Raw genomic sequence first — 568,650 nt, forward strand, 5'->3', positions numbered from 1 at the left:
ATCACTATTTATCAAGTGCATGCCCCCTGCCAACCAGGCTTATGGGGGAAAGGGGAGGGGAGAACTACTGTAGGGAAACTGATGGAAACGCAATCAAAAATCTGAGTATGGCAATCTGTCAAATATCCTTGTACTCGAGAGAGGAAGGAGACATCACAAATAGGAGAGGATAGGCTTGAATATGAAAGCATATGAAAGCAACAGTGATATGAATTGACCTACTAAAGAGTGTCGAAGGGATGAATAAATGGAGAGGAGGTTGCAACTGTCTACTACAGTAGGACCCATCAGACTGGAGACTTGCAATTTTTTTCCCCTGCAAAACATTTGTAGCAATGCTAGAATAGCCCATAAGGTATACGTGTTGTGTATGCTCACAGTCATGGGTGCTGGCTTCTAAGGCCACTCACAAAAATTCCTGAACTTTGGACAAGTTCCCGGATTTTCATTTATTTAACTAAATTAATATCCCATGTTCCTATTAAATTAATTTCCAGGGCTACTTGTAAAACAATTTAAAACCATTTTTAGAAAAATGTTTGTGTAACCCAGCCATTTTCAACCACTGTGCCATGGCACACTGGTGTGCTGCGAGTGGTTCACAGGTGTGCCACAGGAATTTGGTCATTTGGTCAAAATAAAGGTCATTTATTAATAGGGTGAATGGGATGATGTGAGCCCCCACTGGCAGCATGGTGTGCCTTGTCAATTGTCAAAAACCTGATGATGTGCCTTGACCGTTTTAGTGCCTTGGCAGTGTGCCGTGAGATGAAAAAGATTGAAAATCACTGGTGTAGCTAGTCAAGGGCAGCCAGCCACTTAGGCCAGTCTACTGTGCAGAGCAGAGTTAAGCTGTTATCACCCAATTGTTCTCCTTTATTAAGTGGATGGCCTTACCACCATCTGTTCCTCTCTTGTGAACATAGGTGGCTCTTTTGTGTGAAGCACAAAAAAGATCTGTAAAGATATAGGGCAAAGGGTGTCTCTAGTACACTGCAAAATTAATATGCAATTGCACCCAATTTCTTTTTATAGGAATCTTAATTAACATGTTTTTCTGTTAAACTGGGGCTTTCCAAAACAATCTCAGGTGTAATTCTAACAGGTAGAGTGACTTGTTTTTGTTCTCAGGGCCAGACTAGATATGACATTAACCCCATCACCGTATTCTGTTTATGGTGTGGCCTGATCTGGATCAAGACTGCAGTGTGGAGAAAAGTCATCCTCTCCCCAAGGTTGCTATTTGTCCAAGAAAGGAGGCTTCCATTATTGCCATGGAAGCTTCCCTTCCAGGGTATAAAGTAACAGGGGCTGGAGTGGGGAACTGCAATTTTGTCAGAACCTTAGTTTGGAGGTTAAAGGTTGACCTCTTTTCTCTCATATCAATCTGGATCACTACCGCTCACAACAGCTTAACAAAAACAACTTGCAAAAACAATAACTTTTCAAATATATAAAGTTTGTGATGTGCTTGATGTCACATCTAGTTTGGTCCTTGGCCTAGTAGCAAGCAAATCCAAAGAAAATTAGAGAGAGCAAGTCAATATGAAGAGAGCCTGCCATTCTTCAACATGTGAAAGAAATTCACCTCTTGGGGAAAAATAGTTGTCCCATTTATAATTCTCTCCTTGCAATCAGTACAAGGACTGTGAGCTTGTCTACGCAACATGCATTGAGCAGAAAAGTTTACGAATGATTTTACTAGGGTGGTTTTTCCCCATTAAGTACACTTTTGTGCAGATACTAACCATATTTTGTTAAAGCATAGTTCCTTCAGAGAACTAGAATTCTCAGGATTCCTTTGTTGATAACACTATAGTTTAAAAAAACAGCCTTGAAACTGGTTGAGATGTTTAGTGAACATAAGCCTTCTGATTCCTGATACACATTTCTGGGAAACAGAGACTGCAATGCTGATGCCCCAGTCTGCCTCCTGATGGCACATTGGGCCCTTTCACAGCCAAAGATTCAGTGGTTGGGCTTGCCAGGTGAGCCTTCTAAAGAGTGTGGTCCTTCGGCCACTACCTGCTCTAGCTGGTCGCTGGCCCCACTGTTAGACTTGAAAGAGGCTTGAGCCTGCTGCTATGGCAATTATCTGTACCCAGCAGCAACTGAGCAACTATCACTACCCAGTAGTAGTGTAGCTGAGGTGGGGTCAAAATGGTAAGTACTGCAACACGCTGTGTAAGCAGCTCCGCCACTTGCTGTAGGAGCCATTCTGGACAGTGATGGCAGTGCACAGGAGATGTTGTTTGGTTCAGCGAGTGCCTACGCATTCCAGAGCCTGAAATGACCCTGACAGCAAGTGGGAGGTCCTGCTTACACAGTGCATTGCAGCACCTGAAGTACTTACTGTTTTGCCCCCCTCTAGCTACACTACTGCCTCCCAGTATTTGAAATCGCTCTACAAAAGAAAGATACTGATTTCTTCACTACACTTTTTAGCAGTGTCTCAGCCAGACAGATTTTTTTCGAAAGAGACTTTATAAGCATTACTCCCATTAGCTTTAATGTATGTGAGTTACCAAAGTAACCTTCTACATATCACTAAGATTATTGATTTCCCTAGCCCTGTTTAAAAACATTGGACTATAAAGCATGATAATCATCATTGTTTTTATACTAGTTCACTAAATTAACTCTAGCAGCTAATTGCTGATTAAAAGGAATGTATATTATTGGTTACATTCATGATCGCAGGGTGCAAAGAGGGCATATGTCTACTTTTTAATTTGATTGGTTTTCATGATGTTAGCTTTCATGGTGGAAGGAAACAAGATTTATTACTTTGGTGGTATTCTGAGTCAAACTTTTGATTCTCTTTCTGGGCATCTAATCACTTATTATATTTGATACATTTTTTCTGACCAGATGTCCTTTATGTGCCTTCAGAGCATTTTTCATGCAGCTGGCTTGAAATTCAAAAATTAGTGTTGATAGCTTTTTAAAAAAAAAAGGTATTTAATTTCTTTCTGAGATTTAGCCCCAAGGGTGGGTAAGAGATCCCCCAAATCAATACTTGTTAATGAGTTGGCAAGGTTTTTGCTTTTCAATTTAAATTGCATTCTGTGCTGATACCAGATTTGCCGTACTGGAATCTAAATATTTCTGTTTGCAAAGTGGTGTTGACCTTTCCTTCCTTCTCCTTTCCTTCACTGTACTATGAATTTGCCTTGAATCTCCCCTAGACTTTTTGACTGAGCAAGTATATTAAAGGAATTCAGGTTTTATACACAGCACACAAAAATCCACACTGCATTCTTGGGGTTTACACTTAGTAGTAGTGTGTCAAGCTGAATCAAACTGCACATTTTATGAACATCTTCAGACATACTCTGCAAAACGTGCTCCTCTTTTTTCTGATTTTTTTTTTCTTTTTTGCATTCCTCTGTAAAACTGTTGGCAAGGAGATAAGTGGCAGGGGAATGTGTCTCTGTTGCTGAGGTAACCCAGTCAACAAACCCTTCCTTAGATGCAGTTGCACATAGTTTGAGTCACATATGGCTAGGGAATTACCTTCAGTTGCACATCCTCATTCCCCATTCCACTTCAACGTCAACCTATAACTACTTGTGTCCAGGTCTAGTTAAGGGGGAAAAAAGCCTTGCCATGCAGTTCTGTCATGCATGAAATTGCCAGTACAGGTCATGCCTCGTTAACCACGGGGGTTCCGTTCTGGAACCCCTAGTGGATAAAAAAGTCAGTGGATACCAAATCAGTGGAAAATATATATTTAAATATATATTTAAATATATTCCTTCCAGATTTCTTGCTCCTCTGTTGTCCCCCAGAATGCATTGGTGTAGACCAGCGATTTTCACCCTTTTTAATCTCACAGCACACTGACAAGGCGCTAAAATTGTCAAGGCACACAATTAGTTTTTTGACAACTGATAAGGCACACGGCACTGCTGGTGGGGGGCTCACATCTCACAATGGCCCTATCAATAAATGACCCTTCCCTAAACTCCCGCGGTACACCTGTGGACCATTCGTGGCACACCAATGTGCCATGGGCACAGTGGTTGAAAATTGCTGGTGTAGACACTATACTGCATTCAACCACTAGATGGGGTGAATAATGGAATCTAATTGCATGAAATTATAATTTGACAGCATGAAGGTAGGAAATAGGATTTTGGTGCTTTTTTTTTTGTTACGAGACATTTAGAGGTGGATCTCGTTATCAGTGGTGAGTCAAATCAGTGGATACCAAATAAGTGGAAACCAAGGTCCCACCTGTACAGCATAGCATGCCAGGGTGTATTGACCTGTTTTCATGGGTAAAAGGATATGTTCCGTTACTGATAGAGAGATTTTTGGCACTTTTACATATTTGAACGTAAATTTTACATGATTTGAAGTAATCATGAAGCGTAAGAGCTATCCATTTGGAATGAACTACTACCTGCACACAAAGAAAAAAAATGAAATAAACTTTGTGACTTTGTTTAAAAAAAAAAATTACTAAAAAAATGTCCTATAAAGCATTACTTTGAACTTTTCCAACGAACTACTTTAAAACATGGACTTTTCCAAATAATTTCTTAATAGACTCTTTTTTTAATGATTACAACTGTGTTTGTATTTTGTTGTGATGTAATGTTCTGCAAAATGTTTTTTACTGTTCCAACATTTTTCACATTTCATATTTCATAATTGTTTATTATGTTGATTTGTATTATGTTTTGCAATGTTGTTGTTTTCTTATTAATGGATGAATGTGTAAAAGTTAAGTTGTATGTGGAATGCCTGAAGTGTAACCAAATTGTTATTGTTTGATTTTAATCAATCAAAAGAGCAATAAGAGGAAAATAAGCTAAGAAGACATAAACATGGTTAACCTATTGCACACCTATTACACCTAGTTAGAAGTAATGAAATCCAAAGACACTGCAAGTGTGAGTAAATGTAAGTAAAAAGGGAAGCTCTTAAGACGTGTTTCCCTATTTCCCAGAGAGAAGTGTTTTGCAGGACATTCCTTATTGGTTAAGTGTGAGTAAAGTAATTAAGGTCTAGCCGTAGTAAGACATAACTAGTATAACCTAAGTTTTAAAAGATTAAGCTATACAAAAGTATGAGTTTCTTTTCATAAAGTCCTATAAGGTTTTTCTAAGGTTAGTAAACACAAAGTATCTCTACATGAGACAGAATTTTCATATAGCTTTAGTTAGGTACACTGTTCACAAATAAAGTGGTCTGTCCTTAGTATTATTAAAGTTAAAAGAATGGATTTGCAAAGTCTGAAGTACTTCTTTTACAGAATATTACTCTTTTAAAAAGTTGTATAGTGTGCATTTGAGCATTGTGTCAGCCATAAAGTGAGCTAGCTTCTAACTAAGGCACTGATCTAAAGACAACTTATGTCTGAAGAGACTTGGGTTGGCTTAGATAACAAGGCCTTTGAAGTATAAGCAGCCATAGATGCACAGCATCAGGTGACATGGATGCTCGTTGCATAAGCAAAATCTGCATAGTGTAACAAATGTAGAAATACTACTAACTCAAATATCAAAATTACATATTGATTCACTAAGGATATTGCACTTTATGCAAGGAAACATGTGTTTAAACATATATCTCAGTTACTGCTATCAGTAGCAGCTTTGCATGTTACAAGAGACTTCTTACAAGTTGCTTTGTATTCCTTAAGCTACACCATTGATATAGCAACTCTTTTCTATAACTCTTTTCTATAACATAACAAAGGCCTAGCAAAGAAGTTCAAACAAACATGTATGTCCCTAAATCAGTAGTATAAGGGTGTGACCAAGATAAACACTGAGATGTTTATTTTGGTCAAGAAAAAAACAAAGGATTGATAGAGATTTTAGGGGTTAACCTAACTTCTCTCAGAGGAGGAACATTAGGAAAAGCATGACTAGTGTTTTTCTGTTAAAAACAAGGTAGAAAATGTCAAGATGACCTGCAGAGAGAGAAAAACGTGTGTCATAGCTTTCCCAAAAGGAACATTCCAGGGTCTTGTGAAATCAAAGTGCAAGCCAGAACTTCTCCATACATGGATAACGGACTTCCCAGTGAGGGCTAGAACCATGCACCAGTATGCCAAATAAGGAGAGGGAAGTGACATGAATATCACATGGGTCACTTGTTTTTCATAGAGTACAAGTACAGGAGTTTTGGGTGTGGTTCGGAGAGGAATCAAAGATCCACCATGGAGTAACTTAGAACCTGTATCCATCCTATTCTATTCTTAATCTGTAAATAGCATGTAAATAAATTTTTCTATATGCTTTTAAAGAAGTCTATGTCTGCTTAGCATTTTGACCCAGAGACCAAGTCCCAAAAATCTCTCTATCATTACCTCACACCAGTTCAGTGGGATGGCAGAGTTTGCCCCAAATGATGTCATTTCATTTCTGTGACATAGAGTACTGCCCCCCTGCTGAGTTTCTCCCCCCAATATTTGGGGGCCTTCTGAGGATTCTGGAAGGCCAAAAATTGCTTCTTCTGGTGGTGCTGCCCCCAGAGGTGTAGCTCCCTGGGGCATTTGCGCATCTAGGAACTCCACTGTGTATGCTGCGTCCTATGGGGATGAGGGCAGGCACAGAGGCATCGTCAGAGTAAGGGAACATTTGTTCTCTTACCTTGGAGCTGCATTGTGGCTGCATTGGTGCTGGATAGATGGATAGGATTGGGTCGTGAAGCAGATTGGGGAAGACAATGGCCATTAATCACTGCAAAAATACAAAGACTGGAGTTTTTTATGAATCCTTTTTTCTTTGACAGTAGCATTTATAGCTGACATGAAACTCTGGAAGCATTTAGCCTGATTCTTATCACTTGGGTTATTCAGTGTCTGATGACTGCAAGTAAATGTGTTAACTAACTTGATGCATAGTTGAGTGATGGACATGCATGCGTCAACCAATCTTAGAAAGTGAAATCAGTGCATCTCATAGAATGATAAAACTAGAGGGGCTCCAGTGGCTTATCTCACCTTACCTTTTGTTCTAGATCAGGGGTGTCAAACTCATTTCATATAGTATACTGAATAGCATTCATCTCTCCTGCTGAGAGCTAGAAGTGATATTAAGCAGGAAGTGATGTCATTAAGCCTTTTCTGCCCAACGTTGCTTATATGCAACAGGGACCAGATATGTACACCTGTGGGCCGGCCAAAAATGGGTTAAATAGATGATGACCAGAAATGAGCACTTTGTTCTCTTTGTTCTTGACCATATTTTCAAGATATGAGAGAGCCCAATTATCATGTTGAAACAGCCCAATTCTCATGTCGGCCAACTTTTCGGCAGCACCATGTCTTCCACAGCATCACTTCACAGCTCAATAGCTGAGGGGTAGTCTGTGAGGTCTGTGAAGTGATGCATTAGCAGAAGCAGTGCTGCTGAAAGGGCGGTCTGTATAATAACTTGGTCTCTCCCAGCACCTTGGCAGCATCTTCCTCTCTCACCTCTCTTGGTCTGTCTCTTCCCCATACCGTTCCTCACCTTCTGAGGCCTCTTTCCATTGCTCCCTCCCAGAGCCTCGGCAGAAGTGGTGCTGCTGAAAGGGTGGCTCTGGGAGAGCCCAGTTATAACTGGGATGGGACAAAGAGCTTCCCGGAGCTGCATCCTGCCCAGGAGCCTTATGTTTGACACTCCTGTTCTAGATGTTATCTTTTAGCTAAGACATCTCTGAAACCTTCACAAAAGGAGACTGTACCAAGTCAGTACATTCAATGCTGAATGGTCCATAAAGTGACCTGGTACCATCTAGTCTTTAAATTTTGAGGGCTAGTAGACTAGATTGTGTAATGCAGACTGTATAATGCACTGTGTTTTATGTTAGCATCGTTGAAAGTAAATTTGGAAAGCACATTTTCTGACCAACTTACAGTCCATCATTTCTGTTCAAAACTTTCATACACATGTTACCAATTCTATGTTTATTTTTATTTGGTGAAATGAGGAGGAGCAGTAGCACACAGCGATATTTGATAATGACTTTGCAGATGCATTTTTACTACCTTGTCTTCTGAATGTTTTCTTAGCTACTGGAATTCCATGACATGCTTTAATACTGTTCTGCCATTTTCTATTACAGCACAGTTGAGGCTTTGATGGATCATGTTTTACAAAATATGTCGCTATTATAACTGGCAGCTAGTGACAGATAACAGTAGCAGATGAATACTGCTATTGAGGGGGCCCCACTTCATCATATAATGTGCTATTCAGAACATCTCAGCAGGTGGGCTGAGGTCAAGTCTCTGTCTCTTTCTATTGATCTTTCTCTTATGTAAGCGAGCACAGCTTAAGTTAAACAAAGATTCAACTGGCTTATATTAGCAAAGTTGCACCATTGGGGTTTTGTTTCCTACAATGAATAACTGTTTAGAAGTTAAGAATATAGGGAACAATCCACATTTCCATGCTGTAGCTTCAGTGCTATTCATTTCAATGGGACTTGTGCTGGAGATGTTCCTAGTTGATTGTAACCCTCTATTCTATGGCCTAATTAGTAGTTCTTGTGAGGCTTTCTAGTGCATGTGTAGGTTATGTATTTATAGCAAGAGGAAAGGTGTTATTAGGGTCTCTATAGTCACGTTTAACAGCATCTATTCATATCAGATAATGAGTTAAATGCTTTGGATCCAGGAGTCGCAAGAAATCATTCTTACGATGAATTTATAATCTCAAAAACTTGCTGTTGGAAATGGGACTATAAACTGCATGCAAAACACTATTTTTAGTTATGTAGTTCATACTCAAACTGGAATCTGTCTGTGCCATCTCTTGGAGTATGTATTCCAGAACTTTCTAAAGTGATATAATGTGCAGTCCATCTCTCATTTTGGAGAATGATTGAAAGTTTTTTGAAGTTTGTGGTTTGTAAAATACAGCTGAAAAAGAGCAGAAGTGGAGATGAACTGGATATTGGATGCAAAGTGTGATAAATATAATGTAAGATTATGCTAGTTCTGAAGCTAACCTATTTAAGAAGCACCCTTCTTCCTAAAAATAGATGACTGAGGGCTGAAGATGAACCATTTTTTATCTTATGATTTCAGTCCTCCTTCACAATCACTGCCTTTCAGAGCTGACAAATCCTTGGTATATCATCATTGTTAAACACTCATCATTGAAGCCATTAGGGTTCCACCTCCTATATACTGTCTTTGAACTGTCTTTGCTAAAATGCAAATGTAGCTTGGATATTTTGAGAACTGAAGACCTGAGGCTACAAAGTGTATAAGGTGGTACTGTGACACAGCAAACTACTTTAGGGGTACCCAAGGGCTTGTGCGCACCTAGTGGGATTTCTGTCTGCTGTTCTTTAAACAGCAGGTGGCCAGATGTCTTCTGCATGCAATATTTCTCACTGCCACCCTTAGTTTTAATAGCAGTTCATAGAATTATCGGGTTGGATGGGGCACTGAAGGCCAGGTAGTTCAAGTACTTGCTCATTGTAGGAAATCCAGAATCACAGTACCTTCAGGAGACTTCTGTCAGACTTTGCTTGAAGACATCCAGTAAGGGAGAGACCTCATCCCTGGTAGTTGATTTCATTATTAAATTGCTTTTACCATTAAGAAGTTTATCATAATGTTCAACCAAATTCACCCTCCTGTAACTTAACCCCATTTGATCTAGTCCTGTCCTTTTGGGCAACAGAGAACAAATGTTCCACTTTGCTGTGCAAGATGTAGGGTGGTGGAACTTGTGTTTGAGCAATAAAAGTCCAGTGCCCCTTGGCAATGGCATGCCTTCTTTCAGTGTGGCATACCCCATTTCAAAAGCACAAATAGCTGATCTCATTGTCATTGCATCTTTTCTAAATATGCTGTTGTACCGCAGATGTTGCACATCCCTGTGGTATTCTTAGAACTCTTTGCAAAATGCATTTGGGGAATAGTTCTTTAAATGGCTTTGCCCATCCTCAAGGAGCAGCATTTTCATTTTGTACATTCAAAAGAGCAAGTTTGACATATTTACTTGTCCATTAGTAAGATTCTTTCCCCAGAAGAGATCTTACTGTCACATTCTCCTTGTGTTAAACTGCAGAATCAGGAGTTTTGCCTTTACTCTGTATAAGTGTAACTCAATGGTATGAATCTATTTGTCACCAGTGTATTGCATGAACTTTCTTAAACTTGGAATGAATCGAATGGGAAATTGATGTCGGAATGCCTGTTCTCCAAAATGTGTGGTGCAAAGCCTGAAGTTACAATAACTAGCAGCCCAATCCTAATGGTCCACTGAGTGGGGAGATGGCAGGGGAAGGGAGGATGGCGGGAGAAGTCTCTGGAGCCCAGGGATATTGGGCTCCCAATGCAGAGCCCAGGTCTACCCAACCCAGTAGATTTGAATTTCCAGTCAACCTGTCCAGGAAATTTCTGGCTTCCCTCCTTTGGTGTCACCCAGTGCAATCTACAACCCCCTAATGACACCACTTTGCTCTGCAATGGGTCTTGTTGGACATGCGCCAGCAATTTTGCTGGTGCAATTCCAAAGAGAAAAGGGACAGGGAGGCTGCAAAAGAGGGGTTAGGATCTGGCGCATGCCATCAATCCAACCTCTCCCACAGCCTCTCTACTCCGCTCTTTATTCCTCCCCCGTCTCTGTCTTGTCCCTGCCACTGCCTTACCTGCTTCAGCAGGTGTAGGCAGCTCCGGTGATGGACCAGGAACATTGCCGCCTCATGCAGCAGCACTCCCAAAATGGCCACCAACAGAGTGCCCCCACAGACTGTCAGCAGCTATTTTGCAGCAGTGAAAGTGCAGAACAGTCTGATCCTGTATAGGCTTGGGTTGTGAGGCTACAGTTTTTACAGGATGAGCAGGAAGTGAAATTGTGTTTATTCCACACATCCCAATCATCCTATCAGACTACCCTTTCAAATTTGAAAGGTTGAAATTCCCTCTCAGAGTATGCTTCATGATGATTGTCAATAAGTCTCAGGGACAATCTTTAAAACAGTCTGACATTGCTGTAAAGTAAGATTGCTTCTCTCTTGGACAGTTTTTTGTAGTGTGTTCAAGGGTTAGTAAACCGATTAGCTTTGTTATTAGCACCAGAGGGTAAAACTGCAAATGAATTAGCACCAGAGGGTAAAACTGCAAACTGCAAGAAGCACTAGCATGTAGCTACACAATTCTTTAAATCTTTGATGTTAGACCATCAACAGCATAGAAGATAATCACCTTTTTAATTCATTTGAAGAATGTGTACTTCAGCTGATTTGTAAATAAAGCAAAGATGTTGCACTGCTATGTCTTGTAGAAGCAGGGAACATGTTTAGCTTACTCCTACTAAGATCTTCTTCTTCTTCTTCTCCTTCTTCTCCTTCTTCTTCTTCAGCGTTTCTCACATGTGGTGGTGGGGTCCGCTTATGCCTACTTTGACCTAATAGGGATTCTACCTGTGTTTCATGCAGTAGCAGATCTCCCAGCCCCGTGCCCCAGGGCAAAGGTCCACTATGGCACCCCCTGTGGGATGCTGTCACCCTCCATGTGCCACCCTCCATGTGCAGAGCCTTGTGCGACTCCAGGACGCGTTGGGGAAACCTCCCGAAGCTTCCCCAACGCTTTAAACTGGAAGCACAGATTCCGACCGCATCGGGAGCCTCAGGGACGGAGGCCTAGAGGCAAATGTCCACACCCTGGACACTTGCCCTATTCATTTAATGGTAGTTCTGCCACTGGTTTCATGATCAGTCAACAGAGGAGGTGGATCAGTCATCACTTGAAAGAAACAGCTTGGAGTAGGGGCTTTAAGACTAACCTTGTGACTTTCACCTTAGTGCCGTAAGAAATCTTTACTTCACTGTGAATGAAATAAATCTGATACAAGTGAGAAAATGGTTCCGTACTTTAAACTTTTATAAACCCAGATTGTTTGGGATTGCAAGTTTAGAGGCGCATTAAAAAATGATACATCATATTTAGCATAGTGAGCTTTATGTTGCTTAATATGAGATGTTAACATTTAAGTATTTTTCTCTTCTTGTAATTAGCAATTAACATAGTAATTAAACTGGTATTAATTTTTTAAGCTGGCTGTAGTGCAAATCATGTAGTTAACTAAAAAAGTAAACTGCCTGTTAGAAGGGGGGGAAAGTGTTTATGGTGCTTTTAGTGAAAGCTAATGGTCTTATTTCATTGACTCTAATGATTGCTTTGTGGCCTTTGGAAAACATTCCATGAGAAATTCCATGCTAAGCGTACATCCAAATACTGTCCAGAATATTATTAGATAGTTCTCAATATGAGCATGAGAGGCTAATGCAGCCTGTACTCGCCCCATTCATCTGTCCTTGGTTATTCGATGGGCCATTTCTTATTTTTGTAACTCTCTGTAGAGGTACAAGTGTTCCAGTGAGTTGTCTGTCATCTAGTATATTACTTGCCAGTCATTTCCCCAACCTTGTTCCTTCATTATTAGAAGTTTTTTTCATCCTGTTTGAAGCAAGTGATTTTGCAAAATTATGCTGGTTCATCATAGATAGATTACTAAGGGTGCAATCCTAACGCCTTATGTCAGTGCTTTCCAGCGCTGACATAAGGGCAATGCAGCTCTGAGGTAAGGGAACAAACATTCCCTTACCTTGAGGAAGACTCCGTGAGTGACACCCAACTGCAGGATGCAGCACATGTCCCATTGGCACTGCTGTGCCAGTGCTGCACAGCCCTGGCTCCTTCACAATACCATCTAGTAACTGCACTTCCAATCACATTTATTTTTTACTCAAATCAGTAGTGTATCAACTGCAGGGCGCAGGGCAGTCCACCCCAGGTGTCAGATCCATCTGGAATATCAAATGCACCACTGAGCAGCTGGTAGACCTGGCCTCCACTGTGGGAATCTCACCGTGGAGGCCAGGTCTTCCCATGGCTTTGAGTAGCATGCTCTGGGTGTCAATATCCTGGGTATGCCACTGACTCAAATTTAGATCTTACTTCCAAGCAATAGTGGTAAGGCAATCATCCCTCTCCAGGAATGAATGGGGCATGGAAATCCAGTACTCTGGGCCTCAGAATCTAGCTCCGTGCCCGGACTCCCTCACATCAGGCAGGAGCATGTCCTGTCCTGCAGGGTCAAACCCACATGCATATGAATCCACCAGACATACATTTGCGTGCGCACACACACAAACGGCAAGTGGCAAGTGGAGAGCAAAGCTGTGCAAATTCAGTGTTCTTTTAGTGGAAAAAAATTCATGTGCAGCACAAAAAGCGCAAACTTGAAATGCATAATTATTGTTTCAAGAAGAAAGGACAAATTGAAATGGCACAAATGCACTGTGAGTGAATTTACAGGCACCCTGTGGATCTGTTTGCATCAGCACTCTTCTCTGCACTCGGTTTCTTGGTGTTCCAGAACAAATCTTTGCACATTTCCTATACATACAAAGAAAAAGCCTCTGGCAATGAAGGAGAAGGGGTGAGATGATGACCAGAAAACCAATGAGTTTGATTCTTAGGTCTTGGTTATCATAGAGTTATTAATGGGATACATTTTGTGTGTGAGAGAGAAAGAAACAGGAATCAGGAATGTGGAATTAGAGTGCCAAAGAAGAACAAAGGATTACAAATCAAGAAATGTTGTGCAGTGTGGACAATCTCCTCCCATGATTCTTTTGTAGTAAATTGTGTAGCAAACTGCTCCTATGGAGACACTTGGAGTGATCATATAGGCACAAGCAAGGATAGAAAGGATTGTGCATATGAGATTATTCTATCAGCATTCTACTCTGCTTCATAATTTGTTTCTTGCCATCAAATGCAAGATCAGAGCAAGAGGCCACCTTAGCTCCTGACATAAACTAACAATAGATGGTGTCTCTGAGTCTCACAAATCAATACACAATGCAGAATGCATTGGGGTGTTTTGTTTTTTTGTTTGAAGGAAAGCCTTGTTTATGCATCAATGAAATCTCTTGGTATCTCATTAGATTTCCCCAGTATAGTTTCTCTCTCATCAATATGGAGTGCATATGAAGTGAATTCTGAAATAAGAACCCATGCTGCACCAGTTTTTGCAATTCAATTTATCAGAGGTTTGTTGCATTACTGTATACATACCCTCAGCATTAGAGACAATCTATGCAAGAGCACTGAGAGAAGGCAACTCTTTCTGTTGTGCTCTGCAAGTATATTTTTCTTTTAAAGTTGTACTGTTGCTGCTTTTTTTAGAGTTGTTGCAAACCCTTTTAAGAATGCTTTCTTGTCCATGCTTGCTGTAATATGGACTTGATCGATGCCAATGTTTCAGAGTGTCTCTACTATGAATGTAATTGAAGGTGAAGAGGGAAGAGTTGTGACAACACAAGAGCACTTTGAAATCCGAAGGGTGGTTTTATTTATGTGTCCACATATATGCTACTTCATAGGTTTTCTAATAGCTGACTCTATGAAAACACTGTGAAGCTGCTGATGGGCACAATGTCAATCCTGCCCTTCACATTAAAAAAAATGGGAAAAGTGCACAGCTTCCAAGCATTGACTCTACAGAGCAGAGAACAATACTTCTTTTAAAAGTAAAGAATAAAGATGTGAGTCCTTTTTCTATGCCCTGGAAGAAAATATCTTTTAGAAAGGTTGATGTTCCCAATGAAAGGTAAGATTAGTACATGTCTTATTACAATTATGAAGTACTAGCCTATGACTTGAGTGGTTTTTGAAATACAGTAGTCGGTTACATACAGTGAAAATTTGCAGTGTTGCCAAACGTTTTGAGGCCTGGGAATTGGGATCTCTGATAAAAGCTGAAGAATGTGACCCATTGACAAATAGAGATTCAGTAGTAGGCTTCTGTCCTTGATGTGAATCTATCAGAATGGAATTAGGAGTAATGAAACATGGAGTTCCTGACTCTATTTTTCCGTTATAGGCAACCAGAAGCCTATAAAACAGTTTTAAGAGGAATTTGGGGGGGGGGGGGAGAATCAGTGGGCATGTTATCTCAGCAGACATGAGGTTGAAAGCATGCATTTTCTGACATAACATGTTGTTGCACCCTGTTCAGATCACTGTTTCCTTGTCTGCAGGCTGGGACCTACTATTAGATTCCTAGAAATTTACTGTTATATTACTGGATTGGCATAGTTGTCCCATCTCAATGTCTTATACAGGGATGTGATACAATGTGTTCTACAATACTGTAGAAGAAGGGGAGGTACGTAGGTAGATCAAATGGTATGCCTTGGTTCCAGCATGAGAATTGGGCCATGAGCATCTCCTGCAGACATTCTGGAAGGCCTCCACAAACTTCCTGTATTGTTCCCATGGCCTCTACCTTTTAAAAATTGAGGGAGGACAAGTGTTGGCTGGCGTCTGTAGCTGGAGTCTGGTGGTGAAAGCCAGAAGCACTGTCAGGTGGACATGAAGGGGCACATGGGGCACCCACCACCAATCTGCCACCAAACTGCCACTGGGCAGCCCAATTCTAAAACCGATGGCTCCACTGGGTTCAGTGGCACCAAAAGGGCTACCACTGCATCCAGTGGCACCACAGAGGCTGCCAGAGATTTCCTCAGGGGAAGCCCCAAGCCCCACAATGGGGCTTCTCAAGACTGCAGCAGCTGTTTTCCTGGTGCAGACATGAGAAACTCTGTGCTGGGCCTTTCAGCCTAACACAGAGTTCAGGATCCGCAGAGCAGAGTTCTGCCAGTCCCACCCCCTCTTGCCCAGATCTCTCCCCTTGCCCTCCTCTGCCCCATTCCACCCACTCCTCGCTTCCTCCTTGCCCCGAAACTACTTATTGCTGGCTGGTGCTACTGGGGCACCATCTGACCCCTCATGTGATGCTGAGGATCACTATCGACTGGCACTGGCCTGGAGACCCCTCCTCCTCAGGTGCTGCAGACATACCTTACAACGCATTTGCACCACCCAGCAGCAGCACTGTGAGTGTTTAGGATTGAGCCCTATGTTAGCTGCTTCATCACAGCTTGTTAGTGGGTGGGTCCTGGAATGGTCCTACTTATGCCAGCACAGTGGTCATAGCCAGTGTGTCTAAAATGGGGGCACAGACGCAAGACACAGCAGAGTATCTTCAACTTTGGCTGAAAACGGCAGAAAAATATTTATATGGTATAGTAAATGAGAATGCATACAATCCTATATTACTGAATGTAGCTTTCTCTGAAGTCCTTGGACCATTTACTTCTATGTAGTCACTGAATAGCGAGAAACTGAATATTTATTTATTTATTTATTTATTTATTTATTTATTTATTAGATTTGTATTCTGCCTTTCTCCCCGAAGGGCACCCAAGGCCAAGGGCACCCAAGGCCAATATACTGCCAAGACAGAATATACTGTAAACCCAGAAGTAAATGGTCTGTGGAATTCAGTTCATGTCTGAAAGTTATAACCAATTATGCAACCTGGCACACTATTGATTTGGTGGGGCAGCTTCATAGCAAGATGGCTGTAAGCTGTGTCTTGCTTAAAGTCAGGAGCAAAATTCCCAGCTGTGGCCAGGATGCTGATTTCATATAGGCAGGATTCATAAACTGAAAACCCTGAGGAAATAAATGCGAAAACCATCATCCTTTAAATATGTGGTCTTTTCAAATCAATACATGAGGAAAGTTTATTCTTTCTCTAAGCTCCAAGGAAAACTTTGGTGAATTTGGAAATAATTCCTTTGGCGTCCTTCAGGGTGGACCTTGTCACTGAGTAAACCAACGTCATGTGGTTAATTGTATCTGCTCTTATGAAGGATTCAGTTGAAGCAGACAAGTTTAAGAAAAAATCTGTTTTCTAATAACAGAAGCTTTAGGCATGCGTTGTTGGAGGTATGATATCAAAGCAAGTTCATATAGGTTTATTTATAGCTGAAAGCACATTTCAATTTATGGAGGATTTTTATGACAATATAAACTTGAGATGAAGGATTTTTTTTTATATTTAAGACCTTCCAGGGACTTATATTTTTGATATTGGTTTAAAATTTAGTTCCAGGTTCTGAAAAAGGAAATTCCATATGACCATGAATGCGATTGTTCCAAGTTCTGAACAATGACAATATTGGGTGATTCCTTATTTCTCCTCACAGAAATAAATGTAGCCAGACAGCTTACAACAATTGTGTCTTAGAAATCATTGTTTTCTATAAAGTCAAATATCATTTAGAAATTAATTTTCCTTAGTCTATGAATTGGAGCATATTATATTAGTAATCTTTGTAATAATTCTGCAGTTTAGGCCAGGTTTATCGGGTAGCTGTTTGCAATCCTTAGTCTGAGCAGGCCACTGCTGAGGGAAGGAAGCTGGGGGTGAGGAGCACACATGCTCATGATAGGGACCATCCACCATTGTCCCACAAGCCCCCCAAATTGTGGCAGCAGAATCTTGGCAGAACAAAGTAGCATGCAGATGCACTGTAGCATCACAATGCCCCAGTCAGAGAGCCCTGACCACTTTCCCCTTAAGAGGCGGGGGTAGGGGAGAGGCAGCGATCCCAGCAGTCCCAGAATCGCATGGCTAAGGGGACTGCAGGGACTGGGATGTACTCACCGGTCCCTGCAGCAGCCTGTTGGGGGTGCAAGTGTCTGTGAGTGACTGCAGAGCTCCCCGCAGCTTAAAAAGTGAAAGCGCAGCGATCGCACTTCACTTCTGGTTTTGCTCCCTGAGAGTTTGCTGCATTAAGCCCTATGGAAAGTGAAACTGAGTTGCACATGTATGTGTACTTGTGAGTTGGCAAACGTTTCCCTGCTTTTATCGAAGTCCAGGCAAAGGGTTACGCAAGGCCACCAGTATAGTCCCAATCTGATGAATATGAATATGAGTGTTATATAACATTTTCTTTTGCATTTGAGAAAGCTGGTCCTCATTATCCACTGGTTTGGGACCCACGATTTGACTTAAAGCAGGTCCTGACCTGCATCTGAAGTGCCTTAATGAACCTCCTGGATGCCACCAAAAGTGTCCTGTGACTGTGTCCAGGAGGTGTTCTGAGGCATGGAGAGGCTGTGTAAGGCCTCCTCGCACCTCAGAAGGCCTTCCAGAGGCTTCTGAGAGGCACTTCTGGTTTGACGAAAAACTGTGTCTCTCAAGAGCCTCTGGGGAGACTTCTGAGGTGCAAGGAGGTCACCTGCTGGCTCCTCATGCCACAGAAGGTCTCCCGGAAGCTCCTGAGATGCTTCTGGTTTGATGTAAAACTGGAGGTGCCTCTCAGAAGCCTCTAGAAGGCCTTCTGAGGCACAAGGGGGTTGCACACAGCCTCCCCATGCCTCAGAAGGCCTCCTGGAGGCTTCTGAGAACCAGTTTTTCATCAGACCTGAAATGCCTCTCAGAAGCCTTAGAACACCTCCCAGATACGACCAGAAGACATTTCTGGTCGCCTCTGGGAGGTTTGATGAGGCTGTCCAGATGTGGGTTGGGACTTGTGTTGATAACGAGGACCAACCCGTATAACCACATCCAGTTATCTGTCTCAGATACAAAAGAAAATGTTATAGCAGAGATCCATTTTGGGCGTGTGAGCAAGCAGCCTTGTGGAGTCTACAAAATAGCCTGGCACAGATTCTGGGTGCATGTGAATGATGCCTGGAAGCTGGATAAATGGCAGATATGCTCTTCCTTGGGGTCTGACTCATGGGTTGGGCACCCTGCAAGCCTTTGAAATGTTTCTTTCTAATATTAAGGATGCAATTCTGTAAAGCACTTGGGTTGACACAAGTCCCTTGCGCCAGCCTGGGAGTGTCACAAAAGTGCCATAAAGCACTTTTGCACCACTCTTCTGGGAGATAGGCCAGCTCACAGACCAGGTGGTGTGTCATTGCTTCACAGCGAATCTTCTTTAGCCCAGCTCCAGTGCAGGTTCTCCAACAGCATTAGCACTGCTCATAGTCCTTGCTTTCAGTAACTGTTATATCAGACTGCTGTATGTCATGCTTTAACTGAACATGCCTTCAGCTAAATCAGGCTTTCATTCTACACAGTAATTGTGCTGAAATCCAGAAATGAACCACAGGAGTAAAGAGCCTCCTTAGAAAACTGTGATGCATGAATTAGGCCTTCATAACTTTGACTGAAAAGAGTTGGATGCAAATAGTAACTCTAGATCTGGTACAAGGACAGATTACTTCGTTGAAATAGGAATTGTAACTGTATTTTAACATTGTGGAAATCCTCGTGCATGGTCTCAGTTCTGTAATTTTATTACAAGAATGTCTTGAATAATGTATGAGTGACTTAAACAGAAATCTCAAACATGACAAATATCTGTTGGAGAACTATAAAGAAGCCCTGTATAATCTCCAATATTTAGAGTCCTAGATTTGAAAATACAAGCAGTCACTGTGTGCGAGCTAAAGATGAGAATGTTGCCAGCTACAATTTTAACTTTTGCCTGAAGAAAGGTTTCTGATAAATGTAAGTCTCAATTTGCTTCATATTAGTTCAAAAGTAATTACAGATGCTGGTCTATAGTGTTTAAGTTCCAATTGTTCTGTGCATTGCAGGAATGCTTGTGGTTTTTCTTGAGCATTTTATACATTTCAAGTTAGCATGCGACTAAAAGTTATTTTTATAGTACTTATATGTTTTGAGTAATATGTCATATCCACCAGTGCAAGCTGTTTCCATTAGGAATGCTATAGATGCTTAAGGATGCTGGGGGAAGTATATCAGCAATGATCACCCTTAAAAAAAAGTTCCGCCCAGTCGAAGATCTTTTAGATAATTAATTACAGCAGTTAGTATTCATGTGTGGAGGATCAGCTGTCCAGCTACAGATTTATACCAGTTCAGCCCTTTAATTTGGAACAAATATGGAACTAGCGATCATTTTACACGAGAGTATAAGGGTGTTATAAAGGAGAACTGTAGTTGAATTTCCCAACTTCTTATTCTTCTACTAAAGGAGTCTTGAGGGGAGCCCAATTTGGATCAAATATAGTGTGAGATGTATTTATGATGCCAGGGATGGGACTAACCCCTCTCCTTTGTGTCAGTTTCCTGGTGCAAATTGCTCCCAGCTCAGAGTGGTATTGTTTCTGTGTATTTCTCCCCTGAAGCTAATAGCAATTCTGGTGGATTTGTGTTGGAAAATTAACACAGTGAAAGGTATAGTTTAGGGCACAATCCTAACCAGGTCTACTCAGAAGTAAGTCCTATTTTGTTCAATGGGGCTTACTCTCAGGAAAGTGTGGTTAGGATTGCAGCCTTAGTTTATTAATTTATACCCCACCTTTGTACACAGAAAGTAAACTCCAAAGAGCTGCATTTGATTGAATGGAAGGAGGTATAAAGAAGCTGAAGGTCACAGCTAGAGGGGGGAACCCAACCAAAGTGTGGATTGTTAGGCAAAGATTGGCCGCTGTGGTAGGTTGACTTGCCCCCCCCCCAGGTTTTGTCCCTGAAGCTCTTTGTATGTGTTCCCATTCATTCGGAGTAAAGCATTCCATCACAGTGGGCTTTCAGTATTCATGGGGAATCTGTTCCATGACCCCCCACAGACACCGATGTTTGCAGAAAACCCTCAAAGAACTTCCCGGATATGACTGGAAGGTCATGTGAGGCCCTCTAGAATGGATTGGCACCCGCACTGAGTCAAATCTGCAGGGGCCAGATAAGGAGGGCCCACTATATGTAGAATGAGGGGAGGTATAAAGAGGCTGTATGGAGTGTCTGAGACCCTTCCTGTAAGCTGGACATGAGTGGCTCTGTTGCAGCCAGGGATCAAGCATGCTGACAACTCTGTGAGCAAGACACAACCAAGTCAAGGAGTCTCCTCTGCAGGGCTAGTGACTGCCTTGTATAGCCCAGATTTGCAACACTTCCAGTGCTCCTCTAAACTTATGCTCCAGTGACAGATACTAAAGTTTGCCTATCCTATGTGTTGGGTTTCTAAGAGTTCTTGAATTTTGTCTCTAATGTGAGATTGCACACTAACAGTGTGAGATGTATTTTCCAATATGTTTTGCAGATTGCAAGTAGTGTGACAAACGCTTATTCTGAATTTATTAATTTAGAATAAAATAATGATTTTGAGAATGTTCTTGCTGAAGGCTCTCTTTAAAAGTCCATACCATGTATGCATTGTAACAGTGAACTTGTGTCTTGTTTGTGCATTTAATTCTCCTTAAAGGTAATGTAGAACAACTGGGATACAAATATTGTTGGGAACATGTGCGTACCTGAAACTGCTTTGACAGTATTTGGATTTCGCAGTGATGGGCCTGTTTTTATGTGTTATTAAAATTTATTCATTTGTTTATGACATTTCTATCCCACCTTCCTTGCCCTGAAGGGAATTTCAACCCTGGGACAGCATTTCCCAAACTGTGGGTTGCGATGCAATGTGCGGTGAGCAGTGCTCACATCTGCCCCTAAAAGCCTTACTTGGAGTCCCCAGAGGCTGCTTCTGGGTCATGGGCCCCGCGACCCATTCCCTTGGCCTCTGCAGGCCTCAGAATTTTTCCCACCTGCAACTGGAAGCTGCTTCTGATTTACTTCCAAGATTTCCTATCACATCCAGGAGGCATTCTGAAGACCACAGAGGCCAAGGGGATGGGTTATAGGCCAGCACAACTCAGAAGCAGCCTCCAGGGATTCCAAGTAAGGGTTTTGGAGGCAGGTTTGAGCATTGCATCATGACCCACCGCAAAACATGAAGGTTTGGGAATCATTGCCCTGCCTAGGAGATTCCAGTTTCACAGACAATTCTCAAAGCACACTCTCCATAAGAACAGCCCCACTGGATCAGGCCATAGGCCTATCTAGTCCAGCTTCCTGTATCTCACAGCGGCCCCAACAAATGCCCCAGGGAGCACACCAGATAACAAGAGACCTGGTGCCCTCCCTTGCATCTGGCATTCTGACATAGCCCATTTCTAAAATCAGGAGGTTGCACATACACATCATGGCTTGTAACCCGTAATGGATTTTTCCTCCAGAAACTTGTCCAATCCCCTTTTAAAGGCATCCAGGTCAGATGCCGTCACCACATCCTGCGGCAAGGAGTTCCACAGACCAACCACACGCTGAGTAAAGAAATATTTTCTTTTGTCTGTCCTAACCCTCCCAACATTCAATTTTAGTGGATATCCCCTGGTTCTGGTGTTATGTGAGAGTGTAAAGAGCATCTCTCTATCCACTTTATCCTTCCCATGCATAATTTTGTATGTCTCAATCATGTCCCCCCCTCAGGTGTCTCCTTTCTAGACTGAAGAGGCCCAAATGCCGTAGCCTCTCCTCATAAGGAAGGTGCCCCAGTCCAGTAATCAGTCACTCTCTTTTGCACCTTTTCCATTTCCACTATGTCCTTTTTGAGATGTGATGACCAGAACTGGACACAATACTCCAGGTGTGGCCTTACCATAGATTTGTACAACAACATTATAATATTAGCTGTTTTGTTCTCAAAACCTTTTCTAATGATCCCAAGCATAGAACTGGCCTTCTTCTCTGCGGCCGTACATTGGGTCGACACTTTCTTCGAGCTGTCCACCACCACCCCAAGATCTCTCTCCTGATCTATCACAGACAGCTCAGAACCCATCAGCCTATATGTGAAGTTTTGATTTTTTGCCCCAATGTGCATGACTTTACACAAATGCTAACACAGTTTAGGTTGTCAGGGCATGTTTTAGGCCTGATTCATACATTGCTATGTGTGATTGCCACCCGACTTGTTTGTGTCAGAGTCTTGCTTCAATCAGAATCTTACTGCAGCAGTATTAGTAGAACGGAAATAGCCATGTTGAAGCTGGGAGGGTTGTTAGTTTGCCAGAAATGACCCTATTTCTCTAGCATTTTTTTCCTTTTCTCAGTCAAATAGACAGTAAAGACTTATTTCAGGCACTACTGGGCTTCTCTTCGTCCCCACTTAGCTCTGCCCAGTCAAAGTTTTCCCACATTTCTCAAGGGCATGCAGTCTTGTGACATCATGAGACCCTGCCTCAGAGGTTTTGGGCCTCTTATCCAGCAACCCTACGTGATAGTATGTTTTTTAAGGGACAATGCTATCACCATGGTAACATACAAATCAGACTTTTTGGACTGCCTGATGCAGATGTCTTATCCTTAAGTGCATAAACAAAAAGGGCAGCTAACACATGCTTAGAAGAAACTATCTCTTTTCTCTGTGGTTGAATGTTTACTTCACATTTCATGATGGCTTTTTACCATGGATTAGATAACTCCACAGGAATGACCTAGAAGCAGGCATTCCCTCAGCAGGCTAAATAATCAGGAAACAGTCTTACTGAAGATGCAGTTTTATCAGTCTCACTGAGGCATAAGATAGTTAATTACAAATATTGGCAGCTTAGAGTAAAAAGGATTTCCAGAAGGATGTCAAAGAAAAGGCACTTGCCTTTTCAGTGAAAACAGGTACTTACTTGAGATGTGTCCTGTGTATTTTCAAGGGCTTCCCCTGCTTTATTATGTATGGCATATGAGAGTAGAAAGTTGAATAGTAGATATACTTTCATATTTAATCACTACAACCAAAAAAATCAAAGTTCAGGTTTTATGTAGCCACGTTTTACAGCAGTGGGCAATCCAATCCTGAGCTGCCTGGTGTGTGGGGCTGCAGTAGCGCTGAAATTGGCTACCGCTGTGTTCAAAACACCCCAGGCAACAGCTGCTGCTTCCTCCTCGAAAGAAGGGGGTCTTTTGTTCCCTTCCCCGGGTAAAGCGAGTAGCCCCACAATGGGGCTACTCGATTCTACAACAACCCAAGGGTCGGTGTAGAATTTAGAGCCTCCATGTTGGGCGGATGGCCCAACACAGAGGCTCAGGATCCAGTGGAGCTTTGCTCCACTGATCCTAACTCCCTCCTGCCCCACTCTCTCTCCCTCGCACACCTCCCCCCCATGCCCCCACCTACCTCCCCACTGCCTGGAGCTCTGTGTGACTGCTGAGCAACTGAGCTCCAGTGCTCCACTGGTGCTAGGGCCCGCAAACGTGCCTTATGCTATGTTTGCAACAGTGTGCTGGTGGTAAGCAGCGCGCACTCGTTAGGAGCGGGCCCTAAGAGCCCAAAGCTGAGCCCTTCAGCACTGGCTGCTGGTTATTGCAAATGTGCCATAAGGCATGCCCATGACACCCTGTGCTGAGCCCAGCACTGGTCTGTTTCCACGAGGAGCTGGGTAAGAGCTCCAGGCAGCAGCGAGGGCCTTGGGGGCAGGGGGGAAGGCGTTCTGGGGATTGAGGAGGATGGGGGAAGAACCGGGGTGAGGGGTGTGTGGGAAGCCTCAACACAGAGTCTCTAAAGTCTGCCGGGAAAGTAGTTGGTGCAGACTTGAGAAGCCCCATTGCAGAGTCCTTTAGAGGTTGCTGTGGGTCCGCAGGATGCAGTGGTCATGCTTTGGTGCTGCTGCACCCAGTGGCAGTGGAACCTTTAGGATTGGGCTGTAACTATCCTGCCCCCCACTATCTTGTATAAGTATGTATTCTCCTTTTATAAAAATTGTATTATCTTTTGTCAATATCAATGTTTCCAGCCATAAGCTATGTTCAAATACTTTAAAAAAAAATCAACTTATGGGGAAGCAGACCTATAGGGATGTAACATTCCATTTGTCATTATTATAGCTTTGATTTTGTTTCCATTAAGAACATTTGGATTTGCACAACAATCTACAGATGAAAAAGTGATCGTAAAGATAAACCAGAGTAATGGTTTACCATGTTTATCCTTTCCACTATTTTGGGTAGTATTTCTAGCCTGTTGCTATCATGTTGTAGGATCTCATGTTCTGAAGTCATGCTATCAACTCACCCTAATGGGCAGGTTGTTTGGCTATTGAATTGAAACAGGAAGCATGTGTAATGCACGCACATGCCCCATTAATTGAATTTCTTTGCTATAAATGGATGACTGTGATTATGAAGGTTTTAAATCTATTAAAGTGGGCTCTGCTGATGTAGGCTTATGGACAAATTAAATTTCACATGGAAACCATGAAGTGGTCACTTAACAATTGGAGCAGGTGTGCTTCTTTGTAGGTTTAAGCCCCCTGAGCAGGTATTGAAAGCAGATTCTACGTTATGCCCACCTCACTTGTAAATTTTCAGTGAGATTTGCACTGCCAATCCAAGTGTTTCATACCTTTTCTGCCTGTTTCTATTATTGAATGGCCCAGAAGACCATTTATTTTTCAGATGCATCAATAATTTTTGAAAGACTTTCCATCTCGCAGACAAATGTTCTCATAGTTCAGTTTATGACAGCAAGGGGGAAACATCAAGATTGTGCTAGTTCAGCTGATTTATGATTAGTTTGTTCAAGCTGAGCACAACCTTAATATTCTTGAATACATTCAACACTTTGATCAAATGATACTACACGTTGGTTGGTTGGCAACCTTCAGTCTCGAAAGACTATGGTATAAGCCAGGGGTGCCCAAACCTTGTCCCACGGGCCACTTGCAGCCCGCTGCGGGTCCCTATCCGGCCCCCAGGGGCCCCCAACCTCCAATGGGCACTCGGCCCTCACCCCACCCCGCGCTGGCCCGCTGCGCGAGCTCCGCACCTTGCTTTCCCTCGCTGCCGCTGAGCTCAGTAGCAGCGAAGCGGAAAGAGAAGCCCAGCGTGTGCGCACAACCTTTTATGGTGGGAAGGTAACGTGAGACTTGCAGGTTTCACGTTACTTCCGACTATAAAAGACCCTGCGCGGTTGCCAGCTGGTTTCTTCCTGCCTTGCCCATGGGCTGCGCTGGGCTGGGCTCCTCTCTGCTGAGCTCGGCTCCCTTCCCGTCCCCTCCTGCAACCTGAGCCAGGGGATTGCAGGAGAGAGAGAGAGAGAGAGAGAGATGGGGGGGAGAGGTCTCTCCCTGCCTTGCCCATGGGCTGGGCAGCACGTCTCCGAGGGAGGGAGTGCTGGCTGGTTGGCTGGCCAGCAGGCCAGAAAGGCAGGCAGGCAGGCAGCAGCAGCAGCACATGCCATCCTAGCTAGCAAAGAAGGGCGGTTAGGTGGACAGGCAGGTAGGCATGCAGCTGGGTGAGCTGGCAGGCAGCCCAAGCAAAGGAGGGAGGATGAGGGGGCAGGTGAGCAGGCGGGTGTATGTGTCTGAAAGTGTGGAAGATTACCCCTTAGGGTGAATGCGATCATCAACTGGCAAGAAGATCCCCCCTTATTAGGGTGAATGGGATCATTAACTGGCATGACGATCCCACCTTATTAGGGTGAATGGAATCATTAACTGGCATGAAGATCCCCCCTTATTAGGGTGAATGGAATCATCAACTGGCATGAAGATCCCCCCTTATTAGGGTGAATGGGATCATTAACTGGCATGAAGATCCCCCCCTTATTAGGGTGAATGGGATCATTAACTGGATTGAATTCATTCATTCATTTTCCATCTCTAATATATTCATTTATGTAAATTTATTCAAATTTGAAATGTAAATTCTTTTTTTTTTCGGCCCCCGACACAGTGTCAGAGAGATGTTGTGGCCGTCCTGCCAAAAACTTTGAGCACCCCTGGTATAAGCCTACAGCACCCGGTATTTCCAGGCAGTCTCCCATCCAAGTACTAACCAGGCCTGACCCTGCTTAGCTTCCGAGATCAGGCATGTGCAGGATAACGGTGTACAACAAAATGCAAGAGATGCAATAGGAACATTTTCATATATTGCCTTTGTCGTCTGTCCATTCATTCATCTAATTTTAGGTTTAGTGTTGCTAACAGCAGCACTCATATTGCTTAGGACAGTGATTTTCAACCTTTTTCATCTCACAGCACACTGACAAGGCACTAAAATTGTCAAGGCACACCACCAGATTTTTGACAATTGACAAGGCACACCATGGTGGCAGTGGGTGCTCACATCTCCCATTGGTCCTATTAACAAATGACCTTCCCCCAAATTCCTGTGGCACATCTGTGGACCACTCATGGCACACCAGTGTGCCAAGGCACAGTGGTTGAAAATGGCTGGCTTAGGAGAACAGCTTACCCACTATATGTAGGAGCATGTTCTACCAGGAAACTAATTTCTTTGGCATCTGTGAATGCCTCAGTGCAACCTCATGTGATCTTTTAAAGAGTGACCATTCCTACTCTTGTAGTCTTAAACATACTGATACACATGGTATATGAAACAGGGAACTGTTCTGCACATTGTTTTCACAATTAGGAAATCTCTACAGAATTCATTATTTGAAGGCCAAACTGCACATTATGTTAAATGTATGTGCTTTCAACTTAAATGGCAGACATGGTAGGGAGGCTCAGAATTTCTGTGATACTATAGTCCTGACCAAAATAATCCTTGCCTGGGTGCTATTGGCTTTGGGAGAGATGTTTCATTTGGTCCTCTGATACCATAGTCCTGATCAAATGACCCCCACCAGACCTGCTATTAGCTTTGGGAGAGATGCTCCATTTGGTGCCAATAGAAATTTCTCTCCTGGGACCAATAATAGTTTCATACAAACTGCATCTGGAAAGAGTTAATTACCTTTGTCCTGCAACTTTGAACCCCACAGTCTGTGGCATGGGGTGGCAATCATGAGGTTTATTGGGCTTCCACGGTGGGGTGGGCAGCACTCACTCCCTGTATGTGGGGAACAAGCACAAGACCTTCAAGTGTTCACACTACAGAAGACAAGTCTTGGACAAAAATGTCTGAATTTCAGAATAGTTCAGATTTCGGATGTCCCAATAAGGGATAATCTACCTGTATAGCATATCTTTCGACCCTAAGTGAAAGATTTAGAAGTGAGGTTATAAACTGATATGGTAGAATTCTGGACTGTTCTACTTCCATCTTCAAGTGTGGGGTCATTATTGCTTTCCCTTGCAAAAAACCTCCAGACATCATTGCCTGTAGTAAATAAGCACATTGGAAGAAAGGTTGAAGGCAAACCTCTCTCTGACTTGTTGCTTTGCTACCCACAGGATGACTTTTTTGCATGGGGAGGATTAAAGAATACAATTCCACAGCTTCAATTTGAAGTGTAACAGTTCAGAATTCTTCTACCTAAGTTCACTGTCCTTCTCTTTTTGCATAATGTGTACATTGGGTCAGGTGGCTGCCTATGGAGGCTGTCTATCTGAAAATCTGATACTAAGCAGCAATGAGCAAATCCAGCATGGCCTGACTTGGTTTGAGTTATGAATCATTGCCCATCGTGACTCGATTTGATAATGAATCCTAACAGGGGGCACTTTCTGAGTCACCTGGAGCATTTTCACGTCTTGAAAAGACTCGAGTCACAAGTCTTTTTGATACATGTGTCAGGCGCAGAAAAAAATGGAGCTACTATCAGGGTGCGTGTGTCCAAGTTCTCTTTAAACAATCCCTTTCTGCCCCATCCCATCTGTAAACAAAGCAGAAGGGGGTGGGACGGACTGAGAGAGAGCGGGGACTGAAGCTGCAAGAGGGAGGAGAGTCACATGCAGCAGTGGGAGGCTTACCAGGCGACCCAGTCCTTTGCAGCTGTATTCAGTAGTCCCATTTGCACTGTTCATTCAGTTGGGCTACCTCCTCCCAAGTAACAATGGAGCTCACAGCAGTCATGTGATTGGAAACATGATCTCTATGAACCTCCTCCCTGCTTCCCCACCTCCCTGGGCTTCTGTAACCAGTCCTAAGGCAAGAACCCCCTTGGGCTTCTCCTCCTTCCCTTCATCATCCAAAGGAAAAAACCAAACCACCCAGCCTTCGTCCAATGACTATCGGTTCCTTTAGAGATGGGCAAGAGAGCCCACTCTTGCCCAATGCAAAAGGACTCACCTGTCTCATATTCCTATCCCTAGTACTAAGCAGAACATCTGTCAATTGGTGAGAAGGGCAAAGGCATTTGCTCAGCCATGCCCTCTATGGCTCTGCCTATTCACCTGGTCAAATGATAACAAAGACCATACGTATATCACTGAAGCCTCATACTGAACAATCTTACTAGTATGCTTAAACCCCATTGAAGAGACTCAGCTCAGAATGAAGATGTTTAGAATTGCACTGAAAAATATTAATTTATATTCCATTTACTGTATGATATAAGAAGCTATTTGTTAGAACACCTTGATTTCATTTGAAGTCCTCAGATTTCTTACTGTATATTTCTTTCTCTTAGATTAATTTAACAGCAACATGTTTCTTCAGACCTTTTCCAGTGTTTCCCAATCAAAAGAACGCTTAAAAAAATAAATGCACATAAATTACATCTCTTTTTTTGTCACTGGCTATCTTTCATAGCAAAAAATGCTCCAGGTAAAAACAGATATTTATATTTAGTCATTTTCTTATTTCAATACGCAACCTATTTAGTGTGCTCTCATTGGAATGATGATTGTTTAATTAACTCTGTGTCATGTGCTCAAAGTTTAATGGTGATCTGGCAGAGAATAAGGAGAATAATGAAACATGGAATTGTGAGACAGCAGACTATAAGACTCTGAAATGTCATTCTGAGTGTGTAGCTGTTCTTGGGCCAAGCAAGTTGTGTTTTACAAACTGCCTCACAATCAGAGGATAGATGACTGCACTTAGTATCATAATGTTTCTTTAGCAGCTCATCTTTGCATTAACTACATTTTGAATGAGTGAAACCCGGACTGCATGTTCCTTCCTTTGATGTATGTCATGTCACAAAATAATATATGAGACTACACCTTCTGTACTGATAATTCTGTGTTGCTTTTTAAAAAAGAAAACTTTTTTTTTTAATTTAACATATGTGATAATTTTGAATTTTGAAAAACATACATTGAAGGAAAAAGAGTAGTTTTTGTCTTTTTTACAAAAAGAAAAAAATTATTTGTTTTTTGAAAACACGTTTAGGCCACTTTTTAGTCTTGTTCAAAGGTCCCAGGAATGGGAATCTCTACAGAATGGAAAGCTGACCAATCAAAAAGAAGGAGACAAGAATAGCAGAATCCTATATGGATAGTGACATAGCTTTGGAAAAAGAACCCAAGGAAATTTGTACCTGAAACAAATTTAGAATAGATCTGGAAGGTCAAAATGAAGGGGAGCTGTCCTAAAACAACTGTGTGATCAGTACACAAGCTGCAACCTATACAATAAAATTTCATTCCAAAATAGATTTGAATATTTTGATTTTACTTACAGATTAATTTATTGTGGGGGTGGCACATATGGACTCATTGAATAACTAGAACTGCTCTATAGTCATCTCTTTCCCCCAGTAATCTCAAAGGATTTCCAGATCAGGGTGCAACCTCATTTTTGTCCTGAGGGATTCCACCTGTAGCTGCTGCTGAATATGCTAGGAAATTGGTAGCCTTAGTCAAAATTCATTGGGGTCCGGGGTGGGGGAGAAAGGCTGGAAAGTGCCATGACTGCGATAGCACCTGTCACATGAGTCTTCTACTATCCCCTTTCCTTCCCCGAAATCTTAGCCAGCAGCAGCACTATCCTCCAGTATGCCCTTGAATGCTACCACCACAACATTCCAGGTAGAGTAACCCTATGTGTCAGTAAGTAAAACTGTGGGGCTGTTGGTGAAGCAAAAATAGGATTGGTATCAATGTGTTCTTTAGATCAGGGTTTCTCAAACTGTGGATTTCTGAACCTCACCAAGTGGGTTGCAACCCAATATCTGTTGGGTCCTGGGTTGGGCACTCCCACCTGCCCTTGCATCTTGCTCCAAATTAGAGGCCACGCCAGGCCTCTGCAGGCCTCCAGAAGCAGAAGGAAAGTCACTTCCGGTTTGCTTACAGGTTTGCGAAAGTGACTTCCAGTTGCTTCTGGAGGCTTGCAGAGACCCGGTGCCAGAGAAGGAGGTGGGTTGCGGTGCCCTCTGCTGCAGAGCAAGTGGGTCACAGTGGGGGGAAGTTTGAGAACCCCTGCTTTCGATAATGCAGCTTTGCTCACAACAACCCTGTGAGGTAGGCAAGAAATAGACTGAAGGTACAAGATGAACTTCATGGCTCTTGGCAGGCTTGAACTTGCCCTAGTAGTCCAATACTCTAACTGCTACACTACACTCTTTGTGTGATGATGGTATTAAGAATGGTATTAAGAAAGGATGAGGGTAATGATTCTATCAATTTGATCAAACATTTGTACCCTTTTCTACAGCCGCCTCCTTCAACCGATGAAAAGGGAAAGCTTTTAATAGCTGATGAAAGATTCAGCAAAAAGTCTCCTCCCCCCTCCCGTGCTTCAGTTTAGCCCAATGAACTACTAATCTCTGCTGAAGGCGGACAAGTTAAAAATAGCATGGTAAAGTACATGCAGCATAGGCTGGTGTATTGATGGCTTTTTTCCTCCCATCACTATTGTTTCCAACTGCCTTCTCTCCCAAGCAGTAATTAATACATGGAATGGCTGATACTTCAATAAGAATGCAGTGTACAGGGAACAATAGATTGAAACACACTTTGAAAAGCAACCAGATAGTGATAAATGATTACAGCCTCTATAATCATAGGTTTTCAGATAAGTAAAGCCTAAATTTATAACTCTTAAAAAACTTCACCGAATCATGTAATAACTTTTAAAATAGTTTTAAATCCCTCAGACGTATGGGAGAATATATGCTTGGACATTTATTCCAATTAGTTTGAATTCATGTGAACAAGGAAAATCTGTTGACTGCAATTAGAGTGACTAATTGCCTTTTGCATTCAGTTATTTAGATTTATTGGGTACTTGCCCTTCTGAACCTTATTGTTTTTTCCTGAAATCTTTTCACTGGCTTCTTTAGGAAACTTATAGAGAAAACTAATATAGTTCATCAGAATAAGAATTATCTAATCTTGCCACTCTCAGCGGGTCCCCTGGGGTGACCTGTCACATTTGAAGGGGGCCACAGACTGAAAATAATAAATAATTTTATTTTTATCAGTTCATGTTGTATCCTTGTTTGACAGGTGGGGTCCTGGGATCTGAGAAGAGCTCCTAAGGGAAGCCAAAAAAAAGGTTGAGAAGAGTTGTGAAAGATTGCAGTCTAAATGTTGATCAGGAGAGGGTGGGTTGGAAGACAAATGATGTGGTATGTGGGGACGACAACAGTATCAAGGGATGGATTAATATGAGGAAGTGCAGTTATGTATATTTAGGCAATTTTTTGTTGGAATTGGGATCAAGAGATTAAACCAAAAGATTCATGGGGAAAATGGAATTTGAGGCTAGGTTTGAATGGAGAAAAAGAGAACTGGCAAAAGATTCCTGCAGACAGGTGACATCAGGTTTAGGCCATCTCAGGCACTGGCCAAAGGTTCACCATGTCCATCAGAGGGACTTACCTGAATGGGATGGGCCAATTCCTGAAACCTCAGAACCAGTAGCAGTGGTAGCACTTATTGTGCTATTGGGAAGCAGACGGGGGCACCAGAGGAGCCCCAACAACCTGGCACCAGCTGTGCATTCAAAGGTAGCATTTAAGGCTTAGGTGGCAGCAAGAGAGAAGGGAACTGAATAGAATTGCTCTGCATTGTCTTTTCTTTCATTAGCTGGTTATCTGCAACCAAACACGCTGCTCATCATTAGTCATTCTTGAGTATTTCTTCAGCATGAACCTATATAATAAAATATAAAGCTCCATTTTATTCAGCTTCACTCTGCATCTCTTACATGGTCTCTGGTCTGACCTTCTTTATGCAGACAGAATTCCAATTTAGCTAAACCTGATTATCTGAATATTTTCAAAGTACAGTAGGCCATTTATAAGGAAAGGTTGAAGCAAAAGATTTTTAGGAAGAATAGTCTCTGTGGTAGATGAAACATGCTGGATGCAGGAATGGAGAATGGATCAGCATTGTGATCTTCAGCTATTTTCAGCGCGGATGTGACTTTAGGGGCATGGCTCTGAACACCTAACATGTTCCATCAATCTTCTCATTTCTGCTCGAAGAAACGTTCAGGAAATGTGTCAAATGCTTGTGTTTTTCTTGGCCGACATAATATGATTTGATTATAGAGCATCTAACTTAAATGTTCAGTGTCTTTTGTTCAATTATAATTTGTGAAAAGCTATTGTTAATCAAATAATGCAAATCAATATGTATTATTTTTTTCAAATAAATCCTCCTAACATGTAATTATGACACAAATATTTCTTAAGATTCTGAAAATAAATTTGCCATTGAATAAGCTTTTGAATATAACAATTAGCATTCATTTCTCAAACCAATTTAAAATGTCTAATCCGTGTTCAAAACTCTGGTTCAGAAGAATCAGTTTGGACTTTGCTGCCCTTCACTGCCCTCTGAAATGCAGCAACTGGGTTCTACATAGTTCCAAATGTCATGCTAAAGTTCAAGTTACAAATTCAGATTTCAGTCTTCAGAATTCAAAATTTAATATCTCTTCCCAGGAATTGCAAGTATAGCACTGAACCATGTATGTATTTACACACACTTTTGTCACAAAAAGATCAAAATTCTTCCTAGCAGCCTTTAGTGTGCCCTTTGCACCAAAGCCAATAATGGAAATCAGTTTCACTGCACAAATAGGTGTCCCTTGACCAGGACAATTCCAAATTTAAAAGAAAATAATGAAAATGTGACTTTTAAATTGGAGTAGGCGGAATCGGATGTTCAGTCACAGCTCTGTTTTGCAGACTACATTAAAAGGCTTCCCTTCTTATTATTTTGGGGTAGGGGCTGAAAGCAAAAGTAAATATTAGCCCATCTTAATAGTGGAGAGTGAGAATGCAGGAGATGGAGATGCAGTGGGGAAGTGTGGGCATAATCTTGACCCTATATGACTTCCAGAAGCATGTAAAAATTTTTTTATAACATTGTCTTTTGGCAGCTAGAATACATACTACCTTAAGCTATTGGGATGGAACGGACTATAGGTTTAATAAAATAATTTTTAAAAGAATTCAGTACAAATGTGAAGGTACTTAGAAATCATGATTTTATCTAGGATTTAAGTGATGGAAAACCTTATCTTTGAGGCATGGAAGTGGCATTTCTGCTTGTAGCAGCTAAGCGTTAATTTTGTGACAAAATTCTATACACATTTACCTGGGCGTAAGGTCCATTGAACTCAGTGAGATTGACTTTGGAGTAGACATCTGGGATTGCACATGGGCAGACCAATCCTATCCTTCCCAGCACCAGGAGGAACAGTGGCGCAAAAATGGTGACTGCTGTATCCCGTGGGTGCGAGGAAGCTGCCGAATGTCTCCTGGGGGGAGAGGACTTTTATCCCATTCCCCTGAGGAAAACCCCAGACCCTGCAATGGGGCTTCTCACGTTTGCACCGACTATTTTGCCAGTGCCGACTTGAGAACCTCTGTAATGGGCTGAAAAGGCCTCTGCTGGTTTCACCCCCCTTCCAGGACAGTTACTCCCCCTCCACCCCTGCCCCAAGAGACCACACTGCTGCCCGGTGCTCTTGCCTTGCTCCATGCGGCTGCATGGTGTCCTCCACCTGGTGCTGGGCCTGGCACTCCTCCATCAGTGCTCTCTATAAGGGTGACATAAATGTGCTTTACACCACTTTTATGACACCCAGCACTGCTGTTGGAGCTCAGCGCCAGCACTAGGGCCCAATAGGACTGGACCCCCAGTCGGCTTAAAATTATTTTGTACTTGGCCCAATTATGAGCCATATTTCATTATTTCAGAGAATTCATCTGAGCCCCTACTGATTTAATTTTTTTATGAACAATTTTTTGGAATATCAGAAGTGGATGGTGCTGCTGTCCTTACATTACATTCATTTTTAAATAAAACTGTAGAGAATACTTCAGTTTTCTAATTTGGTGCACCCTGTCATTCCTGGTTCTGATTCGAAAGTTCTCTTCCTGCATCTCCTATTTTGGTCATGTTGGTGGTAAGGATATCTCTCCTAACTTCCTTATGGAAAGTTATTTTAGTTTTTCTTTTTTTTTGAAAGAGACATTGCAGAGAGAATGCAATGGTTTCATAATCAATGTTTTGTGTCTTTTCTTTCTTACACAGTTATTTTTAAGAGCCAAATTCTGAACCCTCTGGGCCACCCACACCACCAGTACAGGAGGCTTCATGAAGAAGATGGAGTGTTTCTTTTTCTGACTTGGAAAATGTAACGCTCCACCAAAAGCCTCCCATATATATTGGCTGTGTTCATTGTAACTAGGCTGTGGTATTTACTAGCCCTCTCTCTCTCTCTCTCTCTCTCTCTCTCTCTCTCTCATGAAAATTAGGTTTGCCAGATGTTCCTTTTTTCTGTTCTGGAAATGTTCCTTGTTATTTCAGAGCAGAAGAGTTACATAGAACTCCAGAGTCACAGCCCCACACCACAATATACTATCATCTCTCTTTTTGGAAGTCAATCCTAGCTGTTCCATAAGAGATTGTTTTTTATATATATAAATGCTTTATTGACATACCAACTTAGGAACATTTTTTGATTAAAGATTTCATTTTTTTATTAAACATGCTGAGAGCTTCTTTTTTCATACTCTTCGTGGAGCTGATGATGTTATGATACTGTGGATGTGCATGGCAGAAAATTGCAGCTCTGTTCATAACATGAGCTTGACAAGTAGGTATCTTTTATGTAGTAGGAGAAAGCGTAAATGGATGCATGAAACAGAGACTAATTGCGTAACTTGCAATTATAGCTTTGATTAAACATTTTGAAATGCTATGCATTTCTTTTTTCCCAGGCATCCATCTCTGTAACAGAAACAGGAGTGTTTGTTTATTGCTCTTTTATTCTACTCTCCCTTCAAGGGTAGAATTCATGGTTTTATCCCATTATATCTTCCCCATAACTGTATGAAGTAGAGTGAGCTAAGTTATAATGATGAGCCCCAAACCATACTATTGCTGAATTGAGATTTTAATCCAGATCTTCCGGGTTCATATCAGATTCTTCAGCTTATGTGGAATTTACCTGTAGCTGGGTGATTTGCTGTGGTATCCATATGAACTGGTCCACAGTCTGCTGTCTGAAACAGCCTGCTTAAGGCCCAAATTCTAACCCACTTTCCAGCATTGGCATAGCTGTGCCAATGTGATGTTTGCTGCATCCTGCAGTTGGGGGGCACACACACGGAGGCTTCCTCAAAAGTAAGGGAATGTTTGTTTCCTTACCTAGGAGCTGCAGTTTGAGAAAACATAGTATCCACCTTTGAAAATTAAATCTGAGTTAAGTGTTACGGTCTGATTAATGATAGAGAGGAGTGATTTTGTCAGTGGAGTGTAGGTAAGAGTTGTGTGAGTTTTGGAGTTACCTTAAGCCCTGTCCCCAGCAAGTCCAAACCCTGGTGGCCAAGTGATGGGATTTTGAACAGAGTCTCCTTGATAGTACTATAGCATCCTCTTCTTACAGCAAATAAAGCCAGCCTTTTTGAGATTTCAGATATTGGTTTAGCAGGATATTGTTCCATACTTGCCAGCAGCTGAATGTGAAGGTTAGCGTACTTTTGCAGTGGGGCTTATGTAAACAAGATACCAGACTAGCAGCCAAAACCACCAGAGCTGTCAAAGGCTAAATTCTCTCTCTGTCGTTTTACACTGTGCAGCCGGCACTGATGTGAATTGTGAAGACAGGTGTCACGTCACATTAATTACAGATCAACTGGGCTGGCTTCTAAAAATACTGCTGCAAATCGGAATATGTTTGTAGCACATTGGGGACAATTGTAACTGAGATGAATAAGATTTGGGATCAGTAGCAAGTTACCGTGGCAAGGATGCATGCAACCTTTCTCAACTCAAATGGTTCCATTCAGGCTTTAGAGAACTGACTCTGCTTTTACTCAGAGCCTTGTATAAAGTGGCGTGTCATGTTTCAGGTTATTGCTCCTTGGCTTTCAGCCCAATAGTTAAGGGAGTGATTGTGTCTTTCCCATGTTCTGTACAGCACCAAACGCACTGCTGGCACTAATAGGTAGTCGTAGCAGCAGCAGCAATAGGAAGTATATATAAGTGGTGGCTCTTGTTGATTCATGCCATGCACCTTGAGGAAAACATAACTGAGGAGTTGAACTGAACCTTTATCTTAGCTAGTAATGGGCTTACCCCTCGCTGTGCCAGGGGCAAAGGTCCATGATGCATGCAATGCCCTCCCCTGCAATTCTGCCCCCCATACTTATCCAGCACATGGAGCCTCACGTGACTTCAGGACTGACTGGGGAAGAGTTCTGAATCTTTCCTGCTGTCTTAAACAGTACTTCTGGAAAACCAAAAGTAATGTTTTCAATTGCATCAGGAGCTTCAGAAGGCTTCCCTTGCAGTCCTGGAGTCGCGCGGGCTCAATGCCCAGGGCGTTTGCCCAGCCCTAGGTCCACCGCTGATCTTACCCGGTAACACTTCAGCTTGGCTTTTGGGTATAAATTTGCCCTTTAAAGACCAGCATGCAGACTGTTTTCTGTGGCTTATAGCTATTTTGAAAAAGTAAATGCTTTACTATCCCCCCCCCCCACCTTTTATTAAAAAAATACCCTGACTTTTCTGTGATAATTCTCTTCAGCAGCATTAAGGCTGCTTTCATAGTCCCTGGATAAGTGTTCTCTCACCAAGTAGAGTGAACATCAGTTTTCTACTCTGACTTCCTGATTCAAACCAGACATACTGTGAATTGTGTGGTTGCTTCCCTGTCTCATTCCTTCTTGTTTGTTTATTTTTGTTTGTTTGTTTTTAGTCCCACAAACCCTTCTTTTGTTTCAGTCACACTGAATTTAGTATCAGATTCCTGCCTATCTTCCCTGTCATTCGTGGGTTATCAGCTATCCAATATATTAGCATTTAAACACAGAGGCTACTGCAAAGCTTATAGGGATGCAGTGATCTTGATGGAAGAAAAGCAGTGAACTCGTGATTGTTCAGCCATTGATAGGACGCATGGAAAGCAACAGGTCACGCATGGGAGTACAGAAAAGTAGAGGGCCACCTAACAAGAGAACCAGAAGGTTATTCCCTCAAGTGGGATCTGAAGAAGCAATTCATGTCATGTCAAAGGAATAAAAATTAGACAAAGAACAGGCGTTGAATTCTTTATTTCCATTTATTATATAAGACTTTTTCTGATACTGCTCAATGGTCGAATGTAGATTATCATTTGCACATTGGGAACTCCCATCATGGGCCTACAACCACATAGGAAGCCAGCGATCTGTGACGTTATGTGAGAGACAGTGGGTGCAATCCTCCCACTTTCCAGTACCAACATAAGGGCAATACAACTCTGAGATAAGGGAACAAACATTTCCTTACCTCGAGGATTCCTCCGTGTGTGCTCCACAACTGCAGGATGCAGCACATGCTCCATTGGCACAGCTATGTCAGTGCTGGAAAGTTGGTTAGGATTGCGTTCAGTGTGTTGTAGCGGTTACGGTGTTGGACTTGGGCGAGAAAGACCTAGGTTTATATTCCCACCCAGCCATAAAGTCTACTGGGTGACCTTTGGACCAGTCAGGACTGTTATGAGGATAAATGAAGGAAGAGGAGCCAAGTACACTGTCCTGATACCTTAGAGAAAGTGGTTTGAAAAAATGAAGTAAATAAATGTGGTGAGGAGACTGCACCTCATCAGAAAGATAGAAATGGTAACAATTTCCTCATCACATGGGAAAATGTTCTGATCTAGACAGAAGGGTCACCAGGTTATAAATTCACCAAGGTAAGTTAATGCTTGGCAGTTGACCCCTGAGGCATGGTGTGAAGGCATATAATGTAAAAAAGACTGCTGAAGCTAAGCAAACTTGCCTCAGGTAAATGCCAGGATGGACGACCACCTAGAAACCCTGTGCCTGCTGCACAGCGTTCCACTGTGCAAGAGTTAAAGGTTACATAATTTGTCCTACATAAAGGGTAGAATACAACCTTGGCCAATTGTTCTGTGAAATCTATGTGACAAAGGGTTTGGGTTGTCCTTTATTGAAGTAGACCATTGATGACACCTCCTCAGCCTACGTGACAGTCATTTTGCAAATGCATCTTTTATGAATGCCATCTAGTCACATCACAGGATGTGGAGGTCTTGTGTACAGGGGAAACGTTCATGTAAGGCAGCAGAGCAAAACTTTATTTAAACTGACATGGTATCTTCAAGGATGCCACATGGAATTTTAGGAGGGAACACTGCACTTCCTCAGAGGCTTGTAATAGTGATTTGGCAAGGAGGGAGATACCTCTACTGTGGAGCAGAAACAGATTGCTTCAAATCAAAGCAGAGAGAAATTGATGAATATTCCAGCCTCCCAAAAGGTATACCTTACAGGCTCTTTTCTATTTGTGTGCCATCTGTTAGGCTCATTGATGTTTGATATGAACTACGCTTTCCCTCTGTGTTGTGGTGGTTCAAAGTATATACCTCCTTGTCAATATGCATCTTGTATAGGCCTTCAGAGACAGATATTGGATTTATTTGCTTTAAGGGTTTGAAACTGAAAAGCAGGCAAATATTATGAATAAAAATAAATAAATGCACAGCTCTTTGAGTGAGTGTGTAGTGGGCTAGAGCTATCCAGCATACAAATCAAATGTATTTTAATTTACCCAAGTTCAAAGATTTTATACCAAGATGCTTGTTTAAATGCACAGACAAATGTATATTTAAGACCTATATTAATTCTGAATGAAATATTCAGTTGTAAACTTGTTGAGACCTGGTTTTAGTAATGATATGCCCGAATCAATTCATAGATATGAGGTTTGTGTTTGAGTGTGTGTCAACACCTCCTTTTCCTCCTCCTCCTCTTCCTCCTTCTCTCTCTCTCTCTCTCTCTCTCTCTCTCACACACACACACACACACACACACACACACACCCCTCTGTAGATGCTCTTATATACTTACTTTTTAATGAATGAATTTATGAACATAGTAGTTCCCACCTTTCAATCATAGCTTTGAAGGCAGCTTGTAACAATAATAAAATTCATTCAAAAATAGAATAACAGCCACAAAAGCCCCAGCAAGAAATTAATAGTCAGAACACATTGATGCTGCCATCCTCTGCTTATATACTCAGAAGGAGGCCCAAATTGTATTCAGGGAAGCTTTCTCTAAGTCAGCCATTTTCAACCACTGTGCCGCGGCACACTGGTGTGCCACAGGAATTTGGGGGAAGGTCATTTATTAATAGGGCCAATGGGAGATGTGAGCCCCCACTGCCAGCATGGTGTGCCTTGTCAATTCTCAAAAACCTGGTGGTGTGCCTTGACCATTTTAGTGCCTTGTCAGTGTGCCATGAGATGAAAAAGGTTGAAAATCACTGCTCTAAGTAAATGTATATGGCCCAATCCTATAGGGTCGGTTGCGACATTGTAACGCTAGTTGCGACATTATAACACTGGTTACAACATTACGAAGGCCCTACAGTGTTGCTTCCCCCGGGGTCTGGGGATAGGAACAGGCCCTCAGTTTGGCTGCACTTGTCATAAGAGGCGACTAAACAGCCACCGGGTAGATGGGACTCGTTAGCCTGGGAAGGCAGCTCATCTGAGAGAAAGAAAACTCTGATCCCAAACCTCCACTGCCTTGTGGCTACATCCAGTTATGGAAAAGGCTTCAGGAGTCAACGTCGAGGCAAAATCCAGAGCCGGAGTCCCTGAGGCAGTTCATGGCTGAACACAGTCATGTTCTGGCAACTCCTGTGACGCCGCTGGAACCAACTGTATTGGCCTCTGGCTTTCCATTGGACCATTTCAGAGATGTGGAGAGGGGGATTTGCTGCATGGGTAACAGCAGCTGTCCTCCATACCTACTTTACCCAGGCTTCGCACACTGGAGAGGACACTCTGTTCCAGAATCACCATTCGGAGCACGATACCATAGTTTTCCAAGATGGAAGGATGCCAACAACAGCAGTGTTGCAAAGAGCAGGCTGCCAGCAGCCATTTCAGATGCGCCATCTGAAATGGTGGTGGTGGCGGCTTGCCCCTGGCCCTGTAAGCTGGCAGTGTGGGCAGAATGGCACAGAGGGGTGGGCAGAAAGAGGCATGCAGTAGGGGCAGTGTCCTGGCATGTGCAACCTGCACCATCCCCTTCCTTGCCTCCTGACATGCCCCCTTTCTCTCCTCAGACTTGCTCCAGCCAAAGGGCTGGCACAGGTCTGAGGAGACCCACTGGTGATTGGGAGGCTTATGGGAAGATAAGGGAATATAGTTTCCCTTACCTCTCCCAAGCCTCCCAATCTCTTCCCCCACCATAGCAGTCAGTGCAGCCCATTTTGGTGCAACTGCATGCTGTGGCCAGGAAATGGATAGGATTGGGCTGTAAATTACATATGGAGCAAGTAACAGTCTTAAAATTTATTAAAAGCCCGCATAAATAATAATGAAGTTTTTAACAGGTGACTAAATGCTACCAAGAAGAATGTTAATCCCATGAAGAGGGGAAGGGCACCACAGCTGAAAAGGCTGTCTTTCAGAGCTACCTGTATCAAGTTCTAAGCAGTGCCTCTAAGGCTACATCCTGGTGATCAGATAGGTGGGAGTCCTTCTAGTCCTTAACCACCTAGCAGTTTGTAGTTCAAAACCAGCACCTTGCAATATGCCCAGGAACAAACTGGACCTCTTGAGTTCTGCAAGTTGTGTTTCCTATTAACATACCACAATCATATACAAACAGCATTCATATATTGACAATTTATAGTGACCATTTTCTTACCAACTGAATTGCAGGAATTGTTAGGCAGACCAAGTGGGGTGATTATGGCACCCAGCAGTCAGTGATATCCCAGGTGCTATTAATTAGGTGCTCATGTGACCCATACAGTCAAAATTTGGATAGCGCTCTCAAGCATAGCTGTGTTGGTAGGGAAAAGATCAGTTTTCCCCCAACAACAATGCACTGTTGTTGAATGCTAGAAAAATGCAGCAGCCTGGACACTTTGAAAACTAGAATGGCTTGAAAAGTGTCCAGAACAAAATATACTAGGAAGTCATTGAAAGCATCCTCTCTAGGTTATCGCTAGCATATGCATCACGCCAAAGAACAGACTAAGCATTCAGCCTCAGCAAGAGCAGGGGTCTGTTGCTGCCCACTTCTCTTGGCTCATTGTCAATGATGGCTGTAAGACAGTTTCACTGGTCCAAGGAATGCATAAAATGACTTGGAAAGCTGCCAGTACTATATCTCTCTCCTCCCCACCTCCCCCCCTTCTGAGCATGACATTCAAAATTGCAAGTTTTGCTCTCTCTTTCTTAGCCCTGAAAAGAAAGGCCTTCTTGCCAAGGTCTTGCTTCTCACATTGTGTTCCCCTGTTAATGGTGATTTTATTAGCCCGTCTTCTTTCTGTCTCTGGCAGTGCAGAAAATGACCGCATCTAGGGCACCTTTCCAGGCTGTGAAGTTTTACAAGCAATACACAGTGGAAACACTTACAAATCTTTTCCAAGGCACATATTTGTGGGGGGGGGGGGGCACTCAATTGTTGAATTCTGAGTTTTACGTTTGTTTAAGTTCTTAGGTGCAGAACAAAGACTTTCTGTCTTTAGGTTCTTTGGGAAATGGAAGCCACCAATTCTCAAATCCCAGGGGCCTTTTTGTACTGCAGATTGCTTTGTGTTAGCAAGTTAGAATGTTCAGTGTGATCTGGTTCCTTCTGTTGTTGACTTGTCCTTCTTTGTTGACTAAACCATTAAAGTGATTGGCTCCTTCAGGTTTATGATGCGGACTGGGCAACCAGCCTGCTTAATCTCTTAATAAGATTGTTTCCTGTTTCATTGGTAAATCCCAACTTTGTGGGGGAAATGAGACTCTTCAGATTCTCAGGGTTGCTGAATTATTAGTACTGCCTGCAGATTTTTTTTTTTAAAGAAAAGAAACTGGAAGTTTTGTGCCAGCTTAGGGTGTGGGTGAAATTCCTGTAAACAAAGTATCACTCTTTGCTCATCTTGAAGGACAAATCATTCTTTTTCTATTTATTGTATGATTAAGGTTTATTAATAAAAAAAATAGTTTTATGACTTGTTTCAAGTAGATTTTTTGAAAAACCACCATTAAACTATAGCCCTGAATGAATCTGGGTGTTTTTGTAACAGTTTAGTGGCTGCATCTATTTTACAATACATTGTGTGATTTCTTACAGGCTTGCAAGAATTTTTTTATTTTTTATTTTTTACACAAAAGACTCCATATGGGAAATCCAAAATTTGACCGAGTTCACTTGAGGATTTGAATCTGAAATTTACAGATTTTTTTTATTTTTCTTTGTTGAGTTCTGAAGTTAAAGGTGCTGAAGTTAAAGGTTTGTATCTAGAAATGGTTAGTTTTGGGACTGTAAGATTCCAAAGGTTGGCTCCATTTCATATATTGATTAGTTAGTTGCTATGTACAGAAACCATTCTGTACAGGAATATCCTTTAAAAGGTTTTCTATTTTCAACCCCTATTTTAGTACTAGTGTGTCATTTTTATTCTGAGGACTGTAAATAGAAACTGTTGAGGATCTCATTAATCCAATGGCAATGCATACGAAAGTCCCCAAATCAGCATTTTCTCTTTACCTACATGTGCCCCTGAGCTAATTTGTAACCAAGATAAATTCAATTTATAATACAGCAGAATGTTAAAATCCGCATTCTTGTTGGAATGCAGAAACTCAGATCAGTTTAGTGTTTGGCAGTTGGTCAGTCCCTGATGCTTTGTCACAAAATCTGAATTTTAAGTTGTCAGTTTCTGAGACTTCATAAAACAGAGCGTAGTATTTGAAATGTGTGGTGTGTATACCAATAATAATATAATGCCATTAATGAAAAAAGTGCGTGAGGCAAAAGATCCACAGGGGTTCCATTCCAGGATCCCCTGCTGATAAGGAAACCTGCGGATAATTAAATATGGGGGTTTCAGGGCCCTGTAGTCCTCTGGAGGGAGGACGTGGTCCCGTCATCTCTGGAGGATGTTCTGAGGGTGGCCTCCCTGGCCCTAACACCTTTTAAGGGCTCTGGAAAGCCTTAGAACAGTGATTCTCACACATTTAACTCTGGGACCCACTTTTTAGAATGAGAATCTGTCAGGACCTCTGAAGGAGCAGGTCCGCAGCTTGGGGGTCCACCTGGACTCGCAGCTGCTCCTGGATTCCCAGGTGGCGGCTGTGGCTAGGGGGGCCTTTGCTCAGCTTCGGCTGGTGCGCCAGCTGCGTCCGTACTTGGCTTGTGCAGACCTGGCCACGGTGATCCATGCTACGGTGACATCGAGGTTAGATTATTGTAACGCGCTTTATGTGGGGCTGCCCCTGAAGACGGTTCAGAAACTGCAATTAGTGCAGAATGCGGCGGCCCGTGTGGTCACTGGAGCTAGGCGGTTTGACTCTGTCAGCCCGCTTCTCCGGGGGCTACATTGGCTGCCCATTCGTTTCCGGGCCCAATTCAAGGTGCTGGTTTTGACCTTTAAAGCCCTATACTGCTCTGGGCCAGGTTATCTTAGAGATCGCCTACTCCCGTACAATCCGGCTCGTCCTCTCAGGTCATCAGAGAAGGCCTTTTTACAAGTGCCGCCGCCTAAGGAGGTATGTGGGGCGGCGGCAAGAAATAGGGCCTTCTCAGTAGTGGCACCAACGTTGTGGAACTCCCTTCCCCTTGACTTGAGAATGGCTCCCTCTCTTGAGTCCTTTCGGCGAGGCCTGAAGACCTTGTTGTTTAACCAAGCCTTCTGACGTTCTGGCCTTTTTAACATCTTTTATATATCTTTTAGTTGCTTTTTTACAGGCCCGATTCCTCTAAGAACTGCTATTTTATGCTCTTTTATTCTGACTTTTATCTGACTACTGTTTTTATGGGTTCTGCTAATGTGTTTTTTAATATGTTTTTATCTGTGAAATTATGTTTTAATTTGTTTTATATGTTGTTAGCCGCCCTGGGTCCCTTTTTGGGAGAAGGGCGGGATAAAAATAAAGTTTTTTTATTATTATTATTATTATCATTATTATTATTATTATTATTAGGACCAACCAGAAGTGATGCCATGACTGGAAGTGAAATCATCAAACAGGAACATTTTTAACAATCAGGCTGCAATCCTACCCACACTTACCCAGGACTAAGTCCCATTGACTATCATTGTCAAAAGAATACGTATACAAAGTAGCTTGTCAAAAGTGCAGATCGGTAACATTTTTCCAAATGCAGTCACATACCATGGTATCATCAAGTCTTATATTAAAAATAAAATATTGAAATGAATGGAGACCAACCTGAAATGGGCTCGCAACCCACCTTGTGGGTCCCAACCAACAGTTTGAGAAACACTGCCTTAGAAGGTCACTTCTGGTTTTTGATAAAAACCAGAAGTGACGTTTTAAGTTCTTCAAAGGCCTTAAGAGGGCTGGGGAGGCTCCCTCCTTCCATCACCTCTGGAGGGTCCAGGTGGGTCCAACTGGTGGGTTTGGGGACCTGTAGATACTGGAATCTATGGGTCCCAAATCCACAGATAATGCGGTCCTACCTGTATTGCTTATTGGTTTGCATAAGCGTTCCTTGTGCATGTGGAAGATAGTTTTGTTTTTTTTTAAAAAAGCACTCAACTGGATGAACAGAAACAAAATAATTTTAAAAGTCCCCTGGTTTCCACTGCTTTTTTGTAGTCCCTACATTTTGCAGTTTGTCCAAGTGGCATTCACCAAGAAAGTTAATTACCCAACTTGGCACCAATCCGTACAATTCAACCTGCAGCAAAATGGCTCGAAATGCCAAATATGTAGACTGAAAGAAAAATAAAGCCTGTTCAATTAAAACTGCTATTGTATTTTGTATTCTCTGTTGTGCCTACATTTTGGAACACGCCCTTCAGTACAGTTGCCCAAAAGACAGAATCCCATATGTGCTGAAAGACTTTTAATTAGATGGAGTATTTCAATATGCAACAGTGTTGCAAAATGTTTCTCATTTCTGCTACATCCATCTGCAAACAAGTGCCACGCTAATAAACATCTCTTTGTCTCTGTCTAGCTTGGATCGAAGGGATGGCAGTACATCCATTTTCCTTTGTAATAAGTGCACATACTAATTTACAAGGAAACAGCAGAAAGATGAGAAAATAATTGAAACGGATACTGTTACACAGGAAATATTCTACAAATATCTTATTAAAGCAGGGGAAGGGGGGTTGTGGCTCTAATTTCCAAATTCCACGGGCAAAACACTGGGCCACATTTCAAAGAGAACGAAAGATGCCCCAAGTTAGTCATGCATTATCCATGGTTGTATCACCTTTTCTTCTCTAAGAGGAGTGTGAAGTTTTATCCCATTTTATTCTCACAGCAACCCTGTGATGAACCCCACAATCATGATAGGCTGAAGGCCTTAGCTTCATAGTTGAGCAGGGATTGGAACTCCAGTCTTCTTGGTCACCATCCATACTTCGTCCATGAGACTACAATGAATCCCTGATCAGTTGGAATCAGTAGACCACGTTCCACTGTTACAAAGTTCCACTAACAGCGTTAGCCCCTCTCTTCTCAGTGTACACTTTGAGCAGCAAGCTGTTTATTACTCCAAATTATTTAACAGATAGTAATGCTGCTGATTGTTTTATTGCTCTGGGTCTTATTATTTTTTCTGCTTCTACTCTTGCTTTATGTAGATTTTATTATTTATAGGTTGTAAAGTTATTTTTTGTTTTAACATTATTATAAGCCATCACGTACATTTTTAATTGAAAGGCAGGCTTACATTTTTAAATATATAAATATAGTGCCTACCATGTAGACTAGCAAAAGCAAGAAAAACCCTCGAGGTGCCTAAAAGGCAATCCTAACTTGTGCTGGAACAGGGAGACTAAAGGGTGGCGCAGATCGGAGCAGAACCAAGCAACCTGGAGCTGCTCTGTGCTGCCCAGGAACGGAGTCAGGATCCAGCATTACTGCTAGGTCCTGGCCTGCTTCCTGTCCATCTGCCCACCTGCCCACAGGCCTAACCACCACCTGTCCTCCCCTTGCCCCAAACGCCTCCTCCCTGCTGCCTCCCCTCTCCCCTGCCCCCCAGATCCCCGCGCCGGCTAAGCTAGGCCAGCACGAACTTACCTTCTGTAGGCATGGTGGAGGCTGGATGTAGCCTCTGCAGGTTGGCACACCTCCCAGCTGACTCCCAAGGAGGCGTAAACATGCTTTACGGCATATTTGTGACCCTCCCAGGCTGGTGCAAGTCCTTAAGAGCACAATCGTAACTGTTCATTAGGCCGGTGCAGGCCGGTTACAACTGTCATGAATGTGCCGTAAAGCACATTTGCGACTACTTATGAGTCGGCTAAGCCAGCACAAGGAATGTACTATATAAATTTTTAATTTATGTCATGACAGAGTAAATGAGGAAGAATATGTTTTTATTTTAGTTATGTGCATTTTGACTTAGTTATAGTAGGGCAATAGAATTAGCAAGTAGTGTCAAAGCCTTCACTGAAAAGCTGAGTTTCAAGGAGGAAATTTGAGGAGGAATAACTTGGGTTAAACTGCCAGAACTTTTGGTGTTAGAATCCAGTACCATCACTGTTCTGTTGCACAATACAATAACAATAGCAGAAGACATTCAGAATTGCAATCCTACACACACTGACCCTTAAATAAATCCCACTGAACTCAAGAGGATTTGCTTCTGGGTAGACATGCATAATGTTGCACTATTGGTCTTTTCAACTAATCTGTACAATGGACCTGCTGTATTTGTGGATTCAGGACCTATGGGTTTTGGGACCTGTGGTCGAATCCACATGGACTGTCCAGAGGCAAGGGGTGCTGTGTTTTCCTCGGGACCCGCAGATTCTGAATGGACCCTCCAGAGACAAGGGGGGCTGTTCTCCCTCCACCTCCCGAGGATGTTTGCACCATGGAGGATGTTCCGCATGCAGGCCCCCCCCCCACCCTCAGAATGTCTTCTAAGATCTCTGGGAGGCCTTAGAAGATTTTCTGGTTTTATGGAAAGACTGGAAGTGGCGTTTTAAGGTCTTTCTTTAATCCTTCCCTAGCCCTTCGAAGGCCTTTTAAGTCCTAAAAACAGCATGTTTTTCTGACATTCTCTCATTCTAAGAGGCCTTAGAAGGCATTTTGAGGGCTAGGGAGGCTGCATGCGACCTCCCTCTCCCTCAGAAATTCAACTCCCCTTGCCTCTGGGGGATTACAGAGACCCCAGTCTCATGGATTTCATTATCCACAGATTTCCTCATCCATGGGGGTTTCTGTTACAGAAACCTCGTGGATATTGTGGGAGACCCTGTAATGTTAATGGACTTTTAAAATGTACTTTTCAGTGAAACTATGGCATACTATGGAGTAAGTTTTGTTTTCCTGATTTTTATCCTGGACCATAATATATAGAAACTTAGGGCGCAATCCTAACCCCTTATGTCAGTGCTTTCAAGGACTGGCATAGCGGTGCCAATGGGACACGTGCTGCATCCTGCATTTGGGTGTCACTCATGGAGACCTCCTCAAAGTCAGGGAATGTTTTTTCCCTTACCTCAGAGCTGCATTGCCCTTATGTCAGTGCTGGAAAGCACTGACATAAGGGGTTAGGATTGCGTACTTAAGAAATTAAGATGTATTGCTCAAAATTCTAATCTTTCCTGACCATTGCTTACCCAGTTAATTTGTCATTTTCTTTCACGTTAAAGAGATTTCTTTAACATGAAACTGCAATGTAGGATGGCAGGATTTTGGTGAGGGTTTTTGGGGTCAGGAGGCAGCTCAACAGTCCCAATGAGGCCAAAGCGTCCAGTTTAGCATCTTGCATACTAACATGAAGCACAGTCTAAAGTCTAAACTGTATTCTTGTTGCTGAGGTGACTGGTGACCTGAATTGATTCTGGGGTCTAATTGTCTGGGTTGATGGATAATGCTTTTCAAGGCAGAGAAAGTAGGTCAACCAGTGTTCTGAATTTAGGATTTGGGTAATTCAAGTATTGCAGAGACTTTCTAACATTATGCTGCCAAAAGCTTTTGTTGTTCTTCAGGCTGTAGAGCAAAAACTAGCTTAGTTTTCAGATCAGCATGGAAAATTTTTCACAAGCTTGTGAATCTGATGAAGATACATAATCACTCTGAAAAAAGCCAGCAAAAAAATTATTTAAAACTGGTGATAGTGGTTGTGCAATAGCCATACACTTGCATGGAACATCACTGATAAAAGTCTATTCACTTAAAAGCAAGGGAAATAGTACCCTAAGGATCTTAATAAATCTTTGACTGCCAACATGACAAATGTACAGAGTTTCCTTAATGACTAATAGGGTGAAAACCCTGCATCAATGCACACCTTTCAAGGTGCACCAAATGAAGCCTCAAGTTCACATTCATTGTTTCCTTTTTAAAGTGTGTGATGAATTCAGTAGGCTGGAGTATGTCAGAAATATGTCAAAAATAGAACTGCCTTTCTGGATCAGACCAAAGCGCCTTCTAATCCAAGATTCTGTTGAAAAGCAGCACACAAATATTTTCAGTTGTCTCTGTTATGTCAATATGCATAAGACCATCAGGGCTGGTGTCTGTGGTCTCGTTCCTTGTACAGTGCCATATAGATGGATAGTGCTAGATATATTACAGCAATATTATTATTAACATCACCACCACTGCTATGCTGTGGTGGACCTCTGGGCCACTGCCCACAATGTCAAGCAGTGGAAAATAAAGGAGCCTTTAAATACAGACATCAAAGCAGTGATTTTCAACCAGTGTGCCCGGGGCACATTGGTATGCTAAGAAAGGTCCTCAGGTGTGCCACAGGAGTTTGGAGGAGGGTCATTGGGCATGTGAGCCCCCCACCAACAGTATGGTGTGTCTTGTCAGTTGTCCAAAAACCGATGGTGTGCCTTGACAATTTTAGTACTTGTCAGTGTGTCATGAGATGAAAAGGGTTGAAAATAGCTGTTTCATAGTATTATTAAGGAGAAGTGTCATTTGCAGTTTGAGTTCTATTTGCATGTGAGATGTACATACAAGACTGCCATTGCAATCTAACACATTTACCAGGGATTATCAAGCTCAATGGGATTATTTCGCATATCTAAGAAGAACCATGAGGTTGTAAGCAGGCTGCTGAGCACCTACTAGGGAAAGGAAGGGTATACATTTCTTAAAACCCACTTCTTCCCAGCCCACAGATGAACACATTTGATCCCTGTTGCATATATGCAACATTGGGGAAAAATGGCTTAAGTAAATAAATAAGACAGAGACAAAACTACCCTTTATATTGTCCTGAACTTAAAATAAGCATAGTTTAGGCCATTGTAAGCTTTGAGGAGAAATGCAGGGAACAACGACAGCCACTCTTTATAGCCTTCATAGATCTCACAAAGGCTTTCGACCTGGTCAGCAGAGACGGCCTCTTCAAGATTCTCCCCAAGATTGGATGTCCACCCAGGCTCCTCAGCATCATCAGATCTTTCCACAAGGACATGAAGGGCACTGTTGTCTTCGATGGCTCCACATCAGACCCTTTTGACATCCGAAGCGGAGTGAAGCAGGGCTGTGTTCTTGCACCAACCTTGTTTGGGATTTTCTTCGCTGTCCTGCTGAAGCAGGCCTTTGGAACTGCAACAGAAGGCATCTATCTCCGGACCAGATCAGACGGAAAGCTCTTCAACCTCTCCAGACTGAGAGCAAAATCCAAAGTCCAGCTGAAATGTCTGCGTGACTTCCTCTTTGCTGACGATGCAGCTGTCACTACCCACTCTGCCAAAGATCTCCAGCAGCTCATGGATCGTTTTAGCAAGGTCTGCCAAGATTTTGGACTGACAATCAGCCTGAAGAAAACACAGGTCATGGTTCAGGATGTGGACTCACCTCCCTGCATTACAATCTCTGCACATGAACTGGAGGTTGTCCATGACTTTGTGTACCTTGGCTCAACGATCTCCGACACTCTTTCTCTCGATACCGAGCTAAACAAGCGCATCGGTAAAGCAGCTACCACGTTTTCCAGACTCACAAAGAGAGTCTGGTCCAACAAGAAGCTGACGGAACATACCAAGATCCAGGTCTACAGAGCTTGCGTCCTGAGTACACTTCTGTACTGCAGCGAGTCATGGACTCTTCGCTCACAACAGGAGAGGAAACTGAGCGCTTTCCACATGCGCTGCCTCCGACGCATCCTCGGCATCACCTGGCAGGACAAAGTTCCAAACAACACAGTCCTGGAACGTGCTGGAATCCCTAGCATGTATTCACTGCTGAAACAGAGACGCCTGCGTTGGCTTGGTCATGTCGTGAGAATGGATGATGGCCGGATCCCAAAGGATCTCCTCTATGGAGAACTCATGCAAGGAAAGCGCCCTACAGGTAGACCACAGCTGCGATACAAGGACATCTGCAAGAGGGATCTGAAGGCCTTAGGGATGGACCTCAACAAGTGGGAAACCCTGGCCTCTGAGCGGCCCGCTTGGAGGCAGGCTGTGCAGCATGGCCTTTCCCAGTTTGAAGAGACACTTTGCCAACAGTCTGAGGCTAAGAGGCAAAGAAGGAAGGCCCATAGCCAGGGAGACAGACCAGGGACAGACTGCACTTGCTCCCGGTGTGGAAGGGATTGTCACTCCCGGATTGGCCTTTTCAGCCACACTAGACGCTGTGCCAGAACCACCTTTCAGAGCGCGATACCATAGTCTTTCGAGACTGAAGGTTGCCAATACAATACAATAAGCTTTGAGACCTAGGCTTTACTCCTGTGCAGGCTTTCCTGGGAGTAAGCCTCATTCAACTCACTTTACTTCCTGGTAAACATGCATAGGGTTGAACTGCTGGAGTCTGGTTCACACAAAGAAGCACTTGCTTAATTCTGTGCAAGTACAGAGGACTGTATGGGGAAACTTTTGTACGACCATCCCATGTACATGGGAACAATTCTAACCAAATGGCTTGGAAGGTTGTGCAGGCAGGTCACAGTTGTATACTTTGTTATGTACAAGATAGCGCAGAGAAAATGTCACTTAGTTGTGTGAATCAGATATATCATTCATTTAGAAAAGCAAAGTCTTTCTTAATGGTGTCTTAATGTCTTGCATTATGTGCTCAAGTGTTGTGGAAAGAACTCAGACCCTTTTTCTTTTTCTTTTAGGCCTTTTCAGAGGGTTTTCAAAAAACACCAACAATTTTTCCTACTTTGTACTCTACTAGCATATCTTATCATCATGTAATATGGGAGTGGGGAGGAAGGAACAGTCTTATATTCCTGCTTGTCCTTTCCCAAATATTTGCTGCATCACTGGAGAGAGAAAGTGCACAGCAAAATGTAAAACACACACCCACAAACCTGAAAAGCAAAAGGCCTACAAAATGGCAGGGCAGGCATCTTCATCCATCTTATGTTTTATAGAGCTACACAAGTGCACCTGCACTTTAGCAGTGTAGTGTGAAAGTGGTTAACCTCTGAAGACTTGTTGAAATGACTAGCATGAATAAAATAACCCTTACTGAGAGAGTATCAAAACTGTAGGAGCCTGCAGGTGTGGAGGTAAAGTACTCTTGGGCAAGCCTGTGTCCACACATCTCTGGACACGGTAGTGGAGGGACTATCTGTGGGGAGGAAAGAGTCTAGCAACAGTATACTATGGTCTGAGTGCTGTGCATTACCCATGCAACAGAGAGCACTACCTTGAGGAAAGCTGTCTAGACAGACTCTCCCATAACAGATGAGCACAAACTGCATATGTATTGTGTAATGAACTGATCATCTGGGAAAGGCTCTGGCTGTGAGTACGGAGTAAAGCTTCTTTTACTTTATTTTCTTTCGGCTAGACCGGCAATTTGTTCACCTCACTATAGGGCTTTCACATTGCATCATTATATGTGGAAGAGATTTACGGACTGAAGTGGGCAATGGGAATACATTAAGTATATCCAGCCTAGCTCTTTTTGGCTGGCAGAAATATCTATGCTTCTTTAGCTGCACAGAACCACTGTTATTCCTATAGGTTTATTCTCAATTTTACAGGGCTTGTTCAGGGGCTGTACATTTTCCTGCAGCCTTAAGAAGTGGATTTAGGGACTTTTTGCATAGTTCTTTTTGAGCTGTGATTTGCAACCAGGTCTTCAACAAAAGGTAAAAAGTACAACTTAGATTTTCCTGTGATTTGCTTAGTTGTAATATGACAATTTAGCAAATCAATTCTAATGTTTTGAGCATGTCAACAGAATCAAACCGAGCTGTACTAATCCAGAAATGATACAACTTTAAAAAACCTCCATTGTCCTAAAGGCTCATTTATCCTTAAAAACCAACAGGACACTGTCATCTTGCCAAAAACTTGCTTGAAGCTAAGTGCCCACCATCCTGAAAGTATATATGCAGAAGACCTTCCAGCCATATGGGCAGCTTTAAGAAGTACTGTCAGAACTTACCCAGAACCTGGCATTACCCTCTGCAAGATTGATGCACAGGAAATGATTTTTGGAGTTTTCTGTAGGATTGGGCAAATGGTTCTTTGAGAGAGGGGATATCTTCCTTTGGGAAAACAACATGGGAAAGCAGTGTCAAGAATTCCTCAACCTATGACATGATGCAGATCTGGATTGCCCCTGCTATTTTTAAAGTATATATAAGGTCCATAGGCTGTATGTGGCCCATGGAAGCTCTTTATCCAGGCCACGTGATAATTGGACTCTCCCAGCACTGCCCTTTAAGCATTGCCTTCTGTCAAGGCTCTGGGAGGGAGAGACAGAAGACGACCTTAGAAATCAAAGAACGCTATAGGGGAAGGGGCAGACAAAGAGGGGTGAGGGAAGAAGATGTCCCCAAAGTGCTGGGAGAGCACAATTATCATGTGGGCTGCCCTTTCAGCAGCAGTGCTTCTGTCAAGGCGTCACTTTGCAGAGCACCTCTCAGCTACTGCGTAGCAAAGTTATGTCTCAGCAGCACTGCTACGGGGTGGCCCAAATGTTAATTGGGCTCCCCCATAACTTGAAAACATGATCAAAATTTGCAGATTGTCTCTTTGTCATTTGCAATTAATGAGTTCCTACTTGAGAACAAAATACTTATTTCTGGCCATCTTCCTCTTTATGTTGTCATTTCCTGTGCAATGGCGCCATGGATGCTATTCGTCCCACTGTAGGAAATGAGTTTGACAGCCCTGTTTTAAAGCAAGACAGAAATACAAGTACATATTTAACTGCATGTGCAGCTTGATTCTCATAAGTGGAGGCATCTGTTGTGGCTTCAGTAACAGCAAACAGGCAGTTGAGCCCCTTTGAAGAGCAGGGAAGGGGGTGTGGTCACCTCCCATCCTGGCTCCTGGATCTGTGACTGGCCCAGAATCTGAGTAGCCAAGAATAGCTGCCTGCCTGTGTCTTAACTGAGCACAGCTGGGCCAGCAAGGATTTCCTCCCTAAGTGTCTGTCAAATTTAACAGGCCTAAACTCATAGAACCAAATCCTGCTGGGATTGCAGGCGGGGGTGGGGGAGCTTGCTAAAATGACTGTGTAATTGGAATAAAATGCCTTTCTGGATCTTCCCACGTTTTGACCTGTATCAACAAAGGTTATATAATGTAGGCAATCATCCTTTTTGTTTTCATATGCAACGAACGGTTGCCAGTTTTTTGCTCCGTAGGAACAGCTATCTGGACTGTAGGGGATGGCTTAAGTATCCTTGAAAAAGAGCCATGAGTAAATTTATATTTTGTTAGGATAAAGGGATAAAATGGGACATCAAAACAAACTTCCAAAAGTCATCAGTCACAACTTTACTTGTGTGATTAGGAAGGCCATTTTTAAATTTTAGTACTGTTGCCCAAGACAATATTCTTTGTTTAAATACCTCGCTTCCACCCACTCACACTGTGTGACTCTGTAATGAGCAAGATTAGTACGCAAGAGCAGAGTATATGGACCTCTTGGGAACATTTTTTTGCTAAATATTTTTTTAAGTTGAAAGAACGCTATCTATAAGCAACATACAGCCACAAAGCGTCTTCAAGTATGCAGTGAGGTGAAGGAGACTGGTGGCTAATCCACCACACAGCTTTAGCATAACAAATCGTTGTGTTTTGCTGACAATGCATTGACCAAAGAGGCTACAGCCTGGTGAACTCCTGCATCTTGGTCTAACTCAACATAAACATCCCATACACCAGAGTCAACTGGAACTACAAAGAAACACTAGATATAGAATTACTATACTTTCAGTAGCAGGACTGGAAATAGGGGAAATCTTCATTTAAAATATCTGGTTTTGCTGAAGTGGAGTGCGATTGCTCCACTTTAACTTTCTGCAGGCTGGGGAGCCCTGCAGACGCTCGCGTAGGGCTCCCCACATCCCAGGACAGCTGCTGCAGGAACTGGTGAGTATACCCCAGTCCCTGCAGCCCTGTTAGCGACGTGATCCTGGGATTGCACCCCTGCCTCCCCCCGCCCCCACAAGGACTTACAGTGGTGTGAACTCTCCATAATAGTTTTAAAACTGCTGCTCTAGAGCAGGGGTACCCAAACCCCGGCCATGGGGCCACTTACGGCCCTCGAGGACTCCCAATGTGGCCCTCAGGGAGCCCCCAGTCTCCAATGAGCCTCTGGCCCTCTGGAGACTTGCTGGAGCCCGCACTGGCCAGATGCAACTGCTCTCAGTGTGAGGGCGACTGTTTGACCTCTTGCGTGAGCTGTGGGATGAGGTCTTCCCCTACTGCTTGCTGTTTCACATCTGTGATGCAGTAGCGGCGGCAAAGAAAAGGCCAGCCTTGCTTTGTGCAAGGCCTTTTATAGGCCTTGAGCTATTGCAACACCTTCATTCATTCATATAAGTTCATCTTTAATATATTCATTTATGTAAACTTATGCAAATTTATTCTAATTTTAAATGTGAATTAATTCTTTTTTTCCCTGGCCCCCAACACAGTGTCAGTGAGATGATGTGGCCCTCCTGCCAAAAACTTTGGACACCCCTGCTCTAGAGTAAAAGCTTGCACTTGGACCTCTCATGGGACTTCTCTCCCTGCCTGCCCCTGATGTGCTGCTCTCAGCTGCTATCTTCCCAGAGACCTAGCTCCTGCAGTCTATTCACACCTTCTCTGGTAGTGTTTGCAAAAGCCCTTAATAATTGGGAACTGTTGATAAGAGGTGCATTCAAAGCACCTGTCATCAATCTGGATACTCTTAGTAAAAACTCAATATTATTTGCTTTTGTGAGACCACATGTGATGAAACCTACCGTTTTTGAAATACGTTTATACGCAAATGATGAAATTTGAATTGCCATCATTCCTTCTGCGAGATCTGTGCTGTCATTTGGTTCCTACAGTGTCAACAGCATGACTGTACAAACAAGCAATGCGAGAAGACCTCATGGGAAGCTCTGTGCACACACTAGAAAACGCAGGTCTGCTGTGATTATGGTTATCAATAAGAAGGGGACAAAACCTGAAGTGAAGGAGTCTATACAACTTTGTATACCCACATCTATTAGAGGTGTTATGAAGTGTAGTTATCTTATTTTTAAAAAATGCAGATTCTGACCTGTAGAATCTAAGCTATCATCTCAAGGCTATTCATGCCTTGCAATGAAAATGATAATGTTCAGATTGCAACACTCAACAAAATATAGCACCTTATCTCAGGTGCTTTAGAGGGTGCTCACCCTTGAAAGATCTCTTTTCCACTACTACACTCACCACCAATATAGAATGCAAGGAAATATGTGTGCATTTGTACGCACAAGCACAGAGAATTGCGGAGGGGAAGGAATGGGGGAGTTTTGGGGTGGGGAAAGGAGTTGGGAGGGGGGCTGAATGGGGGAGGCAGAGGTGGAAACTGCAGCAGTCAAGTGCCATATCCTATTCGTCTTGTTCCACTGGCCTTACACTCCTTGTTTTGAGTTCCCTTGCCTTGTGGAGTCCCCTGAGACTCCTCCCCCCCATAGGATACAACATGCACTACCTTGGTGTGCGTGATTTGATGGGTGGGGGAGGTTAGTTAGAATTGGGACCTGAATGTTTGATGACTCCATGATGAGTTTCCTCTGCATTCAAAGTTAACATGTATTCTAGATGGCCTAGAATTGTTTACTTGTGTGCTCATTGTGTTTGTGAAGTGAGGGTTTATTGTTTCATTAATGAGTGGATACACATACTCACATACTCCTCCACTTGCTTTCTAAGCAGTCCGACAATGGAGAGATTTTATAGGGGTATTGATTGTGTACACTGTCTCCAAGAATTCTTCTGTGTCATGATTCAGGTGTAAGGTAATTGACCACCTCTTTGGTAGCTATGAGATCTTCCTGGACATCTTACAGTATCTGGTTTGATTCAGGAAGCTCTCCCTCTAAATACTGCAGATGTGGTTGGTTCTCTAATTATGTCTTGAGCTGGCATCATCTGCTCTGGATGATTCACTGCTATGAATCCAACAGAGGCAGAGTGGAAGGCGAACCCTGAACCGCTCTGGTGAAGAGGGACAGATATGGATCCATCTATGCAGAACAGCAGCATCAAACTTGCAGACAAGGAATCAGAATCACCCCAGCAATTGCCTATCTGTCTCCTCTCCCTGTTTGGGAAGGCAGAGGGCATAATTTGAAGCTATGCATTGGTTTCTTGCGCATTGCTCTAAGCCAGTTTCATCCCTGTGAATGCCACAGTTCCATCCCTCTCTGTTAGGAGAGTTGGAGTTCCACTAGCCATCAGGCTGTGCTTGGAGACAGGAAAACTCACTCATTCTCTGGAGTTCCCTAGGTCCTGCTGTACCTGGATCTATTTGGCTTCTCATCAACAGCACTGTTTTAAATCTTCTCCTTCCTTTGCCGCAGTATTCTGGCTTAAGCCCTCTGCCCCAGACCTTATCCATTTCAGTACAGTACTTCACTTTCTCAGCCTGACTGAAACAGAAATTATAAGTCAGTGCAGTATATTTTGTGTTCAACATATGGAACAGATACATATTTTTTTTGGAAGCTATTTCCTTTTGTCTGAAATAGTCTTTGTAAGCGACATTAGCTGCCCAATCCTCTCCATGGATTTATGGCAGCAGGACGCTGTCCCACTGTTGCAAATTGGTTGCTGATGATGTGCAGAGCGTGCTGCTGGTGGTCATTTTTGAGCTGATTCCACAAAGCAGCAGTAGCAAAGGGGGCCTGCTGCTGCAACTGGCAACCTGCTTCAGTGCAGATAAGCCAGTGTAGGGGGTAGGCAGTGGATGGACAGGCAGTGGGGTCTAATGGGGCAGGGCAGAGGAGAAATGGAGCAGGGATTGAGGCCACCAAGAGGTGCGGTTGGGTGGGCAGGGATGTCGCCGATATCCTGTGTCTCCTCCTATGCCCAGCCTTGCCTTGCCTCCATGGGTCCACTCGGACGTGCAGCAGCCAAAGAGATGATTCAGGTCTGAGTAGACCCGTAGGACAATATGGGGCTTACCCTGAGTAGACCTCCTGCTTGGCCCCCTGTAATGTCCATGGCAGGAGGAGGCCCCTGCCCTGGGGTCTGTTCCAAGCACGAGGGGCTTACCCGGTCTAGGCACGGTGGTCAGCGGTGAAGTAATGCACGGGACACAGGTAGGGCAGCTTTACACAGATGGTTTAATTTAGTTAATCTCTTTACATTCATGGGGCTTGTTGTTTCACGGCCCCCTTCAGTCTACGCTGACTGATGCCAGCATCGGCAGAGCAGTTCTGGCCCCGTTCCTTCGGGTTCCTGGGAGTTGGGAGTCCAGGCTTCCTGGCCCGGGTCCCTCTGCCCTGTGCCTGGGTTCTGGAGGCCTCTACCCCGGCCGGCAGGGATCCAGCTGGCTGGCCCTGGGATGGCCCCCTGCCCCTTGGTGTTGGCTCCCTTCTCCATTCATACTCCGGGTTTGTAGTTGGTGTTAAGTGCCCCTCTCGACCACCACGGCTCTCCAGGGTATGCCGCTTGAGACTGGGCAGGTCCTGGAGGTTCTGGCCCCAACCTCCTGTCTCTGTAGCTGACCATAGTCCCTACAGAGGCCTCTCTCCTTTCCCCTTGGCCGGGGTCACCCTTTCCCTCAGGCTTCCTCCTGGCCTTCCACCCCTCTGGTGAGGAGTGACCTCCCTCTTCCCTCTCCAGCTCCCTTATGAGGCTTACCTCCGGCCGGCCTGACCCCACCCTTCCTTCCCACGTGTCTTCCTGCTCCCAGCTGTTCCTTGTCCCTACTCCCCTGTAAGTGTCCTGCCCGGGCCTCCAGTCCTGCTGACACTTGGGGCTGCCTCCTGAGTAGACCTTGTCTCCCGAAGAGACCCTTGTGTCTATGGAACTCCAGGCCACCTGAGCCGGGCCCAGGTGACACCCCCCCATCATAGGATGCAGTGCACACCTCCAGTGCATGGCTGCATTGGTGTTGGGACTGTGGAATAGGATTGGTGCCTATAACACATTGTGTATTTGTGTAAACCTCTTGCTCTTTCCTTTTTGACTAAGGCTAACAGTCAGTGCCACCAGGAGAACATTTTAATAAAAATGCGTCTGTTGTGGTGCATGTAGCAAAAAAATCAAACTATACAGTAACTGCATTTAATTGCTTAGTGAACTATCTCCATTGTGATGTAATTTCACGGGATGTTGTGTTCAGGGGTGTTTATAGTTGACTTCGCACAGATCAGTGCAATGAACCATTTAGTGTTTGAACGATTGGAATCAACAAAGTTTTTATAACATAGCAAAAGGATCTTAAGCTTTTTATCCTGGAAATCATTCCTTTTAAAAGAATTTATTAACTGTTCTCTACTGCAAAATGTCCCAAGTAAAATCTTTTAAATGTACGGGAATGACTGTTGTATTCGGATGGATGTTCATGATGAAGAATTGTTTTTAAAAGTACTCTAAAAATAGAACAATCCTTTTACAATATATGATGTGTAAATGTATCGGCTTCTGTTTTCTAGAATAGTCTGAAGCAATTTGTCAAGTTCAGTCCTAACTGTAGGATGCTGTTGTTTGTCCAATGCACCCAGTTATCCATTGGGTACACCCAATGGACCATTAGAAAATAGGCTGATCCCTCATAGTTTCTCACAGAAGCTACTATAATGACATTAGATAGGACTGTCACCAAATTAATCCTTGGTTTGAGAATAAATCTGAGATAAATTTGGAGATGGTTCTGCTTGGCTTCAAATTCAAGTTATAACTTTTTTAGTAAGACTATGAAAAATTACCAAGATTTCTTTTTTCTATCACATCATCTTCTAGATTGCTGCTGACCCAGACCACATTAATAGTTAGCACAGTCAGGGAAAGATCCAGAGAGCCACAGGCTGACCAAGGGGAGTAGTGCCTAGTGGTTAATGCTCATCCACCCCTTCCTGCTCTTCACTTCCCAGGTTTATTGGAACAGCAGCTGAATAGAGGAAACAGGTAGATTTATCTTCTGCTACCATCCCAAACTAGCAGCCCAATTCTATTTCTTCTCTCTACTGCTGATGCAGCTGCACCAGTGAAGCGCATGCTGCATCCTGTGGGGGAAACACTCCTGGAGGTATTCTCCAGCTAAGGGAATATTTATTCCTTTGTTGGGAGATAAGCTTCTGGTGCTGGAACAGGTTTACTCAGAGCTCCAGCAGCAATTTAGCTGGTAAAAGTCTGAGTGGACCTAGTAAGGCAGGTTGAGGCCTAGAAGGGGAGGAGGATATTGGCAGCACTGCCTGTGCTTTTCCCCTGCCATCGGGAACAGGCACAGACTTTCAACACTTGGGTACAGTTCATGCGCAATGATAAACCTTCCATGGATAAACTTCTCTGAGTGCCTCCCTATGCAGAGCTTGTGAGTGCCTTTGGGCTGTGGTTGCACTCTGATTGTGGAACCTGAAGGAGATTTTAATAAACCCTGTTTATTCAAGAATTGGTGGGTAAATTGATTTGCTGGAATTTAGTGGTGTAGGGGGGTGAGGTGACATGTGGCTGTTGACAACCAAGCTCTTTTATTATTATTTACATGTAAAAACATGCTGTTCTGTTTTACACTTTTACTATGCTGATGCTTCTACAAAATTTATGTTAAGCCACCTTAAATGCCAATGATGGCATTCATTGGCCCTGTTGTTGCATGCAACTCACGTTTTGTGGGTCTAGTTAGCAGAGTGTGCCTGTTCCAACTATCTATATCTCTAATAATGACAAACATCAGTCTGGGGTACTTTTTGTAATCTTTGGGTAAATCCCAATGCTCTGCTCAAAGTACCTGATGCCCTAGAATGCAAATGCAAAAGTGAAACATCTGGTTACATTAAACAGATGAGGAATTCTTCCAAGCTTTGACCCAGCAGGTTTTCCACTGTCATGAAAATTGCCCTCATTTTACATAATTTTGTTCTGGCCCTTTATATATTATAACAAAAAGTACTTGTAGTAATTGTACATAAATAATTACATTTTTAAAAATGAGGCTGCGTTCCTAGACCAATTTAATTACTATTTTTGAATAGCATTCAATAGAAATGAAAAGCTCCAGTCATAATCCCCATTCCAAGGAATTTAGATTTTGATGCATAAATTATTATTCACATATTGCAAACTGTTCAAGTGAACAAAAGGATTTTAGAGAAGCACACGGCTGCAATCTATGTTCCATTTGAGAAGGCAGAAGATCAATTATGAAAGACTTTTTTTTTCCATTTTGGCAATGCTGTGAAGTACAGAAAAGGCTAAAGATGGTAGGACACCCACACAAGAGAACCAGCATCAGAACAAAATAATAGCCAATCGTTCCAAACAACACTGCATTCATTTCTGCTCTCTTCGCTACATATTATGAAGCTAACCACAGGCAGCTCCTGAACCTTCTGGATGAAATGATTATTTACTTTGCAGTCTGACTTCAGATCTCAACTTGGAACAGGAACTGCATTGGCCATCCCCATGGATTACTGCACCAAGAGATAGAGAAGGAGAGTGTGTCACTCTTGATGCTCCCAGGAGCTTTTGATGCCAACAATCATGTTATCCTTCTGTGTTGTCAGGCCATGTTGGAAGTTGGAGGAAAATTTTTTGAAAGGATCTGCGTTTAGGCAAAAATAATAATAATAATAATAATAAAACTTTATTTTTATCCCGCCCTTCTCCCTAACGGGACCCAGGGCGGCTAACAACATATTAAAAAACAATAGAATTTAAAAAACATTAATACAAACAGATAAAAACATTTAAAAACACACTACAGGGCCATAAAAACAGTAGTCAGATTAAAAGAGTAAAAGAGCAGATCACCGAGGAATCAAGCCTGTAAAACTAAAAGATGTATAAAAAGTTAAGAAGGCCAGAAATCAGAAGGCTTGTTTAAACAACAGTGTTTTCAGGCCTCGCCGAAAGCTCTCAAGAGAGGGAGCCATTCTCAAATCAAGGGGAAGGGAGTTCCATAATGTTGGTGCCACTACCGAGAAGGCCCTATTTCTTGCAGCCACCCCCCGGACCTCCTTGGGTGGCGGCACTTGCAAAAAGGCCTTCTCTGATGACCTGAGATGGCGAGCCGGATTGTACGGGAGTAGGTGGTCTCTAAGATATCCTGGCCCAGAGCAGTATAGGGCTTTAAAGGTCAAAACCAGCACCTTGAATTGGGCCCGGAAACGAATGGGCAGCCAATGCAGCCCCCGGAGAAGCGGGCTGACAGAGTCAAACCGCCTGGCTCCGGTGACCACACGGGCCGCCGCATTCTGTACTAATTGTAGTTTCCGAACCGTCTTCAGGGGCAGCCCCACATAGAGTGCGTTACAGTAATCTAACCTCGATGTCACCGTGGCATGGATCACCGTGGCCAGGTCTGCACGATCCAAGTACGGTCGCAGCTGGCGCACCAGCCGAAGCTGAGCAAAGGCCACCCTAGCCACAGCCGCCACCTGGGAATCCAGGAGCAGCTGCGAATCCAGGAGGACCCCCAAGCTGCGAACCTGCTCCTTCAGAGGGAGTGCAACCCCATTCAGAGCAAGTCGATAATCCAGCACCTGCATCGAGGATTTCCGAACCAGGAGAGCCTCTGTCTTATCCGGATTTAATTTCAGCTTGTTAGCCCCCATCCAGATCCTCACTGCTTCCAGACAGCGCTCCAGGCCCTCAACCGCCACCTTGGAGTCTGGAGGAAAGGAGAGATAGAGCTGGGTGTCATCAGCATATTGATGACACCTCACTCCAAACCCCCGGATGACCTCTCCCAGCGGTTTCATGTAGATATTAAATAGCATGGGGGACAGAATTGAACCCTGCGGCACCCCGCACCTCAAGGGCCAGGGTGTCGAACAGGCATCCCCCAGCACCACCATCTGGGACCGACCCTCCAAGTAGGAGCGGAACCACCGCAAAACAGTGCCTCCAACTCCCAACTCGGCCAATCGGCCCAGAAGGATACCATGGTCAATGGTATCGAAAGCCGCCGAGAGGTCCAGCAGGACCAACAGGGACGCACTCCCCCTGTCCAGTCCCCGGCGTAGGTCATCCACCAAGGCGACCAAGGCAGTTTCCGTCCCAAAGCCCGGTCTGAAACCAGATTGAAAAGGATCCAGATAATCCGCTTCATCCAAGACCCTCTGGAGTTGGGCCGCCACTACCCGCTCAATTACCTTGCCCAGAAACGGGATATTGGAGACTGGCCGATAGTTATTCAACACAGTGGAATCCAGGGAGGGCTTCTTCAGGAGGGGGCGAACCACTGCCTGCTTCAAGGCGAGCGGCAATGTCCCCTCCATCAAAGAAGAGTTGACCACCCTCCCCGTCCACTCAGCCAGTCCCCCCCGGGCCGCTCTAATCAGCCAAGCTGGGCAAGGGTCAAGCAGGCAGGCAGACGGCCTCACACTCCAAAGGAGTCTGTCCACATCCTCAGGCTGCACAAGCTGAAAAGAATCCCACAATACTGGACAAGCAGTTGCCAAGGGGACATCAACAGACATTGTCAATGTGGCATCCAAGTCGCGACGAATACGATCGATTTTATCTGCAAAGTGTTGGGCAAGCACGTCACAGCGGCTGACCGTGTATTCCTCCTGGTCCACTGGCGGGGCCTGATGGAGGAGGCCCCGCACCACACGGAACAGCTCTGCCGGACGGCTATCAGCAGACGCAATGGTAGCAGAGAAGAACGATCTCTTCGCTGCTACCACCGCCACGGAGTAGGCTCTATAATGAGCTCTACTCCGTGTCCGATCGGATTCATCATGAGTTTTCTGCCACCGTCGCTCTAGACGCCTGCCCTGCCGCTTCATCGTTCGCAGCTCCTCAGTAAACCAAGGAGCCGCTCCGAGTCTGCGGCGTGGCAGAGGTCGCTCCGGAGCAATCTCATCCACAGCCCTGGACATTTCCCCATTCCAGAGGTCGACCAGGGACACAGATGAGGCGCCAGTCTTGGCAGTGGGAAAATCCCCCAGGGCCCTCAGGAAGCCTTCAGGATCCATTAGCCTCCGGGGGCGGACCATAGAAAACGGTCCCCCGCCTCTGTGGAGGTAGGAAGTCGCAACAAGCCTAAACCCTACCAGGAAATGATCTGTCCATGACAACGGAGTGATGTTGATCTCCTCTACCTCCAGATCATTGCCCCCATGCCCAGCTGTAAACACCAGGTCCAACACGTGTCCTGCTGTATGTGTCGGGGCCCAGATCTTCTGGGACAGGCCCATGGTTGTAATAACCAAAGATATAATATAACAAAATATATATTTTTGATATTATATAACAAAAATAACCAAAGATGCAGGTGTAGAATGGGAGATACCTGACTTGGCAACACATGTGAGAAGGATCTTGGAGTTGCAGTGGATCGCAACATGAATATAAGTCATCAGTGTGATGCAACTGCAACAAAGACGAACACAGTATTAACCTGCACTAGTAGAACCGTAGCTTCCAAATTGCGAGAAGTAGTGGTTCCGCTTTACTCTGCTTTGGTCAGCCCTCACCTGGAGTACTGTGTCCAATTCTGGGTGCCAAATTGGAGCAGGTTCAGAGAAGAGGGACGAAGATGATCAGCGGGTTGGAGAACAAACCCCACATGGAAAGGTTGATGGAACTTGTTATGTTCAGCCTGGAGAGCAGATGGCTGAGAGGGGATATGATAGTGCTCTTTGAATACTGGAAGGGCTGTCATACAGAAGGAGGATCAAATTTATTCTTAACTGCCTCTGAGAGTGGAACTAGTGGGAATCCAAGGTTGCTTAAGGCCTTGGTTCTCAAATTTCTCAGGAGTTTGAGAACCGAGGTAGGTGTGTGCAGGAGAGGGGCTAAGGCAGTGACACAATACCCAGGATTATGCTGCTATTGGAGATGGGAGGGTTTTTTTTTTCCTTATCTATAGCCAGTGTTGGAGTCCTTAGAGGTTCTGGGGAGCCCTCTGCAGGGTTCCCCAGAACCTCCAAGCATCTAAAAATAACAAAAAATGGGCACTTCCTGTTTTCACCATGAAACCAGAAGTACCTTTTTTGTTATTTTTAGATGTTTTGGGGGTGCAGGAAGCCCAATGGAGGGCTCCCGAGAACCTCCCAGGACTCCAGCACTGGTTGCAGGTAAGTAAAAATAAACCTCTCCCATTCCGAGCAGCAGCGCGATCCTGAGGATCGTATAGCTTTCCCCCTTCCCCCCACCCCTTAAGGGACCAGAGGCAGAGCTTCTCAGACTGGGGTGTTGTGATGCCCATTTTGAGAACCTCTGGCTTAAGGAATTATTATTTTTCTCTAACCAGCCTCCCTATACATTGAGATTTTCAAGGTAGTTTTGCTCTGAAACCATCCTTGTCTGACATTTGATTGGAAAACACAAAAAGTGCAGTGGAGAAAGCAGCCCCAGTATCTGCTTTCTGGAACTAAGATGTTCCCACAGAAGTTCCTCAACCCCAAAAATAGTCAAGGAGCTCATATTATATGAGACGGTTAGAGGAGGTGGTTCTTGTTTGAATCTGTCTTTTGCTGTCTGTGTGTTCTCTTGGTCCTGTGTGGTGTTTTGGAGCTTAACAGAGACATTATTAATATACAGTAGCTAATTTGTTGTTGAAGGTATGACTTCATTAGTTGTTTGGAAGGCCTTTTTGGGAACATTTGTGTTCAAACATATTGGAATAAGGGAATTTATTATACAGAGGAAGGGTGGCAAACTTCTATGTCTTCTCTTTAAGGTCTGTGGGTAAGTACTCCATAGGGTAAGTTTGGTTAAGTGAGGGTAAGCTTGTACAGCAATACCTTGACTCTTACCCGCTTTCATTGATTTGCTCTTTCAGCTGTCTTCAGTTATAACCGTATTTCAGATTTCACCCGTATGCTATCCTCTTTCATCCAATTTCACCCAGCCATCCACAATGTTCACCAAAGTTCTTATTCTTTTATTTCTGTTTATTTAGGTTTTGTGTACATTTGCATGTGTTATACAGTTAGCTATTTATGTTTTTGGCCAGCCAAAATAAATTTGCAAGCTAAATAAGGCTATGCTTTTGACATTCATCAATCTTTTACTTTCAACCATGTTCTGGTCTCTAACTAGACAGAAGTGCAAGGTATGGCTGGTATAGCAAAAGAACACTGGCAGCTTGGCAATTAAGATCCACCATGAACTCTAGAAGGTTATAAGCAAGCCACCACCTTTCACATTCATTCCCAGCTCCCATATGGCAATGAACATAATACAGACACATCTTCCAGTACTCTTGTAAGCATTATTGACATGATGTGCATGAGCATCTAACAGCGTGGCCTGGGGTCAAATTGCTACACATTTAATTCCTCATACCCAAAAAGATTTGGACATTTCTTGAACAACAAACACACATGCACACAAACAAACTGTGACAAATGCCATTCGCAATGGACAGTCTGCTGTTTAAAGTAAGAAAGTTAAAAGGAAAAAAAGGCAGGAAAGTTCTGTTGGGCTCAAACAAACTATTGGATGTAACCAAGGTTGTTCTTTGGATCCTGCCCTATATACATGTTAAATGATATTATGTCTTGAAAACAAAGAGCAGTGAAACACAGCTGTAGATCCGAAGGCTTGATTCCTCATCAGTGCGAAGTTGTGCACTGCAGGAGCACCAGCAGAGAGGCTGGAGGGGCCCCTTGTGCAGAGGCAGATTGTCATGAGCCTGCCAACAAAGGTAGGTGGCGAGGAAGGTAGGGCAGGGGATGGCAGAACTGGGCAACAACAGGGTGGGGAAAAGGTGGATCAGTTCTGGGAAGGTGGCAGGGTAGGTGGTAGTAGTGGCCGCCAAATCCTCGCCTCCTTCCCAGATCAGATTCTGTGGCACGGATCCCCTGTGGCACAGAATCCACTGGAATCCACTGAATCCACTGTGGCACAGAATCCACTGGATTTGCACCAGTGATTTCTCTAGTGCAGATTCAAGTGAACCCTTATGCACCATGGAAGCTTACCTCTGGAGACTCAGGAATGGATGTTTACTTACCCAGAGAATACCTCTGCAACTGCTCCTCCATCCCATGTTTTGGTAGCCAATTTGGCATTGCTTTTCAGTGAGAGGGAAAAGTCGAAGATCAGACTGTTAAACAAAAAAGTGCCATGCAGTGGAAAATTCATACAAGAAAACCTACACTGCAAATAGAAGCAAAATACAAGAAAGGAAACATCCTTTAAAATTAGCATTCAGGATTTTTTTATTCTCTTCAACTGCACAGGATGAACTGAATCCAAACGTATGCCAACAGCATGTTTGAATTTCACAAACAATGTACAGGTTTAGGTAATCACTGCTCTACATAGTGCTTTTAACAGTTGTTTTTTTTAAAGGAATGTCTCCATAGAATATATGTCTCCACATAGAACACATGTCATTTTATTATTGAGAAGTGGGAGCTGCTATGTGTTTATAGACTGAGTATTTTTGTGGGTCTTGTGCAGCACAATCCAGACTGCACATTGGGCCAGCACAAGTCTCTTGTGCTGGCCTAGGAGGGTCACAAATGTGCCATAAGGTGTGCCAGCCTATGGAGACTGGCATAAGCCTCCGCGCCAACGGAAGCGCCGAGTATTGGTCGACGCAAAACTCTAGGGTGGGTGGGGAGGAGGCAGGAGGGAGGCATTCTGGGGTGGGGTGGGGGGAGGGCGGGCAGGTGGGGAGTGGGAGGTGGGGCTGGGATCTAGCACTTATACTGGATTCCAACCCTCATTCCTGGGGAGACTTGAAGCCGCTCCGCTCTCCTCAGACTTCCGCTGACTCCTCCGCTCTCCTCACCTCTCCTGAGGTGGCGCAAGTTCAAGGAGACCCATAGGGGCCAAGGTACCTTACCCAGAGTTAAGGGGAAAAGTTTCCCCTTACCTCTGGCTGAGCCACTTTGGGCCCCTGTCCTGCACTGGATATGGTGCAAGCCTCTTGGCTTGCCTGTTCCAGCTCAGGATAGCATTGCACCCTGAGTGTTCTGAGTTGCCAATGTTTTCTCATCCTGGAGGAGGCTGCTGAGCTAGCATGCGTCATGGAGACCTCGCTGGATAAGGCAGGAGGGGTTAGCGTTAGCCTCTTCCAGCTTTATCTGCTGGATTTTCTGGTGCAGCAGCAACCACGGTGATGGGTCAGGAGGCAAAGTTGTATGAGTCTATTGCATGGTGGTCCAAAGCCCTTTTTGTCACCCCCCCCCGAAAGTCTGACCACAGGCCCCCCCCGCTTCCTCCCACTTCAAAAGCTTTTCTGTGTCCCTGCCATGCCATTCCAGTTTTTCCTTTGGACAAGAAGCTTGAAAGGTGAAGCAGGGAAATTTGAAAAGACCTGCTGCACCCACCTTCATACCACCAAATGACTTCGGCAGGCTCTCAACACAGAAGTAATTGGCAGTGATGTTATCACACCACTGCCAATTACTTTCAGGTTGGTACAGTCAGGGGTCACTCAAGGGTCATGTGCCCCCCCCCAGACGCCAGAAGGTGGACTGTCCTGGTCTATTGTGATGGCATTCCTTTAACCCAGGGGTCGGCAACCTTAAACACTCAAAGAGCCATTTGGACCTGTTTTCCGGAGGAAATAAAACCTCAGGAGCCACAAAACCCTTTTGACATCTAAAATGAAGATAACACTGCATATATAGTTGTTGTTTTTTTTTACCTTTATGCTCTTATAGGTCCCATTTTTATAATGTAGCCCCCTCTTGTAGCTTTTAGTTAGTTTTGTCATACATTCTTGTCCTGTATTTTCAGACGCCTGGTCCTCTATGGTGTTTTGCCTGATTCCAAGGCCATTCTCTGCCTGGAGAATTATGCCCACTTTAAGCAAATTAGCTCCCCTTCTTTCCCCCAACAAATGACCCTGGTACTGCCCTGCAGTCCTGCTGGACCCCACCTCCAGGGTAGCTCGCCTGTTCAACCTGCAGAGGTCCTCTCTCCTGCCAGCAGCCTCCCACCACTACAGCAGACCCTGGGTCCTCAGCAGGTCTTGGGCACAGCAGCCACACACCAAACTCCAGTGTCTCCAGCAGTCCCTTAGTCACAAAGTCAGTCAGAGTATCCAGGGCAGAGTCCAAAGTCAATAAGCCAAGTCACAGTCCAAGGTCAGGTTCCAAAGACAGTCAGTCAAATCAGCCAGAGTATCCAAGTCAAAGTCAATAACCCAAGTCAGTCTCTTCTACAACCCACACCCCCTTCCTCAGGTGCCAGTTATATCCCTGAGGGCCCTGTTGCCTTCAAGTGGCTGCAGCTGTGCAGCACACTCTGCTGGATGCCCAGGCCTTACCCTTAAAGGGGCCACTGCTGACACCACATCTACCTCCTCACCAGATCTTCCAGGATTCCAATACATATGGTGGTTATGACATCTGCTTATCTTACATGGAAACTAAAGAACTCCCTCCACCTTCCAGAGGCACCCTGCTGGAAGGAAAAAAGGACACAGACTCCAGTGGTGGGGAAGAGAAGAAGCCAGAGCTGGGGGGGAAGGGGGGGCAGCCACAGGCCAGCTTCTGCCCTGCCTGCCTGCCTGCCTGCCTGCCCTCCCTCACTCAGGCTGCAACCCTCTCCACACTAACCTGGGAGTAAGCCCCATTGACTACAATGGGACTTCTGAGCAGACAAGTTGGTTGGAGCTCTCAGGTTGCAGTCCTCTCCACACTTTCCTGGGAGGAAGCCTCACTGACTACTTGTGAGTAGACCTGCATAGGAGGGGGCTGAGGCTGCAGCCCTACACACCTTCCTGGGAGGAAGCCCCACTGACTACAGTGGGGCTTACTTGTGAGTAGACCTGCACAGGAGGAGGCTGAGGCTACAGCCCTCCACACCTTCCTGGGAGTAACCCAGGGACTACATCGGGGCTTGCTCTCGAATAGACCTGCGCAGGTCCCACTCACCCATCCTTGCGCTTGGCCTTGAGCAGGCTCCAAGGCTGTCATCCCAGGCATCCTTTCCTGGGAGTAAGCTTCATCTGCTGTAATGGGGCTTACTACTGAGTAGACACACCGGATGTCTCCTCTGCTGTGGAGGAAAAGCCTCTCCTTGCACTGAGTGGGGACCTGCAAGGGCTCGCAATGGCTGAGGAGGAGGGCGTCCTGCTGGAGAGTTGGGGAAGGGAAAAACAGGGAGCTGAAGCTTGCAGAGCGGGCAAAATTGAAAAGGGAAACCAATGTGGGGCAGGTGGGGGTGAAGGGAGAGGAGGGCAGTGAGCTCAGGGAGTGGAGGGAAGCAGCCTGCCCTCCCAACACAGGTGCCTCCTGTTACCCTCCTTTGCCACTTTTACTGGGAGGAGCCGCAGCAGACAGCTGAAAGAGCCGCAGGTTGCCGATCCCTGCTTTAACCAGATACTCTGTTCAGCTGTTTACTGGGTTTGGGTGCCTTTGTGTCATTCTGGGTGATCAAGACAGGATAGGGATTCTGTGGGTGTACTGACTACCTTGCTGCCCTACACTCTCCCTGACTGAGCTTACTGGGATGATCTCAGCTGTGGCCTTGGAGTGCCTCTGAGTGTTGGGGGACTTCAGTGTCCTCCCTGGGGCCTCTGGGAGTGGATTAAGTTCAGTTTTTCCTGCCTGCTATGGCAACCATTGGCTTGTCTCAGTTGATTTCGGTCCAAATACATGTGGCAGGGCACGTATTAGACTTATTTTTACTACTGTACAAGTGGATGACTATCTGGATGTGAGTGATTGTATGCAAGTGACCTTTGTCACTTCCCGGTAGGGTTAACTCTTTTCATGGTTCCTTACCTCTGCAAGGGTAAAAGACCAAATTTTATGGTCCAGCCCCAGAAACTGATGAATTTGGATGGATTCCTGTAGGGTTTGGTTGATTTTCCTGCTACCGGGATTGGCAATTCATCCAAAGCCCCAGTTGGCCTCTGGAATGAGAAACTGGCTAGGGTTGTACATCTGATTGCCTCTGAGCAGCCTTGGCCTTGTCATAGAGCTAAGTTGGGTTCTTCTTTTCCTGAGGAGCTTCAGGTTACGAATTGAATTGGCAAATGCCTGGAGTGACAGCAGAGGAAAACTCATGATGAATCTGACTAAACATGGGTTAGAACTCAAAGCCTACTCCATTAGCAGTGAAGAAAGTTTTGTTTTTTCCATGTTTACTGATGCCATGTTCTTTCTCTGTTTTTATATTTATATATGGTTTTAAAATTGCCTGCTTCTCCTTGATTGGTTGTTTTATGAATAGTTTTATTATGTTTCATTGTTCTATTATACTATCTCATGATAGCCTCCGTCAGTGCCCTCATCAGTGGAGGAAAGGCAGGGTAAAAATATTAAAAATAAATCAAATAAATGAACCAATCTGCAGCCTAAGCAGAAGAAAATACAAGGCAAGAAACACTATACCCTTAGTAAACTTGAAATTTTGACTGAAACATGCACCGTTTATGTTCTAATTCTCAGTTGCTTGGTCCACAGAAGCCCCATGCCTAGTGCAAACCTCACTTACATCAAATGAGGTGTGACCCCTAGGGAGCAGTTTCAGGGATCACAGCTTAAGGCTATGGCAACAACCTTCTTTCTTTGTGATTTCTGCCAAGGGTACTGCAGCAGTGCTTCTTATATGATCCTTTAAACATCATAACTTGCTTAGCTACACACTTCATAGCTTTGATGTTAGTATTGCCAGTACCCACCCAGAGGTATAGCATTTTTATTGCTTTTTTGACTTGAAGTGTACAGCTTGAATATAATTTTGATTTTGATTGTGAAGCCTTGACATCTGCAGCACACAGAATATCTTTGGGATGTGGAAAGTAGTCTCTCTCTCTCTCTCTCTCTCTCTCTTTTTTTGGTAAAGGAAATTATTCATAAATCTTCTACTAGGAAGGTGCATATATGGCTGCACCTTTAGACTTTAGAGTGGTAGGTGATACCATAAAAGATGGATATGGTGCAAGCTTCTCACTGTCCCTGAATGTTGTTCTTGTTCTGTTGTGATCTTTCGCACAGTAAGTAAGCAGCCGTCACCACAGCGTCCGCGGTCCAAGGCCAGGCAGCGTACTCCCGGGAAATAAAGAGACACACGGCAGTTCTCCACCACCAGATGTTCCTTTACTAGATATGTACAAGATATTTACAGTTCCAAGGCAGACTTGCAAGCAATCAGTTCAGATAGCACTCCTTTCCAACACACAGATCACGATCCTCACCGACATAGCTTCCCGCACACAATCCACTTCTCATCTCCCACACAGCAGCTTGCACAGGCTGCAGTATATACTGGCGCTAGCCAATCAGAGGCGAGCTACTGTCTGGTGATTCTATGACTCACCATCTGGTGACATATCTGGTGACACATCAGGTGACTGGGTATTGCATCAGTCTCTCCCATGATGCTACACTGTGTGTCAGGCCAAGACATCAGGGCCTTGCTCTATCCAGCCTGTAAATTCCCTGCAGGCCTGGGGCTGATACCATAACATGTTCAGAGTTGCATCTTTGATTCTACTGTTGCCTGCTTCATGATGGAAAAGTTTGATCATGAAGAGTTGAAGGGTTGCTTCTTCTGATGTCAAAATCATGGCAATTGGGTAACACATTAACTGGACCTGAACATTCACCAAACTAAATACATTGACAGTCCAATCCTATGCATGCCTACTTAGAAGTAAGCTTCTCTGAGTTCAGTGGGATTTACTCCCAGGTAAGTTTGCATAGGATTGCAGCTTAAATATTTTTCCTTTTAAAAAATCTGCTTGGCACATTCACTTATAGGTAGAGATAGAATAGAGTTTGCATAAGATGAATGGAAAGCATGCACATGGGACAAATCTATGGAAGATAATTCTTTTTAGCTTGATAGGTCATCTTGTAAAATTTAATAATTGAAATAACTACCAAGACTGGCTGTTGATCCATCATTTGGCCAACGCAATTGCTGATTTTATTATTTGGGTATTAATTTAAGAATCAATAGAAATAGAAGTACTAAAGGGGCTTTCTCCCTAGTAACTTTGTTCTGCATTTCAAGGGAATTGGGAAACACCTGAGAAGGTGCAGGGGTGGGGCGAAGGCAGCAACAGGGTCCCAGGGATCACACCGCTACTGGGAACAGAAGGGGGGTTTCCTTACCTTTTACAAGCAGTGTTGGCATCGGGGGGGGGATGCAGGGAGCCCCACGGACACTTCCGCAGAACTCTCCAAGGCTCAGTAACTGAAAAATAGGCAATCAGAACCCACTTCCAAGTTCCAAAAACTTCCAGTTTTTGATCATGGACCCAGAAGTGGGTTCTGATAGCTTTAAAAAAAAAAATTTCTAAGGTTTGTGGAGCCCTGTGGAGGTGTTTGCAGATCTCTCCATACCCCCCAAATGCTGGCGCTGTTTGTACAAAGTAAGGAAATGCTTACCTTACCTTACCTTTACAATTCTGTTCCCAGCAGTGATCAGCAGCAGTAATCCTAGGGATATGTCACCGCTTTGCCCCCTCCTTTCCTCTTATAGGAGCATGGACCACTGCTTCCCAGGCTGGTGAGTTGCGACCCACCAGTTTGGGAACCACTGCTGTATATTAACCAGTAAAACTTATTTTAGCACATTGCCCTCATTTTCTAAGCCACTAATCTGACCTTTTCAAAGAATAATAAGTAGAGCCATGGTGATGGGCATAGGAGTTCAGTCTGCAGCTTCAGTGGTGAAAAAAAAGAAGCTTTATGTTAGGCTGGCAAGCAAACACAGACATTCAACAAGATGTTGTAATTATGCAGACTTTTATATTATGATGATGGTAAGTACCATAGAAAATGAATCCAGCCTGGTAAAGCCTAAATTGATCTGCAGCACTAAGGGTCATTTGCCTCCTGCTACACTGGAGAATAAAATGCATCGTACCAGCTGGAATAGGAAATAAAGGGGTAGAAAGTACTATTAATCATTTCCTAGCACTTTGGCAGCACAGCCCTTTCCCAGCTGCACTGTTGAGGCACATGCAAAAGCTTGTGCTACAACAAAGCCTTGTGCAAGCTTGCTGCCGAACAGAAGGGAGACATCCTGTCCGAATCGCACTAATACAAATATGGCTGCTGCAAAGTTAGGGGACTCTGAACTGCACTGGTGAGCCTTGGTTGGAGGGAGAGGGAGGGGACACAGTGTTACTGTAGGTAAGAGGCTAAACTGAGAGCCAAGATGCCTTTGGTTCAAATTTCACTTCAGGCATGAACTCAGAAGATGCCCTCTCAACTATCACCACTCCACTGCATTGTTGATATAATACTGGCATACCTTACCAGAGCACCCTATATTTAGAGCACCCTAGGTTGTTTAAGAAGGACCCAGGTACTTCAAAGACTTTTTGGGCTTTGTGCGCAGAGGGCCAGTCAGAGGGTAACAAGAAGACCATTTGGCTGGACCTCAAGCTCCAAAGGGGCCTCAAATTTAGGCTGCAATTCTATCTACACTTTCCTGAGAGGAGCAGCCTGATCCTCCACTGGGCAGCGCTGCTCCTACGCATGCTGCCCAAGCAATGTGCCTTAATGGTAAAGCACATTGCAGCAGCTGAGAGGAGGAAGGCGCTGGTGGAGAGGACAGTGCCAGTCGCCACTGGGGCTCCACACCTTCAGGAGAAGCAGGAGGAGCACTCCCTGGTAAGGCACCCACCAAGCAATAGGTGGGGTTTCGGGATGGGTAGGGCAGGGGAAAGTGGCAAGGCGGTTTTCTAGATGGGGAGGGCAGCCTGCGGCATGGTTCAGGCCCAGAAGAGGGTGGGGCTAGCTGGATCCTTTACCCCTCCCATGCCTAAAAGCACGACATGGGTTGCTCCAATTTCTCTGGTGCAGATCTGAGTAGACCCACAGACTGTGGGAGCGCTACAAGGGGGAAGGGAGCTAATGTTATCTTACTCCCACGAGAACTCCAAGTGCTGCTCTGGATATGGCAGCAGCTGTTTCAGCACCACTGTACTGCGTAGTATCAGGGCAGCGTAGGATTGAGCCCTAAGCCCCATTGAAAACAAGGAGACTTGCTTCTGAGTGCATGGAATTGCATGCATAGGATTGCACTGCAACAGCAAATCCTATGCCTGTCTGCTCAGAAGTAAGCCTTATTGTGTTTAATTGGGCTTACTTCCAGGAAAGTGTGTACAGGTTGAGCCTCATTATTCGCATGGGTTCAGGTCCAAGCGCTCACGTGGATGGCAAAAAACGCACTGTAGCAAATCTATTTAAAAAACTAAGTTTCTTCGATCTGGTGTTTTAAAACAGCCTTGTTGACCTTTGTGATGTAAGATAAGAGTCATTAAGAAGACAATCCACCAATCACTTGTCCTCCAAGTGCTTACAAAGGCACCTCACTCAGCCCCTCCCTTCACCAATGCAAAGTGATCACCTTTCTTTCACGTGCTCAGGGGGAAGGGAGGGGTCGCCTGGAGAGAGAAGGATTGATGGATTGTCAGCCAGCTGCCGCCCCCTCATTAAGGACGCTATTGTTAAAGGACTGTTCAGTTTTTTAAACTGATTTTAAAGGGGTGCATTTTTCCCCTTCTCCAGGAATCAGCACATTCCTTCTCATTTGCAGGAGCCATTCGTGTTGAGTGTATAAAAAATCCGTGTATAAATAGGCTGGACCTGTATAAAATTGCAGCCTTGGACACATCAATTTGTTGGCAAATCACTCAAAAGAATAAGTAGATTTTCACAGAAATGGCTAGAAATGCACGCTAAATTTAAAAAAATCAACTTATGTTTTATACTCTTTTTTGTGCCTGATTATTTTTTAACTTTTATGGCTAAGGATCTCTGAAGTTGACTTTAGCCCAGGTCTCCCTGAATCTCTGAAAGGGTCTCTTCTCAATAGGCACTGCTTTTGGTGTCTCTGCGGACTAAGATACAGTGGGTATCTTCGAAGAGCTGTGCCTTTTCAGGTCTGGCACAAACCTTATGGAATATGGAGGGAGGTCTGCCAGAACTCTATTTATTTTTACTTTCATTTGTTAAAAATAACTGGCTTTTCCTAGATGTTCTATACTTTTGCTCATAGCTGAACTGGTAAGATTATACCAGGTGCCTGTTGCCTTAGGAGCAGTGATGTAGCTTCGGGGAAGGGGGGTTATGTGATAAGTAGTGCATGTGTCGCAACGCGCCAATAAGTGGCCCCTCCCACTCACTGATGGACCCATTCCAGGTATTCTTTGGCAGCAGTAGCTGTAGCAGGCAAAGAGTCTTACTCTCTTCTCCCTTCCCTGATGCCTGCAATATTATTATTTATTTCATTAATGAATTTATACCCCATGTTTGCTGACTGGTGTTACCCCAGGGCAGCTTACAAACTATTCTTTAAAAATAATACAAATTTATAAACAAAATCATTCAAAATGCACTGAAATCACTTAAACCAAAGATGAAAGCCAGTAATAAATTGCCTGATAAAACATACATTGTCCATTGACAAATGGGACAATAAAAATGATATGCCACGTTACAGACCTCAGGGAGAGGGTGGCCAGAAAAGTAAAAGCTTTCTTGTGTGCCTCTGCCAGGGGCAGATGAAGACATAGGGAGAGAACTGAGAATGATGGGGAGGGGGAGAAAAAGAATTATTATGATTAGAGGATTGGGGGTGGGTGGGTGGACTTGCCTCTTCCCCCTCCCCTCAAAAAAGCAGTTGATGCTTCAGTGCAAGACCAGCTTTCATCACTAGATCCTGCCCAGGGCATAGGATCAGACTCAGTATGCAAGTCGATTCACAGTTCTTATCTCTTTTATTCTCACAGCAAGCCTGTGGGGCCAAGCCCTACATGTTTCCAATTCTGTGGAGGGGCACCTGAGCTTTAGAGCTGGTTACTTATCCAAGGCCATACAAGTAGTCCTTGGCTGAGCTGGAATTAAACTACAGTCTGCATCGAATGCTCTGCCCTCTGGACTGCACTGGCTCATTGATTTTATTATCGTCTCTTATGTCAGCCATGCAGATTTATACTGCGTCACTCTCCCAAAGAATTTTTTTAAAAATTGTATGGGCTTCATTGTGAATGTTGATTAAGATACTACAGGATAAAAATGGGTCACTGTAAACTCTGCTTTGTGGACCAAAGTTAAGAATGTTAATGTGCAGAGTAAGATGGTTTTCTTCGAGAGAAGATGAGCTTTCTATCACACAGTTTAAAAATATTACTGGGTGTATACTTTAATAGCTTCTTGCTAGTATCCATGTTAAGTGATATTCTCAGCCCACTTTATCCATCAAAAATAGGATAGAGGGAAGGGAAATAAATGAGAGGAGGATGGAATTTCAGCAAGTTGAAAGCCATTAAATGGAATATGGTCAGTAATAGCAACCAACAGTAAATAACAGAAAGTTGTTTTAACATGTGACAATCTCCATAGCAACATAGCAAAAGGAACCTATTTTGGTCCTATACATCTATAAGAAAAAACTGACCAAGAAGCAGACAACAGGTATATTTGGATGCATTTATATTAACAGTTACATCCTGTGAATTCACCTTTAGGGGGTCCTAAATTACAGAGTGTTATGCCATTTGTTAATAGCCACATGTGGAAATAAATCACTTTTGTTCCCTCTGTGTGGGATAATTATTAATTATCACTTGGTTACTCCTCAGTTTTGTTGAGGAGGCTGCGTTTGATGAAGCGAAGGTTTCTGCCTCCCGCCTCCGTCTGCTGTTGAAGGGTACAGAAAACGCAACTTGTCTCCTAGCAGCAGGATTTATGTCACTGCCGTCTCTGCGGGGTTGCTTATTCAAAGAGCCATTATAAATTCTCAAATTAAACCGCTCAGCTGTTTGTAAGTTCCTTGTGCCTGAATGTGACTTGGAGTCGCACCAAGGGAAGAAACGGCTGCACAACCCTCTTTCCTTGGTCTTCACATTGTGACTTTGGTGAACACCTGCCAACCTCACCTCACCGCTGTGCTTTATTGACACAGCCACCTGAGTTCATTCCCCTCATTTCATCAAAAGAGAGGGCACTCCAGCTCTCCTTAGGAAGCTTCACATGGTACCATTGTGTTCTGTACCCATGGAGGGAAAGGCAAGGGCCCTGTTCCCAGTGTATCACATTCTTAAGAACTTGTGTAGCACAATGGGTAAGAACCCAGTCCTATTCTCCACCACCCCACGCTGATGCAGTGGTGCCAAAATCACTACTGCTGCATCATGGGAGGGGGGGGAGTTGCAGAGGTCTCCTCTGGGTAAAGGAACAATTGTTCCCTTACCCAGGGGTAAGACATACAGTACAGGGGTAAGACATACAGTGCAGGGAGGGGGGTCTACTAGAACCTGTGCCAGCAAAATTGCTGGCGCTGGTCTGGGTGGACCTGTGCTGTGGGATCGGGTCTGGAAAAGGGGTTAGATTCAGCAGCTACCGCTGCTACCAAACCTGCCTCCTTCCCAGACTCATCTGTCCACCCCTGTCCCCATCTCCCCCCAACCTTCACCCACCCTCAACCTCCCCTGTCACCTTACCTCTGTTAGCGGCTTCTTCCAGATGCTTCAGAGCATGTAAGAAACTGCCACCTGGTCCAAGTAGGATTGGTCAATAAGAACTAGAGCCACAAGTTTGGTTGCCTGAAGCTTATTTATTTATTTAAAAGATTTCTGTCCTGATTTTCCTAAAAAGTAGTTTACAGTATTAAAATACATACTATATAAAAACTTACATTAAACATATTAAAATATATAAAAACAAGCACAATAAATTGGTAGTTAAATAAATAACATAACTAGCAGATAGAATCAAAACAAACAATAATCATAGAGCATACTACTGTTTTAAAAAACCCAGCAGAGTACAGAGAAGTTAGACAGCAGTCTCTCAAACAATGTAACCCAGCCTAACCACCTGGATCTTCTCCAAGAACCTTATACAATAAAAAATGTCTCATTGGAAGACCCCTCTAGAGATGGCATAGCTTTTAGTGGAAAAGGGAGGGAATTCCATGTTAGAGGCATCACCACAGAAAAGGCCCTGGCTCTAGCTGCACCCCTCCCAATTCTCTCTTACAGGATGGTTTCAAATGTATGGTCGTAGAATGTCCCTAAGGTATCTCGTTCCAAGGCTATTAAGGGCTTTAAAGGACCAGCACCTTGAATTGGGTTCAGCACCATTGAATTGAATGACCAGCCAATGAAGACATCGGAGCACCAGCCTGACAGGGTCAAAACACTAAGCTCCAGAGACCACAAGCACTGCTGCATTTTGCACTATTGCAACTTCTGAACCATTTTCAAAGGCAGCCCATGCAGAGTGTGTTACAGTAGTCCAATCGTTCTGTCACCAAGGTCTGAACCATTGAGACCCAATCCAACTGACTCAGGTGTGGCCTCAGCTGGCACATCTACCTAAAGCTAGGCAAAAGCTCACCTGACCACAGCCATCACCTGATCATCCAGGACTAGCTGTGGCTCCAAGAGGAAAATGGTGCCTTTCAGTCAATCACATGGAGCTCTTTGGTCACTGGAAAGTGCTATACAGATGTTCAGCATTGTTACAATTTTGGGCTGTCTGAGTGGACCACAGGTTTTCCAGTTTGCAGGAAGGCCAAGTAAAAATTTCTGAGAGTCAGAAATCATCACTTCATCCAGTGTAGCCCTCTCCACGGGATTGAGTGATAATGAATAATTATCCCACCCAGAGGTAACAAAAGTGATTTATTTTCACATGCTGCTATTAGCAAATGAGTCAACAGTACACTAGTTTGTCCATGGTGTCTTTAGCAGATCTCGGGGGTATAGCTGGCAAGACTGTGACTGGCACTGCAACAAACAACACTGAGCAGACCTTGAAGCAAAGGAGAGCACTGTTCCGGAGGAGAGTGAGTAGCCCTGTAGTTACATTTCTTCTTAGCGAGTAATATCAAATCGGAAGGCTCATACGGCTGAGAACAGGAGGAGTCTGACTGACTGTCAGCTTTAGTTGATCATATATAGGATATTTCTATACGCGTGTAGTAAAGATCACAGCATCTGGGACCCAGGGGCCTTATTTTAAATCAGCCTGGGTATTCATGACAGTCTGGGGAGGAAACAAAGACTGTGCCATTTGCGGGAAGGCTCTTTCTCCTTCTACAATGTAGGTTGATGCCAGTCAATGAAATGAAGGAACCGCTAAAGTGTGGCCTAACACACTATCAGTAAGAGACCAAAGAGCTAAGCAAACATTGTAACATATATTAAAGTGGAGTTGGTTGCCTTTGTTTTGCTTCTTGGGTATTTTCATTAGTAACATTTTTATCTAAAAAGCAAAAGGCTTGCTTGCACTTTGTACTTCAGGGACGATGGGGAAAAATAACATAACCTGAATCCTTTGCAGCTAATGCTTCATCTATCTCTTTCAGAAATACACTTTACTCTTTAATACCTGAAATGGTTTTGGAACAATTGCTGCTTTCTTGTATAGGACCTTGTGGTGTTACTCTCTTATTTATAAGGAGAGGCTCTTGCTCAATGATAAGTGCCTAATAATAATAATAATAATAATTTTATTTTTACTCCGCCTTTCTCCCCGAAGGGACTCAAGGCGACTTACAACAGGTTAAAACAGATTAAAAACATAATTTAAAAACAGATAAAAGCATATTAGCACATATCATAAAAACAGTAGTCAGGTAAAAAGTAGTAAAAAGGTAAAAAGAGCATAGAGCAGCAAGTCATAAAAGAATCAGGCCTGTAAAAAATTAAAAGATGTTGAAAAGAAGTTAAAAAGGCCGAGAACTCAGAAGGCTTGTTTAAACAGAAGGGTCTTCAGGCCTCGCCAAAAAGTCTCAAGAGAGGGAGCCATTCTTAAGTGAAGGGGAAGGGAATTCCATAGTGTTGGTGCCACTACTGAGAAGGTCCTATTTCTAGCCGCCGCCCCACGTAGCTCCCTAGGCGGCGGCACTTGCAAAAAGGCCTTCTCTGATGACCTGAGAGGACGAGCTGGATTGTACGGAAGTAGGCGATAATAGTAGGTGGAGTAGGAAGTAAATGCCTACTATTGCTGGTAAAGATTAGTGGGCTCCTGTTTTCTTTCCCACATCTCAAGAGTCGGTACTGTGATTGTCTGGGATTCCTGTACACCTCTCAAGTAAAATAGTCTGAAGATAGTTCAATTTTGGGCTCCTGTGACAATTTGAAGAATTCATTTTATCATCCAAGCTTTTTCTTAGTGCTAAAGTCATACAAAAACTTTATTGATAAATGTGATAGAGATCAAATATATCATCCTATGGACAAGAGTTTTAACACATTTCACAGTGGCTTTTAAGGCCCAATCCTATGCTTCCCCACTGCCCCATGGTACAGCAGCACTGATATGGCTGCCACAGTATCCTTTGGGGCCAGGGAAGCTGTTGGAGGTCTTCTCGAGGCAAGGAAATATAGATTCCTTTTCCCCATATAGAGCCCTGGTGGCCTCGATGGGTCTACTCAGTTTTGTGCACACTCTGCAGTGTGCCACTGGTGCAGAACTGAGGAGAACCATGTCAGGCTCCATGACTAGGGAAGGGGAATAGGATTTGACGGCAGTTTCTGCCACCGTCCTGCCGCCTCTTGGGCCCAATCTGCTCTCAGGCCCTCCCTTCCTCTGCCCAGTTCTGCTCTCTTCCTGCCTTCCCCCCTCCCCCTGCTCCTAGAAGCCTCCCTTCCAAGTGGCAGGAATACCACCAGGCGCTCTTCTTTCATGTCCTGCTGGTATGCAGGCCCAGTGCCAACCGATGCTGGTCTAGTGCTGGGCATTCCCTGCCGACTGCGAAATGCCACATGGCGCTTTTGTGACAGCCATTGCTGGAGCAGTGTGCAGGGCACTGGCACTGTCCCAGCATAGGATTGGGCTGCCCGATGATACCCAAATATTCATTTGTTAAGGAAGGAAATAAGTGATGTAGTACAATAAAATAGGAAATTGTATATTTCAGGTATTTCTAATGGCAATCAGTGAAAATATTTCAATAAATTAATCAAATAAGTCTTTGTTTCTTGTTCCCCTGACACTTTAATTATAACCTACTTGATTATTTGACGCTATTAAGTTCTTACTTGTACTTAAAAAGTATCCGTGACTTACAGCCCAATCCTGTGCATGTCTACTCAGAAGTAAGTCCCATTAGAGTCAAAGGGGCTTACTCCCAGGAAAGTGTGGATAGGATTGGGCTGTTAGCATACAATGTAGAATTTATTTCAGATAACAGACTCACTCATCAATCCGAATGGGTTTTTTGGAAAGGAAAGATTATCACTTTCCCTTATTTATTTATACAGGTGTTTATATACTGCCTTTCTTTGGTCGTCAGATTTCTCCTCAGACTTTAAACCAAGGCGGTTAACATAGGCAGGCTGTTCTAAACCCCCGTAGGGATTTTTACAATTGACTAGTTCTAGTCTTTCATAGAACTCCTCGTTTCAGCTGGATTTCTTCCCAGTCTGGCCTCTCTCTGGCCCTTCGCCTCCCACACGCCACTTGACGGCAACTCCTCTCTGCTACCGAGGGTCAGCTCATCAGTATATCAGTGTGTTGTCCGTTCTCGGGTATTTCTGGTTGTTTCGAACTGGCAGCTTCAGATCTTCAGGCATACAAGGCGGCAGCTCTACCAACTGAGCCAGACCTCCTGCCTTATGAACTAGATGTTTTCATGCTCTTCAGTCTTCACATTCTGAAATACAGTTCAGACTTTTGACCATAACTGTCAAGAGAGGCAGATGATGTGTGGGCCAATTGACTATAATATCCTTGAAAACAGCCCTGAAGACTGACCTCTGGTAATATGAGGTGTGTTACCATATCTCTGGGTCTATTAAAACAAACAAACAAAAACACGAAACCCACCGCAGGTATCATGCTCCTGGTTTCCTAACCATGGTTAAAAAATTGGGAACATCCCACACCTATCCTTACAAATACAGGTTGGACCATCTTGTCCATGGATTTTTCATCTGTGGTTCCAACTCAGGACAGGTCTCTGACCTATGCTGAGGTCTGACCTTTAAGGGAAAAACCAGAAGTGAAATTCTAAAACCTTCCAGGGTCCTTCAGACACCCTCCGGATATGACTGGAGAACAACACCAGTTGCGTTCAGAGGTCTGGTGTGCCCTGACTTGTGAATTTGTTTATCCATTGGTTTTGGCATCTGCAGGGGGGTCTGGGAACGGAACCCCTGCAGATGCCAAGGCACGGCGGAATACAAAGCTATTTTTCAAGCTCAGTTTTACTTACAATTGTTCCTTAATCTTATGGAGGAAACTCCATTTTGTAATCACATTCTACTAGTGCTCAATGAATCATTATGCAAAGTACATTGCAGAACAAACTTCTGCCAAAATGTTGTTCTGCAGCAATGTAATTACCTGAGCACCTCTGTGTACAGTGGAGTAGTTCGGTTATCTGTGCCAGCAACACTGGCGGGCAAGCAACTTAATCCACAGTCTTACTTTTCCATGCCTTCTCAACGTATACTTTCACTACATATCCAAGAGGCAATGAATTATTTATAATATTCTTCAGATATTAGTTTTACTTGCCTCACACAGCCCCGATCCTGATTTGCAGAGGTAGCCATTCTGAACAAAGTGGGGATTTGACAATCACTGGGTAGGATATGGAAAAGTTAAATAAAATGTCGCTCCATCAAAAACTAACACCAGTATTGAGCATAAAGTCAAAAATGAAGTGCTGTGTTGCTCCAACTCCCCTTTTCAGATAGAATGCAAGTTTAGAAAGTGACAGAAAGGCTTAAGCTCTTCCAAATGTTTGCTGATTGCACAGCGAATGGGTTTTGCTTATTTTTCCAGTGATACTGCATTATCCTGGTTACTAAGAGTCTATCCCCTGCTGTGTGCTGACAATAGGAGCTTTGCCCGCAACACACATGATGTGCCAGTAATTTTCTTAATGACAGTAGTGAAGGAAATGTTCTCAAAATAACGAGCAAAGCAAGAATGTAGAATGGAGTAGTTATCTATGAATACGTTTCAGAGTTCATATAGTTTAAGAAGGATTGAAGTTAACTTCCACATCTCTCAAACTGAGGAATCAGTATTTATTTTGCACATTTTAATACTGCCCTTCCTCCAAGGAGATATACATGGTTCCTTCTTTCCTGTTGTCCTCACATCTAATTACTTTTGTGAACTAATTGTGAACTTTAGTTGAAAAGCGGTATATAAATACTGTTAATAATAATGTTAATAATAATTATATTCAGTATATATTTGTATGTATGAATAAGATGTGAAATGAAAAAAGTTTTTAAGTAGATCTTCCTAAGGCTAAAGAGGAATGTATCCCATACCACAAGGCTAGTTTCACTGCATCTCCATGAACCACAAGTGAATGAATGAATGGCAGGCCACTTTGAGTTGGTTTGTCTAGTGCTGGGATCGGCAACCTATGTTTTTAGAGCTGCATGCGGCTCTTTCAGCCATCTGCTCTGGCTCCTGCAGGCTGGGATTTAAAGGGGCAGGACGGGCAGCTGCTGCTCTGGCTCCTGCAGGCTGGAATTTAAAGGGGCAGGACGGGCAGCTGCTGCTCTGGCTCCTGCAGGCTGGGATTTAAAGGGGCAGGATGGGCGGCTGCTGCTCTGGCTCCTGCAGGCTGGGATTTAAAGGGGCAGGACGGGCTGCTGCTGCTTTCCCCTTGGGTGGAGGGGGAGATTGTTTTGTGCAGGACAGGCTGCTGCTGCTTTCCCCTTGGGGGGAGCAGGAGATTTTTTGTGCTGCGGGGGAGGGAAAGGGGGGCTTGGCCGCTCCTGCCTGGGAAGATGGTGTGCTGGGGCTTCGCCTGCTCCCGTAATGCGCTGTGCGCCCTCTACGTCGTGTATATGGTGAGTGTGGCTGACAGCAGCCAGGCTCCCCTCCTGGCTTCCTGCCACTCTGAGTGTGGCTGGCAAGGGGTGGGGGCGCCAGGCAGGTGGGCTTCCAGTGGGGGGGTCGGTGGGGGGCGCAGAGGCAGGAGGGGGAGCCCAGGCAGGGCTGCCTGGGTGGGGGGAGGCAGGGGCAGCTCCCAGGAGAGGGCAGAAGGCGCCTGCAGTCCCCTTGTGGGCATCTCCTGTGCACACAGCTGTGGGGTGGGGCTTGGCACAGTGAGGCAATGGGGATGACCTCACTTTTGTCTTGTAGGGCAATAGGTGAGGCAGAGCAGTGGGAGGGGGGGAGTGTTGACTTTGCAAGGGTGGGTGGGGAAGAGGGAGGTTGTGGAAGGGCTACCTGTGTAACTCCATCTTTACCTTGCTTTTCTGGGGTGCCATGGGGAGCAGGAGGGCAGAGGTGGGGCTGTGGGAGCCTTAGAAAGGGGTGCTCTTTCAGGTGCAAGAAAGATGGGGGTTGACCTGGGGAAAAAGAAGAGTGCTAAATTCAAGGGTGGCGTCTTAGCATGCACCGTCCCAGTGTGTGCCCAGGGTGACCAGAGGTCCTCTTTTTCCAGGACATGTCCTATTTTTTTAACCCCGTGTCCTGGAAAAGAACTTAAATGTCCTGCTTTTCCCTGTGAGCAGGCAACGCATCCCCTCTTGTAATTAATAAATTATATGTAATACAGTTTTAAATTCAATAATAAGTAATTTTAAATTAGGCACATGAGATCAATAATACAATATATAATAAATATATAATCTATATATTGATCAATATATAATCAATATAGATGAGTGTTTTTAGCCTTTATTTTGTGGTCCTACATTTTTCTTCAATATCCTACATTTTGGGGTGACTTGTCCTCTTTTATTGTCATGACATCTGGTCACCCTGTGTGTGCCTCAGAGTGCTGTCTCAGGGCCCAATCCTATCCAGTTTTCCAGTGTCGGTGCAGCCATTCTAATGGGGCATATGCTGCATCTTGTAGTGGGGAGTCAGTCACAGAGGCCTCCTCAAGGTATGGGAACATTTGTTTCCTTACGTCTGGGCTGCATCAGTGCTGGAAAGTTAGATAGGATTGGGCCCTCAGTCAAGATATATCTATCTTGACAATAAGTATATTGTCTGGTTAGCACAGGAAGGGAAGCTTGCAGCAGATCATAAAGGGAAAAAAAAACTATATATGCAGTGTTATCTTCATTTTAGATGTCAAAAGGGTTTTGTGGCTCCCGAGGTTTTCTTTTCTCCGGAAAACGGGTCCAAATGGCTCTTTGAATGTTTAAGGTTGCCGACCCCTGGTCTAGTGAGATTAGGAGCAGCCAACATGTTACAAACACTGTACTGAAGCAGGCTGACATAGTTTCCAGGTGGCCGCATCTCCGTATTGTACTTCTGCACTTAGTTTCCAGTCACCACTGATATTGTATCCTAACTGAGAGATCAGGAACAGAACAGAGGACCACATGACCCTTTTCTTCTACCACCTCACATCTAGTTTGCACCCTCCTCACCTTTTGGAGCTGTCCATGGTAGTGATACTTGCAAATCCACTTCTCTAGTTTAACACTAACTGCAGTTACATTTGTGATCTGCAAACTCCTCCTTGTTCAAATTGTGTTTGAGCCAATAATGTTGAACTTCCCCTTGTGAGTGATTGGAAAAAAAAATATTGCTTTCTTTAAAAAGTCTTCTAAATGTCTTCTAATACTATGATGCTTGTGTGTGTCTGCACTGCCTCTTGGGAACTGTACTTCAGGGTCAGCCAGCAGTGGTGAATTGCCTAAGCAGCTGCAAGCTGCATGTGTCACAAGTCCTAATAACCTGGACCGTGATTGACTGCTGGACTGGGATGTTGGTGGACAAAGAGGAGGAATAAGAAGATTAGGAAGCTCCTGCAGCAGCAGCAGGGGCAGTCTGCTCACAAGATGGCACATTTTTGCTGTACATTTTGCTGTACATTTTTGCTGGAGCACCACACCCTCCCTCAAAATTCCTTTCCCATGTGGAATGGGGCCTGATAATAGTAAGAAATAGCATGGATTCCTGATAGATGGACAAAGTAGGCAACACCCCACCAGATAACTACCTCAGTTGGCCTCATGACTGGGCTGGCCCTGCAGACTTAAGCTGGTAATGGCTACACTCACAAGTATGGGAAAGGATATAAACAAATTACCCTTAGCTTTCCTTTGTCCTGCTGGTCAGGAAAACCTCAGCTAGATCACAGGTGTAACTCATTTCTTGTGGCTCTCTGGTTAAAGCAAACTGGCATACCAAACTTGAGATGTTGGTCTGGTGTTCCCCCCCCCCTTCTCCTTTTTTAAAAGATTTCCTTTCATAGAGCTTGCTTTCAGTTATTTTCTCCCTTTTCCCTTAATGTGTAATCCTAGATCTAAGAATGCTCTCAACCTGTTCTGATTATGTGTTCTGCTTGAATGTGTGTGTGGGCTTCAGGATAGCCTCTGATCCCTACCTGTTGTTTAAGTGTCCCAGGATACCTCAGCCAAACATGACAGATGATCATTATTTCAAGCCAGCGGGCTATTTCCATACAGCTCCCCTCCTTTATAAAACATGAAGTGTGTCACTCTTGAACTGAGCTGAGAAGGATTTCCAGGGAATAGCTCAGTACACACACCACAGTGTAACAGGTTTACAGGAGAAATGTGCCAATGAATGCACTGAATGGAAGTTTTTCCATTTTTAATAGCCCAAGTTCTCGTTCTGCCTGCAGCCATAACAAGGGTCTTTGTTCTTGTCAGATCTTGCAAGCAGAACAGGATCAAGATTGCTTATTGTGTGAACTGGAAATCTCAGAGAAACATTCAGGCTGCCGAATAAAGGGCCTCCATCATTCAGTAGGTGCCACTCTTTCCTTTTCAATTCAACCAGTGCCGCTGTACCTGCTTCAGTCAAGAGTCTTATTCTTAAAGCTGCTGTCACAAAAAATTAAACAAAACAGGTTTTCAGTGATTTACTAAGATTTAGAATCCTTCAAGGAAACAGTGCAGGGGTAGGAAGAACAGAACTACAAATGACATGTCGCTGCTCATGACAGAGCCCTGACTGCACTTCACAAGCAGCTTCAGAAGGGGTAGTTTGGGATGTCTGGGTGTGGTAGTGCTTAACTTGCTTTTCCACTATAACACCCCCCCCCAGCTGCCTTCTCCCCATCAGGGTTCCAAACACATTGTAAGGATAAAATGTGCATCTTGAACTTCACAGCAGAGGGAACCACATGGCAGAAATTTCGGGGGGGAGGGGGTACAGCAAGCAGACAAAGGGTTAAAACATCCCAACCCCGCCACTTCTCCTAAATTGCCCACTCCCACAGCTGCTTTTTCCTACAGAAAGCACATATTTGGGTTTGTGGCACCTATTCAGATGTAGCATACAGTTGAGCCCCAAGGAGATCCAGGCTGCCTCTCAACTGAGATAGTTTTCATGTGATATATTTTGCTGAACATCACAATAAAGAAAATGCTGTTTTCACTTTTCTTCACCCTTCCTCTGGCTTTGAACAGCTACTAACTGATGTTAAGAAACATTCATTAAGCCCATCACTTATTAGAATACCTGTAGTCTGCTTTACTGTCCAAATATTTACCTCTCAGTGAATTCTGTAGAATATCAGAAATATAGGATAGAAAAAACCGAGATGTTGTGCATGTAGTTTAGAACTAGTATTTTAAACAAATGGAACCAAATGGAAATTTCTGGGCTACGTGTGGGTACAATGAATTCCACAACTAATTCCATGTGCTCAAGGTGGGCATGAGCTTTAGTTTCTTAGTTTTCTCTCTCCCACGATGCTTGGAAAACTGCTGTTGAAATTGAAGCTTGCTTTGAAAGCCGTTCGTGATGGATGTTGTCAAAGGTTGCATCTGGGTGGCCCATGTGTATTAGAGGACTCAGTATCACTACCATATTTACAGGGGGTGGGGTTGCACAGTAAATTTGGCAGACACAGCAATGCACAATGTAAGCAGCCCCTCCCACTTGCAATGGAGTCATTCTGGGCAGTGCTCACTGGGTCTTCAGAACAGAGTGGGTGGGACAAACCTAGGAGCAGAAGAAGCAACCTTGGAGGTCCATGCCTAGGCATGATCCCCTACTACCATTACATAAGTTTGTTTCTACATCTCCTCAAATGTAGACACCATCTGATTTCTGTTGATCATCTGCTCAGAACAAAAGATGGAAATGAGTAAGGTACTCAGGTTTAATTAACCCTGCCACCCAAAAGACAGCTGGAGCTTAAAGCTAGCCAGAAACCATATTCTGGTACCCTCCTAAGCCCCACAATGTTTGGAAGTTGGCTGTACTTCCATACATTCAGGTATAGTTAGAAGGGTTTTGCAATCAGAATGTTGTGTGTTCCAGTGTTGAGAAAACAAATTCTGAGGCTCAACTCAGATTAAACTATTTTTGCCCAATGATGCATATACACAACAGGGATAAAATGTGCACACCTGTGGGCCAGGCAAAAAAGTGTTAAACTCATGTGTCACTGAAAATGAGTAATTACTACTTTTAGATGTTTTGAAGCACACCCCAAAATGATAATCTATGTAGTAACAGAAGAAAAGCCCTGCTGGATTGGATCAATGGTCAAATCTAGTTCAGCTCCCACCTTCCCATTGTAACCAACCAGCTGCTTCTCAGAGCACACAAGCAGGACATGAAGCCTGTCAATCTCCTCCACTGTTGCCCCCCATGGATATTCAGAGATATACTTCCTCTGATTCTGGAGTTTCTATTTGTTCAACTATGTTGTTGTAATAGCCGTTGATAATGGCGTCATTTGTCTAGCTCCATCATTGAACCCGGTGGTTATCATCATATGCATATCATATCATCATATGGCATATGGCATGCCTTAAATTAAGTCATTTCTACTCAGCGTTGCATATATGCAATGTTGTGTACATATGGGATCAAATGTGTACACCTGTGGGCTGGGCACCAATGGGTTAATAAAAATATTTCAATAGGAGGGAATTGGGAGTTCACTAAGGCTGCAGTCCTAACCACACTTTCCTGAGAGTAAGCCCCATTGAACAAAATAGGACTTACTTCTGAGTAGACCTGGTTAGGATTGTGCCCAAAGTCAGCTAATTTTTCTAGTATTTCCAAACAAAGCCATCCTTGAAGTGAATTTATAAGAAGTGCCCAGAAAGATTAATGTTCCCTTTATCATATTCCTCCACCTAGCCACACATTTCAGTGCTATCTTTGCAACAGTTTTTCCCCCCTGAAGAGGTGTCTATTAAGATGATGAAAAAGGAATCAATATTCTTCCCCAAGCTACAGACCAGGGCAGTGGTGAATGTGAATGGGCTGACTTGACGAGTGCGTCGATTGGGCAAGGGTCTTGCTGTGTCTTCACCCATAACCCAAGGGGACAGACAGTATGGGTTTGTAGGCCTCCTTCAGCTCCAAGACAGATGTCTCACTTGTCTATCAAGCAGATTTTGCTGAAAATGTGAATTAAGACAGGCTGTTATTAGGATACAGGTCAGTAATTTTCAGTACTCAGCTCAGTGCAGTAGACAGTGCAGTAGACAACAGAGGCATGGCAGGAAAGGAGGACTGTCAAATGCATTTTGGTTAGTTTGCAGTTTATTTGTTCCAAAGCAGAAGAGAGATTAGGTCATGTGCCCTGAACCTTTGCTTTCCTTTATTTACAGCTTTCAGCAAATACAATACAAAACGCACAAGAATAAAACAGCAGAAATAAACACAATACAGGGGAAATCTTGCACCATATGCTCAGAAGGTGTGTGTGTCCTTTATAAAGACAGTCTGAAGTTAACAAAATCAATGCAGGATCAAGGGACTAATTCATCATTTAATAGTTGGGAATGGAGAATATACTGGAACCCTAGAGTCCAGATTCCTGGAATCTGTGTGAGCCATGGGATATGACCCATTGGGCTTGAATGAATGCATTAAAAAAGATTCACAAGCAATTGGACTGGGAAAGACCTCCGGGAATCATTCTGGGGACCTGCTGACAGAATAGATGATACCAGACTACAAGGATCAATGGTCTGACTCAGTCCAAGGCAGTTTTATACATTGATGTGGAGCTCCCAGTTCCAGACTGAGTTCAGGATGATAGAGTTTGTACTCCATGCAAAAATCAGGAACCAAGTTATCAGCATTTCAAATTTGCTCTGTGCAAGATGAACATCCTACGACTGCAGGTTTGGTAACATGGTCTTAATCCGTCCTGACCACAGATATCTAGTCACTGTGTTTCGGCAGGAAGCACTGACATAAGAAATATGCTAGTTCAAACTGTTTAAGGGCACAATCCTAACCAACTTCCAGCACTGACATAGCTGTGCCAATGTGGTGTGCATTGCATCCTGCAGTGGGGAGGCTGTCATGGGGGCCTCCTCGAGGTAAGGACATGCTTGTTACCTTACCTTGGGGGCTGCATTGCAGCTACGTTAGTGCTGGAAAGTTGGCTAGGATTGTGCCCTAAGTGCCTAAAGTGATTTTTTAAAACTCCAGCTGAAGACATTCTGCCACTTTTGGGGGCACTTGTGAGAAAATGCAGAATTTCTCCAAGTTGCATTTACTGTGCAGCTCGGATTGCACAACTGTTGTAATATGGCAAAGGTGGCCAAACTTGCTTAGCATAAGAAGCACATACAATAAACTTCAGATGCTTGAGAGCCACAAGAGAAATGTTTGAGAGCAGCAATATTTAAGAGGTATTTTAATTCTGAAATATATTTAGGATTAAATCCTATCCAACCTTTCTGCAGTAATGGAGTGCAGGGAGGTGTGCTGCATTATACATTGGGGGGAAAGTCACAGAGACCAACTCAAGGTAAGGGCACAGTTGTTCCCTTACTTTGGAACTGCATTGAGGCTGCACAAATGCTGGAAAGTTGGATAGGATTGGGCCCTTACTAACATTGAACATTAAATTTGTGTTTTAATCCATTGGACTCCCAGTTTATACCCGTTAAATAATTCTAAAGCTTTAAAATTCTTAGGGCACATTCCTAAAGGCAACTTAGGCCGTAAAGCACGTTTGTGCCTCTGTAGGTGGGAGCCGCGTCGGCGCATTTAGATGCACCAATGAACGAAGGCAGGCAGAAGCCTCCATGGCAGTTCCCGCGCTGCCACTTGTGTCGGCGCACTCACACCGACACAAGCGGCAAAGGTAGGCGTGAGGGGCGGGGAGGGGGCGTTTCTGGATAGGGGGAGGGTGGGCAATAGTTGTCCCTGGGGGCAGGCGTGCAGGGAACCGGGGTCGGGGCTGGGACCCGGCGATTATGCCAGATCTCAACCCCTGTCACCGGGGTGAACGAAGCGGCTTCAAGCCGCTCCGCTCTCCTCTCCTCGGACTTGCGCCACCTCCAGAGGTGGCACATGTCCAAAGAGACCCATAGGGGTGAGCAGCCCTTACCCAGGGGTAAGGGGAAGAGCTTCCCCTTGCTTCTGGCTGAGCCGCTGCACCCAACGAACCTGTGTTGGATGCAGCGCAAGCCTCCTGGCTTGCCTGCTCCAGCGCAGGTTTGGACTGCGCCCTTATTTACTTTTTATGTTAATTGTGATGCAAACAGGAGTTCAGCCAACATACCAAAGAGCTGCATGTTGCTCATGAGCTGTTGTTTGGCCACCCTCTGTGTCTAAGTGGTGAGACACAAACCAGCCATTCAGTTGTGTCAAACCTATGCAGGTTCCTTGTAGTTTTTTGTGAAAATTCTTTGCTTCCATAATGCTAGTGTGAGGATGGAAAACAGGTGTCCTGTGGGCTGAATGCAGTTCCCAAAGGCATGTTATCTGGCTCCTGGTGGCCATTCCAAAATTTAATTGAGGTGCAGAAAAATGTTTGCCTGCATTTTCAATTGAAAGGAAAAGGTCATTGTTAATATTCACATGCCTGAAGATGTGAACTCTAGTCCTTGGAAGCTTGAGCTGAAATAAATTTAGTAGTGCTGTGAGACTCTTTGCTGTTTTTGCTGCAGCAGACTCACACAACTGCCCCTCTGGAACTTTTGTGAATATGATGTTTCCCTTTCAGATTTTGTATGTAATGCCCAACCTGCCCCTGAAGGTGAGTGCAGCTTTCTTCTGAAGCCCTTACTGCTGAGTGATGCCATTTTTATTAGGGAGTGAGACCACTTGTGAAGGAGTTGATTGTGTATCCACTTTGCCTGTAAAAACAGCCAGGTTCAAGTAACCACTGTCATTTGTAAAGGTTCAGCCTCCTGGATGCCAGTCTTCCCAGGTCCTGTCTTGCCTCTGCCATCATCTCCCCAGGTAGCCTTGGGCAAGTCACTATCTCTCAGCACCACCTGCAACAGGAGAATAAATCTTAAATAGTAGGACTGTGGTACAAGAGGAGAACCTCTTCCACTACAGGGCCTGCATAATAATACTGATCTAGCTCAGAGGCTCTTGTAAGGATTAGCAAGATAATGTATGCAAAATACACTCTAAAGTGTGATGTGCACAATTCATCTTCTGTTATGATTATAATTATCTCCCTCAAAAACCAAGCCATTGTATCTGAAGTGCTCAGCTCCATATTAAACATGTACTCTATCCCAGAGGCATTAGGAGAGTCTGTAGCTTAGGTGTAAAACACTTTCTCCCCCACAAATAATATTTTTTCACATTTGTACAGCATTTTCTAAATGTGCAAAGCGCCACTTCATGTGTATTATCTTGATGTAGCCCTTACAACCACCTCGTGAGGTAACTTGTTATTATCAGTCAACAGTCAACAAAACCTTTATTAGGCATAAAAGTTGTTATTATCTCCACATTTCAGCTGGGGCTGAGAAGGAGTGACTTGTCTAAGGCCACCTTGGGAGGATTCATGGGCAGTGGTCACATTTGAACTGGAAGGCCTATTCTGCTCTCAGTCTCTTAGACTGCAAGCCTAAACATACTTTCCTGAGCATAAGTCCTGCTGAACTCAGTGGGACTTATTTCTGAGTAAGCATGCATGGGTTTACACTGTTACACGGACTCTCTCTGTTTGAGTTATTAATGGTTTACGTGAGCTAGCTCGACTGAACTGCTGCCTGGTTCAATATGAGGTGCGTCCCAGATTCTGCTTGAAAGAGCTAGTTATTCCGTCCCCCACAGGTCTCTTGTTGATATTGTGTGCATCCATTTTGAGAAAAGATGGTAAATTGAAATGCTTTTGTACCCTGTTGTGTCAGCTTTTTTTAGGAATCAGCTTTGAATTGTTCTTCATTTATCTATAGATCTGTTAGTGTTCATATCCAACATACAAAAGGCTGAGAGCCCAATCCTATCCAATTTTCCAGTGCCATTACAGCCATGCCAATGGGGTGTGGACTGCATCCTGTGGTGGAGAGGCAGTCTCAGAGGCCTTTTCAACGTATGGGAACATTTGTTCCCTTACCTCAGGCCAGTATTGTGTCTGCACCAGTGCTGGAAAGTTGGATAGGATTGGGCCCTGAGTTGGAGCATCAGTGTTTTGCGATAGTAGACACTGCTGCTTTCCTTTGCCTTTCAAATGGGAACTGTTCAGAAGGAGAACTTGTCCTCTCTACTTGACATGATTAATCATGAAAACTTGTATCTCATTACATTGATTTCCAGTATGGCTGCTAGCTGCTGACAGTGCTGTGTCACCACCGTGTGCTAAATCACTGTCCAGACTAGCTCTCAGACCAGCTTTCAGCTCAAGAGAATTAAAACATCTCACTTTAATAAGGGAGTTTAATGCTAGAGAAGTTCACAGGCCTAGAATAATGATGCACAAGTAATAGCTGGGCATGGTCCAATTGTTCTCACATCAAGTGACAGAAGTCCATTTTAGCTATTTCTGGATCCATTTATTAGCTGAGTCATGCTTGCCTATCCAACTGTATAATTTATAGCAACGCAGTCTGGAGAAGATGGTTGGGCTTATAAAACAGTGTAGTCGACCTCTGTATTGGACAGCAGTAGCTGATACTGAACTCTTTATTCTGCATAGTCTCTACATCTGAGTTTGATGTATAAGAAGTCTACCTATCAGCAAGGACCAAACCTTTGTTCAGTTTGCCTTGAGAGCAATTTTACTATCTAAGAAACACTCATATAATCATGGCTGATTATAACCTGTGTGCTCATCTGCAGTTAGTGCAGGGATGACTTAGGCCTTGTTTGGTCATGATTTGGTCATTTAGGGCGAAATCCTAACCCCTTATGTCAGTGCTTTCCAGCACTGACATAAGGGCAGTGCAGCTCTGAGGTAAGGGAACAAACATTCCCTTACTTTGAGGAGGCCTCCGTGAGTGACACCCAGCTGCAGGATGCAGCACATGGCACCGCTATGCCAGTGCTGGAAAGTACAGACATAAGGGGTTAGGATTGCACCCTTATTCTTTTAGTCCACTTCTCTGATTGATTCGTCTTGTTCTTGCATTCTATCCTTCACTTGCTTTCTGTTCCCATCTTCTTGTTTCAGGTTTGCACTCACTAACCACTCCAGCATTAATTCTTCCCTTACATCTTCAACTCTCCTGTGCCTAGCTATGCTGTGTTGCAATTTGTGCTGATTCTATGCCACAGACTCCTACCATTCTGGCCCTTTGGGTCAGAATCACTCCATGATGACTTATCCTTAAACTGGGCTTAACATTCTTATTTCCTGTTCTGTACAGTGACTGAATTACTATGAACTTGTGTTCTTATTGCTTCCTGCGCGCTTGTCAGAACTACTGTATTTATTGCCCCAATCTAGAAAATATTGTCCCCAGTCTGGTTCTATATTCAGTTAAGAATGCAGAGATGCATTTTTCAATGGTGGGACATGTTTTCTAGGTGTCTTCAATCCCTGTTGTTTCCAGGTAAAGGGTCTGAGATAGGATGGCTGGAAAAGACCCCATCCTGAGAACCTGGACCGCTAATAGGCTCAAGGTCCTGCTTCATATGGCCACTGTAGCTTCAGCTGTATGTTGACAAAAATGTATCAGGCTGCAGATGATAAATATCATGAAGTGGGAGCTCCATGACAATTTCTGCCCTGTAAATCCTTGCATTTAATTCATCTCCACCTTGAAATGTTGGCATCTCTTGTCATCTCACCCAAAGAGAAACTCAGTGGTATGAGGAAGTGGCCAGATAGGCATCGGTCATGGTGACTGCCTGGGGAACGTACAGTTGTACAGTAAAAATAAGTTAGAGCCTAGTGGAAGGCAGGAAAATGATGAGGTACTTAGTGAAGCAGAGCCTTTCCAGAACCACCATTGCCTAACCTTGTATACCCTGTCTGCTTCCAGTTAATCCTTCCTCACCTTATGTTCTCCATGTTTTCTTCCTCTGACATGGGTTTTGAATTCTCTCAGCATAACCCAAGCCACTTCAGCATATCATAGAGAGTAAAACAGCTCACATTCGAGCCTGCGTTAATGATCTATAGCAGCAGCCATAGTAAAAGTGGGAGATCCTTGTAGAACATAGGTACTACACAGGGAACATTTGGTCTCTTACCCAGAGGAGACCTTGGGGACTGGCCCTCCCAGATGCTGGGTGGGAAAGCATAGGATTGGACTGCTACTTAATAAAAAAATTAATATTCCTCTTTCCTTAAAAAAAAATTTGAGGCAGTTACAATAGCTAAATAAAAATGTAAGATAAATAAAAGCGATGCAGCAATTAACCACAGCACATGCTAACATGTCCAGAAAAAGAAACTAATTAAAAAACCTACTAAACATGGGAGAGAGCACTCACCGTAGGCCAGCAAAGGTCTGCTGAAGCAAAAAAAAGTCTTGAAGTAGAGCTGAAAGATTGACAATGAGGGTACCAGCCTCCCCTTGCAGGGTGCGGAGTTCAACAGAGTGGGGGCTGCCACTGAGAGCCAATTCACAGGTCACCGTCAAACAGACCCTGACCACGACAGAACCAACAAAAGGGCTTCTCTAAAAAAATATTTTTAACAGTGCAGATTTGTGTGGAAGAAAGCCGCTCAGCTCACGGCCAAATCCCATCCAGTTTTCCAGTGCTGGTGCAGCCATTGGAGGTGACTAAACAGCCACCGGGTAGATGGGACTCGTTAGCCTGGGAAGGCAGCTCATCTGAGAGAAGGAAAACTCTGATCCCAAACCTCCACTGCCTTGTGGCTACATCCAGTTATGGAAAGGGCTTCAGGAGTCAACCTCGAGGCAAAATCCAGAGCCGGAGTCCCTGAGGCAGTTCATGGCTGAACACAGTCATGTTCTGGCAACTCCTGCGACGTCGTTGGAACCAACCGTATTGGCTTCTGCCTTTCCATTGGACCATTTCAGCGACGTGGATTGGGGGGATTTGCTGCATGGGAAACAGTCTGTCCTCCATATCTACTTTACCCAGGCTTCGCACACTGGAGAGGACGCTCTGTTCCAGAACCACCATTCAGAGCGCGATACCATAGTCTTCCGAGACTGAAGGATGCCAACAACAAGGTGCAGGCATGCCAACAGGGTGTGCACTGTATCCTGTGATGGTGGGGACAGTCACAGGGGCCTCCTCCAGGTAAGGGAATGTTCCCGTTCTTCAGAGTTGCATTGACATTGGAAAGTTGGATAGGCTTGGCCCCTCAGTTACTTTAGCCTAAAGCCACTGTGGGTTTTAAAGTACCTGGAAATGTATAGGCAAACAATTGAAAGTGTTTTCGTTATAAACAATATACATTAAAATCTGTGATTGATCTCTGGCAGGTCTGAAAGTACCATTTAATGCCAATAAAGGTTATGGAATGGAATGGAAAGAAGTACCAGGCATGATGTTTCAGTGCTTGCAATTTCTCATTGATCTACCATGCACACATTTCACCCTCAAAGGATGCTGACTGTATTTAGAAATTTGAGGCTGCAATCCTAAACACACTTACTAGTAAGTAAGCCCCATGGAACACAATGGGACTTGCTTCCAAGTAGACATGCTTTGTGTCATTCAGCCCCCCCCCAAGATGGGACCCATGTCCCATCCAAAAAATGTTACATCTCCCAATGCCCACTTTTTTGGATAATTAACACATCTCTAGAAACAACAGCTGTGGTGTACAAGGGAATGAACACAGAACTCCTTATCTATAGCAATTAACCAACTTTACTGCTACAGACACTTATTCCCTGCAAGTCCTCTTGTCCAGAGGCTTTCCCTCCCCAAAACTCCACTTAACTTAGTGGGTAAAGGTCCAAAGCCTCCAGTCCAAGTCCACAGTCTAATCTCCAATGCACAGTCCAGTCTTCCGCAGCAGAGTCCCTCCTCTGTGTCCCCTTCTCCCATACGTCTAGGGTCCTGTACATCAGGGTCCCTCTTGTCTCCTTTTGAAGCTGCCTTTTATCCTGCAGCTCCTTGTTAATTCCAAAATAGGGCGCCTCAGGTGAGCCATCCCTTCAATCCATGTCCATTCAAAGTCCCATCAAGGTAAAATGAAACTCAGGTGTCCAACCAGGTCTCCATTGGCCTTGATTGATTATGGCTGTAGAGCCAGCCCTGGCCTTCCCAGAGCTGTCAAACAGCTGTCAAAATATGGAATTGCTGTCAACACCACATCAGCCACCTGATGATCTTCTGATCTTCCATTACACCCCACAGTGAAGATGTGGATCATTTGGATGGGGAGCAGTGATCATTCAAGAAGTCCAAATGTAAGCCATCTGGGTTTGTTAAGTGTATTTTGCATCAAGGTCACTTCACATACTATGTGGGACAAACCCAGGTTCGCCACCAAGTATGCACTTGACAGGGATCTGCAACTAATTTTGGCTCCCTCCAGTAGTTGTATGGTAGTTGCGTTTAGGAAATATGATTGTTGTATTCACGCTTTACATTTTTTGTTTCTTTCTTTGCTCTTCAGCAACTTACAGTACAATATTGTGCACGTAAGCCTTGTCACATTCAATGAAGCCTTACTCCCAGGTAATTGTGCATAGAATTGCCACGTTAGAAATGTATCTGAGTAGACCCCTACCTGTAGAGAAAGACATCTGAATATGCCATAAAGTCCCAGTCAGAACATATATCCCCCTTCCATGTATCAGTGGAATCAAACTTAAAGTCGGATCCTGTGGTCTGTGCTGTGCCTCCGTGGCGCAGACCACAGTCGCAAACATGCCATAAGGCACTTTTACGGGGCTTACCGCCGGAGCTAGCCCAGCTCCGGCCGGTGCTGAGCCAGCACGCGGTGGGCACCCAGGTTCCGCAGCTCGGCGGTCTCCATGACCGCTGGGCTGCGGAACAGGAGTTGGGGGCGTGGGGGAGGTGTTCCAGGGAGGGGGAGGCATTGCCAGGGACGTGGGGGATGCATGTCGGGGGCGGGGAAGAGGCAGATCTGCGGAGCTGAGCTCCTCAGGATCCAAGGCACTCGGGCAGGGCTGCTCACCCTACATGAACGCCTTTACTTTAGTGGCCACCAAACAGTTGCCACTAAAGTGAGTAGCCCCATTGTGGAGCTGCTTCCCTTGCTCGGGGGAAGGGGATGAATGTCCCCTTCTCCCAAGGAGCCTCCTGCGGTAGCATGGGAGGCACTGGATCTGGCGGGAGCCCTCCGTGGAGCTGCCAGGTGCCACAGCTCCGGGCAGTTTAGGATTGGGCTGTTAGTTCCTTGGAGGAGTGAAACCATCACTTCTATAATTATTCAGTTTCCCAGAATGGGAAGGGTTCTCATTAGCTCAGAGTTGGGGCGATCCCAAAACTATCCTTCAAGTGTTACTCAGTGATTACTCACATCAACCTTAATCCCTTTGAACATCAAACATCAGATTATTTTCCCTAATGCTGCATTATTGTATTTTTTGCACTTTATACAGATAAAATTAAATAATTCTTTGCCCAGCAGTGCCGTGACTCATCGGAGGAGTCAGAGGATTTACAGTCTTAACTGACTAACATTGTGCCTGTTTTCTCATATGTTTCTCTCACACTTTAGCCTAAGCAACCTTCCAGGATAATTTTTTTTTTAATTTAAATTATATAAATGTCAGAAATATGTTTTAGCCTCCAAAATGTAATTGAGGGTGTAAGAATCATTGGGCACCAACCAACCATGTGCAATATGATGACACTTTTTCATACTTATTCCTTCCATGTTATTTATGACTGTGGCTTATTATGATTTAATATGAGGTTCAGTGCTTCAGAGAGTTGCTGAGCTCAACAGTTCTGAATCCTGAAATAGGTGTGTGCAGGTGTATGCAATCCTGAAATCTGTGTATATGCATGTACATCGGTGTCAGGGTGGAACTATATGTTACAAGGTAAGCATGGAGTTTCCAAACCTATGATTGCCACACAATGCTAATTTGGTGCTAGGGAACATTTGCAGAGGAAAATTAGGCATGAGAGATGTTTAATGATTCCCTCCACACATTGATTCTCCTCAACACTCTGTACATGGTGGTCTCCTCCCTCCCCCACCACTCAATTAGGTGAAAAGGCCTGGGAAGATAATTGGCATTTAGGAAAGAGTGCAGGACCTCCCCTACCATCTGAAAACTCTCCCTGCCAAAGGAATAGCTTAGGAAATGCATGTTGGTAATGTTTGGTTATGCCCTGATTGTCTGTCAATGTGTCAGTAGTCTTTGTGGTCTTTAATCTTTTGAAACGGGAACCTTTACATGGGATATATTTCAGTTTATCAGGCCACCACAATGTTTACAGCACAATCCTATCCATATCTACTTAGACGTAAGCCCCACTGAGTTTAATAGGACTTATATCCAGGAAATTGTGTATAGCCTTGTAGCCTTACAGCCCAATTCTACCTAAATCCTCGCACTGTGATGCGGTGGTGCTGGTCTGGAGCTGCTTCTGCTGCATCCCTTGGGGGATTTTCAGCTGATGGAGGTCTTTTTGGGGTAAAGAGACGTTTGTTCCCTTGCCCCAGCAGCCGCGGTGGGTCAGGCCTCCCCGCTGCACTAGTCGCTACAGCAGTGATTTTTAACCTTTTTTGTGTCACGGAACACTGACAAAGTACTCAAATGGTCAAGGCACACCATCAGTTTTTTGACAATTGACCAGGCACACCATGCTGTTGGTGCAGGGCTCATGTCCCCCAATGGCCCTGCTAATAAATGGGCCTCCAAACTCCTATGGCACACCTGCAGACCATTCGCAGCACACCAGTGTGCCATGGAATAGTGGCTGAAAATGATTGCACTAGAGGTTGATAGCCATAAAGCAGCCTCTGCCAGTTCGATACTGCTTACACTGGAGGGGGAGGGGATTAGGATTGGAGCATTAATCTTTCAATTCTTTAAAATATTTATGTTGGTGGAATAGTTGCCAATACTGGAGACATCACTTTTAAACAAAAGCATTACTCACTTTCTCATCATATGGTGCATTCAGAACAATGATAAGCTTTACTGTTTGTGTGCTGTGATCACCCTCTGCATTCTGCCTTGCTTCCTCGGTTATCCAAGTGAGTTCAATGACTGAATGTGCAACTGCAGCCTAATAGCTTCTAGTTCCTGCCTTCATCCTCCTTGCCTGAACAACCTTTCTGACTGATCTTACCTTTCTAGTTGACACACTGGAAACCCAGTCCTATCCAACTTTCCAGCACTGATGCAGCTGTGCCAACGGGTTCCATACTGCATTATGTGGTGGTGATGGGGTTAGTCACGGTGGCATGCTGTGGTTGAGGGTAGTTTATATGGAGGGGAAATATCTGCAAGCACATGGCTTGGCATTCAATAAGTATTGTTCTTAAGTTCTAGGTATTGCATAAAACTTTGATCCTGTTAGATTTCTATGGCACGGAAAAGTATTAGTCTAAAGAGTTATTTGACATTTGTTTAACAATTCAGACTGGAATTTCGTTGTTCATTGAATCTAGGTTAATAACATTTGCCGAGCTGCCAGTTAAAGATAATACTTGCTGTTATATCACCTATCAGTAGAGGTGACCTAAAGTGGTTGGTGTGAAAATGTAAATTTACAGAGTTAGCACAAGCTTTTCTCATTGGATCAGTGGCATCACTAGGATTTGCGTCACCTGGTGCGGGAGGCCTGTGCGTCAGCCCATGCAGTGGGTGGGGCAACGTTCCGGATGGTGGGCGTGATTATGTACCATCGCCCCAACCCACTGGTTTTTTAGCTGTACCTTTTGTTAGAACACAGATATTTCAATGTGGTTTGTTTCATTGCATTCTGCATGAAATTACGCATTGATTGATATATAACATGATGGTATTATTCCTTAAATTCTGATTTTAGTGATTTTGAAAACTTGTTGAGTCACACACACACACCCGTGTCAACTTACTAACGCCTTATTGCAGCAGTTCTCGAACTTTTAGCACTGGGACTCACTTTTTAGAATGACTATCTGTCCCGGATCCATTAGAAGTGATGTCATGGCCTGAAGTGACATCATCAAGCAAATTAAAATAAATAATTATAAATAATTAAATTAAAAGAAATAGTTAAATAAGGGGGAGCCAGTCCTGTTCCAAAAAGTGAATCTACTCTGAAGTAAGTCCCATAGTGGTCAATGGGGCTTACTCTCAGGAAAGTGTGGGTAGGATTGCAGCCTGTGAGCCCAATCCTATGCATGTCTACTCTGAAGTAAGTCCCATAGTGGTCAATGGGGCTTACTCTCAGGAAAGTGTGGGTAGGATTGTAGCCTGTGAGCCCAAGCCTATGCATGTCTACTCTGAAGTAAGTCCCATAGTGGTCAATGGAGCTTACTCTGTAGTCTGCCTTCAAAAACAACCCCCCAAAAAAGAATCAGTGAGATTTGCAGCCCTCCCCAGTGCCCAGCTTAAAGTTCTTCTATTTCAGGCATATCAAGATAAAGACCCACCTGGCTTTGCAAGTGCAAAATAGAAAACTTCCCCTTACCAATTGAAGCCTCTTTTTGGTCCTTTTTAGTGGGGGGGGGGGGGCTGCCTTCTGGCACATTTGTTGCACTCCAGCTCCATTGGATCAGGACCATTCTGGTGTCCTCACATTCCCCTTTGCCTGGCCTGACCACTAGCCAAGGCTCGTCTGCCTACTCACAAGTAAACACAGCTGTGAGGCTGCTTTGCTTTCCATAGGGCTCAATAGGATGGCTGGGAGGCAGGAACCTCCTTCTCGGGTGTTTTTGGGGGCTGCATTCATTGGATCAGGACCATTCTGACATTGCTGGAGTCCTCTCAGCCTGCCCTTTCCAACGGACTATGGCAAGCACTCCTACTCATGAGTAAAGGCGCGATATGGCTCACTTTCACTTTCCATAGGGCTCCATGCCTTTTTTCGTTCTGGTTTTTCGGCCATAACTTTTGAATGAAAGGAGCTATTTCAATTCTGTTTTTTGCATTGCACTCCGCTGGACATTCCACATCCAATGGAGTATGGCATGATGGGGTAGCCCCTAATGCCACGATGTTAGTGCATCACCCCCCAGGGCGGGTCACCCGGTGCGGCCCGCACCCCCCTAGTGACGACACTGCATTGGATCAAAGATTATGCCGTTTCTTCTATCCTCTGTAGATTTGTTTGTACTGAGTAGTACTTCCTCAACTTTTCTAATGATCTGACTGAAAGTCTAAGAACATATTATCCAAGTTCAAATTATGGTCTTAAGAACTTAAGAACTTGGCTGGATCAGGCCAAGGGCCCATCTAGTCCAACTTCTTGTATCTCAGTCTGGTGCACCATATGCCTCTGTGAGTACAGACAACAAGATGGCTGCATTCTATGCTTCTCCCTCTTCTTGCTGTGGGTATTTCTGGCCAGTCATGCAAAAGGTGACTGCATTTCTATTTAGAGCATGGCCCTTGGCTGAACTTGAACCTGTTTCACTTTGCTTCTTACTTGCATCTTTGTGCAATGACCTACCAGGACCCTACTATGCCTACATGCTGTTGAGGCTCCCATTCTTTTTACCTGGCCAAAAGTTAATTCCAGGTGTTAAATGCCCCCACAGGAACTTGAACTCTCACCACCAAGAGACATGTGTGACTGTTGCACATGGCTGCCCCCTTCTGAGGGAGCTGTCTTTCTGCCCCTCTTCTGCTGTGGTCAAATAGTTATTCCTTTGATGTGTGCATTTCAGTGGGTGGGATAAAGGGACTTGAACCCTGTATGCAGGGGTTCCTAGCAGGTTTTTGCTTTTGCTCCTTCTTTGCTGATGCTACTGTGGCTCTAGTTGGAGATGAGGTGATATGGCATCCTTGTGATATGGGTGTGTGTGGTGTCCTTGGGGCATCTCTCCATGGTTAGTGCAGGTGTCTGTTGTTGTGCTGCTCATTCTCAGTGGCTGGGTGGAGAGATCTCTCCGTTGTTGACTGCTCATTGGCCTCGCACCTGCTCCTGCCTCCTGATGCATTCACCATGGTGGCACATCTCTTGCCACCAGGTTTGGGAGTTCGGTGGATGCAACAATTAGCTCCTTGGAAATCACATCAGTGATGGACTGATGCCAGTGATGGACTGATGGACTGTTCTGTGAGTGACAGGTTGTGTTGGGTTTTCTTTGGACGTTGTCGGCATTACTGAGAAGGGTTGTGCCAGCGTTACTGGGAGGGCTGCCCTGGTGTGGCACGGCCTAGATGGATTTAAGATATGATGGAACGTTGCCAGCATCTGGGCAGTGTCAGCACAACGTCATTAACTGGTTTATAGAAAAGGGTCTTGTTCAGAGTTTCATGACTATTTCTTCTGAATGTAATGTACAAGAATAAAATGGCAGTCTACGTTCTGAAATATTTTGCCTACAGCTTTTGAGGCCTTAGGACACACTACAGTTATCCCTGAACTGTCAGTTATGTATGCAATATGTTAGCAATGGTGCTCAGTTGATAAGTGGGGTGGGATTTCATGGGATTTTTTTTTTCCAAAGAATTTACAGCTGGACTGGCTGCTGTGTGCACTGCAGAGCATCGAAGTTGTGTTTAAGGCTAAGGCTGTATGGGAGCCATTTGTGGATAAAATATGTAGGCATCTGCAACTGAAATGTAAATATTTTTGCAGTCTGTCAGAATGTGATAGTATGAAACAATTGTATAGTAAGTGTAGATTCTTTGCTGTTGACTCAAAATTAGCTGCTTTAGGGCCCAGTCCTGTCCAACTTTTCAACACCGGTGCAACCACATTGCAGCCCCCAGTTAAGGGAACAAATGTTCCCATGCCTTGAGGAGGCCTCTCTGACTGCCCCGTCACCACAGAATGCAGCACACAGCCCGCTGGCATAGCTGCACCGCCACCGAAAAATTGGATAGGATTGGACCCTTAATTCCCTGAGACTGCCTGCCTGTTGCTCAGCCGCAATGCAATAGTAAGAAAAGTGATTTAGAAGAACACTTTGGGGGGAGGATTTCACTATCCACAGAACCTCCTGTGAACAGAATCTCCTGTGGATGCCAAAAACCTACCTGTATTCCCTTTGAATTGACTGAAGATTCTGGCATAACTGACAGAAATTCTGTTCAGGGAAAGGAAGGGAAAAGGAACCTCTTCAGAGAGAAGAGAATTGAAATCTCAATAATCATTCTGTGTGGTTGTAGTTATTGTACTGCTCGCCATAAACCTCACATCCTTCTTTCTTTTGCTGGCATTGTACAAAATCTCTATTCTTAGAAGCATGGTACAAATATTGTCTCCATGGTAATATTGTTAATCACGTTTATACACTGTCCTTCCTCCAACGAGCTCAAACTAAGCATACATGAGTTTATTCCATTTGTCTTCTTAACATAACCCAGGGAGTTCCCAGGGATTCCTTTTGATCTTCTGCTACCCCTTTACCGGTACCTTTTTGATGATTAAGAAGATTCACCTACAAAGCTTAAGTCAGATGGAATGATTTGAGCAAAATTCAGCTTTAGATTTGAGGCTCTTTCTCTCCTGAAATAAAAAAGCAAGTGCAAAAGGCTTGAAGCAAAAGAATTAAAAATCCTTTCTTTAGGATCTGTGCTAAAGGACGTTTTCAGATACACTTTTATGCTACACAAAATGACCTTATCATAATTCATAGTCCTTGGTACATTGCAAATTCAGCATCAACAAGCTGTGAGGAGCAGGCACCATTTTGCAGAAAGATTAATATGTGTGGTGTAACTGATGCATTTTCCATAGATTCTACCCTGTTTGCATATATGTATAATCTGAGCAGATCAGTACGTAAGATGTTTTGAAAATCACTTTGAAAAAACTAAAGGACTGTGACAGAATGCTTGAATTATGCGCTCTCTGTGTAGAGATTCTTTGTTGCTTGCAAAGAGCCACAACATTCCTTTTCAATACTTGACAGAGGAAAAGAGACACTTAATCTTTTGTTAAGTGAAGGTGTGCTTTAGCAAATGAAGAGGCTGCTTTCTGTAGGTCTGATGGCAAGAGTCATACATGTGTGCCTTTTGAATAGTAATATGTACTTGGAATTCCAAGTGCTAAAATATATAGAATAGAGAGAGAGAGAGAGAGAGAGAGAGAATATATAGAACCAAAAACTGATGCATGACGAAAATTGTGAGTTCTAATGAAGTATAAAGGTTTCATCATGACTGCCAAACAGAAGATGCCTGGTAACATTCAGTACAGTTACACATCTGGTACTCAGCCACAAGCTGCTTACTTCATTAGAAAATGAATACTTTTGAAGGTAGAGGGTCCGTTTGTATGTTATCTGTGTACTGTGGTGTTTCTTCTGTGTTCTTGCATTCTACCCTGTTGGGTTGTGAAGTCCATCCCCGGGGCAAGGCCTGGGGCGGAGCCTCTGAGGTAGTGGAACCGGAGATGCAAGCCCGAAGGGGGCAGCAAGGAAGACGAGCAGTTGCGAAAAGTGGCCTGCATGCCCGGTTTAATCTGGTCAACGTCTTAACATTCATTTGGATCTGTTACAGCGCAGCATCCCACTTGTACATGTTTATAATAAAGTCTTTCCCAGAACCCCGAGCAGAGTCCTTGTTTCCTTCACAAGTCTCTTTGGGGAATTAGCATGAACTGTGCCGGTGGTGTAGGGATCTGGTCCTTACCACACTGAGGTTGAGGGTACTCTGCTGTTGGTCCTGTGTAGACAGTCTGCTGTTCCCTTGGGTATCTCTTGGCACTGAGGGAGTCCGGGCCCCGATCCCTATGTCTCTGGTAGGGTTGTTTGACCCCTTGTTGTGCCACTCCCTCAAGGGGGTCAGTTGGGGGTCTTGGTGACCCAGGTGGCTGGGAAGGGATAGGCTGTCCTGCCTGTCCCTCTGCTCTCACTCTGTCCAGGGAGGGTGGGAGCCCGCTTCTCCCAAGCCTCCTGCGCTGGCTGGTTGTCCTGGAATGCTCCTGGCCAGATAGCCCTTTCTGCAGACTGCCGGGGGCGGGCGTCAGTGGCTGCTCTTTCCACTTGCCCCCTCCCTTGCCCCAGAGGCTCAGGAGGAGCCACCTCCCACTTCAGTGGTTGGGCTCCTTATGAACCCTGCCACGGTCCCACCCAGCTCCTCCCCTTCCAGGATTCGGCCAGGCCCAAGAATTGGGCCATCTGGCTCTCCAGCTGCCTGCGCCTGCCGCATTGTGTAGGAGCGGCGCTGCCGGGCGGCTGCCTCCGTGGCCGGCTCCCCGTCCTTTGGGTGGCCACGCCACCTCTGCCTGCTGCTCGGGGGCCAGCTGGGCTTACGGGCTTCTGCTCCCCCGCCCCACGGGTCGCCCCACTGGTCACCCCACGCCTCCTTCTGCCCAGGGCTGCAGGGCCTCATGGCTGCCTGCCGAATCCTCCCAGGTCCTTCCTGCCACGGGGTAACTCTCCAGGCGACATGGGTATACTGTCCAAAATGTGGAGACCACATGGGCGGGACTTATGACATAGTTACTTTCCTTACTATCACCATCAACACTCAGGATGGGTAGCACTAGTGTGGAGAGAAGCTATGTCAGGGCCAAATCCTATCCAAATTTTCTGCCCTGGTGTGGCTGTGCCAATGGGGTGTGTACCTACCTGTGGTGGGAGGGTAATTATGGAGGCCTTCACAAGGCTGCATTGCAGCTGCATTGGCGCTGGAAAGTTGGATAGAAAGTTGGCCCCTTACTTGCTTCTCCTATTGTCACATTTCAGGCAGTACTCTAGTGGCGTGGCACACAACCATGCAAGAGAATCGCAACCATACTTAGGTAACTAAGAATTAGTTCTGGTAGAACTTATTAGGAATGTTGGTGAAAGAAGTGGAACTATAAGACCTGGAGCCAAGCTACAGTTTATGTGTAAATATATTAAATAGTACTTCAATGCCCCCACTTTATAACAGGAAAAGTAGCTTTAGGAGTGGGGACGATTGGGATGGAGAAGTGGCAGGGGTGCTTCACCCTGAATCATCCACCTGTGAGGGAACATTTCGTGTTATTTGCTTGTTTTAAGGCTTTGGGTATATAGTGAAATGTGTTTGCATATAATGGCCCTGATGTGTGTGGAGCTCATGAATTGTAAGAATAAGCTGAAGGAGGGAGAAATGGAGCAACTTTATGGCGGGGGAGCTGTGCACTGTGTTACAGAGTATAAGAAGAAACTCTGGTGAGGTGTGAGATGCAGTTCTTCAGAAAGAGGGGTGGTGAATGCTCTGTGGCAGAGGGACTGTTGGGAGGAAAGACTTGGCCTTCTGTTGCCCAAGATTTTTATTTACATAAGCACATACACACACACACACTCACGCAGAGTGTTTCAACAATGCACACAAATTTTAATGAGCTCTAATTCATACATACTTCATTGTGGAAAACCTGCTAGGCTCAAACATCTAAGGGAAGCAATTCAAGAGACGTGTGGAACTATCCGAACCACACAGGGGTGGATGTCTGCAGATCCCTTAGGGTCTAATCCTGTTTAACTTTCCAGTGCCGATACAGCCAAGCTAGTGGGGCATGCACCACACTCGTGGTGGGAATGCAATCATGGAGGCCTCTTTAAAGAAAGGGAATATTTGTTCCCTTGTCTAAGGTCTGCATTGATGCTGGAAAGTTGGTTAGGATTGAGCCCTTAGCAATGTTGTACAGATGCCAATGGGGAACATTTCGAGCACTTGGTCTAATCAATCAATCAATCAATCAATCAATCAATCAATCAATCAATCAATCAATTAACTGGGTCATGCAACAACCTCTGTGTATACCATATACCAGTGTTTCCCAACCTGTGGGTCACAACCTGATGTGCAGTGGGTTGCAGCCGATGTGCAGTGGGTTGAAGCCAGATGCTCATTGTTGCACCACAAAGCATTTCTGAGTGTTGGCCTCCATGGACCTAGAGTGCCTCACAGAAGCGATCAGAAGTGACTTCCGGTTTGCTTCTGCAACTTCTGGTCACTTCCCTGAGGCATTCTGAGGTCCTCAGAGGCCAATAGGGGCCCAGTGCAACTTAGAAACAGCCTCTGTGGGCTCCATGAATGCTTTCCAATGCAAACATTGAGATTCAGGTTGTGACCCACTTCAGATGATAAAGTGGGTTGCGGTTGTTAAAAGAGTGGGAACCATTGTCATATGCTTTTCACTCAGAGTGTTAGCTACACTTATTTTCTTTCATTTATTTGAGCCAAGTTTAAGTATGGGCACAATAATTATCTTCTCTTTCCCATGATCTTTGATTACATAAAAGAACAGAAATTGGTGGTCGCTTAAGATATCATAGAAAATGTAAAATACATTTTACTGTATTTCAACAAATGACTACACTACAGTATTATGTATCTGATTTTAGGCTTCAAGCCTAAGCAGGCTATCTAGGAAGTAAGTCTCATAAAACTGAGTTGAATTTATGAGTAAAACGTGTGTTGTACTGGGCCATGGATCTCCACTATGTTTAAAGAAGAGGCAAAATTTCTTTCTAAACTAAATTTAGCCATCAGTTCAGTCATGTGCGTGCAAACAAGAATCACTATGGTTAAAGCCGTGGTTAATCCTATTTATACTACTAGATATCACTAGTATCCTTGTAATTATCCCTTTTCTTCTCCATATTCTTTGCCATTCAAACTTACAATTTCTTGTTGGGGATAGGAATTTGGTGTAAGATACTGATGATATTTCTAGGGGTTAGACTACCCAGACTTAACAAATTGTGTTTGTGTGTTTAATTTCCATGGCTGTGATCGCATGCTTTGCTGTGGCTACTAATTCGAATTTATCCATTCCCAAATCCTTGTGATCCCCTTTAAGATACTTATAAACACAAGAAGATCTCCCCTGTAGCCTTTTCATCTTCATACTGTATAGCCGTAAGATCATTATTGTAGCTCCTACCAGTGTAGCAAAGACCTTCTGTACTGTGGTCGACTCTTGTAATTCTTCCGATTTCCTCTTCTTAAGCATGTTCTATGAAGTTAAGATTATCAAAGTAGACACAAAGAATGCCAGCTAAGTCCTTAAACTGGGCTTTGTACCATGACATAATAATTCCTTCCATCTTGTTCTTAAAAATTAAACTTTGGCTGCACTGCTGGAAGCCAATCAGTTTCCCTTAGTGTGGCAGTCAAGTACTATGAACCCTTACCTTTGGCAAGAATTATGGGAATAAATGCTATCTGCATTGTGGCCAGTTTGTGGGACTCTGAGACCTGTAAAAAAGAGATTTTTACACTTGCAATATAAACCAGTAGCAGTAATTAGAATAAGTCAGTAAGAGGACTGCTTGGACTCAAAATGTATGATTTTGATTGATTGATTTAAAATATGCTAATAAAACTTCAATGAAAACTGAATTTCCACTGTAAATATTCCTTAGAACATTTTGATGTCATGCCCGTGATCTCATGGCTCTGAAGTACATGCCAAGCCATGTACTTGCAGATATCCCCCTTGTTTACTTTTAGAGGAAAATGCTTGACATGGATAAGAAAAATGCTTTTGTGTGCAGAAATTCTGAGAAAAAGTTACATTTGTGGGGCTTTGCCAGTGTGGCTAATTGCTTTTGAATGTAACCAGGGAGTAAAATACTGTAACTCACAATCCTAAACTGCCTGATGCGCAGGGCTGCCTCGGCGCTGAAATGACTGCTGCAGAATCCTAAGCGCTAATCAGGCAGCACCGGCAGCTCTTTGGGGAATGGAATTTTTGTCCCCTTGCTCCGGGTAAGGCAAGTAGTCCCACAATGGGGCTACTCAATTCTATGGCAACCCTTGGGTCGTGGTAGAATCAAGAGCCTCCATGTTGGGCCAGCGGAGCTCCCTCCAGGTTGCTGAGAAGTCTGGGGTAAAACTTTCACTAGGACCTATGGTACCCCCACCTGTACCAATAGGGCTGAAGCAGACAGACCCTCAGCTAGTGCTAACCTAGCCAATTCCTAACATCACCCATGCCTGAAAATGAGCCTTCTATGAGACGGTATTTATTTTTTATCATGATTTTCACATGCAGACACTTCCAGAGAAAGGACTTCCTTTGTGATAAAGTTGGTTAGCAGTTCCTGAACTGTGGGTCTGTGGCACATCAGTAGGTCACAACCCAATTCTTGATGGGTCACAGAACTGACAAGGCAGATTAGGCTATGTGCATCAAGAGTTAAACAACCAGCTTCTTTGGGGGAAGCACTGTTGCCCAATCACCATTATAGCCACAGAGTCTTGAGCAGCTGGTAAAGTGAAATATTTTTTTAGGTTGGTTCTGATACTAAAAAGTTTGGGAACCACTGATGCAGGCAGTATCACTCTGCTGCTGTTTTTGTCTTTTCTACATTGACATATATTGAATAGTGTCTACAATCTGTACTTGCAGCTCAGTTCTAACTAAAACTAAACATCTGAAAATACAGTCATGCCAGTGGAGCACATGCTGCATCTGGGGTGGGGGGCAGTTAGGGAACATTTGCTGCTGTAAGGGAACAAGCCTCTGCTGTCCTGGTGAGTCTTCTTGAATCTGCACCAGTTCCCATCTTTTCAGCTTTGTGAGTTAGTCAGCTGTCCTTATGACCTGCCTCAGAGCTAGAGTCATTCCTCAATTTAGAAGCATAGATTGCACAAGTGCACGTTTCTTCACGTCCATTCCCTGCAATTAGAATAATGTTTGAACAGCAGTGAGAGTCATGAATGCCAGGTGACCTCCTTTGGAATACAGGAGTCCCATTTCAAATGTTACTATAATTTGGGGAAAATTACAAGCATTCATTCTTCTGGAAACTCTAAAAAGGAATTAATGTATGATCCAGCTACATGTAATCTGACCATAAAAGTTCATGTTGACCACTGATGGAGATTATAATCTTGCCAATGTTTGTGGTTTCAGATGTTACCTTGTTGCACAGGAACAGTGTGGTAAAAATCCCTGATTTCCTCCTATTTTTTCATCTTTGGACCTTCCTAGCACCTCCAAGGCTCCTGTGATGCCTCAGTATCCTGAAGAGGTCGATGAGTTACTCAGATGCAGTCCCCATGTGGCCCTGTTGTTTTTATTTTTTGCCCTTCTTATTCTCCAACTGAGGAGTAAATGAAGAACTTGCTCTGAGCCAGCTCGTTGAAGCCCACTTGATTTCCAAAAGTGGGAAAGAGCTCAGGTGATCCATCCCTATATCCAATCCTGTACATAAAACCTGATTAATGCCACCAGTTTATAAAAAGCAGAATTCTGTGCTCCCCCTCAGCTCTTACCCAGCATGTTGGATGCATTGACAGAGGAGTCACCTGCCTGCCTGGCTTACAAGGGCTAAGATCCTGGACTAGGGTAAATACTTCGAGTAGGCAAAGTGCCCAATTACTGTAGTCATGTTAGTGGCTTGTTTTATTTTCAGCTTGCCTTTTAATCTTTATATGAATCCCTCGTCCTACCCATCCACTTAAATTTTCCTTTGCCTTCCCATGATTATTCAAATTAATTATTTTTGTCAGATTACTTTAAGTGCTTTTGTTTTGCTATTTTTATTCTTTTAATAAATTCTTTTCTCATTATCCTTTCATTTGCTTGGTCTCAGTACACTTGGGAGGGATTCTTTGTGGAAGAGGTGGCCCGTTGGGAGTGAGCTGATTCTCCCTTCTCAAATTGCCAGGCTTTGCAACTTTTTTTTTGTGATGGAAGGTTCCTCTGGAAAGAAGGTGTTTTTTTTTCCCCAAAGCATCCTCTTCAGGCTGGAAATGGTGCTGTGCCCTACGTCCATCTATCTACAACCACAAACAGGATCAGGGAAGGCGGAATCAATGACACTGCCTAATGCAGTGAGCCTGATGTCACCCCTGCAAAGCCCCAAAGGGTCACCTCTGCCACTGGGGTATCCAGGAACCATAAAGAATCCAGGAGACATCCAAATTACAAACCAGCTCCTTGAAATGTTGCTGCATAGTAGTCTCCAAGCACCACCTTCTGTAATCAGTCCTTTGGCTAGAACCAGAACCATTTAAAAATAGTGCTCCCAATCTCAACTTGGATTATCTGTCTAGATTGATACCATCATCAATTAAATCAAAGACCACTGAGAAATCCAGGAGAAAACTGCAGGGTTGTACTTCCCCTGTCCTTCTCCCAATACAGTTAAGGGTGGCCAAGGGTAACCAAGGCAAGGGAACCAAAGCAGTTACAAGCTCAGACTGTGTCTTATACCAAATATGACCAAGAGGCAGCCAAATCCATTCAGTGCCCAAAATGGCACCAAATTCTACCACCCACCTACCCCTCTGAGTTCATGTGACAGCACTACCATCCCTGCATTCCAGTACCCTGCATCAGCATGCACTATATCATCCTTCTCCTCTTCTTCCATTATTTTCTCCTTCACTGTCACCACTTTTCCTAAACAGCAAGGTGAGGAGGCTCTTGAGAGCAGGAAGTCTCTGCTGCGAGCATCTTCCCCACTCAATCACTGTATGGGGTAGGAAAAGCCACAGAGAAAGAGGTGCTCTCATTGGGGAGACTCTCATTTGCCATAGTTCTAGCCTTTCCTTGAGCTGCAGCAGTGAGAGCGCAGCCTCTTCTGTGATCGCGCACCCCCTTAGAAAGTGGGTGGAGCACATATGCGATCTGAGGGGAAGCTGAGAGTGTTTTCCTTGTATGACAGGTCAGGCTCTGCCTGAACATCTCTGGTCCCTACACTTTTTGCATTCTCTCTCCAAGGTGAGCACACAAGAAAAGGATGAGGCAGCAGCTGGTTGGAACCGCCAAGTCATCACTGGTTCAGGGAGGTGGTGAGCAGGTGGGCATGGGGTTCTTCACGGCGGGGCTGCCTCAGTCAGACCATTGATTCATCTAGACTAGTATTACCTACTCTGATTGCTAGCCACTGTCCAAGGCCTCAGGCAGAGCCTTTCTCATCCCTTTGCACTATAGAAAGAAATAACAATTATGAAATACGGAAGCAGGTGGGATCGCTTGGACTCAAACTAGTGCTGCTCACCAAGAATGTTAAAGAGAGAGTGGTAGCAGTAAATTATGGGCCAGTGTCCAGGCGATGCATGGTGTGACCCCACCTCTAATACTGAGCTTGTGATGCACAACTGATAAAACATACAAATCCTTTGAACTTTTCTCCCTCATCCTTGTAAAACCCTGGCTGTGTTTAATACAGTGATGAGAGCTTGGGGTATTTTTTATTAAGTTTTGAAGATCTAGAGAATCATACATTAAATGTATATATAAAATTATATACAGTACAGCCAATATTATGATAAAATTCTTTCTCTCCCCCCTCCCCCCAAATCCTGGCTGTTCCCCGACTGAAGTGTAATAGCAGTGATTAGGAATCGGCTGTTTCAGAGAGCCTTTGAATTTCTCTAATTTATGGCACTTACAGCTGATGAGGCTGCCCCATGCCTTGCTCTCAGCTGTTCCTAGAAACTTATAGATATTATTCTTTCATTTGTACAGTTGTTGCAGTGCCTGATTTCTGGACTGAGATGTAAGTGGCTAATTGAAGCTCAGTTTTTTGAAGCCCCTGCTGTCACAGGTCAGTTGGAGCTATAGTTCTATAATTACACATGAGCCTCCTTTGCTTTGTACGCTGCCTGGCTTCCCTTTTCCTAAGCCTTGCTTTTCTGCCGTTGTCAGACTGTGGAATAAATTCTTAATACAAGTCCTTTTGTGTATGTTGGAGTTTGGTTGCACTGATCTGATGCAGCTGCATGATAAGAAGCTTGTCGAGTACTTCTGGTCAGATCAGACGTAATTTGGTCAAAGTCGTTTGCCCCAGTCTAGGGTGCAGTGCATACTCAGGCCCCAGGCCAAACGTGCAGTCCAGTGGTGGCATAACCTAGAATGCTGCCTGATCCCACCTTGGGTTCACCTCCTCTGTACAAGTGGGGAAAAAGAAGCAGCCACTTACTCTGCAGTTTGTTCAATTGTAGAAGTGCAGGACTTCCTCATTTGGTTTAAAGCAGTGATTCCCAACCTGTGGTTCATGGACCACAAGTGGTCCATAAGACCCTGAGAAGTGGTCCACGAGTTGTCAGAAAAAAGGGATGGTTGCCTTCTATTGCTTCCAGCACCTCACTGAGCAAGTGCTCCCCCACTGACCACCGAAATGACGGCTGTGGTTGTGGGCAGTCCATTCTCCACCCTCTCTTGTGGTCTGTGGAGAAGTGGAGAAGTATGTGGACAAGTGCTGGTATGGCAAGACACTTCCCTATGGACCACCAGAGGCAGAGAACGGACTGTCCACAGCCACAGCCAGCACTTCCAGTGTCTCACCAAGCACTCTCCCATTGACTACCAAATTTAATTGTATTTTTGTGCAAGCAGGGGGTGGGGTGGGGATTGCATATGGTCCATGACAATTCCACGTTTTGCCTCAGTGGTCCACAGGCTCCTGAAGGTTGGGAACCACTGGTTTAAAGGAACTGTGGGAATAAAGGAGCTTTTTTGTTCATGTGGTCCCTATAAAATGTAAATCAAACTGAAAGTCCTGGCACTTTCTGGGTTTGTAAAAAACAAAACAAAAACAAAAGAAAACTGTGCCAGAAGCAAGGTAAGGAAGCAGGTGATGCACTTCCTGCTCACTTTTAGCAAGAGAAAAGTGGATGACTGTGGTTTGTGTCCAAAGCAGCCTGGAAGAAGGCAATGATGGCAATGGCAGGATGAAGGGCACCCCACATCCACCGCCTTCTTGCCTCATTGAGGTCAGGAAGGGTGGTTGGATTCAGTGGACACCGCTGCCAGCAAACCCACTCCTTCCCTGGCCCAAACTGCCTGCCTTTCCACCCCCATCACCACCACCGAAATGTGGTGGTATTGAATCTGATATTGAAATCTGATATTGAAAAATATCAGATATAAAATATTGAAATGTTCACATATATCAAAATCAAATGTCAGATACTGATATAAAACTGCTTATGAACTACAAATAGAAAATAGTGAACATTTGACATCAACATTCATGGAGGAGAATTTTTGATAGCACATTTGTTTCTGCTTAGCCAGACCTGGCCAGCCTCTGCTTCTCATGTGCTTTCTGAATGCATCTATGGCACAACCAGTTCTGGCCTGGTCCCACTTTGGGCCAACCACATTTTGATAGTGCTTTAGGAAAGCTGTGACCTTTTAAGCAATTGCTGAGTCCTGTCATTGCTGTGCCAGCGTTTCAGTAAACGATCCTGTGGTTTTCTGAACTTTTATAATCACTTAATGTTCTGAAAGCTCTTCTTAGATCCTGTGAAGAAAGATGAAATGTGAGTACAAAGTATTATTGCTGCAGTGATTGTATTCAGTGCTGACTCTGAACGCTTGGTGCACATTTTATCTGCTCCTCTATTGACAAGGGAAGCTGACTATTGTCCTAATAATTGCCTCTAATCTTATTTTTTGTGTATTTATAGTATGCAACACTTGCTCTCAAGTGGTCCCTCTTGCTAGTCTCTGGCCGTGGTGGAAGGACCGTTGCACCTTATGAAGGCAAGGCTCTTATCGCACTTGGTACAGGAGGTGTTGCTGCCCCCAACCCCAGTTCCTGTTAAGTTACTCATCAAGTTGGGCCTCAGAGCTCTTTTGATTACATGTTCATGAAACACTTTGGAGCTTTGTTCGGGCCTTTGTGAACGTAAAGCCTCATGAACTCTACATAATGGAAAGTCTCTCTGGGTGGGATAGCTTACGACCGTGTCTTAATAGAGGGCTTCATGCTCCCAGATCTCCCCTGCATGCTTTGCTCTGTGACTTGGTTTGTGCTAGCATGAAATATAGCTTTAATGCCTTGTCTCTGTGAGGGCCGATTTGCACTTATCAGCTAACGTCCCTGGCTGCTGCATTTGACTTCTACTTCATTATAACCCCAGATTTAATTTTCCTTGTCTGCCCTTATCTTTCCCTACCACAGCTCTGTGACACTTGCAGCTGTAGACATAATTTCAAATGGCTGTCTTCCGTTTGAGTGATACCTGTTGGGTGTTTAAAGAACGAGAGAAAGCAAAGAGGCGTATCTATTATTAAGCCTGTGTTGTGGAGCAGGCAACTGGGTTGATGGTCTGATGACATTTCAAACTTGACCTTTTCTTACTACCCTGTTGTTGGGGCAGGGACTGAAAATACAGGAGGGTAAAAGGAAAAACAAATAGCTATTTCCATTTGTTTTGCATGGACAGTCCGGACTCCTTTGATGACTGTTCCCTCATTTTCATGTTGTTTGTCTGTGACTCAAATCCCCTTTCAACATTAAGCATCCCATCAAGGCAGTTTTCCACATGAAAAGAGGCAGCTGTTAAAGCTGTTTTATATAGCTTTTTATACATTTGTTTTTACTCTTTACTGGCTGTAGCACCCTCCCAGAAGCTGGGCCATATTTTTCCTCCCTAATGAGTTCGGTCTCTTTCCATTTGGCAAGCTTTAATTCTCCACCCCCTTTTTTCCCTGCTGTGTTTTTGTGTAGATCAGATATTAACAGGGTTGTTTGTTTTAACTGCCACCACATCATTTTGCATGGATCCCTTTGGGAATAGCCAGTCACCTTTGTTTATACACCAGTTCTGAGGATTTATATCAGGAGCAAAACATACGCCTCTACTGATATCCAGGTTTCTGTATATAGTATACAAGTACTAGTTGGATGGTGCCAACATTATTTTTACCACTGTGAGTTTAATGCTTGCAAGTGAGATTATGCAGTTGATCTATGTTTCAAGCTGACTCTTTGATTCTGTGCATTGAATGATCATTACTGTGAATCTGGGATTTGCCTGCATGGGTTCCAGAGGACAAATATCCACAATTAGGCCTTGAGTGCCAACTATGTTTATGTAAGTTTGTGTCTGTTGTGGATCTATTACATGCCTATTAGATTGTTCTTTTCATGTGAGAATACCAAAGCTAGGACTCCAACCTATCCAACATTCCAGCACTGATTCAGCTGTGCCAATGGGGCATGCTCTGCATCCTGCAGTGTGGGGGGCAGTGTTCCTATCAAGTGACAAAGACCCAGATCTGCTAGTTACTGTTTAAAACCAGGCTTTGAATTGTGCTCTGAGGTCTTGGGTCCATGTGTGGCAGCCTTGGATCTGACTTACTTATGGGGGAAAGTACAAATTTTGTGGGAAAGCGTTGACGTAAACTTTTGTTTTGCTTGGTCAATTTTTCTGCAGCCAGGAGGGTTTGCATTTTATTGTAGCAGTGACAGGGTGAGAAGTCTATATGCAGGCCCCCTTCATCCGCCGCTGATGGGCCTTTCGTTTCTAAAATGTTAGGCCTGTTATAATGTTCTAGTCTGGTGATTAAAGTGAAATTCAGGTCAAATCTGGAAAATGCAAAAGAAGACTTTTGCTTTGGAGAAACTCGCATAATGAATTTTTAAAACACCACCATTCCTTAAACCACACTGGAGCTATTTTTAGGCAGACATACTGGGGATTAGCCAGAGAGCTCTTGAAATGATTTGAGCGACTTTTTGGTATCGTCTTTAGCTCATGGAGATGAAAATTACTGCACAGGGCATGACCGGAGAAGTGTGACATCTCTATGACCCTTTCTCCCCTGCCAGACATTCTTAAGTAAGGGGATTCCCTCTTTACTGGCTATGCAGGTCAGCATGGTATGGGAGGATTAATGTCAGCTTGGAGAAAATGAGCTCAAGCCTTTAACTGTGTTGATATTTGTCCCTTTTAAAAGAAGCTGTCAGTGATCTGGTATTACATTCCAGGACCTTGATTTGACAGCTGCTCAAAAAAAGGGCTTATTGTTGTTGCTTTGATAAAATGCTTTGCCAGATGCAGCCTTTAAACCTGAAATTTTATTGTGAATGTAGGTGCAGTGCAGGGAGAGGGTGAACCAGAGAAACAGGTTTTGCAGGAAAAATCTCTGGTCAATGCAAACACACAATGAAACCTTAGGATAAAGTTTCTGATATTTTGCCTTTATTTTGCCTAATAACAAACGCTGTCCCCATGAAATGTTTATAGACTTTGTTGTGTGTATGAGTTCACACCCACACATTTAGTTTTAAGTGTCTTCATGCTGCTGTTCCCCCAAAGCTGTTACAGCAAATATTCCAGTTCTCCTTCAAAAATAAAAATCTGAGCACATAAATAAAAACTTGAACACATACACTGAAACTGCCATACATTTTTTTTAAATTTCATAGCAGAAACAAATCAACTGAGCTAGTAATAGCTACCTTGGAAGTTGTTATAAAGATGAAATCTAAATATTTTCAGTACATAAAATTAATAATGTACAGGGGCTCCCACCACTGGTGTTCTTGGAGGGGGGAAACCACTAAATGTTGCAGCCTCCTGAACACTGATGTAAAGTGGCCCCTTCCCCTCACAGATGGAGCCTGTCCTGGCTGCAAAAGTAAAAGCTTTAGCAGCCCTGACTGACTCTGTAGGCAAGGGGGAAGGGCCTTTTTACACTAGAGTTTGGGAGGCTGCAACCCTTAGCATTTTGCACCCCCCCCCCCCAAGAACACCAGTGGCTCCCACAGAGGGTAGCAAAATAATGTAATAGATTAAGGTGGGGAAACTGTTCACTGTTTGTGCTGATGTGTGCATTTTTAATGCTGCTCATAAAGAGGGAATTAGGCCACACAGTTGAGTGAGCCATGGATGTAACAGAGTTATACCCATCACTACACAGGATTTAATTTGCTTGGGCTCAGCTCCTCACCTCCACCAAGTAATGGGACTTACTCACAGGAAAGTGGGTGTAGGATTGCAACCTAGTAACTGGAGGTGTTTGTTTCTGGTGAGTAAGATAGGATTGCAGGCCAAGTCTGAACAAATGGGCTTACTTCTGAGTAAAATAAATAGCACCATTTTCAAACACCTCTATGAATAACCCAATCCTATTTGAATGCCATGCTCACAGTGCACTGATGCCGGCGTAGCATCCATCATATCCTAAGCCTGTCCGCACTGATGGCATACTGATGCTACTGCAACAAGGGCCAAATGCCAAGCATGTCTTGGCACAGCAACGCTGGTGCAGGCTTTCCCAGTAACACCACTAATGGTTCAGTCTTGACAGACTATAGTATAAGCCTACAGCACCCGGTATTCCCAGGTGGTCTCCCATCCAAGTAGTAACCAGGTCTGACCCTGCTTAGCTTCCGAGATCCATGGAAACACCGACACAGTCTATTTATCCATGGAGCAGCATCCTGACAGCAGCACATCCTTGCTGTGACATTGGTATCACCGTGACATCAGTGCATCATCCACGTCTCATCACTGTGGCCTCGGCACACCACATCCAATCAGCCCCAAGACTGGCAGCCAGAAAAGCACCACCAAACCACGCAGAGAGCAGGAGTTACAGTGGCATCAGCAACAAAGGGGAGAAAGCAATGAACCACTAGGAATGCATGCACCCAGGGTTCAAGCCTTCACCCCACAAAAAACACACATCCAAAGAGTACATTTCTGAGCAGTTCAGAGCAGAGCAAGGGTAGAAAGACAGAAGAGGACAGCCATGTGAAACAAATGAAGATGCCTCTCCCTGGCAAGTGGCTCATTGGTTTTGGGAGTTTTCATCTGATGCTGAATAGTTGAGGAAGGATTGGGATTCTGTTGGTGGCCCTGCTGCCCAGCACTCTCCTTGCCAGAGCTGGCCAGGGCAATCTCAGAGGTAGAGAGGCCCTGGTTTTCTGAGGATCCTTGTTTTCTGGGGAGGTGTGTGCAATGAAATGGCTTGACAGATGCCTTGAGCAACAGTGGCAGAAGACTCACGAGGAGCCTGACCAAACAGGCCTTCTCTCCAGGGCTGAGGCAAGCAAAGCTCCCCTTGAAGCCTCTGTTGGCTGAATAAGGCCAGGGTGGCTACCCCCTCTGGCCTCCTCTGCAATCCCCCTCCCGACTGGAGAGGAATGACCTCTCCCTAGGCTGTCCAGACTCCTTATGAGGCTAGCCTTGTTCTGGTCCAGCCCACCCCTTCTGCCCACGTGGCTGCTGACTGCTCCCAGGAGGCACTAGGGCCTACTCCCAGGGAAGTGACTTGCCTGGGATCCCAGTCCTGATAGTGCTCAGGTTCTACTCCCGAGGAGGCCCTTACCCCTGAGGAGACCCCTGCTCCAGGTTGATTCCTGGCCTCCTGGGATGGGCCTAGGTGACAGGGCCACATCAAATATCTGGTGTGGTGTGGAGGGATGGGAAAAAAATTTTTAAAAATAAAATTTAAATAAATAAATTAGAGATGGAACTTAGATGAGTGAATAAATGAATGAATGGGCTCATTCATTTAACCTCTCTGGCCCTCAGAACACCTTCCAGACACAATCAGAGCACAGTTCTGATCATGTTCAGCTGAGTGGGCCAGAGGCTTTCAGAGGATAAGAGGTTAGCCATGGACCGTAAAGAGGCTTGCTGCAGGCCACATCTGGCCCCCGGACCAGGGTTTGGAGACCCCTGCTCTAATACATGTCTTATGCTTATATGGGATTTTTTAAAATCACTGCTAAGTTTGTTAAAAATTTGTTTTCTATTACTGCAATCCACTTCATGAGTGGATTCATTTAAAGATGCAGAAATAAGTGGCAACAGAAGAGATCCCTCTAATAAAGAAAGTTAAAGTTAATTTTTTGTTGCATAGTCCTGGTAGGTGTGGCATTTGGGGTGTGACAGGCAGGCAACCTGATCCAAAGCCAGGGGAAGCGCTGGCAGCCTGTGTGCTGCCCTGGCAATGGTTGTTGCAAAAGTGCTGTAAGACACTTTGCCACTGGCAGACATTGAGCAGCACCAGTGGAGAGGCCAGTACCAGTACACACTGGGCATCCACAGTGAGGGGACGCCAAAGAGGAGCACGCGGCAGTGTCTCCACCACTTGGCAGGGAGGCGTTTCAGAGCGGGGAAAGCAGGGAAGGGACAAATGCGGGTGGGGAGAGCAGATGGACAATGGTTCAGGCCTGGGAGGGATGTGGATGGTGAAAGAGGCCACCATCGAGTCCTAATCCCCCTCCTGAGCCTTGGAGCCTGATACAGGTCTCTTTGGTTCTGCAGCAGCTAAGTAGCTGGTGCAGATCCAAGTAGTCCCATTGGGGCCACTGGAGTTCTGCACGGGGTAAAGAGAACCAAAGTTTCCTTATCCTGAGGATATACATCTGGTTGCTGCTCTGGTCCTGCAGAAATGGTGGCCTTTTGGGGGCCGCTATACTGCAGGGTGCTGGGCAAGCATAGGATTGGGCTTTAAAGGGTGTGACAATGAGCTCCTGCATTTCACAATATACCACTACATCCGTGGTTCCCAAACTGAGCCATGGCTGGTTGTAGAGGCCTGTTTTCTTACTGATCTTGCTTTCCACATGCGCTGCTTCCGATGCATCCTCGGTATCACCTGGCAGGACAAAGTTCCACAGTCCTGGAATGAGCTGGAATCCCTAGCATGTATGCACTGCTGAAACAGAGGCGCCTGCGTTGGCTCGGTCATGTCTTGAGAATGGATGATGGCTGGATCCCAAAGGATCTCCTCTATGGAGAACTCGTGCAAGGAAAGCGCCCTACAGGTAGACCACAGCTGCGATACAAGGATATCTGCAAGAGGAATCTGAAGGCCTTAGGAATGAACCTCAACAGATGGGAAACCCTGGCCTCTGAGCGGCCCGCTTGGAGGCAGTCTGTGCAGCATGGCCTCTCCCAGTTTGAAGTGGCACTTGCCCAACAGTCTGAGGCAAAGAGGCAAAGAAGGAAGGCCCATAGCCAGGGAGACAGACTACATTTGCTCCCAGTGTGGAAGAGATTGTCACTCCCGGATTGGCCTTTTCAGCCACACTAGACGCTGTTCCAGAACCACCATTCAGAGCACGATACCATAGTCTCCCGAGACTGAAGGATGCCTCTGAATTTGCTAATGCACAGTTGAAGCTGTGGTATTTGCCTGCAATCCAGTTTTTGTACAGAATATTAATTACTGTTTTGATTTGAAAATTCTTGTTCAGCACAGTGAGAGAGAAAGCTGAAATGATACTGTGATGCTGTGCTCTTGTGAATTGCCTCCAGCCTTTTCCTCTTCATGCAGAAATGATGTTTTGGTTTTCTTAGGCATAACTGTTCATCAGTCACATTTTTATCCTTTTTAAAATAAACATATAACTCTCCTTTCAGCATTTTGTTTTCACCGTATAAAACCATGAATAACAAAAAAACCCTGTTTTTTTATTATATGTGTCACTTGGAAACATTTTTATCATTCTCTTCTGACAAAGAACTCCACAGTGGAACGTAGAAGGAGATTCAGATGAGCCATTTAAGTGGTGACAAGTTTGTAAAGAATTAACGCATTTTGGAAACTTTAAATGATGTGGTCATCATGAGATAATTGATTGAGTATAAAAAGGAATGTGTTGTGTAATCCATTCTTACATGGATTGATACAAGCCAAGACTACCTCAGTCACTTTGACAAGTGCTTTCTGTGCAGAGTTCTTATTTTAGGGTATCTTTTACATAGGAAGCTGCCTTATGCCTAGTCAAACTATGGCTTATCTAGTACAATCAATATTGTCCATACTCACTGCCAGCAGCTCGTCAGGGTTTTAAACTGGGGCAGGGGTTCCCGAAGGTGAGTCATGATGCCATAGGCATCATGGTGCACTTACAGGGGCACCATAGGATGACCCCCGTGGCCCCTTCTACCTGTTCTCCCAAGTGTTACCATCTTGAATCATGCAAAATCTCGTGAGATTTGGGCGCCACTATCTTGAATCTTGCAAGATCTCATAAGAGTGGGCACTGCCATTTTGGACCTCATGAGATTTTGCAAGATCCAAGATAGTGGCATTCGACTGAGTTGGGAAAAAGAGACTACACTGTGACCACAGTAAGTTTGAGAACCACTGGACTGGGATGCTCCCCAGCCCTACCTGGGTATGTTGGGTTTTGAACCTGGGACCTTTGACATGCAAAGCAGATCCTCTACCATGGTGCAGAGGGCTGGTTTTACATGCTTGGTTATTCTAGTGATGGAAGTGCATTATATATTGCTGAAACTATCATAATGTTATATCTGATTCCTAAGCTCAAAGACAAAATATAGATCAAATTATTACTGTTACTACATATCTTTCTATTCTTGCCCATTTTTGCCACCGGGGATAACACTCCCTGAATCCACTTCATTGCACATCCAAGTCATATCTGAACATATATTTACTGCAAAGCTGGTAGCCTAATGGTTGCCATTAGTGTGGCTGAGTTGTGAATGTTTCATGCGATGAAGCAATCAGAGCAACATTTCACCTCATGCCAAATTCTTCCCAGAGCTGTTCATCCCACATTCTTAACATCCCATTTTGGTAATTGTGTTGGCCCTGACTGTGAATGCAGATGAGGGAGAAACAGTCAGAGTCCAGTATGCTAAGTTCAATCACATCCAATAAAAGCTTGTTAAATTCTGAATCTCATCTAGCTGCCTGCCTCATTGCAGCCCATCAGCGGTCCTGTGGAACTGGAAGCTGCTGTTGGTCAGAGTACTTGTTTTGACATCAGTAGTGTCTGACCTCACTAGCCTTCTGACGCTTCTCATCTTCCAGCAGGACATTGATGCTTCTGGTTGCATGGACATATTCCTTCTCTTCAATGTGACCTGCTTCAATGTGACTTCTTCCTATGCGACTCCAATTAACATGTAAATGAAGAAACCACATGGTGAATTATATGGGTTTTTTTCCCCCCTGAAGGCCAGGTGATACTTATGGAGGAAGACACCACCACATCATATGCCACATCCATATGGTGACCCATCCATGCTTGAGCAGAGCACCTGAAGTGAGGGAAAGTGGCTTCTCATGGGAAAGTAGCTTCCATTCTGCCGCTGTGACAAGAACCAGTGCTTAGAATGCATTGCTGTCCTTTCACCATGTTTTCCATTCACCACAGGATTATACAGTTGTTGCATTGGCCATTACATTGGGTCCTTGCACATGATTGTGTTCTTCCTGTGCGTGCATGTTACAGGTAGTTCAGCTGGTAACACTTGATCCTGAGGGTTCTCAGTGTTTGGCTCATTATTATAGTCTCCTTCGCTTTCTGGTGTTTTCTAAATGTTTTTCATAGTTTTTCCAAAAATAAAAGGCAAGTCAAACACTACATAAAATATAAACCAAATCTTACAGGCATGAAGGCTGTGAAAAGCATAGTGCATAACATAGGTCAGTGTTTCTCAGATTGTGGGTTGGAACCCACTAGGTGAGTCTCGAGCCAATTTCAGGTGCATTGTGTAGTGCCGAGCTCAACCACCACTGAAAATAAAGAGATGAAAATAAAGGGTACGGAGCTGTTGGGCAGGGCAGGGAGAGAGGCATGGTGCTTTTCCCTAAATAGGTGGGAAGATGGCATGCTGGGAAAGGGGGGGAGGGAGGAGGATTCAAGTCTGTGTTCTGCTTTGACTTGCAAGCTGGAATGCTTGAATTCCAAGCTGATCAAAATAACAGCACGAGCATGCTGTGTAATGGGACCTTTAGCTGACTGTGGCTTAGGGTTGAAGCCTAAATTGAAGATGTCACTTCTGACCATGACATCACTTGCATGTTAATGACATCACTTCTGGTGGGCCCTGGCAGAGTGTCATTCTAAAAAGTGGGTTCCAGTACTAAAAGGTTATGATAATAACTGAACCTGTTTTTCCATTAGAAGCGAGTGCTTGCTTTTGTTTAAAAAATAGAAAGATGGTGAATCTAGAGGGTGCTGCTGCCTGGCTTTACAGTATAAACAATGGTCTGTACAGTATAGTAGTTTCAGATTTTCTCTTAACAAAGGCAAATACGCAATGCATTTGAGGGGCTAGTAGTTTCAATATAGCCTCCTCCAGCATAGCTGACAATGAATTACCAACTGTCAGTGTTCCTAATTACTTTTTCCATCTCAGGGACTGAGCACAAGACAAGAGGGCAGAGGCTATATGCCAAGCTATTTTCTTCTGCTTTATATTTGGAGTATCATTTCTATTTTTTTTTTCATCCAAAAAATTTGACTTTCAAGTGCCCCTCATACTTTGGCAAAGTTTTGTCTACTGCAAAGCGGTTGAATGATTCATACATTGGTCAAAATCAAGATCTCCTCCAGGGCTGGTGCCGGGCTATTTTGTGCCCTAGGAAAGGCTAATTACTTGCAAACCACCCTCCCTCTTTTCATTACACTTCATAACAAATTATATTCCATTGTACTGTTATAGTGTGTGTGTACGTACATACATACATACATACATACATACATACATACATACATACATACATATCTGAGGTCTGCACCCTAGGTGGCTGCCTAGTTGGCCTAATGACAGCACTGACCCTGCTCCTACACATTTGTAGGATGCACAGAACAAAATGTACACAATGTAGGATGTGTACAAATGTAGGATGTACACAACATCTGGATGTTGAACAAAAACAATGGAGGAAGGTCAGAAAGGTAGCATAGGTGACAGTAGGCTGGTTCAGCTGTACAGAACAAGACTTCAAAGAGCTTCAGGCTTGAGAAGAAGGTGCAGCATGGAAGCCTGAAGGCTGATTAGTTTGACCATCACAACCAGTATCACTGGTATCATTTCAACAGTGGCAAAGAAGAGCAAGAGTAGGGAGGTTTAATTATGAACTCTTTTTACCCATTTCTGCTTGAGGAAACTTCCAGAAATTTCCAGAAAATTTCCAGAAAAAAAAGTTGGTATAAAACAGGATTAGACGGATGTGATGGCAAGGATTAGATCAGGGGTGTCAAACATAAAGCCCAGGGGCCGAATGCAGCCCGCGGAAGCATTTTATTCAGTCCTCAGGCTCTCAGCTGTTGAACAGTGCTGAGGTGTTACTACTGAAAGGACAGCCCACATGAAAATTGGGCTCTCCCATATCTTGAAATACGATCAAGATTTGTGTATTTTCTCTTCTGTCATTTGCAGCTAATGAGTTCCTAAGTGAGAAAAAGTGCTTGTTTTTGATGATGATCTGTTTAATTACATCAATTCCTGCCTCATGACATCACTTCTGGCCCTCAGCAGGTATCATGAATGCTGTTCAGCCCTAGGTATGAAACGGGTTTCACACCCCTGGATTGTATGGCAATCCTGTATTTACCATGATGGTAAATCATGGGTATAGAGGCAGATTTGGGAGTCGTCATCATAAAAGTGGTAGCAGAAGCAGCAAGATTAAATAAGCCAAGCAAAGAATGAGTGCTACAGAAGAAATCAGACCTCTAAGGCTGAGTGCTGCAGAATAGGGAATAGAAGCGATAAGGAAGGCATACCAAAAGAAATGGGAAAATGCAGGTCATGCCTCATTATTCATGGGGGTTCCATTCCGGAAACCCGAGTGGATAAAAAAAAAATCAGTGGATACCAAATCGGTGGAAAAATAACTTTAAAGACCCACTTCCAGGTTTCTTGCTCCTCCATTATTGCCCCAGAATGCTTCAGTATAGGCACTATACAGCATTCCAGCCACAAGACGGGGTGAATAATGGAATCTAATGGAATGAGATTATAATTATTTAACAGTGCAAAGGTAGGAAATTGGATTTTGATGCTTTTTTCCCTTGTTACAAGGCATATAAAGGGGGACCTCAGTATCAGTGGTGAGTCAAATCAGTGGACACCAAATTAGTAGATACTGAGGTCCCACCTGTAATGGTTGGGAAAAGTGGAGAAGAACCAAGAGAGGGCAATGGTGATGGACTTCATTTTACAGGGCATGTTAGATCTAAGTCACATTTATAGCAGTTGAATGGAAATCTCACAGTGCAATCCTATGCAGATCTACTTAGAAGTAATTCCTACTGAGTTCAGTGGGACTTTGTCCCCTGTAAACATGTACAGAATTGCAGTCTCAGCTGAGCACCTTGCACTGGAGTGACAAAGAGATCTGGTAAATAGAGGACTGATTTTGGATGGGAGACCTGCTGTTCAAATAAGAACATTACCTAGGTGTTTCTGAATGACATTAGCTTCAGGCTACCAGCTGCCAAAAAAGAGGAGTAATTCTGAAATATCTCTCATAGGGAGTGTCACTGGAGCCCAGCCCCTATGGTCAGGAGTTCCTCAGGAGCAGGGGTCTCCTCAGGGGTAGGGGCCTCCTTGGGGGGGGGCTAAGGCCTGAGTACTACCAGGGCTGGAGTCCCAGGCAGGACACCTACCTGGGAGTAGGGCCTAGTGCCAGCTGGGAGCAGCAAGCAGCCACGTGGCCAGAAGGGGTGGAGCTGGCCAAACCCAAGGCTGACTTCATAAGGAGCCTGGGAAGCATAGAGAGAGGTCACTCCTCTCCAGGTGGGAGTAGGGTTGAGGGGAAGGCCAGAGGGGTTAAAAACCCCTGGCCTTATTCAGACAAGCCAGGCCCAGAAGGGAACTTTGCTTGCCTCAGCCCTGGAGAGAGGGGCTGGGAGCTCCCTGATCCTAGACTTGCCTAGGCCCCAGGTGTGACATCAGGAGAAGTGAAGGTATGGACCCGAGGACTTGGAGCCAACTACCTCCACTGGAGGTTGGCTGATGGGGGGGGGCAAGCCTGGCAGTACCTGGGGTCCTCCTGAGGACAACTAAGCTGACCCCGGACAACAGCACGGCGGCCATCGGGAACCCATATCCCTGGCCAACAGGCACCAGCCGGAGAGCCCTGCCTGAATCCTCAAGGGGTCAAGCAGGAACGGGGAATGAGCATATTGTGTGCCAACGGCACGAGTCTATGTAAGGCAAAGGGGCCTGTGCCGTAACACACCCCATGAATGTCAAGAGGTTGACGCAAGTAAACCGTCTGTGCAAAACAGCTGCCTCGGCCTCCCATCCTTTTTTCCGCTGACGACCAGCTCTTGTCGACAGGGTAAGCCCCCCACACTCAGTCCCACACCAAGGGGTGGGGTCTCCGCCTGCCATGGACATTACAGGGAGCTATGTGAATGAGTAAGTCAAACAGTATTGCCACACAAATCCTTGTGTTCCCTTGGCACCTTTTGCAGCATGATTACAAAGCCCTTAATGAGTGAAGAATGAGTGAAATCTTGCAAACTGTTTACTAGATTACTTCATTTACACATTTGGAGACTGAGGTACTAGTTCAGGGCCTGGAGATCTGTCAGATTCTGGACAAGTGCAGATGAGAACCTCTCCCAGGCCAGCTGGCACTGGAATTCTCTTAAGAGGCTGAGGGAATGGATCTATTCCAGATGCATCAGAGTGTAGGCAAAAGGTCAATCAGCCCTTAACTGTAAAATAAAAAAACACCAGATACGAAAAAATGCACTCACAAGTCTCTGTACATTGTGTGCTTTTTATTAGCCAGGCTTTGATTGTTTTCCCTTCCTTGTGTTTTGAATGAAACTGAAATCAACACAGCTGTTTCTGTTTAATAACTTCCTATTAAAGAGCATATTACCCCTAAAACAAGCTGTCACCAGCCTCACTGATTGCTCTCCACATGGTTCTGGGAAGGACTCTTCTCAGATAGCCAGAGCTGCACAGACAGGAGAGGTATCATAAATAGCCTTGTTACAGTTACCGGTAATGTGCTGGGTCCATTGAGAGGGGAAAGGAAAAAAAATGGTACAGTTTGACCTTATCTGACTTGGCTTTTGCAAATCCCAGAGACCTGACTATTAGTGGCATATGGAATTGTTTCAGGTGCCTTCCCTTGGGTGCTTGCAACAGATGGATGGCAAGTTGGTTCCTCTGCTACAGAGCACTTAACACACACAAACCACAGACGGCTTTTGCCATTCTCTGTGCTGATTGCTCTGATGGCAGACTGTTGGCTCTCAGGGCCAGTGCAGGTGATATTTGTGGCATTAAACCCCCTACATGAGTTGGCAGCTTTGTGGTCCTTTCTCTCCCTCCAGATTAGCACAAAACAAACCTGCGGGGGTGGGGGGGGCAGGAGGAGGCTGGCATATGTTTGTAAAATGTGTGTTCCTGTGAAAATGTGGGCCTGATGCGGCTGCCTCTGCCTTTGAAAAGTCTTGTTGTCAGAGCACTGATAGTTATGACTATGAATCAGAATGAGGGGCAAAGTAAATGAGGATCCAGCCAAACTCAGGGTCATCCAATGACATAGATTAACTGCAGATTCAGAACTGTCCAGATAAAGTCTTTCTTCATGCAGCAATAATAAATGTGTGGGTTTTGATGTCTCAGGATTTGGTGATGGCTAACAGTTTAGATTCAATTCAAAGGGAATCATTCCTGGAAGATAAGACTATCGGTGACAATTATTTATTGTGCCATTCATGTTCAAAGGCAAAATGCCACTGAATGAGTCACTGAGAAGTAATGGCAGGAGAAGGCTATTGTAGTCTTTTCCAGCTGGTTGGGCATTGTAGGAGGAAGGATGCTGGACTAGATGAACTTTAAGGGTGAACCAGAATGAGCCAAGATAAACCAAAATCCTTAGTGAGTTGGGCCACTCCCCTGAAGAGGAAAGGCTACAACATTTGGGGCTGTTGAATCTAGCAAGAAGGTGCATTTGGAGGATCATGGTTGAGATATATACAATTATGCGTGGGATGGATAAAGTGGATACAGGGATGTTCTTTTCCCTCTCGCAAAACACCAAAACCAGGTATTGTGCAAGAGACAGTTCAGGTCAATCCACTCAAATTGACTGGCAAGGGAATCAGTATAGACTTAATTTACACAGCACATAATTAATCTGTGGAACTCATTGCCACAGGATGTTGTGATGGCACAGGGACTAGTTGCCTTTAAGAGTGGATTGGACAGATTTATGGAAGAAAAACCCATCACAGGTTAAAAGTCATGATGACTGTATGCAGTCTCTGGGTTTTAGAGGTAGCTTGTCTCTGATTGCCTGATGCAGGGGAGAGGCAACAGGATACAGGTATCTTGTTGCCTTGTGTGCTCCCAGACGTATCTGGTGGGCCACTGTGAGATACAGGAATCTGAACTGCAGGAGGGAGGGTGGCCTGTGGGTGGACCGGACAGGAGAATGGGGTGGGACCAGGATCTAGCACTTACACCAAATCCAAACCCCTGTCCCCGGCCTGGTTGGCCCTCCCCAGGCCACTTGGATTTGTGCCAGCGATTTTGCTGGTGCAAATTGGACTATCGCTATTGGCCTGTGACACAAGGTGAGGGGAATTAATTCCCCTTACTTTGGCTTGTGCCGCAGCCAGCTGCAACCCCACAGTGGATGCAGCACAGGTCAGCTGACCTGCCTATTTTAGCACAGGATTAGGCAGGTCAGGATTGGGCAGTTAACCTACCAAGGCAGGGGTGCTCAAACTTTCAACTTTAGGATGCTGGACCTTTAACAAGTGTATAGAAGAGAGAATTTCAGCAGGTGCAACTTGTCATCCCACAGATGACAAGCTGCACCTGCTGAAATTATCTCTCCTACACAATTTTAAAGGTCCAGGATCCCTAAAGTTGAAAGTTTGAGCACCCCTGTACTAAGGTATGCCTTATCAGCATACCTTGATCTTGAATCTACGCTGTTGCTGGTTTGGACCAAGATTCACCTAGTCCAAACTAGTTCTTTACAAGAATCTGAACTGAGAGTAGGCACTAGGTGGTCACCAGATACTGGCTACCAGTAGACCAGAATGGACCTTCTGCCCAACCTAAAGCACCGTATCCATGTTAAGTGTTATGATTGTTATCTGAATATCTGTGAATGTTCTCAGGAGATTGCACTGCAAAAACCTAGGCCAGAGTAGTTTTCCTGCCATTAGTGCTTGCTTTCCTCTTCTGATCCAGCCACTTCCTCCATGAAAGTGCCAGTTGTCTAAACACTGTCGTATGTGCTGCTTAATTCCATTTACATAACGTTGGGATTTGACACGGGAAACATTGTGTATTTGAAGCAGCAAAAAATTGCTGAAACAGTGGGAGCAAACTGTGTTGAATATTGATGGCTATTCAGGAAAAACAGAACCTTGAAATTAACCAAAATGCAGAGAGCAACTTTGCCATTGTATTATTATTTATTAATTAACAGTATTTATATACTGCTTTTCAACTAAAAGTTCACAAAGTGGTTTACAGAGAAAAATCAAATAACTAAATGGCTCCCTGTCCTAAAAGGGCTCACAATCTAACAACAATTGTAGATCCTTTCTCCTTAGTAAACAGGAGCAGTAAGCAACTGTGGTAATAAAATAAAGTAAGCAAAACCACTTAACTTGAAATAGTTATGTACCACATCTGCTGCAAGAGGTGAAGCTAATTATTAAAGCTTAAACTACCAGCGAAATGCTGTGCTGGATCCTTTTAAAAGGAATTTAATCTTCTCTCATCCTGTAAAAAGGAAACACTTGGAGAGGCAAGAAGGGCATGCAGACTACAAGTGTCTGGTGGAACTAATTCCCTTTGGAAAGTCTGGGATGCAGAGGCACTTGACCATGTTCTCTTTGCAAAGAGAAAAGCAGAAAGGCAAGGGAGATACTTAAGAGTAAATGGAGGTTTTCTTTAGCAACCCAGTGGTCAGCAGGAATCGTGATCTATGTTGGTTGCCAATAGTTACACTTTGGTCTTCAAGGCACAGTTTGTCTCTTGTTAAGATCAGAACTATACCACATGTTAATGGTCAGGTGCTGCATCTGGTTGGAAGGCAATGTGGGCCATCTCTGTTCTATTTCCTCACTCCCATCTCCTCCCAACCCACCCCAGAGCCTTGTGTTGGCCCAGCTGGGCCAACGCAAGGCTCGCCAAGGAAACCGGCGCAGAGGCTTGTGTTGGCATCTACAGTGCGCCAGCCTGGCTTACTTCCAAGAAGGTGCAAAAGTGCTTTCCGGCACGTTTGTGGCCCTCCTGAGCTGGCACAAGGAACTCCCGCTTGCCCGAGCGAAGGGCAGGATTGCACCCTTAGTCATTTCTTTGGAGGATAAAAATCTGGAGCTTGGAGGACAAACTGTGAGCCCAATCTTTAGGGCCTACGAGAGGAATTTTATCTGGGGTTACAAAGTTTCTTTTGGGACCCTTTTCCATTAGGTCATAATTTCATAGAATCATTGGGTCATAATTTCTACAAATTACGATATATAAAACTAAGTAGGTTTGCCCAAAATGTGAATGCTAGTCTTCTTATAATATATGCAAACATGTTCTGAGATTCCAGGAAATTTCTTGCTCCCCTCTTTTGGCTGTCAGGCCCCCTTTTTGACTCCAGGCCCAGGTACAGTTTACTTCCTGCACTGCCCTCTCAGGGACCCTGCCAGTCCTACTCTCACTCCCGCCTAGGCATTTGTGCCAAAAACGAGTGCACTGTATCCATTGAGGGAGTTGAGTCAGGAGGCTTCAGAGGCGAAAGGGGCATTATTTTCCATTACCCCTCTGTAAGCCTCCTGCTTCTGCTCCATAAGCTTCCTGCTCTGTAGCCGGTGCACATGTGAGAAAAGAAATGGGCAGGGAGGCTGCTAAAAGAGAGGATAGGATCCATCCTACACCATCACTGCTGGATCCAGTAGCCTCCTTGCCTGCGTTCCTCACCCTCCCCATCCAGTTTCCCCCCCTCTTTATCTACCTTTCTGCCAACGCTGCCTTAGCTGATCCAGTGGGCACGCTGGGAAGTGGCAACAGATGGGGAGCGCTGCTGCATCTTGCGGCAGCACACCCAAAATGGCTGCCGACAGAGTGCTGTGTGTTTCATTGGCAACCATTTTATGACCGAAGAAGCCAACCTAGTCCTGGATAGAATTGGGCTGTGATTTCATTAGGACTTCATATTCAGTCATTGGCTGTGTGTATGTGGGCCAGAGTGATACTGTTGATTTTTGCTGCCCTGTACTTGAGACGACCAGGCTCAAGGAGCTTACAGAGATGCAAATCTGGGTTTGCCACAAAATCTCCACTCAACAGGGAACTGCAGTTCATCACATCTCCCTGAGGAGGTTACCTATGTGATGCACATGTTTGTAAACCTATGTTTGACACATCTCACTTTAAGAGTACACTGAAACATCTAAAATGTAAAGTGTGAGGGCCAAATTCTTGCCTCCAATAGGTTTTTTTTTTCTTTTCATAACTGAAACCCAGTCTCAGAGACTGCTATCAAGAGCAACGGTGGTGGTGGGGGGCTGCTTAGTGCTTTTCCTGCCATTTGTCCATTGCCTCCTAGTCTAGTTTCTATGTGCTGCTCTGCAGAGGTAGCCCACGAGGACGTTTTTCAGTAGCAGAACGAACACAGAATGACAGAAACATGCAGTGCATGTAATGTGTACTTTCATCCCAATAATGGTAAGGAAGGCCAAAATATTTTCAAAAGGCAACACATTTCCACAATTTGTATTCATTTGGGACAAGGAAGATGCTAATAAACCTGGCGACTGCTATTTTCCAGTTTCATGGCATCCTGCCTGGATCAACCTGTGTTTTGTGTTCATGATTTAATTGCAGGTCTTCAGCTGTGAAGGAGAAAAAAAGCAGTCACCCAGATTCTCATATCCAGGGCTGGCCTTAGGAGCTGTGTGGCCCAATGCAACAGTTTGTTGTGGGGGTAGGGGCGACTTACCAGACCAAGCGACAGGCGCACCCAGGGCTAGTGGTGTCTGCTGCAAAACACATAACCTGGAAGTAGGTGGCAGTGATGTGACGACATCACCACCACCTTCTTCTGGGGGGGAAGGCGTTTGGGAGGGGAGGCAACAATCGCAGGGGCTTGTAAGCATGGCTGGCCAGCAGCAATGCTCTGCTCGCTGTGCTGGCTTCATGAGTGTCAGCTGACAAGCAAGGTGCTGGCTGTGGCAGCAGACCATTCGCTCACAGCCCTAGCATGGGGCCCTATCATGCATGGGGCCCAATTGGGCAAAATCAGTGAAATTGCTGTAGGGCTGGCCCTGCTCACATCATTCACAAGATTTTCACAATTAAGCTGATTTTCTCAGAAACGTTGTAATGGCTAACATATTGTCAGTGTGTCCTTTAATGTTTAGCTTCCATTATTGGCAACAGCCTATCATGTAGTCTCACGTTGGAATTAGCACAAACGTCACCAGGTACATATTACCTCAGTTGTCACATCCATTCAACTGCTGCAAAGATACATAAAGAGGGTGTCAGTAAATGAACAGCCTTGCCTTGCATTGGAAAAGTGAACCCTGGATTTCAACAGTTCAAAATCCATGCTTTCCAAACAAATGGGTGTAGTGCAGTTATGCTTAACATATGTCTTCGTTTACACCACTGCTTCTCTTTTCATCTGGCAAAATCTGACACTGGCTTGTCAGGTTTATTAAGGCTTTGAAATCTTTCTTCACAATAATTTTTCAGCTCAAAGCTGCACTTCGTGCTGTGGCAGGAGGGAACACATTGGACGGTCTATCTCAATGAGATGGAATCGGCAAGATGAGCACTTTGTAATCTGAGATTAGTGGATAAAGGAGACTGGAGGAAAAACATATTTCCTGTTTCAAAAAAAATTACCCACTTAGAGGTAATGCAAGGCAACCCACTGAGCTTGCATGGATTAGAAACCGAGGCGCACAAAATGAATAGAAAATGTGTGTGCAGACTCACAACAGGTGATTCATTGAGCCTCTGGGGATGGTCGATAGAAGTAAGCAAGATAGGGGCATTGTTGCTCTTTGTGTGCCCACATTTGTTCTGTCCCATTGTCATCTCTACGAATCCTGAGAAGTGATGCTTCTATAATATCACCTTTGGTTCTGTGGGGAAAAGAAAACTGTCTTGGGTTGCCAGCACACACAGTAGACAGGAGCGGGATGTGCTTCAAAAAGAGTCACCAAGCGATGCATTTGCCTATTAATGCCATCAAATACGGTGTGTGTGTGTAAAGGAAACCTGTTAAGCAGCTCAATAAAAAAAATTACTGTTTTCAGAGAGAATACCACCTAAGAACATAAGAACAGCCCCACTGGATCAGGCCATAGGCCCATCTAGTCCAGCTTCCTGTATCTCACAGCGGCCCACCAAATGCCCCAGGGAGCACACCAGATAACAAGAGACCTCGTCCTGGTGCTCTCCCCTACATCTGGCATTCTGACTTAACCCATTCCTAAAATCAGGAGGTTGCGCATACACATCATGGCTTGTACCCCATAATGGATTTTTCCTCCAGAAACTCGTCCAATCCCCTTTTAAAGGCGTCTAGGCTAGACGCCAGCACCACATCCTGTGGCAAGGAGTTCCACAGACTGACCACGCGCTGAGTAAAGAAATATTTTCTTTTGTCTGTCCTAACCCGCCCAACACTCAATTTTAGTGGATGTCCCCTGGTTCTGGTATTATGTGAGAGTGTAAAGAGCATCTCCCTATCCACTCTGTCCATCCCCTGCACCTGTTGAGGGACAGGCTAGAAGGCCTTTGTGAATCCAGGTCTCACCATCTTCTATAGTCCTGGTGCAAATTTGTAAAATGGGGAAAATGTGTGCTGTGTTCACAGTTACTAGGTCACAATGGAGAGATTATTTCAGTCTCATTAACATCTCCACATGAGTGAAATTCAAAGCAGCCTCTCTTGGCTCTTTCTCTCCGTGTGTGAGCTGTAGGGTGCAACTTGGTAACTCTAATGGGATTGTCCCCAGGGATGGTACCAGAGATCTGTCAAGTCAGACACTGACTGACCATACATCATCAGAGGGTTCACCTGGCCAGGCCAACCTCTGCGGTGGGAGCACAAAATGCACCCTCTGGAGGTGGAGGCGGCGGCATAGGGAGCCCAGTGCAGGACTTTACCTCATGGCCCCACCTATTTGGTTCCAGCTCAGATTGCCCTTTCTGTAGGTCTGATTATTTGGGCACATCCAGGTATTTCTATTATTCCCTTTCCCCTCTCATCTTGGAAACGCCTGGGTCCTGTTTTCATGGTCATCTGGAAAAGTGTGCTCAATTCCATGGAGACATATGCCAAACAAATGTATTAGTCATTATTGGGCTATAGCAGTGTTTCTCAAACTGTGGGTCAGGATCCACTAGGTAGGTTGCAAGCCAATTTCAGGTGGGTCCCCATTCATTTCAATATTTTATTCTTAATATATTAGACTTGATGCTACCATGGTATGTGACTGCATTTGGGGAAATGTTATAATCCTGTACTGTTAAAAAGCTACTATGTATAGAGCCAGGGTGGTGTAGTGGTTTGGGCGGTGAACTTAGACCTGGAAGATCCAGGTTTGAATCCCCCCTCAGCTATGAAGCTTCCTGGGTGACCTTGGGCCAGTCACTTTCTCTCAGCCTAACCTATCTCACAGGGTTGTTGTGAGGACAAAAGGAGGGGAGCAGCTATGTACACCGCCCTAAGCTCTTTGGAGGAAGGGCGGTAAAAAATGTGAAAATAAATATTCTTTTAACAATGATAGGTAAGTGTGAGTAGGATTGTGGCCAAGGATTGTTGAAAATTTTCCTGCTTGATGATGTCACTTCCAGTCATGACCTCACATGACCACACACAGATTCTCATTTTAAAAAGTGGGTGCTAAATGTGTGAGAACTATGGGCTACAGAGCCTTTGCCATTTTTACTGCAGCAGACTGACACCTAGCAACTCATTGAGAGCACATTCACACAACCAGTTATTCTGGGGTTCCAAGAGCCAAACTTCAGACTGTGAGAATGGAGTGATGGAGGGAGGGTTACATATATAGGGTGTACTGTATATGCAATTGTTTTGGTCACATATATATACTTAAACTTACTCATAGCAAATGGGGAGACTAAGGTGCAGTGTTAATTTGAACATATGGCTTGCTGTGCTGGTTCAAAGTGAAGTCCTTCTACACCAACATTTCCTCTTCAATAGCAATTAGTTCTCAAGGAGTTAATGGCCATCTCCTCTCCATTTTCCCCAGTACCTAGTATACCAGCTCTAATACTGAGGTCCTATTCAGCTAACATAGCAGTTGTGTGCTATACTATAGCTATATACTATATAGTTGTATCACTAAGTGCGTGTGTGTACATCTGTGATTATAATGGTGACCTGCTCTGCCTCCCTAACCCATATAACTATAGAAAATGTGCATATGGCAAGTGACCTGATTGCACCTAATTACAGAAGGCCGTGCAACATTTTAAATGTGGATATAAAAAGAAAAAGTATGAAGCAACCTTTTGCTTCCTAAGAATACTGAATTCCCCAGGAAGAAAAAGAGAAAAAGGAAGAGAGGGGTTTGGAGAGTCCATAACCCCTTGTGCAAAACTCCTGCAGCGTCTCCAGTGTGACCAGATTGGGTGAAATTGTTCAGCCCTGATTCATGCACACTTTGGCTGGCATTTTCAGCTGGAGGTTTCCTGTATGAGTACTGAGTAAAAGCGGAATAGTGATTCACTCTCATGTGTTTTGATTTGAAAGTGCCTTCCATTAAAAAAACAATAACACATAGATGGTTAGGAATTTCCCCTTCTTCCCTCCCCCACGCCCACCCACTCCCTATTACTCCATGTACCCTCTCGTGCATCCTTTACAGTAAGCAGCCGGAGACTCATCATGTGTTGCTGCAGAGCCACTACAGATTGTGCTTTGTGCTGGAGCAGAGGCAAAAGAGTTTTCTGCCAGTCACTGGAGTTGAAGCCACTCCTCTTTTGCAGAGATATTTTGTTTCTGATTTAAGTGGGGAGGACCAATCAGGAGGCTTGGACTGGGCTTTTTTTTTTTTTTTTTTTACTGTACTGTCAGACTGCAACCTTCTTCCACTCCTGCTAATCTGTGCAGCCTTCTTTGGTCCACAGCAGGCTGCCTACACACACACACACACACACACACACACACACACACACTTCTTCGTACACAGGCACACACTGTTAGCCATTCAGCACTGAAACCTGTTTCACTGCTGATATTTAAAATGAGGTGGAAGCTGTTTTTCCTCCGGCTTTGACAGCTACATTCTCGGTCTAGGCTCCATGAACAACAGCAGCAGCAGCAGCAGCGCTGGGAAATCTCTGCCACCAGCAGTCTTCAAATTTAAATGTCATCAATGGACATTTCACCCCCTTCTCCAGCATCGTGGTCCTATTCACAGATATTGAGATTAAGGAGCTTGGATTCTCTCAGGCTTGCATCCAAGGGCATCGGCTGTTAGCATACTGAGCTACATCTGCTTCTTGGCTAAGACTGGAGAAAGACATCTTAAGCCTGGAAATCCTGCCCGTGCTTGCTTTTGAGCACGCTGACATACACTCACATACAGGAGCAGCGCAAGGAGCATATGCTGTTGCAGCAGGTTCTTTCTCTAATTCCAAGAAGCCACTTCACTTTCCCAGTTCTAGTGGCAAGATAATGAAGTAAGAGTTTCTCATTGCCAAGGAAGAAAAATTACAGGAATCAGCTACTGGGAGAAAAAAGGAGCAAGTTAAAAGAGCAGCAGAAGAGGAGGAAGGACACAGGTGGAGAATCAAGAAGAGCAAAAATCAAAGGAAACAGGTGGACAGCTGTGACACGCTTGCAGAGCCAGTCCAGGCTTTAGAGTGGGGGGGGGGTTGTGCTCTCCCCTTCTGGTTTTCTCCAACAGGTTTTTTTTTTCCCAATAATTCAGCAATCTTCCTTTGCAAAGCCTGCCTGTCTAAGCTCATTTTCTGGCTGCTTGCTGCTTGCACTGTTGCTGCTGCTGCTGAAGGAAGGTGTTAACAAAGCCGAAAGAGGGGAAAAATGCCAGCCATCCTGGTAGCTTCTAAAATGAAGTCTGGACTACCTAAACCTGTCCACAGTGCTACCCCCATCGTTCACGTTCCGGCCGCAAGAACCATCCCCCAGCCCTGTTACCTGAAGTTTGGGACCAAGGTGGAGGTGAACAAGCCATCCTATTCCAGCCAGATCCCCCTCAAGTCATCCAGTGGCCCTGAGAATGCCGGGGATGAGTTCCCTCCAAAGAAGAGCAGCTCTGTAGAAAATGGCTTTGACACCCAGGTCAGCAAAATGCTCACAGCATGACCACAGTGTGGGTGGGTGGGGGTTGGGTTTTCTGGGATTCCTTGAAGCATGTGTATGCTGCTGTCGAGGGTTCTGTTGGGATTGCAATGTGTGTTCTGTGATATGCTGTGGAGGGAATGGGTTTTTTGGCAGGTGTACCCTAGCAGTAAAGGGAATAGCTTGCTCCTAAACGTGCTCCTGATTTTTCTCAGTTGCAGTGGGTGTGTTCTTGACTTGTCGTGAATATATCTTCAGCTTGGCAGGGCTGTCGGTAGTGGGCTGTGTGCTTTTGTTTGTGATGGTAATAGGTGTGTCTGGTCAGTTGCCTTGCTTTTTGGAAAGCGTGTGTCTGTGTGTATATGGAGGGATGTTGGGATTCATACTGACATATGGGTCTGAGAATAAGAATAAGATTGCTGTGAGTTTGTTGTGATACTAGTTGCAGTGGGTGTGTTTCTGCGTGCTACTGAAAGCACAAGAGGAGCTGCTTGTGGAAGGTGCATGCTGTGATTGCATTGCTGTGTGTGCCTGAGCATTCTCTCTCTCTCTCTGCCACACACACACACACACACACACACACAATCATGTGTGAAGTGGTGGTGAAACGTTCTGTATTGTGCTCTAACAAGATATATAGTGATGGTAAGGCATATTATGCATTTAGTTACAATGCAGAAGCAATATAGTGACATTGGCCATACTCCAGATGCCTGGGAGGGAAAATAGGCTAATTGGAATTTCCTTTCCACTATATATTCATGTCATTCTGGATATAGCAACTTATTTTTAATATGCAGAGCTCAGATTTTGCTGGAATCTTTATTTGGATGCTTGTTTAAGTGACGCCGCTTTATATGGCCAGAGACTGTGTGTGTGCTGACTTGTTTTATTTTTGCAAGTGAATTAGTATTTTGAGCATGGGTTCAGATTGCTTCTGTGTTGCCATTGCCTTCATGTCCTCAACAGCAGTGTTAAGCTGATAGTAAACGCTCACATACTACTGGGTGAGCAAAGCAGATGGTCGGCTGCCGCACACGGGACTAATTAACATTAGCTCGAGGTTGCGGTGTGGCCAGATCATGCATTCTGCAAACAGCTTTGCATCCTGTGAGCCTCTCTGCTGCAGCTGCTTGAACCTGGTAGCAAGTGCTGCAGCCATGTTGAGGGTGGGAAGTTATTATATGCTTCAAGAAGGATTCTATTGGTTTATCTCCCCACCGCTGGGGAATACTGGGTCATTCCTGCAAATCTAGGTTTTGCAGTCTGTGCCCTGGTAACCTATTCTCTGAAGGAACAGCACAGCTGCTGGTGGAGTGTCTCTGGCCTCCTGCCCTGCATTTTAGGGGATGCTGCACTTTCCACCCTATCAGACAGAGTGGCGCGCCAGGCCCGGCTCGTGCAGCTGTACCAGTTCCTGAGGGCTTGGGAACCAGGAGAGAGGCATGATAGTGCTGGTATCAGAGCAGTGGCAGCAGACAGGCTGACCTTTGCATCACATCACACTCCAGAGGGAATCACAAATCCTCTTTCGATTTTCTATATTTCATTTTGAAATGCCAGCAACTTTCACAAAAAAGGACCTCGAGTTTAAAACAGCAGGGTGCAAATGATGTGATGTGCACATGGGTGACAGGGGCAGGGAAGATGTGACTGTGGAACTCCTATACAGAATTTACTGTTCTGCTATCTGTCTGTGGCATGTTAAATGCTCAGTACTGAATTGTTGGGTGGCATGAATTTTAGTAGCTCAAAATTGAATCAATTAGTACTAATTGGGTTGTTCATGGAGGGATGAGGGAGGTAGGATAACCCACATGCCTGGTCTATAGCTGAAAGCCTGAGGAAGTGTTTCACATTTGGAAATCTCAATACTTGTAATAGGACAGAGCTCAGTGGTAGTTCACCATGTCTCTGGAGCTGTCCCTGTTTCTTCTTACTGTTGAATTTATCTCCCTGCCCTTGTGTTGCTTGGTACCTGGCCTTTCTGAGATCCTGCCACTTCTTCCAGAGATCCTTCTCTAGGCTGCCATGGCCTCACCTGTGCTGTTTCCAATTCATCCCCCCTTATGCTCTCCTTCATGAAATATTTGCTTCTCCTTTGTCTGTGTTAAATCGATTGCAAGGCTGTTGAGCAGACCGCATAACCTAGGCGTTCCGTTGGCACTAAATAAATGCTCGATAGTTCCAGTGTTGTGCTGTGTCTGGTAATATTCAGGGGAATTCTGAGAAAACAGTCACATTGTGAATGTAATTGTGGTTATCCAGCCAGTTATGCAATGTACTCCTCATTCCACACACCGTCCGCAGTGAGTGAAATCCTGCTAGATCCCCAAACCCCTGCCAATAATCACAGCCCCTGGCATGAAAATCAGCACAAACACCAAACCATACAGGCTTCTTAGACTCTAATGTCTGGCAAATCCACTTGTGGCATCAACCAGCATAAGGTCAGTGAAGTGCATCCTCCTTCCTTCTCTTGTCCGCTAAAGTGTATATTTCAGAACAGGGATTCCTGTTTGACAGGGCAAGGGAAAGCAGCACCATGGAACACAGGAAGGATGCTGTCATGAGCCTGCTTGGTGTTACCAGGGCCAACCCATTCATGAGGTCAACTGAAGTGGTTGATAGGGGGTACCCACATATGGCCACTCACACAGCTCCTCCTCTTTCTATTCCTTGGACTGGAAAAGGAAGAGGGGGCAGAGCAAAAGAGGAAGTGTGGCTGAGAGGAGAGTGGTGGGCTCTAGCCTGCTAGTAACCATTCGTACCCATATCTGGGTACACATAGTAGGTCTGCTAGTAACCATTCGTACCCATATCTGTACTTTCACAGCTCTTTTGAGGCAGGGAGGGAATTGTTAGCACAGGATATGTGAAAGAAGCACATGGAGCATATAAAGAGTCACACAGGCTGCACCTGTTATTCATGTTTAAAGTGACTATTTCCCTTGTTACTTACCACTGCACTAACCCAATACAGAAGTCAGGATCAAAATTGTGTGTATTGAACCATCTGTGCTTCTTGTTCAAGGCAGTGTTTCATTGGTCCAGGTCACTAAGCTTCCTTTCATGTGCAGGAGCACTAAATTATGAATATCTAAGATGGTGTTGGTCTTAGATTTTTTTGAAGCAATTGTGTTCCTTACTAGTCTTTTCCCTGTGCTAGGGCACCCACATATGGGCTAGAAAGCATGCTAGACAAGTATCAAACAGAGGGTGGAAGGAATTCACAATAGTTAGCTGAAAGATGGTGCCAATCTCTCTCCCCCTCCCCAGCAGTCGCTCTAATAGGGCTTATTTTCAGTCTCAGGATTCAAGAGGAGAGCAGCCAGAAGGAAGTGTGGAGGCTTGTAGATAGAAGCACAGGCAGGGTTGGGGTCTAGCACCTCTGTCCCTTTATCCCCCTACTCCACATGAAACTGTCTCCCACATTTGCTTTATATCTGTTCAGTCGAGACCTGCATTCTAAAACAAGAGTTTGCCATTTTTGTGTTATCTAGTTAGGCCCTTCCATTGTTGACCAGTGCTAGCAGTCACAGCCCAATCCTATGCATGTCTACTCAGAAGTAAATCCCATTACAGTCAATAGGGCTTACTCCTAAGTTTGGATAGGATTCGGCTGTTATTCTTGTTGTCTGTTTGGTCATGTGTGTTTTCTATCCCACACACCAGTTCTGGATTTCATGAATGGCTCATAATAACTTCATAGTTGTAAACAATTTTTTCATATTTAAATTTTCAGTTCTGCAAACAGGCAGAAATAAATTGTGCTGCTATTTGGAGGGAATTGTTTTGGAAATATTTAACTTGTTTCCACAGAGACTTCCATTCAGCAGATAGCAAGATAGGTATCTGAATACATATTTTCATCATATTTCTGTGCACTTCTGTGAACCGCTATCAACTCTGTGCTTGTGTTTCAAGCTCTAAGAGAAAAGGTGTCCCAGAAGCTTGGTATTTGAAGTTGGTAAAATCCCACTGGGAACTGATAAAACCCCAAGTCTACAATCTTTTGCAATTTGTGCTGCTGTGTTATGTTCTGAACTCTCTATATGGCAAGTGATACATTTCCATGTTGCTTCCTCCATATTGGAGGGTCCATATTGCTTCCACTGAAACTTAAAGCCATAAGAGTGTCAATTGCCAACTCTTCAAAGACAAAAGCCTTGTACCTGGTTGGGGTTGAACTGTGGAACCTGGCAGTGTCCCAATACACATCACCTGTTGTGCGTGGGCCTACTTTGCCCAGCCTTCTTCATCTGAGAGACCTGAGCCAGTTTTCTAGGCAACTGATTGCATATGCCACAGTGACAGCATATGCATAAAAGTCCCCTGGTGCTGATTATATGTGAGGGATAGCCAACACAGATCAACCGAACACAATTTACAGCCCAGTCCTAACAGGGCTTCCTGTTCCATGGTACAGTGATGCTGAAATGGCTGCCACTGTATGCCGCAGGGGGAGAGAGGCAACCAAAGGTCTCCTTGAGGTAAGGGAACATTAGTTCCCTTACCTTGTGTTGAGCCCCAGCCTGCCCAATGGGGCTATTCGGATCTGGACCAGCTCAAATGGTGCAGAAATGAGTAGCCCACTGTAGGACTTTCAGGCTCAGGATGGAGGTTAGGATCCTATAGCACCCTCTTCCTGCCCAGTTTCACCTACTTTCTGCCTTCCCCTGCCTTCTCTCTGCCCTATAACGCCTCCCTCTGCTCAGCAGGGAACTTACTAGTGACAGCTTCTGGGGCTCCTCTGAGTGGCACAGAAGCCCTGTGCCCACCCATACTAGTCTCCCCACCAGCATTTCACTCCTGGCTGCTGCCACGTGCCTCACAGCATGTTTGCAACAGCCACCAACCTTGCGGTGCAAGGGAGACTGGCACTGGCCTGGGATATTATTGAACTGTAAAGAGTTGACTGTAGGAAGTACATATATGAAGAAAGAAAGAAATGTGTATAATAGAAGCAGGTGAGCCGAGGCACCTGGCAGTTGATGAATCCCTGACTGATAACTGAGAACTTTGTAGAGCAGAACTCGAGAAATTGAGAGGTGCATTGGCAAAAGTGCTGCTGCTGAAAGAGCAGTCATGTGATAACTGGACTCTTCCAATGCCAGCAGAGAGCTTTCAGCAGTACCACTTCTGCTGATGCATCACTTTGCAGTTCAGTAGCTGAGAGCAGCTGATGGTGGTGCTGGGAAAGCCCAATTATCATATGGGCAAGATAAAGAGCATCCATAGGCAGTATCCGACCTGTGTGTTTGATACCCCTGCTCTAGAGAGCTAATGCTCATTTGAATGGACTGGCACATTGTATCCTAATTGCTTGTTTAGATTTGATTCACAGTGGCCGTAGACTGCTTGGAGCTGTGCTCCATAATGACCAAAACAATGAAAAAATATTTTAAAAGTGATGATATGCTAGAACTGAGTATGTCAGAACTCATGTCAGTCCCTTCATTTTTCAGATGACTAGAAATTTATCTAATCTCATTTTAATTTTTGGTGACTTTAATAGCATTTATTATTGTACTCTCTTCCCCATTTTGGAAAGAGCTTTGAAATGCTTTGAAGCTGGGCAGTGGTACCTGGCTCAGTTGTCAGGCAGTTAAAAAAAGTTTGATATTTACTTGTGATTTTGTTTGATATGTACCTTGGGAATAATAGTAGGGTTACCAGATACAAAGAGGGACAGAGTGCCTCTACCTTTAACCATTGTGTAGAAGAGGGAATTTTGGCAGGTGCATCCTTTTAAACTCTTTCATGTTGATGCACCTGCCAAAATTCCTTCCTTACATTGGTTAAAGATAGAGGTACTCTGTCCCCCTTTGCATCTAGTAAGCCTAACTAATAGTGTTCTTCATACTCTAGTACTGTACACTTGGAAGAATTTTTCATCTCTTCTTTTTTTGTCTATTGCATATGACCACAATTAGTCAATAGTTGTAAGGTTTCTTTGCAGAAGAAGGAAATCTTAGGATTGAACTCACTATCTTCTGTTCATATCTGTTTCAATGAATGACTCAAATTAATAAATCAGTTTCCAAAATCATGTGATTTTGCAATTATCTCTGCAGTTCTTTGTTGTACTTATAGGATTAGGATCTTCCCAGAGATAATACAGGCTAGTAGCTTAGATCTCCATTTGGAAACTCCATGTCAGACATCACTCTCTATGCCAGCCATTTTCAACCACTGTGCTGTGGCACACTGGTGTGCCACAAATGGTCCCCAGGTGTGCCACAGGAATTTGAGAGGGTCGTTTATCATTAGGAGCACTGGGGATGTGAGCCCCCGTTGACTTGTCAATTGTCAAAGAGCTAATGGTGTTCCTTGACTATTTTAGTGCCTTGCCAGTGTGCCACAAGATGAAAAAGGTTGAAAATCACTGCTCTATGCTGCTACGCTAGTCACATTCTGTTTTGCCAAATTTCCTTTCCAAACTTGGTCTTCAGAACTTATGCCCACTTTAAGTTAATTCATTCCCCTCTTCACTCAAAATAGCCCTAATCCTGCAGAAAGCACCGCTGGCCCACTACTAGGGTAGCTCACCTGTTAAACCTGCAGTGTTCCTCCTTCCTCCACTCTCTTGCAAGCAGCTTCTCCAGCCGCCGCAGCACCACCATGGTTCCCAGCAGCTCCTGGGCATGGCAACCACCCATAATTCATTCCAGCAGTCCCATTCATTTAGTCCATCATCTTTCCTCCACCTTCCTACCTTCCTTCTGCTCTCTCAGTCCCTCCAACTTCCTTCTAGTCCAGGGGTCGGCAACCTTAAACACTCAAAGAGCCATTTGGACCCATTTTCCAGAGGGAAAAAAACCTCAGGAGCCACAAAACCCTTTTGACATCTAAAATGAAGATAATACTGCATACATTGTTTTTTTTTACCTTTATGCTCTTATAGGTCCCATTTTTATAATGTAGCCCCCTCTTGTAGCTTTTAGTTATTTTTGTCATACATTCTTGTCCTGTATTTTCAGGCGCCTGGTCCTCTATGGTGTTTTGCCTGATTCCAAGGCCATTCTCTGCCTGGAGAATTATGCCCACTTTAAGCAAATTAGCTCCCCTTCTTTCCCCCAACAAATGACCCTGGTTCTGCCCTGTAGTCCTGCTGGACCCCACCTCCAGGGTAGCTCGCCTGTTCAACCTGCAGAGGTCCTCTATCCTGCCAGCAGCCTCCCACCACTACAGCAGCCCCTTGGTCCTCAGCAGGTCTTGGGCACAGCAGCCACACTTCAAACTTCAGTGTCTCCAGCAGTCCCTTAGTCACAAAGTCAGTCAGAGTATCTGGGCAGAGTCCAAAGTCAATAAGCCAAGTCACAGTCCAAGATCAGATTCCAAAGACAGTCAGTCAAATCAGCCAGAGTATCCAAGTCAAAGTCAATAAGCCCAGTCAGTCTCCTCTCCTACCTCCAACCTGCACTCCTTCTATAACCCACACCCCCTTCCTCAGGTGCTCCTTATATCCCTGAGGGCCCTATTGCCTTCAAGTGGCTGCAGCTGTGCAGCACACTCTGCTGGATGCCCAGGCCTTACCCTTAAAGGGGTCACTGCTGACACCACATCTACTTCCTCACCAGATCTTCCAGGATTCCAATACATATGGTGGTTATGACATCTGCTTATCTTACATGGATACTAAAGAACTCCCCCCCCCCACCTTCCAGAGGCACCCTGCTGGAAGGAAAAAAGGACACAGACTCCAGTGGTGGGGAAGAGAAGAAGCGAGGGGGGGGGCAGCCACAGGCCAGCTTCTGCCCTGCCTGCCTGCCTGTCCTCCCTTACTCAGGCTGCAACCCTCTCCACACTATCCTGGAAGTAAGCCCCATTGGCTTCAATGGGACTTCTGAGCAGACAAGTTGGTTGGAGCTCTCAGGTTGCAGTCCTTTCCACACTTTCCTGGGAGGAAGCCTCACTGACTAGACCTGCACAGGAGGAGGCTGAGGCTACAGCCCTCCACACCTTCCTGGGAGTAGCCCAGGGTCTACATCAGGGCTTGCTCTCAAACAGACCTTCGCAGGCTCCCACTCACCCATCTTTGCACTTGGCCTTGAGCAGGCTCCAAGGCTGCAATCCCAGGCACCCTTTCCTGGGAGTAAGCTTCATCCGCTGTAATGGGGCTTACTACTGAGTAGACACACAGGAGGTCTCCTCTGCTGTGGAGGAAAAGCCTCTCCTTGCACTGAGTGGGGACCTGCTCATGGAAAGGCGGGCTGCAAGGGCTTGCAATGGCTGAGGAGGAGGGCAGCTCAGGATTGGCTGGTGGTCAGCCAGTGAAGGGCCCTGAGCCATTCCAACAGAAAAATCCAGGAGCCTGCTGGAGAGTTGGGGAAGGGAAAAACAGGGAGCTTAAGCCTGCAGAGCGGGCAAAATTGAAAAGGGAAACCAATGCGGGGCAGGTGGGGGTGAAGGGAGAGGAGGGCAGTGAGCTCAGGGGGCAGAGGGAAGCAGCCTGCCCTCCCAACACAGGTGCCTCCTGTTAACCCTTTTGCCACTTTCACCTGGAGGAGCCGCAGGTTGCCAACCCCTGTTCTAGTCTCTCCAACCTCCTTTCTCCAGGTGCTGCTCTTATCCCTGTGGGCCTTTTTGCCTCCAAGTGGCTGCAGCTGTGCAGCACACCACTGCAATCTAAGACCCTGGTGTTAACCCCATGCTTGTCTGCCAGAGCAAGGAGCTACTGTTGACACCACACCCTATCTCCTTGAGGGATCTTGCGCATTTTTCTGCTGGGAGAGGTTCTTGAATATCACACTATTGTAATTCTTCATGTCCTTAATTCAATGGCACACTGAAGGCACAATGAATTTAGGATCTAATTCAGTGGCACACCACTGGCACAATGAATTTAGGATCTCAAGGCTGCAAGCCTACTCACACTTTCTTGGGAGTAACAGTCCTCACTGAACTAAAAAAACAGTCTTCATTGAACTCAGTGGGACTTACTTCTGAATAGACATGCCTAAGATTGTGCTCTCAGTCTTGTATATATAAGGCAGTAAGGAAGGCAGGCAGGGAAACAAATGATTGCTTGCAATTTGCCAGGCTCAAGGTTGCAGATTGTAGGACATCTTTTAAAATGATGAGTCTCTTGACAGGTGTTGCTGGCATGATTTCTATTTCTATTTCTGCTAGCTGAGTGTTAGAAGCTAAATTCTGCTTTGTGACCTTTCACAACCCTGACCAGATTCTGAGTAATTCCAGTAATGTGAATTTCCCCAGGAAGTGACACTAATTCAATTCACTAAGAGACTTGGATGGGAGTTACTGTCACCACTGGATTGTAAGCAGTTAAGCATGTAGGAGCTGGAATGTATTTCTTTATTATTTTATTTTTCCAGGAAATTCAAAATACTGTACAACTAATCAAACTTTTTTTAAAAAAGCCAGCTAGTTATAAACAATACTACAGTAAATAAGAACAGGCACTGAAAAGGCGATAATAGAGTAGATGATAGAAATTAGACTCCAAATGCCTGTTTAAATAACAATGTCATAACAGTAATAAATGTTGTAAGGGAAGGGGCTTGCTGAATCTCACCATGAAGGGGCCACCACTTAGAAGGTCCTGTACCTGCAAATTGTATGCCCAACAGCGACAGGTGTGAGAGCAGTTCCTCCAAAACCATTTGAAGATCTCAGACGGGATCTTCAGGGAAAAGATCTTTTAGGATATCTTTTCCCAAACTTTCTAGATCCAGAGCTTTAAGTTGGGTTTGGGAATGAACAGGCAACCAGCAGAGCGAGCACAAAGTTGTTATACTGTAAACTGTAAAGTGTTCTGATCAGGCAATGGCCAACATTTTGGCAGTCACATTTTGTACCAGTTGTGGAATGTCTTTGAGAATAGTACAGTCTGCACTGTTGCAGAAGTGACATGCAAGTAACTAGGGACCTGATGTAATTAAGGCCATGTTTGCGTTGATTTGCATTTTTAGCCTCTGATGTTGCTCAATATCCAGGGAGAATGCTAGCTTACAAGGTGTACACTTGTTCCTTGGGGAGAATGCAGTTCTGTCAAGGACTAGTTGTATACAACTATCCAGAGTCCAAGAAGCCCAGCCAACAGCACTTCCATCTTATCTGGATTAAATCTCAATTTGCTGTCTCTCATCCATGCCAAACTTATCTCCAAACACTGATTCAGGGTATCGGTTACCTCCCTAGAATTGGAGCATGGAAATGTGAGGGGAAACTGCATGTCATCAGTATATTTTGAGACATCTTATTTCAGACTCTGGGAAGGCTTCTTCCAAAAGTTTCATGTGGATGTTAAAATGTTCTACCTGCAAAACATGGTGGGACTTTATGGCAACCCTCAACCCAAAGGACACAAGACAGAATGGCAATCTCCTTGCTGGTCCTGATGGCATTACGACCAGAGAAAGATCCACAGAAAGGTCAGTCTGCACTTGTGTTTTATCCTCTCCCCTTCAGACTGAAGTCAGTCTTGATGAAAGTTATAGATAGGAAGCAGCCAAAAGGCCAGAGGGGAAGATGAGTAACCAGGAAGCCATATGTGAAGCAAGGTTAAGGAACCACACAGACAGTGCCAAACCCTGGCTCTTGCCCTGGCAGAATTAGGCCTGACTTAGAAGCCCTCAGGGCCTATGATCAGAAGGGAAAAATAAGGTGGAAGGAAAGTTTATGCAGGTATCACATGATATAATACTGTCCCCCCTTTCTCTACTTGGTAGCCTGCCTAACAAGAAGCACCAGAGCACCAGCTAAGAGATTTTCCAGTTACCGGTAAGTCCCATTTGACCCTAGACCAGCCATTTTCAACCACTGTACCGTGGCAACTGGTGTACCACAAATGGTCCCCAGGTGTGCTGCAGGAATCTGGGGGAGGGTCATTTATCAATAGGACCATTGTGGGATGTGAGCCCCCTTTGACAGCACAGTGTGCCTTGTCAATTGTCAAAAAGCTGATGGTGTGCCCTGACCATCTTAGTGCCTTGCCAGTGTGCCGCGAGATGAAAAAGGTTGAAAATCACTGCCCTAGTCGTTCACCTGGGTTTGCACTTGGTTACCTGGTGCCAAACTTGGCTCTTTGAGTGCCTTCCCTTGGGCTGGACTCAAAAAGAAGCCAGTCTAACTCAGAGATTTATGTAGCTAAAAATACACTGGCCTAACATTATATTTAGAAAGATGTATATATCAAGCATACAAATGGCCAGTGTCGATGTGTATTATTAGGCACAGACTGTTGGTACATTTTGTAACAGGAAGCTGCTGGTTTTCCATTCACCAAGGACTGGAATGTAGTCAAACACTTGTCGCTTAACTGGCAAGTCTCTCATTTTTTTTTCTGGGAATTTGTTCCTTCAGAATTAGTTTCTGCAGTGCCAGTAGTATAATGCTGAATCCAGGCTGGTTTTTTTTTCTATTGTTAAGTCCAGTTCCAGTGGCAAAAGTTTTGTATTTATTAAGATGTTTTTAAAATGTAGTTAATGTTAGGTGTAGTTGTTCACTTGCATTGCTTCATTTTATCCTTGTGATTACAGTAACAGTTGTTTTTTTCTTTTTTTGCAATAAGTTCTCAGGCTTTTCCACACCTTGCATTTTGTCAAAATCCTTTTCCAGAGTGATTCTTGTGAATTGTCTGTCACTCTCATTCCCGGTCATGAGATCCTTATCTGTACTGTGGTTCCATTAGTAAGGATAAAACAAGATTTTAACCTTTTCAAAATGTAAATCCTTTTGCTTATTTCTGCAGGCATGATTATATCACATGCTTTATCTTTGAATTATTTCGATCAGACTATCCTGCAAACAGCACTATCTGCTGCAGGAAACATATGGGGTCTAGATAGGCAGAAAGTTGGGCAATTGACAGTCCTGTGTTTCCATGATGCCTGAATCCCTCCAATGTAACCAACTCTGCTCTTGCCTGCATGTGCACCCCTGAGGATGAGAGGGGAGGGGAGGAAGCAACCAGGTGGTGGAGCCAGTGAATGCCCATGGATAGGGAGGGAAGGCACCCCCACTCCATTTACCTTTACTTAAAACAGCACTGTTTGCAGCCTTGCTTCCTCCTCCTCCAGAATTTCTCTTTGAAATGGAGCAGTGTGTACTGAGAAGCACGTGTTCCCTCTTCATTTCAAACAGAAGTGGCACAGAGGAGAGAGGCTATGTACACTCTGCTTCAGTAAGTAAAGAGAAGGACTGGGGTGGGCTCCAGATTGCTTCTCCTATATTCATTAGTGTCGGCAGGGTAGGGAGAAGGGATTTAGAGCCATAGGAAGCTTTTTCTTTTCCTTGCCCTTCCAGCAGTGCAGGGACACTGCTTCATTCGTCCAGTAGGGAGAATGGGGGCTGCTGCTATAGCGATCCTCTTCCCACTTGCTCTCACCAAGTTGGAAGAGGATCAGAGGGTGGAGGGGTTGTGCACAGTTGGAAAGGGTGGTGCACAGATGGCCTGGGGTCTTGTCCACTCCTCCCCCCCCCCCAGCTGCTTTTCCGTGTGGCTGTTTCAGGTCGCTTAATGGCAAGGCCAGCCCTGAGTTAAAAACAGGTAGACTTATTTCTGTGGGGCTTAAGTGTTCACATAACTGAGTAGGGTACCAGACTGTACCCTGGATTAGCAATTTGAGATTGTTAATGCTGACTTGGTAAGAACAATTTCATTAAATTCTATAACGATCATCCTGCAGGCTGTTGTTGTCCCAAAGATCAAGGGAGTAGTTCTCTCAGAACCTCTGCCTTTCATCAATATAAATTAGTAGTTACTCTTACATGTTTTATTGCTTCTACTAATTTCAATTAATCATTATAATGTATGCAGTTAAGACAGTGTTGATTAAGTGTGGGTATGCAATGTGCTGTCCAAACTCCACTTCTAAACCAATTTTCTTTCAACTGTATATATCCTAGAAGCCAGAGACATTTGGAAACTATTCACCTTTTTGGTACTTGGGTAGGCTTCGCATGTGCATTTTAGATAGCAAGCATAGGCCAATTAGCATTAAACATTAAAAAGGCCTACCCATATGATATGTTCCCTTTCCTTTCCCATGTCTGCCTGCATGAACAGAAATCTGTTGGCAGTGAGAAAGTCATTTTCAATCTGACTCGATCTGAACAAGAGCCAGGTCAGAAAAGTCACAAGCATTCCCAAATCACATCTGTCAGAACTACAGATTCCTGCAACGGGGTTAAAATTGTAAAAGTTTTATTTCCTACAGAAGTGTCATTACATGTGCAGATTTAAGGGAGTTCATCCAATGTTAAGAAGGCCTGGACAGACTTATGGGATTTATTTGTAAATTCAAATGAGTCCTCAGTGAATGAAATCTGATGATACTATAAAGTTCTTACTGATAAGCTCCACATAAACTTCCAGTTCCATCGTAAAGCTGTTTTTAAAACAACCCTTTCCTGTTGTCTGATCAGATAGGCATGAATCTGAAGAAAACAACATAGACAAGTATCAGGGAAAAAAATTATTTTTGTTTTTCTTTCATATTGAGCAAGCATCTTCCTTTTAGTCTGGATTTCAGGTTTTCGGTTTCGGCTAGCATATATTTGGCATGATTTGAAAAAAATGAATGTTTGACATGCTTTGCCTCAGTTAGTCCACCATTCCTTGGTTTCTGAAATTAAAATTAAAAACCTTCAGGCACTACTACACGTAGCAGCCTCTCTTAATTGATACACAGCCCAATCCTATTGAAAAGCAATGCCTGTTGAATGCATTGTTGGCATTGTGTGACAGTGCAAGGCCCAGGCGAACCTGCTGGAAGGCCAGAGCCGTTTTGCTGGTGCCCATGGCCATCAAGACACTCGCCAGAGCAGGTAAGTCCAGCACAGGAGTGGAAGGATGGAGGGCAGGGAATGGGCGAATCAGGCCTAGGAAAGGGCGGGATCGATGGCACCAGCGCATGCCATATCCAAACCCCCTTCCTGGGCCTGATCTGCCTTCATGGATCAGTGTGAACTTGCACCACTTATTCAGCTGGTGCAGGTCCAACTTGACCAATAGTGGCTGCTGGGGCTTGCCCTGGGGGAAGGGGACAGATGTCCCCACTGGCTGCCAAAAATCTCCCATGGGATACAGTGGTAGCCACATTGCCATGGCTGCATTGCCACACAGGGATTCAGATAGGATTGGGCTGACACTTCATGATTTCTGTACATTACTGTTAACTGCCTTGAGAAGTTTGTTGGAAAGAACATTGGAAAATAAAATACAGACCACCGAGACACACCGAGAGACACAGCTGTAGACAAAACCTACACTGTCATACACTTCTACTTACAGCATCCAGAACAGGCTGCTATCTTAAATAAGATGCTGGATTGTTAATGGTATGACTGTGTGCAGTTGTTTTTACTAGTAATGAGCAAGCCAAGAATATTTTTTCCGTGGACTCTACTAAGTAGAGAGCTGGTTGGATGAAAGAATTTCATGCTAGTTCCAGTTGTTGGCAACCTTCAGTCTCGAAAGACTATGGTATCGCGCTCTGAAAGGTGGTTCTGGAACAGCGTCTAGTGTGGCTGAAAAGGCCAATTCGGGAGTGACAATCCCTTCTACCCTGGGAGCAAGTGCAGTCTGTTCCTGGTCTGTCTCCCTGGCTAGTTCTGTCTCCCTGGTAGTTCCAGTAGTGTTGTGCATTCTGGAAATCTCAGAAGCAAAAATTCCAACTTATGGTCTGGAGACAATTCTACTCCCACCCACTAACCACAGAGCATTCAGAATACTTCACTGATGGAAAACCATGGAGCACCTAAAGGATGTTGGAAATTTAGGGCAATCGGATGCAAAGGAGAATAGGGCACTCTCTGTGTCCCTCTCTTTGCATGTTGTTGATGGCCATGTTATAAAAAAGTTCCCGTTGAACAACATAGTGGCAGCTTTGATTATATTAAGCCATCCCACGCGAGATTGACAGAGTCATATGGCAGTTGGTAAACCATATTTGCATATTTCAAGTTCTCTAGGATGGTATTAAGCTGTCTTTTCTTTGGTCTTCCTCTTGGTCTTTTTCCAGTACTTTTGGCATGATATGTTTGCTTGACAAGACGAGAGTTGTTCGTGTGCAGTATATGGCCAAAGCAGCACAACCTAGATTTTAAAACCAGCATTGAAGGTGGCTTTTTACCTGCTTGGATCCATATATCTTTGTCCCTTCATCGTTGCCACCACCTAACTTTCGATATTATACGTAGAGACTGAGTGGCAAAACTCTATTTTCTGTAGGGCTCCTGTACCTTTAATAACAGTTGTGCAGGCAGGCACATCTTGTCATAGAAAGTTAAGAGCTGTGCCAGCTGAGGTTCACTTTTATACAACTACTAAAGGCAGAAAAACAGTGTCGTCCTTTCACACCCCATCTAGAATGTCGTATTTTTTGGTTCACAGGAAACAGATCTGTTCCTGTGGACAGATCAAGGCACATCGTTCAGATTTTGCCTTTTATAGCATGATGTGCTTCCTATCAGCAGGCCCTGGATGTAGCTCAGACTAGCTTGCCAAAGATTAGTGCTGCTGCAGCACCTTTGATTCTGGCCCACGATCAGAGGTTGGTAAGCAGTGATGTGCTGAATCATTTCAAGGGGACCAGAGTAGGTTAGGGTTTGCTGTTCGTTTACTTATCAGTTCCCTCTGCTGGTTTGTGCATGTGTCTGCAATACTGCAGTTACAAATCCCTTTCTTCGTGAGCAGGCAGGTGGAAGGAGACACACAAGGGGAGACTTGAAGGAGAAGCCAAGGTAGAGCTGTCATGCCAGGGGGCCAGGAGCTGGAACGGGGAACCACCCCTTAAGGAAGATTTGGCATGAGACAAGTAAGGGATAGGTAGGAAAGGACTGATATCAGACGAACCAGGAGAATGGGGCATAAATAGAAGAGGGTGCTATTCTAGCCCCAACTCTTGGGGGCAGAAGAGGCAGAGGCTGGGGCAAAAGAAAAATAAAGAGAGGAGGAGGAAGAGGCCCCTCTAACCAGGGCCAGGTCAAGTATCAGAACTGTAATGTCCAAGGAAGGTGAACCAGTATATCCTGATGGGCCCCTTTCTCTTGTAAACCCAGATACAAAAATGAACCACCTCTTAAGCAGATGGGAGATGTTCTCTGGGGCTTACTTTCCCAGCCTCATTCCCCAAATATCTTTCTGCCATGCCTATGAAGTGGACCTTCCCCCATGAGAAGTGGTGGAGGGTGGCAGTGTACCCACGTAGGGACAGGAAGAAGCTCGTCACAATGATACCACAACTTTTGGTAAGTCAGCCAACATGCTACAAGGAAAAGGGAAGAACTTGTCACAGGGAGACCACTGTCGGTGATAGGCTAAGTCCATCCTTAAAATGTCATTTAAGCTTAACAGTGTGCTGCTGATGTGTCATCAAGCATTCCAGACCTCTTTTAAGTATGAAGTGATGGTCTTTACTTTTTGCCATACTTTATCATACTGAACATTTATGCTATTCTACAAAAACCTCAATCCAACTGAATGAACCTGCCAAATAATGTGCAATTCTGATTGGATTTTCTTTTCCTAACTCACATTAAAAAGGGAATGATCAAACTAATGTTTACAGAACAATATAGCCTCTATATCTATGACATGCATTTTAAAGGTAATGTTGAATAATGCTATCATCATGAATTCCAAGGCTACTGGCATCTCCATATTGAAACTTTGAGAAAATGAGGAGCTGACAGATCAAAGAATTTGCTTTCTGCCTTCGATAGCCCAGACTCATCACTGACAGGATGGTGCATGTATAATCTTTTAATACCTATTATCTTAGAAATTCTCCATGTTACAGGAAGACAGTGAGTCTTGAGGAGAAAACTGACCAATGTGTTAGATGGCAAACTCTGCAGGATGTAAGGTTGTGTAGGTGTCTAGTTACTAACCACGCAATTCTGCCCAGGGCCTGTGGCAGCAGATCTCATGACCCACTGCTGTAAGTCTCCGTCTGGCACCACAAAAGCTGCACTGCTGTCATGTGCTTCAGTGCCACTGGTACAAATGGCTGGAGGCCCCACATATATGCCACCAGCTCACCCAGCCTGCTCCAGAGCAGGTAAGGTAGTGGTGGGGATGGTTTGGGGGAAAATTGGGGCAGGGAGCAGGCTGAACTGGGGCTGGTTCTGAGGTGGGAAGGATCTTGGTGGCAGTGGTGCAACACTGCCACCAAGATCTTATCCCCCTGTTCCCAGCCGCTGTGAGATTCTTCAGATGTATGTCAGCTAATAGCACTAAAATAGATGGTTCTAGGCCGGGTGGCTAATTGGGAGAAGTAAAAGTGATTTTTACTTACCTCTCCCAGGCCATCTGGTCATTCCCCCCCACCACAGCATGCAATGTGCACACTGGCAGTGTGTCATAGGCTGATGGGGGATAGGATTGGGCTGTTTGACTACCATTTTTAAGACAGGATTTTTTCCTCATGATATCTTTCACTAATTTGCCCTATAAATGAAAAGACATTAACATCCAACCAGGAAAGCTCTATAAACAATTTTTAGAATCCAGCCATCTATCCCACCTTTTCCCTCCTTTCAGGGGTTGCAGAAGGTCAGCCTGGTGAGACACCACTGTAGGGCCTCCACCCATCAGATACTCACCCAACTTGGTCAAGCTCTTGAATCCTCCAGTAGTGACCTGGCACCACCATCTACAAATTGAAATTGTGTTGTCGCCGCTGCCACCTGGTGCCATTGGTAAGATAGGTCGGGCCAGGGCATCACTTCTACCCAAGACTTCCAGCAATCTGGTGCTGGTGCCACCTCTTACCTATTGCCCATGACACACCAGAAACCTACCATGTTCTGTTCAGTCACCTCTCTCTTTCTCTCTTCCACCCAAAAACATACTCCTACCTTAATGCTATCCATCGACCTATCTGTTTCCTGCCATGGCAACAGTGTTCACCTGGGAAAGGGCTACAGTGACGCTCTTTCCAGACCTAGGAACAGAAACCATAGAGAAGAAATAGATGAAGCTGATATTTGCCAGCTCACCCAGAAGCAACCACTACTTGTCTCTGTTGAACAGGCCCACCACAGGATTTACGGTGCTGCTATTTTGACCTGTTTTCTTGTCCTTCTGTCAGTGATCTGTTCAAACAATGATTGAGTCTAATTTCCATAGTGTGTGTTCACTATTTGAAAACTGCTATCATGTTTGCATTCTATTTGAAATCTTCCTATCCAGAGGCTGGCAATTGTGTGTTCATCCCACGAATGAAACTTCTGAAGAGATTATTGTAAAAAAAAAAAAAAAATCCCTCATGAGTGGCACTAAGATAAATTGCCCTTCATGGAGGAGACAGGCTGTCATTTAAACCTTACCTTTCATGTGCATGAATAAATTACCTTATGAGGTTATTAGTGCTCCTACGCATTGCAGAGCTGCATTTGATGAAATTAATGTCTATTGCCCAATGATTGAATTATTTAGAATTACAGGAAAACCAGGTGCAAAATAACTCAATTAAAGGCATAGAGATTTCCTGAGTCGGATTGTATGATTTCTTATTTGCATTATTCCCCCAGCAGAGTGCTATCTCACACTTTTTAGAGCTGAGATCCTTGTTAGTTGTGTGGATGATACCTTTATCCTTGAGGCTGCTTTGCTTAGCTGGGGTTGCCTCACCTTCTAAGGAGGGGGTGAGGAAGGAGAAGCTTTACATTACAATCCCATTGAATAGTTAATGTCCCATGAGTATTAGCTGTGTTACAAATACCTGTTTATGTTAAATTGAAAGAAAAAGTGGGGTTTTTTTAACCACCTTTACTGCGGTAATTTATGGAATTTAATCACCCGCCCCAGGGCTACTCCAAATCACATCTCTGCTGAAGGTAAAGATGTTCATACATGATTAAACTGAATATATTTTGTTATTATTTGGATCCCTCTTGTAGGAAAAAAAAAAACCAATATTGCATCGATCCTCTAATTTTAAAAATAATATAAGGACAAGATAAGGATCAAAATGGTCCATGCACAGAATTTGAAACAGTAATGAGGAGTTTGTGGGCTGTGGGTTACCATCTGTGCTCTACTTTGATGCCATCTGCCCACAAGCTGAATATCACCGTAGGGGAAAATAGCAGGATGTCCTGCAATTATCAAGCCACATAACCACCGGTTACACATGAGGACTTTCTGGGATTTGTAATGAAATCTGAACCTTTGATACCATCGCTTTGCAAAAAAAAAAAAAGACAGAGAGAGAGGGAGGTGGGAAGTGGTGGTGCTGGGGGATCTGAAATTATTTTGCAGTGGATGAGGGTTAGATTCCAAAAGCTGCCACATAAATTCCTCGGTTGGCCACATTAAGGGAAAGAGAGCAAATGCCGGCTATTAATTTATACCATATAGTGCTGTAAACTGAAAACTGTTAGCGAAGGCTGAAATTATGTTAATTTTATGCAGTTCCCACTGCTGCAAGAGTGGAAATAGAAATAGCTTCCTACTTCTAGCAAGCCAATAGTGCTACCCCACATATCTGTACCCTGCAGGTTGACTTTATGTGTGCAGCTTTTTGCACAGGCAAACTGATTGGGCACCAAATGGACCCCTCAATTATGTGAGCCTTTTGAACGCAGGACCGACCAAGTAGCACTGAACATATGATTTTCACTCAAGAAGTTGAAAGGAATACATTTGTCTGGCAGTTGGGAAAAGAATACAGGCATATTAGTGACTGCTGTGACTAGCCTTACAGTACTGTTATTTCAGATGGATCCACTGGCTATGTTGAGAGAGGGAGAGTGATAGGGTGTGTGTGTGTGTTTCTAGGTCAGGTTTTAGTTTTGTACTAGTTGATATGCATCAATCAGATCTACTTGTGCTGCCTTTAAGGGATATTTGACATGACATTTCTGTTCTGCTGTACTGCACAATAATTTCTTGCAACCATGGAGGATGGAAGTAGATTGAAGGAAAAGAAATACATAATGATCATTGCTGTGTCCCAAATAAATTTTACGACCCAATCCTAAACTAATGGGTTGCCTCCAAAACTAGCGTTCCAACTCCAGAACATGCTTTATAGCTGTTGCAAATGGCGTACAGGCAGCACATGGAACTGTGCGCTACTGGCCCACAGACAGCAAGACTGAAGCGGTCCCCTCATATAGGTCCCCTCTCTGCAATAGCAGAGAACAGAGCTCCTGCCGAACCCAGTACGTCACTGGGAAGGTCAAACAGGGTGGGGGAGGGCAGGAGGCATATTGAGGTTGGGAGGGGATGGCACCTGGCTGGGGTGACACACTGGATACTACTTTCTCCAACAGCAGCCAGCACAGCCCTTTCTATACTCAAACTTGTGGTTCGAGGAGACTTCACTGGTAGTTGAGGGGCTTATGGAGAGGTAAAGGAGAGTATTTTCCTTTACCTCTCCCAAGAGTCCCAATCTGCCTCCCCTACAGGATGCAGCGCAAGCCTTTTTGGAACAGCTACATCAGTGGGGTAAGAAAATAGGACTGGGCTCTTAGTATATTTGCTGTGTAGGAAACAAATTGTGTTTGTAATCTGAGTTTGATTATAGCAGCCATTTTCTACCACTGTGCCATGGCACACTGGTGTGCCACGAATGGTCTGCAGGTATGCTGCAGGAGTTTGAGAGAGGGTCATTTATTAGTAGGGCCATTGGGGGATGTGAGCCCCCCCACCAACAGCATCATATGCCTTGCCAGTTGTAAAAAAACTGATGGTGTGTCTTGACAATTTTAGTACCGTGTCAGTGTGCCATGAAATGAAAAAGATTGAAAATCACTGGATTATAGTATAAATCTGAATTTATTTGGTCTACAACTGATTCAGAATGTTGCAACCAGATTACTGATTGAAGCCATGCAAGGGAAGCCTATCCTGCAGCAACTATGCTAGCTTTCCATCTATTTCTGGATGCAGTTCAGGGAGAAATCCTAACTAGCTTCTGGCTGAGCTTCTGGCCCCAATCTTGTGCCAGATACAGCACAGGCCTCCCAGCCTGCCTGTTTCTAGTGCAAGTTAGGATTGTGCTGCACAAGTCCTGATTGTTACCTTTTAGTCATTGGGTCCTTGATACCCTAAGAACCACTTTCTGCTACGCTAATGAACCCATCCTTGAATGGCTCTGCTTTGTGTGACATCATGGGCAGGTGGGCAGGAGGTCTGGGGGCAGGAGGTCTGGTCTAGAGGGTAGAGCCTCCATTTGCCTGAAGATTAACATCCACAAGGTCGCCAGTTCGAGGCCACCGGCACCGTGCGACCTTGAAGCAGCCGGCAAAAGCTGCAGCTGAGCTGTTCCATCTGCTCGGAGCGTGGGAGGATGGAGGCCAGAATGTTAAAACCAGATCGGAGTGTAACATCTTGAATGTGGTGGTTCTTGAAAGAGAGAACCTTCTTTCAATTTGTAAAACATTGAGGCTTGATTTGCATGAACATAGGACAGAGCTTAAGAACATAAGAACAGCCCCGCTGGATCAGGCCATAGCCCCATCTAGTCCAGCTTCCTGTATTTCGCAGTGGCCCACCAAATGCCCCAGGGAGCACACCAGATAACAAGAGACCTCATCCTGGTGCCCTCCCTTGCATCTGACATAGCCCATTTCTAAAATCAGGAGGTTGCACATACACATCATGGTTTGTAACCCGTGATGGACTTTTCCTCCAGAAATTTGTCCAATCCCCTTTTAAAGGCATCTAGGCCAGATACCATCACCACATCCTTTGGCAATGAGTTCCACAGACTAACGACACACTGGGTAAAGAAATATTTTCTTTTGTCTGTCCTAACTCTCCCAACAATTTTATTTGGATGTCTCAATTTTAGTGGATATCCCCTGGTTCTGGTGTTATGTGAGAGGGAAAAGAGCATTTCTCTATCCACTCTATCCTTCCCATGCATAAATTTGTATGTCTCAATCATGTCCCCCCTCAGGCGTCTCCTTTCTAGACTGAAGAGGCCCAAACGCCGTAGCCTTTACTCATAAGGAAGGTGCCCCAGCCCAGTAATCATCTTAGTCACTCTCTTTTGCACCTTTTCCATTTCTACTATGTCCTTTTTGAGATGTGGCAACCAAACTAGATGCAATACTCCAGGTGTGACCTTACCATCCATTTGTTCAACGGTGTTATAATATTCGCTGTTTTGTTCTCAATACCTTTCCTAACGATCCCAAGCATAGAATTGTCCTTCTTCACTGCCGCCGCACACTGGGTCGACACTTTCATCGAGCTGTCCACCACCACCCTAGGATCCCTCTTCTGCTCCCTTTCAGACAGCTCAGAACCCATTAGCCTATGTGTGAAGTTTTGATTTTTTGCCCCAATGTGCATGACTTTACACTTACTTACATTGAAAGTTTGTTCTGTGATCACTTCCCTCATGTGGAATTCCTTTCCTCGGGGAATTCAGGAGGCTTCCTTTTTTTTGCTTTTAAAATGGACATTTGAGATGTACATTTTCCACCATGCTTTTGAGAAGCTGCACCTGACAAGCTCAGGTTTTCCTGGGTCTACTGCTGGTATATTTTGGTCAGTTTTTGGTTGCATTCTAAACTGTTGAATTTGTTTTAATTTTAAATTGTTTTATGCTCTTAAATTCTTGTCAGCTGTCTTGGGCCTATCCAGTGAATGGTAGGATAGAAATGAACAAATAAACAAATGAAATCTGAATAAAGTCCACCTCATTGAGAAGAAGGAAATCCATAAATAGAGTATTTGATCAATATTCATATCTTTTTGATCTGAAAAGTATTTGATATGTATTTGATATGAAATCTATGTATTTGATATGAAAGTGTTTGATATGAAAAGTATTTAATTAAATTCATATCTTTCAATATTTAGTAGAGGAAGCTAGGTATATGCATTTTATATTCAGGCAACAAAGAATTTATAGAATGGAAGTAAGCTCAATGAGTAAACTCTATCAGTGGCATATTTTGTATCAACACACGCATGCATGTATCCTTGCGCTACTAGCTAAAAATAAAAAATACATGTTGCACATATAGTACTTTTATATTTTATGGCATAACATTATGGGCTGCATAAGCACAGATACTAGATTAGGTACAAGTGCATAAACACCCTGATTCACCATGGTTGTTGGCATCCTTCAGTCTTGAAAGACTATGGAATTGCGCTCTGAATGGTGGTTCTGGAACAGAGTGTCCTCTCCAGTGCGTGAAGCCTGGGTAAAGTAGATATGGAGGATAGACTGTTACCCATGCAGCAAATCCCCCCTCTCCATGTCGCTGGAATGGTCCAATGGAAAGGCAGAAGCTAATACGGTTGGTTCCAGCGGCATCGCAGGAGTTGCCAGAATGTGGCTGTGTTCAGCCATGAACTGCCTCAGGGACTCCGGCTCCGGATTTTGCCTCGAAGTTGACTCCTGAGGTCTTTTCCATAACTGGATGTAGCTAAAAGGCAGTGGAGGTTTGGGATCAGAGTTTTCCTTCTCTCAGATGAGCTGCCTTCCCAAGCTAACGAGTCCCATCTACCCGGTGGTAGATTCACCATATAGAGGCAGATTTCCATATGTGAACATCAGTCATGCAGATCTGTGAATCAGGCCATAATATAGAAACAGTACCAGACATATGGGAGAGGTGCAATTGGACATTTTATCAAAACCAAATGGCACATTGATGTGAGTGAAGCACAATTAGTGCTGGGCCAAACTAGGACTGGGAGAGACATGTTTTGCAAAACATGTTTATCATTTGTTGAAAAAAAAGGGCTTTAAACTTACCAGATAGACACACATTCAGACTCATATCCCATTGAAAGTAGAATAGAGTGACAAGAGGATGGCAACGGATAGTTTGAAAACATGATTTTATTTATTCAGTATTGTAATGAGCTGAGCCAGCTAGTCCATGCAGCTGCCAGAAGGGGGCAGCTGATTCAGGGTACCTTTCACCCAAGTCTGCCTCCACCGTGTCTCTCCAACGATCCAAGAATGATCTGCTTCGCACCGATAATTCCTCTACTTACTGCAATCCTTGCTCACTGCCTTGAAACCTGGAAATGCAGGACTTTGGGTTTCACCATAGAAGTCCTGCACTCTGGGGTTTCAAGGCAGTGCATGAGGAGAGCAGTATATACTGTGGTTCAGCACCTGGCAGCCTTCCAGGTTGCACCACCCCGGGAATGAGAAACATAATGACAACATTCAAGTCATTTCTTTAATTTTCTTTGATGTAAATTGCTTTCCTTGTACTGTTGTGTTTGAAATTTATTGCAATATAAAAGAAAGAAAAAGAAAAGAAAGTAACATAGTGCAGATGGGCAGCATATGAATTTGGATATATGTATATCCTGCATACCTAAATGCAGATGTTATCCATTCACACTGTTTTACCTTCAAAGGGACGACCATGCAAATGTACATCCCTATCCCCATTTTGACGCAATTAGTCATGTATAACGAAGGCCCAAATCCTCACCAACATTCCAGCTCTGGCGTAGCTGTGCCAATGGAGCATGTGCTGCGTCTTGCAGTTGGAGGGCAGTCACAGAGTCCTCCTCAAGCTAAGATAATATTTGCTCCCTTACCTTGGAGCTGCATTGCGCTTACCTGGGGGTTGGAAAATTTATTAGGATTGCACCCTAAGTTGAATCAGGATGTGAGACTTGCCATCCAGCACATGTACAAGGTGATAAGTCAGGAAATTTGGCTTGGTTACCTGGGCAAGGGGAAAGTTTTCCCCCTCCCATCACATGAGCAGCAGTAGATTGGGGAGCAACAGCTATGAATAGGTGTAGAAAGTGTGCAGAAGAAGATACAAGATTTTCATGAGTGTTTTTTGCACAACATGCTGCCCCCCCCAGCTTCCCATAACAACTTTCACAGTAAAAACTGAACCTCTTGAAAACTCAACCCAGCAGTAAACACACTGCACTTATCCACATGCTCTTCTTTAAAAGGATCATGGCACCTGAGGAATCAAGTGAAACAACCCTGTGAGTGGTCAATTTCATTAACAGTCTGCTCCAATCCTGTCTCAGTGCCAGCTGCAGCCCCAGCACTGGTGCTGAGTATTGCAAACGTGCCATAAGGCACATTTGCGCCACCCAGGAGTAAGTGGAGCCAGTAGGGAGGTTTGTGCTGCCCTGCTGAAGTTGCAGTGGGAGTCTAGCTGCCAGCGGAAAGCAGGTAAGCGCCAAGTGGTGCAGGGGTGTGGGGAAGATGGCAGGAGGGCGTGGGGGAGGCGATCCTGAGCAGACGAAGGGAGATAGAGAGTGGAATGGGGGAGGCCCGGGAGAGGGTGGGACCAGCTGAGGCCTCCTCCGGGAATCCTGTCCCGTGTTGGGCTTGGAATCCCGACACGGGGCTTCTCAAGTCTCTGCCAGTGAAATACCTGGCTCGGACTCGAGAGGCGCCATTGAGCAGGCTAGGGGGTTAAGGAGACGAATCAATAAAAAGCTATAATTCGTCCAAATATGTTGCAGCTGAATATGTTCAGTTGGGATTCTTTACCTCCCAAACAATGAAATAAATAAAGTCAAAATATGGTACGCCTTACCTAATGGACCTTTGTTTACTCAAGCCTTATCTGGCAGCTATCAGGCTTTGAATATGGCAGTGGTTCTCAAACTGGTGGGTCGCGACGCACGAGTTCGTGTAACGCTTTCCCCGTCCCTTTAAGGGAAGGAGGCAGCGACACGATCTCCAGGATTGCATTGCTAAGGGGGGCAAAGGGGTTGCTTTGCACTTACTTCAAGAAGGCAGGGCTGCAGCAGGCTGCAGGAGGTGCGGGAAGCCCTGCGCAGCCCTGTACAGCGCTCCCTGAGGCTTGGAACGTTTGCTAAAAGCGGGTGCAAAGCACTTCCGTTTTGCAGGAGGTGCTTTGCACCCGCGTTTAGTGAATGTCCCAAGCCTCACGGAGCATTGTGCAGGGCTGCGCAGGGCTCCCCTCACCTCCTACAGCCTGCTGCAGCCCTGCCTACATAACATGAGTGCAAAGCACCCCCCCTCGCCCCCCTTAGCGACGCGATCCTGGGGATCACATCACTGCCCTAACCCCTCGCTCGCAAGAACTTACTGAGGGAGTAATGCTCTCTCAAAGTTTGAGAACCTCTGAAATATGGTGTATAAGGTTGGGGTATGTTCAATACAATGCCATTAGTGTAATCAAAGTTACATATGCAATTATTGGCTAGCATGCTAATTATATTTTGCATACTTTTATTAATGTGGCATTTCATTAAATTTGTCAGCTGCTCACAAATTATGTTCCTGCTTAATCTATTTTTTCAGCGAGAGAGAGAGAGAGAGAGAGAGAGAGAGAGAGAGAGAGAGAGACTAGAAAAGAGCCATCTACTGGCAGCACTGTCTTCATTAGGTTCAGTATTATGTGTTTGCTGCAAAACTCCTAAATTGTATTACTGCGAAATTCGGTGGTTTTCTTGCAAACCCTGCGATATTCAAATAATATAATCTTTTTTTATGTTGGGTCTAGCTGTGAAAATATTAGATTTTTGAGAAGCAGCATCCAGAGTTGTTTCTGGTTTCTCCTTTTTGTTAGCAAATATGGTACTGTGATATATCTGAAATGTTCACACATGAAAGCTGTGTGTGTGTGTGTGTGTGTGTGGTTTAAAAGGTAGAGTTTTGTTTTAGAGATCTCATGCTTTCTGCAACTTGTGTTAGTCATTTTACTGTAATTGTATTAGTCATTAGTCATCCCAATTTCTGGGATACAAAAAGAGTCACCTGTAACATGACCATTTTTGCATCCCAGAAATTGGCAGCACTGCAGTTTGGCTGTATTGGGTGCCCCAGAGTATTGGAGCCAAAATGGCATATGAGAGAACACGTAAATCTCTACATCAGGAAACAGCCAATGTCACTGCCTTTTTTTCATAGCGAAACCCAAGGTACCCAAGTGGTGTTCTGGTTCTGGATACAGTCCAAGGTATATTATTTGCCCAACTGGGCACTGTATTTCAAAGATAATTGCCATTCAGGGAGGATGTATTCTCTGTTATCCAGCCTCACTGAAATCCCGAGTGCAGAGAAAACAGCCATATGGTTTCCTTTTTTACACATGATTAGGCTGACAGGGAGTTTAACTGCTAGAAAATTAAACGGAGTCTTATCCTGTGTATTTAGGAAAATACAGGATAAGGTCACAAGTCTCTGGGTTAGCTTGGTTGCTAATGCCACCTGGTGGGTTTAGGAAAAAATGCACAGAAACCATTCTGGGAGGTTTCTTTTTCTATTCATGCTGATGTGACATGAATTGCAAAGATTGTAGGTGAATGTTTGGTGCTTAATATTATATTCTAAAGGAAAATGAATTTGGAACATTTTTGAGGCTCGTAGCCCAGTCCTATTGGGGCCGGCTGGCCAGCATCAAGACACACATTCTACTGCTGAAAAATCACCATAAAGCGCTTTCTGGCAGTGCGTAGTGTGTAGTGCTACAAGTTCCCTTGGAAGTTGGTCTGGCATGGCACTGGGTAAAAACTGCTTTATTATTAAAAAACTTTAATTTCTCTCATAGAAAGCCCTGGATTTTCCATAGAGCTGTTCTTAGGAACATAGGCTACGGAACCCTAACCCTCCCACTGTTCTGCTAGCTTCTTTCCCTTTAAAAACAAACAAAAACCCTCCTGATGATGGAGACAATAGCCCAGAATCACGCGCTGAGTGGCTGTGAGTTGCAGCCACTCCAGACACGATTCCATGCTGCTCTGGGCCGCGTCTTTCGTCTCCTTGGAAGAGTGGGAAGACCTGCCCCAGAGCGGCGTCATGCCGGGAGTTCCAGTCACTACCAGTGTGATTCTGCACTGCTCTGGGCTGTATCTTTCCTCTCCATGGAGGATAGGAAGACAGGCGGCTCACATCAGTGTGGAATTGCACCGGGAAAGACTTCAACTCCTGGCGCAGTTCCAGAAGTGATTGGGGTGATGTGATGGGACAGGGAGCAGGGGGGTGGCAAAGTGAGAGATGGCCCCAGGCAGAAAAAGCCCAAAGCCACTTCTGGCTTCTGTTTCCCCTTCCCAGAGATCCTTCAATCAACAGGCCCTTTTCCTCCTGTATTGTTCATAAATACAAGAATATGCAGCACAATCCTATCTTGCGCTAGAACAGGGAGGCCAGGAGGCCCGTGCTGTATCCAGCACAAGATAGAGGCCCAAAGTGGCTCAGCCAGAAGTAAGGGAAAACTCTTCTGGGTAAGCCACTGCAGCCCCAATGAATCTCCTTGGACTTGCACCACCTTCAGAGGTGGCATAAGTGTGAGGAGAGCGGAGCGGCTTGCAGGTGCTCTGTGCAGCTCAGGAATGGGGGCTAGGATCCAGCATATCTTCCAGGTCCGAGACCCACATCCCGCTCACTGCCCAACAGCCCCTGGGACCACCCTCTGCCTGCCTTCCCCCAACCCCAGAATGCCTTCCTCCTGCCTCCTCCTCGCCTCCTCCCCACCCACCCCAGAGCCTTGCATCGGCCGAGCTTGGCCAACCCAAGGCTCCCTGTCAGAGTTGGTGCAGAGGCTGAATTCAGCCTCCACGGACCAGCGCGCGTCCTGGTGCTGGCCCTGCCGACTCTCAAGGCAGCGCAAATGTGCTTTATGGCATGTTTGCGACCCTCCTGGGCCGGTTCAAGGGACTTGCTCCCGCCCAAGGGCGACCTAGGATTGTGCCCTTCATTGGTTTGTGTAAACAGTATTTGCATATTGCTTTTAACAGTTCTGAATTATGCACAGTTTATTTTGTGCATACTTTGGGCATATTATTTAGTGTTGATGGGATGGAGCAGCGCAGTGAGAAACCAGGAGTGTGTCCCTAGAAAAAAGCCATATGGAGTGAGAACACCCCATGATTCATTGGAACACTATATCCCTCATATTGAGCTTTTAGCAGAAACTTCCTGCATGTGTCAACTTTTTTAAATCAACCATCAAAGATATAAGCTTTTTTCTTTGAAGTAAAAAAAAACCCTTAAAAGTGCATTTCTCAAAATTCCTAGAAAACTTTTGAATCCTGTATTACCAACCACCTACATTTAAAGTCTCTCTTGTGTATATTTAGCACTAACACCTGTGGTTTGGTAACCACTGCCTTAGAGAATTTTAAAATCAGAGCAAAAGCATTTGGTTGGAAAATACTGAAAAGTATGAAAGTTGATTTCCATGAGTGTTAAAATAAAACCAGTTATTTCAGCAATTTAACTCGAGAAAAATAAAACTGGCCTGGACTAGAAAGATCTGTCCTTTACACCTACATGAACTTGATTTGGCCTCTATTAAGAGCCAGTATAATGTAATGCTGTAGATCAGAGGGGGAACCCCGACCTGGGGGCCATTTGCGGCCCTCAGGGTCCTCCAGTCTGGCCTGCAGGGAGCCCCCAGTCTCCAATGAGCCTCTGGCCCACTGGAGACTGTTGGAACCTGTGCTGGCCCATAACTGCCCGTCGCAACACCCAGACACAAGTGGCAGGCCGATTTAGAACAAGGCCTTTTATAGTCTCCATGTGTTTTCTGCTTTTCCCTGAACATTATTTTAATCCCCCGCTTCCATTGCCTCTGAACAACTTATGTCTCCATGTGTGTCTGGCTTGATCTGTATGTGTTCATTGTGCAAGAAGGTGCGTAGCAAACAGTTCATAGTTCTCATGTGGTTCTACATGACTATATTATATTTCTCATGTGTATTATAAATAAGCTCAGTAAAATTCATTCATTCGTTCATGTAAGTTTGTCTATAATACATTCATTTATGTAAATTTATGTAAATTTATTCAAATTCAAATGTAACTTGATTCTTTTTTTCCCAGCCAGTCAGAGAGATGATGTGGTCCTCCTGCCAAAATGTATGCCGACCCCTGATGTAGATTGTGGAGTGTTAGACTTGAAATTAGAAAACCTGAGCAATGGAGCTCTTGCTTGCTCTGAAACTGTCTTAGTTTCAGCTGCCCAGTTCCTACACCATGGCTTCCTCCTAAGGAAGCTACTTGAACCATTCACTAACAAGGTGATGCTATATCTCTGAAACTAGATGTGATAGGTCAAATTTGATGCCATTTTTGGAATCAGCACTCCAAATTCATATAAAACCACCATAAATTTTGAAGAAAAAAAAAGTTTTTCTGACCTTCAGTTTCACAGGCCTGTATATTCAGCTTGAAACTTGCCTTCTGATCATTGCCTAGAGTATATATTTTTCTAAGTTGAGGCTAATTGGATCAGAAAAGAGACTCACTCCTCAACATTTGCTCCTTGTGGGTACTGATAGTTTATCCATGTGGGGAGAGGGTGGGCCTGTAGATGTGCCCCAGCAGGAAAGAGAGCAGTCAGGTGTGTACATGTGCCACTTGAATTAGTAATATATCCTGAAATGAGACCCAGCATTATTTTCTCGTTGCTGACTTTCCTTCCTTCCAGCTTTGGTTTGTTTGTTCTCTGCAGCACTTGAAAATTAATGGAATACTGATGCCATAAGCCACGCTATTCAAGCAGATCCATAACAGAACAGTGTACAATTCAGAATGAACCAAAGCAAACACATTGAGCTCAGTACACATTTATCTGGGCAGAAGCCGTGGCTTACGATGAATGTTCTCTGCTCTTTTATGGGGTACAGAAAGTTCAGGCAACAAGGCGAGTTGGCAGAGATGCTGAAGGAGCTGCGAAAGGTTATATTTCTCCGAGACTAATTCTGTGTACCAATTGAATAAACTTGCCGCCATCAGTACAAACTCTTCTTAGGGACAAATGGTTACTGTCATGATCAAAGCCTTCCTATGTGCGTGAATGTTGACTGGGTAGCAGCTGAAGATGTGAAATGTTGTCCCAGTAACAATTGCTCTTCTTAAATCCAGGAACCCCAAGGAATGGCCTCATTTAACCGTAAGCTTGCCGACACACAATAAGAGCTCTCTCATTCAGCCCACTTGGTCCCTCTACTCTCAGGATATAAGAGTCAAAAGGTGGGTCTGTAGATGTGCCAGGACCAGGATGTAATTCCCAGTGGGTGAGGAAGCTGGACTGGGTGCCAACTGGCAAGGAGTGGAGTTGGGAACACAAACGGTACAAAGTGAGAACTGTATAGATGATATTCTATTCATCATGAATGTTGAAAGCTTGGGATGAAGGATGTGACTATGCTGTCTGCCTGTCACAGGTATGAGAATGCTGGGCTCAACAGAACATATTTTCTATTGTACTTGCTCCTTGGATTTCAAGCTGCCTGATGTAATCGTCTTAAGAGAACAATATCTGACCTAAATGTTTCAAGTGTAGACTGCGGTTAGCATGATGGCAAGCTTTGATCCCCGGCTCCCACAGCTTTTCGTGCACATTCCAAAACTTTTAACCAAAGGGAGTTCTAGCTTTTTATCACAACTGTAAAGGAAGCACGGCATTTCAATGATTACCAATACTGCTAAAAGTAGTGCATTTTAAAATCATGTTTGGTTTCCAGTATTCAGCTTTTCTAAATTACAGAACAAAACAACGGGTTGCCAAAAATCTTTCATGTGTTGTGGTGCTGTTTGAAGGAATGCTTTCTACATAACTGTGGCTTTGAGGGAATCATGTTATATCCTGTCGGAAGAGTTCTCTGTGAATTGGCAAAGCAAGAATAAGCCAGCAGAAATCTCTTTTTCAAGGACCAGGCATCCTTAGGAGAAATGAAGTTGTACTTGTCAAATACTGTTGCCATGGCCTTGTGTTCCCATACAATATTAGCAGCGTACTGGATTGCCATTACAGTGATTATTCTGGGTTCTCCATGTGTGCCTGGCCCCATTTGCATTTTCTAGTGACTAACAGAAGCTGAATTATGCAAATATGTGAATATTAATTTTATTACGTATTTTTAAAAATATTTATACTGTCTCCTTAGTTTTTACAAACATGTACATATTTCATAATTTCTTGGTATACTGCTTGGCTTATGTTTGTGCAGAGGTTTGATTTATTTTATGATTTTAGCTCAGGCTATACGTAACCTTCTTTATTATATAAGCATATCGCAAGATGGTGACTGGGTGTCTAGTGGAGGGCACAGTTAATTGTATGCAAATCTGGAGTTAACTTTACCACATGCCTACCACTAGTAAACATGTCCTGTGGTGTTTTTATTACATGCACATGATGTTCCAGCTCCTTGCAAGAATCGATTTTGATTCCATTTAATTGGGCATGTTTACCATACAAATTCAAAAACAAACTTTTCAACCCTGAGTAGTTGTCATGGCTCAAGAAACCCTGGGAATTCTAGGTCTCTGAAAACCTGGGGAGATTCTAAACAAGCATCCTTAGTGCTCTTAAACTATTCCCAAAATCCTTTGAGAGAAACTCTGTCTGTCAATCAGGATTAAATCTGATTTAAATTTGAAGTAAGAAAGTTGGGAGAACACTTGATAAAAAACAAAATTAGGTGATTTTGAAGATGCCCAGTGAAGCAAGGATGACCCAATGCAGTTCAGTTCTGTTGAGTACGTAGAGTACAGGCCCCCCCCATCCACAGATCCCGTATCTGCAGATTCACTTATTGGTGGATCTGGTCCGTGAGAGCCCTCCACATGTGCCCCCTGTGGAGGTGAGGGAGCTCTGCTCATTCTTCCAGAGGGTCCTCTGAGCCCAGCAAAGGCCACACATGTCCATCCGTGGCCTCTGCCGGGCTCAGACTGAGCATTAGAATGAAAAAAGTCACTTCTGGTTTTTTTGTAAAACCGGAAGTGATGTTTTAAATGCCTTTGTCGGGCCCTGGGGTGGCTGGGGTCCAATGAGTCTACGGGAACTAGTGGTGGGACTCCATGGGGTTTGGCCCCGACATAGCTGACCGAGCCCAAAGGCATCAGTACGGATATGGAGGAAGGAAGTTATTTCACATGGGTCCTTCTTCCCTACGGATGCAAGGAGTCCCTGTCCTTTGCAGTTCCTGGCTCACGAGCTAGCCGGCTTCCACTCTAGTCAGCAGCCTAGCCAGTACCGCCCGCCATCCCTGGCTGGACTGGGTTTTATGTGGGAGACAAGCCCCCTCAGGCCCCGACTCTTCCTCCTCAGAATGGTCATAAAGCTGGCCCCTGAAGCTCACTCCCCTCATGCTTATCCTTGCCCAGCACAGGCCCAGCCCCTCGGCCTGCAGCCCCTACTGCTGATGTCATGACCCAGGTTGTCAACCTTGGAAGGGGCAGGGCCTGTGGTAGGCACTGCCCTGGCAGGCCCGTCACTCAGGCTGCGACTGTAAAGTTGGAGCTTCTAGGTTGGCCGCTGGAGGACCTCCCAGCCAGCACATCCCCTTCCCAGCTCTCCCCAACTTGGTCTTCCTGCCCACAGTTGGGTTAACTGGGGACTTGTGTCTGGGGACCCCCAACTCTCAGGGCGGCTGCCAGGGCAAGGACACTGAGTTGCGGGCCACCGCCACAGCCACCATCAGCAGCCCAGGCGAACGCATCCTCTGCCCTACCCCCTCCAACATCAGAGGAGCTGCGGCCTGCACTCGGCCAGGGATTCCCATTGCCAGCCACACATCGCTTGTCCAGGGACTCCTGTTGATAGGCTACGTGTGGCTCAGCCATGGTCTGAACCAGTCATGGGCCTGCAGTGGTTTGCCTGGCGGGCTTGGGTGTCTACTCACAGCAGCTCTGTGAACCTGCCGCCAGGGCTGGTCATGGGAACAGCGGCCTGCTCTGCCCCACCCTGTTGCTGTCGCCACTGCCGCCCAACCTGAGGATCTCCTCCAGCCTGCCCCCCATGGGGCCAGGTAAGCCAGGGGATCCTGGACAGCCTTATAATGCATTAGGAGACCTTGGTAAGCTCCTGAGGGAAGCCCCTTATAAGGCATTAAAAATATCACTTCTGGTTTTATGAAAAAACCAAAAGTGACCTTTTTCATTCTCAGGCTCATTCTGGGCCTGGCAGAGACCACAAATGGATGTGCGCAGCTCCAAGGATCCTCTGGATCTTCCATTGAGGTATCTACCTTTTGTTCCCTTGAATTTTGGTTCAGGTACTTATATTGACTCTAAATTTGCTGGTATATGTCTGTGCTCTCCATCTCTTTGGTTTGATCTTATGTATCATGATCTTGTGAGGGAATAGGTTTCCATTTTATGAGGAGTAAAATTTAAACAAAAATGTTGGACTACTATAGCAGTTTAAATTCTCATGGCTTTGGGTTTATATTTAATCTGAATCTTTGATATGGGCTTTTCAGCATGATTGAATTCAGTCTATGTAAACAGGGAATGTAAGATGTTGCCCAAGTTATAGGCATTGGTTAGTCATTATTTCAGTTCTAGGATTAAAGCAGGAGTGTTCAAACTTTCAACTTTAGGGATCCTGGATCTTTAACAATTGTGTAGGAGAGAGAATTTCAGCAGATGCAACTTGTCATCTGTGAGGTGACAAGCTGTACCTGCTGAAATTCCCTCTTCTGTACAATTGTTAAAGATCCAGGATCCCTAAAGTTGAAAATTTGCCTAGCCTTGAATTAAAGCTTAATATATGTTGATATGTACATGTGAATAGGGGAAGCCCTGAACTGCAGTCCTGTACACAGTGAGGTTGCTTAAATGCTACTGAAGTAATAGGAAATTAACAGCACAATCCAATAGATGTTTCCTCAGGACGAAATCTCATTGTGTTCAATGGGATTTACTCCCAGGAAAGTGTGTATAGGATTGCAGCCTAAGCAGCTTACCTATGCACTGGATTGCAGCCTTGGTCCTTTTGAAGAAATAAGCATTCGGGTAATTAAAGCACATCTCCTGGTCTTTCTCCACCTCCATTTGCAATAGACCACCCATGGTACACTGCAATTAAGCACATCTCCAAATAAGGCACTTTTGCGCACAAAAGCATAATTAATTCTGCTGTATAACTTGAATCAGCAGGACTCTTGCCACTGGCCCTGTTTTAGAACCTTTTGTCTGCAGTGGAAGCAAGTAGTTAAAAACAGGGAAATACCAGCAGAACCTGCAAAATTGAATAGGCACTGCCTGAAAATTGAATAGACACAATTATTTCCCCTTGACCTCTTCTCATTGGACCATGCTGATGCCTCGTAAATCCTTCTCTTTGCCCAGTAGAAATGTATCTTTATTAACAGATCTTCCTCACATCTTAGCACAACTATTGTCAACTTGGAGGTTTACCACTATGTGTTGAGTTATGAAACCGTTTTTGGGGACATGGTGATTTCCTCTTAAACCTCAACCTTTTTGTAATGAAGTAGTTATGCTTCTAACACAAAGGATAACCTTCTGCATGCAAATAACCATGAGAATAGTATTTTATCACTACATTGCAAAATAGAATGAATGCTTCAAGATATTTTCCAGTAGTCGGTGATGGTGAGGATTCAATGTTGAAATTAAGCAGAAGGCTCCAAGCAGGGAAGGAAGTTGAAAGAAGCAAGTGAGTGTTGTTCCGTTGTGTGTGTTTGGTATTAATTGACTAATTGATTACCTGATTAGAAGGAGAAGGAGGGGCAGGCTTTCCTCCTCCTGGGAGAAGAGGAAGGAGGGGGAGGCTTTCTCTGCTTATTTGTTTGTTGATGTGAGAAGAAGCTTTGGAGGAGATCTGCCAAGCTTGTTATGGAAATATGAGTGCATAACTAACTTTATAAATTTAAAATTTGTTGGATTACAAATTAACCATCTTGGAATACCATTATTGTTGTGGAGTGTTCAGTTTCGTTTTCCTGTGGAGAGCTTGTGGAGTTTCTGTGGAGAGCGGCTGGAGACCTGCATTTTTTTTGTTTTGCAAAAGTGGTTGATTGCTTACATTCCTTTGATTATCGCTTGGAAAAGAATGCAGTTGACATAGAAACAAATATAAATAACAGAAATAAGATATAAACAGAAATAAGAACATCAGGGACATCTAGTGGACTAAAAAAGATACTACAAAGACAAGAACAGGACTTGACAAGTGAAGTAAGAAGAAAGGAGATAAAAGAAGGAAGAAAAAGGATGACAGGAAAAGGAGAGAAAGGAGCTCTTCTGCCTCGGAGTCCAGCTTGGGAAAACTAACACAAGAGGAACCGAAAGAATGGAAGCAGATAATACAAGACAATATAGAGAAATTAGTGGCGATGGGACAGCTTAGTGTGCAACTTAAAGATGCTATATCCGAATCACATAAGAAAAACAAAGGATTATGGAGAAAGTACTGGAAATGGGAAAGCAACAAGCAAATCGATATTTAAAAATCCAAATTAGCCTGGAAATCTTAATTCAACAGACAAATGAGTCTAATACGCAACATACAGGAGAGGATCAACAAAAGAGCAAAGATATGGAAGATGATTCCAAAACACTGGACATGGGACAAAACAAACAATTGGAAGGGACAATGTTAATGGGGATGGCTTGGAAGATAAAGACTCAAAAGTCACCAGACCAGAAAGGAGAAGAAATACTTTGACTAATTGATGCATATTGGATTGATCAAGTGAAGGAAGAAGAAATACTTCAACCAACTGACATAGATTGGAATGATCAAGTGAAGGAAATGACTCATCAAGATGTTGATTTAGCAAGAAGAGCGAGTACATCAAACCTTGATCTGTTAAGAGGAACTCGTGAAATTTATTAGAAAAAAAAGATGGAATGTTAAAGTCTAGAGGAGAGATTTGGCAGACCTGTGGATGTTTAGGTTGGAGACAAGGGAATAGATAAAAAGAAAGACAGTAATGTGTTAATTTTGTATGTTAGAAATTAAAGCTTATTAGATGTCAATGAGAATTTATATAAGCTGGGAATTGCAGAGGGACAGCAGGGTTGAGGCAAACGGAGGATAAGCTTTATAGGTGATTTGTATAAAAATTTTAGTTGAATATTAATCAATGTTTTAGAATTCTAATGAATCCTCTAATGAATTTTAGAGGATAATTTTAATGAATTAGAATTAATTTTAGGTTTGGATGTGTACGTATATATGTATTTAGTCATGAGGATATATTAATTTTGGATGTTATAGAGAAATGATATATGTAATTATATAGAGAATTTAGTATATTGGACTTGATATTAATTTTTGTGAGGATTTTATATGCTAGATATTGGAAAGACATGAAGATCCCAATGAAAGATGAATTAATAGAGAAAATAATGAATGTGGTGGAAATGGATAGATTTTTAGAGAGCTTGGATCAACAGTGAAACTGATATAGATTGAGTAATGAAAATTTTATGTTTGGTTGAAGATAAAGTTGTAGAAGTATAAGATAGGGCATTTAGATGAATGTATTATATATATGATATGATATGACAGATAAATGATAATTGATATTAAGAGGCTAACGTAGAAGAGGAACTGGATTAGGAAATATGTAATGATTTATTAGTTATAGTGATGTATGATATCTTGCACCCTCTAATATTGTGTTTATGTCTTGTATGTATTGTATTATGTGTTGTGTGTGTTATTTTGTTTTTGGAAAAATAAAAATTAATAAAAAAAATAAAAAAAGATATTTTCCAGTTAAAGTCTTACATGGGAACCTTGTTTGATGGCATTTTCAAATATGAATGGATAGAATGCAAAATATGAGTTTTCCCAGTGCACAGAAGGAACATGAACTGAAAAGGAAAAGAAGTAAAGATATTTTTAGTTTAGGTATGTAAGGAAAGGGAACCAGTCACTAATTGCAGTCAATCAACTAATTTAAGTGTGGTATGACATCCTTTTTGCAAATTCTTTCTGTTCAGCCTTTTTGTTCAGCCTGGGGAAGAGAAGGTTGAGAGGGGATATGATAGCTCTCTTCAAATACTTAAAGGGTGTCATATGGAAGAAGTGAATAATTTGTTCTCAGCAGTCTCTGAAAGCAGAACTAGAACCAACTAGAACAAACTGCAATAGAGGAGATTTCGACTGGACATCAGGAAAAAATTCCTGATGGTCAGGGCGGTTCGGCAGTGGAACAGATTGCTGAGATTGGTGGTGGACTCTCCCTTACTGGAGATATTCAAGCAGAGGCTCAACAAGCACCTGTTGGAGATGCTCTAGGAGGATTTCCTGCCTAAGGCAGGGGGTTCAATTGAGGACCTATTAGGTCCCTTCCAACTCTATGATTCTATGATTGACAATAAAACAGCAACAAAAGTGAACAGACAGTAAGAACAGTAATAAGTCCACAATAAAACAATAGTAAAGGTTGCAATGCAATTCACCCAATTCTGGGCTTTTCTCAATTACATATTGAAGTTGCTTTGATACAAAATACAGCAGGCCTGCTGTATCCGTGGATTCAGGACCTACAGATATCATTTCCAGTTTTACCAGAAGTTGTTTAAAAAAGAAAAAAAAACAATGCTCCAGGTGCCATTCTGAGCCTCAGAGAGGACAGCCAGCTCAGGTCACATTTGGAACAAAGGTGGGCTCTGAAAACTGCACATTTTGTTATCCAGGAATGGGAACCCCCATTCCTGGTCTGAGAATAGAACCCCCACAGATAAAGAAGCTCCACCTGCATAGGTTCTGTGGTGCAGAGAACTGCTAGGGATATCAGTACATAGGGTTCAAGGTACCCTATGCCTCTCATGCAAACACATATGCCCAAGAAATACCTTTTTGACCACAGCAGAGCAGAGGATGGAAAGTGTTGTTGGAAAAAGGCAGTCCTCAGACACACAAGTCCATCCATGGTGAAGGTTTGAGTCCCTGTGGGAACTTTCACCAGCTGGCCATTGAGGAAGGGGCAAGTTGCAAGATGAGCTTCAACAGCACTCCTGTGTTGGTAGCTCACTGGCAGTTCACTGCACAAAGACATAGGCTGGAAACTGTGCTGGATGGGCTTGAGCCCAGTCAAAGGGCTTGCTCTAACCAGCAAAATACTCACCTTTTCATGACTGATCAGAAAAAAACCTGTGACAGGGACAAAAGATGTAGGGGAGGCCGATCTAGAACCTATACCCATCAGTCCTCAAGCTACTCTCTAACTCCTCAAGCACAGCAGGCAAGAAGGCAAGCTCATCAGATATCACATTTAACACTTTGCATAATCACAAACAGACCCACCTGACTGGGAGGCTGTGGCATAGGGGCCTATCAGAGAGATCACTGCATGGGCCAATAATTGAACTGGTGTGTGACACAGGGCACCTACTACAGCAGCCTGCTCAATTGGCCACATCCATACACACCTCATGCCCTTAGCATCATCCCTGGCGCTTGCCAGCATGGGTATCAGTATGCTGCCCCCTTGTCCCCCTGCAACTATCAGGGTGAGGAACAAGGGCAAATAGGATCATCACCCTTACTGTCACCATACAGATAATCAGTGTTCTTGAAGTTGACAACATTTTGCCCAATCCATTGACATATACTTGTGCACACAGCCCCAGTGGCTGGATATGGGGATCGAGCATAAAATTATTCTAGGGCACAGACTCTGTTATTAGGCTGTATATTCATCCCACTAATGTAAGATAAATCAGAGACATGTAAAGTCAACAAAGGACCCAATCCTATCCAACTTTCCAGCACAGATGCAGCTGCAATGCAGCCTTACCTTGAGGAGGCCTCTGTGAATGAACCCCCACTGCAGTGCCCAGCCCATTAGCATGGCTGCATTGCCACTGGAAAGTTGAATAAAGTTAGGCCCAAAGTTTTCCTTATTTCAGTGTTTTGAAGGTGTAATAATTGGATCAAGTATCTCTACTTATGTGATACGTGATTTCCAGGTTTTTTTTAAGCAAAAATATAATGTGAACAAACACTTCAAATTATTCTTGATCAGAACAAAATCTGAGCCTGAGTTGTAGGGATCTCATAATCCAAGTTACTTGTGAATTTAGAAGAAGAAACATAATGGGAACTAATTATCAAATACTTTCATATTAGAAACATTTTCATCTTCACAGGTGTATTCTTGCTCCTGAAAGTTCTAGGAAAAATGAAATAATTGCTATTAGTCATCTTTGCTCAGGCAAAAAGATTTTAAAGGTAGATCTATTTTCCTCCTCGTGCAGCTTCATGTGAATTTAAAATCCTGGCTCTGAGATGTTTGTGTGGAATTCTACAAAAGTAATTTAATTTAATTGATTTGTATTCTGCCAGATTTATTTATCTCACAGATAGACAATTTCATCATATACATTCAAGATTAGCAGGCTGTGGAGACTTAGCTTTTTCCTCATTGCAATTTAAATTAGAAGTTTATGCATGCTTTGTAATGGAAAGAAGTCTCTGATAATAGAGCAAATTAATCCTTTCCAGCTGGAAAGCTTTGGAGAGAAATAAAACAGTGTCTCAACACTTCAGTCAGATATAACTTTGTTTGTTAATCAAGGCACTAACCTTCTTAGGTTTGTTTCAGCAGTTCAAAATTACTAGGACCTCTGACTTTTGTCAGTTTGACAAACTGTTCAATGATCAATCAGTGAGCCAGTTCTGAAACATCAGGTTTTTTTCTGTGTAAACTCTTACAGGCATGACTTTTCCACTGTTCAGGGCTATAACATAATGATTCTGGGAGTTTTATTGGTAGTTTTAAAATTTTTATTAGCATAAATGCAAATCTTTCCAAAACTCAGAAGATAAAATCTGTACCTTTAAATCCCATTGCAATCATATTTGTTCTAAGTCATTTAAATTTTATTAAACTTGATGTGACTTAAGCACAACTTTTTTTCTGGATCAGGGCACAAGGATAAAGACAAGCCTTATGTGTTTTGTGCATCTGTTTTTTTGTTTGTTTGTTTGTTTGTTTTTAAATGCCCTATTCCTATACATGGTAGGTGAATTAACAGTGACTATCTCCAGTTCTGGTCAAATTTTCTTTGCCCATTATGAGGAAACAGAATGGTTGCATTCTGTGTGCCTGATCTTCAGGGGCTTGGGACCCAGTCCTAACTCAAGGTTGCCTGCAGGGTACAGTGGTGGCAGCACATATATCTTCAACTTACCTTATTCTATTTCTGAATAGACCCCTATGAGTCTACTCAAACCCTCACCTGCTCTTTAGCTGGCACGTCTGAGTAGAGGCAAGGGGGTGTGTTGGAACCAAAATTGAGCAGAGGGTATGAGTGGAGCCATTGCTGCCAATGCCAGACAAAATATATTGTCAGTGTTGGTTGTTTGTTACAGCCTGAACACTGGAAAAATTATTTCCCTATAAATGAAATTATTAAATAACTTTTCATCACACCTTGGTTAAAATTGGGAAGGCAACTAGTCACGTCAAACTCTGGGTCTGACCCACTTGCATCAGTTAACCATCACTGCTTTATGCCACGGCTGATTCTAAATTTTAAGATTAGTAGGACTGAATTAGTGTGTCTGACTCTGTGTTCTGTACCAGACAGAGGGCTCAGTCCTATCCAGTGGTCCAGTGCTGATGCAGCCTGAGGATAGGGAACAAACTTTCCTGTACTTTGAGGAGGCATCCAGTTCAGGATATGTCAGCATTACCCATTTATCTGGCACTCTTCTCTAAGCCATGTTTCTAATCATAAGCTCTCTTCAACTAATAAGACAAGATTTTGGAGCCTTCTGTTTTACTCATATGTGAATGGATTAAATCTTCCCAAACAGGAGCTCCTTGTTTGCCTGACCTTTGCTGCTGAAGTCTCAAAAGTGTAGTTCGGTTTATGATTGGGGAGGGGAAAGATGTATCTCAGTGAAAATCTACTCCAAACTATAGAGGGTGAGAAAACTGGGTGACTACATTGTGGGTCATCAGCAGCCCTGAGTAATCTCTTTGAGCAAGGGAGGAGGTGGAAAGAGGAGCAGAAGAAAACTTTGAAGTGAGTGGAACTGTCCAGCTTGGGGGATGCTGATGTCATCCTTGGGATTGTTGTATGATAAGGGCAAGTAAATCTGATGAGTCACTGCTGCATGAATAGCAGGGCAAGGGGACACAGAGCACTTTCAAAGATAATGCCCTAATAAAGATCCCAAAATGAATGGATAGGCCTATAAATGTGTCAAGGCAGCACAAGCTGATGTAGTCATGACAAAATGAAAGGAAAAAAAAGTGGGATCCTCTTGAGTTATACAGAAGTGGCTTTAGTTTTCAAGCACTGGCGTAACAGCCACAGCAATTCTGTCAATAAACAAAGGCATCCATTTCCCCAGCTGATTTGCTGTCATTTTAAACAGTGCTAAATGCACCACACAGCAGTCACAATCAAAATTCCAAATAAGGTCTGACTAATGCAGACCTCATATCTTGTTTCTGAACATGTGATAGATGTGACAGATAGATTTGAGGTCTATGCAAAATGAATGTACCTTTGTTTGATATTATATATTGTATGTACTATCTGCATTTGTTTTCTCTCATCGCTTGAAAATATGGGGAACTTGTTCCCATATTTCCAACTAGTAATAGGAAACTAGTTCCTAGTTTTGAAAATTTGAAATTTTGGGAAGCAAATTTCTCAAGATGCTTGTTTGTTCTGTAAAACAGAATACTTTGATAAAAGGATGTTTGCATAGTTTTAGAGCGTATGAGATATAGAAAACCATATTCTGAGTAGGGGTACCTAAAAAGCCAGGTTGCAAGATGCTTTATATCTTTGCTCTGCAAAAACATTCAGTATGTTCACGGATATCCACCACTATTAATCCAAGAGAAACTAACAATGAGAAGGCCAGAGATGTAACAATTTCCTGTAAAGAAATATAGAGTTATAAGAGCCCAATCCTGTGGGCTTGAGGTCTGGCAGTACAAGCGTACTGCTGTCATGCGTTGCAAACATGACATAAAGCACATTTGCAACACCCGAAAAGGAGGGGGTACTGCTGCTGGCCCTGTGCCAGCCTGGGCCTCAGTGCCATAAAGTTGCCATACAGGAGCTGCAGATAGGAAGTAGCACAGCCGGGTTGTGCTGTAACTTTTCAGGACAGGGTAGGCATTCCGGGTTGGGGGAAGGGCAGAACAGGGGAGGGACCAACCCAGCCTGGGAGAAGGATGAGACCAGCGGAGGCCTCCTCTGCTGGATCCTATGACCTGTGTTGTGCTGCAAAGCCAACACGACACGCTGCTTCTCATGCCTGCCCTGGCAAAATAGCTGGCACAGACTCGACTATCAATGCCCCCGTTACAGGGGCTTTACTTGGGGTATGGGGATGAAAGTCCCCTTCCCCCGTGGAGACCTCTCTTGTGCTCCCTGGTCCTACTGGATACAGTGGTAGCCATTTTGGCATCCGCTGTCCTGGCACTGCTGGAGAGGATAGGATTGGCGCTGCTGTACCTGGTACTGCTGGAGAGGAGGCAGTGGTTCCCAACCTTTTTTGCACCGGTAGGAAAGCTAAACCTTGGAAGTGACCCCCAGAAGTGATGTTATTAAGCAAGAAACAGGAAGTGATGTTATTGTGTGACAGGGTCGGAAGTGGCATTAAGCAGGAAGTGAAGTAATTGTTTTTAATAAATCACACTTTTTGAATAAATCACATTTTCAAAATTGTATTGTTAAATACCCCCGCTCTGCAAACTGCCCCATTTGCAGAAAGCACTGCCTTTCAGAGCTCTGCTGAGCTCTCCACAACCCTCTGAAAATCAGCTCATGACCCCCAGGTTGGGAACCAGTGGTATAAGACATGCTGTTAGTTAACATATTTCCTTATAAGATTCTGTTTGACAGAGAGAAAATCTTTTCTCTCTGTCAAACAGAATCTTATAAGGAAATATGTTGCAGTGTTATGTATTCAGTTCAACAAATAGCTACACTTCTGGGTAAGACAACACATTTTTCAAAAGAGTTTTTGCATGTGGTTTAGAAGTAAGGAAAATTCCACTCGCTGACATTCAAGATCTCTAGCATGCAAATATTAGGTTCTCTAGTGCCAACCAGAAAGTAAAGAGATGAGAGAGGAGGCTGAATCATGACCCTCTTAATTTTTTCCACGCTATCCTCTTATGGTAGAAAGTAGTATATATACCAATTTATAGGTATAGACATAGGCCCAAAATCTTACCCACTTTCCAGCACTGGCATAGCTGTGCCAATGGAATGTACGCTGCATGCTGCAGTTGGGTGGCACTCACGGAGGCCTCTTCAAAGTAAGGGAATGTTTGTTCCCTTACCTCGGAGCTGCATTGCCCTTATGTCGGTGCTGGAAAGTGGGTTAGGTTTGCGCCCATAGACATAGATATCCACCCTACTTCAAGGGCTCATGGTTAAGTTTCAGGAATTGTTCACAAAAAAGACAGAAGAGAGTGCCCTGGAAGATAAGGCATATATGTAGGGTATTTTAATCTTCATATTCTAGCAAGTATGCTCCTTTATACAGTAAACACCCCACTCTCACCAAAACTGTCTCAATTTTTCTTAAAAGACCTGCAACTGTCTAGCATTGCCACTCATGTAAATTTACTCATGTAAATCATCATCTGTTCACTTCTGGTCTGCTCATAGCTCAAGCCAGAATAAGCACTACTCCCCTCTGTGCTACACATCAGTTTTTCTCCAGACACAGTTGATAATTCTGCAAATTTGAACACTGAAGTAACTAGTAGAACAAAAAAAGAGTGACTGTGACAGAGCTGAGAATAAGAGTCCTGAGTTGGAAAGCCAAATACTCTAATTACTGAAAACTATCCTTTCCAATTTGCATCGGTTAAGCAATAGCAGTTTTGGAATATTGCTTGTAAAATATTTCTTTCAATGCCTTTTGATTATAATTTATTGCTTCATTATTAGAGTACAAACTATTACGTTTTATGGATTGCACCAAGCATATTCTGAGTCTTAGGAGAATCCAAATTGTGGTGCGGAGCTGTTTTTGGCAAATCATGATGTAAAATTGACTCGTGAGCAATATTCTAAGAAACATAATCTCTCTTGAAACTGTAAATGGCTTTGGCAGTTCATTTAAATTGGGCACACTGGCTTAATATGCCTGCAGAGCAACAAAATGCATATATTAATGTCTGAGGAAAGCACATCGACTTTAATATTCTCAAAGTTAAGCACAGGAAAAGTTGAATCACACTGACTGGTATCTTAGCTCTCTAAGGGTGTGCTCTAATTTCAACTGGGGTTATTTACATTTCCCATATATAATTCCACAGATAAACGGGGCTTACATTTCTAAGAAAAAAATTGTGATGGGAGCATTCTTGTTTTGAAGGGATTATTTCTACTTTAGAACGTCTCCTATGCCTAAATAAATTAATGGAGATCAATCCAATATGATGGAGCAATGGAAAGGGAAAGAGCCACCAGTTGTCATGCACATTTTTTTGGCCACACAATGGATTATTCATTAGTGGATTTTCCTGGGTTTTCCTTGGAGCAACTGATGTATTGACAGGGTTTGTCTTCTCTGAATTCATTCATAATTCTCCCAACATCTGTTTCCTCCTTTTCTCCCAACAGTATTGCTTGAGTCTTGGGAGCCAGAATTATATTCATTAGGGAGCTGGAATGCAGGAGTTGTACCTGTTTTCTGTGTCATTGGAGACCCATCAATGAATAACAAAAGCATTATTTTGCACATTAATTGGGATGTTAAGTGCCCATTAACATCCCATTAGGGCTGTTCAGCTTTTTTGTCTTGACATGCATTTCATGTAGTGGCAAAATGCACCCAGCAGCAGCAACAGCAGCTCCATCTTTCTTTGCTAAGTTCAGTGGTTTGTAAGAAAGCATTTGTGAAATCATGTGATGTGTTATTTTTAAAGGACTTGTATGACTGTGACTGCCTTTCCCATTCTTCCTTTCATATGAAGAGCTGAATGTGAACAATATAACTCTGTGCATAGCATTTAAGGGAGAGCCATCCAAAGGTTGTGTGTGGGGGTGGCCAAAGGTCAAAGCAACGATTTTGCCAACTTCACTTCCAATCTTATCTCTTCCAGTTTGTTCAAGGAGCTCCTTAATAGGGAAGTTCTGCAAGGGGATAAAAGGCATTCCCAGGCCTTACTGTTTCTTTTCTCATCTAGAGAAACAAGTGTCAATTACACCTGGCAACACTATCAGGATTCCTAGGATAAGACCTTCTAGAGACAAAAACACATTTGAGTTCAAAACACTCCATTTAATGAATGTGTTCTAAAGCTGAGTGCATTTTCCTGTGGGCTACATTAGTTTGTTGTCTCTAGAACATGATGTGAACAAAATAGGATTTATGGTTTAATCTTTCCTGGCATCTAAATACATTTTGAAGCTGATGAAAGGGCCTGGGGTTCTCTTAGGAGATTGTAGTTGGTTTTGCATAGTATTCATTCATACACGGAACAGTAAAACTGCACAGTAATACTGTACAGCAACAGCCTTAGAGTATCCAATGTGGGGAAGTTCATCCTTATGTGTACATTACTTGGCAGACTGGGGGCGCAATCCTAACCCCTTATGTCAGTGCTTTCCAGCACTGACATAAGGGCAATGCAGCTCTGAGATAAGGGAACAAACATTCCCTTACTTTGAGGAGGCCTCCGTGAGTGACACCCAACTGCAGGATGCAGCACGTGTCTCACTGGCTGGAAAGTACTGACATAAGGGGTTAGGATTGTGCCCTTGGAAGTACAACATATGATAGTACAACATATGATAGCTTACACATGAATGTGTCAACTAGCTCTCTGAAAATTCATTGCACAACATTCTGTCTGTGGTGACACTGAATGTGGAGGTGGTAACTCAGCTTTTCCTTTTCCTGAGCACCTTACCACAAGTCCAAATACCCAGTTTGGCACTGAACTTCCAAAAGGTTTGAGTTGACCTGACAAACAAAATCATCACATATATTAAATGTTCCCAAAGTTAATGACAAAGGGCAGGTTTGCAGTTTTGAACCACCTTACTGAAGCATCTTTCAGTTGCTTTATGAAGCAGCAATTAGCCTATGTTGGCTCACCATGTAGTTCAGGCATTTCCCCCCCTCCCCATATTATTACAAACCTGTCTCACTTAATGTTTGTGGAGGCAAGGAGGACATTGCCTGATCCACACAGCAGCTGCACACAAAGAGTTCACTACATACCCACAGTTGTTATATGTATATCAGCTGGAGACACCCATAACCAGCTCATCATGTGGGGTTAGCCACTGTAAAGCAAGATTTAAAGCAGCCTCCGTGTAGCAGCTGTAACTTGCAAATGGGCCCTTGTTTGAAGAAAAGGAAGAGCTCTTGTTTCATCATCACATGTTGACTGTAGCCTGAAGTGATTTATGTGCATGTGTGATTGAGCCATTTCAGCATACGCTTCACCTGCCAACGATCTCAGGTTCAGTCCTGGCCTCTCCAGGTAGGACCCTGTCTGTAACCCCAGGGAGCTGTTACCAGTCATTGTAGACAACATCAAGATAAATTATCGATGTTCAACTTAGGGCGCAATCCTATCTTGCGCTGGAACAGGCAAACCAAGAGGCTTGCGCTGTATCCAGCTCAAGATAGGGGCCCAAAGCAGCTCAGCCAGAGGTAAGGGGAAACTTTTCCCCATACCTCCGGGTAAGCCACCCTTGCACCTATGGGTCTCTTTGGACTTGTGCCACCTCAGGAGGTGGCACAAGTCTAAGGAGAGCACAGAGGCTTGAAGCCACTCTGAACTCCCTGGGAATGGGGGTTGGGATCCAGCATTACTGCTGGGTCCCAGCCCTGTGTCCAGCTTCCCACCCACCCACCCTTCCCCTTCCCTGGAAGGCCTCCCTCCCTCTGTCCCTGTCCCTGCCCCTCCCCACCCACCCCAGAGTCAGGATTGCACTGTTAGTGTGATGTAGCTTCCTATTTGTCACCGATGGGGTCTGTGGCTACTTTAGGCATGATAATGTTCCATGAAAACATTTCACACAGTTGTCTGAACATTGTCAAGTGATGAAGGATGTAATGACATGCTTGTATATGTGAACAAGTCCTTGGAAGCAAGTCAAGATGAACAGTGATACAACTGGAATACACAGTAGAGAATTTGACTGAAACATGGAAGGGACAAATTAAATCTAGCAAACTACCCCCCCCCCCCAAAAAAAACCCCAGTTCTCTGAGCATGTGCATACTGGGACTATCCCATTCATTTTGAGGCCCTGTAGTAAAGACTTGAGGAAACCCCTGCTCTGCATATGCAGAGGTGGTCTAGACAGGTCATGGTGCTCTGCATACTCTCTCCCTTCCCCATCATGTTAAGACAGGCAGAGGCGGCACCAGGTTGGCTCAGAGCCTGATCCCAGCTCAATCATTGCAAAAGAAAGAGGGACAAGGGTCATGGAGGAGGGAGGCTGGGGCTGGAGAGGGGAGCCAGGGGTCAGTGCAGAGTTTGGAAGGGAGAAAGAATGTGAAAGCAAGGTCTGGTAGTGTTGGATGTGGAAGCAAGGAAGGTGAAATGAGGGAGAACGTAAATAAGGAGTTGTGTTGGTGAAACGAGAGAAAAATGCTACACAGAGTATTAAAAGAGTAGAGGAGAAAGAAGCTACTTATTGTTAAGATATTTTTTCACTTTTAATATCTGAATGTCAATGCCGGGAGGGGGCATCAATCATTAATCAGCTTCTGTCTAGCAGACAACTCTCACCTTTCTCTCGGAAGTCCCTGTAAAGCAGAGAAATCCTGGCGACCATCTTTTGAGGCTTTGCTTAAAACCACAGAGAAGCATTAAAGATAGAGAGATGCCTCAGGCCCTCTTCCACATCCTTCCCTGAGCTTCGCTTTCTGGCCCACACCTCCTCCAGGCACAACTGGGTTGCTCCGGCTCAGTATGGAGGAAAGTGACAGCATCCTAACTGGCAGGCTGTGTCAGCAGCACTGGCTCAGCAGCAGCACGGAAGGGACAAATTAAATTCAGTTAAAGGAAAGCTCTGAATGCCCTGGCAGTTTGCGTGAGCGCTGGTTGAGAAGACTTACATAATTCCTTGAAAAATCCCTTTGGCCTCACATCCCAGCTTCTCCCCCGTGCCCCTGTTCATTCATCTGTTCATTTGTCATTGGGTTTTTGGAGATGCCTTTGACCCTCCTGAAAAACATGCATCTAATTTCTGAGCCTGCCAACAGACTGCGACCCTTTCCCTCCAATCCTGTACATCCCAGGACTGACCTTTCCAGTGAGGAACTCACATAGCAAACTAGCTGGGAAAGAGCTGCAGTGTGAATGCTTTTGCTGCCACAAAAGCAAAGGAACCAGAGTTACTCATTTATGCTTGAGAAAGCATTATAAGGTTTATGCAGGTATTTACCATTATCATTGTAAAATGCTTAATGCAGGAAATACCTTCTGTCATACCTTTTGCGAGAGGTTTTGCCTGCAAAATTTATCAGCAAGTCCTTGGAGAATAAAATACTGAACTGGAGAGTGTTTCATTTTCCTGCTTCTAGATCAGTGCTCAACCATAGCACAGGGATCTGCTATCCAGACACGCCTTTCTTTTCAAAGACCACTGGTTTGATCCCTAGGGTGGTGAGCTTTCAACATGCACCACCCACACCTGTAGCAGCTCCAGGTATCTTAGCTGAACCTTTATTAAATGTTGTGCCACCCCAACTGAGCCTTAGGCTGCATTCTTATACACACTTACTGCAGGAGTAAGTCCACTGAACGGAATGGGACTTGCTTCTGAGTTGACATGGCTAGGGTTAGGCTGTTTTGTGCAACATCTGCTGGCCTTGTATGAGAGGTCCATCCCAAAATGTGCATCCAGGTGATCGAGTGGTGCCTGGATGAGCATTGCATTGAGGGTGTACAGATATGCATCTGCAGTGACTGTGTATATGCAGAAATTACTCACATACCTCACCTGCTATGCAAAGGGGTGCTGGAAATTGGCCAAGGATCCACCTCCATCAGAAGGTCCACCCAGCCAAGCCAAGCCAACCCTGAACTCTCAGTACTGGTGCTCAATGTCCTGTCGGGGCAGATGAGTTTTCTTCAAGGCCCCCCAGCATCAGGGTGCTGACATTTCAAGTGGTTATAAAGAATAATCATTTCTGTCCTGCATAGAAGCAGTTGGCTAGAACATCAAATATAGCCACTTAGCATAGCAAGGTAGAGCAACAACTTTGATGACATTTTTGAAAAGCAGGATGTACATCCAAAAAAATAAGTAAGTGTAAGATATGTGGAAGCATGGATTTCTCCTATCAGTTGCTGCGGATGCAGATCAAAGTTCTCTGGGACTGCTTGTCACAATATCAGGCAAGATGAATTCCATCTGAAGCAGCCTCATGTTCTTATGCATATTAGAACATGCATTTTATGTACTACTAATACTTTTGTGGAAGAGGGAATTTCAGCAGGTGCAGCTTTTCTCCTCCCAAATCCCAGCATGACAGCTTGCACCTGCTCAAATTCCCCTTGCCTCCTCTGGGCACCCTCCAGAACTTGTCACCTTTCTTAATGGCTTGCAACATCCTCTTTGTATTTCGTGCTTTAATCAAATGCATCTCCTCTGCCTATCCTGAGGGTGGTGAAAAGCAGTAGTTCAGTTTGGAAATCACCTGCAGAGAAGAAGAAATGTTCCAGCATATAATGTCTTAACATCACCTGCCATCGCTTCCTTTCAAATAGCCAGGTCTTTTTGTGTGTGTGTTCCTCTCAGTTCAGAGATCAAAACTCTAAGGGGTTAAACATGATTCTCTTTTGAAAGGATGAACGGCCCATTGAATCAGGAATGCCCAATCTGTGAAGTGCTTGTGGTTGCAGGGGGGAGGGGAGACTTCCTTGTCCTGCTTTCACTCCTGCCGCCCCAGCTGCCTCCTCAGAGCTCATTTCAGGAGTTGTTTGATTTGGCTTGAGGAGGAGAGAGAAAGAGAAAAGAGGAGTTTCTGTATCGTGTGCCTGGCTCTGCGCTGCGGACGTGGAATCTGGAGTTTCCAGCACACCTTCAACATGAGAGAGACTGGCCTTAGCCACGCAGGGAGGGATGCTCTCTGCAGCCACTGGATTATAAGGGACTGGGAACATGCGTGAGGTGGACTTGTAGCCTGGCCGGGTCTGGGCTCCTCTTGGCAGGTGCTTGACTGGTGCACTGGCTGCAGAAAATGAGTGTGATGCTGTGGCGCTGGGAACAGAATAACACGACCATGAAGTTGGTAAGGGGCTCTGGGGGTGCGCTGATGATGACAGGCAATGAAGTCTGCTTTGGGTCCTGTCATGGTGCACCTCTGTCACTCCATGTGGACTGCGTTTTGTATCCTGTCTCCAGCAGGAGTTGAGGTTCTTAATAAAGTTGTGAAGCACAGCTGAGTGTAGAAGCAGAGCCTTAGTTTCCCAGCGGATCATCCTGTTTATGTTGCCGCTGCTGCTGGTGGTTTGATCTTTAAGCTTATTTCAAAGCAAAAATAGAAATAGGTTTTTGCTTACTTTGTTCTTCATCTCTCTTTTTCTTTTTCCCTCTTTTCCTGGATTGTCTCCATCCTCTTTCAGCCTTGCTGTAATAATAATTCCTTAGGCGCAAGCATTTGGGTGCTGGATTTGCTGATCTGTTTCCCTTTTAGCCTCCTAGTAAATTTCCCCTGGAGAATTAAAAAGGAATTGCACCTCCTTGTTTATAAAGATAAAGTGTGTGGCTTTCCTATTTCTCCCCCCCCCCCCCCAGTGCAAATCAGATCAGGAAACTCACACATCTGCCTGTCTTTTCAAATTACTATCCATGCCAAGATTGAAACTGCAGGTTAAAAATGGAGGGAGCCTGCACATTAGCGGCTTTTGGAAATGACTTCAAAACCTGAGCCAGCAACTGTTCTTTTTAAAGAGTGTTATTTTTTATCCATCTATTGGATTATTTTAAACAATTGAAATTGCACTCCTGTGCACATTTCACTTGCAATGTGTTTTCGATGAAGTTTAGAATTCAATACCCAGGGTCTGTTCCAAATGTCAGGGGGCCCTAAACTGGTATTCTTGGAAAATCAGTATGGGAAGTGAAGAGTGCTCAGCACCTTAGGAGCAGCAGTACTTGCAGAGGATTAATTGAAACATGTGACACTTGGGCTGTCACTCAAACCTGCCCTCCTGTAAAATGTTTCTTCCTGAAGGACTGTTTGGAGAGTCTTAATCAGTTTATGGATGAAACTGCTAGATACAAAAGCTGTTCTTTATCTGGAGATGAGGATGGTTTCTGATTTGGCATGCATGAGTGCCTCTTAGAAAATTGAATTTTTGCGTTGGCAGGAAAGGGCACCTTTTAAGCACAGGGATTGCCCAAGCATGGTCTGAGCTGCTGCCAGGCACATGGAGATGAGAAGTGAGTGCATTTCAGCAGTCTGCCAGTTTTATGCTCCAGAGATCAGGAAGCAGGAGAAATGGGCCATGCAGGTGTACAAGCGGCCCCTTTTGACAAATGTAAACATCTGAACCACTTTTGAATGGGCCTCCCAAACAAAGATGAATTTTCATCTAGTGCATGGGGGGGACGGGACTGAGCCAGTTCAAATAAGTAAAGGAAAAAACAAGATTCCGAGCTGTAGGGTAAAAAATATCAGTAATCATTACACATGTTTTCTTGCTGAATAACTGGTACACTTGGTTCTACAAGTAAATATCACCTCTCATGGGGGTCAAGGAGGCACTGCTGGGTAACAAAATGTAGAATTCTACTCTTTCATATATTTGGATTTATGATACTAAGGTTGTTCCAGAATTATGGAAAAAAGAAACATTTGTGTGTTTCCATCACAAATTCCAGACAGGTATATATAATAGGTGTTATTTATTTTATTCAGAAGTCAGCCCATTGTGTTTAGTAAGGGGCTGTAAACCCATTTTACTCACCAGAAACAAACACCTCTAGTAATAGCTCAGGTAACAGGCTGACATCTTATAAACACTTTCCTGGAAGTAAGCCCCATTAAATTACTTCTGAACAATTAGGATTGTGTTGTGAGTAACTTCCCTTCCCATTTTGTCTGATTTTTTTAAAAAGCGTGCCAGAAGTGTGTTAAAAACCATAGTGTACATATTCCCCATGAATGCCAAGGACATCTAGGAAGCACTGGTTCTCCCTTTTTGTGGGCTCTTGGGAATCCTAAAAATGCAATAGACTGATCTCTGGGCCTTAATGATAAACCAATATTCTAGTCCTGTTTAATGTGTATTGAGCTCAACATTGTATTATGCTCTGGCAGTGATCCTTGATAACCCCACCTTATACTTGTAGCCTAAGGGGAAAGAAGGGGAAGTGAGATCTGGGCTCAGCCAGGGTCCATCTCACCTTGCTAGCCTCCTTCAGAGGTCAAGACCCCTGTGCCTCTCAAAGGTCAGACCTGCCTCTTACAGAGAAAGGTATGGAAGGCTGCCCTTCCCTTCTACTATGCTGATATAACTCTCATTTCCAATGAACTGAGCCTGCCTGGATTGTCATCTTTCTTGCCACAGGGGACTTGCTGTTTGCTTTGCAATAGTCATCTCCTTTCCTTGCTTCCTGTTGGAACAGTTTCTGTTCCTGCAGGTATGCAGATTATGAGACAATTTCTGTAGCCCTTTGCAGATGTTGTTCTTCTGTGTACAAGGAATGCCTGGTGAGAACTCTGAGGACATGCTGGCAAGCCCTACCACCATACAGACTCAAGTATGATGGATATAGGTACATATCCTCTGTAGATTTTACATTCCATGTACAGGGAATGCATGGTGGGTTCTGCACATTTTGTGGGTGGCTGCAATATTCTGCAGTGACAAATGCTGTACCTGAGAAATGACTCTCCTGTGATCTGGAATTCTGGATTCCCAGTATTTTACATCACAGAAAGAATCTCCCTCTGGACACAGCATTTGTCACTGTAGATATACACTGTATATGTAGGGATGGGGCTTCAGGAGCATGACATCAGGAACCTGTCAGTGTGGAGGTGGGACTTTCTGGTGCACTGTCAGAGTCCCCACCATGTGCTCCTTGTCTGCAGATAGCTTCTGTCTGTAATAACTGGAGAACTTCACCAGGTGATGCTTTATCCATTATAGTGCTGCAGTGAGAGGCTGCATCTGTGGAATTTTCCCTCTTATGCTTCTCTTAAAAATACTAGAGCCCTCTCATGGGGTGGATCTAGTGGCCTTCCTTCCCTCCCCCACCCCATGGGCCTTCTGTGGTCTTCTGGCTTTTAAATTTTCGCTGCATATCTGCTCCCTACCCACTCACAGCCCCTTTTCTAATTTTCCAGTCTTCTAAGATGTTTGACTCATACATCCTGTCTCAAGAACCAGTGTGAGGTTTTGACTTAGCCAAGCAGACCTTTCACTACCCGCAAATAAAACTGTCTAGTAATATTCCATGTCTCCTGTTGAAGAGCAAACTAGACAATACCAGACAAGTTGCATGAAACTTCTTTCTGATGTTTTTTAAATGAAAACCATCCTTTAAAAAACAGTGAATTTGTTCAGTAAATTACTAGTGCATAATCATTTTCCCTTGGATTAATTTCCTAATCAAAATTGACTGATTGAAAATTACTCCTTTCCATGGAGGGAAAAAGAGTCAAGTGGCCTTCTCCCCACCCACTATTGCTTTGTCTCAGTGGCAACATCCTGAGGTTGTGTTTCATTTTTTTTTTAACTGTGAGAAAGTTACACACATTTATGTGCAACATTGACTTTGGCACTCATTCTCCCTGAATTAGACTGTTTGTGGACATTGTCAACGTCACATCAGCCCAACCAAATTATCCAAAGCAAGCCAACCCTCCGCTTCTTCTTTTTTAATTAGTTCTGGTTCATGGATCAAATGGTGCTCAGAAAGGTCTCCCTTTTGAGTGGCTTTACAACTGCTTGTACCTTGTGTGATGCACATTCCAAACTCCTGTTTGTCATAGTTTTATTGGCCTTCACAAGAATGCATGACCTTCCTCCCTCATCTTTCATGTTGGCCACGCTTGGTCTGCTGTAAACACCTTTCTCTCACTTTATTAGATATAGCACAGAAGCTTGAAGTGCTTTTTATAATTTTTGCACCTGGTGTGCATGTCATGAGCTTCCTATTGGATGATTTACTACATGCTAAGTGTTTTAGTGGTTGTCCTTGGTCAAAGTCCTCAGGGGTTTCCCTCTGTATCCATTTTTTTGTTGTCTTATTGGCTAGTGAAATTATCCTGTTGTGGTTGTGAAAAAAAGTTCTTTCCGTCCCCCGTCCCCCCAGTAATGAATGTCCTGCCTGCCTTATTTAAAACAGAGGGGGATGGAATTGTATAGTAAGCCAAGGTCACAATTCATTTTCTAAATTAATGGAATCCTCTATCTAAAGTGGTTATTATTTATTTATTCACACTGGTACTGATTTTTGCAATATGTGAACAGTAATAAACCCCTTTTCATCTATTTCTCCCCCCATCTACAAACTTCAAGAACTGGAAACAGAGGCTCTGGAAGAGAGGGAGGGAAGCAGAGTGGGGTGAAAGTATACGTGATTGTTGTTTTGCGTGTAGGACCAGAAAGATTGACTTGAATCATAGAATGTTAAGAGTTGGAAGGGATTTTGGAGGTCATTCTGGCCCAACCCGCTGCTCAGTGCAGGTAGACTATATCTACACATCAGTCTTTTTTGGACTCTGATAATTCAAGTATTTTTTCACTGACAGTTCAGATATTTTTTCCTAGACATTCTCGTTTATGTATTTCTCATTAACTGAAGTAATTACCATCATTGTTGCCTGTTACTTCTTGCTCATCTGAAGTCTCATATGTTTCTTGCTTCGAAAAATGCAGTGTTGGGCTTGATTTTCTTTCAGTTACAGTTTACTTGGTTCATGCAGCATGAATTAAGTCCCCACCTGGAGAAAAGTGAAGATGGCAGTTTATGCTGGCCCAGTTCAAATGACACATTCCTAGTCCAACAAGCTGTTGTTTGCTACATTGGGAACAAGCTGAGTGTGTGTTTCCTCCTCTGCTTCTTCCTCATGTAAACTTTGTACAAGATTTCTCGGTTTATTAAACCAAAGTTTTCCATGACCTCTGCAAAACTGTGGTTTGAGTGTTCATAGCTGCACCTCATTCGCAGTACAACAAACCCCAACTGGATATGTTATGGATTCAGATTGTGGCATCTGAACTGGGCTACTGTGTTTAATTTATTATTATTATTATTATTATTATTATTAAAGGTATTTATACACCGCTTTTCAACAAAAAAAGTTCACAAAGCAGTTTACAGAGAAAAATCAAACAACTAATGGCTCCCTGTCCCAAAAGGACTCACAATCTAAAAAGATGCAAATGAACACCAGCAGACAGCCACTAGAAAAGACACTGCTGTGGTGAGGCGGGCCAGTTACTTTCCTCCTGCTGAAAAGAGAAGCACCCATTTGAAAAAGTGCCTCTTACTCAGTTAGCAGGGGTTAAGTAATTTAGGGCACAATCCAAAACCACGCTGGAGCAGGCAAGCCAGGAGGCTTGCGCTGCATCCAGCGCGGGTTTCTGGCCAGCAGCGGCTGAGCTAGAGGTAAGGGAAAGCTCTTCCCCTTACCCCTGGGTAAGGACTGCTGGCCCCAATGGGTCTCCTCAGACCTGTGCCACCTCTGGAGGTAGCGCATGTCCGGGGACAGTGGAGCAGCTTGAAGCTGCTGCATTCTCCGCAGGGTCGGGGGTTGGGATTCAGCATAACTGCTGGGTCCCAGCCTCGCCCTGGCTTCCTGCCACCTGCCCCTGGGGCCACCCATCACCTGCCCTCCCCCTGCCCAGAAACAACCCCTCCTGCCTCCTCCCCACCCTCCCACGCTTACTTTTGCTGCTTGTGTCGACAGAGGCGCGCCAACACAAGCAGCGGCGAGCAAGCTACCGCAGAGGCTTCTGCCAGCCCCCGCGCATCAACGTATCTATATACGCCGACATGGCTTCCTCCCACGGAGGCGCAAACGTGCTTTACGGCACGGTTGCGGTCCTCCTATGCTGGTCCAAGGGACTTGGGCCGGCATAAGGCGTGTTTAGGATTGCGCCCTTACTTAATTTGATTTTATTTTGTTATATGAAGGGTGTTAAAAATTTTCCTACTTGATGATGTTGCTTCCGGCCATGACATCACTTCCAGGTTAATGACATTATTTCTGGTGAGTTCCAACAGATTGTCATTCTTAAAGGTGGATTGCGTTGTTAAAAAGTTTGAGAACCACTCTAAATACTTCTGTGTGGGCTGCAAGTGCTTAGAAGCTCCCAGTCATCATGAAGCTGCCTTGAGTTAGACCACAGGTCCATCTAGCTCAGCTTTGTCTGTGTTGACTGGCACCAGTTTCAGAGAATGGTCTTTCCTATCTGGACAGACCAAAAATTGACCCTGGGATGCTTTTCAGGCATGTCATGTGCTTTACTGGCATGTAGCTCATACCAGTGAGCTACAATGTGTACCTTTCTTCTGTAAAATTGCTTTTCCTCCATATTACGGTTCCATTTATTAAGCACATATGCTTGTAATTTCTCCCTTTTCATTCTCAAGTTATTATGGATCATGCGTTTTTGTTATGTCGGTGGCTGGCATATGAAGATTAGCTGTTTGCTAGTGCCCTAGAGACACTATTATCAGTTATATCCCTGCAGTATCTTGTTACCTATATTGTGATATATTGTATTACTGTTGTAATTCTGTCTTTTAATATGTGCATTTGAAGCAAATACTGACAATTAAATGCAGCAATGATTAATTTGGTTCTTGTGTGGAAGAGCCATGCTTCCTTTGAAACATGATCAAGGTTTATATTATCACCTGCTATCATTTCCCATGTAGGAAGATAAGCCTTTCATGAAAAGAAAAAAAATGTTTTGGTGAAATTCTAGACAAAGCAAACATAATGATCTTTTTATGCCTACAAATGCCATTAAAAGGGAACCTGACCTTTAATCATACTGATAACCTGCTATTTTCTGAGACAGGGCTGCATTTATGTTTTCCTCTGAAATGCAATTACTGCTTGGATTTGGTTCCCAAATGCTAATAGCGCCACATGTTCCAAAGGGAATGATGGGAATATGTGCAAACTGTTCCACTATTTTGCCATTGAAACCTCACTCTGGGGAAGATCAAGGCACCGGCCCTTTCAGTTTGTTCCCAAGACTCTCAGATAGCTGTGAGTTGGGGGGAAAAGCCCACTCTTGGCATATTGTCATGCAAATGAGCACTGCAAGCTTCCCTCTTCATGTCTAGAATCTCCTTATCCAGCCATGGCACAAACCCTACAGTATTTGATAGTGTCGCTGTAGGGAATTGGGAGGCAGGCCCCACAGAACTGGACAGGTGGCTTCCCTCTGAGCTGCATCTGTTGTAGAAGTAGCAGTACAGTGCTAAGTTTTTCCTGTCTGCAAAGCCACCCACCCACATTGGCTCTCTCTCTCATTGGTTGGAATCCTGGTGTCAAAAGACTGTTTTGCTGTATGCCTCATTGCCACCCCCCTCCCCACAGTGGTGGAGTCTGTTGTCACCCACAAAAACTTTTTTTTTTGGACTCACCATGGTTTAGCAAAGGTCCATTATGCTTCCCTTTTCTAAGGATGATTAATGACTGCTATATCACTGAGTGCTGCAATTTTGAATGAAGTGATAAGTGACAGGTGATAATGCTGTAATAAAAATAGCCTGGCATAGCTAACTACACACACAGTTTTAGGTTGTTCCATAGAAGTAGTAGAAGGAGCATATTCCCCCATGGCAGTGGTTCTCAAGCTCTGAGGGAGTTTTACTCCCTTGGTAAGTCTTTGTGTGGGGGAGGGAATTAGGGTAGTGACGCGATCCCCAGGATTGTGTCCGTATTGGGGGGCGCTTTTCACTTACGTTATGAAGGTAGGGCTGCAGGAGGTGTGGGGAGCCCTGCACAGCCCTCCACATCGCTCCCCAAGGCTTGGAATGTTCAGTAATAGCAGGCGCAAAGTACCTCCTGCAAAATGGAAGTGCTTTGCGCCTGCTTTTTCTGAAGGTTCCAAGCCTCGGGGAACACTGCACAGGGCTCCCTGCACTTCCTGCAGCCTGCTACAGCCCTGCCTTCATAATGTAAGCGAAAAGCACCCCCCTCCCCCATACGGACACGATCCTGGGGATCGCTTCCCTGTCTCTCCCCTTCCCCCACCCCTTAACTTTACACGAACTGGTGGGTCACAGTCCACCATTTTGAGAACCACTGCCCCATGGATTTCAGTGGGCTTTTGATAAATGTTTTTCTGTTAACTTGTGAGAAGAAGAAAGCAAAAACTAAATGGCAGACCAAAAAACAGTACAGGTTGGGCATCCTTTGTCCACAGTGCTTGGTACCAGAAGTGTCCTAGATTTTTGATTTTTCAGTATTTTGGAATACTTGCATATACTGTGCATTGAGATTTTGGGGATGGGGCCAGTTGTGTCACTTGGGGAGTGTGGGTCACACCAGGTGGTGCACACTGGAGGGTGACACCACTACTAGCCAAAATTTTTAAAATCTTGGTATTTTTGAATAATACCATCACGTTATATATCATTAAATGTGTAATTTCATGTGGAATGCAATGAAACAAACCGTGTTGAAATATATTGATTCCATCAGTAGTTATAGTCCGAAAATCAGTGGGTATGGGCGATGGTTCATCACCACACCCACTGCCTGGGCGCTGCCCCACCCACTGCATGGGAGGAGGTCCATCATGGGGTTGCACACTGACCTGTACTGGGTGACACAAACCCTTGTGACACCACTGGGTGGAGCTCAAGTCTCCACACAAAATTCATTTGTGTCACATATCCCTTATACCAGTGGTTCTCACACATTTAGCAACCGGACCCACTTTTTAGAATGAGAATCTGTCAGGACCCACCAGAAGTGATGTCATGACCGGAAGTGACATAATCAAGCAGGAAAATTGTTAACAATCCTAGGCTGCAATGCTTCCCATACTTACCCAGGAGTAAGTCTCATTGACTATCAGTGTTAGAAGAATATACATAGTAGCTGATTAAAAGTACAGGTCTGTAACATTTCCCCAAATGCAGTCACATACCATGGTATCATCAAGCCTAATATATTAAAAATAAAATACTGAAACGAATGGGGACCCACCTGAAATTGGCTCACGACGCACCTAGTGGGTCCCAACCCACAGTTTGAGAAACACTGCCTTATACACATAGCCTGAAGGTAATTTTATGCAACATTTTTAATAATTTTGTGCATGAAAAACAGTTTTTGATTGTATTTCTTTAGGCCAAAAAGTTAGAGTTCATTTTGGTGTTCAAAAAAGTTTCGTATTTAGGAATATTCCTTCTTTCAGAATTCCGGATAAGGGGTTCTCAGACAACCAAGTTTTCTTTTTTGGGTTGCTTATTTTATAAAAGTCACTGTTATAAAGTAGAATTAACGGTGAAACCTCTTCCACTTGGCAATCTCAACATTCGACCCATTTCAACACATGACCAACAAGGCTCTGAGTTATGGATGACACGGATCTCAGAGTTCTGAGCCAATGTATGATCAGCAGCAAAAAGTTTCTATTTAAGATCGGACATTAGAAGATTCAGTGAGATTTGCAGGCAGAAACAGGCAGGTGTTCCCATACCAGAACAACTGAACAGCTGTCAGGAAAAAAATATGGTCAAATTCAGACTTGAAAACATGTAGGGATCAATGGCCAAGGATCTGTATAGCAGACAGACTACTGAATGTTCAGAAAGAATAACTAGACAAGAAGTGGAACATGGTGCATCTGCTGTCAGCTAAGAGAATTCACACTGTCAAATGATTAGCATCTGTCACCAGGGTGTCTCTCCATAGTCACTAGTCACTGCTTATCATTTCCTGCTTAACTTCCATTTTCATGCTTTTTAACCTTTGGACTGAAGCCTCTCTTTAACAGATAATTGTAAAGTGTTATAGTTTAACACTTAGTAGCTCTCATTCTTACCTTGTTATGTTTTGGTGATTCAAGCTGATGCTACTTCTAAGACTCAAACGAGTAGACCTTGAGTATACTTGGGTATACTGATACAGGTGTGCCAAGGTATCAGCAGGTGTTCCATTCCAGAAACCCCTTAGGTTAAGTGAAACTGCAGATACCAGAGAAGGGCCTTCCCTCGCACTGGAGGCGAGGGGAGCGATTTTTTGGAAAATCGAAAGTCACTTTTTTTGCTGTAAGACTCGGGGCACAATCCTAACCAGGTCTACTCAGAAGTCCTATTTTGTTCAATGAGGCTTACTCTCAGGAAAGTGTGGTTAGGATTACAGCCCGAGTCTGAGCCTGGCAGAGGCCGTGGGTGGATGTGTGTGGCTGAAGCTCCTCCAGAGGTGAGGTGAGCGGAGCTCCCCTTGCCTCTGAAGAGGGTGTGTGCGGGGCACACACAGGAGGGCCCATGGACCTGATCCATGGATACATGAAACCACAGATAAAGGATCCATGGATACAGGGCCTCCCTGTATTTGTATGTGTACAAAATGCACACCCACCTTCTCAAGATTGAAGATATGTCTTCTAATTCTTTCTAAAGTATGTGCACATATAATATAACATATATAATTTGGTGCATATCCCCTTCAAATAGTCAGAAACAGGAGTCCTGTCCTTCCTCCTCTAAATATTGGATGCCTGCTTTGACTGTCCTTTCCCATCCTTTTCAAACTTTAGGGCAGTGCTATTCAAACTGGGGCGTCGTGATGTCCCAGCCTGAGGGCCCTGGTCTCTGCCCCCTTAAGGGGTGGGGGCAGCCTAGAGGTGGGGGGAAGGCAGCGGCACGATCCCCGGGATTGCACCGCTCAGGGAGCTGCAGGGGCTTGGGTGCACTTACCCAAGCCTCCTGCAGCCTCCCCAGGGTGCGGGGAGCCCGGCACAACTTCTGGCAGGGCTCCCCACAGCAGAGAAAGTGGATGCAGAGCGATCCACTCTCCCAGAGAGTTTGAGAACCACTGCTTTAGGGGAACTGTGTGTATTTTGTATTTAGGCATGGAATTATAAAGTAGGAATTGGCCTTGATTCCTGGTTTGTCTTAGATTACATTGGCAACCCAATCCTAACCACTGCTGGTTCACTGGGGCCACTTGGTCCACAATGTATCCAACCCTGGAATTGAGCAGGGAACATTTGTTCCCTTACACCATGTAGAGACCCAGCCTGCTCAATGGGGCTACTTGTGTAGGGCTTAAAGGCCCAGGAAGAGGGTTAGGATATAGTAGAGGCTTTGGGGTATGATTTGTCCCTCACTTGTTCTGCCTGTCCCTGAACTGGTCAGTGCTGTATTTACCTGAGCCAGTAGCCATGAGTCTGGATGCAAGGACGGCATCTGCATGCCTTACTCTAAAGTTGTCACAAATTTGCTTTCCAGCAAGCTTGCAACAGCTAGCACTGGTGCAGTGGTTGCTGCACCAGCGCTAGCCCCAAATAGGATTGTGCTGTGCTTTAGCCAAGGGAGAAGAAATTATAGGAGGTCAGGTGAGTCCCCAAGCATGGGAGAGAGATTGCTGGTATTATCCTAACAAACAATTTTGTTAGGAGCTAGCACTTGCTTTTCTGGTTGATGTCAGGAGCTTACTTTCTTTCTTTCTTTTTTAATTCCCTGAAAGTAATGCTTCTTTTCCATACAAAAGCAAACTGGTTTGAAAGTTTCAGGGCAAGGTGGAGAAAACTCATTCATGGAATTCTGTGATTTAAGCATGGTATGGTTTGTATGTGTTGCTTCTGTGACGATATAAACCAAGATAAATGAAAACATCTCTGCTATCCATTTGTTACTGTGATAATCCAAGCCACAAAGTGAAACAATAAAGACAAATGGTAAATTTATGATATTAACATCTATCAGAATAAGTGGAAAAGAGACCTGTTTTAAAAAAATCATTCTGAAGCACAGTATACCACATTCTTCATACAGTGCTTTGAGTATTAAGAGTGTCTTAAGTGATTACTCCCCATCTTTTCCAGCTAGGAGAAGAATGAGGAAGGGCAGGACTAATTCAGAATGTATGCCTGACCTCTTAGGGGGCCCTGGACGCTCTCTTCATAGGGAAAAAATGTTGGAGAGCGAAGAAGGAAGCTGGTTTGAATACTTCTGGACCAACTTGTTTTGCTAAAGAGAGGCACATTTAGTAATTTGAAACAACTTCATAAGCAATATTGTGGTATAAATTATCATGGGGTGGGGAGGAAATCTGTGTAGATTTGAATTAGAAAGTAATTTATTTAAATGGTATCTAAACATGTTGTGGTGTGATTTATGCAAATATTCAGCTTCTGTTTGAGTTCTGGGGAAGTTTGCGATTTTGGTGAACGCATTTTCTAAAATATTTCCCATGAGTAGCAGCTGCTGTTTTACGTTCTGTCTGCAAACTAGCCAGAGCTCTGAAGATGAGCAAAGTGGGCACTTCTGCTTATGGCAGAACACGAGCTGCAAGGCATCAATCATAGATTTGATAACTTAGGGCCAAATTCTATCCAACTTTGCAGCATGGGTGCAGTCGGCAGAATGGGGCATGTGCTGCTTCCTGTGGTGGTAGGGCAATCGCAGATGCCTCCTCCAGGTAAGGGAATGTTTGTTCCCTTTCCTCCAGACTGCATTTGCTGCAGCACTGGCACTAGAAAGTTGGATAGAATTGGGCCCTTGATCGCTTCATTAACAGGCTTTTAGGCAGCTTTGTAGCCGAATTCCTAACACAGACCTGCAGCAGAGTTCTTCCTAAGCAAAGGGAACTTACAGCACACTTACTTTGGGGTAAATTCCACTGCACTCAGTGGGACTTTCATGCATAAAAAATAGCTTTCAGCATTTTAGCTATAGCAATGCTTTTGTATAGTTTTGATGCAGTATCCTTTGTGGCACTGGCCCAGGGCAGGGGGCAGGATGGAAATTCATTAAATAATGATTACATACATTTAGAAGTGGTCTACTCAAACTGCATTGAACCAAGTACCAAGGTTGTTGCACAGTTGCCATGCTTGGTGGGCTGCAATGCTTTTAGGTGCCATTTTTGGTTGGCTCTACTTGCCACAATATTGGTTATTTCTTGCTTATTGAACCAGCATAGGGCTGATCTTGTCATATGTACACTCGACACAATGCTGTTTCACAATGAATTTGCATAACAGATTTCAGTAAGAAATAAACTGTTTCTAGAGTAATGCTAATCAAGAATTGTATTCTCATATTCCCATCTCTCTTATAATGGCCTGTTGATGCAGCTGTCAGAAGATGGATCTGACAGTAGCAGAATTGCTGAGAAGCTGTCTTAGTACATTCACCTCTCATTTTACGTAGGAATTGTGTTTCTGAAAAACACCTCAAATGCATAAATTAAAAATATTTTTACCATAACCATGTACTTAAATGGTACATCACAAAATAAATAGTACATACCTGACTGCCATTATTCATTTTACTCATTAGTAAAGAAAAATTAACAGTAAGGACACCTTAAACAAGCATCATTTATTTTAAAAATCTTTTTGAACTTATGTGCTAACACTTATGTTGATGACTGGCAATTTCTGGTTGACCAAGATGGTGTTGGTGGAGAGTTGAGGATGGAGGCTACTGGGAATGCTTGAAATAAGGGACTGAAAAGGAACACACAAAGCAAACATGAAAGCAAAGATCCCATGTAAGGAAACTGAGGAAGCGGTAAGCAGAAACTCTGTGAACACAATTACTGTTGTTCTGCACAGTATTGCATGTGACTACATTGCTGGCTAAACATGTAGGAGCACATGGGAATTCTGACCATGTTATTCCAAAAAATTTGTGAGCGTAAATTAAGTTTTGTTATTAAACAAACATGTTCTTCCAGAAACATCTAAATCAAACTTGTAAAAAGAGAGGTGGGTGTACCACAGTGGAAACTCCCCAACATTTTTAAGGCTGCTGAAAGTAATCCCGACAATATGTTTTTTGAAAACATAAAATCTGTTCTTTTCTTTTTTTTTAATGAGGAAGGCTACGTATCTCTTAGCAACACCTGTTCTTAACATAGCCACCATAAAGCTCATACAACCTCTTCAGTACTGCCTGCTTTGTATATTTGCAAGGAATTATGTGGTGTTAAAGAGTGTATGTGTGCACGGATGCTGAACCTTAAATATTGCTATAAATAACCTGCGATCTTTTCTCTTGATACAAGGGTGAGCCTTCATTGTGGCCAGCCTTGTATGTGTATGAAATCTGAGACTCATCCTGCTCCTTTTCAGATTAACCTTTGCCATTACATCAGAAAAGAGTGATGACTCATGTAACTGGATATAAAAGGCGTCAGATAACCCTTCCTGTTTTGTTTTTCTAACCTGTTTGAGTCTGCAAGGAGAAGAGTGAATTGTAGAAACTAGGAACATTTCAACAAGTAAGCAGCCAAATTCTAAACACAGGTACAGAGTAGAAAGCTTGCACAATCAATTGAACTTGGGTACCCTTTCTAAGGTTCAAGAGTGGTGTAAGAGCTACTTTTCTATGGGCTCATTCCCAGATGGTGCTGTAATACCTATCCATTTCTTTCCTCTGGGAAGACCGGGTAAAGAGAAACTATAAAGGTTAGGATCTTGCTGGTGTGCTTTTGCATCAGTCATCTAATATTTATTTATCTTATTTATTTAAGAGATTTATACCCCACCTTTCCATCCCACTTAAGGGCCCTCAAGGCAGCTTACAACAGTATTTCAATATGATAAAAACAGTGTTAAAAACATTAAAACAATTAAAACCACAAAAACAATAAAACACAACTGGATCACAGATTAAAAGATGTTTCATAAAAAAGTGCTAGGCCCCCCCCCCAATGTCAGCATTAAAAAGTTTTCCTAAATAAAAAGGTCTTGAGACCCCACTGAAAGAACTCCAAGAAAGAGCTCAATTCCAGAGGGAGGGAATTCCACAGGCGGGATGCCACCACCAAGAAGACCCTATTTCTAGGTGTCATTCCCTTCATCTCCACTGGTGGCAGCACAGTTAGAAAGGCCCCCTCTGGTGACCTGAGAGGATGGGTAGGATTAAATGGAAGGAGGATATGGAATATCTGCACTATGAAGGGGGGGGGGGTTGGCAGGTAGATGAGGGATTGTTGGATGTGTTTGCCAGTAGGGTAGAACATAAGAACAGCCCCACTGGATCAGGCCATAGGCCCATCTAGTCCAGCTTCCTGTATCTTACAGCGTCCCACCAAATGCCCCAGGGAGCACACCAGATAACAAGAGACCTCATCCTAGTGCCCTCCCTTGCATCTGGCATTCTGACATAGCCCATTTCTAAAATCAGGAGGTTGCGCATACACATCATGGCTTGTACCCCATAATGGATTTTTCCTCCAGAAACTTGTCCAATCCCCTTTTAAAGGCGTCCAGGCTAGACGCCAGCACCACATCCTGTGGCAAGGAGTTCCACAGACCGACCACACGCTGAGTAAAGAAATATTTTCTTTTGTCTGTTCTAACTCTCCCAACACTCAATTTTAGTGGATGTCCCCTGGTTCTGGTGTTATGTGAGAGTGTAAAAAGCATCTCTCTATCCACTCTGTCCATCCCCTGCATAATTTTGTATGTCTCAATCATGTCCCCCCTCAGGCATCTCTTTTCTAGGCTGAAGAGGCCCAAACGCCATAGCCTTTCCTCATAAGGAAGGTGCCCCAGCCCCGTAATCATCTTAGTCGCTCTCTTTTGCACCTTTTCCATTTCTGCATGTAGAGTACATGCAGAAAGTCCCCAATCCAATCCCTGGTATCCTCAGTGTAAAAGGTCAGGTAGCAGGTAATGGAAAGGACCTCTGCCTGAGAGTTTGGAAAGTGGTTGCCAATCTGGACGAGATGGACTATGGTCTGATTTGGTGTAAAGCAGCTTCATATGTCCAGCAACACACCTTAGAAGAGGTGAATTGGACTTCTGCCACCCACTGCATTTAAGATGGTCCACTAGTAAAAATAGGTATGGACCTGGGCTCTGGGTATTAGAAAACAGAAATAGCACACCTGATGTTGATCTTGATTCTTTTCAAGGAGAAGTTGAAACTTGTTTAGATGTGAGCTTTAATGACAGCAAAGTTGGGATTTTATTGTTGCTGCAAAGATGTCACTGTAGACATGGGCATATTTTTGTGAACTGCTGCCAAATGAAAACATTCATACCCTTGTTTTCCTTTATGGGTTTTGTTTGCTTAAGGCTACATGAGCACTTGCTCACTTCTTCTGCTCTGTACAAACAGAGTCTGTGAGGCTCATGACTCAGAGACAGAAAGATTACAGGTGGAGGATTTAGCAGTGTTTGGTGCTTATTCTTTGAACTGCTGTCTATAACTGCATGGATTATTTTTGGGCATTGATGGTTACAGCAGTGTGGCATTACTCCTAGTCTGTTCCAGGACTGATTACATACCTTAACAGAGTAGATTACTAGGGACTAGATAGGCCACCACAGAGTGGTGAAAGAAGTTGGATTTTTGTGGCTTAATTACCAGTTGAACCCATTTTACAAGAAAAAGTATGCTTGAATACAGACATAGATCTATCTCACCTGCTAAGTGGGGCTGTAGATCTGGTGCACTGGACAGCAGGCTTATAGTGATATCAGGTCACATGACCTCAGCAATTCTGCACTTCTAGGAACCCAGAGTGCTGATGTCATCAGGTGGAGTTGTGCACACACTGATTGCACAGTGTATTGCACAGTGTATTGCACAGCGGTTGACCAAGGGGAGCGACCAGGAGAGAGACAATGGCAGGCAATAGGAGAGAGGCTCCAATTTAAAAAAAACAACATGCAGTGGTATCAAATGGGGGCCATTTACTGATGGACAGCCCAATCCTATCCACACTTTCCTGGGAGTAAGCCCCATCAACTCAAATGGGACTGACTTCTGAGTAGATATGCGTAGGACTGGGCTGTGAGCTCTTCAGAAGCAGGAAGCTCGCACTAGTGGCATCGCTAGGGCAATACAAGGGGCATGAGCCGCACTGGATGAAGCGCACAGGGGGGTGACATCACTACTGACCAAAACTTTTAAAATCCTGGTTTTTTCAAATATCATTCTATATCAGGGGTCGGCAACCCGTGGCTCTGGAGTCGCATGCGGCTCTTTCAGCTCTCCCCTGCAGCTCCAGAGTCCTAGTGGAAGTGGTTGCACTTGCTGTTCCGGAGCGTGGCCATTTTGTGGAGGCAAAGAGCCTGGAAGAGGCGAGGCTGGTCTGAGAAGCGCGGGAAAGGGCACCTTGTTAGAGCCGCCCTGAATCCCCTTTCCACAAGCAGCCCTGACCCCCAAGCAGCCCTGAGCCCCCTTCCCACAAGCAGCCCTGAGCCCCAAGCAGCCCTGAGCCCCCTTCCCACAAGCAGCCCTGACCCCCCAAGCAGCCCTGACCCCACAAGCAGCCCTGAGCCCCCTTCCCACAAGCAGCCCTGAGCCCCCTTCCCACAAGCAGCCCTGAGCCCCAAGCAGCCCTGAGCCCCCTTCCCACAAACAGCCCTGACCCCCCAAGCAGCCCTGACCCCCTTCCCACAAGCAGCCCTGAGCCCCCTTCCCACAAGCAGCCCTGACCCCCCAAGCAGCCCTGACCCCCCTTCCCACAAGCAGCCCTGACCCCCAAGCAGCCCTGAGCCCCCTTCCCACAAGCAGCCCTGAGCCCCAAGCAGCCCTGAGCCCCCTTCCCACAAACAGCCCTGACCCCCCAAGCAGCCCTGACCCCACAAGCAGCCCTGAGCCCCCTTCCCACAAGCAGCCCTGAGCCCCCTTCCCACAAGCAGCCCTGAGCCCCAAGCAGCCCTGAGCCCCCTTCCCACAAACAGCCCTGACCCCCCAAGCAGCCCTGACCCCCTTCCCACAAGCAGCCCTGAGCCCCCTTCCCACAAGCAGCCCTGAGCCCCCTTCCCACAAGCAGCCCTGACCCCCCAAGCAGCCCTGACCCCCCTTCCCACAAGCAGCCCTGACCCCCAAGCAGCCCTGAGCCCCCTTCCCACAAGCAGCCCTGACCCCCAAGCAGCCCTGACCCCCTTCCCACAAGCAGCCCTGACCCACAAGCAGCCCTGACCCCCTTCCCACAAGCAGCCCTGACCCACAAGCAGCCCTGACCCCCTTCCCACAAGCAGCCCTGACCCCCAAGCAGCCCTGAGCCCCCTTCCCACAAGCAGCCCTGAACCACAAGCAGCCCTGACCCCCTTCCCACAAGCAGCCCTGACCCCCTTCCCACAAGCAGCCCTGACCCCCTTCCCACAAGCAGCCCTGACCCCCAAGCAGCCCTGACCCCCTTCCCACAAGCAGCCCTGACCCCCAAGCAGCCCTGAGCCCCCTTCCCACAAGCAGCCCTGATCCCCCTTCCCATAAGCAGCCCTGACCCCCAAGCAACCCTGACCCCCTTCCCACAAGCAGCCCTGACCCACTTCCCATATGCAGCCCTGACCCCCAAGCAGCCCTGGTCCCCCTTCCCACAAGCAGCCCTGACCCCCAAGCAGCCCTGAGCCCCCTTCCCACAAGCAGCCCTGAACCCCAAGCAGCCCTGAGCCCCCTTCCCACAAGCAGCCCTGAGCCCCCTTCCCACAAGCAGCCCTGAGCCCCAAGCAGCCCTGGCCCCCTTCCCACAAGCAGCCCTGACCCCCTCCCCTAAGCAGCCCTGACCCAAGCAGCCCTGATCCCATCCCATGTGCACCCATGGGTGTCTGGATAATTGATGGGAATACTGGGGGGAGGGGCTACTGGACATGCAAGTGCAAGTGAGGACGCCAATCAAACAGCAATATGGAAATATCTTCAATAACAGTTTGTCAGGTATTTAATATTTTTTCATTAATATTTTAAAACTCTTAAAAAGTTTTTTTATACATAGCATAAAGGTAAAAAAAACCCTATATATGCAGTGTTATCTTCATTTTAGATGTCAAAAGGGTTTTGTGGCTCCCGAGGTTTTCTTTTCTCCTGAAAACAGGTCCAAATGGCTCTTTGAGTGTTTAAGGTTGCCAACCCCTGTTATATATCAATCAGTGTGTAATTTCATGCCACATACAATGAAACAGACTGTGCTGAAATATCTTTATCATAAGTTATAGCCAAAAAACAGCTGGGGCAGGGCAATGGCGCATCACCATAGCCACTGCCTGCAGCATTTCCTGCCCACTGCATGGAAGGAGGTCCATCATAGGGATGATGTACTGGCCTCCCACACCACGTGACGCAAGCCACTGGCTCTCACCACTCCAACTTCTGGAGATTTTAGAAAGGGCTGATTTTAGAAAGGAATAAAACTTTTAAATGAAGTGGGGAGGGGGACAGTAAGTGAGTGTGTGTCAGGAGGGGAGAGGAGACAAGTGAGCAAGAGTGATGCTTGGGGTTGGAAAAGAGTAAGGGCAGGCTGGAGAGATGAAAGTGGGCCTCTCCTCCTGGATTTTACTGCTGTGATGCCTGCCAGTACTTTGGAACATTGCACATGAATGCACTGTCTTTTCACACCATTGAGACTGCGCAGGATGCACACATGATCCACCAGGATAAAAACAGATATGACCGCTTTGAAAATATTACTTGGGTTCTTGGCTATTGGGTGTGTGCGACTTGGTCATGAGGGTTATGGTTATGAGGGATATGGTTATAGAGTCATTGTGCAGAGCTCTGGAATTTCAGACTTTACCACTACACCCCGGTAGGCAGAGCTTTGGTACTGAGCCTTGAAAAATTGAACTGAAACCCTTTTCAGTCACTGGATAGTTATATTGGGCAACAGGGATCATCAGCCTCCTTTTCCTACCTGCAGACTGAATCATAACCTTCCTTATACAAGTTTCCTACGAGGAATACTGAGAGAGCTCATTGTAAAATAGTTATATTAACTGTTGGCGCCCAAAATTAATAACATTAGTTGGGATTTGGCCCCTGCTCATATGTAACTTAAAGTAGGGACATGTGGTGTGGGGGTGACAGGTAAGGTTGAACTGCCCCATTGTAGTCCGTGGAGAAGCAGCTACCCTACCAACTTACACTTGAGAAGGCTCTTTTTACATCCAAGAAAGCAGGTGTAAGGAGAGCCTTCTTGGGATTAAGGAGAGACTCCTTGAGAGTAAGCAGGCAGGGCAACTGTGATGTTTTTCCATGGATTACAACAGGGTAGTTCTGCCTCACCTGCCGCCCCCACATCACTCATCCCTGTTTTAAAGAGGCATGCTCTAGATCGGGGGTCTCCAAACCCCAGCCCGGGGGCCAGATGCGGCCCACAGTAAGCCTCTTTCTGGCCTGTGGCCAACCTCTTGTCCCCTGAAAGCCTCTGGCCCACTCAACTGAACATGACCAGAAATGTGCTCTGATTCTGTCTGGAGGGTGTTCTGAGGGCCAGAGAGGTTAAATGAATGAGTCCATTCATTCATTTATTCGCTCATCTAAGTTCCATCTCTAATTTATTTATTTAAATTTTATATTTAAATTTTTTTTCTGACCCTCCACACCACGGCAGATATTGGATGCGGCCCTCTGGCCAAAAAGTTTGGAGACCACTGCTCTAGATTGAAATATATGTGTGCAGAATTTAAATTGAAGCCACATGTCTCATGTTTGTAATTGGGAACCTGACCTGTCCAAAAAGAGGGCACCCCCAAGCTCATAATGCAATCTCTGTGTTGAAAATGCAATGTAAAAGCTGTGCTTTTAGGTATTCCAAAAAGTTCATGTTCATGTAAATTTTGAACTAGTTTGGAATGCTCCCTGTGGCAAGTGCAAGAAGGTTTTATCACTGCAGCGAGGATATCTGTTATACATAGCTTCACTTTCTGCTCAACATACGTCTTTAATGCCTTTATCTCTCTGTGCCTTCTGGGTTAATGTGGAGAATTTGCTGAGGAAGGAATGCTTATTTAGAGATAGTAATTATGTTAGGAAGCGGTCTTGCATGCCAAAGTTTAAAACTGCAAGAGAGGAATTGATTGAAAAGGATAAGAGATTATAGAGTTTGGAGAATTAGAATTTGATGAACCAATTTTTTTTTCTCCTAGCAAACTCTTTAGACCTATAAGCTAAGAAGTAGGCTATTTTGACAAGTGTTTGATTTAATTAATGAGCACATGTTCAGAACTGCAACTGTACTTCAAGGAAGGCCTTATTTAAAATTTCCAAAGCTTTTCCCTGCAGTGTGCAGGGCAACTATTTATCTGATTTGTCTCTGGGTATTATTACTGAGTTTTATTGCAGTTACTGCTTAGAGGGCCTTTTAATTCTGAATATGAACCAATAGTCCTATTGAGATAACTATCAATGACCCTGCTTGGTATCTCCTCATTTGAGAGGTGGAGACTTTACATCAAGCAGCAGGGCGTTTTTGGTGATGGTCCCACAATTGTGGAATGACTTACTTAAGGGTCATTAAATAACCTTTTCCCACAAAGACCCAGTGATAAACTTTGCTTGAATTATTGCCAGAAGTAGAAAGACATCAGGCTTGTGATACCTACTTTTTATTTACTAGAATTCTAAAGTCCATACATAGTGGTAGAGTGCAGGCTTTGCGCAGAGGAGGTCTCAGTTTAATCCCTGGCATCTCTAGGTAGGGCTGGACTCCTGTCTGAATGAAGCTGTGGAGAGCCACTGTCAGTCGGTTTAGATGAGGGCTGCTCAAACCCCAGCCCAGAGAGCGGACCTTACCATTCTGCTCAGGTACTGTGCAAAGTTCTCCACATTTAGGGGACAGGGACGCTCTGGGCAGTGACATCTGCCCAGACATCCTGTGGTGTGGCCTTCTGGGACACTGGACAGCAGGTGCAACTGCCCAAAGTGTCTCTGTCCCCTGAATGAGGAGGACTTCGTGTGGTGCCCAAGTGGATGCGTAAGATGTGGACTGAAGAGGGACTGTACTTTTGTAATGCAGCAGTTGTAAGTTTGAGTGCCACTGGTGTAGATAATAGTGAGCTAGATAAGCTAGCTGGTCTTCTTTGGAAGGAGGTAGCTTCCAATATCCACCAGCCAGGTGACTGGAGATGAAACCAGTTGCAAAACGGGGGATTGTAGGATGAGCCATCTTTCAGCCATCTGGGGAGTTTGCATCCCATGAACCGTACACTGGGATAATTTGCATATACAAGTAAAAACTAATATGTGAGTGACTGCAGACCGGGCATTCTACAGTAAATCAAATCTCTAACTGGCAGGAGAGTTTCATCAGGACCTTGTCAAATGCAGCTGATCAATACTTAAACTTTACAGGTGAGGAACAATGACATTGAGAGACAAGTGCTTAGCACAGGGCCAGTCATAGCACTACATAAGAACAGCCCCACTGGATCAGGCCATAGGCCCATCTAGTCCAGCTTCCTGTATCTCACAGCAACCCACCAAATGCCCCAGGGAAGACATCAGATAACAAGAGACCTCATTTTGGTGCCCTCCCTTGCATCTGGCATTCTGACATAGCCCATTTCTAAAATCAGGAGGTTGTACATGCACATCATGGCTTGTAACCCGTAATGGATTTTTCCTCCAGAAACTTGTCCAATCCCCTTTTAAAGGTGTCCAGGCCAGACGCCATCACCACATCCTGTGGCAAGGAGTTCCACAGACCAACCACACACTGAGTAAAGAAATATTTTCTTTTGTCTGTCCTAACCCTCCCAGCACTCAATTTTAGCGGATGCCCCTGGTTCTGGTGTTATGTGAGAGTGTAAAGAGCATCTCTCTATCCACTCTGTCCATCCCCTGCATAATTTTGTATGTCTCAATCATGTCCCCCCTCAGGCGCCTCTTTTCTAGGCTGAAGAGGCCCAAACGCCGTAGCCTTTCCTCATAAGGAAGGTGCCCCAGCCCAGTAATCATCTTAGTCACTCTCTTTTGCACCTTTTCCATTTCCACTATATCCTTTTTGAGATGCAGCGACCAGAACTGAACACAATACTCCAGGTGTGGCCTTTCCATCGATTTGTACAATGGTATTATAATATTAGCCGTTTTGTTCTCAATACCTTTTTCTAATGATCCCAAGCATAGAATTGGCCTTCTTTACTGCCGCCGCACATTGGGTCGACACTTTCATCGACCTGTCCACCACCACCCCAAGATCTCTCTCCTGATCTGTCACAGACAGCTCAGAACCCATCAGCCTATATGTGAAGTTTTGAGTTTTTGCCCCAATGTGCATGACTTTACACTTACTGACATTGAAACGCATCTGCCATTTTGCTGCCCATTCTGCCAGTCTGGAGAGATCCTTCTGGAGCTCCTCACAATCACTTCTGGTCTTCACCACTCAGAAAAGTTTGGTGTCGTCTGCAAACTTGGCCACCTCACTGCTCAACCCTGTCTCCAGGTCATTTATGAAGAGGTTGAAAAGCACCGGTCCCAGGACTGATCCTTGGGGCACACCGCTTTTTACTTCTCTCCATTGTGAAAATTGCCCATTGACACCCACTCACTGTTTACTTGTCTTCAACCAGTTCTCAATCCATGAGAGGACCTGTCCTCTAATTTCCTGACTGTGGAGTTTTTTCAGTAGCCTTTGGTGAGGGACCGTGTCGATTCTCCCTCAGCAAGGCCTGTTCGTCTATGTGTTTTGAGATCCTATCTTTGATGAGTCATTCCACCATCTTACCCTGGTACAGATGTTAGGCTGACCGGCCTATAGTTTCCCAGGTCCCCCCTCTTTCCCTTTTTAAAATTAGGCGTGACATTTGCTATCCTCCAATCTTCTGGCACGATGGTCATTTTGCATATCTTAGTCAAGAGATCAGCAACTTCATTCTTCAATTCCTTAATAACTCTTGGGTGGATGCCATCAGGGCCCGGTGACTTATTTATCTTTAATTTATCAATGAGGTCTGAAACATCTTCTCTTTTAACCTCTATCTGACTTAATTCCTCGGTCAGGAGGGGCCGTTCGGGCAGCGGTATCTGCACGAGGTCTTCTGCCGTGAAGACAGATGCAAAGAACTCATTTAATTTCTCTGCCATCTCTAAGTCTCCTTTTATCTCCCCCTTCCCTCCCTCACCATCCAGAGGGCCAACCACTTCTCTGGCAGGTTTCCTGCTTCTAACATATTTGAAGAAGCTTTTATGATTCCCCTTAATGTTGCTGGCCATGTGTTCCTCATAGTCTCGCTTGGCCTCCCGTTACATTTCTTTTGCCACAGTTTATGTTCCTTTTTATTCTCCTCATTAGGGCGAGACTTCCATTTACCGAAGGAAGCTTCCTTGCCCTTCACAGCCTCTCTAACTTGGCTGGTTAGCCATGCGGGCACTCTCCTGGATTTAGTGGAACCCTTCTTTCTTTGCGGTATACACCTCTGCTGGGCCTCTATTACTGTTGTTTTAAGCAGCCTCCACGTACTCTGGAGAGATTGGATTCTTTTTACCTTCCCTTTCAACCTCCTTCAACTACCTTTATTCTTATTGTTGTTGCATTGTCAAGAGTTAAACTTTCAGCTCTATTTCAGATCATACGGCCAACTACAAGTAGATTCTAATTTTTGGTTTGGCTTGAGAGTCAAGGGGTGGGTGTAGTTGGAAGTGGATTTTGCTATTCCCATTGACATTTTTTTGGAAAAGCAGGAATTCTTAAAAAAATCTAAATAATAACTAGTGTTTTCTCCTAATGGGCTGTGCCATTGATATAGTTTCTGGAACACTTTTCCTGAGAGTACATTGTTCATGTCAAACATTTTCCTTAGAAGATTCATAATCAGGTTTATTTTCGGTAATAATGTTTTGCCTTGCTTGTCTGTCATACTTTATGCTCTTACAGTAATCTGCTCTTGTTTTATGCCAAACTACTATTGGCCTGAATCATGAGACGATAATTTGCTCTATTCATTTCTGTGCAAATCTAATGTTACTGCCAAAGGTAATAACTATAATCACCTTTTTAAAATAGCTATTTTGAATGATTACTTCACAACACAAAGAAAATGGAGCTGATGTTTATGAGGAGTTGCTTGTTACTCTCAATACTCTTCTATTGTCTGTGCTACATTTCTATGTGTCCTTGAAATCAACTGTGGGTGGATAGCATTGGAGGTGAGGCCAATTCAAACCATTTCCAAATACTGTGTGTCCTGTCACTTTTCAGCATGTAACTGTTAATTGTTCAAGACCAAACTGTATGTGATCTGCAAATGTGTATTTCAAGTAGCAATAGAATGGCAGTGCTTAACTATCACTGCAAGTTCCACCATCATTTTCCCACCATAGAGTTCCAGATCTGTTTGAAAGAGTCAGGGCTGGCTCCAGGGTTTAGGGGACTTCCTAGCCTCCTGTGAGACCTTGCCCCTAGAATTACAAGACAGTTGCAACATCATCTCCACATGCAGGCTATGGGTACAGACATGGTTTTGAAGATCAGCAGGGGCCCTTCAGTTGCACAAGAATATCCACTCCTGATGCCAGCCCAAGGGAAGGTAAATATGTGATTTGGACTTCAGTTCTTTTCAGAATGATCTGAGTCTAGAAAACCAACTATGAATATGACTTCTGTTGAACACATAAACTGCGCATCTGCAGTTTATCCTATTCTGTCTTACTTGAATGCAGTCTTGTCTTGGGGAACAACAGCAAAACCACTTCAAGTGTCATATCTAAATCAAAGCAAAATTTGAAAAGCTGTGGTGTTCCATTTTTTTAGCCTGGTGAAGCAAGAAGTGAGGCAATGTATCTGTCCCTGTTCCAATTTCCCCATACCAAATCCACCCTCTGTCCTAAAATAACCTCCAAAAATATATCTGCTTAATATCTCTGCCACTGAAGTGCTTATAGTCAGACAGAGATCAGTATTCTGTGATAAATGAACTCATGTATTTGGTTTTTTAAGGATATTTTTAAAAAATCCCAGTACAACTTTCAACATAGTGAATGATTGGCAACTGGAAACCTTTAGGCCAGTGCTTCTCAAACTCCTACAAGGGAGTACTGAAAGTATGTGTGAGAGAGGGGGGAAGGTAGAACATGATATCCAGAATCATGCTGCTGCTGGGAATGGGAGGGTTTTTTTTCACTTAACTGCAGCCAGCGCTGCAATCTTGGGGGGGGGGTCTTGGGAGCCCTCCACAGGGCTTGCCTTGCCTGTAAAAGTCTTTAAAAAAAATGGGCACTTCATGTTTTGTTGCGAAAACTGGAAGTGCCCTTTTTTTTAGACATTTGCAGCCAAGGGGAACCCTGCAGAAGGCTCCCCAAATCTCCTGGACCTCCCAGAACTGCAGCTCTGGCTGTAGATAAGTAAGTCCAGGAGATTTGGGGAGCCCTCTGCAGGGTTCCCCTTGGCTGCAAGTGTCTAAAAAAAGGGCACTTCCAGTTTTCGCAACGAAAAAAACCCTCCCATCCCCAGCAGCAGCGCAATTCTGGGGATCATGTTGCTGCCTCTCCCCCTCCCCACCCCTTAAAGGAGCAGGGAGCGGTGGTCATCAGTGACCAGTTTGGGAACCACTACTTTAAGCCAAATTTGGCTACTGCTTATCACTCAGTGTACTAATACTAACCCAAAACAAAAGAATGGAATGTAGGAAAGGACTTGCTGGTTAAGGCATTTGGTTGGGAGAGAAAAGGTTAAGGACCTTTGCCTACTAGTCCTTACTCCCCCTATCAAAATGGTCTCACAAGAAAACTAGTGCTTATTTATAATCTATACCAATGGAAAAGGATGGAATATCTTTCCTTGCTGTCAGTTCAGATTCTTACGTGAGAACTAATCTCTATTATCTTTGCAATTGTGAACCAGTTAGTCTAAAGTGATGAATATCAAGAGGAATTGCTGGACATTTTACAGTCTGGTGCCACTGCCATGACTTAGTTTCTCTCTTTCTGAAGGCACAGTCTCTATCGCATTACACTGTTTTTAATGTATTCATATATAATATTTGTATTAATTCAGTAGATAGTCTGCTGGTATTAATAGCCCTTTAATTCCATATGACTGAAAACACAGCCTTTGTGGCTTTAGCCCTTATAAATAGTTCTAAATACTGGGCTGACTTTCACTTCTTGAGGATAATCTTTTGATATCCTTAACATTGAATGGTGGCAGCAGATATTGCCAGTAAGCCCTTTAAAAACCTAAATTGGGGTCACTTTGAAGGGGGGTGATTGTGGGGGCTTGACTCCTTCCTTTAACAGCCATGCGAATGAAGCCATGGGTGGGCCTCCATTTGACATCTGCTGTCTACCTTGATCTTAAATTGGTTACTTTTAATGTTCACTGCACATCATTGCAAAAACCTCTCCCATTGCTGGTGATCTCAGGCAGCCTGTGCGTGGTTGGTAAGAAAATAAGCATCTCTTGAGATCAGTGCCAAACAACTAAAATTTTGCTCACTAAGTGCTGGGAAAAAGGAAGCTGGGCCATTTGCCACTGTGAAATTGGTGGTTGTCAGACAGCTGTCTTCCCTGTTTAGAAACAACTAATGCTAATTATGCATAATCCTCTTGTAAGAAATCTGTTGGCCCAATGGCCAATAAGCACTGTTTATGAGGTCTGTCTGTCTTAGTTGGATGCACAGCAGTAACAATTTAAACTCATCTGACCCTTTCTTTGTTCTCCTGAGACTGCAAAAAGCAAAGTGAAAATTGGATTCTTTCCGAATTCCATAACAGAAATGTTCAAACAATAACATAGAAAGAAATGTTTGTCCTGATTGTTCAGTTTCAAAATTCAGTAGATTTTGACTAGTGCAAATAACTGTATCAAAACAGCTGTGTAGTCTGGTTCTATACATGTTCACTCAAATTTAGGCACATTGAGGACCATGCTAGATAGGACTTTAATCATGCAACTGACCTTGGTATACTTGTGTGAGTGAGTTACAGTGCAATCCTATCTTGCGCTGGAACAGGCAAGCCAGAAGGCTCTCGCTGTATCCAGCACAAGATAGGGCTGCAAACAGGTTCAGCCAAAGGTAAGGGGAAACTCTTCCCCTTACCCCGGGTAAATCACTGAAGCCCCTATGGGCCTAGCTGACTCTCAAGAAGACGCAAATGTGCCTTATAGCACAAGGGCGCGTTAGGATTGTACCCTGAGCGAGAGGGGGAGAGAGAGAGAGAGAGACCGACCATGGTGGAGGATGGAGTAAGGCTTTAACTATACCCCCCTCTAAAAGCCTGATCTGGATCAACCCCATAACCCAGTTGGTTCCCAAACTACTTGACCTACTGGGCCATTGGCCATGGCTCTCCATTAGGGCTACAATCCTATACAATATGTTTTTATCTTGTTTGTTCTTAATCGTGTTTTAAACCATTGTTGTAAGCAACCTTGGGTCCCTGCGGGGAGAAAGGTGGGATATAAATAAAGTTAATAATAATAATACATTGCATAGGGTGGCTGGTTTTTCACAAGTATTCAGTGACTCCCTTGCTGGTTTCCATGGCTTTCTGGGGAGCCACAGCTCAGGAACCCCTGCCCAGTGTGCTATATGTGTGCTATCTGCCCTGCAAGCAAACAAAAACGTTCAACTGGGATCTAAAGATTTATTTCCCCAAGCAAAATAGTACGTAGATGTGGATCTAGACCGGGTTTACAGTGGGGACAAAGTTTTTTTCATTGTTCAGAGAGGAGAGGGATTAGCTTCACCTATGTCCACCTCCTCTCTGGCAACTGTCTTCCCTGGGCCTCCTTCAAGAGGTTCTCCAGAGCTTCTGCCCCTCATCCCAGGTCTTTAAAGGGCTTTTAAATTTGTTCCTGGCTCCCACACAGGCTCACTTCCTTTTCCCATCTCTAGGGGGCTGAATTAGGCATCCTCATTGATGAGGCAATGGGGTCACTGGTGCATGTTTTTGCATGGCCAGGGCCAACTCTGGTGGCTCCTGTCTCTGGCTGCTATCCAGCCAGAAAGCAGGCAACTCCGCACATCTAGTTTATCCCTGAGTTCATTGGTGCCTATTCCCAAGCAAGGGTGAATTGAAATGTGTCTTTAATTTAGGCCATGTTTTAAAAGGAACCGCACTGCTACAGTTCTATATGAAAGACATTTCTTTTGGGAAGAAGGTGTTGCTTCTGATTATGTTGTTTCTTAAAAGAGAAGATTTTTAAAAAGTTTGTTATTGATCTACTTGCACTCAGTAGAAAAGTGGCTAGAAAATAGCCAGTGACATATTTCTAGGACCGATATTTTAGAAAGGAATGGGAGAGAGAGTAACTCAGAGACAGAGCACATGTGTTGCATGCAGGAAATCTCAAGTTTGGTTTTTGGCACCACCAGTTAAGAGTTGTTGGGAGCAGAGCTGGAAGAAAAGTAGGCAAGTAAGAGTGCTGGGCCAGATGGACCAGTGGCATAAAGTAGCTTCATATCCTCTTGCTCTTTTTTATGGTTGAGTTAGGGCAGCAGTTTCAAACATACTGGGGTCACGTCAGGGGCGGATTCAATGTTTGTGTTGGGGGCATGAACACTACCTTAACTGAAATGACTTGTAACTAAAACAAGAAAAAATATTAATCGTGAGTTAAACTAAATTTGGAATTGGAACTTACATAAAACAATATAAATAAATATAATCCGAAACAATAATATTAAACCATATAATCCTTATGAGCATAGCCCCTTCTAGCCACATGGCTTGATCTGTGTGAGTGGGGAAGGACTCCAGGGCTGAGGTCAACCAGGCAGGTAGACTTGGGGTCCAGGTGGAAGTTGTATTTTGCACGCTGGGACTCTGGAGCCCAGATCTACCTGATGGGTAGATCTGGGCTCCCATCCGGACTTACAGCATTGACCAGGCACAATCTCGCCACTTATGCCCCGCCCAGTGGGCATTCCCTGACACGCAACATTCCCTGAAGGGTGCTTCCCATCCCGGTGAGCGTACTTCCCTGCTGGAGTGACAGGGCCCCCCACTGAATTCACCCCTGGGTCATGGTGGTGTTCTTTTGTGGCAGCCTCTTCCCAGCAATCCTGGGCATCACCATCTTGGATCATGCCCAGGAAAGCCAGAAGAAGAGGCCACCAATGATATCCCATAGTGCCTTTATGCGTTTGCCTTGGTGCCCTCAGGCGCTGTGGTACACAGTTTGGGAACCAGTAGAAGAAGGAAATTAGACACTGACTTTTTTACCAATCCAGTTTTTGGTAAACAATCCAGTTTTGCTATGGATTGAATAAAGCTGAAAATGGGAATAAGATAAAGCCACTTGTTTGATGGAATACCCAACCAGTAGGGAGGGGTTGGTCCATTTGGAGGATAATATTTATTGATTTACAGTGGTACCTCGCATAACGAATGCCCCGCGCAGCAAAAAACTCGCAGAACGAAAGCATTTTGCGAAGTTTGGTAACTCGAATTTTTATGACCCGTGCTTCGCAAGACAAATTTTGTTTTGTTTTGTTTTGACTTAAGGGGCGGATCTTCATGTCAGTTTATGATCCCTTTCACCCTAGTAAGGGGCAGATCTTCATTTCAGTTTATGATCCCGTACACCCTAGTAAGGGGCGGATCTTCATGTAAGTAAGTCCCATTGGGCTTGCTCCCAGGAAAGTTTGCACAGGATTACAGCCTTCAAACTCCCCACTCAGCATCCCCCCCATCTCTCATTCACCCTCTCACTGCCCCATTTCCTTCATGTTCCCCCCATGATCACGGCAAAAGCAAGCAATTGAGTGCAGCTGCTCTGTCCTCCCCAGCTTAGAGCACAATCCTGTGCATGTCTCCTCAGAAGTAAAGTCCCATTGTGCTTACTCCCAGGAAAGTGTGCACAGGATTACAGCCTTCAAGCTCCCCACTCAGCATCCCCGTTTTTGAAATCCTCTGTACAGTATGTATGCCTTTAAAGAGCACTTAATAAACACTTTGTAAACCAAATTTGACTTTGTTCTGACTTTTCTTGCCCATAGGAATGCATTAATTAAATTTCAATGCATTCCTATGGGAAAACGGGCTTCGCAAAATGAAAAACTCGCATAACGAAAGGACTCGCGGAACGGATTAATTTTGTTATGCAAGGCACCACTGTATTTTGTTTTGTAAACTGCTTTGTAAATTCTTTGTTGAAAAGTGGTATATAAATATTCTGAATAATAAACTTCAAATAATAATAGAAAGAGCTTTGCACTGCAACTGTTAAATGGTCTTATCATTTGTATGCCACTCCAGTTGAATCTTTTCTTATCTCTAAATATTTTTCAGATACCTTCTGTTTCAGATAAATTATTCAGTCAACTCCTTGGAGGCAGACATGAATCTATTTGTGTTCTTCCTGTATGTAATATAAGATGCTCTGTATAAACAGTCCCACTTTCTGGCTGTAGGGTGGGCCCACATCAGTAAAAGCATCCAACATAGAATGTTTAGCAGAAAGATGTTTCAAGCATCCAAAACATGGCTAAACATACTGCTATCCATTTGTACTGCAACAGCTTTATCAAATATGAGTTTCTGTTTCACAGAAGTTAACAACATTGTTCTTCTTTGTGGCTAAAGTTAACATATTTAACTGAAACTGATTTTAAAGGTCAATTTTATGTGAAACTCAATCATTTAATGATCTAAGAAACTTAGGGCTGGGATATCTGTGGCTTAGCCTTTTCTTCCTGCCAAGTTTTATCCATGAAGATACCCCCTTATTTTTATTCATCTGATATCCATCTAAAACCTGAAATGTGAAATGGTTCAAAAGATTTCCAACTTTGATCACTGATGTGTGCACTACCCAAGAACAACTTATCTTTACTCTCTGTACAACCACAGACAACCAAAAGCACTATTCCTCCTAAGTTAAATATTTGACCGCTCGAGCCTTGACTGAAATTGAGATGAGTCAGTCTGGTTCAAGAAGAATGAAATTTTACATTCTAATGTTGCTGTAGCTGTTCTCAGCTTAAGTTTCTACAAATCAAGGATATGTTCTTTGCAAAGTGTACAGTGGCTATGTAGATTTTTCTTGATGTCCCTGCCTTCTCGGAATATATTTAGCCTACAGAGGATTCTAGCAGACCCACAGTCTCCTATTAAAACTGCAACACAATATGAAATTTTGAAGTTGAACAGACAAACAATTCTCTGCACAAACAATCTGTACAAATAATCATCCTAAAAATCACCCTAAAAATCATCCAGCTACTTTTGTTGAGTATGCCAATCTGGTGTGGCACAACTGAAATTATTATAAACTGTCTACCAGTTCTTTTTCTACCAATTCTGAAATTAGCATACTGTCTATCAAACTGTGCATCAATTCCATTAAGAGAATCCTCAGATATCATACATGACCCAATTATGTATTACTGCTTAATCACACCCAGGTTTCCAAATACCTCTTTCATCTAGGATAAATTATAGATTGTAGTAATCTAGACCTCAGAAAAACAAATGACTTCCCTTTATTTCTTTCTCATCACTGCTTCTTCATGATCCTAATCAATTCACTGAATTTTTTTATTTTGTTGCCTGCTGATAAAGTCTATTTGATTGATCCTTTTTAAAAAATATGAAAATTATGCTGATGAAACTCTCGATCAAAGGAAAATTTTTCACTAATGCTACAGGGAATGACCCTGAATTTATTGTCTTAAAAATTGTGAATTGTTTTGAAGCAAGATAAAAGCAAATGAATTTTGATTAAAATGTAAAGCCCTTTTAACTGAACTGTAGCAGAGCATAGTAGCTGGAACTTGTGGAAAAATCAGCTGAACTTTTCAGATAAATGTTCCCAACTTTTAAAATGTTTAAGGGCACAGTCCTAAGCAGGTCTACTCAGAAGTAAGTCCTTTTGTGTTCAATGGGACTTAGTCCCAGGAAAGTGAAGTTAGGATTGCAGTCTAAATGACAGATGTGTACCCCTTTGTTAAAAATAAGGATTTTGATATTGTCCTCTCTCTCCCCCTTTTCTCTGGCCTATTCACATACAAACAATAGTTGCTAGCTCTTGAGTGATTACCAGTCTGGTTCGTCTTGCAAATGAGACAGTGTTCCCATACCGTTTTTCTCCAGGCATGCCTGGATTGTATGCACCATGTACATATTGAACCACATGTCAGGACAAGAGACCTGCATCCTGGTGCCCTTTCTTGCATCTGGCATTCTGACATAACCCATTTCTAAAAATGACATTTCTAAAATGTCATTAATCTGGAAGTGATGTCATTATCCTGGAAGTGATGTCATGGTTAGAAGTAACATCATTAGGCAGGAAAAATTTTATCCCCATATGACAAAATCAAATCAAATCAAATAAGTAAATTAAAAAGTTTACAATAAATACAAGTTAAGAAAATTATTTAGAATAAGGAATTGTCCCAAGCAGTTGTTGATTCCCCAGACATCCCAAAGGCTGCAATCCTGTCCACCATTGACTGTCACTGTTAAAAGCATATGCATAGTAGCCTGTTAAAAGTAGAGATCTGTAACATTTTCCCAAATGCAGTCACATATCATGGTAGCATCAAGTCTAATATATTAAAATAAAATACACATGGAAATGAATGGGGACTTACCTGAAATTGGCTCACAACCTACCTAGTGGGTCCTGACCCACAGTTTGAGAAACACTGGCTTTCTGTGTTGAGCCTGACAGAGGGCACTGCCTGGATCCTCTTGAGTGCCGAAGCCCCACTGGTTAAAAAAAAGACCTGTAAGAGATGGAAACAATGCAAAATTGTAGAAATACCTTTCCTTCCTCCTCTGTGCAATTCCTCAGACTCTTATCATGACTTTGAATGGGCACACAATACCTCTGTGTTTACACCCTTCCTCCTTGTGTAGCACTGCAACAGTACTTTGCGTCTCTTCTTCCAGGATTCTTCTTTCTTCCGAACAATAGATATAACTGTGGGTTTAACCATGGTTCAAGCCACTCAAAATGTGTCCATTCAGTATGCCTGTGTGAGGGGCCAAGTGATCTGTTGAATTGTTTTTGCAACAGCTGTGCAGAGATCACCAGATATCACTGTGTGAGATTGAACAAAATGTGAGGCTTGCTCCTACTGTATCTCTTAAACTCCAAGCCTTGAAACTGAATGTTAGGAACCAGTGTCAGGTATCCCTTATTTTAGAGCAAATTAACCAACACTTGTGTGTGATTCGTTTTTCCTGAAATGTATGGAAGGCTTAATTTGAGCCCAGGCACCTGTCATCTTATAAATTAAGCGATGGAGACATGCCATACAAATAATGGAATAGCATGGGTTTTTTTATGCTAATGTCACTGTAGTCCTCCATGTCTCATTCCAAGCCATTTGTTATACATGCAGTTCACCTAAAACCATGTCAACTGCAAGCACCATTTAATGCACAAAGAGACCTGCTCATTCAAAGTGAATTACACCCCAATGCAAGTACCAGCAAAAAGCCCTTAAGTGTTGTCATCAATGTAGACTCTTAAATGCAGACTCACAGGGAGTTTGAATACCGCAGTAAGTCTTTGGGGGGGCGGGGGCAGCAGCGGCGTGATCCCCAGGATTGTGCCGCTTGGGGGGGCTGCAGGGGCTCCCCCGTGTGCAGGGAGCCCTGCGTGACCTTTGGCGGGGTCACGATCGCGCCGCTGCCTCCTCCCTGCCTCCTGGCTGCCCCTGCCCCTTAAGGGGAAAGGGACCAGGACCCTCAGGCTGGGGTGTCGCGATGCCCCAGTTTGAATACTACTGCTGCAGAGAATTTTGAGTGGATTTTAATTCTTAGTTAGATTTCTTGCTATACTTCTGACCAGATATCCAATAGCAACATCAGTTTTAATTGCTGCAGTTTTAATTGCTACATATTTAATTGCTAAATGCACTCTGGGTTAAGAGCATTACTGACTATTTACCTCCAGCAATAAAAGGGCAGAATCTATACTAATTTATTTTTGTATGCCTTCTTAACTCTAGAGACTTAGGACGCAATCCTAACCCCTTATGTCAGTGCTTTCCAGCACTGGCATAGCGGGACATGTGCTGCATCCTGCAGTTGGGTGGCACTCACGGAAGCCTCCTCAAACTAAGGGAATGTTTGTTTCTTTACCCCAGAGCTTCATTGCCCAGTGCTGGAATGCACTGACATAAGGGGTTAGGATTGCACCCTTAAGTTGACACAGTGAATTATTAATTGATGTAATGTATATTCTCATGTATAAGTTGAGAATTAAAAGTTATCCTGAAAACCTGGGTCAAATTATCCACAGGACAATGGATAAGTCAACTCAGGTTTTCAGGATAAATTTCAAGACTAAAATTTAGTGTTAAAAATAAGGCTAAGATGTCTGGAGTTGGCCAGACTTAACTGGGGCAGGTGGCGTGGCAGATCTCCCCATTGGCTACCATGCACCGCACTCTTTCCCTCTCCTGTTTCTTCCACGCTGTGCTACTGGATTTCTGACTTGCTCACTAAGCCGCACACACATGCACAAGCCATTACACCTGCACCCGCCTGCAGGCACCCACTTAGCACTTAGCTAAGTTCGTACCATCTCTGGGCAGCAGAGATGCATTGAAGCCCTTTCTCCCTTGGGCTGGTGACTGGTGCTGAAATTGATACAAGTAAAGGCGGAGATTTTACATTCTTTCTTGCCTTTCAACTTGCGTTATTTAACAGTAATGGGCTTGTAGGGACCTTCCCCTGGAGGGGCCTGGAACAGGCTTGTTCCTCCCCAGGGAGGCCTCAGATTGGCTGGAGGGAGAAGGGGTTCCAGCACCCTTGTCCTCCTCCCTAGCAGAGCTGCCAAACCTGGCCTAGGAGCAGGAACTGTTGACCTCACAGGTCCCTGCTTCACACTGACTGCCTCTCATCCCTGGCCTCCCTGTTTTATGGAGCAAGCCCACCCCTTTAGCCCCTCCCCTTCCTCCAGGTGGGGCAGAAAAGGCCTTTCCTGTTCCTGGCTTGTTTCCTTCTGTGTTCCTTGTTTGCCCTGCCAGCCCCCTCTGGCTGGTTGAGGTGAGCCAACCCGCTTTGACCCCTTTGGGGGCAGTGAAGCCTCCCCACCCTGGGCAGCGGGTGCCTGCTCCCAGGTAAGTCGGGGGTCAGGGCATCTGGGATGAGCCCCAATAGGGATGTTTAGGCTGTTGTTTTTTTTTACACATCGTTCATTGTTGTTTGAACCAATTTTACCAAATTGCACACACTATCAGCTAGCACTGTGAGACTCAGACAGCAATAACTTTCTCCTAATTGTGGAAGGTTTGTGACGTATCATGGCTGAAAGTGTGAGGTGTAAGTTCTCAGAATAACTGAAATGTCAAATCTTGTCTCAGCCATGATCTCATTAGTTTATTGTAGTCAAGCCACAATTTCTTAGCTCCTTCCACTTCAAAAAATCTGCAAACTCAAGAACAATAACATTACAGTATTTATGGGATCATTCTAAGAATAATTGAGAAAGCATATACCAAGTGTTCTGCATGCCAAAGCACTGTAAAAAAGTTAGTATTCATCCATCCATTTTCATATTCTCTGCTTTCTCAGTATTCGTCTCAATTGTGTCTTCCCTTCATTCTTAACCTATTGTTGCCAGTAAGGGTTGAGCTTTCAAAGGGAATTAATAAATAAAATGAGTGAAATAAGTAAATGAAATCCCAAACTCTCTTCCCATCCTGAGCTTACAGTATGGTTTTCGGCCGAGTTCTTGGTGAGCCCATAACCTTCTTTTTTGTTTTTTCTAGCAATGGGCTACACAGTTGAAACACTGTCCATTTGTACTGTAACAGCCAAACGTACTTGACACTTCTACTAATGCATGTCCCAGAAATTTCTAAATAGAAGCTAGGGCAACTAATCTGACAGCGGGTTTACAATAGACAATTAATTTACAAAGTTATCAGTCAGTAGAAAATTTGCTGTGGTTTACATCTGTGAGACAGATGGCCAAACACCAGATTATTTGATTAGGCCTGTTATGCGCCTGGAAATTAATTCAGCACTTTATTATTCTAAAACCTGTGTGATGTGCTTAACACAATCTAACCAAGAAGATTTATGGCAACAGCATTATTCTTTGATGTAAAATTAGGAAACGCTCAGAACAGATCATATTGTGCATCTGGTGGACTGCAAAGTGCATGTGACATGACAATACACCGATATAAATGCTGCCGCCTATTTATGTATGTATGATGGCTAATTTTTTTTCCAACCATTAGATTTTGTTAATCTCAGCTGCCATTATGAAGCTGCCATTCCACTTTCTTCTAATGGAAAGCCTCTCAATCAGAATTGCCAGTATAACCAACGCTAACCACTGTGTGTATGTGTGTGCACATGGCACATGTTATGCTTGTAAACATGTGAATTTTCAAGTGTTTTCACTCATATTGTGCCAAAATCTACTGAATACTGTATTCATCTATTCATGCGTTTACCTAATAGCAAATCTGGCTCATTCCAAGAGTGTCATACCGATTTGAAAGTTGTTGGCATATTGCATTTCTTGAAATGGGATGTAGACTGCGTCAGTGTAATTTCAAGATGTGTTTTCTTTCTAAAATGGTGTTTAACAGTAGCCATTTATTTAAATTGTAGCATCCCTGAATACTGCATGCTAAGGAGGTATACATGATGGTTTGAAAACCTGACTGATGCACAACTGAACAATTGAGATCATCTCTGAAATCTTCACCAGTTCTTATTTTCTTCTAGAATTATTTTTATGAACTATTATTATGAACTAATCAGAAAAGTCCTAACCAGCTTTGACCCAGAATACCTGAGAAATGACTTTGAGGACCCAATCCTATCTAACTTCCAGCACTGATGCAGCCACAGTGCAGCCCCCCAATGAAAGAAAATGTTTCCTTATCTTGAGGAGGCCTCTGTGACTGCCCCCCCCCCCACCAGAGGATGCAGCAATTGCCTCGTTGGCATGGCTGCATCAGCACTGGAAATTTGGATATGATTGGGCCCTAACACCTGTATCCCATCAAGATCAGCTGAGAGAGCACTTTTATTGTTATCACCCATGTATTATATAAGAATTGCCAGGGCATGTACTGAGATGTTCTCAATGAGTAAATGTCAAACGTTACATTAAGTACACACTTAGTGCTGGAATGCGTCTGTTAAATTTTCTAAATAGGAGCCATGGAGGGCAATCCAGATGAGAACTAGTGGTGGAAAGAGGGAACTTTAACAATTTTTGTGGCACACTCCTAATCCAGATTACACTCTCTACAGCTGTCCTTTCCCACCAGTAAAAAGCAACCATTGACATCAGTGGTACATTCCTTCAAGAGAAATAGCAACTGTGGAGGGGCCCAGCCTGGATCAGGGCCACAGCAGGTAAAGAGAATAAGATCCTTCACCCCGTTCCAGGATTCTGATATGGGTTAGGCACTTACATGGTTCAGGCATTTGTGATTGAGCCCATGTGTCTAGCCTTTAATTAGTACACAGATGGACTTTCTGTCCTGCACTCTCTCATTCCTGGACAGTGTTCTCATTCTTGCTGTGGTGGTAAACCTTCATCTGGGCTATACCACTGCAGGTGGTGGCTAACATGAAAGAATGATCTCCCACAAAACAAAAGCAAGCAAACAAAAACCCTACACACTGACATATTATCTGGCCTACAACCCTTCAGGGAGCAATCCTAACCCAATTTCCAGCACCAACATAAGGACAATGCAGCTCCAAGGTAAGGGAACAAACTCCATGACTGCCACCAAACTACAGGAGGCAGCACACATCCCATTGGCACAGCTTTGCCACTGCTGGAAAGTTGGTTAGGATTTGGGCTTCAGTCTGACATCTAGCTTTCTTTGTGCATAGCATGCTTTTGCATGTGGGAGGGATCAATTATATGAGTATTTTCCAGCCAAAGTTTAGTGAAACTACACAACAGTCTGGGACAGTACAATGATGAGTTTGTTCATGGAAGAAGGTTTACTACAAACCACAGATAGGAGTGAAATCAATAATTACTCCTTTTAATAACCACTTGTTTTTGGACTTACCTATGGATGCAACATCTACAACTGCTCCTGTGCAAGTCCATTGGAGCACACTGAACTTGCTTAGGTAGGATTCTTTAATTGTGCTTTAGCATTTGAAATGTGATGAGACTCTGTCTTCTTATCACCCAAGTTTCATATTTAAATGACATGAGAATAGCAGTAGTGTCTCCTCTGTGCTTGTCAAACTTAAGGTGCAGGATCCTAAGAGTTAGACTTGTTTATTTTTCAAAAAAGTTACTTTTGTCAAAGTAATATTTTACAACTCTTTTAAAATGCACCATGACAAGCAAATAACTTGAACTGCCATGTGGGTTTGAATTAATGACTAGAAGGAGGATGTTACAAAAATGTTGTGCATTTTGTTGAGAACACCATGTACTCTGGCTATCTGCAACTGAAGTGGCTACTTTACTTTTACTTAGTGCTAAGTACCATCACTCCCCTGTCTCCAAGAAGTATTTCATTCTAAGCAACAGTGTTCCGGTATTCAACTGATAGTTTCAAGGATGTGGGAGGGTAAGAGAGAGCAAAATAGGGTGACATGGATTTTGGAAGTGAGGACAAAACAGATCTAATTATAGATAGAAAGTATATAAATCACAGAGACAGAAAGTCCAGTGTGCTGGGCTGAAGCAAAGTGAATTTATAGTTACACATGTCCCTACTCTTACCTTACAGTTAGACCATCTCAATTTTAATAGCTTTGCTAGGCCTTGAATTGGCAAGCCATAATGCAACTGGCCCGGGATCCACAAAAGGAAATCGAGTTGAATTCAGTCTTTATCAAGTCTCACTGTTAGCTGGCAGACTTTTGCTTTAGAGACAGAAAGTTGAATTGGGGTGGTGGGGGAGACTTCTTTGTTCCTACTTCTTTGAAGTTCACCCTATGACCTAAATAGCTAGAGATAGACATCTAGAAATGTGATGGTCAATTTCTTGAGACTGTCTTGAAGTCCCACCAAGGACTGGGAAGGAGATAGTATTGTAGTTTGATTGTGTACCAGGTTGTGAATGCTGAGGGGAAAGTGAAATGGAATTGCCTGTCTCATCAAGGCCAACTATAAAGCATTTTCCTGTTTCTCACTAAGAAAGGGAATGAGAATTGGAGAAGACAAATTGAGGATGGGGGAAAGCAGGTGGAACCCGTAGAGATCTTAACTGCTGGCATGTTGTAGTATCAAATCCCTCTTGTAGCAGCAGGCGTCAGTTAGAAATCCTTGACCAGAGTATGAGCCAGGAATATCTGGTGCTTCAGATGTAAAACCGAGAAATTCCTGCCCTTGCTACATCGGTGAGAAGTAGGGAAAAGAATAGATACTTGCGCAGAATGGAGGTACCTGCCTATAAGCTACAGGGAAGAACAATGTGAAAACAAGACTGTGTATAGTATTATTAAACTGGGTTTGAAGCCATACAGTCAGTATTTACGGGGGGGGGGGGGGCAGGTACAAAATCTGTGCTTGCTTTTGAACCTTGATTATTTTAGCATTGTGAAGTTTAATTGTTTTGTCCAGTTAATTGTTTTGTTGGTGGCTTCAGGGACTTTTCTTTTGCTACCTTCAGTTACCTCCCAGAGCAGAGTTCAAGATGATATGCAGGTTGTTGAGGGTGGGAATTCCTTGGTTTTGCATTTTCTTATACAGTGGTGCCTCGCATAACGAAATTAATTCATTCCGCGAGTCCTTTCGTTATGCGAATTTTTTGTTTTGCGAATCGCGTTTTCCCATAGGAATGCATTGAAATTTAATTAATGCGTTCCTATGGGCAAGAAAAGTAAGAACAAAGTCAAATTTGGTTTACAAAGTGTTTATTAAGTGCTCTTTAAAGGCGTACATACTGTACAGAGGATTTCAAAAATTTCAAGCACAAAACTTCAACTTTTTAAACATGACAGAAAAACATTTAAAAATCAGCAAACATGAGGCAGGACCATCTGACTTGAGGCTCAACACTGAAACTGAACAGAAACAGTCACAAACAGTCCTTGGACTGTGCAAAACTCTTCAGAAAGTACATTTTTAAGGCATGTAAACAGGGACATCATACAGAAACCAATACAGAAACTTTTTAAAATCACCAAAGGACTCTCTAAGGCTCTAGGGGACACTTGTACACAAACATTTTAAGGTGACCAAGTCAGGCTGAAGTGTCTCAACCTACAGGACCAGTCTTTTAAGTTAGGAAACTGGAGGGAGACAGAACTGTCTCCACATCACAGCAGCAGTCTTTTACGTTCCCAGAGCTGCGGAGGGTCTCTCTGGGGATGGCACGAACACTGGTCAACTGTAGAGTAGGCAGGGACACTGGCAAACGTGGAGAAGGCGCATGCAGGAACGGTCTCAGGCTGTCTAGCTAGGACAGAAGCAGTTTGCAGTTAGCCAAAGACAACCTGGAGACAGACCCCTCTGTCCCTCAAGTCTCAGCATCACTGCTCTAACTTACCTTAACTTAACAACTTGGACAACTGGGAGAAGGCTTCAAGGCTTGACTTCAAGGCTTCTAGGAGGACGAGGAAGAGGAGGAAGAAGGCAACTGGGCACCACTGGTAGAAGCAGCAGGTTCCTCTTCCACTCTTTGCTTCTTCATGAAGAACCTCTCCATGGTCTGCTGCTTCAGCCGCCTTTTCACCACCCCTCTGAAAGAGGACATGATCCTTCTATCAAACATGTTCGCAAGATCATGTGCCAGAGCCTTGTCTGGGTGGTGCCGCTGTGCATAAGTCTGCACGTTTTGCCACTGTTGGCAGATGTCCTTCAGTTCCGTGGAGGACAGCTGTTCCTCACTTGTCGCTTTTTCCTCTTCCAAAGAGGCCTGCTCCTGCGTAGCCTCTGCCTGCAGTTCGACCAGCTCCTGGGTGAACAGCTCCCGGTCGTGGTCCTCCACCAGCTCGCAGATGTCCTCCTCTGTGACCTCGAGGCCCATGGTCCTCCCCAAGGAAACAATGTCCTCCAGCACTGTTGACTCTGGTGCAGGTGCAGAAGCATCAGTGTCACTTGTTGCCACACACTCTGGCCACAGGTTGCGCCAAGCGGAATTCAGATTTCTCTGGCTGATCCTGTCCCAGGCCTTGGTGATCATCTTCACGCAGCTGACGATGTCGAAGTGGTCTCTCCAGAATTCACGCAGGGTGAGGTTGGTGCAATCGGTCACCTCGAAGCAGTGCCTGAAAAGCTCCTTGGTGTAGAGTTTTTTGAAATTGGCGATGACCTGCTGATCCATTGGCTGGAGTAGTGGGGTGGTGTTAGGCGGCAGGAACATGATGTTTATGAAGCAGAAGTCCTCTAACAAGTCTTCCTCAAGGCCTGGAGGATGAGCAGGAGCAATGTCCATCAGAAGCACGGCCTTCAGCAGCAGGTCGTTGTCCAGCAGGTACTGCTTGACAGCAGGGCCAAAAGCCAGATTGACCCTGTCCACAAACAGGACGCGTGTGACCCAAGCCTTAGCTTTGGATCGCCACAACACGCTCAGCCGGTCTTTGTTGACCTTGTGCTTCCTGAAGGCCCGTGGGTTCTCGGAGTGGTACACCAGCAGGGGCTTTATCTTCAGGTCCCCGCTGGCATTAGCACAGAAGAGGAGGGTCAGACGGTCTTTCATGGGCTTGTGGCCAGGCAGCTTGGTCTCCTCTTGAGTGAGGAAGGTCCTTTTGGGCATCCTCTTCCAAAACAGCCCGGTCTCATCGCAGTTGAAGACCTGCTGTGGAAGGTAGCCCTGTGTAGTCACGACCTCCAGGAACTCCGAGGCAAAGTCCTCAGCCGCAGGAACATCGGAACTGGCAGCCTCTCCATGCCTGACCACGTTGTGGATTCCAGATCTGGTTTTCAATCTTTCAAACCAGCCTCTGCTTGCCTTGAAGACTTCTGGCTCGGCTGAGGTTCCTGGCTCTTGCTGTACGAGGTCTGCGTGCAAGGCCTTGGCCTTCTCACAAATGACAGCCTCAGTCACTGTGTCCTCTGCACATTGCTTCTCTTCCATCCAGATGAGCAGCAACTTCTCCACCTCCTCCAGAACAGCTGGCCGGTTCCTCACGATCCTGGTGACTCCCTTGGCTGCATCTGTCACAAGGATCTTCTCCCTCATCTTCAGGATGGTCCTGATGGTGGATGGATTCCTCCCGTACTCCCTGGCGAGGTCTGTCACTCGCATGCCTCCGTCGTGCTTCTGGATGATCTCCTTCTTCATTTCTAGCGTCATCTTTGTCCTCTTCCCGGCCTCTGCAGGAGCAGCCTTCTTGGGACCCATGTCAGCAGTTGCTACGTTCGCAAAAACAAAAGGCAGTGCTTCACATCCGCTTCACGCACACCTTCCCACCCCTGGCCAAACCTGCCTGGGACCAAAAAGTGGCATAACACCCACCCCCACCCCCCAACACAGGAGAACAAATGCACATGGTGAAACTACGCTCCCTACCTTTCCACTGCTTGAGATGTCCCTGTGAAGAAGCTCCTTAAATCCTGGTCTGGAAAAACGGTTGCAAATGAGTTCCACAGATTCCCCAAACTGCTGGAAAAACTCCCCTAACCTCCCCAAAACAGCAGGCCAAAACTGGCCAGCTGGCCCCCCAAAACGTACCTCAAATGCTGGCCACCACTTCCCAAAAGTTATGAAAAGTTCAAAGAAACTTACCTTAACTGCTGGTAGTAGGTTCCCCAAGGAGTTGGTGAACTGCTCAGAACTGCTCAGAACAGTTGACCAAAGATAGGGTTCGCCCACAGCACAGGCTCCTGGAAGTCAACCCTGGAACTGCATTTGGAGAAGTGAGCCCAGGCTGCATTGGGGAGGCTTTTTAAACCTCCAGGCACAATGCATCCTGGGTATTAACGGTTGTGCGATTTAAAACAAACCAGGACAATAAAAAAAAATTCATTATGCGAAGCATAAATCACAAAAATTCTTTATGCGAGTTACCAAACTTCGTGAACCGCTTTCATTATGCAGGTTTTTCGGTGCGTGGGGCATTTGTTATGCGAGGCACCACTGTACTTCGGTTCTGCATCAGTGCTGTTCTTTGCCATTGAAGCAAGGTTGGAACCTTATTCTTTTCAGTTCAGTAAAACGAGTTTGTCGTGCACCGTGCTACAGAGCAATGCCTGCTGTGCAGGTATGAATTGACACATCTTGATGGGTACTGTAGTAACCAAGGGCACAATTCAGCTCAACTAAAATCAATGCAAGTTTTATTACTGCTTTCAGGGGAGGTGAATTCTGTGTCTTCTGTAATTGTGTATAGTGGTAAAGTGGTCAAGGACAGAACATGTTAAAGGACAAATTTTTGCCTCTGTATTGTAGGTGGTTCGTACAGCAATCTCATCCCTGAGATTAGTGCTCTTTATATTTCCCAGCGGTCACTTTGGTTGACAGTAAAAAAAGCATGTCAGAAAGAAGGGGTACCGCAAGCTTTGAATGTTTTGTTATACTGGATTGTCACAGTCTGAAAAATGGGCCAACTTTGTGAAATGTAACAAAATTAACAGTATGTGCTCTTTGGAGAAGCTGCAGAGAAGGGACCTTGGTCAATCTGCAAGAAAGCCAAATTATTGTCTGTTAATACACAAATTGTTCAGGCATTGATTTGAGCTTCCAGGTTCATTGCAGACTGAAAGGTCTTGTCTCTGGTTTCTGCATGACCCATTAATTTAAAAAATGGGAAGTTAAAAGAAATTATATATGGAAATGATAATGAAATGTTAGCTTTTCTTTTGTTGAAAAGTTGTATATAAATATGTGCATTCATAATAACCTGTAGGTTTTCATAGAAAGTCCCTCAAAGATGAAATTTTATTTAGATATAAAGCATTAATTTGGAACAGTTAGGGGGTGTATTCACACATGCATGCACACATGTGACAAGTATGGGTGTATTTCACACCATGTTGAAGTTGGGAGCAAAATGTTAGTAACTAAAGTTTGTTTCCAAATAAATTCAGTCATAACTAAACACCAATGAGAGAAATTAATTGCAACTAATGGGCAGCCCAATCCAAACCTGACTTTGCGCCAGGGCAGCCAGCTCCCAAGTGTCACAAACTTGCCGTTAAAGCACGTCTGTGGCAACTCAGAAGCTGGCCGCACCAGCGCAGCGACTTGCATTGGCCTGCCCCTGCCATAAATTGTCCCTGCGCCAGCCAAGTAGGTTTCTGCTGGGTGGTGCAGGGGGTAGGAAAAGATGATGGGAGGGAGTTTTGGAGGCAGGGAGGGGACATTTTTGGACGGGTGTGGAACAGGAGGCAGACTGGGCCTGGGTGAGGGTGGTGTTGGTGGCAGTGCACGTCGCATCCTAATCCTTGGCCCCAACCTGGTCAGCCTTTTACAGGCTGCTCAGATTTGTGCCAGCAAAATAGCTGGCGCAGATCTGAGTAGCCCCATAGGGCAGGCCAGGGCTCAACATGGGATAAAGGGAAAAATATTCCTTTACCCTGAGGTGATTTCCAGCCTGTACCTAATTTACACTGGATGTGTAAATCCAGCCTGTACACTAATTTACACAGATTAGGATTGTGCCCTTAACTGTGCAATTCTAAGCATAACCACTCAAGAGTATCCCCTGCTGAGTTTATTTCTGCCCAATGCTGCATATACGCAACAGGGATAAAATGCGTACATCTGTGGGTTGGGCAGAAATGGATTAATGGAACTTACTTCCAAGAGAGCATGTATAGGATTCTATCTGAAGTCTGATTAATTTCCATAGGCCTGACTCCAGCTCTGTGCATTTAGCATGCACTTTTTATGGTAATATCTTAGGACCCAATCCCATCCAACTTTCCAGTACAGGAGCAGCTGCAATGCAGCCCCTAAGTAAGGGAACAAATGTTCCCATACCTTGAGGATGCCTCTGAGACTGCCTCCCCAACACAGGAAGCAGTGCATATCCTATTGGCACAGCAGTCTATTGGCACTGGAAAATTGGATAGGATTGGACCCTTAGTACTTGTATGGTTTTTTTTTTATTTTTTGAAGGAATGAGGCTATACTGGCTTAGAAATATTCTTCTCTAAACACTGAATGTGTAAATTTTAAATGTTGCTTGCAGGTTTATATAGAGACAGAAACTGGGAAAGAGAGGAGGAGGTGACAAAGTTATGTGGGCTGAGAAACATGCATCAGCTGTACCAGAATGCCTGACCAGGGTGCATGAATGACTCTCCACTAAATTTAACTGCAAAGGCTTTACTTGCCAGCATATATTCCAGCCTCCGCTGTACATCCCCTGTCAAAGAAGAGCAGGCTTCATTGTAAAAGGCTTTCCTACCTTCTTTTAAATATTATGCCAATAAGCATGAATTTTCGGGTCCAAGCGTGTCAGCGAAGCACCTTATCCTGTGACCACTATAAAACAGTAAGCAGATTGTGATTTCTTGTTGGTACCTCTGTTGCTACAGTGAAGTGACTGATCTTGGGTTTTGGAAATCAGGTTCCATTTTGTGTGTGTGACTAAACTGCAGCATAGTTCTTGCGTATGACCTTTTCAGATGTCATTTATTCCTTAGCTGAAAGAACAACAGCTCTGGACTAAAGGTATATGTAAAGCATGTGAACTGCAGTGTAAAGAACTGTTTGTGAGCCAGGATAGTTAGGGAAGGCAGAAACTGGCCTCCACTTAGATGCAATGATGCAAAAACATATACTGCTATTCTCCCTGAATAGACCATTTTCTGGTACCTGTCCCTTGTAAACCACTGTTCCTATTTTGCTTTTTTGCAAAATGCCTTCAAGGTCTGTGTCTTTGTTCTGCACACTAGAGTGCACTGGTTTCTCTTCCTCACACACTCTCATGATATTTATTCAGGTAGTGAATGTTGCAGAATTATAGTTTGAATTATAGTTATTGTGTATTTTGAGCTGAAATATCGTTTAAAACTTTTTAAACTTAATACAGAACCGATCTCCTGAAGGGCAGCAAAAGGAGAATGCACATGAAAATGAATATGATAAGAATAAGCAAGAAGGAAATGGTTATGGTTGGTATATTAGGGATGTATAGTGTTTGAAAACCCTGTGCAGAGCTGGCTATTTCATAGTAAATGGAACAAATGCAGTATAGAGCAGTATATTCAGCAGTGTTCATGTGTATGCATACGTGCATGCGCAGAGTATTCAAGCAATGGTCTCTGGTATGGGAACTGGGTTTTATACTTATTCATATTACAAGATAAGTTAAAATTTTCTTCTAATGCAAGGTCAGAAATGCATTGTGGCAAAATAGTTTGTATTAAAACATACTCCTTCATAGTAACGTCACCTAAAATGTGTGAAAGCAGTGGGATATTGGTTCCATAAGGACATGTTGGCATGGAGTTTTGAAATGAGTTCTGAAGTTTATCATGAGTTTCCAGGGTTCATCATGCTTTTCTAGATCATTTATGCAGGTGTGCCCCTGTATCTGCGGGGGTTCCATTCCGGAACCCCCAACTTTGAAGTGAAACTGTGGCTTTGGGCCCCTCACCTCCAGAGGGTCATCTGAACCCAGCAAAGGCTGTGCACATCTGTCCGTGGCCTCTGCCGGGCTCACACTGAGTCTTTGAGTGAAAAATGCATGGCTTCCAGTTTTTCCAGAAAACCAGAAGTGATGTTTTTAATGTCTCATAAGGTATTGGGAGGTTCAGGGAAGCCCTGAGAGCTTCTCTGGGCTTCCTAATGCCTTATAAGGCATCAAAAACTCCACTTCCTGCTTCAGGGAGAAACCGGAAGTCATGTGTTTTTAACATTAAGGCTCAGTCTGAGTCCAGCAGAGGCCATGGATGAATGTGTGTGGCCTCTGCTAGGCTCGGACAACCCTCCGGAGGCAAGGGGAGCAGAGCAACTCTGGAGGGGGTGCGTGGGGGGACTGTGGACCCAATCCATGGATAAGTGAATTCACAGATACAGGATATGCAGATACCCCCCCCCCCATACTGGGATCTTTGTGAATAACAAGTAAACAGTTGATCTGGGCTTTGGTATCTGGAATTATTCTTGCACCCCTGGCCAACCTTAACCAATGAGATTTTATGGTGATTTTTTGCTGTTGACACTAACTCTGTAAGACTGACAGCAATTCTAGTTCATATCTTTAAAACAAAGCAATACTTCGATGATGGTTTTTTTTTAAATTCCTGTTTAAACGGTTAAACCCCCCCCCCCCCAAAAAAAAACTAAGAAATGCCTCCAGTGGCGCTGGAATACATTCCTTTAAAGTCCATTGCTGCTTGAAACAGTGCTATGGAAGACAGTAATCTAGTACAGTGGTTCCCAGACTTTTTGACTGGCGGCTCCCTTGACCTACTGGGCCATTGACTACAGCTCCCCATTAGGGCCACAGTCCTATACATTGTATAGGGCAGATGGTTTTTTGTGAGGATTCCGCAGGTCCCCTGACTGGTTTCCACAGCTCCCTGGGGAGCCACACCTCACAGTTTGGGAACCACTGGACTAATACGTTGGGAGTTGTTTAGCCCAGAATGTACTGCTTGCATTGGGTAGAATGACTGTCAAAAATGCTGGAATAAAAAGCACTGTAAAGAAGTAGTGCTAACAGAAGCAGCATTGTCAGAAGTATTACTATATTGCATAGCGGGTTCCTGATACATCGCTTAATTACTGCTGTTGAAATGTAGTTCAATAACAGGATATTTACAAGTACAGAAAAAATTGCACCACTGCAAATACTGAGTCAGTAGATAAAGGATCTGGGGCCCTGTGAGTGTTTCTACTTGGGGTCCTGTTACCAGTGTAGAGGCAAAGAAGATGTGGTGAAAGTGGCATTGTGGCAGCAGAACTTGCTGGCAAGCTATTGTAAGTGATTGGAGCTGAGATGCTGGCCCATCTCTTCTCGCCCCCTTTTTTAAAGTGATCCCTAGGGAAACTTATTTTTGACTTAAGACTCTGTTTCCCACTTGCACCTTTTTATTGCATTGCGTAGGATTGTGTATTACTCATGACAAGCAGTAAATGTGAATGTTCCTGTGAGGATCACCTCTGTGTGCTGATTCTAATTTTAAGTCTAGCGTGAATCTCAGCAGTCCCTTGTGGTTTTAGATAGTGCTGGGAGAGACAGGGCACTTTAATGCATGCTTCCTTTGTGGTGCTTTTTGCTCTGACTAACAAGAACACTTTCTCTCTGGCCAGTTCTAATTATGGTCCTTGCTGTCAAAAGTGTAGAGTTCAGCTGTTACTGTGGTGTCTACTTGAGTCATGCTCATGAGAGACTGATTCATGCACCTCTTCAAAAAGAAAATGCTCAGAGAGGCAGCAGCAAATGTCTGCTTTGTTCGGAATGGGCAAGAAGAGAAATTGGACATTTTATGCTAGGTTGTAGTCTGTGAAAATGAATATTATCTAGAAGAGTTTTTAAGGCACTCTTGCACAGCAGTTATATAGAACTTTATCATCTGCATCTTTGCTCCTCTGTCTTGCTAATTTGGCATGAGAAGTGGCGCCGATTCATTCTCCCAGCACACCCACCTCGCTACATGCTACTGCATGGAGAACTTTATCAGGTGACTCAGGAAGGTTGCCGGAGTCTGGTATGTCCAAGGCCAGACTGTGTGTGGTGTGAGTAACGTAAAGTACAATGCAAGCCTATGTATGTGTACTCAAAAGTAAAGTCTATTGAGTTCAGTGGGCCTTACTCCCAAGTAAGCATACATTTGGTAAAATTTTGCAGCCATATTCTATTTGAATGGAACTTGCATTGACTTATTACTTTCCCAGTTTGGCATTACCATGTTACTAGGAAAAGCATAGAGTGAACAAAACATAACCAAAGGTGAATATCTTTAAGCTAGTTCAGTGAGGGAACTAAACACCTGCTTAACTCTGCCATTGTATCAATAAAATCTGGTTGGATCATGGCCAGTCATTTACTGTATTATGCTTAATCTGAAAAAGGACATAAAATATGTTCATTTCATACATCATCTTGATGTACCCTAGAAGATTTTTTTCACCTTCTTATCCTTCTTCTGTTGTTTTTTTAGATTGTTAGAAAGATACCAGGACAGCCTGATCAGATCTGCTACTGCTGCCCAAAAGGAAACAAAACAGCAGTCACTTACCTTGTTGCTTCCTGCACAATCCTTTTAGAACTCCCAGTGTGCATCACAGTTTCTGTCCCCTTTAGAGGGACTGCAAGGGAGGATTCTGGTAAATGGCTTCTTCCCCATGCCTTTACATTCCTCATTTAAAGGACTGCATTAGAACTGAAGTGAGTTAGGTGACTTGCATGGACCAGTCATGAGAGGATAGCAGTCAGGGCCAGCCGTAGGAGCTGTGGGGCCCAACACAAAACCTTTTTTCATGGGTCCCCACTCACACAGCCCTCACTATTTACCAGGATGAGCAGCAGCAGCAGGTCCAGGGCCAATGGCACCTCCTGCAAACTGTGGCACCTGGAAGTAGTTGGCAGTGACATGATGACATCACCACTAACTGCTTGGGGGGGGGTGATTTCAGGCCAATTGGATACAGGGACAGACAGGAGGATCCACCAGCAGAGATCCTCAACTTGCTATAACAACTTCACGAGCTTCAGCTGCAGAGCGAGGTGTCCACTGCGGCAGCAAGTGGTCCATTCCCCATCCTGGTGTGGCGCCCCCTTCGGCATGAGGCCTGATTGGGCCGAATCGCCCTAAAACTGGCCCTGATAGCAGTGTTGACTCTTGATAATTAATCAAAAACTTAGCACTGGTAACCCATATCTGGTAGATTCCAAATTCCTGTCAGCAAGTAAGACATGTTTCCTGAAGCTTTGTCTTGCATTTATCAAATCACTCTCTGAGACTCTTAGCAAATTGAAGCGTGGCTTAGTTTTTTGATTAATGGGTTTGTCAGATTGATAAAACCTAGGTAAATAAATGTGCCAAGATTTTTTCCCTCCCAAAAAGCAAAACAAACCTTCCATGGGAACTTTTGTACACATGACAGAAGATGCCTTTGCCTCCTGGATAAATCCAGTTCACCTGTCATGACCACTCCTCTCTTGTTGGGTGTGGGTGACAGTTCAAACTTTTGACAAGACTCCCCTTTTGACAGCTACACTTGCATATTTCCCCACAACTTGTGTTTTTAAGCTTCCAGAGTTCAGAATGTAGTTGTTTCTTCAGGTCCTGCTCTTGTTTTCCTACAGGCAGTGTCCTCTCTGTATTGACTTATGAGGTTATCTGTCAAAACCGTGATGGTTCCATGTTTAGCATTTCAGCGGTGAACTGACTAATTGTTCGATTTGCAAAAATAGTATTGACCTGTCACACCCCTAATTCAGATTTAGAGTACAGAAAGGAGTGTGCGTGTGTGGAAGTGTGTTTTTTTTTTCTCTCCATAGAGAGTTCCTATTTGAGATAGCTGATGTGACTTAAGAGCAGTTCTTCAATACAGTGCAATGATTTCACACACTTTAAAAAACCCTTTTAACAAGAAAGAAAAGGCGAATCCACAGGCCAGGGTCCAGCTAGAGATTATGCCAGCAATTCTGTAGCAAGCAGGAATAAAGGTCAAATTTTTAACAGCAAAAAGGAGTGTATGAGTGAGGGGCACTGAAACCCCCAGCCCAACTCACAGGTTTGAACTCCTCTCCCAAGTGCTCTTCACCTAACCAAGGGATATATACCAACATTTGAAGCTATCTCAGAGTGAGTCAGGCCATTCCTCTAGAACAGGGGTGCCCAAACCCCGGGCTGGGGGCTACTTGCAGCCCTTGGGGGTTCTCAATCAGGCCCCCTGGGAGCCCCCGTCTCCAATGAGACTCTGGCCCTCCACAGACTTGTTGGCGCCCATGCTGGCCCGACGCAACTGCTGTCAGCAAGTGAACGACTGTTCGACTTCTCAACTGAGCTGTGGGGTGAGGGCTCCCTCCACTACTTGCTGTTTCACGTCTGTGATACAGCAGTAGCAGCGAAGGAAAGGCTGGCCTTGCTTTGTGCAAGACCTTTTATAGGCCTTGAGCTACTGCAAGACCTTCATTCATTCATGTAAGTTCCATCTCTAATATAGTCATTTATGTAAATTTATTCAAATTTTAAATTTTAAATTAATTTTTTTCCCCAGCCCCCGCCACAGTATCAGAGAGATGATGTGGCCCTCCTGCCAAAATATTTGGACACCCCTGCTCTAGAATTATCTTCTTTGAACAGCAGCATCTCTCCAGGGTCATACTCAGAGGTTCTTCTTCACTGTTGTTTGTGATCTTTTAAACTAGGTATGCCAGGGATATAAATTCTAGAATTGGAACTTGATTTGAGTGGACCAGCAGAGGGAAAAGAAACTCTGGGGGACAAGTCATTGGGTTCTTAACTTATCCATGTGCCCCTTTTATTGTTTAAGTTCAAACCCTTCCATTATATCAGTGTTTCTCAGACTGTGGGTCGGGAACCACTTGGTGGGTCACAAGCCAATTCCAGGTGGGTCCCCATTCATTTCAATATTTTATTTTTAATATATTAGATTTGATGCTACCATGGCATGTGACTGCATTTGAGGAAATGTTACAGCTCTGTACTTTTAACAGGCTAACATGTATATGCTTTTAACAATGATAGTGAATGGGACTTACTTCCGGGTAAGTGTGGGTAAGATTGCAGCCTAGGATTTTTAAAAATATTCCTGCTTGATGATGTCACTTCCAGTCATGACATCACTTCTGGTGGGTCCTGACAGATTCTCATTCTAAAAAGTGGGTCCCAGTGCTAAATGTGTAAGAACCACTGTTCTATATGATTGGGGCAATTATGTGTTTATACAGGACATAATGAAATGGCAACTGCCACATCTACTTTGGACCTCATTAGTAGAACACGTGCCATTCATGCAAAAATTTCTGACATCTCCAGAAGAATCTTTTGTAATAGCAGCTGGGTAAGGCCTCTGTCTGAGACCTTGGAAAAGCACTGACTGCCAAGAATAGACAGTTCTGTTCTAGATGGACCAATGGTTTATTTGTCATGGTTGCTTCATCTGTTCAAAAGCTGTACAAAACTTGAAAGTTTTTGTTTAGAGAGACTGAGTTAATAAAAGGTGTACACAGTAGTGATGTTTGGTGAAATCCAGTGCTGGGGAGACACTCTGCACAGAGCTTGGTGGCTTGGAAGAATGACACCGCTGCCCAATGACCAGGTCATCAAGCTTCTGCATGCGCAATCGCTGGGAAGGCTGAGTTTTTGCTGCCTCTGTGAAGTTATACAGAGAGACTCTATACAGTCTCTATACAGGAAGAGATTAGCTGAGGCAGATGAGAACTCAGCCTCTCCAGCTCTTGCACAACCACTCTGAAACTGGGTGGAGTGTGTGTGCAATCACAAGGAATCATTATGCGTGTGCTCCACCCAGTTTCAGAGTGGTTGTGTGATCACTGGAGAGGCTTGGCTCTCATTTGCTTCAGTGCTAGTCTAGCAGCAGCTTAGTCTCCCCTGTGATCATGCAACCACTCAAAAGATGGGTGGAGCATGCACAGTCACAGGGGAGGGCTGAGAGTTAGAGCAGGATAGTTGGAGCTCTGCCTCCCCTGACTGCATGTCCCTGATACGCAGATGTGTTTGAAAGATGAGTTCCCCCTTTTTTTTGGGGGGGGGGGATGAAATGCATTTGTCTGCATCTGATAAACAATAGTTTCTGGGACAATGTTTTCCTGTGAATTTGCTAATGTTATTTTAAATGTTCCAGTGACTGTTCTTTCATCACTTCCTTTGTAATATTATAGTTGATGCACACAACATTCACACGTTGAACGCAATGGTTTTTCTAGTCTTAACAGTTAAAAATGATCCCTCTACTTTATCAGCGTCATTAAAGAATCTTCTGTTCTGACATTCAGCTGGACGTGTATTGACATTCTAAAGCAATTTTAGACATGAGTTTTATTTCATTTGTGCTTATTTTAGTCCAAAACATTTCTAACCCACCCAGGTACATTTTTAAAATATGAATATTTTCATATTTTATGTTTTTTGTTTGCAAAAATGTGATGTGATGTTTGCAGATGATTTGACTGATGTGAATAGATACTGCAGGGATTACATAATTTAATCTTTATTGTCTCCTGTGCTTCCACACAATTAAGTGTTCTCATCATAGATGAAGCAGCAATGAATGCAAAATACTGCCGGCTCATTTACTGAGAAAATGAGCATAGGTTTATGCATTTCATATTACAGTTGAAATGTTGTGAAGGCTCGTAGCTGAATGTTAGTAAGATCTATGTAATGGCCTGCTACTAAAATAAGTGAATTCAGAATGGCATCTGAGGTGACTGGAGATTATAGGACAGTTCCCAAAATATTTTAACTGGGTGAAGTCCAGCTAAATAAATGAAGTTGAGGGAAAACTTTATTCATCCAAGCATAAGGCACTTGTACCAGTCCTATAGTGGTTTATCTGGAAGAACGTCCCATTGGTTTCAACAGAACTTACTTCTAAATTAGTATATGCAGGAGTGAGCTTTGAACTCACTTCTGAATTATTAGATTAATAGTTTCTGGATACATGCACACAAACAGTGCTCCCTAAAGTTATTTTTGGTGGCATTAGGAAGATAGTATGTTGTCATACTGTGCCTTTTTGTGGTCTGAATAGGTTTGTGGTGTTGCAGCTGGTAATAGGATCAGGTACTGAGATGTAGAAAGTTGCAGGTTTCTGCACTCAGTTCAAACAAATACAGTGAACTTTCTTAGTTTTCTTTGAAAAGAAGGTTAAGTCAAATAAGAGTCTAGCAAATTCCTTGCTTCATTAAGATTTAGCAACAAACCATGATTTGTTATGAAAATGATTGGGACAAGCCTTGGGCTCATACATTTACTTCTTCCCTCTCTTTTGTTAACAAGAAGAGCAGGTAAGAAGAGTCCAATTCTGGTTTGCAACAAACTGTAAAAAATTGTTGTTTCATCCAAGTAAAGTCAACTATGGTCAGTGCAAACCATTGCTGTTAGCAGCACACAATCCTTTGATATCCTGATTAAGGAACAATCTATGGTTTGCACAAACCACAATTTGTTAAAGTCGGATGAAATGGCAATCCATGGTTTATTGCAAACCACAACTGAATGTTCCCATCCCTTCCTCTTGGAAGGAAAATGAGGGAGCACAAACCTGGCAGTTGTGCCTGTTGGTGGTTACGTCTGAATCAAACAACTCTCATTAGTGTCTGGAGTTTAATCCTGTCAATTTTTGTTGCTACTGTATTATGCTAATTTTTTTCAATTGATCCGTTCTGACTTCGCTCAATACTATAGTATAAACACTGATTTTTGCTACACTTTATAGTATTCAATTCTCATACAGAAACTTAATTTTCAAAATCACTTTCAGAATTTGTGTTTATTTTGTTAAGGAAAAAGTGGGTTCCATTACAATATTTATTTAGCAGTTAATATAACTCTGGAAAGATCCATTACCTTCTTTTCAAAACACCCACGTTCACTCTTGAAATGACTCTTTAAAAGGAACCAGGAGATGGGCGTATGTTTGGCTTATGATGGATTAAATTATTTTACTGAAAATATTCAGGCAGTACTTATGATTTATAGTCTCAGCAACATTGAACAAAGCATTTATATCTTTAATACCCTGACAGTCCAATCCAGCCAGTCCATCTTTACTTGAATGCAAGAGGCTTTTAATTCAGTCATGCTTCCTTACAAGTTAGCATGTAGGGATTGCAGTCTGCACATCTTAAAAACAGAGCATTACAGAAAGTGGAATTCAACTTTGATAGCGGTATTATGGGATGGACTTCAATGATAAGTACCTTTCCATTTGGTGTGTGAAGTTGTTACTTAGAGAGATTCTGCAATGTGTTCTTGCCTTAGATATAGATATCTCTATCAATTTGTCAAAAAAAACAAATCCAAGTAACAATATTGAACTCCCTGGTGGAGAAATCTTCTGTAGGCATTTGTGTGTGTTTATATTTTGAGATGGAAAGGATATACAGTATATTTCACCAACCTAATTTTTAATACCAATTTTAGAGCTGACTGTGTGTGGTAAAGAGAACGGGACACGCACAATGTGAATGAGAATATAAATTTCTGACTTGCTTCTAAAGGAATGTATCAGTTTAAATAAAACTAGCTGATATCACATGGTAGCAATGATTAACATGCACAAAGAATTTGTTATGCAAAAACTGTTTATAATTTTTTAAAATATTCGCTCGAATTGAAAAAAAGATGTCTTTCAGGGGTCTTCAGTACTGTGATTCAGGCGAAACATTGAATTCTTTAGTGTAAATAGAGAAATTCAGTCCAGTGTCTGCTACAGACTGTTTAGTTCCATGTCTGATAACCCATTCAGGCTGTAGCATGTTTAGAAGCCTTCTTTAGTTTCCTTCAGTTCTGATGTCAAAATTCTCTATACAAGAAAGCCCTGCTATAATAAGCTGAATACTTGATCAGCACAATGCCTTGAATTTTAATGTTGCTAACTTTGTTTCAAGCAGCTCTGGAAAGAGGAGTGCTCTGTTCCAGGGAGTGCGAACCTCAGTGGTTCCTTTAAGTAGTTTAAAGTGAGAAAATTATTATTTAAAAGGCAAATTGAATCTGTTGCCTAATATGCAGCCTTTATCCTATATCTTTTTTTTCTAGATTTACACAGATTGGGCCAATCACTACCTAGCAAAATCCGGCCACAAACGCTTGATAAAGGACCTGCAGCAAGATGTAACTGATGGAGTTTTACTGGCTGAAATCATCCAGGTTGTAGGTGAGTACGTTTTGCCTTTTGCTGTTTCACAGCTACAACAGCTCAGTCAGGATCACATCCTCTTTAGAAAAACTAAAATAGCAAACATGTGTGGTACTACAGTAATTTGGATCCACCAGTTGTAATAGTTGATAAAACCTCACAACAAGATTGCAGGGAAAGTATTTGTCCTTGCTAAGAGCTCTCAATGCAGCGGTATCATGTAGAACAACAAGAGGCAGAAGAAGCTAGTAACAAGGTTTGTTTTAATGATTTTCCCATGGCTGTTGTTGTATGTTCCCTTTTTTCTTTTTTCTCTTTGACTGGTATTGGAATAATTCATGAGCTAGCTACGTAAATTCTGCTTTCGTATTAGCTTGAGAAACTTCTGCAGGAAGATATAAGATGGTGGGTAAATTTCCTTTAAGAAAAAAATTGTTTTTAAATAAGATATAAGATGGTGGGTAAATTTCCTTTAAGAAAAAAATTGTTTTTAATGAGCTATTGATTTTTAAAATGTATGTATTTATCAGCTTTCTAAAACAAATCAACTGAAGGTATATCATTAGAACAGCCTTAAAGCAGGGAGGTGTTAGCAGTTGCGGTACAGGTCCCAACATAGCTTTGGCCTATCACATAACTTCAGAAATATCACAGTCCCTAAGAGCTGGTTTACAACTGCATGTTCATCAGTTATTTGAATGTGTGAATGCTTCATCATCACAGAGCTAACTCTACAGTCCAAACATTAATATTACCTCTATCATCTCAAACAATGCATTTCAATAGCAAGGGTATAAATTTGACTGCCAGTCTGCTTGTATCAAATGTGCAATAATCAGGTATCAAGAAATCAAGTGATGTACTTGCAAGTATGAGCCAGCCCTCAGCCATAGCTGACTGTAAATAGAGACTTATGATAGCTAAACTTCAAGATTACTGTATCAAAATACTCAGGGTATGATTTATCTCATTTGTAGTGACAAAAGGTCCAGTTCCAAATAGGAGAGCCAGGATGGTGTAGTTGTTAGACCTGGAAGATCCAGGTTCAAATCCCTGCACAGCCGTGGAGCTTCTTGGGTGATCTTGGGCCAGTCACTATCTCTCAGCTTCACCTACCTTGCAAGGTTGTTGTGAGGGCAAAAGGAGGGGAGCCAGTAACAGGCCTGCACCTTGTCATGCCCTGGGACAAATGTCTGCGATGCCACCCCACACCCATACCACACCACCCCCTATACTTACCCAGGTTAGTGGAGCCTCATGCGATGTTAGGGACAACTCAGAAAGCCTTCTGAGGCTTCTCACACAGTTTTAAACAGTACTTCTGGGAAACGGGAAGTACTGTTTAAGACTGTGTTGGAAACTCACAAGACTCTCCGAGCAATCTGCAACACTGTGGGTGTGGCACTCGGGGCATTTGCCCCCTGCTCCCCCCCTCCAGGCCCACCACTGAGGAGAGCAACTGTGTTCACCAACCTGAGCTCCTTGGAAGAAGGGCAGTATAAAACTGTGAAAAATGTAAATACAGTCATGCGTTGCTTAACGACAGGGATAGAGACTGGCCCCCCCATCACCAAGCGTGGCTTGATGCAATGCAAAGCCTCTGCAGGCAAGGGGATGCTCCACTCCCCTCACCTCTGGAGGCCAGTTCGAACTTCCCAGAAGCAGCACGCATCCACCCGCTGTATGGGAAGCTCAGACTTCCAGAATCGTGGAAAAGACATGACTTCCGGTTTCACGGAGGAATCTGGAAAATCATGTCTCTCGTGTGCTTGGGGCAGTCTGAGCCTCGCAGAGACAGCAAGCAGATGTGCGCTGCCTCTGGGAAGTTGGAACTGGCCTCCGGAGGCGAGGGGAGCAGAGTTCCCCTTGTCTTCGGAGACTTGAAATATGCACCCCGTGAAGACCACATGACCAGCGGTGGTCGCAATCTGGTGTTGGCCGGAATGTCACTAAGGGGCACACGCCTGTATGCTGTTGGCATCCTCAGTTCATACTAATGTGTAGAAATGAGGGGTGCTCTGCAGCTTACTGAAGTGGACAGTGTGTCACTTGCGCCTGCTGCGTTTGTTGCATTGATTATTGAAAGGTATATTGTCTACAGAGTTTTCTATAAATTTCTACAGAAAATTTAGATTCTCACCCATAGAATGGACGGGTGGAAAATCAGAGGACTGAAAGTTCAAAAAGTCTATTAGTACAAATTAGAATGAACAGAGAGATGATGTTGACACTGGGTATTTTGACACTTTGTGCCCAAAGTACTAGATAGACATACTGGTTCCTCACTAGCTTCAGGGGTGGTCGCTCTTGTCCTCATTATCTTTGTTTGCATTACCTTAAGCTGATCCTAATACTCTTGATTGGCTAGAACAGCTATGTCTACCAGTTTCATAAAGAGATGTTTATACAGGTGTGACCGGAATTCACAGGGGTTCTGTTCCGGACAACCCCCCCCCCCACACACACACACAGATACCAGGGGCACCCTTTAAAAAGGTAGGGAAAGTAAAGAAAAATGTATCCTCTTCTGCGAATTATCCTCTGCAAATAATTGAAACTGTGGGTACTGGATCTGCAGGTACTGGGTGCACCTGTATTTTATTTGCCATCTGCTTCACCTAGATTAGGGCAAGGCAAACCCTGGCCCAAGGGCCAGATCTGGCATTCGGCCGAATCTGTCCCTCCTGTGACCAGTGCTCTTTGTTCTGGAGTGCCGCGTCTCTTCAAGTCCTCCGATCAGGATGACCCGACGCTCTGGCCAATCGCATCTATGGAACAGGGCCCAAACGGGCATTGTACCTGGATTTCTGGGCAGACATGATTGCCCTGATCAGGGGACTGCCCTGATTGGCGGACAGGATCACATCATCCTGATTGGGGGACATGAAGAGACATGGCACTCTGGAACTCAAAGCGTTGACCAGGCCCGCGAATGCATTCCCAGTGTACAGCAGTTGGCACTTTGAGCACCACTGACCTAGATGATGGCTGCAACTGGAGAAGCATCTCCAAAAACTATCTTAGTGCACGGGCAAGTTGATTCAGGAACAACCTCCTGCACATTTTCCTCTGAGTCAAGTTGGAGTAGGCCCCTCACCACCCAGACAAGCTCAGCCAGATGACAACCTGAAGACAGGATTTCTTGGCTGCCATCATTGCCACAGAGTAGGCACCATAAAGTGCTCTACTTGCATTCAATTGTGATTGCTCTAAGTTTTGCATCACTTGTGTCCTAACCATTCCCCAGACTCTTTGCTGACCCCAGTTCCCTGGTAATCCAAAGTGATGAATGGACCCTTATGGAAGTGATGTCACAAAAAGCAAACAAGCACAGAAGGCATTTTTTCCAATCTGAAACTGCATTGGGAAATGACTGGGGGCTAGAAACTTGACAGTGAAGGCTTAGAAATAGGGACTAAAACCTATGGAACACATAGAATTGTTCAAAGTGACACCATTCTGTCCCAAACTGATAGATCATCCTTTGATTATGCACATGGAACCCATTGTCTCTGGGTCTTGAAGAGCTGGATTTTGGTCTGATTTGAAAGAAGGCATTTAAGCATATAATTTTATCACTCCATTGCTTGTATGGGGTAGTGTCAATTGCCCAGGGGCATGGATCTGAATGGCAAACTGTGCACAGAGTCCAGTCAACTCTAATTTTTAAAGACACACCCATATACAAACTCTCAAAACGAGTATAGTACAAAAAAAAATCATTAAAAAGATATGTACGGGGGGGCGTATCCGCAGATCCTGTATCCATGGTTTCACTTGACCACAGTTGTGGGGAGCACCCCTACATTCCCCATACCCTCTAGAGGCACGGTTTTTATAAAACCAGAAGTGACTTTTTTTTTTTGCCTAAATGGCCATTCAGAGTCCCATGGAGGCCACGGATGGATGCACATGGCCTCTGCAGGGCTCAGAAGGGCTCACCTCCAGAGGGCAGGTGGAATCCCTGGTATCCACGGATACTGGAGCACACCTGTATTCTTCATATAATAACGTCAGTTTATAATTTACTATTTCTGCATTTTCAGTAAATACAATAAAGGGGGGCAACTAACATAGTGTATTTTCAAGGGCTGGAAGGGACACTTGGTTTAATTATCCTCTGCCGATTCCATCTGCTGTGTTAGTGCTTGAAACCAGTTGTTTTTAGAGCACTTTGAAAGGTTAATGCACGAGATAAAATATTTTCTTTTTTTTCAAAGACCTCTTCTGCTTCGCAGAAAAACCCATGTTTAAACACACCTGTTCCTATTTTAATCTTCCAAATTGCCACTGAAAGAATTATAGTCATTTGCATCCCATATGTACTAGCTTCAGGCAAAGTGAATCTCATTGCCACATCTGAAGTGATAATATGCACCCAGGGTGGTAACAACAGCAGCTTTAGAATACTGATGAAACGGAAGCTACAGCATCACAACTTGTCCAGATAGATAAAAAACATTTTGTGGGAAGCTCCAGAGGGGCATCGTATGTTTTCCTTCTTTTTGGTTACGGAAGTCCAGTCTGTTCTAAAAGTATTATTACAGTGTAGTTCTATGTGTGTCCACTTGGAAGTACCCCTTAAATTCAGTTACTCCAGAGGAGTGTGAACAGGTTTCCAGCCATAGTGCAAAAGTGGCTATGGATTATGTTCTATATCCTGTGAATGGAAACTTCTGTTGGGGGGGGCAAGGGGGGTGTTTGCACGGATCCTCCTTCCCTCTGCATCCCCCCATCCTATTTGGGAGGGTGAAGGGAAGGTGAAGGGAACGGTGAAAAAAGTGCAAGGACTAAAGAGCATTAAGGACCTTGAAGTATTTTTTTTAACTGCAGTACAATGGGCCCTCGTTATATACAGGGGTTCCGTTCCCAGAACCCCTGCAGATACCGACTTCCATGGATGATCAAATCAGCGGATTAGGGCACCAAAAACTCTTTGAATGCGACTGGAGCTGTGCTCTGTTCACATCCGGAGAGTGTTCTGAGGAGGCTGTATGTGGCTTCCCAGAATGCCTTTTTTCAGGCAAGAAAAAGAAATTCCAGTTTCGGAGGGATGGACGGACCAAAAGTGATGTTTTTATGCCCTTATAAGGCATTCTGAGCCTGGGGAAGCTGCATAGCTCCCATTTGGAGGGTCCAGGTTGGGCCACCAAATGTGTTTGGAGGTGATCAAATCTGTGGGTACCAAACCCACAGATTAAAAGGGCCAACCTGTATTTTTTCATAGGCAGACGGCCTCAGTGCCACAGCTTCTCTTTCCTTTCTTCTTGTCAACCCTGGCTCTTCTGGAGTTTATTCAGATTATGTTGTACAGTTAATGCAGTTAGACAAGAAATGTTTGTGCCCTGCATAGGAGTAACTGTGAAGACTTTTTGTTGCATGGACTTGGACGTTTGAAAGCAATCTGAAAAGCTTATTTGTTTGGCATCACTTTTATGATGAATGAAAAAGAGGTTACAGTTTTCTTCTTGTTCTAGATTTTTTCTCCTGTCTTTTAATTTTTGTTAAATAAGTCTGTTTTGTTTTTCTTGGAAAATTCTTTAGATGACTAGAGACATGCAAGGATTATTCTGGCAGGGGAGCATGCAAATACAATTTTGGTATGTCTTTAGATGTTTTCTAGGGTTCCCAGAGCACTGCTAAGGAATCGTAGTTCAATATAATAATCTCCATGTTTACCAACATGCTTACAGCCATCACAACCCCCATTACTGTTTATACTATACCTATGGTAGAAATCCCTGATTTCCCCCAATTTTTACACCCATTTTGGTCATTTGGATCCCCTCAGAGACTTCTGTGATGCCAAGCATTCTGAAGGGGCTGTTGAGTTATTTGGATGCAGTACTCTTGTTTGCTGTATACAGTGTAGTTGTTGTTTGTGCATCCAAAGGAGAAACCAGAATGGTGAGGCAGGGAGATTGAAAAGCCTCCTGAAGCAGGAAGAGGGTGTGGGTGCAACAAGGTTCTTGAGGGCCACGATAGGATTCTTGAGGGCTGTGTGATGTAGGTGCTGCAGTCAAAGTCCAGGATAGTCCTCTATCCAGGAAATGGATAGAGTGGATAGAGAGGCACTCTTTTCCCTCTTACATAACACTGGAACCAGGAGACAGCCACTAAAATTGAGTGTTGGGAGAGTTAGGATAGATAAAAGAAAATTACATGCTGGGTAGTCTGTGGAACTCCTTGTCACAGGAAGTACTGATGGCGTCTCTTCTAGATGCATTTAAGACGGCATTGGATAAATTTCGGGAGGAAAAGTTCATCACAGGTTACAAGTTACTATAGGTATGTGCCAGCTCCTGATTCTAGAAGTAGGCCAGATGCAGGGGAGGGCACCAGGACTCAGGTTGCGTCTTGTTGTCTTGTGTGCCTGTTGTCTGAAGCATTTGGTGGGCCACTGTGAAATACAGGAAGCTGATCTAGATAGGCCTTTGGCCTGATCCAATGGGGCTCTTCTTATCTTCTTAAAGTTCCTATTGCATATCCGCAGCTATAACCTTTGAGAGGGCGGGGGGAGGGGTGTTTTCAGGGCCAATATGTAAAAAAAGGAAGGTGCATTTTTTACATGCTTATTAGAAATGATTTTAGTAAGAAGAAACCCCTAAGGATGGTAGCATAAATAGTTAGTGTGCTTATCATCCATGACTTAAACAAGATGTGTAAGCACCTCATGTGTTCACAACAGCAGAAGTATACTACGTACTTTAAGAAGCAAAATGGCCTGCGGAAGAACATGAGAATTGCTCAGCTGCACCAGACTAGCGTGACGAATCTTTTGCCTGGGTTGGAAAGAGCCAGTTTATTTAGGTGTTTATGTATTTTCTAGATACTTTGCGACCTTGCTACAGCATTCATAATGTCAAAAAAATGTCATTGGGGTGAATGTAAGAAAGGCCTTAAAACACCCTATTAGTGTGATTATCTTTTTTCAATTGTGAACACCCAGAAGACAGTATTCAGCTGCCACCACATCTCAGAGCCATCAGCATGCATTATTGTCAAGCTTTGCCAAGACCAGCAGGGTGGCATTAATAATGGTATAGAGGCAGCACTCACTCCTGTGTGAGTTTGCAGCTACCATGTTGCAGGATTCACATATGCTTTCTTTTCAGCCACAGTCTTGCCATATTGTCAGAACCGACTCTCACTGCAATTAGTCTTTTTCCACCTTGTGCTCTGGTCTCTCATTTCCTTCCCATCTTGCTTTGTCTTCCTTTTCTTGCATTGGGAAAGAAAGAGCTTTACAATAGATTTGAGCCTTTGTTTTAATGTTTCCCGGTTCAACTTTGGAGGGAAAAGGAGGACACGGATAAAACCATTTGCTGACTACAAATAAACATCTTCCTGAATTAACCTAGTACAGTGGTTCTCAAACGTTTTAGCATCAGGGTCCACTTTTTAGAATGACTGTCCGTTAGTTCCACCAGAAGTGATGTTGTTAACATGGAAGTGATGTCATGGCTGGCAGTGATATCATCTATTTAGGGCGCAATCCTAACCCAATTTCCAGCACCAACATAAGGGCAATGCAGCATCTAGGTAAGGAAATAAACATTCCCTTACTTTGAAGAGGCCTCCATGAGTGCCCCCCAACTGCAGGATGCAGCACACGTCCCATTGGCACAGCTATGCCAGTGCTGGAAAGTGGGTGAGGATTTGGGCCTTAGGCTTCAATTGATCAGCCAAAGGTCCCATTACACAGCGTGCTCATGCTATTATTTTGCATAGCTCAGAACTCAAACATTCCAGCTCAGACTTGGATCTTTCTCCAATCACACTGCCCTCCCCCCTTTCCAATGTTCCATCTTTCCACTTGTTCAGAGCAAAGCACCATGGCACTCTCTCCCACTGGACCCCACCTTGCCCAGCAGCTCTGTATTTTCAGTAGCAACTGAGCTAGATGCTATGCAACCCTCCTGAAACTGGCTCATAATCCATCTAGTGAGTTCCGACCCACAGTTTGAGAAACGCTGACCTAGTGAATCCAAATGACTGACACAATATGCAAAGAGGTGGGCCAAGTGAACTTCATAAGATGAGCAGAGAAGACAGCTAGTAAAATACACTCAGAGCTTTCAATTTGCTGAAAAGAGCTTTGATTTGTAGAATGTATGTATGTAGGTTTGGGAGACTGAGCAGCTGCCCAGTGCAGCTATTTTAGGAATACACTCCGTTGTACTGGGGAGAATGTACTATTTACATCTACGTTTGACTCGAGCACTCCTTGTCTCTATGTACTAATAATCTAGGAAAATGTCACTGAAAAACTGAAGACATTTAGGCAATTTTTTAATTTGGAAATTGTCCCTTACAAAATCAGAAAATGTTTGGCAAGTGTGCACATTGCTTCAACATGGAACGAAACCACTTTTATGTGTTCTTTGGACATGGTGAAAGAGGAAGTCATAGATCATCTTCTGGGAATGTTTGGAATGACTATTTAAAATTCCCTTATTTTGGTCAATGCATGTTTTCACCTGCTCCTCTGTTGGTTTGTGTGCGTTACTCAGTGTAGTGGGAGAAGATGGAAATATTGTTTGAGAATTTAGGAATTGCCCCTATGGAATATTTTCTTGTTATGCTATACATCTGGTGCATGGAGATCTGCTTGGTATTATTTGGACCATATACTGTATTATGTAACATAATCTGATTCCTTTCTTCAACAACAGAGTTGTTCTAACAGTAGTGAGTTTGTTCCTAACAAAAGGGTAAACTCCACTGGAGGAAAAGTTGCATATGTGCATGGAGGCATTTGTGCATTGAGATCAAATGCAAATACAATGGTAGTTTATCTAGAAGGCTTTTGGCAAGATAAGGAACCAAATCCATCAAACATTCCAGCACTAGTGCTACTGCAATACATAGATAAGGGAACAAATGTCCCCATACCTTGAGGAGCTTCTGTGACTGCCTCCCCACCACAGGATGCAGAGCATGCCCCATTGGCACAGCTGGCACAACTGGCACAGCTGCACCGGCACTGGAAAATTGGCTAGGATTGGGCCCTCAATCTCTCAACTTTGGTTCCCCATCCAGCAAGGAAATATTAATAATTACCACTCCTGTGCCCTGTTAATTCTCATGCCCCACCTCTTTCATTCCTTTGTCTGACCTACTTTAAAACATAAGAACAGCCCCACTGGATCAGGCCATAGGCCCATCTAGTCCAGCTTTATGTACCTCACAGCGGCCCACCAAATGCTTCAGGGAGCACACCTGATAACAAGAGATCTGCATCCTGGTGCCCTCCCTTGCATCTGGCATTCTGACATAGCCCATTTCTAAAATCAGGAGCTTGCACATACACATCATGGCTTGTAACCCGTAATGGATTTTTCCTCCAGAAATTGTCCAATCTGCTTTTAAAGGCGTCCAGGCCAGATGCCGTCATCACATCCTGTGGCAAGGAGTTCCACAGACCAACCACATGCTAAGTAAAGAAATATTTTCTTTTGTCTGTCCTAACTCTCCCAACACTCAATTTTAGTGGATGTCCCCTGGTTCTGGTGTTATGTGAGAGTGTAAAGAGCATTTCTCTATCTACTTTATCCTTCCCATGCATAATTTTGTATGTCTCAATCATGTCCCCCCTGAGGCGCCTCTTTTCTAGGCTGAAGAGGCCCAAAAGTCATAGCCTTTCCTCATAAGGAAGGTGCCCCAGCCCCGTAATCATCTTAGTCGCTCTCTTTTGCACCTTTTCCATTTCCACTATGTCTTTTTTGAGATGCGTCGACCAGAACTGGACACAATACTCCAGGTGTGGCCTTACCATCGATTTGTACAACGGCATTATAATACTAGCTGTTTTGTCCTCAATACCTTTTTCTAATGATCCCAAGCATAGAATTGGCCTTCTTCACTGCCGCCGCACATTGGGTCGACACTTTCATCGACCTGTCCACTACCACCCCAAGATTTCTCTCCTGATCTGTCACAGACAGCTCAGAACCCATCAGCCTATATGTGGTTTTGATTTTTTTGCCCCAATGTGCATGACTTTGTACTTACTTACCTTGAAGCGCATCTGCCATTTTGCTGCCCATTCTGCCAGTCTGGAGAGATCCTTCTGGAGCTCCTCACAATCACTTCTGGTCTTCACCACTCGGAAAGGTTTGGTGTTGTCTGCAAACTTAGCCACCTAACTGCTCAACCCTGTCTCCAGGTCATTTATGAAGAGGTTGTAAAGCATTGGTCCCAGGACAGATCTTTGAGGCACACCGCTTTTCACCTCTCTCCATTGTGAAAATTGCCCATTGACACCCACTCTCTGTTTCCTGGCTTCCAACCAGTTCTCAATCCATGAGAGGACCTGTCCTCTAATTCCCTGACTGTGGAGTTTTTTTCAGTAGCCTTTGGTGAGGGACCGTGTCAAATGCCTTCTGAAAGTCCGCATATATAATGTCCACAGGTTCTCCTGCATCCACATACCTGTTGACCTTTTCAAAGAATTCTAAAAGGTTTGTGAGGCAAGACTTACCCTTACAGAAGCCATGCTGATTCTGCCTCAGCAAGGCCTGTTCGCCTGTGTGTTTTGAGAATCTATCTTTGATGAGGCATTCCACCATCCTACGTGGTATAGATGTTAGGCTGACCAGCCTATAGTTTCCCGGGTCCCCCCTCTTTCCCTTTTTAAAGATTGGTGTGACATTTGCTATTCTCCAATCCTCTGGCACCGTGGCCGTTTTGAGGGACAAGTTGCATACCTTAGTCAAGAGATCAGCAACTTCATTCTTCAATTCCTTAATAACTCTTGGGTGGATGCCATCAGGGCCCAGTGACTTATTGATCTTTAATTTATCAATGAGGTCTGAAACATCTTCTCTTTTAACCTCTATCTGACTTAATTCCTCGGTCAGGAGGGGCCGTTCGGGCAGCGGTATCTGCCCGAGGTCTTCTGCCGTGAAGACAGATGCAAAGAACTCATTTAATTTCTCTGCCATCTCTAAGTCTCCTTTTATCTCCCCTTTCCCTCCCTCACCATCCAGAGGGCCAACCGCTTTTCTGGCGGGTTTCCTGGTTCTAACATATTTGAAGAAGCTTTTATAATTCCCCATAATGTTGCTGGCCATAGTCAGCGTTGCTCATAGTCAGCGTTGCTCATAGTCTCTCTTGGTCTCCCGTATCACCTTCTTACATTTCTTTTGGCACTGTTTATGTTCCTTTTTATTTTCTTCATTAGGGCAAGACTTCCATTTACGGAAGGAAGCTTCCTTGCCCTTTACGGGCTCTCTAACTTGGCACCCTCCTGGAGCCCTTCTTTCTTTGCAGTATACACTTCCTCTGGGCCTCCATTACTGTTGTTTTAAGCAGCCTCCATGCACTCTGGAGAGATTGGACTCTTTTTACCTTCCCTTTCAACCTCCTTCTAACCAGCCTCCTCATTTGAGGGAAGTCCGCTTGTCGGAAGTCAAGGGTTTTTGTGAGAGATTTGCCCGGTATTCTTCCCCCGACGTGCATGTCGAAATGGATCGCAGCATGATCACTGTTCCCCAATGGCTCAGTAACATTTACATCTCTAACCAGGTCCTGAGTACCGCACAATATTAAATCCAGAGTCACGTGTCCTCTGGTGGGCTCCATGACTAGCTGCTCTAAGGCACAGTCATTTAACAAGAAATCCGGTCTCCTTTTCGTGACAGAACACAATTGACCCAGTCTATATGAGGATAATTGAAGTCCCCCATGATTACAACCCTGTCCCTCCTTGTCACCTCCCTGATCTGTTTCCTCATTTCAAGGTCCCTTTCCGATTTCTGGTCTGGAGGACGATAGTACGCCCACTCAGATTACATCGCTCCTCAGGCCTGGTAATTTAACCCACAGAGATTCAATGGTGGAGTCTGAATCGCCTTCAATCTCTACTTTGCAGGATTCTATCCCTTCTTTAATGTAAATGGCCACCCCACCTCCAACACGTCCCTCCCTGTCCCTCCTGTAGAGTTTAAAGCCTGGGATTGCGGTATCCCACTGATTCTCTGAATTTCACTAAGTTTCCATTATGCCCACTAGGTCAATGTTTTCCCTAGTCACCAAACATTCCAGTTCTCCCATCTTTGCTCGGAGACTTCAGGCATTTGCATAAAAGCATTTGTACACGGAATGCTTATTAGCTCCTTTGTCTCCGCATCCTCTCATTATGCCAAACCATCTATCACATCCCATCATGCTACCATTCCCAGTTTCTTCTCCTACTCTGCTTTTACCTTGTTGTTGTCTAACCTCCACATCCTTGTCCCATAGGGATGAGGAGTCTCCAACCAGATGCCCCTTATCTCCTGTCGGCTTTCCCCCAGGGATCGGTTTAAAAGCTGCCCTGCCGTCTTTTTAATGTTATGCGTCAGCAGTCTGGTTCCATTCTGGTTAAGTGAAGCCCATCCCTCTTGTACAGGCCCCGCTTGTCCCAAAACGTTCCCCAGTGCCTAACGAATCTAAAACCCTCCTCCCTACACCACTGTCTCATCCACGCATTGAGATCCCTGATCTCCGCCTGCCTAGCTGGCCCTGCGAGTGGAACAGGTAGCACTTCAGAGAACGCTACCTTTGAGGTCCTGGCTTTCAGCTTCCTACCTAATAGCCTAAATTTGGCCTCCAGGACCTCCCAGCTACACTTGCCCACGTCATTGGTGCCGACATGCACCACAACCGCTACCTCCTCCCCAGCACAGTCTACCAGCCTGTCTAGACGAGAAGTGATGTCCGCAACCTTCGCACCAGGCAGGCAAGTCACCATGAGGTCCTCGCATCCATCGCAAACTCCCCTCTATGTTTCTAATAATCGAATCCCCCACTACAAGAAGCCCCTGACCCCCCCTCCCGCCGAGTATCCTGAGTGCGTTCAGATATGGACCCGTCCCCTGGAGAAGGGGTCCCCCCTAGGGGATTGTTTCCTTCCTCTCCAGGATGATGTCCTCCAGCCCCGAGACTTCCCACCAGGGCAGCTGAGGAGCTGCACGCCTGAGGTTGGGATGAAGCCTGATCATCCCCGGAAGTCTCCCCACGGTCCTTCTCTGCCTGCCTCTGCTTCTCCAGGTCGGCCACCAAGGCTTCAGGGAGCAGACACGTTCCCTGAGTCCCTGGAGCTCCTTGCATTAAGGGCACACCAATGACTTATGCCCCAGAGGCATATAGTCATACATGTGGCACTCGATGCATAACACTGGATAGCCCCCACCCTGCTGCTGGCTGTCTGACTTTTTTGTTTGTTTGTGTTTGTTTGTTTGTTTTGGGGTACTTAAAAACCCTTCACTGGTTTGCTGCCCTCTTCTCAAGGGAAGCGAAGGGTAGTGTCTGGGGCCCTGGCTTCCTCGCCCTGCTGCTGAACTTGCACAGAGGCTAAACTCACAGTGCCTTACCTAGAACTTTGTTCCAAGGCACTGGGTTCCCAGAGGCCATGCGCGCTTCTGCCTGAGAAGCCTACTTTGCTTCTGCCTACTTTGTTTTCACAATCAGCTATGTGTCTCTTGCAAGTGATTTGGTCACTAGGTTTGCAAGACCCTCTATGATTTCAGAGGACCTAAAGCAGTGATTTTCAACCTTTTTTGTCTCTCGGCACACTGACAAGGGACTAAAATTGTCAAGGCACATCATCAGTTTTTTGACAATGGACAAGACACACTATGCTGTTGGTCGGGGGCTCACATCCCCCAATGGTCCTATTAATAAATGACCCTACCCCAAACTCCCGTGGCACACCTGCAGACCATTCACTTCACACCAGTGTGCCACGGCATAGTGGTTGAAAATGGCTGACCTAAGGAGTGGGTCCCAGGTGTCACTACCCCTCTGGCTATCGCATGTTCTGATGTTAGTCTCAACTGAAGTGGTGTCACAGATTGTTTTGAAAACTGAATACTTGGCGAGTCCTTTCAAATCTGATTTCTAGGCACAATCAGCTACTTTGGGCAAAATTAAGCACTGTGCACAATTTGTTTGCACTATAGCTTTTCATGCATTGTGGGTGTATGTTGGTTAAAGTTCTTGGAGTGTTTCATCAGAAACATACGTTGCCTGCTACTTGTAAAGTAAATGAGCATTTAAAAATATTTTTTTTATTTTACATCAAACTTGTATACGTGTATGGTGTATTAAGCAGACCAATCATGCACTCGTGCATAAAAAGTAATGTGACTTCCAGATTCGAAATCATTAGTCTGGTAAAGATTACTCATCACTTAAGAGATGCTGTCAGCCCAGTTGTCTCCTTTTGAAATTGTGGTGACCTTCTCCAGCTGTCTCTGGAGGAATGGCTCAGCAGAAGAATTCAGCCTGGCGGCTCTGGGGGTTTCACACACATGCTTTGATTGGGCAACCACAGCTTCAGGCTGTTTGATTTAGCTGCAACAAGTGCTCTGGGAATAACTGCACCAGGTGTCTTTACAAAAAGTTTTGGGTGTGTGTGCATGTTTATCTTCAATAACTTTTTCTGCTCACTTTTAGCAAATGAAAAGATTGAAGACATCAATGGCTGTCCAAAGAATAGATCTCAAATGGTAAGTGAAAAATTAAGCATCTTCCATTAAGCACTTTTCAAATTAAGGTGTGCAGTCCTTATCTCGAAATAGGGGTTCTTTGAATTCAGTAGGACTTGCATCTAAGCAAACCCCTTTGAGATTTAACTTCAAACATGATGACTAATTTAACGGACACATTCAGAATAGTAATGCAAGTGGAATTTTTAATTCATTTAGTGAAATATTGAAAATAAAGGAGGAAAGGTATACGCTATTGGTACATATGCACATTATGCTGTCTTTTACATTGATATTCAATAGGCTTGATTTTAACTGCATTAAAAACTATATACCTTTAATGTCTCATATGCTTGTCATCTTAAAGCAAGCAAACGCCCTTGCTAAACTTCTTGTCATATAATATGAAGCAGTAGAGCAGCGAAGGATATTGGAAGACAATCAAAAATAAGCACACGTCTTTAAAATTCTGTTTGAAAAAGTGGGGCGTTCTCTCTGTTTGAAATGATTACCTTTATTTTTAGCATATGGCATTAATAATTTAAAAAATCACACGTGTTGCAAATACTGAACAGGGACTTTAGCAGTCATAGGGTAGCATCCTGATGAGTGCTCCTGCTATCAGGAGATCCTCTGGGAATGGAAGCTCCCTTCTAGAATGAAAAGACTGTTCCACTTGTGCAAGAATTTGGATGAAGGATTTTGGAATGGGAGAGCACCCAGTGATTTGGGCATAACGAGGTCAATCTGCGGCATAATTAGATTCTGAATAAGCCAAGATAGGTCCCAACATTTTTGGCTTGTAGGGAGGAAGCAGGCTGATATTCTGAGCCCAGTTATAAATTGAGTGAGGCTGCCATGGTGGTGGCGTTAGGTGCAACATCTGTTCTATATGTGTTTCAATATAACACACATGGGTTGGAATCTAAAAAGCACTAGATACCAACTGTTAACGTTTATATGTGCAGCTCAACAGTGCTGAAGCATATGTGGAATATAGTTCTGAAGAATCTGACATTGAGGAAAATACTGCCAATGGAGGAATAAGGGAGGAAAATATGGTCACAGAGATAGATAGTGGAATAAATATTATGGATGCCGAGTCTCTTAAATATGATCCCTATTAAATTGTGAATGTTCTTTTTTTTAAAAGTATCTTGAGGCTCAAGATGTCCATTAATCAAGCTACTAAGAGCCCAATCCTGAGTTCCTGGAGTGCGCGGCTGCGGCAGCACCAAAAACAGCTGCCACCGCATCCTGTGCACCAAAGGCAGTCGTGGCCGGCACCTTGGGAGAAGGGGACTTTTGTCCCCTTTCCCCAGGTAAAGGGATTAGCGCCCCAATGGGGCTAAGAAGTTAAGAGCGTTTGTGTTAGGCGCTGAGCCTGACGCGGAGGCTCAGGATCCAGTGGAGTGTTGCTCAACCGGTCCCACCTCCCTTCCTCTCTGCTCCCTCCACCTGGCACACCTCCCCCTACCCTCAGCCTGCCTTCCCCCTCCCCGGAACTCCTCCTTTCCACCTCCCCCATGCCCCGCTTTCCTCTCCACTGCTTGGTGATACATGCGACCGCCGAGCAACAGACGCTGGGTGCCCACCTGACACTAGCCCAGTGCTGGGCTAGCACGGGTGCTCGCCCAGCGTTAGGGCTTGCAAACGTGCCTTATGGTACATTTACAACAGTGCACATTGGCAATAAGCCGACGTGCAGAGCTCAGGATTGGGGTCTAAATTTTATAATGAAACTTCTCACTTACTGGATCACATCCAGCATAATGCTTCCACGAACAGAAACACATTCTATGGACAGACACTTCCTCTGAGAATGAAAGGCGTATTCTACTTGCACAGAGGGCTCTCGCACAAGCAGAAGGAGGCCTGCATCAGAGCAGAATGTTCCCTCCATTCTTGGAGAGAGTTTGCACTTATGGAAGTGACCCATTATTTGCAAGCAATATTAGGACTTCTGCTTATGTTGCAAACTAATTACATGAAAGTGCCTCTCCAGAAAGCACTTCTGTATTTTTAGAAGTAATGTGGAAGTATTGATTATTGCATGCAACCATTTTCAGGAGCAGATGCAGGTACCAGTGCTTGGAAGGCTGCCAGAGTCTTGGAGCATCTGGTGTAATTTGTAAATGTGTGTCAATGACATGTTGACAGCACGTCTGTGTTCATAACATTGGAAGAAATCCTTCCACAGACAATATGTAAGGATTCTTCTGGTAAAGGTCTGTTTCCCACAGTGGCATGGCAATCATTTCCCCCACAGAACAGAAGGGACAAATGCAGCTTTGCTGCTTAGGAAAAGTCTTGCTGCACAATCTTGCTTAAGATAGTTATTTTAAAATGTGGCAGGAGGCGTCCTCTAAACAGAATGAACACACAGTCCCCAAGCCTCTGGAAATCAAATTTGTAAGGCATGCAAAACAGCATGAGCAAGCAAGCACTAGACTTGCTTTATAACTATCAGTGAGGACATGAGCAGCCCATGTCTAACAGTTGTGTACAACACCATCTCAAGGTGCATGACATCATCCCCAGAGAAAACCATCCATAACGATGTTTGCTTATGAAAATGTCGCTCTCTTGCCACTCCAGTAGTGGATAGAGTGTGGGTAAGCATCCTTTTCCTTCTTCATGTGTGGGATGGAGAAGCAGCACCATCTGGGTGATTGATAGATGGTTGTCCTATCCTGATGGAGAAATCTATGATGGAGTGTCTGGAAAAACCCACAGATGTATAATGGGACAAAAAGTGTCAAGCTTTGACAATAGCATGGGAAAAGCTGAGAAGTCAGCAAAATCCAGTTACTAGCAGAGGGTGGAAGATGAGGAAATGAAGAATGAGTGAACCAAAGGCTAGGAGAGCAGGATTTAGCCACATGAAACTGGAGGGAGCAGTGGAGCAGCAGAGCAGCAATATTGGACAGACAGGAAGAGCCTTGACAAAGAGACCACAAATTGATCTTATAATTAGAACAGGAAATAACTGTGGTGGCTGTATGGTGCTTGTGGGAAAGTGGCAAATCTGAAGCACACAGAGCAAAGCTTAGAAGGTCTCAGGGAAGTTGCCTTTGGTTTCACTATGGCTCTGTGTTCTTGCCTAGATTTGTTTTCTTTAATCTTGTCCTGGATCATGTATTGAAATATCACACCTTAATGTGTTCAAGAGCCATGAATGCATGCAGCCAGCTGTACTAACCTTTATAGTATACCCTCTCAGGAGAATTTCAGGTTGGAGGATGAAATCCATCTCCTTAAGCCAAAGGCCTTTGAAGCCTGTTGTGGCAATCAGGAAAGCTATGAAAAGATTGGAAAACATCTGAACCAAGTTCTCCTCTGTGAATTTCAGACAGACATGTGTTTGGAAACGTATGGTGGTTTAATACAGCTGTTGAATACCGTAAAAAGAATCTTTCCTCTAACACTGTCATGATATCCCTTGTGGGCCATTGTCCTGGACAATGTATTTAAAATTGAGTTTGGATTGGTACAGTCAATACGATCTGAACCAGCCCCCTTACCATTAGGGACCAAGCGTATCCTCTTGCCATGAGCTTCCTGGTTTTCTAATTGCATGGGTGGGGGTTTATTCAAACATCCTCCTTTCCAAACTTTGTCCTCTCAAAATACTGCTAGTATTTAGATCACATGTGAGCGCGAGGTTCAGATTCCTCTTTCCCCATGAATTAGGAGAATTGGAAAAATGTGCTGAGAAGAGGAGCAGGACATGCTCTTGCGTATCCTTAATCATTAATGGGGGTAAGAATCTGGGAATGGGGTGGAACTGAGGCAGCCCCCAAATGGCCTAAGATTAACCTCTGCCACCCATCTACATAAGAAAAAGAAATAGGCAGGAGAAACAGATTCAATTCTGGCACAGTGGCAACCCTAGTGCCCCGTTATGTAATATGTGACTTGGAGGCTGTACTTTGCATGTGCTCTGCAGTAAATACCAAGTGTTCACTGTCTACCATCTAATTTTAATTCAGAGCCCTCAGACGCATCCATTCTTGGCTTTTATAGCACACTTGCATGTCGTCTTATATGGAGGTTGGCAAATGCAGTCCTCATCCAGTGGCATAAGTAGGGTTCATGTCACCCAGTGCGGGATGCCAGCGTGTCACCCCCCATGCAGTGGGCGGGGCAATACCCCAGGTGGTGGGCATGGTGATGTACCATCGCTCCGCCCCCACTGGTTTTTTGGCTGTACCTTTTGATAGAACAAAGAACACATTCTGCATGAAATTATGCATTGACTGATATATAACATGATGGTATTATTCTTCCAAATTATGATTTTACAAATTCTGGTCACTAGTGGTGTCACCCCCCCCCAAGGGTGTCAACTTACTAAGACCTTTTTGCAGCAGTTCTCAAACTTTTAGCACTGCGACCCACTTTTTAGCATGACAATCTGTCTAAGACCCACCAGAAGTGATGTCATGGTGGAAGTGACATCATCAGGCAAATTAAAATAAATCAGTATAAATAATGAAAGGAAAACAAATAATTAAATAAGCAGAAGCCAGCCCTGTTCCACCAAGTGAATTTCCTCTGTAGCCTGCCTGCAATAGCACCCCACCTCCAAAACCAGTAAGGTTTTTAGCCCTACCCAGTGCCCAGTTCAATTTAAGAACTTCTGTTTAAACCAGATCAGTGTCAGGATCCACCTTGCTTTGCAAGTCTCAAAAATGTTCATAAGAGCATAAGAACATAAGAACAGCCCCACTGGATCAGGCCATAGGCCCATCTAGTCCAGCTTCCTGTATCTCACAGCGGCCCACCAAATGCCCCAGGGAGCACACCAGATAACAAGAGACCTCATCCTGGTGCCCTCCCCTACATCTGGCATTCTGACTTAACCCATTCCTAAAATCAGGAGGTTGCGCATACACATCATGGCTTGTACCCCATAATGGATTTTTCCTCCAGAAACTCATCCAATCCCCTTTTAAAGGCGTCTAGGCTAGACGCCAGCACCATATCCTGTGGCAAGGAGTTCCACAGACCGACCACGCGCTGAGTAAAGAAATATTTTCTTTTGTCTGTCCTAACCCGCCCAACACTCAATTTTAGTGGATGTCCCCTGGTTCTGGTATTATGTGAGAGTGTAAAGAGCATCTCCCTATCCACTCTGTCCATCCCCTGCATAATTTTGTATGTCTCAATCATGTCCCCCCTCAAGCGTCTCTTTTCTAGGCTGAAGAGGCCCAAACGCCGTAGCCTTTCCTCATAAGGAAGGTGCCCCAGCCCCGTAATCATCTTAGTCGCTCTCTTTTGCACCTTATCAGCTGCAGCCTCTGTTTTTATCCTTTTTAGTGTGGGGGGGGGAGAGGCTGCCTTCTGGAGCACTTGTTTAGCTCCAGGTGCATAGGATCAGGACCATTCTGGTAGCCTTCACCTTCACCTGATCTTCCACTTCTGCCAAGACACGTTTCCTTACTCGTGGGTAAACTCGACCATGAGGCTTACTTTCACTTTCCATAGGGCTCAAAACATTCATCTGCTTGGAGGGAGGGACTTCCTTCTCAGGCGTTTTTGGGGGCTGCATTCTTTGGATCAGGACTATTCTGGTGTTGTTGGATTCCTCTCAGCCTGCCCTTTCCAACGGTCTAAGGCACGTTTGCCTACTTGTGAGTAAATGCGCGATATGACTCACTTTCCATAGGGATCCATGCATTTTTTGTCCTCCAGTTATTTGCTCATAACTTTTGTTAGAAAGGAGATATTTCACTCTGGGTTTATGCATTGCATTCCGCTGGAAATTCTGCATCCAACGGTATATAACATGATGGTATTATTCCTAACCACCGTGATTTTAGCGTTTCACCCCCCCAGTGCGCGTCACCCCCCAGTGTGTGTCACCCGGTGTGGCCCACACCCCCTGCACCCCCTTAGCGATGCCACTGTCCTCATCCACAGCATTGCCCCAAGCAAATAATAATAAATAATAATAATAACAGGTATTTATATACCGCCTTTCTTGGTCTTTGTTCAAGACTTTATTCAAGGCGGTTTACATAGGCAGGCTTGTTTAAATCCCTTATTAAATAGGGATTTTTACAATTGAAAGAAGGTTCTTTCTTTCAAGAACCAATACATTCAGGTGTTTCATTCCGATCTGGCTTTACATTCTGGCCTCCATCCTCCCACGCTCAGAGCAGATGGAATAGCTCGGCTTCAGCTTGTCAGCTGCTTCAAGGTCGCACGGTGCCGGTGGTCTCGAACTGGCGACCTTGTGGATATTATCTTCAGGCAGACGGAGGCTCTACCCTCTAGACCAGGGGTGCCCAAACCCCGGCCCTGGGGCCACTTGCGGCCCTCGCGGTCTCTCAGTGTGGCCCTCAGGGAGCTCCCAGTCTCCAATGAGCCTCTGGCCCTCCGCTGATTTGTTGGAGCCCACACTGGCCTGATGCAACTGCTCTCAGTGTGAGGGCAACTGTTTGACCTCTCGGTGAGCCTGTGGGATGAGGGCACCCTCCACTGCTTGCTGTTTCACATCTGTGATGCAGTAGTGGCAGCAAAGGAAAGGCCAGCCTTGCTTTGTGCAAGGCCTTTTATAGGCCTTGAGCTATTGCAAGACCCTCATTCATTCATACAAGTTCATCTTTAATATATTCATTTATGTAAACTTATGTAAACTTATTCAAATTTTAAATGTAAATTAATTCTTTCCCCCCCCCCGGCCCCCAACACAGTGTCAGAGAGACAATGTGGCCCTCCTGCCAAAAACTTTGGACACCCCTGCTCTAGATCAGACCTCCTGCCCCATGTTGGGGGTTGCAGCTCTGTGTAAACGTATACAATAGTTATGTGCTCATGTTTGAATAGTTCTGATTGTCTTTCACCCCCCCCCCCCAATTCTTGGTCCTTTACTTTATGTTTTCTTGTTACAGTCCATTAAACAATGTACAGTATGACAGCAGATCATTCTTCATGCCAGTCAGCAGGTGACACATTTTTCTTGTCAGAGTTTTGATTTACAAGTCAAAAGTGTTTATGCATCTGTTGGTGTTTGGCACCTAGGCTTCTCTGTTCACTTAAGTATACCTCTATTTATAGAATACCTAGCACAATACTGATGTATTTCTCACACTTGCCTATTCAAAGCTAGTCACACTTGACTAAAGGATTCTGATGAAGGCAGAAATAAATAATAATAATAATAATAATAATAATAATAATAATAATAATAACAGTATTTATATACCGCTTTTCAACAAAGTTCCCAAAACGGTTTACCAAAAAAAAAAATCAAATAACTAATGACTCCCTGTCCCAAAAGGGCTCACAATCTAAAAATATGAAAAAGAACACCAGCAGGCAGCCACTAGAAAAGACACTGCTGGGGGGAGGTGGGCCAGTTACTCTCCCCCTGCTGAATAAAAGAGGAGCACCCACTTGAAAAAGTGCCTCTTACCAGTTAGCAGGGGTAAATGTTTGGTTTCTCCAGATTTCAGAAAGTTCTAACATGGGGATGTAAAGCTATCTAGGAATTTTGTTTTTGTCTCTTTATAATTGCAGCAACTGTGGATCGGCTCCTAGCATATGAGACGTGACAGTAGCATTGTCCATTCCTATTGTTGCGTTGTAGATGAATGAAAGTGAGGCCTTTTCTGTCCTGATTATTTTAGAGAAACTATTCCAGAATTGTATTCGCTTCTAAGATTGCACTCCTGTGTGTGCATTTTCTTGGGAGTAAGCTCCATTGAAAATAGTGGAACTTCTGAGTAATGATTTATGCATAGGATTGCTCTGTGTAAATGAGAAATCTTTAGAGTTCCAACCTAAATTTTTATCTATTTCACATTTTACATGACAGTCCTTGTACAATGTGTGGTACTAGAATTTGCTGCTGTTTCAGCTGGAGCTGTGTTTCCATACACTTAAGAGATGCACTGAAGAACTACCATTGACGGTAGTTCTCTGGTACATGTACTGTGCATGTTTGGGATGTGCATTTGGGCATTGCACTTCAAGCTTACCTTTCAGCTCTACACTTACACAGCAAAGCATATAAAAAGCCTCAAACCCACAATTCCATTCTGTCCTGGAATGTGTGTTTATGTTATTTCTAACACAGATAAGAACAGAGAATGAGTTTGTCAGTTCATTAGCTAGCAAAATCCTGTGTGGCTGGACTGCGGGGGAGGGGGGTGAATTGAAATCTTAGCAGAAATCCATAGCTTGGGAGTACTAGAATAAAAACTGAGCCATCCCACCTCTTCCAAGTTGTAGTGGAATGAACACAAATGGGAATCGGAAGAAAAGTGCATATGGAATTCTTGTATCCTGCTGAAAGATCTGGGCCCAGAGCTTCCAGCGTGTTCTGCCAGTCTTTTCCAAACAGCTTTGCCAGGTTTTCCCAAACCCTATTGTGCATTTTTCTTATTTTTTTTCCCATTGACAATATAACACTATTACATATATGTTTAACTGCATTTTTAATCAGATACTGATTCTTCAGTTTGAATGGACCCAATGCATTCAATTTAAATGTCCTTTTAAATTGTTTCCCCACTTTAAACAGAAGGGGGGGGGGAGAGAAATTCTGACAACAGACAGTGGTTGTTAAAAGAGAGTGAAGCAGGATTATATATCCTCTGGGAAAAAATGTAAATCCAAAATAAGCTGAAATAAATCTGGCAGGGATAAATAAAATTGTTTCTCAATAGCTGATCTACATTTATGGGCTTATTTCCCTTAGAAGTTCAATTAATTATAACAATAATTTTTGGACACAGGGAAAGAACCTGTTCACGCACTCTGTACAGCAGGGGTCGGAAACCTACAGCCTGAATGCCAGATCTGACCCTTGCGCTGGGCTAGCTCGTGCTGGGCTAGCTCCAGCACTGGGCCCACAGTAATGGTCGCAGATGCGCCTTACGGCACACAGAATAAGTATGGCATCTGTGAAAGGGGGCGTTGTTTTTGTGTAGTGCCTGTTCATTTCAGTGATGATTGTTGATATTATAGTTTCCTGGTGTGATGACGGTATGAGCTTAAGCAAACAAACTACTATTGCCACAGGTATGACAAATATTGCAAAGATTATTTTTAAAAAGGAAAAACTCTCCCTGTTTTGTTGAAACTATATTGAGAAATATAATAGCAAATGCATGCAAGATGTTGCTGTGTTTGACTGTTACCTGGAGGTGATTTATTCTGTGACTAGGTGTGCACTCTCTAATTATGATCATTAATATTTACTTTTCACATTTTCGCACCGCCCTTCCTCCAAGGAGCTCAAGGTGGTGTGCATAGTTCCTTCCCCTCTCTTGTCCTCACAACAACCCTGTGAGGTAGGTGAGGCTAGGAGACAGTGACTGACCCAAAGTCACTCAGGAAGCTTCATGACTGAGCGGGGATTTGAACCTCCAGTTCCAGAACCACTGCACCACTCTGGCTGATCACTGACATTGCCAGTTTTCAGTTCTCCCTTCCATATTCTCCAGGGAATATATGCGAAGAAAATATGTGCTTCATTTCAACACTCATCTCTCCCTTTTTTATTTTTTCCTGTGTTGGACTATGAAGCTGCTTGCAGCGGGAGGACGAGCAGGGCTGTTGAAAAATCCAAACTGGCTGCCAGACCCTTTCAAAGACAAAAAGAAAACACAGAGTCTCCTTTTGGCAAATCAACAACTTCTCCTGTGTGTGTGTTTTGGATCATATGCCTGCTTTGCCTGGATGGAAAGCTAGAGCTGTAAACAGTGAAATGTTTAAGTACACATTTCCCTAACAGGGGTCAGTTTGCGTACTACAGTGTTTGATAGGTGTGTAGCTACAAAGTGATTCTCGCATATGCTTCCCTACAAGAGTGATGAAACCTGTGAAGCCAAAGGCATGAATCTCACCTTCGGTGAAGTCAGGAGCTGGTTTAGAGCATCAGCTTAAACCTGGGTGAGATGTACAGGTGGGACCTTGCTAACTGCGGGAGTTCCTTTCCTGGACACGTCCCCTGCGGATACCAAAAACCACGGATAATGAAATCCATGGTTTTCTGATCCACTAGATCTCTGAACGTGACTGGAGGCTTTTTCACATCCAAAAACCAGAAGTCACTGGAAAAAGGCTCTGGGCGACATTCTGAACCTCAGAGAGGCCGCATGCAGTGATATATGGCCTCTCCAAGGCTCAGAAAATAAGAACATAAGAACAGCCCCATTGGATCAGGCCATAGGCCCTGTTGCAATGACATGTTATTATGATACAGCATGGAACCAATAACGTGTTAATATGAGTCAGCTCTAATTTCCATGTATCATAGTACAGTTACCCCTACTAATTGCCATGTGGGGCGGCGGCAAGAAATAGGGCCTATTTCAGTAGTGGCACCAACATTATGGAATTCCCTTCCCTTTGACTTGAGAATGGCTCCCTCTCTTGAGACTTTTCGGCGAGGCCTGAAGACATTTTTGTTTAAAGAAGCCTTCTGAGTGCATGGCCTTTTTAAACATCTTTTCTGTATCTTTTTAGTATTTTTACAGGCCTGATTCCTCTGATTTGCTACGTTTTGCTCTTTTTATCTGACTTTTTATCTGACTATGGTTTTTATGGGTATATGTTAATGTGTTTTAATATGTTTTTATTTGTGGTTAAATTATGTTTTTAATCTGTTTTTTATAGGTTGTGAGCCGCCCTGGGTCCCTTTGGGGAGAAGGGCGGCATATAAATAAAGTTTAATAATAATAATAATAATAATAATAATAAAAAAGAGGCACTTCTTCAAGTGGTTCTCCTTTTATATTTATCATTGGGAGAATAACCATCCCTCTTCACCCCAGCACAGCACAGGAGGAGGTGGGTTTCCCTTGATTTTCACTTTTTAAAAAGCCTGGGTGTGACATCACTTCTGGTTGTGACGTCACTTCCGGGCCATCATTTTGAGCTTAGCACCGGGCTACACGATCATTAGCTACACTACTGCAGTGGTCCGCCAAATGCCTCAGGGCGTACACAAGACAACAAGAGACCTGTATCCTGGTACCCTGCCTTGCATCTGGCATTCTGACATAGCCCATTTATAAGAACATGGCCCATTTATTATTTATAATAACCCATTGTCATGACATGCCCTGCGACCGGGGAGGCACGCCCACAGGGACCCAGCCCGCCACGAGGGGACCACCCGCAGGAGGGGAGGAGGCAGCCTACCTGGGGAGAAGCAGCTAGGGCAGATGCAAACACCCCGCGGCCCAGTGGGCGGCAGCGCCAGGTGAGACGCTCGCTTTCCCTGCAGCCCGTCCTCACCCAGGGACGCCGACAACGACTGAGGCAGAGGACCAGCCTCTTGGCCCCGGCAGCACCAGCAGCCGGAGGGAGGGCATGCGGGACGGGCCTTTGCCCGGCCGCGGCAGCGGCAGAGGGCTGGACGGCGGGAGGTGGGGATTCCCCCCCACAGCCCCACCTGACCCAGAAGGGGCCAGGCACAGAGACCTGAGGCAAAGCCTCATAAGGAGCAGGGAGGGTGAGGAAGGAGGAGGCAGGACAAGGACAGGGAGGACAGCTCGTGAAGGGAACGAGGCCGCCTCCTGCTGCCCCCAGGAGAGCGAGGTGGGAGCTCAGAGAGGAGGACAAACGGGCTGGGCTAGCCATGGAGGAGGCCCCCACACCTGGCACCCCAGGGCAAGTGAAAAGGGGAGGAACCCAACCGCCTTCCCCAGCGCTTACCCGGGCTTGCTTCTGGAGGCTCCTGACGCTGAGCGCCGGACCAGGGATGTTCCTGGACTTATTCGGCCAGTAAGACAACTCGGCTGGGCGCCTGTGATGGAGAAGGGGTGGAAGGAAAGAAGGAACTCTTGTTAAGAGAAGGGTGTTGTAGTAAATCTAATGAATGTAAAGATACTCACCCTATTAAACCGTGTAAAAAGGACCTGGACTGCGGCCTCTGTTTCGGCTCAGACGGCGGATAAACGATGGGGAACCCCAGGTGGGGAGGCGGCCCCCAGAATGGACATTACGCCCATTTATAAGAAAATGTCCCGGGCACATTCTGAACAAGGTTCCAGTCGTATCTGGGAGGGCTTCAGTGGAACAATCTGCAGGCTTGGAACCTGCAAAGAATCAAATCTGCTGATGTCAAATCCGCGGATAAAGAGCCCCTGCCTGTAATGATTTTGGACTGGGAACAAGACTTGTATCTGTATGCCCTTTACTTCCCCCACACATATAAGAACCACACATAAGGCTGTAAGAACCACCTCTCCGAAACAGTGCCACCTTTTTCAATTTCCTGGGTGGAGGAGGCTCCATTGCCCTGGGTAAAAACTTTTTTAAAAATGTATGCAAGCATATGGCATGGATTCATATCTATTTAGGTGTGTCTTAAGCAGCAATTCTACATAGACTTTCCAGGGAGTAAGCGCCCTTGACCACAGTGTCACTTACTGCTGAGTAGAAATGCATAGGATTGCACTGTCAGTTGATTTCGTGGCTATGAACGGCCCCTGATGTGACATGCAAGTTAACATACATGAACTAGTTTTTGGCAAGCAACCTATTGCTCAGCACGGATATTGTGTTTGGCATTTGTGGGCTCTGTAGAGGACCTCTTTATAGGTTAGAAAGCAGGATATACAGTTTAGAATAAATAAACTAAATAAATACTTTGGCCTCCACAACTTAGCGCTACTGTTATGATAATCTTATCTTAAATATTTTTCTCTTCTAAGTCTTGTACAGGAAACGCTGTGTTTCTGCTTGAGGCAGCCGTTGGGTTCCCCCCTAACCCCCTCTTGCATGAATAATTTACATGAAGTTGTCATGTTAGGTATTCCTAGGAAAATGATACCATGACAACTGCCACAACAGATGGTATTTTTCCTGTCTCTAAGATACAGAGCAAACATTCACTGATGCCCTGGCCTTTTGTGATTTGTAAAATATTTGGGGGCTTTTCTCAAATGTTATGAACTAAAACAGATTTCCTGGAAGCAATGTGATGGTTGACAGTCAATAACCAGGTTGTGTTACAGAGGTACAAAAATAGAATTACATAGGACTATGGTTCTCGTGGACTGTATTCAAGGACTACTACAATGAATGAAGAAAACCTCCCATTTAATATCATTGCTCTTTGAGTCCTCCCAGCATTTAGCTCAAGCAGGGTCTGCTTGAAGTTTAGGAAATATTTATAGTGTTAGAGGTCTGCCCTAGTAAATAACCAGCAGGATTTTTGCTATAAGTGTGCTTCGTTTGCTTTTACAGTCAGTTCAAACTGCATTATTTATTACAAGAAAAATGTGGGAAATATCAGTATCTTTCTGTCTCACATACACCCGGTTGCATTCTCTTGCACTCACATCTTAACAACCTAATCTCTTCAGTTCAGCAAGTACATTCCATGCTAAGAAGCAGCCTTTCTCATGTGGATCACATTCTTTTCTGGATCAAGTTTCCTGCATGCAGTTAAGTCTATGTTTGGGATGCCTTTCCTGGATCCTTTATCCAATACCTGGACCTGCATGCCTAGATCCTCTTGCTGGACTGCAGGCACACCCACAGTGCTGTGCACATTGCCACCTGCTCCAAAAGGACAGGATTGAAAGGGATGAAAATGCTGAATGCAGGCTCCTTTCCACCTTGTTTGTTTTCTGTCTAGTCTGACATTTTTAAATAACTGCCCAATTCTATCAGCGTCTTTCAGTAGTGGATCTGCCACAATAGGTCCTAGAACGACAGTGTGAAAGTCACTCTGTCATTCTGCAGGACGGACAAGCCAACGCAAATGACTGGAGGTCACATGAGGGTGCCACTGGGCCACAGAACCTGCCCCATTTTCCACTGGAGCAACTGGGTCAGTGGCAGGGGCAGTCTGTAGGAGGATTGGGGTAGAATGGGAGCAGCCCAGGTTGGGAACAGGATATCTCCGCAACAGCCTTGCATGCTGAGATTGTTTCCTCCCTTCCCCATCTGGACCTGCCCTTGAGTCTCCTCAGACTTACACCAACTGACAGCGCAATCCTATCTTGCCCTGGAACAGGCAGGCCAAGAGGCTTGTGCTGTATCCAGCACGAGATAGGGCTCCAAAGTGGCTCAGCCGGAGACAAGGGGAAACTCTTCCCCTTACCCCAGGTAAGCCACTGCAGCCCCTATGGTTCTCCTCAGACTCCTCAGGAGGTGGCACAAGTCTGAGGAGAGCAGAGTTGCTCTGCATTGCTTGGAACAAGGGTTGGGATCCGGCATAAGAGCCGGGTCCCAGTCCCACCACCCACTCCCCGTTTGCCTGCCCCCAGGACCACCCTCCGCCTGCCCTTCCCCCACCCTGGAATGCCTCCCTCCTGCCTCCTCTCTGCTCCCACCCCACGGTAGAGTTGGCTCTATAGTAGAGTTGGCGTGGAGGCTGGATGCAGCCTCCGCAGGCTGGAACGTGCCCTTGCACCAGCCCAGCTGACTCACGAGGAGGTGCAAACGTGCTTTATGGCACATTTGCAACCCTCCTGGGCCGATGCAAAGGCTGACTCAGGATTGCACCCTGAATAACTTACCTTGAGGAGGCCTCTGGACTGCCCCTCCCATAGGATACAGCACATGCTCATTTGGCCTCGCTGGGGGATTCAGTCAAGATTGGGCTGTCAGCTTCCTACATGTGTTGAGATGTTTTTAGTGTGAGAGAGCATTAAAAAAAGCACCCCCACCCACCCACCCACCTCTACCCATGCAACCCTAAATGGTACAATTCAGAATTTACCTCGTTCATAGTATATGAATTGGCTATGGGGCAAACCCAGAGCTTGGGGGGGGGGCAGTGTCTGTCTTTTCTTTTAAGGAATCAAAAAACAACATTCCAAAAACAATTTAGAAATTCCGGAAACATATTTTGTAAGCCACCTTGAGAAATGTGTTGAAAGGTGGTTGATAAATACCCAAAATAAATAAATGCTGTAAATCAGTGAAATTGTGCCAATACTTGGTTGTAATTTGAACTGGGAGCTAGTCTGCCTTTCCATTGGGGAAGGGGGAAAGAAACCTTTTGTATCAGGATTACTGGAGAAAAAGTTATGTTAAAATGACTTTATCAGCCAGGTTAACAAACTTTGGCACTCCAAATGCTTCACTATGGGCGAAAGGATAGAGATAATTCTCCCCTTCTCTAGTAATCATCATGAAGAAACCCCACACAGACACATGTGTTCAGCTTGTGTGATCAGCTGAAATCCTTTGTGCCTCACTTCATAAGTGTTCCAAGCCTTAGTTGTAGAGAAGGCCCAATGTGAGACGCAGCAGTCATCTTCAGTAATCAGCTGCTATTCATAACATCTAGAGAATTCTATGAGTGAACATGCTCTGGATTCCAGCTGAGGTTTCTAGTTTCTTTTCTTGAAGTCTATGGCTTCCATGGCTGGAAATTTCTGCCAGCTGTCCCACTTAGGAGTAAATGGGAAACTTTCCTCACATCAAACAAATATGGTGCCCCATGTTTATTTTCAGCGGATAGCAACAAGAAACATTGGAAGGCTATTCTTGGGACCATTTTTGCAATATACTTGTGTGTGGTACAGCTGGGAGGACAAGTAGGCTCTAGTTGCATAAGAAATGAGGCTGAAAGGTTCCCTGTGTGATTCATGCCATCCTAAGTGTGCTAGCAAAACCACGCCACGTGAACCATATAGGGAGGACATTCATACATACAGTTTCTCATGTGGTTTATGCTTTCAGCAACAACCCCGAGATGTCATGTTGTTCTGGTATTATGCATACCTGGCCTATGTAATGAATCTTTTGCATGAAGTCAAAGGAAGTTCTACAGAATGGAGTGATTTTGCGTGCACAATAAAATTAACTCTGATTTACTAAGATGCATTTTCTTTCATGTTCCATTCTCTTTTCTTTCATAGATTGAAAACATAGATGCGTGCCTAAGTTTTTTGGCTGCCAAAGGAATAAACATACAGGGACTGTCAGCAGAAGGTGAGTCCACTTTCATAGCAAGTTTTACTTTGCAATGGGAGAACTTTGCATTTGCAACATTTTTGTTTGGGACTAAAAACAGGTAGTGAAAATGTCAATAGCAATTAAGTGAATGGAGAAAGAAGATGGTCCAATAGATTATTATTATTATTATTAAGACATTACTGGGTAGTTTACAATCTAAAATTCATGACAAGGAGGGGAGGGAAATGAAGGCAGGAGTACTAGGGAATTTTTTCACTTTTACATGTACTTAAGCTTTGTGACAGAAAGGAACAATAGAGTCAAAGGTACAACTGAAGCTTAATCCAGTGGACACAAAAAGAATGTATGAAGAGAGAAGGGTTTGGAAGGATGCCTGATAAGTTTGGTCTTGGACAAATTGAGTACAAGATGGCAATGAAAATGAGGGCGTGGATTTCTCCCCTTTAACCTCAAGAATCAGTTGAACCTTGTGGACCTCATTCCAAGAAGTGTCTAGAAACCATTGGGAATACTTGTTCTAGGAGTACAAAATTATTAAAGCACCTCTAATATTTCACGCTTTCGAGGAATTGTTAAGGTCTTCAGAAGATATCAGTGATCATTGGCATATTATGGATGCTTCCCAATTTCCCTTCTGCTCTTAACAAAACTGAGCATTTCACTTTTGCCTCACCTGGTTCTTTCTTTCCCCTGTATTCAAAATCCTGGGCCTCTAATTGGGAATGTTCCAGCAAATAGTTGCTGCCTTCATATTCACTCCCTTCTTATAGTTATTCTGAGAAACATTCTGCCCTTCCAGGCCTATAGGAATTGACCATAGCCCTGTGCCTGCCTTATTGAATAAAGCTGCAGTCCTAAGCACACTTACCTATAGGCAAGTCCTATTAGGGTATAATGGAGGTTACCTTCAAGTAGACATAGACAGGATTTCCCTGAAAGAAGCTTGAATGTGCTTTAGCTTGGTCCTTGCAAGGACTACAGCCCAATTTTCATTGTTACAGAATCAGTTAGTATTTGCAGAACTTCAGCATAACTGAATCTAGGAAGATTTCATTCAAAGGGACTGTTTCCCCAAAGCCTCTCTATTAAAATAACCCACTCTTTAAACACATATGTAAGCTCCATTAGATAATGGATTTTGAGAGTTCTTTGCCCACTTAAAAATGAGGTATAAAATTCTCTGACTCTTAATCAGGCTCTATGACACTTGCAATGCACAGTTTGAATGGACAGACCTGTCCCTGATGCTGTGAAGTCAGTAAGGAGACTCTGACCCTGAAAAGCATTTGTGTGCCGGTCTCAGTTCCGAGTTCACCTTTTACTTTCACTTGCCTGTTTGCAAGAGGAAGCGGGGACACGCCTCCTCAATAAATGGCAACTAAAACTACTACTGAATTTCAACCTTATACCTTCATTGCCATTCTCAGAGCAAGTTCTTGGATTTGCAAGTACAGGTGAGATTGTTTTCTTGGCCTCGTCATTTGTCTGTAAGGCAGGTTGGGAGCTTAGTTATTGCACAAACTGTACAGTTTTACTTGCAGATAAGGTAGCTTTGTTACCTTGACAGCAAAAGCTGCAGCGCTTTCCAGGAGTTCACATTACTACTTGGATATCCTAGGAAACTGAGAGCATGTTTGATTATGTCAGCTGCCGGAATGGTTAAATGAAAGATCAACAAATCAGCAAATCTCCTTCAGCTGACATGGGAAGGATTTTCTTTTTGAGTTGTAGAATCCTTGTTGCCAACAAACGGAATCCCTGACTTCTAAGCTTTTAATGCAGAGAGCTGGGGGAATCCCAGCTTCCTATGCCAATGGGATAATTATACTGTACTATGTATCTAGCAGTCTACTACTCTCAGGCTGATTGTATTTATGCCTGAAGTAAGAGCACTCAGTGAGAGACAAGTACATGTGGGCACGTACAGAACATGATTTGAGAATCAAAACAAGGAAACTAGGAACACAATGCGTTTGTTTTTCTTTAAACAGGGCATGAGGAGTCACTCTTTATAAGATGAAAGAATGCTGCCAGTAAAAAAACTGGTTCTCGGATGCCCATTTATTTTTGATTTCTCATCACTTCATTAGTTAAAACATGATGATTCACAGCTGACAATGTGAGCCATACTGCAAAGCATCACACTGGGGTTAGTGTGAAATGATATAAAAGTCCTGTTTTGGGATTTTGGATATGTTACACTTCTTTGACACATGCAAGCCATCATTTTAATTGGTCCATGGTTCTTTCTCTCTTATTCTATTTAGCTTAATATTGAGATTCTTGGCTGTTTTTCTGTGCAGCTTCCTTTGCTCCCAATTGAATTTTGAATGGATTGTGTGTCAAAAAGAAGGGGAAAAAAAGATAAATTAAAAAAATGAGAGTAAAGGAAGTCAAGCAACCAAGACAGCAGAAACTTCATAACACAGAAGCTTCTAAACACCAGACTGAAAAAGGAAATCTTCCCTGCCCTAAAAACCAGAACATCTGGCACTATTTGTTTTCAACTTTGCAAAAAAGAAATTACTCTTTTTGTGGCCAAAATGGAAATGACTGGGTTATACACTCACACGATTGAAACTTGATGTGTATATACTTAAACAGACACACAAGACAGAAGGGAGCAGTAACAGGAAGTAATTCAGACTATACTAGTTGGCAAAACACAGAAAGGTTGATGTGCCCTCCATGTGCAAAGTCCAGTGGCCAGGTGCCAAGTGAATTACCTCAGGCCTTCTCCTGAGATAAGAGAACAAGAAAGAGAAATGCAATTGAAGGGCTTATTTAAAACTGACTTTATGGCTTGCTTTTAGAAGGCTGTAATAAGCACTCAAAACAGGTTTGCCGTGTCTTTCATTGATACTGGACTTATTTTTAGGGTTTAGGTTTTACTTGTATCCTTCATTTGAAGAGTCATAGTGCTAGGAAGCCTATAGGTAGAATCTTATAATGAAACTCAACTGGCACTTATAGCCAGTACAAAGGAAGTTGAATCCTAGATGCCCTTTGTGAACGGAAGAAGCGTTGTTTAATAAAAGGTATGGGGCAATTTTCAGCAATCTTTCACCTGTTACCCCCTGTGCATCATCGAATCTGCTCTTTAAGGTTGGAGGACCCCTAGGAGTAGATTTGCAGGAAGAAAGAAGATTGACGAAAATCATGCCTCCCTTGTTCCTCAAACAGAACTAAGGCAGGATAATCTCATAGGGCAAACAAATGGCATGGCCAAAACTAAAAAATGGAACATAACAAACCAGCTTTCTGTCAAACACAGGATGTTGCCTGCTTTCCCAGGATATTCTTTCACTATTCTTATACATTTTCTTTAATCCTCCTGTAACTGAACATCAAAATATGTTCCCTGGTTTCCCAGAAGTACTGCTTAAGAGTACTCCGGGATCCTCAGAAGGCTTTCGGAGCAGTCCTGAATACTGTGCAGGGCTTTGCCTGCTCGCAGAACAGCTCTGGAGGGCAGGTGGAGGTGATGCAGTGGGCAGGGGCAGGAGTGGTGGACGCAGTGATGCTGCCCACACAAGGTCAACAGGTGCAGTACCTGGGGCTTTTGCCCCCTGCCACTACTGCCTGGACTATCGCCATCATTTGTCTACAGAGCATCAGTACTAGCCTGCCAGTATGTCTTTCCTTCCCATAGGGGAGAAATGTCTAATTTCCTTAGTGGCTGCTGTCCAGCTTTAATCAACTGTAATAGCAATTAGGTTTTCTAACAGGGATTCTGTGATATCCTAAAGGAACATAAAGATTCTGATGCAATTAGGAACAGTGCTGGGGCTTAAGCAAGCATGTTTATTGAAAGGATAAAGTGCGTTGGTTGCAGATATAAATGACTTTTAAAAATTGCCTTGCAGAAATCAGGAATGGGAATTTGAAGGCCATCTTAGGCCTTTTCTTCAGTCTGTCCCGATACAAGCAGCAGCAGCAGCAGCAGTCTCCCAAACAGCATTCACAGCACCCTCCACCCCAACAACCTCTCACATCACCCCAACAAGCAGGGCCTCCCTCCCAATGCCAGGTGGGGCTGCAGGATCAGCAAGAGCAGCAGCTGCAGGTGCCGGGTTCACCCCAGACACAGTGCCAACAACCTCAGCAAGCTCCACAACTTCAGTTGAAAGCACAACCAGAAATGCAGTCCAGGTGGGTTATCTTGTCCAGTTTTTTTTATTGTATGGATTTTTATTTTTTTAATGACAAAACAACATATGGGAGATCTTTCAGTCTAGAAATATAGGCATCTGTCTAAGAAGAGACCATCTGTTTCTGAACGAGTGCATCAGTATGGAAGTCACCTTGATTCTTAAAAGGCCACCTGTGTTAGAGAAAGTGTTTTAGGCAGCCTGTATTGCCTAAAAGCAGTCATTTGTCAGGCAGCTGATCATCTTGATTGGCTTTTCAAACTACTATTTCTAGGCACTGGGGGGGGGGTGTTAATCTTAACCCCTCCACTTCGGCTCCTGAATAGCTGATCACACTGTCACCTGCGCAGTCACTATTTTACTAACTGTTTTCCAGATGTGCAACCTTGACGTCTGGATTGCAGGTGGATCAACTGTGTGTGTAGCAATTGTTCGTGTGCTGGATTCCTCATCCAGCAAGGGATATGGGTGCAGAAACCTGCTTCCATATGTTTATGAACCACAACTAGTTTGAAGTGGCTGTATGCAAGTTCCAGAGTAATTACAGCTGTTGGTTGAAGAGTTCATATTATGACCCTTTACCAGTTTGTCTGTTTCATGCTTCAATTATGCGTGTTAATTGTGTCCAATGCGCAAAGCTGTTTTACAGACCTTCTTATGTACCGGTTTATTTGCAGAGTCAGACTGCATGTGATGTGGGGGATCTGTGTCCCTGCGTCTTTTTTTAATTTTAAAAGCAGAGGACTCTGAATTGGCACAAGGTCTTGTTTCTGCTGATTTTATTCCCCAGATGGCTGGTTGGCAAAGGTTAACCTCAGTTCATTTTGCAGCCACCACTGAGCCTTGCCCCTTCATTGTTGACAGTTTCCTCCACCCCTTGTACCAGGGCCTGGCAGTCCTGGTGTTTAACTCTTTCCCATGTACTGGTTTCCCAACTGAAATATCTCTCTGTCTCAATCTGTTTCTCTCACACACGATCAGGCACCTGTCTTTTGTCCCATCAGGGATAATAATAGCAGCTTCGGGGTGTGTGAATGTGTGTGTATGTGGTGATTCAGTTGGACAAACAGTTCAAGGGAGGGGTTAAACAGCTTTCCCCACTATCACTGCCTGAAGCCATTTTAAAGTTCCCTGCAGTTGTTTAAACAAAACACAAACAAAAACATTGGGAGATGTTATCAAGGACAGCCGGTGTCACATGTAGTTTGTCCCCCATTTAATAACTATTTCTTGAATTTTGTTTCATATGTTTTGTTCCATGTACTGGACTCACTCAGCAAGGAAACTCCCCTTCTTGTTGTCTGTTTCCTTCTCTGCCAGTACAGGAATTATAGTTAAATCAGACCCACACCTTTTGGTTGACTCAGGTTGCAATGCTAACCACACTTTCTTGAGAGTAAGCCCCACTGAACAAAATAGGACTTACTTCTGAGTAGACCTGGTTACGATTGTGCCCTAAGCTGAATTGGATGGCATACAGTTTTAGAACGTGTGATATGGTGATTTGAACAAATGCAAAGTAGGGAGCCCCCCCAAAAAATAAAAAAATAAAAAATCTGCAATACATTCAGTGGGTATATTTTTTTTCACTTAGTTTCCATAACAGTTTGCATAACTTTTGGCATAGCAGTATATGTGTTTGCTATCAAATACGAAATTTCCATTTTTTTAGCTAAGCACTAGTAAAATTCTTTTGTGACCTTACAAATTATTCACAGGTTTTATTTCATAAATTAAATTCAAAATGTAACTGAACAAAGAATCAGTTACATCAGTAACTTTTTCCTGCGATCTCTTCTAAAAAATACACACTTTTTGGAATAGGTAAACTCTAGATTTGTATCAGATTTGCACACTGACCAGTGGCGTCACTAGGGGAGAGCAAGGGGTACGAGCTGCACGAGGTGACACGCACAGGGGGTGACATGCTAAAATCGCGGTGGTTAGGAGTAATGTTATATACTGTTGGATGCGGAAGTTTGAACAGAATACAATGCAAAAAACCAGAGTGAAATATCTCCTTTCTTTCAAAAGTTATGGCCAAAAACCTGGAGAACAAAAAATGCATGGATTCCTATGGAAAGTGAAAGTGAACTGTGTTGTGCATTTACTCATGAGTAGGTGAACCTGCCCTAGTCCGTTGGAAAGGGCAGGCTGAGAGGAATCCAACAACACCAGAATGGTCCTGAACCAATGAATGCAGCTCCCAAAAACACCTGAGAAGGAAGTCCCTCCCTCCAAGCAGATGAATGTTTTGAGCCCTATGGAAAGCGAAACTAAGCCTCACATCGTGTTTACTCACGAGTAAGCAAACAGCCTTGGCTGGTGGTCAGGCCAGGCAAAGGGGAATGTGAAGCCACCAGAATGGTCCTGATCTGATGGAACTAGAGCTCAACAAGTGCTCCAGAAGGCAGCCTCCCCCACACTAAAAAGGATCAAAACAGAGGCTTCAGCTGATAAGGTGAACTTTTTTGAGACTTGCAAGGCCAGGTGGATCCTGACAGTGATCTGGTTTAAACAGGAGTTCTTAAATTGAACTGGGTACTGGGTAGTGCAGAAACCTTACTGATTTGAGGGGGGGGGGTGAGTGTTATTGCAGGCAGGCCACAGAGGAAATTAACTTGGTGGAACAGGGCTGGCTTCTGCTTATTTAATTATTTGTTTTCCTTTCATTATTTATACTGATTTATTTTAGTTTGCCTGATGATGTCACTTCCACCATGACATCACTTCTGGTGGGTCTTGGACAGACTGTCATTCTAAAAAGTGGGTCCCAGTGCTAAACGTTTGAGAACTGCTGCAATAAGGTGTTAGTAAGTTGGCACCCGGGGGGGGGATTACACCGCTAAATGACCAAAATCACTAAAATCATAATTTGAAAGAATAATACCATCATGTTATATCAATCAATGTGTAATTTCATGCAGAATGTGTTCTGTCTTTGTTCTATCAAAAGGTACAGCCAAAAAACCAGTGGGGGTGGAGTCCATGCCCACCAACTGGGGTATTGTCTCATCCACTGCATGGGGGTGTCGCGCTAGCATCCTGCACCGGGTGATGCAAACCCTAGTGACGCCACTGACACTAACTACTTTTGGCCCAACGTTTTCAGTTTCAACTAAGGGCCCAATCCTATCCAACTTTACAGCACTGATGCAGCTGCAATGCAACCCCAAGGTAAGAGAACAAATGTTCCCTTACCTTGAGGATGCCTCTGTAACTGTGCCCCCACTGCAAGATGCACACACTGTTTGCACTGCTGAAACAGTTCTGGAGAGTTGGTTAGCATTGGGTCCTTAAACTGAAATGGAGAGACAATCATGAATCTTTTCAATGTTTAAAATGTGGGGATCATAAATATTAAGCCATAAATCTGCCTTTTAAAGCCTGACTTATTTGTGTGTGTGTGTGTGTGTGTGTTTTAATGGACAAGTCCTACAAGGGAACAATTCCATCACTTTTGCATGGTGAAACTGTCATTGGAATGCACACTGTAATGATGTGATCTGCTATTTACCACAGGAAGAAGAATTTAACATGGAGTCTGCCTGAATTTTTGTGTTAGGGGAAACACTGAATACTAAAGTGACTCTTGAGGTGGTGAATATCTGATCATACCATCCAGGAGAAATGTTGACACTGCAGAAATTTAGAAGACAATCATGCCCAGAATGTGCATATTGTCAATGTATTTTTGGGTATTGGACATGCCAGTAAAAAGAAATTACAAATTCTTTTTCTTAAAAGCTTGAAATAAATTTGCTTGTGTGCTGTTCCTCTGTTATTATCATGGCTGCTATGAACACAAATTATTAAAAACATGTTTATTGGGGCAAAGGAGGGTTCTTTTCTTTTTCTGTTCTGAAACATCTGGATGAATCTCTTTTTTTCAAAAACCTTTCTCAGCTTGGTGAGTTCATGTGTGACTGTTTCTTCTCTACTTGCTCATATCTTCCACTTTTTTCTTTTGTTTTTTCACCCAGGGACTCATCTCAAAGCAAAATCATCCGGTTCACTCTCGGTCAGAAAAAGACTTCTAGGTTTGCACTTGTTCCTTTCTAATGCAAAGCATGGATAACCTCCTTGCAAGACCAGTGCCTCCTCCTCCTTGGTTTGCATGTCTTAGGGCTCAGCTTACCAATTTGTACCTATTGGTTTCAAACCAAACATTTGCAAGTAAATGTCGCAGAGCGAACAATTTCATTTATCACCATCCTTTTCATATTTACACTCTGCCCAATCCCATGGGCTCAAAGCTACTTATGGTAATTTAGTCAATATCGCAAGTGGATCACATTATAATTAATATCACTAATTTGGTGGTAAGTTAGAGATGGGTAGAGATAAGCTTGGAATCATTCATAATAATAATGCAATATGACATGGCATTGTTCTCCATTGGAAAAGGAGAGCAGTAGTGTTTGTGAAATCTCCCCTTCCACCTTCAAATTTCTTCCTGATTTGGTCTTTATCACAAACTCATTACCTCAAGTATAATACATCCATCGTGTCGGATGATAGAACACAGCAGCACAGATATATACATATCATCTCTATCCTGAATTCCTTGCTGTCCTGTAATGGGAAACATCTAATCTCCCTGGAAATGAAAAATAGGTGTTTCAGTCCATTCATTCTCATCCAACTCCTACAAGCACCTCACTGCAGTACTCCATAATGCTGTTCTGATCTTTTTTTAATACCTGTGGTATTATTCATCAGTGATGAATGTTTTGCTTACTGTGCTGTCATGTGCACTTCATTAGGTATCCCCTCAAGGCTCTGCATTGCACGAAGCACCCCTGTTTCCCCAGTTTTGTGCACAAAACTCTTTACTTTGGATTCTTTCCTGCCAACATTCTATTCTCGCTTTGATTCCAGGAGCGATAGGTTGTTAGAAATAAGAGCTTCTGTGTCACTTTTTCAATCTTGCTCCCTCTCACCATCTCAGTCCTTTACATATTTATGTTCTCTTGCCTATCCCTGCCTTATCTCTGTAAATCAACAAGTTTATACTCAGCTTTAGAGCTAGACTGGACAAGACACATGAATGGTCTCCTAATGCATTTATTTTTTTTTAATGAAATTCAGCCATGCAAGGTGAGCTGTCATTGGAGTACCAGTTAGCAGTACTATATATGCTGAAACTTTTTTCCATTAGGTATTTTTGATTCAAAATTGCCTTTTTTCAAATAGTTTTTCTCCGAACAAAGGAGAAGGTACAGGGCAATAGTAAACTGAGGCCAGTGGGTGGGTCCATTGCCTACCCCATGGCGGAGCAGTGGCTTTCTGCTGTCTCCACTGGGAGGCGATAGTGCTTACAGTGGTAGCACTGCAAATGCTACAAATTCACTCTTGTCCTGCCCACCCTTGACCTTGTCCAGCTCAAAATGGAGCTGTTTCTGGGGCCAGGGGAGTGCATCCATGGAGGAAGGGGATGACTGCACTGGTGCGGGGGTGACACGATGATGAGAAGGTGTCATTGTGTCACCCAGCCCCAGGTATCTGCCTCTCCCCCCAGCTACACTACTGGTATGGGAGATTTTTTTTTGAAAATTTTCAAGACCAACAAACTACCGACCAGGTTAGGCACAGTCCACTAATAAGAATTATTGGGGGGGGGGGGAACTAACTTAAATGAATGATTGCTCTTGCATAGCCTTCATTTATTTGAATATGGTTTTCATGGGGTGTCTTCTGGCATTAGTTTTTCCTTTTGAAGCTTTCTCTCCCATACCCTCAGAGTGCCCTCAATTCATGAGGTTGCCCTCCTGCCCATGACCTCTGCTCCTGAATTTGAAAATGAAGTGGGGAACAGAGCAGTGGAGAAGAGGATAGTTGTGGAAATGAATAGTGGAGGTGGCAGCTGCTGGATAAGGGGAATGATGGTGGCATTTGGCATGTTGCTGTAGGCGCCAGGACCTCTTTGGGCCAGCCTTGCTGTCAAATGCTGCTCACAACTTGAGAACTTACTTGCACTTTGTTTCCCCTTAAGTGGTCACTTGAGCCATCATCATTCTGTCAAAAAGCACCTAGTAGATACGCTGAAGGTGGTAGCGTTAGGTGTGTTTTCACTGATGTTTCAGTTCTTCTGTGTTGCCGTATTCTTTGTATTCATGTAGTCTTTTTCCCCTTTTTTGTGAAATAAAATGCCTGAATTCCAAAGCATATTGTCACACATTAATGTATTTATTTTTCTGCAGTCAGTTGGTCAGCCAGCTCTCTGAGAATGTCTGGATTCTCTTAATAGAAGAGCATTTTATAGAACCCCCTTTCATTCTTCCTGGCCAGAAATAGAAGTTATTCCCAAGAAGCTAGAAGAAATATATTCTGCTTCACCCTGTACACTCCTTAGCTGTTAGGAATTGTTTCTTTTTATTTTTCAACCAGCATGAGTTGTGCATGGAGGTTCTTGTGTGTCCAATTCCAAATCTGCCATCAAAGCATGAAATCCTCATTTTATTTCCCTGTCCTCCTAGAACTCTTCCTCTCTTGTCTTTTTCCAGGCTCTGTGTGTGTGTGTGTGTGTGTGTGTGTGTGTGTGTGTGTGTGTGTGTGTGTGTATGTGTGTGTGATTGCCATGTGCAATTTTCTAGAGTGGCATCATTTTGATTACTTAGATCTCTTCATAAACCTTTGAGAATCAAAGGTTCTGTCTTTGGGAAAGCAAGCCTCATTTAACTGATGTTTTAGTGGTCAGTGGTAATGGGGAGGTCAATACAATTTGTTGAATTGTGCTTGTTGGATATTTTGGCCACTTCTGAGCTTTGACAGCATGTGCATGCTTTTCCTCTTCTTCCCATCTCCCCTCCTTCCCTTGGTTAACCTCTGAGTTTGTTGGAAAGAAGGCCTTGCTAACTCTTTTATTCCCAGCTATAAAGGTGCCCTTGGTGTCGCAAGGGTTTGTAACTATGCTAATTGGTTGAGAAGTCTGCCTGCAGGACATGGGACATCATAAATATTGCTGTTGTTTGTTTATTGGCTCTACAGTTTATGACAAGCACTTTGACTTCTGTGTTGAACAACTAAAAAAAAAGGATATATTCTTTAAACACAAAGTAGATGAAAGCAGTTCATCAATGTTGTTACTTTTACTTTAATGGTATTCGTTCCTGGAAACTTCTGCACAAGCCACTGTGAGATTGGAGGAGTTTTAGGAAAGGCATTTGGTAGGTTGGTGCAGGATGAATTCTAGGTTGACTGTGTCCAAGATGAACTACTTTGATTTTTAAACTTTATAATGAATAATGCTACACTGCACTGGTCTGTGAGTCCGGTAACATTCTGTCTTGAACTAGAAATATTAAGGCTGCAATCCTAAGTATGCTTACCAGGGAGCACATTCCACAGGCTCAGAATTGTGTTGTCTCGCTATAGTCTGGACACCTGCAGCTCCACACTCTCAGGGTGACCAGATGCCCTCTTTTTCCAGGACATGCCCCCTTTTTTAGCCTCGTGTCCTGGAAAAGAACTTAAATGTTCTCCTTTTCCATTTGAGCAGGTCCCTGCAGGCAGTGCATAGCCTTCTTGTAATTAATGTTATATGTAATAAATTATATGTAATATAGTTTTAAAATGTAATAATAAGTAATATAGTGTTTAAATTAACAACACAAAATCAATATATGAGTGTTTTTAGCTTTTATTTTGTCATGTCTTCCATTTTTTCCTGGATGACCTACATTTTGGGATGCCTGGTCCTGTTTTGTAGTTATGACATCTGGCCATCCTGCACACTCTGGGCTTTTGGAATGGAATAACAATACAGTTCCATGAGTACAGATAAAATGGATGCAGTTAAAGATTGTATAGGATGCTGCCTCTGCTCCTAAAACCTTGCAGGATTGGGACCACATGAATGCATTTCGTGTGCATGAATGTCAGTGGACTTGTGAGAAAATGGATAGGCTAGGGGTGTAATCTAGCACGTAGTTATGTATAGCTGAGCCTGGATGAAATCAATAGGCCTTGTCCAAGCAACTGCATGCTGTGTTGCAGCCTTGGCTTTCGGACCCAGATGATGTACCTGTTTCTTTTAATTGCTCTGAGGCAGTGGGAATCTTTTCAGAAATGGCATTTCCCACTTACTAAAGCTAGCAAAAATGCTAAAGCCAGCATTTTTCACAACCAATTGGAATACTCAGCAACTCTCAGTTTGGAGATACTATTTCTGGTTAGTGTCTGGCCAGGCCAGAATGTTAAAGAAATAGGCACACCATCATCCAGACCCAGATCTGATAACATCAAGTTATCATAACTTTCATAGGAGACGTAAATCAGCTAGGCACTGACTGGTATTGGACTTGGACTTTTGAATCCATTGGGTTTCCTTGGATAGAAAAGTCTTTTTTCCCCCCAAGTTCTATGAGTCAAGTGCCTGGCTTGAAACGTTTTTATGTCAATTCATTCCATTTTAGTAGTTTGTTGATACATGCCCTGATTAAGCCATTTTTCATAGATGTGTGGACACTCCAGTGTACAAAAGACTCAAAGAGCCCAATCTTATACTTACCATTGTGATCTGCACATTCTCAGTTCCTCTCTTGTGAAGGCACTGACTGCTGTAAAGCAGTCGGCACCTGTCGCAAAAGACACTCCGAAAGCACACAGCTTGGCACCCTGCAGGCAGTGTCAGCAAAAAGCCCTGTGTGTCTTCCTGCCCTCATTGTCATCTGTTCTCCCCCACACTGGAGGAGGTAAGATGATGGAGGAGACGGGAGGGGGAGGGCAGAATGGGGGCGAAGGGGGGCAAAATGGGGCAGAGAGGAAGCAGCATGACAGATCAGGTCCCAAGAGGGAGGTGGGATGCTAATTCCCTTCATGGGCCGAATCCTCCAGTAGGTGTCAATGCGGACTTGCAACAGCAAAATAGCTGTTGTGGGTTTGAGTAGATCCATTGGTACTACAGGATATTTGCACCATTTTGGTGTGGGTGCATCACTGGGGGGGGGGGTGGCAGAAAGTATAAGATTGGGCTGAAAAAGACTTACTAGTTCACCTCAGTGAAGTGATAGCTCCATGCTTATATCCTTGGCATGGGTGATGCCGCTCTTCCTATTGTAGTGATTGGGAATGGGCTTGCACTGGAGCGCCAGTGTGATCATCGAATCACACATGGAAACCTAGCCTGGGCATATGGTCCTTTTAGGAAACTTGTGCATTGGCTTACCCATTTTCTTAACGTTAAAGCTTTGCAGGTCTCTCCTCCCTCCATTTGTGAGGAACCGAATTCTGTTCTGCTCATCTAGATGTGCTTTATGTAGCAACTTGCTTACTTGATTGTTATTGCTTTGAAAACAGACTTCCAGGTCCAACCACGAGGGTTTCAGCTGCAGGCAGCGAGGCAAAAACTCGTGGTTCCGTTAGTGCCAACAACCGGCGCAGCCAGAGCTTTAACAACTATGACAAATCCAAACCCACAAGTCCACCATCCCTTCTATCAAATAGCAATGAGAAAGGTAAGTGGATTGAACCCTATCTTATTCTGATCCATACACAAGAAGCTCAATTTCTGGAAATGTTTTGTTAAATGTGGCAAATAGAGGGCCTGACCATGCCCCAGTTACAGCTCAATCCTAACCGCACGCTTGCAATTTTAACAATACGTAAAGCGTGTTTGCGCCTCCTCACGAGCAAGCTGCACCAGTGCATGCACGTGCGCTGGCACACGGAGACTGAATCCAGCCTCCGTGGTGGCTTGTGGGGCAAGCGTTGCGTTGGTCCAGCTGGAGATGGGCGTTCCGGGGCAGGGCGAGGACAGGCACTGGGCGGCCCTGGAAGTGGGCAGGAGGCGGGGCTGGGACCCGGCAGTTATGCTGGATCCCAACCTCCATTCCCATTGAGTTCGGAGCAGCTTCAGGGCCCAATCCTATTCAATTTTCTTGTTTCGGTGCTGCTGTGCCAATGGGTGATGCACTGATTCCTCTGTTGGAGAGGCAGTTACAAAGGTCTCCTCAAGGTATGGGAACAGCACCTCAGGAGGTGGCGCAAGTCCAAGGAGACCCATAGGGGCCAGGGTGGCTTACCCAGTGATAAGGGGAAACTGAGCCACTTTGGGAACCTATCCTGCGCTGGATACAGCGCAGTCCTCTTGGCTTGCCTGTTCCAGTGCAAGATAGGATTTAGCCCTTAGTTGTTTAAAACTTATGGTTATGTCTCCCATTGAAATTAATGCAGTTTGCATATGCTTAACTTTGACTGGATCATTGCATACGCCCTTCCTTAAAGCAGTTCTTACTTTAGTGAATCTCCAAGGAAATCACAGGGAGTTTATTTTATTGTACGTGTCAACGTTTGCAAGTGTTCCTGTATCCTGCAGAGTTCAGATGGTTCTCTGGTCTCCATTTTTCTTTCTGCTTAGAAAGCTTTCATAGATTTTCATAAGCATGGAAATGACACAAAATATGCTGCACATAAAATATTGATGTGAAGTTGGACCAAACACATACACGTCTTTGACATGGATGTTTTTATATTTTTTGCATGTGGTGCAAGAGAGCAGCTGGGGCTCCACAAATACTTAGAGGTCAGGAAAGGAGTGCCTTGAATAAACAGGAAATTGTACCCCCCCCCATAAATCTCCTTTGAAGGAAGCCAATGGATGGATTTGGCTGCATGCTCACAGTCTGATCGTTGTGTCATAGATTGTCAAGGAATCCTCCCCCCCCCCATCAGACTAGCTCATGATTTCAGTCATCCTCACTCCCTCACCCTTAGCATGTAATTTGCATTGCAGGCACTTTGGAGCAGTGCACTGTGTTTGCCTCTGCTTTCTGCTAGTGCCACAGTAAGTTCGGGATTATGTGGGATCGTTAGTAAGGGTGTATGTCCAGGATTGTGGTTGGGCAAGCAACAAAACTGGTGCTGGTATCTTAAGTTAGGGTCTGGCAACTCAGCCATCATTGAACATGCAGCAAAGTTCTGATATTTTTATGGAGCAGCTTGCATCTTATGGGGATAGAAGCTCTGCTGGCTCTGTTACCAGCGATGGCGATGCTAGAACTGGGTTTCTAATGGGCAGAAGCCTCACAAAAGGAAGGGACCAACGGGGATATGTGTGGCTTGCCATGATGGAGGGAATGCATTGATGAGAAGGTTGCCAGCAGCATGTCTGAAGTTGTCACTCCCTGAGAAGAAGGAAGAATTCTGTGAAACGCCCAGTGAGGGAGGAAGAGGACCTGGGTGGACAGCAAACCTTGTTTCGCAGCTAAATATATGTCCTCTGGAAATGAATAAACTGGCAGTGATTCCAGATTTTCCTGTTTGGATTTCACCAGCAATGCTAGTCTTGGATCCAGTATGCAGCTGTGCTCCCAAATCCTTGGGGTGATATCAACTTAAGCTGATCTGTCTAAACTGGGCAAGGTTCTGCCTCCCCTATTTTGATAGTGGGAACTAAGCATACATACAATGCATGTCACACCAATGGCTTTTATTTTCCTCCCAAAAAATGCTTGGGAGGCTGAGTATATTCTTAATACTTTCCTTGCATGGAGCTACTTCACTCCAAATCACAGTACCAAGAACATGTCTCATCTGTGGTGGTTCAAGAAAAAAACATGCATTTGGAGCTTCCTGAGAAAAAGCAGCTTTGGGGATGATTGGCAGTAGAAACGTGACAGGTGGGGAGTGGATTAAGCAAACCCTCCCTTACTTTCCCGAGTTGTGAGGCATCTTCTGGATAGATGACATTCAATAGGTTGCAAAGGAATTCTCTTTACTTTTAGCTGTTCTGACTCTCTGCACTCTGTTTTGTACCATCTATCTACTTTGTTCTTATAGGAAAAGATATATGAAGGCCCTTTGAATTTTGAGTGTAGCATTTAGTGGTGGAAAACAGCTGGCTGCAGTCATGAAGCAAACACCCCTTGTTCAGCATAATAGAGCCAGATCCTCTTGTTGTTCTGTAACCTATCTCATCATCAGCATATACATGCACACAAATAATTTATGTGAATTCAGTTGCCCCAGTCTCCATCTAATTCTGCTTTGTTGTTTAGAAGACAACATCAGTTTCAGGCAAGGGGGAGCTGCAAATAAATCAGTAACCAGGAACATCTTTTTGATTAAGAAGAACAGAAAAATAACCAACACAGGCACCCTCCATGTTTTCATATGATAAATAAGCCTGTTGCCTCCCACCTTCTCCTCTCCACCACCTTCTGTAGCAAGGGTGAAGGGCACCAAATGTACATGATTTAAATTTAATTTCAAGGATCATTGGATAGAGGCTTGATGGTTGGAAATATGCTGTAGCTTTATGAATGTCACAGAGAAATGAGGTATCTCATCATGAATGCCAAGTGCAGACTGTTTTCCTAAGAGATGCTCTGCGGAATTATATTTACCGAAAATGGGACTTGTCACCTAAGTTAATAACTTGATAGGCTTCTCAAAACGGAAGTCTTGGAACCTGTGATGTAATTGTGTTTTAGAAATGCACAAAGAAACGGATACAGGGCAGCCTGTTTGTTCTACACAAAACTGGACAGTTGATATTCATGAGATTCATTCTGCTTGAATGATGTTGGGTCCAGATTTCTCTTCCCATTTAACAATTACAATCCTGTAACTTTTTTGCTCTTCACACTTGCAGTTGCAATCTTTGGAGGTGGTTTATATAATTAATACTTGTGTGGTGTAATGGACAGATTTAGACTTGGAAACATTTTGGCTGATCCATAAGAACATAAGAAGAGCCTTGATGGAATAGGCCAGGGGCCCATCTAGTCCAACTTTCTATATCTGACAATGGCAACCAGATGCATCTGGAAGCACTCAAGACAACAAGATACCTGTTGTATCTTGCACCTGGCATTCAAAAAAAATTCAAAAATCACTCCCTTGCACCTGGCATTCAAAAATAGGCTCCGTGCAGGGCTTCTCCAGGTCTCAGAATGCCTTAAATGCCTCAAAATGGCATAAAAACATCACTTACGGTTTCCCCTGATAAAACAGAAGTTGCTGTTTTTCACATGAATTAGGCATTCTGAAGGTTGGGGAGGCTATGAGCAGCCTCCCTGGCCCTCAGAACACCCTCCAGACATGACTGGAACACAGCTGTGATTGCGTTCGAAGGGTTTGGGGGGCACTAGTCCACAGATTTAAGCCATTTCTGCCAAATGCTGCATATATGCAACAGGGGAATAAAAGGAAAAGAGAAGGAAAGAAAAAGAAAATATTTCTTTACTAAGCATAAAATTTTAGTCTGTGGAACTCCTTGCCACAGGATGTGGTGATGGCATCTGGCCTGGTTGCCTTTAAAAGGGGACTGGACAGATTTCTGGAGGAAAAGTCCATCACAGGTTATAAGCTGTGATGGGTATGTGCTAAAATCAGGGTCCATGGAGGTTCCAGGGTCAGAACCCCTTCAGATAACGAGGGCTACCAGTACATTGTGCGCAAAAAATTCCAGGTACAATCCTTGGGAAAGACCCCATCTGAAACTCTGGAGAGTCATTGCTGGTCGGTAGGTAATGCTGATCTGGACAGACCAATGGTATAACTCAGTATAAGGCAGCTTCTTATGCTCCCGTGACCTTCTTTGCTCCCTTGACCAGATGAGTGCATATAGGTTTGCAGCAATAGTCTAATCTGTGCTCAGCCATGAAACCCACTGGGTGAGTTTGGACCTGTCAAACTATCTCCAAGCTTAACCTACTTACAGGGTGGTTCTGAGAGTAAAAATCTACATGTAGTAGATTTCTTGAGCTCCTCAGAAGGAAGGACAAGATACTAATATGACAATAAGAGACAGAAATACAGATATCAAAGCTTTTTGTGAACTTTAAAAGAAGGGACTAGATGAAGATCGTTCTGTGAGGCACATAGCAGCAATTATGACAAGAAAGTATTGATCGCTGAATCTTTGGGTAAAGTCGCTAAAGGACCAAATGTAGAAAGATAAACCTTTATGAACTAAGCAGTCAAGTGCAGCTGAAAGTGAGAAGCATAATCCTACTGTCCCCTAGTGGTAGACATTGTATTTACAGTTGAGTTTTACAAAAGCATTCCCCTGTTTGCATTCTGTTTTTTTCTGTGAAATGTGATTTCGCTGCCATGCTTAAATAATTACATTTTCCACATTTACATCAGAAGTGTTAAATAAGATTGTCTATTCATACAGGGTCAGTGGAAGCATTAGCCATTGTACTTATGGTAGGGTGCTGGTGATGAGGTCTTAGTGTTTTCTACTCCTGCTTCTTTGCATTAATGAACACTTAGAAGTATGTGAATACAAAAGTGTCTAGTTCAGTTTGTCATTTATTTCAAGGATTTGTAACCCGATAAAAAAGCAACTACGAATAAAAACAAAGACATTTTAAAACATTGCCATCAACAAGTGACCAAAACTATAAGAACAGAGCAAGGTATCCTTCAAAATAACCAGATCAGATCAGATTATGCCTCTCTGATAAGTGAAAATATGGGGGCAAATAATGTGTAAGCCAGTGATTTTCAGCCTTTTTTATCTCATGGCACACTGACAAGGTACTAAAATTGTCAAGGCACACCATCTGTTTTTTGACAATTGGCAAGGCATGCCGGGCTGTTGGTAGGGGCTCACATCCCCTAGTTGCCCTACTAATATATGACCCTCCTCCCAAACAACCGCGGCACACCTGCATACCATTCACGCGGCACTATTGTGCCATGGCACAATGGTTGAAAATGGCTGGTGTAAACCTATGCTTGCCTATTCAGATATAATCCCATTGAGATTGGTAGAACTGAAAGCCCATTCCTGAACTTGCATTGCCGGCGCTCCACTGGCGGTGAGTGTCACAAATGTGCCATAAAGCACATTTGCGGTCCTTAGCGCCAGTCAAGCAATGGTCCTCAGTATTGGCCAGCGCTGGGCTAGTGCCAATGGATCACTGGTGCTCCACGGCTTGGCAGTCACAGGGACTGCTGGGCAGTGGAGAGGTAGATGGGGTCATGGGAGAAGGCGGGGGAGGGAGGACAGGGAAAAGGCATGTCGGGGAGGGAGCAGAGCATGAAGGAGACAGGACTGGAGGAGCTCTGCTGGCCCGACACAGAGGCTCTTGTGTCTGTGGCAGCCCAAGGTCTGCCTCAGAATCAAGTAGCCCCATTGTGGGGCTGCTTGTCTTACCTGGGGGAAGGGGACAAAGTTACCTACCCCTGAGGAACTTCTGGCAGCTACCCTGTTGCGTGCAGGGTGCCCCAGCAGCCCCGGCACAAGGGGCACCTCAGGATTGGGCTGCCCATCCCATGTAAGTGTGTGTAGCATTGCAGCCTTAACCTACTGCCTAAATTGAAGAAGGCACCAGGCAACCCTGAGAACAGAGTGCAACCACTAAAAATGCTGTCTCTGCATTGGCCACTCTCTGAAGGCAGAAATATTCAGAAAAGAGATTTAGGCTGCAATCCTAAGCACACTTTCCTGAGGGTAAGCCCCATTGAATAAAATAGGACTTACTTCTGAGTAGACCTGGTTAGGATTGTGCCCTTCGTTTGCTAAAAAATCTTAATTCTCGAGCACCATCTTACTTTAGAAGGCAGCTGATATTCCAGATTACAGGAGGGCCCCATATCCGTGGATCCTGTATCTGCTGTTTCAGATCTGTGGTTCAGGTCTGTGGGTCCCTCATGTGCATGATCCCCATGTGCCACTTTGAGAGCTAGAAGTCCATCCATGGCCTCTGCCAGGCTCAGACTGAGCTCAGCAGTCAAAACACATGACTTCTGGTTTCACGGAATGCCTTTAATGTCTTTTAAGGCATTGGGAGGGTCCAGATAGTGTGGATGGGCGTTGGCCCATATCCATAGTTTCAGCTATCAATGAGGAGGTGGGTTCCAGAATGGCACCAGGATAAGGGGGCACACCTGTATTCCAATTTATTTAAAGGTTTTCTTTATAACTGTAATGGAAATAAATGTAAACCACATTTTTATCCAGTTGCGAGTGTATCCCTATAATATATTTTTAATATAAAAATGCACAACTCATCTCAGTTTCCAAGGCCATCAATCTATAATTTTAATATTAATTAAAGCTAGAGGGAGAATAAATAACTGGAGGAAGAACTGTTTATAATGTGAAACATTCCACAAATGGAGACTAAATTGTATCATTAAATGTCTATTTTGCCACATTCATCCAATAAAATTATCTTGTGTGCATACAACTGATGCACACAACTGATGCTTTGGGCCATACAACTGATGTGACCTAATCCTGTACTTCAGGAGAATGCTTCAGTTTCCAAAGGGGTTCCATGGACCCCCAGAAGAAAGCTCCCACAGAGCCAGCATTAATAGGTTCAGGCAACCCCAAGTAGATGGGAAATACCCTAAATTGCAATTTCCAAAAGTAGCTTTTGGCAGTTAGTTACTATGCCAAGATACTATGCTAAGGCCACAATCCTAACCAATTTTCCAGCTCTGACATAAGGGTAATGCAACTCTGAGGTAAGGGAACCTGAAGGAGGCCTCCATGACTGTCCCCCCCAACTGCAGGATGCAGCACTTGCCCCACTGGCACAGCTGTGCCAGTGCTGGGAAGTTGGTTAGGATTGCACCCTAAGTTAGATACATGAAAGATAGAGGCCCCACACTGTGTCCTCTACCTTCTCCTGTCAGTGCACTGGGCACTGCCACTGATACTGAGTGGTTAAGGGGGTCATTCTAGCCTGATGGACCTCTGATGGGCTTGGAAACTGTGGATTAGTGTCCAACATGACCCCTGGTTTAGGATATTTATTTATTTTTCACATTTTTATACCACCCTTCCTCCAATGAGCTCAAGGTGTTTTATGTGATTCCTCACAACAGCCTTGTGAGGTAGGCAAGACTGAGAGATAGTGACTAGCCCAAGGTCACCCATAGATGGTAAAAACAACCACATAATAACAAAGTCAACTATTTTTAAATGAAATAGTTCATACTATAGCCCAAATCATATTGGGGCCCAATCCTATGCTTCACCGCCACCCTGTGGTATAGCAGTGCTGAAATCGATGCCATTTTATCTTGGGGCACCAGGGAAGCTGGTGGAGGTCTCCTTAAGTTAAGGGAACATTGGTTTCCTTACCCTGTGTAGAGTCCTGGCAGTCTCATTAATGAGTCCAACTCATTAACCTGTGTGGGTCTCCTTGGCTTGGGAGGGGGTATAGGATTCGGTGGCAGCTTCTGCCCTTCCCAGTCTACCCTCCAGTCCTCCCTCCAGTCCTCCCTCCCTCCACCCAGTTCCACCCCTCCCCGCCCTCCCCCACCCAAGAAACCTTCCTGTCGAGTGGCAGGAATATTCACCACTGGGTGCTCGTTGTCTGTGTTCTGCCGGCATGGAGGCCCAGCACTGACGGGCATGGCACCATGTGCTCCCTGTCAGCAGTGACGTGCCTTACAACACTTTTTGCGACAGTCGTTGGTGGGACAGTGCGTGGGCTGCCAGTGTTGTAGGATCGGGCTGTTAGTATAATTAAAAATAGCTTTTTGAAAAAGTACAACCAGTAGACAATCCCTTAGCATTAGGATCAAGAGTTGCTTTCATAAATGCCATATATCCAACATTTCTCAGAAACCAAAATCCCTCCTGGGATGGGGTGGCATGGAGTGAATTCAGCAGTGCCCCACATGCACTATCTATGCAGAAGCATTTTCCCCATGTGCATTATTTATCTGCACTTCTTATAAAGGTTAATGCACAGACCTCTACACAACTAAATAGAAATCCAGTGCATATGTTACTTCAACAGCAATATTTTGACACAGCCCTTTGTTTAGAATGTTTTATTCATTTTTGGGGTTCTCAATAATGACTTCATTATAGTAATCAGCAGCCCAGGCATTGCGTTTGATGTGAATTGCTGCACTTCTTGCACTGTCAAAGAGGGTTTTTTTAAAAATGGTTAAGCAACGGAACATAGCAATAATTACATCTTAGGGTTACAAAGAAAATGATGAAGTATTCATGCTTGTGATTTCTGATGTCACCCCTTCGCCTCTATGTAATTAAAACCTTGTAGCTCACATCTGAATTGTCACTGTCACTTAGCCATTGCTGATATAAATGTACCCCCCGCCTGGTTTACTTTTATTTTTTCTTTACAAGACAGCTTTTGAATAAACTGCAGAATGAGAAACATCTGCCTTCTGGATAAGGTCATTGTCGAACCCTTCCTAATTACTCTAGACATTTCCCTGCGATCTAAATAAACATGCAGAAGCCTTACATTCATTGTTCTGTGCATTGTCCCTTTGGGTATATGTATCTCCAAGTCTCCTCCGGTTTCATATCCCTAGGGATGTTTCTCAGGAGATATTGTCATTTCAGTAAAGAGGCAGTTGTCCTCATCCAAGTTCAGCAGTTAGGGGTTCATTACTGTGAACATTTAACATTTCCTCCACAATCTAAATTATAGTTACACTCTGGGTTGCAGAATCAAGATTAAAACTTAACAAAGGCTCACAAGGTACTTCATCAGTGTACCATCTATATGCCTAGCAGACTTTCAGTGCAATCCTATGCACGTGTATTCCAAAGCAAGTTCTATTAAGTTCAATGAGATATACTCCCAGATATGTCTGTATAGGATTACAGCTTTTAACATTGCATTATAGGATGGTTCTTGCTGATTGGTGCATAGCATTTTAAAGTTTGCTGTGTCCTTATTTTCTCATTGACTTCAGAGCCTTAACCTTGCTTAACTGCACTGTTTGGTTTTCTTGGGTCATGCCCCAATCCTTAAATTGACTTGACCGTAAAACTATGTGGTAAAGCTGTCTTAACAAGCCTGTGTAATGCCATACAACAAAGGAATGTTATTTTTTTTTTTAAATTCTTGTCTTCAACCCAAAATATTGACTTGGAAAATTATCCTGCAGATGGCAGTAGACATTTGGAAGAAAACAAAAAGAGGTCATTTTTGTTTCATACAGTTAAAATGCTGTGTGTGAGAGGTGTATTTTAATGAAAATGAAGATACCCCCTACTTTGTTGTACACCAAAGGAGAAGAAGGTGAAGGCCTATTTTTTTTCCGAATCTGGGCAATATTTCTTAGGTGTCCATGTGTTAAGAATTAACAATGAAGTTTAGTTGACTTGGTTTTTGTCTGTGAAATAGTACATCTATGGGATAGTACATCTAATTCATGTGTTCTAGAAGTATTCATGCTACACTGACCAGTACATTTAGTTAAGAAATTAAGGACAACTCGATACGAGTCACAGAAAATCAAAATGTATCATATTAACCTATACACCTTGTCTTTGACATGTTTAAATAGTTTGGGCCCCAAAACCAAAGTTGTAGTCTAGACAGATTCTTCAAGAAATGTACAATACTGGGCGTCCCCTGTATCTGAGGATCCCGTATCCATGGATTTACTTATCCATGGATCAGGTCAGTGGGGCCCTCCCGTGCACATCTCTGTTGCACACCCCCGTTGGAAGCAAAGGGAGCTCTGCTCTCTTTGTCTCGAGAGGGTCCTCTGAGCCCAGCAGAAGCTACGGACGTCCATCCATGTCCTCTGCCGAGCTCAGACTGAGCCCTAGAATGAAAAAAGTCATATCCAATATTTTCGTAAAACCAAAGTGATGTTTTTAATGCCTTATAAGGCATTAGGTGACCTGAGGAAGCCCCCAAGGGTTTACGAAAACACAAAACCATATGTGACTTTTTCATTGTAGCACTCAGTCTGCACCCGGCAAAGGTCATGGACAGAAGTCCGTGGCCTCTGCAGGGTTTAGAGGAACCTCCAGAAGCAAAAGGAAGAAAGCTGCCCTCACCTCCAATGGGTGGGGGGCGTCCATGGTTGGGATATCCAGCTATTTTGGACTAGGGATTTTGGTGTATCTGAACCCTGGGGGGTATCGGCAGTTTCAGTTAACCGCAGGAGGTTCTGGAACGAAACACCCACGGATACTGGAGCATGCTTGTATATGGACATATCACGTATGTTAACCCATGTAGGTTAGATTGGTGCATCTTGCCCATTAGTGCTATCTAACTGATAGCAGATTCCTAAGGTAAACCGGTGATGCTACCTGTGCCAGATACAACAGTTTTCAGTGAAACTGAAAACCTTTGTTTTAGGGTTGTTGGGTCCATGTTGAAGACTGTCTAAGACCTCCAGAGTATCGGAATGGGATGCACCAGTGCTGCTTTGTACTCTGGTGTTTGAATAGTCCAGTTATCCTTCTCTCTAAGAACATAAGAACAGCCCCACTGGTTCAGGCCATAGGCCCATTTAGTCCAGCTTCCTGTATCTCACAGCGGCCCACCAAATCCTTCAGGGATCACACCAGATAATAAGAGACCTCATCCTGGTGCCCTCCCTTGCATCTGGCATTCTGACATAACCCATTTCTAAAATCAAGAGGTTGCGCATACACATCATGGCTTGTACCCCGTAATGGATTTTTCCTCCAGAAACTTGTCCAATCCCCTTTTAAAGGCGTCCAGGCCAGTCGCCATCACCACATCCTGTGGCAAAGAGTTCCACAGACCAACCACACGCTGAGTAAAGAAATATTTTCTTTTGTCTGTTCTCCCAACACTCAATTTTAGTGGATGTCCCCTGGTTCTGGTGTTATGTGAGACTGTAAAGAGCATTTCCCTATCCACTCTGTCCATCCCCTGCATAATTTTGTATATCTCAATCATATCCCCCCTCAGGCGTCTCTTTTTTAGGCTGAAGAGGCCCAAACGCTGTAGCCTTTCCTCATAAGGAAGGTGCCCCAGCCCCGTAATCATCTTAGTCGCTCTCTTTTGCACCTTTTCCATTTCCACTATGTCTTTTTTGAGATGCGGCGACCAGAATTGGACACAATACTCCAGGTGTGCCCTTACCATTGATTTGTACAATGGCATTATATTCGCCGTTTTGTTCTCAATACCTTTCCTAATGATCCCAAGCATAGAATTGGTCTTCTTCACTGCCGCCGCACATTGGGTCGACACTTTCATCGACCTGTCCACCACCACCCCAAGATCTCTCTCCTGATCTGTCACAGACAGCTCAGAACCCATCAGCCTATATGTGAAGTTTTGATTTTTTTGCCCCAATGTGCATGACTTTATACTTACTGATATTGAAGTGCATCTGCCATTTTGTTGCCCATTCTGCCAGTCTGGAGAGATCCTTCTGGAGCTCCTCTCACCCGCTACAGTAAGTACGGTCCATTCTGTGACACACACACCCCCCCCCCAATACGGGTCTCTAGGCCAGAAATAATATCTCAGTAGGATCTTTGCTTAGATCAATTGTTTTTCTAACATACTCTGGGAGCTGTTCAAGTGCCGTGATTAACAGCCCAATCCTATTCAGTGCTGGGCCCATTGGGGCTGCCCAGCACATGCAGTATCCAGAGCTGAAATTAAACAGACTGGATGTCTTCTTGGGGCAAGGAATTATTTGTTCCCTTATCCCGAGTCCTAGCCTGCCCAAAGGGGATCTGTGCCAGCAAAATCGCTGGTGAAAGTTCAAGAATCCCATGTAGGGCTTTCAGACTCTGAAAGGGGTTTAGGATATGGCGGGGAGTCTTCCTCAGCTGATCTCACCCCACTCCTGGCCTGATCCACCTCATTCCACCTTCCACTGCCCAGATACACCCTCTGTTCTGCTCTGCCCCCACCCCTGCACCGTCCCGGTACAGAACCTTCCCTTGTGGCCACAGGTCTGAATCCGGCTCCAGTGGGACAATGCAGGCCTTCCCACTGGTGCTTTTTACTCTAAAGTAGTAAAAAAGAGCTTTATGACACTTTTATGATGGATAGTGGCCACTGCACTGGCACTAGCAAGCCATAGGATTGAGCCGTAAGAGACTGAACTGCGAGTCAGGACTTCTGTAGTTCAAATCTCACCTCTGCCATGAATTCACGAATACTACAATCCTATATACTAGTGCTTCCCAAACTTTTTAGCACCAAGATCCACTTTTAAAAATGACAATCTATCACGACCCACTAGCAAAAATGATAGCTAGAAAGAATATTTTATTTATTCATAACAATAATTAATAATAATTTGGGTCCTGTGTTTCCAAGCCTGCTGGAGACCTTAAATCTAGTGGATGTATAAATATTTACTAGACTCTCCCTCAAAATGGAGTTCAAGGACTGTTCTCCCAAACTTTTGCAGTCACTCTAGAGTACCCAGAAGTCTGAACTGGAGACCAAGATATGCAATTAGGGAATTCCAGGCCAGACAAAAGGCTTAAACTGAGTTTACAAGTGATCTACATGGCATACCAATTACTAGAAAAAAAGAGGAAAATTTGACACTTTAATTCCTCCTGCAAACCAAGCAGGGGGTCCTTGCAAAGTTTTTTTTTTTTTTTAATGTTTCAAAATCTTTTCATGACCCACCAAAAATCCACTTGAGACCCACAGTTTGGGAAACATTGCTATACACACTTACCTGGGAGAATGTCTCATTGAACTTATTGAACTACATCTGAGTAGACTTAAAATTGTGCAGTTTGTTGGCCAAGCTACTCCCTCTCAGCTTTGGTTGCAATATGGGGAATAATAACTACTTCCTTTTAGGTTAGCAATAAGAATTGTGTCAAACTGGATGTGAAGTGTTTTGCATGATCAAAAAGTGCTATACAGATGCTAAGTATTATATTATTCTGTGACAGTCAGTATGAGAAGGATAAATTCTTACATAACTTTGTTTCCAGCATCTTACCTTTTTTTTTAATCCTAGAGTTCTTTAAAGAGAAACTTAAATATTTCATATTGCATAAAGTGATAGAAAGACTTCCATTGCATTCTGCTTTGCTCCAGAAAATGATCACCTCTATTGGTTGCATTCATTTAAAAATATATTTCCTGATTCTTTTTGTGTTTTTTGAAGAACTTGCTTTTTAGCAAGTTCTCTTATAGACACTGCAGTTTATTTCTCCCAGTAAGGCATCTGGCAGCCTCTTAAGCATAAATAAATTCATTGCTTCCAATATGTATGAGAGCAAAATGTGTATTTGTGAAGACAGATATCTCTGCACCAACCTCTCTTGTGTGTGCAGTACACATTAATGTGATTTCCAAATGAGAACTTGGATATACTTTAATTGATCTTGAAAAACCAGTGACCCTTTCTGCACAAACTGCCAAATCATCAGGAAAATTGATTTTTGACTGTGCCAAATCCAGTAGCACTGAATCCAAATGTGTTAGCTGGACAAGGGAGGAGGGCTGGGTTGCAGAAAGGCTGGGAAAGTCTCTGCCACTGAAAGGGATTAACAACAGTTTGCCCAACTGTCAAAACTAAATGACGCTTTTGAGGCAGAGATCGTCTTCTTTGTCACTAAAGCTCCTCGGGGCTGTGTAGAAGAAAGCCAGTGAGCGAGCAATTAGAGAAAGGAATATTTTGGCTCGCACGGCTCAGAGCTGCATGTTGCATATCTTTTTTCCTTCCTTTATGATAAAGAATGAAAGCATTGCTATTTCATGCACTGAGAAAATTGTGGACACTGTACTTTGATATTTCTGGACGCTTACTACTTAATGTGCTATGGTGAGTTCATCCTTCAGTGCTCCTCACGCTTCCTGATTTTAATGGGATTTTGCTGGTTATATTCTTGCTTTCCTTGTCTTGTTTTGCTATTAATTTTCATGCGTTTAATTTTTAAAGTATTGCAACCCTGAGAACAATCTTGAAATACTGTAAACCAGTAAAAACTCAAGCTGCCTGCTCAACTGAAAACTTTTTCAGTGCTTTCATTCCCGAATGTAGAGTTGGTATAGAGTTACATTTGTATGGTACAATGTTGAGTCTGCTCCCATGTATTTTTCCTAGTAAAAGTATTTGTGCTACAGCAGCAATGAACAGACTGGTGCTGTAGGTCATGTTTGTAGCTATTTCTCTGCCAAAAAAACTGCCTGAAGTGTTACATCCCAGCTGGACTGTGAGTCTTACATTATCATTGTCAAAAGCTGTTATCAGTGCAGCCCCGAACTTCCCTCTGTAACCTGCTAGTCTACTAAAGTGTCCCGTTTCTAAACACAGTATAGATAACAGCATCATTAAAAAATATGTACATGAAATTGAATCAAATGAAATTGTGGATGTTAATTTTTAGGAAAAATTCATGAAGGGCTATGTTAGAATAATCTTTGTAGAACACATTTATAGAGTGTAGGAAATTATACTTTATAAATGTAAAGCAATGGTTGAAGGGGCTTTAAGTGGTTTTTAAAAATGCCCTTCTATAGAAATGCACAGAAATTGTTTGTCCATAAATCAGACTGCTGATGAAGCAGTTTAAGACCGACTGGCTTGGAAGTTCACAACTTCCAAGCCAGTTGTACTGTTATACTGTTTGAGTTGTACTGTTACATTCATACAGATCATTTTTCATGGAATAAATATTTTTTATAGAATGAACTTTTGATGAAAGCTCTTCATGTTTTCAACACAACATCTTTATGTTTCGATGTTATGTTTCATATTGGATATGGAAAAGAATACTGAAGATAACTTGTTATGCCTATAAATTATCCCATAGCATCCTTTGATTGCCCTAATGTGAGTGTAAATCTGTGTTAGTGGTACTGATGTGTCCCTATTTCTGGATGAGTGTACGTGCTCTGCATATCCAGAAGTTGAGCAGACGGGGACAAAGTAGATTGTATTGTCATTGCCTCCCTGGCACTCCTACAGTTCAAAAGATCTATCTTGATTAGATGAGCAGTGATAAAATGTAATTGGGAGGGAAGCTGAGCAGAGAGCACTTCAGGACATCATGGAATTCAGAAGAGTGCATATATTTGTTAGTGATTGCAGGATTTCAAACACGATACCTGATAATAATTAGTTTACGAGCCTCCGCTATAGAATCTGAGCGACCTCATAGAGTAGCTAATATTGGCACATCATTGGTTGAATCCTGCAATCTTTGCTTCCAGCAGTACACACTGATGGAGCTTGGAATATTTTGAGTGGAAAAACTCACCAGTGAGAAACCCCAGAGAGCAGCTGGAGTTCTGACATTAGTCTCTGATCAGCTGATCCTTTGGAATCACCTTTTCCCCTTAAGGGTGTGATAAGAATGATATCAGAAACATTATTCACCACCAGTTTCTCTCACCATCAAGGTGACATGGTTGTTAAAACAGTGAAAGCCTGATGAAAATTATGAACCTCATGGCTTTTCAAGAGATTGGAAAGGAGAGTTTGCATTAATACTACCAGTTCTCAACTTTCTCTCCACCATTATACCTTTATTATTTAATATAACTTATTAACCATGCCTTAAGAGCATAATTGGCCTGCCTGAGTTAGTCTTGATGGCTTGTTTATCTTGGGGATGTGCCACAGGGCACAGTAAATCCGCAAACCCACTACAGTTAAGCGACAAGATACAAGTATGCAGTAACTCATGTTGCTGTTTAATCTTGTGTCCTTTTAGTAAGCTAAATTTGGCACTTCTTTTGGTATTTTGAAACATGCCCAGATCTCTTAAACATAGAGAGGCTAAAGTTTCAATAGCAATTGAAAGAGTGGGAACCTTTGCCATACATGGTATAAACTTTTAGGTGTATTAGAGTAAAACAGAACTGTATTTCCATAAGGATATTCAACAAACTGTCAATAGCCAAGAAACGTAGCTGGTGTCATTTTCTTAACTCCTAATATTAAAAAAAAACAGGAAACAGAGCAGTGTTTCCTATAAGGTTCACACTGGTGTGTGAACCCCTTTCATGACTGTGTTGCGATGCTGCCTTGGGATGTCCAGCAATGACAGCATCACATCATTGCTGAACTTCTGCACTGTTGATTTCTATGCTGTATGGAGCTTGGCTTTGAGGTGCTCAGCCACTTGGCTGCACACCTCAAAGGGAACAGTGCTGGAGAGGCCAAGATGACCTCCCCATGTATCTTCACCCCGGCCTCACAGCCTCTTCTCCCACCACAAGGTTGGGGCCAGTTGAGAAGGTGCTCACATAAATTATGTAAAAGAAGTATATTTTATTATTCCAAGTACAGCACTGAGGCCCCACCTTCTATCCACAGGAAGTCTTCACTCAGAACCACACACACACATGGTGAGTTCATACGTATCACGACACCCTTGCCTATACTCATTGCTTAAATTCTTTTAGTGCAATATAGACACAGTCCTTGTTTACCACTTGCTGTTGTGGGTACCAGATGCAAGGATATTTTCTTTTGTACAGTTCTTTATTCCCAGACAGCTGTGCCTGACAAAAAACTATGGAAGGAAACAGATAGTCGAATCCTATGACTGTCTGGTCAGGGGTTCAGTGGGATCTACTACCAGGGAAGCATCTGGCTGCAATCTTATACATGCTTTTGGGGGAGTAAGGTCCTTTGAAACAGGGGGGCTTAATTCTGAGTAGTCATGCATAGGCTTGTTGCATAGGCTTGAGTCCTTAAAACTTGGCCAGCTAAAAGAATACACAATAATAGCAGATTATTACACTATCCAGCAAGTGCATTTCTGTTTCAGTTCTTGCCTGGAGGGTAGAAGGTAACTAGATATCCATGAACCAATAAATGTTTGTCTTTGAGATATTGCAGGCATATTCCTCTGGTGCTGAACTCATCTAAGGAATGAACATATACTGGATAGATAGCACTGATTGATGTTACAGACTTTCCCAAAGAGAAGGGATGAAAAAGCTTCTAAAGTTTCCACACTAGATGTGAGCAGGTCATACTTGGGCTGAAATAAGTGTGGGGCACATGGCAGATGTGGGGAAGTATACATACGTATATATGTATGCAGATAAAAGATGTATATGTGAAATAAGCGTGGGGCACATGGTGGACTCCCCTCAGATGAGGAGGCTGGTTAGAAGGAGGTTGAAAGGGAAGGTAAAAAGAGTCCAGTCTCTCCAGAGTGCATGGAGGCTGCTTAAAACAACAGTTATAGAGGTCCCGTGGAAATGTATACCGCAAAGGAAGAAGGGCTCCACTAAGTCCAGGAGGGTGCCCGCATGGCTAACCAGCCAAGTTAGAGAGGCTGTAAAGGGCAAGGAAGCTTCCTTCCGTAAATGGAAGTCTTGCCCTAATGAGGAGAATAAAAAGAAACAAACTGTGGCAAAAGAAATGTAAGAAGGTAATACGGGAGGCCAAGCGAGACTATGAGGAACGCATGGCCAGCAACATTAAGGGGAATCATAAAAGCTTCTTCAAATATGTTAGAACCAGGAAACCCGCCAGAGAAGTGGTTGGCCCTCTGGATGGTAAGGGGGAGAAAGGGGAAATAAAAGGAGACTTAGAGATGGCAGAGAAATTAAATGAGTTCTTTGCATCTGTCTTCATGGCAGAAGAACTCGGGCAAATACCGCTGCCCAAACGGCCCCTCCTGACCAAGGAATTAAGTCAGATAGAGGTTGAAAGAGAAGATGTTTCAGATCTCATTGATAAATTAAAGATCTATAAGTCGCCGGGCCCTGATGGCATCCACCCAAGAGTTATTAAGGAATTGAAGAATGAAGTTTCTGATCTCTTGACTAAGATATGCAACTTGTCCCTCAAAACGGCCACGGTGCCAGAAGATTGGAGAATAGCAAATATAACACCAATCTTTAAAAAGGGAAAGAGGGGGGACCCGGGAAACTATAGGCCACTCAGCCTAACATTTATACCGGGTGAGATGGTGGAATGCCTCATCAAAGATAGAATCTCAAAACATATAGACGAACAGGCCTTGCTGAGGGAGAATCAGCATGGCTTCTGTAAGAGTAAGTCTTGCCTCACAAACTTTTTAGAATTCTTTGAAAAGGTCAACAGGCATGTGGATGTGGGAGAACCTGTGGACATTATATATGCGGACTTTCAGAAGGCGTTTGACATGGTCCCTCACCAATGGGTACTGAAAAAACTCCACAGTCAGGGAATTAGAGGACAGGTCCTCTCCTGGATTGAGACCTGGTTGAAGACCAGGAAACAGGGAGTGGGTGTCAATGGGCAATTTTCACAATGGAGAGAGGTGGAAAGCAGTGTGGCCCAAAGATCTGTCCTGGGACCGGTGCTTTTCAACCTCTTCATAAATGACCTGGAGACAGGGTTGAGCAGTGAGGCGGCTAAGTTTGCAGATGACACCAAACTTTTCCAAGTGGTGAAGACGAGAAGCGATTGTGAAGAGCTCCAGAAGAATCTCTCCAGACTGGCAGAATGGGCAGCAAAATGGCAGATGTGTTTCAGTGTCAGTAAGTGTAAAGTCATGCACATTGGGGCAAAAAATCAAACACATATAGGCTGATGGGTTCTGAGCTGTCTGACAGATCAGGAGAGAGATCTTGGGGTGGTGGTGGACAGCTTGATGAAAGTGTCAACCCAATGTGCTGCGGCAGTAAATAAGGCCAATTCTATGCTTGGGATAATTAGAAAAGGTATTGAGAACAAAACAGCTATTATAATGGCGTTATACAAATCGATGGTAAGGCCACACCTGGACGATTGTGTCCAGTTCTGGTCGCCGCATCTCAAAAAAGACATAGTGGAAATGGAAAAGGTGCAAAAGAGAGCGACTAAGATGATTTCTGGGCTGGGGCACCTTCCTTATGAGGAAAGGCTACGGCGTTTGGGCCTCTGCAGCCTAGAAAAGAGACCCCTGAGGGGGGACATGATTGAGACATACAAAATTATGCAGGGGATGGACAGAGTGGATAGAGAGATGCTTTTTACACTCTCACATAACACCAAAACCAGGGGACATCCACTAAAATTGAGTGTTGGGCGGGTTAGGATAGACAAAAGAAAATATTTCTTTACTCAGCAGATTTCTTGTTATCTGGTGTGCTCCCTGGGGCATTTGGTGGGCCGCTGTGAGATACAGGAAGCTGGACTAGATGAGCCTATGGCCTGATCCAGTGGGGCTGTTCTTATGCCTCTTTCATGCCATGCTGTTTTCCCAGAACCTGCTTTCCTCCAAAATAATTTTGGAGAAGCATCTTTACAGATTCACAAATTTGCAGATGTTGATAGTTTCTGGTTGCAATTAAGGACCAGCCACGCCATGTCATTGTGACCCCTGATGCAGGGTGGTGAAAGAGGTGATGCCCATTGCCCTGGCTCTGTGGTGCAGAGCTGGGTGGAGGATCCCACCACAAGGGACCTGTGCACCCTGCAGATTGTGGGCAGGGCTGGGGCAGATAAGTGGGTGAGCAGGGAAAGGAAAGAAGCAGCAGTAAAGCTCCATTTAGAATTGGACTTTGAAATATTTTGATAAAACATCCACATTATACATCACTTGAAGTTTTATTTTAAATGAAGACTAAAATTAATGACGTTATTGAATGAAAATGAACCTCAGGATTTCGTTCTGGAACCCTTAGTGGATACCAAAATCAGTATCCTGATCAATATCTGCTGGTACAGAAATCAGTAGATACCGGAGTCCACCTTTTAAATGCCTTGTAACAAGGTATTGATGCTATACTTTCAACCACTAGAAGCTTGGGGGAGGCAGCTTGGATGACTGCTGTCCCGTCCCCCCCACACACACAAGTAGGGAGATAAGTGGTGGGAGCGAAGGGAGTATCCAGGACATGCACACACATCAGTTAACAAATGGGGCCAATTTGGGGTTAGAGTTATCATTTAGACCAGGGGTGTCCAAACATTTTGGCAGGAGGGCCACATCATCTCCCTGACACAGTGCCAGGGGCCAGGGAAAAAAAAAGAATTAATTTACATTTAAAATTTGAATAAATTTACATAAATGAATGTATTAGAGACGGAACTTATACAAATGAATGAAGGCCTAGCACAAAGCAAGGCCAGCCTTTCCTTAGCTGCCACTGCTGTGTCACAGACGTGAAACAGCAAGTAGTGAAGGGAGCCCTCGTCCTGCAGCTCATGCAAGAGGTCGAACAGTCGCCCTCACACTGACAGCAGTTGCATCGGGCCAGCATGGGCTCCAGCAAGTCTCCGGAGCGCCAGAGGCTCATTGGAGACTGGGGGCTCCTTGCGGGCCAGATTAAAAGTCCCCGAGGACCACAAGTGGCCACTGGGCTGGGGTTTGGGCACACCTGATTTAGACCATTAATTCAAGCATTGGTCAAATACCAATTGCAATATTTCAGTGCCAAGTTAAGGTTCCTGAAAACATTTCAGTAACTCTGTTCTCTTTTTTCCAACCGGGTGATCATAGTTACGTCTTTGCTGCTTGGTTATTGCTCAGCAACCAAACTTGTCTAGCTTCATGTTAGTGACTGACAGGTTCATATGATCCTTTCTTGTTTTTCTGGTGTCTTTAGTTTGTATGCTAGATCTTGAGCTGTGCATTTTCATCAGGACCTAAGGAGAAGGCCTATCTGCTGCTATGCATGTGCTATACATGCATAGTATAGAATAGGGGCCCAGATGTTGCAGGCTTCCAAGCAACTTTGAGGGCCCTGTCACCTCAAACCTGTCACAGTGTTTGTTATTACAAATGAGAGATTATTCAAGGAAAATAAACAGGAGTAAGAATTGTTTGGTTTCAAAAAGCAGCTCACATCTGCCTTGTTCACAAGAGGTGAATTGAAGATCCTTGTGGGTTTTTATACAGTATCTAAACAGAGACAGCGAGGAGTTCAAGTGCTTTGTCGCTTATGTCAAGTCAATGAGAGAAAAATGTTTGTGCTTCAGTCTTGGCTTCTTTCCTTAGGTTTGGTTCACGCAGTCAAGGATTGGCTTCTCTAAGGATGCCCATATTGTTATAGTTATTTCCCCCCTTCCTCCAAGAAGTATACATGGTGTTTTCCCTCTTTTTATCATGAAATAATAATAAGTTAGTATAATAATAATAATAATAAGTTAGTGCATTACCTCTTTAGTGTAACCTAAGAGCTCAAGCTTCCAGACTAAGGTCTCCAGGTCTAAGACCAGCATCTAATACAAAACTCTGGCCTTTAGGGCCAAATATATTACAGCGAGACTAGAAACTCTGCTTACTAGGCAGTGCCTTAAGCAAGTCACATTCAGGTCATGTTGTGTCCTGTTGTCTAAGCAAGAGCCCACAATGTGTGACAGGCAATGTGGTCCAGGGTTCTCCTCTGGAGAACTCTGAGGGACCAACTTGCTCCAATAAGGATCAGAGGAGTTCTTAAATGCCTTCAAGCTCAGAACCCTTCTAGGTTTCACCTCCTTGCTTGGAGATCAGTGAGATTTAAAAGGAAAGCTCTCTTGAGCTTTGTAGTCTTGTCCGTCCGCGCCCCTCCCCCCCGTCATCCTTCACTCCTATTCACAGAATTGTTGTGCAGGCTTGGGGAGGGGACGCAAGATTCTTTGCATAGGTGAGACTGCCATGGAAAGGGTTTATGCTTCACTCAGTGTTGATGCTGGTTCTGGGTCACAGTTCTGGAGTGCATGCCTCTGGGCTCTCCAAAGGAACATAAGAAGAGCCCCGCTGTATCAGTTCAACGGCCCATCTAGTCCTTTGTATGCAGAGATACAGCTTCCTGTATCTCATAGTTGCCCACCAGATGCCTCAGAGAGCACGCAAGACAACAAGAGACTTGCATCCTGGTGCCTGCATGCACCTGGCATCCTGAGGTAGCCTACTTCTAAAATCAGGAGGTTGCACATACCCATTATGGCTTGTAACCCGTGGTGGACCTTTCCTCCAGAAATGTGTCCAATCCCCTTTTAGTTCCATCACCATACCCGGTGGCAAGGAGTTCTACAGAGCATGAGCCACTCTTTTTTGCTGCTTCCCCTTCTGCCTTCTGGTAAACCCAAATTTCCACTGAAACATATGAAATTCTTCCCTGTGTTAATGAAATGACTGCAGCATATATTTCTGATCATTTTCATCTCTGGATATATTTGCTTTTGTAGACTGAAATGTAAATCCATGGCCTATACAGAGTTTAACTAAAATCTGGTCTGGACCATAGGACTTAGCCGGTGGTGTTTGGCTGCGCACAACCTGCTCATCACAGAGTGGAACTGGCACAGGTTGACTTGGAGAACAGATCTATCAATGGCTCCTTGTCATGATGGCTGTGCACTACCTTCCAGATTCAGCAGCAATATGCTACTGAATACCAGTTCCAGGTATTGGGAGAAAGGTGAACCATTCTGTCTTGCACATGGGCTTCCCAGAGGCATCTACTGGCTCACTATGGAAAACAGAATGCCGGAGAAGATGGAGTTGGCCTGATCCAGCAGGGTGTTCTTATGTATGTATATTTATTTAAAAGATTTATATGCCACCTTTCCTCTTAGAAGCAAAGACTTCTTATGACCTAAGTTCTAACCTCCTGTCAGCTATTAGTGGACCTTTCCAGCCCTGTGCCCCGGGGCAAAGATTCACGATGGTGCCCCTCTGTAGAATGCCAAACCCCCCCCCACTTACCTGGCGCACATGGAGCCTCACGTGACTCCAGGACTCATCAGGGAATTCTCCTGAAGGTTCTCCAATGCTTTAAACTGTGCTTCCAGCAAACCAGAAGCACAGTTTCTGACCATGTCAGGAGCCTCAGTGAGGCTTCTGTGGAGTCCTAAAGGTGCGCAAGGCTCTACGCCCGGAGCATTTGCCCCATCAAGTGAATGACAGGTCCGCCATTGCTCTCAGCATGTACTGACTGGTCATGTCAGAAAAAAACCAGGATGTAAAATCTGTTAAGGAGTTGTTGAACTGACCTGATTTTTCCTGTAATAACAATCTAAAATACAGGCCTGCTACCTAATAGCCAAGTGAAAAATTTTAAGGGACTTTTTTTTTTCATTTAACCACCAGTGCAACATTTTCCAGTGTATTTTTCCATTTTTCCCAATATCTAAGAATGTAAGATGCTGTTTACCTATATTTACATTACGAAAATAATGTCATGTTTATTTGCTTTTTGTCTATTCACAGTGACTACGCCTAGAACTATGTTCAGTTATATTTAGAGCTATTTTTGGATACTTCTAGCAGAGCTATACAGATAGCAGTAACTGTAGGAGAGCAGCTTGTGTTTAGACTTAACTTGACAAATGATGGGAAATTGCATATATTTTCTCCAGCACTACTTATATTGCAAACTTTCAAACATTTCACTGAACAATTTTAAACTATCAGCCTCTTCTCACTACAAGCAGTTAAGCTAGATTTTGAAGTCAAGACATTACAGGAGTGGATGAAATCCAACCTGTGGCTGTATTGGCATTCGAACAGGACCACCAACATCTTTGTAACCGAAACATAGGGAATAAAATAAACTCCAGGCCCAACACTATGCTTTGAAAGAGCAAAGAGAGCAGTTCCTTAGCCTGACAGTATTTTGAATTTGAACACGTTTCATTTGTTGTCAGTTAAAATCAATGCAGGTTCTTTCGGAAAGAAAACTGCCTCAGGGAAGGAGACAAATGGGAATTAACTCATTACAAAATGAGTTGAATATGTATATTGGGGAAAGCCTGTGCTGTTTCAAATGAAACTTCATTCAAAAATGAAATATTTCAAAGTAGGGGAAGATCAAAATAGTTTTCCAGCACAAGCAGCACATTTTAATAGAATTAATTTTGGTAAGTAAGAACTAATTCAATCATGCAGGCAGTCATATGGTACAGTCCTTACACAACTGCACCTTCTTCCAGCAACTTCAGGTAAGAAACTGAGGATAAGTAAGAAAGAGAAGAACTGTACATTTATCATGAAGTTTTGAAGTTTTCACATGATTTTTCTGGCAGTTCTACGCAATTTTTACGGCAGTTCCACACAAATACCTTCCCCCAAAATAAGTTTTCCATGCAATTGATAGAATTTCTTCCCTCTTCCCCACAGGTACACAGTCATTCAGTTGTTTTCCACTTGACTCAATTAATGTTTGATAGGAAATCCATGTGATCACGTGTTATGCACCTGTGTTCTGAAGTCAACTTGAATATCTGCACAACATGATTGATACAGACACAGGGGTTGTGAGTTTAACCCTTGCCGCTTTCTAAATCTCTCACCCCAAATATTTGTTTGCTTGCATTTGAAACTCCAAGGGAAGAAAATCTAGTAAGGAAACAGGTTGGAACAGGGAAATGGAGGAAAGGATTTAGCACCCTCTGTGCTGCTTCTCATCAGCCTCTCTGAAAGCAGCTTTGTCTACTTTAAAAAGGGCCATTGAGGTTATATGCACATAAGGTTTGGTTTGACTATAAGTAATAGGGTCTTCAAGTGTAAATTTGTACACAGTTGGAGGACTGAACTGGGGATACATGTATCTGAGAAGGCAAAGAGTTTGTATAAAAGCACTCTTTTGCAAGATTTCTTACTTTTCAAACCTTTGATTAATATAAAAATTACTCATGTAAATTTAATTGCAATTTGTAAAGTTAAAACAGAACTGTCCTGCCTCTGTTACTGAAACCAAGATCAGAGCCAACTTTTACACATCACCTAGTAAGGGAATGGCCAGAAGGTATCAGGCTGCCCTGATCAAAAACATCCAATGTACTGCAGCTGCTATCCAGCACATACCTTTTTCATCAAGGATGTTGATCCCTTTTACCTCTTCTTAGAAAGTCAACTGTTAGTGCATGCCTGGTGTTTTTTTTTTTTTTTTTGCTCTATCTCTACCTCTGCTGCTATTTGACATCTATGTGGTACCAAAAATCAGGGATGGGAACTCGAGTCAGTGACTCGAACTCAAGTCGCAAAAATGTGTGTGTTTTTGGTGACTTGTTGACCCCCTGATTCGGCAACATCCCCACGCATGCTGACTCAAGTCTGCCTATGTCTGGGTGTGCTTACTTACTAGTTTTGTGGTTTGAAAAACCAGCATACCAACCGGGCAAGCAGCAGGGAAGTTCGAGCCTGGAGGCAGGGAAGGATTAATGTTTGCTTTTGCAGAGCACAGGAGGGGGGAGGCAGGAATGGGTCTCCAATAGGAAGGAAGGAACCAATGATCATTGGCTGAGGGAGGGCAGGAGGAGGAGCCCAAGGGGGTTCTTGCCTTACGATTGGCTGCAGAATCCCAGGGAGGGAGGTTTTTTCCCTAGACCAGTGGTTCCCAACTTGGGGTACGTGTAGCCCCAGGGGTAGTTGCCAGGATCTGTAGGGATACTTGAAAAAGAATTGAATAATAGCAGAAAAAGGCAGGTCTATATTAGATTGCCTTGGGGGCTAATATGAGGGGTATAATTTATGGAAATAGGCTGCCAAGGGATACACAGGTAAAAAAACGCTGGGGAACAATGCCCAAGACAAATGAAGGGAGAAGGTGGGGGGTGAGAAGGTCCCTAACCATCTCAGAGAAACTCATGGTATGTCTCTAGCAAGCTCACTGAATGATCTGCTGCAGTGGGACTAATTCTGAGTCGAGCTGCAAATTATCAGGTTGTCCTGGTAAGCCTCACAGCTGCTGCGCATGACCATCCTCCCTCTTGCTGCTTCTGTCCCCCTGTCTTGCAGTCCCTCCCACCCCCTCCCACCCTCTTTACAGATGAGATGGGACAGCAGGGGAGCCTTTAAAGTGAACTCTCTCTCTCACTCACTCACACACACACACACACTCTCACAAAACCTGGCAGCAGCCTCTTTTTTCCACAGTGGGCTTTTTAAAGGGGTGAGATTCGACTTGAGTCCTTTGGAGTCACTAAAGAGTGACTCAGAGACTTGGAAAGTGCCCCCATTTTGACTCTTTATCAAGTTGTCATGGGAGGGTGGTGAGTTGGTGACTTGACTTGAGTCAAGCCCTGCTGGATTTTGCCATCCCTGCCAAAAATATGCTGGGCTCATTTCAGAATATTGATGTCTCTGGACAGATAGTTTGCAATCTGTGTTATTAGTAATAGCAACCACACAATCCTATGCAAGCTTACTCAAAAGTAAGTCAGTATTCAGTGGGGTTACTTTCAGGTAAATGTGTATAGGATTGTAGTGCGAGTGCCAGTGTCTTCTGAGTAGAAACACACAGGATTGCTCTGCAAAGCATGTTAAGAATTATACACTGTAAAATGAGAGAATTTTTAAAAAGAAAAGAATAAATCCTGAACATAGGCTTACAATTTAAGAAGGTGAGACTGTAAGGAAAGAGAAAGTTGAACGCAAATGGAAGAGGAAGGGATAAGTAAATGCGTAATTAGAGGCCAAGGAGATCTGTTTTCAAACACTGTTTAAACCAGAAGGTGGCCAAATTGCAGCTCTTTGACATATGACGTGCTGCTCCTGGAAATATGTTGACTGATCTCCTTTTCACATCACAATTAATGTAAAGGTAAATAAAAATTTGCAAGTTTTATAATTTTTTACCAGGTATAAACTGAGAGTCCACTGTGTTAAAATGTACGTTAATATTCATGGGGAGTAAATATATTAAAGAATTAGATTTTTAGAATTACTATATTATGCTACCTGGCTTCCCTGGCCTTCAGAAGGTCCTCTAGACACGATCAGAGCACAGCTTACAGGGTGCCTGACCCACGGATTGCAGGGTGCCTGACCCGCGAATTTCATTATTTATTTGTTTTGGCATCCGTGGGGGTTCTGAGAACTGAACCCCCACAGATGGTGAAGTCTGACTGTATTGTATTTTATGTATTAAGTTTTGTAAGCTGCCTTGAGTTTTTGAAAAGGCAGGGTATGTATGTATATAATCTCTTTCCTCCACATGCATCTAACACAACTTTTGAAAGAGTTGTATGTGTGCCAGCTGTCGACCAGTTAGATGAACGCATGCAGGGTACAGCATTTAGCAACTAGAACCCACCCCTAGCTCATGGCCACTGAAAATGAAGAAAGGTACTAATGTGGCTTATTGGTAGGTTTGCAACCCTACTTTCACTGCCCATGCTGGTCCAGGATTTTGGTCCTTTCACTTACATCTAGCTGGCGGGCAGCAGGGCAACCGCCCTTGAAGCACCAGATGGTTCTGATAATGGACCGGAGTAAATACACAAAGAGAGACTTGATCAAGTCTAATATATTAAAAATATTATTGAAATGAATAGGGACCCACCTGAAATTGTCTCGCAATCCACCTGGTGGGTCCCAACCCACAGTTTGAGAAACACTTTTCTACTTCTTCCTCGCCTAATATATTTTTAATATATCTGACTACAAAATAGCTCAATGGACTGTGAAGTTCACCTGATTCCCAACAGCTGGAAAATCAACTGGCTCAGCTGACCCCTAGTATCCAGTCCTGCAGATAAAACCTGGTTAACTTCCACTGTTTGTGAGAAAGATTCAAAATAGTAAAACATCGAGAATTTTCACCATAGACTGTGTAACATGTGCACAGTTCCCTGGTGATTCCTTGCAAAGTCAAAGAAATTTCTTGTACCAACTGGTAAAGGAGGAAAAGAGTTTCCTGAATGTCACTTTAATGCTAGTGAAATGAAGAATTACAGGTAGTCAACAACTGTTAGGGTGTTTAAAAAGGTGGATTAAAAACATAGAGAATTCAGACTCAGGTCCATGCCTCTAACTCTTGGCATAATGCTTCCCAGACAAGGGAGAAGCTGCTACAGAAAGCATCCAGCTTAATGGTTTGTGGTTAATAATAATCTAGCCGTTTGGAAATCTTCCCATCCTAGGAATGTCTCCTTCCTATAAAACGACCATGCGCATCTGCTATTCCAGTTAGGACATAACGCTGTGAAATGACCATAGGCTTATTGCAAGGAGAGACTCTTCGAAACCTAAATCTCTGCTAAGTAAGGAAGATGGGCATCCTTGGAAAAGTGAGGTGGTCTGGGATGGATCACACGAGTGAGGTTAACAGACCCGTATCATCAGTGGCCAGCCAAAAGTGAAGCAAAACAGCCTCTGTGTGGCTGCAGCAGCTTGTGACTCACAGACAGAATTGCCTTCACAGTTCTGTTTCAAACTGCTGCTAGCATTTGCTCAGACGCTGTTTATTTTTGAGTTTGAAAAAAAAACCCTCAAGGAGCTCGATATGCCGTTTATTGCTAGAGGATGCAGGACTTCAGGTAAAAGCCGTTAATCCCCAGCAAGCTGCTGGGCAGGCTAACAGTCAGAGATGACAAAAGTTAATTGGAAACATGAGCAGTGTAACAAAAAACATGTTTGCAGTAATTGGGCTGTAACATCTCCAGAAGAGAAAGTTTGGAAGGAGTAACTTTAGAAAAGAAGGGGCTCTGAGTAGGTGAGTAAGCCAGTGTGATTCTTGAATTCTCTCTTTAGAAAATTAAAAGAAATGTCTTTCAACGAATGAAAGAAATAAAAGATTTGGACTTGCCCAGGAAGCATTTTCTGTTAGCTCTTCTTAGTGCAGATGGTTTCAATTATGAGATAAAGAAGTATTGTTCACAATTGCTGCCTGAATAAGGATTTGATGCGTTTTAATGTTGTGGGTTGAGATTGATTCAGTTTTTCACTGGAATCAGGATTGAGAGTACTCTGTTATCTGACAGATCTTCTGTTTTATATTGCCTTTCCCCCCTTTTGCTCCATGTTATATTTGGGGTTTCTACAAGAAGCCAGCTTCAGCAGATTTAATTTTGCGAAGTATAAAAAGACAGCTTTGGTTGTGAAGGTATTATTTAAACAACAACAACAAAATTTTAGGTAACATTTCCTCATAGCTGATTGAGAAAAGCTGATTTTTTTACACTCATTGAGCTTGTGCATTTACTCAAATAGGGTTGCAGTAAGGTCCTAAAATACATTTGTATTATTTGGTAAGCAACTAAAAGTGGACGAGGGAATTTATAGCACTAAGAGACAGACAGTCCCAGCTGCAGACTTGAAATTAAAGAAATCCTGAACATTAAAAAAAAAAAATTATTAGTGATTTGATCAAGTTACTGCTTTCTCTTATCTGGTTTTAAGTACTACGGACAAGCAAAAGATTAAATATGTATTTGATACTGTGAAACACCTGATGTTTTACTGTGAAAGTTGTGTTTATCTGAAGGTTTTTGAAAGACAAAAACCAATCATCAAATTCTCTTATCTCTTTGCAGAGCCAGCAGACAATTTAACCCCCCAGTCCACAGGAATGAATGAAAATGCACTCTCTCCAGTTCAAAGCAGCAGTGGCAACAATGCTGCCAGTTGCAATAATTCCTCAGCCATCCCCCAACCCAGCTCTGCTGTTAAGCCCTGGCGCAGCAAATCCCTTAGTGCGAAGCACACAGCCACGTCTTCCATATTAACAGTAAAGCAGCAGGTTCAAGAGTCTCCCAAACTCCCTCCAGAGATGGTCAAAACAACTCCCAATGGCCAGAAATCCATGCTAGAGAAGCTGAAACTCTTCAACACAAAAGGTGGTTCCAAAGCAGGAGGATCATCCCTTGAATGTCCAGGGTCTCGGGACCCTAGTTGCGAAAGACTTGAGGCCCTTCCTAGCTTTGAGGAAAGTGAAGAGATGGATGCTGCCAATCGCATTGTGAACAACCCAGGACCGACATCCAATAGTCCCAAAATTGCACTCAAGGGAATTGCACAAAGAACATTTAGTCGAGCGCTGACCAATAAGAAGAGCTCCCCAAAAGGCAGCGAGAAAGAAAAGGAAAAGCAGAAAGATAAAGAAAAGGAAAAAAACAAAGACCTCACAAAAAGAATATCCATCACAGAGAAAGCAGAGGTAAAAGAGGAGCCTAAAGAAGAACAGACCCCACCAGCCACTACAGAGATGCCAAAAAAGTCCTCCAAGATTGCAAGCTTTATCCCAAAAGGAGGGAAGCTGAACAGTGCCAAGAAGGAGGTCTCTGCCCCTTCACACAGTGGAATACCAAAACCAGGGATGAAAAACACCACAGGGAAATCCTCAAGTGCCCCGAGTTCTGCAAAAGAAGGTGAACGAAGCCGTAGTGGGAAGCCTGCTTCCAGCCTCTCTCAGCAGAAGCCTCAGCTAGACAGCAGGAATTCCAGTTCAACGTCGAGCCTGGCCTCCTCTGAAGGGAGAGGGGTAGGAGGGGGGCCTGTTCTGAGTACCAGCAGCAGCACCCAGGCTGTCAATGGCCCAACAAGTAGTACCACACAGACAACAGGAAGTAATACTGTGAGCGTTCAGCTACCTCATCCTCAACAGCAATACAGCCACCCGAACACTGCCACAGTCGCACCATTCATGTACAGGTAGGACTGACTTGAAGCAGGGTGTGTCAAGTCTTGATTCCTTTGACAAACCAGTAGTCAGGTTCTTTTGTGATGTGCTTATTCTAGGAGTATTGGGCGGGAATTGTTCTGTGTTGTTTGTTTAAAAGTAACAGAGGTTCTGATAAGCAATAATTTAGTTGCTTTTTTCCCCTCAAATTAGTTATAAAGGTAAAGAAAGGTATGGCCTTGTTATCTTCCAAGAACCACTGTGACATTCAGCTACATATTTGTGGAGTATAAATAATAATTTAATGCTAAGCATGCACTACTCACATGTCAACTATAAGTGGAGCTGGTTGTTGCGGTAAGCCTGTGGTGTAGCTATCTTCATGCCAAAATTTAATAACATAGCAGAGTTCTGGATTCTGAGTGAAAAATTGCTCTCCATAACTACTTAAGGTTATCTAGATACTGCCAGAAATTTTTTAAAGTAGATTCTAGCTGCTCTAAGTTCAAATGGTTTTTAAAAAATTATATACATAGTCCAGGAGTAGCAGACCAATTGCATTAGTGACTAACTGCTGGCTTTAAAAAAAAATAAAACTCAGTATAGCTGATGGATGTATTTTGGATTTCCCCTGCAAAACCTGCATGCTTAAAGAATCGTGAATGTCACAATAGCAAAGCATGGTATTTCTAATTGCCTTTCTTTAAGAGCATTTTTTGGTTCCCCACAAAACACGTATCAAATCCCTCTAAAAATAAGAATAAATAGAAATTCTAGTACTGGTAATTGGTATACTCAGCACAGGTAACTATTTAATGAATTGGTATACTCAGCACAGGTAACTATTTAATGAATGAATATGTGAAAATGAATTATATATCTAATTAATTTTGCATTGAGAGGCCCTAGCTGTTTCATATTCAGCCCCAGCATCGATCACTTGATATAGAAGGGACCTTCATTGTGGCTGCTGAGTGGCAGCCAGTTTAAATTGCTCCATACTTACCACTACATAGTAGTAAGCCATTTTCATGCTCACTTCCCAACTGGGGAATTTTTTTTTTCTGTCTATGCAAACCTTTGTTTTCAGGAGTTTGCATAGTGCTGGAAAAAATCAACCCAAAAACATGGCAAGCTTACTGTATGCAAATAACTCATCACATTTTAGCAGGCAGTTTATACATGGTTGCCAACTTGTACCAAAGCCGAAGCCATAGAGAGGATAAAGCAGCCCTCTAGTTGACCTCAGTGGCTCCAGAAGCCAGTTGGCATTTGAGGGAGTTGGCAGAACATGACTCAGCTAATTTCACCTCCCTTCCTTTTCCCCTACTGTTTACACAGCAGAAGCACTTTGTCTGCCAAAGCAGTGCCCCTTCATTTGCTGCCATCCTGTATAAACTTCTGCCACCACTTCCTGCTCCAATCTGCCACCCCTGCTCCTGCCATTTGAAAAGAGCAGGTGAGGTGAGGGGAGGTGGAGAAAGGAATGGAATGGTGATAACTAGAGCAGCCACCACGGCAGCAGCAGATGAAGCATTGCCACAAAGATTGTAGGGAATGGGGGCAAGCAAATGGGACAAGTATTGCACTCCAGAAAATATCTAGGATGACAGCCTCAGACCTGGTTGATCCCAGTAACAGAGAGGATTGGACTGAGACTGGGTTAAAGGGAAAAACCAGTGAAATGTTGCTTTTTCATAGTAGATGTAGTTCCTTGTCACTGAGACTGGTTTCTGGACCTTGACACCCGGAATGCTGTTTGCAGAGAAGAGCTGATTCCAGTTGAAGTAGCTCAGCCTCTTGTGTTGAGTATAGCATTACTGGTTGCTGTCAGTACCTGTTCTGTTATACAAATGTTTTTTTTTCTGAATTCAGTAATCTTGATGGTCATAGTGGTGGCCAGGGTTAGGCGAGTCCAGCGTAGCTTGACTCGTGAGTCTCTGACCCCCACGACGCGACTCAGAAACAAGTCCTAACAGGTGGACTTTCTGAATTGCCCGGAGCAGTTTTGCAACTCAAAGAACTCGAGTCTTGAGCCTTTCCTCTTTAAAAAGCCAGCAGCGGCTCCGCAGAAAAAAATGGGGCTGGGCTGTGTGTGTGTTTTGGAGTTATCTTTAAACACTCCCCTGCTGCAGTGGCGTAGCTAGCGAGGGGTTGGGGTTGGTCCCCCCAGGTACCACCCTTGGGGGGGTGACACACCGCAAATGCCCCAACATCACTAACATCATGAAGGTTAGAAGCAACCCCATCATGCCATATGCTGTTGGATGCAGAATTTTCAACAGAATGCAATGCAAAAAACCACATTGGAATATCTCCTTTCCATCATAACATATGGCCAAAAAACCGGAAATTAAAAAATGCATGGAATCCTATAGAAAATGAAACCGAGCCATATCACGTTTACTCGTGAGTAGGTGAACATGCCATAGTTCATTGGAAAGGGCAGGCTGAGAGGAATCCAATGACACCAGAATGGTTCCTATTCAATGAAAGCAGCCCCCAAAAAACATCCAAAAAGGAAGTCCCTCCCTCCAAGCAGACGAATGTAAGCCACACGGTTGTGTTTACTTGCGAGTAAGCAAACGTGCCTTGGCTCCTGATCAAGTCAGGCAAAGGGGAATGCAAGGCTGGCTGCATGGTCCCAATCAGAGGAAAGTGGAGCTCAACAAATGCTCCAGAAGGCAGAACCCCCCAAAGAATAAAACAGAGGCTTCAGCTGGTAAGGTCAATTTTATTTATTTTTAGACTTGTAAAGCCAGGTGGGTCCTGATAGTGCTATGCTTGAAACATAAGAATTTATACTGAACTGGGCACTGGGAAGGGCTGAAAATCTCACTGATATTTTTGTGGGTGGGGGTGTTCTTGCAGGGAGGCCACAGAAAATTCACTTGGTGGAACAGGGGTGGCTTCCCCTTATTTAATAATCTGTTTTTCTTTAATTATTTATAATTATTTTATTTTGCTTGATGATGTCACTTCCAGCCATGACATCACTTCCGGTGGGTCCTGGACAGATTGTCATTCTAAAAAGTGGGTCCCAGTGTTAAAAGTTTGAGAACCACTACCTTAACTCAAAACAGGCCAATGACACATCCTGGGGAGGGGTGACACCCTAGTGACCAAAATTCTGGAAATCGTGACTTTTAGGAGTAATACCATCATGTTATCTACCGTTTGCTGAAGAATTTCATCCACTGCATTTGTTTTCTGGCCATGATTATTATTAATTTCATGTCATGACTATTACTGTCTCTCAGTCTCACGTACCTCACAGGATTGTTGTGAGGACAAAATAAGGGGAGGAACCATGTACACCATCCTGAGTTGCTTAGAGGAAGGGTAGTATAAAAATGTGAATTAATTAATAGATAAGTAATTAATTAATAATATAATTAATAATTATGTCGTATGGGGTGACAAAAATTATGGGCCCTGGGTGTCAAATGACCTAGCTACGCCTCTGCCCTGCTGTCCCTGCCCATCCCATCTGTAAGACAATAGTGTAGAATACGAGGATCGGTTCCTTCCCTATGATCCCACCCCAGCTGTGACAAAACCCCCCCTTGACATCACAGGCACAGGTGGACCTACAGGGAGGGGCAAGGGAGGACACATCCCAGTTGGCAAGGCAGAAAGGGGGAGCACATGCGATCGAGCGAAGGACAGAAGCAGCTGCAGGTGGGTGGGTATCACTCATCTGCTGCAGCTGGGAGGTTAACCTACAACCCACCCATTCCTCCTTCGCAGCTCTACTCGGAACTCCCTCCAGACTCTCATTGCACCATTCAAAGACAGGGGCTTCCTCCTCCTCCCAGGTGACTGTAGAGGAGGAGACTAGTGAGTGTAGTGGACATTCATTCATCTGTTGATTGCAACCTAGCTTACAGCACACAGTCTGAATCGGGCACAGGACGGAGGCACGCACACACAGAGGCAGGCAGGTGAACTGACTGAACCGCCTCCTCTTGGCTTCCCCCCACTTCCTCTCACCCCTCCTGCTTGCAAAATCCACTTGTCCCTATGTCGAAAAACAGCTCCTCCTCTCCCCCTCCCTCTCCCGGAGACACATCCTCTCTCCAATGCATGGTGTGGGGGACAAGAAGTGCCTCATTCCCCCTGTTCTGTACATGTGCAGGACTCTCATGTAGAGTACCCAGCCAGCTAAAATTGATACTTTTGCAAAATTTGTTACAAGTTCTGCAACAGGAGACCCTGCAAGTTTTAAGCCTAAGCAAAAAAATGTTAACCATTTCGTTCCACACACACCCCCAGCCACTGTCTCTGAACAAAACGTACCCTCCTGATGCTGATGCTGCTCATGTGCACAAAGCCCGGCTTCCGAATCAACGCAAGAGGTTTTTCGAGCAAGATAGGCTTTTCGGCGCAACCCCTAGCAATTTGTGGGCGATTCGAGTCACCCAATCCCATAGTGACTCCTAAGTCAGGAGCCCCAGACGTGAGTGTTTCCCTGAGGGTGCCGTCCTAACCCCTTATGTCAGTGCTTTCCAGCACTGACAGAAGGGCAATGCAGCTCTGAGGTAAGGGAACAATCATTCCCTTACTTTGAGGAGGCCTCCGTGAGTGACACCCAAATGCAGGATGCAGCACACGCCCCATTGGCACTGCTGTGCTAGTTCTGGAAAGCACTGACATAAGGGGTTAGGATTGCGCCTTCAGTCTTTGACACACGTGACTCGAGTCTGCACAACTCAGTGAAAAATGTGCATTTTCAGAACTCAGACTCGAGTCACTTGACTCAAGTTCTCATCTCTGCTGGTTGCACAGCAGTCTCTGTCCTCCCCCATACCCTTGAAGACTGAGCATATGTGAACATTTGTATCTGCCACGAAATGAGCATGGAGGATCTATATTAGGGGGATCATTAGGGCTGGTTCACAATGTGTACTTCACAGGGCTTCGGTTAAGCCTTGGTCTCATGTGCTTTCATTTGCTGTTGAAGCGTTAACACATACCAGAGTTTATAGATGTACCTTTGTACACAAGGATTGCCCCACTCATGCAATCTGTCTACCACAAAAAGGCATGGCTTTATCACATGAATGGAACCTAAGTGTGTAGGCATTGATGCTCCTACCCAATCTCATACTAAACGGTTCTGCATGCAACAAGGTGAAGTGTATGAGCTTGGAGCTTGCTCCCAACACCATAGCTGTATGTGATCAGTGACATAATGTGTGAGTCAGCCGTAGTGCCATCTGCAAGAATAAAATGTGGAAGCTTAAGCCATTTCTGCCCAACACTGCATATATGTATATGCAGCAGGGATCAAATATGCACACCTGTGGGCTGGGCAGAAATGAGTTAATCAAAGCTTAATTTGAGCAGGGACTCATCAACAACCAACACTGAAAGGTTAGTTCTTAATTAAATAAATGTAGAATAGCTAATACATATGCATTTCATCCCAAACTCTGGTTGCAATAGTTTATACCAAATATATAAAAATTGAATTTAAAAAATTCTCAGATAAATATAAAAGGTATATTAGAGTACTAGCCTCTGCATGTTTATTCTTGTGAAGGGCAGGCCATGAGTGGTGTTGGAATGTGGGCCTCTCTGTGCCACATTGTCATCCATATACCAACTCCACTGATTTGGGTTTTCAGCGCTGCCTCTAGCCTTGCTCACAAAAGGCGTCAGAGCATCTACAGGGAGAGAGAGAGTTCTCATCCATCTCTTCCGTTTTATTGGGTGGCTGAGCCTCCATGGAGAGGCTGGCTGCTTTTGCCGGAGCAGCATGGTCAGACTCTGCTCTTAACCTTGCCCCATCTATCCCTCATCCTTGGCTGGGGGGATTTTATAGGTGATAGCATGCCAAGCCTGCATCCTGCCCTGTCTAGCCCCTTTGGATTGTGGCATGTCTGCTGCCTGGGGCTTCCTGGCCGCTGCAATTCTTCTGGTGGCAGATCTGCCCACCACACCCCTGGCAGGTCACACCAGGCGCTGGAGATATGGCAGTTGCCAGTCCTGGTCAGAAACACTGACCCACACTACACTGCACCACTATCAGCCAGTCCAAGGGGGAGCCCCCTGGAAAAGTAAGTCCCATTGTGTTCAGAAAGATTTACTCCCAAGTAAATGATTTCATATGATTGTAGCATGAATGTAACATGAACTATAGTCTCTCTCTCTCTCTCTCTCTCTCTCTCAAATAGACTTTGGAAAAGACAGTGGTTTACACATGAACATAGGCATTTAGGACCAAATCCTATCCTTTTCCTGCACAGAAGCAGGCGCGGTGCAACCCTGAGATAAAGGAACAAATGTTCCCTTCCCTTGAGGAGGCCTCCATGGCTATCCTCCTACAGCAGGATGCAGAGCACGGCTGCATCAGCACTGAAGAGTTGGATAGGATTGGGCCCTTAGGCACATTAATCACTTTGCTATGTTCTAAGCCCAATGCTGCTTTTCAGTTAAGGTCCTTTGGAAAAAGTTTCAAAGGCATCCCGAGTTCTTTTGATGATGTCACTCTCCTGCTGTAGAAGAAGTCCCAGAACTCTGCTTCTCCTGATTACATCCCTTTTGACCAGACCCAGGACTTAACATAACACTGAAGATATTCAAGAGGTGTGTCTGAGGGCCTGCAAAGGCTTTATTTGACTGTGAACATTTCATATTTCTTACACTTCATTGCTTGTTTCCATTTCTAGGACATAGCTCAACATGGGACTAATGAATTATGTAAAGTCAGTCTGGTGGTATATTCTGGGGAGAGGACACAGTGCTAGATGGCATGTGCTGTTGTATTGGTGCTGGAATTCCTTGTGGTGTAGTGAATACCTGCATCTTCCCCCCCCCCCTTTTCTGTTTTGCCCTTAAGATCACAGACAGACAATGAAGGGAATGTAACGGCTGAGCCCAGCACTGGAGGGGTGAGCACGGGCATGGATTCTGCTCCTTACACTAAAACTGGACAGCCTGTTCTTGAAGATCTTTCTGGTAAGACATGGGGTGCATTGTTAACTCTGTTATTACTGTACAAAGGAATAAGGGATGGAGCCAAGTAAGACTCGGCAGCTGTCACTCTGGTGGAAAGATTAGAGCATATGTTTGTTGCTGGTGCTTCATTTTCATGACTCGAAGCAGCCCAGTTGTCTAGCACCTTCACGTCTGGTGCAGGAGATACCCAGACTCTTATGAGGTCTGATTTAGCAATTTGGTTGCTGTTCATTTGAGGACTTTTCAGTCCTTTGCTTTTCAGTCCTACTCCAGCAAAGATTTTGCTTTATGTGTAGCACTGAGGAAATGCCAACATGCACTCTCCTTGAATCTCACTTTCATTTTGGGTAAGTTGTAAGCACTTGATTTTAAAATATTTAGATTTCTGAGTTTTAGCCTCCCTAAATTTAGGAGTTCTTAAAAAAAAACAAAAACCCCTTTGAACCTGACACATCGATTTAAACATTGGACGGAATCTATTTACAAATGGAATATTTCTTACATGTAAGGTTAGAATGTGAAACATTTTTATTTCTCTGCATTCATCTGTTTAATTCAAAGGTCTGGTGCCTTGAAGGAGACTAAAAATGAATATATACATTTGGAATGTACAAACTTTGAAACTAGTTAATCATGTACTATAACAGAGGTACTGTGTGCTAATGCGTGAAATCCGTAAGGTTAGTTACTGCCTATGTATACTGAGGTGTGATGGAAAAAAATCAATGGCTTCTTACAATTAATTCTTACAGTTATAATTAAAGTCTTATAATTAAAGTCTTACAATTAATATATGGGCAGCCCAATTTTATATATGTGCATCTTTCTAGAAACTTTCCTATCTGATGTGGCTTTTAGGGCCTTGAAGACTGTGAAAGAAGTCTTAAGTTTTTAGAATTGGTCATTTTGTTTGATATGAAATTCATTCTCCTATACATTTATAAAAAACAGTTACTTGCTGCGTACCTTTGGATGTTGTGTTCTGTTTATCAGCCCTGTCCTATCCTCAGCCAGCCTGCAGGGTGCAAGGCTACGGATGCAGTCTCTGCTGTATTCTGCAAGCCAGTTGGGGACCAGGCTGGCCAGGAAAAGTAACAGTGCACTTACCTCTCCAGTTGCAACATGCCCTTTGGGCATATTCAGATCTAGGCCAGCTCTTTTGTTGGCATGGATCTGTTAGGGAGAAAGGAGCATGTCAGGCCCAGGATAGGGTTTCTAGATTCTGTGGATGCTGCTGGCACTAAGATCTGCCACCCCACCCCTAAACTGTTCCTGGCCTGCATCCATCCCCACCCCATTCAATCCCCATGTCACCAGGACAGAGCTGATGGTTGGACTACATGGCACCACTGCTCCTGGTGTCTGCTTAGGCAGCCGTGCTCTTCAGAACTTTGGAGATATGGTCACAATAGCAGACTTTGTGGTACACTGATGGACTTTGGGATCTGCCAGTGTACCACATGGATAGGATTGGAGACACACAGCCCAATCCTATGCATGTCTACTCAGAAGTAAGTCCTATTAGAGCCAATGGGGCTTACTCCCAGGAAAGTGTGGATAGGATTGGGCTGTGATTTTCTAATTAAATATATTGCTTTTGGAATTATTCCTATCTTTTTACAAGCAAGTATTCAACTACTCTTTTAGAAATACATATCTCTTAGTAAGGAAAAGCATACTTTCCTTTGCCCTACAGTAGTTTAACAGGCAGGTCTCCAGACCATTGGATGTCCTAAACTTGCACATGTACAAAAGGCAAATAATAGCTAATTCCTACTGGTCTTTGATCTTTATGGAAAGTACTGTGTAAATCAAAAGTGAAAATGCTTATCTTTAACGTACTGCAATTCAGCAACATGTGAAATTGGAACAACTGAAATAACTGCACAAAAACAGATGGTGTGTGCTATTCAGTAGACAATTTTCTGAACAGTAAAGCATTAACAGAACATTTGTGGGGGTGGGGAAAGAGCAGTAAAAGAGAATGAATAAGACTCTGAGCAGAGATACAGATGACCTGAGGGGCAAGCTCTCTCATTTCATCCTGGTGGTTCTTCCTGAAACAGAATGAAGTTACATATTAATAATGCAGGCTCTTCCCAGGTTAATAAACACATGGAACGATTTTCCCCTTTTAATCTGTGATTTAGACCATGACTTGAGACAATTCTGTCCTTCTAAGTCATTCATATATTTTTATTATTTATAATATTTGTTATTGTTAATATTACAAATGTTATACAGTGTGGTTTCACAAAGAAGTCCCATAACTTCTCAAAGACTAGTTTTTTCAATGGCATGACTGTTCAAAGGCCAGTGTGAAGTCTTTCTATATCAGATGTAGTTTTTCAGCTACCTATGAAGTTCCCAGTCTGTTGATTTTGGAAAAGCTACTCTGAGGTCTTGTTGTTGTTTTAATTAAAGTTGATGATGATTACATGTTTTTGGCTTGTTAGGATCCTTAAGTTAAATGATGAGCATCGGTTTTATTTCCTCTTCCAACAGACTGCATGACAATTTGCATTATTATAAGTGATGCCAAAGGATGCAGATACCATTTGTTTTAATGTTGAGTGCGAAAAACCCTAATTTTTGACAAGACGCCGAACTAACGTATTCTGTATGAAAAAGATCAGTCCCTGTCCTTTCACCTGCATAGTGGCCACCAGAGCAGCTTATAACATATTAAAACAGACCATAATTTTTTTTAAAAAATATTAAACAATACTTTAGTTCAAACAACCAAAGTAGCAGTCGAGACAAGACATAATTAACTGAAAGTCAATTGGAAGAGGTGAGTTTTAATTGGGTGCTTAAAAACATCCAGAGACAGGACCATCCAGGTCTCTCATCAACTGTACTTCATCAGGCAGCAGAACCCACAGCAGGGCTTCTGCTGAAAGATGATGTGCAAGGATGATGATGTGCTTCTGCTGAGAGGTGATTCAGATTCTTGTGGGAAAAGGCTGTCCTCGGTGTCGAGACTGCAAGTCATATAACAGATTCCTGACTATAGCCAGCACCTGGTTCTCCAGGGTCAAAGCTGGGTCCAGGAGCACCTGGTCTTTCAAGGGAAGTGCAAGGGACTGTAACCTAATTTTCTTAACAACCAGATCACCTCTGCCTTACCTAGATTACATTTTAGTCTACTCACCCCCATCCAGTCCTTCACTACAGCCAGGTGCTGCTTCAGAACATTGTCAGTCCCTAGTACCAGATACATAGAGCTAGGTGTTGCCTGCATACCGATGGCATTAAACCGATGGCAGATCCCCAGACACTTTTACTCCGAAGCTTTATGCAGATGTTAAGCACCATGGAGGGCAAGATGGAACCTTGCAGGATTCCATAGGCCAAAGGGCCCAGCAACTGTTTTACATTTTAACCTTCTGTAATCTATCTGAGAAGAGCAGACACATGTAAATCATACCTCCTGTGCCCATCCCCACCAAGCAACCCAGAAGAATATCATTGTCAATGGTTTCAAAAACCATGGAGAGATCCATCAGAACCAACAGAGATGCAGTCTCCATTTCCCAGCAAAGATCATCAACCAAGGGCAACCAAGGCCATTTCAGTCCCAAATCCAAATGGAAAAGAATCAAGATAATGTATCATCCAGAGAATCCTGGAACCAAGACACTGCCACTCGGTCGATCACCTTGTTCAAGGATGGCAAATTCATGGATTGTCAACTAAGGGCACAATCCTATCCTGCACTGGAACAGACAAGCTAAGAGGCTTGTGCAGTATCCAGAGCAGGACAGGGGCCCAAAGTGGCTCAGCCAGAGGTAAGGGGAATCTTTCCCCCTTACCTCTGGGTATGGCACCCTGGCCCCAATGAGTCTCCTCGGACTTGCACCACCTTCTGAGGCTTGAAGCTTGCTCCAAACTCTCCGGGAACAGGGTTAGGATCCAGCATAACTGCCAAATCCCAGCCCTGCCTCCCGCTGGAAAACAAAAATTATGTCATTAACGGCACAATCCTATGTGTATCTACTCCATTATATTCAATGGGTCTTACTTCCAGGGAGGTGTGTTTAGAATTGTATCCTAAGAAAAGTAATCATTTATAACTTAAATGCATATATTACCCAAGGAACATCCATGGCAATGAAATTGATAATGTCCTATCACTCTAGCCAAGGCAACAGTAGACACTCTGTAGTAAAAAAATTGATGTGAATTTGGTTTATGTTTATGAAAAAATGTAGAAGAAATTGTATTGACCAAGAGCTATAAAGAGATCTCTTTCTGATGATATCAAAATTCTAGTTGCTTTTTGTCTAAAATTGCTGTTCTTTCATAGGGGAAGATCCAGAGACCCGCCGACTAAGAACTGTCAAGAATATAGCAGATCTTCGACAAAACTTAGAGGAGACTATGTCTAGCTTACGAGGAACCCAGGTCTCCCACAGGTAGCGACATGAATTGCTTTTTTATTTGAGTAGGAAAACTATGTGTTTCTGTCTTGCCTGTCCTTTACTCTGGCTTGTTTTGCCCCCAAGAAATGATTAAGTGTAGTAATGGCAGACATTAAACCTAAGCAGTGACTGTACTCTATTCTCAGATTCTGAACCCAGTTAAGGTATTAGTGAGATTGATGACGAGTAAGTTTTGGTTGTAAAGGGAATGAGACAGAGGGCTGTATTTAGAAGCCAAGCTTCGGAAAAATGCTTGTTAAATGGCTTAGGTAATGTTTGAATAGAAATATTCAGAGGCTACTATTTAAAATGTTTCTTTCATTTACTCCTTATAGTTTAATGCATTTCAACCAGATCTCTAATATTGTGTTTAAACAAGCAACTGAACTTTGTTTGACCCTTTTGATAAGGCACATAACTTGAATTCCTACCTGGTCTTTGGACAAACAAAAGCTTTATCATTTTATTAGTGATATATGCAGGTATAATTTTTGAAAGCAAAGCAACATTTAAGACTGTCTAGCAACAGTTCAGAGCTACCAACAAAAACATCAGTTGTTAACATTTTAGCACACAATGAAATTGCTGTTTTAAGTGTTTGGCAAAAGGCTGCAACGGAATATGACTTGCAACCACATTAAAGAAGTAATTTGCCTTAACTGTCAAACAGTTGGAAACCTCTCAGGATGAGACCTCAAATGAATTAACCACTTGAAATTCTTCCAGGCAAATTCAACTAATCCAGCTCTTATATTTTCACAGCCAGCACATCAGTTTTTCTTTTCAAGTTTTAATTAATGTAATGGCTCATTGTCATTTAATGATGGCTACCATAGAGTCATTAGACCTGCTCAGAGTTTTGAAGAAGGTTTTTTGTGATAGATCATCTATGTATTGTGTTCTGGCCAGCTTGTATGGGACATTTTGCAATGAGGAAGCACATTTTGCCCCAAAAGAAATCATGAAGATTATTTTCTAGAGATAGCTAGAGATGTAGCCCCAAATGCTCTTTGTCAGTCAACAGAGTCCTTCACAAACAATCACATACAGTTCAATTATACATGGATTTCACTGTTGGAAACGTTAACACAGTGTATCTAGTTAATCCAAGTGCCTGATGATCAAATTAACATTTGAGATTTGTGGCTGTTAAATCAACTGGCATACAGAACTACAACAAGAATAGAGACTCCCTTTTCAACCTACTAAGAAGAAAATGCAATAGTGAAAGCCTAAACTATCTTGAAAAGGAATTTTTGACACACTTTCTGGAAGTTACAATGAATGAATGGGAAAGAATGGGATGGCGTTTGCTGTCCCTGTTCTCAGCCTCCACATATTCAGCTTAACGAGTATGTAGATCATATGTCTAATGCCAATAAAGGTTTATGAAATGAATGATCATATGCATGCATAACAATATGTGTTTAGGGTTCTTTTCACACAATTGGCAACCCTGCTCTTTCCAGGGTTTCCTGTCATGTGGAAAAGCTGTACACACTTAGGATCTACACACACACCAAGTTGAAATCTGGAAATTGCGAGCAGAGAATGATGTCCATGACCTTGCTTCTCCCCTCCACATGTTCAGTGTAACATATGAAGAGCAATATTCTCTTTAGAAGGGTTTGTGCTTAGTGTGCAGACCCCTTCGGTTGCTGCTCAGCAGCATTTCCGAACTCACAGTGATATCACATGTCCTTGGTGGACCTCCAGAAACACCAAGCTCTGAGTTGCACAGAGCTTAGTTTCCCAGGGCTTCGAGTTTGTGGCTGTGCAGCTTAAAGGGAACAGTGCTGAAGGCTGCTCATGTCTTGAAAGTTGCACATTTTCAACTTTGCAGCATCATAAGCTCACTGAAAGCATAAAGTACTTTAGATGGTTTTTTCAACTTATGTCTGAAATATTATTAAATTCACTCTTTTATTCTTTCAAGCACATTGGAGACCACCTTTGATACCAATGTCACCACTGAAATAAGTGGCCGCAGTATTCTCAGCTTGACGGGGAGACCAACACCCTTATCTTGGAGACTCGGGCAGTCTAGTCCCCGTCTTCAAGCAGGTGATGCTCCATCAGTGGGTAATGGATATCCTCCAAGAGCCAATGCCAGCCGCTTCATCAATTCAGAATCAGGGCGTTACATGTACCCTGCTCCTTTGAGAAGACAGCTAGCATCTCGGGGCAGTAACGTTTGTCATGTGGACATCTCAGACAAAGGAGGCGATGAAATAGATCTTGAAGGCATCAGTATGGATGCAACAGGCTATATGAGTGATGGAGATGTTCTGAGCAAGAATATAAGGACTGATGACATCACAAGTGGGTGAGTACATTCAAGACTCCTTTTATTATATGTATATTTTGCTGTTTAGCCAAGATTGGATCCCAGATCAGCTCACAATAATAATCACTACAAAGATATCGTCTGTTTAGGATACATGAGTTTGTATGACAGTTTCTTCTCCAGGTTCTAGGTTCTTCCTACAGAATGGGGTGCAAATGGTCATGAAGACCATATAGCAGAGCTAATACATTTCCATATTGTCATATATTTCAAGTGAGCTGTGTTTGTTCAGCACAACTTGCATGTCTGCCTCTAATCTTCATACTCCTCATTTGCTAGTCCATATGATAATTCCATCATATGCATTTTCAGTCTATGCAGTGAGGACTACATGGACTAAAATATGTCCAGTTAGAGGTTATTTGTTGGACAGACTCAAAGACTGAATGAGCATGTGGTGGCTGAGTTTCTTCACCATTCCCTGTGTCCACAAGGGGGTGTATATTTCAACTTTTGAGGCAAAAAGAGCTGAATCAGAGCCCGATCCTGTGATCCACGCCGTGCCTCTGCGGCGTGGACCACAGTCGCAAATGTGCCATAAGGCACATTTGCCGGGCTTACCGCTGGGCTTCTGCCAGAGCTAGCTCAGCTCCAGCTGGCGCTGAGCCAGTGCACGGTGGGCGCCCGGGTTCTGCAGCTCAGTGGTCTCTGTGACCGCCAGGCTGCGGAATGGGAGATGGGGCGTGTCTGGGGGCATGGGGGGAGGCGTTCCGGGGAGGGGGAGCCATGGCCAGGGGCATGGGGGAGGCGTGTCGGGGACGGGGGAGAGGCAGATCCGCGCAGCCGAGCTCCGCAGGATCCAGGGTGCTCGGGCAGGGCTGCTCGCCCTACACGAGCGCCTTCACTTTAGCGGCGACCAAACAGTCGTTGCTAAAGTAAGTAGCCCCATTGTGGGGCTGCTTCCCTAACTTGGGGGAAGGGGGCAAACGTCCCCTTCTCCTGAGGAGCCTCCTGCGGTAGCGCGGGAGGTGCTGGATCCTGCAGGAGCCCTCCATGGAGCCGCCGGGTCCCGCAGCTCCAGGCAGCTCAGGATTGGGCTGCCCATTGTTTTTTTTTTTCACTAGACATTTTCAGTTTAATATAAGAAATTATACTTTTATGGGACTATCGTTCATACATGAGCTATAGTTTATTTAAGAAAGTAAAGATTCTGAGTATGGTTTGATCAGCTCTCAGTGAAGTATTCCGTCAAAGCATACTTTGCAAAGGTGACATGCTTAATTTATTTTTGAAAAGCAACATGACTACTGATCAGAAAATGACAGTTTTCTGAATGGTATATAATCTAGCCTGTAATTTTCTGAATGCCACACTAGAAATTGAACCAGTGGTTCAGACTTAAAATAAAATACAACTATTTTTTTGCTGTACCTTTAGGGGAAGAAATTAACTTGACAGCAGTTTAAAAAAATCCACTGACTTTGTAAAAACCTGAAAACCTAGAAATTTGTAGGTACAAGACGGACCTTGAAGATCTTTAAATCCAAAACCCTGTTCTCAGACTGAACTCTCCATGCACTGAACAGCATCCACATCACCTTTATCTGTCTCCCTCCCTTCCATCACAAATACAGATGATTCCATTCATACATCTCAATATAACTGTCACAAGAAAGCAGGTGCAAATAAACTATCTCAAGTCAGAAGTGTATGTTTTATTCAAGAAATAGTATAATAATGATTACTTGAGTGAGTGAGGCAAGTTATATAGAAAGGGAGAAATTCTTCAGGATCACTAACCAATATCATTTTAGGTAAAACTAATTCTTGGTAGCACATATATGACAATCAGCTAGCCCCAAAATATGTGGCAACCTAATACATAGCTGTTGCCAGATTCCTACATAGAAGTGACTTCAGATTCCTTCTGAGCTGAAATCAACATATTATCCTAGGTTGTAATATCTGCCAATCTTGAATACATATATATTCTTGCATATACACCAGGGTAAAAAAAGTGGTAAACACCCCTCCCCAGTTCCCTTGCCCTGATACAATACACACACATACACACACACAGCTATTTTGATCTTGAATCAACCTGTGTGTGACATCCAATGGTTGATCTCATGGCACCTTGTCTACATTGACTCTTCAAAAATGTTTGGGACTAAGAATTTGAGAAGATTTCTTTTAACTTATTCAATATCAAGTAGAAAGCTATTCTGGGAAGATTTAGGAAATGATTACTAAAAGACCCCTTTATAACTGCCATAATTCTAGCAAACATATTACTAGCCTTCCCCATGTTCCCACAAACACAGCAGTGTGAGGCTTTGTTATGCAATGTTTCCTGTGCTAATATTTACAAAGAACATGACCTTCAGTCAAAACTGCATTTGGAACATTTTTTTCCCCCAAAACGAAAAAGTTTGAAATCTTTTGATCAAAGGAATGGTTTCAGTCAAGAAAATATATACATGTGCACGTTTCTTTTCATTACATAGGAAATGTGTGAATAGGCATGGGAGGTCGTGGAATCACAGTTGTGACTTCAGAAATGCTCCAGTACTTCAAAAGTTGAAGTATATTTTAGCTGCGAAATAAAGTTATTCACACACAAAATGTGGGATTTGACAAAAAACTGAGCATCATCTTTTTTTGTTTAAGCTGCACATAGTCTTGTGCTGACCTTCTGAATATATATGACAGATTTTCCACTTCCTTGTTAAGGGATCACTCCTACATGCAACTCCTATATCTGGAGAATATGAAAGTGCCATGAGCATGTATTTTTGTTCCCTATAAACTGGATACTCTGGAGTTAAGATTTTTGTTTGGGTGCGTTACCTATTTTAGTTTCTTTTTGGGCTGTCAGACCCAAATATGATAATGAGACCTTGGAATATCTGAGGAAGACCCTCAGGTCCCAGGGTGTGTTTTGGCAATTATCAGTGGTAGTAAAGACGGAAGGTTTGCATTTTGAATATTGAAGAATATTGCCAAGAATATTGCCAAGTATATTGCGCCTTTTGTACATAAGTGCTACTCACATCCAACGTGGCCCTTTCTCTCTTTTTGTTATGCCAGAAATATAAACACTTCCAGCTTGTCATTTTGCATGTTACAGCAGTGTAATAGTTGCTAGTGATGATCTACATGCACACTCACTTTTGGCATGATGGCCCAGTGAAGTGGGGGAACTCGAGATGAACTGAAGAGATACCCAGGCTGATCATCTATCATTTTATTTTTTCTGGCTTCAGCACTCTGTCTGTTTAGTAATGAATGACTTAGGGAAGAGTGGAACCTTTGTATACATGGTCATCTTTCTACATGTCAGGATGGGTTTGCACACAAGCCTCCTAGTTGTTGCCTCTGAGGCTTTACTTTTGTTTGTTTCGTAGTGCCATCTAGTGGGAGAGACTTCACTTAAACAATTATATTTCAGTGTGGGATTCACTTTTCCCTCAATAAAATAATTATCACCAGGTAACATACAGTTCCATGTTCTTGGACTTCACTTGAAAGACTTGGCATATTCAGGAGAAGGAGCAGATGAAGTTATACCATCAGTGTTTCCACTGCATACCTGCTTGAAAAGTATAATTGTGAATCTTAAGCACAGCATGTAACACTTGTTTTAATTTGATTATTCTACTACTAATTAACATGTTTTTTTAGCATAAACTATGTCTGGCAGTGCACTGAATATAAATAGAATTGTCATTTATGAATGGATGGAAGTGCAGTAGATTTTAGATTTATCAAGTATTTTTTCCAAATGTGATTTTCCAAGAGTGCCTATTTGGTAAGTATCCATTAGATACTAAATAGCTAACCAAACAGCTCTGGTTACCAGGCACTACTGAAGTGAGAGAAATAGTAAACATTACTTCACTGCTCAAGTTATCTTACAATTACTACAAAATGTTTGATAGAAAACGAACCTTTCGGCTCTGCCGTCATCCTGTGCATTTGTGAAGAGGTTTGGGAGTTAACAGGCACAAATAACTATACCCAGCATTTGGAATGACATGCTGGATCAGACCAAATGTCCACCTAGTCTAGCTCTCACAGCCCGCCAAGCTGGTCTCTTTCTTTCTTTGGCTAATATTCTCATAAAATCACAGATTACGCACATTCATTGGCAAATTTCTGTGACTGTCAGATTAATATTAAATATGAAGTTGTTGCTGTTCAGGGAGTAAAGAAAATGCCAGACTTGCTTAGAATCAGTTGAATTGGTTTATTGTAGCAGAACAGGAAAAATAAATCCATGCAATGTTGGTCTTGGACTTTATAATCTGAATTTAAGTTCGTTTTAATATTTGCCCCAAAGGAAGTCAGGCTTCCAGTACTTCCTTGCAATGACAGTGTTGAATCAACTCCTCAACAGTGTTGTGGGACATAAACTCTTCTGCCTCTGGGGTAAGGATGTTACCATATTGAATAATAGAAGCACCTAATAAGGCTGGATCAGTTACAGGGTAAACAGATGTTTGTGCAACATCATGAATTGTGCCTTTCAGATGTCCATAATTCACAACAAAATAAAATTGGAAAGTCTTGTTTTTCATTGGGACAATACAGGCTGCAGTTGTCCATATGATCAAATGTATTCCAAGAAACAATCCTAATGCTCAGAGCTGTTTTGCATTTTATGCATCATATACATTTGCAGTGTGCCATCATATGTCATGCCTAAAGAGAAGAGCCATGTCAGTAAATCCTGCCCGTGCTCTTAGATCATCTTGGGGGGGGGCCCTTTTGACTGTGCCACCGCTAAGAGATGTGAGAGGGGCGGCGGCCAGGAAGAGGGCTTTCTCGGTGGTGGCCCCCGAACTGTGGATTACCCTCCCCTTAGAATTGAGAACTGCTCCCTCGTTGCTAACATTTCGGCGTGGACTGAAGACCTTTTTATTTCAAAAAGCTTTTAATTGTTGACAGGCTGGCTAGCGTTCTTGCTTTTTTATATGAGAATCCACAGGGTTTGTTTGTTTTTTAGATTTTTAATTATTGTAAATTGTTTTAATGATTGTTTTTAATGTTGTATTTTAAATTGTTTGTAAGCCGCACTGTGTGCCCTTTGGGCAAAAAGGCGGGCTATAAATTAATAAAATAATAATAATAATAAATACATACACCTGGCGTAAAGCCAGGACTAAATCCTGGGTTCCTGTGACAAAGCATGAAAGAATTCTTCCAATTCGGATTTGTAACAAACCAGAATCAGCTGTGATATCTGAACCTGGGAATTCTGGCTTACTCTTGCCAAGTTTCCAAATAAACCAGAATCTGAAACTGTATTCGTATCCAAACATTTCATATATAATCAGTCAAATTTGGCCAAATGTCACCGCTGATTTTGACTTGTTTTTGTGCCAAATAATGTGGAGAGGGGAGTTTATGTGCCTGGGGCTGGGGATGTTGCACAATGCCAAGATGGCTTCATGTTATATCTGCACTGGGTGGACAGACAGTGAGCTGTAGCCAATAGTGAACTTCACTGGTAAGAGACCGCATACTTCTGAGCAGTGTTAACCTGTAAGCTGTGTGGCTGTGCAGCTTGAAACCAAGCTCTGTGCAGCTTGGAGCTTGGCAACCAGGAAGTCAGTGTTGACGTATGACATCATTGATGAATATCCAGAGACACTGCAGCTCCATCTCCCCCCTCCCCCATCTATGGAAAGGCTCCACAAAGCAGGGCGAAATGGAAGGGGCGACACTGCTTCTGAGTACCAAATGCAGGCAACAAGCAACACCCCCCCCCCCAAGACATTACCTTTATAACCCCTTGTGACTGCCTAGAAGAATTCTGTTGGAAACAGACTGATGGATTTGATCAACCTTTGTTTGGATCCAGATGTCCAGGCCTTATGTTCTCAGTAGTGGTTTGCTATTCATGTCAGCCACATGTTCCTTTTGTCTGCAGGTGTACATCTCCCTTGTGAGCATGACACATGGTAGAGATGCTGAAAATACATCTGCTGCATATAATGTGGAGCTGCAGTTACTGGGAAAAGAACTGATGAGATATAGCATTGAACAACACAGTGGCATCTCACTGTTTTTAAATAAATGTTATATTCTCGGTATACTTATGTGACTACTATACCAGTCTTTTCCTTGCATGACCCCAGTGTGCTCTCTAAACTGGGAAAATACGATCCTTTGCAAGAAATCTCAGGAGAGGAGAGGAGGATCAACAGCCATAGATAGATCTGGCAGACAGTGTAGTTACACCCTTGCCTAAGAGAGTTTGCAGAGGCATTTTGCAAGGATTTATACCAAGAAGCCAAAAACTGCCTGAGTTCCTTCCAGCATTAGTTAAATACGTTTTGAATGTGGTTTTCACCACAGTGGCGAGGGTACTTCTAAATGGAGACCTGCTAGCATGCAAACAGTTTGAGATAAGCGGGCAGACAAATATGCACAAATTCTTTGCCGTGTCTTGGTGTGCAGGGAATTAAAAAGAGGTTTGGAAAGATGTTTACAGTACGAATGCCCTTTTGTTAGCTGGCATGTGTTCCACTGTCATTTTCATAATGGCAAATATCTGTGTTTTTACTGGCAAATAGATCACAAAGGGAGCCAAAGTATTTGTTATAGCCAAAACAAATCCAGTGGCCAAGATAAACCACTGCAGAGCAGTGTTCTCGGATCCTTCCCCAATGTGTGTTGGGTCATGAGAAGTTTTCTGAGGCCTGACTTCCAGGTCTGTCCAAGCAATGTTCTGGCAGGCAGCAATTATGATTTTCTTGAGGTCAGAAGGAATTGAATTCATCTTGGCTTGTAAAAATCTCAAACTATATTGGATCTTGTATGTCTCTCCCAACTTTAGGCAGCTGCAGGTTCAAGTTCTGAAGCTGACCCACCCACCCAGGAGAGTTGTCCTGTTGCGGATATCAGAAATCAATACAGCCAAGCCCCCTAGAGCAGCCATTTTCAACCTTTTTCAGCTCACAGCACACCGACAAGGCACTAAAGTTGTCAAGGCACACTACTAGTTTTTAATTACATTATTATGTTACAATTAATATAATTAATATTTAAATTATTAAATATTAAATTAAATTAAATTAATTAAATTAATAATATAACTACTACATTGAGGGCACAAACCTAACCAGGTCTGCTCAGAAGTCCTATTTTGTTCAATGGGGCTTACTCTCAGGAAAGTGTGGTTAGGACTGCAGCCTTCGAACATTACATGAAAATTAAAGAAATTCCCAAGAAGCTTGGAGAGGGAGGTATATGTGGTTTCTGGAAAGGTTTTGAAGTAGGTCTGTTCAAACTGTTATCAGTTGATATGCTCTGATATCCCAGGAGGTGCTGGCAAAGAGGGATGAGACTGAGCATACTGGAGAAATGGAGGATGAGGGGCAGTGAGGATATGTGGCTAAAACAAGTGCAACAAGTGTGTCTTGTCCATGTTATTCATGGTGCCTCTAATGATGGATGCTGTCTCATTATTCATGTAAATATTGTCTGGAAAGCATGAGTTGCACATTTCCTACATGTCACTTTAGAATGAGGATTCATTTAATCTTTAGTGGGGGAGTGGGGGCTTTGTATTCATTTACACCTTGCCTCATTATGCCATCAGTGTTGGTAACTGTGATTTTGGGAGTGTTAAAGGGGCAGTGATATTAGTCAAGGTTATCATCATCATGCTATCAGTGGCTGGCTGTGGCATTTTATAATTCCATAAGCCAAAAAAAGTCAAGCGTCTGCTCCAGACAGCCTGGTCACAAATCCAGGTGCTTTTCAAGGTCTCAAAGCCTTTGGCCTAAATCGTTAAGCTAACAAATCACATTTGGTGATGACTGAACTGCACTGCAATCCAATTCAAGTGCAATTTGAACTTCATAACCTTTCCAGCATTCATACTGGGGGCCTTCTGCAGTGTTAAAAATAAATTAATGCTGCTTGGTCAGTTCAAAAAGATGTAGTAAGATTAAGCAGCTTGGCTTGAAGCTACAGGGCTTGATCTCTCTATGAATAATGAAGAGAGCTGAAGACTATAGTGTTATACCATATATGGCTGTATTATTTCAACATGAGTAATAATAATTAAATTGCCATCAATTTTATCTTCTCTAAATGTTCTGTTTGTTTGACCTGCTTTCTGTTATGTTGGCGCAGCATAATTTTGTCAAAATTATTTTGTTAAAATGCTTTGAATATTGTAGCATTGCAAAGGACATGCGCAGCCCAATCCTAGGCTGCCCTTACCAGCATTCTGGTGGCATAAGGTGCTTTATGGCAATCACGAGAGCAGCCCACCATTGGGGGCAGCCAGGCTGCCACCGCAAAAGGCAAGCAATGACAGTGGCCTGCCAGCAGATCCGTCATGCCTCCTTGCCACCAGTAAGTCAGTGCAGAAGGTGGACAGAATGGGGAGGAGAGGGAGCATAATGGGGGTGGAATGAGGGCTGGAAGGGGGCAGTATCAGCAGCAGCTTTGCCACTGGTATCCTGTTCCCCTTCCAGGTCTCCATCCACCTTTCTGGGTCCACATGGACTTGCACGTGAAATTGCTGGCACAGGTCCGATTAGATCTATTTCAGCACCAGAGGCTTACCTCCAGGTAAGGGAACAAATGTTCCTTTTCCTAGAAGAGACATCCAGTGCTACCCAGTGTGCATTCTTGCAGCATCATTACATCAGCACGAGGGGGAAAAGGATAGCACTGGGGTCACAGAAACGCAGCTTCGTTTGGATACTGCTCATTCGTCACCAAAATGATATCCAGTATCTATGATATCTCTGTAAACTGCTTTGTGAACTTTTGTTGAAAAGCAGTATATAAATGTTGTTGTTGTTGTTGTTGATGATGATGATATTGGTGCTAGGTCGTTAGGAACTCCGGGGAAAACTACGGTACTGGCTCTCCCTCACCCTGCACTCACTGGCTGTTCCCTGAAAGGTGCATTGGGCTCTACCTCTGCCATCAGTACTCGGGGCTCAGGGATTGGCTAAGCCAGATGGACCTTTGGCCAATGCCCAACCTGGTCAAACCCTGTTGCCACCTGATGACATGTGAGCAGACTACCACTCCCTTTCCCCACTCTTAACTTTGTGTGGTTCTAAAGGTATTGGTGCTGTTGCTGGATTATGGTTCATGCCACCTTTGTAGCAAGTGGATGATCTCATCCATTGCTCCATAAAAATACTTGTCTGTACACTGCTTTCATTAATATACAAAAAAGGGAAGGCTCTTTATGTACTTAAAAGTGAGCTACAAATGTAGAAAATAAATAAATTAAAACTGAGTTTAGCGGTAAGAAACAGTACAAATACTTCTGTCCATTAACACAACAAATCTGTCCACTAGGGGGAAACATGATCACAAACACTAATCCAGTGGAATTTAGCAGAATGCACATTTCCTTGGCGTTTGAGCTTTTCGTATTGTGCTTTCAGTAATTCTTTTCCTGCTATGTATAAACAAGATAACAATGAAAGAGGCCTTTTTTCATTTTTAGCATACCTGAAGTCCCAATTGTAGTTCAGACCTGAACTCTATATTTTTCCCCCACTGCTGAGGTCACTGCAAGTTTATTTGCCCCTGGTCATATAGAGAGACGGCTGGATGGAGTTTCTGCTTCTTCATTTCACATTTCAAACACTCTGAGTAAGGAAACGTAGAATGACTCTGGACAAATGCCCATTTATTTCTGATCTTCCCATCTCCATTTTTTTAATACATTCTAAGGTCGTCATTATAAATAATCTAAGATATGTCCAAATCTAAGATATGTCATATGCTGTTCTAACTGGTATCTACCACTCTGCAGTTTAGGGCACATTGAAGCCACAAGCACTAAATTCTTAAGGTTTGTTATGTTTTCATATCCTTTTTTTGAAATTCTTAGCTGGAAAACACCAGCCAATGCTGCATACTTGTAGATAATACTTACCATCTGGATGTGGGACACTGAGAAAGGGTATACCTCCGTTCCACACATAAGCTTTTTTACCTGCCTAGATGTGGATCAATATGCACTTGTACATTGGTGGAAATCCATACCCCTGTCTCTGTCTCCCTTGTGTCATTTTCTTGATTGTAAATCTCTTAGGGTAAAGACCTGTCTTTTTATCCTGTGTGAAGCACCATGTACAAATGTCACAGCATTTCGCAGGTGTAACAGTAAGTGCACCTCTTTTACTGGAAGTGTATTGCATATATATAGTTCAACTCAAGATAGCAGGCAAATGGCATAGCACGATGGAATTCTAAATAGTTGATAAAGATTTGTGGAAGTCTTTGCTTAGGAGAATATGCTTCTTGATTACTTACCTTGCATGATTGTTTACATTTAAACTACCTACCTCTATATTTTTGTATATACTGTAGTTTTAATATGTTGTGGAAAAATAGCTTCCAAGTGCTGAAGTTTTCCAAATTCAGTATATACCAGAATGGTTAGACCAGGGGTGTCAATCATAAGTCATAAGCATGCTCTTTATCCAGCTCCTGTTATAAACAAGCTCTCCCAGAGCTTCTGCCAAGGCATTACTTCACAAAGCACTGGTGAGTTGTGTAGTGACACCTCAGCAGGAGCAGCACTGCTGAAAATGTGGCCACGCGCTCCCATATCTTCAAAAAATGATCAAGATTTGCATATTTTCTCTTCTGTTATTTGTAGCTGATGAGTTTCTACTTGAGAACAATGTCATTATTTGCGGCTATTATCTGCTTAATGATGTCACTTCCTGCTTAATGATATCCCTTCTGACACTCAGTAGGCACCACAAATGCTATTTGGTCCACTATATGAAACAGGCTTGACACCGCTGGATTAAACCAAGTCCCAATGCAAGAAACTGGCATTTTACCAGAGAAACAGACATGGACAGACACAGAAACTGAATGAGTGTGTGTAAGAGAGAGAATGTGTGTGTGTGACAGAGAGAGAGAGAAAGAGTGAGAGAGAGAGAAAAAGAGAGAGAGAGAGTGTGTGTGTATGTGTGTGTTCTGGGAGGCACTGTTGCAGGCATTTGAAATAAATGTTAATGGATAACAGGTACCATCCCTCCTCACAATTTTTAAACAAAACAACCCATTGTATAGACTAGCCATTTTCAACCACTGTGCCATGGCACACTGGTGTGCCGTGAATGGTCTGCAGGTGTGCCGCGAGAGTTTGGGGAAGGGTCATTTGTTAATAGGGGCAAAGGGGATTTGAGTTCCCCACCAACAGCACAGTGTGCCTTGTCAATTGTCAAAAAACTGATGGTGTGCCTTGACAATTTTAGTACCTTGTCAGTGTGCCTTGAGACCAAAAAAGGTTGAAAATCACTGGTGTAGACACAAGTTCCCCCCACACACAGCGGAGCTAGTTATGCTTCTTCACAGTAAAACCCCACGATACTGAAGAGTATGTGTGATTATTCCATCCATATGTGCAAACCAGTCATGTGGGTTCTTCTAACTAAAGTGGCATCCTCTCTCCCGCAGGATGCCAGTTGACTACACTGGCCCAATCCACATACTTGTGAATGTTCACACTTCCCACTTTTGCACCATGAGGAAAGAAGGTCCCATTCAGCTGACCTTTCCTGTGGAGCAGAGGTGTCCAAACTTTTTGGCAGGAGGGCCACATCATCTCTCTGACACGGTGTCAGGGGCCAGGAAAAAAGGAATTAATTTACATTTCAAATTTGAATAAATTTACATAAATGAATTTATTAGAGATTGAACTTGTATGAATGAATGAAGGTCTTGCAATAACTCAAGGCCTATAAAAGGCTTTGCACAAAGCAAGGCCAGCCTTTCCTTTGCTGCTGCTGCTGCATAACAGACGTGAAACAGCAAGCAGTGGAGGGAGCCCTTGTCCCTCAGCTCCTGCAAAAGGTCGAACAGTTGGCTGCCACACTAAGAGCAGTTGCGTCGGGCCAGTGTGGGCTCCAGCAAGTCTCTGGAGGGCCAGAGGCTCATTGGAGACTGGGGTTTCCCTGCGGGCCAGATTGGGAGTCTTCTAGGGCCCCGTACTCAGCCCCAGGGTTTGGGCACCTCTGCTGTAGAGGATGTCTCAGAAAGTGAGCGAGATAACAGTCAGTCAAGAGTAAGCCTGTAAGTCACTTTCCAGGTATGTGGTGATATGCTCTGCAGAATCCTTCCCAAGGGTTCTATGTGCACTGTAATATTCATCACACCAGGAAACTTTCAGAACTCAAAGCGATGAAATTTGACTTCTTTTACATATCCATGTCATATAATATTAACTGAAATGCAATGATCCATATTTATCTCAGTTACTTTTCTCACAGGCTCTTCCCTTCTCCCATACAGAGACTATTTTTGACAACATATGCAAGCTACAATATTATTTTGTAACATAGGGGAGCATGTTTATATAAGAAGCTGGACAGTTATTTCAAGACTTGGCCACGTTTAAGCTTCTAATTAGATCAAATGTGAAAGTGTAGAGTATGTTGAGTTGATGTGAACCCTAAATAACATCTTTGGGTTGATTGAACACTATGGGCTCATGATACCAAAACTCTGTGGAAAGTCTCAGGACTGAGCTGCTCTCTTGCCTTCATCATCTATTCAACTTTGGCTAGGCTGAAACTTGAAATGACCCTAGAGAGTTGATTATTTTGTTGTTTTTTTCACTTGAAGGCAGAGCTTGTGGGCAGACTTCACATTCTACCCTTTGACCAGAAAGAGCTAGTTGACAGGAGATGGTGGTCAGTTAAAACTGATGGGTTGGCAGAATGTGGGGATAAATATATGGCTTGGTACAGGAGCCTAGCCAGGGGAAAAAATACCAAAACAAAACTAGAGTAAGCTGAGCCTTCCGGTAGCTGTACAGGGAAGTTGGAACTTTATTCTCTCTCATTTCTTGAGTCTTGTAACCCACATTTTAACATAGCTGTTCTTATTATATCTTGAAGGCAGTGGTTCTCAAACTCTCTGGGAGAGTTTGAGAGCCAATAAGTACTTGCATGGGTTGGGGGGGAGGCAGCAGGGGCAGGGGGGAGGCAGCGGCATGATCCCCATGATCGCGCGGCCCAGGGGGGCTGCAGGGGCTTGGGTGCACTTACCCAAGCCTCCTGCAGTCTCCCCAGGCTGCGGGGAGCCCAGCGCGACCTGCAGCAAAGCTCCCCGCAGCAGTGAAAGTAAATGTGGAGTGATTGCGCCCCACTTCCGCTAAAGCTTTAGTAAGTGCACCCAAGCCCCTGCAGTGCCCCGGGTGGCGCGATCCTCCCTGCCTCCAGGCTGCCCCCCCCTTAAGGGGGCAGAGGCCAGGGCTCACAGTTTGAAAAGCCCTACCTTGAAGGCCTTGAGGGCCAGGGCATTTTTTCTAAGGCCATCATATGAGCTTGCAGTTAAAATCCAAGGCCTTTCTGTACTACCGTTGAAAAATCAAGAGATGGCACACCAAATTGGATCTCATGAATAAGTAATAAAAACTCGGTTTATTCAACAGCTGAAACAAAGGCTTGTTGTTAAAACTGTATATTAGATCAACAGTTCACTTAAACCTTGCATTAAACCTTGCATCAACCTTGCACACTGCTAAGTTGACCATGGCTAAGCCTTTGCAGCCTTTTTGCAAGCGAGCTTGAATATTAAATCACAATGGACATGTATAAAGATCCCCTTGTGTGTGGTTCATACAGGTATGGTTCCGACAAATGGCACCTCGGTGCAAGTGCTTGCTATCTGCAAGCAAGGGAATACTTCACACACTCCTGAAATGTCACCTGGCGCTTAGATAAGCAGGATTCATGACAAAGTCTGTGACTTATCTGGAAAAATCAGTTGTGGGCCAAATGGTGGTTATGGTTACTTTGAAAAAGCTAGCACAAGGGTAGAAACTGTATGGAAGGCCATAATGTATATTTATTGTTATAATTACCATTATAATTTTGTTCCCAGCTCTTAAAACAAAACAAAAATTTTGCATTCCATTTTTAAGCACCTGACATTTACTGCCCCCCAGCACTCATTTTTGAATCAAAAGTTATCTCTAGAGAAAACAAAATATTTCTGTATTGCTCTGTCTCGCTTATGATTAGTTTTTTTCAGACTTGCACTGCTCCCTAACAGGCCACGCAGTCTCATACTCCATTCAGCATAGTTGATTGGTATGCACCTGTACACTTATTCGGTGCACACACACACACATTGATGAAATGCCTAGGAGTGAGGCTGCTGCATTTAAGTGGGCAGAACCAGCATGCACAGGAGAAGAGTCTGAGGGTTGGATTGTTAGGCCCAAATCCTAACCAACTTTCCAGCACTTGCATAGCGGTGCCAATGGGGCATGTGCTGCTTCCTGCAGTTGGGTGTCACTCACGGAAGCCTCCTCAAAGTAAGGAAATGTTTGTTCTCTTACCTCGGAGCTGCACTGCCCTTTTGTCGGTGCAGGAAAGTGGTGCCCTTAGCTATGAACAATTGGAGCACCGGATTGGAAGTTCTCATGGGCCAAATCTGACCCTTGGATCTTACTTTGCCCATCTCTTGGTATAGCATCACAGGGTACTAACTCCACATTTTCAAACTCCTGCTAGACCAGGGGTCTCCAAACTCTGGCCCGGGGGCCAGATGCGGCCTGCAGCAAGCCTCTTTCTGGCCTGCAACCAACCTCTTATCCCCTGAAAGCCTCTGGCCCACTCAACTGAACATGACCAGAACTGTGCTCTGATTGTGTCTGGAGGTTGTTCTAAGGGCCAGAGAGGTTGAATGAATGAGCCTGATATGTGCAGAACTTGGGCTCTGTTGACTGGTGTAAGTTGGCCTGAGAGGATCGTAGCCTGTGCCTTTCATGAGCCAGTAGACTATTAGCCTGAGTTTGTCTAAGCCAGGCATGCTCAAGACGTTGATCGCGATCGACCGGTCGATCGCCAAGCAAAATCCAGTCAATCGCACGCCGAGCCTCCCGTCCGCCATGTTGAAAGGGGCGGGAAAGAGCCCCGGAGCTTCCCGATTGGCCCGGCGGCGCTGAGTGTCCCGGATGCGATGGCGGGCCAATCGGGAAGCTCCGGGGCTCTTTCCCGCCCCTTTCAACATGGCGGGCCAATCGGGAAGCTCCAGGGCTCTTTCCCGCCCCATTCATTGATTTCAATCAATGATAGGGGCAGGAAAGAGCCCCTTCGGGAAGCTCCAGGGCTCTTTCCCACCCCATTCATTGATTTCAATCAATGAAGGGGTGGGAAAGAGCCCCTCCGGGAGCAGGAGGCTGCCAGGGGAGGCGACCCCTGGAAAGAGTGCGTGGAGGTGGCGGTGCAGCTGGGGCGGCGCGGCCGGGGGCGGCGGCGCGGGAGCCCGTGGCCGGCGGGGACGCTCTGGTTGCTGCTGCTGCCCCGCAAGGGCGCCGCCGTCCCCGCCTCGGGAGCTGGGTGCTGCGAGGTTGCGGCCGGCGGGAGGGCGAGCGCCGCCGGAGGTGCCGCCGAGACCCCCTCCCTGGGGACAAGTAAGGGGAGCCCGGGAGGAAGCGCGGCGCGGCTGGTCTGTGCTGCCTCGCGTCGCCGCCTTCCTCCTGAGGCTGGGATCAGCCCTGCGGCGTCCTCGGATAACTTTTCCTGCTTCCCAGAAGGCGAGCTGAGCAGGCGCCTCGGGGCGGAGGGAGGGTGGGCGGGCGGAGAAGAGGGTATGGGGCTGCCCCCAAGTTGCCCCCTGGAGGGCTCCCCAGCCGCTCCCCAGGCCCCACACCTGGTGTCCCCCCACTTCCCATCACTCCCCCAAGTTGCTCTCCTGGAGGGCTCCCCAACCCCTCCCCCTGGCCCCACACCTGGTGTCCCCCCACTTCCCATCACCCCTCCAAGAAGCCCCCCTGGAGGGCTCCCCAACCCCTCCCCGTGGCCCCACACATGGAGTCACCCCACTTCTCATCACCCCCCAAGTTGCCCCCCGGAGGGTAGATCTCTGGGCCTTGCTGGGTTTCAAAGTAGCTCTCCAACCAAAAAAGCGTGAGCACCCCTGGTCTAAGCCAATAGTTATGAAATTTTGTCTGAGCCAGTAGGCTCACTTGCTGAGTACCTTGTAGCAAGCCCTTGAGGGAAGACCAAATGGAAAACTGCTCCAGGAGAGAAGGCTGCATTACCACTGGAGGAAAGGTAGAGGCTGCTGTGTGCAGAGCCACTGAGGCTATAAAAGGGGCTGCACCCACACAGAGCTCAGGGACCACACCACACCAGATATTTGATGCGGCCCTCTGGCCAAAAAGGTTGGAGACCCCTGTGCTAGACTATCAGTTTGCCAGTGATACCATATTACTTAGCTTGAACATATCTAAAGGAGAAAAGAAATAAAGGGAAATTTCCTATTAGGTAAGCATTGAATTATTATTGCCATATTTAGCTCTTGAGATTAAGGCTGCAATCCTGTATAAACTTTCCTGAAAGCAAATCTCTACTTTGTTAAGGAATGGAGAGAGGGACCTTGGATGTGTCCCAGTGTAGAGCAGGGTGCACAAAAAGGCAAACACAGAAGAGTCTTTAGCTTTAGCTGCAGTATATTAAAGCAAGGAGTTTCACAGGCAGAGTAGTCAAAACAGTCCAGGTCATACACGTAGAGTAAAGCAGTCCAGCAATAACTTATCCAAATCAGTTTCCACAAAACACAGTCAGTCAGTCAGTCAAGTCAGTCAGTCCAAGGTCAGTAACAACATATACATACACAGGTCTCCAGCAGCAGTATCACAGTTTTCGCCTACTGCACTTGTGGAGCTGAAGACTGCGGGCTAAGTACTCTGAGCACCCAATCAGAGTCTGCTCGGTTACCTAGGGTGTGGCAGGCACAGGTGCAGTGACAAAAACTGCTGACTCAGAGTGACTCAGCTGCCAGCAACTTTCCATGAACCAAACTTGTTAGCTTTGCCTCTGGCTTTGAAAGAACAGAGAGCTAACATACTTGAACAAAGTAGAGCTCACTTTTGAGTAAACCTGCATGGGATTTCATTGTGAAAGATGTCAACTAGGTAAATTAATATTTTCAATGAATTAACCTCTGTCGTTCAGTATTGTTGCATTCCATTTAAGTTATTCTGTGCCTCAGTTTCTGTTGGTAAGAACTAACAAGTGTCTGAGCTATATACAACACTGTTTTTTTAAAGAGAAAAAAACGTGTTTTGTATATTATCCATAAAGCATCTGTTGAAAGTTGTCAAACATTCAGTGCATGAATGGCAAATGGAAGGCAAGTATAAAATATCAGTGGTTGCAAACATTCAACTGTCATTGGCAGTCCAATGGAGACATTTTTATCCCCATGTCCTCATAATTGCAATATAAGATAGTTAAAGCATCAAACATCATCATGTAAAAACAAAAACAAATTAACAGCCCAATCCTATCCAGGCTGCCCGTGCCATGGTACAGTGGCTGTAGCTGAATCCTGTGGGGTCAAGGAGGTAGCCAGAGATCATCTTGAGGTAAGGGAACCGCGGTTCACATCGAGCCCCAGCAACCTCAGTAGGTCTACTTGGAACTGGACCAGCTCAATGGCTGGCACAGAACCGAGCAGACCTGTGTAGGGCAATAGCCGCCATCCATGCTCCTTCCTGTGCCTGAGCCGTCCTCCTCCCCACCCTCTCCCACCCAGTTTCTCTCCCACACCACCTTTCCTTCGCCCTGCCTCGGAATGCCTCCTTGCTACTCAGCTGGGAACTTACTGCAGATTGCTTCTGGCAGGCCTCCAACCGGCATGAAGGTGCAGCGCCCACCCGTGCTGTCCTTCCTGCCAGCACCTCTCTGCTGGTGCCTCTGTCCTTCTGGCTGCCACAACAAGCCTTGCAGCATGTTTGTGACTGCCATCTACGGAGCAGTGCAAGAGGGACTGGTGCTAGCCTGGGAAAGGTTTAGGCCATCCGAGATAATAGATTAAACTGCAGAATCAAACCCAGCAACCAACTCAAAAATGCTAAAATCTATCTAAAAATGCAAGCCTTATTTTTTTCCTGAAGGAAACAAGAAAGGTGCATTTAAATACTTTCACAAGAAGCATATGCCAACATTCTAAGGCTACAACAGGGAAGATCCGACTCATTCCCACAGCGGTTCTGGGTTTTTCTTCATTGGGTCTTAAAAAGTGGCAAAACCAGCACCTTGCACAGTTCCTGGAACCTTACAGGAGAATAGCAGCCAAAGTCTGGACTGCTAAAGGGAGACTTGCAGTACCCGATAATGTTCAGTGAATGCATTTAGAGTGAAAAGCGCTATTCAACCTACATAAATGGAACTTGGAAGGATTCTGCTGTACGGTACAAAATGTTTGAGGCACTAGCAGCTGGCAAAATGAGAGAGAAGTTCAAAAGTTTAAGTTGCCAAGGGAACTCAGAAGCAGTTGGTTTGTGCCAGTAAATTGGGAACTATTGGGGCCAGAGGAGGCATTTTACTTTTTGTCTAGGAAAGCACACAAGGTTGAATTTCCATTTGTGGTAAGCTCTTTTAATGCGCTATTAATAACAGTTGTGTAAACAAAGCTTGTACACTGGAAGTGAGTGGAGAAAATTTTATGATCCTTTTCTTGTCATAGAATAGCACAACCATTGAGTTAAATCCTGAGAGAAAACCTAAGAGAAAGAGAACCAGAGTTTTATTTTCATTGATGGTTCATGACTAACTTGTTAATTAATTAGATGTCTTCTGTTCGGGTCTGGAAATGCTTGTCCTTTCCATCTGATGTTCTTAGTTCAGCCATTAAATTGTTTTGAGGATGTGCAAGTCACAGAATTTTATAGACATTGCACTATCTTTTAAAAATAGTTTTTCACAAAATATGCAAATATAAATATTTGCAATCCAAAGGAATTTTCATTTCATACAATACAATCATAGTACCCTGATGATGTCATTTAGACTTTCTACTCCTTTTCAAGGATTATTTATAACATGTATTTTGTGGTTAGCCCATGACATTTTCACAACAGCTCTGTGAAGTACATTTGGCTGTAAGAAAGTCGGACAGGGGCTACTTAGTGGACTTCATGACTGAATTCAGGTCATGCCAGTCCAAGTCCCACTAGGATTGCCAATTTTAAATCAGCCTCTGTAACTGTGCTTTAACAGCACCTTCCTCTGCACTAATTAACTGAATTATTTAGATTTATTTGCATGCATTGATAAACCTCACCTGTTATTTCTACATTTTGAACTGCTATTATCCTGGGGGCTTATGGTCCTTGAAAAGATTGGAAAAGAAAGAAAAGAGGTTAGATATCTGACATACTAAATGAGGGGTGTCAAACCCATTTGATACAGTGGGCGAAATAGCATTCATGGCACATGCTGAGAGCTAGAAGTGATGTAATTAAGCAGGTGATGATGAGAAATAAGCATGTTTTTTTCACTTAGTAACTCATTAGCTGCAAATGACAGAAAATATATGAATCTTGGTTATATTTTCCAGATATGGGACAGCCCAATTATCACACAGACTGCCCTTTCAGCATCACTGCCGCCACCAAGACATCACTTCGCAGCTGAGCAGCTGGAAGATGCAAAGTGACACCTTTGAAAGAGCAGCCTGCTGATAATTGGCCTCTGACAGTACCACCATCAGCTGCTGAGCTGTGAAGTGATGCATTGGCAGAAGCAGCGCTGCTGAAAGGGCTGCTCTGGGATAGCCCAATTATCACCTGGGCTACCCTTTGATCAGTGATACCTCTGCAGAAGCAGCACTGCTGAAAGGGTGACCCACATGATAATTGGTCTCTCCCAGCACTGCCCTTTCAGCAGTGCTGCTTCTGCCAATACATCAGTTCACAGCTCAGTAACTGAGAACAGGTGATAGAGGTGCTAGGAGAGACCAGTTATTATGGGAGCCAGATAAAGAGAACACTATACTTAGAGCTGAAAGACTAATGCCACAGGGCACGAGTGAAATAACAGAAAATGGAGTCCAGCATTCTCTATCTGCTGTCCACTTCCTCTTAGTGTTCTCTCTGTAGCTTCCTATAGTGTTCGTCTAGTACAGTAATTTCCAGCCTTTTCCATCTCACGGCACACTGACAAGTCACTAAAATGGTCACAGTCAGGGAATTAGAGGACAGGTCCTCTCGTGGATTGAGAACTGGTTGGAGGCCAGGAAGCAGAGAGTGGGTGTCAATGGGCAATTTTCACAATGGAGAGAGGTGAAAAGCGGTGTGCCCCAAGGATCTGTCCTGGGACCAGTGCTTTTCAACCTCTTCATAAATGACCTGGAGACAGGGTTGAGCAGTGAAGTGGCTAAGTTTGCAGACGACACCAAACTTTTCCGAGTGGTAAAGACCAGAAGTGATTGTGAGGAGCTCCAGAAGGATCTCTCCAGACTGGCAGAATGGGCAGCAAAATGGCAGATGCGCTTCAATGTCAGTAAGTGTAAAGTCATGCACATTGGGGCAAAAAATCAAAACTTTAGATATAGGCTGATGGTTTCTGAGCTGTCTGTGACAGATCAGGAGAGAGATCTTGGGGTGGTGGTGGACAGGTCGATGAAAGTGTCGACCCAATGTGCGGCGGCAGTGAAGAAGGCCAATTCTATGCTTGGGATCATTAGGAAGGGTATTGAGAACAAAACGGTTAGTATTATAATGCCGTTGTACAAATCGATGGTAAGGCCACACCTGGAGTATTGTGTCCAGTTCTGGTCGCCGCATCTCAAAAAAGACATAGTGGAAATGGAAAAGGTGCAAAAGAGAGCGACTAAGATGATTACGGGGCTGGGGCACCTTCCTTATGAGGAAAGGCTACGGCGTTTGGGCCTCTTCAGCCTAGAGAAGAGACGCTTGAGGGGGGACATGATTGAGACATACAAAATTATGCAGGGGATGGACAGAGTGGATAGGGAGATGCTCTTTACACTCTCACATAATACCAGAACCAGGGGACATCCACTAAAATTGAGTGTTGGGCGGGTTAGGACAGACAAAAGAAAATATTTCTTTACTCAGCGCGTGGTCGGTCTGTGGAACTCCTTGCCACAGGATGTGGTGCTGGCGTCTAGCCTAGACACCTTTAAAAGGGGATTGGACGAGTTTCTGGAGGAAAAATCCATTATGGGGTACAAGCCATGATGTGTATGCGCAACCTCCTGATTTTAGGAATGGGTTAAGTCAGAATGCCAGATGTAGGGGAGAGCACCAGGATGAGGTCTCTTGTTATCTGGTGTGCTCCCTGGGGCATTTGGTGGGCCGCTGTGAGATACAGGAAGCTGGACTAGATGGGCCTATGGCCTGATCCAGTGGGGCTGTTCTTATGTTCTTATGTTCTTATGTCAAGGCATATCATCACTTTTTTTATTATTGACAAGGCACACTGTGATGCCAGTGGGGGGCTCATATCCCCCATTGGCCCTACTGATAAATGACCTTACCCCAAATTCCTGTGGCACACCTGTGGACCATTCATGGCACACCAATGTGCCACTGCCCAGTGGTTGAAAATGGCTGGCCTAGCAGCTGTGAGTCTAGTGATCTCACTGTTTCCTGTTCCTTAGCGTTCCGTAGCAAAGCAAGAAAACTTCCTTTTGCAAAACCTTTGCAAAGGGAGATGATCCATGAGTGCAGCAGGGGGGATTTGAGTAGGGTTCGCTGCTATCTGCGGTTTCCAGTATTCCCGGAAGCTGTAGAAACTTATCGCCTAGGTGACACCAATAATTTCTTAAAACAAAACTGTTTCATTGGCGTTAGCTGACAACAGTAAACTGCCAATGGAATCAAATCTCAGCAAATATAGTAATGTCTGAAAATGAGATGAAGGGGCACAACACTTTCTCTGTTAATAAGGGGAGTGCATATGCAGCCATTGTGACATGTGGGAGGATCAAAATCCATTTCTAACTTAATTTTTTTTCAAAGCTAAGGTATAAACAGGAAAAGTTGTCACATAAAAGGGTGTCTGTCCTTTAGGCATGGGCAACCAGCTCAGAAAAAAAGAAGAAGAAGCAGAAGCTTGAAAAGCAGTAATGCACTTCACTCGTTCTTGGTTCCTGGTTCACTGTAATGTATACACTGGTTCTGGCTAGGAAAAGTCCATTGCACCTCCTACTTTACAGGAATGATCCATCCACAGTCTCATAGACTGAAATGGAAAAATTTAGGCATGCACTTTGCTGATTGAAGTTTGTGCTGAACTTTGGTTGGATTGGGTTCCATATGTTTTAGGTGCAGATGTAGGATTTTGTAATTGCACACCTAAAATGTGTGAATGCAACAGGCAGGTGTTAAAAACATGTGTTTCACAACGGTCTGGTTGCCAGTCTTTGGGGTTCTCTGTGAAAGTTAACTCCTCGCAAACAAATGTGACAATGAATGCTTGAATCAGGCTTGCTTCGCACACTGCCATTGAAACTAGACTCCTTGTTTATGCAGTTGAGAGAAAAGTATTGTGTCTTTTCCCCACAGACAAAGCAGAGCTGAGAATAGCCCTGTCCCTAGTTTTAACTAGCTTAGCAACCTCTTTGTGAAACCTCCAAGGGGCAATTGACTATTGTCCTTGATCTCAGTAGAGACTTACAAAGCTAACTTACATTCATTGCACTTTTTTCTTCCCTTCCTCTTGCATGTGAAGTTTAATAATTGAGTTGGGTTCACCAGTCAGGTTTTATCCCTGTTATAGCTGGTATTGTAACAAAAGCAATTCAAAGAGACAGAAACAAGGTTAGTACTTTTCTGGGCTTGGAGTTGTTTTCCCTTGGTCACTGCAAGATTATCGATTTAGGAGTTACCACATTTAGAACGCCTAACTGTTGGGAAGGCTTTTAAAAAAAATCCTCCTCTTACTGGCAAAGTTGAGCCTCTGGAAGAAAAGTCAGTGAATGGCAATGAACTTTGCAAAATCTGTCCTTCAATTGTTGTCACTGTTTCCGAACTGCAACGAAAGGATGGAAAGGAAATAGCTCTTACATACTCAGCTAAGTAAAGTATGTCATTTTATTGAAATTTTACTAAAAGCTCTCAGCTTGTTTGTTTTATTTTTATATAATTGTTGCATATTTAGACCGAATTGTTATGCAGAAACTAGGAGATAGTGGGAAAACCTGCAAATTTTTGAGGTAATGTGTGATATTCTCACCATTTTTCTTTACATGTTAGTGCATTTATTCATTTAGACTGTAATTAAATAAAAGAACGAAATATACATACATATACACCTATTTTATTTTTTGTGTATATATTGTGGACTTTGCCTCTTGTTTTTACTTGTTTTTTTAGAAGCCTTCAATTAAAAGGAAATATTTTCATTGCTGTCGGCCAAACCGGTTCAGTATGATGTCTTTACTTCAGTAAGGTTGTCATTAGTACTTAATTTACAATCTTAGAACAAAAATGTATTAAGTGTGTTCAGCTGTATATATTACATTGCCTATGTGGGTTTTCTTCACAGATACTCTACATTCAGGTAGCAGTTCTATAGTATGACAGATTTAGTTGGTTAGTCCATGCACTGAATTTATTGATCTTAAACCTGCTCCAAACCCAATTTTAGTTGCATACACTCTTCAATATACACCCACACACAAATTTATTGCCCAGTATAATAAGTCAATTCCCATTTTTCATAAGACTTTACAAAGTCGTATCCGTTCCCATGGATAAGATTTGATTATCCGCAGGAACAAAAGTGTAACTTTATGTCACACCATTCATTGTCTGTTTTTGGCTGTTGGTGACCATTCTGAAGTCTCTGCTATCCACGGGCACTCTGAAGTCCTGTTCTCATAGGTCCATGTTGTTCTTGTGGGTTCTCACTGTGTCCTTGTCGGTCATCATTTTCGCAGGTCTTGCAACATTCTGGCTCAAGCATTCCTCCCAGTTCTAGTTCAATCTTTTTGGCTCAAGCATTCCTCATGGTGCAGCATTCCTGACTCTTCTGAAGCTTGGGCTGCTGGCATTCCTGACCACATTAGCTATCCCTCCCCCTGTACACCATCAGAGTCATGACCATTTCCTGAGGTTGCGTTGCATGTGGACGTTGTTGATCTTCTTCCTAGATCCACTTCTGTGATTTTGCATTATTAAGGCAGAGGCAAAGCTATGTTCAATTTTCTTTAGCCATAATAAAACCATGTCATATAACTGTAAAGTGAAAACGGTCCGTGGGGAACCTAACCCCATTTTTGCCATAGGATCAATGATTTGGTGTCTGCTGATCCGGTGTTTGGGAGGTATTCTAGGAACCTAATGCTACAGATAACGAGAATAGACTGTATGCCAACAGGAAAAAGACATTTCTGCCCAACGTTACATATATGCAACAGGGACCAAATGTGTACATCTGTGGGCTGGGCAAAAAAGGTTTAAACTGTGACTGTTTGAAGAATGTTTCTGAGAACAATTTACTTACTGAATGTTATAACTAAGCACCAATTCTGACATGACTGAGCAATTTACTGTTCTGTGGCCTTCTGGGAAGTGTGCCTCTTCTAGATCAGAAATGTCCTACTTCTGTATTGTTAGAAGCTACTTTGTGTGCCAGACAGTAGTCTGGGGGTAAAAGGAAATTTTGCTGTACAACCCCAAACTCCTCGTGGCGGATGAGACTGAAAAAAAAAAATCAGTGCAGACAGCTGCATGGGTTTCATAGCTATGGAAATCATGCCTTCAAGCAACATGAGATTTATTTTTTTCAATTATTTTCCAAAATAAAAACAAACAACAAATATAAACAAGCACATAACAAATACAAACTCAATACACAACACAAAAACACACCGTTGGAGGGTGCAGGTAATAATATATCAATATATCTAATCCATCAATACATATCTTCTAATCTTGTTCCTCTTCTAGTTTAGCCTCTTAATATCATTTATCTATCATATCCTATATATCAAGTATACAATATATTCATCTAAATGCCCTATCTTATACATCTACAACTTCATTTTCAACCAAGCATAGAATGGTCCCCATTGCTCTATCTGTGTCGGTTTGCGCTGTTGATCCAAAATCTCTGTAAGTCTATCCATCTCTGCCACATTCATTATTTTCTCTATTCAAGTTTTGTTGGAATTTTAATATCTTTCCAGTATCTAGCATATAAAATCCTTGCAGCAGTTAATATCATAACTAAATACATATCATTTTCTTTATCTATAATGTCTAAGGTAATATTAAGCAAAAATAACTCTGGTTTCAGCGGTATTGTAAATCCAACAATATCTTGTATTAGATTCCTTACCATTTTCCAATATACTTGCATTTTTTTTACATGTCCACTACATATGATAAAACGTCCCTTCTTCACATTTACACTTCCAACAGTTTTTTGATATGCTCTGATTCATTTTTACTAGTTTTACTGGTGTCATGTACCATCTATAAAACATTTTATATACATTTTCTTTAAAATTTGTTGCTCTACTAGATTTTATATTACATTTCCAAATCTGTTCCCATTGTTCTAATGCAGGGGTCTCCAAACTTTTTGGCCAGAGGGCCACATCAAATATCTGGCGTGGTGTTGAGGGCCAGAAAAAAATTTAAATATAAAATTTAAATAAATTAATTAAATATGGAACTTAGATGAGTGAATAAATAAATGAATGGGCTCATTCATTCAACCTCTCTCGCCCTCAGAAACCCTCTAGACACAATCAGAGCATAGTTCTGATCATGTTCAGTTGAGTGGGCCAGGGGCTTTCAGGGGACAAGAGGTTGGCCGTGGGCTGGATAGAGGCTTGTCGCGGGCCGCATCTGGCCCCCGGGCCTGCGTTAGGAAACCCCTGTTCTAATGTAATGTTATGGCCTATATTTTGCGCCCATTTTATCATACATTCTTTTATTGTTTCTTCATGCATCTCAAAATTCAATAGGAACATATACATTCTTTTGATATATTTTTCTTTTGTTTCTAAGAATATTCTATCAAATGGTGTCTGTGCTGAATAGAATCCTTCTTGTTTATCTTTCCCAAATTTTGAATCAAGTTGCAAGCGAGTCCACCAATCCATCTCCACGCCCTGTCTTAACAGTTTTTTTGTCTTTAATTGCCCATCTTTCTTCAATAAATTTTTGTATCTAAGCATTTTTGTTGTCTCTAATAAATTTGGCTGGGTACATGCTTCTAGCTGCGCCACCCATTGGGGGATTTTGGTATACATCTCTCTTTGTATTTTAGCCCAGATCCATAATAAAGATTTCCTTAATATATGATTATTGAATCGCTTATATTTGTTTGCTTTTCCATACCAAACAAATGCATGCCATCCCCATTCAAGATCATGTCCCTCCAGTTTAAGTATTCTTAGATCTTCTAATATAATCCGCTCCTTAATCCAGTGGCTTTCAAGCTTTTTCGTTTCATGGCACACCAGCAAGGTACTAAAATAGGCAGGCTCCACCCAGTCCATGTGACCACTATGCAGTCCATGTGACCACTGTATATAATATATGTGACCACTATGCGGTGGAGCTCAGGCACCTGCCCAGTGCTAGCCCAGCACCAGGAGGTGCTGGGCTACCACTGGTGCTTGCCTGATGGTAAGCCTTGCAAACATGCCTTATGGCACATTTGCGACAGTGCGTACCGGTGGTGAGCTGGTGTGCTGAGCCCAGGATTGGGCTCTCAATCACCTGACTCGTAAGATAGTGCCATCAAATTATTTTAAGAGTTTAGTTACTGATGTTGATTTGGAAATGACTGTTTACTAGTTGCTGCTGAAGTATGCAGTACAACTCATTAGAAAAAAGCCACCGCTCCATCCATTTAGTAATGATGTACAAAGATGAGGGATATTACTATTGCATTACTACTAAGAAAGAATGTGTGATAGCAAGCAAACAAATTTGTAGAGAAATTAACTTTGTTTGGTGTGTCCTGGAATGATACATTTCATGACACTATTCAGCCATATGTATTATTTTCTCCAAGGTAATTATTTCAAAAATATTCTTTGATTCTTATATGGTTATATTTGGGGGGGGGGGGCGGTTGGACTGAGTTATCCTTTTGTTTACATAAAGGGGCTTGTGAATGTGAAAGAGAGAGCTTGAAATTCTTGCACACAGAAATTCAATTGCAATCCTGACCTGGCTTTACACTTTCATAACCTGTAGCACAAGATGTCACACGTAAAATTGTCAGTACTTCATTTTTGTGCAATTTCTTCTGCATGTGGTTGTGTAACTGCATGTGAAAAAGCACAAAAAGTCATGTTATTTCCATGAGTGCGTCTTAGGGCACAGTCCAGTGTATTTATTCCTCTTGTTATTTTCTGTCATTAAAAAAAAATTAATAGACTAGATTCCAAGTACATTGCTTTACAGGCCAAGTTTGACCCACAGACTTCTAGTTTGGTTATGCCTGTTCTCAGTGTTACTCCTAAAATCGTTTTTAAGTTGTTCCACATATACAAAAAGATAGGATTTAACTACAAGGCCTATCTGTGAAGATCTGCTGTAAACAAGAAGAGCACAAGGTGACACTCAGTGGAAGTAGCTTTTCAACAGATATCCAATCCTTGCTATATAAACATTGCCATACTGGAGGGATAATCCTACCTAAAAGCGCATTTTCTAACCTTTTCGGATGGTTGTAAAGATAATGTAGTAATCCAGGCAGGAATCAAAATAGCAACAGGCTATAATGGTTGCAAGGTTCTTGTCATGCTTCCAACATCCCAATTTTTTTGTTAACTCACTTTGGACTGAAATACATAGTAAATGCTATGGAGTAAAGTGTAAAATGTTGTTTGACTTCAATGAGTTTTAAACTGGTGTTTTAATTCATACCAAAAGGTGCATAACATTATAGGCTGTATTTCTGCTTCCGTGTATTGTTGGGGTAGGCTTGCATTACTTATCATTTTTCTTTTTTTTGTTTTAAAGGTACATGACTGATGGTGGGTTAGGCCTTTACACTCGACGTTTGAATAGACTGCCTGATGGGATGGCTGCTGTACGGGAAACTCTGCAACGCAACACCTCACTGGGCCTGGGGGATGCTGACAGGTAGGCCAGCATCTGCCATTTTTTTTTCATTTTATAGTTTTGTGAATTGCGTTCCACTGCAGGCATGGTGCAACATGGAGCTCCATCACACCTCTGTGAATTTTACAGGTCTTGAAAATTCCATGAAGGATTGGTGGTTGTGATTTTGGCTGGGATCTTTTTGTTGGTGTGAATCAAATTATACTATTTCAGTTGAATGGAACTGAAGCATACTTTATATGGCAGCACAACTGAACATTTATTTTGGTAGTTTACTGATATCCGAAAAAAATGATTACCGTATTTTTTGCTCCATAAGACGCACCTGACCATAAGACGCACCTCCTTTTTAGAGGAGGAAAACAAGGAAAAAAATATTCTGAACCAAATAGTGTAATAAAATATTTAATAAACTATAACAGAATAACATTTGAACCATGTAAAGTGAACAGCAGTCAACAGTGGCATTAAGAACCATTATCACTGTCATTAACAAATGGAGAGACTTAAAGGTTAGAGTACTCTAGTTTTCTGGAAACCCCAAGAACTCATCATCGCTAGAGTCAGAATTTATGAAGCTCACAAAAGCAGGTGCACACAAATAGGGGATCACATTATCTTTCTGCTACAATAATGTTCTGCTAAATTCCAATCCACTGGGCCTCGTGCCCGCTTAAGGTTGATCAGTCCCCCTTGTGCAGCTCACCAGTGCAGCAAGCAAAAGTGAGTCCAGTTCCAGTCCACAGATGCCAAGTAAATCAGTCCCATCAATCAAAGTTACCAAATCAGAGTCCAGAACCAATAAGCCAAATTACAGTCCAAGGTCAGGTTCCAGGTAGGTCAGTCAAATCCATCAGGGTATCCAAGTCCAGTCACAATCCACAGTCAGATTCCAAATTCAATAAACCCAGTCAGTCTCCTCTCCTACCTCCAACCTGCACTCCTTCAAAACCCACAAACCCTTTCTGCCTCTGGTACTCCTTATATCCCTGAGGGCCCTATTGCCTTCCAGTGGCTGCAGCTGTGCAGAACACTCTACTGGATGCCCAGGCCTTACCCTTAAAGGGGCCACTGCTCACATCTACCTCCTCGCCAGTTCTTCCGTGATTCCAATACAAATGAACAAGTGGAAAGTCCAACCACAACTTGAATTCTCAAGACACAACAAACCTCTGGATTTATGGTGAGAACTGAGCCTTACCTGGGGCTTGTGAAATAAGCAAACACTGGCATTCTGACCAAGGAGACAGTTTTTTCTTTGTGATGGGGGGGGGGCTTACATTCAGATGCTGGATGAGGTGAGTGAAAGTGCCCCTCCCCTGCTGTGTGAGTGGGGGGGGGCAGAGCATCTGTGTGTGTAAGAGAAGGGGGCAGCCTGTGTGTGTGAGAGAGGGGGAAAGCGTTTGTGTTGCAGAGAAGTTGTGATGCTCCAGGCTTGGGGAGGGAGAGGATGTGATGCTCCAGGCTTGGGGGGGGCAGAGAGAGGCTTTCCTGGGAGTAAGCCCCCCTGACGCTAATGGGACTTACTTCAGAGTAGGCATGCACAGGATTGGGCAGCGAGACTGCCACCCCACCCAGGCTTTCCTGGGAGTGAGCCCCAGTGACGCTGAGACTTACTTCTGAGTAGACACGCGGGCTTGCTCAGCAAGACTGCCACCCCACCCAGACTTTCCTGGGAGTGAGCCCCAGTGACGCTGAGACTTACTTCTGAGTAGACACGCGGGCTTGCTCAGCAAGACTGCCACCCCAGCCAGGCTTTCCTGGGAGTGAGCCCCAGTGATGCTGAGACTTACTTCTGAGTAGACACGCGGGCTTGCTCAGCAAGACTGCCACCCCAACCCAGGCTTTCCTGGGAAGCGGAGCCGAGCAGAGCGGGCAGGGGGCGGGGCCAGGGGCGGATTTTTTTTTTTTGCAGTATTCGCTCCATAAGACGCATGCACTTCCCCCCCACTTTTTGGGGGGGGAAAAGTGCGTCTTATGGAGCGAAAAATACGGTACATTTTGAATCTAATTACATTGTTTTTTTTGGCTACTACATTTTATTTCAACGTTAAGGTCACAATACTTCGTTTCTTTTAATCAGAATAAAGGGGTGTGTCACTTAACAACAGGGATACGCTCTCTGATCCCTGTTGTTATGCAGTTAGGTTGTTAAGTGAACATTCAGCCCAATCTAGTGCCTTTGTTGTGTAAACAGACAACCCCTGCCAGACACTCATTGGCTGCACAGGCTACTGGAGACCAATTGCCTCAGAATGGGACTCAGAAATAATGAGAAAGAAATTAGATTGAAATGCACTGAAGAATGACTAGGCAGTACCACAGTAGGAATTTTCTAATTTTATAGGCTCCAGCAAGCATTTGAGTTTAACATCAAATTTCTGTTAATGGGTAACAAATGCCCCATGTAAAGGAACACTTACAGGACTATATGAAGGCTGTTGGGATCCCATGTCAGCAATAACTTGGGTCTTATGCAAGGTGACCTTCCCAACCTTCAAGGTAATACAGACAAGCCACAGAGCAACCCTCTCTTTGGTTAAAAGAAATCTTATTTTGTTACTCATCTGTTGTATGGGGATAGACATGTGCCGCTTAATGGTCGCCCACTTAATGACGAACTGCATATATGACTGTGATGAAATCACAACAAAGATGTTCTTAATGAGGCAATCAGGTCTCCCATAGCCTGCAACAGAGTGTCTGTATACACAGCAAAGAGGCTCTTAATGCAAAGAAAAGGCAATTGGTCTCCAGTAGCCTTTGCAGCCAGTGAGTGTCTGGCAGGGGGTGTCTGTTTACACAACAAAGACACTAGATTGGGCTGAATGTTCACTTAACAACCTAACTGCATAACAAGAGGGATCAGAGAGCGTATCCCTGTTGTTAAGTGATGCACCCCTTTATTCTGATTAAAAGAAACGAAGTATTGTGACCTTAACATTGAAATAAAATGTAGTAGCCTTTCTATACAACATGCCAGAGCCACCCAAAGGAGAGGGCAACTGAGGCAATTTGCCCCAGAAGCCCCCCCCCCCACACACACAAAACAAGGGGACCTGGTCTCAGTTGGCCCCTGCCCTAGCCCTGCTGCATTGCATACCAGAATTCTTGTTGTTTTGTGTAATGGTTTCATACAAAAGAGGAAGTGACATATCAGCAATGAATATTGTGGTGATTCTCAGCATGTAATTGTAGCATAATGGGACCCATCCCCAAACATGATGTGTGTGAGTCAGCATAGAAGCTAATTTGTGGCAGAATTGTTTAAGGCAGGGGTCTCTAAACTTTTTGGGTGAAGGGCCACATCAGATATCTGGCAATGTTGAGGGCCAGAAAAAAATATTAAATACATACGTTAGAGATAGAACTTAGATGAATGAATGGGCTCAAGTGTCCAGGATTTCTCAAGCACCAACAGAGCCCAAGAAATAAAGCACACTTAAATGGACCCCCATTTCCCCCACAAGCACAACTGGGCCAGAGGCTCTCAGGGGATCAGAGGCTGGCCCCGGGCCAGATAGAGGCTTGCTGCAGGCCGCATCTGGCCCCCGGGCTGGGGTTTGGAGACCCCTGGTTTAAGGCAGTGATTTTCAACCAGTGTGCTGTGGCACACTGGTGTGTCATGACTGGTCTGCATGTGTGCCGGAAGAGTTGGCGGGAGGGACATTTATTAATAGAGCCATTGTGGAATGCCAGCCCCCACCGGCAGTGAAGTGTTCCTTCTCAGTTGTCAAAACACTGATGTCAAACGGGCTGACCTTGACAATTTCAGTGCCTTCTTGGTGTGATGAAAAAGGTTGAAAATCACTGGTTTAAGGTACTGATGTGCATAGTCTGAAAAAGAATAGGTTAAATGAATTATTTTTGCTGCTTTGGGCAAAGTTAAGCTGGCTGTAAAATGTATCCTTGGGAGACTGGGTGGAGCCTGCCTATTTGCTAGATCTCCACCCCAGCTGTAAAGGAGTCTAAACCAATAGTCTTTAATTACGTTTGGGCAGCAAAAAGAGATGAGAATGGTGAGGTAGGCATATGACGGTTGGCGCAATACGAGCAGCCCTTAGTTGAAGAGGATGCAGAGTTTGTAGTTAGAAGAACTGGGAATGCTTTAATGAAAGATTGTGTGGCAGACTCTTATTACAGCAGGAGCTTCAGGCCTGCATAAAGAGTTCAATCATGGAAGTGAACATCAAGTAAGATTTCATTATTTGCTGGGATGAGATCTTGCAAATGCTCTTGGTAGAAAATGAGCCATTGATACTGCTCTTGAAAACACTATGAATTCCGAGAAGGAAAAATGGTGTAATGTGTTGAGAGGTCTGGTTGATGGTTTTTTTCTGACAGAGTAAATTCAATGTTGGTTTCACAACCATGGACATCTGCTCTTTTCGGCTCTCCAAACTAGCCCAGACTATGGGGGAATTTGCAAACGATTTTTCATGCATCCTTGATGCAACTGCTGGTGCAGAGAATGAAAGAATTGCAAAGTTTGTGGAACCTCTATGAGTTGTGAACAAATACAAGTTGCAAGATGTACTTGGTGGCCATCTTATGCACACTTTCGTCCTGGGAGTAAGCGCCATTGAACACAACAGAATTGACTTCTGAGTAGATATGTGTAGGAATGCACTGTTTGCCTGTTTTTACAAGTCATGAGTTCTTGTAGGGTTCCCTCCCAAAATCACACTCACCCCAAATCCCAAAAATTTGCCAGGTGGGCCTGCACTTATATCCACATCTGGTTTTTATAATTACATAGGGCCCAATCCTATCCAACTTCCCAGCACCTGCGCAGCCGCAATGCAGCTCCAAGGTAAGGGAACAAATGTTTCCATACCATGAGGAGGCCTCTGACTGCCCCACCACCACAGGATGCGGTGCACGCCCCATTGGCATGGCTGCACCGGTACTGGAAAATTGGATAGGATTGAGCCCATAGACAGTTACTTCAGGTCCAAAGCCTCTGCCTCTCTCTTGCTCTGAGCAAGCTGCTGAACCAGCTACAGTGGACCTTCACTTAGCAATAGTAATCTTTTCCAGAGTCACAACTGTATTGTTAATACAGTGTAATGTAAACCCAGTAAAATACTTTTTTTTTTTTTTTGGTAGTTCATTCTAAGACCTTGGAAGCTGAAGTCACTGTCACAGAATTAAGCTATTTCCCTCTCTAAAAGGTGCCTACTCCGCTCTTGGGCATTGGTTAATGCTGTAATTATAAAACACAAATTACAAGGCTGTATCCTTACCTCTATACACACAGCCACAATGTTAAAAACACTGCTTTTGGCTAGGATGCCACCAAACACTTGCAGTAGCATTGCTGGTTGGCTTATCTATCACCCATGAGGTCCTTTTGATGATAATTCTGAACCCACTGTAAAGTGAATAACATTGTACAGTGGACCTTGTTTTACTACGAAGAGTCCGTTGTAAAGTTATTTAATCGTAAGTAAACCCATTGTAAAGTGAGTATGGATGTCAGAACCACTGTATGTCTGAACTAGCACTTTTCGCATATGGTGTGGGAGGCACGCACCCCTTTTCATCTTGCAGCACAGTGTTCCACTTTTCAAAGACAGTTCCAAAACTTCAGTTAATACAAAATGTGATGGTCCTTTAATTTCAAGAACAAACCAAAGGGGGACATGTGACACTAATGCTTTAAGAAGTACATTAGTTTTCAATTATTTTCTGAACCATTCTAATTCTATTTTCTGGTTTTGACCTCTAAAATTCTGAGTGGTTTGCACCCAGTTATTGGAGGGAAAATTTTCTCTTTTACCAACCTCTTTTTTTAAACTTTAAGGCTCAGTCTGAGCCTGGCAGAGGCTGCGGACAGACATGCGTCCACACAGCTCCCCTTGCCTCCAGAAGGTGGAGGGGTGTTCCCTGGTATCCACAGTTTCAGTTAACTATGGGGTACCAGGGCACACCTGTAGTTGCCAAGTCAGAAGGAAGCCAAACCAAAACATGTGGGTCCTAGGATTGCTCGTAGCAAGTCAGAACCTGCATTATTTCCTCTGACTGATGGCAGCACTCCAGAGTCTGCCAAAAACCTCAGTTTGCTGCAAAATACTTTTTAACTGGTCTTTCTAAGGATAGAACCCTGGACGTTCTGTTTGCAAAGCATTTGCTTTATTGAACTGGCCTCTCCCATGATTGAAAGCTGTGTGTAATACAGCTTGTTAGCATGTAGTTTTTGTCACATCCCACAAAAGGATATTTACTTCACCTATAACACTATTCTAGTTTGATAGGAGTTGTGTTCTCCTACCAAGGACAGGGAGTGAGGGTTTATGCAAGCATTAGCTGTTGGGAAAAGTGCTTGTTTAGATAGCAAGATACAGTTGGCGAAAGATTTTTGTGTCGTTCTTGCACCTGGAATGTAAGCAGACAAAGGGGAGTGTTATTATCTACTTGTTATTATCTACTTGTAGCTCAAATAAGCATGGAGGGGGAAAAGACAATACAAACCTTGAAGTCTAGATCTGTGGTGTTGATTCAGCATAATGGAGTGCACATAGTCCTAGATAAGAAGCTTTATTGTAATTGTGACTGAAATTGTTGGGAAAGCAAAAAAACAAAAACAAAACCTGTTGCCATTATTTTGTTTTAATTCAGTGAAACAAGAGCAGTTTAAAACTAAATTTTGAAACCCTGGCTTTCATTTATGTATTTTAATTTCATTTTTTTATTTATTACATTTATATCCTGCTGTTCACCACAACTCAGGGTGGTGTGTTCCCGTACCCATATATAGAACCCTGAGTTTTGTGAGGAGCAGCAGGGAAGAGCCAACCTAGAGTGTCTAAAATGGACTGTAAAGCATGTTTGTGGCACCCTGCATCAGTGGGAAGGCCTGAACTGCCCTGCTGGTGCCAGATCTGGAGCAACACCAGACAGAGCAGATAGGAGTTGCTCTGAGTGGTGCAGGGTGGAGGGAGGGTGGAGTGGGGGTGGGGAGGGGTGTCATGTGGCAGGGCGAGGTGCGAGAGTGGCACAGGGGTAGAATGGGGGTGGGGAGGGGTGTACTGTGGTAGGGGAAGGTCAGGGGGGCAGATCATTCCTGGCAGAAAGTAAGGATCAGTGGCACTGGTTTATGCTGCGTTCTGTTCCTCCTCTCAGGTCTTTCCCTCCCTGACACGGGTGTTCTTATGTTCTTATGATTGCTAAATCCCTGGTGCTTTTGTGTTGCATTTGCAATAAAAGCATGTATGACAGTGTTTCTCAACAAGTGGTACAGGTACCACCGGTGGTACTTGAGGTGGTGTCTGGTGGTACTCACGGGACCCCTGAACACCTGCTTTCTGGCAGCAAGATGTGGAACATGACACAACAAACAGCAGTAGGAGGCTCATCTCACTGAACAGCTCTCCAAAGCATGCTTTTCTGACCTCAAAGTCCTCTCATCCACCCTGAGCCTCTTACTGGTGTTTGTCATGTTGCATCTGGCCTCCCAACCCAGATGTAACTGGCAATGATGTAATCACCAGTTACTTCTGGTGGTACTTCCAATGTCCAATGAAGTGGTACAAACATTGAGAAACACTGGTGTATGATCAAGTGAGTTGTCCAGTTTGTGTAGGAACTTCCCATATCACCAGCAGCAACCACCCTGATGGAAGTAAGATGCTGGCATAGGCACTTCCCATGAGTAAGGAACAAGCTGATTGACAACAAATTGAAATAGCTAAGGAAGTCAGCCAAAGTTTATGCATTTATATACACGCACTCTTAGGGAGCAATCCTAACCAACTTTCGAGCACAGACTTAGCTGCAATGCAGCCCCAAGGTAAGATAACAAACATGCCCTTACCTTGAAGAGGCCTCCTTGACTGCCTTCCCACTGCAGAATGCAGTACATGCCACATTGGCACAGCTATGTCAGTGCTAGAAAGTTGGTTAGGATTGTGTCCCTTAGAGCCCTGTCCTATGTGTGTCTACTCAGAAGTAAACCCTATTACTTTACTCCCTATTACCTTACCATACTCCCAGGTAAGTGTGGATAGGATTGTAGCCATCACCCTGTGTCTACTCTTGGAGCAGCATACTTTTTTCATTCTGTGGCAGTCTGTGACCTTGATCCTGAAAGCAAACCTCCTCCCGTACCAAGAGGTAATTTTAACACAGGTCTCCCCTGCCCAACTCAGGGTCCAATCCTATCCAATTTTCCAGTGTTGGTGCAGTTGTGCCAGTGGGGTGTGTGCTGCATCCTGTGGTGGAGGGACAGTCACTGCAGCCTTCTTAAGGTATGGGAACATGCGGCTGGGGCTGCATTGTGGCTATATCGGAGCTGGAAAGTTGGATAGGATTGGGCCCTCAGTCATAAATCTTCTTTACTTTGTGAAGAGCAATGCAAAAAGATATAAAATGTATTAATAATAGAAAATTTTACTTTACATTTCTTAAAAGAAATGTCATAGGCACTGAATTTTTGGACCTTTTAAACGGCAAATCTGAATGCCACAAGACAGAAGGAACCCAAGATTGAACTCTGCAAGTGGCAGTAAAAATGCTTATTGCTAAGATATCCCCGGTGGAGTTTCTGCTGTGTTTCCAGCTGCTGGGCTTACTTGTGCTACCTCATTAGCTGTAGATAACATGAAAATTTCTCCATATTAACTATATTAGCATCAGACATGAACCTTACAAGATATATTTTCCCCCTGCAGCAAAATAGCAGATCTGAATGAGGAAAATTAATTTAATGCCTATTTGCTAGGTTAATGGGGATCATCATAGAAGCAGCTGAGCCTACCAGTTCTTTTCTGTTTCCATGTACATAGGCACGAACACCATTCACAGTAGATGGCTTCTGAACTACCTTTTAATTTAGCCTTGTTGTCTTTATTTTAAAAGTACTCCCAAAGTAGCCAAAAATAGTTGAAACTCTTCTTTATTGCTGTGTTGGATATACCCACCTGACTGTGAAAGTTCTTTGTATTTTATAGCTTTCAACATCTGGCTAACAGTACACCTTTTTTGTTCCAGGATGGCAAAGGAAGGAAGGTGAAACTATATTTGAATAGTTGATTTTCCAAAGTCTGGAGGCCTGTTCACATTGTCCTAACAGGGAAGGTGCTGTGTAATGTCTAAGAGACTGAGCAACAAGTTGAGATTCTCCTGGCTCAAACCTTGCCTCTTTTCTGAACTCACCCAGCACTTTAAAGTTGAGCACTTTTACTGAGGCATAAATAATAATACATTTTGTTTTGTTTTTTTTAAAAAAAAAAAGCTCAAAGGGCTTGATTATTTGCAGTAAACCTGAGACTCTTTCTGACTGAAGCCAGCTGAGACAACTTTTCCCATACCACAGATAGCAAAAGAAGTCTTGTGGAACCTTAGAGATTAACATGAATATGGAATCAGAGCTGGGGTGGGGAGAGGGGAGTAGCTTGTTATGATGAGAAAACGGGCAAGATAGGAAAGGGTTAAATGCTATCCTCCTGCTCATAGTTTGTCAAATGCAAATCACATACTCTAGACCTCCCATGCTCAGGAGACTCATAGGTTGGGCAATGCAAGGTCAGTGCAGAACGTTTCACCATGCAGGCAGAGAAGCTTTTGTACCTTCAAAAACAATGAGATGTACACACTTAAAGATGTGCTTGTCCATTGAATTAAACAAGGTGGAAATGTGTATTTAATGTTGTTAGGATTATGCACATGAGCTAAACAAGCCAGATAAATATCATTACATGTATTCTATCATAGCAACGCCACCTCTTTTAGCAGCTGCATTACTCTGCAATAAGTTAGTTCGGCCCTAAAGTGCCAGAGCACTCATTGCCTTTTTGATGCTACACACTAACACGGCTAGTCTTCTGGCATTTGTCTCCAAGTATTTGCTGACACCTTGGCCCTTGGAACAGATCACGTATCCAAAATTAGCCATCTAAACTGTACGATACGAATATTTATAGTTACAGTAATAGAAAAATCAAAGGACCACTTAAATGTTCAACCCAGTAAATCCCACTCCTCAGCTATGCTGTCTGATTCCGTTTTTATCAGTAAGCTCAAAGAGAAACTCTGCTCCAATGAAATAGGTTAGACTCCTGTGCTTGCAGATAATTCCCAACAGTCTTTGGAAGATAAGATTTATCTTGACAATCAGATGCCAGAAGCATAACAGAGGAAATTCCCATCAGAGTTCATTAAAACATTTGGCTTCTTGTATCCCTGAAAAATGATAATTGAATTACAATCACTAGGAACAACAACAACAACAACAACAACTTTATTTTTCCCCCGCCTTTTTCCCCCCGAAGGGACTCAAGACAGGGCTTACAACAGGTTAAATCAGATGAAAAACATAATTTAAACACAGATAAAAGCATATTAACACATCATAAAAACAGTAGTCAGATAAAAAGTAGTCAGGTAAAAAGAGCATAGAGCAGCAAATCATAAAAGAATCAGGCCTGTAACCAAGTATTTAAAAAATATTAAAAGATGTTGAAGAGATGTTAAAAAGGCTGAGAACTCAGAAGGCTTGTCTAAACAGAAGGGTCTTCATAACTTCAAAAGGGTCTTCAAAATAACTTTTTTTAAATAGCAAGAACAACAGAGAGTCTTATGTCATATTAAAGACTCAGGGTGCAATCCAAACAACCGGTTGGATTGTTGCAAGTCCCTGTGGCACTTTTGCACCACCGTGGTTGGAGGCAGGCTGGTGCATGGATGTGCATCAGCCTTTGGAGTGCCAGCGCTCCATAAGTTTGTGCCAGCCGGCTTCAGCTGATGCGGGGGTCTGGAGAAGGCGGTCTGGGGCAGGGAGAGGGCAGGTGGGTTCATGGGCGGACTGGGCCTGGGAGGAGGTGGAGCCAGGATTTGGCACTTAGGCTGGATTCTAACCCCCTCCCAGACGACCCAGCCTAGGACTGGACTGCTTGGATCTGTGCCACCTTTTAAGGTGGCACTGATCCGAGTAGCCCCATTTGGGCCACTATGGCATTACCTGGGGTCAGGGGAATCAATTCCCCTTGCCCTGGATTGTGCCACAACCATCCCCAACCCTGGGAGAGGGCAAAACGGAGCTGCACTGCAGTGGGATGGGGAGATCGGGTCTGGGATTGGGATGGGTTTAACAGCAGGGATGGCCACCAAATCCTTTTCCTGGGTCCAATCCTGTGGGCACTGTTTGCACTGCCTGTTAACATCTGAAAGCAGAGCAGTGTGTATCCCCCAGGTGCATTCAAGCTGACCCAGATGCATTCAGTCACAGTTATTATTCACAGTTGAAATAATGCTGTTATCTTTCTTTGCCAACAGTAATCATTTCAATGTCGCTGTGGTCTACATGCCTTGTGGTATGAGACTGACAGTAACTAAGACTTGCTTGCTCCATTCATTCATTCATTCATTCATTCATTCATTCTGAGTGCCTTTCAAAGTTGCAGAGCAACTGGGAAGTAGGTTCACCTTCCACCAATAAGCAATGTTGTTGGGCCCTTTATGCAACAAACTGGAGCAGTGGTTTTCAACCGCTGTGCCGCGGCACACTAGTGTGCTGCAGGGCAGCCTCAGGTGTGCCACGGGGCCAGAGGATGTAGGCAGCAGGAAGCAGCTGTGGGCAGGAGAAGCGGCTCCTTTGACCCACATGCGGAAGCGGAGGAATAGGAGCAGCCGCGGCTGCTTTGCATCGCCTGCTGCTGATTAAGAGGAAGGCTGCAACCCGATCCTCATTTACCTGGAAGTAAGCCCCATTGACTATTATGGGGCTTACTTCTGAGTAGACACGCCTAGGATTGGGTATTAAGTCCCTTGTCTGCCCTGCATGCTGATTGGAGCCTGGAGGAGGTCTGAGTGGGGTGAGTGAGAAGGAGGGAGCTGGGGCAGGCAAGCAGGTAGGAAGCTCCCAAGTCTGCTGAGGCCACCAGCTGAAGAATGGGCTAGCTGAGGGTACACGAAAGTCCCTTCTCCTTGTCACAGTTGCCTGCAGCTCCCCAAAGCGACCCTCCCTGCCTGCCTTGCCGAGGAGGGCTGTGGACCACAATCCTCTGCACTCTTTCCGGTAAGTAAGCCCCATTGACTATAATGGGACTTACTTCTGAGTAGACAGGGCTGTGCTGTGCTGGGCTGGGCTCTCAGATTCCTCTCCTAGCCCCACTTTCCTGGGAGTAAGCCCCATTGACTAGAATGAGGCTTACTTCTGAGTAGACATGCCTGGGATTGGGCTTTTGGTTATACTCTTTTTTTCTGAAATACAGGAGCAGGCAGTTGGCAGTGGCGGGGACACAATGTGAGGCAAGTGATTCTGGACCTTTGGAAGGTGGGGACAAGTGAGAAGAAGGACAGTAAGAGAGGTGCTAATTGCAGTTATGAGATGGGGGAATGTGCCTGTGGGAGGGGGTGGGGTGAGGAGAAGTGCCAATTGCCTGCTCCTGTATTTGAGAAAAGAGTGCAACCAGAAGCTCAATCCTAGGAATGTCTACTCAGAAGTAAATCCCACAGGCACATTCCTCCACAGTCTTTGGCTGCAATCCTAACCACACTTTCCTGAGAGTAAGCCCCATTGACCAAAATAGGACTTACTTCTGAGTAGACCTGGTTAGGATTGTGCCCTTTGTCTTGTAATGATTTAATTGTATTAATTATATTAATTAAAAATTAATTGTAATGTAGTAATTTAATGTAAGTAAAAAACTGGGAGTGTGCCTTGATAATTTTAGTGCCTTGTCAGTGTGCCATGAACGAAAAAAGGTTTAAAATGGTTGAACTGGAGAATATAAAACTGCTCTCTGACACGGAGCATGCCCTCTTATTTGGTTTTTCACATCAAATAGCAACAATGTCAACAAAAGTCTCAAGTCTGGTCTGCTCCTGTGCTTGGAATTTAATCTTTGCAGCTTGCAAAGTACAAAAAGCTTTCATATGTTTGGACTGTTTATCCAGTTTTGATATTGGGTGGCTCTAAGGTCAACTATAAAGGCATTTTAAAACAACAGCAACAACCTAGTGCACTTTTAAGCATTGCAGCACATGTAAGCTTTTCATGTAGAAAGGGTATGCCAGATTCACAATGCATATGAACTCGGCTTCTTTGCATAGTATTCAGTACATATGATAACTGCTGAATCTTGTTCTCAAAGGTGACAGTAAGAAACCAAGGGTGCGGTCCTGCATATATTTGTCTGGAAATGTCATTAAACAGTAAACCAGTAAAACCTATTAAATATTGTCAAACGTGCTATGTGATATCAGTGAGATTTCTGAGAAACATACATATGATGTTGCTGTACATCCTATTCAACCTCTGCCTAAGTATAGCATCTATGTTAGAGGTTTTCACCAGGGCTGGGAACTCGAGACGTGAAAATACGTGATTTTTAGTGACTCAGCAACTCATGAGTCAAGCACGAGGAAGATTCTGAAAAGACTCGAGTCAGGACCCCCCTCATTCAAGTCTTCCTGTGTTTGGGGGACTTGCTTACTATTTTCACCGTGTGAAAAATCTCATGGGGCCAGCATTCCGAAGGGTAAGCAGCAGGGAGGTTCCAACCAGGAGGCAGGGTTAATGTGAGCAGGAGGGGTGATGTGGGACTGGGCTCTCTCTTCCCGTCTCTGATAGGAAGGAAGGAATGGATGATCATTGGACAAAGGATGGGCATTCTCATATTTTTTGTGGCAGTCCCGTTTTTTCCATGGCAGGCTTTTTAAAGGGGGGGGGGGAGAGACTCGACTCTAGTCCATTACAGTCACTAAAGGGTTACTTGGAGACTCGGAAAGTGTCCCCTTTATGACTTTTTCTAGTCCAGTCGCTGTGGGTGGTGACTTGGCGACTCTACTCAAGCCACGCTGGGTTTTTCCTTCCCTTTTTTTCACGTTGCCTGTCTCATTGGGAGCAGGGGACATGGTTGGCTTATTGAATCCTAGGCTTCCATGGTAGAAATGCCAGTAAAGTAATTGTGGTGATACTTTTGAAAGGGATATCATTTCCCATGTGACTGATGTACGTGTATGTGACTGAGTACCAAGGCCTACTGACCTTCTGGAAATTATCATACTGCTGAAGGCTACACTGATGTGTATCAGGATGTGACTAGTCAATAAATAGCTTGAAAGGTTGCAAATTAGCAGGTTTGGGAACTGTCTGAGTAAAAGTGTAAGTTTAAAATGATTTTGCTCAACCCTTTAAACATCTACGGTTGGATTGAATGGGGCATTCGGTGCATTGTTGCCTTACACTATTATTTGCTTTGAGTAATCTTATTATTCCTTTATTTCGTCTTTCTTAATGATACCACATTCTGAATTATTTTTCACTTGATCAGCCGATTGAGGTAGTTTGGATGTAGAGAATGCAAGGAATGAACTGATTCTGTTTTCATAACATGTATCTCTTTATTCTTGGTCACTTTTGTGTGTTTGACTGATTTATTCTTCTGTTAAATAACAATGTTCACAGCATAATTCTTATTATAATCAGCTGTAATGGCAAATGATGATATGATTTGCATATGTAATATATTCTGCTGCAACTTGTGCTGCGTTGTCCACAAAACTTATTTTTCAAGTTTTTTTAATTTATTTTTTCCTCAAAAAGGTTTTATTTGGTTTTTAAACATACTGATTTAGAACTATCAAAGCATTTGTAAGCTCATGGTTTAAAACATGAATCTTTTTTTAATGTGAAGGCACAAAAGGGGTTCATATAATCCTTAGGCAAAAAGAAAGAAATATGGGCAGAAAGAATTCTGTAAATTAAGACTGAAGTTTTAAATCTATTGAAATTAAAGGATAAACTTCCATTGACTATAATAAGGCATGATTGCACCGCAGTCCAATAAGCTTAAAAAAAAATTAGTAGGTATCCTATTTCTAGCATAACGCAGCAGCTGAGATTCATCCAGGAATGGTAAGGAAGTAGTAGAAACTAGCCACATTTTCCCTAAAGCCTCCTCCTCATCATAATGAAGAATATTTATATATAGCTTTTCAACAAAGTGTAGTTCACAAAGTGGTTTACATAGCAAAATAAATGGTTCTGTGTGTCCCCAAATGGTCTCGCAGTCTAGAAAGAGATGCAGAAGAGACACTAGCAACAGCCGCTAGAAAAGATGAGGAGGGTGAAGAGGGACATTTGCTCTCCCCCTACTAAGTATCCAAGGACTCCACTTTAAAAGCTGCCACTTAGCAGGAACTTAAGTAAGTTAGGCACACTCCTAACCAACTTTCCAGCACTAAGTTAAGGGCAATGCAGCTCTGAGGTAAGCAAACAATCAGTCCCTTCCCTTGAGGAGGCCTCGGTGACTGCCACCCAACTGCAGGACGCAGCACATGCTACAACTGAGAAGGGGAATTAATGGTAAGTATTAATCTCCCTGTTTTATTGTCACAAGGTATGCCCTTTCTGCAAGTAGATTCAAATGGCCAGAAACTATCTAGTACTTGCTTAAATCTTACCAGGAATTTTAATGATTATTCTGAAACCTAAAATTTACTTTATGTCCTTATCTAATGGTTTCCATTATCTCTTATATTTGTAAATAAAATAAATAAGCATCAATACAAGAAAGCTGTTCTATACAACTTTTTCAAGTTATTTAAAACATAAGAACAGCCCCACTGGATCAGGCCATAGGCCCATCTAGTCCAGCTTCCTGTATCTCACAGCGGCCCACCAAATGCCCCAGGGAGCACACCAGATAACAAGAGACCTCATCCTGGTGCCTTTCTTGCATCTGGCATTCTGACATAGCCCATTTCTAAAATCAGGAGGTTGCGCATACACATCATGGCTTGTACCCCATAATGGATTTTTCCTCCAGAAACTTGCCCAATCCCCTTTTAAAGGCATCTAAGCTAGACGCCAGCACCACATCCTGTGGCAAGGAGTTCCAAAGACCGACCACATGCTGAGTAAAGAAATATTTTCTTTTGTCTGTCCTAACCCGCCCAACACTCAATTTTAGTGGATGTCCCCTGGTTCTGGTATTATGTGAGAGTGTAAAGAGCATCTCCCTATCCACTCTGTCTATCCCCTGCATAATTTTGTACGTCTCAATCATGTCCCCCCTCAGGCATCTCTTTTCTAGGCTGAAGAGGCCCAAACGTCGTAGCCTTTCCTCATAAGGAAGGTGCCCCAGCCCCGTAATCATCTTAGTCGCTCTCTTTTTGTTGGTTTACAGGCCGCCCAATCCTATTCAGCGCTGGAACAGCGGGCTGCACAGCCTTGGCTGTATCCAGTTCTGACATTTGTTCCCTTACCCAAGCCAAGCCCCAGTCTGCCCAATGGGAGTACTCGGATTGCCTTAGCAAAACAGCTGGTGCAAGTCTGAGAGAAGCCTTGTGCAGGACTTTTGGGATGGGTTAGGATATGGTGGAGGCCTCCTCCTCCAACCATGCCATTCCTGGAACTTGAACTACCCTTTGCTCAGCCCTCCCCCACCCAGGAACACCCTCTTTCTGCCTCCATTCTGCCCTCCTCTCCTGCCCCTGTGGTGACTGATGCAGAACATCTGCCCTGGTAGCCGCAAATCTAGATCCAGGGTAGGCGCAGGCCTTCCCGCTGGCGGTACTTTAAAGTTGTCGGAAAGCCCTTTATGGAACTTTTATGATGGCTAGCACCATCACAGCAGCTTCTGCACCGGCACTACCAACCCTTAGAACTGAGCCATTGAAGACCCTGCGTTTGGAAATAGTGCAGGAGAGATTTGTATTTGTTGCAATGCAAACTACTACAGCATGCAGAGAAATACCTTTTGCTGGAAGACACTATGTATGTGCATGCTCGCTCCGGCTGTCATCATGAATGCCAGAGAATAGGCATGTTACAAGTATACAAGTATACAAGTGCTGTTTTAATTTGTGAAATGTTGTGATAATCAAACTTGTCATGCATTTACATCAAGTTTGCAAATTCATTTTGTAGAAGCGATGGATAGAGCTTACTATGCCCTATGCATAGGATTACGGTTCAGAATCTTGGCAGCTAAACACAAGGGGGGAAATCCCGAACAACTTATCTTGATTCCCTGTTGCAGAGGCTCTGTCACAAAGAATTTCCTTTCTGAGCAAAGCAAAATCCTTCCTATCCAGCATGTTATTAACAAGACAACCAGATGCCTGCAGGCACTTCTAAGCAAAGTGATGGCATTCCCCATCTCCACCATCCAGTATTCAGAAGTCAGGAGTTTCTGGTGCTAATACATGGTGGTGTTTAGATGTACAAATGCTTCTAGTTACTAGATGGGGGTAAAACAAAACATTGAAGTTTTTACCTACAACACAGCTGCACTTGTAGGTTTTGTAACTATGGAGTTCCTGTATCTAATATCCTGTGTTTTGCAACCCAGAAAATTTAGTAGTATTTGCCCAACCTTTCATTACATATTGAGCCTGAACAGAAAGTGATTCATATCTTTCATCTTAGTGCCAAGGAGCACTAATATGAAAGAAGCCCTTGCGTTCTTATTCAATACTTTGTCTTCTATTGCCACTTTAAATTCCAGCTACAACAGCTGCTGAGTGAACCACAACTAAATTGTTTTATGCTACCCGTATTATCTTTCTGTTAGTGTGCAAAAAATGTGTTTGTGACATTTTTTAACACAGATGGTGTATTATATTGATACTCATGCATACATGCATTGTATTGTATTATATTAGGGAAGGGCTGTAGCTCAGAGGTATAGCGCATGTTTTGCACCCCACGTTTAATCCCTGGCACCACCAGGTAAGACTAGGAAAATCTCTGGAGAGTCTGCTGTCACTCTGTACTGTAAACAGTGCTTAACTTGGTAGGCTTAATGGTCTGACTCCTAAGGCTATTTTCTATGTACATGTAGTAGTACATTCTCTTTCAATCTACCCAATTACCGAATCCATTTGTATACATTTTCTATCACTGAATTCTCTAACCTCAGTGCATACTCCAAATCTTGCATTGGTTTACAGAATTTTAGATTCTTTCTACATATGGCTCCGAAAGGACCTATACAGAGGTTTAAAAGAGAGTTTAGTTGTTGGTATTATTCTGTTATAAATGCAGGATTTACTGAACATGAAGTGAAAATCTGAGCCATTTGATCCTAATATGTCTGCAGGCGGTAGTTTCTTGGCAATAAAACTCCTTGAAGTTGATATGCTGAGTCATACTTTGCCTTGTAATACTGTTAATATTCTCAAATAACATAAAAGCCTTGACTGGGATCTTGATTACACAATAGTTCTCTGTAACAGGAGTTCATGAATGTGTAAGTGGCTGTGATACTGTAAGAGCTAATAGGTTTCATTTGTAAGGCATATTTTCAATCAGCAAATGTTAAATTCTTGTGTCACTTATAAAGCTGTACTTGCTTTGCAGAGTTTAAGAATCTCTTAGTGCTTCCTTAAGAATTTGTGTTGCCTGTAGTAAGAGGACAGATACTCAATTGTTATTAGTTGCTAAAGCTGTAGCAATAACACCCCAACAAACTGAAAGGGGCTTTTGTTTGAAATGTGTTCGCTTGTGAGAGAACCAGTGTCAGAGAACATAATGCCTGTCAGATTTGTGATAAGTTATCCTTTTATTGAGAGAGATTATACAGTGAGAAGAAATATATAAAGCTCTTGCACAGGCATGATAGAATTTTGCAAGCAAGAGGGTGGAAGGAGGAAATGGTGTTATCTGAAATCTTAAGTAATGTATTTTTGCATTCCAGGGGAAATTGAAGGCTAGCAAGTATGATAGCTAGCTCATGAAAGGACTGACAGCTTACAAGGGTGAAAATTTGCAAAACTCTGGTTGCTTGAGAAATTTTTCTTCAGATACAAAAAAAATCCTACTTGGGCTTCAGATGCTTTTTCATTGTTATAAAGTGGTGCTTTTTTGTTTTTGTTTTATATATTAGACCAGGTGTTCTCAAAAGTCGTCATCGTCCCCTGTCCCGTCCCCCCCGTCCCCCCCACTGCAACTCGGCTGTACTGCTACAGCAGGCACTGAAACCCATCTCCTTCTCCTATGTTGAAGGACACAATTGAAGGCTACATTAGGCCTCCAAAGACCTCAGAAGTCTTCCGCAGGTCTCTGGAAGCACTTTCACAAATGTAAACTGGAAGTGAGTTTCTGTCTTCTTCTGGAAGCCTGCGGAGGCCCAGTACAGTCTCCAGTTGCATTCGGAGGACTCCAGTTTTGAGCCGACTGGAGACAAGGGTAGGTGGGAGAGCCCAGCCCAGGACCCATTAGGCATTTGGTCATGACCCACAATTTGAGAAACCTTGTACTAGACAGAAAAGAGATTTGAAATCTCAGGGCCCAATCCTATCCAACTTAACTTTAGATTACTTTTCTGGATCAGAAATCATGCTGTGGCTGCATCTGCTGACTCTGTATCACCTATATCACCTACCTAGTATGCTGTTTGAAGTGTTTAAAATTAATAAAAATGAGAACTTGGAATAAAAACACATAACACCACTTTCTGCTTTTCAAATCACGAAATCTGCAAAAATAAAACCATTTTCAAACATCCCTACTAATCAGTGGTTCTGGGCGCTGCTGTTGTTGTCCCATTCTCCCCCCCCCCCCCGTGAACGTGGACAAGGAAACAGAGTAGACACAGATCATGCCTGGGTTGTTGGAACTGGATGCACTGAAATGTGTCTTGGCCTGAAAGAAAACACTGTGAAGGCAACTCTGCTGAATTTTCATTAGCCCCGCTATCCTTCTTAATGAAATACTAAACTTGTGGGTACTTTAGATCCACCGTAGGCCTGATTTTTACTGAAATGTAGAGCTTTTGTTAGCCAGACTAAATCACAATCACAACTAAAATGCCATTATATTTAAACTACTTGTCAGTTACAACTAGTTGTCAGTTACAACCCCTCCAACTTTCCTACTGATGGGGGAGGGAATTCAGCTGTTTTGATAACCTTCTTGTAGTCCAAGCACCCTAGTGGAATATTAACAGCTGCAGAAGACAAGGGAGAATTGTAGTATACAAAAATAAAGAAATAATCTGAGCTGCTGAAGAACAGAATTTTCCTCCTTAATCAAGGAAATTAATCTGGAAAACTATCATTACACTGTGCATTATGGATACTATTAAGATTGTTTTTAAACAACTCACCTTTTAGGCAGAAATATAACAGTAAGCAATTGATTTGGAATGAGGCAGTAACAAAACTTTATAGAACAATATGCTTAAAAAATTCTCCGATGTCTATTCTTATTCTCCTTTATTGAATCAGTGTGGTTTGCCTCTTGAAACTGGATTATTTACTAAGAAACATATTAAAAACCAAGAAGAATATCAGAAATATAAGATAAATTTATGAAGAAGTGTTTTCAAAACCCAGGTTTTGTTCCCCATTTGCACTGTGCGATTGTCCAGTTCAGAGATTATCCAACAAGTTCTGGCAGGAAGGACACATAACAGGTTTAAAACATCTCGTTTTTTACTCCCTGAGGAGTGATTGTCATCCTCACGCAGCTACAATTTGGCCATCATACTGAACTTGAAACATTTCACTTTATGAAGAGAAATAAAACTATTAAGTTAATTTTGTCACACTAATGTGCATTATATGCAGCTATCTCCTTTCAGCAGAGGTGGATCTATGTCCCATTAATGTTTAAAGGAATTGCACACATGCCTGAACCGGAGACTTATGCCCCTAAACCAGTGATTCTTTGGCTTATTTGACCATGATTTCATTACACTGGATATGTATGACACAATGCCGTGTGTTTTCAAACAGCTGCTCTTTAAGTAAATTAATACCTGGGGCCTCTTTACTTCTAACCACAGTTTTAACTACTGGAACAGACCTTAATTTAAAGCTGCTTAACTTATCTCACCAGATTGCTATTTGAAAATTCTAATAAAAGAAAAATGCCCTTTATAAACTGAATTTTTAACACACAAATCTCATATAGCTCTAGATCTTAAAGCTGCAATCCTAAGCATACTTGCTTGAACTGAACAAGTCTTATTTCTGAGTAGACATGCATAGGCTTGCACTGATAAAGAGTGATGGCTATTCAGGGAAAACTTCAATGCAGCCTGAGTTCATTTTCCATACTCTGAATAAATTAGTTTGATTTCAAATAAATGTGAGAAAACTAAACTTGTTCAAGTTCGCATAAGATTGTTCTAGGTTGTGATTCTGTTTGGGGGTTTCAGAGATGGATTATGCAAGGCAATTATTTTTATTCAGTAAGATACTGCCTTCTGGTTTGCCTTGTCATCAAAAGGAACTGAGTTGTTTGCATGAGCAAAGACTGTGTTCTACGTATTATAGAGCCAGAGGGTCAGGATCCACTAGGTGAGTTGCGAGCCAATTTCAGGTGGATCCCCATTCATTTCAATATTTTATTTTTAATAATATATATGGTATGCAACTGCATTTGAGGAAATGTTATAGACCTGTACTTTTAACAAGCTACTATGTATATTTTAACAATGATAGTAAATGGGACTTACTCCTGCGTAGGTGTGGGTTGGACTGCAGCCTAGGATTGTTAAAAATGTTCCTGCTTGATGATATCACTTCCGGTCATGACATCACTTCTGGTGGGTCCTGACAGATTCTCTTTCTAAAAAGTGTGTCCTGGTGCTAAATGTGAGAACCAATGTTATAGAAGATACCACTGAAATTAGTATTGGGGGAGGGGAGGCCCTGAAAAGTTTTAGGCTGAAACTGTTGTGCATTCTGGGGGTTGAAAGTGTGCTTAGGGCTAAGTACAAACTGTACTTAGGGCTGATTCATGCTTTGGGATTTTGTGTACAAAGTTCAGTTTCTGGGAAGGAAAAAAAAACATGTTGTAACCATTTGCAGCATGTTTTATGGACTGGTCTTTTGGAAAAAAGGGATGAAGGACAGTGAACCATCTTCCAAAGTGCACAACCAGTCACTTCCAGTACTCCTTATGAACACCTCTCTCACCTCAGGGCTGGCAACTGGTGGTGGAAGGAATCTAACAAGTGGTATTTCTCAGCTCAGTAATAGCCCTGGAACTTTCAGGTAGTATAGTAATTCCTAAGTTCCGAGTTATGACATACCAACCTTTGTTTTTTGCCTTGGTCATAGATGCACTGATCAGGTAGCCAACATCCACAGTAGCTGCTCAGCCTGTGTAGTCTGGGCAAAAAAACCCAGTCCCCACACTTCAAAGATTACATGTTTTTTCCTGCACGGAGATTGATCCCCACTGGAGAAACTAAAGTGTGTGAAATGGTTTTACTTTGTTCAAAACAATTCAAAGACTGTCTTTGATATCTATCCCATCTCACACCCACCAGTCTAACATGGTCTCTAGCTCTGTTATTATACAAATATGTGATGAGAGAGAGGCTGACTCCTGTCTCTTTATATTCATTGCTAATCTACTTTAACTCAGATAATGGTCCAGCTGCAGGAAGGAATTTCATTAACACTCTTTCCTTTCTTCTTGAAAACAGAATCCTCTGTTTTAAATGAGGCCTTTTTGAAGGGCTGTGATTTTTATTTACTTATTCAAAAATAGAAAATTGTGGCATCCGCCATCCTCTAAATAAGCAGGCTTTCGTGTTGCTATAGTGACTACTAGCCATGAAAACAGAGACTGCCAAAAAGTGAGCACTTGTGCAGACTGACTGTCTTGCATGTTCGTTTTGGAGCATTGTGGTCCCCAGTCTCTCTTTTTATAGCCCTCTGGAGAGCTTGCATTTTTAAGCTGTTCAATTAAAGAAAACTTCTGTGTTGTTTAATAATGTTTGTTCTTTGTGGTTTGAAGCCAGTTAGTTTTCTGTATGATGCAGAGCTATCTCACACATTATGCAGATTAGAATCTGACTTTGAGAGTAATTTACACCTATCCTGTCTTCCTCCTGCCCATCCTCTAAGCCACTCCCTCCATTCTGCCTCACCCCACACCTTGCTGCAACACAGTGCAGCACCACCCTTGCCCTCCGGTGCTTGTCATTGTGGTAACTCTTGGCAAAACTGTTTCCCAGGATTGCTTCGCACTTGGCATTGGGGGAGGGGGGGAGATAGAGAGTCTTCCTTCCTTCCATCCATCCATCCACTTTCAGCCTCTTTTCACGATTCCTTCTGCTTTCTGCTTCTTTTCACCACAGTGTTAGAGGGATGGGGAAAAGATGTTTGGTGTATGAAAGGTGTTTGAATTGTGTGAAACAGGGTGCTAGTGGGTTGTATGGGTGCCATCTCCATGCTCACCAGTTGTTACTTAAAACATCTTAAGGATACACCTAAAAATGTATTTATGAAATGCCTCAAATGTCTTTGTATTCCCCACTCCTTGTTTTCTGAAATATGCATGTTTTATTTTTTTCACTTCCATATTTGGAAATCCAATGTTATGACACACTGACACATAGAGAGGCCAGTGGGTGGAAAGCATTCCTGTTTTGATGAATATTTATTTATTTATATTTTATACAGGTATTTATATACTGCTTTTCTGTGGTCGTCAGATTTTTCCTCAGACTTTAATCCAAGGCGGTTTACACAGGCAGGCTGTTCTGAACCCCCGTAGGGATTTTTACAATTGAATAGTTCTAGTCTTTCATAGAACTCCTACTTCCAGCTGGATTCCTTCCGGGTCTGGCCTCTCTCTGGCCCTTCGCCTCCCATGCTACACTTCACGGCAACTCCTCTCTGCCATCTAAGGTCAGCTCATCAGTATATCAGCGTGTCCTCAGTTCTCGGGTACTTCCGGTTGTTTCAAACTGGCAGCCTCAGATCTTCAGGCATACAAGGCGGCAGCTCTACCAACTGAGCCAGGCTGATCTTATATTGAGTCTGAATTTTGGTTTGTCTAGGTCAGTTTTGCTTACAGAAGGCAGGTTGAAGGGCTGAAAAGAACACAACACTTATCATAGAGTTCGTAGGGTATTCGTAGGGTAGCATATTTTCAGCCCTCCAACCTATTTATTATAGCTCTTCCAGTTTCCTGTTAGTGTTTGTAGAGAACACAGACACCACAGAGACACAGGCGGCAACAAGGAGATTGCTGCAATCAGCGGCTGATAAGTCATTTGCGCCATGGGTAGATTTGTGAACGGCTTTTTATAGGGTTCACTTTTATTCATAGTTTCTGGTTTCGGCGGAGGCAGCAGGACCATATCCCCGAAGATATTGGGGGATGTCTGTATTTTCTGAGTGTCCAAAGCCAACTTTACAGTAACCATATAATGTATGTAAATATTTTTATCTCCACATTGCACCTGAGGCTGCAAGGAAGTAGTTTGCTTAAGACCACTTAATGGGTTCATGGGAGAGACAGGTTTGGGACCAGGGAAATCATGATTTGGTGCTCTGTCTTTTAGTCTCGATGCTGCTCCAGTACTATACTGAAACACTTTTGTACTGAAATCCAAGCTACACTAGCACTTCTGGATTCAGCCGTTATCAACCTTTATAATGTACGTACTTTTCAATTAGACTTGCACAATTTGGGATATGATAATTCAAACACAGACTATCAAATTAAATGGACAGAGTGCTCCACACCAGTCATTGTGCTAGTGCAGCCCCCTGTGCTGGCCCAGAGGTGTTGCAAATGTGCCATAAAGTACATTTGCAGCTGTTGGACAGCCAGGCACGCTGGCACAACTGCACACACAGGCCTCCTGGCGTCATGGAGGCTGGCGCAGGTAAATGCAGAGCCAGGTGATGCCGGGTTTAGGAGAAGGTGGCGGGAAGGCAGAACAGAGGTGGGGATGGGGGTTTTTTGACAAGGGGAGGGTAGGTCAGGCGTGGGAGGGGGGTGGAATCGACCGCGGCAGCATAGGCCGTATCCTAACTTCCATCGGATTTGCACCAGTGCGTTTGCTGGCGCAGATCTGAGTCCTCATAGGGATGGAAAATATCCCCTTACATTGAGGTGACCTCTTTCCTGCACTTCTGTCCTGCCACTCTTCCTGGCTGTTCCAGCGCAAGTTAGGATTGCACTCTAAAGGCCTCACTTTGCTCAGGCAGTATTTATACATGACATGGTTTGGGTCAAGTCAATACTTTGGCCCTATGCTATATCTCTTTTATGGTTCTTCTGTAGCGTACATATTCAAATAATAGCTGTCAAGTCTTTGTTCAGTATGCACTCTGTCTGCAGAAGATCAGATGTGTGTGGTAGGATATGCAGCAGTTTTCAAGATATTAGTTTTAACAAATGAACATATTAAATATTACGTTTTATATTGTATTTATTAATAATATGTAGTGCAGTTAGATGGAAGCATTTGTTTGAAGATTTCTTGTGGTGTAAGGAATTCAGAGGTACCCTTTCTCCTTCACAAATGAACACCCTTATAGGTTTTATAAGAAAGATCAGGGTGGGGAGCAGAGGGAGAGAGGACATGAATCTGGTCTCTTGTTTTGACTCTACTTCTTTGAAATCCACTGCAATTTTTTTCATAGTTATTTGTTGAAAAAAGAGAAATGTTACAGTACGAATCAGACTGATAAAGTTAATTGGGAAGTATAGAAAACACATCAAACTTTTTTCAGCCAAAGTCAATTGGGATTGGATGTGTATTTCTAACTGGCTGAGAAATGCTTGCTGTGATCAAACTGTGCGGTGTTGAGCATTTAATACTCCATACTATACCTAGTATATTATATACTCTGCATTATTTGGTCTGAAGGTTTTTGCACTTGTCTGCCTGCTTTACAGCCAACTAAGTCCAAAGAATGGACTTGATGGAAGGTATAAGACTGAGCACTATTGGCTCAGGCTGGCAGAATGGCTTGATCTCATCCTCTGTGGCACTTCAGAGGTTAATTTCATGGAGAGATCAGATTACTTTCTTGGACCTATAGTATTCACCTCCTAGCTTGCTTGGTCTTGCCTTCTTTTTCCCCAGCCTCTTCCAGAGAACCACTGAGTGAGCTTTTGAGAGAGAGCCAGCCTTGTTCAGCAGTTTCTCTCTTGTCACTGTGCTAAGATTAGAAGCTCCTTTTTTCCCCCCAGTTCCTAGTGGAGTGTTTTGATGGCAGCCAGATGAAGGTGTCAACCTATAAAATCAATCTGGCCCCTTTCTCTAGGGTGCTTCATGGGCAGCAAAGTGGAGAAATGCTGTGGCCCAGGGATCTGACAAGGTAGGACATGTAGCGTCTGTTTGCATGTTGAGGAAGCATGGTTTCCGTGCAGGATGAGAGCCTGAGTGTTGGTGATTGAAATCTGAGCAATACAATACTGAAATATGAATGTCTTACTGGCATGTCATAAATATTTGCACTGACTTGCAAAAGGCAGAGTCAAATCAGGGTTTTATTATGTTGCTTTTCAGTGTAAAAAGCAAATTTTAGGAGATTGATATGTGCACTTGACAGATGGTAGCTGCAGTTCTTTACAATGTACCTCATTCCAAGTTTTCAGTTTACTGAGTATTCAGACTCCTTGTCTTGTTTCCTTAATTCACTAATGCACCTTTCATCCTTTTAAAAAAGTTCTGCAGTGTTTAGTCAATGTCACATATTTTCTGTGTCTGTAAGAACTCTCCTTTGTGTGAAAGAACTCATTACCCTACACAATGATTATTGTGGTTTACTCTGCTGTGACAATTCAGATGCTTAGAAAGTGTGTGTATAATGTTGGTTTCTTCAAATGGATAACACTACAACTCATTTCTGAATATATTTTGGTTCGTGTGCCCCCTATTAATCAACTTCTTACAAAAAGGTTTTTTTTTACAACGGACATAGCAAGCAGTTGTTCATGTATATCTTCAGACTTTATGGATCTATAGCATTAGCAGAGAATTATTATTCAGTAGCTAAAGAGTTTAACCGTGACCATGAAGTCTTTGATTGAAGCCCCTTTGTTATTGTATAATCTTGAGCAAACATTGTAAGGACTTGGCAATTTAATCATGATAAATGGAAGTACAGGGAGTTGCAAACTTGCTTTTTGCTTTGATTTTGAAAGGGCTGTCCCTGCCCTATCCTGCAGGTGGAGACTTTCTGTGAAGTCACAGCACCCGTTATGCTCCTGCTTTCTTAGGATGAAGAGCTACTATCCTCAGCCCCAGAACACATCTGCCTGACTGGAATCTACTCGGTTCTCCTACTTTCCATTGCACAGATGAGCACTGTGTGTCCCAGCTCAGGTGCTTGAACATAGATATCTTGTGATCATGCAGGCATAGCCATGCCACTATAAAAGATGCCTTCAACCACCTGGAGGCATATATTTTGTGACTGGGTTTGTAGAAGAGCAAGTAAATGTATTGTGGGAGACTCAAAGATTTTGTCTGTGCCTGGGTTTGTTTCCAATCAACAATTAAAGCTTATTTGTCCCTTGTTAAGCTCGTTATGAGTTATGCAAAAACATTTCAGTGAGGACAGCTCTTGTAAATGTGATGCAAGGAAGGCGCCATCCTAGCACAGGCTAAACCAGTTAAACTGCATTGGTTCATTCATGTTAAAAAATTTGACTCTGTAAGAAACCTTGCTAATCCAGTTTTAGGTTAAAGATAAACCAGTAGAATTGAACTTTCATATGGTCAGCATCTGCCCTGAGTTCTCATTGGCCCACCCTTACAGCCCAATCCTTTAGTTACCGGCCGTCATCATCACGTCTCTTCCGCTTTAGCTAACTGCCATAAAGCAGTTGTAAAAGGCACTCTGAGAGTGCGCTGTTCAGCATGCTGCAGGGATGCTGGTTGGAAGGCCACAGTCTTCCTGCTGAAGCCACCCACTGATCCTGGTAAGATGTTGGGGGAGGTATGAAGGGGGGGTGCGAGGGAGGAACGGGGTGGAGGTGGGAGATTGGGTTCAGGAAGAGGGTGGGTTTGGTGGCTATTTAGCTAGTGCAGGTCCAAGTAGACGCCCCTGCATTCTGAGGCTTACTCCCAGGTAAGGGAATGATTGTTCCCTTACCCAGAGAAGACCTCTTAGACTTATCTCTGCACTGCAGGATGTAACAGTAGTCATTTTGGTATTGCTGCTTTGGCAAAGTGGGAAAAAACATTAAGATTGGGCTCTTAATCACAGATATTGTGATGGACCTATCATGGTACCTATAATTAAAGGTGGGCTGATGTGAGTAATCATCTAGAGCAGTCTGCCCACACCTGTTCTGTTCTCTGCAGCATCCCACATCAGTAGCATTTTTGCTTTGTTTGATGGACAGCCACTGAATTTGTGGACATTGCTTCAGGAAATGTTCATAATAGATAATCTGTCACAAGCTAATTTGAGTATTGCTCTGAATTCCAGAAACTGTGTACAAATATGTCTGGATTTGAACCCCAGCTGTTGCCCGCTAGCAGTCCCACAATGACCCTTGGCTCACTTGGTGACACAGCTGCAACACTTCCATCAACCATATAAATTGTAATTTCATGTATTTATTTAAGAAGATTAAAACTGGTGGCTAAGCAACTGAGTTGCCAAACAGAACTTCTCAGGTTCAAATCTTTCCATTCCCATTAATTCATTTGTTCTTAGAAAAACCCTCCCATTCAGGCCTTGGCTTTCCAGCTGCAATCTGGGGAATACTACTGCTCACCTTACAGTGTTGTAAGGATAACATTAAGAGAATAGAGGGAAGGTGCTTTACATGGTTGGGAAGTGCTATATAAATGCAACACGCCATATATAATCCACTTTCCCAATAACAGAAAATGTCAAAGTGGCTTACAACCAGAATTAAAAAGAAGTGACATTTATTTCCTTTTAAAAAATGATATGTTTTTATGAGAGGTATATTAAATGGATTCTAGAATGCAGTTGACAGTTAAAATAATACCAAAAGCAATGCATTAGGATAGTATTTCTCAACATTTATCCCCTGCCGTACCACTTCTATTGATCCTCCTATTGGAAGTAGCACTAGAAGTAATTGATTATGACATCATCACTAGTTACTTCTGGGTTGAGAGGCTAGATGCAACATGACAAACACCAGTAAGAGGCTCAGGGTGGACAGGAGGGCTTTTTAGAGCATGCTTTGGAGCTCTGCCTACTGAACCAGGTCTTCTATCAATGTATGTTGCATTGCGTCGCTGTTCTTGCTGCTGGGTGGCAGATGTCCGCGAGTCCCACCAGTACCACCAGAAACCACCTGAAGTACCCTGGTGGTACCTGTACCACTGGTTGAGAAACACTGCATTAGGAGAAGGTCAGTGGAGAGGTATTAGGGAGGTTCAGGTTGCCGAATAGGGAACAGCTGGGAAAGAAATAGTAAAACAATCACTTTTCCAGTGCCTCCAAGCTGTGTGTATGTGCCCCTGTGGGTGTGCCTCTGATTGTAGACGGAAATGTGTAACCCAGTCAGCACATGGATTTAGCTGAGAGAAACCTCTGTAATTGTACAGCAGCACTTTTCCAGCTATTTTGATCACTGAACTGGCAGCAATCCAACCTTGCAAACTTCTTGGCAGGGCCATTATAATCGAAAGGCAGAAGCAGGAATTCCCAGGCACGCTGGCATTTCTTTGCCTATTGTACTCTGACAAAGTACTGCAGAGATTCACATCTATTGGATGTACTGCCCTGTGATACTGCTTAGCCTCATATGGGCAAGCTTATGGGCTACTCCCTGGCCCCCATCTTGTTGTTGTGAAGTAACTGAGATCTGAGCCCAGAATTCCAAATGTTGCCTTAGGGCAACTCCTGTACCCTTTCCAGGTGTGCATGGAATGACTTGAACAAGGAAATGAGATGTTTAAATCTCTACTGTGAAGAGGAAGTTGCTAAGGACAATTGATGTAATAGAAAGAGGTGTGCCAGCTGTAAGGCTACTGTAGCCTGGGGGGAAAATCCCTATTTTACCTTAATGGACTTCTTCAGTGCACTGCTGATTTTGACCAGGCAGTTAAAGATGTTAACCTTTGGTTTTTTGGGAAGCCAGGACAGTGTATACAGTTTATGGGCCTCTTCAATTATTTACTTTAGGCTGTAAACCTATGCACAGTTACTTGGGAGTAAGCCCCAGTAAACTCAGGAGAATTTATATAAGAGCAAATAAGCTTCAAATTATGCTGCTAATGATTTATATTGTGGTTGGTAACTTATGAATCACGGATAGACTCATTAGAAACATGCAATGTAAAAGAGATGGGAACAGGTAACATTTATTTATTTAAAATATTTGTGTTCCATGTTTTCTTTCCTGCAAAGGGGATACTGAAGGCAGCCAATAACTCATTAAAATAACATCATAAAATCACAAAATAGCAAAAAGGCAACATTAAACATTACACAGCACCATGAAACCTGATGTTTTCGTAAACAAGATGGATACAAACCATTGATGTTGATTGTGCTGCACTTACTCTGTGCTATATGCTTAAAATACTTACTAGAATATTACTGGAAGTAATAATCACTAATGATAAATTTTGAATCTGAAAAAGCTTTAATTTAAATCTGGGAGATTGAGAAGTTAGTCGGTTTAGTCTTGGCTGTTCTAATACAACATTAAGATAATCCCTGTGAAGTTCCTTCGGGTTTTAACAAGAATTGACAGTCACCTGTTGTAGTTAGTGTGAAATGAGAAAATTCTAGTCTCTAAAGAAAATCCTACTTCCTGTAGGGTTGGACGTTGATTCAACAGAGCTTTAAAATTTCAGCTTGTCGCTGGCATTTGAAGTGACAAGAACTGTGATTTGCTATAATTGGCCATACTGTTCAGCAATATCCAGCTTAAGATTTAGGACCAGACCCAGCTAGAATGGTGGTACAGCACGAGGCCCACAGGCTGCATGTGTCCCATGAGCCCTAGAAAAGTCCCACTGCACCTACTGCCTCTTCCTGCTTCAGTGGCTTTTTGATCTCCCTGCTGTGCCATTCCAGCTATTCCCTTGGAGAAGGAGAAACGGAAATGACACAGAAGGGAAATGAAAAAGTCCTGTTGCACCCACTGCTGCCTCCTCTTCCTCAGCCTGCTTCAGAGCCACAGAATGTGGAAGTAATTGGTGATGATGTCATCACGTCACCGTCAGTTACTTCCATGTCCGCGCACACTGGGGGTGATGCCAGGGTTTTGCGCCACCCCCATTATTAAAAGTTGGACCGCCCTGAGCTAAACAGTAAGCGCTTTTAAATCCCACACGTTTCAGTAGGGTTCTGTCATTGAAATCAGTGGTATGTCAATTGTCATGCATCATTTCCTCCTGTACATTCAGCCGGTGGTGGGCCTGGAGGGGAAGGGGGGCCAAAAGCCCTGTGCACCACATCTCCGGGCTTTTTGGGGGCAGCATGACCGCTACCACTTCCACCCGCTGTGCCACCACCGCCTGCTCTCCAGAGCTGTTCCGTGGCCAGGCAAAGCTCCACACAGCATTCCTAACTGCTTTCCGGTTTTCATCAGTACTGTTTAAGAGCACTCCTGAAGCCTCAGAAGGCTTCTGAGCAGTTAGGAACGCCACGTGAGTTTCTGTGAGGCTAGGTAAGTATCACGGGGAGGGGAGGCATGATGTGGGGGAGTGGCGGCATGTTGCAGTCTTGGTCCTGGGATGACACAGGGGCCAGATCCGTAATTGCTTACAGCAACTGCGTGCTTGAGTCTTCTGTTGATCTTCTTTCCCCTCCTGCATTGGCAGCCCTCCTGCACATGTGACATGTGTCTAAAGATGGGAGGAACCGAATCAAGCCCCCAAATTAACAAAATGAAAAATAAGGGTAATACCATGTATCCTGGGTCCTGGAGCACTAAATTGCACCCACAGTATATAGCCAACAGGGAGGCAATTTCCATTTTGTACTGGAACCAAGAACCCTGATTTTAAATGCTGACAAATGTTCTCACTTTATAGTCAAGTCATGGTGCTTTCCACGCCAGTTGACTTTTATGAAATAAGTCATGTTACCTGAGTATAAATTGAATCTCAATTTAAAATAAAACATGAATGCTTTAGCAAAATAGCAGAAAGCAGACTTCTGGAACAAAAATATCTTTAAAAAAAAGATTTTCTGTTTCCATTCAGTTTCTAAAGGATGAAATCATCCCGACCCTAAATTTTATTTTCATCATGCAGTAACATGCCCTCATTTATTCTGCGGACTGATGATACAAAGTTTTGATACAAATCCCATGCATTCATTGTATATCGTTCCTGGAATTCCTTATGCCGTTATGTCAGTATCCGGTGGAGTCCCAGATGAAAACAATGGATACAGCTATTCTCTCTTCTTTTATAGTTCAGTTAAATGGGCTTTGTGGCTTTTCTCTTCTTGGAAGAGTTTAAGCATTCTCTTTTATGCTGTGCAGTTATGCATTTACCATTCAACCCATAACTAGTTAATGTTTTAGGAAGAAAAGGGTAAGCACCTAGTCTGTAGCTGAAATGCCACATATGGCTCAGGGTACTACTTTTTTTTCTCTTTCCATCACTCTTATTTTCTTGCATTACCTACTGACATAGCCTCTGAACTTCATACTGGGCTATTTTTAGGGTCTGACCTGCTTGGAATGAGAAGTTAATATCTTGCATCCATTTCCAGATCTGTAGACCTCCTAAAAACATCTGCATTATCACTCTTGCTTGGGACATAATTTTATTAATTTCTTTGTTTTTCTTAAACATGGAGGATTTCTGTGTGGAAAAATCATAAGCGTAGTTGCACACTTGCTGATTCTTAAGCATCAAATGCAGAGAAATTATCAGCAGTAATTAACACTTGTTTGGAAAGTGTTCTGTGCAATACTGAACTTCCTTTTGCCAGGGGGTCTCATGTCTGTGTGTGTGTGTGTGACTGAATGTTTGTACACACATGGTTTTGATGTTTGCAATGCTTTCAGTAGTTGGGTGATACTAAGTTCTGTCATGATAACACTCGTCTATTTGAGAATGTAGAATTTGTATATTCCACGCACTGTTCTTACAAGTTGTCATATTGCTTTTTGAAGATACTGCATTCCTGTGGTTCGCTGCAATGAGCATGCAGAATTTAGCAACATTCATAAACAGCAGCTTTGGCATGGTAGGAATGTGATATTCTGAGTGGAAAACAATACCCTTTTGAGCAGTTGCCAGCTCAAGAACTCTTAAGTGAGGCCAGCTTTTCATTGGTATGCGACTTCTAAGCCTGTTACCGGAAATTTGCACTTGGCACATGGTTCTAACAGTTTATTCTTACCAACTTCATGGACTATTGGCATTGCTAGTGCAATGCAAAGTTGCCCTGACTGTAATTTGCTATGATCTTTGTTACAGAATTCACATGTAGGAAAATCAAAATACTCAAAGTTTGGGTGAAGCCATCATATGTACCAGTTTAGGTTTCCTGAAGACTGCCAGTGTGAGAGCAGCAGTTCCAAAACTTACCATGTTCACAGCACCCTTCTTTTGTTCAGCCTCTTATCGCAAATGTTACTATATTAACCAGCATACAGGCAATGTTCTTTTGCATTTGTTTATTAATCACTTTTTAATTCCAAACTTCTTTCAAGAGGCTCTGGGCAGCCTATCGTAAGTGATCTGCCTTGTGAAACAGATGAAAGATTATCCAAACGAGTGAGATTTTTAAGCTTCCCATGGCCCAGCTCAACTCTGTGCGTCATGGCACTTAAGGCCTCTAGGGTGCTGCAGGATGTCCGCAATTAACCTTTTCTTCCTGTGTGTGCACGCGCACACGTGTATGTGTATTTGTAAGATAGATAAACAGTTTAAATGTATTTGCCCCAGTTATTAATAGTAATCAATATTAATCAATAATATTAATATCAATCAATTGCTCAATCAATATCATCAATATATCTAAAATGCTCTTCATAATATATTGGCAAGAAGCCATTTTAATTCTGTACTGGTTAATGCCAATATTCTTTTTTTCTTTTCTTGAGACCTGCCATCATTGTGAACATATGTTTTGAAAGAGCTCTGGGTTGGGTTCCAGACCCCATTCAAAATGATGGTTTTGGAATACTTGACATAGGATGCTTCAAGTACTTAGGGTCCCAGCAACAGTTGAAATATGGATTACATGTCTCTGTGGTGCCATTCTGCCTTTTTAAAGGCTGTGTTGTTTCAGGAGACATTGGTGGCCCTTGCGAATTTGAAGGGATTTTTTCTTTTGTTGCTTGAATACATTATTTTTGGTACTGGTTTTTTTAATTCATCCTGCTGGATAAATGATTGGGGGGGTGGGTGTTGGATGGAGGGTGTTATGTTTCTTGTTTTATTATGTATTTGGTTTTAACATGGTTAGCCATCTCACTGAGCCTTTGGATCAAAAGGTGAGATATAAAACTGAAATGCATAAAGAAATTTTGTTGTGTATCTATAAATGAACTTTTTAGTGCACTGTAGGGCAAGTGGGAGAGTACAGTGATGATGTCACCTCATAGGAGGAACATGATGGAACATGATTTAGAAATTAGGAACAGTGCACATGAACTAGACTTTAAGTGCCATTAAAACTGGCAAAAATTCCTTGAAGGATGTTATGTTTTGGGCATGTCTGTTCCTGCTGTTCATTATATATTGTGCCCCAAATATATTGTTGATGTCTGGACCGGTCCCTAATACATGTGCAGTAATTTTTTAATTCTCTGAAGACATTAAAAATATTAAATTCTTGTTTGCGCATCTCTCTTTAACATTTGAGTGTCAGCTTTATCAATTGCAGCTTTAACATCACACACATTATATACCGTAGTTGTTTTCTGTGTTTGACTTGTATCTTTACGGTTAGAGGGCAAACAATTGAGTTTCTTGCTTGGAGACACAAGTCTTGGAATAGTAACTCCTTTTTTTATTGCTTCGTAGGGCCATGTGTAACAGTTGGCAAGATTATTTTCTAGTTGAAGGATATAATCACTCATTGGTTGAAACTTTGAAAACTGAAGCCAGCTGGCAGCTTGTGAATGAATTTCTGCTTCCCCAGTCCCCACCCCGGACTGGAACCGATACAGCATATCTCAGTACTGAGAGGTTGATGAAAGGACACATCAACCTGTCAGGTACACTTAAGACGAGCTCCCAGTAGTTTGCACAGAAATACATTTTTGGGGGTTTGGTATATGAGATCATTTTCCTCTTTAAGTCCGCGAAGATTTGCTTCATCTGTAATCTGCCTTTTTCTGAACCATGCCTCTTTGCTTCTCAAGAAGCACTTCGTGCATTATGTGTTTTCTTACACAGAAGTGCTTTCTATGTGCAAAAATCTTAAACTGTCATGTAGATAATTGCACGGATCAGTGTTCTGTTGCATGTATGCACAGCAAATGCACACATGGTATGCAAGTTGCACAGCATAGTTGATACGTGGGTTTCGTGCCTTTCCTTAAGAGTACCTCGTGTTGTGAAATTTTCCTGAACTACTTCTTAAGTATCAAACTAATGGACACTATAATATCACAGGTACTGTAACTGCAAATTAATTTTCAAAATAATTTTCTAATTTCAAATTAGCCTAATAAAGGGAACTGGCAGAACTCACTGTACCAGAGCCAGTTTTGATCAACACTGTTGGACATGGATTAGGAAATTAAGGGCCCAATCCCATCCAATTTTCCAGTGCCAGTGCAGCTGTATCCATTGGGCATGTACTGCATTCTGTGGTGGAGAGGTAGTTACAGAGGCCTCCTCAAGGTATGGGAAAAGTTGTTCCCTTACCTCAGGGCTGCATTGCAGCTGCACTGGTGCTGGAAAGTTGGATAGGATTGGGCCCGAAGGGAGCAATCCTAACCAACTTTCCAGCACTGACCTAGCTACAATGCAACCTCAGGTTAAGGTAACAAACATGCCCTTACCTTGAGGAGGCCCCCTTGACTGCCTCACCACAGCAGGATGCAGTGCACACTACATTGACACAGCTATGTCAGTGCTAGAAAGTTGGTTAGGATTGCGCCCTAAGACGGACAAAGTAGGCCTATCTAACTTTCCAGGGCCGATGTCGCTATGCCAGTGGGGTGCACACTGCACCAATGGGGCACCCACTGCATTCTTCGGTTTGGGTTGCAGTCATGGATGCCTCCTCAAGGTAAGGAGAACAAGGTAAGGCTGGCCCTGGGATTCTGGTTTCAGGTTTCCAGACTTTCACTGTTGCCTCAGATCCATGGTGTGGCTAGGGGAAGGTCTTTCCTTTCCCCTTCTCTAAAATGAGAATAATAATCACCTGTCTCAAAGAACTGAAGTATTGGCAGATGCAGTAAGCCACCATAAAATACTTTAGGATATGTCAGAATACTATAGGAACATTCTGAGATTTGAGCAGTTTGTTTCATAATAATAATTATGTAGGAATTATCTAAAGTCAAGTCACTTGGGAATGTTCTCTGGTCTCTCAGAGGGAGGTGCAAGACATCTCTCAAACATGTTTGAACATGTTAATAATGGTTTAAAATGAATATTTGCTTGGCAATTCTAAGAGTTTCTTTAAATCCCTTTTGTCTCCTTTGCTCCTTTGTGTCTGTGGCGATCATTAATCAAGTTATGAATTTTTTATGCTTTTTCGTTTCGTTTTGTTTCTTCAGCTGGGATGATAGCAGTTCAGTCAGCAGTGGAATCAGCGACACCATTGATAATCTCAGCACTGATGACATAAACACCAGCTCCTCCATCAGCTCCTATGCCAACACACCTGCATCTTCTCGAAAGAACTTAGATTCTCAGGTGAGCTTCCTTTTCAGTTTCAGACACATGAAAATCATTAGTTTCTCTAATCACCAAGATGGTCTGCCTCAAAAGTCCATGAGCATGCCATTTTGTTGCTTGTACCGAAAGAGAATTAAATACTTGCAGGACTTTAAAGCAAGTATGCTGTATATTTGCTGACTTCAGTGGGCTGCAGATGTACGTATGGCCAGGGCTTCAACAAGAAATTGTTGATGCCAGGCTTGTTGGGTTAATCCTAGGTGGTTTACAGAAAAAGTATGTACAAAATCCCCTCCTCTGTGTACATGTTCTTAAACATTTGTTTTATTTTGAACCCAAGATTTGTGTTACATTTTATCCCCAAGAAAAAGTTTTGTAGAGAGATGCAAAAAACTGAACAGTTTTCCGTCTGTGTAAGAGTGACTGGAAATGATGAAGAAGAAGTGGCATGTAGTCATATAGAACACAGAAGCTGTGCTCCAGAAATACTGACCTGAGTTGTACAGGCAGCGTGAGCATTTCTGAAAGCTAGCAACTGTTTTTGTTTTCTTCATTAATAAAAGTTGCAGTCCTCGGGATTCCAGAGCAGTGGCCTGGTTTGGCTCCAGGTACTAATTTCTGCATGAGATTCTGCAGCAGACTGACAGTTCTGCCAGTGGGTTGTATTTGTTTGGCTTCCAAACTGCTAGTCACGTGTCTGCAGGACTGAATTAGTTCATGAGTTTTGTCAGACTCAGGGGCCCAAACCTGTCTAACTTTCCAGTGCTGTTGCGGCTGTGCCAATGGGGCATGCACTGCATCCTGCGGTGGGGGAGGGCAGTTATAGAGACCTCTTCAAGATAAGGGACGATTTGTTGGACACCGGGGTGGAATGCAGGCCTGCAATGTAAAGAGTAGGTATTGTTATGCTTGAGGCAGGCCTGTGAGTAAGAGTGCCCTGGAGGCTCCACCAGTGCTGGTTGAGCTCTGCTCCAATGAGGGCTGTCTTCTTCCCATTGGTTTCATTGGCATCAAAGCACTTCAGTGTTGTTCTCTCTTTGTTAGGCTGCTTCATACAATAAGCTGAGAAAGCATATTTTTTTCCCCTGGGAGTGCATGTCAGGTCAGCTGTGGCCTGTTGGAAATAGTGTGAGCTTCACTGGGTGTCTGGCTAGAGTGGAATGCATTTAATAAAGAAATAAAATTGAAATTAAACCTGCCTTGCACATGGTTTGAAACTAACATTTTTAGTATCTGCAGCACTGTACGCTCTTAACAGAACATGGAATAGCTGATCGTCACCTCAAATCTGTTTTGGTAAATTATTTTCCCAGATATTTGGTAAATAGATTGGGCCCAAGTAGAGACACTTAGAACCCAATCCTGTGGTCCACGGCACGGCTCCGTAAGGCACGTTTGCGGGGCTCACCACTGGGCTCCCGCTGTTGCTAGCCCAGTGTCGGCCGGTGTCCCAGGTTCCGTGGCTAGGCAGTCTCCTGGACTGCCAGGCTGCGGAACGGGAGGTGGGGGCGTGGGGGAGGCGTTCCAGGGAGGGGGAGGCCAGTGTGGGCGGGCGGGAGGCATGTCGGAGGAAGGGAGAGAGGCGGATCCGCAGAGCTGTGAAGTGCAGGATCCGGGGCGCTTGTGCAGGGCTGCGTGCCCTACACGAGCACCTTTACTTTAGCGCTGACCTAAAGAGAGTAGCCCCATTACTACTAGCGCTAAAGAGAGTAGCCCCATTGCAGGGCTGCTTCCCTTACTTGGGGGAAGGGGACGAAAGTCCCCTTCTCCCGAGGAGCCTCCCGCAGTAGTGCAGGAGGTTCAGGATTCAGTGGCAGCCCTCCGCAGAGCCTGGGCGCTGCGGGCAGCTCAGGATTAGGCTGTTAGTTGGCAGTGACTGCAAACCAGAACCTGAACATTCAGTATCATTTCATTTCAGATCAGATATGGGTTCCTGCAGTCTCAGATCTAGTCTAAATTGGATTTGAGGATCTGGACGAGACAGACCCGTGTTAAAAATATAGCATACTGGCCATCACCTCTATATTTCTCTCTGTTGGTGATTTGCAGTTTCTTGGTTTAACGTGGCACGGCAACTGTTAGGTGCTGAGTTTTAAAAGGGGGAAAAAAAACCCCATGTATATTTGACTTTAATAACTAACAGATGTTCTTTTTCATTTGACACTGGAAACGTATAATATACTATTCATTAAGGAACAGAATTTTAATTAAGTTCACATAAAAGCTGAAAGATTATTACACTTTCAGCGGAAATGTAAACGTGTGCTGCTTAACGAGACGTATGATAATTTTTCAAGATTGCATGTAGTGACAAGTTGTCTATTTTTTGGCAAGCATCTTACAAGAAGAGTGTATTTAATGTCTGTAGGTGGCATTCAAGGAGCTTTCAGTTTTTTTGACCAAGAGATCCAAACCCAATAGAGAAGTTTAATCAGCATACAATTGGGGAAGTTTTCAGTAATTTTCTGAGCTGTGTTGTGGAATCTCTTTTCTTGTTGCTTTCACTCTTCTTTTTGTTCTGCAGCTGACATATTCTGTAAAGTGGATCAAATTTTTAAAAACCTCTCCTTAAAGATTATGTTGTGGAAGGCAGTGTGCCCATTCTTTCTAACAGATTCTCGTTGGTCAATATTTCTATGTAGTTATTACTTCCCAAAAAATGGAACCTGAAACTATTTTAATAGCAGGTTTAATATAACAGTAGATTTGCCATGAAGTGTTACATCGCCTTGAGTACTCTGATGCAAGCCTGTTATTACTCTTTGTTCTTCTGCCATAAAGTATATAGTTGTGTCTGCATTAAAAAGTTTTGCCTCTGGTTCTATATCAGACTTTTCATGTGTGTTTGAAATCGCTAGAGCCAAGCTCTGCTCTGAACTTGATGACGTGTGCTGAGGTTTTGAAGCACTCTTTATAGTGAAAGATATAAAAAGCGATGTGTGCAGCTCCTGTTTTCCCCCACACAAACCTCTTGTTTGAGAGGCTGAAAATAAAATTGGGGTGACTTTCCGTGAAGATACAGTGCTGTTGAGAGAGGCATGAGCTCCTTCCTGATCACTAGCCTCAGTCTAGATATCAGTGGTGGACCTAGAGCAGGGGCAGGGGGAACAAAAGCCCTGAGTGTCACACTTACCTTTACTGCTAGATATTGCTAAACAGGTTTCCCCTTGTATCTGCAGGTTCCATATCCACAGTTCACCTCTCTTTATTTACAATGCTTTGCAAAAGGCAGCTTCTTTCCCCTTTTGCTCTGGAACGCTTTGGAACAAACAAGCGAGAATCTACACTCATATCTACTAGGAACACTAGAGGAAGCCACAGTGAGAATGCTAACAGGTGTGTGTAGCGTTCTCACTGTGCCTGCTTCCTCTGCTGTCTACTTCCTTTTAGTGTTCTCATGCTTGCCTCCCCTAGCAGTGACGGACCTCCCCAGCCCCACGCCCCAGGGCAAAGGTCTGTGATGGTGCCCCCTGTAGGACGTCACTGCCCCCCGCATGCAAATCCACCTCACCCCCCACTTACCTGGAGCTCACGGAGCCTCACGCGACTCCAGGCACGTTGGGGAAATTTCTCTGAGGTTCCTTGATGCTTTAAACTGTGCTTTCAAAAAACCAGAAGCACAGTTTCCGACCCCATCAGGAGCCTCAGAGAGGCTTCCATGGGGCCCAAAAGGAGCATGAGGCTTTGCGCCCGGGGCATTTGCCCCATAGAATGAGTGGGAAGTTTGCCACTGTCCCCTAGTGTTTAGCAGCAAGGAGTCTAGTTTTTTGCTGTTTGCTTCCTTTTCCAAAGCAAAAGGAAGAAAAAGCTTCCATTTGCAAAGCATTTGGAACTATGAGATATTTGCAACTGTGAGATACAGGAAGCTGAACTAGATGGGCCTTTGGCCTGATCCAGCGGGGCTCTTCTTATGTTCTTATTTGCAAATGAAGAGAGGTGAGTCCTGAGCAGGTCTGGGAGTGGGAAATTTGAATAAGCCTTGCTACTATCTGTTATTTTGGGTATCCGAAGGAGCAGCATGAAAGTATACCCTGTGGATACTGGGAGGGATGAACAACTGTATTTAATCTGGATCAGGCAATATGTTAAAAATTCCATTTGTTATAACAGGAGGAGTCTATGTTCTTTCTCATTTGTGTTAATTCATACTTGTTGGTTAGTGGAGTGAACATACTATTTATTTACTTATATATAATGCCTATCAATGTATGACAGTGTTCTTAGTGTGAAAAAATAGGTCTCTGCCCTGAGGGGCTTACAGTCTGGGTATTGAAGTAACAGAGGATAGGAAGGGGGTTTGGAAGCAAGGGTATAAAGGGAAAGGATATGCAGTTATTTCCATTACAAGTACTTAAGCTTACTTATAGAAGGGAATTACCAGCCCATTGATATTTATCTTGTATTAAGTGAATTTACATATTCATTAGCCATAGGAGCTCTCTCCAAGAAATAAATGTAATTCTTTTGTGGTTGCTTATTTTTAAAACTGCAGCTCTGTTAGGTGGGCCAGGAAACCTCAAATTTTATTCTTTTGAAAAATCAAGCAAAATCCATGCTTTTAGTTCTTTTATGCATTTGGAAGTAGAAGATACATGGACTTCTCACTTTGTAGTGAGATTTCAATTGCTGCACAGGTTAAAACTATACTTCTCTTGAAAATTCTCTGGGGGAAATTTCTGCAAATCTCCTGGATCACATTAACATCACATTATACTAATAAATGATGTAAGAAACGTGTTAGCTCTAAAAAACTGTAAATTTGCAAGTTCGCAATTGATTTCAACCTCCATTAAGTTGTAAGCAATATTGAAAGATTAGTCTGTCAGTAAGTCCTCCTGTGGTTTCCATTATTATTATTATTATTATTATTATTATTATTATTATTATACACCAACTTTGACATACTCAATTGAAGAGTGAACTTTCCCCTGTAACTCATAAAAGTTTTAAGTGCATGCTTACAAGGTTAAAAAGCTAACCAAAGACTGTTTGATGAATCAAAGCACGTCACAGTTTATTTATGTGAGGGTTCAGTGTTTATTTATTTTTAATGTTTAATTTGTTTATATAAACATAACCCACCACTGAGTGTAGAAAACAAGGCAGGAAACAAATAGTGTACAAAGCTAGGGATTCCCCCCTCCTGCTGCTTGCCTGAGATTTTAGGTTCCCATCTGTGTAGCAGGTTCACAGTTTTTTCAGCTATTTTTGGCATTTGTAGCTGTCAGTCTCTCTGTGTGGGATTTGAATTACAAATTGTTTCAGATGAATAATGAAGCCAATGGAAGTGAAACAAAAGAATTCAGATAAGGAATACAGCCTGGCCAAGGGCCCCTCCCCACAGCCACCATGGGTCAGAAAAATTAGCATTGTACTTGACTAATCCAAACCACTGACATAAGTATGAAGAAAAGACAGGGAAATTTAATTATGATTAAATAAATACAAAGTTTTAAAAGTGGTTCTGGGTAATCACAAATTTAAATTTAGTCAGCAGGAGTTGCAAAGTGTTGCCAGTTCTGAAAAATCTCACCTCGAACTGATGATAAACTTAGTGTGAGGCTGAAAACAAAAAAAAAAACACACTCCATTATCTCTCCCAGTCTTGCAAAAAGCTGCCTCTTCATGCTCCACAGATCAAATGTGGAGCAAAGCCATAGGAAGGCAGAGAGAACAAAGGAAAAGCTCAGAACACACATTTGAAGTGAGTTTATGCCTTGCCGTGAAAGGTATTCTGTAGAACTCAGGGAAGCTTTCAAGATGAGTTATTTTATTTCTAGTCTTCATGGATCCTGTTTTATGTTTTTGCATATTTAGTGTCTTTGTCTTTAAATTATTAGAAATTAAGTAGAGGTGATATGATTCAGCTTGATCATTTGGGGATTTTATGACGTCTAGAAATTTGCAAGACAGCATAGGAGAAATCTAAGTTTTGGGTCCTGACAGAAGAAAGAAAGTTCACTGTAGAAGTTGATGATTTTCTGTTTCTCTTCAGACTGATGCTGAAAAGCATTCCCAGGTAGAGAGGAATTCCTTGTGGTCTGGTGATGAAATTAAGAAATCTGATGGAGGCTCAGACAGTGGTGTAAAGATGGAGCCTGGATCTAAATGGAGGCGAAATCCTTCTGATGTGTCTGATGAATCTGATAAAAGCACTTCTGGGAGGAAGAACACAGTCATTTCGCAAACAGGTTCCTGGAGACGGGGCATGTCTGCTCAGGTTGGCATTACCACACCGAGGACTAAAACGTCAGCCACCTCAGGAACTTTGAAGACACCTGGAACAGGTGAGGAATGCACAGCCAAGAGGCGAGCAATGCAGGCCAAGAGTTGATGCTGCATGGAGAAAAATTTCCCCTGAACTATCAGGATTTCAGCTGCATTTTGTTCTGCACTTGTCTTTGATGGCAGACACAGCAATAAATCTCTCCCTGTACTCAGTTAGGAAGAATTTGCCGGTACTGATGTAGACTTAATATTCCCTACATGTTTGGGCTATTATATGCGTCTTGAACAAGTGTTGACTAAGCGACTTGTATTTCTTGAAAGCATATAAAAATCTGAAGGAGCATTTAGCTGAAGCTAGCAGAATTCTTTTAAAAAAGAGTAAAGCAATCTATGTCTCTTTTTAATTAAAAAAAAAAGCATACCGTGCACCAGATCCTCCCTGCTGTGATAACAAATTTGTTCCAGGAAATCTCTTAACACTATATCCTGTTGCAATCTAATTACAATAAGAGAAGATGCAGTGCACAGTAACTTTAGCACAGTGCAAAATAATTGACAGCCCGATCCTAATCTGTGCTGGAATGGGGAGCCTGGCTGTCCTGCCCCATACCCATCGTGGGGTTGGGGCTAGTTGCGGCTTAGCCAGGAGAAAGGGAAATTCATTCCCCTTACACTGGGTAATGCTGCAGCTGCCCCAATGGGGCTACTGGAATCTACACCACCTAAAAAGGTGATGCAGATCCGAACAGCCTGGAGCTGCTCCGGCCCCAACCCCTCAATCAACCATGGCCCACCCACAGGCCTATCTTTCTCCCCCCGACCTCGAACATCTCCTTCCTGCCTTCCTCTTGCATCCCCCAGACCCCAGTCCTAGTCTAACTCAGCCAGTGCAGGCTTACCTTTTGCACCGGCCCCATGGGGCTTGGACCAGCCTCCCTCCTCACTCGGTGGCATGTTTGCGACACCTTTAGGCTGGCGCAAGGGACTTGCGCTGTCCCATCTCCATTTGTGGTTTGCACCCTGAATGTATGAAGTCGTAGTCCATTTTAGCTCACTGTTGTCTATACTCAGCCCTACAGTGACCTTCTGCAGCAAAAGCATGTTTTCTATTGTCCCTTTTCAGTTCTTTAGTTCATTGCCTTAGCAAGAAAAAATGAACCTTTTTCTCATCCCACTTGGCAGGATAGTGGCAAATCTTAACCAAGGATTACAGACTCAGCAAACTAATGGAGAATAGCTCTTCTTCTGTTCCACTTAGGAATGGGAGAGAGCTATCCACTCCCTGCCTCTGTCCTGTCTTATCTACATTAAGACAGGATCCCAGTGGGTGGTTGTGGAAGTAGAGGATTTCTGGAGCAACTTTTTTTTTTTTTAACTTTTGGGAAAGGTGAATCTATTTTCAACAGAACAGAAGAGGCTGCCACTAGGAAAGTGGTCTTTCCTCCTCCCCCGGCTTACTGTGTTCCCCTAAAAACCGTCTCCTTGCAGCATCTCCAGTCACTAATGAATAGGATCAAATTGAGTCTTTTCCCCCAATGATTAGTGATGCAGCTGTCTGGATCTCTGTTATAGGCTCTGGGGAGAGGAGGGCTTTGCCATACCACTTCACTACTAGGTTACATAACTAGAACATCCATAGGTCACCGAGAACTTGCAGTGGATAACACACATATCCCTTCTACAAGTTATTTACTGCACAATTTTTTGCACTATAGATCCATGGAGGCTCCTCAGATCACTTTTAATTTTTTTTAATCTTGATATATGTTTAATGCAAACCAAGCATGTGAAACCTTCTGCAGATGCATTATGTTTTCAAACATATTTATCCCTCTTTTGCACTCTTGCTTAGCAATTTGAAAACCTACTTAGAAGCCATGAACTTTAGTAGTCAAGATGCTTTCTTTTTTGATTCTCTATATTATTATTTAAAAGTCTGTGAAAGTGATCGATTAAAAATATATTTATCCCTCATCACTTGTTGCATACCAATCTACCCACACGTTTTAAAACAGGAACCGGATCTGGGATTTGGGCAAAGTCCTCCATTCTGTGAGTGGAGCTTACTGTTCCATCTCCACACTGCGTGTATTCTCAGTAGATCTGATCATCGGGATGCTCTGGACAGTCGCATCTGCCCGGATGTCCTGTTGCACAGCCTTCTGGGATGCCAGGCAACAGACCCAACTGTCAAGTGTCCCAGTGCCCAGATTTACTGATAATACATACGGTGTGGCGGTGGAATGATAAGCTCCGGTCCAAATAGGAACCGCTTTTTGATGGACAGTGATCATGGGTTTGGCGATTACTGCTCTAAAACATAGTAGATATTGTCTTCTGACACACCTTTTGTATACTACTCTTGATTGTGTAACTTTTTTAAGATAAGCATGATCAAAATACACTCTTGTGCCTTATGCAACACTCTGGTGAGCACTTTTGCCTTGTGCAACTCTCTTTTGTTTATTCTCTTTCTGACTTCTTTGCACTTTCTTCGTATAATGTTTGAAGAAGTGATGTGTTGGAACTTGTTCTCCTGTTTTTGTAGGGAAAACCGATGATGCCAAGGTGTCAGAAAAGGGTAGAATTTCTCCAAAATCTGGACACATTAAACGTTCCCCATCAGATGCAGGACGTAGCAGTGGTGATGAATCCAAAAAACCTCTTGCAAATAACTCTAGACCTGCCACTACTAATACAAATACATTTGGATTTAAAAAACAGAGTGGGTCAACTGTAGGCATGACCATGATAACAGCCAGTGGTGCAACTATTACCAGCAGATCAGCTACTCTGGGCAAAATCCCCAAGTCGTCCGGACTTATGGGTAGGTCCACTGGTCGGAAGACCAGTGTTGATGGCTCACAAAATCAAGATGATGGCTACTTAGCCATTAGTACCCGAACCAATCTTCAGTACCGGAGTTTACCCAGGCCCAGCAAATCTAGCAGCAGAAGTGGAGCTGGCAACAGATCTAGCACCAGCAGCATAGACTCCAACATAAGCAGCAAGTCCGCAGGCTTGCCTGTCCCTAAAATGAGAGAGCCAACCAAAGTTGCCCTCGGAAGCTCTCTGCCGGGTTTAATCAACCAGACAGATAAGGAGAAAGGGATCTCATCAGACAATGAAAGTGTGGTTTCGTGTAATTCCGTAAAAGTGAACCCTGCGTGTCAGACGGCTTCCAGTCCATCCCAAAGTGCCCACCAGCAAGGAGTCAAGTACCCAGATGTGGCCTCACCCACTTTGCGCAGGTATGTAATATGCCTCTTTGTGACAGTGCTTTAACTAGAGTTGAAAAACTGGGGTGAATGTTTATGTAGATCAGGGGTGTCAAATTCGTTTCGCGCAGTGGGCCAGATAGCATTTATGACACCTGCAAAGAGCTGGAAGTGATATAATTAGGCAGGAAGTGTTAAACAAGTCATAACTAGAAATAAGCACTTTTTTCTTACTTAGGAACACATTAGCTGCAAATGACAGAAGAGAAAATACTCAAAATCTTGATCATATTTTGTGCCTGTACTGTAGGTGTACTTGCTGTCAACAGCCCCCCCCCCCCCGCCTTGTTATAGAGCAGGGGTGTCCAAACATTTTGGTAGGAGGGCTACATCACCTCTCTGACACTCTGTTGGGGGCTGGGGGAAAAAAGAATTAATTTACATTAAAATTTAAATAAATTTATATAAATGAATATATTAGAGATGGAACTTATATGAATGAAGGAAGGTCTTGCAATAGCTTAAGGCCTATAAAAGGCTTTGCATAGAGCAAGTCTATTCTTTCCTTCACTGGCGCTGCTGCATCATAGACATGAAACAGAAAGCAGTGGAGGGAGCCCTCGTCCCACAGCTCATGCAAGAGGTCAAACAGTCACTCTCACACTAAGAGCAGTTGCATCGGGCCAGCACAGGCTCCAACAAGTCTCTGGAGGGCCACAGGCTCATTGGGTACTGGGGGCTCCCTATGGGCCAGATTGGGAGTCCCCGAGGACCGCAGGTGGCCCCCGGACTGGACTTTGGGCACCCCTGTTATAGAGCATTGTTGGCTCGCCCCAGCATGATTGTAGGAAGAAGTGCATGGTACTTCTCATGTGAAAAACTTGCAGGTGAGATATGAATGTGTATGTATATATTTTCACAACTGGAAAATAAAAAAGCAGGTTCAAAGAATTCTGGGGAGACTTTTGGGGGCCCGATCTTATCAACTTCCCAGCACTGGTGCAGCCACAATGCAGCCCCAAGGTAAGGGAACAAATGTTCCCATGCCTTTAAGAGGCCTCTACGACTGCCTCCCCACCACAGGATGCAGGGCACACCCCATTGGCACAGCTGCACTGGGACTAGAAAATTGGATAGGATTGGGCCCTCGATTATCTGTTTAAGGTGACAAATAGAGCTAAATTGGACAAATAAACAGGAAAAAGGGAAACACGCCATGCTTAATTTAGATACAGATTCACATATTACATCTCAGCACAGCGATACACATTTTTTCAGCTCATGACAGCAGACTGTAATGGATTGCTGGGTGTTTTTAGTGTGGGTCAGAGCAATATAATCTCTAATGTGTCTTGACTAAACCAGAGAACATCCTCTTTTAGATGGCAGACCTTTTTACATAACCAGATGAAATGTTATAGAACTCAAGTATCATCTATTCAATTTCATGATTTTCAGTACATTTTCTGATTTTCTCTTTTCCTCCCTCCACCTCTAGACTTTTTGGTGGAAAGCCAAGTAAGCAAGCTCCCATCACGACAGCAGAAAGCATGAAAAATTCAGTGGTCATCTCCAACCCACACGCAACCATGAACCAACAAGGGAACCTGGATTCTCCTTCTGGAAGTGGCATATTGAGCAGTGGTGGTAGTAGTCCCCTTTACAGTAAAAACACAGACATGAACCAGTCTCCATTGGCATCTAGTCCCAGTTCAGCTCATTCAGCTCCTTCTAACAGCTTAACCTGGGGTACTAATGCCAGTAGTTCTTCAGCCATTAGTAAGGACGGCATTGCGTACCAGTCTGTCAGCAGCCTGCACACCAGTTGTGAATCCATTGATATCTCTCTCAGCAGTGGAGGTGGGCTGAGTCATAACTCTTCAAGTGGCCTGATTGCAGCTTCCAAAGATGACTCCTTGACGCCCTTTGTTAGAACCAACAGTGTTAAGACAACATTGTCAGAAAGGTGAGAGAAATTTTTCAGAAAATGTGTATTTATTTATTTATTTATTTATTTGATTTACTCTGGGATTTGGTTTGTGATTTGTATAACCAATAACCCAGTCCTAAACATGTTTATCTGGTAATAAGTCCCATTGAAATGTAAGTGATATTCAAGATTACAGTCTGATATAATTATTACCGTTCAAAGTGACATTCCTTTGAAGTAAATGGGGTCTGACAGAGAAATATTCTTGCTTTGGGGTAAGCACTGACTAATTTAAAATTTTTTTATGATGGGTAGCCACCATCATAGCACGTACCCTTTTAATAATGAACATCTGATGACTGCAGGATCTTAAACATTTGACATGGCGGGAAAATTGCATTTTCCTTTTCCGCAACTTCTGAAGTTGTTTTGGGAAGCATCTCATTAACCCCAACCCGTTGTCAAACTCACATTTCTTGGCTAGCATCCCTACACTTCACATTAGACCGAAACCCGGAGTATTTCCAGGCCGCTAGACTTTCATGATGAAGGAAAACATGAATAAGCCAGGCTAAAACAAAGTCTGCCACATGCAAGTGAGAACTGCAGCACAGAAGAGGTTTCCTCATAGCCACGGAATGTGGGAACTATGAGCAACATTTGTTATTCCCTGTTGAGCTACACTGAAGACTGTCAACCATACCAGACATCCCATTCTGCTACTTCTAGTTCCCAGGCAGTATTACAACAGCATGTAACCATTTTCCAATACTTGCCTAAAGGAGACAGCAGAGTCTGCAATTAGGTAGAGGTTAAGACTCGAGAACTGGTCTAGTGTCTGCGAAATGTGGTGAGAATGCTGTGAGTTGAGAAGGCTGCAGTTCAGATCTTACCTCAGCCATAAACTGAGTGGGGGATGTTAGGCATCACTTCCTTTCAAACCTAGCCCTCCATTTTCAACATTAAGACAGTAATACTGGCCTATTGTTATAGAGCTCATTGATGCAATGTATGAGAAATACAATACTGTTACCTGTTTTTCCCCATTGGACCCAGATAAACTCTTTGGCACATTCTAAGCAAGCAGGTATAACTTTATCTAACGTCATTCATTTCTGTGTGGTGCTTTTGTTAGCAAAAGTGATTTGTATTTTACTTACAATACAAGTGAGTTGATGTTACTTCCTATCATTGTGAACTGGTGGGTGGCTGGGTTCTAATTAAAAGGTGTGGGTTATCAGATGCTAAGCAAGGACAAAATTACTAAGAAACACTGATACAAAATGCATTTATTCTTCTGTTTAATATTTTTCTTGAAAGTGAAGTATTATTGGCAGTATTATGGGCAGGAGGTCTGGTGTAGAGGATCTAGGGTAGAGCCTCCGTCTGCCTGAAGATAACATCCACAAGGTCGCCAGTTTGAGGCCACCGGCACCGTGCGACCTTGAAGCAGCTGACAAGCTGAAGCCGAGCCATTCCATCTGCTCTGAGCGTGGGAGGATGGAGGCCAGAATGTGAAGCCAGATCGGAACGAAACACCTTGAGTGTAGTGGTTCTTGAAAGAAAGAACCTTCTTTCAAATTGTAAAAATCCCTATTTAATAAGGGATTTAAATAAAAAGCCTGCCTATGTAAACCGCCTTGAATAAAGACCAAGAAAGGCGGTATATAAATACCTGTTGTTGTTGTTGTTCTTGTTATTATTGATTATAATATAAGCATTTTGTTTCAGTGCTACTGCAGCTGTGGACTGCTATGTTGCTGTATTTATCTTTTTGAGCACTAACCATGTGGAATGGTATGACCCATGGCCACATTGAGCCCATGGCAATTGGGCTGGTGTACTGACCTTCTGAAGAGCATTTTCACCATAATGCTCTCAATGGTGGTCCTTGTCCTTTATATCCTCCCCAGAAATAGATCCAAACACTTTGCCAGGGTGATGCTTTACTGATAAACCAAAGGATGGGTCCTGGTCTGTACATGTAATGTGATTGTTTTGACTTTGGAATGTCACTCACATGCTTGGTTCCAGGAGGGTAATACCTGGAGATGTGAGATGGGCCAACTTTGTTCTCTGGTTAAGGATCTGCATTGCAAGCTCTGTTTGTTAAGTTTTTTAGAATCTGTAACACTATGTACATTCCCATGGAAAGTGGTACCATTCCAAACAGACATTTTCCATGTGGATATGAAATGGCAACGAAGAAAATTATGCTGGAGCTCATTTTAAATGCCTCTTCAGAGTAAACCACAGGAGCGTAATCCATTTTGAAGCTTCTCTGATCCTGGTGTATAACTTACTCCACTATTGGAACCTTCTAATTTGTTGTGGCTTCATAACATAAAACAGCTGTTGAAAGCTCTTGATGGTTCTTATATATTTAATTGGTTTTTCCCCCCTTTCTTTCTTTGTGCTAATATTCCTCTCTTTTTTTGTTGTTGTTTCTGTCTTGTTGGACTTTATTCTTCTAGCCCTCTCTCTTCCCCTGCTGCTAGTCCCAAATTCTGCAGAAATACTTTGCCCAGGAGGCAGGACAGGTAATGCTGTCTCAAAGCAATAGAGGCCAGGAGAGCTCATTGCCAACACTTAAGGAGCCAAAGTGTATTGTGCAAGACCGTGCTCTGTGAAGAGTGTGTTTCACTCAAGTGTCAACTGTTCACTTAAAGACATGCCAGTGAGAGTACGCTTATTGACGCTGTGTCCCAGTTGACCCTGGGAAATGGCATGTGGAAGAGCTGATGAATGCAGTGCTTTTCAACACACACACGCATGCAGACAAATTGATGGCCATTTTCAAGTTCTGCAAATTTTATCTGTTTTAAACTCTCACTAGCATTTCAGCATTCTGGTCGCATGCTGCTTTTTCTCCCACTGTTTCAGGCCTTCTCACCTTTTGTCTTGATTCTCCCGCCCCCACCCTCCCAGTGTGGCTGGCCTATATTCCCTATAACAAGTCGCTCACTTCTGTTTGGCTCAGAAGTCTTATAGGGTTTTTGTTTTGTTTGTTTGTTTTTTATGTATGTGTATGTTCACGCGTGTGTGTTTGTTCTTGTAATAATTAATACAAGATGTTGGTAAGAAGCAAACATATAGCCAAATGCATCAGAAGGCTGTTGCTGTCATTTGTGATATTTTCCTCTGAGACCTCATAACCAATAGTTGTAGAAGAGGCAATAAATATGTAATACTCTGCCTTTTTTTGCAGAAGCACGATTTCCGGGGAGGGGGGCGAGACAGGAAACAAAACTGATGGGAGGTCGTGATACATGCTGATGTTATCCATACACATCAGTCACTCCTATTTTTCAGCACTGCCTTTCTCAGGCACATGTAGTACACAACTATCTGCCCACTCTTATCCATGTGATATGCTGGTGGATCTTATGAACCACTATAGCTGCAGCCACTCCAGTGGCAGGCAACTCACTGCCAACAGCACAGCAGCTGGTAAGCTCTGTACTGGCAGCGATCGGCAGCAGACCATTTAAACAATAGTCACTCTCTGTGTAGAATCAGTGAGATAGTCAGAAAAATTCAGGTGCTTCTTGGGAATGAGAACATAAGGCAAGCCTAGCTGAATTAGGCCAAAGGGCTATTTAGTTCAGCATCCTTTTTTCCACAGTGGCACAACCAGATGCCTCTAAGAAGCTCACAAGCTAGAGATGAAAGCAATAGCTCCTTCCCCACCATTGTTCCACTGCAGCTGGTATTCAGAGGTATATTTAAATATGGAGATAGCATAGAGTTATTGAGGCTAGTAGCCATAAATAATCATATGCTGTGAACCATGACCTCCCTAAAGGTCTTTCCTAGAAATGAAAAAGAGTTTTTGTAAATAGGACTCCTAGTGTCTGTTCAGTCCCATGTAACCCAGTGTTTAATTATCTTTCTAAATGCTTGCCAATTGATTTTACAAACAGTGCCTTTTTGAAAATGGAAGATCTCCAAGTGTTTATGTTGGAAACTAAGGGGTGGAAGCTGTAACAAATGAAATATTTTTTGAAGCATCTTATTGTCATTGGAGTCATTGCCAAAGATAAGTGGCTACACTCTTGTTTTGTATATCTGTGTTCTAAAGCCACTCATTTGAAGCATGTGTATCCACTTCATTTACAAGAATCGATGTTAGTCACTTTTGTGAGAGAGAAATAGCAAGATGCCTTTTTGATCCTAACCTTCGAATTGGTGCCAGAATTGACAATTCTGGCACCAAACTCCATATAAATGAACGTTGCTTACAACTTGCGGAGTTGTCTGAGAGCCTAGGGAGCAGGTTGGCTTCATTTAGCATGGAACCTTGTGCATGTTCTTTTTTAACGCAATCTACACACAGTTAGAAGTCTTTTGCATGTTGGCTTGCCAGGGGCCCTGTCTTTTCCATGCCATGACACAGCTGTTTAATAGTGAACTCTTCTCTCTTTCAAGCTGATCTTTTAATCCTCCCCTTTTGTTCTTTGCTGAAGTTCTTTTCTTTTAACTTTTCTACAGTGACCCACATCTTGATAGGAACACTTTGCCTAAGAAAGGACTCAGGTATTGGTGTTTCTGCATAGCTTAAGCAGTTTTCCATGTGGTTTTTGGAGCTTTGCTTTTGTGTGTCTTTTGTGGCCGTGAGTGGTGGTGATAGTGGTCTCTACTTTTGCAGTGAGTGGCAGCAATCTCTTCCTCCCTTTCCTCCCTCCCCCAGCCACTTTGAAGCAGATCATTACCTCCCACCCCACCCAACATGCTTCTCTTCATCTGATAGCTTCTCAGCTTCAGCAGGGACTGTGGCTGTTGCTGGCTGACTCTTTGAAAATCATCTCATGAACCATTGCTGGGTTTGATTTGCAACAATAATTTGCAGCTTTACAAATGAAGTAGTAAATGGCTGACGATATTCTCACAGTGTTTAACTTTTGAAATACATGATCAGGGAGAATTTAGAAGTCACTAAACGTGGAGATTTTTCTGTAGAAGAGCTGGAACTGAAATTAGGCTTTTAACAGTCAGACCAATCAGGCTCCCAGTCAATGCCTTTGTAATGTAGGGGATTTGACATCAAGATAAATTACACCAAGAAGAGTGTGTTTCCTTCTTCCGATAAACAGATACTGTTTTGCTAGATTTATTAACCTGAATGCTACACATCAAAGTGCTTGGGAAGCATCTGGCTAACTTAAAAAAAAAAATTCACTTCAGACCAGATTATGCTGCTTTTTAGAATAACCAAACTGTTGGCTTTAAATTATGGCTGCAATTTATTCCGTGCTGTAAACACATTGTACTTTGCAGCAGCTTTGATTGTCTCACTGAGCTGGATGCTGAAAGTGTTTTGCAAATGGTGGGGAGGGAATTGGGGCAGGTTGGTTGGCTGAATTGTTTTCTGGCTAAATAATAAATGAATCATTTGAATGTCAAAAAGGTAGGTATTTGCTTTTTTTGGCATATTGTGCTAAAATTTGTGTGTGGGCTCTAAGATTAGGGCTCTTAAGCCCTGAAAAGATCTATACACATGGACGACTTTCACTTCAAAGACTAACCCAGTAAATTCAGGATTGCTGGCAAGATGAAGAAGGTAGAGTTTCCAAAGTAGACTAGACAACTTTGTATCATACGAACATAAGAAAAGTTCTGCTGGATCAGGCCAAAAGCCCATCTAGTCCAGCATTCTGTTTCCCAGAGTAGCAAATCAGATGTTTCCAGCAAGCCCACAAGCAGGAGATGAAGACAGTTGCCCCCTTGTGCTGTTGTTCCTTTGCAGTGACATGTTGCTTGTGGTGCTGGAAGTGTATAACCACCATGACTAGTAAGCCATTGACACACCATGAGCGCCATTTAATTACTCTAGAACAAAGGATGACAATGATGATCACCATGATCCTGAACTCAGTTATGTACATGGTTTCATTGTACTTTGTAATTTATTTTTTGCACATACAATTTAATTCAGACTTGCAAATAGGCCCATAAAAATAACTAACCAAATAAGGGTGCAAGCTGAACCCTTATGTCAGTGCTTTCCAGCACTGGCCTAGCTGTGCCAATGGGACACGTGCTGCATCCTGCAGCTGGGTGTCACTCACAGAGGCGTCCTCAAAATAAGGGAATGTTTGTTCCCTTACCTCAGAGCTGTGTAGCCCTTATGTCTGGAAAGCACAGACATAAGGGGTTAGGATTGCGCCCTAATATACATAACATTTATTATCCAGTCTGCCTGCAAACTACAATGTAAAAATAACTTGAAAGGACAAAAAAAAAATGATCCCGAACTCCCTTGCCTGGAGGCAATTCTTACTTGCCGCAGCAAGTACATGAGTGGTTTTGTACAAGCCTATGTTGGAATGTTGGAATATGGCTGTTGGAAAACTCTGATCTATATCCACTGTGTTCTTCCTTGAGTAGTATTACATAAACTGCATTTTGCTTTGCTGTGACTGGTTTCCCTCATTCTATCTACCTTTAGCAGCAGAGTTTGACATATGTGAGACTGGAGCACACCAAAAAACAATGCTGTGAGATTGCATTTCATAAGAGACTAGGTCAGCCTTAATGTAATCATGTGATGAAAGGGACCAGCAAAGACCTTATCCTGAGTGTGAACTTTGGAACACTCCTACTGATAAAGTTTACTTATGTATGTAAAATCAGGTCCCCAGGGCTTCCCTCATTAACTTCCTTCTGTTGGCACAATCCATAGTAAACAGATTCAGAAGACTCATTTGTTCTGTCCATGTGCTTTGGATTTGGGCCCAGCAAAATTTGTCTTGCACAAAGACTAAGCCTAGCTATGTTTATGCAGGTATACTCCATCTTCACAACTTCGCAGTCAAGAAGAGGCAAAAGAATGGCTGCGTTCACACTCGGCTGGAGGCCTTCAGGATACAGTTGTCAGTTCTCCGTTTTCATCTGGTTCTAGCATAACGTCACCTTCTGGAACTAGATTTAACTTCTCCCAACTTGGTGAGTAATCTCTTCATGATTAGCATGCCTACCTTTAAAAGCTGAGTATAGCACAGTATCTTGTTGTCACAAATAAATGGACCACCTTGGCTTCTTTGTCTGACTGTCTTCTGGTAACCTACTGAACCAAAGCTCCCGTTTTCCAAAATAAATGCAGTCAAATTCAATGTAGTGTCCGTGTGGTGCTTTAGATATAACATTTTCATTGCTCAGAAAGAGATGTTCAGCAGATTCTTAGGCCTTTCAGAAAAATGAGATGGCTGAAAATGAGACAGGCTACAGATGGGCTTGCCATAGTCAAAACAAAGTAAAACAAAGGAGGATGCACTGTGATAGGGAGGGGAGAAACAAGCAGCAGGGATTTAATTATCCAAGTACAGTAGTAGTAGGTTAAGTAACTAGATGGCAGATCAAAGAGATGGGAGCTAGTTGACCTAGCAGTCTGGTAGAGGTGTGGCAGGAAGGAATAAATTGACTTTCAGTTTTGTCAGATAAATTGGCTTTCAGGTGGTTAAGGGTTTGACAGAGTGTACTTTGGTTAGGTTTGTAGCAGGACCTATCCTGAAGCCAGATCTAATTCAGTGTACCCATTCCCTAGAAGCCACATTGCATCTATTTACTATGTGAGCCAATCCCTTACCTTCTGTACTAGGGAAATGAGAACTCACTGGTTGGACAGAGGTGATACTGGACAAGAAGAGTAGCAGCAACTGAATATCTTCCCTTCCCGTTTCATCTCTGCCCTTGCACACTCACACACATCTTGCCAAAATTGTAATCTGCTGACCATCCATGGGGGGAGTTTTCCACAAGCAAGATACCACCATTAAGGTGCTGCTCTGTCACCAGTCACAACCCATTACAGTTTGGCTGCTGATTTTACTAAGAGCAGGGCCCTAGATATTAAGGATAGATATGTTTGTATCGTCCATCAAATAACTTCTTAAGGCAATAGAATATAAAATGTCTTGTGGTAGTTGCATGTACATTGATTCCTGTCTTTTCTGTGTCTTGCTTTGTAGCAAGCCCCACTACAGCAGCTCAGATGAGCTTGTCAAATCCAACCATGCTACGAACTCACAGTCTGTCTAACGCGGATGGCCCGTATGATCCTTACAGTGAAACCCGGTTCCGGAACAGCTCAATGTCACTGGATGAAAAGAGCAGGACAATGAGCCGTTCTGGGTCATTTCGGGATGGCTTTGAAGAGGGTAAGTTAACTGAAGATCTTTTTCCAAAGGTTTATTAAAGTTGCCAACTTAGGGACCAATCCTATCCAATTTTTCAGTGCTGGTGCAGCTGTGCCAGTGGGGTATGCGCTGCATCCTGTGGTGGAGGGGCAGTCACAGCAAGATATTGGAACATGTATTCCCTTAGCTCAGGGCCCCATTGCAGCTGCACCAGTGCTGGAAAGTTGGATAGGATTGGGGCGTTAATCAACAGAGGAAGAAAACTGTACCAAATGGAATCTAAAAAATTACTCAAATGTCAGAACATTTAGTGTCAATTAATATTAGTTTTGTTAAACAAAGAGTGAAAAATAAAAAAGAAAATAAATTTAGCTGATTAGCTAACTTAGACTTTGAATGGCATCCTCACTAGTGGTTTCATCCACAAAAGTAAGCTCTGAGCATCAGTGCTAACTTGGAATGCAAGCAAAGTTTTATAAAGAAAAGGAGGAAATCAGTGTCAGGATTCTGTTTAAACCTAAATATGATGCATAGCAGCCTAGGGACAATCTAGATGTGACCTTAAACATGTCATCTGTTCCTACAAGTTTGTTTGTTTTGTAAATAGCAACCACAGCCAGGGCCAGATCAGGGCTGAAATTGGGGGCAAAAGGTGAACGCTTCCTCTTCCTTTGCAGCCTGATTGGGTCTGCCCAAGGCTTCACTCATAAATTTAGTAATTCACATTTTGCAGGTATAAGCATGGTGAAATGCCCTTTTAAAGTGTGCCGTCTCCACTAAAAAACTCCCTTGCTTCTGATTGCAACAATGCACAGTCTCCCTTTTTCAATATGTAATGATGTGTTCAGTCTATGCCCTTGTATCTTTCTTGTATATTCAATTGTTTACTCATTCCTGTTCTAATCCTACTGCTTTACCTAATGCCGTTGCTCCAATAACCAGTTCCGTAGATGGCCTATCTATGAGGCCAACTGATACGTTCATCCAGGAGACTGGCAGGGGGCACCAATTTTTGCCCAGCCACACTTCTCCATCGCTCCTCCTCTTGCTCCCTGAATTGGAAAGGAAGAGGGGGACAAAGCGAAAGAGGAATTGTGGAGAAGAGGAGAATGTTGGGCTAGAATTTCTCCAGGGAGTACAAGGAGCAGAGACTGGTGCATCAGTGCATCCTTATCCTTCTGATAAGGAAGGGACAGTATTTGGCACAATCCATCAGGCACCAGGTGGTCTTGTGCCAGCTCTACCCTGTTCCATTAAAGTAGAAGTCAGCAACCTATGGTCCGCGGGCTGAATCGGCATACCAATCAAAGTTATCCACCACTTGTTCCCGAGGCCTTCACCAACTGTGTTTGATAGTGCTCTTACCCAGAAGGCAGCAGCACCAGGATTTCTGGAGGTGGGACTCTGGTTTGTAGATGACTCCACGGCTCCAGCTCCATGGTGTACAGCAAATTGGGTGGGAGGCTTAATCTCCAAAGCCAAGCTCTGTACAGTGTGGAGTACAGCTCTGTAGAGCTTGGCATCTTGGAAGTTCAATGATGACATCATCACCAAATGTCTGGCTGCTAAGCCTGCAAAGGTTACCCCTGCATTAAAGCATTTATAGTGTCTTGTATTTGCTTACCTTATACATTTCAAATTCCTAATTGTTTTAGGCAATGCAGATCTTTCTCTTGCAGAATTCATGCTTCTTTGTCTGAAATACCCTCAACTGAATGTGTTTTTGTGGTAATCTGTGGCTATAGACAGTTAGAGCACAATCCTAACCCCTTATGCCAGTGCTTTCCAGCACTGGCATAGTGGTGCCAATGGGACGTGTGCTCAATCCTACAGTTGGGTGTCACTCATGGAGGCCTCCTCAAAGTAAGGGAATGTTTGTTCCCTTACCTCAGAGCTGCATTGCCCTTATGACAGTGCTGGAAAGCACTGACGTGTAAGGGGTTAGGATTGCACCCTTACTGAATTTGGAATCACTTACTTCGATATTTGTCAAAACATGTTTTTAGGATTTTTCTTTCAAACAACAAAGATACCTAGAAACTAGTGATATTTTGTAGAATTGAATTAGTGTCTTGTTTAGATATAGAAGTGCAGCACAATCCTAACCCCTAGGTTAGGCCGGCACAAGTCACTTGTGCCGACCCAGGGGTATTGCAAACATGCCTTACGGAATTTGGAGTTGTGCTGGGCTCCCCACACTGGATCCAAGCCAAGTGGGGTATGTTTGCGTCCACTGAATTTGGCTGACACAGGGATGAGGAGGGTGGGGAGGGGCGTTTCGGAGCAGGGGGAAGGCAGGTGGCAGGTGTTCTTGGGGTGGGACCAGGATCCATCAGTTATGCCAGATCCTGACCTCATTCCTGGGTGGTGTGGAACAACCTCTGACTGATCCTTCTTCTCAGATTTGCACCATCCCCAGAGGTGGTGCAGATCTGAATAGACCCATTGGGGCCAGTGCAGCACAACCCAGGGTAAGGGGACAGTTTTCCTCTTGCCTTGGGTTGCACCACTTCTGGCCCAAAAATGTGCTCTGGATGCAGCGCAGGCCTGCTGGCCTTCCTGCTTCAGCGCAAGTTAGAATTGTGCCCTTAATGTCTTTTCAACTAAACTATGTGCCTAGCCCTGAAGTATTCAATCTGTGCATCCCGCCTCCCTAGTGAGGCATGGCTAGCCTCCAGGGGCGTCGCCAGGCATCTCAGGGAGAGAGGTGGCCGCAGCTGCTCTGCTGCTGAGCTCTGCTAAGCTCCGCTGCAGCCTCCTGACTTGCTGCTTTTCCGAGGCTGAGAACAAGATGAGTGGGGCAGCGTGAGGTGAGGTAGGTGGGGCAGTGTGAAACATGGTGGGGGGAGTTGGGAGAGAAGGCTGACTGGGCAGGCAGAGGTGCCGCATCTTATCATGGAGCTCTCTCCATGTGCAACCTTGCCCCATGGACTACATTTCCCAGTGTGCCCCTCGTCCTGGGCATCCTGGGATTGGTCAAGGCTGGAGGAGAGAAGAGTGTGGGGGTACTGCATCTAATCAGCACAGGGCGTGCTTCTGGGAGGCAAGAGTAAGTACAGGCAGTGCAGCGCTTTCCTCTGCTTGGGAAGGAAGGAGCTCTGCTCAGATGCACATGCTGCCTCCTGACTTGCTGCTTTTCCAAGGTTGAGAACGGGGTGGGTTGGGGAGGGCGTGGGAAACATGGTGGGGAAAGGTTGGCTGGGCAACGGAGGAGGTGCTGCATCTCATCAGCACAGGGCCCGCTCCTGGCAGGCTTCAAACTGGGAGGCAAGTCTGACCTAGAGAGAGCAGCAAAGCTCTTTCCTCCGCTTGGGAAGGAGGTAGCCCAGCATGCTCTTGGGGGGGGGGGTGTCCAAATGCCCCAGCCTGCATCCCTCCATCTTGCCTGGGGAAATAGGGGTGGCACCTGCATGTTGGGGTGTATGTGTGTGAGCATGTATTTCGGGGATGAGTTGTAATCTTGCTGTGTGTGGCTGCAATCCTAGTTGCACTTTCCTGGGAGTAAGCTCCATTGACTCAAATGGGACTTACTTTTGAGTAGACCTACATAGGCTTGGAGTCTGTCAGGTTAACCAAGGATCCTCGCCTTTCTCTTTTTTCTCCCCCTTCAAAAAAGAAAAAAGCCACTCTTGATGGCTTTGTCTCCAAAAATGGATTAAAAAATAAAAACACCATTCCTTTTCAGCCACCCCTCCTTTTCCTCCTGCCTCCTTTTTAGGGGGGGTTACTTCCCATGTTAGCTGCTATTATAAGACAAAAGGCACAATCCTAGCTAGGTCTACTCACTTCTGAGTCCTACTGTGTTCAGTGGGACTTACTCCCAGGAAAGTGAGGTTAGGATTGCAGCCACAATCTCTGGGTCTCAGTTTGCATCAGTTTGCAATTAGCAGATGCACACAAAACAAAGTCTTCCCCTCCCCCAGCAAATTCATCACTTCCCCCCTCCCTTTCCAAACTCCTCCAGGTGTGCTGCTAACAAACTCAGGGCACAATCCTAACCAGGTCTAATCAGAAGTAAGTCCTATTTTGTTCAATCGGGCTTACTCTCAGGTAAGTGTGGTTAGGATTGCAGCCTCAGAGTGCTGGCAGCTGTTTTTTGTTTCTAGTGTTTAATTATAACACATTTGTCCCCATTTTGGGGGTAACTGAGGTGAGGTGATGTAATGGGGAGCCATGGCCAATGGCTACAAGGATCAGGGGAGCCGCAGACTGGAAAAGTTTGAGAACCACTGGCCTAGCCTAACAGGGTGATCAGATCAGATAATATAGTATGTTGTGTCCATACTATATTATATATAATACTGCAATGAAGGCTGTTGAGGAAAGCAAAGTAATTAGAGATTTTAATGGCATGTTAAAACTAAGTTTTTGCTTAGACTAGTTCATCCATTTCATGGTTAACTATGAAATTGTTAATTTAAATATGATTTTCTTTTTCACCCTTTCCTAGAAATCATAGTGACAATGGATTTGTGTTTATGGTTTCATTTTTATTTGCATTTTAGACTACATTAATTCCTTTGGGAACAGCAAACAAGGAGAATTATAATTTTCTCTAATAGAAGGGAATAAAATTGAGAGCACTTAGAATGAAATATGTGAAATATTTTCTATGCCAAGATTAATATTGGAACCAAAGTGGTGTAACTTAATATAAACTTTTCAAGTGAGATCAACATCACAATTGATATTCAGATTTTCTAAAACATAAGCCCTTTCGTCTACCAACAAATTACCTAAATATCTTGGTATTGTATGACTATAAAGAGAAAAGTTGCTTATAATGGGAGCATTTCACTACTTTAGGGTGGCATAGTTTTTGCTTTCTGGTAAAAGTCACTTCTCAATTAGTTGGAAATGTCTTACAGTGCAATCCTATCTTGCGCTGGAACAGGCAAACCAGGAGACTTGCACTGTATCCAGCATGAGATAGGGCACCAAAGTAAGGGGGTAAGAGGCGCCAAAGTAAGGGCCCCTCAGCCAGAGGTAAGGGGAAACTCTTCCCCTTACCCAGGTAAGCCACTGAAGCCCCTTTGGGTCTCCTCAGACTTGTGCTACCTACTGAGGCAGCATAAGTCTGAGAAGACCAGAGCGGGTTGAAACCGCTCTGCGCTGCTCGGGAATGGAGTTGGGATCCGGCATAAGAGCCGGGTACCAGCACCACCTCCCACTCCTCACCCTGGGACCACCATCTCCTTGTCTTCCCTTCGCCCCAGAACGCCTCCCTCCTGCCTCTTTCCCACCCACCCCAGAGCCTTGTGTCTGCTGAGCTCAGTTAGGATTGCGTCCTTAGTCAAATTAATTTCAAAAGTATTTGTAGAGAAGCAGATATCAGAATAGAGTTGCTGCTAGAAAAGTGAACTTGGTGACACTATTTTATTGAGCACATGAAATGTAGTATTGCAAGCATGGCTGTAATCCAGTGACCCTGTGTGTGTGAGTAGCCTGCATGAGAAAGGCTAGATTGTTGGAGCGTTGAAGAACAGAGGGTCTTGACGCCATCAGAGGCCGTCACTGAATAGCAAGCAGGAAGAATAAGACAGGGAGAAAGAGAAAAATTACGTTCTCCATTACCTTTGATCCTGAAAGTATGCTTGTCAAAAATTCCTTTTCCATGCTCTTTCTCCACCGTGTGTAGGGTGTATACACTTTGCCCTTTGTGCAAGGAAAGTCTGGATCATGAAGCATTCAGTTATTTTTGGCATCAGATGTGAAAAGAGTCTTAACATGCTTTTCAGTAGAAATATTAACTACAGAGAAGTCAGAAACAGACTGTGAAGCAATAACTTCCATCGTGCTGTGTCCTTTAGCACTCATTTATTGTAGTGCTCTGTGTTGCAGCATGATTGACAACTATTCTAGCCAATAGGAGGAGTACATTCTGGGAAGTATGGGGCCAGTCAGCACCAGTGTCCTGCCTCACAGACATGGTTAAGCTTCTATAAGTGTTGTTTTGCACAGTGCTTGACTTTCCAAAACACATTCCCTGCAGTATGAGATGTATTGCTGTATGTATGCAGGCTTCTTTACACCGCTGTGAGAACACAATGCAGTTTCAGGTCCTCTTCCCTGTTCTTTTCCATCTGTCCTGTGATGGAGATCTGCTTGGCCTATGTGGTAGCTTGTCTCTTCAGAGAATGGGATGCATGCTTGCTTGCAGTTTTAGTGCCCCATCCTATCCAACTTTGCAGCGTCAATGCAGCCATGCCAATGGGGCATGCACTGCATCCTGCAGTGCAGGGGCAGTCATAGAGACCTCCTCAAAGAAAAGGAATGTTTGTTCTCTAACCTGGGAGCTGCATTGTGGCTGCATCACTGCTGGGACATTGGATAGGAGTGGGCTCTGAGTTCGGCTTCTTGACATCCTTCATTGGTTTAAATACCGATTTGCCAATTTGATTTGATGTATGCAGCTTCGTTGAGTTAGATGTCAATCCCTCTGGGTCTAACTGCACGTTATGGTAGATGAGTGGTTGAAGACTAGCTGGTAACATCTAGTAAAAAATCTGATGTGTCAACTCATTCTGTGTTCTCACATCTCCAGCCCACCTAAGTTCATCAGCTTCTGCTTGCAGGAGGTGGAAAAAACACAACATGCCATGCTGCCAGTTCTTTTAGTGAACATTACCAGAGGCAAACAGGTCTCTAGCAGCTGTTACCCATTGTATATAGTTAAGCCCTTGGCTATTAGGAGTGAAATGTAGATGTGAATGACTTTTTTTTCCAGAGCACTCTTTGAATGCAAAATTCCCTTAACAAGTGCAAATCACACATTGAAAATTTTCTTTAAACAACATGTATTTGTATTTCATCTTTCTTGCCCAACATGACCCAAGATAGCTTTACAAACTAAAAAGGAACAAGAAAACACAATCACAAAAATTCAGTAAAACAAAATCAACCCCAAAATACAAAAGTACTGGCAAACCTAAAAAGTACTGTATATACAGTATAAACCCATCAAATCAAGGTCTGTCTTGTTGCAGTCTTGTGACTGAATTCGGAATGTCTTAATAAAAATGTTTATGCTTTAATCAAATATCCAAGTGAGCAGCTGTGTTTAACTACTGGTCTTTCTTGAAACGAATGGTACATTAATCAGTGGCCTTTCCCTACTTTTACAGTTTAAAAAGTGCTGATTTGTTGTTGCTCCCAGACAGTAAATGTGTCCCCCCACAGCAACTTCCACCTTTGGGCTGATCATTTCAGTAGGATTGAAAGGAGAAAAAAGAATGAACCCAAGCTCTCTTGCCTAGCTTAGAGGAAAGAGTGAAAAAAAAAAATCCTCACAAAATAACCTCCCAGCTGTCCCAATCTGGAGCGCCTCCTTTTCAACAGGTGTTGTTTAAAAAAAAAAAAAAATAGAGAGATGGGGAAGTGTATTTAAAGTCACATCTATTTTGGTTTTAGTCTTAGATGAGAATGTTTCTTTTTTTAAAGCAAAATGTATGTACAAAACTACAATTTTTTCCCTTTTTTGGTCTAGCAGAGTTGTCAAAATATATATTTTTTTTCTCTTGGATTACATACCTTTAAAATGAAATGAGTCGTTATGTGTATTATTTATGCCAAAATATTTCTATTCAAACTCTTTTTTTGGTAAAATCTTTTAATTCCCTTTTGCTGTTTATGCTTCAGGCCAACCGTATGGTGAAACTGGACTGGTCAGTTGAACCTTTACATTGTCTGCTTCTCGTCATCTTCAGTTTCATTTTTCATGCACTGTCATAACTTTGTTTGAGATGCAACAAGCAGGCAAACGTTTACATGCAAACAATGATTTTTTAAAAGCTTTGTTTGAGACCATTTGAGGGAACGTTCTGTATAATGGCTCCATTTATTTCAGCTTCCTTCTTGATACCTCTGCAAAGATTGTTTTGAGCAAACACGTTTATGACTAGTGATGCAATTTTTTAATAGGCTGCTGATGAAATGTTAAACCCGCTAGCAGCATCTGCTGTGAATAATCTGCTATCATTACTGTATTATATACACAAGCGATCAGATGAGCAATGTGTTTATTTTCTGTTTTCTTTAGTGCACGGGTCCTCTCTCTCTTTGGTTTCCAGCACATCATCTATTTATTCAACGGTGAGTGTCACAAAATAGAAATGTCTATCTTCAAGCTCAAAATTGGGTACAATCCAGAAGATTCACCATGGGTTGAATCCGAACTGTTCACACATAGGCACTTCATGATTGCAAGCCCCATCCACTCTCATAGGCACTCTTTCTGTTCAGAAAAGGACCTCTTGCTTGAGTGAAATTATCCATCCATTCAGGTAAGAACACTGTGGCCACAGAACATTTACATGGCAACTGTTAAGTTACAACTGGATCCTTATTTCCCGTTGATTTCTGTGAATCTTAAGCATGCTTATTTCAGTTCTCCCATTTGTTCTGAATTTAGCTCTTTAAATTTTGTCAAAGAAAAAGTGGGTATGTTTAGTGGGTGTGTGATACAAATTGGGCAGCATAGGATATGTCTTGAAGAAGAAGAATGGGGATAGAAAGTTCTGGTGGATAAAGACTGGATATCAGAAAAACTTCCTAATGGTAGCTCCTCCGTATGGAGTTCTTTTCTCTATATCTGTTGCACTCATTAACCTCAGGATGTAGCATATTGAGAGAATAATGACATGACAGGACCAACTAGTCATGAAACAGGATCCCCATGATTGGATCTCTGAGTATCTTTTTCTTGGATTAAAAGCAGCCCCAGGGAGGGGCAAGTTGGATAAGGGCTGTAGTGCTGTGGGAGCAGAGGTTTTAGCCCTCTAACCCTGGGTCATTTTCCTGTTTTCACCCCATATATGCTGTTAGTTGCAGAAAAGGGAAAAAAAGACTCATAAAGTTTTGCAGTAATGTTGATTTTAATTTTGATTTTAATATACTCTTCATACATAAGAACTCTTAAAATTCTTCTTTTCCAGCCTGAAGAAAAGTGCCAGTCAGAGGTAAGGAGAAATTTATTTTCTTTAATGCTAGCTAACATATTTCCTATCTTCAGCGACTGGGACTTTCTTAGTATGTGGTGTTTCTAAGGTAGGCATTTCTACTCTCAGCTTTTGTAAAATTAAAGGCTCCAGTCCAGTTCTCCAAAGAATCCTCTCTACTTGCACGTGTGGAATACCCACCCACCTCCTACCCACCCATGAACCTTTCTGCCTTACATAGAGAACTGTGAATGTGCAAGGACTGCATGTGCCCAATAGATCAAATAGACTGAATGAATTGGGTCCCAGATGTGTGTATGTATTCCTACTGCTCCTGCCGCATTCCCTTATATCACTAACTTTGGGCCCAATTCTTCCCTCGCTGCTCAATGGTGGCAAGCCTCTTGCGACAGCATGGACTGCTGTAAAGCAGTCAGCATCTGTTGCAAAAGGCTCTAAGACATCATGTGAGTTATTGCGCTGCCAGCAGTGCTGGTGGGAAGTTGCTAATATACTAGCACCCTTCCCCAGACCAATCCTGCAGACTTACAACAGCAATTTAGCTGTTCCAGCTGTCCCACCTGCGCCACGGAGGCTTACCTTCAGGTAAGGGATCAGTTATTCCTTTACCTAGAGGAGACCTCCTGGACTACTCCCATCACCATAGGATAAAGCAGTTGCCATTTTGGTGCCTCTGCATCAACGGACGGCAGGTGGGATTGAATTGATCTGTTCTTATATTAAGTTTCCAGACTTAGAAAAAATTTGTTGCATGTATTGACTCCTGATCATAGCTTTTCCCAATTAGAGATTTTATTTACTAGCCTTGTTTCCTACTTTTTGTTGGTGGTGGTTGTTGTCTTTGGGTTGTTGGAATTAAAGACAATTTGCAGGCTGACCAGCTTATCAGAATAGCAACCCAGTTTGTCACCCCAACACAGAGATGTTATTTAGTGATTTTACTGCCATCTTCAAGTCCATTCTGACGGTACAATGGCAAGACCTGGGAGGAGACAGGAACAAAAATAAAGTTTTACATTCAAAGCCACATACAACTTTAACGGACAAGCCCTTAATTTTACCTTGGAACACAACTAGAAGCTAATAGACTTCTTGCAGAATTAATATAGTGTGTCCCCTGTGAGCAGTCCTAGTTAAGAATCAAGTCACCACCTTCTGGACCTGCTGAAGTTTCTAAACTGCTTTCAAGGATAGCCCTATGTAGAGCATTAAAGCAGTCATCATGGAGTTGCCAGTACATGTATTGTGAAAAGATGCCTGTCATTCAAAAAGAGGCTCAGTTGCCAAACCAACAGGCAGCACAATCCTAACTTGTGCTGAAGCAGGCAGGCCGGTAGACCTGCGCTGTATCCAGGGCAAGGTTGGGGCTGGTTGAGGCTCGGTCCGAGGCAAGGGGAAACATTTCTTCTTACCCCAGGAAGAGCCCCAAAGGCTCCAATGGGTCTAGTCGGATCTGGGCCATCCTAAAAAGGTGTCACAGATCCAAGCAGAACGGAGCAGCCTGAAGCTCCTCCACGCCACCCAGGAATGGGGCTAGAATCCAGCATAACTAGCGGGTCCTGGCCCTGCCTCCTGCTTGCCGCCTGCCTGCCCACAGGCCTGCCTGCCACTTGCCCTCCTCCTGCCGCGAAACACCTGCCTACCCCTCCCTGCCCTTCCTACACACACACCCCAACCTCTAACATAAGAACAGCCCCACTGGATCAGGCCATAGGCCCATCTAGTCCAGCTTCCTGTATCTCACAGCAGCCCACCAAATGCCTCAGGGAGCACACCAGATAACAAGAGTCCTGCATCCTGGTGCCCTCCCTTGCATCTGGCATTCTGACATAACCCATTTCTAAAATCAGGAGGTTGCACATACACATCATGGCTTGTAACCCATAATGGATTTTTCCCCCAGAAACTTGTCCAATCCCCTTTTAAAGGCATCCAGGCCAGATGCCGTCACCACATCCTTCGGCAAGGAGTTCCACAGACCAACCACACGCTGAGTAAAGAAATATTTTCTCTTGTCTGTCCTGACCCTCCCAACACTCAATTTTAGTGGATGTCCCCTGGTTCTGGTGTTATGTGAGAGTGTAAAGAGCATCTCTCTATCCACTTGTTGGCCTGCACGAACTCACCTGCTGCCACCTCCACAGAGCCTGGATCTGGCCTCCATGGAGGGCTTGGAGGGAGGTGCAAACATGCTTTACAGCACGTTTGCTACCCTCCTGGGCCAGGGTGCACTTAGGTTTGTGCCCTGAAGTTGGTATAAAGTCCTGGCCATAGCTGCCACCTGGGAATCTAGGATCAAAGTTGGATCAAAGAGAATTCCCAAGCTTTTCACTGGTGCCTACTGTTAGCAGCCATCTGATTAAATAATCACTACCTGTATTAAAAGCATAGTTGTGCCATTCTTTTAATACAGCTATTTCAATCTTTTTCATCTCAAGGCACACTGACAGTGTGCTAAAATTATGAAGGCACACCATCAGTTTTTTGACAATTGATAAGGCACAACACACTGCCAGTAGGGGCTCATGTTCCTCAGTGTCCTACTAATAAATGACCCTCTCCCAAACCCCTGCAACACACCTGCAGAGAGTGGCACAGTGTCTGAAAATTACTGTTCTAACATCTAGTTTGTCCAGAAGAGTGTTAGGCTTTAGAGATATCATTTGTTTCTTCTCTTAAGCAGTCATTTGTTTTCTCATTTTTACTTCTGTGTCAGTATCTTGTGAAGGTTGTATTTTAAAAACAAAATAATATTTTGAAATGTAATATTTAGATTCGCAAGTTAAGAAGGGAGTTGGATGCATCCCAGGAGAAGGTCTCGGCTCTCACGACCCAGCTGACTGCCAATGTGAGTATAATGCAGAAAGGCAGAAACTGATATTTGGCAAGCTAGATAATTTTAGAAATAATTTCAATATAATATTGTAACCTGAATGAATAGAAATGCTTTAATTGATTGTTAAACATAATTCATTCAGTTTAAGATTGCATTTGTGTTATTTTTAACTAATTGAATGGTATTTTGTAGGTCAGTCATACCACTTTGAGGCTTTGCTAAGTTAGATCTTTGTGACATTTACAGCCCAATCCTAACTTTTTGGAACGGGGAGGCCGGCTGGCCTGCCATGTATCCAATGCGAGGTGGGGGCGAAAAGCAACTCAGCCTGGGGCAAGGGGAATCGCTTCCCGTTACCCCGGATAAAACTGCAGCAGCCCCAATGGAGCTACGCAGATCTGCACCACCTAAAGAGGTGTGGTGCATATCCAAACAGCCCAGAGCTACCCGAGCTGCCTTGGAATGGGGTTAGGATCCAGCACAAGTGCTGGATCCTGGCCCCTCCTCCTGCAAATCTGCTGTTCGCCCATGGGCCCACCCGCTACCCGCTCTCCCCCCATCCCAAAACGCCTCCCTCCGCCTGCCTGCCCAGACCCCTGAACCGGCCTGGAAAGGCTGGCACAAACATAGGCATCCTGAGGCTTACTCCGGCATGGGGAGGCCAGCGCGCATCCTCACGCCAGCCTCCCTGACTCACAAGTCATCACAGATGTGCCTTATAACAGTACTGGGCCAGCACAAGGCACTTGCACTGGTCAAAGGAGCACTTAGGATTGCGCTCTTAAAACCATAGGTAACTCAAATTGTTTATGAAGTGCCAAGCTTACTTTTTTTCAGAGCAGACTTTCCTAAAGATTGGCATTCCTTCTGGTTTTGCTATTCCTTCCAGGCCTTGAAGTGCCAAAGCAAACCATAGGGTTCTCTGACTTAGAACAGGTTCTCCAGGTAAGGCCACACCCGGAGTACTGCATCCAGTTCTGATCGCCACATCTCAAAAAGGATGTAGTGGAAATGGAAAAGGTGCAAAAGAGAGCGACTAAGATGATTACTGGGCTGGGGTACCCACCTTATGAGGAAAGGCTACGGCATTTGGGCCTCTTCAGCCTAGAAAAGAGACGCCTGAGGGGGGACATGATTGAGACATGCAAAATTATGCACAGGAAGGATAGAGTGGATAGAGAGATGCTCTTTACACTCTCACATAACGCCAGAACCAGGGGACATCCACTAAAACTGAGTGTTGGGAGGGTTAGGACAGACAAAAGAAAATATTTTCTTTACTCAGCGTGCGGTCTGTGGAACTCCTTGACAGTTGCGTGCCTGCCATTGAGCGCCCTGGGGCAAATGCCCCAGGTGCTGGCCGCTGGGGCCCCACGGAAACCTCTCTGACGCTCCCAATGGGGGTGGAAACTGTGCTTTCGGTTGCCGGAAGCACAGTTTATAGCTCCGGGGAAACTCAAGAGGTTTCCCCGGCATTGGAGGAGGTAGCGCGAGGCTCAGTGAGCCTATGGTGAGTGGGGGGGGATTTCTACGCCAGGGGTGGCGATAGCCCACGGGGGCGCCATTGCGGAGCTTTGCCCCGAGCACAGGCTGCAGAGGTCCGCGGCTGCTCCTTGCCACAGGATGTGGTGATGACATCTGGACTAGATGCCTTTAAAAGGGGATTGGACCAATTTCTGGAGGAAAAATCTATTATGGGTTATAAGCCGTGATGTGTATGTGCAACTTTCTGATTTTAGAAATGGGCTATGACAATGCCAGATGCAAAAGAGGGCACCAGGATGCAGGTCTCTTGTTATCTGGTGTGCTCCCTGGGGCATTTGGTGGGCCGCTGTGAGGTACAAGAAGCTGGACTAGATGGGCCTATGGCCTGATCCAGTGGGGCTGTTCTTATGTTCTTATTCACTTTAACTGAGGGAGGATCTATATACGCATTCTGTTGTATGTGTGGATCATCCACATTGGAATTAATGGAGGACCCTTTGCTTTCAAGTCATTTAATTGTGCCCAAAACATGTACTGTGAATTCATTCCATTAATATGCAAGCAGCCAACATTTGATAAATAACTGACCACGCAACCTTTTTCCTTTTTTGTGAAAATGGAACTTACTGACCATGAGAACAGGAGTTTTGTCCGCTACTATGTCATTGGAACTGACAGTGGCTGCATGCACATGTAACACTGAACAGTCTTTTAGCACTGAGTGCCCAATCTGAGCCAAGGAGAAATGAATCCTTCCTGTTACATATGAATTAAGAAAATTGTGGTTTATTCTGACAATAGTTACAAACCAAGATCTGAAACCAGGATCAAACTGTGGGTTCATATACTGGATTGTGAATGAACTGTGTTTAGAATAAAGCACAACTTCCGACATGCAAACATAATGGAAAACTGTGCTTTATTCTGCAGAAAATGTTTTAAATCCCATTCCCTCATGTGCATGGAAGGAGAGGGGTGAACCTAAATCTCAATTCTACTTGACTGCTCATGCAAGTAGTGCTAATTCATGGTTAAAGCGGTACATGTGCATAGGACCTATGTGTTTTTTCATATGTATTTAACAAATAGATTCATTGGTTCTGTCAAAATCATCATCTAGCTTGGTTTGTATTAACAGGCAGCCCAATCCTAACTTGCACCAGCAATGTTATGCCAGGCCACATGTATCCAGTGCAGGTTAGGACATAGCTGGAGGTCACCTTGCAGTAAGGGGATATATTTCCCCTTATCCCAAGTAATGCCCCGGCCACCTCTATGATGATTCTTAGATCCATGCCAGCTATATAACTGGCGCAAATCTGGAATGCTGCTTCTAAAACCAGACAGCCGTGGAGAAGGTTAGGATACGATGGAGGAGGCGTCTGCTGATCCTGTCCTCTGCCGGGACTGATTCACCCTATCCGGCCCTCCCCCCACCCAGAAACACCCCCTCCCCACCAACCTCCCCATGTCCCTTCATCACCCAGTGCAACCTTACATGTGCTGGCCAGTGCTGCTCCTGGATGCAGTGCCGGCAGGCCGTTGGGCTGGCACTGCTGGCTCACAAGTAGTCACGAACATGCTTTTCCGCACATTTGTGACATCTGAACTGGTGCAGGCAGGGCTGCTCCAGCTCAGGTGGGGGGATAAGACTGCGCTGTGAGTGTACAAGTCTCTTAATGTATAAAGATGATATTTCTCATAAGTTAACTCCCTTCTTTATCAGTCTGCTGAGTCTGCTAGTTTAATTTTATTAAGAGGACTTCTTCTTAGGACTTGAAAGCTAATCAACACATGCTTGCTAATTCTTTTTATAACTCATGGAACAATTGTGAAATAGCAGCCATTTTTGTCTCTGTGGGCTGGTGTCACATCAACCATCTAACGATAACAGATCAATTTCACCCACACCAAGGAATTTACTAGCCCTTTCCCACTTTTGTATGCTGCTTCCTCCCATCCCATTTGAATTGTGAATTGTGAATATTTGTCTGTTCTTTTAATAGTTGGCACATCTTTTCAAGCAGGAATTATTCGCTCCAGTATTTTTTGAATAAACACTTCCATTTTACAACACATGTACTCAGTGCTGAGCTTGTTTTATTTTCTGCCATTTTTCTCACGGACTCTGCTCAGCATGTTTTTACAGGGGCCAGGGGCACTCAGAGGCACATATGCCAATGTTATCATGCTCTTCCATAGTTGTTTTCACTGTGAATGTGAAGACAGTTACTTGGGATAAGGCAACTATGTGCTGATGGTGAACAAGGCTCGGATGACTACATAAGGCTTTACTGATGGGGACCTTGAAATGAGGAAACAGATCAGGGAGGTGACAAGGAAGGACAGGGTTGTAATCATGGGGGACTTCAATTATCCTCATATTGACTGGGTCAATTTGTGTTCTGGTCACGATAAGGAAACCGGATTTCTTGACGTGCTAAATGACTGTGGCTTAGATCAGCTAGTCACGGAGCCCACCAGAGGACAGGTGACTCTGGATTTAATTTTGTGCGGTACGCAGGACCTGGTTAGAGATGTAAACGTTACTGAGCCATTGGGGAACAGTGATCATGCTGCGATCCGTTTTGACCTGCACGTTGGGGGAAGAATACCAGGCAAATCTCTAACAAAAACCCTTGACTTCCGACGGGCGGACTTCCCTCAAATGAGGAGGCTGGTTAGAAGGAGGTTGAAAGGGAGGGTAAAAAGAGTCCAATCTCTCCAGAGTGCATGGAGGCTGCTTAAAACAACAGTAATAGAGGCCCAGCAGAGGTGTATACCGCAAAGAAAGAAGGGTTCCACTAAATCCAGGAGGGTGCCCGCATGGCTAACCAGCCAAGTTAGAGAGGCTGTGAAGGGCAAGGAAGCTTCCTTCCGTAAATGGAAGTCTTGCCCTAATGAAGAGAATAAAAAGGAACATAAACTGTGGCAAAAGAAATGTAAGAAGGTGATAGGGGAGGCCAAGCGAGACTATGAGGAACGCATGGCCAGCAACATTAAGGGGAATAATAAAAGCTTCTTCAAATATGTTAGAAGCAGGAAACCCGCCAGAGAAGCGGTTGGCCCTCTGGATGGTGAGGGAGGGAAAGGGGAGATAAAAGGAGACTTAGAGATGGCAGAGAAATTAAATGAGTTCTTTGCATCTGTCTTCACGGCAGAAGACCTCGGGCAGATACCGCTGCCCGAACGGCCCCTCCTAACTGAGGAGTTAAGTCAGATAGAGGTTAAAAGAGAAGATGTTTCAGACCTCATTGATAAATTAAAGATCAATAAGTCACCGGGCCCTGATGGCATCCACCCAAGGGTTATTAAGGAATTGAAGAATGAAGTTGCAGATCTCTTGACTAAGGTATGCAACTTGTCCCTCAAAACGGCCACGGTGCCAGAAGATTGGAGGATAGCAAATGTCACGCCTATTTTTAAAAAGGGAAAGAGGGGGGACCCGGGAAACTATAGGCCGGTCAGCCTAACATCTATACCGGGTAAGATGGTGGAATGCCTCATCAAAGATAGGATCTCAAAACACATAGACGAACAGGCCTTGCTGAGGGAGAGTCAGCATGGCTTCTGTAAGGGTAAGTCTTGCCTCACGAACCTTATAGAATTCTTTGAAAAGGTCAACAGGCATGTGGATGCGGGAGAACCCGTGGACATTATATATCTGGACTTTCAGAAGGCGTTTGACACGGTCCCTCACCAAAGGCTACTGAAAAAACTCCACAGTCAGGGAATTAGAGGACAGGTCCTCTCCTGGATTGAGAACTGGTTGGAGGGCAGGAGGCAGAGAGTGGGTGTCAATGGGCAATTTTCACAATGGAGAGAGGTGAAAAGCGGTGTGCCCCAAGGATCTGTCCTGGGACCGGTGCTTTTCAACCTCTTCATAAATGACCTGGAGACAGGGTTGAGCAGTGAAGTGGCTAAGTTTGCAGATGACACCAAACTTTTCCGAGTGGTAAAGACCAGAAGTGATTGTGAGGAGCTCCAGAAGGATCTCTCCAGACTGGCAGAATGGGCAGCAAAATGGCAGATGCGCTTCAATGTCAGTAAGTGTAAAGTCATGCACATTGGGGCAAAAAATCAAAACTTTAGATATAGGCTGATGGGTTCTGAGCTGTCTGTGACAGATCAGGAGAGAGATCTTGGGGTGGTGGTGGACAGGTCGATGAAAGTGTCGACCCAATGTGCGGCAGCAGTGAAGAAGGCCAATTCTATGCTTGGGATCATTAGGAAGGGTATTGAGAACAAAACGGTTAGTATTATAATGCCGTTGTACAAATCTATGGTAAGGCCACACCTGGAGTATTGTGTCCAGTTCTGGTCGCCGCATCTCAAAAAAGACATAGTGGAAATGGAAAAGGTGCAAAAGAGAGCGACTAAGATGATTACGGGGCTGGGGCACCTTCCTTATGAGGAAAGGCTACGGCGTTTGGGCCTCTTCAGCCTAGAAAAGAGACGCTTGAGGGGGGACATGATTGAGACATACAAAATTATGCAGGGGATGGACAGAGTGGATAGGGAGATGCTCTTTACACTCTCACATAATACCAGAACCAGGGGACATCCACTAAAATTGATTGTTGGGCGGGTTAGGACAGACAAAAGAAAATATTTCTTTACTCAGCGCGTGGTCGGTCTGTGGAACTCCTTGCCACAGGATGTGGTGCTGGCGTCTAGCCTAGACGCCTTTAAAAGGGGATTGGACGAGTTTCTGGAGGAAAAATCCATTATGGGGTACAAGCCATGATGTGTATGCGCAACCTCCTGATTTTAGGAATGGGTTAAGTCAGAATGCCAGATGTAGGGGAGAGCACCAGGATGAGGTCTCTTGTTATCTGGTGTGCTCCCTGGGGCATTTGGTGGGCCGCTGTGAGATACAGGAAGCTGGACTAGATGGGCCTATGGCCTGATCCAGTGGGGCTGTTCTTATGTTCTTATGTTCTTATGTACTGTACAACTTAGACATAGGAAAAAGGTCTGTGATGGACTTTTCCTAGTCTAGTTAAAAAATAGCTCCAAACATACTATCCTAAGCGTACTTATCATAAATAAAACATAAAGATCAAATCAGCAGACTGCACAGTCCAGCAGCTAGGCAGCAACAGGAGATAGGTCTTTGATTGATTGATTGACTAGAGCAGTTGCCATGGCCAGAAACTGCAAGGTCATCCTCTTCCTTGACCAAGCACTGCTGAACTCAGTTTCAGCAGTGCCATTGCTTCATTCCCAACCTCTTGGTTGTGCCATTTCATGACCCCAGGGATGCTTTGGTTTGCCAGGGCTCAGCTGCCTATGCTGGCATCCTGATGCATGATAGTGTTGTCTTTTGTGAATTACAAGCAGTGCACTGGACAAATTTCCAGTAAATAGAAACTGCCTACAAATATATAGCATGTAATATGTGTAATATAATTTCACCGACAGGCTCATCTTGTGGCAGCATTTGAGCAAAGCCTGGGAAACATGACCATTAGACTGCAAAGCCTTACCATGACTGCAGAACAGAAGGCAAGTTTGGTGTTCACTTGTATGTTACTTATAAACATAACGGGAGAGAGATTCCCAAAGTGACCCTCTGAAACTAAATGATCAATAAGTGATTGTCATTGGGAATTGGGCTGAAAAGTGAAGTTCGGCTTGCCAATACATAGATTAATATACTCATCTTGCTGTACCTGTAACTATAAACTCGTTCCTGGGTGAAAGAGAAAACAAAGGTGTTAATTCATTTATTTCAGCACTTCAGCCTCAACTGGTGTTTCTAGGCTTTTATTGCCAGCTCCTATTACTTGAGTTCTTTGGAGTCGGTGCTTTAAGCATAGCATTCATCCTCTCTCTCTTCTCATTTCTCCATCCACAAAATGATCACGTCAATGCCTGCATACCTTATATGAGTTGCAAAGATGGTTCAGGCAACGATGTCAAAGCAGTATATATTTATTTCACTGACAGCATGCTCTTTCTCCAGATTTCCACATGGTTTCCATGGTAGCCTTGGTCCACCTAAGCTTCTTACAGGCTTGCTTATGTTTAACAGCAGCATTTGTTTCAGACCACTCTCTGTATAATATTTTATTACTGTTGATCCTGTTCTCTTGCATGTATTTGTGTTATATATGCAAACACTTAAGTACAAATTATAAATTTGTTGAAATTTACCATTTCGTGTAGCATCCAATTTTAAGTAGCAAATCAGTAGTATTTTGCGCAAACTATGAAACTGCAATATACAATGCTTATAGTAAGAAATAATACAGGAGTGTCGACCTGATTCCACGGAACATTTGAGTTATTACAAAATTCTTATTGACTTTAATGGGTAAGGATTCGACCTTACAAAACAGTCAGTTGGAAATGTAACTGTTGTAGATCATCTTGATGAGCAACCTGAACTAAAATGGAATTTTCTAAAGGTGCATCCAAAGGGCTCTAATTTTGGATTTGATGACCTGTCTAATATTTGAGCAGTCATTAACCCTAACTTATTTGTTTCCAGTCTACTCAGCTGATGGCCCAGTAATGGATCACTAAGTGTTCTGCAGCCTCATACAACTACCATCCTACCATATGTGGTATTATGCTATCGGGTGTTCACCCCTCCAGTGTGCAAATAGGTGTATGGGAAGCTTTCATTTAGACACAAATTAAAATCCCGTTCATGGATTAGTCTATATCAGGGGTGCCCAAACCCCGGCCCAGGGGCCACTTGTGGCCCTCAGGGGCTCCCAATCCGGCCCTCGGGAAGCCCCCAGTGTCCAATGAGCCTCTGGCCCTCCAGAGACTTACTGGAGCCAGTGCTGGCCTGACGCAACTGCTCTCTGCATGAGAACGACTGCTCGACCTCTCACCTGAGCTGTGGGACGAGGGCTTCCTCCACTACTTGCTGTTTCACGTCTGTGATGCAACAGTGGCAGCGAAGGAAAGGCTGGCCTTGCTTTGTGCAAGGTCTTGTATAGGCCTTGAGCTGCTGCAAGACTTTCATTCATTCATATAAGTTCCATCTCTAATAAATACATTTATGTAAATTTATTCAAATTTTAAATGTAAATTAATTCTTTTTCCCCCCGGCCCCCAACATAGTGTCAGAAAGATGATGTGACCCTCCTGCCAAAATGTTTGGACACCCCTGGTCTATATCATCCAATATAGGCTGATGCAGGCATAGGGGAAGGTGTGTTGAGCTAACAAGTGAAAAACATAGGTTAAAGATGTGAGTCCTGTCCCATCTAGTGCGAAAGGCAGAACACAGGCACATCCCCATGTGGGTGTGTCCTCATCAGCCTGTCTAATCTTAGAGATAGAACCTTCATGATCTTAAATCAATGTTCAGTTAGACTGTTTAAATGATAGACAAACTGACCTACTGAGTCTTCTCAAGTGAGAATGTTGTATTCTTTGCCAAGTGTCCATGCTCCACACTACCTACTGCCCATTTTCTAGAATTGAGCCATTCTTGATCAGTTAGACACAATTATTAAACCCCATAAAACAGTAGTTCTCAAATTTTTTAGCACTGAGAGTCACTTTCTAGAATGACAATCTAGTGGGACCCAGTGATGTCATTCCTGGAGGTGATGTCATGGCCAGAAGTGACAGCATTAAGCAGGAAAAATTTTAACACCCCCCCCCCAATACAACAAATTTATTTAAAGAACTCTACTAACCCTCCAAAGCGCTTGCTGATCTGCTCTTAAAAAGCCCAAACTTCCAGAAGGCTGCAGTCCTAGCCGTACTTACCTGGGAGTAAGCCCCATTGACTGTCATTGTTGAAAGCATACTCATAGTTGCCTGTTAAATGTACAGATCTGTAACATTTCCCCAAATGCAGTCACATACCAGCTAATATCAAGTCTAATATGTTAAAAATACAATACACTTTGAAGTGAATGGTGACCCACCTGAAATTGGCTTGCAACCCACTTATTGGATCCCAACCCACAATTTGAGAAACACTGCCCTTGGCAGAAACAAGCCCTCTTAACTCCAAAAGGCCAATGCTCAGATACTGTATTCAAACCCACCATAGAGTATCCATGGCTTATTGATCCAACTAATTGATTCTGTTGACATCAACCTGGTGCAAGAAACTTAAGGACTAGTTAAGCTGATTGGCCACTCCTTGTGGAATTCAGAGACAACATTTGGCTTTTTGTGCTTCAGGATTCAGAACTGAATGAGTTAAGAAAAACCATCGAGCTACTGAAGAAACAAAATGCTGCTGCTCAGGCTGCCATTAATGGAGTAATTAACACACCTGAGCTCGTCTGCAAAGGTAAAAAAAATGCAATATTCACTTTTATAGCAGTGTCGTTAAACTCTAAGGGCATGTGCGCTCTATTTGTACAATTTACCTGGCACAGATCTGAGTAGCCCTATTGAGCAGGTTGGAAAAATATTCCCTTACTCCAAGGAGACCTACAGCCTGCTCCTTACCTAGCTGTGCCAGGTGTGCTGTTAGTTTGATAAAACAGCTTATGCAAAGGGGATTTATAGATTTGTGCGTGTGTGTGCATGTGTTTTATTCTCATAATCAACTGTCAAAAGCATGTTTTGTAGATTTTTAGCTGAATGGGTTCCATTCTGTTGGACTGAGCAACACTTTAATTAACTGAATATATTTAACTATATCTGTATTACAATCCAGGAAGTGGGCCTGCCCAAACTACTGATTTGCGGATCCGAAGACAGCACTCTTCAGACAGTGTCTCTAGCATTAATAGTGCTACCAGTCATTCCAGCGTGGGAAGCAACATAGAATGTGACTCTAAGAAAAAGAAGAGAAAGAACTGGGTACGTATATTTCAACAGATTACACCAAAGGAATTTAAGAGTGTTAGTATGAACATTCCAGAAGAATGTTACAGCCCATGTGAATGCTTTGCCTTGAGCTGAAATGGGTATTATAAGTATCCAGTAGATAAAGGTTTTCTTGTGCCCATTTTGAGAACTTACTTAAAATCTAAAAGACTGATGACTGAGGACCAAATTCTGTATTCCATAAGATCTCCCAAAGGGTGATTTCCAATGAAATGTTTTTGCAAGGGCTGTTAGTTTATTTCAACATCAGTGGAAGAGAAAGAGATGGACCTTTTCTTCATGTCACTATTATTTTGACAATAATCAAAATTATTGTCATCATCCCTGAGCTGCTATTTGCCTTATATATCTGATGGAAAAATCTGTATCTGTATTTTTTCTATCGTGAGAGCAAGCAGCAGCTAGGGAGGGACAGTTCTGAACAGGAAAATGACACGGGAAAAAGTGTAGTTCTCCTTGCCCATCACTCTAGTAAAATTTCATTGTGCAGTTATTGCATTTCAGAGAGGAAAAGATGTCTGGGGAGATCTTCTGCATAATATGTTGGCCCTGAATCTGAGCAATTTAAATTTTAGTACAATATTTTAGATTGTATTCAAGAAAGTAATTTTATAGCAGAGTTTTTATACTGGTCAGCAATGCAGGTAGAGGAAATAGGTGGGTTTTGCTTCAAATACAAGTGAGTTGATTAATCTAACATGCAGATTGCAGGCAGTAATCATGACCAAGAGAAGTGTGTCATACAGTCCACATGACATAAAGAAACACTAACATCTGCCTCTTCAGTAATGTAGTTCAAGTCTTGAGCAAGTATGTTAATTGGATTAGTTTTGCCCTGGGCCCTCTTTTGGCCACCATCATGGAAGTTGTGAAACCAAAATAGCAGGCTCCATTTGTGATGGAAATACCAACCAGAAGGCTTCAAAATAACTGTCTTTCGCTTCCCATTTCTCCATTGCTCACCATTTATTGTATTCAAGGTTCCATGTGCTGGAGGAAAGGTACCCAAAATCAAACCCCATTTTTTTAAATGAGACTACTTCTGTCTTAGTGACGTTTTTCTCATAGTGTGAATTGAAGCCATTAGTTCCCATAGTTCCTTTGAGTCTTAGTGAGTCTTAGGATTCTGTGTGGTGTATCCAAGTAAATTAACACTGTCTCCTATCCCATTTGAATTTGAATTGCTCTGTAAAAAGGCCAGGCAACATAAGGCCTGAAGGCCATACAGGTGCAGCCTATTTATCCACGTTAGTTCCGTTCTGTGACTTGGCACGATTAACAAAAAACCCATTGTGCTAAATTCCATAGAGTTACGCAAATACACTGCAACCTGGTACTTCCAGATGAAAGGAAACTAAGGCAGCTGTTAACAATCCCCTCCCCTCCGCACTCAGCCCTCCCCGTTGCCAGGCTTCTTTCACAGTTGGGATGCTGATTTTTTAAGACTCCAGCCCTATGCGTTTCTACTCAGAAGTAAGCCCCATTCCAGTCAATGGGGCTTACTCCCAGGAAAGTGTGGAGAGGATTGCAGGCTATATTTCATGCTTTGCTTGGTGGGAAGGCTTGCTTGTGATTGTGATTGCCTGCACCATGGGGGGGGGGGTGTTGCTTGTGTCCGTGATTGCCTGCACCATCTCAATGGGGGGGGGAGGAATTTAGCAAACACTCCCTGGGTTTTTTAAAACAATCCCCTCTGTTGCTACCACACCTGCCCCTGTGTGAGTGAGAGAGTGAGTGAGAGAGAGAGCTCCATCTTGCTGCATGTGTTCTGGCTACAGAGATTTTCTCTCTCTCCCCCCCCTTCCCCTCTTCAGCCTCTTTGCTGGCTCAGGGGCTCCAGGAGTGTTACTGTTCCTTTGCAAGGGGAACCTCTTCTAGGGTTCCAGGGCTATTTTCCTGCCTGGTCGACACAGAGCCTTTTTGCAGTGTTTTGAGCTGCCTGGAAATGGAGTGAGACACCAGTGCAGGGCAAAGGAGGCAAAGGTGTGTGTGACTTTCGGTTCCCCCACCCCATTCCTATTGAGACAAATCCAAAGATTAAAAATCCATGAATAAATAGGCTGCACCTGTATTTCCCACATTAAAGCTTTTTCTGTGGAAAAGCTTCTCCTACAGAACAATGTGCCTTTTGGCAAGATCCCAGCACAAACACCGTCCCACTATCTTATTCCTATCTAAGCGAGGATCTGCTGGACATTCCTCCACATGTGTTGTGAGACTGGGAGCAGGGGTCAGGCTTGCGTACTTCTTCCCAGTAGCTCCATAGATCCCATCGTAATGCGTAGAGCTGAATGTTTTTATCGGGAGATTCTGTTTAACATGGGATTTCCCCTAACAATGAATCTTGGAAACACCTCTCTCTTGCAGTTTTAGTTCAGCTGATCAGGTTGGGGAGATCCTATGCTCAGAATAAATGGTATAATCCATGTTGGATATAACTTTCTGTGGCTGTGAGAAAAGATGGGGAGAAGTGTGTGAGCCTGAAGACAGCTCCTGATCTCACTGTATTAGACAGAATCCTATGGTTTCTCAATTTTAGTCCAGAGGGCTAGCCATACTGGTCTATCGCAGGAAGAATGGAGATTTCTTGAAATCCATGCATAGCAATGCAGCCACCAAATCCACCCCCTCCTGGGCCTGATTCACCCTCCAGCTTCCCCATTCTGCTCATCCCTCCGTTCCATCCTCCTCCTACCATGTTCCACCTCCTATGCAGTCTTACCTGCTCCAGCAGGTGTTTGGTTGTCTGCTGGTATGCTGGAGGCTGCTCCAGCCCCCCTGCCAGTGGCTTGGCAGCAAGCGCTGCTAGATATTACTCTGTAACTGTTGTAAAGAAACCTCTGCCAGCACAACACACAGTACACCAGCACCCAGTCGGCATCGGATTGGACCATAAGGTCACAATCCTATATACACTTACCTCGAAATAAGCCCCGTTGAAAACAGCTTACTTCTCAGTTGACATGTATAGGATATAACACATTTATTACATCATAATAAGCTTTTGGGACTGCAATTCATCTCATAAGATTCATGAAATAAAATCCTCAGCAAGGAGGTGTGTGTGTATACACATAAGTATAGAAGAAAAGTTTTGTCTAAAGAAAGCAGCAGAGTGAATTAGCTAGAGGAAATGGAACAAGACTAAACTGTAATAAGCGTAAAATAATGCAAGATAAACATAATGACAATTCATAATTAGTGATAATGGCCTCATGGCTCCACTAACAGCCCAATTCTGAGCTGCCCGGAGCTGTGGGACCCGGCGGCTCCCTGGTGGGCTCCTGCCAGATCAAGAGCTTCCCGTGCTACCGCGGGAGGCTCCTCAGGAGAAGGGGATGTTTGTCCCCTTCCCCCGGGTAAGGGAAGCAGCCCCGCAATGGGGCTACTCACTTTAGTGGCAACTGTTTGGTCGCTGCTAAAGTGAAGGCGCTTGTGTAGGGCACGCAGCCCTCCATGAGCGCCTAGGATCCTGCGGAGCTTGGCTCCACGGATCCTCCTCTCCCCTGCCCCCAGAACGCTCCCAACCATGCCTCCCCCCTCCCCAGAATGCCTCCCTCACGCCCCCCACCACGTCTCATTCCCCGTTCCGCAGCCTGGCAGTCACAGGCACCGCTGAGCCGCGGAACGCAGGCACCCGCCAGGCGGTGGCTCAGCGCCGGCCGGAGCTGAGCCAAGCCTGGCGGTAAGCCCCACAAACATGCCGTAAGGATTGGGCCCTAAGTCAGTTACTTTAATTGATTAATTAAGGCTCAAATGGAAATTGAGCCTTTGGAAAGGCTCAAATTAAGGAAAGTGGGTTAGGCTTTCCAGCACTGGCATAGCTGTGCAAATGGGAAATGTGCTGCAGCCTGCAGTTGGGTGTCACTCACAGAGGCCTCCTCAAAGTAAGGGAATGTTTGTTCCCTTACCTCAGAGCTGCATTGCCCTTATGTCAGTGCTGAAAAGTGGGTTAGGACTGTGCCCTAAGTCAGTTAATTTTAAGTAACACACAGTTGATTGTGTGACATCCTATACTGGTTTAATGCATGGTCATTTTGGTGATTTGTAAAGTACAGCATACATTTCGATTGAAATTCTGTGCATCACGCATCAAACTCTGTAAAATGCGCAGATTCATTTTACATCATAAGATAACTTAAAAAAAAGTTTCTCCCCAGTAAAATTATTTGTTGTGACGTGATGTTTGGGTGTTTTTTTTTTGCTCTTGTTCGTCTTGAGAAGTCCAGCACTTTCCTTGTCACTTGCTTTATCTGTTAAAACTTGTCTTTTTTTCCTCCTCCCTTCCCTTTTTGCTTGCACTTCCCCTGGCAGGTTAATGAGGTAAGAAAGATGTATTTTAAATTCTAAAATACAAAGCTAACTCATCCGTGTACATGATTAACCCCGTCAGCATCAATAACTTTGTCTGAGCCATATCACTTCATAACTGCAATCTGTGGTAACCCTGTAGTAAAATCATCTTTCTGCTAAAAATTTGCAACGCCTTTCAGTGGAAAGGTGCACTTTAGATAGGTCTTGTCAACAACCAGAATTTTTTGAGCTCAACCTCTGTCCTTTCCTAATAGGATTACCAAGAAAAAAATTATGAATTTTTGTTATTCTGTATTTGTGCTGCGAAAAAAAAGAATTTTATGTAACCGTTTTATAGTTTTGCATGTTACAAACATATCTTCTGTTCTTGATAACTTGGCATAAAGCATTGTATTTATCATCCTTTTTGCTTTGGTCTTCTTTCAGTTACGCAGCTCCTTCAAACAAGCTTTTGGTAAAAAGAAGTCCCCAAAGTCAGCATCTTCTCATTCAGACATCGAGGAGATGACGGACTATTCCCTGCCCTCATCACCCAAACTTCCTCATAACGGCTCAGTTATCTCTACACCATTACTAAGAACTTCACATTCAAATTCTCTGTGAGTTCATTTGCATGCACAAAAAATGTGTCCCAGTGAATATGGTGGCATTACTGTATATTCAAATCTTTTATTTTCTTGGTGCTGTGAAAAAGCAAGAGACTAAGAACCAAGTACACTACCTTCACTGGAAGTTCTTCCCCCTAGCGCTTCTGCCCTTCTCCATACCAAGCAGCTGTTCTTCACCATATTCACTACCTTATTTAAAACTTTCTCTCCATTGTCACCTTTCTGTCTCACTGTGAAGAGGAAAGGGCCAGAATCCAGTGATAGAGCACATGCTTTGCATGCAGAAAATTCCAAGTTCAATCTTTGGCATCTTCCGGTAGGTTTGGGAAAGACCCCTGTCTGAAATCCTGGAGAATCAGTGTAGACAATGCTAACCTAGATAGGTTCTGGATCTGGGGTGTCAAACATGTTTCATACAGCAGGCCAAATAGCATTCATGGTGACTGCTAGGTTCAGAAGTGCATTATTAAACAGGAAGTGATGTCATTAAGCAGATGATAGCCAGAAATCATTAGTAGGAATTCATTTGCTGCAAATGACAGAAGAGAAAATACAGGCATGGCCTCAGTATCTGCGAGGGATTCGTCCTCAAACCCCCCGCAGATACAGAAAACCATGGATAACGAAATCTGTGGTTTTGGCCCCTTTAAACCCTCCAAAGGCAACTGAAGGTGTGCTCTAGTTGCCTCCTGAGGACTTTCTGAAGCCCACAGAATGAAGCCATGCATGTCGAAAAAAATACTACTTCTGGCTTCTGGAGGCAGACTGGAAGTGAAAAGTGATGTTTTATGCCTGAAGTAGCATTTCTTCAGTCTTTTTGGCCATTCTGATGCCCACAGTCTCCACGGGTTTCATAAAGGCCTCCAGAGATGCTGGAGCACAGTTTCAGAAGGGACCCATGTTGAGCCAGATCTGCAGATGAACAGGCCCCACCTGTATGCAGTGACGTACCTATGGGGGCAAATGCCCCAGGCGCCATACCTGCAGGGGCCACACTGCCAGCCATGGCCCCATGTCACCTGTTTTTATCTTTTTCTTTAAAAAAAAAATGGAGGGAGCAGCCCAGAATCGCACCCAGAGTGGCTGTGATTTTCCACTCTGGGCCAACCCCTTATAAAGAGGAGAGGAAAGTAGATGCCCAGAGTGGCTCATGCCAGGAGTTGCAGCCACTCTGGGTGCTATTTTGCACCACACTAAGCCACACCTTTTGTCTCAGAGGAGACATGCCCCAGAGTGCCATTGTGCCGGGAGTCGGTTGCGTCTTTCCTCTCCTTGGAGCATTTTCTTGGAGGAGAGGAAGGGAGGTGACCCAGAGCAACTCGGAATCATGCTTGGAGCACAGTTCCAGAAGTGGTTCCAGTGATGTGAAAACATCACCATAATTCATTCCGGGTCAGGGGTTGGGGAGGTGCAGCAAAGTGAATGGCAACCCCAGGCAGAAAAATACTCAGGACCACCTCTGCCGGTATGCCATCTTCACATTCTACGTATTTTTTGCCTGTATTCTGCAACTGCTTCTTAGCCCACTCCTTCCCAATGAAACTGTCCTTACCAAAGCTTCAGTTATTTTTGAATATCTTTTCCATTCTTAATGTGAATATCATCTTAATTGCTTTTTAAGTTTTTATGCCTATTGAAATGAATGGGGTCAAGCACAGGCTACAGCTGCATCATTTTTAGGGAAGAACTTCATCTTCTTAACAAGATAAGGGTTCAGTACCACTTCATATCGTGATCAGACTGAGATACCAATATACAAAGTTCATGCATTTATTGTCCAATATGAAGTGTGCTCATCTGTAAAGTTCAGAGTATGTCTTTAAAATGCTCTGAAGTGACAACCACTAAAGTTTTTTTTAAGGCGTGCTCAGTGAATTATATACATGCAAATCCTTTAGACTTGATGAAAGGCATGTATGTTTTTGAGCATATGTGCAAAATATAAATCAACCTGGAATCCACTTTTTCTTGCTTCCTCCTGACTGTCTGTAACGCAGTGGTGACGGCGCCTTCAAGCCTTGCCCGAAACTTCTAAATCCCGCCTGAAACAGCGATTGATACAATGAGAGGAATCTTATTCTAACAACCAGTTTAGATTCTTGCAGTGATAAGACTGTAAAGGATTGTATGGAAAAGCTACTGATGGCGTCTGAAGGGCAGGAGAAGCTATCAGAAGTCTTTGAGTGTGTCCAGGAACTGGGAGTGACTGTAAACAGAATTACAAGGCTTAGAGCACAATTCTAACCCCATATGTCAGTTCTTTCCAGCCTTAGATAGTTAATCCATATTCAACCTTCATGTTCAAGGCTTTGGCAATTCCATTTAGTACAGTTAAGTATTTGTGATAAAGGCAGGATGATAAATGCTTGCATAGAAATTGGTGCCTAGAGGCACAGAGAAAATAGGGCATCACTGAAATTTGGATTTCTGAGAATAAAGACATGATACTTTTAGGTATCAAATATCTTTCTTGTTTCAAAACAGCTCATTTATCTTCATCCTCTTACCCTCACTTTTATTACTTTAAAACTATCCCATTCCTGTGGTATTGAATATTAGGCAAAGCTTCAAGCTATGAAAACCATCATGTCTTTGGTGCCTATCATCAATCAAAATACATTGTGTTTGTGACGAGTCTTGACAAGTATCTGGGGAATCAACAGACAGTAAAGAATTAATATAGCACCAGGTTGCCTGCAGCTTCCACCCTGGTTTATTTGCTTTCTGGTGGTAACCTTGATAGAAAGTGTACAGTGAATTCACTTTAAGTAGTAGAACTGTTCAGCTCCCATAATATGTCTAGTGTGATAGTCACCTAAGTGGGACAGTGCTTTTTGTAACCATATTGTACCAATATTTGAAATCTAAAATGTGGATATCCAGGATTGTGCGTATCTGGTGGGAAAAGGTCCCCCGGCCCCAGTGCCAGTCCACAGCATAGCACAAACAGCTGCTCTTTGGGCGGAGCTAACAGGAGCCATGCCTCATGTGCTTTTGTGACTGCCCAGAGATCAATAAGCAACCCAGTTGCTAGGGCCCCTGCTACTGAGTTTATCATGACTGGAAAGAGTGGTGCCAGACAGAGAAGGCAGGCTCCCTCAGTAACAGGGCTTAAAAACCCCTGCCCAGGCCAAGAATGAGGGAAGGCTGGAGGGGAGGAGCCGACTGAGCCTCCACAGAGGATCTGGCCAGTATGCCTCAGGAAACAAAGCCACTCAGCTCTGCAGAGGAGGACATGGGTGCAACAACATCCTCCTTACCTGCAGATACTCTGAGGCCACGTGGGATGATTGGAGCCCTACCAAACCAAGGGACCGCTGGTGATTCTTTGGACCCTCCCATCCCAAAGTGTTGTACTTTTGAATATCCCACAGTGTCGTACCTTTGAGTACAAGTACTTTTCTTTTTTACTGTTGTTGTTGTTTTTTTTGCTTGTAACATCAGAATGTGTTTTCTCCAGCTCAGCAAAAGCTTCTGACTTCAATCCAAAGCTCAGCAAATGCTTCTTAGCACAAAGTTCACACTCACAAAAGATTCTTTATTCACTGCATTGGGGAGCACTGCACATGTATGGAAAGATTCATCCCTGGCTACTCCTTTCATTGAATGAATGGAGAAACCCACAGAATTTTTATATGCCTACTATGGGAACTCCTGTGCACAAGCTGCAGCAGGGTCAGGTGTGCCTTCCAGAAATCTGCCTTAAGCAACCACTTCAGAAGTAAGACCTGAATATGCACAGTGTCATGTGAAGAAACTGACAGTTAACTGAGGTTGTTTCTTGGTGGAGTCTAGTCACATGTGGCCTGAGGTTTGTAACAATCTGAATTGTTGCATAGATTTGGTATTTACCACATAGACTTCAGATGTTTATATCAATTGTTCCTTTGAGAATTCTGCAAGCTTGCATCATCTGAACACAGTTCTTTCCAACACCTGCAAGTACTAAGCTTGTATCTTCTGGCGATATTAATTTTCAATGAAAACTAAAATTCTGTGAACAAGTGTTTATATTTAAAGAAGACTAACAAGATCCGTCACTATTTCATATAAACTGATTCTTTAAAGAACTCACTTTTGCTGTTTTTGACTGCAGTACCTTGTAACGGGTTTCTGATATTCTGGAACAGGGGTGTCAAACTCGTTTCATACAGAGGGACAAATAGCATTCATTGTTCCTGCTGAGGGCCAGAAGAGATGTCATTCAGCAGGAAGTGATGTCATTAAACAGTTCATAACAAAAATAAGCACTTTTTCTCACATAGGAACTCATTAGGTGCAAATGACAGAAAATATGCAAATCTTGATCATATTTCAAGACATAGAAGAGCTCCATTTTCATGTGGGCTGCCCTTTCAGCAGTAACATCTCAGCGCTACTCAGCAGCTGAGAGCCTGAGGGCCGGATAAAAAACTTCTTTGGGGCGCATCCAGCCCCTGGGCCTTATGTTTGACACCCTTGTTCTAGAAAGAAGACAAAACTGAAAAGGATGGTTTCACAGGTTGATGCGATATGAAAAAAAAATTGCCAAAAACAGCAAAACAACTGCTTGTACTGTATATTCTGGGAAGTAATTGAACCCAATTCTGTGAGGAGGAAAGGAGAAGGAGCGGGGAAGAAAGCTGGTGCCAAAAGAATAAAGCTTTTTTAAAAAGAAGAAGAAGAAGGTTTGAGGAGTTTAGAGTGAACAAGACTCTTTCATGTCTGAAAAGGTGTAGGGTTCCAAAGCCCTTCAGAGTCATACAGGGAGGCCCAGCTGCACGCTACACCTGCCAGGAGCTAAATCTTTCTTTAAGACCATCAGTCTCCAATTGACTGCTGCTGCTGTCTATATCTCCTTAATTTACTTGGGATTTTCAAGCTGAATAGATTTCCCACAGAACAACTACCTCTCACAGCAGCTTAACTACTGCAGCTAAGTATAGGTCCCAGTCAAAATGGGAGTTTCGTGTCCTGATCCCCATTATCAAGGTACTTTTGTTTTTTCCTCCTCAGGCAGGCTGAAACAGTTTCTAATTATTGTGTCCCATCGATCTTGTCATTGGTGCCAGGCCAAAAGCAACACAAAAATGGTTGGGAAAACTAGGTCATTGAAGCGTTTGATTTTTTCGAACATTCAGAATTTGTACTTCTCAAGCTGTTCAGATAATTGGTGTCTGTGTCTGTGAGTATTGAAAAGGCAATCTCCCCCCAGGATTTCGGAATGCACTGACAGTGAAGCTGAAACAGTCATGCAGTTGCGAAATGAACTGAGAGACAAAGAGATGAAACTGACTGATATCCGTTTGGAGGCCCTGAGCTCTGCCCATCAACTCGACCAGCTTCGGGAGGCTATGAACAGGATGCAGGTAAGAGAGCATTGCAGCAACACCCATACCCGAATATACACTGCTGAATCCACACACTAAACCTAAAATTAGGGCCTCTCTGCTGAAAAATTTACAGCCCACTGTATTTATCATTCCAAAGGAAACACCAAGGCAAACCCTTTAAGTCACAGATCCTAAAATTCCCACTAATTGTCACCTATGTGTGCATATAGGCAGAGGGGTGGTGAAACTCCAGTGCCTTGAGCCTATTTTTAAGAAAATACTTTAAGGAGGTATTTGTTTTAAGGAGATATTTCATGTATATCTGTACATATCTCTGTCACTCATTGAATCCAATAAAGAAAAATCTGGTTCTTCTTCTCCTTAGTATTTACACTTTCTTTCTGTTATTTGTTTGTTCAGTTGTTTTGTATATAAAATTGTATTTGGTTGCCTATGCAGATTGGTGCTTGCAAGTGATATCCAAAAATATACAAAAATGAAGAAAATGCCCTAGAAACACAGGAAACATATAAGCAGCAGAATTCAGACCATGGCCATCACTTGAAAGACAATTTAAAATCAGATGATAGTAACATTGCTTCCTTTGATTCCTGGCTTTTTCCTTTCAGAAGGCACAGCCTTTTACAGCATCCCTCCTGCATATTGTGCTTTATGATCAGATTAAATTGCAGTTTAAAAAACAGTAAAACAATCAAGTAGGCCAAGCCTTGAGCTCAGTGCCAGGAGGGGCTCTTTGCAACTTCTTTGTTTTCTCTGGCACAAGTCTTGTACCTTTAACAGCTGCTTGATTTTAAATTCAACAGGTGAAGCTTTCACTGCATGCCATAAAAAGCTGAACATTACATCTTTTTCCATTTGTGCAGTTATTAAAGGCACTTATCAGCCTAGAAAAAAGTTGCAGTTCTCTCTTTGTACTCTAAAGATCTCTCTAAAGATACTGGTTTGATCTTGAACATACAGTTAATGCCGGGTTGAGAAAGAGTATGGGGATGATTCCTCTGCAGTTTCACAGTTGGGAGGAAATCTGGGGCTCATTAATCTCACTAGAGGATGCTGGCACATTCTCCATGTTAAGTGAAATTGTAGAGTCATGGGTGTGTTTCTCTGTAAAAGTAGAATGGAGATGTGTCTTCCATTCCTTGACTAACCATTTGATTTTTCCAATCCAGAGTGAGATTGAGAAACTAAAAGCAGAAAACGACCGCTTGAAGTCTGAAAATCAAGGCAGCTGTAGCAGGGCTCAGTCTCAAGTCTCAATTTCATCCTCTCCAAGACAATCAATTGGCCTTTCACAGCACAGCCTAAACCTCACAGAATCAGCCAGTCTTGGTGAGTACATGCAGGTTTTATTCTGCAACCATAAATAAATAAATAAAATGCATACCAGTGGCTAATGATTAAGATGTGAAAGTGTAACAATTGTGACAGATCTTTCCTTTATAACCTCAGTTCTATTATACTTCAGAGTTTAGCATTTCAGCTATGACTTCGGGCACAGAGAATCCTGTTCAGAGATATGTATTTAAATTACACCTATTTACCAGAGACAAGAGAACTCTCAGTGTTATGGTTTCTGTGTCCACTCCAAAATAGAAACATCCTTACATTATTTCAAAACGTGCTTTAATAAAATTAAAATAATGCACAGGATTTTTAAGCCATTTCTGCCCACGCTGCATATACACAACAGGGATCAAATATATGCACCAGTGGGCTGGGTAGAAATGGGTTTATTTTGTGCCCACTGCTATTTTTGCTACTGGAAGTATTGTAGCATATATGCAGTAAAAATGGCAGTGAGCACAGAATTAAAAATTATGCAGATTCTTTTAATTTTATTAAAGCAAGTTTCTAGCCCATATGTTACTGGCTAGAAAATATGCCTAGTGACGTCTCAAGAGCCAAAATGGGAACTAAACTGGATTTCCAGTAATTAGGAGGCAGGAGTTCACTTCTCTGTATTGCTCCTCATGCATTCCAATGGCCAACAAATTGTGCAAAGCAAGCACAGTTCCATACAAATATATTTCTTTTGCATAATTTGTACACATTATTTGCCCTGTTATATTTGTTACTTTGCAGCCTTGTGTATATTCACCAAGGGCTTAAAACTGTCTTGTTACAGCAGTTTAAATGGAGAGCATCCTTCATGGTTCTCCATAGGAAACTAAAAGTGAGATCATATTCCCTGTCCACAGACATGCTGTTGGATGACCCTGGTGATGGATCGTCTCGGAAAGAAGGAGGCAGGCATGTTAAAATAGTCGTCAGCTTTCAGGATGAAGTGAAATGGAAAGAAGTGAGTTGTGTGGTACCTGCTTTCACTGTCTGGCATGCATAGACTTGCAGCATTTTGTAGAGAAAACATTTCACACAAAGAAACCCCTCAACAGGCACTGTCTTTGCATCCTGCAGTGTAGCTCTACTGTCAAGAGGTCATACTGTCATCAGAAGAGGGAGGGTGATGCTGATCTAAATTGTTTCTGAAAATAGTTCTGGTGTCTAAACTTTTCTTGCTGCATGGAGACCATCCCAACATTAACTCTGCCTTTGCAAATCAAGGCCTAATTCTCATCGATGGTAAACCTGTGTCTGCAGTGCATCACTGTCAAGGCAGGTGTGGTTGTGGGGCCAGGAGTTGTGGTCCAGGCCAAGTAATTTTGAGCAGAGAGACAGAGAGAAATCCACAGAGAGGGAGCATCCTATGGTGTGTTAATGCAGTTTTTTCCTACAAAAATCATCCTCTTTTTGTGCAGCACCATGATCCAGAACTTCTGGTTTCCAAAGATGCATTTTAGCTTGGTTCTCCCTAGGGACTTTTCCCCGGTGCCTTTGTTCATGGCTACTCCTCGTGATTCCTAGAGCTCTGATTAGATCTCCGGTCTAGACACAGTGCCAGCAGCCATGCATGTTCTAAGTACTGTGGAGACCTGCTAATGCCTCAGAAGTATGAAATGAATAAAAGAAAATTGATCCTAACACTCTAGTCTTGAAGAAAGATTTTCAAGATCTGTCTTGTATGAACTGAAAAAAGCCCTATGGCTTTTCTCTTGTTCACTGCTTTTAGATTAACTCTTTAAAAAATAATGTAAGTAGGATGTGGTCTAGATCAATGCAGGGTATTGAGAGAGGAGCCTGTATATTGACAAAACTCATTTGTCGGGTTTAGTGGAGGCTTGCAGTAACGCATGGGAGGGCATTTTGTGACTTAAAATCTCAATCCTAAATTCATTTTCTTGGGATTGAGTCTGAAAGTCAGATGTAGAAACACATTATTCATACTGTCTTTAGGCTATCCCAGCCATCAACTCAAGACTGTGGTTTTGACTTCTACACAATATTCAGCCTGGTTCCTTAGGGCCAAACTACATGCTGTCAGCAACACATTAGTTTGGCCTTATTTAATGGCACTGGGAAGTGCCCAAAAGGGGCAAACCTTGTCAGGAGGGTAGGAGGGGCGGTAGCACTTTGCCCTTGCTGCAGTTTAAATTCCAATTCCCCACCGGTGCTATTTTAAATAGGAAAAGAAAGCATCAATTACTTTTCAGTTGAAGTTTTTTTCTAATTAAAACATCATGCATGATTGGGACTGGAAGCATGGCTATGACAAAGTGCTAAAGCCCCTTCCTCCCATGGTTTTGCCCCATTATAGGTGCCTCCCCCCAGCTTTTTTTAAGAAATAAAAAAAGCAAACAGGCGGGTCAAAATAACACTGGCATTTAGGGACATGGTTGGAAATTCAGCTTGCTTCAATTGCCAGTACCCTGGGCACTGCAGAACTGAATTGAAGTACACTCTAACCTCTGCCATTGGCAGAGGACTAGAAGCCCAATCCTATCCAATTTTCCAGTGCAGGTGCAGCTGTGCCAGTGGGGCGTGCACTGCATCCTTTGGTGGGGAGGAAGTCACAGAGGCCTCCTCAAGGTATGGGACCGTTTATTCCTTTACCTTGGGGCTGCATTGTGACTGCACTGGTACTGGAAAGTTGGGTAGAATTGAGCCCTAGGTCTGCTGGGGATGTGAGTGTGTTTTTTGTACTATACTATTGCAACCTGTTCTAAATCACCTTGAGGACCATTTAATAAGAATGTAAGAAGAACCCATTCCTATCTCACAGTGGTCTTCTATATACCTCAGAGCACACAAGACACCTGCATCCCTTGCCTCTGGCATTCAGAGGTAACCTACCTGTAAAACCAGGAGGTTGCATATACCTGTCATGGCTTGTCATCTGTGATAAACATTTCCTCAATAAATCTGTGTAACCCCCTTTTAAAGGCCTGATGCCATCACCACATCCTGTGGCAAGGAGTTCCATACGTAATAAAAGGCATGGTATAAATCTTCAAAATAAATGTAAAGAATGATGGTGAGGTGCTATTCCATATGTGGAGTTACTCATTGTGTCCGGGGACTACCCATTTGCAACAATGTAGGAAATCCCCAGTATGTGTGAGTGTTCCCCAGCCGTAATTCACAAAAGAAATTAGGGTAGCAAATGCAGATACTGGCGAATGGAGCCCAGGTACGTGCACCAGAGTTGCTGAATTAGCATGAAATAGCGTATCTCCATAGAAGCATAGATACCTCCTCCTTTTCAAACAGCAACATCGCCAGTTCAGCTTTAACCATTTGTATGCATTTAGGATTCTCGGCCTCGCCTCTTCCTCATTGGCTGTATAGGAGTCAGTGGAAAGACCAGATGGGATGTGCTGGATGGTGTCGTTAGACGTCTGTTTAAGGTAGGTAATACTGTTTTGCTGTTGTTGCTGACAATGTTGCCTTGCTTGGAGAGCTGACTCAGCTTGACTTGACACCCTCTGCATGTTGTGCCCATGATCCCCATTATTGTCTTATAGGGAACATAGGAAGCTGCCTAATACCAAGTCAGACCATTAGTCCATAGTTCAGGATTGTCAACCCTGCCTGGCAGCAGCTTTCCAGCATTTCAAGCAGAAATGTTTTTCTGCCCGACATAGAGATGTCAGAGATGGAACCTGGGACCTTCTGTATGCACAACATAGCTTGTGGCACTAAGTATCAGCCCCTCACTAAGGATGGAAGAGAGGACAGTTGCAGCATGGAAGCTGAATTAAGGGCCTTCTATTTGGTTCAATGTCCACTCAGATGAGTGAGAATATTTGCTTAGACTCAAATGGATTTTTGATCTGGGTTTTTTTCCCCTTCACTTTGTATTAAGAGGCTCTGTTGTGGGGATTAACAGGCAATCCTAATCATTTTTCCAGTGCTGATGCAGCTTTGCCAATGGGGCGCACACTGCATTCTGTGATGGGGAAGTAGTCATAGAGGCCTCCTCAAGGTAAGGGAATGTTTGTTCCTTTACTGCGGGGCTGCATTGCAGCTGCATTGGTGCTGGAAAGTTGGTTAGGATTGGGATGTTAATCACTTTGAAACTGAAAAAAATGCTACTTAGTTGTGAAATTATAATTAAAGCCATGAACCCTGAAAGTGAGGTTACTTTACTTTGCTTTTGCTCTCTCCCTTCACAGGAATACATCATTCACGTAGATCCTGTGAGTCAACTCGGACTGAATTCAGACAGCGTCCTGGGATACAGCATTGGGGAAATCATACGCACAAACAGCGCAGAAACACCTGAGCTGCTGCCCTGTGGCTATCTGGTTGGTGAAAACAACACCATCTCTGTGACTATCAAAGGTAAATTACAGATGATCCATTTGTTATGGCTCCCTGTAATTACAGCTCTTGCCAGGTCTTGAAGTTTGGAGGAGCCTCAGAGGAGTAAATAGATTTTAATGAGTTTTTTTTTTTACTTGCTTTGTTTCTCTCTCCACATAATGCTCCCTCCTTTGGTTGCATAGCGCCATCAATGAGCAGTTTCAAATGCACCTGCATTCATGTATATCCGTGTTTTTCAGCCTGTGTGTCGTGACCCCAAAGGGGTTGCGAAGCCTCACTTGGGGGGTCACAACAACCAAAGTTGCCTGTGTATGAGAGGGCCTGGATCTAATTCAATAATAGCACTACTTTATCAGATTGGGTCATGTGATGGGGGAAGGCTCAGTGGTGGGTCCCCAGTGTAATCATTCATTCTTTCCATTCATTCATTCATTCATTCATTTGATGTTGTGGCACAAATATACGCTGATGTATATTACTTTCTTTGAAGTAGTAGCTGCATTTACAATGGCTTTCACTTACAAGCCTGCACTACTATATCCCTTTGATATAGAAGCAATGTATACTGTAGGTATGGAACTGTGTAAATGACAGGAATATGTGTATAACATATTTCCCAGTACTAACCATGGTGAGGCAATCCAGTGCTGGTGCTGGGTCGTTGGAGGCAAAGCCGTGCACTGTGTGCCTCCCCCCAAGCTTATCAATGGGAGATGGGTGGCGGCAGCAGGCAACAGCAAGAAGCAGGTTCTTCCTCCTCTCTGGTAAAACGGGAGCTGAATCTGTAATGCAGCCATTTTCAACCACTGTGCCATGGCACACTGGTGTGCCGCGAATGGTCCTCAGGTGTGCTGCAGGAATTTGGGAGAGGGTCATTTATTAGTAGGACTATTGGGGATGTGAGTCCCCATTGGCAGCACAGCGTGCCTTGTCAATTGTCCAAAACTGATGGCGTGCCTGGACAATTTGATTGCCTTGCCAGTGTGCCATGAGATGAAAAAAGTTGAAAATCACTGCTGTAATGATTTGCTATTGCTGGGCAGTTTAGGGGGTCAGCCCAGCTTTGCAGATGCTCTGAAAGTTGTGCTCTCTTGGTCTGTGCCCAGTCTGGCTGACTCAAATATTAGATAGTTTTACTTCACCTCAAGGTTACGTGCTCTTCCATTTTATTTTTAATCCATTGCCCTGTAACAACCTGGGGATGCTTAGAAGCTCATCGGAAAGAGAGAAAACTCCTCATAACCTCAGCTGCTATCATGCTGGACTTTAAGAGTTGGCTTAACACCGATATTTTTATACGACTTAAGTGTTCTTTCCATAGTTTTGTGTGGCAAGCTAGTGAAACATTTGTACCTTCCAGATACGCAGCTGTTCATACAAATGTTTAATCTTGATTATTTTTAGCTTGGGTGCCAAAAATGCGGTCTTCATATGATCTGTCTCCGGAAGTTCCATCTGCTGGTGTTTAAGAAATGTTGGCTTTGCCTTTTGAGCCAGTCAGTGCTGCCTACCAGCATCATATCAATGTTGTCATGTGGAAATGTTTCTACCAAAATATCTCTTGTGCATAATAGGGGGATTCAGTGCAAATATTTGGCTTTACAAAGGCAGGCAGTGGCATTCCCTGATGATAAATCAAGGAGAGCTCTTTCAGAGAGTGTTGTGTTGGGTGTTGTGATTAATGCGCTCAAACATTAAAGTCTGAGGAGACCCATTGGGGCCGTGATGGCTTACCTGGGGGTAAGGGGAAGAGTCCCTTGCCTCCAGCTAAGCCACTTCTAACCCCAATCTTGTGCTGAACACAGCGCGGACCTCCTGGCCTGCCTGTTCAAGCACAAGGTAGGATTGCACTGCAAGTGAGAATGTCCAGGTGAGCTTGGCGGATCCTCTTTCCACACATGCTCCTTAGAATACAGCCCTGAGCTATCAGTTGGGGTTTTGTCAGTTTGAGTGTTACTTCTGCCATGAATTCACTAGATGGCCTTAAACCAGCCACTTCCTCTCAACCATCCCCTCCCCCACCACGTGTAATCTGGGGATAACAACACTATTAGCAGGAGAAATGTTGTAGTATCATGCTGGAAACCATGTTATGGGCCCTGGCGGTGGGGCGGTGTAAAGAACATTATGCAATGTTAAGTTTGGATACTGGTGATCATTTTTGTGAAAGGAATGTACTTAGTTTTTTGAAAAATACTCAGAGATGTCTAAAACTTTCAGAAATTGACTTCCAACAGTTCATCTCTTGGTGGTCTCTCTTGTTGCAGGTATTGCAGAACATAGTTTGGACTGCTTAGTGTTTGAGGCTCTGATCCCAAAGCCTATACTGCAGCGCTATGTGTCTCTCTTGATGGAACACAGAAGAATTATTCTATCCGGCCCAAGCGGCACAGGGAAAACCTACTTAGCCAATCGTCTGTCAGAATACATGGTGCTAAGAGAAGGCCGGGAGTTGGCAGATGGCGCAATTGCAACATTTAATGTAGATCATAAATCCAGTAAGGTGAGCACCCTGAATGCAGCCAATCAGAAATATTTTTATTATTTGCAAGTGAAGACATAGTTGTCCCTGGACAAACCATTTGGTGGGGTGCAGGCCCTCATACACTATCCGCTATGAATAGGGATGCATGCAACATTTTGCTTGAGGAACAGGCTGGTGTTTCTTCTAAATGTGATCTAAACAGCTCTCCATGCCAAGCAAGACCTATGAACTTCCCAGAATGGAAGAGGAACACCTGTTTTCTGTTTGGTGGGGAATAGAAAGAGCTGCCTTCTTTGCCATTATTTCCTGTAGTGCAAATTCGTAGTACAGGCGGTGCCTTTGTATCTATGAGGGATCTGTTCATGGACACCCCACCCCCCCCCCCCCGCAGATACTGAAAACTGTGGATAATCAAATGCGCATTTTTTTGCCCACCTGGGCTCTAAACACAACTGCATCCTTGCTCTAGTTGCATCTGGAGCCCTTCTGAACCTCGGAGCGGCTGGCATGGTGGTGCGCGGCTTTGCCAAGGCTCAGAAAACCTCCCAGAGGCGACTCGTAAAAGGTTCCAGTTGTGTCAGGGGGGCAGTCCAGGGGTTCAGCATCCATGGCAAGACAAATCCGTGGAGGCCAAGTCCTAGGATGAAGAGGCCTCACCTGTCCTGCTTTCTGCTGTATTACTCAGGTGCAATGTCTGTATCTACCAAATCCACATCCTCAACGGAACCTCACTCTTGAACCTTGCAATCTTCTGTGGAAGGCTTCTGAAAGAAATAAGACCTGTTCTGGTTGTTTTACCAGGTCAAGTCTGTCCGTGCCATTTGTTATCTTGTCTCCTGCCTTCCTCATCCTGACATGTAGCTTCCCCTTTTCATGATAGTGGCTCCCCAATTCACCCCTTTTCATTACCCATCGAGCAATCAGAAAGATCTCCCATCTTCCCAGCAGCTCTCCCAACATCCCTAAGAAAGCCTTCTCATGCTTTAAGAATCACTGATCTTGGAACCAAATGTTACCTTTTCAATTAGAATTCCACTTGAGTTGTAAATTGCTAATTAAAAGGTTATTTCTCTTGAGGAAATCTTGGTTCTGTTTGGTTACTCTCAAGTAAATGGCAATTCTGGCACTGAATCTAATCCTTCAAAAGAAATAACTGAAAGCTGATTTCCTTTTTTTTCTTTACCTGCATCACAGGAACTCCGCCAATACCTTTCCAACCTTGCTGATCAATGCAACAGTGAAAATAATGCTGTCGAGATGCCTCTTGTGATCATTCTGGACAACCTGCACCATGTTAGCTCCCTGGGAGAGATCTTCAATGGGCTGTTGAATTGCAAGTACCACAAATGGTAATCAGATATTATGACTCAAACAGATAACAAAAACAAACCATTGTTTTTGCTTTATGATTGTTCGTGAAGGCCATTTATAAAAAATGGTATTAATAAAATTATAGGACTTGCAACCAAAGGTTTCCTTTACTGCTTTATCTGCGTATTATTCATCTATCCATCCATTTTTTAAAAATTATGTTCATATTTGAAAATGTTATCCCCTGTCTTTCCTTCTCTTACAAGAAGCGCAGGGCAACTTTCAGTCTTCAAATCAATGGAAACAAAATGTTATCTGTTGATTGGCTTTGAATTCTATCATTCGAAACTGTTTTGATTATTTTCCTTTTGAAAACCAGGGCACGTAATTAATATTTTAATTAATAGAATTATATACAATAAAATAAGTATATTTATTAAGCAATTCATTATGTATTATAGTAAAAATTAAATATTTTAATTAATAGTTCACATTAGTATATGACTCAGCCTACCTAATCTACCTTTTTGGCTGTGCAGCCCCTTTTGGCCACCCAGCCTTAAAGCTCCCAAGCCTGTCCACTCACTTCTAGCCAACAGCTCCATCCCTAGGCCCTGAGTAAGGGTTTTTCCTCCCCTCACTCAATTCCTTTTCCCAACTTTGTAACTCTTCAGCTCCTTTTCCTGCAGATCTTCTACTCTTTTACCTATTCCTTCCTTAAGCTGCCTTGTTGCAAGGTGGGGTATTAATTGGGTCCTAGTCTCTCATTACAGTCCTGTTCTTTTCCTCTTCCTTCAGCCACTTTTCTTCTAGGCCCTCTTCTCACCTAACTTTCCATTTCTTTAACCTCCTGCCTGCCCAGCATTCTTGCTTTTCCCCAGATCCCACCCTTCCAGAGCGCCCATACGTTTTTTCTCCCAAACCAAACTGAGGTTTTGCTTGCCGTAACAGATTCTGAGGTTCTAAGCACAGAGCAAATTAAATATTTGAGATCATTCCATAACATGATAGCAACTCAGCCAGTACCACCTTAGAATACCAATGGGCACTGAAGGCAAAAGAGAGACTTCAGAAATGCTCAGTCTGGGATAAATTTCATTCACATCTCACTGGTAGTAGTAAAAAAAATGGACAACGATCATTTTATTAAAAAAAAAAAAAAGAATTCTTAGAAGTAAATGTTGATGTTTGATCTGTTTCTTGTAGTCCTTACATTATTGGAACAATGAACCAAGCAACTTCTTCAACTCCAAACCTTCAACTCCATCACAACTTCAGATGGGTGCTATGTGCCAACCACACCGAGCCAGTAAAGGGCTTTCTTGGTCGTTTCTTGAGAAGAAAACTCATTGAAACAGAAATCAGTGGCAGGATGAGAAATGCAGAACTGATTAAAATCATAGACTGGATTCCCAAGGTCTGGCAACATCTCAACAAGTTCTTGGAAGCACACAGTTCTTCAGATGTTACTATTGGTGAGAACTCAGAATTATTTCTTAATTATTTCTTGTAATATGTTTTTCAGGACTTTAGAGAGACCATTTTCTGCTGTACAAAAGCAGCAATGAGTCTGCATCTTATACAATGTCCTATACTCCAAGAAAGCTTATGCTGAAATAAATCTGTTGGTCTTTTAGGTGCCACAGGACTCATTGCTTATTCTGCTACAGACTAAGGGCGCAATCCTAACCTGCGCTGGAACAGGCAAGCCAGGAGGCTTGTGCTGTATCCAGTGCAGGATTGTGGCCAGAAGCAGCTCAGCCAGAGGTAAGGGAAAACTTTTCCCTTTACCCCTGGGTAAGGGCTGCTGGCCCCTATGGGTCTCTTCGGACTTGCCCCACCTCTAGAGGTGGCACAAGTCCGAGGAGAGCGGAGCGGCTTGAAGCCGCTCCAAACTCACCAGGAATGGGGGCTGGGATCCGGCATAACTGCCTGATCCCAGCCCCGCCCCCAATGCTGCCCATCGCCTGCCCTCCCCCTGCCCAGGAATGCCTCCCTCCCTTCTCCTCCCCACCCGTCCACGTATACCTTTTCCACTTGTGTTGGCGCAGGCGGGTCGACACAAGTGGCTGAGGGGAAGCTGGTACAGAGGCTTATGTCAGCCTCCGCAGGCCGGCGCTTCTCGGAGCGCTTGCCTGGCTTCCCCTCCAGGAGGCGCAAACATGCATTAAGGCATAGGGCGCAGTTTGGATTGCCCTAAGGGCCCAATCCTAAAATGTAGCAGCACCCACCTGCGCTGAGCGCCAGCACTGGTGATGGATGTTGCAAACGTGCCATAAGGCATGTCTGCAGCACCTGGAAAGGAGGGGCCGCCTGCCCTGGGCCAGCATCAGATGGTGCTGAACCTCAGTGCCGCTTGGAAGCCTGGCCAGTGCTCCAGCAGCGCCAGCCAGTGTTAAGTAGAATTGGGATGGGGGGAGGCGGGGAGTGGGGAAGAGCAGGACAGGGGAGGAACCAGGGTGAAACTGGCTGAACTCTGCTCAACCAGATCCTGAACTCCCTGTTGGGCCGTCTGGCCCGACACAGAGTGTCTCAAGTCTGCTCTGGCAAAATAGCTGGTGCAAACTTGAGAAGCCTCATTGCAGGACTTTCCCCTAGGAAGGGGCAAAAGTCCTGTGGTATAGTCCCCTTCCCCCAAAAGTCCCCTTCCCCCAGGGGGACCTCTGGCAGCTTTAGGATTGACCTGTAAAACAGCTATCCCTCTGGAATCTCTACAGAAGTTTTGTGTGTGTGTGTGTGTGTGTGTGTGTGTGTGTGTGTGTGTGTGTGTGTGTGTGTGTGTGTTTCCCCCTTTCTTCTGTTATTCCATGTTTGATGATGATAGAATAAATGCTCAAAATGCATTCTGACCAGTAACATTAAACATGTGATTTTCTTGTTCTTTTCATAGGGCCACGGCTTTTCCTGTCTTGCCCCATAGATGTGGATGGTTCTAGAGTTTGGTTTACTGATCTATGGAACTACTCCATCGTTCCTTATCTTCTTGAAGCTGTCAGAGAAGGGCTACAGGTGAGGTACCTGCATATGAAACATACCCTATTCAAAGAGCACGAGGGGAAAAAAGAGTAAAACACAAATACATGAGGCCCGCTCAACTACTGATGTGCCAAAGACAGTTACTAGGTATTGTGTCCTGTTTGGTGCTTAACATCCCAGTGGAGCTCTGGAGGGCTTCTTCATTGAAAATCTCATTAATGTTGAGCAAATTTCCCTGTTGGAGACCCCTCGCTTTGGTTTGGGGTGAAAGTGTTATGGAGCAGTAACAATTTGCCTTCCAGGGCAAATAGCAACTTCTGGGGGACATTTTTGTCCAGATTGCATTGGGGTGGTAGTGGTGGGGTTCTGTCTCAATTCAGAAACCTTCCCCAATGCTGCTTTTTGCATGTTTTTTTTAAAAGAAGATGGAAGCACAATGATGATTTTAACTCATGCATATGTTGGGCATCAGGTAACTGAGCTAACATTGCTGCTGTTACCCAAGTCTACATATCTGTAGAGTAGACATGATAAAGAGTTCTATTGAAGGCTGCAGTGACTCAGCATCTAAATATTTATTGTGCTTCATGTTTCGTCTACAGGTTGGTAATTGTCTTAAGGTTCACTGGCATGTTGAAGGTCACCATTGACTGCTGATTTTTTTGCATAAGAACAGAATGCTCATGAATTTGGATGGGTAGACAGAGGTCACATTTTGTCATTGCTATAACATGTTGGATGTGTGCTAATCCGAAACAATGTTTTAGAAACTGTGTTGGTCCTGAAATGACTGAAGAACGAGCAGAAATGATTGTTTGGATACCGTCCACTGCAAAGAGCTTAGGAACAGGGCCGTAGCTGGGGGGGCAGGGTTTTTTTTGCCCCCCCAGCCAGCAGTTTGCCCCCCCCCCCAGCATTTTTCCCATACTTGTCATGTAAATGTGGTTGAATGTCCTCCAGTTTAGCTCCTGTTCCTTAAGAGCTCAGCCCCTCCTTGCAGGCAGCCTCCTTCAATCATTTCAGGCTGCTGATGCACTGCAGGAATTGTTCTCTATAGCAGTACAAAATTTCTCAGAGGATAATAGTCATCTTTGGCACCCATTCCCCCTTCTAGAAATTCTGTCTCCCATACCTATAAGTTTGCATAAAAGATCATTTTTTTTAGAACATAGTTGTGCATCACAATAAAAGGCAGAAACAACCCTTCTTTCTGTCCACACCCTGTGACCCCAGGGCTGCAACATTTTTGGATAAACGCAGGGTTGTGTTTGCCAGTTAAAATCTCACTGTGGGCCCAACAGACCACTGTTATAGCTCCCATTTGCTCCATTGTGCATTTCTTGAAGGGAATGGCTTTGCTCAGTCCACCGATGGTTTACCGTTTTCCCTAATTGAAGCTGAATTGGGTATGTGCAGTACTTGTGAGGCCTGTGGCAAGAGTCCCTCCTAGAGAATTAACCTGCAAAACTCTGTTTCTGGTGGCTGTCATATCAGCTAGACTGGGGTCTGAATTGGTAGCGCTATCTTCAAACTCATGGCTGTGGATTTTCCTTCAAGATAAGGCAGTTCCCCAGTCCAATCTGGTCTTCATGCCAACTTGCTTTTCCATAAGCCTTAGAAGTTGTTGCTTCCATCTGTCTGTCCCAAACCAATACATGAGAAGGAAAATTGATGGCACATGCTAGATCAGTGTTTCTCAAACTGTGGGTCAGGACCCACTAGGTGGGTTGCAAATTAATTTCAGGTGGGTCTCCATTCATTTCAATACGTTAGACGATGCTACCATTGTATGTGATTTGGGGGAATGTTACAGATCTGAACTTTTAACAGGCTACTGTGTGTATGCTTTTAACAATGATAGTCAATGAGACTTACTACTGGGTAAGTGTGGATAGGATTACAGCCTTTGAGATGTTTGGGGAATTTAAAAAAAAAAACAGATCAGCAACTACTTGGGAGTGTTAGAAGGGTTCTTCTTTATTTTAGATAAATTTTTAAACTTATCCTTATTGTAAACTTTAAATTTGATTTTGTCGTATGGGGATGTTAAAAATTTTCCAGCTTGAAGACATCACTTCCAGCCATGACATCACTTCCATTGGGTCCTGACAGATTGTGATTCTGAAAAGTGGGTCCCAGTGCTACAAAGTTTGAGAACCACTGTGCTTGACATTAGGAAGATATGGTGTGTTTTCCTTGATCACACTGCTCAGTTCAGGAAGACCACGGCTCTGTTTGTCTCATTTCAAAAGGCCTCCCAGGGTAGGAAGGGGTCCACTAGTACCCTAGCTAAGTAGTTGTGTTAATATATTGGTGTATGGGTCCTTGGGGAAAACTCCCTTAATGGGGGGTCATCGCTCATTCCTTGAAAGGTGCAATTGTCTCAGCCACCTTTTGGGGGTGGTTGTCCTGGGTGGGGATATGCAGAGTAGCTACCTGGGCATCAGTGCACACCTTTACCATACACTGCAGAATTGACTGACACATGCATCTTTAATCACAGCTTGATCTGGACATTTAAATAACCATCAAAATCGACCTCCTGTAAAAGGGAACTCTGCATTTCCAGGGTTATAAATCATGTGGAAAGAGCCCCTGCTCATGTATCCTTGTATAGACATATATAGTGAACTTACACAGATGTTCAACTGAACGGGCATAGATTAAAAGTGCTACCAAGATCCTGTTGCCCCATTCCACTGAAGTTTGCTTGTGCGTCATTGCATCAGGGTACAATCATGTTTTGTAACATTGTGTTGCATTCAGATCACATGGTGCCACCTAGTGGACAAATTTGCTTAGTAACCATTTCTTGCACTGTCCAGATAGAATGTAAACCAGGGGTGTCCAAAGATTTTGGTAGGAGGGCCACATCAGCTCTCTGTTGGGGACTGGGGGGAAAAAGAATTAATTTACATTTAAAATTTGAATAAATTTACATAAGTTTACATAAATGAATATATTAAAGATGAACTTAAGAACATAAGAACATAAGAACAGCCCCACTGGATCAGGCCATAGGCCCATCTAGTCCAGCTTCCTGTATCTCACAGCGGCCCACCAAATGCCCCAGGGAGCACACCAGATAACAAGAGACCTCATCCTGGTGCTCTCCCCTACATCTGGCATTCTGACTTAACCCATTCCTAAAATCAGGAGGTTGCGCATACATATCATGGCTTGTACCCCATAATGGATTTTTCCTCCAGAAACTCGTCCAATCCCCTTTTAAAGGTGTCTAGGCTAGACGCCAGCACCACATCCTGTGGCAAGGAGTTCCACAGACCGACCACGCGCTGAGTAAAGAAATATTTTCTTTTGTCTGTCCTAACCCGCCCAACACTCAATTTTAGTGGATGTCCCCTGGTTCTGGTATTATGTGAGAGTGTAAAGAGCATCTCCCTATCCACTCTGTCCATCCCCTGCATAATTTTGTATGTCTCAATCATGTCCCCCCTCAAGCGTCTCTTTTCTAGGCTGAAGAGGCCCAAACGCCGTAGCCTTTCCTCATAAGGAAGGTGCCCCAGCCCCGTAATCATCTTAGTCGCTCTCTTTTGCACCTTTTCCATTTCCACTATGTCTTTTTTGAGATGCGGCGACCAGAACTGGACACAATACTCCAGGTGTGGCCTTACCATCGATTTGTACAACGGCATTATAATACTAACCGTTTTGTTCTCAATACCCTTCCTAATGATCCCAAGCATAGAATTGGCCTTCTTCACTGCCACCGCACATTCGGTCGACACTTTCATCGACCTGTCCACCACCACCCCAAGATCTCTCTCCTGATCTGTCACAGACAGCTCAGAACCCATCAGCCTATATGTGAAGTTTTGATTTTTTGCCCCAATGTGCATGACTTTACACTTACTGACATTGAAGCGCATCTGCCATTTTGCTGCCCATTCTGGAGAGATCCTTCTGGAGCTCCTCACAATCACTTCTGGTCTTTACCACTCGGAAAAGTTTGGTGTCGTCTGCAAACTTAGCCACTTCACTGCTCAACCCTGTCTCCAGGTCATTTATGAAGAGGTTGAAAAGCACCGGTCCCAGGACAGATCCTTGGGGCACACCGCTTTTCACCTCTCTCCATTGTGAAAATTGCCCATTGACACCCACTCTCTGCTTCCTGGCCTCCAACCAGTTCTCAATCCACGAGAGGACCTGTCCTCTAATTCCCTGACTGTGGAGTTTTTTCAGTAGCCTTTGGTGAGGGACTGTGTCGAACGCCTTCTGAAAGTCCAGATATATAATGTCCACGGGTTCTCCCGCATCCACATGCCTGTTGACCTTTTCAAATAATTCTATAAGGTTGGTGAGGCAAGACTTACCCTTACAGAAGCCATGCTGACTCTCCCTCAGCAAGGCCTGTTCGTCTATGTGTTTTGAGATCCTATCTTTGATGAGGCATTCCACCATCTTACCCGGTATGGATGTTAGGCTGACCGGCCTATAGTTTCCCGGGTCCCCCCTCTTTCCCTTTTTAAAAATAGGCGTGACATTTGCTATCCTCCAATCTTCTGGCACCGTGGCCGTTTTGAGGGACAAGTTGCATACCTTAGTCAAGAGATCTGCAACTTCATTCTTCAATTCCTTAATAACCCTTGGGTGGATGCCATCAGGGCCCGGTGACTTATTGATCTTTAATTTATCAATGAGGTCTGAAACATCTTCTCTTTTAACCTCTATCTGACTTAACTCCTCGGTTAGGAGGGGCCGTTCGGGCAGCGGTATCTGCCCGAGGTCTTCTGCCGTGAAGACAGATGCAAAGAACTCATTTAATTTCTCTGCCATCTCTAAGTCTCCTTTTATCTCCCCTTTCCCTCCCTCACCATCCAGAGGGCCAACCGCTTCTCTGGCGGGTTTCCTGCTTCTAACATATTTGAAGAAGCTTTTATTATTCCCCTTAATGTTGCTGGCCATGCGTTCCTCATAGTCTCGCTTGGCCTCCCCTATCACCTTCTTACATTTCTTTTGCCACAGTTTATGTTCCTTTTTATTCTCTTCATTAGGGCAAGACTTCCATTTACGGAAGGAAGCTTCCTTGCCCTTCACAGCCTCTCTAACTTGGCTGGTTAGCCATGCGGGCACTCTCCTGGATTTAGTGGAACCCTTCTTTCTTTGCGGTATACACCTCTGCTGGGCCTCTATTACTGTTGTTTTAAGCAGCCTCCATGCACTCTGGAGAGACTGGACTCTTTTTACCCTCCCTTTCAACCTCCTTCTAACCAGCCTCCTCATTTGAGGGAAGTCCGCCCGTCGGAAGTCAAGGGTTTTTGTTAGAGATTTGCCTGGTATTCTTCCCCCAACATGCACGTCAAAACGGATCGCAGCATGATCACTGTTCCCCAATGGCTCAGTAACGTTTACATCTCTAACCAGGTCCTGCGTACCGCACAAAATTAAATCCAGAGTCACCTGTCCTCTGGTGGGCTCCGTGACTAGCTGATCTAAGCCACAGTCATTTAGCACGTCAAGAAATCCGGTTTCCTTATCGTGACCAGAACACAAACTTATATGAATGAATGAAGGTCTTGCAATAGCTCAAGGCCTATAAAAGACCTTGCACAAAGCAAGGCTGGCCTTTCCTTTGCTGCCGCTACTGCATCACAGACGTAAAACAACAAGCAGTGGAGGGAGCCCTCATCCCACAGCTCATGCGAGAGGTCAAACAGTTGCCCTCACACTGAGAGCAGTTGTGTCATGCCAGTGTGGACTCCAACAAATCTCTGGAAGGTCAAAGGCTCATTGGAGACGGGGGGCTCCCTGAGGGCTGCATTGAGAGGCCTCGAGTGGCCCCAGGGCCGGGCTTTGGGCACTCCTGATGTAAACTATATTAACTGATTTTTTTAACGTTGTGCTATAAAAAACTTTGAAAGAGATAATAAAGGGAAGGGGAAATCCACTTTCTTCATTCGTTTGAATGCAAATATCAGGATGCTGACCATTAACTTTCACATCATTGTAGGGTGTTAAATAAAGATTATTTAACTCCTCCCAATGATGTCTGTTGCTTTTTAGCTCTTTTTTTCAATATGAGTCTGAAGAATTTACTAATGTCATTAACGCTAAGAAAATTTAGTCTTGTGTTTCTCAGCCCACAGAGTCCATCCTCACCCCGTCACATGACAAACTTCTTTTGAAATGGAAGGAGTTCCGTCAACCCGTTCATAATCTGGGACCTACAGTTCAAACACAGTGTAAAGTTTCACTGGGCGTGCCTAAAATAGCTCTTTGGATCCCAGCCAAAGGGCTGGCATGGCTGAAACAAGTAGGGGGCTCTCATCTGCTTAATGTAGACTTGGCTTTGCTCTCTGGCCTCAAAAGTGTAAGCACAGACTTACATTGTGGAAATCGGTGGGGTTGTGCAGTCACACAGTGTATATGCCAGAAAATGACCATGAACAATGTTTACTTGGGGATGTGCTTCACTTTTTGAATAGGAAGAAATGGAAGAGGAGGAAGAGAACAGGGAGATAGCAAGGACCTTACAGCCGCCACCCATTGCCCCTTGCAATAGCAGTACATCTCCAGATATCAGTTGCAAGGGAGCAGTTATGGGACTGGGGAATTTTATTCCTGCTTGTAGGCTTCCAAGAGACAAATGGCTGGTTGTGGGGGATAGGATGCTGGACTAGATGTACATTTGATCCAGCAGGGCTCTTCTTATGTACTTGGGTCCTGTTTGTGGGATATCTGTTCTCACACTCTTGTTGAGCGAAATAAATACTTGGGAAGAACATTGTTTGCTTTTAAAATCTGAAAATGGTCCTTTAAGCAATGCTTTGCTCACCCAGGGCCTTGAATGCATTCAGGAAGACACTGTAGGCCAGGTTTGCTTCTGCAAGCTTCAAATTGGCAGAATTCAGTCTTACCAAAACAAAAAAACCAACTAACTGCAGTCATGGTTTTTGTCCTCCACTACTGTATTTTTGGTTACCAGTTGTGTTTGTTAATGCTTTACTCAAGAGACTGCTCGCCATGGTAGGTCAGTCACAAAGGCCAAATGAATGGCTGTTCCATCAAGTCATTTTTAAAAACTTCTGGGTGCTGCCTAGTGCAAAACTATGTTTTAAAAGTGAGAAATGGGTGAGATCAGTCCTGACAATGGACACATTTGATGAAGGGATGGCGGGTAAAATAGGACTTGGAGTGCTTATCTGATTCCACCACAATATTCTTATAAATGTAAGCACACCATTTTTTCTGTCTTCTAGACCTTCTTGGTTTGAGAACTTATTCTAATGCATGGGCATATTACATAGCAAAGGCTCTAGGATTAATCTGGTTGAAAAGCACTTTTCGGCTGAAATTGCTTTTCAGTTTTCTGGGGCGGGGGGAAATGATATTGTCTATCATACAATGACTTGAAAGGGCATTGCAAGCAAGGGTATAGTTAGCACTGAAAACAGGATTAATGACATTCCAATGTTTTCATAATGCACCCTTAACTCCCCAGGGGTATTGCTGCTTAATGTACCATCATATAATATATTTTGGAGTAAGAATTACCAAAGCAAACAGTTAGCAAGTAAGATGCAATTCCCCCCAAAGGCAGCCACCTAAAACTCCTGATTTACAGACATGAAAATGTGAATGCTCTTTTTCACTTGGTAACTAATTTATGTGCTCCAGTCTTAGTAATATTTAAATAATTTGGCCAGCCCAAGAAGCTAAGTGTAATAGGTAATCATAAGATCCTGTTGCTCCACGAGGCAGGCTTGCTTGAGTGTTTTGCTGAGAGCTCCATTAAAATCAAAGGACCTCTTCAGAATGTTCAGCCGGACCTGCCTTTGAAGTAAAAGACTCAAATGCACTGAGTTGCCTTTTCTTTGGCAGCTTTGGCCCCAAAACAGAAGTGTGTAGTTCTTGATGACTTGGAAAGTAAACATTCGCGCAAACAGTTTGGCAGAGGCACCTTTTGAACTTTATCATTTTTCGTCTAAAACAAAATATGATCAGAAAGTCTTCTTACCTCCAGGACCTGAGAAGTTTCTTACTTCCATTGCCAGTAACATTTTTCTCTGGTACAGCGTTCACAAAGAAGATGGTTGGCCTTCTTTGCTTTCATCTGGGCCCATACTAAAAGCCCCATACTGTTCCCTGAAGGCTGACTTGGCTGGTTTTTCCTCTGCGCCAATGGGAAAAGATTTGATTTTTATTATATGCTGTCAACTGAGCCTCATATTCACAATTTAATGTAACATCATTGTTCTTAGTGCAGTGGTGCCTTGGTGCAATGTCTAGCTTGGGGGAACCATATTCACATCATCTTGTCTGCTGTGGAATCCCAGTGCATTGCAGAGGGCTCTGGCGTGAACACACTTGGTTCTCATGCATTAACCAATGTCAGTGGGTTGTTGCCTCTTCTTCACCTTTTCCAGCACTATCATACCCTTTTTGAGATAGGGGGACCAAAGCTATTCCCAAAGTGGCTAAATCATAGATTTCTGTCAAGCCATTATGCAGTGTTTCAGGAAGTTTGTATAAAGTTAATTATCTTTTCTTTAGGGAACATTTCATATTAGCTCCTGCTAACTGGGTAAGAGGCACTTTTTCAAGTGGGAGCTCCTTTTTTTTTTTAGCAGGAGCAGAGTAACCGGCCCGCCTCACCCCAGCAGTGACTTTTCTAATGGCTGGCTGCTGGTGTAGCATCTTGTTATATTGTAAGCCCTTTTGGGACAGGGAGCCATTAGTTATTTGATTTTCTTTGTAAACCACTTTGTGAACTTTTTTGTTGGAAAGCGGTATATAACATATATAATTATAAATAAAAATTATAATAATATTATTAATATTACATATATATTAATAAATCAATAATAATAATAAGGAATTCCAGGGTTCTCTAAACACATTGTTTTAAGATATGAAACCAATATTTTGTGATCATGATTACAACAACCTGTGAGAAATGTAGGTGTTTTGAAAGGAGTCTTCTATTCTATATGTTTGGGAATCACTGCACCATTTCATTTGCAATGATTACACAGGCCTACAAAATTGAGGGTCAGAAAAGTTTTTCCCAAACTTTATGGTGGTTTGATATGAATTTGGGGTGTCTATTCAAAAAATGGCATCCGTTTTGCCCTATCACATCTAGTTTTGGAGATGGCAAAACGGATGCCATTTTTTGAATCGGCACCCCAAATATACCCAGGAATTGGTGTAACATTTAAGGAAGCAAAATGTGTGTTGGCCCGTGTTATCGATAATCCATAGATATACAGGGCTTTATCATACAGAAGGAAAACAAGGGAGTAGGGAAATGAACACAAGTTTTGACCCACCATCTAAAGTGTTCTTTCTCTCTGAGTCATCATGTTAAAGAGTGTTAGAGTGAAACAAAAGAGCATTGCTGCAATAATTCCAGTGCCTATAAATGTTCCAGCCTTTTCATAATTTTTCTGCTTGTCTGCAGTTGTATGGAAGAAGAGCACCTTGGGAAGACCCTGCCAAATGGGTAATGGACACTTATCCATGGGCAGCCACCCCACAACACCATGAATGGCCTCCTTTGCTGCAGCTGCGACCTGAAGATGTTGGATTTGATGGCTATGCCATGCCGCGGGAAGGTTCAACCAGCAAGCAAATTCCACCCAGTGATGCTGAAGGAGATCCTCTGGTGAGACTTGCCTTCTTCAGCTTTCAGAGGTTGTTGTAAGGAGAGGCCTAGCTATGTGGCAGAACACATGCTTTATATGCAGAAAGCTCTCGTTTAATCCCTGGCTTCTCCAAGCAGGACAGAGAAAGATCAATCTAAACACTGAAGAGCCATTGCCAGTCAGACAGTGCTGAGCTAGAGGGACTGATGGGTCTGACAGTATAAGTCTGCTTTATATGTAACTTATTAGAGTACAAGTAAACAGACAGTTTCTGGGGTAAAGGGGGTTCCTCAAGATTTTGTTTTGTGACTAGTGTTACTTAACTTGCTTAGGAAGTTAGGAATAAAAAGTGGTCACTAAATTTGCAGATGATACCAAGTTACTCAGGTACTGAACTTCCAATTGTATTGTGAAAAACATCAAGAGCTAACTCCAAACTGGTGACTAAGCAATCAAAAAATTAAAAAAAAGTTGGTTTTTTAGTTTAGAAAAAATTAATCGAAATTGTAGTAGAAGTTTACAAAATTATGCTTGATGGGAAGAAAGTGAAAAGGGAGCAGTGTTTCTCCCTCTCTCATGATACTAGAACTCAGGACCAGCCAATGAAATTGAAATGCAGTAGATTCACAAAGAAAGTGACAAAGATGTTCACATAATTAACTTGTGGAATTCTCTTCTCCAAAGATGTAATAGTGGCCACTAGCTTAGATGTCTTCAAAAGAAGATAAGAAAGATCCTTGGAAGTCAGGTCTGATGGTCATGGTAGCTCTGGAACATCCAGGTTCAGAGACAGTATGCCTCTGAATACCTTTTGATGAGGAGCAATAGTGGGGGAAAGCTGTGGTCTTCATGCTGTGGTTGTGGGCTTCCTGGAAGCATCTGGTTGGCTGCTGTGAGAAACCAGATGTTGGACCACGTCACCCTTGGGTCTGATCCAGCAGTATTTTATGTTCCTTTGCACTACTAGAACCACTGCAACTTTAGAACTTGTCAAAACACGTATTGGCTGAGACATCCCTCCACACAGCGTTGTTCAGCTTGATTCACACTGCATGCTACCCTGCAAAAATTTGAGATGCTTTGGGAAGTGGATTAGTCCCAAAACCTAACCAATTTTCCAGCACTGGCATAGCTGTGCTAATGGGACGTGTGCTGCATCCTGCAGTTGGGTGGTACTCGTGGAGGTGGTACACGAGGAGTAAGGGAATGTTTGTTCCCTTATGTCAAAGCTGGAAAGTGAGTTAGGATTGCGCTCTTAGTTGCTGACTCCATGCTTCTTTCTTTAGGATATTGAATGCTAGCTGCAAGTACTATGTGGTTCATACAGTGTCCCAATTCCTTGTGTGTTAATTGTTCGAAGTTACTCAAGAGATGCTCATGCAAGCAGGATTAGCATTGAAATGATTCTTGCCATCCTTTCTGTGTTTCTGCAGATGAATATGCTGATGAGATTGCAAGAGGCAGCTAACTATTCCAGCCCGCAGAGTTACGACAGCGATTCCAACAGCAATAGTCATCATGATGACATCCTTGACTCATCTCTGGAGTCAACGTTGTGATGTGAAACCAGCAGAAATAGTGGCTTTTCATTGTCCTTCTCCTGCCTCGCTCAGAGAATCCAGTCGCCAACCCATGAGACTAGTTGGTCTTTGGTCCAGGTGGACATCGCAGTATTAGAGCTGCAAGAACAATACAAACATTTTCCACCCCCTCCCGTCTCCCACCCCCACCCTAGTCAGTCTCAAATATGGGTGCAGGCAACCCAGTTGATGTTTTTGTATTGTGTTTTTAATTTTTTTTCTTTAATAATAAGAACTGCACTAATTTTGTTTTTTGTTCTTTTGACATTGCTGTGAGCTCACATGCCTAAGACACTGAATACATTTTTTTCTTTCATGAAAAAGCAGTAATATTAGTCATAGTGATTTCTGGGGGCAGGGAAAGAAAGGAAAAATACTTGCCTTCAAAGCTATGAAACAAAACAGCTTTGTGCCATGTACTGTCCAGATAAGGATACAATGGGGTGGATCTTGCCTATTCTGCTTCTGCTTCTGACCAAACTGGTTCTGTGATGGCTGAATTTTTACAAGTCATCTTTGCAGGCTAACCTCAGCTACAGATAGTTCTGGTGCTATAATGCAACTGCTTGCCTTGGTGAAAATGTTCCCCAAAAGGCAAAGAACTGCAAAGCAGGGAAATTTAAAGTGTTCAAACACACATGCATACATAAATGTGTGCATTTGAGCATGTCCACACTCACACATACACAAAACAACAACAAAAGGCTATTCTCCTTGCCGGTTTGAGACCCTGGCTTTCTGTATTTACCTTATCTGCACGCAGTAGGTGCGGTGCCCCAAGCACTAGTACTGCACATCTGGTAATTTCCAGTAAACCAAAATGAAGGTTTTCAGCAGTTTTGTGTTTTTTGTTGTTGTTGTTGTTTTTTGTTAACTATGGCCGTTTTGACTAGTATCCAAATAACTGGTGCTACAATTATAGGGAAAAGACTTTAAGAATATGCATGCAGCTCTGTTAAAACCAGATGGCAGCTTGTCTCTTCAGTGACAGGACCTGCTGCAGTGAAAAGTTCAAGCTGTGCTTCACTGTGCACACTGTGCACTGTGCTTGATATCCCTTCCACACATTCATATCCCCTCTATGGCTATCAGTCTCTATGTGCAAATACTGCATATACCCTTAAATTATTCTTTTGGTTCTGGAACACCATGTTAACCAGCGTTCTTCAGAATTTTGTAGAGGCACTGATCAGGATCTGAAGAGACTTAGATCTAAAATCCTTTGGGCTCTTTGAACTAGTTTCATGGTTCTGTGAGCATTGGCTAGTGACTTTTGAAGTCAGAAACAGAATCAGTTTTCAGAGTGATCCTTATTTAATTCTGCCTTTCCCTTTTCTGGTCTAACATCAATTATCACCCCAGGGACAGGCATTTTTAGTCTCTTTGGTGTAAGGTCAGCATGCCCAAGTTCAGATATAAACAGATCAAAGGGAGGGAAATTGTCCTGATAAATCAAAAGGCAGGCACTCTTTCTAAAAAAGACGTGAGACAAAATGTAGTTGCTGAAGACAAGCAAATTTCTTCCAAGTTATATGGAAGCTAAGACCTTCCTCCTTATACTCAATATTTGTAGTTTTAAAAAATTGTTGCTTATTAATTATCCTGAATCCATTTGAGTTTAAACTCTGTAGAATCGGTTAAGGTCAGTCAACTAGTTTGGTTTTTAAAAACAGTGAGGTAGCTTAAGTTGTTGAGCATGACCTCACTCGCAGGCAAGCTTCCCCATTCTGTCCTTCCTAGTTCCCTGAGCCCCCCAGAAAGCTGCCCTTGGGAGTTGAAGGACTCTTGGGAATGACTGGAGGGGGATTGATTTTTGGGGGGTCTCAGAGTATCCTAAGGAAGGAGGAAGCAGGGAAGATTGCTTGCACATGCCATCCTGCTCGCACCATTAAAAATACAATCCAAGTAAACAGTTTGGTTTAACCCAGGTCTCATGTATAGGAGAATGGCCTCTTTCTAAAGGTTTTTGCTCTTGAAGGATCATGTTCTTGAACCCATGGCCAAGAAGGAAAAGTGGTTCTTGGGTCTCGTCCAAATACACAGAATAAAAATTCACTGTTTAGACTTGGTGCATCTCCTGGGGGACAAGAAGACCCTACAAAGAACTGCACTCTGGATTGGGTGTATTTAAAAAAATACAACTGCAACCAGTCCACAGACTCAGGCTGTAGCTCAATAGAGCTACAGATTCCTACATTGACACATACAAACACCATGCACACACACACACAAGCCTTTTCAGCTATCTTTGGGTGCTGATTTTTTTAAAGCGATGCCTTACTTACTTTCTACTAATTGTGTTCAAATTCCATTAGTGCTGTATATGATGGGTTTTTTTATTTAAAGGAAACAGGGCTATAGAAGTCATCTCTTGGAGTTCAATAACGTGAGTTGCTGTGAATATAGTTTGTAATAAAGATACAAGATTTACTTCGTTTTAAAATGTGACAATAATCCAAGGAGGGAAATGATAGAGAGAGGGAGAGCTTTTCAGAATTTCCATATCAAGTTGCAGCTAATAATATATTGCGTATCCAATGAAGGGGGAATAAACAAAATCTTTGATATGAAACTGAATGGCATCACTGCTCAGCTAGCAGGAAGCAATGAATTCTTTTTGTGTGGTCTTTATATGTGCAGGTAGAATATTTGCCGCAGTTTTGTAAAGAGCGTGCAAACCTTCGTGAGTTTAATATGATGCAACAGACACACAGTCCTGCTACTGTGACTTGGTTACCTGGCTCGTAGTTTTTATTATACCTCATAACTTTCTACTTTCAGTGGCATGAGCTAAACCGTAACCTGTTGTCTTTTGAGCTTGTTGCGATGCAGCTCCCATGAATTCTTTTTCTAGCATGGATGAGCAATCTGCAAAAGGGTGTTTCACTTTGCTCAAATGGGCATTAACTATTTAATCAGAGAGGATTCCTGACTGTTTTCCCTTAACAAAAATAGAAAAGTGTTACTTAGCAAACCTGCATAATTCTCATCTGGTGACTGAAAATGCCCCTCGCCAATCCAGAATCCTCGGCAAATCAAGCCAATAAGCTAGAAAACGCAAGTTAGGGGGAAGTATTTTTCAGGACGCTACTTTCTGCTTCCTTGCACTGATGATGAGGTGCAGGTTCTAAAGGTCTTCCAGGTCAAAAGCTCCTATGTAGAAACCTAGTATGTCAGGAAAAGAGTCTTGCCTAACCTTCTCTCTGCTTTGCTACATGCAGGGAGTTCTTAGCAAATTCAGACCACTCAACTATGACAGCCACCTCCATTCAGAAGTACGGAGTTCCAGGAGAATTATATCACATGCTTTTTCTAAATGTTTGAATAGATGCTTACAACAACATAGAGAAAAAACTGAACTTTTTCCAACATAACGCTTTATTTCATGGAAGTATATTTGTGTTCCTCCATGGAAATCATTTTGAAAGAATACTATGTTCCTACTGGCTCCTCCTCACTAAATTTTCTTTTTAAATATACAAGGATTGTCAGTTCCTGTTGTTCTTATTCTTCCACAGGAATGATTTCAAAAGCATTCTACAGGAAGAAGACTTTGCAAGTCCTCTCACTTTTGGAAGGCCCCACACCCAATCTGTGTCAACCTTGGTGAGGACTGGTTCCTCAGTTACATGTTTCTGCTGTTTGTCTTTTGAGCCCCATTGATGTTTCAATGTGGGAAGCCTCCGCCATAAGCTCGGGGACTTGCAAGTTGCTTTAATTGTACCCAGACTGATGTGATCAATAGCAGCAGAAGCAGCAGTGATCTGGCAGCAGAAGTGCTGCTTGTTTTTCTGGAAGCTGGAAGGACCTGTACTTTATACAGGCAAGGAATTCCCTATAGACATGAGTGCAGTCTTCCCGCAGGTAGACTGAGAAACTTGTGGGTACCTGCGGTACCCACAAGTTAGAGTACGGTAGGAGAGATGAGAGAGGTGCTGCACTTACACTGTGGCATCTATATGGAACTGCATAGTAAGAAGCGATTCTACCTTTGAACTCCTTTGTCACTGCTGCGTTTGAAGAGTATACCATCTAGTCTTGTTGGAAGTGTGGTGGTCACACAGTTGATTGCTCTGAGATTCTGCTTTTCTGCAGTACTTGAAAAAGGTGTAACCAGGCAGCAACCATCTCCTCTGCTTTTTGTGTTCTAAGAGCAGTTAGATCCTGTTTGGAGTAAACCACCTTGTAGTGTTCTGGGTGAGGAGGATCTTTTCCATCTGAACATGGGAACTGTAGAATAGGTTGCTACACCTTGAACTTGTACATAGAAACCCTAGAGGATTCTGTTCGCCCTAACCAAGATGGCAGTTGACCTTAGAAATAAAAACATGGCGTAGAAAACTGGATTAAACCATCTTTGATTGTGCCTCAAGGGCTTAATCGTTCAACAGAAACCATGCTGTTCAATTGATTGTATCTATTTGGGAACATGGTTTAGAATCATATACACACATTTTCAGTCAAGCAGTTCCTGCTGCAAAAATGTCTGAAAATGTGACATGTAAAACCTTTGACAACTTGATTCCTTATTAGCGTATTATGTAATATTTCAGTGGATTTATGCACTCTTCTATGCACCCCTGTGGGCTGAGGAACCTGTCAAATCATTTCAAAGAAAGGTGCCGTTCTGCATAGGCAAAAGGATGCATGAATGGACTGACTCCTCCAGTAAAATAGTGGAATTGGAGCATTATATTTTTATTGATACCAAGAAACAGAACTTATTTGCAGGAATAATATCACTGGGAGAAAAGTGACATGTGAATTGTGTCCCATAGATGGAGCTAACTCCACACCATGGTGTAATTTACTTCATTGCCTTTGAATTGACTTGTAATATAAGTCTGCTATTAGATATTCCAGTTTATTGTTCCACCTAGCCTGTTGCCATAAACAGAACAAGAATTCTGTCTTGTTTTGCTCTCTGAGACCCTAGTTTTGGGCCACTGACAAATAATTTACTTGGGGTCATTTTTCATTGTCACACAACTGTAATGTCCTTTCTGAAACTTCGGGAAGCAGGGTTGCCTGTTTTGTACACTTCTTACCTAGCTCATCTTTTCAGGATTGTTGAACCAAACGCTCTCCCTTCAGCATGACTTCTGCTTTATCTAGATGACTTCCAGTTTTTCCTCCCCACACACAACATTTGTATGATTTCCATTTTTGAAGTGCGAGACTCTATGCAACATTCGTATTTAGTTATAAATTGGAAGCATAGAAATTGCCCTTTCCTTCATAATTGCCAAGGATAGTACAAGTCATTGATCAGCTTTTGTTTTCTCCTTTAGGTAATGGTGCAGAGATGGGGAAGGTTTGGCTAGCCTTTTTGTTTTGTTTGCTTTTGTATATTTTGGAGAAAAAGAAGAAGAAAACCCCAACAATCTTGCATTATTGACGCTCAAAATTTTGATATTCTGTGTCTTGATTCTTGTCTACGTGGCAATTCTCTTTTAAGGAAAACAAAAGAAAAAAGTATAAAAAAAATTGTGGATATTAAATGGAAGGTTGCTGTTTTGATCTAGTTGTTTCCAGTGGAACCATTTACAAGAAAAGTTCTCTAAGGTGTACATTTTTTTCATTGTAACATAGAATTGTAAATATTTGATTACAAGTGCTGCATTTTGATGGATTTTTTCTAGCCATTTTTAAAGAGAAAAACTAGGACTTGAGTATTTTGTGTACAGTATGACTTTCTTTTCCCACCTCCCTATTTAATTTCTGTTACCATTTAGGATTGAATTTGCAAATGGTCTATTTGAGATCATGCCTCCCTCTGCCTTGTCCTGACCTCTCCTCCCATCCTGTGTCATGGAGAATAAAGCTAATGATTGTACCAGTCTTAAATTATTCATGATTCAATAAATTTGATGCTTATTTATTCAGATTTCTTGGTCTTCCTGCCATTTTTACTATCACCAGCTATCACCAGCTAGGTCAAGGTTGGAACGCAGCTTATATAGCTCATCTGTCATAATTTCAGTAATTATGGAATACTGTTTCATGTTCACAGTTTGCTTCCTTGAAATGTTTTAGTATTAATACCAAACAGTTAACAATGGCTGCAATATGACCCAGTAACTTTGCTTACTTTTTTCTCAATTTGAAGATGACTTTGAAGCTTTCTCTCTGCCTCAATATTATCTTTTAGTGCATTGTTTACCAAACTGTTGGTTGGGACCCACCAGTGGGTTGCAACCTGATTGTGGGTGAGTTGTGAAACTGACAAGCTGATAGCTGACAAGGAAAATGAATGAAGCCCTATGGAAAGTGAAACGGAGTCACACATGCACATTTACGCATACGAACATAAGAAGAGTCCCCCTGGCCCATCTAGTCCAGCTTCCTGTATCTCATGGTGGCCCACCAGATGCCTCAAGGAGCACACAAAATAACAAGAGACCTGCATCCTGGTGCCTTCACTTACATCTGGCCTTCTGAGGTAGCCTTCTTCAGGAGCTTGCACATACCTATCATGGCTTGTAACTTGTAATGGACTTTTCCTCCAGAAATTTGTCCAATCCCTTAAAGGGATTAAAAGCATCCAGGCCAGATGCATCACCAAATCCTTGGGAAGGAGTTCCACAACTAATTACATACTGAGTAAAGAAATGTTTTCTTCTAACTCTCCCAACACTCAATTTTAGTGAGGATGTCCCCTGGTTCTGGTGTTGCGTGAGAGGGAAAAGAACATCCCTCTATCCATCACCTACATAATTTTGTATGTCTCAATCATGTCCCTCCCTCAGGCGTCTTTTTTCTAGACTCAAGAACCCCAAACACTGAAGCCTTTCCTCAGGGAGGTGCCCCAGACCAGTAATCATTTTGTTCCCTCTCTTCCGCACCTTTTTCATTTTTCACTATATCCTTTTTGAGATGTAAAGACCAGAACTGGATGCAATACTCCAGGTGTGGCCTTACCATTAATTTGTACAATGGCATGTTTTATTCTCAATACCTTTTCTAACAGTACCAAACATAGAATTGGCCTTCTTCACCGCTGCCACACATTGGGTCGACACTGTCATTGAGCTGTCCACCAGCACATCAAGAGCCCTCCTGATCTGTCTCAGACAGCTCAGAATTCATTAGCCTAAGTTTTGATTTCTTGCTCAATGTGCATGACTTTACACTTATTTACGTTGAGACACATCTACCATTTTGCTACCCATTCTCTCATTTTGGAGAGATCCTTCTGGAGCTCCTCACAATCTCTTCTGGTCTTCACCACTCGAAAAAGTTTGGTGTTGTCTGCAAACTTAGCCACCTCGCTGCTTAACCCTTCTCCAGGTCATTTATGAACAGGTTGAAAAGCACCAGTTCCAGGACATAACTTTGGGGCGCACCACTTTTCACCACTCTCCATTGTGAAAATTGCTCATTGGCACCCACTCTCTACTTCTACTTCCTCCTTCAACCAGTTCCTAATCCATGAGAGGACCTGCCCTCTAAATCCCTGACTGAAGTTTTCTCAGCAGCCTTTGGTGAGGGATCATGTCAAACACCTTCTGAAAATTCAGATATGTAATATCCACAGGTTCTCCTGCATCCACATACCTGTTGACCTTTTCAAAGAATTCTAAAAGGTTTGTAAGGCAAGACTCACCCTTACAGAAGCCTGCTGATTCTCCATCAGCAAGGCTTGTTCATCCATGTCAGTAACCTTTTCCATCTCATGGCACACTGGCAAGGCATTAAAATGGTCAAGACACACCATCAGTTTTTTGACAATTGACAAGGCACACTGTGCTGTCAATGGGGTGCTCACACCCCCAAATGGCCCTACTAATTAGTGACCTCTCAATTTTCCGCAGCACACCTGGGGACCATTTGCAGCACACCAGTGTACCACGGCACCGTGGTTGAAAATGGCTGGTCTATATGTTTTAAGATTTTATCTTTGATGAAGCATTCCACCATCTTAACTGGAACAGATGTTAGGCTGACCGGCCTAAAGTTTCCCGGGTCCCCTCTCCTTCCCTTTTTAAAGATCATTTTAAATAGCAAAGACATTTGCTATTCTCCAATCATCTTGGCACCTTGTAAGGGACAAGTTGCATATTTTAGTCAAAAGATCAGCAACTTCATTCTTCAGTTCCTTAATAACCCTTGGATGGATGCCCTCTGGGCCTGGTGACTTACTGATCTTTAATTTGTCAATTAGGTCTGTAATGCCATCTCTTTTAACCTCTATCTGACTTAATTCCTTAGTCAGAGGGGCCATTCAGGCAGTGATATCTGCCGGCAGGTCTTCTGCCATGAAGATGGATGCAAAGAACTCATTTATTTTCTCTACCATCGCCAAGTCTCCTTTTATCTCCCCTTCCCTCCCTCACCATCCAGAGGGCCAATTGCTTCCCTGGCAGGTTTCCTGCTTCCTAACATATTTGAAGCTTTCATTATTTCCTTTAATATTGCTGGCCATGTCTTCCTCAAAGTATTTCTTGGCCTCCTGTATCATCTTCTTACATTCCTTTTGCCAGAGTTTATCTTCCTTTTTATTCTCCTCATTCAAGCAAGACTTCCATTTATAGAAGAAAGTTTCCTTTCCCTTTACAGCCTCTCAACCTTTGCTCATTAGCTGTGTGGGCACCCTCCTGGACTTAGTCAAGCCCTTCCTCCTTTGCAGTAAACACTTCTGCTAGGCCTCTATTACTGTTGTTTTAAAGGTCTCCACACACTCTGGAGAGATTAGACTCTTTCTAACCTTCCCTTTCAACTTCTTTCTAACTAGCCTCCTCATTTGAGGGAAGTCCACCCTATGGAAGACAAGAGTTTTTGTGTCAGATTTGCCTGGTACTCTTCCCCCAACATGCATGACAGAACAGATCACAACATGGTCACTGTTTCCCAATGGCTCAGCAGCATTGACATCTCTAACCAGGTCCTGAGTACCACACAATATTAAATCCAGAGTCACCTGTCCTCTGGTGGGCACCATGACTAGCTGCTCTAAGGCACAGTCATTTAGCATGTCAAGAAATCAGGTGTCTCTTACATGAGCAGAGCACAAATTGACCCAGTCGATGCAGGATAATTGAAGTCCCCCCATGTTTACAACTCCTCAACACCTCCCTGATCTGTTTCTTCATTTCAAGGTCCTCTTCAGATTTCTGGTCTAGACGACAGCAGTATGCCCCCAGTATTGCTCCTTTAGCATGGCAATTTAATCCACAGCAATTCTATGGTGGAGTCAAACCCACCTTCAATCTCTGCTGGATTCTACCCCTTCTTTAACATAGATGGCCACCCCAACTCCAACACACCCCAGGCCCCATTCTACCACCAAGCATCCCATGCCCGCCAGACAGCCAAGCCTCCTGGTCGCTCCCCCAGCCCCCACCTACCTGCCACTAGTCATGGCCGGAGGGTGTTCCAGGGCCAGGGACACCACGCACAGCGGCTACAGTTTCCAGACCCCCTCTGGCAGTGACTGAAGCCCGGGAGAGCTCCTGCTGCGGCTGGAGGGAGGACCGAGGGCTGGGGACGCAGCACGCAGCTTCTCCAGCCCTCGAAACCCTCTCTGGCTGTGGGCGAGCCCTGCTTGCGCCCGGAGGGAGGATGGAGGATGCCGTGCACATCTACTCCAGCCTTCAGTCGCCCCTTCCAGCCACGGGTGAGGACCGCTTGCAGCAGGAGGGAGGGCCAGGGATGCCGTGCGGTGCTGCTCTGGTCCTCAGAACTCTCTCTGGCTACAGAGCTCCAGTCGCGGTTGGCGCAAGTGGGGGTGGGGCAGTCCCAGAACTCCCCCAAAGCCCGGGAGGCAGCCTGAAATGGCTCTGCAGGCCAGATTCAGCTCATGGGCCATATCTTTGACACCCCTGATCTATCACATCCCATCATGCTTCCATTCCCAATTCCTATTCTGTCACTACTGCTCATGAGTAGGCAAGTTGCTTTGGCCTCCCTAGAAGGCCAGGCAAATGGGAATGCAAGGTCACCAGAACAGTCCTGGTCCAGTGAACAAGGAGCTCAACAAATGCTCCAGGAAGCAGCCGCCCACTGTAGTTAAAAGGATAAAAGCAGGTTTAAGCAGCTGGGAAGGTGAAACTGTTTTTAGTCTCATAAAGTTAGGCAGGTCCCGACAGAATGTCATTTTAAGAAGTGACTCCTGGTGCAAAAAAGTGTGAGAATCACTGTTTTTGTGACTTTAGGTACAGTGGGAAGTTAGTTATAACCTGGAATGCCATACAATTTTTAATCCTATATAACCAATCCAGATTCTAGCAGCCCAATCCACTGTAACTCCCCATGCAGTGATGCAGCAGTGCCAACGGGATGCCCTCTGCACCCTGTGGGAAAGTTCTAACTTCCAGAAGGGAATATTTGGTCCCTTGCCCCAGGTTAGGCCCTTGCTGAGTCTACTTGGACCTGTGCCAGTGACATCACTGGTGCAAGTCTGCCTGGACGTTGGAAGGTAGGTCAAGACCAAGACGAGAGTTAGGTTTCAGCATGCACCACTGCCACTGAAACTGCCTCCTTTCCAGTCCCAGTCCACCCTCCTCCCCACCACTGCCCTGTTCTGTGTGCTGAACAGCCCTGTTCCATGCACTGCCAGAATTGTTTTAACAAGTGCTAAGAGCCCATAGGCTTGGGGTCTTGAGGCAAGCGATGAGTCTTTTAAAGATGGGAAACAATCTCCTATTTCTAGGCTTTCATAAGCTTTAAGTGTACCTTGTGTCTACAAAAGCAAAAAAGCAGACGGCTGTTATAATGTATGCCAGTTTTTCTTAATGCTTCTCTCCTAATATACCACTTGCCATCATGCTGTCCTAGGAGGTACCACTGGAAGTAACTGGAAATGAAATCATCAACAGTTATTTACAAGTTCGAAGACCACAACAGGAGCTTCCAAGGTCATTAGGAGGCTAAGGTGGGCGGGAGAGTTTTTTCTTGCACTTGAAAACTACTCACTAGAGCTCTGCCTGCCAACTCTAGCTTCCAATCGCCATTGGAAGCTCTCGTTACTATCTCACTGCCAGGCAGTGGATGCTATGTATATCACCCAACACCGCCTGGCATACCATTGGTGGTATCTTGTACCACCAGTTGAAAAACCACAGATATAGGTCATAATTAAGCTGAAAAGTTGAGCATTTGTAAATGTAATTGATGTCAGCTGATTTAAGTACAGTCATGCCTCAGCATCTGTGGAGTTTCTGTTCCTGGAACCCCTGCAGATGCCAAAACCCATGGATAATGAAATCTGTGGGTCAGACACCCTGTAATCCTCTGAATGTGGCCAGAGCTGCTCTCTGGTCACATCCATAGGAACTTCTGAGGGCTGGGGATGCCTCAAGACCTTCAAAAGGCCTTCTGAGGGTTAGGGAGGCCATGCACGGCTCCCCCAGCCCTCAGAAAGACCATTGGACATGACCGGCTCACAGGTCCAGTCACATCTGGAGGAACCAGGTCCAACCGAACAGTTAGATAAAACTGTGGGTCCCAAATCCATGAACCATCAGTCTTGCCTAGAGATGTAAAATTTCCGGAAATTTTGAAGCTCAGAAAAAAACAGTAATTTTTGGAAAAATTGAAAAAAAATGCTATATTAGCACTTTTTTTTATTTTCCAGATTGAAAGTCATTCTGTTACTTTAGGAACATAAAATATGACTATGAACAATTTTACTTGGCATAAAATTATCACAACTAGCATATTAAAAATATAGTGCATCCAAACAATTATTACAATTTACTTCTTAAGCAATATTTATTTGTGATTGTACAAATGGAGCAACAATCTCCTGAACAGTGTACTAGTTTATGTGGAACAGACAAAAAACCTCCACAAAACAATTTTTAAAAATCCAGATGTAACAATTATTCATATTTTCTCTCCGCAATACTAAATTTAAAAAAAAAACCCATTCTCATCAAAAGAATTGAAGAGGGAGGAAGTGTATAGAAGGGAGTGGGACTAATTTGCAATGAATGGGCATGAAATTTAATCAGAATCATTTTCTGAGCTGTAATTATCAGTTTCAGTCTCTGCTTCTGCAGCTCCTCTGTTGTGTCTGTCATTATCACACTTATGATGGACGTCTAAAAACTGAAGCTTTGCCTGGATTGAAACAAGCTTCTCTACCCTTTCACATGTCCGTTTATTTCTTGATTTAGTGTGAGTGTTTCCAAACATAGACCAGATTCTTTCACATGCTGCAGAAGATGGAGGAATCTGAAGAAGGCAAGAAGCAGGAGTAGTCAGAGGCTGTGTTGTGCAGAGACCTTGCCACCATGTTGCAGGAGGAATATGTTTGGCAGAATCCCAGATTGCATTCCTGGACCAAATCCCTGAAGGTGTTCTATCTTCTGCAATATTTGAAAGTACCTTCCCAACACCAAGTCCTAAATGTGATGCTTGTTTTATAATCCAGTCAAACACAGTCACAGCGCTGTCAACACTTTTATTTCCACCTCTGAATCTTGGATCCAGCAGACTTGCAGCAGCATGAATTGGATGGCAACAAAATTCTTCCCTTTTTAAAATAAAATCTTTCACTTTACTTTCTTCTATAGTTGTAAGTGGAGATAGAATGAGAATTTCAAAAACAGTTGTTTTTATCTTGGTCATTAGATAAGGAGTTTCTGACAAAAATGATTCTTTCTCCTCTCACACATTTGTCCATCCATCTGTAAGTAGTGCAAGACACAGTGCTTCATTAATTTTTCCTTGCACAGATTCCATAACACGTTCATATTCCGACTCCAAAAGAGGCTTGCTCAAAGAATGTCTGCTGGGCAAATGGAATGATGGTCTTAGTAATTTCAAACTTCCTGCCAGTATGTTTCAATTATTGAAAATCGTGTTCCAGGAGAATATATTGCTGTTGCAAGAGCTTGATCAATTTTTTCCTGATCTTCAGGTCTCATCTTGTCTACAAATGAAGTTTTTGAATAATTTTTGGATGCAGCTGTCTTCAGTATTTGTTTACTTGAAGATGCTGCTGAAGGGACAACACTTTGTGTTGCTGCTGATGTTACATATGGAGTAGAAAGAGGACTTCTTGAACGAGAATGTTGAGAAAAACTATATGCATTTTCATCCTTGTGGTCCTCTTCACTTAGATCCATAAAGGATTTTTTAATATCTACAGGACACTTGTTACATACAAGAATGTGTTTTGTCATCCTGGTAGCATTTGGAAATGCGTATTTCATCTGACAATATTTGCAAATCACATTTTTCTTCTCAGAAGAACTTGTAATGTGAAAATGCCTCCATATGCTAGATGTTGGTCTCACCATTTTCCTGAGGGGAGTAGGAAAGAAAAATAATTTAATGACTAGTTTGCAAGAAGACACTAATCTTTGGTTGTGGGTGGGGAAGTAAAGAACCAGATGAATAGGAATTAAATTATTTACACAAAGGTGATAAAGATAAACTAATGTAGCTAAATGATTCAGTTTTCTAGAATCAGATAAATGTAAACTCTTAAGTTTTTAAATTAAATATATACTTTCATGTCCTTTTTGTTGCTCTGTATTTTCTTCCAATGCTTTGAGGCCAAGTGAAGAGGATAGAACAGAACCAAACATACCCACCCACATGCAAAAACAAAACTGGAACTTTTTTCTTTTCTTGTGACAATGGCAGCACTTCCTAAAGGAAGAAATGCATCTTGTTCTTGCATTGAAGAGTTCAGTTTGTAACCTAGAACTTGCTTGTCCTCAGTGCACAGAAATTAGAATAATCTGATATCATACATATTTTTCAGAAATGATTTGGAAGATATTTGAACACCTTGTCTTAAAATATTTTATTCATCATGTTAAAATTAAAATTCCATAATCAATTTTTTTCTTTTTGTTTCTTTTTTCAATTTTTTCCAGAAAAAAACAACACAAAAAAGGCTTCAGGAAAAAAACAGAAAAAACTTTTCCCCCCAGTTTTTTCCCCAGGCCTTCACATCTCTAGTCTGGACCTGTTTGTACCCTATTCCCTTGCAGACAACCCTGTGCATATCTACTGTCAGACATCCCATTGAATTCAAAGGGACTTACTCTTAGGTAAGTGTGTATAGGACTGCAGTGAAATCAAAGTACTCAGGATTGGCAGGATAGTCCCCCCAAAATCTTCAATGCATAAGAACTGTGAGAGTGTTGGAAAAATTCAAGTTGTAAAGATCAACTATTTCAGATCGGCCACCAGATGGCAGCAAAGTCAAGTCAATTGAACCTGAAGTTTGCTTGTATATAGGTGACCCAAATCTATATATGCAGTCGAATACTTTAAAAAAGAGAAACAATCTGGATTGAACAACTTCATAAGGCAATTATGGCAAATATATTTTCCTGATTTTTCATTCTGAGAGCTTTATTTCATTTATTCTATTTTAAAACTAAAATTTGCTTCAGCTGTGCTCCAAAGAAAAGTTACCTTGTACACAATCTTCTGTTTTCAGTTAGAAATTGAGCATTGCATTTTGTTGTTCTCAAAAATGAGCTGTACTGTGATTTGGGTAAGCAACTACAAGCACTTTGGTGCTTACTGGCTTCTGTATTCATTTGGTGTCCCTGCACAGGATTGTATCATTTAATGCAACCCACTCTTTGTGAGGCTGCTCTGAAAAGCATTTCAAAACATCAACTGGTACTGATGCAGGCACTGGGGCCTTTGTTGGGGCCTCTGCTTGGGAGGATGCAACTCCTAGTTTGTGTTCTGGCACAATTCAAGGTCACCAATTTTAAAGTCCCAAAAGGGTTAGGACCAGGTTATTTAAAAGACCATCTCTCCCCATGCAAATCTGCCATAAGAACATAAGGAGACCCCTACTGGAACAGGCCAAATACCCATCTAGGCCAACTTCCTGTATCTCACAGTGGCCCACCAAATGCCCCAGGGAGCACACAAGACAACAGACTCAAACTGTGTCCCAGTGCCCTCCCCTGCATCTGGCATTCTAAAGTAACCTCCTTCTAAAATCAGGAGCTTGCACATATCTATCATGACTCATAACCTGTGATGGACTTTTCCTACAATTGGTTCAATCCCCTCTTAAAGGCATTTTGGTTGAGATGTTATCACCACATCCTGTGGCAAGGTGTTCCACAGACTAATTACACACTAGGTAAAGAAATATTTTCTTTTGTCTGTCCTAACTCTCTCAACACTCAATTTTAGTGGATGTTCCCTGGTTCTGATGTTGTGTGAGAAGGAAAAGAACATAAGAACATCCCTCTATCCACTCTATCCATCCCCTGCATAATTTTGTACATCTCAATCATCTCATCATTCCCCCCCCCGGCACCTTTTTTCTAGACTGAAGAGCTCCAAACGCTGTAGCCTTTCCTCATAAGGGAGGTGCACCAGCCCAGTAATCATATTGTTTCGCTCTCTTCTGCCCCCTTTCCATTTCCACTATATCCTTTTTGAGATATGGCAACCACTCGCTTACACCAGTCATCTTTGGTGGCCATGCTCTGTATTTCTTCTCCTCCAGAGGCCCACCTAGCAGGGACACATGATGACCCTCTCAGCTGTGTGTGGCACCCAACTTCAGGAATTCCTTGCCCTGCGAGCTTCTTTTGACCTTGTCGCAGATGGTTACCTAAGCACCTTATCAATACCTTTTTATTCTGCCACTTTTGAAGTGATGTTTTTGCTCCTCTTGTATGAATATTATGTGCCCTGCCATGCTTGTTCTCATTTTAGATTGTCGTTCTTAGGTTTTATTTTTGTTCAATGTTCTTGTTAGTTTTAACGAATTTCTGTAAGGTGCTTTGGGACTGAAAGGCAGGGGCTGAAATACTGATAAATAAATATGAAACTGTAAACAAGCAAAATAGTGGCAAGCCTGTCTCATAAGGAAACAAATTTCCTTTCATATAAAAATACATTGTATAGAATGTATATACAATATTTCCTCCTAAGTCAGTGGTTCCCAAATTTTTTTGACTAGTGACTCCTTTGACCTACTGGGCCATTGGTCAAGACTCCCCATTAGGATTACAGTCCTATACATTGTAGGGTGAAGAGTTTTTCGCAAGGGATTCCATGGCTCCCTGGCTGGTTTATGCAACTCCCCAGGTAGCCATGGTTCACAGTTTGGAACCACTGCCCCAAATGAATTATCATTCCAACATGATACACTTTTCCTGGAACCCCCCAGTCCTAAAGTGATAGCATGTCTTGCCAAAACCATTTCTGCTCACTGGACCTGCCAAGTGGAATATGTGCATCTTCATCTGCTGTAGCCCAGGAAGAGGTTATTTTCTGCTACACAACTGGTTTTAATAGTGCTGAAATGGAAGCAGGAGGTCCTTCCTGGTTCCCATTCTGAACTGGCTTCACCAGTCTGCTGGTGGACAAACTGTACATGATGTTCTTTTTATTTATTTCTTCACTTACTGTCCTTCCTGTAAGAAGCTTGGGGTGGTATACATGGCTCACCCCCCCTTTTTATCTCCACAAGAAATCTGTGAGGCAACTTTTAAAATTTTCCTAAGTAAATGAAATTTTCAATAATGGAAACCCTCTATGAGGGGACAAAGCCATTCAATTTTACCCATTTAAGTCTTAAGCTGGAGGGTTTTCATTATAGGGGCAATTCAAGTTTGATCTTTTTTAAAGGTTTTTGCTGGTCCTGCCACATGTTTTTGTAGTCAATTTGTATGAACCTCATGGGTAACCTACATAAGATCTCAGCTAAATTTTCAAAGGATCGGTACAGAGGTTTAGGAAACATACATAAAAACAGTATTAGAGGTTTCCGCTTATATTAATTTTGTTTTATGCCCAGGTTGCTGAATCAAAGCAAAACTAATGCAGGGCTAAGATGAAGAACGGTTCAGGATTCCTCTAAGAGGAATGCCATGCCAGTGTGCTAGTTGCTGAGCTCCATGTTGCAAAGAGCTTGCCTTGGAGTTGCATAGATGCACAGCCACACAACTTACGAGGGACACTGATTGTCAGAACAATTGGGAAAATAAATTTGTCCTCAGAACTCAGGAGAAGACTGAAAAATATAAATGATTTGGGGCAAGGTAATTTGGACGCCGAGCAATTGAACATTTAGGAATAATGTAACAGGAAGGACTTTACTGACTAAAGCAATATGTTAAAAGCTTCTGGAAACTTTCGTTCCAAGAGATAACTTACCCAGGGCATAGATAACTCAAGAACCATGTGTTTCCCTATTATTTTAATAACTCAAGAACCACACATTGGAAGAGGTGCTGCGGCACAGCCATGAGGTGGACTGATGGAGCTTGAATCCGGGCAGATGGTGGCGGAAGGTGTGTCCTTCATTCCCAAGTCTGCCACCAAGCATGAAATGGATCAACCACCTCCTTACTGTGCCCTTCTCATGGTGTTTACAAAGGGTAGGACTTCCAGTTTTATTTACAAGGACGGTGCAAATGAAGGAGCTCCTTCATTCACATGGTCCCTTTAAATAAAACTGGAAGTGCCACACTTCTGGCTTTGAGGAAATTGCATGAGGAACACAGTAAGGGGCTTTCTCCCCCAGCATGCTGCAGCAGAGAGCGGTGTCCCGTGTAGTGACACCCTGAGGAAGAGGAAAGGATGCACCAACTCACAACTATCAACTTTATTCAGCTAACTCAGAGCTGCATTGTCCCTTGTCTGACCTCCCCACTCCCTGCACCTGCTTGGAAGCCCCCTTAAACATAGAAAAGAAAGGCAGCTAGACAAAAAATTGAGGTGGGGGAAGAAAAGCCATATGGAACAGCCAGCTATCCAAAGCTGCCTTGGATGTCTTCAGAGGGACCTGCCTTGTTTTAGGGCTCTCTGTGAAGTGCGGTGATTTGCATTGGCACACAATGTACACCCCTAGTTTTAATGTTCCACATTTTGATATGACTATTGTCAACCCGTGTCCCGCCCCGTTCTGAGAGAGGCTCTCTTACTAGCAGATGCTTCCCAGGAGAAAGGACAGAAGAATACCCTGGACACGGGCACCAGGGAACAGTTCTTTCAGTCTTACCTCCATTGAGGAAGGTAGTTGGGGGTCTATTAGTGGTAACCAGGTCCTGAGGAGTTACTATGAGCAACTACAACTTGCAGGCACACTTTCCTTTGAGGACAAGGAATTGCACATATTTATTGGTCATCCTTACTTCTGTCATGGCCAAAGTATCACTGTCATGATTCCGTAATGAACAAATAAAACTGGCTACCATCATGACCAGCACTAACCCAGTGATTTGCAAAAGCACGTTAAAGAGACTGGAGCTGTTTACATATACAAGTGCTTTGACTGTCTATAATGCAATTAGCCAGCAGTTTTTAAATGCAACTGATTTCAGTGAAATTTACTTCCACATAAATGTACCTAGAATTACGACTCACATCTGCTTACATAAATCGTCCTATTAATAACTGGGCTATGATGTTGAAAGCATGAAGAATCATTCCAGACCTATAAAAATTATCAGCCTCACACACTGTTTTTGTTTAATTTGGCATTTGCTTCATTTATTATACACACATATTTAAAATCTGTACACAGCAAACATACAAAATAGACAATGGTCTTATAAGTTACACAGTTAAAAGCTAAGTTTCTCTTTGAGTTTTAAAAATACAATTACAAAAGAAAAAGAAAGCCCCCAAACCCCTCTCAAATATAGCAAAATCTTCTCACTCCATATGTATACTCCTAATAGCCTTGGTATAAAATATCCATACAGCACATGTGTACAAAATAGTGTACAGTTCAAATAAGCTGTGCAAAGACAGCAAGTTCAGTCAAAAATCAAAGAGGCAGGCCCAGTTTCCCTGTGTCCACATTTACACCTTTAGCAAAGCAGACAAAACTGGAAGATGGCCAAAAAGCTGAGACAAATCTGGGATTAGCTGAAACGCAAGTGAGTTTCATAAATTAATGAAAGCACATTCAAGCTAGCGAGGGCCTATTGTTTCTATGAGTGGCATGTGAAGGATTTGGAGCCTTGTCCCAAGACACACACCCACACTGCCAACAATATGCCATTTCCCCATTAGCCTATATTGGTGCATCACTGGCTGCATGTTAAGGCTTAATATGAGTGGCAGGTTATAAACAGGCACATGAATTTTGCAGGTATAGCAGCAGCATATTGGAATAGGCCCTATGGGAAAAAGGTCCCCCTCTGAAGTCTTTTGAAGAAATGAACACATCCTGTCATTTACTTGAACTCTCTGGTAAGATGAATTACCAGTTGAATCAGTTTAGCTATTGTACAGGGGTGCTCACACTTTTTTGGCTTGAGAGCTACTTTGAAACCCAGCAAGGCCCGGAGATCTACCAGAGTTTTTTTTACAATGTTCGCGCCATCATAACATATAACATTTATGTGTACAATGTATGTTGGTGTACCTTGAGCCCCACTGAGTATAACAGGACTTACTCCTGAGTAGACATGCCTAGGATTAGGCTGTGAGGCTGCAATCCTAGCCACACTTACCTGGGAGTAAGCCCCATTGAGTACAATGGGCCTTACTCCCAGCGTTTCCTCCCAGAGGCACCTGAAGGGGGGGGGGTCGGCACTCCGCGATCTACTCATTTTGCCTTGCGATCTACCGGTAGATCGCGATTCACCTATCGAGCACCCCTGCTATTGTAAATCAAGGAGGGCTTCTAACTGTGGGTAAAATATTTTTAATGACTCTTTAGTCTCTATAGCTTCCAGTGGAAAAGTGCAAGGTTAGCTTATTGGTCAGCAACAACAACAGGAGCTATAAAGGCAAGGCTGTCCAATCAATGTGGCATAAGAAGACATACAGAAGTCTTGTGGATGAGTGGATGCTTAGTACATTGCATATGTGAGCCATGCGGACTTGTGGAAGGACGCCACCTCTTCAATTAGATAGCCCTTAGTTTATTTACATCTTTGCAATGTCCCCATTTGCGAAGGCAAGAAGAAGAGTCTCTATGAGACTGTGATCTCTTCATCATCCTCCCCCTCCTCATCCTCTTCCTCTGAGTCTGAGAAGTCTGATGGTTTGCTGGGGCTGCTGGAGTGGGTTGGAGAAGGGAGCATCTGGGAATCCAGCTGGTCCCTTAAATGTGGGTGATCTGGAGACTGGTGGTAAGTTAGGGAATGTCTGGGGCTGACTGGGCACAAGGGTGATGGTGCTTCCTCCTCTTCCTCCCCTGAACCTTTCTTGCCTACATCACTGAGGTCCGGGTGAGGGTTGAACTTGGTGGGTAAGGTCTGTTCCCGGCAGCCACCAGAGGAAAGGAGCTCTCTTTCTTTGGAGTTTCTCCATTTCATCCTTCTGTTTTGGAACCAGATCTTCACCTAGAGTTTTCAAAAGGACACCAAAGGTCACTAAGCTTCAGGTCTATCATATATACATATTCATTTTAGACAGAACCATTTGAGAATTAAATCTCCCTCCCACAAGTAGATTAGAAGAGTCACTTCACATTTGGAGTGACTCAAGAAATATATACAATAATAAATGAAAAATAAGCCTCTTTTCCAGTGCTTTCCAAAGGCCTGCACTGTTGTTGCTTTATCTCTTTTTGCCATTTTCCCTTTGCCCTAGTGTCAAGTCGTTGACAACCAAGTACAGATCCAATCTTGTTATACACGGATTTGACTCAACATGAACGGCCACTGCAAATGAGAAAGTATGCGCTGATCCCTGGAGAAGGGGAAAAATGCAACCCTTTAAAATCACAGTTTTTTAAAAAAACTGCTTTCTTACTGTTGTAGAGAGACAGTCGTGCCAGCGATTATATAACCGCTGGTATATAACCTAATTATAGGTTAGGTTATGTGGTATAACCTAATTATCCACAGATTTTTCACCCATGGAAAAATCCACAGATTTTTCTATCTCAACGTGATGAGAAGGACCCTTTAAATTTAAGGAAAATAGTCGTTTAACAATAGCCTTGCTAATGCCAGAGAGGGCAGCCGGTTGACAATCCATCAATCATTCTCTCTCCAGTCACTTAGAACACTCCCTTCCCCTAAGCAGGTGAAAGAAAAATAATCACTTTTCTGGGGAAGGGAGGGGTTGCTGGCTCAGAGTGAAGCCTTTCTAAGTGCCTGAAGAGAAACTGATTGATAGATTGTCTGCCTAATGACTCTGTTTTACATCACAAAGGTCAGCAAGGCTGTTTTTAAATGACCTAGCACTTTGTTTTTTAAAAGGATTTGCTTTAATGAAATTTTTGCCATCCAGTGCAATGAGTTCTGGAAACGGAACCCTCGCAAATAATGATACCCAACCTGTATAATGTCCTTACATTAAATGCATTTTAGGCTATAATAATAACATACGGTATTTTTTTGCATGTGTATTGTCCACCACAGATATCTTGATCATCCTTACAACAACCCTGTAAGGTAGACTGAGTCTGAGAGTGATTTCCCTCGAACTGACAAATGGCTGGTGTGAGGTTTGAATCAAGGATTTCCTGGCTCACAGCTTGCATTCTTAACCACTACATGACCCCAATGCTCAAAATAGGTTCTAATCATACTTGCTTGGAAATAAGTTTCATTGATGGAGTGGGACATCTCAGTGAATTAACTTGGCATATTATTTTCTTTAGCTTTAATGGAATAACATATCCATCCTAAACATTCTAATACATTAATCTGAAGACAGTTAGTCCTGCTTACTGAAATTATTGGGACTTGATTGCTCCTACTTGTCTCTGGATGGATTCCAATCAGTCCCCCAATACCTATACTAATATATGTCCAATTGGAATGATGATGATGGGAAGGGGGACCTCCTTGGGAATGATTGTAAAAATGGCTACTGTACACATGCACTTCCCCTTTAGGCAGTCATCTATAACAAAACCCTTATGTGGAAATAAACCCAAGTTTCTCTGATGCTTAAGGCCATTTGATATAATTGACTAACTTTGCATTAGTCAGAAACTTTGAATTCCATTAAGAGCGCAATCCTGAGTCCTAAGCACTGCTGGGAGGGTCTCAAATGTACCATAAAGCATGTTTGCGCCTCCTCTAGAGTCAGCTGGGCCAGTGCAAGGATGTGCACCAGCCCATGGAGGCTGTATCCAGCCTCTGCTGCACCGAAACCGGGTACGTCTGCACCAGCCGAGCTCAGCTGGCATGGGGTGTGGGGAGGGCAGGCAGTGGGTATATCTGTGGGTGTGTGGCAGGAGAGCGGGGGTAGGGTCAGGACCTGGTACTTGTGCTGGATCCTGACCCTGTTCTTGGGCAGCTTGGTGTGGCTCCAGGTTGCTCAGATCTGCACCACCTCTTGAAGTGGTGCAGATCTTAGTAGACCTATTGAGGCTGCAGCAGCTCTCCCTGGGATAAGGGGAAGCATTTCCTCTTGCCCCAGGCTGAGCAACTTGCAGCCCGAAACTTGTGCTGGATACAGGACAGGCCTGCTGGCCTCCCTGTTCCAGCGCAAGTAAGGATTGCGCTGTAAATGGACATTTTTCTGTGTGACTTACCATGTGAAGTCACCAGATTTCACCACATACTATGGGGATTTGCAATTGTGGGATGAGAGCAGAAGATTTTTCATGGGGAGCATCTATGCATGAAGAGCTTGCCAAAAGAAGCATGCTCCAGTTGGTTGTTGGCATCCTTCAGTCTTGGAAGACTATGGTGTCACGCTCTGAATGGTGGTTCTGGAACAGTGTCTTCTCCAGTGCACGAAGCCTGGGTAACTATGTCACTTGGTGTTTATGAAACCTCTAGTGTTATGAAACTGTCTTCATTGGACCTAAAAGCAGACACTCTTTGTGATAAATACACATAGGCTTTATTAGTATTACACTTTTGACTAATTGAGCAAGGATTGGGCATAAGGCTACTATTCTGGTACACCTACAGCTCTATCTTCAACATTTTAATTGGAAGTAAGTGCATTTGATAGGTCTTATATCCTAACAGGTATCCTGAAGAAAAGTGGAACAACTTGGAAAGATGTTCCACTTAAATCATTGGGACTTCTTTTCAAATAAATGCTATTAGAAGTGGGCTGCCAGTTCCATTTATTTCAATAGGATCGAATGGCTTTAAATATTCAGGTTCTGGGTTGTGGTTAAGGTTTTAAATTAGGAAACATATATTTGCGTGGCCTGGCATCTCAGCTGCCTCTGTTGCCTCCTGGAAGTACAGGACAAATATCAACTCAGACCTTCCACCCCATTCTGTGTTTCCTGGGACTAAGTACCTGGGAGTCTTTCAGGCCCAGCTTGGCTGCCAGCTTCTTTCTGTCTGGTTTACTGATGTATTTCTGCTTCTGAAACATTTTCTCCAGAGCTTTGCGTTGCACGTCTGAGAAGACCGCCCGACGCAGCATTCCTCGGCGTGGTTTCCCTCGGGCAGCCAGAGGCCACGAGAATGTGCCTGGGATAGGGACCACAGAAGAGGCTGTGAAAAATATAGAAAAAGAGGCACTGTAGGCTGAATCCACCAAAAACCAAAACAAACATTCTTTGGAGCCAAGAGTTTTCCCTTTCCAGAGTTTATACTCCATTGAACCCACTGGCAAATCTCCCTTTGATTTTCATTACTAGCTCTGATTCTCTCATCTCCTTTTTCTCTCTTACTCCTTCCTACTTTTCTTTCTACATGCTTATCAGGCTCAAGCAGCTCAATGCCAATAACCTGAAGATTACACTTAATGTGGATGTTCTTTTCAATTAGATTAGATTTAGATATATTCAGTGAATTTATCTATAGTGGCTTGTTTTGTTGCCAGATTCAAAGATATGCAGCTTGAAAAGGAACAGCCAGAATGAAGGTATAGAATATAAAGCTTTTTCTCATCCAAGTATTTAATTTTTAAGAAGCTTTCATTCCCCCTTCATACCAGGCCCTTTATGTTCCAGATTAAAATAAGGAACTTTTTCTGATTTGAACAAAAAAGTCCTTTTTAGATGCAAGTTCAGTCAGCATTTTTTTAAAATATATGAATCTTCCCCCCTTCTTCCTTACAAAACTTGCAGAATTCAGCCTGAAGACATGAAAAGTAACAGCTAATTAGCACATTGACTGGTTCCCAATGGGGCTGGTATGAAAAAAGGGCAGAGTTTCGCCTTTAAGGCAGAAAGAAAAACTCCCAAAGAGAAACAGAGGTTCTAATGAAGCGTGAATGGTAATTGTGTAGTAATGAACTAACAGAAAAAGACTGAGGACATGCAGCTAAAGCCATATATTATTGGAACAAAAGAGATTTACACTTTCAAACTAAACACAACTGCATGCCAAGCTCCTGGGGGAGAATACTGATGACACAGCCTTCTCTCTCCCCCAAATCATTTTCATTAAATGGACATGAAAAGCTATATATAAGGCTCAAGTTGTTTTTGTTGGACCATTCAAAAGCTGGAGAAAGGAAGCAGATTCTATTATCAGGATTCTGAATGGAGGAGCCCTTGCCTTTCGGAACAAAATATATTAACGGCTTGTGGGTGCAGTGATATTTTTGAAAGTCGCTTCTCCAGTTTATAACTTTTCTCAGCTCTAAAATTAAGGTATAAAGTTAATTTGCTAAGGCATTTCTGATTGACTCTTTAGTCTGTGTGTGTGGGGGGGGGGCATTCTTCTTAGCATATTTAGATCTTTTAAGATTAGTTGAATGTCACTAGAAAATTAGTGTAGATGTTTGATGCTAAGCATCAAGTTGAATATCACATGTCTAATGCTGTGTTCATATCTGTATGTGCAGATACACACCACAGATGAAGCAGGAAACCCAAGCTGGTAGCACAGTGTAAAGGCAGGAAGAAAAATAAGGATTAACTTGCTGTCAGGTAAGAAAAAATGATGTCTACAGATGTTTTTTTTTAGATCCCACTTTCTTTAGAAAACTGCAGGGAGCTTTAATAGGGGTGCTTAGTTTCAAGGAATTGATCCCATCTACACCTGCTTAGCTGCAATAAGGATATAGCATCAGGTGGTCCTATCACTTGACACTAGACATATTGTGTTTTAAGAGTGCTAGTTTTATATTGGGGTGGGTGGGAGAACAGATAGATTAACATCAATCCAGCAGAACTAGTAGCAGGACAGCTGCCAGTCATTGGATAGGCATGATGAGATTATGCCAGCTCTCCTTGCTTTGTATAGGATTTGGCAATGGCACCAGACCCACTTTGTAGAGGCTTTGGCAATGCCACCAGACCCACCTTGTAGAGATTTGGCAAAGCCACCAGACCCACCTGCTTCAGACTTCCTCTGAAATGGATGTGATAACTTTCTAAAGGCCAAGGATTTTGGCGGTGGTGGTGGGGTGGCTGGTTGGCTGCGGCCACACCGAAGTCCCCGACAAGGGAGCGCTCCATGTGGTCTTGTGAAAATGTTGGCAGAGCGAATGACCCTTAATGGGAAATTAGCCCATGGCTGGTAAATGTCTATCAGCGGCAGGGCCGAGTCAGTGCCGGATCTGTGTGTGGCTGCCCGGAGGGAGCTGACCAAATTGGTCATGGTGCTGAAAACTTTTGTTGGCGATCAGGGGCAGAGCACGGCGACTCTGTGGGAAAAAACGCCGCCCTGAAGAGGAATGAAGGGCCGTGACCATCCCGGCTAATTTGTAGAGCAGAGGAGGGGGAACACCAGGCAAGGAAAGTGTCAGGCAGTCACCGCTTGTGCTAAATAGGGCATCAAATTGGCGCGACTGATTCTTGAATGTTGTACCCCGTCCAACCTCTGAACTGGAGTCTGATTCTCTCCCCCACACCCTTTTCTGGTGGACCAGAGATATAATTAGCTTTTGATGCATGTAGCAGTGAGTGTGTGGAGAGGTGGGTGGCTTGGATTGAGATCAACCAGACAAATAAACCCTGCAGAGACCTACCTGGGAAATAAGACGATCTGATGAATGGTTGGAAGGATCCTTCAAAGTAGGGGAAGGAGAAGGCCTTGGGTGGGACGTTCTGCATCAGAGCATGGGAAGATTCTGGAGGTGGGGGGGGGAGAAAAAAAAGGCATATCAGACTGGAACAGGTTATCCCAAAAGTGCTGGATGGGGAATCTGGAGATGCCTTCCAGCTTTGAGTGAACCATTACTTAAGGCAGAGATTTTCAACCTTTTTCATCTCATGGCACACTGGCAAGGCACCAGAATGGTCAAGGCACACCCCCAGTTGTTGGACAATCGATAAGGCACACTGTGCTGCCAATGGGGGGGGGGGACTCACATCAACCAATGGCCCCGTTAATAAATAAATGAGCCTTTCCCAAATTTTCGCGACACACCTGGGGAGCATTCGTGGCACAGTGGTTGGAAATGGCTGACTTGAGAGGAAAAAAAGAATCACCTTTGCAAAAATAATTATTTTTTCTACCACTGCCTTGTTACTACAAAGGCAGACCAGAGATCACAATCCCACTGGCAGAGTATCTACCAATCATTTCGACTGCAAAGAGCATCCAATGGGTGTCTTTAAAATAATGATGATAATCACACCTGGCGTGTGACGTCATGCTGCAAGGCTGAGGGCCCCACCTGCTTCCTTCTTCAAAGGTGGTGGTTGGAGGAGGCTCCTGCCCATCACTGTGCCTCACCTCCACCCACCCTCCCCCCCCTCGTTCCAGGAGCTCTTTTGCGACGATCTGGGAAAGAATTTGGGGTCTAGAAGGAGTCTGAGGCTGCAATCCTATCTACACTTTCCTGGGAGTAAGCCCCATCGACGACTTCTGAGTAGACATGCATAGGCTTGGGCTCTGACTTCAGGAGGTAAGGTGGGGGAAGAAGGCTACCCCAAGCGACTGTGAGCCCAATCCTATACATGTCTACTCAGAATTAAATCCCATTAGAGTCGATGGGGCTTACTCCCAGGTAAGTGTGGATGGGACCGCAGCCTGCCTCTCCTGGAGAAGGTGCTCACCTGCCCTGGGCGAGGACGACAGGATGGCGTTGACCCCAAACTTCAGGAAGGTGGAGTCGCCGCTGCTGGAGGAGCTGGAGGTCTGCGTGGGGGAGCAGCCCCTCCTGGCGCCGGAAGGGGTGGCGGTGCCCAGCTCGGAGGTGAGCGTGTCAGTCCTGGAGGTGCTGGCACCGGAGATGGGAGGAGGAGGCGGAGGAGACATGCTGGGCGCAGGGGCGCTGCTGGGGGGCAGGTAAGCGGTGGCGGGCCGGCTGATGCGGATGAGGTCTTCCACCAAGAAGCTGGAGTGGCTGGAGAAGGCGGACTGCAGCGACTGGGGCAGCGTGAGGGTCGGAGTGGGTCGCAGGAGGCTCGGGTACACCGCGGGAGGCGCCAGCAGGCTGGGGAACATCATGGCACAGGAGGGCCGGTGGCAGTGGGAGGGGGCCACAAACACCTTGCAGGGGTCGCAGGTGGGCCCTGGGCTTGGAGCAGCTGCTCTTCCCCCCCAAAGCGGCCCCTCCCCGGCCTTGCCCCCTGCACCGCAGCCTTCCACCGGGCAGGGCTGGCTGGCTGGCTGGCTGGCTGCAGGGCTCTCCTTGCCCCGCTGCCCGCGCGAGGGGCTTTATAGGGGCCGCGCCGCTCCAGCACTGCGCGCAGTGACAGCTCCAACAATGGGGCGCTCCGCTCGAGCCGCATTCATCGGGCGCTCGGGGCGCGCTGATTGGTGCGGGGCGCAACTCATGATTGGATTAGACCCCAGCGGCCGGCCGGGCACAATGGGGGCCGCCGCCGAGGAGGGGCTGTCTTCAGTGCTGCGGAGTGTGTGTGTGGGGGGGGGGGAAGCTCCCCAAAGGCGCCCAGCCGGGTTTTGTGCGCCCCCCCGCTTAATGGGATGTCTGTTTCTAAAGCAGTCCCCAAGGACATCCTAAGTAAAAAAGGGGGGGGTGATTTCCCCTAAAGCACTAAATGTATTTTCTTCCCCCCCCCCCCACTCCTGGCGCCCTCCAGGCCTCGGGAAATCAATCAATAAATATTCATCGAAGCTGATCAAGGGGCTCTCGGAAGAAGGGCCAAGGCAATTGAGGGCGGCATGAAATGGGCTGGCCGCCGCGGGGGGGGGGGTGTCTAGTTGGTGGACCGGGTGGTGTGCCTGTCCCGGGCTCAGCTGCTGTGACTGGGTGGCTCGCCCTGAGCACCTGAAGCTGGGCTGGACGCTGCGTCCCGGGCCAGGTTTCCAGCCTACCAAGTGGTCTGCTGGGGCGGCTACAGCATCCTGATGCCCTCCGTGGCATTTGAGAAACAGACCCCCCCCCCCCAGCCAGGGTGGCTCTGCTGCGCACCTGGAGCAAAGTGCAGGGATCAATGCACCTCCATGCCTGTTGGGGGCGGGGGCTGCAATCCTAGCCACACTTTCCAGGGAGTAAGCCCCAGTGACTATAATGAGACTTACTTCTGCGTAAGGCATAAGATTGGAAGTTGGAGGTTGGAGGTTGGTAGCGTGCTCTGCAAAAAAACAACGCGTGTCCCTTTGGGTGAATAAGGCTGCAATCCTATCCGCACTTTCCTGAGAGTAAGTTTCACTGACTGTAGTGGGACTTACTTCTGAGTATGCAGACATGGGCTTGGGCTCTGAGACGCGGACTTGGGTTTGGTTTGCCCTTTGAAACACTTTTTCGTACCCGTTTTGTGGAAAGTCCGGTTCAGCGCCTGGAGACAGCCGGGCTGGCCGCGTGTGCGCCGCTGAGTAGCTCAGGATCAACCCTGCGTGCCCCCCACTCAGCTTGGGAGTCGGAACCCGAGTCCCAGGCGGTGGTGAAGCGGAGCAAAAGAGGTCAGCTGAGCCGGCCAGCTCCGTCTCTCAACCCGAGCCCCAGCCTCGTATCATCATCTCACCTTCCAAGCCCCGTTGCCCTCTTTCAACAGGATCCACCCCCATTCGTGGGATTTAAACGGGCTTTCAGTGCTGCCACCCTTACGCCCGCTTGTGGATCTCGACGGGGCTTTCGGTTCCTTTGGCCAACGCACCCGCGCACCCCAAAAGTCCTGGGCAGGTGGATTCCACCTCGATTCGCTTGCCAAGGAAAGCCAGAATGCGTCTCCTTTAGCCAGCTTTTTATTATTGAACCCCCCCCCCCCCCAACAGATGCCAGCCGGACCCTTTTCTCTAGGAAACGAGCAAGGCGTGCCTACCACCACCAGACCCACTCCAAAAAGGGAGATTCCCCTCCATCAGCAGGAAAGGGGGCGCATTAAAAGCCAAGGGGCGAGGGATGGGCGAGCGCCGGCGGTAGTTCGCATTGCGCAGAGGACGCGACAAAGATTTTTTGTACCTCTCCGTCGCAGAGGTAGCACAACAGATGGGTTAAAAACGTCGCATGTTGAAAAGCGCCCTATTCATCCTTTGGGGCTGCGGAACCTTTAGCCGGCAGAAGCGTGCAGCCAGAGGCAGGCAGCCCTGATCCTATTAAGCATGAACTGTCACCTTCAGCTGTGTGTCCCCCGCCCTTTTTACTTGGGAACACAAAGCTTTCTCCCTTCCAAAAATCTTATTAACCAGCTTTATTTCTCCCGATGGTTTTATTCCCCCCTTTTTGTGCCCATGATCTCCATGTCGATGCTTTAATCATTCAAAGCCCCCCAAAAGGGGTGTGTGTGGGAGGGGCGGGGTGGGGTGGGGGGGAGAAACTGCATCTGCGATTTATATCACATTAGGGAAGAAAGAAGGTCTGTTCAACTTCTCCCTCGATTCAAATCAAAAAGTTGTTAGAGGGGAGGCCAAAGGGAATCAGTCAGCGAAATGAGACGATGCTGACAGACTCCCCCCCTCCCCCAGCTCCTTCGTTTCTCTCCACCCACAGATCTAATTCTCGAATTTGGGGTGGGGGCAGGAGCCTGGCCAAAATTAAGCGGTATTGAATCCTAAAGCGACCTCGAGTTACAGCAAAAGGGGGGACTGATATTTCAGGGAGACTTGAAAGAAAGAAAGAAAGAAAGAAAGAAAGAAAGAAAGAAAGAAAGAAAGAAAGAAAGAAAGAACTCCTGATGATCCTGCAAACAAGCAATCAAACGCTTGACAAAAGAAGCAAACTAAGATCAAATGGATTGTCTGGGTTGTCCTAGCAAAGGATAAGATTTTGTGTCATACAATTCCCCCCTCCGCTTCTTTGTTTTGTTCTGTTTTTGTTTGTTTGTTTTGCTTTTACTAATTTTATTCCTTGCTCCAATCAAGAGGTGGATTTGATTGTAACATCTGACTTGCAATCTGAAAGCCTAACTGGTCCAAACGCCCCCCCCTCCCTAAAAAAACCCCACAGAAACAACAATGTTCTTGGTTCGCAAACACTGAAGTCAGTTGCACCGGGGATGTCAGAGGTGAGGCTGCAAGTTCTCTGCCTCTGCGCTCGGACGACCCCCTCGAAGGGAACGTGGCTCTTATTCGCGGCTAAGGTTGTTCAGGCTCAGGCTGCCCGTGGAGACTGTTAGTTCGGAATAATTAACACGGGATGAGATGTACCTATACTTGGTGGGAGACGATGCGCCACTCCTGGGTTACTCCGAATTATCCGCCCGTCATAGAGGAATTAAACCGGTCTAGAAGTGGCTTAGAGCCCAATCCTACGCATGTCTACTCACGAATAAGTCCCATTATAGTCAATGGGACTTACTCCCAGGAAAGCGTGTTTCAGATTGCAGCCTAAAAAAACTGCCGCAGAGTTACTAAACCTGGAGGAGACCCTTTGAAGGCCAGGCTTCTATACTAGTCGCCAGGGCTTTTTATTTTTATTTTTAAATTTCAGTCACTGAAAGAACATTTGCGATTCATTGCATTAATGTAGAGAACTCTGCTCAGATCCTGCCCTGATCCAGTTTCTCATAGGTGGGAATTCCGGTGGGGGAGGGGCTGGGTTCCATCTTTTCTTCCCTTTCAAATGCATCAAATTGCTGCCATTGGAATGAATGGTCATTAACTCCTCAACAACTCGACCCCTGAGCAAATCACCCCTTTGGGACAGGGTGACCAGATGTCATAACCACAAAAGAGGCCCAGGCACCCCAAAATGTAGGACAGCCAAGAAAATGTAGGACACGACAAAATAAAAGCTAAAAACATTCATATATTGATTGCAATTGGTTAGTTTAAGCACTATATTATTATTAAATTTAAAACTATATTGCATACAATTTATTACATATAATTTATTAATTACAAGAAGGCTACGTGCTGCCTGCAGGGGACGTTCACAGGGAAAAGGTGGACATTTAAGTTCTTTTCCAGGACACGAGGCCCAAAAAGAGGACACGTCCTGGAAAAACGTCTGGTCACCCTGCCTTGGGACCAACCTGAATTAATCGGAGCCTAAACTGGTTTATTTGAAAGCAAAAAGTGTGTGTCATTTTCTGTGGAACTTATTTTAAAGTTCCTGCGTGGGTTTTCTGAGCTCCCCCCCACCCCATGCTTGATTTGCTTGCAAGTCAGTTCCATCGAAGTGAATAGACTTCGTTGCTAGCAGAAACCTCTTCCTAACCCTTTGCTACTCCTGGCTGAGGTTCCCTCACTGTCGAATTTAGAGCAGATGCGGACTCTGGGGATGTTCTGGTTTCTTATGGGCTCTTCCTAGTCCTAAAACAGAAAGTGTTCGAGAAGGGGGGGATGCTGCCAGACACAACTCTCCGCCACCCATTTCAACGTGGTTACTCGTGGTAGTGCACAGGATGTCAGATGATTGCCACGCCTGTTTCCAAAAGTCCCATCTCGCTCAGCCCCCGCATCCAGCATGATCAGAATACTTGGGAAATGGAAATTTCCTCTTCAACACGCTTACTCTGGAGTGAGGCGCGTGGAACACCACTGGGACCAGGATGACCAGATCCTCCAAGTGAGGACAGCGTGCCTTTACCTTTAACCATTGCACAGAAGAGGGAATGTGGGCGGGTGCAGGTTTTTAAACCCTTCCACGCTGAGCTACACCTGCCCAAGTTCTTGCTTCTATGCGATGGTTAAAGGCGGAGGCACCCTGACTGGGACACCTACTCAGTGGCGTAGCTGGAGGGTGTGCAAAGCACTAAGTTTCCCAGGGAGCCTTTCTGGGTGGGGGGAGCAAAACGGAGGCGAATGTATCCGAAGGGGAGGGGTGAGGCTCCTGGCAAAACCCGTGCTTTGCAGCGCGCCCCCTCGAGCTCCGCCACCGCACCCGCTTCCCCAGTAAACCTGCTGCGCGGGACGGGGCGGCCCTTTCCTTGCCTGTGCTCCAGTGACTTCCACTGGGGCGACTTAATTCGGGCTGCAGACGAAGCCGGAGCTGCAGCCCGCGCCAGGCGGATGCTTCTGGGGGCCGCCCTGGGGGAGTGGGCATTGCGGCCCCTCCGCCCGCCTTTGGGCTGGGTCAGGCGCCCGCGGAGACGCACACGCGTGGACCCCGGTTGGGGCGCTCAGTGCTGGAGCAGCCCCGAAGCCACGCGGCCAAGGGAGCTGGGCAGCCGCTGGAGGGGGAAGGGGGCGGCCGGAGGTCCCGGAGGAAAAGGATCGGGGTCTTCCACGCTCTCCTCTTCAAAGACCCCAGACCCAGGAAAGGGAGCCTTCCCACTAAAACCTGTGACGAATGCCGCTTGACCCCTCCTGAGGTGGCTGCACTTCTGCTCATTCATCTCCATGTCCTGATCTCCACATTTATTTCTTAGCAGCAGCCAGTCGCTGGCTTTGTTGCCACCACCCCCCCATCTCCACCTCCATTCCCTCCCTGCCTTTGGGACTAAAAGAGGAAAGTTAAAAGGCAGCATAAGAACATAAGAACAGCCCCACTGGCTGTGGAAGTTACCGGACTAGTGAGGCTGAGGAATGGCTACTCAGCCAGCTAGGAAGGGAATGAATGAAGTCTAGCCAATAGGAAGGCACTGAGAGGGTAGATAAAACCCCAGCCCCTGCATGGTTCTGAAATGGCGTCAGATCTTGGGAAATTAGGGACTGGGAAATACAGATCTGCAAGAGGGCCTATTATGTTGCCTTTCACTGCCACTTTCAGTTTGGATTTTCAAAAAATAGAAGGCAAATCTTACAAATGTATACAAATCTTAGGTTATGTTTAAAAATCAAATTAATTCTGTAATAGGATTTGGAGATTTTTAACCCCATAGCACAAGGGTTCCCAAAATGTGAGCTGTGGCTCCCTGGGAAGCTGCAGAAACCAGCCAGGGCAGCTGTGGAATCCTCACAAAAAACCCACCACCCTATACAATATATAGGATTGTAGTCCTGTGTCCAAAGGCTCAGTAGGGCAAGGCAGCCACCAGTCAAAAAAGTGTGGGAACTCACTGCTATAGCTGTTTTCCCAGGCTGCCTGTACCCTATCCTACTTTAAGTAGATTTGCTAATAAACTTTAGTAAAAACTGTAAGCCCCCATCTGTTGGTAAAGAAACAAAATAAGGGGAAGCATTCAGTTGGTTTGGAATTAAATTGTAACTGCCTGCTCCAGCTGGAAGTAGCTCTCCAAGGCCTGCTTTCCTTTACATTGGAGATGCCAGGTATTGAACCCAGGACTTTCTGACACACAAAGCATTGATATGCCACTGGAGATAACCTCCCACCCCAGACTGGCTTCCAGCAATCAGTTATGGTTCAGGGGGCAATTCATAGAGAGAAAGGGTGTTTTGCTTAAATCATACTATTCTTGAATCCATCTATGCTAAAATAAAGTCTATAGGTATGGAATGCATATTTAAGAATTCTTTTCCCAATGGCCCACATTAACAGCATTCACACATGACAAAACCAGTGCAAAGCTTGAAAGCTTATGTATTTTCCTTGTTGAAACTTCTACTGGGCCAATAAAGTATATCACTGACCTACAGTATATTATGCCCTTTGACACAACTGGCTACTGAACTCAGGTCCCAATCCTAAGCAGTGCACACCAGCTTACTACTGGTGCATTCTGCTGCAAATGTGCTGTAAAGCACATTTGTGAGTCCTTAGCACTGGCAGAGCTCTGGAGCCAGCCCAGCACCAGCCAGTGGAACACCAGTGTTCTGCTGCTCTGCGGTAGCCTGAACCACTGAGTGGCAGAGAGGTAGGTGGGGGAGTAAGGGGAGGCGGGGAGGAGGCAATCAAGGACAGGGAAGGCGGGCGAGGGCGGGGAGAGGGATGGGAGGAGGACTGCTGGGGGGAGGGAGTGGGACGGGAGGGAGCCAGGACTAGTGGAGCTCAACTCCACTGGGTCCTGAACTCCGTGTTGGGCTGTACGGCCCAACAGAAAGGTACTCGATTCTACAGCAGGCCAAGGGCTGCCACAGAATCAAGTAGCCCCACTGCAGGGCGACTTCCCTTCCCCCAAGGAGCTTCCAGCAGCTGCCTTGTTCTGCATAGGATGCCGCAGCAGCCATTTCAGCACCACAGCAATCCCAGTGGAACGGGTAGCTCAGGATTAGTCTGTCACGCTGCAATCCTATCCATATTTTCCTGGGAGTAGGCTGCATTGTACACAATGATACTTACTTCTGAGTAGACATGAACAGGATCCAGCTGTCAATCTCTATTGTCAAACCTATATTTGACAATAAAGGTTTCTTTCACTTCACTAGGAAGAATAATAAACATTATCTGCCATGTTTGGTATATTATGCTCTTCAGTACATCTACTAAATTAGATAGTGCACATTGTTGTTTATGATGCAATTAGCACAGAAATTTTCTTCATGAATATTTCTGTTTTTTAAATATGTGATTAACCAATCACTCAGTTTTCTCATTGACTCGGGATGGTTGCATGAGTAGGTCCTTGATCCAATGGATCTATTAATTTGTCAATCAGAGTTATTAAATATTATATTAAATGAGACAACACTGGTAATTCTTTTGCAAGAAAATATTCTGTGCTAGATGTAAATGTACATCTACATCTGTACCCAGATGTAGACTGGGTACACCTGTTCACTTATGTTATGCATTAATTACAATCATTTGTCTAATGTTTAGTAACTTTAGATGTCACTCAGTTCACATCCAAGTTATGCCAAAGAGGGCCCAATGCTATCCAACTTTCCAGCTCGGATGCAGCTTTGCCATTAGGGCATGCACAGCGTCCAGTTGTGGTGGTGGACAGTCACAGAGGTGGGATGAGGGAATGTTTGTTCCCTTATCTCAGGGCTGCATCATCACTGGAAAGTTGGATAGGATTGGGCCTGCAGTCTCATACCCATTTGTGGATAATCTTCCTGAATATCATTTTCATTCAGGAATTTTCATAATTCATTCAGGATACCATTATTTGTGGATAATCTTCCTGAATATATTTTCTTGGAAGTAATCATCAACCTTTTCAGTAGACTTTGTTTCTATATGGAGTTTAAAATATCTAGGAGTTATTTGGCACATAATTAAGGACAGGCTCCATTGATTTTTGATGGAATTTAGAGTGACCTACATTTATTTGAATTTCACCCTTAGTCACCCACTTTGGCCCTGAGTACATAGACTTGGAACCAAGTTGCATGCTATAAGAACAAGCTGCAGAAGCCTTAACTGGTGAAGAGTTCTACTTGGTGATGCTCTGAATGCTAAATAAATATGGGGCATTATGGTTAGTTTTAAACCTGCATAATCTCAGTTATAGGCTTATCTACTTCAGTGGTTCTCAAACTTTTACCATTGGGACCCACCTTTTAGAATGACAATCTGTTGGAACCCACTGGAAGTGATGTCATTAATCTGGAAGTGATGTCATGGTTGGAAGTGACATCATCAAGCAGGAAAATTTTTAACAATCCTAGGCTGCAATCCTATCCACACTTACCCAGAATTAAGCCCTATTGACTATCACTGTTAAAAGCGTATACATAGTAGCCTATGAAAAGTACAAATCTGCAGCATTTCCCCAAATGCAGTCACATACCATCAAGTCTAATATATTAAAAATAAAATATTGAAATGAATGGGAACCCACCTGAAATTGGCTTGTGACCCACCTAAGTGGGTCCCAACCCAAAGTTTGAGAAACACTGACCTATTTGACATAACATCAAATTCAGTGGACTAGAACCTATAAGCTAAATAAAAAATTTCCAATACTGTGTCATGACAAAAAATTTTGATTAATAAATCAGTACTAAATATATGGATTCATGTGTGTAGGAATAGCATCAGAAGTAGGGCACTGGCTGAGGGCCTGTGCCCATCCAAGTACTCACCTGACCAGGTCAACCCCTGAATCCCCAGTACTGATGGCAGCAGAAGTGCTTGACAGCCCAATCCTAACCTGTGCCGGCTTAGTCAGGTCACATGGCCTGCGAAGTATCCAGTGTAGGTTAGGAGGTGGCTGGAGATCACCTCAGGGTAAGGGTACAAGGGTAATCCTGCACACAGGGACCCTGCAAAGAGTCAGTCCACACCAAGTGTGGTTCCTTGGCTATGCCAGAATTGTCAGACCAACAAACTCCATCTCTCTACCTGCTGAATGGCCGCTGCTATACAGTATGTAGGAATAATTATGAGAGTGGGTGACAGTAGTGGCTCACCACAGGAAGTCACATCTGTAGTGCTTTCAACTGGTTATGTCCAGACAGTTGTGAACCAGCCATTGCTTCCTAATTAAGACCAATTTACTTATTTAGGGCCAAATCCTATCCAATTTTCCAGCACCAGTGCAGCTGTGCCAGTGGGGCAGTAAGGGGGCAAACATGGAGGCCTCCTCCAGGTAAAGGAAAGTTTGTTCCCTTTCTTTCCTCAAGGCTGTATTGCGGCTGCATCAGCACTGGAAAGTTGGATAGGATTAGGCCCTTAATTATTTACCAATAATTTACCAATTTAATTATTCCCCAATTTACTTTGGGGAATATACATGGGCAAAAATAGGAAGTAGCATGAATTATGCTGGTATTCCAACAGAGCAGACTGCAACACATTTACACATTTTTCTGTGTGTGGGAAATAGCTCTTTAGCATACACGTCTTTCATTTATTTCGTTCATCTCCTTTTGCTAGAAGGCTTTAGGCATTTCTAGCCAATAGCAGGAGGGGCCAGGTCATCATTTTGGCTTCTGTCTCTTTTTACTTCTCTAGGAAGGTGAACAGCAAAATCCTCTGCTTGGAGTTTAATGCCATTCTAAGCGCCCGTATTGATGCTCATCAACCTTGCTGAGCGCATGAATAGGACATGCTATATTAAGACACCTAAGGCGTTCACCTTTAGCATTCAGCACAAGGAACAGTGACTGTTGGGTTGTTCAAAGCTTTCCTAGTCTCTCCCCCTGCTCTTTCTTCCCCTTTTTTTCTTGAAAATCCTTCTATTGTGCCAATCAAGCAGATGGTTTGCAGGAAATATAGCTTGGCCCCAATGACCGAAACTAATTTTAACTAGCTTTCCAAACCTGGCACGTTTGTTTTGCTCTTTCAAACCAGCTCCAAAAACAGCTGGCAAGGGTGAATTAAACCCATTAAAGACACATTTATAAGAAATTATATTCACATAGGTTGTCTGAATCTACCCCCTCCATCCCCCAAGAGGGGGGGAGAGATGAGTGCATTGAAATGAAAATGGCCCCGCATACACTACCCTCCTTAACATCGCCTGAAAGTCTCAAAACATTTTACTAAATAGATTAACTTGACTATTGTTTTGCATCACATTTATCAGCTTCATTAAGTGAATAGCTGAACAAATATATTACGCATGCATGAAAAGCTCTTTTGGGGGCTGCCTTATTGTGTCCTCAGCCCTGACAGGTGGTTAACTGTGTGGTGTTTTTTTTTTCCCCTTTTGCTTTTTTTCCCCCTGCCCCAAAGAAAGAAGGGATCTTGGATAGAGCAGCAGAGACGAGACTTGGCAAAGGAACTTGGAGGCGAGAGTTACTTGCTTCTACTCCTTCCATTCACACTGGCCAGCCCTGAATTACCACATTCTCAAATAGAGCTGGAGAATCTGATCGGGTCAAAAGTAACTCACTGGAGTTTTGTCCCTGTTTCTTTGCTAGGCCAACTGCAAGGCTGGTTAATTTGCCCCTTTTCTCTCAAGCATGTTTTTCTCGCCTAATTTGAATTCTCTTTTCCCATTGTTCATTTCTCTGGTTACTATTATTAATCCGATATGTGTAGCTTACACAGGCCTACAAAAATGAAAAAAAAAACAACCCAAGAACTTTTTTAGTTGCCAAGGATTTTTGAGCTAATTTAGGGGGTGCTGAATCCAAACATGGCATGGTTTTGCCTGATCGGCTCTAGTTTTGGGAGTATGGCATAGCCACCTTATATGCTGATTCATGCAGCTTCCTTGTTAGGAAGCCATGGCATCAGTTTCCTCATGAGGAAGCTGCTTGAATAGGCAGATAAGGTGGCTATGCCATACCCCCCAAACTGGAGCCAACTGGGCAAAACCAATGCCATTTTTTGATTCAGATCCCCAGATATGTCCATGGATAGGTCTAACTTTTAAGACAACAAAATGTGTGTAGACCTGTGTTATCTTTGCATATTTTAAACTGCACACTGCAAACAAGCATAAGGGTCACATGACAAACCAACCAAGATATCCTGAATCAAACAGGTTGGAGCTCAGGATTTTGGCCCATAAAATGGACAAAGCACTAGACTTGGAGCTTGGTAACCTGGCATCAGATCACAACTCAGTCATCAACTCATGGAAAATGACCAAATCCCTCTCTTTCAGCCTCTGTTTCTCATCTTACTGCTGGGAATATCAAAGGTTTACCCCTCCACTTTTATATGTGAATGAATAACAGCCCAATCCTGAGCTGCCTGCAGCGTCCAGGCTCAGCAGCTCTGAGGAGGGCTCCCGCCGAATCCTGTGCTTCCCGCACTACCGCGGGAGGCACCTTGGGAGAAGGGGATGTTTGACCCCTTTCCCCAAGTAAGGGAAGCAGCTCCACAATGGGGCTGCCCTCTTTATCGCTGACCAAAAGGTTGGTGCTAAAGTAAAGGCACTAGTGTAGGGCGCGCAGCCCTTCACGAGCACTCTGGATCCTGTGGAGCACAGCTCCGCAGATCCACCTCATTCCCTCCCACCGACATGCCTCCCACCCGCCCCCTGGCATGCCTCCTGCCTGCCCCTGCCGGCCTCCCACCTCCCCAGAACGCCTCCCCCACTCCCCTGTCCACACCCCCACCTCCTGTTCCGCAGCCCGGTGGTCCAGGAGACCGCCGAGCCACGGAACCTGGGCCACCACCTGGCGCTGGGCTAGCACCGGTGGGAGCCCGGTGGTGAGCCCCGCAAACATGCCTTATGGCATGTTTGCAACTGTGGTCCGCAGCACGGAGCTGTGCCGCAGACCACAGGATTGGGCTCTTATGGCCCAATCCTATCCAATTTTCCAGCACTGGTGCAGCAGCAATTCAGCACCAAGGTAAGAGAACAAAAGTTCCCATACCTTAAGGAGGGCTCTGTGACTGCTGCCCCACCACAAGATGCAGTGCACAGCTGCACCAGCACTGAAAAATTTGATAGGATTGGGCCCTAAATTAATCATCCAGCATCTTAACTTTAAATCTTCTTTTATTATCGTCCCTTTTCCTTGTCCCAACTGTCCTGTAAAACAGTACCAGCCCATTGGTTCCTGTGATTTCAAGTGGTCACAGGGTTCACACCTGAAACTTTCTGAATTACTTTATTCAGAAATTTTGTTCCTTTCAGTTGCAGGGAAGTTGAAAGAGGACTAGACATGACAAGACAACTGAGGTTGCAATCCTATCCACACTTTCATGGGAGTAAGCTCCATTCACTATAATGGGATTTACTACTGAGTAGAACAAGCATAGGATTGGGCTCTTAGGCTTTGGGATAATATCTCTGGACAATTTATTTCTTATAAGGACCCAAAGATAGGGTGATGTCATGAAATCTTAATTGAGAATTTCCTAATCATGTTACCTATACCCATAAACGTAGAACAAGACATAAATCCCTTTTTAAATTTCTATTTTCTCAGCAATAATTGTTTTCTGTTTACTTGTGCTGATGTATATGCAAGTATGGATGTGATGGGAGATGTTATTTCTGGTTTTACTTCTGATGGAATTATTTTTGATTTTAAACACTTAGACTCTAGACTTTGGCCTTATGAAAAGTTATGGAAATAAAGCAACAGACAAAATGGGTCTAGTGAGGCCTAATGCACAGCATTTCCTGCTCAGACTAAGGACACATCACAGTGACCTGGTTCTCAGTGAGGTGGCAAGCCCATGTGATTCTTGGCTTGTCACACTGTGCTAGTTGTACAAGTTCAGCTAGCAACCATAGTGACTGAAGGCTGTAATGCAAGAAGTTCTGCTGTCTTTGCTGGTTATACCCTATCAGCATGTATGTGGTCAGGATGTTGTTGGAGATGTAGCATTACTTATACTGCATCAAATCTACCCTTCTATTGCATCACTCAGGATGGAGAGATCCTTTTGGAAGGAGTCACATCTGCAAAATGGCACCAGGTCATTCAGGAATCATGGTGAAATCTCAAGCAAACTTGGCTGCCTTAACGGTGTAGCACTGCAGAAAGATGACCTCTCTATTCCAGAAATAGAAGCATCAGGACAACTTGCAGCAGCTTTGAAGGGCTGTATGAAACCTTCTTATCTGCTCTACAGAAGGGTAACCTAGAGAGTGAATTACGTACAATCTCCTTGAAAAACACACACGCACACATTTTAAAATGTTTTCTTACCTATGTTTTTTGAAGTAAAAATGGAAGCCTTGTTTCCTTTTCCTTCTTGCTCTGAATCCCAGAGTGTCCTCAGTTTATTTAAAATCTTATTCCAGCCAGGTCTATCCATTTATGCATAATAAACAGTATCGGAGGGAAAATGTTTTGATGTGAGTTTCAAAGTTAGCTTGCTAATCTAATTAAAGAAAGAGTATAAATTATGTGCCACCGTTCAACCTATGCAGGGGGGGGGAAAATTTTTCCTAACACCTGGTGGATTGTTTAGCCAATCTTTTAAAATGCTTATAGTTTTATAGGATGGGAAAAAAGAACTTTTTTTTCTTTTCTTAAAAACACACACACAAGTTCCTCTGCAGGGCAATTGAAAGAATTTAGTGGTTGTCAACATTAGTTTAGAATAAGGGTGCTGGGTAAAATGTGGGTCTAGTTTACACTGACCTTTGACTATAGTCCATCAAAAATATTGCTTTGATAAAGAAAAAAGAAGTTAGCAAGAATAGGAGCCATAATAAATAAGGATGACTTAAAAAAATTAAAAATCCATGTGTATTTTGGTTGTTGGGACTTAAAATTGTTGGCAGCTGTGTGAGAGGAAAGTTTTGAATTGCAGTCACACCGAAAGAGTATTTTTTTTTAAAAAAAAAGCTGTTTAGCCCTTGATTCCTACAAACAAAATAAAGCACCTTGTCGAATAGGGCCCATTGAGCAGGAATTATGGGTTAAGAGAGGGGGTACGAGGTGGCAGCGTGGGTGCTTGTTTATCAGGGAGGAGTTGTCAGTTGTTAGCAAAGCCAGTGAAAGGAAGGACGCCAGAGTCTGATGGCTGGGATAGCATTGATGTGAGGTAACGGAGTAATCGGATTGAAAGTTAGCCATAGTATTTATGTCAGTTCACATTTCGTCAAATGAATAATATGGGATTGCTACCTAGCCCAGGCTTTAGCCTAGGGGTTAAATTATAAAGCGTCTAGGCCTCATTTGATTCAAATATAAATTAATTCTCACTGAAGCATTGGCTGATTAATCTATTTGCATAATAGTAGGGGGGGGGGAACTGCACCGTAGTCATTTTACAGGGATTTGGATAAGAAAAGCTTTAAATTCATTTAAAAGAATATTGTGTGAGAAGTCAGAGAAGCTGAAACACCGATTTAGGACTCCTGAAGCTATTTTTTTTTTAAAGTCTGATGTGCTAAATTCTGAAGGTGTCTGGATTTGTTTGCGCCAGAAAAGTAGCACTTTCGCCTACTTATGTCTGTTTTGTATCCTTCGCTTTCAAAAATGTGTTGCTTTCCCACCATTTTTCTGTCTTTCATGAACCCGTATGCAGAGACTTTGAGGATATACTGAGTGATTTATTATGGTACCACTCTCTATGGAATAGTGAATGTCCTGATAAGCTGAAGAATTATGAATTCTTTGTGGTTCTCTGGCCCGGAGGATAACTCTTAACTGTTGATTGAAATGTAAAAATGAAGAGCAGAATTTATTTATTTATTCATTTATTTATTTAGTCAGAAGGCCAGTCTGAATTGACCTTCTCAGTGAACCCTTCCCACCCCACAAACACAAGTATTTGATGAACAGATAGTTACCTATGTAAGTCATTTTGTATCTTGTTCCTGGTAAGGAGGACTCTGCAGGCAATAAGCAATTTTTTTTAAATTTAGGGACAGCATTACACCTCTTACCTCCTTTTCTCTCATCACTTTGGTTTGAATTACCCTTGTTGTTGCTGCTGCTGGTGGTGGTCCTCTCTCCCTTGCCACCAGGGCCCTCTAGGGCAGTGTTTCTCAACGTTTGACCCCTGCTGTACCACTTCGCATGGTTCACCTATTGGAAGTACCACCGGAAGTAACTGGCAATTATGTCATCACTGGTTACTTCCAGATTTGAAGGCAAATGCAACATGACAAACACCAGTAACAGGCTCAGGGCAGGGGGCTGGGGCCTTTTAAAGCACACAAAAAGTGAATGCTGGAGCTCTACCTGCTGAATGGAGCCTCCCACTGCTGCTTGTCACGTTGCGTGGCTGGTTTCACTGCCAGGCAGTGGTGGCATAAGAACAGCCCCGCTGGATCAGGCCAAAGGCCCATCTAGTCCAGCTTCCTGTATCTCACAGCGGCCCACCAAATGCCTCAGGGAGCACACCAGACAACAAGAGACCCACATCCCAGTGCCATCCTTTGCATCTGGCACTCTGAGGTAACCCACTTCTAAACCCACTTATGTTCTTAAAATCAGGAAGTTGCACATGCACATCATGGCTTGTACCCCGTAATGGATTTTTCCTCCAGAAATTTGTCTAATTCCCTTTTAAAGGCAGCTAGGCCAGATGCCACCACATTCTGTGGTAAGGAGTTCCACAGATTAACTACACGCTGAGTAAAGCCCTATTGAATGGCTGCAAAGGATTGGGTCGTTCTGGTAAGCCTTCCATCTGCTGCACATGACCCTCCTCCCTCTTGCTACTTCTGTCTCCGCTCTCTCGCAATCCGTCCCACCCACTCTTGCCTTGTTTACAGATGGGATGGGACAGTAGGTGAGTGTTTAAAGAAAACTCTCATCCTGGCAGGAGACCTGTTTTTTTTTTGACACGTGTATCAAAAATACTTGTGACTTGAGTCGTTTCAAAATGCTCTGGACAACTTGGAAAGTGCCCCCGTTGTGAACCATTTTTGAGTTGAGTCATGGGGGTCAGAGACTCATGACTAGACTTGAGTCAAGCCACATTGGACTTGCCCATCCCTGATGGATACCCATCTAGAATTTCATAGAGGCATGACATTGATACAGTGTATAGGTGTGTTGTGTCCCTGGTGTCCATTGTTCAGTCACTCTTAACATCTTCCAGAGTGATCTACTTTGAACAGAATTTGTTGATTTCTACTTGTTGGGGCACAGTTATCGTTTGAATTGTGCTGGTCCTGACCTGCCATGTCCTGCCCTCTGATTGGCCATTGTCAGCCAGGCCATGCCCCTGGGCTTATGTCACGAGCCTGTTGGATTTCACCATAGTATTCCTGTAGAATAATGTCCCTCTCTCTTTCCATCTATGAATTATTGGAGTACAGTACATTCTGTCATATACAGTGATATGCATTTGTACACTCAGATGCCTTTTCTTTAACTCCTTTGTTGTCCTTATAACATGAGTGTCCAGTTGTGATTGGAAAAGCATGCACAGAGTGCTGAATGGACTTGGCCCAGGTAGCGACCTTATCCTACTAAGAAAACTGGAGAATCCAGCTGCTTTTGAGTCCTGCGCGTTGCCTTCACTGCCCCAACGGCAAGTGGGAGGGACTGCTTGCATGAAGTGTTGTGGCACCTGCAATACTTACTGTACCCCCCCGGCTATGCTACTGCTGAAGGGTACCAGATCTTTGGCTCCCACACGTGATCTCTACACACTCCCTACAGGGCTCATAAAATAGCTGTGTTATTTTAAGTGCATATATACAAACTGGGACAATAATAGATGGAGATGTGCAGAAGAACATATGCCAACCATGTCATGCCTAATTAACAGAACTTTGTCACTGGATAATGGTGACCCTGCTGATTTGCTTTGGTGTTTGTCACCAGTAAACAATACTGAGGCAAAAGCAAGGACACTGGCTTCCATATTCTGCAAGAAGTCTGTCTTGCTCCTGTGACAACTTTCTAGCTCAATTACTCAGTATCTTTTTCACCCAAATGATTGATGTTGGCTTCCTTGGTTTTGCCTTTGAAATACAGATTGCTTAGACTTAGGGAGCAGAATCAGCCATTTATGTTGGCCAGTATTAACCTCTCAGTAGCAAGAATAATTTTGCCTCTGTTTATTTGTTTTCTTTTTATCATATCACAGTAGGAAAAAAATTTTGCCTACAGTTTTCTACATATCGTCCTTGTTGCCTGGATTCCTAGATTATCTCCAGAGTTCTGGTTTGCTTACAGCCCATTTATAGTGACCAGGGGTAGGAAGACCTTGTGCTAGCACCTCCTGCCTTTCCCTTGGGGCCAAAGTTAGTAGATTTTGCCAAAACTGGTAGACCATGAGGACAAAACCAGGCAGAGAGAGAGAGAGAGATGATGGTCAAAAGCCTCCCTCCCAGTAACATGGAACTTTTCCCAAACGCCCATCCAATAGCATGTAGCTAGGGGTCTGGAAGGAGTGGGGCAAGGCTCTGGCTGAGTTCAGCAGTCAAGAGGTAGGTGAAGCAGAAAAAAGAGAGTTTATTAGATTACAAAAGGGGGAAGTTTGGATAACTCAAAGGAGAAAGGAATACAACAAGCAGGCTTGGAAATGGCTTGGGGGTTGGAAAGGCCCAGCTGCAGATCTCAGCAAAATAGAAGGAGGTGATTACGGGCAAAGTAAAGAGCAAAATAATTCTCCAACGTGTGATAGCTCACTGGTCCCTATCTATATTTATGCAGGGCTTTAGTTTCCCATGTACTATCACACCACTTTGATTCAATAGTGTAGCTGGGAGTAGGGGCAAAATGGTACGTACTGCAGGTACTGCAACACACCGGGTAAGTGGTCACTTCCAGTAACTGTCAGAGCCATTCCTGGCAGTGACAGCAACATGCAAGAGACTCCGCTTGGTTCGGTGAGTGCCTGAGCGTTCTGTCTCTGCCCAGAATGGTTCTGAAGGTAAGTGGGAGGGGCCAATTACTCTGCATTGTGGTGCCTGCAGTACTTACCATTTGGCCCCCCTCTAGCTAGGCTGCAGCTCTGATTTCCAATGGAGTGGGAAAAGCCATGCAAAGATTCACTCTGAGAGTCAAATCAGAACCTTCACAAGCATCCTTGGGGTTGACCTTAAGTAATTTAGGTTCAGTGAGGTCACAGGTTCAACTGAATGAGTAGTTTATGATCATGTGGGCATCCTTACCTGCCCCATGACCAGGTCTGGTGGGCTTGGATGCTGTTCAGCTGTTCCATGCCAGTGAGCTGGCTAGGGAGCTATTGTTGGTGGACTCAGATAATAAAGGCTGCACTATACACACTTTCCTGGGAGTAAGCCCCACTGAACACAATAGCACTTGCTTCTGAGTAGATGTGCATAGGATTGTGCTTAAAAGCAAGCAATCCACAAACTACTGGTTTGCTTGGCCATGTGTTTTTTCTGCAGTGGCACTGATTTCAAGGTGTCTCAGGGAAGCCTGTTGAGCCATATGGCAAGGCTTTCCTTAAGGACAGAAAAATGAAGCAAGGGGAACTTAATCGTTACACCTTAAGTAAACCATTTCAAATGCCCCTGGAGGTCAATATTATGATCCTCATACTATATGGGCAGGAGGTCTGGTCTAGAGGGTAGAGCCTCCATTTTCCTGAAGATAACATTCACAAGGTCGCCAGTTTGAGGCCACCGGCACCGTGCGACCTTGAAGCAGCTGACAAGCTGAAGCCAAGCTATTCCATCTGCTCTGAGTGTGGGAGGATGGAGGCCAGGATGGAGGCCAGATCAGAACGAAACATCTGAATTGTTGTGGCTCTTGAAAGATAGAGACTTCTTTCAATTGTAAAAATCCCTACGGGGATTTAAATAAGTCTGCCTATGTAAACCACCTTGAATAAAGTCTTGAATAAAGACCAAGAAAGGCGGTATATAAATACCTGTATTATTATTATTATTATTATTATTATTATTATTATTATTATTATTATTATTATTATGGGATACAATGTATTCTAAGGCCATTTCTGAAGAGGTTGTCTCTTATTCCAAAGTGACAGAGCCCTGATCCACTTATTTCAGACTCTGCTCCATCACATAAGAATAGAGTTGCTGTATCAGGGAGACCTGATGATTTCTTAGGAAGGCTCTGGTGATGTCAGAGTCAGTAACCCTTGAAAAATAGGGGGTAACCTAGCAAACTGGTGTTGGGCCTGGCCTAGAGCTAAAGGATTGGACCTGTGGTTGAGGCCAGTTATGGCTCAGCCATTATTGGCCTACTACAGTCTTGCATAGAAGTCACAGCTGTGCCTCTTCATTATTTTATTTTGGTCTGCTAAATCTGATCAATATCTAAAAAGGCATTTGAGATAAAATATTCTTCCTAAAGGAATTTCGTATGAATAAACAGATTAGTTTCAGCCACAATAAAACCAAAACACCCAATGTTTTAATTTGCTAACATGAGTTAATTTTAAATGTTGTGGAATCAGTCTAGGTATCAGTACCCCATTCCTGTGCACTGTTGTTGGCAAATCTACTTGTGACGCTAGCACAATATTATTGTAATGATGGAGCAGCGCTATACTTTGAGATTTTGTGCTAATGCACTTCTTTTGTTAAAAAGAACTTTAATAGAGCCTCATCCACAGCAAGGTCGCCAATTTTGTTTTCAAAAAACTTGTCACTTCAGGGTGAGCATCTCTGAACATGTGCAGAGAGTTCCTTCTCCTGAAGCCAGAGGGCTGGCTTGCAAATAGGGTGAATCCAGTGGTGCTCACAACTTCCCTTCTCTTTTGTCTCTAGTACAGCTCTCTGAGCTATTCCCCCCAAAGCTGTTCCTAAGAGAATTCTCAGGATCAGGGTGGCACCTTGTATTTCTCGATATTCTCCTTCCCAGTTGAGGCTCCACATAGCATTCCATTCAATTTTCAAGAGTCAGCCAACCCTCACGAATAATCGTTTGGGGAGGGAGCAGTGCTCAGGGAATTGAGATAAGGAGGAAGAAGAGGAAAAAATTGTTTGTACTTGTGTAGGATCCAATTCACTGCCATTGCTGTTGTTGTGTGGGGGAGGGAAGAGAGGGACGGGACTCAGGCTGCAATCCTAGCCACACTTTCCGTAGAGTAAGCTCCATTGAACAAAATAGGACTTACGTCTGACATGGTTAGGATTGTGCCCTCAGTGGCATACAAATGGAGGGCCAAGGGGGCTGGACCCCAGGTGCCAAGCTGCAGGGGGGTGACACCACTAGTGACCAAAATTGTTAAAATCATGGTTTTTAGGAATAATACCATCATATTATATACCATTTGATGCATAATTTACAGCAGAATGCAATGAAAAACTGGAGTGAAATATCTCAATTCTATCAAAAGTTATGGCCAATGAGATGTTATTATGACACAGCATGACTATAGCTCATGTCCTTGATTGTCACCAGGTAGTCTGGTTAAAAGTATCACTGGTAGGACAGCTGGAAAATACCTTTGCTTTACTCTTGGAGACCTGCTGTCTGTCAGTGGATCATACTGACTTAGAATGACCGATGGGCTCCATCTTGCTTTCATCATCTCTCATCGTTTGTTATCTTGAGCCTGGTTCTGAGCCTGTTCCACATCCTCTTCAATCACTGGACTTCTATTTGATAGATAATCCTACTTCAAATGCTGTTCATTGGTAAAGAAAAATCAGAACAGAACAGGAGCACATTTCCATCTAGTCCTTTTAGGTAAGTCACTGATCTTTTACTCAGAGTTGTAGGAAGCTGAATGACTAATGTAACCAAGTAGCCATTCCACAATGGGATATGTTCAGCAATATTTATGTGGGCTTTGTAGGCTAAGATACACTTGGGTGGCAATGAATTGTCAGTTCCTATATCAACCTGCCAAGTATGAATGGGCCTCAATGAGCCTAAACATTAAGTTCAGGAATCCGTAAAGCCGATAGAGACCATGCATGATATCGATATGACCTTAATCTCAGAGGATAATAAATTAATCCACTTTATGCAAGCGAGCCTTCTCATTCTCTAGTGTTGCATTTACGTTTTTTCTCCAGACATTTTACAAAGCCAATAGCCCAGCATGCCTCCCCCTACCCTCATAAGGGGTCAACCGATATGATAATTGAAATTGAAACTTTTCAATCATAAAATTTGCCATGCATTACAGCATAATCGTCTGCATGTCTCCTCAGAAGTAAGTTCCCCTGAGTTCAATGGAACGTACTCTCATGGAAGTGTGCATAAAATTGCAGCCTTAAACTGGCTTTCTTTCCATCACAGACACAAACTCTTCCTGTGATCATTTAATCTGAGACAAGATATTTTGCACAGTTAAATTGTCATTTTGTACATAACATCAAGGGGTTCTTTATCTTTCTTGTCTGTGACATCTAACATCTTAATTCGCATGTTCCTATGGACGGGGGAGGATGTTACACTTGATATGGAACCATCATCAAGAATTGCAACCAATTGCAAACTTTGGAGGCTCCCTGGCAGAATGGTAAACTCCATTCACACAGGGAAGGGGTTTGCACAGGCACCGAATCCTGCCTGTGGGCCAAGGTTTGGCACCTGCTGGCCTAAATATGCAACCCTAAATTAAAAGATTTAGGGCGCAATCCTAGAATGCCAGCACCTTATAAAGCTATAAAGCACGTTTGCGCCTCCTCAGGAGGAAGCCAGGCCGGCACTCAAAGAAGCGCCAGCCTGCAGAATCCTCCACAAGCCTCTGTGCCGGCTTCCGCCTTGGAAGCTGTTTCAGCCCGGCTGGGCCAACACAAGGTGGGGGGAGATGGGGAGGAGGCGGGGGAAGGTTTTCTTGGGTGGGGGGAGGGCGGTTGGGCAGGGAGTGGGAGGTGGGGTTGGGATACAGCAGTTATGCCAGCTCCCAACCCCCAGGGAGAATGGAGCAGTTTCAAGTCGCTCCACTCTCCTTGGACTTGCGTCACCTCAAGAGGTGGTGCAAGTCCAAGGAGACCCATAGGGGTCAGCAGCCCTTACCCAGAAGTAAGGGGAAATGTTCCCCTTACCTCCGGCTGAGCTGCTTATGGCCACTGTCCTGCGTTGGATCCAGCACAAGCCTCCTGGCTTGCCTGTTCCAGCGCAGGATAGGACTGCGCCCTCAAAATCACAATTTGTATGATTGTGGCAGCTTGAAACAGACCTGTCATAACCATGCAAATTGCAGCAATTGTATGTCAAACTCTCATGTAAAGATACCGTTTTTACAATCAGTATTTTTTTTATGTATAAAGCAAGTACATGGGGAGCCAAGAAATATCTGAACAGATATTTTCCCAACTGGAAAAGTTATGGCACGTAATTCAAAGTTCCTGTATAGAATCACTTGTCTAAGAATCACTTATCTAAATGCCTGCACCTGTATATATTTGTTCGCATACAGGATCCCCAGAGTTCAGGATTAAAATAATCAGAGAATGTAAACATTCAACTAACATCAGGAGTTCAACATACAATGGGAAGTCCAGTGGGAAAGTCTTCATCTAGCATGCAAGCTCACAATATTATCAGAACTATTCTTGAAGCAGGTATTGAGACCAGAACATCATATAATTGTCTTGGAATCTATTTGGGCCTGGCAACAGCATGTAGGATTAGAAATGGATTTATGTTTTAATTCAGTTGTTCCCAAACTTATCAAGTCAAAGTGCCCTGACCTCATCTTCCTGGCTTTCCCAAGTACCACCATCACAGAAGATCACACAAGATCTCATGCAATTTTTATTAGATCTCATGGGAATCACGCAAGATTTTGCACAATCCAAGACTGCGGTGCCTGGGAGAGCCAGAAGAAGAGGCCACCAGGGACATCTCACAGCATGGCTGTGAGTTTGCTGTAGTGCTTTGAGGTACCACACCACACATTTTGGGAACAACTACTCTAATCCTCTGAAATCTCTGGCCACAAAAAGGGTCAATGTTTTGGATATGAGCAGATAGCATATACAGTATTTCAGGTAATATGTGTGGGTGAATCCATAAGGTCACTTTATTATAATATGAAAATTGCTATTTGTGGCACTATAAAGGACTCTTATTTCCCAGAGGCTAGTAAAATCATGAATATTAAATATGTTGCATGGAAAAGACAAGATATTGACTGTAAAGGATGCAGAAGGACACTTACATAAAATTGTAGTAAAGTTCATTTTTAATGTAGAGATTGTACAAATTATCTACATTATAACAACAGAAGAGTGTAAAAAGACGATGATCGCTGTACTGCAGAGGTATCACTAGGGAGGTGCATGGGGTGTGAACTGCACTGGGTGACACTCTCAGGGGGAAGATGCCACTAGCAGCCAAAATTGTGAAAATCCTGGTACTTATGAATAATAACATCATGTTGCATATCATTCAATGTGTAATTTTATGTAGAATGTAGTGAAACAAACTGTGTTGAAATATCTATATTCTATCAAACTAAATAACCAGAAAGGAAAACTCAACTGCCTTATGTAACAAAATGTGGATTTCTTTAAGCCATTTCTGCCCAATGTTGCATATACACACCAGGGACCAAATGTGTACGCCTGTGGACTGGCAAAAATGGGTTAACTCAAAACTGACCAATGAGACTGAAGGTTCCGAGAGCCAATGAGGTGTCATTGTGACACAGCAGGGAACCAATAAGGTGTATGAGGGCCCAGTCCTATCCAACTTTCCAGTGCCAGTGCAGCTGCAGTGCAGTCTCAAGGCAAGGGAGCAAATGTGCCCTTACCTGGAGGAGGCCTCCAGGATTGCCCCTCATTGCAAGATGCAGCGTATACCCCATTGCCTCGGCTGCACAGGTGCTGGAAAACTGGATAGGATTTGGCTCTGAGTCATCTCTCATTTCCATGTATCAGAGCTCATACTTGAACTCTTATTCAGTTGTGTGTCATCAAGTTGGCCATAGGTTTTGTTGTAGGTTACTGATTTGCTGGGTGACCTGTAATATGTTTTAAAAAGTTAGTAGAGTTTGCACCAGCCCTAGTGATGCCACTGCATTTAGTTTGTACGTATGATATTGTAATTTATTCTGCGTCATCTGGTAGTGAAGGAGGACCTTCAGGGGGGTGATGCAGTGAGCTCTCGCATCAGGCAACGCATGCCTCTGTCCTATTTGGTTCCAGAAGTATGCCATGTTTATTGCACTGTTTATTGCACTGTGTTTATTGCACTGAACGTTGCTATTCCACAAGTGACTACAAATTGAAAGGCAATGGCTAGCTGGTGCTACACAAAGAGCACATTCAGAATTACCCTTCATTACCGTAATCTGAGAAAGGTCAATGATACAATTGGGATCAAATGATACCATCCATGCAGTTTTTTAAAAAGAAAAATGCATCAGAATTTGTGTTTTTTTTTAAAGATAGTATTGAATATATTGTAACAATACAGCCTTGCTTCAAACCCTGTTTCAAGTTCTCCCCAGCATAATATTGAAGTGCACTCAGCTATCTCATGCATACTTGAATTCACACAGGTCTCAGTAGCGCAGCTGGTGGGGGCGGTACACCCCAGGTGCCACCCTTGGTGTGTGTGTGTGTGTGTGTGTGTGTGTGTGTGTGTGTGTGTGTGTGTGTGACGCCACTAGTGACCAAAATTGCTAAAATAGTGGATGTTAAGAATAATACCATCATGCTATGTACTATTCGATGTGTAATTTACAGCATAACAAAGTGGAAAGAAATATCTCTATTCTATCAAAAATTATGGCCAAAAAACCCAGAAAACAAAAATGCAACTCTCTTATGTAACTAAAAGTACAATTTCCTTAATTCAAAATGGACCAGTGAGACTGACTGGTCAAAGAGCCAATGAGATGCTATTATGACACAGCATGGAACCAATAAGATGTTAGCAAGGTGACACTCTAGCAAGGTGACACTCTAGCAAGGAACTCTAGCATGGAACCAATAAGATGTTAGCAAGGGGGGGGTGACACTGGGGTGGATCCAATGTTTGTGTTTATTGGTCATGAGCACGACTTTAACTCCAGATCCCAGGTCAACCAGGCAGATAGACTTGGGCTCCTGGTTGAACTTCTGCCTCTGTGGTCAAGGTTTGCTGTGTGGGTAGACCTGGGCTCCCATTCTGACTGGCACCCGATTTTGCTCCCCATGCTGGTGGGCACCTTTACCACTGACAAATTAATGTCACCATATGGAGAGTGACAAAAATTTATGGGCCCCGGATGTCAAATGACCTAGCTATGCTACTGACAAGTCTATCTCACATAAGATGGAGCCCAGTGGAGTCGCTAGGTGGCTGCAGACGGCACTGGGTGACGCACACAGGGAGGTGACACCACTACTTGCCAAAATGTTTAAAATTTTGGTATTTTTGAATAATACCATCATGTTATGTATCAGTTGAATAAGGTGTACCAATGCACCTATCACATTCCACACTGCCTATTATCAGCCAGTTGCTACTGTAATGCTGTTTGCATACAGTTGTTTATCTTGCACTTAAAGCAAAGAAAAACACTGAAGCCTCATAAGTAAATAAGACACTTCAGTGGAGGATGTTGAAATAGTACTAATACCGAAATCATGCAGATATATAGACGGAACCCTTGGTTCTTAGATGGAGTTGAACTAGCTCTGTAATAGCACCAGAGGATGCAAGAACATTATCTTCCCCTGGTACTTGCCTGCCATGTGCAAATAGCTGCCTGTAAAAGCCAAAATTTTCAAGGAATCCTGATTTGCCTGGTCCCTTGTGATTTTTTTTTTTGAAGCGTCACACAGACATATTAAATATGGACCAATGGGCCAAAGCCCCTTTATTTTCCTACAAAACAGTTTCAGTGTTCTGAGTAGGGCAAAATGACTGCATTCATTGTATATAACAAGGTTAGCAATTTATTAGCTTGACATTTTTGAAAAACATATTTATTACTGCCCTTTGCTGCTTCCAGAGTGTCCTCCCCTTCCTGCCCCACATGTATTTTTGAAAGCACTGGTAGAAATGGATTGACACATAATTTCTCATTCACAAAAATGTTAAAAACTCAATAATAACACATTCTTATACATGTCTACTCAGGAATGAGCTCCATAGAGTTCAATGGGCTCCATAGAGTATCTGACTTACTGTCAGGTAAGTGTGTAAAGCCATGTTTCTCAAACTGTGGGTTGGAACTCTCTAGGTGGGTCATAAGCCAGTTCCAGGTGGGTCCCCATTCATTTCAAAATTTTATTTTTAATATATTAGACTTGATACTACCATGGTATGTGACTGCATTTGGGGAAATGTTACAGATCTCTACTTTTAACAGGCTAATGTGTATATGCTTTTAACAATAATAGTAAATGGGACTTACTCCTAGGTAAGTGTGGGTAGGACTGCAGCCTAGGATTGTTAAAAATGTTCCCTGTTTGATGATGTCACTTCCTGTCATGACATAACTTCCGGTGGGTCCTGACAGATTCTAATTCTGAAAAGTGGGTTCCAATGCTAAAAGCTTGAGAACTACAGGTGTAAAGGATTGCAATTTTTAGGCTGCAATCCTATACGTGCTTACTTGAGAGCAAGTCAATTTCACTGACTGCTAAGTAGACATGCATAGGATTATGCTGTAAATTTTCTACGTGTTATGGACATTTATTGAAAAATGGAGTCCATAAAAAATATGAATAAATAGCAGCCATATCATCTAATATGAAATGATGGCAGGAATATTCAAATAAATAATCCCTTGCTTTTTAGCTGATAGATACTATAGAAGCTAAAGTTCAAAGTAGCTCATAATGATCACAATTTCATTGAGATATTCATTCTGAAAAGAAGCAAACAAGGAAAAGAACTCTTTCTAGAAATAGCTGCCTTGAAAAGGAAAAGCTAGAAGGATGAGCACTGAAACGGAAAGATTCAGTTCATTTTTTTAATGGACTTTCAGAAGTGAACATTCCCTCTGCCTTCTATGGGATTTGATTCTGGTCAGTAGCACACAGAACTCGGGGCAGAGAGGTCCTTAACATTCCGTTAGGACCTTTTGAACTCTGTTCATTCTACAAAAACTTCCTTTGAAAAGAACTGATTCACTGGCCTGTCAGAATTAGTGGGTGATGCTAAATTAATGCCCTTCCCCCCCCCCAACATCTTGTTTGTCTAAGAATCTGGCAGGGGAAGTATTAATTCCAATTGCTGCTGGATTAACAGTAGGCCATATATTCAAACACTTATTAGCCTTTTAATATGAAAGAAAAGCAACACATGGCTATTTTAATTATGTAAACAGCCTTACTTTTCCATCTTGTACCAAAAGAAAGAAAAAGACCAGCCATCTCCCCATTATGGCAGGGGACTATAATTTAATTACAAGCCAAATAGGCAAATGATGATCGAAGCAGACCAAACACTGCAACATTTTTCTTTCCCTTTCCCCCCTTCTTTTTAACAATCATTCTCTCATTAATTGCTTGGATCTGTGAAGGAAAAGGCCCCCAAACCCAGGCTTTGCACAAAACTCATCCAAGAGTGAAGAGGGCAAGCTGAACTGTTAGTCCGTCCAGCTGCCTTTAAGTGAATGGTTCTCTGAAGGGTATGAATGCTTTCTGTCTCTCCTCGTACAATGTAGGTGTTACTGCTCTGGGGAAAAGAAACAAAACAATCATCACTTGAAGGGAACTCAGTCCTGCCAAGGGGAGGGGTGCGTTCTCACTCACTCATAAAATCATGCCTCCTTCATATCACTAAGAGGAGCTTGGTACAAAAGGTGACTTCGAATGGTACTTTCAGGGGGCTCCGGAGAGCCCTTTGAAAGAACCGGGCTATTCTAAATGAGATTGGAATAGCATCTGCCTTGGTTTTGTGAGTCAATTGGTGAGCATTTTGCAGTGAAATAACCCTCCAAAAGACTAAGCAGCACTTCTCAAGATGTATGGAGGAGATGCATTTTAATACAACGTCTCCCTCCGTTGTGCCTGCCTGCATGAATCTTTAGCATTAATGTTTGCACAGATGCCTTTTCAAGTAACAAATGTGGCCATAGGATTTGTGTCTCTCCTGGCGAAGGAAAAATGAGTTCTCACAGGGAGAGTGTACTCCTTTTATAACAGACCATATTGTCGCAAACAATTTTTGTTTGCTGTAAGAAGTGGGCAAAGAGGTTCTCAACATACATATGGCAATGCAGTCCTTCATCTTTATGTGATTTTTAAGCAGGTGCCTGTTGTAGAGTGCCAGGAGCTCTTGAAAATGAAACTAGGTATGGAGAACTGTCTTGCCAAATGCAGTTTCTTGCTTTTCAGAGTATATTCTTATTTTTTTTTCTGCAGATGACTGCAAACAGAATGCTGTCTATGCTTTTTTGGAACCTTTCAGCCCAGTATAAATCCTGGAATGGACACCGAGGCTGCAATCCTATTCACACATACCAGAGAATAAGTTGCACTGAATTCAATAGGGCTTACTACATAGACATGAATAGGATTGTGTAGTAAGTCTGTGGACAGCCCTAGCTAGTCCGAATACCAGTCTGGGCCAAGGAATGAACCAATCACAAACACGACTGTGCCACTAGTTCAGTGTTTCTCAAACTGTGGGTCCCCATTCATTTTTACTATATTGGACTTGATGCTACCATGGTATGTGACTGCATTTGGGAAAATGTTACACATCTGTACTTTTATCAGGCTACAATGTGTAGGCTTTTAATAATGATAGTAAATGGGTCTTACTCCTGGGGAAGTGTGGGTAGGATTGCAGCCTAAGTTTGTTAAAAATTTTCCTGTTTGGTGATGTCACTTCCAGTCATGACATCACTTCTGGTGGGTCCTGACAGATTCTCATTCTAAAAAGTTGGTCCTGGTGCTAAAAGTTTCAGAACCACTGCTGTAGTTGGTAACAGAATATGGGAAATGAAGAGTGTCATGTATCTGGAATATAGGAGGATTTTCTCCTTATGAGCAGCAACACATGGTCTGGATCTGTTGAGGATCTTTCACACAACTGGTTATTCTGTTCATTATATTCTAATATGTGCCCTTAATAGAATTCAGTGCTGGCCACTTAATGCAATGGTTTGTTGGTTTGCTTTGTATATAGGACTAAGAACTTTTATATTGCATTTTATGTATCACCTTTGAGTATCTCATTGCTAAAGCTAGGGGAGATTCTGTAAAGGTTGTTAGGGCTAAATGACATGTTACAACAGCAGTTTGTTCTGGCTCAGCTTTTTTGTTTTTATAAATTGTGCACAAAGCGTGCATGAACAGAGTCAAAATCACGATGGGGGTACAGGGGTTTCAATACTTTGCTCCTGCCATTGCAGTCCAAATTGTGTCACACCCACATTATTTTAAACAGGAAAAAAAAAATGCTTCTGTTGGCTTTCAATGGAAGACTTTTTTTCTAATTAAAATAGCAAGTTGGGTGTGTGTGCCATCAGGATCAAAACCATCATGGGGCACAACAGTGAAGGCCTCTTCCTTTACTAAACCTTACTAGTAAAGGTCATAATTTTGACCATTTTTGTGCACATGGCATTTTTTTTTTAAAAAGAGAAACCTTATCAAGAACACATAATGTGAGCTTCATGTTTGTAAACACATTTTCTTTTTTCATATTTTATGTATGCTGTTGCTAGTACAGCTAAGACCGCAATCCTAACCACACTTTCTTGAAAGTAAGCCCCACTGATCAAAATAGGACTTACTCCTGAGTAGACGTGGTTAGGATTGTGCCCTAAGGTAACTTGCCATTGCTAAGAAAAGATAGCTTGCCAACAACTTGACTTGCCTTGGAACAGGGAGGTGAAATTAGACAGTAAGCAAATACGACATTGGAATAGTGTTGGTATCAGGCAGTATCAGGCAAGAGTGATTGTGTCCAATTCTTAATAGGATTCAGTTAATTAATCTGAAGGTTTTTTGAATGTAAAGCCAACAACTTTTATATTGCATTTTGTGTACCACCTTTGCATATACACTTTGCATGTACACTCTGTGTACATCTGATATATTATGCTTGGTACTTACAGAACAGTCCACTGACTTGACTTCTGTAGGATGTACATTGTCCATTTCTCCCAAATATAGTAATGTCTCCCTTTATCCAAAAATCCTCAATGCACCCATTATGTTGGCAGGTTGTGTACAATTTTGGAGAAAGGTAATAAGCCACACATAAGTAAAGCTATTGGATGCTCCTGGGTTAGTAATTAATTAATTAATTTTTAACTCTGACCATATTTGATCTGTATTTAAGCCCGCTAGCATTAGTTACTTTTGGTCTGAGGAGACCTTTCCTCTGATTCCAGCATAAAAGGTTTAGGTGCAGTGCTTTCTATGGCAAAAAGCCCTTGCTGGGTCAGGGTAAAACCTCCCCCCCACCCACCCACCAAAGCAGACCAGCACAAAAGATTTAAGGGGGGAAATTGTTAAAAGGGAAACCCTTTCTCTTTGGGATGAATGCAGTGGGGAGATTAAAACTTTCATTTGAGTTTTTGCAGTATTCATAGTAGTGAGGCTATGAATAGGGCTAAGTCAGAGCCCACAGTGGTGGTGGTGTGCCCTTTTATACTCTGGCACATCTTCAGACACAGGTTGTTTTGCACTTGAAAGAGGGAGAATGTGGGATTTTGACAGCTGATATTGGCCTCTGAGCTCTTGATGGGGATTTTCTAATTAACCCCAAGAGCCCATCAGGTGGTCAAACTGGAATGATTTCTGTCAGAGAGGGCAAAAAGTTGGAATGTTCTATTCCTTCTTTCCCTCTAGTTCACTAGGGAAGCCTTTTAACATCACCTATTAAATAAAATCACTTTTGCTTTTCTTTAAAGGGGGTTTGGGAACTGCAGGGCTGCCAGAACCCAGACAAGCTGAATATTTCACAAAGCACTTTTGAGCAAGGAAAACACTCTCCTGTGCAGATATCCAAAATAGTGGCATTAAAATCTCTAAGAATTACATTGACAATATCATAGCCCCAGAGAGTGAGAGTGAATGCACCTCAGATCAACATCTGTTAAAGAAAAAATAAGTATTTTCCAAGTCTGACTGAAATTTCAGGTAGCAGGGCCAGGGAAAACTGTATCCACTCAGAAGTTACATGAGCTCATTTGCATCTAATGTGCTAACGGGCAGCTGTGTAAAAAAATATTAGCCATGTTCCATTAGTGTAAATGACCTCTGAACCTTGAACATTTGCATTCTTGCATGTATCTTACGTGTGAACACTCATAAAGCAGTCTGGATCCAAACTACTTTTCCCCAACTTAATTAATGTAATGATTATTTCTCACTATTCGTGACTTTCAGGTAGTCACCTTGTGTGCAGTAAACCATTTTATAAGTGGTTTTGTTAACAGCAGGGATGTGCGGTGGGTGGGGAGGCGGTGAGACAGAGCCTCTCCAGCGGAGTTCTTCGAAAAGTGCCACTGCCAAGTGAGGCGCCCAAGCACCCACAACCCATGAACTCAGAGGCGGTGGCACTTCTTGAAGGACTCTGCTAGGGAGGCTCTGCCTCACTTGCCTCACCTGTCTCCCCACCCAGTGTGCATCCCTGGTTAACAGGTTTGCTGCACATTCTACTCCAGAGTGCTGCTAAGTTAAATGATCAGGCTATCCTAGCCTCATCTCAAAGGTGACTGTTTACATGGAAGAGGGAATGTAGAAAATGTCCCAGGGAGACACACCTGGTTAAGCAATCCTTCCTGCAATGGTGAGTACAAATTTGCTGGCATATCCCATATTACTCCATTTTAGGTTTGTAGACGGGCAAGATGCAGCTTAGACTGAAACATGATGCATTTCTGGATTTCAAAAATCTGAATCTTTAGTGTCTGAATAATCTATATTTCAGGAGTCAGAGGAGGTGGAGGAAGAGATGATGAAGAATTAGAATTCTATTTTTTCAATAAAAAAGTTCACAAAGCTTTTACAGAGAAAATCAAATAAACTAAATGGCTTCCTGCCCCGAACAGCTCACAATCGGAAAAAACAAAAAACAGAACAGAACAAACACCAGCAAAGAGCAATTAGAGTATACATTATCCTGGGGTGAATAGAACAGTTTCTCTCCTTCTGCTAAATATAAGAGCACTACCACTTTAAAAAGTGCCTTTTTGCCCAGTTAGCAGGGTAAAATGCAGGTTTCCTGAAAAACCCCCACATATTACCAAAAGTAGATGGAACATACACATACACACACCCTGCAACCAACCCATCCATCAGTTTATGCTTAAAAATGTGTATCAAGAAAAATAAGAGAGAAAAGATTGAGCTCCATGTGAAATAGGGCAACCCCAGAGCAAAGCCCAATTAGAGGGAAGGGTGAGTGAGTACGTGAGTACAATCGGATTACAGCCTAAGGGCCAAATCCTATTCAATTTTCCAGTGTGAGTGCAGCTATGCCAAAAAAGTTGGAAGCAGAGGCCTCCTCCAGGTAACGGAATATTTGTTCCCTTTCCTCAGGGCTGCATTGCAGCTGCACCGGCACTGGAAAGTTGGATAGGATTGGGCCTTTAGGCTTACTGAACATAATGGGTTTACTTCTGAGTAAAATAAATAACATTCTTTTCAAACTCCTCTACTAATGATACTGATATTGCAGGTACACAAATGCACATTTTCATTTAGCACAGAAGGAGACAGAATTCACCTGGCCATTTTCTGATTGGGTCTTGCAAGTTCCCCGTGTGGCTTGCAGCTTGAACTTGGATGAAGTATCATGCATTCTCTGCATAAATCAAACCCGTGCATTCATTCTCTGACAAATGGAAGTGGACACCTTAAGGAAGAGGGTGTGAAGCATGTGGGTTTAGTACAGCTAGCAGAAAGACATGATTATTTGTATTATTGTAGTCCTGAGAGGCAACAAGTGAGATCATGGGGCCACTGTGTTAAGACGCAGCATATATTTATAGAAAAAGACAGCTTTGGTTCCAAAGAGCTTACAACTTACATCGAAAAGAAAGAAAAGGGTTGAAAAGGAAATGGATACAGAGAAGAAAAGTGACTTGTTCTCCATTTCAGCTTTCTCTCTTCTGTCAGCTTGTAGGAGCGATCTGCAAACTGGAAGAACAAAAGTGAAAAGGAGGAGGAATGGGGCAGAAAGAAAACTAGTAAGCTTGTATATTATAAGATTTCCACTACATTTTAATTATTTCTGTGTATGCAGACTCAGCTGGAATAAATCACTTTCTTCCAAGATTACGAAGGGTGCATTCTGAAGTGCCTCAAAACTATTCTATGCCTCCTCTACCCCTTTGGAAAAGTATGATCAGAGTCAGCCCCAAACCTCCTGGTGCATGAACATCATGCCAAATGCCACCCTCTTTATGTGGTGATGTACTGCCCTGCCCTGCTGGTTTTTTGGCCATACCTTTTGATAGATCACAGATAGTTCAACATGGTTTATTTCATTGCATTCTGTTGTAAATTATACATTGAATGGTATATAACATGATGGTATTATTCCTACAAACTGTGATTTTAGCAATTTTGGTCACTAGTGATGTCACACACACACACACACACACACACACACACACCCCGTGTGCATCATCCGGTGCGGCCTGCACACACACACCCCATGACCCCCTAGCAATGTTTGGGACAGAGTAACAGACCTCATGGCCTTCTTATTTCTTAATGTTCTAACCAGTGTTACCTCTAAGGGATCTGTGCTGCTGCATGGACCCCTACCATGACTAGGTGGTGATGATGTGATATGTCATTGCCGCCTTTCCAAGAAAGTCAAGCACCAAGCTGTGTAGAGCTCTGTTTTGAACCATGTGGTCATGTGGTTGCGAAGCTTAGAGAGAATACTGGTTCTAACCCTTGTGCATTATGGATTTGACATTCATTGTTTTTCTTAACCTACTACTAGTTTATATATGGACAATAGTAGTTGGCAACAGTTTGGAAAAGACTACAGTAGGCCCTTGGTATCCATGGGGGATTCTTTCCCAGATATCTCCCCCCCCCCCACAGATACCAAAACAAGTGGAAAATGGAATCTGCAGATGGGCCTTCAGAGGACCTTCTGGTTGCATCCAGGAGGTCAGGTGGGGCCCTCAAGTGTGGGTTTGGAACCCGCACTAAGTTTAATCTGCGGATTCCAAACCCAAAGATAAAAAAATCCCACCTGTATATTTTTGCAAGTCTGCATCTTGTCATTGCACTTACAGCAGTGGTTTCCAAAATGGTGGGTCATGACCCATCATTGGAAACCAAAACTGGGCTATTCCCCCTTAAGGGGAGTGGCCCAGGAATGGGTGTCCCAACAGTGCCACAGCAATCATGGTGCTGTGGGGACCCAGGGGAATTTCCTCTTATTGGAGGGGGGGTCCCGATGGCCTTGGGAAGGGTCTGGAAGGACCATGGTCCTGTCCACAGGTCTCCCCGATGCTAAAAATTGCTCTGTATGGGGATCGGAGCACACTTCTGATTTTTTCGTGAAAACCGGAAGTGTACTCCATCCCTAAACGGAACTATTTGTAGGAGGCCCACAGAGGGGGCCACTGGCCTCCTGGACCTTCCCAAGGCCACCAGATCCCCCAGGTAAGGGAAAACTTATGTTTTAAACCAGTGGAATCTCAATGCAAATAATTATAAAGCAAATAATTATAAAGCTTGAAATTCATTATTTACCTTTTATGTTAATTGTGATGCAAAAAAGAGCTCAAACAACATACTTCTAAAGACTGCACATTATATGTCAAAGAGCCACGTGGTTCACAAGCTATGCTTTGGCCACCCCTGATCTGTACTGTCCTCATTGACCAAATCAAGGTATACACAAAAAGAATTGAGGATGCTAGAGGGATACTTGCACGTTTTCATTATGGTTTTATAGAAAAGTAATGAGTTCGACTTTGGGCTAGATTTTCAAAAGTGCATGTGTTATAAATGTGAGGTGCTCCTATAAAAATTTTTTCCATAGCAGTGATCTCATTTTTTTTTAAAGAAATGAGCCATTAAATGCTTCCCATCTAAAGTTAAAGCCATTTTATAAGAGACAGCCTCATTATTATAAGTCCTTCATTCTCTGCACTGGAGTGTATTGGTAACAAGGAACATGCATGACCAAAGTCCTCAGCTGATGACAAATAAAATCAGGGTGATGTCACACCCAGTTTAGAGCAGATAGAATCAAACAACTTATTTGCAAATTTACTTTCAGATGTCTGAAGAACATCACAAAATGGTGCTAAAGTGCATTTCTTTCATGCAGATATAAAGGACAAATAAAAGATGTATTCTGAATGGAAGCTATACAAAATCAGCTTACAAAATCTTATTCTGCTGTCAAAGTTCACATAACAAAAAAAAATGACATCTGCATTTGTATCTGTAGCTCTTGCTAATTAAGAGGGGAGACTGTAAACACACCATATTTTGGAACAGATTTTCATGCCCTTCCCTATTCTTCGACTGAAAAATTACACCATGAAATTTCTTTTTTGTTATCAGCAAGACATGGTAATGTCAAGCATTCATGCCCATAAGCATGGAAAATTGATGAAATTACAGTCTGCTCCAGGAAATAATGCAGCAACGAGAAAAGAAGCCCTTGCTTGTGTCAGCATCCTGGTGGCAGCTTTTTTAAACAGGTGACCACCTCTTTGTTTGAATATACTAAAGAGGTACCATCTGAATAAAGGTCAAGGGGAAAGTCACACACATAATTAAGTTACTGAAGACTGCATGTGAGTAGTCTGATGGCTTCTACTGCAATTTTTCCTTAAAATGAAAAAAATGGCTAATGGACCTAGAACTATACTTTGGGCCTTCCTGCATTGCCAGTGTATTCCACAACAAAAGCATAGTAGATATCAGAGGGGTGATATTACAAGCCTGTCAATGCATGAAAAATGGGGGAGGGGGAGATATCTGGTACTGGAATGGAGACCAGTGATGACTCCAAAATGGCCTGATATTAAATGCCAAATGTGAGCCTGACAAAAAGACACACTGATAAAAAGGGAAGCCACCTTGGGTCCTCTTAGGGAGAGAGAGGAGAGCAGAAATATGATAAATAGTTAAATAAAAAGGGAGAAAATTGAGAAACAGAGACACTTTTGGCAAATGGGCAATCCTAGTTGCGGAACATAACAGGAGTCTTGTCATGAAGCTCTGGGACTTTTCCTGCAGCAGGTGTGGTGATGTCATCAGCAAGAGTGTTCAGATGCTGTCTTTTTTCAAAGAACCTTAGATGAGAAGAAGCATCAGGCTCAGTAGGAGACAAACTGAGAAAGTTGCCTCGGAGCATATGTTAATGCTTTGGGCAATGGTTCCCAAACCTACCTTCGTCACACTGCTCTCTGTGCTGCAAGTGTGGAGCTCAGCATCCAAAAGTAATTGACAATGACACAGGATGTGAGGATGCAATGACGTCACTGCCACTTACTTCCAGGTTGAGAGAACACAACATGACCTATGAAATGATAAGAGACTCAGGGTGGGCAGGCTCTTCATGCAGCAAAAATCTCATACCAGGCAGCCATGACACCCACTTTGGGAAATTCGACACCAAACTTTTCCGAGTGGTGAAGACCAGAAGTGATTGTGAGGAGCTCCAGAAGGATCTCTCCAGACTGGCAGAATGGGCAGCAAAATGGCAGATGCGCTTCAATGTCAGTAAGTGTAAAGTCATGCACATTGGGGCAAAAAATCAAAACTTTAGATATAGGCTGATGGGTTCTGAGCTGTCTGTGACAGATCAGGAGCGAGATCTTGGGGTGGTGGTGGACAGGTCGATGAAAGTATCGACCCAATGTGCGGCGGCAGTGAAGAAGGCCAATTCTATGCTTGGGATCATTAGGAAGGGTATTGAGAACAAAACGGCTAGTATTATAATGCTGTTGTACAAATCTATGGTAAGGCCACACCTGGAGTATTGTGTCCAGTTCTGGTTGCCGCATCTCAAAAAAGACATAGTGGAAATGGAAAAGGTGCAAAAGAGAGCAACTAAAATGATTACGGGGCTGGGGCACCTTCCTTATGAAGAAAGGCTACGGCGTTTGGGCCCCTTCAGCCTAGAAAGGAGACGCCTGAGGGGGGACATGATTGAGACATACAAAATTATGCAGGGGATGGACAGAGTGGATAGGGAGATGCTCTTTACACTCTCACATAATACCAGAACCAGGGGACATCCACTAAAATTGAGTGTTGGGCGGGTTAGGACAGACAAAAGAAAATATTTCTTTACTCAGCGTGTGGTTGGTCTGTGGAACTCCTTGCCACAGGATGTGGTGCTGGCGTCTAGCCTAGATGCCTTTAAAAGGGGATTGGACAAGTTTCTGGAGGAAAAATCCATTATGGGGTACAAGCCATGATGTGTATGCGCAACCTCCTGATTTTAGAAATGGGTTATGTCAGAATGCCAGATGCAAGGGAGGGCACCAGGATGAGGTCTCTTGTTATCTGGTGTGCTCCTGGGGCATTTGGTGGGCCGCTGTGAGATACAGGAAGCTGGACTAGATGGGCCTATGGCCTGATCCAGTGGGGCTGTTCTTATGTTCTTATAAGAGTCATTAAGAAGACAATCCATCAATCAGTTGTCCTCCAAGGGCTTAGAAGGCGCTTCACTCAGCCCCTCCCTTCACCAATGCAAAGTGATCACCTTTCTTTCACTGCTCATGGGGAAGGGAGGGGTCACCTGGAGAGAGAAGGATTGATGGATTGTCAGCCAGCTGCCCTCTCTCTCTTTCATTAAGGAGGCTGTTGTTAAAGGACTGCTCAGTTTTTAAAACTGATTTTAAACAGATTTTAAACTGATTCATTTTTTCCCTTCTCCAGGGATCAGCACATTCCTTCTCATTTGCAGGGGCCATTCGAGTTGAGTCAAATCCATGCATAAAAAATCTGTGTATAACTAGGCTAGAGCTGTATGGTCAGGTACAATGGCACACAGTGTCCTAAAGGAAGTCAATTCTTACAGATAACTTTTCACTCTTCCTTTCCCACCTGGCATACTATGGCTACTGATGCTGAAAGGAACCTTCTTGATTTCTGGATATCAGTTTGAACCCAATGGTTTTTTTAAAAAAAAAGGAAAAAGAAAAAAAGAAAGGAAAACAGAGGGATGTGAGTGATTTGTGTCCTTGATACTGGAGCATCTGTAACCAAGTACAAATGTAAGCAAGTTCAAAACTCCTTCACTGGGAAGTAAGCAAAGACCACATTTCAGAATGTACCTGGATGTTGTGTATCCACAACAGCAGCTATTTTTGTGGAAATTTGGTTTGCCTTGATGCTGCAAGACCCAAAAATAATAATAATAATCAAGCCCCTTCGGGATGATAAATGCTTATATCAACTGAGTATGATTAATGTTCAGTCTTCCACTATCCACATCCTGAGGAGTTACAAGGAATATGCAAATCAAGATAGCTTCCAGCATCTATAACACACCGAGTATGGATTATTATGTTTGACATATCTAAATAGTTAAGCTGATGCGTCCACAAGCCTGTGGCTGTGTGGGCCTGTGGCTGGCTCTCTTTGCATTTGGAGCCATCTGCAGGGCAAACGAGAGAGCACAGATTTGCTTCTTTTCCCATAGTACTGCTCCAATTAGAATCTTTTAAGAGTTATATGCACTGAAATTCTGGAGCATGCTACAACTCACGTGTGTATGATTCAGTTAGTTCAGGATTAGCTTCCTCAGTCAACATCCTTATCTGTGACATCCTACCTGCTTTATTTCTTGATTGATGTGCTGTCTGTTGCTTGAAAGAGCTTTTTTCAAAGAGGTGTACCTGAGGTAATGACTGCAGTATTGTTGGCATGGTTACTTATTCTTGAGGTGAAAAACAAAGGCAAGGAAAGAACTCCAGATACTTCATAAGATCTTTCCTTTGTGATCTATTGACCTGAGATGAGTTTAGAGACTGTTTACCCAGAATATGTGAACAAGTCAGCAAGACCATGTGTGGTGACCATGGCCGTTTGAGGACTGTGAGAATAAGAATTGCATTGCTAAATCAGCCTAAAGGTCCATCTACAGCACAATCCTATGCATGTCTACTCAGAAATAAACCCAATTGATTTCAATGAGATTTACTCCCAGATATGTATGTATAGAATTGTAGCTTTAGTCCAGCTTTTTGTTTTCAACAGCAGTCAATCAAATACCTCTGGATAGTCACAAACAGGACATGAAGGTGATGGCCTTAGCATCTAGTACTCTGTGCATGAAGGTTCCATGCAGTTGGTAGTCCAACTGCAGTGGATACAGCCATTCTTCATTAATTTTTTGAGCTCTAAAATAAAATAAAATAAATTTAAGCTGCTGACTATCACCATATCTTTTGACTATAGATTCCATAACTAACAGCCAATCCTATCCCCTGCTACTCCATAACATGCAGCCTCACCAACAGAGCATGTGCTGCATGTTATACTGGGGGATGACCAGACAGCCAGTGAGAGGTAAATACGAAGCTTTTTTACTTAACCTCTTGGTGATCCAGCTGGTCAGCAATGGGTCTCCTCAGACCCATGCCAGCTATGTAGCTGGTATAAGTCCAAGAAGAGGAAAGATTGTGTCAAGCAGTGAAAGTGAAACATTGCCCACAATGTTTGCACCACTGTAGGGCAATTTACATCAGTGGGTTAGAAGATCCGTTGTCTTGCAAGGCCCATACGATCGGATCATTAATTATGCATGGCATGAAAAATGGCTTCCTTTTGTCAGTTCTGAAACTTATTGCCCATCAAATTAACATCTAGGCAAAATCATCTCTGAGCAAATCAGTTTGTCTTAGAGTGGAACCCGAACCACACCGAACCATTCTTTGAAATGTTGAATCTGAACTGGAACAAAATCCTAGTAAAAATTCAGGATACTCATTCAATTAAGTTGACTTTAAAAACAACCAGGATAGCACTGGTATGCTTCATCCAGGATAAAGTATGAGCAGTTGAAACTAATGCTTGGGAAGATTTTTTTTTACACCTGTTTTATTTCTCTGTGTTTCTGTCATTTAAGAATTGGACAGGTAGGACAACGTTTTGAGGGTAAATAGTGCAATCCACTGTAACTGAATAGCCTAAATAAACCATTTGTGCTATTACTATTATTACCAAATATTATTGAGTGTTATAGTTTTGTTCTGTTTTTAAAAATTTAATACATGTTTAATAAATTATGGCTGATATTAATTATTATACTTATTAATAAGAATATTTATATGCCACTTTTCTGCAAAAAGAAGTTTACACAACAATTTGCATAGTTAAAGAAATAAAATGTATTAATTAAAATATTTTGTGGTTTATCAATAAGACCCATAAATTTGTTTTATTCTGCTTTGCAAACCAGCACTGTGATGTGATTCATATTTAAGTGTTCTCCTGTACACTCAAACAAACTAGTTCCAGACTTGGTTCCAGATCTGGAACCAAATCAGAACAACTTCTGCAGCAGCTAGGATTGTCAACACTCCAGGAATGGCCTGGAGGCTCTATGAATCAGCATCATTTGCCAGGAAACTACTGAAAGCAATTCTGGAGTTTTCAACAGGGGTAAATAATGCTGCTTCATGTTGGGAGAAGACATATCTAGGGATAGCTTCAGCTGGAGTTGACAACCCCGCTCAAAACTGAACTCAGAACAAACAAAAAGTAAAACCATGGCATCCTAACTAGTACTTGTATCATTGGGAGCTCCCTCAGCAAATGGAAGGGTCTTCCATGAATGGAAGAAACATTCTGCTCATGCAAGGACTCCTTTTGGTGGAGGGAGCCAACAGCAGAAACATGAGTTGAGATTTCATCCAATAAGACTGCCTGCTTATGAAGGTTACTAACTGGAGGAAGTTTGAAAGATCCCTGGTCATTTGCATATTCTAATTTAAGTATTTTGCCATTGAAGAGGTCTTGTCTGCTCTGAAATTGACATTTTAACAGATCTATGAAGGATTGTGTTGCACAGTGGGCTGTGTTATTGTTTTATGAATGAATAACTTCTGGTCATGCAAGAGGGAAGAGGTTTTTTTGCCCATTCTGTCTTTCTTCTGCAACCCCTGGTGCTCCACCAAAATATGTTCTTGAAGGCTGGGAAAATCCTCCAGAATAGGGTGATGTGGCAGGGTTGCAGCAGGAAGAAGGACTCAGTGAAAATGTCACTATCACTTTACTTCTTCATAGTCAGAGATGAGCAGAGTCTCAAAACTGTTCAGCATGTTTGACTGTAATGCTTGACAATTCTATTTTTACTTGACCACTGAATTATCTCTATTTCAGAACTCTCAGTGGACCTATCCCAAACTAGTGGTTTTCAGATGCTGTGACATTGTTTAAAAAAACACACAAAAAACCACCAACTCAAAGTTGTCTCTGTCAGAGGAGGTATTCACATTTGTGTTTCAAAATGTAGTATAACACTGCTTATTATACAGGACAACAACAACAAAAAACCTTTGTTGTTGTTGCCAAGGATGTTTGAATGGATTTAGGATATTTTTGGGGTGCTGAATCCAAACACAGCATAGCTTTTGCCCAACTGGCTCTAGTTTGGGGGCTACTGCATATATATTGATTCAAGCAGATTCCTTGTGAGGAAGCCGATGCCATAGCTTCCTCATGAGGAAGCTGTTTGAATCAGCATATAAGGTGGCTATGCCATACCCCCAAAACTAGAGCCAATTGGGCAAAACTGATGCCATTTTTTTGATTCAGTACCCCAAATATATCCAAGAATAGGTCTAACTATTCTATTAGTTAGACTATTCTATTTTACAACAACAAAATGTGTATAGGGCTCTGTTATCATAACAGTAGTGCAGCAGTCTCCAATGTGGAGACCGTTTCGTGCTGATAAACTAGTTCTTGGTTCAGATGGTGCTTACAGTTCTGCCTCAGGGCCTCCACTCAGTGCCACAGATTGCACCTAACCTTTGTGCTGGCCAGCCGTGCATGCCCAGGAATCTGAGCACAAAGCCAGTGGGGTGAAAGACCCTAGAAGCACAAAGCAAGTGTGAAGGTCAGGGATGCTCTGTGGCATGAATGAGAGGCTTCCCTGTGGAATGCTAAGCGCCGTTCACATGGGGAAGGGATTCAACAGGGCACTGGATCCGGCCCACAATCTGGAGTCTGGAGGACCCTGCAGTAGAGCTTTAAGATTGAAGCACATGCTGGCCCTGATCTGTACACACAAGCAGCTTTTGTGAACACATATCCAAGGCCTAAAAAGCGAGATTTTGGCATTGAGATTGCACATGTGCCAGTAAGTAGCCTTGGTCAGGTTGCCTAGAATAGCACCAGTTTGTTGAGGGAAGTGGGAAGAAACAGGAAGTAGAACGGTGGACTCCTGAGAACAGCCATGGTGCAAATTATATTGTGAGAAGATAGACAGTGTATAGCTGTTGTGTTGTATAGTCTGCCTTTCCATTTTCCTTATGTGCTTGGCTCTTGTCCTCAGAATTAGGTTTCAGAACTAAAGGTCTGATGCTATAATCACATTGGCTTCATAGCTCCAATAATGCCTGTTATCAGTTTGCAGTTCCTGGTTTTATTTGCTTTACTCCAGCCATGTAAAGCATTTCTATATGCTTTTGGTACAACCCCAAAGATTTTATCAATCTATGCGACAGGCATATCAGTTGTAATTATATTTTACGTTGCCAGTGGTGACACATTAATGAAATGTGTCACTGCACCAGTGTTAGGATACATTTCATTAATGCAAAGCACCTTTGTTCTATGCTTTACATTTGGAAACAGATTTAAGTATTAAGTGGCTAATGTCTGCAGCCAGGGAATCCTTTCCGAATTTGTAACACTGACCAGAACAGACCGCATTACACTCTCCAAATGGTGCATTTTTGCATTTGAATGTCTGAATTATCCTGGTTTCTTAGAGACGACCACAACACCAACATCTTAAATCCCCAAAATATTGTCCGCTTCATTGAATGCTCATGATCTAAGCATATGTGTAATTATTCTGTAATTCTCCCCAAAATGTGATTCCTTGGAAATGCATACTAGATTTCCCCTATTGTGACTGCAATGACTATTTCTTTGTGTCCGTTTCTTTAAATAGGGTCACAAGGAAGTTTGTATGCCTTGGTGCACCGCATGGGTAATGATGATTCCATCCCCCCCACCTTAGAACGTCCATCAGGAGAAAAAAAATCGTACTTCATTTGTTTGAGGGTACAGACTAAGGTCACAAAAAGACCATTTAAGATAGTATACATACAACAGTGGCCTTTCTTACAAGAAATAGGCCTAATGTCAGATACAATGGAATTGAGGCTAAGCATGTATACCAAATAAGAATTTGCAGTTGTCACCAGACCTGGCTGTGGTAATCCATGCATACGTATATTTGGGAATGGTAGAAAGGAAATCCTGCTAAGTTCACATATAAAACTGCTACTTGAAATGTATATTGGGTGGTGTAGTTTGTCTAGTTTTTACTTAATTCTTCTGTATAAAAGATACGTCGACATTTAATTCAGGACTTACAGTTACTCACTGGTTAGCTTAAATATGTGTTTTATATGACTTAGCAAAGGCTATGAAACGTAGTGTTCCTTAATTTTGTTCTTAAATCTAAAATTAAGGATGTCATATTTGCTTGAAGGGAAAGTTTTATTTTTGTTACATGGTTTACGTTCGAGATATTTGTTGTTAATAGAAATTGCAACTTAACAGAGAGCTCTTGTACTCTAAACAGCAACAAAAACCCGCACTTTTTGTCACAGTAAATGTATTAATAATTTTCTATTTCACTGCTGCCAGGCAAAAATTCAGGCTTCATTCACGCAAAATCTCTTCCACCACAGTTGTTTTGTTCACAATGCTTTGTGCAGCTATTTTTAAAAACATAGGAATTGACTTTTGTTTGTTTGTTTGTTTGTTTGTTTGTTTGTTTAAAAGGTGATAAGCTGATTGAAACTGAAATGGTGAGAAATGACTTCATTAAACGAAAATAATAAAATCCCTTTAAAATATTAAATTTAAAAGAACTGTTCCAGTCACAAGTATTTTTTGATTGCGTTTTAAAAACAGAAATTGGCTTTCATGTTTTAACCCAATTATTTTTCAAATCTTTTTTATTTTTATGGAAAAAACCTATTAAATATATGAAAATAAGAGCTTAGAAAAATGAATGTAGATGAAAAGACCAATAACTTCTAAGATGTGTTTTGAGAAACTTGATGTAACGGAAATGATTGTGATGAAAAGAGAGAGGCACTGACAATCATTGTATGCAAGGTATCTAGGAATAGATGTGTTATCTATGGTACTCTTTTGACTTTAACTTGATACAACAAAATGAGACATTAAACAAGATACGAACTATGAAATAAACATTGCTGAGCAACAAGGATTTGGAATTCTTAATGTAGATTGTGGTATTTTCTTTCAAATAACTTTAATCCCAAATTAACTTTATTAAATAATATGTTTTTGACTCATGTATATACAACTATTTATTTATTTATTTATTTATTTATTTATTTATTTATTTATTTATTTCAATATTGGTTAGTCCTTGGCACAGATTCATGTCATCTTCTAACTTTAGCTTTTGATAGGCTCATGAGTGTATGTGAAGCAAGATAAATAGTTTGCTGCACAGACTTTGAGATCTGTTTGTTTTAAGAATTAATTCTCCATTGCTAAATTCTTGGTATAGATGGAAAACACAGTCAGAGAGAACTGAACTCTTTTTTAATTTATTTAAGAAATAGATACCTTATCATTCTATCAGTAACCACCCAAGGTGGCTTACAAACAGAAACTAAAAAAAATGTTTCAAACATAATAAAACAAGTAAGAATTAAATAATTTCTCAACCATATAAAACTCAACAGATAACTTAAATACGGGTAAAAGCTAAGGAGAATAGTTTTTACCTGGTACTTTAAAGATGATAAAGTAAGTTCAATGGGAATTTGAAGAATTTGTTCCATAGGTGGGGTGCCCTGCCCCTGATACCTACTCACTGAAACACAGAGACTGGGGCACCCAGAACAGGGGTTTGGTCAATGGTTTTCACACATGGGCAGGTTTATACTTTAGTATTATAGTGCAATCCTGTGCATGTTTACTCAGAATAAGTATCATTCTGCTCAATGAAGCTTACTTCTGGGTAAATGTGCATAGTATTGGAACCTAACAGCCCAATTCTATCCAACACTGGTGCAGCGGGGCTGCTGGGCCCACACTATATCTAGCATTGTATTCCAGCAGGTGGGAGGTCTCCTTGGGGTAAGGGAACATGCGATCCCTTACCCTGTGTAGCACCGCAGCCTGCTCAACGGGTCTACTTGGATCCAAATTGAAAACTGAGTAGTGCCAGCAGGCCTGGGACAAGGGATAGGATGCAGCAGAGCCTGCTCCATTGTCATCCCCCTGCCTGAATACCCCTTCAGCTCCCTCACCTGCCCTGAAACACTCACTCCCCTCCTCCAGAATGCTCTCCCGCCACCCTCCCCACACCTCCATTACCCACTGCAAAATGTATCTGCCCTGGTGGCCATCAGGCGGGATGTGCTGCCTGCAGGATGGTACAGGCCTTCCTGCCAACACCATGTGCTTGCACTGTGTCCGAAAGCACTTTACGCCACTTTTGGGACACCCAGCACCAGCTCTGCGGCTGCAGCACCAGTGCTCTCCTTCAATAGGACTGGGTTGTAAGGCAACAATTCTGGTCATGCTTACCTAGAATTAAATCCCATTGAACTCAATGGGACTTACTTCTGAACAGACATGCCTGGGATTGTGTTGGAAGTCTAGTAAAGAGCCACAGTGGTGTAGTGGTTAGAATGTTGGACTAGGAATGGGAAGACCTTGATTCAAATTCCACACACCCAAGTTGCTCATTGGGTAATTCCGGACCAGTCAATATCTGTCATCCTAACATATCTCACAGGCCTATCTGCAGGGTAGAATCGAAGGAGGGCAGAACCTCCTTTCAGAACAACCACTGTGACTGAAAATTGGTTCCTGAATTCCTAGGCTACCTGACCCTACAGACCTAAAGATAGTGAATAGTATTCTGACTTGTGCTTCTGTCACTGGGAGCTCTCTCTGTGAACAGAAGCTGTTTCCTCATGCAAGTGGAATGCTTCCAATTTTTCCTGATCGCAGAAGCAGTACTTGAAATGCTACCTTTAGAACTGAATCAATTTCATCAACCAATGAATTGACAGAAGCTTTATGACTTGATCCAGTTGGGATAGTATGTATATGGAAGCCACATATATCCCTTGTTCAGTGAAGAACCACACACACACACACGCACGTGCACGCGCACACGTACTGTGTGCAATTCCAATCCAGCTGTGGCCTGTGCATATAGAGCTGTGTTACAAAATCAATGATAGTGTTAAATCAGCTGTCAGGCAGGAAGCTCAGGAGCTCTGGAATTAGTTCTCTCTGATTTCCCTCCCTGCCAAACAGCTTATTGGCTTGATTCCTGTCTTTCTAACAGGGCTTTTCGCATGCAACCCAACTGGATCGGGGCCTTAGTTTATTAATTGGCAGCATCCAATTGTAATTGATGAAGACAAATTGTACTGATTGGCAAAGCTGGGTTCTCTGTTCAACCACTCTCTCATAATTTTAGTTGTCCTAACACGGTAAGAAAAAAAACGCTATTGCTTCTTTGCTAAGCAAACTGTGAAGAAATATCAAATGGAAAACATTTTGCTACAGTATACCTATATTTACATTTCAGTGAAATGTTTTTAATTGATGCCAGCCAGGGGAATTTTTTTTCTTCTCTTCCCTCCCTCTAAGGACCTGATTGTACACCAGCAAAATGGGGTTGGGCTTTGTATGCTCCAACTTGGCAACAGCTTGTTGAGAGTAAATCCCGTCATGGAAGGTTTTACTAATCTGAATAAATTCAATTTCAAAATCCTTCCTTGATCTAAGCTTGCTTAAGCTCTCACTGAGGCCTAACAATCCGAAAGGTCAATTCCAATAACAAAAGATAAGAAAAACCTACCCGTTCTCGTATCTCTGTGCAAGACACTATAAGCTGTTACCTCACTGAGAGGGAAAAAAAAAAACCCTTTAGGTTTAATGAAGTTGCCTTTTGATACTCTTTTAATGGATGAAGTTCAATGTTTCCTACCCTGATGCTTATCTGCTTGGCATGCCACCCAAGACTGATGTCATAAGGACCTTACACACATCTTTCCTCAGACGGGGAATGGAAAATTAGAAGCCCCCAAAGTTTGTATGAGGAACTTCTCTCTAGTACAGTTGTCTCCAAATTGGGGATTGCTGTGTGCCTGGAAAGGCTTCCACAGCAAAACAGTGCTTACCATTCCACCCGGGAGCTACGGTTCTTTGCCACTGGTCTCTCTGAAACTTTGCCGCAACTAGCCGCATTTGCTCGGAAATCCAGATGCAATGGCTGTTGGAGTGATGGAATCCAGAAGCGGCTGGCTGGAGCGCAGTTTGGGGGAGATTGGTAGTGCAGAGATTGGAAGTCCAAAGTCCAGCTGAAATGTCTGCGTGACTTCCTCTTTGCCGACGATGCAGCTGTCACTACCCACTCTGCCAAAGATCTCCAGCAGCTCATGGATCGTTTTAGCAAGGCCTGTCAAGATTTTGGACTGACAATCAGCCTGAAGAAAACACAGGTCATGGTTCAGGATGTGGACTCATCTCCCTGCATTACAATCTCTGCGCATGAACTGGAGGTTGTCCATGACTTTGTGTACCTTGGCTCAACGATCTCCGACTCTCTCTCTCTCGATACCGAGCTAAACAAACGCATCGGTAAAGCAGCTACCACGTTATCCAGACTCACAAAGAGAGTCTGGTCCAACAAGAAACTGACGGAACATACCAAGATCCAGGTCTACAGAGCTTGCGTCCTGAGTACACTTCTGTACTGCAGCGAGTCATGGACTCTTCGCTCACTACAGGAGAGGAAACTGAACGCTTTCCACATGTGCTGCCTCCCATGCATTCTCAGCATCACCTGGCAGGACAAAGTTCCAAACAACACAGTCCTGGAACGTGCTGGAATCCCTAGCATGTATGCACTGCTGAAACAGAGATGCCTGCGTTGGCTCGGTCATGTCGTGAGAATGGATGATGGCCGGATCCCAAAGGATCTCCTCTATGGAGAACCCGTGCAAGGAAAGCGCCCTACAGGTAGACCACAGCTGCGATACAAGGACATCTGCAAGAGGGATCTGAAGGCCTTAGGAGTGGACCTCAACAAGTGGGAAACCCTGGCCTCTGAGCGGCCCGCTTGGAGGCAGGCTGTGCAGCATGGCCTTTCCCAGTTTGAAGAGACACTTGGCCAACAGTCTGAGGCAAAGAGGCAAAGAAGGAAGGCCCATAGCCAGGGAGACAGACAAGGGACAGACTGCACTTGCTCCTGGTGTGGAAGGGATTGTCACTCCTGAATTGGCCTTTTCAGCCACACTAGATGCTGTTCCAGAACCACCTTTCAGAGCGCGATACCATAGTCTTTCGAGACTGAAGGTTGCCAACACACGGTAGTGCAAAACAGTGGCTCTGCAGCAGAATGGTAAGCACCGTTCAGCCGTGGGACAGATCCGGCCGATCTGGCCTGTGGGCCGGGGTATGGAGAGACCTGCTCTGGCCTTCAGGCATCATAAACACGGAACATTTCAAAACTGCTGCTGTAGAAATGTTTCCAAAGGATAAAAGAGACAAAAAAGATAAGGTAAGACTTTTCATATGGCCAACTTCTGATGGTGAGCAACCAAATAAGAACATAAGAACATAAGAACAGCCCCACTGGATCAGGCCATAGGCCCATCTAGTCCAGCTTCCTGTATCTCACAGCGGCCCACCAAATGCCCCAGGGACCACACCAGATAACAAGAGACCTCATCCTGGTGCTCTCCCCTACATCTGGCATTCTGACTTAACCCATTCCTAAAATCAGGAGGTTGCGCATACACATCATGGCTTGTACCCCATAATGGATTTTTCCTCCAGAAACTCGTCCAATCCCCTTTTAAAGGCGTCTAGGCTAGACGCCAGCACCACATCCTGTGGCAAGGAGTTCCACAGACCGACCACGCGCTGAGTAAAGAAATATTTTCTTTTGTCTGTCCTAACCCGCCCAACACTCAATTTTAGTGGATGTCCCCTGGTTCTGGTATTATGTGAGAGTGTAAAGAGCATCTCCCTATCCACTCTGTCCATCCCCTGCATAATTTTGTATGTCTCAATCATGTCCCCCCTCAAGCGTCTCTTTTCTAGGCTGAAGAGGCCCAAACGCCGTAGCCTTTCCTCATAAGGAAGGTGCCCCAGCCCCGTAATCATCTTAGTCGCTCTCTTTTGCACCTTTTCCATTTCCACTATGTCTTTTTTGAGATGCGGCGACCAGAACTGGACACAATACTCCAGGTGTGGCCTTACCATCGATTTGTACAATGGCATTATAATACTAACCGTTTTGTTCTCAATACCCTTCCTAATGATCCCAAGCATAGAATTGGCCTTCTTCACTGCCACCGCACATTGGGTCGACACTTTCATCGACCTGTCCACCACCACCCCAAGATCTTTCTCCTGATCTGTCACAGACAGCTCAGAACCCATCAGCCTATATGTGAAGTTTTGATTTTTTGCCCCAATGTGCATGACTTTACACTTACTGACATTGAAGCGCATCTGCCATTTTGCTGCCCATTCTGCCAGTCTGGAGAGATCCTTCTGGAGCTCCTCACAATCACTTCTGGTCTTTACCACTCGGAAAAGTTTGGTGTCGTCTGCAAACTTAGCCACTTCACTGCTCAACCCTGTCTCCAGGTCATTTATGAAGAGGTTGAAAAGCACCGGTCCCAGGACAGATCCTTGGGGCACACCGCTTTTCACCTCTCTCCATTGTGAAAATTGCCCATTGACACCCACTCTCTGCTTCCTGGCCTCCAACCAGTTCTCAATCCACGAGAGGACCTGTCCTCTAATTCCCTGACTGTGGAGTTTTTTCAGTAGCCTTTGGTGAGGGACCGTGTCAAACGCCTTCTGAAAGTCCAGATATATAATGTCCACGGGTTCTCCCGCATCCACATGCCTGTTGACCTTTTCAAAGAATTCTATAAGGTTTGTGAGGCAAGACTTACCCTTACAGAAGCCATGCTGACTCTCCCTCAGCAAGGCCTGTTCGTCTATGTGTTTTGAGATCCTATCTTTGATGAGGCATTCCACCATCTTACCCGGTATGGATGTTAGGCTGACCGGCCTATAGTTTCCCGGGTCCCCCCTCTTTCCCTTTTTAAAAATAGGCGTGACATTTGCTATCCTCCAATCTTCTGGCACTGTGGCTGTTTTGAGGGACAAGTTGCATACCTTAGTCAAGAGATCTGCAACTTCATTCTTCAATTCCTTAATAACCCTTGGGTGGATGCCATCAGGGCCCGGTGACTTATTGATCTTTAATTTATCAATGAGGTCTGAAACATCTTCTCTTTTAACCTCTATCTGACTTAACTCCTCGGTTAGGAGGGGCCGTTCGGGTAGCGGTATCTGCCCGAGGTCTTCTGCCGTGAAGACAGATGCAAAGAACTCATTTAATTTAATTTAATTTAAATTTAATTTAATTTAATTTAATTTAATTTAAATGCTTTTATCCTTCACAAGAAGTACTGAGTTATGACCCAATACTATGCTTCCCCCTCCGCTTCTGATGCAACTGCGCCAGAATGACTACCACTGCTTCCTATGGTGGGCAGTTGTGGAGCTCTCCTCTGATAAGGGAACAATTGTTCCCTTTTATGTTTCCTTACCTGGGGTTAAGCCTCATGTCATGGCATGTGGGGGTTCTAGTCAAACGTATCTGGCACAGGTCTGTGTGAACCTGAGCCACGGGACTGGGTCTGGAAAGGGACTGCTGCTGCCACCAAACCTCGACCCTATCTGCCCATTCCCCACCCTGTCTGACTTTGGGGGCTTTCATTGCTCTGTATCCTGTTCACATTTTTGGGAGATGCACAGCTGTTCTGCTGTTCTCAAAAAGGCCAGACTATATCTTCGCAGTAAATTTGAGTTTAAAGCATAGAGAAAATATAGGTGAAACCCCCATAAACAGTGAACAAAGTATGACAACCCTAGACAAAATGCGTTGCCCTATAACAGTATATTGATGACCCTGGTGAGAAACGATTTTTTGTTTCAGCTGAGAATTTGGCTCATTATGCTGCCCTTGACTTTATTAGCCCTTTTCTGATATTATATGAAGACATGGAGGAAAGGGGACTCTCTACAGCAGTGGTTCTCACACGTTTAGCACTGGGACACACTTTTTATCTGTCAGAATCTGTCAGGACCCACCGGAAGTGATGTCATGACTGGAAGTGACATCATCAAGCAGGAAAATTTTTAACCATCGTAGGCTGCAATCTTTCCTACACTGACCCAGGAGTAAGTCCCACTTACTACCATTGTTAAAATAAAATATATAGTAGCTTGTTAAAAGTACAGGTCTGTAACATTTCCCCAAATGCAGTCCCAAACCATGGTAGCATGAAGTCTAATATATTAAAAATAAAATATTGAAATGAATGGGAACCCACCTGAAATTGGCTTGCAACCCACCTAGTGGGTCCCAACCCATAGTTTGAGAAACACCGCTCTACAGATCTTATTGTAAGCACATAGTGCTTGGGCATGTAAGATTCCACTGAGAAGCAGGATGTGGGACTAGATGACCCTTGGCCTGCAAGGTTCTGATTATATTCTTATTCATAATATATCTGTGGATGAATGTTCAATCATCTTTGCAGTTGAAATCAGGACAACATTTTATGTCTCAAAAAACAATTATGCAATTCATCGCTTAACCAGTTCCCAAACTGTGTGGTTCCTGGGGGGCCATGGTGAACTCATAGTGGCTCTGTGTCCTCTGTGCCTCTGTAACTGTGTTTTGGCTCTGCTGCTTCTTTCTGGACAGATAGTTGCCCCTTCCCCCAATGGTTTTTATCTTTTTTATTAATGATTCTATTGATTGTTTTGATACATTGTACATTTTATTGTGAAATGTTGTAAGCCTTCTTGGGCTTTTACGTCAGCAAGAGAAAGGCGGGATATAAATTTTTCAGATAAAATAAATAAATGATGTTGGTGACAGTGCCCTAAAAGGACATTAGTTGCAGCATGACTAACATTCATGTTTAAACATATGTTTGGGATCATAAAAACATCCCAAGAGCAGAGGATTTAAAAATAAAATAAAAAGATCTACAGCCTGCCTTATTTATCTCACTATTTGAGACCATGTTACCCCAGTGCCCTTGAGGTTGTAGTGAAACAGAAGGGAAGAACAGAAAGAAAACCTCCTGCCTTCCATAACTGGGGTGGTGGTTCCCTCCACTTCCAATGGGATGCCTTCTGCTTCCCAACCCCAATACACACTTTAATCATTCCACATTTAGGATGAATGGTGATTCAGCAAGCTGACCTAAATGGCTGGCTCTGTGGATTGCAACTAAATGCGGCACTCAATTCAGTGCCATGAAAGTGACAAATGCTTTTGTTTTGTAAACCTAATTTAAGGGCTTTTAGATGGAACTCTTTCAATGGGCAGGCCAATTATTTTACTCCTCTATGGAGCATGCACTTTTAATGTCTTCATTTTCATGCCATGAAGCTATTTTATACTGCAAAGACACAAATCAACAGCAGTTCATTACTGTGAAGCTATCAGATTCTAAGCCCTGACAGTGGTTCAGTGATATTTGCTTTCCAATCCTGCCTGCTAAATGATCGCTTCGAGAGAATATCTCACTTGTTCCAAAATGTCACAAAAAATTTAAGTGCTGACTTTTCTTTAAAAAAAAAATCAGACAATTTCTCACAAAATTAGTCAAATTATTCAGTCTGTGGATGAATTACCAAATTAATCCTTTTCTAGTTTTCAAGTGATTTATTACCTGATCTGATTTCTACCCAGACTGAAACAATAATCAGTTAATTGGTTTGATTATCTGATTATGATTTGATCAGAGATTAAAAAGAGACAGCCATCTGGGCTACCTCATGGCTGCTGCCAGCTCTTCCTGGCTTACTTTTGGCATGCCTCTGATTCCTCCAGGGAGTATATACATGGCCCTGCTAGTGGTGAAGTCAAGCAGACAGATCAGCAAATAGGGCAAACTGATCAAGGGGACACCACTAATGGACAGTCCATCTGTGATAACTGTGCTTCTTATCTCCTGTTTTGGGGGTTGCTAGGCTGCATGCTATTTGCAGACAGTCCATAGAAATTATTCCACAAAAAGTGGTCCACTAAGGGGTTGGAAGCTCAGATCTCTCCTTCTTCAAGCAGCAAGTCATTTTGATTTCTAGAATCAGATGAATCCATGCTACTCTGATATAGCTATAGCCACTATGAGTCCCCAAAAAGCTTTCTACACAGTTGCGATATCACCATTGTGCCTCCACATATTAAATGGAGCTGATCATTCTGACATAGCTAAAAAGAACCTCTCTCACATTTCCTCTGTAAGAATGCTATTATTACAAATGGTCTTATGGCTTGTGTTTATGCATATATACTTCAAACCAAGTGTGTTTTAGGGATCCTTTATTGTTGGTCAGGGGCACAAATCTTTGCACTGGTATTTGGAAGAACATGGATATGGATAGCAAGTCAGCTTCAGGCCAGATAGTTTAAAGAATGAGTTTTATTGAGGGAAAGGAATACAAATAGTAGAACTATTGTAAACTTAAAACTTCTAAAGACTATAGAGTGACACTATTGGTGGTGTGTTTAGACAGGCACAAACTCTAAGGGTTTATTTGCACAACTTGTTTGAGACAGGAAGAAGAGAGAGTTTCCCATGGGATAACAAGAAAATGTCAGGGGAGAGAAAGGGGGAGAGAAGAGTGAAGCATGCACATATTTGGTGCATGCAAATTATGTTATTTCCAGGAGGAAGCGGGATTTTCCCATGTCCAAACAGTTGTACAGAGAACAGAAAAAGGAGGGACAAAGTGGGGAGTCTTACAGCACAATTCTATGCATGTCTACTCCATTCTGTTGTATTCAAATTGGACTTGCTCTAGGTTAAATGTGGATAGGATTGCAGCCTTTGTCAGTGGCAATCAGGAAGTCCTTTCATACTGAAGGAGAAGAGGGAAGGAGTGGCCTGCTATCCTGGATCTGAAGACATGGTTAAGGAAATCAGATCAGAGGAGTTTGGGGTGCTTTCTAGAGAGCCCCATTCTCACTCAATGAAAGTGACAGAAGCAAGGGAAATGGGGACAGAATTCTATCCTGGGATTTGTCTGCTTGAGGGGTTAATAAACTGGCAGATCCCACCACTCCTGAATTGTGATTTCTGATTGCAAGGAAAGTGGGGTTCAGGTCAGAATTGAATTGCTCCATTTTGATTGGGCCTGTTTTTTAAAGGGTGTTGGGGTGAGAGTGGGGATTTCTCAGAGGGATTAAACCTTAGCTGGACTGAAAGAATGGGATCAGTCTTTGCTGTGTCAGCCACTTTTAAGGCACAGGTTACATGTGTTATCACACTCATCCCAAGAGGTGCCCCTCTGGTTTACGCTTGGGGCTGTTGGCAAAGTCCATTTTGGGAATGCTGCAGCTTTTAAGCCCTAGTTTGCACCACACTCTGGAAAAGTGGTGGTGAAATGCTCGCTTGGGGTAACAGCAAGAATCAAGCAAGACTATCCCTGCTTCATCTTCCACAAAAGGAGCTAATTCTATGAGCTTGTGCCTTCAATGATGATTTTTGCAATTGTACATGTGGATGGGTCTCTGTTTAAAAAAAATCCTTTGCTCTCAATGGTTTTCAAACCATTGGTTTTCAGGACCCACTTTTTAGATTGACAATCTGTCGGAAACCACCAGAAATGATGTCATTAACCTAGAGGTGATGTCATGCCCAGAAGTGACATCATCAAGCAGGAAAATTTTTTAGCAATCCTAGGCTGCAATCCTATCCACACTTACCCAGGAGTAAGCCCCAATGACTATCATTGTTAAAAGCATATATATAGTAGCCTGTTAAAGGTACAGATCTCCCTAAATGCAGTCACATACCATGTTGGCATCAAGTCTAATATACTCAAAATAAAATACTGAAATGAATGGGGACCCACTTGAAATTGGCTCATTGTAGGTCCCGACCCACAGTTTGAGAAACAGTGCTCTACTTAAATGTACCAGTTTAAGAAGGACCCAGGTAGATATCATGGACCAGCACAGCAGAAGGGATTGGGATTCTGCAGAGCAATGCAGTACACCTAGCTACTGCCTCCTGTCTTCTATCTCTGCAGGTCACATTTACTTTAGCTACAGACACCCTGTTCTTGGAGTCAGAGATATTCTTAGAATATGAGTGTAGAGGTCTTTTGGAATTGACAAGGATCTAAATAACACAGTAGCAAAAAGTTAGTTGAAAGGAATCTTTTTAGAGAAAAAAAATCACTTGGCTTCAGTCACTTTTGCAAACGCCTCTACGTTTTGCAAACTTTTGCAAAAAGTCACTTTTGCAAACGCCTCTACGATTTGAGCTAGTGTACGATTTGAGTAGTGTAGCTACTATTTGAGCAACAGCCTTCGCAGTGGAAGTACTTAGTTGTGGAATAGTCTGCCCAGAGAGGCTCATTTGTCATCATCAGTTCTGTTGGCTTTCAGAAGCAGGTGAAAACTTTTTACTTCTGGTAATTGTTACCTGAATTCAGATTTTTAAACTGGAGAATAGTTAATTCATGGCTATATTTTTGGTGTGGCTAGATGGCTAGCTTAGAGCTCTGATGCATTTTGCACTTTATTGTTTTTACTACAAACCACTCAGGGACTTCACTATGAAGCAGTGTAGAAATTTAACAAATAAGACAGCCAAATGCAACTCCCATTGACTGATACTCCTTCCTTCTTTCCTTTAATGGAGTGTTGTATTTAAAGGACTAGACATGACTCATTGCTTCCTCCTTCCTCTTTTCTCCCCTGGGGAACTTGTATCTTCTTTGTGTTTAAGTAGATCCACAATCCAGTGGCATATGGGGGGGCAATGGGACAAATTCCCTGGGTGCCAGGCTTGGTGAGGCAGTGCCACAACCTGCTCCCCCCACCACTGGTTTTTTGCTGAGATCCGGAACTGTGCTGACATTGGCTGCACTCCTGCAGTCACTGCCAGCATGGTTCGTGCCAATCTGAGGGCCCCCTTTCCCCTCCCTTTTCTTTAAAGGGGAGGAGAGAAGAGTGGCCATCAGATTGGTGGGGAACCACGCTGACAGTTGCCGCACTCCTGAGCCACTGTTGGCGCAGTTCCCAACCATGTCTGAGTACCACCCTCCTCTCCTCCTCTTTAAAAAAAGGGGAGGAGAAAGAGCATGGCTCTCAGAATGACCAGGTAGCTGGTTGGAAGTGGTGCCCACCTCCTCTGATTTTGGAGGAGGAACACACCGCTTCTAACTCTGATTGAGCCTTTTGCGCCACTGCTAAATGGCATGAAAAACTCCATCGGAGCTCTTTGGTTTGGCTAGAAGTGACACCTAGGAGGTGGGCACTGCTTCCAGGAGGTGGGCACTGCTCCATCCACACTACTAGAAGTGGCACTTGGCTCCTGAGCACCACTTCTAGTGGTGCAAAAAAGCTCTGATGGAGCCTTTTGCACCGCTGCTAAGCAGCATAAAAAGCTCTATCAGAACCTGGGTTGCTTCCTTCCTTACCCCATTTTTTTCAAAGGGGGACAGGAGGTGGCGGCGCAGAAGAAATTGTGGTGATGATGACATCACCACAATTACTTCCAGTTCTGGGGTGGCAAATGGAGGAGGTGGCCCCTGGCAGGAAAAGTGCCAGGACCGCCACTGCCACAATCCAACTTCTTGCTTGCTTAGTTGCATCATATGTCCCCACAGGTTTCTCTGGATGGTCACTTAGTCTCCAGGTTTCATTGCAGCATCCTTTCCAACCTCATGTTAACCACAGTAGCCCACTAACTGCCCCTTGGGATACCCAGGAACAGAAAAGAAAGGCCTACCTTTCTGCCCCCCCATTGCTCTCCTGCAAGAGGTATTTGGAGACATACTGCTACCAAACCTAGAGGCAGCATATACCCATCCAGATTAGTAGCCTTTGATAGACTTCTCAGTGAATTTGTCTAATCCCCTTTTAAAGCCATTGAAGGTTGTGGCCATCAGCATATCCGGAGGAAGCAAATTCCCCACCCTGTTATCGGCTATGTGAGAAAGTGCATTGATTTGTCACTTCTCAATTTATCATGAATCTGTTTCATTGGATGACCCACAAATCTACACCATGCCTAATGTTATTATTCTGAGCCTAATCTTATGCATTATAGTCAATGGAACTTGCTCCCAGATAAGTGTGCAATTAGGATTGCCATTATGTCCCTCTCCTTTAATCACCTGTGTTCCAAAGTAAAATGTTCCAAACATTGTAGTCTTCCCTAGGAAGGAAGGTCCTCCAATCCAATGATTGTCTTGGTTGCACATTTTTGTACCATTTCTATCTTCACAATGTCATTTTTAAAGTGTGCAATGAGAGCTATGCACAGCACTCCAAATGAGGCCACACCATGGACTGTATTGCAATGTTCTGATATTAGCAGTCTTATTCTCAGTCCCCTTCCTGATGATCCCCAAGCATGGCATTTGCCTTTTTCATTGCTGCTGTACAGTGGGTCAGACTGTTTACTGTGTTATCCACCATGGGTCACCACCAACAGCTCACAGTCCATCATTAAATATGTGAAGCTCAGATTTTTTTGGTCCCAATATGCATCACTTTACACTGAACCATATTTGCAATGTGGTTGCTCATGGATTTAGAGAGCCCTTCACAATCTGCTTTGGTTTATATGTGGTCTTCATGTGACTTACTGTAAGCCCAATCCTATCTCACTTTCTAGCACCAACGCATCCACAATGCATTCCCAAGGTAAGGGAACAAACATTCCCTTACCTTGAGGAGGCCTCCATGATTGTCTACCCACTGTAGGATGCAGCACACATCCTGTTGGCATAGCTGCATTGGCACTGGAAATTTGGATAGGATTGGGCTCTATGAGATTTATATGTCCATTGGCTCCTGTGTGTACCAAGAGCCACTGAATCAGGGCAGGTAAAATTTTCTGTTTCAGCAATAATTTTTAAAAAAATTCAGAACATTTTTCTGTCCTGGAATGGAAAACTCTCTGTTCAGGGTGAAGATGTTTTTTGTTTTTTTTCCAGTTTGCCTGAACAAAATCTGGACAGTTGGCATCCCTCCTAACATGGCCATGGTTCGGAGGGTGTCTCTTAGTCGGCTGTGGGGATAGTGAAAGAACATAAGGAAGAAGGCAGTTTCTAAGGTCTGCAACACCCAGATTGTTTACAGCTTTAATGAAAGCAATGCTTAGAAATGTAAATTAGCTCTGAGACAAAGCTTTTTTGTGAACTTTGAATTAAACAATTTGTATGTGTTCACACAATGCAAATTCAAGTGTTCATCAAATTTAAATGAATATTCAGCCTCAGAGCTGTGAATTTGAAGGCCTGTTTTGTAAATGCATACAATGAGCTCCAGCAATCTCAAGAAGAACTTTTATATATACTCGTATCTCTATCTCTAGTGCAGGACTTAAAAAAAAAAAAGATTTTACAAGGACACATCTCAAAAGTGCCAGAAATCGGGTTTCATCTTTGAAAGGTCAAAAGCTTTTGGATGTATATCAGGATATAGCCTAAACAATTTGCAAGTCTTCTAAACAGGCAACTGGTTGTACAATCAAGATATGTAAATAAAAATAATTAAGCAGATATTAACTGTATTCAAATAAACAAAAGTTTTCATAAGTTCTATTGCTTAAATGTTTACACAGATGCCATAAATGAGACTTTTATGGGAGGGGGAGAATCCCTTACATTGCTGACAGCCCAGCTTTGCATATGTGTGTTAACAGGAGAATGTGCTATGTTTAGGATGAATGGTAAAGCGGGTCTAAATGACTTTCAGATTAGCTGGAACAGATGGAAGGGTCACAGTTGAACAACTTTACACAGCAACATAAAGGCAATGTTCAAGTGGAGTTCATTGCCTCTGACAGATACTGTCAATCAAGCAGGGGACTTCTCAGTTAACCAGCAGCCTGTCCTTTTAAAGATTAATTTAAAAAAAAGTATTGTGAGGCAATGACTTGAGTTTATCTTGTCTACGTTCAGCGTAAGCTCTACCTTAAATGACTAGGTTTTTCACAGAAAGCACAATAGTTAAAGATATTTTCAGGACAACTATGTACAGACTTAGTACTGAGATGTTGCAGCAGTTGTGCACATATCTATATCTGCACATATATATATATATATATAGATATAGATATAGATATAGATATAGATAGATAGATAGATAGATAGATAGATAGATAGATAGATAGATAGATAGATAGATAGATAGATAGATAGATAGATAGATAGTGTGGATGTGCAGATATCACTATATCTGCACATCCACACAGCGAGGAAACAACCCGTTTTGGTGCTGTTTGTTAATCTTCTGCATAGCCTAGAGATACTCAAAACTCCCAAGTTGTTGAAAAAGTTGACTGGATTAGTAGGTAAAGCTAGTGTCGGAAAACAAAATTATTTTGTTTCCAAGATACAAAACAGGTGCAAAGTAACAGTTTATATGCACTAATAATGAATGTTATACAAGGAAAGCTTGGTCGATGTTCAATTGAGCTTCAGGAGGTTAGCTTTCCACTGATGTTTCTGACGGACTACAGGCTTTTTCTTCATACATAATATGGGGTCTTCCTAACCCATTGCCAAGATTTACTGCAGTATGACTGTGAGGCGTTCTATCACACAGTAACAAGTGTGCCTGCAATCTCTTACTCCGTATTTTGTATGCTCATGACTAACTTTGCATAACATTTCAATCACACCACAATGAGAAGCAATCACTTTAGGGCAACAATTTCCTATGAGTAGAGGTGTTTGTTTCTGGTGAGTAAGGATTACAGCCTAGGGGCCCAATCCTATGCTGGGCCAGCGCCAGTGGCCATCACGCAGAACCAGAAACCACAAAAAGTGTTGTAAGGCACTTGGTAAGAACGTTGGGCCGGTGCTGAGGCCAACGCCAATTGGCACTGGGCCTCAGCACCAGGAAGACCCACCACAGGAGCAGCTGGCAGTTTTTCTGCCAGCCAGCAGAGCAGCTATTCAGGGCATGGGAAAGGTGTGGGGTAGGTGGATTGGGCTGCCCGTCTTCCTGAACACGATGGGTTTGCTTCTGAGTAAAACAAATAACACCGTTTTCAAACGCCTCTATCGGTAAAGGAAGTGCCAACTTTTTCACCCCATTCTGTGTTGATGGGATGGGGGAAGGCACCTAAACATTTTTTTCTTGTCAGATGCCAACATGATTGAGGGTGTCACTGTTTGGCCAACCACCTTACACCTACCTGCAGTATAGGAGGATGAGAATAAAACTTAAGAGCCTAATCACTTGCATATATCAATAGCCTACCAGCTGAGGTAAGAAAGCCATGTAGGAAAGCTATGCAGAGATGTTTCTCCTCCCCCCCCCCCAACATTTCTCTGCTCTAGTGGTTCTCACACATTTAGCACCAGGACCCACTTTTTAGAATGAAAATCTGTCAGGACCCATCGGAAGTGATGTCACGACCGGAAATGAAATCATTAAGCAGGAAAATTTTTTCACAATCCTAGGCTGCAATCCTACCCACACTTACCCAGGAGTAAGTTCCATTTACAGCTATGCACCCCATAGCAACCTACCAGCTTATGCCGGGATTCCATATGTGACAACCACGTGTGGTCATGTGGTCGTTGGGGGACCACACACCAACCGTCCAAACGCGAGGGGAGCTCAGCTCCCCTCTGGAGTGTTGTTTGAGTCTTCCAGAGGCAGTGCGTGTCCGAGAACGGCCTCTGCAAGGCTCAGACTGAGGAAAATCGCGTCTCTTGCATGATTTCCAGCTTCTTCCGTGAAACCGGAGAGAGATGCAGTTTCCCTCAGTCTGAGCCTTGCAGAGGCAGCGCCCGAATATGTGCTGCCTCTGGGATGCTCAGACAACCCTCCGGAGGGGAGGGGAGCAGAGGGTTCATATTGCGTCAAGTGCTGCTTGACGATCTGATCACAGTCCCAATATCCGTCGTTAAAGGGCAGATGACTGTACTATCATTGTTAAAAGAAGTAGCTTGTTAAAAGGTCTGCAACATTTCCCCAAATGCATCACATACCATGGTAGCATCAAGTCTAATATACTGAAAATAAAATATTGAAAAGAATGAGGACCCACCTGAAATTGGCTCACGACCTGACCCACAATTTGAGAAACACTGCTCTGCTCCAAATAGGCCCAAAGCAATTTTTCTCAGTAGAATTCTGAATGTGTGTTTATGAACCTATGAACCGTATGCAGGAGGTTCATAGGAGCATTTTTAGAGGGTTAAATGTATTCTGCGGTTTCTCAGATCTAAATGAATCTCTTTTGAAGCTGTTTCTTTTTTGGAGGGTGGGCTCTTTGTTTTAGCAAAAGCAGCTTAGAGTTTTTGTTTACAGCCTGCCTATATAAACCGCCTTGAATAAAGTCAGAGGAATAATCTGATGACCAGAAAGGCAGTATATAAATACTATTGTTGTTGTTGTTGTTGTTACATGGGTATGTACATAATGCAATACGTCATTCTGAACTTCTGCCTTTGCCCATTCTAGTGTAAACGAGTACCTGCAACTAAAACTGAAGGGATAAGCTTAGTTTTGTAGAAAGCAAAACGCAGTGTTCGAATCTTATAGAGAACTCCATTTTTCATTTTGGCTAAAATGCCTGTTATGGAGGATAGCTCCCCACGTCTCCAGAGGTGGCACGCATGGGGGTGTGCATGGGGGGCATGGAACTGATGCATGGTTAAGTGAAACTGTGGGTACGCGATCCAAAGATACAGGGGCCCCCCTATATTAACAAAAGAAGCAAAGCCTGTACTAAAAAGCTATGTTATTGATATAGCTTGTTTGACTAATGTTTTTATTTGGGAGCTGTGGCAAAGAAGGTTGTGATTAGAGGAAGGTGAGGATTACCAACACATTTATGCACTTGCCAGCATTTTGAAGAAGAGGTTTCTTGATTTTATTGGATAAAGGACTCACATCTTTTTTTTTTATCTTCCCCTTTGGAAAGACTTGAAGACTTCAAGACTTCAATCCTAATTCTATGCATTTTTATTCAGATATAAGTCCACTGAATGCAACAGATCTCATTGCTTAACAAGTATGCACAGGATTTCAGCCTTAAGTTGTGTATACTAACAATTGGGTTCTGCAAAAGGTCAGGATGTGCTGATTATAGGGGATCGAAAGGTCTTCCCTCTTGATATTTATATGGAGCTTCCATACAAGTAGAATTCCTCTCTCACTTCATTGGAGGAAGTACCTTTGCACATATAGTACATTATTCTGCATAGGTGACATATATTATAGGCTCCTTTAAAACAAACAAACAAACAAAACCCCATTCATAATTAGTATTGTTAGGCCAAGATTTTCACCATTAATGCAAGATGTCCTTTCAATTGTCCAAAACCTCCTTCTTGATTTCGCCCACCAAGCAGTTCCAGGACTGTGGCCTAAAGTCACATGATTCAGCAACCTGACTGAAGCTAAGCATGTCTGGCTGCTGTCAGTGCTGGGACCAGGAACCATCCAGAAAGCTTCTGTATACTGCTTTGGGTTCCATGATGGAAGGAGGACATGGAACAGAAATGTAATGAAGTGCAAACATGTGACTTTAATTATTACATGGACTGGTTTGGATGCTACTTATGCATCCAGCCAGTCTTGCACAACTACTGACACGTACGCCCCAGATGTGTGCCTGGGCCCTCTCCTTGCTTCCCAGTTAATTTTTTCAGTTGCTGTAAGGGATCGTCCGAATCCCCTTTCTACTAGTAGTGTAGCTAGAGGGGGGCAAAACAGAAAGTACTGTAGGTGCTGCAATGTGCCATGTAAGCAGCCCCTCCCACTAGCTGTTGGAGCCATTCCGGGCAGCTACGGCAACATGCAGGTGCTTGGTGAACCAAACTGTATCTCATGCATGTTGCCACTGCTGCCCAGAATGACTCCAGTGGTGAGTGGGAGGGGCCACTTACACGGTGTGTTGCACACCTGCAGTACTTACCGTTTTCCCCCAGCTACACTTCTGCCCTCTACACACACTGCTAAATCTAGTTCAGACTTTACTAAAGCACAGCACTAGTTTAAATTGTCCACGGACACTTCAGCCTAGATTACTAGAAATGATGAGCAGCTATGAGTATTTATACACCTGGCAGCCCCATTCACATGCAAAGCTGGGGGTGCTCTATATTTTCACATGAAATGGGGGGGGGGGTGAGTGAGCAGAGCAAAATTGTCCTCCATGCCTCCCCTTACACATGCTTGTTTTCCCAGTGCAACTCGAACACAAGAAGTGAGCTGGGATGGGGAAAAAATGGATCACAATAAACTACGATGGGAAGAAAGATGGTTTCTCGCCCTTCCACCATGTGTTCCTTGTATTGAAACAAGTGTGTCTTGTGCACAAGCAACCTGCTTTGTATCTAAATAGGCAAACCCAGGAGTAAAATACATGTGGCTTCCCCACCTCTGCTCTTAAAAGTTTGGCAGCTTTAGTAGACTGCAGTTTTTTGTTTAAAAAGATGATTTCTCCTTATGGTTGCATAGGAAACTTGAAGCATATGATCTATTAAGGTCTCTGTAGTTTCATCCTTCTGCTTCTCTGCAATTCGACTTCTAGGAACAATTCTTTAGTTTGCTGAAATAATCTCATCAGATCTTTCTCAAACCATCCCCATCCATATGTCATCCTTGCTGTGACTATTGCCACGACTGACAATCCTCTTTCTGGCTCTGTCTTTCAAACAGTTGAAGAGGTGGAGCTTAGAGAGAGAGAAGATGAAGATTTCCTCTTCTGTTCACTCCCTAAGCTCCACTGAACCAGTCTGTTTAGGAGAAGAGAGCTTGGGAGACAATTGTGCCAGTGGAGCTGGAGGACAAGGTAGCCTCTTGCCACCACAACAGTCTTCCCATTCACCCGCTTTCTGTCAAAGGAAGAGATATGAGCAAGAAGAAGAGTGCAGCAGTGGCACCCCTCCTCCAGCCTCACTGGCAAGATCTTGCTTACTTCCCATCCCTTGCAGGAATGAGAGTCAACTGGAAGAGGATCATAATGGCTGTGGTGCTGGAAGAGACAGGTCACCAACACTGCCATGAACCTCTTCTAGGGGGACAGAACAGTTTCCCACAGAAGTCAAGCAGAACTCTTCTCCTTCCATCCATGCTGTCTCTGTGTCTTGCAAGATGTTATTATCCTAGCATGCTCCATTGTGGCTAGGCAAGTTACTTCAAGCAGAGGCCATCTTGTGCTTTATAGAGAGCCATCCAACAGCCCACCGTCTCCAGCAATTTAGTTATAACAGGCATTTTAACAAATTATTTGAAAAATGGAGTTCTCTATTAATGCCAAGCACTGCATTTTGCTCAGAACACCGTCCAGAGGTTGAGGGTAATGCAGCTTCCTTCACATCTGGAGGGTGGCGGCATCACCCTGCATCTGTGGATTTAGCTATCCACAAGGGGTTCCAGAATGGAACCCCCCATGGATACAGGGGCACTCCTGTATTATCAATGATCATGTCATTAGATCCCAAACCTTTCTATATGACTAGTTCTTATCATGGACTCAGAAGCATCTATTGCAGTGTTTTTCAAGCTGTGGGTTGGGACCCACTAGGTGAGTTGCAAGCCAATTTCAGGAGGGTCCCCATTCATTTCATTTTTAATATATTAGACTTGATGCTACCATGGTATGTGACTACATTTGGGGAAATGTTACAGACCTGTACTTTTAACAAGCTTAATATGTATATTCTTTTAACAATAATAGTCAATGGGACTTACTCCTGGGTAAGTGCAGGTAGGATTGCAACCTAGGATTGTTAAAAATGTTCCTGCTTGATGATGTCACTTCTGGTCATGACATCACTTCTGGTGTGTCCTGACAGATTCTCATTCTAAAAAGTGGGTCCCGGTGCTAAATGTGTGAGAACCACTGATCTACTGTATATTATCTTGTAGTTCAGTCAATGTAATACAAGCATGACAGTGAAATCTAATCAGCTGTAGAAGCAGACATAGTGTTCAGATATTTTATGCACATTCCTGGAAAGTGTGGTTGTGGCTGAATACAACACCTTTTTTTTTTTTCTTGTACTTGCTTCAAAAACAAGTACCAAATTATTTTTTTAGAACAATCCATGCCGTAATGGTGTTTCTGTTCACACATTTCCAGAAAGAACCTCTTAAAATGCTCTACTCTGTTGCCCCAGACATCTGCCACCAGGAATCAGATGTAGCACGAATTCTATCAGTCACACCCATGCAACCGCAGCAGAAGTGAACAAGTGGAACAGAGGGAGACATTTGTTCCAATGAGCAGCCACATGCTAGTGCTGTTAATCTCGGCTGATCACCCAAGACACTAGAATTGCAAAGCATCTTTCCATCTGGAGACTTCAGGAAGGATACGCTGCAGAAAGTAAATTGCAAATATTCAGGCCCAGAGCAGAGAAGAGCCACAACAAAAGTTACACAGGCTTCGCCTTCACCTGCAGAAGAAAGCAAATTCCTCCAGGAGGATGGCCCCATTTTCTTCTCTTGCTTTTATAAAGAGGCTGGGGTTGTCAAACTTTGATTCAAAACAGGAGTGCATTCAGAAGCATCCTCAGGCCTGGCTGGGAGCTGCTCACATCCCCGGAAAATTCAGTGGGAGAAAAAGTTTATGGAAGCGAGTAGGAGTTTATTCAACAGTGTCTGAAGCCTTTCAGAATCATGAGTGAGTGTCTATAAGGGGGCAATCAAGCATAGGCTGGGAATTATCTCTGTTGGTTGCCTACCTGTGACAGGCCCTCAAGTGCGGCTAAGAGGCTCATTCAGTGACGGAGAAACAATAGCTGAAGGGGAACAAACAATTCAGAGGAGTCTATCATTCTGTATGGTGTTATCTTTAGCACTGAATAAAACCGGAGTTCCCCTTTTCTGCCTCATAGTCAGCACTATTTTTAGGAGCCAGTGGTACTTTTCAACTCTCTTTCACTACTTTTCAACAGGTTCATAAGGGCACGAAGTGCAGTATATAAAAAAAGGATAATAACGTTACTTGAGTGCAGGAAAAGGCCCAATGAACAGGGCAGCCAAGCTTGCAGGACGGGAAGAGATGAAAGTTGTTTAGACGCACTAAGAAGAAATGGCATTGTCCAGATCTCAAAATGCCCTTTTTATACATAGTGGATTCAAGGAAGTTAAAATGTTTCTTTGCCCATTAAAGTGTAATCTTTATTTGTTTTCAGAATTCATTCAATTTCTAAATACATAGATGTGTGCACTCCAAGAGCCTGATATGCCCAATTGCTGATTTTTACACATTGTGCAGAATGTGGTTAGTCATTTGCAAAAAGAATAAATAAATAAATAAATAAAAAAGAACAGAACAGTTGATGCATTTCAATGCAAAGATAACAAATGCTAGAAGATGACAGGTATATGAAAAAGTTAGCTTTGAAGATTCCTGTTTTTGGAAATCATGGAATTGAGATCTTGCATGGTAAAAAACAGGAAAAGCTTT

At 43.6% G+C, this 568,650-nt stretch overlaps 2 protein-coding genes across 5 annotated transcripts; one reads left to right on the top strand and one right to left on the bottom strand.

Moving 5' to 3' along the window:
- Positions 1-138,967: 138,967 nt before the first annotated feature.
- Positions 138,968-480,818, top strand: NAV2 (neuron navigator 2). Of its 4 annotated transcripts, XM_066636906.1 has the most exons (38): positions 138,968-139,893; positions 246,901-247,018; positions 261,443-261,495; positions 277,317-277,389; positions 281,241-281,526; positions 285,509-285,565; positions 290,826-290,983; positions 320,361-321,477; positions 328,290-328,408; positions 332,718-332,826; positions 334,769-335,158; positions 362,889-363,011; positions 399,349-399,487; positions 405,465-405,756; positions 408,246-408,948; positions 410,414-410,881; positions 413,320-413,385; positions 415,337-415,381; positions 417,630-417,790; positions 418,813-419,001; positions 427,019-427,071; positions 427,914-427,937; positions 430,711-430,785; positions 437,683-437,766; positions 440,419-440,530; positions 440,903-441,048; positions 445,816-445,988; positions 451,192-451,345; positions 452,500-452,659; positions 453,529-453,629; positions 455,977-456,072; positions 456,841-457,009; positions 459,259-459,494; positions 460,671-460,825; positions 461,994-462,262; positions 463,678-463,796; positions 473,188-473,391; positions 474,805-480,818. In XM_066636906.1, exons 1-38 carry the CDS (start codon positions 139,636-139,638, stop codon positions 474,928-474,930), a joined length of 7,380 nt encoding a protein of 2,459 aa, XP_066493003.1. In that variant the 5' UTR covers positions 138,968-139,635; the 3' UTR covers positions 474,931-480,818. The 4 variants fall into 4 exon arrangements, with proteins under 4 accessions (XP_066493003.1, XP_066493011.1, XP_066493020.1 ...); XM_066636914.1 differs by lacking the exon at positions 285,509-285,565; XM_066636923.1 differs by lacking the exons at positions 413,320-413,385; positions 415,337-415,381.
- Positions 480,819-494,825: 14,007 nt separating this feature from the next.
- DBX1 (developing brain homeobox 1) lies at positions 494,826-502,130 on the bottom strand. Its single transcript, XM_066611455.1, has 5 exons — positions 501,737-502,130; positions 500,704-500,805; positions 498,477-498,479; positions 498,076-498,275; positions 494,826-495,197 (listed from the first exon to the last, which is right to left on the bottom strand). The coding sequence occupies exons 1-5, from the start codon at positions 502,128-502,130 to the stop codon at positions 494,826-494,828; spliced, it is 1,071 nt and encodes a 356-aa protein (XP_066467552.1).
- Between the last annotated feature and the right edge of the window lie 66,520 nt (positions 502,131-568,650).

The sequence above is a fragment of the Tiliqua scincoides genome, chromosome 1, assembly GCF_035046505.1.
Source record: "Tiliqua scincoides isolate rTilSci1 chromosome 1, rTilSci1.hap2, whole genome shotgun sequence".
Lineage (NCBI taxonomy): Eukaryota > Metazoa > Chordata > Lepidosauria > Squamata > Scincidae > Tiliqua > Tiliqua scincoides.

Excerpts from the sequence above, each read along its gene's own strand:
- NAV2 (XM_066636906.1), top strand. The coding sequence starts at position 139,636 with ATGCCAGCCATCCTGGTAGCTTCTAAAATGAAGTCTGGACTACCTAAA. Across the intron at positions 405,757-408,245 it reads TTTGAAGACACCTGGAACAG|GGAAAACCGATGATGCCAAG; the intron begins GTGAGGAATGCA and ends CTGTTTTTGTAG. Across the intron at positions 463,797-473,187 it reads CTGTCAGAGAAGGGCTACAG|TTGTATGGAAGAAGAGCACC; the intron begins GTGAGGTACCTG and ends GCTTGTCTGCAG.
- DBX1 (XM_066611455.1), bottom strand. The coding sequence starts at position 502,130 with ATGATGTTCCCCAGCCTGCTGGCGCCTCCCGCGGTGTACCCGAGCCTC. Across the intron at positions 500,806-501,736 it reads GTCGTCCTCGCCCAGGGCAG|AATCTTCCCATGCTCTGATG; the intron begins GTGAGCACCTTC and ends CCCCACCTCCAG. Across the intron at positions 495,198-498,075 it reads TGGGCCTGAAAGACTCCCAG|GTGAAGATCTGGTTCCAAAA; the intron begins GTACTTAGTCCC and ends TGAAAACTCTAG.